Source organism: Xenopus laevis, chromosome 2L (genome assembly GCF_017654675.1).
Source record: "Xenopus laevis strain J_2021 chromosome 2L, Xenopus_laevis_v10.1, whole genome shotgun sequence".
Classification (NCBI taxonomy): domain Eukaryota; kingdom Metazoa; phylum Chordata; class Amphibia; order Anura; family Pipidae; genus Xenopus; species Xenopus laevis.
In genome coordinates, this window is record NC_054373.1 from 33,333,882 (window position 1) to 33,774,759 (window position 440,878).

Below are 440,878 nucleotides of genomic sequence, written 5' to 3' on the forward strand. Positions count from 1 at the left end.
TATAAAAAAGAGCATTAACTCAAGGGATGAAAACATAATTATGCCTCTTTATAGGTCCCTGGTAAGGCCTCATCTGGAGTATGCAGTGCAGCTTTGGGCTCCAGTCCTTAAGAGGGATATACTGTAAATGAGCTGGAGAGAGTGCAGAGACGTGCAACTAAATTGGTTAGAGGGATGGAAGACTTAAATTATGAGGGTAGACTGTCAACTGTCAAAAACCCATGTCCCACTGAGACACATTCAGTTACATTGAGAAGGAGAAACAGCAGCCTGCCAGAAAGCATTTCTCTCCTAAAGTGCAGGCACAAGTCACATGACTTGGGGCAGCTGGAAAATTGACAATATGTCTAGCCCCATGTCAGATTTCAAAATTGAATATAAAAAAATCTGTTTGCTCTTTTGAGAAATGGATTTCAGCACAAAATTTTGCTGGAGCAGCACTATTAACCGATTCATTTTGAAAAAAAATTTTTTTCCATGACAGTATCCCTTTAACAACTGTGCAGTGAGGCGCAAGATCCTGGGCAAGTATTGGAATGTATATCTGTGCATCAATTATATTCCTGTGTACACCTCAGTATGTTATGTCTGCTGCTAAATAAAGTTTGTGTGTGTGTGCACAAGAGCACAGTTTATTCGGAACATTCATTACCCCCCTGCCATGGTATAGCTAGCATGCAAAGCCACTGTCATTATTCTCTTTCCTCTGCTTGATGTAACGTCTCAGCTCTTACATGAATGATTCACACAATGTAAATCATCCGTGCGACAATGTATTTCATTATTTCCTAGCATGTATCACACTTTATGACTTTGTTTCTGTCTATATATATATATATATATATATATTTTTCCCCCACACTCAAGAGAGGAAAAGGAGACAGTTTCATCTATAACTCATCTAATTCTCCTTTGTATAGAAAATGAGATTTCTTTCTTTAAATATCACATGAACTGTGAAATCCTGTATACATCTGTAGCAAAATGGTAGCTGCATAGAAAAATAGACCCACTAACAGTTATATGGTTTTATTTGTACAGTGATGTTGAAATAAACATTTGTGGTGATTGATTGAATATATATATATATATATATCTATATATATCTATATATATATATATATATATATCTATATCTATATATATATATATATATATATATATATATATATATATATATATATATATATCTATATATATATATAGTCCTCCAAAGCAGAGACCGCACTCTCAGGGCTTATGAGAATATAAATTATTTTATTAGAAAAAACTAACGTTTCGGCTGCGTACCAGACTTTGACAAAGGCTGGTACGCAGCCGAAACGTTAGTTTTTTCTAATAAAATAATTTATATTCTCATAAGCCCTGAGAGTGCGGTCTCTGCTTTGGAGGACTACAGTTTACATTGGACACACGCACCCAGGCCAAGAAGAGATCCTTTAACGTGAGTGCTGTGATTGTGGGGGAATGAATATATATATATATATATCTATATATATATATATCTATATATATATATATCTATATATATATATATATATATATATATATATATATATATATATATATATATATATATATATATATATATATATATATATATATATATATAGATAGATAGATAGATATTCCAAGCCTGTTTCCTAAGCCTGTCGAGATTCAATTCGAGGAAACCAATTTTTCTCCAAATTCAGTTCCAGTTTTTTTCCCCATAGACTTCAATAGAGTTTTTACATAATTAACTTTGAGATACGCATCTCAAATTGAATCTCATCCATAAGTTTTCACATGCTACACCTTTTTCCGCACTAAATTGAATCTGGCCCTATGACTGATGTGCATGGTGTGTACATTAGTGATCCTTGTCTCGTCTTCGCCTTTCACACACTTTCATGGGGCACTTACCTACAGTGGAAAAAGATGTAACTAGGCCCAACAGCAAATTCAACATAGGACCCCAATATTGTGAAGATGACCAGTTCTATCAATTGATCACTAATGAGGGTCCTCTACATTCCTGGGCCCCCTGTGACCACAGGGTCTGCTTCCTTTGTAGTTATGCCCCTGAGTGGAAACCTAATGTCATATATGCAGTGTTGATGCAATGACTTGGGATCCATAAGCCCACTGGAGGATCTGAGCTCAAGGGCCCCCACCAATACCATCAGCCAACCAGCCTCCTCTTCGCCATGCTGATGAAATCCAACCCAACCCTCTGCATGTGCAAATCTTCCCAATGTATACAGGGCTGGATTTCATGTCTGGGTTCATAGAAGTTGGTATCATCCATCGCACCCAACCCGTGCCTTCTCCCCAAGGACCAAACGCATGCAGGGGGACAGGACGCACTGGTTGGCATTCTCAACCACCTCTCCAGGATCATGTGCAAGCACAATCAGTTGAGAGGAGTGAATCACAGAGATTTGAACGCCTAGACCCCAGAGTGCCCCACAGGCAGTTGAGCGGAAAACAGCCCTTTTATTTGTGCCACCTTAAGCCCAGTCCTCAGTGGCCTTGCCACAAATCAGAGCCTGGATATATACATCTGCACTCAGGGTCGGACTGAGCTGGTGGGACACCGGGACCTCATGGGCCTCTGCTGGCCCAGACCTGCTCCCCCAGCTGCCCCAGAAACATCGGCTCCACCGCAGCTGCAGAGTTCATGCATGCGCACGCTGGGTAAGAATTTGGATGCCCCAGGACTGCCAGGAGGGCCCTTCATTTTGCAGCCCAGGTGGGCCCCCAATGCTCTAGTCTGACCCTGTCTGCACTCCTATGGCGCGACCTGGGTCCCATCAGGATTTCTAAAAAACACAATTGCCCTTTGCTTCCCAATGGCCCTTGTTGCTGTCTGGGACTGTGCACATGCCCAGTATAGAAATTCTGACTCCTACTATATTACACATGTGCACAACTCCAGTAGCTTTACACTGCATGCATGTGTCCCTGGACAGCCAAAATAGCTAAAAACGGCATCAGCTTGGTAGAACTGCAACAGCTCAATTTACTGAAACAGGAAGTGCCTTCTCATGCCTCCCTGCTCAGTTCTATTACTCGATAAAACTGAGCAGGGGACACTAACACTAAATTAATATTTTGTGCTGTTTTCAGCATATAATGTAAATTGTCCATACTAAACCCTTGAAAACAACCCATGTGTCGTAGAGGAGCAGCAGTGGAGCAAAGCAGGTTGACAACTTTGGAGTAAATAACAGAGAGACTGTGTGCAAATATGTGAGTTTCCTAGAGCGAGAAACACAGAGAAAGAGGGGGCTAACAGAGGGCAGAAATGTAGTGAAGGCAGAAAGCAATATCGCTCTGAAAATCATATGATAATTGTGCCATGTACAGCCGGCGTGTAATACTCAGACTACTTTAAAGAAAAACCTTCTCATCTGTGTTTGTTTGAACTTTCCTCTCATTTCTTTGGTCTCAGAGAGCTACTTATATAGGTGGAAAATCAAAGATAATTGTACCGCAACTGAAGTCAATTTGGGGTTATACTATACATCTGATTTTGTAGGTTCATGAATACTGCATTTGTATAACACAAGCTAGAAATATAATGAGTCTCTTTCTGTTTCCAGGGTGACAAAATTACAGCCACGGAGACTTATTAGTTAAGTATCTCTTAAAGGCCGGCATCCTCAAACGAGTCCTGCCTGGAAAGATGCTTCATTAAATATTATTGTCTTGCTTTTTGCTTAAAATGTAAATAGCTGATTTTCACCTGATGCTAAAAAATGGGGTGCAGAAGTGTCTTCAAAGTCGTTGTTCACCTTTAAATTAACGTTAAAGGGCATGTAAAGTCTAAAATAGAATAAGGCTAGAAATGCTGTATTTTGTATACTAAATATAAACATGAACTTACTGCACCACAAGCCTAATCAAACAAATAATTTATGCTTTCAAAGTTGGCTACAGGGGGTCACCATCTTGTAACTTTATTAAACATCTTTGTAAGACTAAGACTATGCACATGCTCAGTGTGGTCTGGGCTGCTTAGGGATCGTCATAAACAAAGCTGCTTGAGTTCTGCATGGCTGGGAAGTAAGGCGGGGGCTCCCCCTGCTGTTCATAAGTATGATTGTTTCCCTGCTCAGCAGTTAGGGACCATCTGACAATTCCTATCCACAGCAGTAAATGAAGGGAGAATTTCACTGCATACAGTCAGGTTTCTTATAAAAACTGTACACATTTTTTTAATTAAAGTATATTGGAAATAGGTTTCTTTTTCATTAAAGAAAGTAAAAATGGGATTTTATGTTTTTTGCCTTTACATGCCCTTTAAGTGTGACGTAGAGTGATATTCTGAGACAATTTGCAATTGATTTTCAGTTTTTATTACAGGTATGGGATCCGTTATCCAAAAAGCTCAGAATTACAGGATGGCCGTCTAATAGGCTCCAGTTTATACAATGAATCCACATTTTTAAAAAATATTCCCTTTTTTGCTGTAATAATAAACTAGTATCTTGTACTTGATCCCACCTAAGATATAATTACTCCTTATTGGAAGCAAAACCAGCCTGTTTGGCTTATTTAATGTTTAAATGATTTTCTAGTAGACTCAAGGTATACTGTAAAGATTCAAATTACTGAAAGATCTGTTATCTGAAAAACCCCAGGCCCAACGCATGCTGGGAAGGAAGTGCCGGTGGATCCGGCAAGAAACGCGTAAGTCAGCCTGCACACCCACCGCCAAAACCCTTACCTGTGTGTATGATGAAATAAAGCCTGAATCTTGCATTTAACGCTGTTGTCCTTGTGATGTCCTGGATCTGCGCCGAATACGCGAGAGCATGTTGAATTCTCCAACGTATTCTGGATAATAGGTCCCATACCTGTATTTGTGGTTTTTGAGTTATGGGATGACTTTGACGTAGTTGGCCAGCTTAAATCCACCCCTCCATTTATCTTGTTGCTGGTCACTGTGTCCCTCTTTAACTTTAAACCTTTGTATTTTGTTGGTCTTTGTATAATGCACCCAAAATCAGACAGCATCAGTCTTGTCTTTTTGAATGGAAAGTCAGGCTTGATTTGGGCAAGGATCCATTTTTGTTCTCCTTGAATTTCGCTGTATTCTTAACTGCTTATGCAGATTCTGTATACTCTCCGACTTTCACAGAAAGCTGTTGAGTCAAAGTCTGGTATTAGCAGTCTAAAATTGCTAATATCTCAGAAACTACTAAAAATAGAAAATGACTGTAAATCACTAAGAGAAGCACGCTAGTTTACATACATTTTCGGGGGTTTTAGAATTATTTTGATTGAAAATGATTTCGAATTATTTAATTATCATCAACAGTAATAATGGCTGCCAAGCTGCTAGAAGGGCCCATTTAAATGACTGAATGGATAATGTCTTTACAAACAGACCAGTTTCTTCAGTGAAAAGCAATTGCTTTAGAGAAAAAGATGCCAATTAGAAATGTATTTGTTTGATAAAATAACAGGATAAAATACAGAAATAAAAGAATTACTTGAACCTGCTGAGCTTAATGTTTATAGCACTGAAAGAGCATTAAAGACACAATGAACAAAACATTATCATTTACTGTTCCATATAATTATACTGCAGATCCTTGCAAGCTGGTTTTTTTCCCCAAAATGTGATTACATTTTGGGGAATGCTTGTGGGAGAGAATTTTATGTGAATTTTGTTAACTTATAGAACACAATGCCCCATTCTTGATGTAAACTTGACTGTTCCTGTAGTTGTCTTACTATTCCTATAATAAAAATAATTTGAAAGAAATTCCCCTTTGAACTGAAAGTTACCCAGAACAAGTATGTATTTGGTCCAACCCCTCCAGTCTTTATTTTGTAGCAATAAATAAACAATGACAAGGGGTGTATATTTTTATGAAGGTATCACTAGTGCCAGGCAAGGTAGGGTTCATGCTCCAGCAGGTGTAAAGCAAGACATGGGCCAACATAAGCGTTGATTTTTTTGGACTGAGTTGAAAGCTTATTGGCTTAGGTATCAGGCATAGAAAAGGCCTACTTGACTGATATCTGGCAGAAAAACAACCAGATATCTGTCTGGCAGGTTTGTAAATTGGGCTAGGACTACATTGGTGTTTTGTGGTCCTCATCCAATGGTTTTCCATAGGCCTTCTGTATCATTGGCCCTAAAAATCGGCCTTTTTCAGCAGCATTCGAATTCGGCTGAATCTTTCTGCCCAGCTGAACAGAATTTGAATCCTAATTTGCATATGCAAATTAGTTGTGGGGAGGGAAATCACGTGACTTTTTGTCAAAAAACAAGGAAGTAAAAAATGTTTTCCGCTTCCTACCCCTAATTTGCATATGCAAAATAGTGGATTCGGTGCATCCCTTGTTTTTACCCAGGTCAATTCCCACAGGTCTTAATGACAAGTGCCCCTTAACACCATTATCCATAGCAACAATGTGCCATGTGTGCAATCCATGTGTGCAAAAATAAAAAATTGTTTGAGCATTTGAGCAGAAGTGTGGGATTTGTTATCCAGAAAGCTCCGAATTATGGGAAGACCTTCTCCCATAGACTCAAATAATTTACATTTTAAAAATGATTTGCTTTTTCTCTGTAATAATAAAACAGTACCTTATACTTGATACCAAATATGATATAATTAAAGGGGTTCTAAAAACAAGAAAAAGCAGTAAAACCCCACAACTATATTTTTGTTTGTGATAATTAAAGGGGTTGTTCACCTTTGAGTCATTTTTAGTATAATGTAGAGATTGATATACAATTGATGATTTACAATTGGTTTTCATTTTTTATTATTTGTGGTTTTTGAGTTCTTTGGCTTTATATTGCTTAGATTTGGCCATTCTGTAACACATCAACAGTTATCCTAAAGGTGAACCACCCATTTAATCCTTACTGGAGGCAAAACAATCCTGTTGATTTATTTCCCATTTTTTTTTAGCACACTTAAGGTATGGAGATCCAAATTACAGAAATATTGCATATCCGGAAAACCCAGGTCCTGAGCATTATTAATAATAGGTCCCATACCTGTATATGCTTTCCATGTAATGTCATTTAAATTTCAGGTTAGATTTCCCCTTTTTCTTCTCATAAAAGAATGTATTTATAAAACAGTCTCTGTACATCTGTCCTTTCCTAAATGAAATGACTTTCCTACTCACAGTATTGAGAAGTAAAACGCTTAGCACGGGCAGCTTGATGTGGAGCTAATTGTCGCTTGTGCCCACTGACTGTGACATTAGAGGTGACTTTTGCAAATGGTCTCTCTACATGGTGGCCAGGTGTCCCCAAACAAGTAACATTACATTACTGTCACAGTTTAAAGCAAGATTGATTGGCAGGCTCTGCAAAAAAATTAATTGGTTTGTTCTCTAGATGTGTCCTTCTGCCAGAACAGAGCATCTATAACTCCTTTACCGCTAGCCACTCACCATCTATACGGATTTTGGAAATTATATTTTATTTCTGGAAGGCAGCGAGCAGAGGACAATTCTTTGGTTGAACCAATAGGATTGTGGTGGATCTTTTATAGGCTGTCTATTTGGCACCACTCACCAGCATCAATGTGGAAAATCTACTGAAATGGCAGGGACGTTTGTCTTACTGAAATACCAAAGATGAAAACAGAGAGACCTACAATGTCAGGTCAACTGAATCATTACTGGATTGGTCCACATGGCTCTCCAACTATGTGACTTGCTTGAAGGGGAGCTGCACCAATGAGATGCAAGATGAAAAACTAATTTCGGGAGCAGCTCTGAGCTGGTAACCAGGGGCTACAAAAAGCCAATCCTTGTACCTTTAAAGGAGAACTAAACCCTGAATGAAAAAAAACGCTTCACTTACCCCTCTGTGCAGATTTAGGGCACTGGAATTCACGGGCACCAGCTTCTGGCACTTTGGTAATCCTTGGGTTTTCTTCCTTCTCTACGGGAATTTCCGTCACTTTCGGCATATGCGCAGTTGTTGCGATACGGAAGATTGCTCCAACTGCACATGCACCGATACACCGCTCTCATTCCAAAGATTACCGAAGAGAAGAAGATGGAGCCTGTGAACGCCGATGCCCTGAATCTGCACCCAGGGGTAAAGAGTTAGGGGTATTTGTGATTTGTACACACTTGAAAAAGGGCCTTTTGCTGCCCGAAACATGTTGTGTGGACGCACAATAAAGCACTGATTAGCAGGTATTCTGCTGTTTGCCTCTGATTTCCATACCCATGATTGAAGTATTCTTGTGGTGACTTGACGGAACACCAGAGGGAATCAAGGCTTGCAAATAATGCTTGGCGTTCTGTGTGTTACCCTGTGAAAGAGTTAGGGGTATTTACCCAGGTTAACACCTAGGCTGGGGGGAAGCAGGGAGGGGAGTCTATGTAGGGTTGGGGGGTAGGGTTTTTTTCTCCTTTAAGAGTCGAATTACCCTTTTTTAAACTAGAAATTCGGCTTTTCTAGTGCGAGAAAGTGCAATTGAGCTCTCCGCACTAGTGATGTACCCCCACAATCCTTTAAACCGATTCGGCAGCTTATCTGCAGTGTGTGGGGGCTCCCGAGGGGTCCTCCAGAACGATATGAGGCCAAAAGTCGGCCAGATATTGATCGGGCAAGTTTGTTTTTTTTTGTGATCCAGGACCGCATTAGCTAGTTGACACAGTCCTGCGACCAGTCGGCGCCCATTCCCCAGGGCCGAATGTTCTGATTCACCCGATATCCCCTAGCCAGTAGTGGGCATATTGGGTTAAGTGTAATAGTGTATGGCCACCTATAGGGACAGTTCAGCTAGAAAGCAGCATTCTGACTCCAACAAGGAGAGTAGTTGGGGTTATTACCCAGCAGCCAGACAAGACATGAGTGGGTAAGCTCAGGAGCAGGGAAAATGCCAAGATACCCAGTGGGATCCCTTGTGCTGGGGAAGGTAGGCTGTACCACCCTGAGAGGGATTGATCTGAGTTATTACTAAGCGTACCAAGTGTAAAGAATTTCACTGTCTGCCTGACTGCTGTGAAAAAGATCCACTGCTATTGTTCAATAAGTTCATTGGTTTGAAGCAACCCCCCAGACTGCTTTTACTTTCTACTGGGTCAATCTGTACCCCAGGAGACACATGGGATTAACCTGCGGGTAAGGCGCTTAAAGGGGCCAATACACATTGCTGGGGGTTGCCCAAGGCCAGGATACACTGACAGCAAGTCGCACTACTACTTAATCACATATCTCAGGCCCACCTAGGGGTGTGCTACATAATCTAATGAGAAAGAGAATCACATCAGGGCTGTTTTATAAATGACGTCATTGTTTGCTTTGTCTAATGTCAGAAGGAGTCTGCCCCATTCCTCCCCACACAATAAAACCGTTATGAGTGTTATATAAAGTATCTGTACATGGTATTTCTACATGAAATAATATTTCTTCTGACATTTATTAGGACTATTTTACAAAGCCAAACAAGTACTACAGGACCTGCTATCCAAAATGCTTGGGACCTGGGATTTTTCAGATAAGGGATCATTCTGTAATTTGGATCACAATAATGTGTTTGCTAAAAAATAATAAAACATTATATGAAGCCATTAGGATTGTTTTGCATCCAATAAGTCTTAACTATATCTTAGTTTGGATCAAATACAAGGTATTATGTTATTATTAAAGAGAAAAACAAAATCATTTTTAAAAATGGGAATTAGTTGTTTAAAATGGAGTCTATGGGAGATGGCCTTCCCATAGTTTGGAGCTTTCTGGATAAAAGGTTTCCGGATAATGGATTTCATACCTGTACTGGTATTGGACCCTTTATCCAGAATGTTCTGGATCTGGGGTTTACTGGATAAGGGATCTTTCTGTCATTTGAATCTCCATACCTGCTAAATCTGCTAAAAATCATGTAAACATTAATAAGACCCAATAGTTTGGTTTTGCCTCCAATAAGGATTAATTATATGTTAGTTTGGATGAAGGACAAGGAACTGTTTTATTATTACAGAGAAAAAGGAAATCAAGTTTAAACATTTGAATTATTTGTTTAAAGAGTAGACTATGGGAGACAGCCTTCCTTCTTCCTTCTCGATAACGGGTTTCTGGATAACGAATCCCATACCTGTATTTGCTAAATTACGTTCAACATTTTGCTCAAGAAGGCAGTTATGTAACTTGTTAAAATGAAGGCTTTTGTTATTCATATTTATATTATCCAGAGGAGACTGATATTTTTCTACAGGACCCAAAAGGTTCCTCTCAATAAAACAATATCTTTTTCACTGTAAATTTGAGTCACATAGTTACTTGTCCCATTGTTACACATTCACCCCAGCAAAATCCCTTAATACACAGACTTAAGGGAGAATTCACCAAAGTGTCGGTAAGAACGCAGTTCTAAATAGCAAAAGTTTTGTAGGTGTGGCAAATTCATGAATATTATCTGGAATAAAATGGAAAGTACATACAAGGACAAAGCAAAATTGTAGTTAAAGACAGGCCAGTGGACAGAGAGGCTTTCAGATGGCTAGCATCTTGGTGGAGCACAAGCAAGGGTTAAAAACCACAGAAACCAGCAGAATCAGGGTTAAACAGCACGTGACAAGATGAATCCAACTTGGCCAAGCAAAAGCAAAACCAGCCTATTGGGTTTATTTAATGTTTACATGATTTTCTAGTAGACTTAAAGGACAAGGAAAGTCTAAAATAGAATAAGGCTAGAAATGCTGTATTTTGTATACTAAACATAATCATGAACTTACTGCACCACAAGCCTAATCAAACAAATGATTTATGCTTCCAAAGTTGGCCTCAGGGGGGTCACCATCTTGTAACTTTGTTAAACATCTTTGCAAGACTAAAACTGTGCACATGCTCAGTGTGGTCTGGGCTGCTTAGGGATCGTCATAAACAAAGCTGCTTGAGTTCTGCATGGCTGGGAAGTAAGGCGGGGCTCCCCCTGCTGTTCATAAATATGATTGTTTCCCTGCTCAGCAGTTAGGGACCGTCTGACAATTCCTATCCACAGCAGTAAATGAAGAGAGAATTTCACTGCATACAGTCAGGTTTCTTATAAAAACGGTACACATTTTTTAATTAAAGTATTTTGGAGATAGGTTTCTTTTTCATTAAAGAAAGTAAAAATGGGATTTTATTTTTTGCCTTTACATGTTCTTTAAGGAAAACCCCAGGTCCTGAGCATTTTGGATAACAGGTCCCATACCTGTACCAACATTTCATTATAGCACCAAAAATGGCTTCCAAATTATGTAGATATGACATGAAGATACCCACGCCCTGTCATTTTTGACTTTTAACAAGATGGTTTTAAGGAACACAGTATGCAAAGTACAACAAAGCTGGTTGCTGCCTTTTTTGTCCTTTGCACACTGTGTTCTGCTCCACAAATGACCCCTAATATATTTAGCAACCAAGCCAGTAAAAGAAGAAATTGGTTCTGTGCATTTTTATAAAAATTGCAGGGACGGAGCAGCGGCTGCAAAAAATCAAACTGTAACCTAGTGGATTAATGGTAAAGTGTCACAGATGTTCTTAATCCAGATAAATTGAAGTCAACTTCTTCCATATAACGTGGCAACAAGGTCGAGGAGAATGAAGGAAGAAAAATACACTTTACATTATTATGCACAATATGGAGTTCGCTTGCGCTTGTTCCAAGGCCTTTTGTGCAGGAGCTGCACTGTTTGAATCAAATAAAACACAGAAATGTTTTTTTGGCATAGGATTGTGTCTGTGGGGGATTGCCTTAATGTCTGGGCTCAGGAGAGCCATTCAAATATTCATTCTGAAAACAGATAAAATCCTTTTTTTTGAAGGAATGATAACTACAAATGCATGGCACACAGCTTGCACCACCATGCAGGTTTATTTAATATGTTAGTCATTCATTAAATCTTTGTTTAAGAGATTTCCCCCCCGAGAAAGCAAAATCTATAAAATGCAATTATAATGTTAAACAACAATAAATGACCTTTTGCTTTAGTCAGCCTGCTGCACTTTTTATTCTGAAGGCAAACTTTCTACTATGTTCCATTCTTATTATTTGTGTCTTAAAGGGAAAGCAAATAGGGAACAGAGATCAAACACAGCTGCTGCTAGGTGCTGTTGGTTGGTATTGTGCAATGCTGGTGTTATGTTTTGGTAGCCGAGGATGAGTAGAGTACAACAGTGCTTTATTAGCAGGCTCATGCAGGAATTACACAACAGGAAGCAACTCTTACTTTCCCTTTTAAGCAGTCTAGACAGTACTGTGTATTCACAGTATAACTATTGTGTACAGTGACATCTACAGGCCATTTGATTAAGGGATTGAGTCCCGAAACGTTTACAGCTCGAGATCCCTGTGGGGTCTGTAATAAACCTGCCTTATCCTTGAATGGAGTGCCGTCATTCTTTTGGTTTGCCATTTGTATAAACACCACATATTCCCCCTATTGTAGGAAAGCATTTTGGCAAATGTAAGAAACAACAACAATGCATTTTAAAGCAATAATATACATTTAGTTCCCGCCCCCCACAACTGCCCGGTATTTTTTTTTTAAAAAGGTGGCAACCCTATCCCCAGCCCAAGAGGACTTATATACAGTGGCATAACTAGATGTTACTGAGCCCATAATAAAATAATTTTCAGGTCCCAAAATATCCAGTGGTTGCCCTGTCTTACCAATATATATTAAAGTTACTCATTAACTAAGGCCTCATGGGGCCCTCTATGCCACCTGGGCCCCCTGCAGCCACGGGGTCTGCTTCCTCTGTAGTTACTTCCCTGCTTATATAAGCCTCTCTAGCTACATCTATGCCTCAATAGCAGCAGAGGCCAGTACAGTGGGAACTGTTACTTGCTTGGCAAGTGTAAAGTAAAGTGTCAGGCCGGGCTACAGGTGGATGGCTGGTTAGCAGATAGGAGCCTAGGTGCTTGGTAACATGAGGTCTCCATGTTTGGTGTTTAGAAAGAACCAGAAGTAATGCTAATGCACTCAGAATTTGATTTAATAAGGAACTAAAACAGATGACAAATAATGAAAGAATATAACCTAAGTATAAGTCCGTCTAACAAGCCAGAGGTTGGGAGTCCGTATAACAAGCCAAAAGTCGGGGGGAGGCTGCAAACTGAGGCAAGTCTGTGTAAACAGGCAAGAGGTCTTTGGCAGGCAATACAAGTCTGTGGAACAGGCCAGGGGTCAAAATCAGGAGATCAGAATAAGGGCTGGGTAGCAGGAACAAGGGACTAACAGGAACAAGGGACTAACAGGAACAAGGGACTAGCAGGAACAAGGGACTAGCAGGAACAAGGGACTAGCAGGAACAAGGGACTAACAGGAACAAGGGACTAGCAGGAACAAGGGACTAACAGGAACAAGGGACTAGCAGGAACAAGGGACTAACAGGAACAAGGGACTAGCAGGAACAAGGGACTAACAGGAACAAGGGACTAGCAGGAACAAAGCACTAACAGGAACAAGGGACTAACAGGAACAAGAAGGCAAATCTGTAGCAGAGAACAAGGAAATCAGGAACTTGGGCACAAAAGGGGGAAAAGCTAGAATAGAAATGTGAGTTAATGAGCCAGCAATAGCTGGAATGCAGGCACTGGGTTATATAAGTATTGATGGGTGAATTTATTCGTCAGGCGCGAATTTGCGGTGAATTTGTGCGACACCGGCGCATTTTCGGCAAAAAAACGGACGCCGGCATAAAAAACGGATACTAAAAACGAGATGCCTGCTCCATTTCGCTAATTTTTCGGCGTAAATTCACCCATCACTATATCTAAGGTCTTGATGATGAGATTGTTAGCACCTGGCGTTAACAAGATGATAAGAGTTTTTCCAGATAGACTTCATAACATCTTGCCTGGACCTGAAGCATTGTATAGCAAGAGAAGGCTGATGAGATTGTTAGCACCTGGCCTTAACAAGATTATAGGTGGACATAAAGAGAGATATTTCCTGGCAGGGTTGAGCTATGTACCTGAAATCATTGTACCCAGAAGCATTCATTGAGGACCCAACGCAGCAGCTTGGAACAAATGTCTGGCTGCTTGAGCTGATTCGGATTCTGCCCACATTATCAAGTCAAACATTAATATAAATAAACTAGCTATTATTAAAGGCAATCTATGAGTTCATTAAGTGCTGCAATTTGATATTTTATTTAACATATTCCCGAAAGTCTATGCATATAAAAGCCTCTTCTGATTGTCTTGTTTTTTTATTTATTTATTTATAGATTACTAGAACAGTATGCAGTGCTTTACAAGGCCTAAACACAAACAGGAGTACAGTAATGATACATTTATAGTGCGAATAAATAAATAACCGCTAGGAGATTCGGTACTCATTTGGAATGAGGACCTGCCCCCCCCTAAGTGCTAATAAATGATGGGGTCTGGTAACTTTGTCTCACACACAGCCGGAGTCACTCTTAGGGCTCTTACTCACGAGTGGTTGTAGCTGCGCTCTCCTGCGTTCCGTTTTTCTGCAATCAGCCGCAGGGGAGCGCAGGAATAGACGCATTACATTTTTCCCAATGGGGCTGTACTCACACAGGCGCATGTAGGCGTCGAACGCAAGTTGAGACGAAACATGCTGCAATCTTCGACGTCTAATGCGTCTATTCCTGTGCTCCCCTGCGGCTGAACGCAGAAAAACGGAGCGCAGGGGAGCGCAGCTACAACCGCTCGTGAGTAAGAGCCCTTATTTACATTCTCCTGCTATACAATGCTTCAGGTCCAGGCAAGATGTTAAAAAGTCTATCTGGAATCAATCTTCTTTCCAAGAAATTGTAGTTTATTTAAAGTCAGAGAATAAAATGCTGAGAGAGCTGGTTTCATTGCTCATTGGTGACCTTTGAAGAATGGCTTTGGCCGGTGTTGGACTGGGGTATCCAGGGCTCACCAGAGGCTGACACTTCAGCGACCCCCCCCCATGTAAGAAGTGATTGGCTCTGCTTTATACAGCGTCCTTTTTGCAAGGAGACTTTTCTCTAAAGAATAGGCAGTTTGCCTTCAATATTGATAACGAATGGGTTTAGTTAAAAATCATTAAACTAACATTATATAAAATCCCCAGTATAGGAAGAATGCATTTACAATGTACACAGCAGCAATGGAAACATTTGAGTAAAATGAAAGCCACAATTTAGAGTGACAGAAGGTTCTTGCATACAGCTGTGGTTCCTGAGTTAATTAAGTCACTTAACGTCTCGTTATCATAGATCATAGAGTCTAAGGTGCTGACACCCGAGTACCAGCAATGATTCCAAGCTTCCAGGTTGTTGCTTGTGCTTTGGGAAGTATGGCTGCACATAAATCAGTCTTCAGCATGCAAATAAATGAATTGCTAATTAGCTATGCACAATGTGGATTCAATATGTGGTCGGTATAACAGGGGTGAGGTGCCAACCCTGTGTGAGAGAAGACATTGCCGTGGCACTTTTTTCCAGAGATACAATAATATAATAATCAGTTGGATATCAGAACCCAGTCTCTCTAACTTGCATCAAAACCTGCCTGCACTTTCCTCACCTGAACCCGGGAAAGAGCCAAAATGTCAGAGGATACAGTCACATCCTCTGAGCCAAAATGTCAAATGTAAGAGCCACATCCGGGTTGAGTCCACTCTCTCTAGCCCACAGTTCCGATTTTCTGCACCGTGAGTCTTCCATCTCTAACGCTGGTATGAAGACGTCCGCAGTTGATGAACCTTAGTACAAGTATGTGATCAGTTACCTGGAACCCCGTTATCCCATAGACTCCATTTCATCATTTTTTAAAAATAGTTTTTTCTCTGTAATAATACAATAGTACAGGTATGGGACCTGTTATCCAGAATGCTCGGAACCTGGGTTTTTCTAGATAATGGATCTTTCTGTAATTTGGATTTTCATACCTTAAGTCTACTAAAAAATCATGTTTATATTAAATAAACCCAATAGGCAGGTTTTGCTTCCAATAAGGATTAATTATATCTTAGTTTGGATCAAGTATAAGGTACTGTTTTATTATTACAGAGAAAAAGGAAATACTTTTAAAAAGTTTGGATTATTTGATTCTAATGGAGTCTACGGGAGAAAACCTTTCCGTAATTCGAAACTTTCTGGATAACGGGTTTCCGGATAACAGATCCCATACCAGTACTTAGACCAAACTAAGATCTAATTAATCCTTAATGGAAGCAAAGCCAGCCTATTGGGTTTATTTAATGCTTAAATTATTTTCTAAGAGATGAGTCATGAAGATCCACGTTACAGAAAGATCCCTTATCTGGGGCCAGGGCCTGAGGGTGGTTCACCTGTAGGATAACCTTTAGGGGCAAATTCACTAAGATTCGAAGTTGCGCCAGGCGCAACTTCGCCGTGCTTCGCCGCACTTCACCAGGCGTAGTTTCGCCAGCGCTCCGCAAATTCACTAAAATTCGAAGTTGCGCACAGGGGTAGCGTAAGTTTGCAAAGTTGCGCTAGCGTTGATTCGCCAAGCGAAGCGAAGTTTCGCTAGCGATGGTCCATTTGCATACGGCGCCAAATTCAAATTTCAATGGAGGAATACGTATCAGGACTACAAATGCCTAGAAAACCTTCAAAACATCAAATAAAAATTTCATTTTGCCCTACACATGTGCCCACTGTCTAGGTAAGTTGCCATGAGTCAGGAAATGTAGGGGGGAAGGAGGGGAGCCCTAAAATTTTTTTCGATCTTTTTCAGCCTATCACCCATAATGTAGAAAACACGCCAGCGTTTTTTGGGACTTAGAAAAAATGTTGACTTTTTTTGAAGCAATCCCTATCTACTCTATTGCGCTTCGCCAGGTCTAAGGTGGCGAAGGAAGTCTAGCGTAAAAGGTAGCGTTCAGTACACTGCGCACGTTAGTGAATTTGCATAGTTACGTCCGTAGCGAAAATTCATCAGGCTTAAGGGTGCGAAGTAACACTAGCGAATCTACGTCAGCGTTCGTTAGTGAATTTGCGAAGTAACGAAAATGCCCAACGCTAGCGAATTGACGGTAGCGTTCGGCACTTCGGCGCTTAGTGAATTTGCCCCTTAGTGTGTTATAGAATGCCCAAATCTAAGCAACTTTTCAATTGGTTTTCATTATTTATTTTTTTAAATTGTTTTTCAATTATTTGCTTTTTTCTTCTGACTCTTTGCAGTTTTCAAAAGTTGGTCACTTCTAAATACAAATGTTCTGTAAAGCTACAAATGTATTGTTATTGCTACTTTTTATTACTTGCCTTTCTATTCAGGCCTCTCCTATTTATATGTCAGTCTCTTATTCAAATCAATGCATGGTTGCTAGGGTATTTAGGACACTAAAACTCTCCAGTTTGTTGAAATTGCAAACTGGAGAGCTGCTGAATAAAAAGCTAAATAACTCAAAGCTCTCAAATAGTAAAAAAATGAAAACCATTTGCAAATTGTCTCAGAATATCACTCTCTACATCCTACTAAAAGTTACACAAAGGTGAACAACCCCTTTAAGGTTGCACCAAATTCATTTGGTTCTGGATTGGGCTGAATTTTACAACTTTTTGCAGCATTTGGATTCTGAATCTCAAGTGTTCAGCTGAACACGAATCCAAAAGGTCAAAACTCTCAAATTCGAATTGTGAATTATCCAAACTCGATTCGAGTTTTAATTCTAATTTTGAGATTTATCATACTCTGGCCCTTTAAGAACTAGAAGTCGCCACCTAAAACCTGCCGAATTACTGTAAAAGTCAATGGGAGAGGTCCAGGGATCAATTTGGTGAAGTTTCTAGCGTTCCTGACATTCGAGTTTTTTAAATTTCAATCAAGTTTTTATAATTTGAATCAAATTCATTTGAGTTTTACAATTTGATCTTATTAATACTTTCGACTAGTCGAATACATGTCGAATTTCGAATTTAAAAAAACTTTTTAAAAGCAGTCGAGGTCCTAACGAAATCAATGGGAGCTGCGCTGATCTGATTGGACCTAATTTCAAGCCATTCAGACCTTTCCGATTTTTTTCACTAGTAATTGTCTGAAAAAACTAAAGTTTTTAAAGGTTTTTGCATTTTTTTAGTGCATGGAGGTTTTTTTTTGTTTCGCTAGTACTTTTCATATTCAGATCTTTTAATAACTTTCGTGTTTAGAAATAGAGTTTATTTGTGGTTTCAAAAAGCTTTGAATACCACTAAAATTTGACCTTTGATAAATGGGCCTCCCTGAGTCACGTGACTTTAAAGCTTTGAACAAGTAAGCGAGACGACTTTTGTGGACATATGAATGTATTTTATATTTATTTTGCTCAAATATGAATATGACAATTGAGCTTCTGATCCAAATCCAAAAATGATGGATTCAGTGCATCCTTAGTTGTAATGAAAAACTTCCTATGTGCCTTATATCAAATGGCTACAATTCCTAAATAGTGCACTATACTAAATGTGTTTTGAAATTGCCTGATAGCCCCTTAGCAATCTGCTATACCAGTGAACCAGTCATCATTCTAGAAATACATTTTACACTCTGCTCTCCTGTTTGTCAGCTTGTCCTTTATTTGTATAATATTAGTATTACTGATGGGCGAGTTTTGCTCCCCCGAAAAATTAGCGAATTTCCATCGAAAAATGTTTGTGACGCCGGCGACAATTCCGAGGTGCATTAAAGTCGATGGGTGCCTTTAATTTTCGCACAGCTTTGCAGATTTATTTCGCCAGCGGCAAAACACGGAAATTCTCCACTAATTTGCGCCTGCCAAATAAATCCGTCCATCACGAATTAGGGGCACATTTACTTAGTTCGAGTGAAGGAATAGAATAACAAAAAGTTTGAATTTCGAATTATTTTTTTGGCTACTTAGACCATCGTATTGGCTACTTCGACCTTCGGCTACGACTTCGAATCGAACGATTCAAACTAAACATCGTTCGACTATTTGACCATTCGGTAATCGAAGTACTGTCTCTTTAAAAAAAACTTTCGACCCCCCTACTTCGCCATCTAAAACTTACCGAACCTCAATGTTAGCCTATGGGGAAGGTCCCCATAGGATTTGTAAGCTTTTTTTGGTCGAAGAAAAATCGTTTGATCGATGGATTAAAATCCTTCGAATCAAACGATTCGAAGGATTTAATCGATTTTTCCGTTCGGTCGAAGAATTGCGGTAAATCCTTTGACTTCGATATTCGAAGTCGAAGGATTTAACTTCGGCAGTCGAATATCGAGGGTTAATTAACCCTTGATATTCGACCCTATGTAAATCTGCCCCTTAGTGTTGCTTATTAAACTGAACATAGTTATATATAGCCCCTTTGAGTCATAGGTAGGTGATCTGTGGTATTTCTGCATTAGGGGACATTTAAAAATGAATTTGTAATAAAAGATTATTATTGTTATTATTTGTAGCCAATGTACCATTTCTTTGCAAATGCAATGCTGCCAAAAAAGGTCAGAAATGAGACTTGTGTTACTAATGCCCAGGGCATGAATTGCTTCCCTGTAATTTTGAGTTTCAGATGTGCCAGTTGCAAAGTCAGCATTGAGGGATGCCCAGAATTTCAGAAAAGATTCTATTAATAGTTTGTGTCTGTTTTATGGGGGGGGGGGCAGGGCAAAGTCACAAAGCCATAATTTAGAATCAAATATCTGTTGACAGTACCTTGTACTTGATCCAAACTATGATATAATTAATCCTTATTGGAAGCAAACCCAGCCTATTGGGATTATTTACTATTTTCATGATCTAGTAGAGTTAAAGGAGAAGTAAACCCTAAAAATGAATTTGAATAAAAATGGCTTATTTTATATAGTGAACTTATTGCACCAGCCTAAAGTTTCAGCTTGTCAATAGCAGCAATGATCCAGGACTTCAGACTTGTCATATGGGGTCACCATCTTGGAAAGTGTCTGTGACACTCACATGCTCAGTGGGCTCTGAGCAGCTGTTGAGGGAGTCGTCACTAATTATCAAGCAGAAAATGAGGTTGGTCTGTAATATAAGCTGATGCTACAGGGCTGATTATTAAATGTTGATACTAATTGCACTGGTTTCTGTGCTGCTGCATGTTATATATCCCCCCCCCCAGCTACTTTTTCATCCCACTCTTGTTGCCAGTGGCCTCAATGCAGGCTATTTTTACACTTGAATGCAGCTCAAGGGGGAAAAATGAGACCCCCCTCCCCAGGAACTACTGTAATTCTTCCCTCAGCTAACCTATCCTATCCTATTCATGGCCTACACATGCCTAAGCTTGGCTTGGTGAAGCTGAGGTGCTGGAGATGATTTGGTTTATTTTGAGAGGGGGAGAAACTAGATATAAAGGGTCAGAGCTTCTCACTCTTTCCAGATTTCAAATAGGATTCACTGACCCCATCTAAAAACAACTGCTCTGGAAGGCTACAAATACTGTTACTGCTAGTTTTTATTACTCGTCTTTCTATTCATTCCCTATCATATTTATATTCCAGTCTCTAATTCAAATCTGTGCATGGTTGTTGGGGAAAATTGGACCCTAGCAACCATATTGTTTAAAGGGATTGTTCGTCTTTGAGATAACTTTTAGTATGATGTAGAGAGTGATATTCTTAGACAATTTGCAATTGGTTTTCATTTTTTTATTATTTAAGGATTTTGAGTTATTTAGCTTTTTATTCAGCAGCTCTTCAATTTACATTTTGAACAATCTGGTAGCTAGGGTCCAACTTACCCTACCAACCATGCATTGATTTGAATAAAAGACTGGAATATAAATAGGAAAAAGCCAGTATAGAGAGATGAGTAATGAAAAGTAACAATACATTTGTAGCTTTACAGAGCATTCATTTTCTAGATGGGGTCAGCGACGCCCATTTGAAAGGGTCAGAAGAAAAAGGCAAATAATTATTAAACTGTAAAAAATAAATAATGAAGACCAATTGAAAAATTGTTTGGAATTCTAACTCTATAACATACTAAAAGTTAACTTTAAGGTGAGGTCACAGGGGGCAAAATGAAGCCCTACTGAAAATAATGGCATATGTATCCGTTCTATAACATACTAAAAGTTACCTTAAAGGTGAACCACCCCTTTAAAGGGCATGTAAAGTCTAAAATAGAATAAGGCTAGAAAGGCTGTATTTTGTATACTAAATATAAACATGAACTTACTGCACCACAAGCCTAATCAAACAAATAATTTATGCTTTCAAAGTTGGCTACAGGGGGTCACCATCTTGTAACTTTGTTAAACATCTTTGCAAGACTAAGACTGTGCACATGCTCAGTGTGGTCTGGGCTGCTTAGGGATCGTCATAAACAAAGCTGCTTGAGTTCTGCATGGCTGGGAAGTAAGGCGGGGGCTCTCCCTGCTGTTCATAAGTATGATTGTTTGCCTGCTCAGCAGTTAGGGACCATCTGACAATTCCTATCCACAGCAGTAAATGAAGGGAGAATTTCACTGCATACAGTCAGGTTTCTTATAAAAACGGTACACATTTTTTAATTAAAATATATTGGAGATAGGTTTCTTTTTCATTAAAGAAAGTAAAAATGGGACTTTATTGTTTTGCTTTTACATGCCCTTTAAATAATCTGGCGAGCTGATGAATAAAAAGCTAAATAACAAAAAATTTTAACCTATTGCAAATTGTCTCAGAATATCACTCTCTACATCATACTAAAAGTTAATTTAAAGGTGAATACCCCATTTAAGTAGGAGTGATGGATGAACTTGATTTGTATGAATTTGTCTTTGGCAGAGATTACAGGTGGGAGAAGTTGAAAGGCACAGTTGTCCAGTCCTCCTCGGTCCAGTCGTCAATGCATGGTTGCTAGGCTAATTTGGAACCTAGCAACTGGATTGCTGAACTTTGAACCTGGAGAGCTGCTGAATAAAAAGGGAAATAATGCAAAACCCACATCCAAAAATGAAAACCAATTGTAAATTGTCTCAGAATATAACTCTTTACATCATACTGAAAGTTAATCCAAAAGCGAACAGCCCATTTAATCCTTATTGGAAGCAAAACCAGCATATTGGATTTATTTAGTGTTTAAATACATTTTAATGTACGGTGATCTGTTATCTGGAAAACCCCAAGTCCAGAGCATTCTGGATAACAAGTCCCATACCTGCACAAAGATGAATCTCTATCAGAAGCCTTGGACCTGTATAATCTGCCGAAAGCTTTTATGGTAATTTGCAGGGTTTCCAAATGCCAAAGTTGCTGGGAAAGGATTTAAGTTCAATACAGATTCCCAAGATATGAAACTACTTAGCATAAAGCTCATGTCTCCTAGCAATGAGCATAACTAAACATAATGAAAACATGTAAGCAATATTTTACCATAATATGTAATTACAAGTCAAAACACGGATAACTGGGCCCATGAGGCTACTGGAAAGTTAAAGCAGTCCATACTTTAACATCCCTAGCACTGCATCGGATGGCTCCCTGGTGTATCTGGTAACTGTAGGTATTAAATCTCTGTACCTAGATGAATGTTTTTTTATCCTGTCTCCGGCTTGAAGAAGGGAAGTACAGGCATGGCTAGTAAGTAGTGGCTCATTTCCCAGCTTGTTTTGGGAAGCTCCGTGTGTGCTCATTGTGGTAATGTTTTCTCTAGAGATCAGGGGATTAGAATTGTTCTACTATTGGGGTGTAAAGCAAATGAACTCAGGGCACCTTTATGAGATATACAATAAAGAATAGCCATGAATATCCTGTTATTCAGAACCTTATAAACAGTTCTTAGTGATGTCGCCCGTTATAATTGTTGCTTTGTGACTCACCTAAAATTTGTACATTTACACGTGAAGGCCTATTTATTCTCTTTTTTTTTTTAAGTTTTTATTTTTAATTTGCACATTTTCAAAACCAATAGAAAACAAAGGAGAAGAAAGAGAAGAGAGGTGAGGTAGAGGTACAAATTACCAGATACATTGTATGAGGTTACATGTACTTAAACAGTTTGAAGAGATAGCCAGGTACCCCAAATAGCTTAACATTTTTATGGACAACCTCTAGCCAGATAGGTCAGTTTCTGGTTTAAGAGAGAGTCATTTATCAGTTTTTACCAAAAATGTATTGAAGGTGGGTTGAGGGATTTCTAGTGCATTAAGATAGCTTTTTTTGCATAGTATAGCAGCTGTTGACACATTCTGGAGTAGAAACGGAGCTGCAGGTCCCCTGTTAACCCCAGCAGGCAGAGTTCTGGTGAGCGAATATTTGGAAGCGCAAGTTTTTCATTTACATATTGTAATTTTGCGCTCCAGAATCTCTGGATTACCGGACAGGACCAGAATATATGGAACATGGTACCCGAATTCTCTCTGCACTTGGGGCATTGTTTTGAAACATTTTCGTAGATTTTTTCCAGACGGTGCGGCGTTAAATAGACTCTATTTAGAAATTTTATTTTGATATACAGGTATCTGTCCCTCATAGAGATAGACAGTTCTGTGACAAGCTTAAGTGCGTCTTTCCATTTTTCCTCATCCCATTCAGGAATATCTCTCTTCCATTTATCCCCGACTCTCTCTCTAGAGGAGAGGTGGTGGTAGATCGTACAGTATATAGCCAGGATAAGGGTTTTGTTAGGTTTTCCTGTGTAAATAGGTCTCAAGAGTTGTCACTTCTAGGCTTACAGGTCGAACTGGAAACTGCACATGAAAAGTGTGGCGTATTTGAAAATATCTAAATAGCATCTGGGTGGGGGTGAACTTCTCACCATATTGTGTCATAGCTTTTGCACTCACCCCCAGAAACTATCTCTCCAAGAGTTTTTATCCCCAGCTGTGCCCATCTGGCAACATCTGGGAGTGAGTGAAAATTGCCCCACAGTGGGCCATGTTGTAGAGGTGCCTCGGGCCTCTTTTTGAGACTTCTGAAACCTATTTATTCTCTTTACAGAGATTATACATCAATCACATCAGCCAAGGGTCAGACTAGGCCGGTGGGGCACTGGGAAAAACTCCAGTGGGCCAGGTCAGACCCAAGTGCTGTTGGAATCGTCACCTCCTTTACTTTCGCTCCCTCACAACCCTGCCTCCCCTGATAGCGGCTAAAAAAGCATAAGGAACGTGGGTGGGGGGTGAGGGTACTAACAGTGACTGAGCGTGCAGGGCCCCTGGGGTAGCATTCCCTGTGGGCTTTGCACACCCCAGTCCGACCCTGCATTAGCCCCTGCCCCAGTAGAGCTTACAGTCTAAAGACTCTATCCTATCACATTCATCTGCATTAAGTTCAGTTTTACCAGGAGCCAATTAACTTGCCTGTATGTTTTTGATGTGTTGGAGGAAACAAGAGTAGCTAAAGGAAACCCATGCAAGGATGGGGAGAACATATTTTCAGCTCAGCATCATTACATATACCTTTATAATACACAAAAGCCATGAATATCCTGTAAATTATATCCTTATAAACGGTGAGTTCTGATGTCATCAGTTATAAACAGTTAGTTCTGATGTCATTTCTGTCACATGACTCACTGAAATTTGTGTATTATAATAAATAAAGTACCCCCAGTTGTAAAATATGAGGATATTAGAAGTTACCTCGGAGTTCCATGACCTGTATAAAAACACTCGGCCTTCGGCCTCGTGTTTTTATATGGTCATGAAACTCCTCGGTAACTTATAATATCCTTATATTTTACAAGAGGGGGTACTTTATTCACTATATCTTCATCAGAATGAACCTCTTCCTGTGTGACAGATGATATACTGTACCCAAATATTTGACCTATCTATGCACAGCCACCAAACTCGCCTTCTCTTGCAATAGAGATCATCATTCACATACAGAGACCCCAATGGAAGTGTCCTCCTAATATCAAGCAAATACTAAGCCTGAAAAGTGCCTGAAACACAGCAACCCAAAGGGATACCTTTCAGGGATCAGTCTGCACAGAAGCTATTACACATTTGCAATTTAAATACATTGTGCGCAGATACCTTGAAGAGCTCACAATAAAATGAAGGCCCCAGGAGAGGTATCCTACATCCGTGATGTGTTTTTATTAATCCTGTTGCAAATACACCATCAGCACACAAAGTATAATTTTTCCACCAACATATATTTATTTAAATATTTACGCATGCATAAATATTGCATTGTCATTTGTTGTTATAAATGAACAACAAATGAAATATGCATGGTCCTAATCATATATTATTATATATATTACTATGCTTCTACTCAGTCTCAATAACAGCAGTGAACATAACACACAAATGCACAAGTGGCAATTTCCCCCGTAAAACATACCTTTTATCAAGGCAGCTGAAGTGAACAAGAAGTGGTGCAGCTTGTATGTAAAAATGTCATGACTAAGGAAGTATGAAAATCCATAATTTATTAGTAATCCTTAGAGATGCCAGCACTTGCATTTGACTGAATCCTGTTGAAAAAGGACAAATCGATCTTGGCCAAATCCTGAATTCGGTGCATCCCTATGAAGTATGGATACTATATCCATACTTCATACTATATCCAGCGTCAGATATCACTGGAGGAAAACACATATGTGGGACCTTGGAGTGCATGTAAGTACAGTGTTGGACTGGCCCATTGGGATACCAGGAAAACTCCTGGTGGGCCCAGGTGTCAGTGGCTCCTCATGCTGCTAAACATTTGGCCTATTTCATGGCCATTCCCTATTTCTATAAGAACAAAGAGGCTAAATAGATGGAATAATAGATTATAGTATGTAAAGATAGAGACTAGGAGAATAGAGTTTGAGTGAGGAGAGGAATAATAATAGTACTGAGAGTGGGCCCCTGGGCTATGGTTCTCTAGTGGGCCCCTGGTCTAAGGTTTTTGGGTGGGCCCCTGGTCTCCCAGTCCGACACTGTGTAAGTATTTGTATTCAGTGCTTTGTTGGAAATGATTGGGTTTGTGCAGAGGTAGAGGAACCAAGAGGCTCAAAACTATGTACACAAGGGGTCATTTATATACACACTTACAACTGAGGGTGTACTAAAATGGTCACGGTCAAATTGCACATTGATGCAATTCGTTATTGTTGTCCAAATACCAGGGGCGATCCTGTCCCTGAGGCAGCAGCAGTTGCTGCCACCCCCTTCCCCCGAGTGCTTACCTTTTTGCACCTGAGGGGGTCCACGACAGCGGCAGAGAGCCTAACTGCGCTCTCTGTTCTAGAAGAGCCAAATTTCCGGTTTGAAAACAGGAAATCCGGCTCTTAAAGTACCAGTGGGGCGCTGCCACGCCTCAACTCTCCTCATTGGCAAAGCGCCCCTGCCAAATACACTCCAGCAATTGCACGTGGTTCCATTTGTGTCTTCTGATGAATAGTGCATAACTGCATTGACGAACTGGCGACCCCTGGTGTTGTCACCTCCCTGCACCTGGCATACAATCAATAGGCATACCAGACTTGCTCCTAGTGAGTAGAAAGCAAACGCTGTTATAAACGTGCATTCTGGAAACAACGCAGCACCTGATTTGTGGCAAAACGCAAGGGCAATTCTATCTATTTTGATGCACTGGGTGCAATTGTGCTAGACGCAAAACAGATCGTGACTACACTAGAATTACGCTGGCGTTATGGGGGGAGGCAGCTATATGGGTAAAAAAATGGCAATTTGCTTCAAAATTCCCGCTTTGTAATTTGCACTTGTGTTTATAAATGACCCCTATAATCTATTGTTTATTACTCTGAAATGCGCACATTATATGAAGCTCTTTTATTTTTGCCTGCTGCTGATTATATCAAGCTGTCACTTCCATGCTGTCCTTGCCTGACTTATCTAGATATAGAGTGAGTTTCAGATAATTTATCTACAGACAGAGTAATCATCCAAAATATAGACATATTCCAACGACTTATATAATATGTAATAGTTTATGTAAGCGAAACTATTTCTTACAGAAAATATGTGAATATTTACTTCTTTAAAGAGGGTGGTTTAACGTTACGTTAACTTTTAGTTTGTTATAGAATGGCTAATCCTAAGCAACTTTGCAGTTGTTCATTATTTTTTATAGTTTTTTTTAATTATTTGCTTTCTTCTTCTGACTCTTTCCAGCTTTCAAATGGGGGTCACTGTCCCCCATCTAAAAAAAATGCTAAGCAAGGATACATATTTATTGTTATTGATACTTTTTATTACTCACCTTTCTATTCAGGCCTCTCCTATGCATATTCTAGTCTTATTCAAATCAATACATGGTTGCTAGGGTAATTTGGACCATAGCAACCCGATTGCTGAAATTGCAAACTGGAGAGCTGCTGAATAAAAAGCTAAAACTCAAAAACCACAAATTATAAAAGTGAAAGCCAATATTGTCTCAAATTGTCTCAGAATATCATGCTCTGGACATCATATTGAAAGTTAAGTTAAAGGCGAGGTAGTCTTGTTATGTAATAAGAAGCCCTAGGTTTTCTTAAAGGAGAATTCAACCCCCTAGGCGCAAAAATCCCTCACCCTTCCCCTGCGTATGCCCCCCCTCCTCCCCGGGCAAATGCCCCTAACTTGTTACTTACCCCCCTGGGGTTTTCTGGATAATGGATCTTTCCGTAATTTGGATCTTCATACCTTAAGGTGCAAATTTACTTATGGCCGAATATCGAGGGTTAATTAACCCTCGATATTCGACTGTCAAAGTTAAATCCTTCGACTTCGAATATCGAAGTCGAAGGATTTACCGCAATTCGTTCGATTGAACGATTAAATCCTTCGAATCGTTCGATTCGAAGGATTTTAATCCATCAATCGAACGACTTTTCTTCGACCAAAAAAAAGATTGCAAAGCCTATGGGGACCTTCCCCATAGGCTAACATTGACTTCTGTAGGTAACATGGCGAACTAGGGGGTCGAAGTTTTTTTTTTAAAGAGACAGTACTTTGACTATCGAATGGTCAAATAGTCGAACGATTTTTAGTTTGAATCATTTGAGTCGAAGGTCGAAGTAGCCCATTCGATGGTCGAAGTAGCCAAAAAAACATTCGAAATTCAAAGTTTTTTTTATTCTATTCCTTCACTAGTACATGGGCCCCTTAGTCTACTAGAAAATCATGTAAACATAAATAACCCCAATAGGTTGGTTTTGCTTCCAATAAGGATTATTTACATCTTAGTTGGGATCAAGTACAAGTTACTGTTTTATTATTACAGAGATAAAGGAAAAGATTTTTAATAATTTGGATTATTTGGATAAAATGGGGGTCTATGGGAGACAGCCTTTCTGTAATTTAGAGATTTCTGGATAACAGGTTTCCTGATAACGGATCCCATACCTGTTCAAGGAGTGGATAGAGTCTTACCATGGCAGGGAGGAGTAGACCATCATAAGAAACTGTTGCAAGCAGACGTTAAATGGATATAATTATTAAATACTTAAATTAAATACTTAAATACAACTATTAGGTTTGAACTGTGTATTTGATATAAGTTGTTTTGTAACATTTCAAATAGATACACTTTTGTACAGATAATCTTTTATCCATTATCGTTTTGTATGCAAGTTAATAAATCGGGGGGGTGGATTTAAGGTATGTCCCTTCCGGTGGTTGCCTTTTCAAATTTTGATTGTGTGTGAGACGCACGAAATGTGGATCCAATAAAGATTTTATTTAGAGAGATTTCCTGCCCCATGTGTCACAAAATTAATGTATAGTGCTCTGTCTGCACAAGAAAAAACAAGTAGTGTTATTGCACTGGTGGTGCCTGAAAAATAACAGAATTATTATTAGTATTCTTTTATTAATATACAGTAGCAGCAACATAACTCTATCATAGCTTTACATCATTCACATCTCTTCGTGCCCCAGAGAAGCTTACAATCCAAGGTCTCTGTCCCATTTTTTCACATATAGGGTAAATTTTTTTTTATATGGTCAATCAAGAGCCAATTTACCTGCCTGTATATTTTTGGAGTGGAGAGGAAACTGGAGTTTCCGGTGGAAATCATGTAAACATTAAATAAACCCAATAGGCTGGTTTTGCTTCCGATAAGGATTAATTATATCTTGGTCACATTCACAGATTTCTCAGTGCAGGAGTTCTTTCATGGTTAATAAATGATGAATAGTGGGGGGTTTACGCGAGGTTTACTAAAATGTTTCTCTGCCTCGGCTTCAAAAATACATTCCGGCGTTCAGGTCCCTTTGTGCAGCCCTGTCTGGCTCTGATTCAGCAGTAATCAATACATTATCAAGCGCTCATGATTAAACTTATCCTAAAACCAAATGTGAGATTAAGAGGTTATCACTACAGAGGAATGCCCAAAGGAGGAGCCAGCAAATACCGCACAAAAGTAGAATAACATGGCTTTCCTCATAGAACATTTATTGATTGAGGCTATCAGTGTTATCTGATTGAAGCTGCCATGGGTAGGAGGTGGAGGGGCGAGTAAAAACGAAAGTAGCCATTGGGATTTTGAAGACTCCCATCCGGATATTTATAGAATACTGTTTCCTTTGAAGCTGATAAGTCCTTGAATGTGTCTGAGTCTGAAGAATGTTTTTCATGACCAGGATTTTTTTTAAGCCGCTAACTGGATTTTTATTTCCTCCATTCAACAGAAATCAAGCTACGGTTCAACACTGGACGGCCCAATTGTTAATTATCTGAACTGCTTTGGCATGGATAATTGCTAAAACTATTCCCATCAAGACCTCTTTTATAATTCTGGGATATGTCAATGGACATGATTAAATGGCATAAAATAGCTAAATTGTAGCAATTATTCTTTGGTGTAAATAAATAGCTATCATTTGTCCCTATTTGATATTGCAAAGGCTGTGCAGTGTATGCGCTATGAACACAACATACAGATCAATAGTCACCCAAACCTCACAATCAGTGTTTTCTGAAAAGCAACGTGGTCAAATAAAAAGAATTTCCAACATAATCTACTGCTCTCACTTCTCTGCAAAGCTACAAAATAATGATGGGCGGCCCTGCTAAATAAGTGAAATAACTCAAAAAACACAGATAATAAAAAATGAAAACCAACTGCCGATTGTGTTAGACTGTCGCCCTCTACGTTCTGCTAAAAGTTAATTTAAAGGGGTTATTCACCTTAAAATTAACTGTTAGTATAATGTAGAGTGATATTCTGAGACAATTTGCAATGGTTTTTTATTATTTGTGGTTTTTGAGTTATTTAGCTTTTTATTCAGCAGCCCTCCAGTTTGCACTTTCAGCAATATGGTTGCTAAGATCCAAATTACCCCCCAGCAACCATGTATTGATTTGAATAAAAACAATATGAATAGGAGAGGGCCTGAATAAAAAGATAAGTAATATAAAGAAGCAATGACAATACATGTGTAGCCTTACAGAGCATTTGTTGGGGTCAGTGACCCCCATTTGAAAGCTGGAAAGAGTCAGCAGAAGACAAATAATTAAAAAACTTTAAAAAAGTAAAAATGAAGGTCAACTAAAAAGTTGCTTAGAATTAGCCATTCTATACTAAGGGGCAGATTTATCAAGGGTGGAATTTCGAAGTATTTTTTACTTCGAAAATTCAGCCCTTGACAAATCTGCCCCTTAGAATTGAATATCGAATTCAAACTTTTTTCATCAAATTTGGGTATTCTGCAGTCGAAGTAAAATCGAATGATTAAATCCTTCGAATCGAACAATTCGAACAATTTTATCGTACGATCAAACGATTTTACTTTGACTTCAAAAAACGTAGAAAAATGCTGTCGAAGGTCCCCATAGGCTAACATAGCACTTCAGCAGGTTTAATTTGGCGAAGTATTGAAGTCGAAGTTTTTTTTAAAGAGACAGTACTTCGATTATCGAATGGTCGAATATTCAAACTATTTTACTTTGAATCGAATTCGAAGTAAATTCGAAGTCGTAGTACCTGATTCGATGGTCGAAGTATCCAAAAAATTACTTTGAACTTCGATTTTTTTACTTTGAAAATTCCCTCGAATTCACTTCGACCCTTGATAAATCTGCCCCTAAAAGTTAACTTAAATGTGAACAACCCCTTTATCTAAACAGTACAGCAGAACAAAAAACAAAGGTTGGAGCTTGAAGCATAAGGCATGGCTGGGTTAGTTACTAGTGATGGGCGAATTTGTCCCGTTTCGATTCGCCACGAAAATATATATATACACGTATATATCTCATTTATATGCCATTCATAGATAGATACTGACTTAATATACATACTTCTTCGTATTTGAGGGATATGTCTTGCATTTTTTCTTCAGAGGATCCAGTTATTGTTTTGAATGTCGGATCTGTTGGTTACAGAGTGTAATCAGCCATTTAACATCAGAGTGATGCTTGAAGTGGAACAACAATCACATCAGTCTCACAATGGATGCGCTTTGTAAGCCAAACAAGCCCAGTATATAGAAGTACAGAGCCAGGTCCAATCATCTAACTAGACAAGAGCCGCAATCAAAACGAGGACACAGAGACCCGGCAATTTTCTTTTTGTAAATGGCAATGCCCACTGCCCAGTAAACAAGAGATCCCTTGCCCCCATTAACCTGGAGCTACTTGCTATTAAAGGGGATCTGTTACCGAAATTGTAAGTGGCAAAGTCTTTCAATTTAATATCAAAACCTTTTGAGGGATGGTTGAACTTATTGCCTTTAATAATGCCATTACAGCAATGGCACGATAGACAGGGATAGGTACCTTTCTGCTGTCTACCAAAAAAGGTGGGCTACTGATTGTCATTCTCAATTAAATCAGCTTTGACCAATTGGTCCCCAAAACCCGTTTAAAAGAGAACATGGGTTTTTAAACAAATTACCAAAGTGTTTATCTTTTTCTAGAATCTCCCAGTGTTTGGACACAATGGTTTTGATATTTTGAGAGTGGACATTGTAACCAGTTACTAAAGGTATTCTTTTGGGTTTTTTGTTCCCTGTTAGTTTTAGGGGGTCCTGTGAGAAGGCTAGATCTATTAATTCCCATGGCTTTATCCATTTGTTGGGATAAGTACCCATGTGAATAGCCTCTCTCCAGCGACGTAACTAGAGGGGGGCGGGCCCTGGAGCGGGACACACTGCTGGGCCCCCCGCCCCCCTCCGTACACCCGGAACCGCCCGGAAATCGTGGGGCTGAGCTGCCGGGGGGCCTTGAGGGGGTGCGGGCCCTGGCCCAATGGCACCCCATACTCCCCTGGTAGTTACGCCACTGCCTCTCTCCTCAAATCTTTGCATCATTTCTAACATACTTCTATGTCATACCTGGTTATCTTACAGGGAACAGCATTCCCAAACTATACAGAAGTTCTGTAATTAGTGATGGACGAATTTGTCCCTCGACAATTTTGTCACCAGCGTCAATTTTGACGTGTCGGACGCGGTATCGTAAATGTCGCTGGCATCAAAAAAAAACTTTCTCCTGCAAATTTTTGCACCAATTTCGCGAATTTATTCGCCGGCCGCGAAACGGAGGAGATTCGTGCATGCGGATACATTCGCCCATCACTATCTGTAACAGTAAGGGGAGAAACATCCTCACCTGTATTCTGTGACCCACTGGCACTGACATTTAAGAAGGTTACCCATCAAACTGATATCCCCTGAGGCCGAATGGGTTAACAACTGTATTTCTTCCATTGACTGCTATAGAATTGTTTCCCTGATTAATTCCCTTTCCATTTACAGATGTGTCAGATTTAATTTGTATAGTATTTTAAATCCAGCAACCCTTTGGTCAAGAGCGAGTGGTCTGCAATCATGGGCTTGCATTGACATCCAGTTCTTGGGAAGATTGAATTCAACATTTGATTGATTAGTCTCTCGTTAATGAGCTCCAATTAAACATTGGGAGTTATGTAATAAAAACCATTGTTTGCCAAGGAGCAGTAACCCATAGCAACCTTAGAGGCTAACAGACAATAGGCAAAATAGGACACCCATATATTCAACATACAAAATAAGGGGTAGTGTGTCATATTGTTTTTTGTTTTGTAGCAGTGCTACACCTTCTTATACCTCCTTCCTCATACCTCCCAACATTTTGGAAGTAAAAAGAGGGACAACAATGTTTTTCACACGTAGAACAGCAAAATGTTTTGACCACGCCCCTTTCTGTGGCCACACCCCCTACTTACCAAGTTCATTTTACAAAATTTGGCAGGTTATGAAAGTTTGAAAATATTTCTCCTGATCTAAACTGTTTTTTTTCATGTCCCAAAATTGTTACAAAGTATCTTATTTGCACCTGTTACCTATTCTGTGCTCTCTGCTAAAAGCCAATTAAGTGAGGAACTTTCTTTCTTTTTCTATCTGTTCAGTGCAAAGAAAATAGGGACTTTCCAGTAGAAATGAGGGACTGCAGGTTGAGCTGTGAAAAGAGGGACTATCCCTCCGAAAGAGGGACAGTTGGGAGGTATGCTTCCTGTCAACTGTTATGGATGGGCGCATTAAACTGGAGCATCAGTATCATACGGGGGAGCAGGTCTGGGCCAGTTGGACCCAGAAAGCCGTTTGCATGTATGGTTTGCCCCATAATATCTCAGTTTGATTGACAGAGTTTATTATGTCATGGTTTTGCTAAGAAGCTAGATTATTGGCATGTGGTTTGTTGCATGAATATTTCAGCCAGTCAAAATCCCAAAAAGTGTTTAAGCTGCAGCATCACCGAGCATAAGATTGCATTGCTTTGTTTTGGTTTTCTTTATTGCTCACACTTTAAAAATGAGAATTTATCTCAGCTAATAGAATCTGTAGTATAGTTAGGCACCTTCAGGCTGGAAATATACAGCTCACCACTTTGAGTATTTCACTGCCATTTTTAAATAATCCTCATAAGCATAAATAGAGCAAGAAACTAAGTAGAGGCAGCTTGTATGACTGTAAATCTAGGGAATGACTTCACTGGCACGGCTTTATGGATTTTACACTCTTTATGGATTTTACACTCTTCATAGCAAGGCACATTAGTAGGGAGGAATAGACCAGTGTTTGGAGGACTAAATGGTCAGGGGATCTTAGAGCCAGGAGGGTAGGTATTGCCAGTGTGTATGGGGTGGTCGGATGGCATACAACATACCATGGCTGGTTTTTGGGAAAGCTCTGAAGACCATCTCCCATATGTTCCATTTAATCCAAATAATTAAAAAAAAATGTAATAATAAAACAGTACCTTGTACTTGATCCAAACTAAGATATAAATTATCCTTATAGGATGTAAAACAATACTAATGGGGTTATTTAAGGGGTTATTTACTAAAATCTGAATTTATCTCAATTAAAAATAAAAAAAAGCTCTACCAATCTCCCATTCCAGATTTTGCCTTATTTAAAATAAAATAACTTGAATAAATCGGATTGGGTGGGAAAAAAAAACAATAAAATCGAGCGAAAACTAGTGAAGGGTGAATCTGTCCAGCTTCAGTTCGCCGAAAAATTCTAGACAGTGAAACATTGAAGTAAATGGGCGTCAAAATAATTTTGACACTAGCAACAATTTTTAGATGCGCAACTATTTTGTCTAAATGCATTAAAGTCAATGGGCGCCTGAATAATTTTGACCCGCAACAATTTTTATATGTGGACTATTTTGTCCAAATGCATTAAAGTCAATGGGCGTCTAAATAATTTTGACGTGTGTCAATTTTAAGCGTGCAACAATTTTGACGCACGCCAAATTTTCTTTTGTCGCAGCGGATTTTTCGCAGACTAATTTTTGCTGCAGTTTAACGACTTTATTCGTGCGCGGAATGCGGAAATTCACCGTAAATCCATGCCTGCCGAATTTATTCACCCATCACTAGCGAAAATCCATATAATATGATTCTTTTCTGACTTTTTTCCTGAATCGTTCAATTTTTTTGCCCAAAACCACCAAATTTATTGGGTTATCGGACTAAATCCAGCGCAAACCAGGATAACGAGCACTGACTTATACATGACCTCGACAAGTCTGAGATGGCGGATTTTCGGATTCTGCTTTTTTGCAGCATCGGGGTATAATAAATCTCTAAAGATTTGAGGGTTTTTTTCCATGAAAAATTCAAGTTTTTGCCCCAAAAAGCCTGGGCAGATAAATTCGAGATTTAGTAAATAAACCCCTTAATGTTTATTTGACATTTTAGTAGACTTGAGGTATAGAGATTCAACAGAAAGATCCATATCCTGACATGCAATAGTGCTGAGCAGTTTTCCATTGCTTTGTGTATTTATACTATTTTAATTCTGCTTTCCTCTCTTTAATCTACTTCCAGAAGGGAAATTTACTAATGCAGTGCATTGTGTAAGGTGTAATTTCTGGACACAAATCACGATATTTTTTTCCCAGAATTGCAGCATCACTTTTTTTTCCAGCACCAGGTTGTATCCACCCCCATTGGACCCAAAATAAATGTAATGGTGCATGCAAGTTGTGGCATTTTCAGAGGGCAGATTGCATCAAGGTAATGATGGGCGAATTTCTCCCGGTTCGCTGAAAAATTTGTGAAAAGCTAATTTTGATTCCCGCATCAATTCGTGGCAATTTTGACGCCAGTGCTAAAGTCAATGGGCATCCGAATAGTGTTGATGCGTGACGGTTTTGACGCGAGCGGCTTTTCCGACACGCGTCCAAAATTTCTTGATGTCGGCGAATTTTCGTCTGTGAATTTTCACAGCTGTTTCCCGAATTTATTCACCGGCTGCAAAGCACGGAAATTCACATTGATTTCGCGCCTGCCAAATTAATTGCCCATCACTAGTTAAAGAGAATTTAAGCTTAACTGAAGAAGTAGGGCATAAATATTGTACATTGTGTTTTAGGCTTCTGTACCAGCCCAAGGAAACAACAACCCTTTAGCAGTAAAGATCTGTGCCTCCAAAGATGCCCCAGTAGCTCCCCATCTTCTTTTCTGTTGATTCACTGCACATGCTCTGTGCTGCTGTCACTTACTAAGCTTAGCGTCAGATGCACAATTTACTGAATATAAATAATATAAATGTCACGATATAAGGCTGATTAGTACATAATTCAGATTTTTGGTACATGGCAGCTCAGAAACCAGCACAATTAGCATCAGAATTGTATAACCAGTCCTGTAGCATCAGCATATGTGAAAGGCAAACCTAATTTTCTGCTTAATCGTTTGTGATGACCTCTAAGCTTCTCAAAGCACATTGAGCATGTGTCACAGACAAAATCCAGGATAGGAAACTCCTGAGACAACTTTGAAGACCTGGATCATTACTACTATAGAGATGCTCAACCTTTGGACTGGTTCAATAAGTTCAGCAGTTAATGAAATATGGAATTTCTAACTATATTCATTTTAAGGGTTTAATTCTCCTTTGATAAAAAATAATTACCACCTTTATGGGGGTGGGAGCTCCAGGGTTGCCCAGCAGGTGTACTGGAGTACAATTCATCATAACTGGATGGATACAATAATGCTTGGCATAACAATAAGAAGGTGGAAGGCATATACTGTGTGTATATATATATATATATATATATATATATATATATATATATATATATATATATATATATATATATATATATATATATATATGCAAGTACCTTTAATAAACAGATCAATATCCACAGCATCTGCATCAATGCTAATGTGAACACAGTTGCACTTGCAGTGGTTAATGACACTTCATTAGTGGTGGGCGAATTTGTCCCGTTTCTTTTCGCCGTGAAATTTGCAAACTTTCGACAAAATTCGTGAAACGGCAGGACTAGGGGCTCGAAGAATTTTTTAAACAGACAGTACTTCGACCATTGAATGGTCGAATAGTCGAACGATTTTTAGTTTGAATCATACGATTCAAAGGCGAAGGTGGTAGTCGAAGGTCGAAGTAGCCCATTCGATGGTCGAAGTAGCCAAAAAAACATTCGAAATTCGAACTATTTTTCCTCTATTCTTTCAGTCGAGCTAAGTAAATGGGCCCATTCATATCTCTCCCATAGCCATTGTGCATTTATTATTGATATTCCCAGTACACAGCCCCCCAAAAGCCCAATAAATAGTGACTGTCTATGGAATTTTACAGCAGCCCATCTGGCATTTGCCAGAACCCACAAATTAAAAGGAAACACATTACTCCATAACAGACTGAAACAGGCTACACTTACATCCCAAAAAGACAACGTGTGAAAATGGAGAGATAAATATAGAAACATCATGGATTGTTTCAAGATTCTGATTCAGACAACTACTTAAATACTGGCTGCATGAAATCGAAAGGTTTGTCTTCAGTTGAATAAAGATCATTTTCATTCACAGAATGTGACTGTACACCAGGAATAAGTTTAGATCATTTAGAACACACGGCAGCCTTTTAACATGCAGCTCAGGATTTTGGTTTTTGCTCAGTATTCAGCCGGATCTTTTGAGAATGATTCAGTATTCAGAAGAACCATTGAGATTATGGACTCGGTGGATTCCTGATGATAATATGAAAGCAATAATGAATGATGCAGGTTGTTATCTGGTTATTACTTTGAGGTCAGACAGACATTTCATCCTCTCTCAAGCGTTAAGGGTCACTTTACCTTCCAATTTGTTTTCTTTCCAGGTGAAATAGCGTTAGCATGTTGTCCTGCTGTGGAGAATGTTATTTAGAAGCCCATTTGACTTTTCTGTTTCGTGTTGTCCAAATGGTGATAAATACAAACCTACACAGTTATCTTCTTATCAGTAATGTAACTAGTGCCTAACTGGCCCTAGTGCAAAATATGTGCCACTCCCCCCATAATGAGCAGCAGTGGTGTAACAATGGTGCACCGGGCCCCTCTGCAAAAAAATCTTGTGCGGGGCCTGGCATGCACCTACTTAGCCCTCCCTACAACTGCTAGTAATTACTGCCTTACACTATATATGGGACCTTTTACCCAGAATGCTTGGGACCTGGGGTTTTCCAGATAATGGATCTTTCTGTAATTTGGATCTCCATACCTTAAAGAGATACTGACAGTCTGACACCAGAAATTAAACTCTTTTTTACATCTATCATAAATTTGCCTTTGAAAGCTACTTATAACTTTGCCATAAAGTATTTGCACAATGCTTTTACATTAACTGTCTGATGCCCCATGTTCCTCTATAAGGGGGCTGCCATATTTGTGCAGCAGGAGTCCATTAGCATTAGAAATAGTGATGGGCGAATAAATTCGCCAGGCACTAATTTGCGGCGAATTCCCACGTTTTACCTCCGGCGAATAAATTTGCGAATCTCTCGCATGCGGCAATTTCCAATTTTTTTTAGGGGCACATTTACTAAGGGTCGAATATCGAGGGTTAATTAACCCTCGATATTCGATCGTCGAAGTAAAAGCCTTCGACTTCGACTATCGAAGTCGAAGGATTTACCTCAAATACGAAAAATCGTTCGATCGAACGATTCGAAAGATTTTAATCCATCGATCGAACGATTTTCCTTCGATCAGAAAATTGTTAGAAAGCCTATGGGGACCTTCTGGTAGGTTTTAGTTGGCGAAGTAGGGGGTTGAAGTTTTTTTAAAGAGACAGTACTTCGACTATCGAATGGTAGAATAGTCTAATGTTTTTTAGTTTGAATCGTTCGATTCAAAGTCGAAGGTCGAAGTAGCCATTTAGATGGTCGAAGTAGCCAAAAATTGTTTTTTTCTTCTATTCCTTCACTTGAGCTAAGTCAATGTGCCCCTTAATGTACATGTTTTTTAAAAGGTAGTTTTTTAGTGTCATTATCACTTTAAGTCTGCTATTTAAAATCATGTAAACATTAAATAAACCCAATAGGCTTTCAATAAGGATTAATTATATCTTGGTTGCTCTGTTTTATTATTACAGAGAAAAAGGAAATAATTTCTAAAAATTTTAATTATTTGATTACAATGGAGTCTATGGGAGAAAATTTTAATTTATTGCACTAAACCGTGCTGACAGCTATTTGTAAACAGATGAAATGATTGGGCCCCAAAATTGTAGACTTGGCCTTGTAAGTAGCAATGCAAGATAATGGAGAGCTCAACCTAATCCCAAAAATAACACTTGTTGTCAGTGCAGGGTGCTTACCCAGAATACCCTTCCCTTGCATTGGGGTCAGTAGAGTAATTTCAAAAAAATCTGGATGCACACCTGTTTGTTGAAGTTGTATCAAGAGTTCCTTATTGAGCCCATATATACATCACAAAAGGGCAATGTTTCGGACCCCTCCTGGCCTTGTAAGTAGGTGTTTATTGTTACACCGGGAAATACACTACTGTAAAAGACAAAAACAGACTGGACACACGTCTCAAAAAAGACAAAATACAACATATTGTAAAATGGAAACATAAAATGGCATGAATTGTTGCAATATTCTGATTCAGACAACCAATTAAAGACTGCTAAGGACAGGGCTAAGCCACACCCTCTGATGCTGCACTTTGCACCATGCGACAGTTTATTTGCAATTCTGCCAGGCAGGCAACGTGCCAATTTTTTGGACTTTACATTCTGCCTAGTAGAATTTATTCGATTGAAAGTAAACACAGCAGGGGTGTTGGCAGTGGTTTAAATATAGAAGAAACAGACCCTGTAGTCATAGGAGGGACCAGGGAACAGGGTAGGGTTGCCACCTTTTCTGAAAAAAAATACCCTCCTTCCTATATTTTTATGGATTTTCCCTATAAATAACATTTGCATCAAGCAACATTTTTACCGGGCAGGCCGGTAAAATACCAGTCAGATGGCAACCCTAGAACAGGGGGACCTGTGGAGTCTGCTTTCTTTATAGGTAATAGAAAAAAAACCCTCCTCCCCAGCCTCTCTCTTACCTTGGAAGCAAGTTGGGTGGGAGAGGGCGGAGTTGTGGTGGGGAGTGGGGGCTGGATGTGGGACATGGGCGGGGCAAAGGCAGGATGAGAAGTGGGCATTGGAGCCCGCCGGGCAATCGGAAATTAATTTTTTTGCAGGGGGGTCCGGTGCACTCTAGTTACACCACTGGGTGTTGTGGGTTCCCGTACACCCAAGGCAAGTGATTGTTATTTGTTGTATTTTGTATTACATGGTTATAAAATTAGGTCTATTATATTGTGGTTCCTCTGCTGTTGTCTCAGACACACACTCACACACCCTTGTGCTTCTATCTATAGTATGTGCCGCACACTACTAATTGTTCTTTTTAACCTACATGAGGAAACATGGTTCTTCCTGAATATAAACTCAATGAGGCATATCCATTCCTATTTGCTTTGCTTTTATGTGTTCTTTGTTCATTGTTTTCTGGTTCTTAATTTTGCAGATTGGATGACTCTGGTGAACCATTTACATGCAATAAATACACACTTTTACTGAAAAAAAAAGTCCAGTTTTGCAACCTGCCAATCGCTCATTTAAATTGAAATTGTATAGTCCATAATAAATACCAATGTGTTGTGTATATGGAGCCCCCATTTACCTACAAATATAAATGCATAATAACATAAAGACATTTCATTTCATTTAAAGCCTTAATTACACTTAAATGAGATTCCTAAACGACAGCAGCTTCTGAATTAAAACTGTTTTTCCATTAAGCACCACTGATGATATTTACCATGGTGTTATAGTAAATTGAAAAAATGGACTACATTTTAAGGTATGTATACAATTATTTATATATTTATCCAGCTGTACCAGGGTAGATGTGTGTGTCTTATTCCACTGATTTCTATGTCGTTCATATATCATTTTGTGACATTTTAGCTTACTTTACTAACGGGTCTATTAAGTCCAGATCGCATATTTGAGGTTTTTTTTTATTTATAAATTCCATAAAAAAACACAAACTCAAATCTATGTGAATTTGTTTTGCCTAAATGTTCATTTTTGTAATAATTCAAAAAGATTTTCAAAATGACAAGAAAAACTTTTGTGGCTAAATCCTTTTATATGACAAACGCCACAACTGGACGGCACTTCTGATAAGAGTTTATTGCAGCAGACTGCTAGTAAATCGTGCATTTAATTCCAGCCTGCTGCAATAAACTCTTTCCAGAAGTGCCGTCCAGTTGTGGTGTTTGTCATGTGCATACAGTGGGGACACTGAGGACTGAGCACCTGGCTAAGGGAGTAGCGGTGAGCTAGAGCGGTCTCTTTTGTTTTTTTTGTTTAAATCCTTTTATATTTAGAGTTTTTTTTAACTTGAATTTGTAAAAATTAATGGAACAATTGTTGCAATGTAGAGTAGTCTGGTTGCTAGGGTCCAAATCTCCCTAGTAACCATGTATTAGTTTGAATAAGATACTGGAATAATAATAGGAGCAGGGTCCGGGACTCGGCCCCGGCTCTTGTGGGCCCTGCTGGCCCAGATCCGCTCCCTGTCACTGCTGCCCTTACCTACTCCTCCTGGTCCTGGTAGCAAAAGTTGAAAGATACGGGCAAGCACGCACTGGGAGTGGTGTCTTGAGCGTGAGTGAGCATCTGCCAGTTGTGGGACCCGTAAACCCAGAGTAGCCTTTACGTTATGGGTGGGGGTCGGAGGGGGGCCCATCGACAGCAATCCCTGTGAGCCCTGGGGCCCCAGTCTGACCCTGAATAGGAGGAGCCTGAATAGAAATACAAGTAATAAAAAGTAGCACGAACAACTTTACAGAACATTTGTATTTAGATGGGGTCAGTGACCCCCTTTTGAAAACTGCAAAGAGTCAGAAGAAAAAGGCAAATAATTAAAAAACTATAAAAAAAAATTAATGAAGTCCAATTGAAAAGTTGCTTAGAATCAGCCATTCTATAACATACTCATGATTAGATGCAATTTTCACTCATCACTAGATGCAACTCATGGGGAAAAGCACAAGCTCCCTGCTGCATCTGTGTACGTAAATGAGCCCTAATGTGTTGTATATCTACCTTACTTGCTTGATAAGCTTTAGTTGTCCTGTAATAAATCTACCTCTAAAATTGAAGTTGGAAATGATCCTTCGAGCCATAGATCATTACAGTTCAACCTAAACATTTGGTTAACAACACAATGACGGTCATTTATCAACACTGGGCAGATTTGCCCACGGGCAGTAACCCATGGCAACCAATCAGATTGCTGCTTTCATTGTTCTACTTGCAGCTGGCTTTAAAAAGCTAATCACTGATTGGTTGCTATAGGTAACTGCCCATGGGTAAATTTGCCCAGTGTTTATAAATGATCCCCTGTGTGTCCGATTTCTGAAATCCATTGGCCCCTTCTACTAAATCAGTGTGTCTTGCAGGTGCTGGTAAATGCATCCAGATTTTATCTTGTATAATGCCTTGTGTTTTTAAATAGTGCATAGATTTCCTCGCCATGAAATTTGGGACAAGTCAGCAGTTTACCCACTGATTATATTTTAAAATCAATATTAATGTAGACGCTCATTTTGATACATAGAAACCTTTACAGAGAGTGACTCATTTGGAATCCGAGCCTGAGCAAAAGGAAGTGCCAAGGAGATTAAGGTAATATTAATATAATAATATCGGAAAGGTTCAATTTGGTTTCAAAATGCTCCCGTTCACAACGCTTTTAAAATCTCCTCGCATTAAACGTTGATGGTTTCTTGGGATGCCTGATGAAAATTTAACAATGAAGATAAGTATTATGTAAAGCGGACACAAAGTTACATGATTAGAGCTCAAGCATGAAACCATGGAGCTGGAAACGGGCACAATTAATCAAGTTAACTAATGCAAAACCTCTAAATATATTAGTTCTTGGAATACAGTTGTGCATCTCCTTATAGGAGTTGTTCACCTTCAAAACACATTTTTTTCAGTTCAGTTGTTTACCAGAAATAAAGGCTTTCTAGTTTCTACAATCGCTTTCCATTTTTTATCTTTTACCGCTTTTCCAGAATTTAAGTTTAAATTTTAATGTTCCTGTCTCTCGTGTTTCAGTCTGGCTGCTCAGTGATCCAAGTCGAGATTCTGAACTGTTGCAATTTGCTACATTTGTTGATTCATTTCTCAGCAGCATCAGTGGAATATTAGCAACTATTACATCAAGTATAACAGCTGCCTTTAAAGAACCCCATCACCCTTTTTTTTTACCCTGCCTAATAGAGCCCACACTCCAGTTGGGGGATACAATATTCTTTTTTTTTTTTTAAAAAAACAAAAAAAAAACAATCTCCCCTATCAGTGCTAGAGTGTAGTGATGGGCAAATAAATTCGTCAGACACGAATTCACAGAGAATTTCTGCGTCAAAAAATTTTGGACACTCATCGGGAAAAGTCACTCGCATCAAAACCGTTGCACGGCAACACTATTCGGATGCCCATTGTCTTTAACACCGGAGTCAAAATTGCCGCAATTGTAAAAATTGCCGCAAATTGACGTGGTTGTCAAGATTCACGTTTCCCAAATTTTGCCGCTATTACTACTAGAGGGAGCTCCTGGTGCAGGCTGCTATCTTGCATAGCATCAATACCAAACAGGTGGACGGCACTTCATTCAGGGAAATATCAAATTTATTGCAGGCTCCTACAAGTATCCAACACCTTACACGTTTCGGGATACAATCCCTTAATCATATGATGATGCCTATGATTAAGGGATTGTATCCCGAAACGTGTAGGGCGTTGGATCCTTGTAGGAGCCTGCAATACATTTGCTATTTCACTCAATGAAGTGCCGTCCATCTGTTTGGTATTGAATCTACGTGGGGACGTTACGGACTGAGCACCAAACAGGGATAGAAAGGAGCAGCCAATGGGAGGGTGAGCTTTGAGCGGTTCATTCGGTTTGAAATTGGGTATCTTGCATAGCACACATGCGCATAACAAGCTAATCCCAGATGCATATAAGGAGCTCCCTCCTGGTGCAGGAGGCCTTGCGCTAGCAGGGGCAATTTTTTTTTAAAAAAAGGGACTGTTGTATTTCCTAACCTGAGTACAGGCTCTATTAGCCCCTCCCAGGGTTGCTTCAGAAAGACATAAGAAAGTGAAATTTAAAACTTTAAACTTCAATATTAAAAAAACAATCATAAATAGAAAATGCAAATGAATTATAGCAAAAAGATCTGCTTGTTCTCCCAGGTCAGTTCGGCTACACAACTGGTTGGTGCCTGGCTCATTGACTGGATCAATGACGGTGGAAAGCATCCACAACAAACTGGGAACTATGCCTGGCCTGATTGATATTTGAATGAGTACAGAAGAGATATTGATCAGGGAGGTGATAATGCTGTCCTGTAGACAGCAAGCTTGGCCTGTGTTATTATGCAAGTAAGGCTAAATTTGTATTCTTAAGGGATGATATATTTAACACTGTTATTTTTGGTTGAAAAGGACAAATGTCCATCACCTCCAAATGAATCTCAGCACAACAAGATCCACGCCATTAACACATACGCACTGACAGTCATCACTTAGCCTGCCCATATAGTGAGCTGACCAAAGGGGGACATGGCACAATGTATCAAGGTTTCCACTCCTAGTCCAACACTCACAGACTGTATTCCAGTCTAAAAGTGGGCAGGTATGGTGTGTTTTAAAGCCATGGTCCTGGATGAAACACAGAGCATCCAGAAGTACATCATTGAGATAGCACCCATAGATGAACTACTGAGAGAATGCATGAGCCAGCAGCAAACATGGTGCCTGATGCGCCTTCCCCAAAGATTTGGTTAAGCACAGATGAAAGTACCTATGACTACACTGAGCTACCTATTGAGAGATATACTACAAATTCTAGTTCAATTACATCTGGCATCACGTCTTTTTCTCTAACTTGTAGTCTCAGCATACACACGTGTAAGATGGTATTTCTTTTGCTCATAGTTACATAGTTAGATTGGGTTGAAAAAAGACAAACTCCATCAAGTTCAACCCCTCCAAATGAAAACCCAGCATCCATACACACAGCCCTCATTACTTTCACATAAATTCTATATACCCATACCTATACTAACTATAGAGTTTAGTATCACAATAGCTTTTGATATAATTTTGTTGCTTTTGATATAATGTCTGTCAAAGAAATCATCCAAGCCATTCTTAAAGGCATTAACAGAATCGGCCATCACAACATCACCCTGCAGTGCATTCCACAACCTCACTGTGAAGAACTACCTATGTTGCTTCAAATGAAGGGGTGGCCTCTGGTACGGTGATCCACTTTATGGGTAAAAAGGTCCCCTGCTATTTGTCTATAATGTCCTCTAATGTACTTGTAAAGTGTAATCATGTCCCCTCGCAAGCGCCTTTTTTCCAGAGAAAACAACCCAAACCTTGACAGTGTCCCCTCATAATTTAAGTCTTCCATTCCTCTAACCAGTTTAGTTGCACTTAGTCTCTGCACTCTCTCCAGCTCATTTATATCCCTCTTAAGGACTGGAGTCCAAAACTGCACTGCATACTCCAGATGAGGCCTTACCAGGGACCTATAAAGAGGCATAATTATGTTTTCATCATAATCAGGGGCGATCCACCAATGAGGCGAATTGAGACACTGACCTCAGGTGGCAGCACCCCCCTGGTTGCCAACTGCGACAAAAATGCCGCTCCTGGTAACTAAGAGCCAAATTTCAGTTTTTCAACCTGGAAATTCGGCTCATCTAGTGCAGAGAGCTCAATTGCGATCTGTGCACTAGCGACGAGGACCGCCCGACCCCCTCCGGTGCTGAAAAGGTAAGTGCCATGGGGAGGGGGGCAGTTAAAAGAAGGCCACCTCAGGAGGCAAAATGCCGATCATAATTTGTTTGTGGAGATCACCGATTGGAGGTAGTTTAGATGTGGTGGAGTAATGAGCTTGCTCCAGAGTGCAAATCCAATTTGATATGCAGCCCTATGTTGTCCACGTAAAGAAAGCTAGGAGTGTCATGAGTTCAACAATCAGTGTCTTATTTTGAAAGCAATTACATCTGATGCCCCACGTTTTCTTATGTACATATAGGTATCGTGCCAGAACCTCCGACTAGTTTGCGTGTGTGGTGCAAACCGTGCAATCACTGTGGAGCAAATCAGATCATAAGGTCATTTACCACTGCAAGTGCAGTGAGCAGAGTGCAATTTGGAGTGCAACTGGCATGTTTTTTCCCCATAATGCAATATTTTCCCCACAATGCCTGCATCGCTGTGGTCACAGGTGGATATTTTGTCTGACGCACTTGCAGCCAATGTGTGCTTGTACTTCGTAGCAAATCAGATGCAATTGAGCCAAATATTTTCGATGTGTAGTTGATGTAATTTCCAATGTTTGCGTGCAAGAGGCATGTGGGACTTCTTTAGGTGCAAGTATAATGTGCCCATTGATGTAGGGAGGTGAGGGAACTCTGGAGCTGGTTCTGCTACTTGTTTGGAGGTTCTCCGGTGTCAATAGGTGCAACTTGATTTGGAATAGGAGGGGTTGAGCAGCACTGAGCATGCGTATATGGAAATGCTAGGACTATCTTTGAAGCGGTGGTTCACCTTTAAGTTAACTTTTTGAATGTTATAGAATGGCTAGTTAAAGGCAGCTTGTCAATTGGTCTTCACTATTTATTTTTTAGCATTTTTAAATTATTTGCCTTCTTCTTCTGACTCTTTCCAGCTTTCAAATGGGAGTCACTGACCCCATCTAAAAAACAAAAATGCTCTGTAAGGCTACACATTAATTTTTATTGCTACTTTATTACTCATCTTTCTATTCAGACCTCTCCTATTCATATTTATATTATAAATAAATTTTTAGAATGTTATGGAATGGCTAATTCTAAGCTTACAGTTTTATAATTATTTGCCTTCTTCTTCTGACTCTTTACAGATTTTGAATGGGGGGTCTATCTAAAAAAACAAATGCTCTGAAATGCTAAAAATGTATTGTTATTGCTACTTTTTATTACTCCCCTTTCTATTCAGACCTCTCCTATTCATATTCCAGTCTCTTTTTCAATCAGTGCATGGTTGCTAGGGTAATTTAGACCCTAATAACCAGATTGCTGAATTTTCAAACTGGAGAGCTGCTGAATAAAAAGCTAAATAACTCAAACCCCACAAATAAAAAAAAAATGAAAACCAAATGAAAATTGTCTCAGAATATCATTCTTTACATCATACAAAAAGTTAATCCATTAATTCAGCATTTCCTCCCCGAGAGTTTATATGCATTAACCCTTTTTCATAGGGTGACAAATTATCCCTGGCTTTACTTAGAACTTGTATAGTGGAACTTGTGCCTTGTTCATTTGCATCATATCTATTTTGTCCAGGTAAAAATCAGATGCTCCCGACAGCAATGAGTATTAAAGGAGCAATTTCTATCCTGACACTATTTATATTATAGCACACCCGGCAGCACTACTGCAAATTTATTACAAGAACTGCCCTTGATTATGGCAATTTTCTTTTTCCATCACAAGGAAAGTTAATGTGGCAGAGCATATGTCATACCAGCAACCAAAATTTCAAAATAAATGACAGGAGCAATAAGTAGTTGTAATGCCAGAAAATTGATGGCAAAAATTGTATCTCTAAGCAATTCCTAGTGTTAGTGATGGAATGACTTGTTCAGAACCTTGATAATGATAGTTTGTTAAAGTTTGACTCCACTTTGGCGCTTAAGGGAAAAAAAACCTGATTTTCCATTTATCAGAGTGGCTGCTTCGATCATAAGGGATGTAAATTAACCCCATATTTTTATTTTAACCCTTCTTGCAAACAGTGAAACATTCTTTTTTTTTTTTTTTTTTTTTGGAAGCAGTGGCAGCAGTGTGTATAGTGTACTGCATGGATAGATTCTATAAGACTGCTCACAGAGATATTCCTTAGAAAAAAAGTTTAACAATATGGGGGTTATTGCTGCATGGCATATTTATTTGCATTTACCATTGCTGAATAGAGAAAAGCGTAATGCGGGAAATGGGAATGCTACAAAGCGTTGCAACCCTAGCCATGTGTCCAATGCCAAAATCAATGTTCTATAGCAAAGATGACAGCAGAGTGGTCTTGGGAGCAACTTGTGCATGTGGCTTCTTAAGGGGACCCGATGACTTCACTGAGCATGCGCTCATAGTCCTGCTGATGTCACTGAATGCTCCCTATGCATGCACACAGGTCCTTCCACACCATTGAATGCTCATTGCGTATGTGTACTTCTAGTCGGATGAGGAAATAGAAAAATCATTGGAATAGCAGATAGTAATGGGAGGCTTAGGGGAAGGGGACTAAAATTAATAACTCCCCCAAAAAATAGGGTTAACAGTTTTGTTTAGGTGGCTGGTGCTTGGCAAATTGTGAATGTAGTGAATAATTCAAAGATGTCAATTATACAGGTATGGAATCTGTTATCTATAAACCAGAAAGTTCTGAATCAGTAGCATAACTGGTGTGTGCCGGGCCACCCACAAAAAAATCTTCAGGGCCCATTGCACGGTAATCTCTACCCACCCCCACCTGCCTACTTCCCTTCCCCCACTGGCCGTCTCCTGCCCATAGCCGGCCCATTCTGATGCCTCCCTGCGTCCTACCCTCCCTGAAGTCGCCACTCAAAGTTAGGTGAACAGTGGGGTAGGGTGGGATTCTTTTGAGGAAGAGGGAGAACTACAGAGGAAGTGGACCCCATGGTCCAGGCCACCCCAGTGTCGGACTGGGCTGGCAGGACACCAGGAAAAAACCCATTGGGCCCCAGGCCCTTGTGGGCCCTGCCGGCCCAGATCCGCTTCTCAGTAGCGCGACTAACGTGGCACTGCGTGCATGTGCACTGACGTGGTTACACGTACCCGGCATTGCGCTTATGCAAAGACACGCGCGCCGGAGCGGCTGGGGGGGGGGCGGCCCTGGGCTAGAGTCCTGCAGCGGGTCGGGTACCCGTGGGTTACCCGCAAAAACCTGCGGTACCTTGCAGGTTGAGGGGAGAAGTTCTGGGTGCGGGTAAAGACGCGGGTCGGTAGTTCTGCGGGTCTTCTCAATAGCGATATTTACTCCTTTTTTCTGGTCACGTCTACTTCCGGTTTACAATGATGGCACTTCCCGATTCTTGATGATCAGCGGGTCTCGGGTCCGGGTTGCGGATAAGGTACTTGCAGGTAGGGACGGGTAGCGGTTCCAAGCGGGTAAGAATGTGGGTTGCGGGTGTGGGTTGTGGATTGCAGGTTGCGGGTACAGGTTGGGCACGGGTCCCAAAAATGGACCCGCGAAGGTCTCTACCCTGGGCCAGTAGCCCCTGTGGGCCCTAAGCCCCCCAGTCCCACCCTGGGCCACCCTGTCCCAAAGCTGCAGGGTCTGCTTCCTCTATATTTAAGCCTCTGCTCCGAATTATGGGGAGGCCATTTCCCAGTGGAGTCCATTTTAATAAAATAATTAAAATTTGAAAAAATTATTTCCTTTTTCTCTGTATTAATAAAACAGTACCTTGTGCTAGATCACAACTAAAATATAGTTAATCATTATTAAAGGTAAAACAGTCCTATTGGGTTTAATTTATTTAAAAATGTTTTTTTTAGCAGACAAGGTATGGAGAGCCAAATTATGGAAAGATCCCTTATGCTGAAAACCCCAGGTCCCAAGCATTTTGGAAAACAGGTCTCATACCTAAACAGTTGCTCAAAAAAACAAAAATGCTACTTTTTTAAAGAAATAAACCATACCCTGTCCAAACATCCTAATTAAGGCAACACAGTCCTGAATTTAGGATCCCACAGAGGGTGGGTTTACTGGAAAGAGGGTTTTAGTCATTCATCTCTAGGGGATGGATAATCTGGGATTTTTTATGTTTAAAAGTTAAAACTATGCTACAATGGCACCTTGTCATTTGCAAACTGGTCAGCAATAAACAACTAGCCTTTGGATACAAGGAAATCTTTGATTGCATTTAAACCAAATCTATACTATTAGGCTTTGTTTCCAGTTCATTTTGTCAAATGATAGTTCCCCTTTAAGCACATCCCTCTGTCTCTGCCCTGAGCACATTTATTAGTTGAAATCCCTATTTTCAAATATGTACAAATAGACATTGTAAACAGAACAATTCAATTATTTCAGTTTTATTTAGTTTGTATGAAACCAAATTGAACGTGTTGCATTTATTTTTCTCAAAATAAACTTTTTTTTGGAAACTGAAGTCCCAGCATATGAATTAAATATATAGAAAATTTGCTGCTGGAAACTTTTGATGTTCTTCCTCATTTGAATCATGCGACTAAAGGGATTGGGATTAAGACAGAAAAGGGTCTGTGATTTATAATTGCAAAAGCCTGCTCTCCAGATTAGGGATGTAGCGAACTGTTCTGCGGCGAACTTGTTCGTGCGAACATCGGCTGTTCGCGTCCGCCGCAAGTTCGCGAACGTCGCGCGACGTTCGCCAATAGGCGTTCGCGTCAAAATCGTTCGACCATTCGACCATTCGATCGCTAAAATCGAACGATTTTCGTTCGATTCGAACGAAAATCGTTCGATCGAACGATTAAAAATCCTACGATCGTTCGAATCAAACGATTTTCGGATGTTCGAAGTTCGCGAACAGTTTGCGAACTGTTCGCATTTTTTGCCGGTGTTCGCGAACGGCGTTCGTGAACACATACTCGGCGGTTCGCTACATCCCTACTCCAGATATTCCACCTCCCACTGATGTCTGCCATATTGGATGGTGCATTATTAGTTAATTAATAAATTAATATCTATAGATTTCTATAAAGACTCTTCTCGAATCTTCTTGTAAAAACAAATGATTAGGCTGCAGAATTGCAAGGGATTTCAGATCACTGACTTTTCTTTAAAGTGAAACTGAGCTAGATCACATGACCAGAAGAAAGACCAATAGTCTGTGTTGATAAATGTATTTATTAGCAATACATACAATGTTTTCAGGTTAAAATAAACCCTTTTTATATTTTGATGATTGTGGACCTTTATGCTCACCTACTGTGGCCAAAAACTGTTTATTGTAATTGATTTCTTTTCTCTAAGAGTTATGGCAAATGAGGAATTTAGTGGTGGCATCTCATTTCCAACTATCATGAATGCGATGCATGTAATTGCCTGAAAATAGGATGACTATTCTGGGGCAAGGGTGACAGGGAGTACTTTCCATTTATTTTGATAAAATTGCCCTAACGCTGGTGTGTGCAAAGCAGAAAGACCCTTTGGAATGGAGAAGTGGGTTAATGAAAGAGGCCAGATACCAAAGACAACTCCTTTGCTTTATCTTAGGAAGATAAAGAAAACATATTCCGAGGAAATATCAGATAGTAGGGTTCTTGGAAGGTTCTGTTATTTATATTCTTTCTTGCTGGTTTCAAGATTACAGTGAATGGTAGATATCGATTGCAGCTCAAGGGATGTTGAGAAGTTTCTCCAGCATCATTCAAGATGAAGAAGCACCTGGGTATGAGGACAGGGCTGATCAAGTTAAGGAGTTACAGAAGAGGGATGGAGTAATGCACTGTGGATGAGGCATTGGCAGTAGAATAGGCAGGCATGCTAAAGGTTAGCTCACAGACTGAGAACAAGACAGACAGAAATATCACCATCTCCACCCAAATGCGGTTACAAAACTATACCAACAAAGTTGCTCATCATTGAGTTGACTATAGAGGAGGCAATAAAATTCTCCCTCTCCCTGGCTGCTCTCCTACATGAGAATGAGTGGGCATCAGGTGAATGGGGGTTGATTTAGGTGCCAGACCCCTCCAAAAATCTTATTGCGTGGGGGGAGATCTGCACACTTGCACTGCACCAATGATAAGTGTATGGAGCACAACGGGTTATGAATTTAGAGCATGCCTCTGTTGCTTATACCAAGCCACGATGAAACAAATGCATTATATACAGGTATGGGACCTGTTATCCAATATGCTCAGGACCTGGGGTTTTCCGGATAATAGATCTTTCTGTAATTTGGATCTCCGTACCTTAAGTCAACTTAAAAATCATTTAAAAAGTAAATAACCCGAACAGGATTGTTTGCCTCCAATAAGGATTAATTATATCTTGGTTGGGATCAGTACAATGTACTGTTTTGTTATTACAGAGAAAAATGAAATCATTTTTAAAAATGGAAACCATTTGATTAAAATCTAGTATAAGGGAGATTGGCTTCCTGTAATTCGGAGTTTTCTGGATTGGGTTTCGGTATAACGGATTCCATTGCTTAATTACATGTCACAAACAGTGTCGGACTGGCCCACTGGGACTTTTCCTGGTTTCCCGGTGGGCCAGTCCGACACTGTTTGTGACATGTTATTAAGTAATGGAATCCATTATACGGAAACCCAATCCAGAAAGCTCAGAATTAGAATTACTTTGGGCCCTTGTGCTGCTAAACATTTGACCTATTTTGTGGCTATTCCCTATTTCTATGAGAACAAAGAGGCTAAATAGATGGAAAAATAGAGTATAGTATGTAAAGAAAAGAGACAAGGAGAATAAAGGTTGAGTGAGGAGAGGATGAAAAATAGTACTAAGAGTGGGCCCTTGGTCTAAAATTAATTTGTGGCTTAGTTGCCACCTTTTTTGGAAAAAAATACCAGCCTTCCTATATATTTATATTTTTTCCCTATTAATAATATTGGGATCAACCATAATTTTTACCGGCCAGGCCAGTAGAATACCAACCAGGTGGCAACCCTAATTGGTGGGCCCCTGGTCAAAGGTTTTTAGGTGGGCCCCTGGTGTCCCAGTCCGACACTGGTTACAAATCATTTTCTCGTGGAGTTCTTATTAACATCAGGCCCCAGGACATATTCTCAATGGTCCAACTGTAGTGCATCCATAAACTAGACTGACACATTTTAATTTAGTTTAATGCACAAAATGCTGCTTGACCTTTTGTGCTGGTTTGACACTGGCTTGTTTCCATTATCATATAACTCCCAACAACAACAAACTTATCCTTGATGCTTATGTCTCCTCTCTGGCTAATCTCAGTGTGAGTAAATGTTTGGCCTCTGTTTTACAGCATGTATGAATCTGTTATATGATATGATATGATGTGAATACAGCTTGTTAAACTCCTTCTTGATTTATGTTTCCTTAGAGAATTGCTTTCTTCTTTAACTCACCAACAATGACTGGAGGTAAAATCCCCCTACTCAGAATCACAGCCATTTAGGACTGGACATAAGTTCCAATATAGGAGCCCAATAAACACATCTACAGTAATTCTTATACATTTATGTTCCATATCCTTTATCAAATAGTAACTCAAAACCTTAAGAAACTGTGGCTATCGTTCTCATCTTAAATTAGATATGGACAAGCTTCAAATGAATTATTTACTTGTGCACATTTTTTTGCTCACTGGTCTTGCGGATTTATAATGCATGTCGTCTTATTAAAAAAAATAAACATTAAATGTTAATGTTGCCCTTATTGAGTTGCTGTCTATTCCTAATAAATATTAAAATTTTCTCCATGTCCTTTCATGTTTAAGATATCAGTATATATTCTCACATTTTTTGGATGGAAAATGGCAGATGTTAATTTAGACTGGGGAAGTCGTACATACAGTAGAAGACAGGACGTGTTGATTTAGGCCTAAGGGTAGTGACACACCAGGAGATTAATCGCTGCTTCTCTGGGCAACTAATCTCCTGCACTCTCCAGTAAAAAGCTTTCCATTGGCAATAATGTGAATCACTGGTGGTAAAACCCATGTGTCGCTCCAGTCTCCCAAAATCGCTACAAGAGGAAACTTCAAGCGATTTTGGGAGACTGGAGTGACACATGGGTTTTACCACCAGCGATTCACATTATTGCCTTTGGGAAAGCTTACTGGAGAGTGCAGGAGATTAGTTGCCCATAGAAACAGCGATTTATCTCTAGCGATAATCTCCTGGTGTGTCACTGCCTTAAGGCACTCTTGGTCTGATTGGGCATCAGAGCCTGGGTCACACTCGTAGTAGTAGTAGTAGGACTATTAGGATTTTTTTATGTAGAAGAAAGGGACTGGTACTGCCATGGTACAGATGAAGATTATTGTGTATACAGAAATTCAATCAGGAGATTTTTTTTTTACCATGAAAAGAATTATTTACAGATGATTTAATATCTCAATTTTAATTCATTATGGTACTCCTAGGCAGCTAATGAGTGCCTTTGGGTAATCTCAAAGCAAGTTAATTCTAATCTCTAGAAAATGTTCCCTCTTTTTTAACTCAGGCGTCAATTTAGGAATCTCTGGTGGAGTTTTAGTTTAGAGTCCAGTTTTTGAAAGCCGGACCCAGACCCAGAGCCGGAACAAACGCCCTAGGCAACCACCAGCCACCTCGCACCCTTCTGCTTGCGCATGCATGTTCTCATGGGGGCGCCACAGTGTGTAGACACAATCCTTAGTGTGAGGAAGAGGGACTGGAGTAGAGGTTAGAGGATAGAAGAGGTACTGTACTTGCCTGACACCCCCTTCATCTTTGCACCCTAGGCACGTGTCTCTTCTACATACTAGCAAAAATAGTGACAGGCAGTCAGCAGTCACAACAGCCTTTGCGCTTTTAATTATAATGTAAAGTAAAAGACAATTTTATTTGAACAATGGACTCCTGGCTTCTACAATTTTGAGGTTCCAGAGTGTTGACTGGCTGTTTTTTTGCTAGTGATCTACTCCGTATTGCTGAAGGTCTGGGGCATGAGCACCTGGACCCACCGTTTGAAACTGTAAGCTTATAAACACTGTCCAATGTACTTAAGAGTTTTTTCATATTCCATGTTGTATACCTCTTCTACATACCTACATACAAAGTCCTGTCAAACCCACAACCTAAGACTGACAGCGGGAGCTACAACACACATTTTGATCTGCTTGGACTCGCTACCCAATATGACCCACAATTGACTTACCTGCAACTTGACCCACTACCTGCTGAACACCATTAAACTTGTGCTGTTCGAAGCTTTGTTCCTGCAAACCAGAAGTGAAACCGAAAAAGAAACAGGAAAAAAAAAGGTTTGAAGAACTAAAACTGATATTGAGACCCACAACCTGCAGAACCCTCGACCTGCACCCATTCCCACATCTCCAAGTCCTACCCACAACCTGCAAGTTACTCGCTTTTCTGCAGGTGTCCTTTGGGTACCTGACTCAATGCAAGACTCTTCTCTAGTTGAACCCAATCTCTTTGTTGAAGGGAGAGCTACCACTACAAATGTATCTGAAAACTCCCTAAACTGTATATCATTTATGGGGCAGATTTTTCATAGATGGAATAGGCAATCAAGACGAAAGACCATTTGATCTGTTTTGTAAGATTCTTTTTAAAAAAATCCATCAGACTGACCTATCGATTTGATCAATTTGATCGGCCAGTTTAATAAATCCAGTCAATAGCTTGTAAAATGACTTAAATCTCTAAAAAAAGGCATCTCTTTATCTGACTTACACTGGTATATGTCATTCCCTCTTCCAGAATTCTGCATCAGTGTAAGATAAGCTCAAACATTGACGGATAAACTCATAATAACATGTTAAATCGAACTACTAACTGTCTTTGAATAGATCTTAATACCGTCAATCTTAATACAATCGATCTGAGAATAGTCTCCTTATTATATTTTACATGATATTAAATATCCCTCCCTGAAGAGCTCCCAGCCCAAGTGTATGCAGACTTACAAAAGCAATAGCAGTAGAAACACATTACCAGGAAATATGTGAGTCAAGGAGGCAATGCTCATATGGAACATGTTGTTGAGCTATAATGTGAAATATTTATCACAGGTAATTTTAAGGGAAAAAATGTTACCAACATTTTCTTCGAGAATTGTAGCAAATATCTGGAACTGTAAGCTAAGTTTATAAATAAAACTCAAATTAATTGCAGTTCAAATATGTACTGCATAAATCCTTCTCCGCCATTGATAGCATATATTAGTCTATAAGGTTTGCCGACTTGGTTTACCCAATAGTTTGACAATTTATTCAATTCTTAAAAAGTCTGGAACTGATTCGCATTACTTTGAATCTTATTGGTGCCACATGAATAAAAAATGAACATCTTTCAAAGGGCAACTATCTTGCAAATGATGTTAAAACATATAGAGGATGGGAAATTCCCCATGTAGGGTAAAAAATTCCTCTGCTTTCAAGTCCTATGGAGGTAACATAGGCCCCGTGGGATGGTGGCATTAGCATTGACCATGCAGCAATCCAGAGTTCCCTTTAAGCAATGCACTGAATGCACTCAGAATGACTCTTTTGATGCACCTTCAAAACTGCATGCAATTAGAGGGCATGTAATAGAATGCCCAACCGCTTTTGTGTATTTGCACGAATTAGCAAATGTACTGTATCTCTATTCTAGCATGACAAGAGTCTAACATCAGATGCAGTGGGCACAATAACAACAGTAATTTCAGAATAGGGGGGGTTTGTTGCTACATTGTAGAGTAGGGAAACATGGTGATATGCATCTAGTATAGGTAAATCTAAAAACAACTGGACTTACTGAGTAATCAATGAAGACGTTTAATATCAATCTACATTAAAAGTTACCTATAGGTCATGTTGATCGTTTTTCGCTGATAGTTCTGCTTTTGTAAGTAAGTTGTTCGTTGAAGTTCCTAAACCTGACTGTTTTGCCAACCTGACTGTCCCTTCTTAACCTGTCAGTTAAAGTTTCTAATGCTAATGGACTCCTGCTGCACAAATATGGCAGCCCCCTCATAGAGGAACAGGGTAGTAAGAAAGCTAATATGAATGCATCTGACAAATAGTTATATGGCGAAAACATAAATATATAAATCTATAAATTATTTTATAGATATAAAAAAAGGTTAGTATCTCTTTAATTTTCAGAATGTTGTAGAGAGTGATATTCTGAGACAATTTGCAATTGGTTTTCATTTTTTATTGTTTGTGGTTTTCAAGTTATTTAGCTTTTATTCAGCCCTTTCATATGTCAAGTGAGTTGGAGTAGAGCAACACAGGCATGAAAATAGTTCCAAAGGGTGCCAAATAAGGGCTGTGATTGGCTATTTGCTTGCTCCTATGTGGACTGGCAGCCTACAGAAGGCTCTTTTTGGCACAACATCTGGTTTTATGCAACTAAAACTTGCCTCCAAGCCTGGAATTCAAAAATAAGCACCTGCTTTAAGGCCACTGGGAGTAACATCCAAAGGGTTGGTGAGTAATGTGTTGCTACTGGTTGGGCATCACTGCTCTACACAGACCCCATCAAAATGTATAAAGCTGTTTGTTCTAGCCAGGGGCAGATTTCTGCTTGGCATAGTCATCCCTCCCCAACTTCCCTCATTAAAGACTGGGGTGCCAAGAGATCTGACAGCAGATCGTATCTCCAATCCAGTCTCAACACAACTACTAACTATGTGGTCTGGGCAGTATATGTTTATGCAAAACATAGGATGCCTTTTAAAAAGAAAAAAATGATAATCACTGTTTTAAAAATCATTTTTAAAGTTTACCTGGAAATAACTATCATCAATTGTTGTATCGTGAATAATAACAACCACAGATAGAATGCATATACTGTATATTAATAATTGTTATTAGTAAGCCATAGAGAGATAACATGAGACTTCCATTATAAAAGAGAGAGCTCAATAAATGAACAAGTGCTGGTAAAGGTGACTCCAGGAAGCCTTCCATCTCCTGCCTGTCCTTCTCTATTCACTGGAAACAGGACTGGCCCATGACTTTGGTGCTTTTAGAATAGCTATTAGTTTGTGGCAGTCTGGTAGTTCAGCCCTCTGCTCCCGTTTAAGCTATGCAATGAATACATGAAATGCATTATACATTACGAACAAATACATTTTTAATGCTTAGAATTCATCATCAGCTTCTGCAGAAAGTCCGAATAAGGAAAAGCTGTGAAAAGAATTCATCACATTTCATATATTTATATTAGGGATGCACTGAATCCACTTTTTGGGATTCGGCCAAATCCACAAATCCTTTGTGAAAGAGTCGGCCAAATACCGAACTCAATCTGAAACCTAATTTGCATATGCAAATTAGGGGGCGGGAAATGAAAAGGGGGGGAATGTTTTTTACTTCCTTGTTTTGTGACAAAAAGTCACATTATTTCCATTTCCACACCTAATTTATATATGCAAATTAACATTCAGTTCGGCCATGCACAAGGATTTAACCTAATCTGAATCCTGCTGAAAAAGGCCGAATCCTGGCCGAATCCCGAACCGAATCCTGTATTCGGTGCATCCCTAATATTAGGGATGCACTGAATCCACCATTTTGGATTCGGCCGAACCCCCGAATCCTTTGTGAAAGATTCGGCCAAATACCGAACTGAATCCGAACCCTAATTTGCATATGCAAATTAGGGGTGGGAAGGGGAAACATTTTTTACTTCCTTGTTTTGTGACAAAAAGTCACGCGATTTCCCTCCCCACCCCTAATTTGCATATGCAAATTAGGATTCGGATTCGGTACGGCCGGGCAGAAGGATTTGGCCGAATCCGAATCCTGATGAAAAAGGCCGAATCCTTGCCGAATGCCGAACCGAATCCTGGATTCGGTGCATTCCTACCTAATATACAGTATATTTATATATATATATATATATATATATATATATATATATATATATATATATATATATATATATAATTTAGTACTCTTCTTTGTCCAAGGCCTAGCAACTTATGCAGTTACAGCCACGATGGCAGTTCGACAGTTAATAATGAGTGCATGAGTCAAGATCTCTTTGTTTTACTGTTTCCGAATGCTCTCAAATCCACAAGACTGAGAAAAACAATAAAAAAAATGAAAAGGAAAAAAAAACCTGCTTTTTTATGAAATATTTGAAGAGACCCCGGACGGCAGTCTTACACTATTAAATGCAATCTTCATTTTAATTATGTGTTTCATGAGAACTGCATCTGTTACTTGTGTCTTAATGTAAGTTTCCTGAGAATACATCATCTCCAGAAGATTCAATATTTTACAAGTCATAGCAAATGAGGCAAACAAGATCTAACTCTTCTCTCCCACTTTATAGCTGAGGCTGTCACGCTGATATACTGCAGCCAGCACTTAGGCGTGAAAAGTATGTTGGGGGGGGGGGAGAGAGAGAATGTATGGAGACTTCAATTAAATAAATAGAAACAAATGTAATTATTTAAGTGGGAGCTTCTGGCATTATTGGAGTTCCATTTAGGCTGGACCTTGACTCTATAAAAGCTTCCCTTAACTGTTCTAAATTGCCATATCTTAGGAAAGTCAAATCCCATGAAAATGCTGTAGCTACAGGCTTTCTTACCACCACCACCCCTTGAAATTTGATGGGCGAGGAATTATTCCTTTGAATACCACTGCTACCAGCTTTTAACTATAATATAATGATAATTAAGCTTTATTTTCTGAGCACAGTTTGGTGCTGATGCAGTTGCCTGGAGCCTTGGCATTTATTGAGTGCAAAGTACTCATTTATTGTCCTTTGTACACTCAAAAGCCATCTTCATTATCCCGTGAATCTGAAATACAGAACAAATATATCAAGCACTGAGTTGCATAGTCTAACAACCTCGAAAGTGAAAGTGCCGGGGGCTCCGTAGGCATCTCCTCCTAATACAAATGTATTTTTATTCCCTTTCAAGTAGTTTACCCATTCTATTGACATGTTGACTTTCTATATTAATTCACTCCGTGTCGTTTCATTGACTAACAACTGGTGTACAAAATTATATCTGGCTTTATTGGATATTCCTGTTGATGTTTCTTGTCATATCAATTAACATGATGCAGTTATTTTAATTAAACTGAGTAGCCTCGAAAATCCCCTGAGCTTTAGAGACAGAGAGAGAGAGAGAGAGAGAGAGAGAGAGAGAAAATGAGCAGGAGGGAGCAAGAGAGAGAGAGAGAGAGAGATGGAGCACAAACCAAAGAACCTTGAATCTCATAAAAGGTTTGTAAGAAGTCAGAATGTTTAAAGGGAAAGAAATGAAACTGGCTCAGAACAAAATAACTGCATAAACACATATTGGATCTTATGAAAGACTTTATATCCTCCTTTATTTATTTATGTTTTGGGATACTTTAAGCTGAACTAGCAGTGTGTACATAATTACCATCCAGGCACTGTGCAGTGAAATACATAATGAAGTAAAAGGAGCTCAACACACAGACTCACAAAACATTGTTTACTGGTTGGATTAATAAATAAGTTAACACTTTGCATTATTATGTGTGTTGAGCTTCTTTCTTTACAAGTTACAGAAGATGTTGCCAGGCACCCAGCAGTCACACCATACTTATAAAAATATTGTTTTAATCTCTTTATCTGAATTTGCCACCACTGATTAGCGAATAGCGGTTATAGTATACTGTAGGTATGAGACCTGTTATCCAGAATGCTTGGGACCTGAGTTTTTTTTTTATTGTAATTTGGATCTCCATACCTTAAGGGCAGTGGCATATGCTGCTACTGGGGAGATTAGTTGCCCAGCAACAAATCGCCTCTTCTTGGGCGACTAATGTCCCCTAAATGGCTTCCCACCGGCTAGAATGTAAATCGGCAACGGGATGGCACTCGGACTTCTTCGGCTTTCCGAAATCACCCGAAGTTTCCTCATGAAGCAACTTCGGGTGACTTCGGAAGCATTCCGAGTGCCATCCCGCCGATGACTTACATTCTAGCCGGTGGGAAGGCATTTAGGGGAGATTAGTCGCCCGAAGAAGAGGCGATTTGTCCCTGGGCGACTAATCTCCCTCAGTAGCAGCATGTGCCGCTGCCCTAAATCTGCTCAAAAGTCATGTAAACATTAATTAACCCACTAGGACTGTTTTGGCTCCAATAAAGACCAATCATATCTTAGCTTTGATCACATACAAGCTACTGTTCTATTATTAAAGAGTAAAAGTTTTAAATATTTGATTAAAATGTAGGCTATGAGAGATGTTCTTTCTGTAATTCGGAGCTTTCTGGATAATGGATTCAATATCTGTTCCTATTTTTTAGGTAGATATCAGTTAGGACTCTTACCCCCTTTCTTAACCCTTGATGAAAAACTGGCATTCATGTATACATTTTCAACACTTTTGCAGAAGAGAAGAAATTACGTGATTATCTTAGATATTTTCAGGACAAGTATTAATACTATGTAATCAGTGTTATCATTTTGGAGCCCTGAAATGGTGTTGTTGGAAGCTGTATGCCGGTGCTCTGCTATAGGATAAGGAGCTGTCCATTTCAGCCCTTTGCTAGTTAACGTTATTCCTAGTGCTGACGCTAGGCGCTGTCCGTGGTGCTGAAGGCTCCTGGAGGTGCTGACAGATGTAGAGGCAGCAATCCCTTCCCAGCAAGCACTGAGATGTAAGCGTCTCCTCAGTACAGCTGATTGCAATTACACCAAGAAACAACTGTCAGGCTTTCTAACAAGAGCCCCAACAAGCTATTTTTTTCCCTCGGCTCTTTTTGTAACTGCATCTCCCTCCCCTCCTCTCCAAGCACTTCCCAGCCTGGGTGCTTCATTCAATGCAGCTTGTTTCCACAGCGTGATCAGTGTGTGTGTGTATTTCTTCCTGCTTCCAAACTATTGCACAGAGAACAGAAGGTAGAACGGAGAGCCTGTTTAAAGACCCTGCTCTGAATAATAAGGAGATTATCCTAAGAACATGTATGCCGTGTGTTTTATGTTGGCTTCTGTGATGCATCTCCACTCTCAAGGTAAGGACTTGCTCGGTGATTTCTCGTTCCTGCTGAATTACGACTGACAAGTACCGGTTCCATTTGTCATTGTTTTAAACCACGTTGTTGTTTTTCTATTCTTGAGCAGAGGTCAACTCATTGCTGATTTATGTATCATCTTCATTCCCAAGACCTCTGTTCGTCGGTGGCAGAGCCTAGCACATAAGTCTGGTTTTATTATCCTTGCAAGGTTTATTTGAGCCATTCAGAGTTTGTTTATTGTGATGTGGTTTAATCACTCACATAGTTCCTAAAATCTGCTTGACTGATGCTCTTCAATATTTCATTCTCATATTAAATGGCAAAATTGGATTCCAGTAGAAGAATTTGTGCTTGACAGATATGTCTATTGTAAAAGTAAAGTGCCTGGGGTATGTCATAATTACTTCTCCTCGCTAATCTCATTTTGTAGCAAATGAAATGGCATTTAATCATTTGCCTCGAAATAATAGAATTTTTATGCCGCCATTCGTTTCAACAATGAACTCTGCTCCCACTCCGTTGCACAATTAATTAAGTTATTGGCAAATGATTTACCTAATTTATGAAATATTACATCCTGTTTTATCATCTGTTTTTTTTTATGGGTCTCTCCCCGGAGAGCATCTGGCTAATGGAGGAAAATTAGTTACGATGAATTTAATTAAAAAAAGTCAAAAAGTTTGAAAAGTTGCCCAGAGTTGAGCTCAAGTTTTTCCAACAAAATAAAGAGGCAAAACTCTTCAAGATTTCATTAATTGCATATTAACTCTTTAGAGGGTTCTATGGTCATGAAACTGTTTTTATTAATGGCAGCAGTGAGTAGTGGGAACAAGCAGGCTCTTTTGAAAGTTCTACATGGAAGTCTGGCAAGGAAGTAGCCTACACTTAAGATTTGTGTTGGTTTAACCCACTATCCCATCTGTTGAATTTCTTACTTTCTGGTCAGTTGAGCTGACCTCAGCTTTGTTCTGAAAGGCCATAACACAACTGTAGTTTTCTCCTTTATTATTTGTTTTGTTGAAGCACAGCATGTTAATATTAAGCTTGGTGTTTGCTCTCTTTAATTCAAAGTTCCATTTAGGGCTTCTTTTTTTTTTTGATGTACTGCATCTACTTTGAAAATCATGCTTTAAAGCAAATATGAAATTAGTGTCCCTGTAAAAATGTAATAATGCAAGGAAACAGTTGTCACTCTGAGCATCAGTTCTGTGTAATTTATTGCCTCCTCTGCCAGCTGAGCTTGGAACGCTGATTACGAGCACAGAGCAAAACAATTTTCAGAAGGAAATTTGCTCTACCCATAAACAGAGAGGTGCTCTAATAGAATTCCCTAAAACATGATTGCATTTTTAATGTCCCATTTTTAAAATCTGGTCTGCTATAGACGTCCCATTACCCCGAGCACTTAGCAGGCTTTATGGTATTGCCACTAACAATGCAAAGGGTATTTTTTTTCTTTAATGGAACTCATATCTTAGGCTTCTGAACAAGTAAAATCATTATGTTATGGTCGTGGTAATTTGTCAATAGGTTGGCTTCCATTTAAGACACATAATACAGTGTGTTGACTTAATCAATAGTCACTGATTAAACTCAGGGGGGTTCTCATGATGACTACAGTTTACTTAATATATCTATCAATGTTCTGCTTCTACTTCTATTTGTTGGAAAGTTGATTCCATTGGGATCCAGTGCAGTTTCAAGAGGTCCATTTCTGCTCCAGCATATGCTGTTAGAACATGTTTAAGCAACAATCCCCTTTAAATGTATCACTACAAAAATCTATGGTGTTTACAAGAAATCTGAAGCAGCTTGAAGCATACCTCGTATACAGCATTTGCAAGATAATTGTTCATTTCTTTGGAATACAGATCTGGGTGCTCATTATTTACTCTGCTATGATCCAAACTCACAGTTGCTTGGCCAGTTGTTATTCTTCCTATCCAGTAACAGACTTCAAACCAAATTGCCAGCTGAGAGGTAATAACTTATAAGGAATCTTTTTAAACATTGATGTGACACAGCAATGCAAATCCTTTGTGAAGAGATAAAATGGATATTTGGCTGGAAAATATGAACGCTGTACTCCCAATTGGGAAAACAAGACAAAGACTTAGTTCTTTTTCAGTTTGGATTCGTAAATAGTAATATATTAACTCAAAGCTGATCAGGCGCAAGTGATGTTTGTGCAGTTTATCTACACATATTAATCTAGGGTTATATGTTCTATTGGTTGTCTGGAATGGCATCTTAGACCCACCAATTATATAGAGGCAAATGTTTACAGTCTACACTGGAGGCAAATAATCCCCTGAAAGTCTTCTAGTGATCCCAGAGTCCAGAGGAATATTAGAAGCTATTAGCCTTGAGGCAAACCTGAGGAACACTGGTATACTAGAGGCAAGTGATATACATTTTATCTGGAGGCAAACAATGCACAGATGAGGCTTGATAAAGGAAATAGATTGGTGGTTTATGGACAAGTTACAAGCTGGTTGTCTACAGTGAAGCAATATACTGGAAGTCATAGTTATAATATAAAAACAAGGAATTTATTGCAGTCTTAAATCAAGAGATACACTTGTAGTCTAAAGACAAGTGATGCACAGATCATGGGTATTCTATGAGCTAATGATACTGGTTAGACTCAAGGGAAGTAATAACATCTTCCCTAAAAAGTAGAAAAAGGTATTTTTGTGGGTTTACTTGATATCTATCTGAAGCCGCCCACAGGCATACAGTATATTGTGGCGTCTGGCATTAAAGGATATAGTCCTCTTACCATAAAAACTAAAATATATCATTGATTTAACAATTAATGTAACTGTGATAGGAATAAACAGTTGACTATTGTGTTTCAAAACCTAAAAAATGCTCAAATGATCCAGAAGAATGTAGGTAAATTCTGAGTAATGATGTGTTATAAACTTAAACAGCACAACATCACTTATAAATCAAAATGATATGTTTTGAGGGTGACAAAATAAAGGTCTATAGCTAGACAGGCCATGGAAAACCCGGTGCCTAATGTCTGCACTTCTTTAAATGGGGTGCAGTGAACCTAACGCAGTTCCTAATCCAGAATATATATTAAGGCTGAATTCACACAAGATGGAATTTATTTCAAAGACTTCAGTAGATTTTACTTAGAAAGCACAGATTCCACAATGCTAGCCAGTCACACATGCAAAGTCTCCCCTGAATATAAAGAGGGTTTATAGGGGTTTAAAGGGTATATATGAATATTAGTGGGGATTTGCCCCTGTGCCATAAAGTTTTTCGAAGAGGAAATGAGAGCTTCCCAATTGCAAGTCATGTAACTGACAGGTCCAGTTCCACAATTTAAAAATACAAGTACATCACCTGTTATCCAGAATGCATGGAACCTGCTGGGGTTTACTGGATAATGGATCTTTCTGTAATTTGGATCTTCAAACCTTAAGTCTACAAAGTCTACATGAAAATCATATAAACATTAAATAAACCATAGGCTGGTTTTGCTTCCAATAAGGGTTAATTATATCGTAGTTGGGATCAAGTACAAGGTACTGTTTTATTATTACAGAGAAAAAGGAAATCATTAAATGGAGTCTTTGGGAGACGGCCTTCCCATAATTCGGAGGGTTCTGGATAATGGGTGTCCTGATAACAGATCCCATACCTGTACAAACACCCAAAAAATAAAAATAAATACTCTACTTTATCTGGCACCTCTTGATGTAAAATGTGTATTTATCAGTTTGTCTTTTAGCTGATGGATATGATTGCTGCATTTATGCTGGAAGGAGCTACCTTTCTGCCTTGGAAAGTCTGGGCTGTGGCAATGATTAAAAAGCTCCCCCTGATGGCTCAGTGTTGTGTTAGTGTTTGAGCAAAGTTTGCCACAATATTTACAGTCGTCTGGGCATTGCTCCTAAAGAGCTGCTTCCAGTCATTGTCAAGATGGTAAATCAAGCTTTATTAAACGAAGGGTCAGATTGAAAAACAATTAAAAAAAAAAGGAAAATTCAATAGGCAGACTTCCGCAGAGCAGGAATCATTAAATCATTCTATAGTCAGGTCACTAAAAAGGGGGTCATTCGTCAAAATGTCTGTGCAAAGCGATGGAAGATAATTAAAAGAATTTGAAAAGCAAAACATTTATCTGGTGCAAACAAAAAGATTTGGTGGTTTTATTTAGATATTGTTGGTTTTATCCTCCTTTATATGGTTCTCAGTGATAAGTCCTGTAATATCTGAACTAAGACCAACTGCATTGGGTGAAATCTACGTTATAAGAAATAGACACCAAAAAATGTAAATTTTTTTTTATCCAAATAATACAAATTTGCACTTGATCCCAACTAAGATTTAATTAATCTGTAATGTCAGCAAAAGAAATCCTTTTGGGCTTATATAGCCAGTTTTTTTTACTAAGGTCCGATTTTTTTCTCATATTTTCTCCCATTCACGATTTTTTTTCATTAAAATAACTCGATTTAATCGGATAGGAAAAAAAACTCAATAAAATTGAGTGAAAATCTGAAATGTATGATTTTTTCCTGAATCACTTGATTTCTTTGGGGCTTTTGCCCGACAACCCCAATTTTTTTGGATTATCGGGCTAAACCCAGCGTAAACCACAATATCTTCAAGTTGAGATAGGGGCATCTCCCATGGACTTATACATGACCATGACAGGTTTGAGATCACAGATTTTGTGGATTTTTGTTTTTTGCTTCATCAGGGTATGATCACAAAAAAATCATTTTTTTTTCACAAAAAATTTAAGTTTTTACCCCAAAATGCCAACCAGAAAAATTGGATTTTTACTAAATAACCCCCTTAATGTTTAAATAATTTTATAACACACTTAAGGAATGAAGATCCAAATTATGGTGAGATCCCTTACTGTATCTGGAAACCCTGGTCCCACACCTGTACAAAGACCTTTTGCAAAGCCACTTTGACTTCCACTATCTACAATATGCTAAAACCAAAGTCTTCAGTTGAATTTCTCTTTTAAATCAAAATTAATCCTTACCCTCAGCACTAAAGATACAAACATACATGAATTATTTAAGCATCATGTATATTGTATTCTACTTTGTAATGCTTAATACAGAAAAAAAATCTCAGCAATGGACATTTTAATGAGGCCTGATGGCATTTATCAAATTTAAGTTGTAGAAACGGAAACGTTGCCCGCTCATGGAGAGTGAAATAATGGAAGGAACTTACTGCTTTGCCTAAACTGCTTCTGCTGCTTTGTATTGTATTGCCTACTGCAGCACACTGTGATGGATGGACTCCAAAACCTTTAATGAGCACGGTGACAGAGTCCACTAATAAGGATAGAAAAGCAGAGCTAAGCTAACCAAACCTATAGCCCGGCTGGGACAAGCAACAGCATTTGTGGGGAGAAACCTTCTAATCACTCACTGATTTAAAGCTTTAAGTGACATTGCCGCTGCCGATCAGCTGTCAGACTTTGGTCAGATTATTTGATGCATTGCAAAACTTACTTTGACATCTTATAAAGAAATAACTGCTGCTGGTGTATTTATTTTAGAGCTCATTCGGAAGAGGGGGCTAAAATGAGAGCAGAAAACATGGTTTATTCACAATCTTGTGTTTGAGGAGGGGGAGTGAGGTTCAAGCTGATTGAGAGGTATTTCTCACCCACAAGGTGGAATGTCAATAATACTGCCCCCACCATAAGAATATATAAATATATAGCAGTGTTTTACATGAGGTTAGCCTTATTTGTGAGACCCCAGGGAGTCCTTGCTGGCTGGGCTTCTTCATGAAGTGTCCGTTTTCTCATCTGCTCTAGGGAAATTGCTCCTCAGCCTACAATTACTTGAGTGGAAGGTCCGAAACGGGACAAAATAATTGCATTCCAGTTGCAGCGGTTAAGTCTTTACCCATGGGAGCAGTGTAAAAATGTCTGTAACATACAATGCTGTTACAATAATGGTCGCTTGAGTACTGGTGTACTGGGTAAGGCCTGTTGACTATGATAAACTAAAAACTCGAAGAACTATACTATGATAGGTAATGAAATTCATCTCTGAAAGATGTGCATCAAGCAGGGGCGTAACTACCTGGGAAGCAGACCCTGAGGCTGCAGGGAGACCTAGGAGGTGTAGGGGCCCATGAAACCCTAAGTAATGAGCAATTTCAACATATAAAGGTAAAACAGGACAATCTCTGTTTATGTTGAGGGCCCTAAAATGAATTTGCTCTGGGCCCAGTAACATCTAGTTATGCCACTGACACCCAGGCAGATATAATATACATATAAAAAGTGTCAGCCATTCTCACTTAATAGAATGGTCAAACCAAATGAGAAAATAAGATTTGCTCAATGCGCGTGTTCCAGCAGATCAATAAAGGTTCTATGCAAGTTAAATTGGGTTGTGTTCCTTTTTCTTTTTTGCTAATACATATTTATTACAGCTTTAAACAAATAATGAATGCTAGATTAGCAACAGCTAACCTCAGTTGGAATTTCAACCTGTTGGATGGTGGAGGATGCTGGGAGTCGTAGTGCTGCCACAGCTAGAGATTTGCACGTGAGATTAAACCGCCTGCGACAACGAGGGATGTGCCGTTTTGTAATTAATCAATGGAAAGGATTGGAGCTTAGTGCATGTAAGCTAAATAAATAATAAGAGAGAACTTCTTCATAGAGATGATAATGGATGACAATATATCTCGCCCTAGTCAATGCGGAATTAGTTCATCCATTGTCATTTGCCAGTCGCTTCCCAGGCTGCCAATTTTTTTACTGTCTCTCAAATAAATTATCAGATGACTGCAGTGCGAGACTGATGTGGGTGTAGGAGATGCACGATACACAGCGTGCGACAGGCCTTGCACAACGGCTCACAAGATGAGCAAATACAATAGTGATCTGATGGGCAATTACCCCATTTTCAACTGAGAAGTTTGATCACGATTAAATTTGTCCACATGTTCTTAAAAAAGCAGTCGCTACCGTCTTACACATCATTCCATTGACATGGGTCACATGATATAGCTTAATTATAGAAGGCAAAAAAGACCATAATGAACAGTATTTGCAACCTGTATAGTAGTGATGTGTAGGTTGTGCAGGTTCAGGTTGAAGTTAGGTGGGTTGGTGATGGTCTGACTGGAAAATAATTCTCCTCTTTTCCGGGATTCCCTACTTTGGAAGCAGAAGAATGTACAAAATTAGGCAACTGAGCAGGAAGATGCAGGTACAGCTTAGGTGTGGATCCTACCGTGACAATATTTTTTGGGTTAGAATTGGGTACGATTAAAGTTTGGTGAGTCAGAGTCGGGTGCGGGTTGAGTTTTCCTGAACTGCACATCACTACTGTGTAGCTTGTTGGCTGAGAATAACTACTGCCACAAAGTCCCCTTTATATTTTACAATATCACCAGTTTCAGGCAGTAATAGTGACCAACTAAGATTCCAGTATTTTCGTTGTCTTGCATTGACAAATGTATGAAATATTACTGGCATTACATGTCTATATGCTGTATCTTACATAAACATCATGTGGCAATGGCGTTAAACGGCTGACATGATAGAAATAAACCTCAATGGATAATTACGAATAAAAGTAACCTCATGGTTCATGGATAACCTGCCCTGTCCTTCAGTAGAAGTTAGTTATTCTACTACTAGAAGTTATTTTACTTAAAGGGCAGGTAAAATCTAAAATAGAATAAGGCTAGAAATGCTGTATTTTGTATACTAAATATAAACATGAACTTACTGCACCACAAGCTTAATCAAAAAATAATTTATGCTTTCAAAGTTGGCTACAGGGGGTCACCATCTTGTAACTTTGTTAAACATCTTTGCAAGACTAAGACTGTGCACATGCTCAGTGTGGTCTGGGCTGCTTAGGGATCGTCATAAACAAAGCTACTTGAGTTCTGCATGGCTGGGAAGTAAGGCGGGGCTCCCCCTGCTGTTCATAAGTATGATTGTTTCCCTGCTCAGCAGTTAGGGACCATCTGACAATTCCTATCCACAGCAGTAAATGACGGGAGAATTTCACTGCATACAGTCAGGTTTCTTATAAAAACGGTACACATTTTTTAATTAAAGTATATTGGACATAGGTTTCTTTTTCATTAAAGAAAGTAAATATGGGATTTTATTTTTTTGCCTTTACATGCCCTTTAAGCTCTTCTTAAAAGTGGACAATGCGCAATGAAAATTTGCAATGCATTAAGAGTTTAAGGAAGAGTATTATTGCGAAATGTGAATTTTTATTCTTATTTGTGTAAATTGTTTTGCTCTTTGCGACTTTTATTACATTCCACCATTAAGGTTTTATATGTAGAATTTTATATATAGAACATACGTTTTATATGGTTATCGTGTTTGGTGGCATGTTGATCCTGACCAATTGCACAAGTACTTTAGGTATTGGTTAGTTTGGGCAAGTTTGAAAATGCCATTTGTTGATGCACTGTGCAATCACTTTGCCTAAACGTTCGGAACAATAGAAAGGCGTTCATACTGTATGCGGTTCCTCTATCCATTTGACATGTGTGTCGACTGTGTGTGAACACACCTATCTGTATGGATGCCTGAGAAAGTGCCTGAGATTACTCCATATACCTTTAGGGTTTTTAGGCATCAACTGGTTTGCAGGTTTCATCCAAATCCCAGCACTTTTTTGCAAAATCGATTTAGCCACATTCATGGGTTTAAGGTGAAACTTAAAGCTCCAACTGTCATGTGACCTTAAAGTAACTGAAGCTACCAATTCTGCCAATAAATGATACATTTAAAAAAAAAAAAACAATGTTTAGCCAACTTCTTTCGGCTGAATCCAAAAAGTATGTTTATTTTATATTTGCTGCTGATTTCCAGTGGCATCAAGAATGGCATTTCGGACTGTTACTAAAGCAGTGCATTGTGGGTTGGTTGCAAGACCATCATGTGTTGAAAGCATTACACATCTTGGAGTAGAATTAAGCATTTACCTGTTAAGCATCAAAGAAACCTAAGTCCTCCTACAATCCAGTGTGCTTGTTCTCTCTTCTGTCTCTTTCCCATTGTCAAGCTCTTCACCAGGACATTTGGTCAGTGGCCTGGGGGGAATTTTGGTTCTTCTTGAGTGTAATATTATTGGCTGGCATGTTAGTCTAAGTTATATTACTATACTCTTGTAAAGTTTTCAATAAATAAAAAAACATAAATAGCCATTTACTGAGTTTAGAGGGACATAACAGTGACTATACTGAATGAAACCACCTTCATACTTAATACAGATGGAGATGATGTATTTTAAGTTTGCTTTAAATATTAAAAACAATCATAGCAAGGATGAGGCATTGTGATACCATTCCACAGTGTGCTTTAATGCTCAAGAAGGAAGTGGAAGGAATCAGAAAATAATATGCAGAGAACCTGTGGTTTATATAGATTATGGAATATAAATAATCTGACTGGTTGAGAATGCTGCATAATGCAATCTGGAGAATGCAAAACATCAATGGATAACAAAGAAATATACCAGTTTTTACTAGAACAAAAAGGTTCCCTTGTTCCTGAGGAGCTAAGCCACTGATGGTCAACTGGTGGATCACCAGTTATTGGAGAGCTATATCTCTGATACAGTTATAGGTGGGATTTGTAGTTCAATTACATCCGAGAGCCTTCTGTTGCAAATGCTTTATCTAGGTCAGCATTCATGAGTCATTAGCTGAGTCTTTTGCTTAACCAGTGCTCCCCAGAGGCATTTGGACCCTGCGCCAGACTAACCTTCCCGACGTGTTCCTACAATGAGAGCGGTATAATTGCCGTGGTTACCTACAGCAAGGATGAAGGGCGTTTGTATAAAGAAAGGATGCTTCACAAGTCATTTTAATAGCCATTCAGGTGAAAGCTTTATGGAAACAATATGATACAATTCTTTTTTATTGTTAGATTTTATACACATTATCTTGTTATTCTGTCACAGGAATTATAGGCAGAAAAGTAGTCGAACATCCAGAGCAAATTAACCTCTCTATGGGTTGCCTCAGCTCACTTAACCAATGACCGCCGGAGCACCAAAACCATACTAGGCATGTCTGATCAGTCATTTAATTACTAATTCCTTGGTACAATAACACATTTAACTACGACCTTCAGAGCAAAAGCAAAACATACATTTTGGGTACCTGAAGGATAAGCAAAGAACCATAATAATTGCCTAAGCTTGCGAATGGTTCATGGAGACCAATGTCTACATCTCTACTGGTTACATCTGATGGAATCTAAGGATGTATATAAACAGAATTTCAGCACCAAAGTGGATAGTTCTGGGTGGTACTATGTTACTATATCTAGACTAAAGCTGACCATACAGTACATAGGCTGATAAAAGCTTTCCACTCAGTTCCTCAAATCTAAAAATCACATATTATCTATATGTGTACAATAAGTGTTGGGCAAATAAATTTGGCAGGTTCGAATTCACATAGAATTTCCACGTTTTGCCACCGGCAACTAAATTCTGTAAACTGGCGCGAAAATTCTCCGGTGAGGTCACTTGCGTCAAAGACCTAACGCATCAACATTATTCGGACGGCCATTGACTTTAACGCAGACGTCTAAATTGACGCGAGGTTCAGAATTGACGTGGGCATCAAATTGATGTGGGTAGCAAAATTCGCAGGAGATTCGCAAATATTTCGTCGAAGCGGGACAAATTCGCCCATCACTATGTACAATGCCTGACTATTAACCAGCCTGACCTAAAACAGCTAAATATCAGTCAGGCCGGTTTGAAAATCCAATCAGGTGAGGAACTTCTCTGCTCTAGAGGGGCCATCTAAAGGATCAATATATGACCCCGTGAAATATTCGATTGTTGACCCATGTGCTAAATGGTCAGGTCAGCCTGATTTGCTCAGCTCAATGGTTATTGTAAGATGTGTTAGGCATTTAGATTGCTACAAACATATAGAAAAGGGTAGACCTTCAATTTTGTAGTAGCTGCAAACCTCCAAACCAGTGGTTGTCAAACTTTTTCAGTTCAAGCCATCTTTAAAGGACCAACCATTGGCCAGGGCCGCCTTTTGTTCATGAAATGGGTACAGATAAAGAGAAACATTGGTATATCAGCAATTCAGTCATAATTCCAAGAATATGTAGGGTAGCAAATACATATTCACTCCAAATCTCACCCTAACTGCTCTTCACACTTGGCTTTCAGGTGTATCTTGGAGAGCACCCCTGCAACAGTCTGGGAAGCATTTCTATAAGGGATTGAAAAATATAAGCATGGGAATAAATAAGATAAGAAATTTAGACTGTGAGCTCCACTGGGGCAGGGACTTTTTAGAACAACTACACATTCTCTATAGGTGTTGCAAAATATATTGATGCAATACAAATAAATAATCAGTTCTAATTAGCAAAAAGTAACATTTGTCAATGAGCTATAGCTTATGGCATGGAACCATGAACTTTTACTTCCGCAACATCAATCAATAGTTCTCTGCCATTAACTTATGGAGTATAAGCCAACAACTATCTTTCTCTCTCTCTCTATCTCTATTCAGGGCAGAAAGAAGTAAGAAAATGGACTGAGTAAATTGTCCTTAGCTGAGTTTAAGGACCGAGATGTAATACTGTAAAGTGGGAGGTGAACGCAGATATTCAGAGAGGAGCAGAGCAATACAGAGCATTAAAAGATGGAATGAGAGTTTTGTACTTTATGTACAACTTGACCAGGAGCCAGGCTAGTCTAAGGCACGATCATAAAGTGTTTCTACCATTAGATTTAATCAAAATGTTAATTTTCTCAGTACATGTATATATACAACTACCTATAAAGGTCATTTAATACCCACAAGTACAGTTGCTGTCGTGCCAAATGCCAGCAGTTGTTATGCAAAAAAACTGCCATTTATTAAGTGTACACTGTCTAAATCAGCTCCGTTCACTACTACATCGTTTTGCTGAGCCTTTCTTTCCAAAATCATGCGCAAGTGTGCCTCTTGATGCAGGGGAACCACCCATAAATATGGCGGCAGCGGCAGGGTTCCCACAGCATTCTGCATCAACTGCCGTACTGAAATTGCATTCAAATACGTCATTTTGACACAAGCGATGCCAATTGGTATTGGAAATTTTCAGTGCACTTTTGTCCATGCAACGTGTGTTTTAATGCATTGGCAGCTGCAAGGCTGCAACAATGCTGGAATTATGTAAAAAAAATGCAGCATTATGGGTAAAAAATATGTCGATGGCATACAAATTGCACTTTGAACACTGCACTTGTGGTAAGGATGTGTCTTAGTTAGGGATGCACCGAATCCACTATTTTGGATATTGCCGTATCCCAAAATACTTTGTGAAAGATTCGAACCAAATCCAAATCTTAATTTGCATATATAAATTAGGGATGGGAAGGGGAAACATTTTTACTCGACTGGGCAAAAGGATTCAGCCAAATCCTGCTGAAAAAGGCTGAATCCTGGCCGAATCCTGGATTCGGTGCATCCCTAGTCTTAGGATTGCCACAGACATGGGATTGGAATGGTTATGTTACTAACCTTATTCAAGATTCATTCCGAGTCATGTCAGACTTGCACCGTAGAGCGCCACTGTGCTTCCCATAAATCTGATTAATTAACAAGATATTACGAGTTATGTATGTGCGGTATGCCAATGTGATACATCCTTGATCTAAGGGCCCGGCTTGAACAAGATCTGAATTAAAATCACTTCCATTGTTTTTAACTCATCCTGCCATTTAGCAATTATATAACCAGGGGAACAACCATGAGAGGAAACAGCTTAAATCTGAAGAGCAGAACAATCCAACCCCCCCCCTACTTTAGTATTATGGCATCACATAGCGGTGCCTTCACTGTCATTGCTGGGATTGAATTTCCATCATTTCCCATGAGGGCAATAAAATATACTACATGCCACAGATCCATTCATTTATTTAGGGATTATTCTGCATTCAAAGAAATGGGACAACACTTGCTAAATGTATCACATCCAATGAAAAGTTTCCAGAATCCAATGGCTTAATCAGAAAGCTCTCGCATATGTAATAAAAATGCTCCCTGCATGAGCTGCTAGGAGATTAGTGTTATGTCTAGTGTTATATCTACTTAGGGACTAATTAGCTAAACGAACAGACCACAAACAAAGGAGGTTAACATCTTTATTAACAGCATCGGAAGCATTGTTTTATATTTGGGATGATTTTTACAGTGCCGTGGGTTTCTAGATAGCAGGTTTCTAGATAATAGGTAAAGTAACTGTACTAAAGTCAATACAGATCATGTATAGCTGCTCAGCATCGTGTCCTACATTCTTGAGGTTTATTCAGTTCCCTACAGTAAACAAGAAATCCCCCATGTATTATTGTTACTAAATCCTGTGCCGTGGATTGCAATTTTATTATATTTTAATTATTATTTCTAATTCTCATCCCTGGTTTTAGTTTTGTACAGTATTCCAGACCTGTCTGTGTAGGTAGTTGAGAGAGACGGAATCTTTCTTTGATTTTGTGTGATTGGGTTATTTTCTGACGTTATTCGAGCAACATATGGCAATCAGTACAGCTCTGCATAAGAAAAGAAAGCCTTAAGCCAGCCATATGTCAACAGTCCCGTTCCTGCTGCAAAGGTTTATGTGAGATTTTAGAACTACCGTTGAGCAGAGACGGCTCTGACGGGGCTCATTTCCCTAAGTGCAGCAAAATTGCATCCTGGATACTGTGTGTCGAGTGGAACTATCAATCCCTTCCCACTCTGAATTATCTGCTTTTTCTGTTTAACGCAAACCCTTTAGTTAGAGACGTACGCTCTGTGTTTTGTTTACTTTTGTTCTCTTTTAACAGACATATCAAAGTGCCTCCTAATTACAGCTCTAGTTTAAGTTTTCATCACAATCAACGCTTATGCTCATCTATGTGTGTGTATATATATATAACTGTATAGGTTAGTTGACTAGTAGTCACTTGTAACATCTAAGAAACCTGGCACTGTTTCATCTAGAATATTACTTTTACTCACATGCTTTTTCCCTCAGCTCTTTGGGCTGCACAACACCTTCTCCCCTACATCTTGGCAAAATCTCATTTACAGGTCCTTTCCTTTTTCAAATGTGGGATTCCAGCACTGTACTGCTTTTTTCAGACTGATTGAACACAGCTATTATTCTCCACATCAGCAGTCTCTGATGCAGCATTCTATCTATGTACTGTATCTGTCTGTCTATCTATCTATCTGTCTGTCTATCTATCTATTTATTTATCTATCATCTATCTTTTTATCTATCTGTCATCTATCGATCTATCCATTTATCTATCCATCTATCTATCTATCTATCTATCTATCTATCTATCTATCTATCTATCATCTATCTATCTATCTATCTATCTATCTATTTATTTATCATCTATCCATTTATTTATCATCTATCTATTTATCTATCATCTATCTATCTATCTATCATCTATCTATCTATCTATCTATCTATCTATCTATCTATCTATTTATTTATCATCTATCTATTTATCTATCATCTATCATCTATCATCTATCTATCTATCTATCTATCTATCTATCTATCTATCTATCTATCTATCTATCTATCTATCTATCTATTTATCACCTATCCATTTATTTATCATCTATCTATCTATCTATCTATCCATTTATTTATCTATCTATCTATCTATTTATCTATCTGTCATCTATCGATCTATCCATTTATCTATCCATCTATCTATCTATCTATCTATTTATTTATTTATCATCTATCTATTTATCTATCTATCTATCCATTTATTTATCATCTATCTATCTATCCATTTATCTATCTATGATCTATCTATCTATCTATCTATCTATCTATCTATCTATCTATCTATCTATCTATCTATCTATTTATTATCTATCAATTATCTATCTATCTATCTATCTATCTATCTATCTATCTATCTATCATCTATCTATCTATCTATCTATCTATCTATCATCTATCTATCTATCTATCTATCTATCTATCTATCTATCTATCTATCTATCTATCTAAATACAGATAATTAATCCTCTAAAACGAATGGTGTCTCCCCAGTCCAGCAGTCAAAGAGGGCTCTCCTCCACTCTTAAAATACACTTTTCAAGATAGGATTGCTGTATACCTCAAAGGTAAAAACCATTGAGGTCGAAAAACAGACAAATAATACAGTGTAGTACTTATGAGTAATCTATCTATCTTTCTATCTATCTATCTATCTATCCACTTATTTAACATCTATCTATCTATCTATCCATTTATTTATCATCTATCTATCTATCTATCTATCTATCTATCTATCTATCTATCTATCTATCTATCTGTGTGTCCAAGTCTAGTCGAGTTCTTCTACTCCAATCTCAGCAAATACATTCTGAAAGGACCTGCATGGGGGCATTATTGTATAGGTATGGGAACTGTTATATAGAATGCTCAGGTCCTGGCATTTTCTGGATCATGGATCTTTCTGTAACTTGAATACTCATACCTGAAGTCTACTAAAAACTAATTTAAACTTTAAACAAAACCAATAGACTGGTGTTGCTTGAAATAAGGAGTAATTATATCTTAGTTTGGATCAAGTACAATGTACTGTTTTATTATTACTGAGAAAAAGAAAACAATTTTTTAAAAATAGGATTATTTGGATAACATGGAATCTATGGGAGACAGCCTTTCTGTAATTTGGAGCTTTCTGGATAACAGGTTTTCAGATAACGGATCCCCAGCGTCTGTAAGGAGATGCTAGCAATATGTTTTGTTATGGCTGAAATGGAAATGTGGGCTTCAAGCTGCAAAGGAAGAAGGAAGGGGGAAGTGAGGGGTCTTCATGCCAAGGCTACAAAGTCACTTTAGGTAATAGGTGCACAGCTGCAACTGTACCACAGATTCCAGCCAGTCTGAGAATAGGGATTTATAGGGAAGCCTTTTTAAGGTGTACACTGTACAGGAAAATATTGATTTTAGGGTGTTATTTCATTAACTGTTTCTTCGCAACTTCCCTTCAAGATATCTATTTTTAAGAACTTTTCAGTTTACCAGAGGATGAGCATAAAGGTCAATGGCCTTCAGCAAATGACATTTCACTAGGCTTTTACTTCATTGATATTGCTCGTTTCTGACCTTTACAGAGCTGCCACTCCAATTTAAGGACTGTTTATCGCCTAATGCAGATCTAAGAAGTAAAGGGAAGGGGCACCAAGCAGTAGGGAGTCTCTAAATTAAAAAAAAACAAGCACTGTTTATAGTATGTTGTTTGAGGTTCGACGTTCTGTCAGGGCTATCACATTGTGCTTCATTTTTTATTTCTCAGGCATTAGCTGGTTCTATACAGTACTGTACACCTATCAAATAGGACAAATGGGAGAGTGCTAAAATCATTTCTTAAAGAATGACAAGGAGAATTTAGGGGTTGGCAGTAGTGATTAGGGAATTTCTCCCAAAAAATTAGAGAAAAATTTATGAAACTCGAAAATTGACGGCCACGTCAATTTTGACGTCGGCGTTAAAGTCAATGGCTTCCGAATAGTGTTGACACGCACCGATTTTGACACAAGCGACTTTTCAGACATGCGTCCAAAATCTTTTGATGCCAGCGAAGGAGTATCGCTCGGGACCTGGGGGTTTCCAGATAAGAGGTCTTTCAGTAATTTGGATCTTCATCCTTAAGTCTACTAAAAAATAATTTAAATAGTATACCCAATACCCAATAGGATTGTTTTGTCTCATTTAAAGACTAATTACTGTATATCTTAGTTAATCAAGTACCAGGTTCTCTTTTATTACTACAGAGAAAAGGCAAATCATTAGTAAAAATTTGTTAAAATGCAATGGATAACGGATCCCATACCTGTATTTGTGGGGGAGCCCTTTGTTTTAATTATTGAAAAGTCCCGCACTCCATTTCTTGCAAAATTCAAATTCTTTTTATTGTGTACAAAAATCTGACGTTTTGGATCCTTGAAAAAGGCCCCAAAGAGGGCCGAAACGTCGGATTTTTGTGATGTCACACCAGGGAGGTGGGAAAGGGAGGGGCAGAGGAGCAAACTGAGCATGCTCAAGCCCTAGCCATGGAGGTTTAAGCTGAAAACAGGAAGTCTGATACAGAAGCCCATGTGTACACAATAGAAGGAAAGAAAAGCTGTGTTTCTATTGACAGAGGACTCAGAGCAGCATTACTTTGAGGGTTTACTGGTGTATTTATATAGACCTTTCTCATAAAGCTTACTTAATTTTAGCCTTTCCTTCTTCTTTAATAACATTGGGATCAACCATAATTTTTACCGGCCAGGCCCGTAAAACACCGGCTATGTGGCAACCCTAGCTACAGACCCAACTTGGATAGTTTTTACCTCTATGATTTTAAAAAAGCTATTTCAAGAACCACAAGTCCAGGCAATATACTTGGAACGCTTTAAGCCTGTCTGTGTCAGATGTTGCCCCTCAATTATTGTCATGCCTAAAATCCTATGTCTTTTGATGATAAACCCAAAGCAACTGTGTATGTTACTCAAGGTGCAGGACTATTATGGTAGTACAGAGTGCCACATACTGTAGCAACTCAGCAAATCCCTTATCCCAAATACAAAGCTCTTACACAAGAAATTCTAAGAAATTCTGCCCCCATTAATGCTGCCAAGGAAATCTGTCACTGTTTTCTTGGCGTGTATCTACCCATATATCCTTGTGTATATTTAGACACAGTTGTAAGTGGGTATTTATGTTTAAGATCTGCTGTAATTGGCTTGAGTCATTTGGCACTTTTCTGCTATAAAATCACTGAGGATTAATTAGGCCTTATGGTTTCCTGGAAAAGAGATAAGTAAGGATACAGAAACCTGACAATGATAGAGAAATACTCTGCGCTTTCATTTGTCTTCATAAAAATACAATAAAAATATGTGGTGGCCCATCTCCCATTGGAAGAGCCAGAGACGGAGGTAAATGAAGGCTATAAGCCCGGGGCTGAGTGATGCGCTAATGCCCATAATAAATCACTCCGTGTTATGCAAGTGCAATAATAAAGCCTCGGTGCAGCTAAGGGACAATTATAACAAATCCGAAGTAAAAATATATAGTTTAAAGAGGTTAAAAGATAAAAAATGTTCTTACGAAGCAAAAAGCAAAAGTTGTGTCATTCTGCAGCCACATTTATATGCAAAGTAACAAATATAAGGAAATTAACAATACGGTACTTGATACTCTTAACACAATCATAATACAAAAGTGATATTGTCAGTCATTATTTAGATAACCCCTGTTATTATAGGAACATTTAATTTATATACAAATGTATGGCACATGCAGCTTTTTGAAGCAGTCAAGCCCTTCCCCAACTACAGCCCTTTTATCTGAATGGCAAATCTGTTGGCTATGGCAGACTCTGGTGCTGTGGGATAGGTATAGTTCAGTAGTGCAAAAGTGGGCATTTTTTGTTCTAACAGAGAAAAAGGAAATTATTTTCAAAAATTTGGATTATTTGGCTAAAATGGAGACTATGGGCGATGGCCTTTCTGTAATTCTGGATTATGGGTTTCCAGATAACGGACCCCATACCTGTAATAATAATGCTGCTTGTGCTACAGTCCAAATAGTGTTGGGCTGTTTTCCATCATATTAGAGATTCTGAATTCATATGTTTTTATATTCTTATCTCTTTAACTCCTATTTTTGTACTATAAAGCAGTAATGGAGCAGGGTTTTGCTTTGACACTTACTACTTTTTGTGTTGTAAGCGGAATTAGTTTAACTAGAGATAATGAGTTCTGTATGAACAAACACCTCCCTTTGCTTCTTTGTTGTGACCATGTTGGTTTATCAGTACACCCATAACATGACTATCTACCTCGCAAGAACCAGGAAGTTGCAAACATGGAGTATTTGCATTTTTGCATTTTTCAGAATAAAAAGTATAGGAAAAAAAGGAGTTTCAGCACAAGTCCTATTCATTGAACTCATTGAACATGCTGAACGGGGGTTATACTGTCCCATGAAATCATCTGCAGTTTATATGATAATGATCTCTTCAGATAGCTTCAGCATTTGGGACACTGTCCCTAATCCAAGGCAAGGGGCTGTATTGTCTGCCAGAAGTGAACACTGTGAGTCTCAGGTTTCTTCATGCTAGCATTAAGAGTGATAAAGAAAAATAAATTTGTTCAAAAACGCTATTGCTTTATTCAGTATTAGATATTTTTTTCAGACAACATAAACACTAATTAAATTATCCTTTACGAAAAAGAGGTACCAGTGAGCTAGGAATCTAGTTCTAGGTTCTGTGAATGGACCAGAATGCCTTCTGCCCTGCCCAAGGAACAGCAGGTGTTATCCGTCTATCCAGTGTCGGGATAGATGGATAAAATCAATTTTACTTTTACTACTTTTGCCAAGCAGTCTCTGGCTCTGACTGAAGTTTAATCCTCGTTGGCCATGATTTGCTGCTGAGCTTAGCAACATGGGAAAGTACTGCTTATAAAAAGCCGCAGTTTCTATGAGAATACAGCAATGTTCACTAGAATCTGTTTAGGAAGAGCAGAATCCAATGTAACATCCAACAATGTAGCTGTAGTACAACGAATATGATACATTACCTATCATTAAAAAAATGTTTCTCCGTTAGGGTTGAAGGTCACAAGCAAGTATAGTAAAAGCACCCTGGGGATGGATACTCTTTTTGTCTGGTTCGGATTTGTTTCAAAACCCTTGCACAACCAAAATATACCAGCAGTCCATTGAAAAGCCTCTGCATAAACAAACCACTCCTTTCCCCCGCTGCAGCTTGTTAGGCTGTAAAGTAAGAGCAGCTGTTTATACAGAAGACATGGACTGCTGATCTGTTTTGATGTTTTTTGAATCATGGTGAATTTTTGCATTTCGCCACCGGCGAATAAATTCACGAAATTGCAGCGAAAATTTGCTGTCATCAAAATATATTTGACGCCGCCGTCGATTCCGACGCCAGCGACAATTCTATGCGCCCATTGACTTTAATGAGCGTCAGAATTGTTGCCGGCGTTGCCATTTTGCCAAATTTTTCAGTGAAGCCCAACGGGAGGAATTCGGCCATCACTAGATCTTGCAGCTTGAGCATCATTCATTCATTTGCTAGAAATTATGCCATACACTAGAATAAAGACAGTAGCCCAAATAACTGCCAGGAGACTGAGACTAGTGATGTGCCGGTCGAGAAAAAACCTGAACCCCTACCTGGCCTGGCGAGCCATCACTATTTATATACCTGTTCCTAACCAGACCATCTATAGCCATTTGTAGCCCAGAACCTGGTTTTGGGCTGGCCCTCGTATCGCTAACTGAGAAATTAGGGACCTCTTACTGGATGCCCAGACTCATTATATTTGAAAATATCCTGGGCAAGGTTTTAGGTATAGTTCCCTGTTGCTAATAGCTTTCATACCTGACCTACATATATACATGGCATTGAAACTTTTTTTAATTTTAACCAATTCTGATATTAACATGCTGCAGGGTTTTGGTTGTAGTGGTTTTGATGACTGCCAGCATCGGACTAGCCCACCAGGATTCTGGGAGAAGTCCCAGTAGGCTCTGGCCATAGTGGATGTGTGCATGATGGTTGCAGTAGTGATGGGCAGTTAGTAGGGTTGCCACCTGGCCGGTATTTTACTGGCATGGACAGTAAAAATTATGCTTGATGCCAATGTTATAAATATATAGGAAGGCTGGTATTTTTTTTCCAGAAAAGGTGGCAACCCTAGCAGTTAGTGGTGGAGGGGCCCTGGAGGTCAGGTCCTTTAGCAGGCCCAAGGGTCTATGGTTGGACACTGGTGACTGGTAAAAATCTAAGATCTTTGATCTGCTGTGCACGAGTTGCCTTGTAAACCCCAGGGCTGCACAGATCAAATGGACGACCAAAAACCTAAAGCCAGTGCTATAGACTCTAAAATCCATGTGAGGATTAAAGGAATTATTGGTGAACCCTTGATAGATGTTCCTGTGCTCAGTGCAAATGTTTTGATGTTTGGTTGGGAATCCCCTTTCCTTTTTATTCACCTTTGATTTGTTTCCTTCCCTGTGACTCCCTTCACTTTGAATGTAATTTTGTTATTTGTACGTATAACCCAAAGTGTCAAAGCAGTCCTAACGTCCACCTATGGTATTTTTACAGTGTACAGTATCGGTCCCAAACGGTCTCTAAAGCTTTTGCCTGGAAGAAGAAGAAATGTGATCCAGCTGTAGCTACTCATCCACAGGCTGAAATCCAAAGTGTGTTCAAAGCAGCCGTTAGATTAAAGTGACATTACAGATAAAAGTGATATACGCCGCAAGCTGCCTAGATCTGCATCACAAATTCAATCGAGCCATAAGGAGTAAATAACAGATCTTCCATTGAGCAATACTTCTCAGAAAAAAAATATTTCAGTGGTTACAAATCATATTTTAATTTTCTATTGATTTTCAGGGAAAAGCAATTAATTTCGTGAGATGGAAAAGTAAGGCAAGTGTATAGCTACAGAGAGAGAGAAAGAGTGGTAATCATCTGAAGGTAAACAAAAAAAGTACATAGCACCTCTTATTTGTACAGGAGGGCTTTATTGTGAATCTTCCATTAATGGCTGCTCGGGATTTCTGCTTTCAAGCCATAAATGTCAAGTAGGTTTGAATGGTTTGTAAACAGAGAAACAGGTTACTAGAATAGATTCACCGGCATAAAGAGCGTGCAAAGACAAATTTGTTTTGATCCGAAGCTCCATTATCTTCTTGTGTTTGTGTCATATGTAAGAGTGGCTCCTGCGTGTGATACAGACACAAAGGGACCAGGGGTTCTGTCGTTGTGCTTGGAAAAGCCTTTCTTTGTCTTGTCCGACCTATGTCTACAATTAGCATACGCCGCCTGCAGTGACAACTCTTGGCATGTGGGCTTTATGATGTGCCGCATCTTCAAAGTTATGAATTGAAAGGAGGAGATTCTCGAGGAAGAATCAAAAGATTATATTCGTTAAAATTGTAATTATTTGCTTATAAAGTTGGCGCAGTAGCTCATGTTGATTAAAGGCGTCTATCCCTTTTCCATGGCTCCCCTTTCACAGTGACTCTACTAGAGGCCTACAAAGTATATGGGACCTGTTATCCAGAATGCCCAGGACCGGAGTTTTTCTGTATAAGGAATTTTTCCGTAATAGGGTTATTTACTAAAATCCGAATTTATTGCATATTTAATTTTAAAAAAAACCATGACCAAACTCCCATGCTTGATTTTAGCTTATTTATTAATAAAAAAAACTCTACAAAATCAAACAAAAACCTGAATCGCACTAATTTTTCAGGCTTTTTCCCAAATTGCTTGAATTTATAGGGCTTTCGAATTCTTCGAATTTTCAGATAGGTGCCTCTCCAATTTACTTATACAGGACCTCGACAGATCTGAGATCGGAGCTTTCTGGATAAAGGGTTTCCAGATAACAGATCCCATACCTGTAATTTCTTTCATTTAGAACAGGAGTGAAAAGAATAAAATAGGAGGATTATATATACAAACTGTTTGTTGACAGTGTCTTGATATCTACTGATCACCAGCTAAAGGTCTACTGGTAGATCCCAATCAACCTATTTGGCACCCCTGATTTAGAACTAGGGGGGACACAAAGAGGTTTTGGTCAATGGTAATTCTTCTGTTTCTGTTCTGTTGATGCCATTGATGCCATAATGGCAGTGTTATTTCCAACAGCCAATGTTCGGCCAAACATCAAGCTGGCAAATCTGATCTGACCAAATTTCTTCAACTACTCCCCACAGAGTATCTAGACCTAAGCCTACCACTCCCTACTCTCTACCTTCATGGAACTTCATCAAAGGTGCCAACAGAACAAATCTCTGTGTGCTTATATTGAAGTACACCTGTTCCATACAGTTACTGGATCAAAGGAACATTTTAAAGGGCCAGTAGCACCAAGAAGTGACAATGCCCTATAGGCATTTCTACATGATGTCTTTAGACTTCAGGCCATGTTTTATTTAGATAATAGGTAACAGATGGCTGAATGCGCCAGAGCTGAAAGCAAACCCCATCCCCTACTCACTGAGCTAGGTACTGCTTTGAGCACATTGCAACTTTGCATTAATCAGGAACATCACTGGCATCTGATCTGTTTTGCTCAATTCTAGTGATTCAGAAACCACCAACAAATGAACAAATAAAATGCTGAAATGTCGCAACATGGTCATATGCATTGGAGTCAATGGCTGTGTTTTTTTCTCTTCTGTTTTTCCAATTCCAACAAATAAAAAAATTTTTTGGGGGGGGGGACAAATAAAAAACATAAACAAATTAAACACTTATAGCACTGAAATTTACACCTATTGAGAAATCGCGGATTTGGCATTCTCAAAATACTTTCTATGAAACTGTTCACTTAAAGGAGTTGTTCTCCTTTGAAGGGCATGTAAAGTCTAAAATAGAACAAGGCTAGAAATGCTGTATTTTGTATACTAAATATAAACATGAACTTACTGCACCGCAAGCCTAATCAAACAAATAATTTATGCTTTCAAAGTTGGCTACAGGGGGTCATCCTCTTATAACTTTGTTACACATCTTTGCAAGACTAAGACTGTGCACATGCTCAGTGTGGTCTGGGCTGCTTAGGGATCGTCATAAACAAAGCTGCTTGAGTTCTGCACGGCTGGGAAGTAAGGTGGGGGCTCCCCTGCTGTTCATAAGTATGATTGTTTCCCTGCTCAGCAGTTAGGGACCATCTGACAATTCCTATCCACAGCAGTAAATGAAGGGAGAATTTCACTGCATACAGTCAGGTTTCTTATAAAAACGGTACACAATTTTTAATTAAAGTTTAATGGAGATAGGTTTCTTTTTCATTAAAGAAAGTAAAAATGGGATTTTATTTTATTGCCTTTACATGCCCTTTAAATTAACCTTTAGCACAGGGATCCCCAACCAGTAGCTCGTGAGCAACATTTTTCTCTCCAACCCCTTGGATGTTGCTCCCAGTGACCTCAAAGCAGGTGCTTATTTTTGAATTCCAGGCTTGGAGGCAAGTTTTGGTTGCATAAAAACTAGGTGTACTGCCAAACAGAGCCTCAATGTAGGTTGACAATCCACATAGGGGCTACCAAATGGCCATTCACAGCACTTTTTTGGCACCCCAAGAACATTTTTCATGCTTATGTTGCTCTCCAACTGCTTTTACTTCTGAATGTTGATGTTGAGAGTGATATTCTGAAACATTTTGCAATTGGTGTTCATGGTGGTTATTTAGCTTTTTGTTCAGCACTCAGCAGCAATCCAGTTTGCAATTTCAGCCATCTGGTTGCTAGGGTCCAAATTACCCTAGCAGTATGAATAGGAGAGGCATGAATAGAAAGATGAGTAATAAGTAGCAATCACAATAAATGTGTAGCCTTACAGAGCATTTATTTTAGATGGGGTCAGTGACCCCCCATTTGAATGCTGGAGAGAAATTAGCCCAATTTAAAAGTTGCTTAGAACTGGCCATTCTATAAAATACAAAAGTCAACCTAAACGTGAACCACCCCTTTAACATTTCCTTATAGAATGCTTTAGGAACCCATTGTTTCTCTGATATCTTGTATCTGCTCATTGAATGATGAAATGCATCTTTCTAGCAGCAGAATAGCATCTCAGATTCAGATTTACAGGCAGGTTTTCCAGCTGACCTTCAGTTGTGTGTCTGGCCCCATAGCGGATAATAAGATAGTGTAACACTCACCGATACAACTAGAAATTATTTAGAAGCAGATCCTCCACAACCTTTGTTTTGATTTCAGGGATAATTTCATGAACAAATCCTTCTCCTCCTTTGCTTTGCTTTCTTTCTGGCCAAGGCTAAGAAGTGTTTAATGTCTGCAGTACAGGGTGTGACCAGCAACACATTGGTTAATGGTGTTTGTAGATGGATTGTTATTTTTCCTGCTGTGTAAGTTAATGATTTCCCCATCTCCCTACCCTCTTAATTTCTAAATATCAATAAAGTTAATTAAATGCCAAGCAGGGGGTCCTTTGAAGAGGCACACTAAAGGGATTGGCAGAGACTATTAGAAAGGTGCCGAGCTACGCCGCTGATAAATCACGTTGCAGGCACCGAGATGCCAAGGAAAAGCAGAGGGAATTGTTTGCAGGGCTTTTAGCCACGGACAAAATATTATTTGTCACTACAGTCTCATCATTTGATCTTGTAGCAATGTAGATTAACTGCGTATGTAAGAAAAGCCTTCTTCTTCTGACTCTTTCCAGGTATCAACTGGGGGTCACTGACCCCATCTAAAAACAAATGCTCTGTAAGGCTTCAAATGTATTGTTATTGCTACTTTTTATTACTTGTCTTTCTATTCAGACCCTCTACTATTCATATTCCAGTCTCTTATTCAAATCAATGCATGCAATTGTTAACTAGAAAGCTGCTGAATAAAAAGCTAAATAACTCAAAACAAAATGAAAAGCAAGTGCGAATTGTCTCAGAATTTTACTCTCAGCTTCATACTAAAAGTTAACTCAAAGGTGAAAAACCCTTTTAAATCTTACCCTACAAACTACCCACTTTATCTTGCCTCTCCCTACTGTACATCTACTCTTCCATTGGTTCCCCTCAACCCAGAAATTCAGCCCTAAAGTAGTGATGGGCGAATAAATTTGCGAAAGTCCCATGAAATTTTGTCATTGAAAATTCGCCTGCGCCAAAAAGATTTGGATCGGAAAGGTAACGTGCGTGTCAACACTATTCAGACTAGGGATGCACCGAATCCACTATTTTGGATTCGGCCGAACCCCCGAATCCTTTGCGAAAGATTTGGCCGAATACCGATTTGGATTCGGTTCGTCCAGGCAGAAGGATTGGGCCTAATACGAATCCTGCTGACAAAGGCAGAATCTTGGCCAAATCCCAAACCGAATCCTGGATTCAGTGCATCCCTAATTCAGACGTCCATTGACTTTAACACCGGAATCAAAATTGACGAGGGCATCAAAATTCAAGTTTCACAAATTGTGAAATGGGAGAAATTCGCAAATCACTACTTGCAAGTGGTTGGCCAGGGACCACATACTGTACATATGTAAGGGCAAGATATCGGGGGGGGGGGGGGGCGGTTAATTCAGTGCCAGATACTAGAGTTTGATTGATCAATAGCTCCACAACACAAACAATATGTAAATATAATTACAGTAATGTCAACTAAATTCAAAATTTAATTGTCGATCCTAAGTACAGTTCACATGGATGTACAGCAGAAGTATGGGACCTTTTATCCAGAATGCTTGAGACCTGAGAAAAAATCATGTAAATTGTAAATAAACCCAATAGGCTGGTTTTACTTCCAATAAGGATTAACTATATCGTAATTTTATCAAGTACAAGTTACTGTTTTATTATTGGAGTGAAAAATTTAGTCATTTTAAAACATTTGTATTATTTGGATAATATGGAGTCTATTTGTGAGACAGCCTATCTGTAAATCGGAGCTTTCTGGATAAAGGGTTTCTGGATACCTGTAATACCAAAATAACATACTTTAAAACAGAGTATGCCTGTTCCTTCTTAATGTTCCTGTTTCTCCTTTTAAAAAAGACTTTTTTTTCCAACCAATTTTGATGCATTTTTCTATTCCTGGTTGTTTTTTTCTCTGTTTTTTTCTTTCTGTTTTTTTCTCTTCTATAATAAGGCATCCTCATCCATATTAATAGGTATGGAGTATGGAAAAGTTCCTTACTAACTAGCAGTCTGTACAAACCTCCATTAGGGGTTAAGAAACATATAGACTACTGTAGATTATTTATTATCTGGGATTAAATCCTAATTAGATAAAATTACATAAAATTAAATCCAGTAATATATGTATTGCTTATTGGGTTAACTTAATTGTAAATGGGGTAACTGTAGGCCATTGTTATTGATTACTTAGGTATAAAGAGCTGGAGTAGACTGCAAAATTAAGCTGAGTTTCTATTGAGAGTCAATTCCAAATTTAACGCTCCCATTCAACCATAAAAAACATGTTTTATACCAGGAAGATAAACAGGGGTCAAGTGTAAATAATGGTCCTTTACAGCAATATAAAAAAACAGTGCCGGAACTGGGGGGAGGCAGAGTAAAAAACATATTTTAACTTTTTGATATTATTAGTCCTGCACAAGGCACAGAGCAATGGTGTCAGGGTCGGACTGGGTAGGGTTGTTGCCACCGTTTCATAAAATTTTTACTAGCGGGTGGTGGGGGCGGGAACAAAAGGGGTGGGCTGTGATGTAAAGGGGCGTGACAAATGTGGCATTTAGCAGTCCATGTTAAATGTCTTGGGATTTCCCTGATTAGTATGCCTGCAACATGCCAGCATTCTGCTATGCAACCAGTTTGCTTAATCTGGCAATATTAATTTCCCATTATATTTTGCTTACTATTTAATTGAAACAACTATATCAGTACATAATCTTTTCTAAAACTGCCTCCGACAATTGGAATGGCTTGACGCACCTCCTTCTGTCTTCCTTACAGTCGCCTGCTGTGATTATGGGCCACCCGGTGGCACTGCCAGCTATAAAGAATGAGCACACTTTGGGCAACATAGGTAATAGGTGCCATCTTGCTTTGCAATATATTTCATATTTCCACTATAACAGTATACCTTGAGGTTAATATTTAGAGTCATTTTAACATGAATTTTTAGGGAACCGTGTAGAAAAAAACTATTTTTTTCCTCTTTATATTAAAGAGACCCTGAAGCCTGTGAATGTGTTACATTAGCATACACATTAGTAGAAACCAGCCAATGTTCTGTTAATTGCTTTTTAAAGACATTCCATTTGCCTTTTGTGCTTAACCCTGTGAGAAGTCTATTCATATATTGCAGTGATGCCCTTATACTGCCAAAGTTTGTCCATCCAAAATGAAGTGTCTTAGTTACTCCGTTATACAGTCATCTCTGCAACATAGACCTCAGGGTCACAATCTCATAGGAGACCCTGTTATGATTTCTAAGGTTTTCTGTAGCTTCCACTGTGCACAACATCGGACTGGGGTGTCCAGGACAAATCTCAATTTCAAGGGTCCATCGTGCAAACTAGGCAAAGGGCCTTTCTCCCAGCACCCAATGTTCAACCTAACACCACTTCCCCACCCCCTCCGTCTTAATTTGCCACTGACACCCGGTCTGGATGGAGGAGAGGGGACGGCCCATACAGGAGGGGGATAGGTCAGTAGGGCCAATGAAAACCAGGGCCCACCAAGTTTTTTTTACGGGTGTTCCAATGGCCACTGGCCCATCTGGCTCTCGGATTTGCCACTGCCAACTGGTCTGGGTGGGGAAGAAGGGACGGCCCATACGGGAGGGGGGCTAGGTCAGTAGGGCCAATGAAACCTGGGTCCACTGGCCACTGGCCCCTCCGGCTCTTGGATTTGGCACTACCATCTGGTCTGGATGGAGGAGAGGGGACGGCCCATACAGGAAGGGGTATTGGTCAGTAGGGCCAATGAAGACCAGGGCCCACCAGTTTTTTTCCGGGTTTTCCACTGGCTCATCTGGCTCTCTGTTATTCAGAAAGCTCCAAAATATGAGCATGTAATTTCCCATTGTGTACTATTTCCCATTGTGTGGTGGGCCCCAGACCCAGTGGGCCGTGGTCAAGGACAATTCCTATTAGCCCCTTATTCTTTCCACCATAGGTTTATATCACACCTCTTACATTTGGCACTGTCTATACCTAATTGTTGTGAAAGTTAGCCCTTATTGTCAGGTTCTCTGGTTCAGTCAGACACTGATAGATCCCAAACTTGTAACACCTCCAAAATGATGAGGCCCCAGGCTTGGCTTTTATTGATACAGCACAATTATAGGATTTGATAGCTTCCCCATCTGACATTAATCTATGGTGTAACCTGCCTTTCATAGAATCCAATGACTTTACCATCTGACACTAATCTAAGTTGTAACTTTCATTTCATCAAAATCGAAGTCTTGAACATCTGACATTAATTTCGAGTGTAACCTGCTGTTCATACCAACTGAAGCCTTCTCCTATCTAGCACTAGCCTTAGGTGTTAACTGCTTTTAATAGAGTCTGATATTTCAGAAGACATAGCAATGATACACAATGCCATTTCAAAGTCCTTTTGGTGCACTTGCCTTTGGATAATTCCTCCAATTAAGTATCTGACACCCTTTTAAAGGAGAATTTAGTTCCCTGCCCCACAAGGCTAAACCTTATCCGCAAAATCCTGTTTAAATTCAGATACCAAAGGTAGAATTTTGTTGGGGGAAAATGAATCAATCCTATGTTTGAACCAGCCATAACAAAAAATAAAAAGGAAAGTAAAATCATGTTATCTGCCCTTTGAATTTGTCTCTGAATGAACTACTGTTTACTATTTCTAAAACCAGTTTGTCACTAACACTCTTGCACGCACGGCATTTGCTTGTTGGAACAGATTGGGAGATGAGTAATGGGACAGTCACCTTCTGTTCACTTTAACCAGAGATCAGTTATTATGTTCTTTCTTGTACTTAAATAGATTGTGCTGCATCGCCAGTCAAACATCAAAGAGGAAGCGAAATCAATTATCCTCTTCAATGTACATGACTTTGCAAGCATTTTTATTATATTTAGTATTATTATCAGACATGCTGCTCAGCGACTCTCTATGGGCACCGCAAGGCATTTAAGGTACCAAACCAAACGTGAAAGGAACATTTTTTCCCACAAATTTTTCTGAATTTTTACACATATTAGTGGTCTTTTCCAACTGAAAGCTCAATTGTTGTGGTTTTTTCCCCCAGCCATGCAACGTATGCCCCCAGAATTTTAGAACTGCAGTCACACCAGACACAATTGTGGTGTCATGTCAAAACGTGCCCTCACTCTTTAATGCAATTGTGCTGAAAAACTCCATATGGTGACACTTGTGCCATGAAAAATAACATCTGCTCCCGAATTTTTTAGATTCAAGTGTCTTGCGCCTATTGACACAGGGTACTGTGAACCCTGAAGCTATCACATGGTTTAAAGGAATTCAAAAAAGAACTTTCATTGACATTTTTCAAACCATGGTGAAGACACATTTTGCCTACAGACTTGGATTTGTTGTTCATTGAGTTCTGCAACTCATGCCCAAAACACAACTATAGACTTGCCAAAGTGCATATCAGGTGATAGTTGCTTTGAAAAGAGGACAATTGCATAGACGTCAATGTGCAATTGCCCTATTACTAATTTCAATACAAAGCACATAGGCAAATGATGTACATAAAAATATGGTCCATCCAATCCTTGCGCCTTTGATCATTTGGTGCTGAGAGTTTCCAATACAAATACACCTGCAGTTACAGGTATGGGACCTGTTATCCAGGATTCTCAGGACCTGGGTTTTTCTGGATCCGTAATTTGGAGTACCATACCGGGTCCGTACGTATACTAAAACATAATTTAAATAATAATGAAACCCAACAAGATGTATTTATTTGATTATAATTAGTGATGGGTGAATAAATTCACCAGATGCGAATTTGCTGTGAATTTCCGCAGTTCGCCGCAAGCCAATTAATTTGAGAAACTGCAGCGACAATTCGCTGGCAAAAAAATCAACTGCATCATAAAAAATTGACATGCACATAAAAATTGTTGGGCGTCAAAATTATTCAGACGCCCATTGACTTTGGATTTGGACCAAATATTTGCACATATAAAAATTGTGCTCGCGTCAAAATTATTTTTATGGGCATTGATTTCAATGCGTTTTCGCGAATTTTTCGCTGTAAACTCGCACATTTTTTAACTGCACAGATTCGCCCATCACTAATTATAATGGATTTATTTCATTGATTATCATGTCTATTTTAAACGGCCTTCCCGTAATAATTTGGAGCTTTCTGGATAACAGGTTTCCAGATAATGGATCCAATATCTGTACTTACATACATTAATGAAGTCATTAATATATGCAATTTAGCAGCACCTTCAACCTCTGATATGAAACTCTAATGGTGGGAGTTTTGTGTCTGATGCACCCAAATCAGCAAAGAGAATGTAAGGCAAAGAAAAAAGAATAAAATATGATACAACTGCATGGACATTTTCTTGCTGAATTAGTTACAGAAATAATGAAGACTATATAATCATATGCAAATTCAGAAACTTTTTTGCCTTATTCTCATTTGCCAGCAGATGACAAGCTACATGGGGACACCTGCAGAAATAGCCTCTTCTCATTGAGGATCTATATTGAATCTGGCAGAATGTGTTAAAGTCAAGAAAGAATTGTGCCGGATTTGATTGGATTTGCAATGCGTCTTAACCTTTTTGTTACCTTAGTAACCTGCAAAGTGAAGCTTTCCATTGCGCAGGGAGTTTTTACGCACTTCTCATTTCCGTCTAAGCCTTTGTTTGCAGGGCGACGGTGCACCAGGTGAAGGGTTAAATTCCATCTGGATAGTTGGTATTCTCGCTGCTTCCCCAGTTAATATTCAGTGTAGACAGGGAGTATTCTCATGCTTCTTCCTTTAATAGATGGCTAGTACAGTTCTTATTTAGGTTGTTGGTAGATAACTAACACTGACCAAGTTAACCTCTGATATAGATAGTAACCTGCCTGTTGCCTGGGCTCATTCCTTAGAGCAAAGACTAGTCGCCCGGTGACAAGTCTCCTCTTCTTCGGGGCGACTAATCTCCCCGAACTGCCTTCCCCTGCTAGCCGGTGCAACTTCTTTCATTCTAGCTGTCGGGAAGGCGGGGAAGGCAGTTTGAGGAGATTTTTTCTAAGTCAATGGACCTTTTAAAGCAAAATCCAACTCCATAGGCATTTTTCTTGGCTTTTTTTAAGCAAAATGTATGTCAGTTTTTTAAGGGCCTTGGTTTTTTTTATTTACTTTTTTAAAGCAAAATGCATTGAAGTCAATTGGTGTTTTTTCTTGTTTTCTTTGTCGGAAAAATATCAATGGGCATTTTTTTTTCACCGTGAATATTCTTACAGCAAACCATTGCCACAGTTTAACTAAATAATTTACAGATGGCGAAAAGCAGAATTTTGCTGTGAATCCATGAAAATTTTAACTCATGACATATCGCTAGCATTTCTTACTCTTAGCCCTTTCTAAACCCTAATTATTTTATTTCCCCCTTTCTCTTATTTCTCAGCTCTTTTCACAGCCTTTGATTTCCAGTGTATTCATCTACCTCATTTTCACACTGCCTTTTTCCTTAATTTTATTCCTAAAAAGGAGACAAAATTCAACCCTTTGTGGAGCAGAAAAAAGATGAAATACAAAATTCTAATTGTAAAAAGAAATAGAAGAGATATGAGTTCAGGGAACAAGCCATCAATGTTTTTATAATAAAGAAAAACGCAATAAAAGAAAGAAAGATATTTCCTATGGAAACACTGGGGCAGGAAGGACAACTATAGAGAGCTGTGTCGCTTCTTCTTCTTTATAGGAACATGCACATCTGAAGCAATAATTGATTGACATCATTATAAACCCCTAGAACATTTCCATGTTTATTGCCTTCCAGGAAGCTCTCTGCCCGCACCTACTGCCTGTTTAAATCTTCTCCCTTGCTTTAAAGCCATCTCGTCATTAATCTCTAATCTGCATCAGGATCAGATATTTTTTGCCTGTTTCGTTGTCACTGAATGGATAAAGTGTGTATTGTGTGAAGTGCAACGGAATGGTACTCTACCAACTTTATATTATTATATGGTTAAATCAGATAAATAATGAATTAAGGAAAAGGGATTATTTCCTTCTCAAGGCAGCCACAAATTTCACACCCCCCCAGCAGTGCAGTTTTACTGTAGCTCCTTTGCAAAGCCCCCTAGACCAGTGCTGTCCAATTTCTGTGGTACCAAGGGCCAAAATGTTACTGGTGTGGTGGAGGGCTGATAATGGAAGTCAGTGTTGGCCACTCCCCCTTTTAAAACACACCCACTGTAAACCACAAGAACTTTTAAGATCGTATCCACATTAACAGTGGTAACACACCAAAAAACCAAATGGTTGGTGCTCACTGCAGGGAAATCCCTCATCACTCATATGTGAAAATTTTAAGTCATGTTAAAATATACCCTTAAATCCGTATGCCTCATCCTCCACTGTGGATAATACAACAACCCCCCAACACATGATTAAACACCTTAGGGGCCATTAACAACAATTTCCAAATGCTAATAAACCCCAAGAACAAACCCCTAACAGGCTTACATTCCACAGGTAGCGTATGGCAAGCAGAGAATGGCACATACAAGCAGCATTGGACAAACAGAGAATGGAACACACAAGCAGCACTTGGTAAGCAGAGAATGGCACACACAGGGAGGGAAGGCAGAAGAGAGCAGGAGACAGGGAAACCTATCATTGTACTACATACAGTGACACAATGCTGGTGCCCCATTAGCATTTTGTATAAAGTGTGAACAGGTGAACAATGTGGGCAGTTTCAGTCTGGGTCTCAGGTGTGAACAGTACAGGCTATAGGATATAAACCAGGGGTGTCCAAACTACGGCCCGCGGGCCAACTGCGGCCCGCGATACAGTTTTAATCGGCCCGCAGCCAGGGCCGGATTACCCACAAGGCACCCTAGACAGGGCCTCTCCATCCACCCCCTACCGTGGCGCGTCGCTCTGCACGCACACTTCTAGGAGCGCTCGGCGTGCACGCTGCAGAACAGCTCAACCACATCTCTACTGCTGCGCATGCTTGTTGGCTATTGGGATATCGCATCACTCCAGGATGAGAGCGAGGTTACGTGCATGTCAGAGCCAGCCGCCAGTCAGCATCCACTTCCTGGTCCACGCTGCTCTAAATACAGTCTGGCTGGGCTGCCACAGTACTCCTTCAAGCATCGCATTTCGTGAGTGTAGAGCGATGAGGCAGAAGGGCTGGGCAAGCCGCAAGTGGGCTGGGCAAGGGGCAAGTGGGCTGGGCAAGCGGCAAGTGGGCCGGACAAGCGGCAAATGGGCTGGGCAGGCGGCAAGTGGGCCCATTGGTACAGAGCAGCTGGTTCCTCTGGCACATAATGCAATTATGCAACTAGAGGGCCTAGGGCCCACCAATGCCGGGGCCCATCGGGTTTTAACAGCTGTCAGGCTCGCAGGTTGGGCATCCCTGCTTCAATCCTATGCCCGGGCATAAAACTATGGCAGCATATATCAGTATGCTGTCCCAGCTTCTGCGTGTCTGGCCAATTGGGAATGCTGGGAATTGTGGTTGCACTGCTTTAGACTGGTACTTGTCGTTGTGTTACAGCTGCTGCTGGTTCAGTCCCAGTGTCTATAGTGGCTTCCCATTTCATATTGCCTGGGATCCAGCATGTCAGGCTGAATGGTCGGCCCCCACACATTTTTACCTCACCAAATCTGGCCCTCTTTGTAAAAAGTTTGGACACCCCTGATATAAACAATAGAGGTGTCACAAGTGTAAACAATACAGGGGGGTCACAGGTGTGAACAATACAGGGGATTACAGTCTGAATTTGAGGTTTAAACAATGCAGGGGCTAGTAGATTACATATGGTAAGGAGACACAGCATGTGGGGGGTCACAGAAGGAGGGGTCCGGGTCGCATGCGAATAGACAGATAGATCAAGATAGATAGATAGATAGATAGATAGATAGATAGATAGATAGATAGATAGATAGATAGATAGATAGATAGATAGATAGATAGGGTTGGGTGAATGGATGGATGATGGTTGGATGGTGAATTGATGTATGGATAAAGAGATAGATAGAGATAGATAGATAGATAGATAGATAGTGTCACGTTTGGTATCCCACAACCCAGAGTTAACCCCTATGTCCCGGGCTCGGCTCACGCTTCAGCCTCAAACCGCCGCCTTTCACTTCGGGATGAGCCCTCCGCTACTCGGATGCCGCCAGGTCTTAAAGTGAGGGGACTAAGAGGACTACAACTCTGAGCGAGCAAGGGAACTTTACGTAAACGTATATCAAAGTCCAGAAACAGGCCAAGTCAAAACCAATCAGAACAAGGTACAGAATCGGTAAGAAGCAGAGTAGTCGAGGTCACAGGCCGGGTCAGTAACAATCTTGGTCGAAGTACAAAATCGGGATCCAGAAAGCGTAGTCAGAGGATAAGCCAAAGGGTCAGGGCAGGCAGAGATCAATTATAGGAGTCAGGACTAGCCGGAAGGACAGGAATAATCAAGCAGAATCGCACCCAGGAACAGAAAAACTAGAACCTACGTTGGGCAATGCACACACTGTGCATTGCCTTTTTATTTTAAATTTTGGCGCCATTGCGTCCGTCGCAATGACGCCAGCGCGTCTGCGCCGTGACGTCAGCGCGCCTGCGCGAACGCACCTGCGCCTTTAAGACCGGCGCATGCGCGCCGCGCGCTCCCTAAGGAGCCGGCGCCTGAGGCCTAGAAGCGGCGGCTGCCGCTCGGCGCGGCGGGCGACCCCTACGAACAAGAGGTAAGTTTGTTACATTACCCCCCCCTCCAGAGGGGGCCACTGGACCCCTAGGTTTGTTGGGAAACCTAGAGTGAACTGCCTCACCAAGCGATCAGCCCTAACATCCGAGGCAGGAACCCAAGACCTTTCCTCGGGACCATAACCCTTCCAGTGAACCAGATATTGTAGTTTACCTTTAGAGATACGAGAATCAACCAACTTGTGAATTAAATATTCAGATTGCCCCTCAACAGAAACAGGAGGAGGAGGAGAAGTCTGACGTACCACTCTAGCAGGTTTTAAAAGGGAGACATGAAAGGAATTAAAAATCTTGAGTTCGGGAGGAAGATTTAACCTGAAAGTACAAGGGTTAATAATCTTAGATACAGAAAATGGACCAATAAATTTGGGACCCAGTTTGGCCGAAGGGACTTTCAAAGAAATATTCTTAGAGGACAGCCAAACTTGATCACCAACCTGATATTCGGGAGACTCTCTTCGCTGTTTATCAGAAGCCCTCTTCTGAGCAGCTACTGCAGAAGATAAAGACTTCAGAACCTCCTGCCAAACCTTAGAAAAGTCCTCAGTAATAGAATTGACGGCAGGAAGGTCACAAGAATCAGAAAACGAAAAAACCCTGGGATGGAGACCAAAAACAGTGAAAAAAGGAGACCTGCCAGTGGAGGAGTGAATGGCATTATTATAGGCAAATTCGGCCCACGGAAGAAAATTAACCCAAAGTGACTGATTGCAGGAGACATAACATCTCAGATACTGTTCCAGGGTCTGATTTGTCCTCTCAGTCTGACCGTTAGTCTGTGGATGGTATGCGGAAGAGAAAGACAAATCAGTACCCATTAAAGAACAAAAGGCCCGCCAGAATTTGGACACCAAATTGAACCCCCCTATCAGACACAATATTAAGAGGAGCCCCGTGAAACTTGAAAATATGGGACAATGAAAAGTTCAGCAAGGGTCTTGGCAGATGGAAGGGTGGGGAGAGGGATAAAATGGGACATTTTACTAAAACGATCCACTACTACCCAGATGACCGTATGACCCTTAGAAGGAGGTAATTCCACAATGAAATCCATAGATATATGAGTCCAAGGTTTCTCGGGAATAGGAAGTGACTGCAGCAAACCCTGAGGTAAAGATCTAGAAGGCTTAGAACGTTGGCAAATTGGACATGAATCAATATATTTGGCAACGTCTTGTCTTAGGGTCGGCCACCAGAGAGTACGAGACAATAATTCACAAGTCTTCGCACAACCCAGATGACCCAGCCACTTTGGAATCATGGGACTCGTGAAAAGACAGCTTCACGTAAATTACTCGGAACAAATAACTTGCCCACAGGAATATTAGGAGGAGAATCTACCTGAGCATTAGACAAAGAAGTAAAGAGATCCGGACTCAGGGCTGCCACAATCACCTCCTTCGGAACAATAGGGACTGGCCCCAAATTCTCCCTAGGTTTGGAGACAAACTTCTAGAAAGGGCATCTGCTTTTACATTCTTATCTGCTGGCCTGTAGGAGATGAGAAAATTAAACCGTGAGAAAAATAATGACCACCTGGCTTGCCGAGGATTTAACCGTCTAGCAGATTCAATGTATAATAGGTTTTTATGGTCAGTGAACACAGAAACAGTATGTTTGGCACCCTCAAGGAGATGTCTCCATTCCTCGAATGCTAATTTAATGGCCAATAATTCCCTGTTGCCAATATCATAATTGACCTCTGCTGAAGAGAATTTCTTTGAAAAAAAAGCACAAGGATGCATCTTACCGGAGACAGGATGTCGCTGAGACAACACAGCACCAGCACCGATCTCGGATGCATCTACCTCAACAATAAAAGGTAAGGAAGAGTCAGGGTGCCGGAGAACTGGGGCAGAAATAAAGGCTTCTTTCAAAAGATGAAAAGCCTCAACCGCTTCAGCAGGCCAAATACTTGGGTCAACCCCTTTCTTAGTTAAGGCAGTAATCGGAGCCACCAACTTAGAAAAATTTAAAATAAATTGTCTGTAGTAATTAGCGAATCCTAAAAACCTCTGGACTGCTTTCAATGAAAGAGGTTGTGCCCACTGCTGAATTGCTTGGACCTTAGCGGGCTCCATCTCAAGACCTGTTTGAGAAATAATGTATCCAAGGAAAGGTACAGCAGAAACCTCAAATAAACATTTTTCAAGTTTTGCATACAAATGATTTTGCCTTAACCTAGATAAAACCTCACGAACATGGGCCCGATGAGAAAATAAATTTGAAGAAAAAATGAGAATGTCGTCTAGATATACCACGACAAAACGGCCCAAAAGATCACGGAAGATATCATTGACTAGTTCTTGAAAGACAGCGGGGGCATTGCATAAGCCAAAGGGCATAACCAGGTATTCATAATGCCCCATCCCGGGTATTAAAAGCTGTCTTCCACTCATCCCCCTCCCTTATCCTGATTAGATTATAGGCGCCCCTTAAATCTAACTTGGAAAAAATAACAGCTCCCTTTACTCGATCAAACAGTTCGGAGATTAAAGGGAGAGGATAACGATTCTTGACCGTGATCTTGTTTAACCCTCTATAATCGATACAGGGTCTAAGGCTCCCATCCTTCTTTTTGACAAAGAAAAAACCTGCCCCCGCAGGAGAGGAAGAAGGTCTAATGAACCCCCGCTCCAAATTCTCTTTAATATATTCCTCCATGGCCAAGGACTCGGGAAGAGAAAGTGGATATGTCCTACCCTTGGGGGGAGAAGACCCAGACAATAATTCAATGGCACAGTCGTAAGGTCTATGGGGGGGTAGAGACTCAGCTGCTTTTTTACAAAAAACATCAGAAAAGGCAGCATAACAGGGAGGGAGACCTTTTAAAGAAGTTGCAGCCAGAGTTTGACCAACCTTAATACAAGAATGTTCACAAGCAGGGCTCCAATTCAAAATTTTACCAGAGGGCCAATCAACCTGGGGATTGTGACTTTGTAACCAGGGAAGGCCTAAAATGATTGGAGTCTGAGGGCACTCGGTAATGAAAAAGAAAGGGATTCGAAATGATCAGACATGGACATACGGATGACCTTAGATTTGGTAGAAACTAACCCAGAACCCAAAGATCTACCATCAATGGCAGACAACCTGAATGATGGAACCTGTGGTTCGCAAGGGACACCATGTTCTTTAATAAACCCAAGATCCAAAAAATTACCCGCAGCCCCCGAATCCAAAAAAGCAGAGCTCTGCACACAACCACTGTCCCAATTCAAACGGACCGGAATTAAAATTTGAGAAGATTGGGGAGTAGAAACGACATCACCCAAGCAAGACTCCCCAGACCTGCTTAGGCTCTGTCGTTTCCCGGCCTTTTGCGACAGGTGTTGCGAAAATGCCCTTTATCCCCACAATACAGACATAACCCATTACTCCTCCTACGGACCCTCTCAGCAGAAGAAAGACGAGTAGAACCAATCTGCATAGGTTCTTCAAAGGGTTGAGGAAAAACTTGCGGGATATTGGAAACATTTACAGAAAGAGGTGAGATATTGGCAACCTGTTCCTCCTGAAGTCTCTCTCTATGCCTACGATCAATCTGAACAGCCAAATGCATAAGAGAATCCAGGGAGGACTGTGTAGGAAAATTGACAAGACTATCTTTGATAGCTGCGGCCAGACCAACCCTAAATTGGCTCATGAGAGCAGTATCATTCCAGCCCGTCTCTACAGCCCACCGCCGAAAACTCAGTACAATAATCCTCTGCCCGCCTCTTGCCTTGTTTAAGAGCACGTATGGCTGCGTCGGCAGAGGCGGCACGATCAGGATCATCGTAAATTACGGCCATGGCTTTAAAGAAAGCTTCAAGAGAGAGACGGGCTGGATCCCTCTGGGACAGACTAAATGCCCAAAGCTGAGCATCGCCCTGTAACAAGGTAACTACAAAATTTACCCTAGATTCCTCGGTGGGGAAAGAATAAGGTAAAAAACTGAAATGTAGCTTACAGGCTTCTTGAAACGTAAAAAACTTACTACGATCCCCGGTAAACTTCTCAGGAAAAGGAACCTTGGGCTCATGGAAGGAACTACCTGTAGGTGAGGTAGAGAAGAGCTTGCCTGAGGAGTTGCAGTACTCGGACCAGGAACAGGCTGTTGCTGCATCATATCAAGCCTGGAAGAAAGACCGTGAAGACATTGGACAATATAATCTTGCTTGTCTTCTTGTTCTCCAAGCCTCTGCAGAAGATTTGCCAGGATTGCGTCCGAAGGAGTGGTGGAAGCAGTAACGTCAGCTGGCTCCATCTTCTTAGTCTTTTAGGGCCCAACGTAATGTCACGTTTGGTATCCCACAACCCAGAGTTAACCCCTATGTCCCGGGCTCGGCTCACGCTTCAGCCTCAAACCGCCGCCTTTCACTTCGGGATGAGCCCTCCGCTACTCGGATGCCGCCAGGTCTTAAAGTGAGGGGACTAAGAGGACTACAACTCTGAGCGAGCAAGGGAACTTTACGTAAACGTATATCAAAGTCCAGAAACAGGCCAAGTCAAAACCAATCAGAACAAGGTACAGAATCGGTAAGAAGCAGAGTAGTCGAGGTCACAGGCCGGGTCAGTAACAATCTTGGTCGAAGTACAAAATCGGGATCCAGAAAGCGTAGTCAGAGGATAAGCCAAAGGGTCAGGGCAGGCAGAGATCAATTATAGGAGTCAGGACTAGCCGGAAGGACAGGAATAATCAAGCAGAATCGCACCCAGGAACAGAAAAACTAGAACCTACGTTGGGCAATGCACACACTGTGCATTGCCTTTTTATTTTAAATTTTGGCGCCATTGCGTCCGTCGCAATGACGCCAGCGCGTCTGCGCCGTGACGTCAGCGCGCCTGCGCGAACGCGCCTGCGCCTTTAAGACCGGCGCATGCGCGCCGCGCGCTCCCTAAGGAGCCGGCGCCTGAGGCCTAGAAGCGGCGGCTGCCGCTCGGCGCGGCGGGCGTCCCCTACGAACAAGAGGTAAGTTTGTTACAGATAGATAGATAGATAGATGTGGATGGATGGTTGGTGAATTGGTGAATGGATAGAGAGATAGCTAGATAATAACATCTAAAAGAAATGCAGCAACTTATTAACCTCCAAAGTTCTTCCACTATTGATTACTAATGTTGAATTTTGTTTTCTTTAGCCCTTGCCTTAGCACACAGACAGATACCCTACAGCCCCCTGAATATGACCTGAAGTCGGCTAAACGAGCAATTAAATGAAATGCAGCTCTCCCGAATGACTTCAATGAAAATGACTTTGTGTTTCCCTCAGTATCCTAGCGAGCAATTCCATCCATGCATTAGATAATAACCCTATTCTCGCACATCTTACGAAATGTATGTTTACTAAAGAGCAGCCATCAAAACACCCTTCTGCACAATAGCTCTGTCACTGAGAGAGTATGAATCACCAGCATTGAAGTTGTGTTCCCTGGTAATTCTCATATCTGTGCAATGCCGTAGGCAGCACATTTCTCGTTGTATTCAAAAGAGAGCAGCTGGTGTCAACAGGTTGCTCCCCCCTTAATCTGCACAAATTTAATGTATACCTTCAATAAACAGTAATGTATGAGGGACATTTTCATTGTGTGCACAGTCCATATATACATTTATATTAGTGATGTGCGGGCAGGCCCGATACCTGCAGGACCCGGGTATTGGGTGGTTCACGGGCGGGTTCATGTTGTGCTCTTCTTCCTGCTCTCCCTGCCCATGACCTTACACTGCCAGCTTCCTGCTTCAGGCATTCTCTTTAATACCCTCACGCTCGCCCTGCCCCTTTTGTGACATCATCGGTGGGGTGGGCGGCTCAGGTCTATCTATATCTAGAGGGAAGGAGGCAGGTTCGGGTTGAGTCGGGTGCGGGTCGGGTCAGTTGCGGGTCGAGTTTTTCTAAACCACACATCACTAATTTATATATCTATATCTGGCTGGCTGGGAAGTAAGGCGGGGGCTCCCCCTTCTGTTCATAAGTATCATTGTTTCCCTGCTCAGCAGTTAGGGACCATCTGACAATTCCTATCCACAGCAGTAAATGAAGGGAGAATTTCACTGCATACAGTCAGGCATACAGAGCCTAAGGTTGGTTGCGGGCTGACCTAGACCTATATATAGTTCAGTGAATCCATTATTACAGACATGATGCAAATACTAACATACTCATTACATTTGATGTGCACATGTACAATATATAATAACATAAAAAATTGACATTTAAAATACTAAAATTCCTAAGTGAATCATTTTACGCCCCAGTTTGGCCTATGCATAAACCCTTACCAAAGAAGTTCATTCAATCACATATCATCATAGGCAAATCTTATATAGATAACACCATCAAGCCTCAAAAAGAAAGAAAAAGAGGCTCAATCCTAGTAGAAACCCTAACTGTTTTACACAATTCACATTGGCTTGAAAGGATAAATAATTATTCATAACACTCTTCCTCAAAGATAATATAATGGCCCCAGAATTAAGCGAGTTTCTCATTCGAACTTTAATCAATAAAAGTACTACAAATATCAAATCCGTGTACGGCATCCCATGTCTCTAAAGAGACTACATCCCCATGCACAGTTGTTTTCGAAGCCAAAATTCACCTTTTTAAAGGCCCTAATCCTTTAACATAATGGAGACAGAGCCGTGGTGCATATTAAAACACCAGGTTCCCTCAGGAGCGATTAATTCAGGAACCACCACAGGGCCCCGAGGCTGGGGAGAAGGAAAGGACTGCGGGAGATAAAAACAGAAAACAATCTGTCAGCTTGAGCATCATGCATAACGGAGCTGGTTTCAGGGTGGGGGTGGCGGAGGAAATGATATATCCCACTTATTGTAATTACGTAAACAATGTACACACTGGAGCGGCTATTAAATTCCTATCTCCCTAATGATTTCCACGGTAAGAACATAGATTTGTGTTGAACCTCACAGATGATGTCTCAAAGAAACCTCCGCTGCTGCCGGATTGTTGACATTCCCAGTGTTTCATTATGTGGTGGCGACTTTGCTTCTCATTTATATGCCAAGCCACTCGCCAGATATCTGCATGTATATGTGTTGTCTATTGACCTGTTTCATAATGGCAGCTTTATCCCAGCATAGAATTAATGGCAGCACTCAGTCCACGGGGAATAATATGTCATTGCCAAATATCTGGGAGTCGTCTGCATCTGGATCTCCCTCTGACATAAAATTAAAATTAAATTATGACGGTGTAATTTAAAAATGAACCCACTTCTGCCTTAAAATATCTCCTCCGGAGCACTTCTTAGCACAACAGCATGGAGAGAAGGTGTCGGGCCTCCTGCATGTCTCTGTACAGGATAGACATTGCTACAGTGTATTAATTTAACAGCACAGTGACACTAAGAGCTCTTATTTATAGTGCTGAACACACTCTCACATCAATACATCTAAAGGGCTTCCAGGCTGAAATGGCTCTTGCATATTAACTAGCAGCGAAGAAGGCCAATATACCCCAGTGGATCTTTAAAGGAAACATTGTTAATAAATTTACACATACAGGGACAGTGTCAATTGTATGTCCTTCAAAAACAACCCAGGTATGGACTCAAATACCCTTCATCTACATGTATATATATATATATATATTATATATATATATATATATATATATATACATATATGATAATCAAAGGACTCGCACTCCTATATATATATATATATATATATATTATGTATATATTCATTTCAGATGCGTAATTCAATATCCCATGAGTAGTCTCTCGCTGCCAGCACATCTTTAGGGCTATTCCACACGGGGAGATAGCCACGCGTTTGCGGTCGCGGCGACAAAGCGCCGCGCCAGTCGCCGCGACCGGCGCAGGCGACAGTTTTGTATGGGCGCCTATGTAAAAACGCCTGTGCTAACCACACGAGGCGATGCGCTTTTCAACAGTCGCCTGAAAATGCCTCGCCAGGCTTTTTCAGGCGACTGTTGAAAAGCGCATCGCCTCGTGTGGTTAGCACAGGCGTTTTTACATAGGCGCCCATACAAAACTGTCGCCTGCGCCGGTCGCGGCGAACTGGCGCGGCGCTTTGTCGCCGCGACCGCAAACGCGTGGCTATCTCCCCGTGTGGACTAGCCCTTAGTCAGATTTATAGACATATAATGATAGATATACATACAAGATAGATAGATAGATAGATAGATAGATAGATAGATAGATAGATAGATATGGATGGTTGATGAATTGATTGATAGAGAGATAGAAATAGCTAGATAATAACATCTAAAAGAAATGTAGCAACTGGCAGATACAGAGACAGAACTGTCAGATGTACAGAACTTCATATAAATATATAATAAACAAGTTATATATATATATATAGATAGTTTGTTTTAAAACTATGTTTTGAAAACAGGGAACTAAAGGGCATCCTTACTGCAACCCTAAGCATGACGAAGTTACCGTGATATAGAAGAGAAGATCAAGGGTGAAACTGGATAGATATCATTTGAAAGGGGTTATAGATTTTATTCACAGGAGGCCTAGGTCTTGACTATGTGCCCAAAAAGGGTACACATATGTACAGAGTCAGACCGAACCATCTGGGGCCCACTGAGAGTGTCTCCAAAGGGCCCTCTTCCAGGCACCTTGCATCAAACCTAAGCCCCCCACCTGCGTGCAAACCCATGCAAAAAGTTACATCCTCCTTTGCTACTATCAGGTCCAGGGCAGAGAAGAGGCCACATTCCAGGAGGGGCCCCCAGTGGGCCCCCAACCCATGAAGATTGTGGCCCACTGGGCCTTTTCTAGGTGTCCCAGTGGCCCAGTCTGACTCTGCATATGTAGGCCATCCTGTTTCTTATCAGCAGATCTTGCTGATAGATAGATAGATAGATAGATAGATAGATAGATAGATAGATGTAATAGATGTAATAGATGTAATAGATGATAGATTAAATAGATACATTCGATAGAGAGAGAGGGAGATGATTAGATACAGTAGATGATAGATAGATAGATAGATAGATAGATAGATAGATAGATGATAGATAGATAGATAGATACAGTAGATAGATAGAGACAGCTCATTTACCTGAGCAATTGCAGTGTAAAGTACAACTTGTGACACAAATCACCATATTTTTCCCCAGAATGCAGTGTTTTCCCCCCATAAAAGTAGTGTCCCTAGGGTGGCAGCTTTAGACGCTGGCTAACAGATGCCTTAAGGGATACCATAATCCTCCATGTTTAATACTTGTGCAATAAAGCAGGTCTGTCTTCGCATGTGTTGATTGAAGGATGAGGGGGCATGGTGGAGGTCAGTTTCCACGGGTGGCACTAGCCTTCGATACAGCTATGTCCAAGCCTGATTCCTTAGGTGCAATTTGGTAGCATCACTACTTGCCCCACAAGCAGGCAATTTAGGCATACAGATTTGTGGGGTGCATTGTCGTCTGGTGCCAAAAAGTGCAAGAAGTGGATGTAATTGTGCTAGTTTTGGAGCAACCGCAACATTATTGCAGAAGGTAAATAAGCCACGTTGCATCTACAGATTTGGAGAGATAGACAGTAAAGTTGGGCACCACACTGTGTAATATGCCGTAGACCCCCAACACCACTAAGCAGGACCGCTATCAGAAATCGCAGGGCCCCATACGACAACATTTCCTGGCCCCCCTGGGCCACTCCCACCACAAGCCCCACCTACAGGTCCGCCCTCCCCACCACACAGTAAAAAAACAAAAAAAATATTGGTGGCTAGGGTTCACACATGTTAATAAAAAATAAAAAGATATTGGTGGTCAGGGCCCCCCATAAAAAACATTTGTGGCCAGGGCCCCCCCATTAAAGACCACATTCGAAGGTAACACGCATACACCCAGCATTGGTTGGATATTCCTGATTCGCACTGGTGCTCCGTCACAGGCAACCACAGAGTTAACTTCAATATATTAAGGTAGCAAATCAAGGAAAAACAGCAAAAAGCAGAATAACTGCTATTCAATCTTTATTGTGCCTTTCACACAACATGTTTCGGGCAGCAAGTACCCCCCCATTAAAGAATATTGGTGGATCCCACATGAGAAAAAAAAATTGGTGGCCAAAATTGGTGGCCAGACCCCTCCCCCACATTATAAGAAAATTGGTGGCCAGGGCCCCTTAAACATCCATGCCTTCCCGAAGTCAACAGCTCTCAGAAAGATGGGGGGCCCGGCTAATCAAGTAAGTGTGGCATGGCCAGGCCCCCCTTACCCTCGGGGCCCCCTACAACTCTCCCCCCTGTCCCCCCCGATGGCTGCCCTGCCACTAAGGGTGACCTTTGACAAATAGAAAGAGAGAACTGACATTGTGAAGTTGTTGTTGTTTCCTTTGTACCGATTTGCCTTAGACTTCCACACATTGACATTACTTCAAATACACAGGAAATGCTGGATCTATACTTCAAGCTGTGAATAAGCAGAATATATATTTTCCTTAATTATGCCCTGTAATAACATCTCAGGAAATATTGCAGCTGAAGAATACAAGGCATGACTTGTACATATTCCATGTGTGGGTTTCAAACAAAAGCAGCTTGGCAATAACAGATGCCTTATTTTATAATTTAAAAGTCAGTTTCCTTGTTCCTATTTGTGTGCCAGCCAGGCTGCCAAATATATTTTCCTTCAGCAAAGAACATTCACTCTGATCAGGGGTTTAAATACAGAGATTGCGAAAGGAACATCACCAGGGTTAACTCAATCTAAAATACCTTGGTGCAGATCTCCATAGTAACGACAAAAAGCTACTACCTACTGCCTTAAAAATCAAGACTGGTGTTTCAACTTATGGGGTCACTTAACATTAAAATGTCTATAGAGAATTGTACGATAATGGTCTAATGGGTTGTTTTGAAAAAAGGAACTAAAGGGCAACCACGTGTCACCCTGCTTTATGGGAATCCTAAGCCTGATGTAAAAGTTACTCTAATAGTGGAAAAGAGTTTAAGGGAGTATCTATATAGATATATTTTGAAACGGGGTTCTAGATTCTATATCTGGACTTTGGGTAACCATATGTAGGCCAACCTATTACTTATTAGCAGATCTTGCTGATAGATGATAGATCATGATAGATAGACAGATGATAGATAGATGATAGATAGCTTGATATATAAATAGATAAATAGATGATAAGAGATAGATGATAAATAAATGATAGATAGATAGATAGATAGATAGATAGATAGATAGATAGATAGATAGATAGATAGATAATAGATAGATACATAGATAGATACATAGATGATAAATAGATAATAGATGATGATAGATAGATAGATAGATAGATAGATAGATAGATAGATAGATAGACAATAGATAGATAGATAGATAGATAGATAGATAGATAGACGATAGATAGCTAGATAGATAGATAGATAGATAGACGATAGATAGCTAGATAGATAAATGGATGATAAAGAGATACATGATAGATAAATAGATGATAGATAGATAGATGTCACCTAAGGAGACACCTAAGTACTTTATCCTTAAAGAGATAACACCTAAGGAGACACCTAAGTACTTATGCCTTTATACTGTAAAGCAGTGGTTCCCAAACTGTTGGAGTGGCATGGAGTAGTGTCAGGGGGTTCAGTTGAAGTCCTGTCAGTTTGAGACCTGGGTAGAATGGCCATTTGCTCTCCAAGATACACCTGAAAGTCCAGCTTGAAGGTCAGTTAGACCTGAGAGGATTTGGGGTGAATATGTATTTGTGGCTCACTTTTTACTGCCCCATGTAACTTTGGCGCTGCTGCCGCCTAAAACAAGTTTCGAAAATTGCCTCATGGCAACAGCGTCCCTGATGATACTACACTAATATTTTCTCATTCATTTTTAAATTTCTTATTTATTAAAACTGTGTTTACGGGGGCTGCTGCCACCCCATTGCTAGTGTAGTAAGCAGTTTTGCACTTGCTGCACTAGTAGAGCCGAACGTCAGTGTTACAAAACGGAAATTCGGCTCTTAAATTTACCAAAGGTGGCTTTTTGCTGCCCCTGGTAACTGGCCACTCCATGCTGCCCCAGGTTTTCACCTTGCCCCATGCAGGGGTGGCCCTGATTCATTACATTAGCTAAAGGTGGCCTTGACCAAACGTTGGACCTTCAAGGGAGGACCTGGCCAAATGTTGGTTGGACCATCAAGTGTGGTTAGAGCTAAAAATAAGTTTGACAACCACTCACTAAAGACATAATATTTTTCTAATATCCTTATATTTAAGTAAGGGGGATACATTATCAATATTTCACTTCTAGTGTGCACCAAGCCTTCCAGATAAGACTTGATGCTGTCTCACAGATGAACAGATGACATGTTGTGCTCGGCCAAATCAAAATCCTATAAATAAGCAGATAGGAAAGCAGAAAACATCCCCTTGCAGACACACATTACCAACTCCTGATATATTACTTGTACCGAGGAATAACATCTCATGAACAAAGAAGTAAAATGATATTAGGAGCCATCCCAGGGTTTTGTGGTATGCATATTTTTAGATTTTATAGAAGTAATATTACTTGCTACTGGAAGTCGTTTTTTCCCCCCTGTTCTTATTACTGGAACCAAAAAATAAAAAATAAATGTTGAAAGTTGGATACTGCTGTGAAGATTTTGATGAGGAACTGATCCGAGACGGAACATGGAGTTGGGCAGTAAAGCAATAGCAGAATGTGTCTGAGCTTCGGCAGTTTATCATAGCAGACACCTAGTAATCATCTCTTGTCACTCAGCACATGTTCCTACCTCTTGTTGTTCCATCCAGATAGACGACAGAACACTATGCAAATCGCCAAGCACATTGAACATTCTCCTGAAACCGTGTAATTCTCCTAAGAGGTGTATTTAAGTAGAAGGACATACAAACAAGGTCGTTCAGGGTAGGGGGGGGGAATCAAGTATCTCATTATTGGGGCCATAAATATACCCCTAAATCAAATGTCTCACGGCTGAAATTATACCCCAATGAAAACATGTAAGGTGACCTTGCTCATTATATCTACAGTGCACACAGTGTGAACAGCACAGACGAGTCCCTATTAGGACTGGATTAAATATTAAATGTAGCTGCATCTTGTTTTCTCACCCCGTACATATTAACTGTTGCAAAACCGAGGCTAGTGCAATCTCTAGGCACAGGATTGTTGCTCTTTTACTTTTATGGACCTTGTCAGCTCTGGAAAGGATTATAGCATTTGTAGGCATTGATTTAATGACACATGGCACAGTCTCTCCATTACAGGAGCTCTCCATGCTACAGATAAAATTGTGTGATGACCTAGTGCATGGTGGGAATAAATGAATGAACAAGCTTAGGCTGAACACACCACCTTGTGCCCATGTATATATCATTGCCTGGGGATTCAGGCTCCCCTGATAAAAATGAATTTCATCACCGTTGCTAAAAGTAAAAATGTTTATTTCTGTGGGATTCTTAGAATGGTTTTACTTTACATCTAGAGAGGTCATTAATGATTTACAGCCATCTGTGTCATCAGGTCAACTGCATCAGGTGCATTGCCACATCGTGCCTAAAACTGAGCTGAAATTGGGGCAAAAAATGGTGCACTGTGGGTAAAAAAACATGGTTGCTTACGCCCGAAATGGCAGTATATAATTGTACTTGATCATAACTAATTAATCTTTTTTGGAGGCAGACCATCAGCTTATAAGAGATCTAAATTATTTTTCTGTTTCTGCATCTCATTTTTGTGATAGTCACTAGGAGGGTAGACCCTGAATGTCACTTTTCCCTGGAGGCCTTGTACAACAGTAAGTTAATGATCTCAGTCTGCTGTATGGCACCAAAGTGGCTAATGAAGGGTGCCAGGGACTTTGAGCAGGTGCTGGGAGCAGAGGGAACTCTGGGACTGGCTACATGGGGGGAATGATTGGTTAAGGGTAGTGATGAGCGAATTTGTTCAACAGCCATGGATTCACGGTGAAATTCAGAATTTCGCCATGTGTGAGCTTTATTTGCAAAACTGCGGCGAAAGTTCACCACGGAAAATTTGCTGCGAAAAAATGCCCATAAGAAAAAAAGGCCCATTGACTTTAATGCATTAGGACAAAAAAGTCGACATAAGAAAAAACGCCCATTGACTTTAATGCATTAGGACAAAAAATTTGCGATAAGAAAAAACGTTCATTGACTTTAATGCATTTGGAGCGAGAAGAACTGGCGCGCGCGGAAAATTTGTCATGTGTAAAATTCGCAAAATTTCTGATAGATTCACTCATCACTAGTTAAGGGTACTAAGGGAGAGCGGTTATAAAAAGGGAAGTCGCTTATCCTCCTCATCTTGCGACGTCAAAACATTATCGTTTTTTGTCAATGGTTTCAATAAAGCTGTGGCACATGAGTAATGGTATATAAGTAAGCATTTCAGCAGGTCTAGTTCCCCACTTGAGTTTTGTTGTCTTGAATGGTGGAATAAGTCTCCTCTCTGAAAACATCTGAACTTAAAATTGGCCACAAATTAAGAATGAAAAGTCCATTCTACTAACTAACATCTTTTTTGCAACATGCAGGAATCTAATAAATACACATAAATAAGACAAAGATGAATAATGTTATTGTTTATTTCAAAGCACCAACTTGTGATGTTGACTCCTCTGTTTCACAGAATACAGTACAGAGACCATAAAGGTAAAAAGGAAATGAGAGAGAAGGTTAAGATAGAAGAGGAAAAGAAATACTGTGAGGTTGCAGCCCGCCTCCCTCCTTTTCCATGCCTGGCTCTCTTGTCATTTCCAAAATAATGCTAGTTGTTTACCACACACTGTTCGAAATTTTGACCGCAGGGGAAAATGATATGGCTGAGCAGAGAAACATACAGCCAACGCGCAGCCAGACAGAAGAGCTGGGGTTCCGTTATTAGGTATGTCAGAGTGGCAGAAAGGCACAGCGGGGAAACAAGGAGATGTTATGAAGGAGGTGGAGTTTAATTATCTGTATTAGGCCGCCAGGGAGATGGAGCTATCCGTGGTGACTGACCCAGCTGAGATATATATATATATATAAACTTCATATAGTGTGTTTGTATTGTATGTTTTTCAGGACTGCAAAGTGTGGTTTCTGTGCTGTTCCTGAACTAAAGATAGCCTACTAACCCCTGATTAATACTTGGCCATTCTTGCAAAAGTTTCCTAGATATTTGTCTAATTTACAGTGCTTACGCAATTTTACTAAAATGTCTTTATTAATTATTTTATACTGCAACTGTTGTTATAGAGAGCAAATTATTTTATTTGTCCTTTGTATTTGCTAAATGAAAATAAGGTGAAAATGATTTCTCTATACTTATACAAGACTGTTCCTTACTACACATGCCGTTTTAACCTTGCTTAAGACTTTATTGTTGTGACTATCTGGCTACAACCTTCCTTATATTTTCTCATTGCCTTCCTTAACTGTCTGGGGCCATTGTTACAAATATAATTGGGATCACAACCGGCCAAAATTGACTGGTAATAGAAAAGTCCAGCCACAGAAATAGTCCTATAAGCCAGTTCATTGGCTTTACTTAGAGATACCATAAACCACAGCATTCGTAAACTGAGCAATTCCACTTAAAGATTATTCCTAGTGTAAAGCGGTGGAAGAAGAAATGATCTACCGTATGAGACTAAAACCTGGCACTGAGGGATGTTGCCCTAGTACATCCCTTGGTGGCATTATTTAACTCCTTGTTGGTCTAATATCAACAGCCGTGCTTTGTTATGAATTGATACTACTGATTATCAGTTGATTTTGTAACTTCAGATTGAGATGTCACAACTAAAGTGGTACTGTAGTTCCCATTGTCTTTATTTTGAGGACCAAGAGGCCCTGTATTATGTAGTATAAATCTTTCATAACCTGCACCTCACCCTAACCCGCAAAATGGTTCCATTGCAGGCCCACACAGGCCCGGACTGGCAATCTTTGAGTTCTGGCAAATGCCAGAGGGCTGCTATAAGGTCCCATAGAAAGTCAGTATTTAGTAGGCTGTTGGAAGCTGTTTGGGCCTCTATGTGGGCTGATTGGGCCTCTGTATACCTGAAATGCCAGGGCCTATTTTAATTCTCAGTCCGGACCTGGACCCACACCAATCATGCACCTACCCATCAGTGGTACGATTCACAAAAAGCCAGAAAATTACAATCTTGTGGTACCCTAGTGTGACCCGCACCCACCAAGGATACCCAAATTTCAGCCCATGGGTATCGGGTCAGCCCGCACATCACTAATGTGTAATAGTGATGTGCGGGTCAAGAAAAACTCAACCTACACCAGACCCTAACCCGAAAAACCTTAACCTGCATCCAACTCTTACCTGCAAAACCCTAACCTGCATTAGACCCTAACCCACAAAATGTTGCCAGTGTAGGGCCCGCACCTGACCCTAACCCCCATCATCTCATTTTGTACACCTCTTCTTTGTGCACCTCTGGTTCCTAGACTTACATTATTTAGGAGCAGAGGAGGAGTGCATGTCTCACACCCAACCCTAACCCGCAGTGATGGGCCATATTTCTACCCAAACACAGCCAGCCAGTGATCAACCCCATGGTCACCACGGGTTTCAGGTCAACCCGCATATCACTAATGTGTAAAGCACAAGGAGGTTCAATGCAGGCAACCAATATCTCCTGGGTGGATGTACCTTTATATTGTCTCTTCCTATATGTGAGAGATATTAAGATGGTATGTACATAAAGGTTCTTTAATTATTTCCATTAACTTGGAGGAAGAAAATGTGAAGGCATTGTGTTATCTCCTGCCAAGCAACTCTCACTTTCTATGGAAAAGGCTGTTTATGTTTTCACATGTTTATAAGGTCCCTTTTCATCTTTTTCTTATGACAGTTCTCTCCATGTATTCAGCCTCCCATGTCACAAAGACGTGTACTAATGAGCCCAGTCACAAATAGCGCATCCCAGCCATAACTGCTTGTCTGAGAGGATTGCTGACATTATTGGGGTGCGTGGAAATACAGAACTGACAACTCAAGCAAATGAAGCCAGTTTCTACAAGCAAAGGCAAAAAAAAAAAAAATAGTCGAAGGTTTAAAATTCCCAATGAATTATTACTAACTTCACATTTCCGCTGGCAGTGTAGCCGGAGTCCTTGTACCTTTTGATTGAACACACGAAAACAATACAATATTATTTGGCACACAATAATGAGGAATGTGGCCACAAAAGCCCCATCCTGTCAACTGTTCGAAAGTCTGAACTATATTTCCTCACTCAGTAAGATTAAAACAAATAATTCCATCTTTTTGTGATGGCTTTTTTTATCCTTTTTAATTATATTTAGTTGTTTGGTAACAAAATCAATTGCTGTCTTCTATACAACATAAAAACGAAATTTTTATGTTTAGTTTCAGCGTTAGTCAGTGCTATATAAATACATGTTGTTATTAATAATAATAATAATAATAGTTGACATTAGGGGGAACTGTGGGGCTGATTAACTAATGCTTCACAACAGTATGGGTGTTGTTTGGCTGGGCTGGAAAATAACTAAGGTTGGGCACTTTATGATCCCCTTTATTTTTTCCATGTACCTGTAGAAGCAAGCATTATGATTATTGTTGTTGACCATAGGTTGTTCATTTGTTCATAAGCTTAAGTTTTCAGGGCAATAATGCCCCCTGTATTTATGCCCTTATGGGATACAAATGAAAAGAATCTTGTACTTTGAATCACTATGGACTTATGGACACTCCAGGAGGCATCACCAATAGCGAAAGGCAGAATCCAAAAATGCAATAAAAGTGGTAGAACTGGGTGACTGGCTATCAATTATACCTCTCGGTACGAATGGCGTGACCTTGATGACACCACAAGGCTACCACCTTGGGATTGGACTTGATACATCCAGTGCAATTTAAGTGAGTGCCCCAATACAACCATTTATGAAGGGTTTCCATCCGAATTATACAACTGTACTGCATGTGGCTACATAACCCATGGTATTAAAATTGACTTCTAAACTTCATCAGTCACTAGTCTTTGTTACTGTTGCAGTATAGGGGACACACGTGGTGGGTGAGTTCATTACAGGGACTATAGAAAGTGTTGAAATGACACTCAGCAGACCACCAGCTCGCCATAGTCTGAATTATATCACAAGCAGAGACAAAATTCTGAGATTTGCTGCAGCACTTCATTTGCATTTGGTGAATTATTCAAATGCCTCTAATTATACATCCACTGCAGAAACGAGCTACATCACTTTGATTGATTACCATAAGTAGATCTGAAAGAATTCTTAAGTTTGGTTTAACCTCTGTTCTGATAAGTCATATTTTTCTAAGTGTTAAAAAAAAGGAGTTTCTATGCTGTGTTTTTCTACATTAGAGGAAACTTTATAAACAAACATATTTTGCAGTGTAGGCCATTAGTGAGAGGTGTAACCTGGAGCTGCTGCAGGTAACATAGTAAGTTAGGTTGAAAAAAGACACACATCCATCCATCAAGTTCAACCTTTGAACTTGATGGATGGGTCTATTTTAACCTGCCTAACTGCCAGTTGATCCAGAGGAAGGGAAAAAACCTCATCTGAAGCCTCTCCAACTTGCCTCATAGGAGGAAAAAATTCCTTCCTGACTCCAAAATGATCAGACTAGTCTCTGGATCAACTTATACTATGAGCTAACTCCCATAGCCCTGTATTCCCTTACTTGCTAAACACCATCCAACCCCTTCTTAAAGCTATCTAATGTATCAGCCTGTGCAACTGATTCAGGGAGAGAATTCAACATCTTCACAGCTCTCACTGTAAAAAAACCTTCCTAATTTTTAGGCGGAACCTCTTTTCTTTTAATGGAATTGGGTGACCATGTGTCAGCTGGTAAATAAAGTATTAGAGAGATTATCATATGATCCCCTTATATATTTATACATAGTTATCATATCTCCCCTTAAGAGCCTCTTCTCTAGCGTGAACATCCCTAATTTGGCCAGTCTTTCCTCATAGCAAAGATCTTCCATACCTTTTACAATAATGTCCTGTTTGAGAGATGGATACCAAAATTGTACTGCATATTCTAGATGGGGCCTTACTATTGCTCTATAAAGTAGAGGAATGACCGCTTCCTGTCGTGACTCTATGCCCCTTTTAATAAAGCTCAAGACCTTATTTGCCCTTGATGCTGCCGACTGGCATTGCTTTGCTACAGCCAAGTTTATCATCTACAAGGACTCCAAGGTCCTTTTCCATAATGCATTTGCCTAGCGCAGTCCCATTAAGGGTATAAGTGGCTTGGATATTTTTACATTGCAGGTATTGTATATTGCAGGTTCACCCCTAATATTCTTCAATGAGGTTTCCCATCTCTTCTTCTGCTCATTTATTCCTGGTGATAAAAACAAATACAGAGGCACAAAATGTCACAATGTCCTTAATATATAGATAATGGGTTGAGTGCAGAGGACTCTTGTATCTGTCTATATGTATTTTGTGTTCACACACTCATTCCACCCACGCTTATGGTTTAAAAATTAGTGGTGAGCACAACTTTCCCTTGTTTGTTACATTTATTCATGTTGCCCACATACTCTACTTTGAACTCTATTCCCAAATCATTCTTTCACTGCTGTTCTTTCACTAATGGCACAAGGGTTATTTGCAATGTTTTTCCACCCAAAAAATGTATTGCTCTGGGGCAGGAAGAAAAAACATTATGGGGTAAATTTATCAAAGAGTGAAGTTCCGCCACTAGAGTTAAATTCCGCAGCTCTCAATTCATTTCTATGGGATTTTGAAAGGCGTATTTATCAATGGGTGAAAGTGAAAGTTCACCCTTTGATAAATACGCCTATAAAAATCCCATAGAAATGAATGGAGAGTGGCGGAATTTCACTCTAGTGGCGGAACTTCACTATTAACTTCACTTCAATTTGGAAAAGCCATGTCCACTTATGAAGGCAATACCCACTACAGGTATAGGACCTTTTATCCAGAATGCTTGGGACCTTGGATTTTCTGGATAATTAATTTTTTCTGTAATTTGGATCTTCGTAGCTTATTTCTACTAGAAAATCACATAAACATTAAATAAACCCAATAGGCTGGTTTTGCTTCTAATAAGGATTAATTATATCTTAGTTTGTATCAACTACAATATACTATTTTATTATTACAGATAAAAAGGAGCTTTCTGGATAACAGGTTTCCAGATAACAGATCCCATACCTGTACTTATTTTGGACATGCTCAGTGCAATCTGCACCATGAAATCAGTGAACCCCCAGCATAAAATGGAACAATGCATCCCCCAGCATTAAGTAGCTTAGTACTGTGTGCGCCACAGAACAAATGCGGCAGTGACCCACAGCAGTAAAAGGTACAGAGTTCCCCAAAACTCTGGGCACCCTTCCTTGCACATAGTAAATAAACCCCCCATATACAGTATATTCCATGTGATTCCTTTAAGGCCAAATTCATGTAAAATCTTCACTGTTTATGGATAGTGATGGGTGAATAAATTCGGCAGGCGCAAATTTGCGGTGAATTTCGGAGTTTCGCCACCAAATAACTTCGCAAAACAGTCGAGAAAATTTGCGCACACATAGAAAAATTGTTGCAACTGACGAAATTGACGTGCATCAAAATAATTTTGATGCGCATGGACTTCAATGCGTTTCGAAAAATTTTCTCAGTTTTGCAAATTTTGCGGGAAATTCGCTTATTTTTCGGCGAGGCAAAACAGGACAAATTCGGCCATCACTATTTATGGATAAATGACAATTCGTTTTAGATCCAAGCTTTAGGCTGCTGTGATTTGCACCAGACAATATAATAATTTACATCATTACACCTCCAATACACACAGAAACTTGTCTCGCACCAAGACCTATATGTTAATGAGCTACAGTATATACAAGATCAGGCATTAAAAATAACCCTGCCTTGACATATTGCTCACATGTTAAGCCATAATTATACTCATTGCTGGCTTTGCAGCCCACATATAAACAGCTCCGTCCAACATTCTGGCACCATATAAATAACCAATGCTCACAGCAACCATTAAAGCTCCTATTTATGGGTGCCTCTAGCCTGCGATTCATTTAATTCTAAAGAGAAAGAAACTCATTAAAGAAAGAATTTCTTATTACAAGAGGCTTTATGGGACATAGATAAGATGCAACCTACAGTATTTCTATTTTTATACGTCTGGAAAAAATAATAATAGGAGACTTGGAAAGTTATACTAAACGGTACAGAAAATCAAAAATGGAAATGATAAGAAGATAATTATATTTAAAAGGAACAAAAGAAACGTACCTTTATTTATAAGATACTTTAATCTATGTGTTGCCTAGGCAGTGTTACGCTGAAAAATACAATATGCATAGAATAGCAATAGAATAACTAAATGCCTATAATGCAGCTGCTTCTTGTTAGAGAGAAGGCCTTCATTTAAACAGGCAACATGGCAACATAGAGGCAAATTCACTAAGAATCGAAGTTGCGCCAGGCGCAACTTCGCCGCACTTCGCCAGGCGAATTTTCGCCAGCGCTCCGCAAATTCACTAAAATCCGAAGTTGCGCACAGGGGTAGCGTAAGTTTGCGAAGTTGCGCTAGCGTTGATTCGCTATGTAAATCGAAGTTACGCTAGCGAAGGCTAATTTGCATACGGCGCGAAATTCAAATTTCAATGGAGGAACACGTATCTGCACTACAAATGCCAAGAAAACCTTCAAATCTGCAAATAAAAATTTTATTTTGCCCTACACATGTGCCCACTGTCTAGGTAACTTGCCATGAGTCAGGAAATGTAGGGGGGAAGGAGGGGAGCCCCAAAAATTGGATCTTTTTCAGCCTATCACCCATCATGTAGAAAACACGCCAGCGTTTTTTGGGACTTAGAAAAAATTTTGACTTTTTTGTTAACAATCCCTATCTACTCTATTGCGCTTCGCCAGGTCTGAGGTGGCGAAGGAAGTCTAGCGTAAAAGGTAGCGTTCAGTACACTGCGCAAGTTAGTGAATTTGCGTAGTTTCGTCGCTAGTGAAAATTCGCCTGGCGTAAGGTTGCGAAGTAACACTAGTGAAACTACGCCAGCGTTCGTTAGTGAATTTGCGCAGTAGCGAAAATGCCAAAGGCTAGCGAAATAACGCTAGCATTCGGCGCTTCGCGTCTTAGTGAATTTGCCCCATAGACAGATGTAAATAAATGCTGCATTTGTGATGGAAAAGCAGCAGTTCCAACCTGGACAGTTGGTTTCAATTAATGTAATATGGCTATGGGACCTGTTATCCAGAATGCTGACCTAGGGTTTTATGGATAACAGATCTTTCTTTAATATGGCTCTCCATACTTTAAATCTGCTAGAAAATCATGTAAACATTAAATAAACCCAACAGACTGGTTTTGCCTCCAATAAGAATTCATTATATCTCAGTTGGGATCAAGTACAAGGTACTGTTTTATTATTACAGAGAAAAAGGAAATCATTTAAAACAATTTAGATTATTTGGATAAAATATAATGTATTGGAGAAAACCATCCCGTAATTCGAAGCTTTCTGGATAGCGAGTTTCTTGATAATGGATCCCATACCTGTAGTAAAGAATCAGTAAATTCTTAGATGAATAAAGGACAATCAAAACACAAGTTAAAATTACCTTTTGGTAATTACCTCAGGGTATGGGCTCCATAATTGAGCTTCTAATGATCGGAAAGGGGTTGATCACTTTAAAGCAGAAAGCCTAGTTATTTGTTAAACCCTACATTATTATTTTCATGCTTCTCTGGTCAACTAGGAACAGTGCTAGGCCAGTCGATGCTGCTGATCATTGAGGTTAGTGGATACTTCTTTGAGACCAAATGGCGCAATATTTATTCAGTTTGTCTGTGGGCCAGTAGGTCATATAGCAGGAAGATCATACAAGGCATGGCTAGCTTAGCTCTGGCCTCTGGAAATTACAAAAATAATGGAAGTAAAAAAATATTGACTGAAGACTGTGCACATGCTCAGTGTGGTCTGGGCTGCTTAGGGATCATCATAAACAAAGCTGCTTGAGTTCTGCATGGCTGGGAAGTAAGGCGGGGGTTCCCCCTGATGTTCATAAGTATGATTGTTTCCCTGCTCAGCAGTTAGGGACCATCTGACAATTCCTATCCACAGCAGTAAATGAAGGGAGAATTTCACTGCATACAGTCAGGTTTCTTTTAAAAACGGTACACATTTTTTAATTAAAGTATATTGGAGATAGGTTTCTTTTTCGTTAAAGAAAGTAAAAATGGGATTTTATTTTTTTGCCTTTACATGCCCTTTAAAGCTAGTGTCTAACAGCTTCAAGCATTTTCTCGCTATCATACAGATCTTTATATCCATCAGTAAGTTTCCATTTCGTGAGATGTTAGAGCAGTAGTTGTCAAACTTTTTTAAGTTCAAGCTCATGAAGTGGGAACAAATATACGAAAATATTATATCAGTCATTCTGTCATAGTTCCAAGAATATCTAGAGCAGCAAATACATAATCACTCCCAAACTAAGTAACCTCCAAGTTGGCCTTTCAGGTGTATCTGGGTGTTTTAACGGCCTTTTTCCCAATTCTCACCCTAACTGGCCTTCACCTATTTCCCCTGCCACTTTTCAAAGACACCCCAAGGTGTCAGCCCCACAGTTTGAGAATCATTGTCTTAGAACCATGCTACATTTCTACTTTAGTATAATAGGGTTGATGATTCTGAAACAAAACTAAGCCACATACCTAAATATGTGACTCCTTCAAAGAAAGTAGTAAAAATATTTTACATATCATTTTAAATTTTTTTTTATATAATTATATGTATCTGACCTTTGCAATGTTCTGCACTGCTGGTCCTGAGTACACATACCATTGAAACAATGTAGCCGTAGTTGGCTATCCATCAACCAAGACATTTCTTGCATGTTATATGATTAACATAAAAGTAAAGGAGAATCACAGAACTGTGCCAAGCATTGTAGGAACTGGATTTAGGCTGGAGAAGACCTGTACAAATGATATGGGATCAGTTTTCTGGAAACCTGTTATCCAGAAAGCTCCGAATTACAGGAAGGCCATCTCCCATGGACTCCATTTTAATCAAATAAATTATAAAATGTTTGAATGATTTCCTTTTTTCTCTGTAATTATAAAACAGTACCTTGTACTTGATCCAAACTAAGGTATAATTAATCCTTATTTTCCTTATTATATCCTTTTTTAGTAGACTAAAAATATGGAGATCCAAAATATGGAAAGATCCCTTATCCAGAAATCCCCATCAGTCTGGATAATGGTCTCATACCTGTACAGGTTTGGAACCTGGTATCCAGAATGCGCGGGACCTGGAATTTTCTGGATAAGGGATCTTTCCATAATTTGGATCTTCATACCTTAAGTCTACTAGAAAATCATGTAAACATTAAATAAACCCAATGGGCTGGTTTTGCTTCCAATAAGGATTAATTATATAGTTGGGTTTAAGTACAAGCTACTGTTTTATAATTACAGAGAAAAAGGAAATCCTTTTTCGAAATGTGAATTATTTGGATAAAATTGAGTCTTTGGGAGAAGGCAATTCAGTAATTCGGAGCTTTCTGGAATATGGGTTTTACGGATAATGGATCCTATACCTGTACTGGTCAGAACCAGCAGTGCATAGGATAGCAAAGGGCAGGAATGTATTGCTTTCAATAACAATTGAGTTTACAAATAACTGAAATAATTAACAATGTACTTCATTTATACTGGAAAGTTGCTTAGAATTACATTTACTTTGGTTATGCAAAATGCTACATTTGGGTTTATTTACCATTTTTTCATGACAGAGCTGTTGCAAATAGTAAGCATATGATCTGCGTATGAGCTAATACAATAACACAGTTCTGCACATACAATGGTGAATGTTTCCTATATACGATATGAATGAATCGGCAGCATTGGCAAAGACAAGAGCACTTCGACTACAGCTCTTTGTGCCGCCTGCAGACCGATCCGCTCACTCCACTTCACCGTGTTAGCTAAACAAAAGGGACTTCAAGTATAAAGTGTGGTTTGAAAACACACATAAGGATTTGGATTATTCTTCTGGAAAGAGCAAAAGAAGTTCACCTGCCAAGAAAAGGCTCGGGGAGGGCTCAGGCATCAGTTAAGAAAATACATTTGCTGGTCTGCAGAGAGAGAGTGAAGGAGTAAATTAAAATCTGCCCACTTGTGTTCAGATTAATTTCCGGAGATAAGAAGTTGGTCAGAAGATGGACGTGCACTTTCTCAGTGTCTAATAATAGTCTTTCTCTACAGCCAAACACTTATTAGTTCACGCAGGCAAAGAGATGAAATCAGGCAGCAGAGAAAGTCCATATCAAGGGACAGATTGCCTTCTCTGCAGGTTCTCTCTTTCAGATATCTCCAATGCTGCACATGCATTATCTTCTGCCTGTACAATTAGACCCATTTACCCAGCAGTCCTATAGGTTACACATCATACAGAGTTCCATAAGCCTTTCTTAAAGGTAAACTTTAGCCATGTAGCATGTTGCTTTGCTCGAAAGATTTTTCAGAGTTTATGATTTCTGTTTCTTTGCAGAACTTAAAGGTGTTGTTCACCTTTGAGTAACTTTTAGTATGATGTAGAGAGTGATATTCTGAGACAATTTACAATTGGTTTTCATTTTTTATTATTTGTGGTTTTTGAGTTATTTGGTTTATATTCAGAATCCCTAAAGTTTGCAGTGTAGTCTGTTGCTAGAGTCCAAATTTCCCTAGTAACCATGCACTGATGTGAATAAGAAACTGGAATATGAATAGGAGAGGCCTGCATAGAAAGACAAGTAATAAAAAAAAGTAGCAATAGCAATAAATTTGTTGCTTTACAGAACATTTGTGTTTAGATGGGGTCAGTGACCCCCTTTTAAAAACTGCAAAGAGTCAGAAGAAAAAGGCAAATAATTAAAAAAACAATAAATAATGAAGACCAATTGAAAAGTTGCTTAGATGTGGGCATTCTATAACACACTAAGGGATATCCTAAAGGTGAACCACCCCTTTAAAGGGGTTGTTTATCTATGAGTTAATTTTAGTATGATGTGGAGAGTAATATTCTGAGACAATTTGCAATAGGTTTCAGTTTTTTATTATTTGTGTGTTTTGAGTTATTTAGCCTTTTATTCAATAGCACTCCTTTTTCCATGCATTGCTCTGAATAAGAGACTGGAATATGAATAGGACAGGCCTGAATAGAAAGATGAGTAATAAAAAGCAGCAATAACAATACATTTTTAGCATTTCAGAGTGTTTGTTTTTAAGATGGGGTCAGTGACCCCCATTTGAAAGCTGGAAAGAGTGAGAAGAAGAAGAAGGCAAGTAATTAAAAAAACTATTAAAAATAGATAATTAAGACAAATTGAGAGTTGCTTAGAATTGTCCATTCTATAACATACTAAAAGTTAATTTAAAGGTGACTCTACCCCTTTAAAATACTTTAAATTCTATGTGTAGTTTTAACTGGATAAGTAAGACTTTGTTAATAATGATAACTTGGAGAGGATGTGTTCCTTTAAATGAGGTTGTAGGGTATTGCTAGCAGATTTTACTTAAGAGTGTGGGTGGTGATGGGCGAATTTATTCGCCAGGCATGTATTTGTTGCGAATTTCGTATTTTGACGCCTGTTGACTTCAATGCTTTTTGTGAATTTTTTGCCATTTGTTAATTTTTAGTTTAGCGAATTTTTCGGCTAAGCGAAACCAGACAGATTTGCTCATCACTAATGGGCAGATTTATTAAGGGTCGGAGTGAAAATTAAATTTTTCGAGTTTTTTTATGGCCAAAACTGTCAAATTCGACTAGGGAATTATTTTATAAAAAATTCCAATTTGATTTTCGGGATTTGTCATACACTGGCCCTTAAATAACTCAAATTTGACCTGGGATCCTGAGATCAATTTGTTGCAGCCTTCCTGACATTTGAGTTTTTTTCAGATAAAAAAACTCAAATTGAGTTTTAAAAACTCAAATCGAATTCGAATTCAATTAGAGTTTTTAGGTCGATCCTTCACCCGAGTTTGGAAAATTTGATTTTTAAAATAAATTTAAATTGGTCAAATTTCAAGTTCATGGGAGTTTGTGGGAGTTTTTAAAAAGTCACATGAATTCGAAATTCAACCTTTGATAAACGTGCCTCATTCGTTCATCACGAAGGGGCAGATTTATCAAGGATCGAATTTCGAGTGTTAATAAACCCTCAAATTCGACCTTTGAAGTAAAATCCTTCGAATATCGAATTCGAAGGATTTAGTGCAAATGCTTCAATCGAATAAAAATTGTTCGATTGAACGATGAAATCCTTCGAACGATTTGAACGATTTTAATCGATCAATCTAAGGATTTTTATTCGATCAAAAAAAGCTTAGAAAAATGCTGGGGAAGGTCCCCATAGGCTAACATTGCAGCTCGGTAGGTTTAAAGTGGCGAAGTATGAAGTCAAAGTATTTTTTTAAAGAGACAGTACTTCGACTATCGAATGGTCGAATAGTCGAATGATTTTTACTTCAAATTGTTGGAATCATTAGATTCAATCAAATTTGACCCATTCGATGGTCGAAGTACCCAAAAAATTACTTCGAAATTCTTCGATCAATCGAGCTTAGTAAATGTGCCCCGAAGTGTTGAAGATGTAACTAAAGGCAATGGTGCATGGGGGAAAATCTATCTTTGCTGCTGCTGCTCTGTTGCAACCCTGCTGCATAGTCTTCTGGCAGGAAAACGCCGCCTCTGGTAACCTTAAGAGCTGAATTTCTGTTTTTCTGCTAAATCAGAGAGCACAATAGGCCCCCCCCTTGACTCGCTCCAATGCTTAAATTCTAAGCGGGAATGATAGTGGGTGGCATTGAGGTGCCCCAGAATCGGTGCTGGGCACATTTACTTTGTGTAAATGTGTGTGAATTTTCTTCTTGTCTAACTTCACCAAAGTTCACCTTAGTTTGTCAGGTGTATTTTCATTACACATCTCATATTAACTAAAAATGATAAGTTTCCTTTTACAAGAAATGTGGTGAATTTGCTCCTAAATCAAGTAAGGGGATACAGGTATTAGCACTGACCTAGCCACACGCCAGTAGTGAATCCAGTAAATAAGAGAGAGCTGTGTCTCCAGCACTAACACAAGATCAAACGTTTTGGGACCACATGGCCCTTCCTCAGTCATAAGGGCCATGTGGTCCCGAAACGTTTGATCTTGTGTTAAGTGTCTCAGCACCATGGAATAAATTTGGCATCAACCCGTCTGCTGCATTAACAGGTATCGGCTCTCTTATTTAGTGAATTTGCTCCTGGCATAAATCAGTCTCAGTGAAAATTCGGCAGTATAATTTCCCCATACAGTTGTAAATTTCTCTTGAGACTTCTCGCTATAAAGAAATGACACACAGTATGTGAAAAATTAGCATGGAGAGGGGAAAATAAGATTCAGAAGTGACTGCTCGATCATTATAATTGAAGTTTGCCAACCTGAACCTGGAGAAATTTCTCTAGGTGAAAATTCATTCTTGTGCTCTTAGTAAACTGGAGAATATTCACTGGAGAATTTTCATCTGCAGAAAAGATGTGAATTTTACACCAATGCAAAGAGAATTTTCACCACTGTAAAGTTATTTGTCCAAAACTTGTATATTCCTTTAAAAGGTTCAGAGGAATTAAAATTTTTGATGAAACTAAAGGCTTTACCCTTTGGTAAAAATGCCCCGTTGACTTTGAGTTACTCTTCAAAGATGAAGGTGGTCTTCATGTTCGTTCCACCTCTGAGTGCACCATGTTACGCTGTCTCACATCATGCTGCGACAATCTTCTTTTCTTCACGAGACGGCCTTTTGGGGGAACAGTGCCTGGGCCGTCGGTGGGCTGATGCATGCTGAGGTCTTCCAGGTTTTTTCCTATTTCGACCCTGTTTTAAAGTGTAGCGTATGTTCACATTTTTAATTCCAATGTTGATCAAAGTTCTCATGGCCTCTTCGTAGGCCGATATCAAAACCGGTTTGCACTCCAATCCCACCAGTACATAGATGAAGCCACATTACTCACTACTAGTGATGGGCGAATTTATTCGGCAGGCGTGAATTCACAGTGGATTTTCTGTGTTTCGCCACTGGCAAATAAATTTGCAAAGTTGCGTCAAAGTTTATTGACGTCGTTGACAATTCCGACGCCGGTGACAATTCCGACGCCGGTGACAATTAAACTGGCGCCCATTGATTTTAATGCAATTGCACAAAATAGGCACGTGTCAAATTGTCGCATTTGCCAAATTTTTGGACGAAGCGAAAGGGACAGGAGGAAATATGTCATAGGAAAAAGTCAACTGACAGCTGTTACCATGGCTATACTATGAAGTATATACTGCTAATTTCTAATAAACAAATAAATAAATAATTAAATGAACAAAAGCCCTTTACTTTATATAAAGAGAGTCCCTATGTCGGTCTATTAATGATACTATGCCAAGACCCATCATCTGACTTTGACAATTTAATTCTGTGCATCTGACTTCGACTGAATCCCTTTAATGTCCAAGCGTACTTTCTCCAAGAGCATCATGCCCCCATGTTTTATTCATTTGCCAAATATCTCCTGTGTCCAGCATCAGACTACCTACCAAGAAAACCTGGTGGGCACCCAGCTTTGGTGGTCCCTGCCAGCAGTGCCAGAACTAGGGGAAGGAAGAAGAGGAGCATGCCTAGGGCCCTACAGTGGGGCCACTAGGCACATAAAGCTTCTGTCTGCCTACTACTAGTCCGGGCCCTTGAATCTTGTGCATGATCCCCGCCATCACCCTCTTCACTGTGCATGCACACACTTGTTGGGGGACAGTGGGAGTAATGTGGTTGGCCAAGTTACTTAGGGTGCCAGGCACTGCCTGCCACTATGGGTCCATACTGCATATATGTGCATATGGGATGGAGGGTTGATGGGGGGAGTAACTGCAAGAGGATGGAGGGTGAGGTATGGTCAGCATTTGAGGGAAGGAGGGGTGGCTGCTGACACGGAGGGATAGTCAGTGGAAGCAGGGCCTGGAGGTGAGGTCCTCTGGTGGGCCCTTGGTTCTCCAGCCTGATACTGCTTGTGCCACTATTGGTAGGCCCATGTGCAGTATAGTAAAATAGTCGGATATAGTACTGGAAATACTTGGGTTTTTATGGAAGACTTGCACTGGTCTTGGCACAAGGAAAGACTTAAGGTGGCCATACACGGATAGATCCGCTCGTTTGGCGATGTCGCCAAACGAGCGGATCTCCCTCCGATATGCCCACCTTGAGGTGGGCAATATCGGGCTGATCCGATCGTGGGCCCTAGGGCCCAACGATCGGATCCTAGCGTTCGCCAAACGGGCGGTCGGATCGCGGGACCGCATCAACGAACAGATGCGGCCGCGATCCGACGGGATTTTTAACCCCATCCGATCGAGATCTGGCCGACTTTCGGCCAGATCTCGATCGGGGAAGCCCGTCTGGAGCCCCCATACACGGGCCAATAAGCTGCCGACTTGGTCTGTCGGCAGCTTTTATCGGCCCGTGTATGGCCACCTTTACCCAATGTTTTATCCTTTAGTTCTCCTTTAAACCTTTTAAAATGTAAATATTACTCTTGATTTATAGGTTGAAATATTGAAAAATGAATGACAAATGGATAGCATAGGGTTATAAATTATTTACTGAAGAAAATGAACAGAAATGCAATTTTAATTTAAAATAAGGCCAAATGTACAGACTTCTTCTTGTTTATTTAAAAGTGAATACTGGCTTAAATACTAATGTCCGTCCTATTTTTAATAATTTTTAAAGATGTTTATAATCTTTATCTCTGTAATGCAATTTTAACTATTTAAAATACCTTGAAGGCTTTATCAGTACAGAGCACGTTGGAGCCAAGTGGGACCTTTGCGGTACATTTGGAGTCTTCGGCTAGTGTTGTGTAGCACGTCATTACACTCTATAATAATTTGACTTAATTGGCACTTTCAATGCCATCTTCTTCAGTTGGGATCTATCAGTTTCTAGGATGCCCCCAGCCCTATGCCTTTTCTGAATAATAGATTTCCGTATAGCTGTCATTCATGCTTCTGCACTTCGGCTATACAATAGTCTGAATTCACATTGCTGGTTACCTCATCACGAACGACAAAATGGCAGTACAATATCCTTTCTATGCAAGGGCTCTCATATAGCATGGCCTGAAGGGTTCTTTTAAACTCCATAGGCATCAGAAGAGTTATTGAAAATCTTGGTTTCAAGCCATTTAAAAGGCAAGCACTTTTTTAAGGTTTGTGTGTGCTGGTGTGGAGCCTTTGTTGGGAAGTAGGAATGAGATAAGAAATATAATGAAAGTGTTCTCTTGAAACTGGGGATCGTATTCACCCAGCTGGAAGTATATCCTTAGCTTGAAAGGGAAAACATTGTGTAATGTTATGAGCAGGAAAATTCCCCCAGCTCTGGGAAAAAACACACTTTCACTTGTATTCTGTGTGAAGGACAGAGACATCCCTGGGGGAAGTATTTGCTTATTTAAACCCTTAAATGTATTCTCTTATTCAGACTGTAGTTCTTAAAATTGTAATCAGTCAGTCATGAAAGATTTTCGGCAGAGTGGGTTCCGGGGAAATAAAGAGAGAGTAAAGCATGAACAGTACTTAGTGGTGGATGAGTTTCTGGAAAAGAGACACTTGCACTGTCCAATTTTAGCTTTGTTCATCTATGACTGCCACTATCTACCTATCTGCCCATAAATTAAGGGCTGTACTATAGGCAATACTAAGAGAAAGTTGTGCTGCTGTCATTTTAGTTGCCACACCTACTATCCCACAGTTACAGTTAGTCCCCATGTGTTGTTATATTCACTGCTACAATATGCACCATATATTCCTACTATACCTGCTATTCCAAATCTACAATCCCTTCCTAGAGACTATTATCCCACTGCTACTATAACCACCATCTCACCCTACTATACCTGCTATCCCACAGCCCCTTCCAAGAGACTATTATCCCACTGTTACTATAGACACCATCTCCCCCTACTATACCTGCTATCCCACAGTCACACTCCCTTCCCAGAGACTATTATCCCACTGTTACTATAGGCACCATCTCTCCCTACTATACCTGCTATCCCACAGCCACAGTCCCTTCCCAGAGACTATTATCCCACTGCTACTATAGGCACCATCTCTCCGTACTATACCTGCTATCCCACAGTCCCTTCCCAGAGACTATTATCCCACTGCTACTATAGGCACCATCTCTCCCTACTATACCTGCTATCCCACAGTCCCTTCCCAGAGACTATTATCCCACTGCTACTATAGGCACCATCTCTCCCTACTATACCTGCTATCCCATAGTCACACTCCCTTTCCAGAGACTATTATCCCACTGTTACTATAGACACCATCTCTCCCTACTATACCTGCTATCCCACAGTCACACTCCCTTTCCAGAGACTATTATCCCATTGTTACTATAGGCACCATCTCTCCCTACTATACCTGTTATCCCACAGTCACACTCCCTTCCCAGAGACTATTATCCCACTGCTACTATAGGCAACGTCTCTCCCTACTATACCTGCTATTATCCCACAGCCACAGTCCTTTCCCAGAGACTATTTTCCCACTGCTACTATAGGTACAGTCTTTACCTACTATACCTGCTATCCCACAGCCACAGTCCCTTTCCAGAGACTAGTATCCCCAGTATCAATACAGTCTCTCCTATAGCTTCTCTTTAGGATTACCAGGAGACTAGATCTGATTCTTTCCTTATTTCTTTTTTATGCAGTCCTTGTCTTTGTGTTTTATAGAAGGGAAGACTGCTTATTAGTATGCCTTCTCCGTGTGAGCAAAGGGGCTCAGGGTAGTTAAATTGTACATGTTTAATACATCATAAATTATTTTAACACAATTACAATTAAAAACGCCTTTTTTCATTTTGACTGGTGTTTCTCGTGGGTTCTATTCTTGGCTTCTCTCTGATTCCCTTAACTATGCATCTTGTTCATTGCCCCAGTTACAGCTGTCAGCAGGAGAACTTTTTCGTTTTGGTAGGGCTGGAATAAATGTTAATCAGACAAAGTGTTTAGGGCCGCTCGCAGTCTTCTAACATGGGCTCTAAGAGAAGATCATTATCCCAAGTACTCTTTCTCAATAGCCTTTAATCATGATGGTACTGGCTAAGAGAGAATGATACAGTGCTCACACCAGTGGCCCATGTGGATGAACAAGATCAGTGCAAGATGGCGAATCACATACTGACTGCCATAATAGCACTTCCCTCAAGAAGACTTCACTTAATAACAATTCTAATAGACTGTGAAACTACCCAGAGAACTCTACTAATATGCCTGACTAATACATTCATTCCTCGTGCTGAGGGTTGGGAGACTAGACAGTCTCATAGACTATTCCAGATTACACATTATGTTGACAGTGGCATTCTAGTGCAATCACAGCTCTCTGGCCAGAGCATTCCTATGGCAATTACCTTGGGTCCCAACTGTGAATGACAAGGTATTCCAGCATAGAGTAGCAATTGCTATCACCCTGCACACATCCCATTCATCTCTAGGTGGACACTTAGAAACTGATTACTACCACTTGCTGACTGTGGTTTTACTTTGAAAAATGGCTTTAACGTTAACAACCAAATCTGATCTTGTCCTACCATCTAAAATGTTGTTTTCAGTTGGTAGATTCCCTGGAATTATGTGAATGTGCGTGACTAGTGGGAAGTAAATGTTAAAATTCTTTACTTGTTCTGTTTGTTGTAAAATAAAATAAAAGCTCATGAATGCATCTTCTCATGCAAAAAAACCAGGGGGGACGAGGTACATCAGGGATGTTCAGACTTCAGCTACTTTTTGCTAGGGGTTGCTGGGAGTAGCAACACCAACTAAAATGCAAAATATTTTAATATATTTTAATTGCAAATATAATATCTTATAATTATTGCATGAACCTGTATTTGTGCTATGGCCATTTTCTGGCTCAAAAGCCCCCTATGAAGGCCTTCTATACCCTATGTACTAAACTTTAAAAGCAGAACTGTCCCTTCTTCTATTCTTAATAAAAGAAAGGGATAGTGATCAGTACAAATATCAATAGGGTTATGTCAAATTCCTTTATGGTCACTTGATAAAGGGTATTGTACCTGAAACCTGTCGTGTTGCCACCACTTGGAATAAAACAATTTGCAGTAACACTGCTGGAGTTCCACTTCGTTTTTCTTCAGTTTTGGCCTTCTTCTATTCTTCTTTTATCATATAAACCTATATACCACCCACTGAATACAGTCTCTATTGCCCACAGGCCAGTGGGTCTCTTCACTAAAAAAATGCACCGGCCCAGGGTATTATAGGTATATGCATAGGAGCGATGCAATACCATCTTCTGTTTTTCACTAGAAGTGTCTTGTGCCTATCCAGAACAGGGAACATGTGTACAAGAGTAAATTTTGCTCTAATGCGCCTAGGTATTGTCCAGAACACAGAAGGCACCAATGGCAAGAAGCAGAAAATGGTATCCCAGCACTCTTATGCATAATTCCTTAGATTTTTATAAGTGAAGAGGAGCACTGTCCCAGGGTACCTAACAGATTGGCAAAATATAATTTCTCTTGTCCTTTAAATTGGGAAGTGGTGTTGGCCCCTCACATTGTAATAACTTATTGTATGAAAGGATAGTTGAGGGTTATTTCAGGCCATGCATTTAAAGGAAGCATCAGAGCCTGCTTTTCAGTCATATTGGGCTGCTGTCCCCCTTTGATCCAACCTTGTCCCTGCCCATTTACTTTATCACCCTTTGTGTTTGTTTGGGGGAGGGGGGGGAAAGGTTTGGCAATAGGTATAGGTTCTCCTACACAATAAGGGCTGGACTTCTTGTTGAAAAAAGGAATGTCACCTGTTAGGATGTAACTTGTCCTTTTTTATTTTTGAATTACTTGTATTACATAACTTGTCCTTTGGGGGACTTTCTGCTACCAGTGGGTTCTCAGAAGGTGAAAGTAGATGGGATGTCTTGTCGTCCGCACTAGAAGAGACTAAGCACGGGCGACTAAATGTCCTGCGTGTCAGGACCTTAAAAGTAAGAATCCACCCACATCCTAGGTCAGTAGAGTAGAATGATGTGCTTTTCATCTCTATTTACGTTTTCTCTTTGCTCTTTGAAGCCCGTGAACGTAGCTTGCATTGGCCCTAATTTAATATTATTATTATTATTATTGAACTAATTTGATAAAAGCTGTGCATTTTGTGCTAATTTGGTTGAATCTACAGGAAATCAGCAGTCTATGTATATGTGTGTGTGTGTGTGTGTGTGTGTGTGTGTGTGTACAAGAGAGCTGGTGAGAGGGAAGGAGCGGCACAGAGATTGTGCTTGTCACTTCTGTTCTGCCATCACACGGGAAATAACTAGAGACATGTAATTTATCTTGGTGCTTCCAGTTTAAATGGCTACTGGAATACATTATTTTTCTGACATCAGCTGGATTTCTGATCGTGAGGCCTCTAAGCAGCATTATGCAAAGGAGCCTGACATTGAAATTTTGATTAATGCGCTTCTTTAACCTTTAACTTAAAACAAAATGTTATCACTGAAAATTATAGCTTTCCATCGAGTTATATTTATAGAGTTTATAAACAGTCGGGTTCAGGATTTGATCTCCATACTCATTGTGTTCACCCTCTGGAACTGAAAGAGTTACAAAAGTCACAAGACATAGGGTTTTGTAGTTAAGCTGCAGAGAGGGACGCTGATCAGGGACAGGGAATTGTGTTTCACTTGTATAAGCTTCTTATCCTCCTTGGACATGGGTCGTTCTGGCTTGCACTAGCTGTAATGCACTGTACGAACTGCTAAGCCCAGCGTGAGGATCACACGGTACATACATATCTCCAAGATCCTTGTTGGGTCAGTCATGCCATGTTATGGAACTAAGAGCACATCAAGCTTCTTAGATATTCTAATAATCTAACCTTCTATGTAGGAAGAAAATTAAGATGTTTTGTCCTCACATTATTTACTATTGACAATTGTCTTCTTTATGCCTCTATATATATTTATTTACGTCCTTTAGTTTCTGCTTAAAGGAAAACTATACCCCTCAAACAACGTAGGTCTCTATAAAAATATATTGCATAAAACAGCTCAGATGTAAAACCCTGCTTCATGTAAATAAACCATTTTCATAATAAGATACTTTTTTAGTAGTATGTGCCATTGGGTAATGATAAATAGAAAAATGCCATTTTAAAAAATAAGGGCCGCCCCCTAGGATTGTAGGATTCACGGTGCATACAAACATCATACCAAACCAACCATGCTTGTTAGGTCACATGAGTCAATTAACAGACAGAGTTCTGTCCTTGCTTCTCCACTTCTTACTGTTACAGTAAGAGTTGTAGTATTTCTGGTCAGGTGATCTCTGAGGCAGCACAGAGACCATCACAAAATCTTGGTTCAAGGCAAGAGATGTAAAAGAGCAATATTTACTTAAAAATATATTTCGGTTTGATAATATTCTTTAATATGCCACTTAATTTGATCTGTTGCTCAAGTATTAATTTTGTGCGAATAGTTTTCCTTTAATGTTGCCCTGCAAGCTTGGCATGAATTTTAACTCTCTTATTTCACTTTCACTTCCCCAAAAAGAAAATAAATAATGTTTCAAACAGTATAAATAGTCAAATGTATTTCACTGCTGCTTTGTGTTTAATAAATATTCATGGGAGAAGGAGGATCATATACAGTACAAAGGTGATGATAAATAAAATAGGGATGCACCGAATCCAGTATTCGGTTCAGTATTCGGTTCAGGATTCGACCAGGATTCGGCCTTTTTCAGCAGGATTTGGATTAGGCCGAATCCTTCTGCCCCGGCCGAACCAATCCGAATTTATATATGCAAATTAGGACTGAGGAGGGAAATTGTGTGACTTTTTGTCACAAAAAAGGAAGTAAAAAAAGTTTTCCCCTTCCCACCCCTAATTTGCATATGCAAATTAGGATTCGGATTCGGTTCAGGATTCGGCCGAATCTTTCGCGAAGGATTTAGGGGTTCTGCCGATTCCAAAAATAGTGGATTTTTTGCATCCTTAAAATAAAATTATGATAAAATAACTTCCACCACTTGTGTGTGTCTGCAGCATACTGTTGGTTTTATCCTGATGTGCCACAGGCTTCACCTTTAACAAGAGTTTTGCTTGTGCCACATATTTAATCAGAGCTCTGTCCTATCAAGCCCAAAACACATACCACCTCTCACGTCCTATGCAACTCTATTGCCTTGGCAATTACCCCTACTGCTGCCTTTGATTTCACTGGTGACAGAAACCTGTTCTTGCTGCCTTTATCTTTTTCACACTGTGCACGTTTACCACCAATGTGGCTGTACTACCCTAGAAACCAATCAGTTCTTCAGATGATCCATTTAGCAAATGCTTAGATTACTTCTGTATTCACATCTGTTACTTTACAAATCAAAGCCTTTTCTTTCATTACTTTTTGCATTCTATGAGTTCTATTGATGCTGCATTGCCTTTTATTTACATTCTGAAGCAGTCAGCTACTACAGGTATGGGACCTGTTACCCAGAATGCACAGAACCTGACGTTTTCCAGATAATGGGTTTTCGCATTCGGTCGAATATGGACCTATTCGACTGAAAACTGAACTATTAGATCAAAAAAAAACTTCGATTTAATTTTGATTTTTTTTGATTTATCAAGGGTTGAATTTCGAGTTTATGGGAGTTTCCAAAGACTCCCCTAACCTCCCATAAATTTGAAATTCAGAAAAAAAAATGTATCGAAATTTATTAAAAAAATGTTTTAATACATTTTAAAATAATAAATTTTGGTGAATAGGATCGACTTGCAAACTCAAATCGAATTCTAAACAAATTTTTCAAACGTCCACCAAACAACTCCAAATTGGTTGTAGGAGGTTCCCCATAGGCTAAAACACAGATTTGACAGGTTTTTAGATGGTGAATAGTCAAATTCGAATTCTTAAAGGGATACTGTCATGGGAAAAACATTTTTTTTCAAAATGAATCAGTTAATAGTGCTGCTCCAGCAGAATTCTGCACTGAAATCCATTTCTCAAAAGAGCAAACAGATTTTTTTATATTCAATTTTGAAATCTGACATGGGGCTAGACATATTGTCAATTTCCCAGCTGCCCCAAGTCATGTGACTTGTGCTCTGATAAACTTCAATCACTCTTTACTGCTGTACTGCAAGTTGGAGTGATATCACTCCCCTCCCTTTCCCCCCCCCAGCAGCCAAACAAAAGAACAATGGGAAGGTAACCAGATAACAGCTCCCTAACACAAGATAACAACTGCCTGGTAGATGTAAGAACAACACTCAATAGTAAAAACCCATGTCCCACTGAGACACATTCAGTTACATTGAGAAGGACAAACAGCAGCCTGCCAGAAAGCATTTCTCTCCTAAAGTGCAGGCACAAGTCACATGACCAGGGGCAGCTGGGAAATTGACAATATGTCTAGCCCTATGTCAGATTTCAAAATTGAATATAAAAAAATCTGTATGCTCTTTTGAGAAATGGATTTCAGTGCAGAATTCTGCTGAAGCAGCACTATTAACTGATTCATTTTGAAAAAATGTTTTTTTCCATGACAGTATCCCTTTAAAGGGACTGTACATGATAAATTTCAAAATTCAATTTAGAATTTTTTTAAACTTGAATCGATTTTGGACTTGTCAAATGAAACTAAAATAAACTTGAAATTCGAATTTAAAAATTAGAATTTTAAATTCGACCCGTGATAAATCCGCCCCTAAGTCTACTAGAAAATCATGTAAACATTAAATCCCAATAGGCTGGTTTTGCTTCAAATAAAGATTAATTATATCTTAGTTTGGATCAAGTACAAGATACTGTTTTATTATTATAGAGAACGAGGAACTAATTTTTTTTTAAAAAACTTGGATTATCTGGATAAAATTGAGTCTATGGGAGATGGCCTTCCTGTAATTCGGAGCTTTCTGGATAACAGGTTTCCAGATAACGGATCCCATACCTGTATTTAATAATAGAGACAGGAGTTGCTTTGTCAGTTGTCCAGACTCTAACTTCAAGCCCAGTAAAAATTATTTATAGGCAGTTTTAATAATGGGGAACAAAGATAACCAATATATGAAGGCACAAGTGAACAGTTGCACAATACATAAAACACGATCTTTGATCCATTTTTGAGAACTCATACTCATACCCCAAGATGATACATGTTACTTCCAAACACACGTAGATAAGTATTATGTATATTACTGAATCATTTTAATTTTTATTTGAGTGTTTAATGCTAAAAATACATTGATATATTTGGTTTCATGAAACAAACTCTATTTAACAAGTGTGATCATTATCAGTAAAGCGTTGAGTCTTATTCATGTCTCGTGATGAAGGTCAGTATTATGGCAGGCATGCACAGATGAATCTCTGTTGTTGAGCACCATCTCTGTGATATAATAATACAAGCTGATTATGCCAACGACACCTCTCAGTGATAATGATTGGAAATATACAAATCTCCTCGTTCCTCAGCCCGTAATTAACTGAGCCAACAACAGGTGAACAAGAGGTGAGGTCCAATATGAATGTGGCGTCTTAGTTCTTCTTTCATACAATAATGATCACAGCTTGTTTTCTGATATTACAAGGGCGGATTCAGTGGGCTCCCCTAGAAGCTCTTTGTACGATGTTGAATGCAATTTGAGAAGCTTGCATCACACAGCAGGGACATATAATTTAATCCAGAGTTTATGAAATGCTTAAAACTGGTGGTATTTTTTTAAACAATTTTTTTACATTTAATCCCACCAGCAGTAACATCTTATAAACAATTCCAGCTGTACAAATTGGAAAAAGGAATTTGAGTCAGCTGTGTGCCTGAGATAAGTGTATGAGTGACAGGGAGTTTGGGAGCAGAAGCTTAGACTGTAATGGGACTCTAGAGAGCCGCAGTACGACAATTAATGTGAACTAAAGTGCAGATGAGTTTGGTATAATGTCATTTATCACAAGAAACATATAGACACCCTAGCTTTATAAATAGGCTACAACTCTTTTACGTAAGTGTGAAAATCATTCCCTATTTTAGGAGTTGGGGAAACAACTTCAGTAATGGTTCCTCTTTACATAAAGGGTATAAAATATTATTTTAATTTATTTCTAAAGCACTAACATATTCTGCAGTGCAGCAGATAAGGTAAGTGAGTGGCAATTTTAGGAAGGACCCTGTTAACGAGGGTTTAAAAATAAAGAGGATTGTGGCCAAGTGAAAGAAAGAAATGGAAAGGCCACATTGAAGGTGGATGTGAATATTGAAGCTGACAGGCTTTTTGGTTGGGTAGAACAAAATGCATGAGCCAATGAACCTATTGAATGCTTGACGTGAAAGTGATGTGATAGTGTAGGGATGAAAAACAAACAAGATGGTTAATGGAAGTTAAAGAAGTGTGTAGGATTGTGTTGAAAGGGAAGCATGTTGGGTTTACTGGAGATGAGGAACCCAAGTAAGTGGAAGGCTACAAAGGAGAAAGTGGAAATGGTCTAGATGAGAAATAATGAGTAGATGAGATTAGTAATGAACAAACTATTTCTCTTATGGATTAGCATTTATTTATGGAGAATTCCATATTTTGCCAAATATTTTTGTCTCTGGCCAAATTTCACTAGAAAATTGAACCCAATGTATTTTAAATGCTAAAAGGTCATTGCAAAAAAACCCGACATTGACTCCAATGTATTTTGCATGAAAAAAAAGTTGCAGCAAAAAAAGCCCATTGACTTCAACGCGTTTTGCTTATTATCGTGGCTTTGCAAATTTTTCGAATCAAAGATGTCCCAGAGGCAACAATCCAATATAAATAACACTGGTGCCACTGACAGTGATAAAGATAAGGTGGGAGATGCATAAGAAGCAGAGGATACTGTAGATGCTATTGAGGCTGGATAACATTTGAGGCAGAAGGAAGGCAAAAGGAAACAGAAGTTTATCAGTGGAGATGTAAATGATGGACAGATGGCAGTTGAAATTAGGTAAGTCTGGTACAGCATAGTTATATAACAAAAAATGTTTTCAGGATTTGCTGCCTCAAACCAAGCTTGTCAAAAAATTACTTTGAATTTTAGGTGCAACACAACTAATATTGACTTGTCTGATAAAGGTGATTAAGCTGTCCAAAATGCCACTTTAAGTATTCTTCACAAGTCTGGTGTGCAACAGTTATTCTTTAAACTTGCAGCCACAGCTATCACTCTTCTACCCAGTACATTGCTCTTTCTATTTGTAAATGTATCTGGATATTGGTCTAGAATATCAGCGCAAAAACTATGGAAGTTTTCAAGACATGGGATGTCAGATGAGACCTGTTTTAAGTCTAAAAGACGCTAACAGATCCTTTAGATCAAGACCTATTAGACCCTCTAGACTAGTAATCCCCAGCCATTGGCTCACATAAGTTGCTGTTTGCTACCTCTTTTGAATTTTCTCCCGGTGCCCTCAAATTAGGTGCTCATTTTTGAATACCTGGTGGTAAGGCAATTTTGAAAGAATAAATACATTAGTGTACTTGTCAAGAAGACCCTCCTTCAAGGTGGCACTAAATACTGGGCTTACAATCAGCAAATCATAGATCCTATGAATGTGGCTCACAGGTAGTGATGGGCGAATTTATTCGCCAGGCGCGAGTTCGCGGCGAATTCCCGCGATTCAGCACCGGCAAATAAATTCGCAAAGCCGCCATCAGTTTTTTTGGATGCTGGCGCATTTTCGCCGGCAAATGTGTGCAGTTTTGCGAATTTTTCACTGTTTTGCGAATTTCGCGGGAAATTTGCAAATTTTTCAGCGAAGCGAAACGCCCCAAATTCACCCATCACTGCTCACAGGTAGAAATTGGAGAACCTAATGATCCACTAATGAAAATTCAATAAGTTACACTAAACAAAGGCACCCAACAATGGAGCTAAAAAGAACAGCTAGATTTATTAATAAAAAGAAATGGAATGCTGCCAAAAGGCTGGTAATCTACTGTGTCCAAAGCATCAGAGAGGTCAATAAGGATTCTGATAGAGTAATTTCCTTTTGACTTGGCTGACTTTCAATAAGTTTCAGTAAAATGTACTTTTTTAGAAAGGGGAAAGGCACAAATAGGGATGAAAAAGAGAGAAGAAAACAGGTATTGGAGTACATTTGTGATAAATGAGAATCATATAAAACATAACCAACGGCTAGTTGAAAGAGCCAGGTAGTATGTAGCCAGACAGCCCGAAAACATTGAAAGCTTAGCCAAGACAGAACCTGATAGATGAGTCAATAGCAGGGCTGGAACTACGGGTAGGCAGAAGAGGCACCTGCCTATAGCGCAAATATGTGGGTGCAATGGGCAGATACCTGTTCAAAAGTCTTCTGCCTACCCGTAGTCTGGGTGGTTCGCTCCCTCCCCTGCTGCTCTCGCCTCCCTCCTCTCTCCTCCCCTCTCTCTATCACTCTCCCCTCCCTTCATCACTCCCCCCCTACCTCCTCTGCCCTTTTCTCTCTCAAGCACTTGCATGCACCGGGTTCCTAGCCGGCCCTTGTCAATAGCACATCTATAAAATCAGGGGTAAACAAAACAGGATAACTATTATTTTATTGACATATTGTAATATTAAAAGAATGCTGCAAGACCTTAACACAAATTACAACAAGTCAATTGTCTTGTGTAATTAAATATTAATAGAGGTGAGAGGATAATGGGAAGACGATTGTATAAGAGAAACATAGCATTATTTTGATAAGCACTCAGTGAAGGGAAACATATGCAGAAAACATTGCCCCCTCTGTTGCTATGTCTTTAGAACCAGGAAAGAAAATGGACACAGATGTCCTACACATATCATAATTAATCACTCAGTGTGTGGGTTCAAAAATAATTAACACTCGGCCCTAACCTGTCTGTTCCCAACCAACACCAGACCCATTCCTGGCTGGCACCTCCATTTATAGACCCGTGTCCCATCCATCCTTCTCTGAAGTCATGAAAGGGGTGGGGCAGGTGTGCTCCTATAAATGAAGGCTGCCAGAGCCAAAAGCCAGCAGAGTAAGTAACCCGAATTTTTTTTAAACGTCAGCCCAAACCCAACCGACCCATTGTTATTGGGTCTGTCTCTATAACGTTCCTCCCAGTATAACAAGTAATTTGAGCAACTGAGGAGGCTGAAAGATATGCAACATTGTGCTACATTGCCTTGCTGAATAAGCCATAATGAGAAATGATGTCAATAAAGATCCCATAGCAGAAGGTAACTCCATGGATTTTTGTTGATGACTCCTATAATTTCAACATTATAATACTGTCCCTGTCCTTTCATACTGGTAAATATCAAGACTTTGTTTAATTAACAAATCTCAGTGTCAACGACCCTTGGAGCCTAATAAGTCATCGATCAGTGCAGTATCATGCACGTGTATATGCTATTGATTTTAATCCATCATGTCTGATGCACAGAGTACCGCTGCTTTCAGCCTGTTTTCATCAGAAATCCCATAAGATGGATATATTAGTTCATTAAAAAATGTCTTGTGAAAAATGAAGTAACAGGTCCTCTCTGGGAAATTATTTTGGCAGCCAACCAACTCTTATTCTAATGGCCTCAGATAGAGCCACAATGTCATTAAGACTTAGCCGCTTCTCACTGGATACCGATAGAAGTTATCCTTGAAGTTTTCTCAACCTTCCTGATACTCTAAATAAGAAATGTTGGGACAAATTAACTAAAGGGTGAATTTTCGATTGTGAAGGCTACACCACATTTCACGTCTCTTCGCAAGGTTCTAATTCACTACCACTACGCTAATTCACTAGAATGCAAAGTTGCATCTTGGCAGCCATCGCTGGCAAAGTTTTGCTAGTGTTAATTCGTCAGTACAAGCATTTCATAGCGAACTTTCGCTAACGTTCTTTTCTACCGAAACTTCATTAGTACACTTAGTACACTTACATTTAGGTCCATTTGAATAGGGCGGGTACATATAGGTCATATTTATGTCTTTATTAGAAATGGTGAAATTGCTGGAAGTGGCCACTTATTATTAAAAATGTTCAAGGATGCAAAATAAAGACAAAATGATAATAATGAGCCCACCCTAAAACAAATGAGGCATGCCCCTCAAATGGTTAAAAATGTTATAACAACAAATTTTAACAGTTACAACTTTTAAATACAATCCCACTTTAATATATGAAAAAACGCCAGCTTTTTTTATCATTTTTATAACTATTCGGCATACAGGATATGATGTCACTGACATAAGATTGAAAAGGATGTAGCTTCATCTTATCAGTGCGCCAGGTCTAAGCTGGTGAAGGAAACTCTGTCAAAAGGGGTCACGTTATGGAAAATTCGCACTTTAGTGAAACTGCAGAGTAACGATCGTTTGCCTGAGCGAAAAGGGCGAGAAACTTTGTTATCTATGTACTCTTTTGCTAAAGAACTGTCCTCCTGTTAGTAAATTGGCGAAATCCCTGTGCAATGGATTTCTTGCAAATTTTTGCTAGTGATGGCCATTTCGCCCTTAATAAATCTCCCCCGTTGTATATGATGAATGTTATTTTTGATCGCACTTCAGATTACTTACATAAGGGCCAAATTCCGCAATGTAATATGAACATTTCATTAACTAGCAAGTTCTACCGCATTTTTTTTTTTAAATTTCACTTTACAGCTATGGAATGCAGAAATAAATAAATACTGGATATGCTAAAATCTCATTTCTGAGCTCCCTACCTTGGATTCAAGTTTTATCAAATCTAGTATTCGCTGACATTCAATTCGCTGACGATTCGAACGAAAATCGTTCGATCGAACGATTAAAAATCCTACGATCGTTCGAATCGAACGATTTTCGGATGTTCGAAGTTCGCGAACAGTTCGCGAACTGTTCGCATTTTTTGCCGGTGTTCGCGAACGGCGTTCGCGAACACATACTCGGCAGTTCGCTACATCCCTATTTGATAACAGATGCAATACCTCTATTTGTATTTTTAAGTAGGAATGCAATGGACGCGCGACTGAAAAGCGGTGTTAAAGTCAATGGGCGTCCAATTTTTTTTATGCCGGCGAAAATCAGAAATTTACCGCAAATTCGCGCCAGCCGGATTTATTTGCCTATCACTAATTGAATCCACTTTTTGGGATTCGGCTGAATCCCCAATCCTTTGTGAAAGATTTGGCCGAATACCGAACCAAATCCGAATCCAAATTTGCATTTGCAAATTAGGGCTGGGAAAGGAAAAAGTGGAAACAATTTTTGTGATGAAAAGTCATGCGATTTCCGGATTTGGTTCGGCCAGGCACAAGGAATTGGCCTAATCCAAATCCTGCTGAAACAGGTCGAATCCTAAACTGCTCAGCAGCATAACTACTGGGGGTGTGATTGCACCCAGGCCTGCACCCCCTTGGGGCCTGCCTAAACCAGAAAAAAAGGTTAGTTGTTGGAGGACAGTCATAACAATGGCAAAATGCTCTGGGTCATATTCTTTTTTATCAGTAATGGGCATCTAATATTCATTTACACTGTATTCCCAAATGTTATTTTATTCAGCTAAATCAAACTGATTTCATTGCAATAATGCCTTTCTGGATGAGGCTGTTTGACTTTTGGTAAGCCATATTCACTACTATTCTGTTCATCCATAATAAAAATGCCATTAGAATAATATATATACCATCTGAATTCCAGAACAGACCATAATCACACAAAAATAAACAGACAACAATTGAAATGAGCATGACCATATCCAGCCAAGCTCATTTGCAAAATTATGTATCTCAAGAATTCAGGCTTGGTCAGTGTTGTGGAGCAAAGAATATCTGTTGAGACCATTATCCCAAAGACCAGATAATGCTTTGAATATTAGATCAGTGTAAAAAGAAAACACAAGGAACAGAACAAGAACTGATAAATTAGAGCCAAATAACAGCAAATGTTGTTTGGAAAAATTCAAGTTAAGTCAGGTTTGCATGAATATCAAACAATGAACTTTTTAAAATAACTATAATAAATAAAATAGTTAGGAAAATAGTACAAGCACTTTTCTGAGGTTTAAGAATAAACTACTAGGAAGAGAATAGAATGTCTTGACAATGTTCTTTCAAGAAACAACTAGAACACTGAAACATGAGGTCATGATAGTTCATTTCTGTCAGACACCGACCTGTCCCCCGTAGCAGAAGGGATGAATACTGTAATTTACAAGGAGACAAGTAAGGGAGCATCAAGTAGAAAATGCGATTAAAATTATTGTCACATTTGAACTTTGTTCAGAAAACCAATTTTATATGTGATCAACGAGAACACTAATTTCAGAGAAGCTAATTTTACTCTGCTGAAAGCGTGACACAAAGTCTACAAATTTCAAAGAAAAAAATATTAAAAAAAGAAATGGGCTATTTTAACAACAAAGTTAACTAGATTTGCTTATTAGTATAGGCGGATGGGGAGTAAACACCAGGAAAAAAATTTGAAACCCATGCAAAAGAATTAAGTGAAAACAGTATTTGATGAATTCAGAATGAACAAGTGCACTAATGAAAAATATATATATATATCTTCCTTTAGCTGAGTGATGTTTCAGGGTTTTCTTGCTAGCACCGCCAATTTTAGATCACCCACAGCATCTCAATGGGATTTAGATCTAGCCTTTCAATTCTAACACTAGGGGGCAGATTTATCAAAGGTCGAGGTGAATTTTCGAATATAAAAAATTAAAATTTCGAGCTATTTTTTGTGTACTTCGATTTGAATTTGAAAAAAATTAAAAAATCGAATATCAGAATTTATCATGTACTGTCTTATTAAGACATTCGACTTCGACCATCCACCATCTAAAACCTGCCGAATTGCTGTTTTAGCCTATGGGAGCCCTCCTAGAACCCATTTGGAGTCAATTGGTGGACTTTGAAAAATGTAAGTTTTATTTGGGAAAAACTTAGAATCGAATTCAATCGAATGCGCTTTTCCTTCTATTCGAATTTGGCCAAATACAGACCTACTCGATCAAAAAACGGACCTATTGGACCAAAAAAAAACCTTGACTTAACTTCAGTTGGTCTTTTTGAATTCAAATTTTGAAGTTTTTTCAATTCGAAATTCGACACTTGATAAAGATGCCCCTTGATTGTTTTTTTGAGCCATTACTTGATGGATTTGCATGAATGTTTATGGTTATCGTTATGTTGCAAGGTCAACTTTGGGTTGATCTTCAATCCTATGGTAGATGGACATTATTCTCAAGCATCCTCTGGGGCAATGAAGGATTCATAGTGGATTTTATGATGAAGAGCTGCCCAAGTTCTTATGCACTTTGACATCAAGGGAGTTATTTATTAAAGTCCAAAAGCTAAAAACTCAATAAATTCATTTTTTTACTAGAAGATGTAAAAAAACCCGAATTTTTTTAAAGATTTATTATACACCGAGGCTACAAAAAGTCCAAATCCAAAAATCCGCCATCTCAGACTTGCTGCAGTTTTATATAAGTCTATAGGAGAAGTCTGTGTCCTTTTTGGAAGTTTCTGTGGTCTGCCTTGGAATTAGCCAGAAAATTAGACTATTTTGGGCAAAAATCTAAAAATTCTGGCTTTTCGGAAAAGAGTCTAAAAAATCAAGCAATTCGGGAAAAAATTTGACGATTTAACATACAATTCAGGTTTTTGTTTGATTTTATCGAGTTTTTCCCCAATCTGATTAAATCGTACTTCTTAAATAATAAATAAGGTAAAATCGTGGATTCTAGTTTGGTCAGTGTTTTTTATTTGAAAAAAAATCTGATAAATTTGATAAATAACCCCCCCCCCAATAGTGGTCAAAGCAGCCTTTAGGTCCTGTGATAACATGCTTGGCTTCTTAAAGAGTTCTTTCAGCATATTACATTCTTCTCTTGGTCTGACCTTGCTTGTCGGCCTTGCCTGGGCAATTTGGTAGTTGTTTGAAATCTTCTCCACTTGTAGATGGTCTTCTGGACAGTGTAATGATCAGTGTCTTGTTATTTGTTGATACATTTTAATTCCTTTTCATACTCATAGGCATCTGTAACCTTCTGTCAAAAGAACTCAGATAGTTCTACTAATTTAGGCATGGTGATGCCACACTTGAACAACAAAATACAAAACACATTAAATATCTGTAAATATCTATATATTTATATTTTCACCAATGAAACGCCCTTTCCTGGTTGAATCCCCCAACAAAAAATTCACCACCTTCTCCATGTAGCAACCAAGTGACCAGTATTTAAAGAGTAACTATCGCGAAAATGAATTTTTTATATGAGCTTCATCATATTGAAATAAGAAACTTTCCAAATACAATCAGTTATAAATTTTGTACTGTTTCTGAAATAATCAAGTTTATCTTCAATATTCCTCTCTCAGCATCTGTTTCTCTTCATTCTCTCTTCATGCAGGAGTTGGGTGTCAGATATTCATTGACAGTTAGATCCAATATATCTTATAGGGTTGTTCCTGTTGCCTAGAAGATGTATTAGAGCTCACTCTATAAAATCACCAGACATCATGTCTCTCTACTTGCAGAATTTGTGCAAAAGGCAATTATTTTGTTATATTTTGTTTGTACTGGAATCAGATATTTAAGTGAGCTTTAATTCATCAGCTATGAAAGGAAGCCCCACCTATAAGATATATTGGATCTACCTGTTAATGAATATCTGACACCCAACTGCTGCAAGAAGACAGAATGAAGAGAAACAGATGCTGAAAAAAGGATAGTGAACATAAACTTGATTATTCCAGGAACAATACAGAATATTTAATTGATAGTATTTAGACAGTTTTCTATTTCAGTATGATGAAGCTTTTTTAAATTTTCATTTTCACGACAGTTCCCCTTTAATACCCTCTTATTGGTTGTTATGGGGGTTGTTCACCTTCCAACACTGTTTTCAGTTTTCAAATAGTTCACTACAAATAAAGACTTTTTTTTCAATTACTTTCTATTTTCTATTTGTGATAATTTTTTCTAATTAGTTTAAATTTAAAATTTTCACCTTCTTATGTCTTTCTTAAGCAGCTCTGGGAGGGGGGACACCAACTCTGAAAACTGTTTTAAATTGATACATTAGCAATGAGTCAAAATCAAGCCTTGGTTACCGATTTTACAATATATTATAATTCATCCCAGTCAGTGTCGGACTGGCCCATCGGGATACCAGGCAAAGTCCCGGTGGGCCAAGGTGTCATTGGGCCCTCGTGCTGCTGAACATTTGACCTATTTTGTAGCCATTCCCTATTTCTATGAGAACAAAGAGGCTAAATAGATGGAGAAATAGATAATAGTATGTAAAGAAAAGAGACTAGGAGAATAAAGGTTGAGTGAGGACAGGACGAATAATAGTACTGAGAGTGGGCCCCTGGTCTAAGATTAATTGGTGGCTTAGTTGCCACCTTTTCTGCAAAGAAATACCGGCCTTCCGATATCGTATATTTAAATTTTTTGCCTATTAATAACATTGGGATCAACCATCATTTTTACCGGCCAGGCTGGTAAAATACCGACCAGGTGGCAACCCTAATTGGTGGCCCCCTGGTCAAAGGTTTTTGGGTGGACCCCTGGTGTCCCAGTCCGACACTGATCCCAGTCATTTATCAAAGTAGCTTTTGCCAGATACCTAAAAACTTTAGAACTGATTGTAATACTGGAATGTACGGGCGCACTAGCAAAATAAAAATCATTGTCAGCGAAAGGAATTTGATAGCAGGTAACTTTGATAATGTTTTTTTGTGATAATACTCTTGCAAATAAATGTGTTGGAAGCCAAAGATCTTAAGCTCCATTTAACTTCTGCCAAAAAGTAGAATGAAAAAAGAAAGTGAAATTAGAAAGAGAGCCAGTTCACAGCCACTTTCATCATGTCCTGATTAAAAAATACACACTCTTTTAATTCATCACTTTAATAATGAGGCGGTTTGACAAAGCAGAGGGAGTGAAAGCTTTGCGTGTACAGAATAACGGGTGCTCTTTTGTCAGGGATGACAGCAGTAATTCCTCTTGACGATGCTGTAAGAAGCACACACCTTGTGATCTCGACTCTATCTATTTGTGATTTACAAGTGAAGTGCCAGCATGAAGGAAGTAGAGAGAGGCAGGCGATAGAGATAAGGAAGAAAAAGAAAGCAGAGCAATTAGAAGCATTAACATATCCAAGAGCATCAGTGCCGGGGCAAAATGTACAGTATTTTGTAGAGCTCATGCAAATTGTATTCGATAGTCAAGTCAAATGGTCACGGCATGACCATTGTTCTACATGTCCTCAATCCGCATGCCATTTTGTTGTTGCATAAGAATTAAAGGCATATTTATTCATTTACATTCGTTTTTTTTTTCCAAAATGTCAATTTTAAAAATGAAACTTGATTGATTTTTCAGAAACAAGCCCAATTGCAACAAACATTGCATTGTTGCATTCATTTTGAGAATTTCAAAAAAAAAAAAATAGCTGGACTTAAAGGGGAAGGAAACCTAGTCGGCGCAAACCCCCCACCCAGCCTCCCGTTTGTTGCCCACCCTCCCTCCTCCCCCCTGGCCTACCCGTCCCGCTGGGCGAATGCCCCTAACTTGTTACTTACCCTTCTGCGCAGGTCCAGTCCAGGGAGTTCACAGACGACATCTTCTTCCACGTGAAAATATAAACATTTAATAGGATTGTTTTGCTTCCAAAAAGGACTAATTACTGTATATTAGTTGAGATTAAGTACAAGGTACTGTTTTGTTATTACAGAGAAAAAGAAAATAAGTTTTGAAAATTTTAATTATTTGAATAAAATGGAGTTTTTGAGTGATGGCCAGCTTGGAGCTTTAAAGGGCATGTAAAGGCAAAAAAATAAAATCCCATTTTTTACTTTCTTTAATGAAAAAGAAACCTATCTCCAATATACTTTAATTAAAAAATGTGTACCGTTTTTATAAGAAACCTGACTGTATGCAGTGGAATTCTCCCTTCATTTACTGCTGTGGATAGGAATTGTCAGATGGTCCCTAACTGCTGAGCAGGGAAACAATCATACTTATGTACAGCAGGGGGAGCCCCCGCCTTACTTCCCAGCCATGCAGAACTCAAGCAGCTTTGTTTATGACGATCCCTAAGCAGCCCAGACCACACTGAGCATGTGCACAGTCTTAGTCTTGCAAAGATGTTTAACAAAGTTACAAGATGGTGACCCCCTGTAGCCAACTTTGAAAGCATAAATTATTTGTTTGATTAGGCTTGTAGTGCAGTAAGTTCATGTTTATATTTAGTATACAAAATACAACATTTCTAGCCTTATTCTATTTTAGACTTTACATGCCCTTTAAGAATAATGGGTTTCCGAATAATAGATCCCATACCTGTATAAGTTTGTCTTGGGCCTGTAGTGTATAACATGACACCCTGCATTGTACCCTAAACCAAATGCATGCATGCATGATGTGAAACCATCTTGCCCTTCGAAAAGATCACAATTTATGTGAATTCCCCTATTGGAAGCTCTTCTCCCTTTCACAGAACAATATGTCTTAATTATCCTGATACTTCCAGCTCCCAGTAATCTCAGTTTATCTCTGCATCTCACTCAGTTGTCTCATTCCCTCCTCTAAACTTCCCCTGTCTTTCACTCTTTCCTGCAACGGTGACAGTTTTTTTTTTACAATAAATTCCCTCTCCAATTACTAGCAATTCTGGCTTTTGTTTCCTCCCATTTACCTGTAATATCACCAGTATATCTGATTTATTTTCTAGATAGTTTGCTGGCAATGCTGCCAACCTATCTTTCCCTAATCCAATCTGAGGCACAACAAATAATATTCATGTCAATTCCCAGTTCTGCCTGAAGCTTAATTTAGTGATGGTCATGGGTTGGATAATATTTGAAAGTTAAACATCATTAGGCTTTCCTAATCTCTTAAATATAAATCTTCATGCAAGAATAAAATAGGGTAGTGGATGGTAAAGATCCAAAATTTAGCCTTATAAATGTTAGTAATGTGTCCAGGGCCCCATTCAATACTCTCAAAGCAAAGTTTCGAAAGACCTTACTCTTGGATTTCTCATGAGCTACAGTACCTGCTCCCCCTATGTTTCTTATATTCTCAGTGTCGGACTGGCCCCTGGGATACCAGGAAAACTCCAGGTGGGCCCAGATGTCAGTGGGCCCCCCTGCGTCTAAACATTTGGTCTTTTTCATGGCATTTCCCTATTTCTAGGCAAAATCAAAAAGATAGGCTAAATAGATGGAATAATAGATAATAGTAAGTAAAGAAAAGAGAATAGGAGAATAGAGGTTGTGTGAAGAGAGGAAGATAAATAGTACAGTGGGCCCCTGGTCTAAAGTTTTTTGGTGGGACCCTGGTGTCCCAGTCCAACATTGTATATTCTCAGGTGTATTTGTCATTGGTAAATATTATTTGTTTTATACATACTTTTTTTCTTTTTTTGGTATTTAGTCTAGAAACAAATTCAGTGGGTAATTACAAAAAAAGTGTTACTTAGCTGCATGAAGCTGGACAGGTGTAAATGTATGAAAAAAGTTACAAACAGAAAATGGCAGTTTTTGGTCTAATTGTCAGATGGCCCTCTTATCTCATTGCTTTTAGCAAAGAAAATTGACATTATAAAATTATAAAAAGATGCAAGATGCATAATGTGCAAACTTTCTGCCATTACTATTATTTTTAAATATTAAGAATTGTGTTTTGAAGACAAAATTGCATATAAACTGGTGGCAACATGTCACTCATTAGGCAGAGTGAAGTACTGAGAGGTAAAGCCTAAGTTCTTTTGTGAAAGACGAGTGCCGTTACACCTTCTTTTTATATCCACGTTGCATTATTCCAAAGGAAATATGATGAGGTTTTTGTATTACTGGTTTCAATCTGCCATTACTGAATGTGAAATAGGTTATATAGATATTTTGCAGCCATTACATCACAGTCCTCCATACCATCTCCTATAATAATAATCGTACAAGAATCTAGCATTAGCAGTAGTGATGATTGTAACTGCCCTGCTTCAACAAAAAAAAGCATTTATTCTCATGACAAAAGCATTGAAGTCAATGGGCATTTTTCATCCACATTTTGCCAAATGAATCGGAGTCAATGCTTGTTCTTCTTTTTGTTTTTCTCCTTGTTGTCTTTCCTGCAAACAAAACTCACTCATACAAATGCATTTTTTCCCACAAATCTGTATCAGGAGGCCACAATTTCCAGCACCAAGCAAGGAAGAGGGGGTGGTGCTGGGGAGGTTGTTGCAACAGTGTTGGTGCCTTCTAAGGTGGGGGGTGGTCGGCCCTCTAGGTTGCAGCTCCTGTTGGACCCCGGGCACCCCAGTCCAAAACTGTACATATGTATTGTTTAGCAAGATCAATTCTGGCACTATTTCCAAGTCACCTCCAGACTTCAGATTCAGTACAGTTATTTTACAAATCTTTGAAGACTTATACTCTGATGGACAGAAGCTTAGCAGTATCAGCACTGGTTTATGACCTCTTTATAAATATAGCTAACAGATATTCATGAGTATTAGTTATAGTAAAATTCCTATAATGGATGGGTCAGGGAAGGGACTAAGTCTGTCTGAAGAATGAGGTCAATGACCCTCAGGACCTACCTTTTCTATAACCACGGACTGCATTGCATTTTCTTACTGAGCCATGTGAGATTGTCATTCCCAATAACACTCATAATCATCCTTTACATCCTGAGTCTCCTCTCTGGGTTTCAGGAAAGTTGCCATAAATCATTTAATTGAGAACCTTTCTAAGTCATCTTTCTGCCATGTCCATTAAGCCAAGCCCCAACTCTGCTTGGTTCCTGTCCCAGACTTTTGGATTTCCAGTCTGTCTAATGGAATACACTGAACCCTGCTGCCAGCCCTGACCATTGATATGTTACTGAACTACCCTTGCTTCTGCCTTCACAGATTCACAGCCTGCCACATAATGAACCCCCGCTAGAAGCCCTCAAGTCATTACAAGTGTCAGTGGCTATGGTTTGGTTTTACCTATAATCCTATAAACCTATAACACTAGGGGGTAAATTTATCAAAGAGTGAAGTTCCGCCACTAGAGTGAAATTCCGCAGCTCTCATATCATTTCTATGGGATTTTGAAAGGCGTATTTATCAATGGGTGAAAGTGAAATTTCACCCTTTGAGAAATACGCCTTTAAAAAACCCATAGAAATGAATGGGAAGTGGCGGAATTTCACTCTAGTGGCGGAACTTCACTATTAACTTCACTCTTTGATAAATATACCCCTAAATCTCTCAGACTTACACAACACCTTTCTATAACCCTTACATCACAGTTCCACCATCTAACATGTTATTGATCACAGGTTCTCCTAACACCTAATAGCCAGCTGGTTCTACTTTATTTCTGGTTCTACTAAAGATATATAGATCATTGATGTCCCATGGCTTCTTTTAGTAGCAATGAAAATCATGTTTATGAATACTAAGAGAATTCAGCATTTTATTTTACCCATCTCCTTCTCCCACCTATACTTTCCATCGATGGAATTGCTTTAATATTTTTCCTTGTGTCCCTTTCTTTCATCTCCCTCTGCTCCCTGTCTTTTATGTTTGAGCGAACTTCCCTTTCCCCTCACAAAAAAACCCCGCTTTTGCAGCCACCATCTCTCCATCCCATCATCTCTCTCTAGTGATTGGACTTTTGATGTAAGAAGTTTGGGGCCTGTGAGTGTTTTCTCTCTTTCTTTTGAAAGGTGAAAATGACATTTCCCTCAGGGGAATTACATAGAATTTTCAATTGAGTACCTGAAAATGAAAGGAAGAAAGAGGAGTGATTAAATCCAGCAATATAACTTGGCCCAATGTGACCCCTGACTCCAGATCAAAAGCGACCGTGGAGCTGGTTGTCATATTCAATCTCCAATGGAAATGTCTTGCATCTGAAGGAGAACTCATGCATGTTAGCAAGACATGGAAACTGTCTGGAAGACTGAATTATAGCTCTATGTTGCACTTTCTACAGACCTTTATTTATTGCCATTTTAATTACATGTATTTTTGTGTGAGATTTTGTCTTTGTATGTTAACCAGACATTTGCAAATTATTATTACTCTATTTACTGTATAATGAGCCTAAATATTCAGCAGAACAATCAATGTGCCTGGAAACTGTTATTTATATTCTACTGGAATGAACAAATATTATACATTTATTTAGTTCACCCAATAAAAAAAGGCTAGTTCTGGGTCTCAAGGGTATTAACTGGCTAGGATTTTAACAAATCCCTGCTTGGTCACAGGTAATGTCTTTAGAGGATCAGACACTCTGACGCACTCCCCTGACATTTATTTATTATATCTTAGTTGGGATCAAGTACAATGTACTGTTTTTCATTACAGAGAAAAAAGAAAAAAAAGTTTAAAAAAATTTGAGCTATTTGATTAAGTAATTCTGAGCTTATTGGATAGTGGGTTTCCAGATAACAGATCCCATATGTATCCCATACCTATACCTAGGTATAGGTATGGAGCTCCCATCATTTCAGGGCACCTACAACTGTATAGGGAAACCCTTTTATTATAATGCTACTTAATTTTTTTGCTAAAGCTTAAGGGATACTGTCATGGGAAAAAAGTTTTTTTCAAAATGAATCAGTTAATAGTGCTGCTCCAGCAGAATTCTGCACTGAAATCCATTTCTCAAAAGAGCAAACTGATTTTTTTATATTCAATTTTGAAATCTGACATGGGGCTAGACATATTGTCAATTTCCCAGCTGCCCCAAGTCATGTGACTTGTGCTCTGATAAACTTCAATCAGTCTTTACTGCTGTACTGCAAATTGGAGTGATATCTCCCCCCTCCCTTTTCCCCCCAGCAGCCAAACAAAAGAACAATGGGAAGGTAACCAGATAGCAGCTCCCTAACACAAGATAACAGCTGCCTGGTAGATCTAAGAACAACACTCAATAGTAAAAACCCATGTCCCACTGAGACACATTCAGTTACATTGAGAAGGAAAAACAGCAGCCTGCCAGAAAGCATTTCTCTCCTAAAGTGCAGGCACAAGTCACATGACCAGGGGCAGCTGGGAAATTGACAAAATGTCTAGCCCCATGTCAGATTTCAAAATTGAATTTAAAAAAATCTGTTTGCTCTTTTGAGAAATGGATTTCAGTGCAGAATTCTGCTGGAGCAGCACTATTAACTGATGTTTTTGAAAAAAACATGTTTTCCCATGACAGTATCCCTTTAGGGGCTTCTTAGATTATTAAAACTCAAATTCAAGTTTTTGATGTGATTCTAATAAATTGAGATTAAGCAATTGAAAAAGTCTAAAAATTTTGAATTAAAAAACCCAGCAACTAAAACTTGACTTCTAAAGCAGTCAGTGGGAGGTATTTTTTTGACATTCAAGCTATTTAATTATTTAAATTGTTTGTGGCGATTGATTGTTATCATCATGAATTAACCCAATCAGCATTGAGAAAAAAAATTGTTATCGCGACAAAAACTCAATTGCAATTGCGTATTTCAGAAAAAGCTCTATCTTAAAAATGGATAAATAGTCCTTCTAGAGTTATGGGTTAGAATGAAGAAACAGTCGTCCAACCCAGTGAAAATGGGACCAATTCAGGATGAACCAAAATAACCTACTCTGGCATATCACAAAATAACTACAAGGCTAGAGATGAGTGTAATTTTTCGCCAGGAATGGATTCACAGCGAAATTCTGCATTTCACCATCGTTGAAACATTTTTTTGTGAAGCCACCACTAAATTTCACTGTAAAGAAAAATGGACCCCAATGTTTTGTGTACAAAAAAAAAAACCAGCCGTAGACTCCAATGTACAGTCCGCTATAAATTGTACCAAATCAACCATCCTACTGAAACCTTTGAGATGAGTAAATATGCAATCTAAAAAAACCCTTGGGTAAATAGATATAGTAGAAAACAAACGTTGTCACATTTCTTTATTAAAAAGGAAAGGTGAATTTATTAGGTCAAAATTACAGGCTCATCAAGGTCAAGGCTGCTGAAATCAGTAACTTAAATAGCTATTTGACACATAATGGTTTTATACTAGTATTGACCTGGCAAGAATTAGACAGCTATCCAATCTTCTTTAGCATGGAAACCAGCCTTACGTGTTTTTTTTAAATACACTGAGGCAATGCCCACCATTGTGACATCATCAAAACTTTTAGATGTTAGGTATTTTACATTTTTGTTCTGTTTTATGGATTAAAAGAAAAACCAAAACTGTTAAAAGTCTGAGAGCATACTTGTTTTCGAGAAAACCAGTACTGATCATTTCTTTCGTGGATACAGAGATGATATTTGTCAAAAGAAGGATCTGTTGTTGAATGTTTCACTTTACTTGTCATCGCCATATATTCTAGTGGTTTCATACCCAGGAGCATGCCTGCAGTTTCCTCTCATCGAAATTATGGTACTGCGGCCTGCATGATTTAATGACTGTAACAATAATTTTCAAAGCAGTTTCTGAAAATGGTGCTTTCGCTGCAAAGTGACTACTCGAGAAGATGTTGTTTGGAGGTAATAGCATTTGGAGAAATAGCTTCGGTTCTACCCTGTCTTTGGGCAAGTCATTTACTCTCTGGTCCTTCTGTAAATTAGATTGTATAGCTGTCATTATTGGGCTGTACTGAGTGATTGCAGTTTAGTTGCTATATAGCTGTTTTCTGAACAGTAAACACCTTTGTTTCTATCTATGTGAAACCATTTTCAGCATAATTTCATGAACAATTGAGAGGCAATGAAAACATCTACAGTATTGGAACATTCTTGAATAAATAACCTGATCAATCAATGGAGGAATAAATGGATTTTCAGTTTACCTATAAAGGCAAATGACTTGAAGATAGAGGATTATATAATTAGGTCTTTGGAAAGAAGAGAGACGGAGAACTGGGTGAAAGGTTCATTTATAACATTTGTTTTTAAATATTGGGTCAGCAATAAACTTCTCGATTGTAAGCACTAGTCTATAGGAAAAGGAAACATAATTGGTATGGTAAGAACTGAATAAAGTCAACTATCTTTGCATATGAGATCCATTATTTGTTCAGCAACCTCCTCCCCCAGCATATAACAAGGTGAGAAACGTATTTAAATGCTATTTGTACAAGTCAAACAGCCAAGAATATCAAACGGGGCTTTAAGGACTATCTAACAATGCAAATATGCATTCCCCTAAAATTTTCCTAAAATATAAATTCCCTAACTATTATTTTGGCTGGGCGCCTCACCACTTCTCTGGGCCCCTACAAAGGGAAAGTTGCAAATTAAATATCCCTGTTGCTCAGACTGTACTCTTACATTACATTCCAAAACACATTTTTGCATCTTTCGAAGACACAAAGAATTTAAAATCTGAACTAATAGAATCCAGTAGAAATATCACCATGCAGACAGGGATAGCATAACAGCAGTAAAATCGAAGACAGGTTCTTTTGTAATCTGTCAGCAAAGGAAAATGTTGTTGTAAATATAGTTATATGGCAAAGTATACACGGCAGCTGGACACAAAAGCTCTGATGCATCAAATTATGCACACAGTGTTTATGTAATCTATATGCACTTAAAGAAGGCAAAGTATGATCTGTATTTGTAGCATTGCCTCCCAGAAGTGTGTGATGATTCAAAGACATAATAGAGGTCCATTTCTTAAAGGTAGAATTCTAGGGGTATTAGAGCTTTTTGAAACCACGATTAAACTCTATTTTTATTGTATTATTTCTTTTTTGTAATGAATTCAATAAAAATTATTCATCGATTCTTATATAATTAGTACAAACTGAAAAAAGTGATGTAAAAATGCAAATATCTCTAAAAACTCAAAAAATTTGACTTTTTGGATAATTTGTAGCGAAAAAAATCTGAAAATGTCTAAAAGTCCGAATGGCTAAAAATGTCCAATAGGATCATTGCAGCTCCCATTGACTTCTATGAGACCTCAACTGGTGAGGAGAAAACATAATTATGCCTCTTTATAGGTCCCTGGTAAGGCCTCACCTTGAGTATGCAGTGCAGTTTTGGACTCCAGTCCTTTAGAGGGATATAAATGAGCTGGAGAGAGTGCAGAGAACTAAATTGGTTAGAGGGATGGAAGACTTAAATTATGAGGGTAGACTGTCAAGGTTGGGGTTGTTTTCTCTGGAAAAAAAGGCGCTTGCGAGGGGACATGATTACACTTTACAAGTAAATTAGAGGACATTATAGACAAATGGCAGGGGACCTTTTTACCCATAAAGTGGATCACCGTACCAGAGGCCACCCCTTTAGACTAGAAGAAAAGAACTTTCATTTGAAGCAACGTAGGGGGTTCTTCACAGTCAGGACAGTGAGGTTGTGGAATGCACTGCCGGGTGATGTTGTGATGGCTGATTCAGTTAATGCCTTTAAGAATGGCTTGGATGATTTTTTGGACAGACATTATATCAAAGGCTATTGTGATACTAAGCTCTATAGTTAGTATAGGTATGGGTATATAGAATTTAATTAAAAGTAGGGAGGGTGTGTGTATTGATGCTGGGTTTTCATTTGGAGGGGTTGAACTTGATGGACTTTGTCTTTTTTCAACCCAATTTAACTATATAAGTTTTGTATTGTATTTGAGTTTTTTTGTGGTTTTCAAATTTAATAAATGTCAAGTTTTAGGATAAGTTTTTAAAAAAGACAAAAATATGATTCCTAAAATAAAAAAAGGAAATTTGAATGTTAGTAAATAGTCCCCAACAGTGTAAGCCTGTCCTCAATCGCATAACTGAATCAAAACTTGTTATAAAATAATAGTTTTGGTTCAATTTTTTATCCATTTGACAAAAAAATGGACCACAAACCTCCTCCACTTGATCCATAAAGAAGTAAGAAGATCACTTGTGATTTTTTTGCAAGTATGTTTTGTTTATGTGATACACAGATATCAGGATAGAGTTATGCAAGAAGAATAGACAGGAGTAGGTAATAAAGAATTTCTGATTAAAGGATCCCTGTGACATACTGTATTTCAAGCACACTAATTAAACACTAAACAAAGTCATATTGAATCTGGGGAAAATACAATCAGATATACCCTCATGAAACCAATTTACAGTTGACATTTGCTGGAAATGTAATTACAATTCAGTACATACTTCTTCCTACAAACTGAACAAAGATATCTAAAGACTCATTGGGAAGTTCACTATTTACAGTGTGTTGTGGGATATGGGGATGGCAGATAGTTTACATGCTAGAAGCAGTGCAGTGTGGAAAGTGTACATTTCCAGCAGCATTTTTCCTATTATTCCATACCGCAAGTTGCACCCACCACAACTGTGAATAATGCGTCAAAATGAACATTATTTCACTTGCCGCACGCCTATAGTGAAGTATCGAATATCCTACTGTGTGAACTCAGGAATTATCATTTTGGTCAGGGTGGCAGTAATTCCAGGGTTCTGGGCATCAAGAGACACACTCAGAGCAGACTGACCAGGCACATTGACACTCAGCACAACTATGTGGAAGTGCAAGGAAAGTGCTTGGGATGAAAATAACAGGCATTCATTTATGATTGCACTTGCAATCATAAAATAGGCTTTAGATTTTTTTAGGAAAAGGGATTTCCCAAAACCTTTGTGCATATTTGAAAGTTGTATATGCAGACTTGGTATGACATGACTGGGGTAGTTTTAATGTAGAGAGGAGCATCATTTAAAGCTTAAAAGTTTAAAGTCTAAGTTCATGGAATGCTTTTTAAAAAGGCAGGTACAATTAAGTAGGCATTTTACAGTTCTTATGCATTTCAAGCTTTTTTTCTGCAAGTTCCGATTGGTTGAAGCAGGGCATGAACTAAAGGTAGGCAGAGTAGGAACGTGTCTAGGGTGCAAAGCTGGGGGGCGCCAGGCATGTATGTTCTCTGCCACCTACCCCTAGTCTGGTCCCCTCTCTCCTCTCTACCCGACTGTGCGCACATGCGTCAATTAGCGCCTGCACGCCCATTTGGTGCCGCAACCACCCAGGTTGCCCAGGGCGTCTGGCCGGCCTGGCCCCGGCTCTGGGTTGGAGACTTAAGGGTATGTGCCTGGTTAAGTGTCCCATAGGAACAAGTCAATTGTTTGCTTTTAAACAGGTGACCAGTAAATGCTACCTTCTCTGGATTACTTGATCCAGTGTAAATTTTGCAGCTTTAATTACGTCCCATTTTTGCCTTGATAATTCTAATTAAATTTTTATACTGAACTCTAGATTCAGACTCTGCCAAGTCTTAAAAAAAGGAGTTCTGCTGAAAATGTAGGGTACCTACTGTATAGCAAATAAATCATGATGATGGTAAAGTTTCTCTTAACTGTAAAGTGAAATGCTGATCTTTGAGAGGCAGTGTTTGTTTCCCTCTTGTAGAAACATGAACAGGTTAGATTGTAAGCTCTTTTAAGCAGGTTCCTCTTTTGCTCTCATATTGAGGTGTGTGTGTGTATATATGTGCACTGGGGTTTATTTGGACGGGATGAACTTCATGGACTTTGGTCTTTTTTCAACCCAACTTTAATCTGTAACTATGTTATCAATTATATTTTTGTATGTAATCTGTATGTTCAAAGATTACAGTCATTTATTGTAAAGCCCTGTAAAAATGCTGGCACTTTATAAATATGCATTATTAATCATAGTAATAATAAAATGTATAAATAATAATAAAAAATTTAGTGCACTTCTGAAAAACTATAATAGTATTTATACATGGACACAATTTACTCTAATCCAGTGGTCTACAGGACAAGTCGAGTACACTAGACCATTAATGGGTAACTATTGGTTGGTTATTATGAATGGCACTGGCTTTTCTAAAAAAAAATATTATTATTATGTGAGATTATTGTATGAGAGCTTCTGTCTAATCTGAATGTGAATTTCCTTTTAACCTACTCTATTGTTTTTTTTATCCTACATATTAAATCAGAGATTCTGAGAAACTTTTGGAGCCTAGGTTATTCAATTAAATAAAAGTTCAATGTTCTTTGCTTTTTTTCGTTTTGTTCTTCAGAAATCTCCCTGCTGTATAAGTTAATCATACACTGCAATAAAAGAGAACAAATACTGTTCTACCTTCCTTTTTAACAGTCCTAAACGTATTTAGTAATAATTTATAGCGCGCAATTGTCCCTGAATGGTAAAATCTGTCTCTCTCTTCCATACTTAAGTTATTGCTTTTTAATATTTTATGCGGCGTTCATAAAATAAATACAAAATAATTAAAAACAAGATAAAAGAAAAGGCTGCGTGTAATGTTTATAATAATTTTTAATGTACAGTGAAACAATGCAAATAACGCTCAGGATAGACGTGTATGGCGAAGGCGCATTGTCAAGTGACATAAAAGTAAAAATGATGTAGCGCATATCACCAACAAATTGTGTTCCATCTTGTTTCATTTTACTTCTGTTTATAAGACAGTAAAGTATTTTTATCGGATGCTAGTCCAATGGTTACACTATGCAGTTGGCTTATTCATATATTTTTAATGAAGCTATCTGGCCATTTATTCTGAGCATAACCAATGACATATAATTTCTTGGCCGGTTGCCTAACAAGGCATTTAATAACCAGCAAGATTTTTCTCTGTGTAGAGAAGAAGTTGTCTACATTATTCCTCAGGCTTCAGTATTATCAATGCATACAGTATACTGTATATGAAGTTGCACAATTTAACCACAAAAAAAACAGCACTTACTGAAAGTCTGACCTGTTCTGACGGCTGATCAATATATGTGCTAAATGCATCACTATTTTCTTTACTGTGACTGGGAAAAGGGTGGCACATTACTAGTGCCGACCATGCAATTGCCATCTGTGCACTAGAAGAACCGAGTTTTACAGTTTAAAAACTGGAATTTTGGTTCTTAAAGTTACCATGTTTGGCCTTTTTTTGCTGCTCCTGGTAAACTGTCCCACACAGCCTGATGCAACCTGATGCAAAGACACAATTACTTTTGTTAATCCATTAAAATGCTCACAATATGGCATGTTATTTTGTGCTTTGGTCTTGGCTGCTGTTTATATGAATAGGCACAGTGGCGGAACTACCGGGGGAGCAGGGAGTGCGAGCGGGCCAGGGCCTGCACCCCCTCAGGGCCCCCTGGCAGTCCACGCGCCACTTTGCGGCGCATATTCCCGGACAGTTTCGGGGTGTACGGAGGGAGGCGGGGGCCCGGCTGCGCGTCCTGCGCCAGGGCCCGCCCCCCTCTAATTACGCTTCTGAATAGGCATTTGGGATCAGTGATCTCAACAGCTAATTCTTCATCTTGTTTAAAGCCCCTATAATAAAACAGCAACAGAATAAGGGATCCACCAAATTCATTATTTAGAGATTCATTTGAATCCTAAATCTTTCATGAAGGATTCGGCCGAACAGAATCCAAATAATTTGCATTGCAAATCAGGGCCAGTAATGGTCAAAAAGAATTGCGCACCTGTAAAATAATTGCTGTTTCCTTGTGTGATGAGGAATCGTGATTAGGAAGGATTAGGAATTGGTTCAGCCAAGCAATTATATTCGGCTGAATCTGAATACTGCTAAAGAAGACCTAATCCTTGTTGAATCCCAAACCAAATCCTGGATTTGGTGCATCCCTTAACAGAATAAAATGCATGCTTTTAAGTTAGGATGGTTGGATCATAGGGTAAACAGTGTGGACCTCTTAAATGACCTTGACCTCTGTCCTTGAGATATATTGTCCTTCATGGAAAAGCTAGAAGTTCTCTACTGGGATGACTTTGTAATGTGCATCAGTGTATCCCAGCAGCTTTTGTTTCATAAAAGGTTCATTTATAAAATGGCAAAGATGGAAAAATTATCAAAGTGTTATAATATTATCAGTTTTTATAAAACTTCATATTGCCAATTCTTTGACAGACATTTTACACTCCACATAATGTTGAGATCCCCCCCAACCAAAACAGCTCTAAAATAACTTCATGAGCTCAGACTTGGCAGTGTCCCATGGAAGAAAGAAGGACATCTGCATGGCAAAGGGAGAGGGAGGGAGTGATGACTATTTTAAAACCTGCCAATAATCTGGTCATTGAAATAATGTTTGATGAAATTTGAATTCAATGACATTCTCATAACACATTCAGAATTGATCTGACTTTGCCATACATGGGTTAATACATAAACAGTAAAGTGTATTGAACAAGTAAATTATAAAAGAGCATTTAGTGTCCCCCAGGATAGTTTAAAAAGGGTAACCAAAGCCCCAATAAGAATTCTTGAAAATAAAATGTACTAATACTTTGTTTTTACTATACATAGTCTATTCAATCTAACTGTATCATCAGCTACAACAGACCCCAAAACTTGTCCCATATATTCAGCTGCACTTGATGTTTGCAAGGTCAGTCTGTCAGGGTGAGCACCTTAGTGCATGGTGCATTCCTGCTGGGTTGCCATTGAATTTCACAATTGGTACTGAGGTTATGATATCAGGGTGGCCAAAACACGGAGCACAAATAATGAATTGGTGGTAAAAATGAATTGGGTGTTGCAATATTACAGTCCTGTGGACTTGAAAAGCAACACTATGGCATGTATACTTTAGTCTGAATAAAGGCTGAAAGCTGTAGTTGACGTCATTGAATTGTTATCATGTCCTGTACATCATGTTTTTGTCATTTTCACTTATAGACCAAAATACCAGGCGCATATTAATATTTCCTCATGAGAATAATTTATGTTACCTTTGCAGAAATGCTGAATATACTTTCATACAATGGTACCTCTAGATTTACAGTATTAGTAGTAGATGAAAAGGTTAACAGCGAGCTCTAGATATGGAAGACAGAAATCAGAATTTTCCATCAGACTACATGGCTTCTCTCTTGAAAACCTGCGTTTTTGCAGCCCTTAACCTTGATTCTGATGTTGCATCATTCTGCCTGGGGTATTATAGCAGCCCGATCGCCCCACCTAACTTGCACTTTTGTGTGTTTGATGTACCAGCCATCATTTATCATCACTACAATTCCCTGCGATGCTCAAGGGAACAAATACATGTGACATGTGTCAGTGAGTAAATGGCTGTTCGGCTGAAGGAGAATCACAAAACATACAAGGTCAAACACTTTGCCACAAGCTCTAGCATGAATATTAATAGCCCATTGCACACCCTCCTGCTCACCACTATCAGCAGGCCTTCAAAAGTACTTTTACCCTCTTTGATCTCCAATGTCTTTCTCTTTGTTGTCTATTTATTTCTACAAATTCTACCGAGCTATAAATTCTGTGGATCATTATGTAACTTAAGCAGAGAAGTGTTGATAATAAGTTCCTACTGGTGTTGAGGATAATCTGAGCTCACTGTATATAGTAGGGATCTTTACATGGAACGTTGGTGATGACCAATGCCTCTCTATACCCTGGATCCTACTGATCACCCTCTTAACCAGATATTCACATCTATTATAGGCTTGTGCAAAAATAACATTTATTGGTATTGGTACAAGCCAGCATTCAGAGGTGTAGCTTGATGTCCCCATGCCTTGTACTTATTGTGTAACCCAGTAAGTCTTTTTAAAACTTAGCAAGCCCCTATGCATTGGAGAATTTGGCACAATCAGTTACGTACAAGAATAATGCTCACCTGCTGCTCTATGCCCTTTTTTGTACAGCTGATAACAGACCATGCTGTTCTGCTAGAAGCAACTGTACAACTCTCCGCTGCAGTGAATGTGCCTCGGTTTTGCTGACTTTTTTTTCCCTTTCCAATCCACTAGTAAATAAAACCTGTTCTATATCTCCTGGCAGTCTTTACAAAGGCAATAAAAACAGTTCTGAATAAGGTAGTAACGCAGGGATACAAGGGAAGCAATGAAGCATTCAAGTAAAAATCATAAACACTAAGTAACAAGCAAAAGTTCAACAAAACATAAAATGGATTAAAGGTTGCCCGCTGTCAGGACCTGCTGGCCCCCAAATGAAAGAGCATCAAAAGCAGTGCCTGGAACAAAGAGAGGTACATGCTAAATAAAAAAAAAAATACTGTAATTCAGCAAATAAATGTCTCCAGTCTTATTAGGATAAACTGCATTTTCATGTACATCATTAAGAGTATTTTACAGAAACTTGCAGTCTCTGATTATACAGCAGTTCTCTAATGAGTTTTCCTATTATAATGAATGCTAGCAGTAAAAGTAGCACCATATATAGACAGCAGTAGAGGAGTTAAGGTATATTTGAAGATTCACAACTGCAAGTCTACCAAGTGTATTAATTCGAAAAATGAAAACTCCAAGAGTATATCAGTAGCTGGAATGAATGCTATTGTCATAAACACATGCTAGCCCTGCAGAATACAAGCTGCTTATTCAGCCCCGAAGGTTATGGGAGAGCAGACAGATACATAGACAAGCAAATTGTTGCTTACATGCTTGCTCTTACTTAGTCTGCTCTCACTGTAGGCCTGCTCAGGAACCAACCAATATCTGCACTGCAATTCCAATAACCACCTGGGACAGAAACCCCTACTGGGTATTGTTCCCAAGCCCTGCCATGCCCCCCTCCCTTGACCTATGTCTTGTTCAGTTGCAGGGGCCCTGGTAGCTTATTGTAGGAAATAAGGTTGTGGCCACATCCAAAGAGTATATTTAAATCTTATGGGATAGTAGAAGAAATATGAGGTATGAAATATAGTTTATGTTCTAAAATTACTATTTTCTAGGAATGACCTATAGGTTAAAATTCAATCTCTCCAAGTCCCAAGCAGCCAAACTGAGTAAAGTGTGTGTTGGGTTAGGACTTTGGCTGCTCTGACCCTGAAATTAAACCGGCCACCATAGAACCAGAAGTGATGACATCATAGACTGGAAGTTCTGCTATTGATAATAAGGAAAGGTGCGATAGAAGTAAAATAAACATATTGAAACCAACAAAACGAAGATCCACTGATCAGCCTTAAAGCTTACAGAGGAACTGTTGGATCCACAATTCCTTGCAAGACTCCTGTGTAAGGCATCTGTCACATTGACTTCTCTAGCTCTAGAAGTTACTGCTTTCCAGCAAACAGACTGTAAAGCATCAGTTCCACTGCAAATAGCATCGGTCAAGGAGGTGATAGCAGATCCAGAGTCAAATAATGAGTGTGATGGAATATACAACATTTTAAAAAAAAAGTGTAATACAGTTTTCGCATAATTTGAAGTTAGACTTCATGCTACTTTATAATGACCGTTTGTTTAGCCTTTTTGTGGAAATGGCAGCAATTTTCCATTGCATTTCATTCTGGCAGTGTAAAAAATATGGCAGATTTTATTAATGATAAACTGAAATATGCAAAATGTAAGCAAGGGTTTCTGACTATCTGTACTGAATAGTATGTGTGCATATGTTGAGTAATGAATGAATATATATGTGTGTATATATATATATATGTGTGTGTGTATATATATATATATATACATATATATATATATATGTATATATATATATATATATATATATATATATATATACACATATATATATATGTAGACTGAAACGGCACTCACCAATCTCTTAGTTATTCGCCGGGTGCTAACCAAATTTAGTTTCCTTATCACAACCTAGTCACATTTGATACAACAAATTGTTACATTTTTAATGTGTTTGATACTATTTTTCACGCTTTTTTAAAAAACAACCCTTTTTAGGATGACACATGATTTCTCCTATAGGCCTTGGTAGGGCCCAACAATACACAAATCTTTTAATAGTCACCTAATGGGTGCGAGTAGAGTTTCCCTTTAATACACATGTGAACAGGTGTTTCTTTTAAAATTCACTTTAATCAGTGTTTTACATATTGACATGCTGATTGGACACGATGGCTACTTAATGATTGATCTCACTTCCTGTCTTCATCCTGAAAATATATTTATTCGAGCCATGCACGAATAAATATATTTTGATATACAGCTAATGGTCATGGCCGTGAGTGCTTTCTCTGGACTATTTTATATATATATATATATATATATATATATATATATATATATATAGATAGATAGATAGATAGATAGATAGATAGATAGATAGATAGATAGATAGATAGATAGATAGATATAGATAGATATATAGATAGATAGATATATAAAATATATCTAATAATGCAAGGTTTAAGCATTTTAAATCAGATTTGCTGAGGGGGTGTATGAGGCAGGTATTGTGTCACAGTACTGCTAATGTTTTCCTCCTCTTGCTGTAAAATAGTAGCTAGTGATGGCACCAGGGTAAGTGACATGTTACACATCCCTGTGCTAATGTAAGGAGGGAAACTGACTTGAGCAGAAGACAAAGTCATGTTTATGTGGTCCATAGTAATGAGCAAATTGGTCGCGTTCGGCTTCGAGGAAAAATTAACAAAACTGCTGAAAAAATTTCCAAAATGGTAAAAAATTTGCAAAATATTCTGAAGTCCATAGGAGACCATTTTTTATGCACGACAAATTTTTGCACACGCAACTTTTTTCTCACTCCAAAAAAATTAAGTCAATGGGCATTTTTTCTGGCAGTGAATTTTTTGTCTTGCTGACTTTTTTGTCTCAGCAACTTTTTGTCCAAATGCATGAAAGTGAATGGGCATTTTTTCTTGCGGCAACTTTTTTGTCTCTGCAACTTTGGTCGTTGCAATTTGTTTTTTAGCAGATGGCGAAATGTAGATTTTCGCTGTGAATCCATGCCTGGTGAAAAAAATTCGTTCATCACTAGTGGTCCATTCAGTTCTGAGACTCAGCTGCCAGGTACAATATTTAGCTTGTTGCTATGATAGGGCTCATGTGGCATATGCCGTTGAATGAAGCTAACAGTCATGTAAAATAGCTCAGTTCTGTGGCAGAATGACAGCTAGCCTGGAGCAGCAGAATGTACAACTAGATATGTGCTTCTTTATTCTTTAAGGGTATATCACTGTTCCTTGTGAGACATGGCATTCATCACCTAGCTATACAGAATCTTCCATCTATGATCAATAGAACACAAGTCAAAGGAAACAACAGATCTGTTGGAACCATGTTAAAGTCATCTCCATGCAAAATCTATTCATATTAGTAAGGTAACCTTTGAAGTAAGGCAACAGATTCAATCTACGCTCTTATATCGACAAAAATCATTTAGTAAATGTTATAGCTGCCGTTTCTTAAAGTTAGCTCTAAATGTCACGTTTTCTGAAGGAAGGAAGAGGAGGAGGCCCAGCCCATCACTGTTTGAGTGTACATTCAGAGCATTCCCTATAGACTGGGGCTGTCCATCGGCTGAAAAACTACCCACAAAAGATCCTTTTTTTGGCACAATAGTCTTCTTAGTGTGACATAATTATTATCATGTATTTTGCACCTCTAACAATTGTATCCATAGCCTGAAATATGCGCCCACACATTATTATGAATAAGCAAAAAAAAAAAATGAAAATTTTAGGAAAAAAATCAGTCTTTTAGATTAACTTTCCCTTGCCGATCCTCGCATAATCTCTCAATTGCAGTCAGAAAATCTCCAAAAATTATATATGGATCAGGGGCTAATGCCTCTGAGGAAGCCATTTGGCGAAATGCATCAGGCAGGAAGTGACGTCACGCTAGGATCACAGAAAAAGCCACTAGGGTAATTTACACTCTGACAGGGTCCCCTCAAGGAGAAAGAAAGCCTGTGAAACCTGTACATTACATGTGTGATTTACTTCGAACAAATGTGAGTGTTAAATTTGTTTTTGAAAATCTTTTTATTACACTATCCTGGATTTGTATTTTCCACATTGGAGCACGTGAGCTGACTCAGAAGGGAATGGAGATCTGCTAATACTATGGGCATTATATTGCATTACCATCTTGTGAGTAGGCAATTCAGCCATAAGGTGGTGGAAAAAGATTGGATGTAAAGGAATCTTGCATGTCACCATTAAGAGTGGAAGGTTTAAAGGGGAACTACACCTAAAAAAAGATCCTGACACCGAGTGCTGCCGCAATATTTAACTATACTGCACAGTTTTTTTTTCTGTTGCCATAGGCGCTGATCCATATATAATTTTTGGACATTATTATGAATAATGATAGAACACCAAATTAGCTTTGTTAAGCAATGGCTTTTCAACAATACATGTCCTTGCATGTGAGTATTTTCATGGTCAGTCAGTATAGTTTTCTTTTCAACAACCCAGTTCAGCAATGGAATCTCTTGTTATGAAACCCACTTAAAGTATCAGTGTAAGAAAGTAAGCATGCACAGATGTGTAAGTGTCCTTCTATTAAGATGTAAAGAGTTCTCTGTATGTAAGTGTGTGTGGGAGGAGGTATGTTTATTTTCTGCAGGTACCAGTGTGTCGCTGTGAAAGTTAATACCCTAGTAATTATGTCTAGTGTCTATGTATATGAAGGTGTATGCACATGAATATAGCGTAGAACCCCCATTTTACGTTTTTCAGGGGACTAGGAGAAAATTATGTAAAAATCCGGGAAAATGCAAAATCAGGGAAATATGTTAAAGTAACTTTTTCTTCAAGTACTAAAGGATATAAGCACATGAGTCAGTTTTACTTTGAAATACAATATTTACTGTGTTAATAAGGGTTAAACATTGCAGTGTTACTGTTACACTATGGGTGGCATGTGCAATACTCTCTGTCAGTCACATACACAACCTACAGCAATAAGTGATTGGTGCAGGACTGTATAAGGGGCAGACTAATTGGAATTGACTATTTACAGGCAGAACCATGGCAAAATAAACATCTGGTTAGTGTTTTAAACCTCTTTATTTCACAAATAATAACAGTCATATAGGGAAAAAAGAGCAGTTATTGGGAAGATCAGGACAAAATATTGATGTAAAATCCAGGAAAACATTACTTCACACCAGGGAAATGTACCCATTGAAATGCATTATAAATTGGTGGGACCACAAATAAAAAAAATGTAAAATGCGGGAAAACTTAAAATCAGGGCATTTAAAATCAAGGGTTTACTATATACAGGAGCGGTGATAAAAGGAAATAGCAGACCCAGTGGCTGCTTGGAGGGGGGAAGTATAGTTGCACATGTTTCACGATTCATTTGCAGTTCATTGTCCATTCATTTTATTCCAAAACCCCATTTAAAAAAAAATGTACAGATATGGGACCTGTTATTCAAAATGGGGTTTTCCAGATAAGGGATCATTATGTAAGTTGGATCTCCATTCCTTACGTCTACCAAAAAATCGAAACATTAATTAAACCCGGTTAGGGCTGCTTTGCCTCCAATAAGGATTAATTATATCTTAGTTTGGCTCAAGTACAAGGTGCTGTTTTATTATGAAAGAGAAAAAGGAATTCATGTTTAAAAATTTGAATTATTTGGATAAAATGGCCGTCCCGTAATTCTGAGTTTTGTGGATAACATGTTTCCAGATAATGGATTGTATTGTTTTATATCAGTACTAGCTTGGGCACTGGGTCACTGGCTTGCCACTGAGACTCATTTTGTACTTTTATATCGTTATATCGTCTGGAACACTCCCTTTTCCTTGATTGCTTCAAAGATGGCAAAATAGGATGTTTATAGATACTGATTATAAGATACAGCAGGGAAAGAGTGGTTACCATGGCAGTGCCATTTTTTAGAGGTAACAAAATGGTTTCCATGGCAGCAGCTGTGATTACAATAAAAGCCCACAAACTGAAACAATTCCTTTCAGCAGGCATGGCAATCCAGGTGGTCAAACAGATAATAAAGGGTAGTCGGAGGGATTTGTTAAAGGATAATGGGAATGGGGAAACAATGCCTATGTCTGTTCCAGAATGCACTGCAACGCTAACACTTAAAAGCTTCTCCACGGTACAGTAAAATATAGTATATTGTCCCTTTGAGGCCTCAATGGAGCCCAGGCGAACAGTATTTCAAAGGCCTCTCAGCATAAAGCAGGTTAAATCTGTTAGAAGAAAGGAGGAATGTGTGCTTTTATTGCAGGCAATGCCTTGGCCAGCTATAACAGGCAAGTGCTCCTGCCAATCAGAGCTTGTTAACCTCAGTGCTAACACCAGAGTCTCCGTGCAAATGAGGCAATCAGGGCCCCATCTGTCTCAGAGAGAAGAGGACAGCGAGGTGAGAGAAAATGGCGTTAATACTGCAAAGTGGAAATGTCTGCATCTGATAAAGAAATCTCTCTAGCCCCCTGACAGTCTTTTAAAATCAACATTTCTTTTTCTACTTTAACAAAAAAATATACATATCTGTCTAGCTAGAGGGAAAGCCTATTACTGTAAGCAAAGGAAGTGTCACAGATCATTGGTAAACGGAGACAGAAGTCTCACAGTGTTTGCTGAAGATTGTATTCAAAAACACTGGAAAATGGAATCTAATGGTAATGAAACTGTGAATTATCCCTATAGCCTTTCCCCCCTTGTATTTGTAATGGAAATATTGAAAGGTAACTATATAATATTATATGATAATTGCTTGTTTTGTTTCCTCTAACGTCTATTAATGTGACTTGATTTGCTGATTTAGCCTTGGCTAAGATGCCATTGTTTTAGATTATAAGTGCCTCTTATAAGGCTCCACTTGAATTATAACTGCATTACTATTTATTGTACAGTGATGTGGAATATGTTGGTGTTTTATAAATACATAATAATAATAATAATAAGGTAACCGCATTAGACTGGCCAAACATTTAAAGAGGTTGCCAAAAAAAAATTTCCCTGAGACAGTATGCCCACCTTGAGGGGAATGCAGGCTGTTGAGGTGAGGATCACTTCAAAGAGCTGATGTAGTCCTTACCCCATCAGGATTTTTAGACGTGCCCAATCAATATTGGTCCAATTTTCTGCCAGATATGGGTTGAGCAGGCCTGTGGGAGGGCCCCATACATGGGCCAATAAACTGGCCCGGAAGGACCAAATGTGCAGCTTTTATTGGCCTGTGTACAGCCCCCTTTACTGATGGGACAGGGTATAGGACAGGGCACGAGGAATGTTATTATTAGTGATGGTCTAGAAGAACTATTGCTACAGCACCTCTTTGTTGCAAAAGGGAAAAGTTGTGTTTATTCGATCAGAAAAAACAGGCAACGTTTCAGGCTAAATCTCATCCCTTCCTCAATAGGCTTGAGAAAGGGACGAGATTTAGCCCGAAATGTTGCCTGTTTTGCTCCTGGCAAAGGCTTTCAGACTGCGTTGCACCCTGCCTGCAAGGGTTTTGAAAGGTGGTTGAAGCACACACTACTTGTATTACTGGGATTATTAGGGGTGGTCAGCTAAATGGATCTCTTCATAGAGATACTATAAGGCTAGTGCCACACAGGACTGATTCTCCTCCTGTGCATAAATAATGATTGGTGAATCTGATCTGTTTTGCCAAAGTTCGCAAAACTGCAAAAATTCACCAAAATGCACTGGTCTATGGGTGTCAATTTTTTTTGTTGTTGCAATTTTCTTCACCCATTGAAGTCTATCGGCGTCGTTTTTGTGGCGAAAAATTTCACTCATCACTATTATGACCTCTGCCTGCTCCTTACATGCACTGTCAGCCTGGGTGCATAAGTATGCATTTTCTCTCATGTGTCTCTAGCCTAATACTATAGGGGCCATTGTGTGCAGGGCAGAGTGCAAAGTGCAAACAATGGGCAGAATGGAACACAGGGACCTGGCCCCCAATAAATACAATGCTCCCTGTGTGTGGCAGCAATGTACAGAGGGGCGAGTAGTGGCACATAGACATCTACCCACTCACCCTCTACCCATCCCAACCCAACTTGCATGTCATTCAAAAACATAGAAGAGAATATGATGGGCGAATCTGTCCCATTTCACTTTGCCAAAAAAATGGCAAAATGGCAAAAAATTTGCTAAACGCATTCAAGTCAATGGGAGTCAAAATTATGATGAGGAGCGATTTTTTTTTAAAACCTAAGTGTTCCTAGTTAATGGTCTGTAATTTGTAGGGTTTCTTTTTTAATGTAATGTTTGTTTTTTGGGCTGTTTTTCTTACTTTAAATGCCTAAGTGCTCCTAGTTACTGGTCTGTAATTTGTTGTTGTTTTTTTAATGTAATGTTTGTTTTTTGGGCTGTTTTTCTTTAACACCAATTACTGCATAGGAATACCATAAGAGTCTGCAGAAGTACTTCTCCAAATGTAAGTGTGCAAAGGATTATTGAATTTGTCTTATTTTATTTTCATGTTATTGGATCTTGCCATGGTCCAGAATTCTATAGAAGCCCATAGATATTTAATCTGAGTGTATGTTCTACTGAGAAAAAGACAGGATGCTGTAGAGAAGGAGAATACTTATCACTGATATATCATGCTAAACACCAATTATAGCTATTGGTTTCCTTGAGGGTGATTTGATATTAATAACAAATGAAGTATGTCAAAAAAACATATGTTGTACAGCTGTTTCATGCATTATCAGGTGCCCCTATACTGCCCCAGGATATTCATGTTCAACTATGTAATTTGGTCTATCAAATGACAAATGAGATTTCTGCTACAGTAAATTGGCTTTATATGAAGAGCAAAAACATAGTAACAGTGACAGTATTTTCTTAGATCTTTTGTCCAGTGCAATTCAAATAACCAAAGTGAGCCTCCAATTGCTCCAGAGTACTAGACCTAGGGAAGGTGTGAATCTGCTACTACATCCTCTTCGGTTCACTTTGTTGTGTTGACAAACCTAGATTCCTTTAATAAAGCCCTTCTACTGTATGACTGTGGGGAATCCTCCTTTCCTCTGTTTTAGTTAATCCCATCATTATGCAATGGGAATAACAGCAGATATAGTAACCTTAGGACCACGGACAGCTCCCACACTGAAACAACCAAGGAGATATATAATAACTAGTGATGTGTGGGTCGGGTTTTTCTCGACCCGCACCCAATCTGCAAAGACCCTCCCTCCACCCGTGCTGCCCGAGCCCAACTTCTGGCTTCCCTTTATAGACCCCTCACAAAAGATGCAGGGCAAGCAGGCGTGCGGCTATAAAGCCGGAAGCCGCCAGTTGAAGGTGTCTGTCGGTCCCAACCGACCCGCAGACCCCGCGGGTATCGGGCCGGCCCGCACATCACTAATAGTAACCTAAGGACCATGGACAGCTCCCACACTGAAAAAACCAAGGAGAGATACAGTAACCTAAGGACCATGGATAGCTCCCACACTGAAACTTGCCCATCCCATCTCTGTAATTTCCTTTATAGTATATTTTATATATATATATATATATATCTATATATATATATATATAGATAGATAGATAGATAGATAGATAGATATACTGTAGATATATATATATATATATATATATAGATATAGAGATAGATATATAGATATATATAGATATCTATATCTATATATAGATATCTATATCTATATCTATATATATATTAAGTATAGTATATACTATATATAGTATAGTACTAATATACTATATATATTATTGAATATATTATTGTTGAAAACAACTGAAATGTAAAAAAGTGTTGGAAGGTGATCAAACCCCATTAAGAGGAAAAAGCTGAAAATATGGTCATTAACATTGCTAATCGAAAATTGTATAAGCAAATATTTACGGCAAAAGATTAATAAACAAAAATAACATTCCCAGTTTTTAATAAAACTATTTAGATCACTAATTTGCATTACTGATGTCAACCACTCAGAAATTAAATATGATTATTGAATATTTGCTTCTATAACCAAATTACAAACACCTTCGGTGACATCAAGGGTCTTCTGCCAGCCTGCACACTAGTGATGTGTGGGCTGGCCCATTACCCAAGGGTTTACCAGCGGGTCGGGCAGGTTTGGCCAGCTACTGCAAAAAATCTTTGGGCCTCAATACTGCAAAATATCTTCGACCTCACACCGGCAGCTTCTGGCTTCCAGCTCGTCAATTTATAGACTTGCACCTGCCCCACCCCTTTCATGACATCATGGCGGATGGTGCGGGTCTATAAATAGAGAGAAAAACTCGATCCACAAATCACTACTGTTCGCTGCTAATATGTATGTACAGAGGATGTAGAGCAGAATAATTAATTGATAGACTAAACAGATGACAATATAATAATAAATGCAAAGTACAGTCACGTTAAAGATTAATTGCTAAGTGTCAAGAGACAAGATATCTGTCCCATAGAACTTATCTGAGCAAGGATTTGATCAGTAGAATGTTTTAAACATACCTGTAAATCTGGTGTAATAATTCTGACCGAAATTTCCACCTTTATCTATAGCACCTTACTGTAGGAAAAAATACACACTATCAGTAATTTTAAAAAACACATCTCCATTTATTTGCTTTGTTTACAATGTATAACCCAGGGATGGGAAATATTTTGAGGGAGCATTTGTAACTTTTAGTGCAACTCAATACAAGCATATTGTTTGTTGTCCTTACAGGGATACGGTCTTGGGAAAAAAAATTTTTTTTTCAAAATGCATCAGTTAATAGTGCTGCTCCAGCAGAATTCTGCACTGAAATCCATTTCTCAAAAGAACAAACAGCCTAACAACAGAACAATGGGAAGGTAACCAGATAGCAGCTCCCTAAGACAAGAGAACAGCTGCCTGGTAGATATAAGAACAGCACTCAATAGTAAAATCCAGGTCCCACTGAGACAAATTCAGTTACATTGAGTAGGTGAAACAACAGCCTGCCAGAAAGCAGTTTCATCCTAAAGTGCTGGCTCTTTCTGAAAGCACATGACCAGGCAAAATGACCTGAAATGCACCTACACACCAATATTACAACTAAAAATAAATACACTTGCTGGTTCGGGAATAAAATTGTATATGGTAGAGTGAATTATTTGCATTGTAAATAGTGTAATTTAGAAATGAAAACGACATCATAAAAATCATGACAGAATCCCTTTAAGCAAAATAGCAGACAGCATTGTTGCTGCACACAGCACATTCTTGCCTCTGTTAGTAGTGAAATCCCCAAGCTGTTTGGCGCTGGCTATGTGACAAGCTATGTTGGACATTCAAGTCAAATGGGTCCTTAGAGGAAAGCTAAAGGCAGCTGTGCCAGGCCTGCAGTGAGGCTGCATAAAGCTGATAAGCAGTAGCAATCCGCAGAGAGACGCCGGACACTCCCAGATATAAATTGACTTAACACCTTCACCCCTGAGAGGAGCTTTGGTGGCAAAGTTATTTGCAAGTACTTTGTGATTTCATCCTTAGACTTTACACAAGCCTTTTAGCTGTTGTTGAACCAGTAGCAGCCAACTGACCATCAAATAATCCTTCTTGTGCACATGTAACCCAAGTGAACTATGTCTTTGAACAGAAGGTTCCTTGCGATGCTGGCTTTCTGAGCTGCAGTTTCCCATGGATAGGATTTAAGATGCCATTTCTTTGTACTTGCACTTGTACTGTGCTTGTATCCTAGCTATTGTTGCAGAAATATTTGGAGTCATTTAAAAAACAACTAGAATAATTATTACTGAACTAAACTAACTTAAAGGGGACCTGTCACCCTAAGAAAAATAATTCCAAATCCTTTTCTAACATGTTGGTTGAGCAAAATAAACTTTGCTTACATTTTATAAAGTTATATAAATTATTTAGAGCATGTTTCCTTCTCACGAATACAGCAAACAGGCAGACAGCATCTTGTGTATACAGTTATAAAGACAAGCTTTGTATCACCTCAAACTCTTGTGTATTCGCCAGAATGGGGGAACCCATGCCCACGATACACAATTACAGAGCGTGAGGAGGAGGGGGAAATGTGACAAGGGCAGTGACATCTAAAAAGTGCAGAATGGAAAGTGAAAGTAATTGACTTCCCGCCTAAGGCATAAAGGAGGGGCAGGCAATATTTGATTGACAGCTGAGAATTTGAAATGTGTTTACAGCAATGAATGCTTTAATAAAAAATGAATTTGGATTTCATGTTTAATTTGGAATGGAAATTTATGATACAGCTTTTTATATCTGGGTGACAGGTCCCCTTTAACCTAACTGGTCTGTTTTTTTATTCAGGTTTTGAGAGATTTGTCTTCATGTTCCAATCATTTCTAAAGGAAGGGAACTAATGATTGTAATTTTTTATTACTTATATAGCACCTAACTTTTATGCAATGCTCTATAAAGTATATTCAGTCCATCATATAATTTCTTGCCTAATGGAGCTTACAAAAAAATGTAAGTAACCCTGGCAACTGGAAAGAAGAATAAACATGTTTTTTATTGCTTATTGGTTTTTTTATTGGTTATTAGCCATTTTCTTTTTTTATCCTCACTTACCTAAACCATTGCATTGGCGAACTGCAGTGGCGTAATTACAGAGAAAGCAGACCCAGTGGCCGCTAACAGGGGGCTAGGTCTGCTTCCTCTGTAGGGGGCCATGGGTGAGCTAAAATGCACACAAAATCATGCATCATTTTTTGTACTGCAGGTGATTCGTAATTTCAGGTATGAGTTGATTGAGGGCCCAAAAAAGTTTGCTTGTAGGTGGCCAAGGGCCTCAAAGTTACACCTCCTATCCAGTGGGTAAGACCTATAATGGCAAAACCCACGAATATAAACAAAAAATTATATTTAACATTTTTTTTATTATTTTTTAAAAAAAATAATTTTGGTTAATTACTGTTATTAGTACTCCTAAGACTGAAGCACGTTTGTTAAAAGCTGGAAAGCTTCTTAACACATATGAAATCAGAACCCAAAAATGTGGGTCAGTGTAATAAGCCATTCCATTTGTCTCAATTTCATCAATGGCATGCCTTTTATTACCCACAGGAACATCTCTTGCTATAACTGAACTCAGGCCAAAGGTACCAGTGGGCCGAGAGCAAAGATTTCTTTGGTAGGTCACTACACACCACTTGATAGCACTACCTTCAAGCAGGAGAACTTGAACATAATAAGGCAGGACATAAAGAAATAGTAAGTGTTTACTGAAGTAGTTCCAGGGTGGTGTGCCCTCCCATTAACGAAAGCACATAAACTATAATTGCAAATGCCAGGTTTTCCTTAAAAACAACTATTTAATCTAATAGAATGTTAAAGTAATTGAAAAATATATGGTATGGCTATGCTGAGCTTTTCAAGCTGATTAAAATGAGGCATCTGCCATTTCTGGGGTCAGACACCTCATTTTAAAGGAGAACTAAAGCCTAACTAAAGAAGCAGCTAGAAATGTTGTTCATTATGTTTTGGGCTTCTGTACCAGCCCCAGGCAACCACAGCTCTTTAGCAGTAAAGATCTGTGTCTCCAAAGATGCCCCAGTAGCTCCCCATCTTCCTTTCTGCTGATTCACTGCACATGTTCTGTGCTGCTGTCACTTACTGAGCTTAGGGACCAACTAACTGCATCAGAGTTTAATAATCAGCCTTGTAGCATCAGCTTATATTACAGACAAACCTAATTTTCTGCTTGATATTTTGTGACGACCCTTGAGTTTAGCGTCTCAACAGCTGCTCAGAGCCCACTGAGCATGAGTGTCACAGACACTTTCCAAGATGATGACCCCCTGTGACAAGTTTGAAGTCCTGGATCATCGCTGCTATTGACAAGCTGAAACTTTAATCTGGTGCAATATGTTTAGTATATAAAACATGGCATTTTTATCCATATTCATTTTTAGGGTTTCTCCTTCAATGAAAGGTCTGTAATGTGGGATGAAAAGTCTGATTGTGGGCCTTATGTTCTGGTGGGCCCTGGGCATATGCCACTTTTGTCCATGTATTAATATGGCACTGACTGGGCTTCATTTATGCAATCATGTTTAGGCTGTACCTGGTAGAAAGAACAAAGCCATAGTATTGTCAGTGTTCAGAAGGCCTGTATTTAGCACCGGACATACACTGAAACAAATACATGTTTTGGCTGCACAGTCCTGAATAGTGAAATAAGGAGCACCATAGGGATCATAAATGGACACACAAGTTTATAATTGCAGATGGATAGAATGTAAACTGTAATGAGCCATCTTGTTGCTATTTTCTATAAGTGGTGTTGAAAATCCAGTTGCTGTATATTTAAGAGTTAAATTTATGTAAAGAGCTAAGTATATCAGTTCAGATGAATGATTAATCTGGGTGAAGCATTTAAAGAGAGAAGCAAATTGTAGATGAATCACCTATTCATCCTCACTTTCTCGTTACCCACTGCTACATTCATGACAGTGGCTTAATTATGCCTTTGCACACGCATGGGAAGTGTACACGAATGCCAACTGGTTCTTTTAGATAAATCAAAAAAGAGTGAAAAGGAGTCGATGACTCAGAGAGCTTCGTAGCACCTGAATGATATGTAACACACTGATTTTCTCTCTGTGTATAACAGTTGTTCAAAACCCGAAGCAACAACACACTAATGTTCAAATGTCTATTTTATCCTAAAGGCAGCTTTATTGTCATGATAAAAAAAAACCTGACTCAAAATTTCACTTAATGTATAATATATTAATCAGTTTGAAGTCATAAACTGGAGATGTTAGGGGTCATTCACAATGACCTTAGATGAAAGTGCAACAGCACTTGCATTATTATTAGGCACTGGCAGTCCCTAGCTTGTACATCATGCAGATGGCCAGGGGGTGAGTGGCAGGAGCTTATGTGCCTTTCTCTCTCTGCCCATCGTGAATGCAGAAAATGCTGAATTCAGGCAATGCTGTATGGTGGCTTACACCTGTTTTTTGCACCCTGCCATCACTAAATAAGGCATTAAGGGCTGCCATCAGTGGGGGAGAGGTGGAAACATTGTCCTGGGTCTGGTGATATCCTGATCCAACACAGGGCCTGGCTGCATAGCATAAATTACATCAATTTTGATATTGGATGTGCTTGCTAAACTACCACTTGGCACCCAGGCAGTTGGTGGATTTTTTTTGTGTGCCCTGCATTACTATATATATATATATATATATATATATATATATATATATATATATATATATATATATATATATATATATATATATATATATAGTAATGCAGGGCACACAAAAAAATCAGCGGCGTACATAGACTGGACCGGGCCCCCCCCTGCAAAGATATCTTCAGATTTAACTACAACCTACCCATACTACTGGCCAACTGAGCGCCCAGCTGGCCAGCCGACCATGCTCCCTCGCATTAGTGCTTCCTCCCTCTCGTTGCCACCACTTTAAAGCTGTAGAGGAAGCAGACCCCCTGCTATCCAGGCCCCCTTGTTCCCCGGGCCCACTTCCAATCACTGATTATGATTCCTCTATAGTTAAGCCACTGATATATATATAAAGGTAAGGGACCTATGATCCAGAATTCTCTGGACCTGGGGTTTTCTTAATTCTATTAGAAAATCATGTAAATATTAAATAAACCAATAGGCTGGTCTTGCTTCCAATAAGGATTCATTATAGCTGAGTTTGGATCAATTACAAGGTAATGTTTTATTTAATACAGTGAAAATTTGGATTATTTGGATAAAATTGATTTTATGGGAGAAGGACTTTCCATAATTCAGAGCCTTCTGCATAATGAGATTATGGATAATGGATCCCATACCTTTGAGCAAAATCAAATTTTACCAATTTTACCAAGTGTTTCATCTCATTGGTGCTAATGATGCTTGAGAAAGGGGTGGATTGGAAGCCCCGAAACCTTGCACGTTTGTTTTGTCTGCATTGGTAAAATTTGATTTTGCTTCAAAAAAATCAAAACGTCTAGACTTTTTTTTAAAGATATATTATCTGTCTGCAGAAGTGGACTAAGTCATAGACATATATACAGTATATACAGTATATAAATTGTCAGAGAATTCCAGCTGCCCAAGCATAAATGTTGGACTAAACACATTTAAAGTCAAATAACTTGTGTCATCTTGTATCAGAAACTGGAAAATTCATCTTGACCCTGTTTTGTGAAGTGGAAAAAGATCTTGATGACAACAGGCAGGACGAAGACACACAAAATACATTGTTGCTTTTCCATGTGACCACAGATTGCCATTAGTTAAATCTTTTATAAAATATCTCTCAGCTGTTTTAAAAAAAAAAAACCCTTCATTCTTTCTTTGAAGGAACAAAACTGAATCTGATATATGCATTCATTTCCCTTCATTTCTATATTTTATTCAATAAATCATTTTGTTTTGAATAAACCAACAAAGGGCTGATTACTAAACTATATTTAAATATATAAATATTAAATGTAAGTTTGTATATATATATTGAGCTCCATAATGGTACACTTTCAAAACATTTATTTTATGGTAGAATTCAGTAGAATGGTTTGACAGGATGGATCAAATTGGGTTGAGCCAATTGCTGGCACGGGGACCAATAACCAGATCAAACAGCAGCCCCAAAGGCCCATTGATGAAGAGCACATCAACGGGGTGCAGTCTTGGCCCAATGGGATGTTCAAACCTGCACGATAGATATCTGGTCATTTTTTGTCCAGATATCGTTGGGCAACCCCCCCCCAAGAACCCCATACATTGCAGAGTGAGTGAGTTGGCAGCTTTTATTGGTCAGTGTATGACTAGCTTTACTTGAAAATTCTTGAGTTGGGTTAGTATCTCCAAGAAGTAGAATTTTGCCTACGTCAAGAATTTGTTGGTGTTTTTGCACCTAATAACATTAATGTGAGAAATAATAAATTTAATCCTCAGCAACATGACCTCAGAAAACAGGAGAAATTAAAATTGTGATTTCTCCAACATGATTATTAAGAAATATTGGATTATGATATTTCTGCTCTTAAGTAGGATGAAAGGCAACGGGCCCCATTGTGCTATGATTGCCATACTAAAACCTGTTTACTCCCCTCCAAATTAATAAAGGTAGGTTTGTGCTATGCTATTTTTTTTATGGACTGAAGAGTCCTTTCACTATGGCCCGTACTGGGAGCTAAAAGTGACATTAGGATAAGAGGATAGAAAACACAACAAACATATAAGAATACTTCTGTATGATCTCCATAGAAATCAGGGATAATGGTGCTATATTTAGCAATGCCTTGGATTCTTTGTAGAAATAGAATTGGTTAAAAAGTACAATGTAGATATTTATTTATGTGAATATTGTAGATACAAGAAGCAATAAAACAAGCACGCTGCATTCAAAACCTAATCTCTTCTTTAATCTGACTACTAATGGCACAGAAAACTAAGCCTGCTTGTAAAGATATGTAGGATTAGCAAAACATCAAAACATCATGGATTACAAAAAAAAAGAAAGAAAAAGAGGTTTGTGCTAAACAGATTGGGTGATGACAGTGGCACTGTTTAAACCGCAAGCTTCAGTCTATGAAACATGACTCTATTCTTTACTAGCCAGAAATATCTGATTTTGTTTATTTATGTGCTATATGTAGGTAAAATATATTTGTAAAGCATTTAGAGGGAGCTAATGGTGTACAATGCCTCAACACATGCAAAATGTTTCACAAGAATTGAATTCACTACAATAGAAAAACAATATGTCATATTCCGCCACGTTGAGGCAAATTATTATGAACCATTACAGAGTTGATCAAACGTTTGGCATAATAATGTTTTGGTTGGCTTTGGAAGCACAGGTAGATTCAACATTCAACAGATTTTCTTTGGTAAATTCGGGTGCAGGGTCTAACGTGTTACATACAAATTTGTTGAAAAGACCCGCACTCCAATTAGTGATAAATCAAAATGCTTTTATTGCATACTTATATCCAACGTTTCGGCCCACATTAGGGCCTTTTTTCAACAAATATAGATAGATAGATAGATAGATAGATAGATAGATAGATAGATAGATATATAAGTCCCTAGCCTCCCTTGGTAACATAAGGCCAACGTAACACTGGGGTGGCTCAAGGACAAAAGTGTCCTGCAATAAAACCCAATATAAACCTTAATATAACTGATACTGTGGCACTGTTTCTAAACTGTAGTGCACACATATCATCCAATTAGCCTGAGTAAATGGAAGCAACTCTGCAGGGCCTCTTATCTGTACCAAGGGGACCCAATTTGGTTCATTTTGGTGGTGCCCCATAGACTGGGTGTTGCTGGCTCTGGGGTAGGGAGGGCAAATGGTGCCTGTCCTTCCTCTTTGTTTCTGACTGCTGCTGGCTGCAACTATAATGCTGCCTATTCACCACATTTGCCCCCAGCATTTCATGGCAGAGTCTAGACCCCCAAGCATTCCAAGATACATTGTTACCCCATACCTTGTGGATCCCAAGCATTTCATGTCATGCTATGCCCCCCAAGAATTTCATGACAGACGCAGTTACAGCTCCCTTACCCCAAATCCTGCACAGATAAGATTTAGATCAGGGGTGTCCAAACTTTTTACAAAGAGGGCCAGATTTGGTGAGGTAAAAATGTGTGGGGGCCGACCATTCAGCCTGACATGCTGGATCCCAGGCAATATGAAATGGGAAGCCACTATAGACACTGGGACTGAACCAGCAGCAGCTGTAACACAACGACAAGTACCAGTCTAAAGCAGTGCAACCACAATTCCCAGCATTCCCAATTGGCCAGACACGCAGCAGCTGGGACAGCATACTGATATATGCTGCCATAGTTTTATGCCCGGGCATAGGATTGAAGCAGGGATGCCAAACCTGCGAGCCTGACAGCTGTTAAAACCCGATGGGCCCGGCATTGGTGGGCCCTAGGCCCTCTAGTTACATAATTGCATTATGTGCCAGAGGAACCAGCTGCTCTGTACCAATGGGCCCACTTGCCGCCTGCCCAGCCCATTTGCCGCTTGCCCGGCCCACTTGCCGCTTGCCCAGCCCACTTGCCGCTTGCCCAGCCCACTTGCAGCTTGCCCAGCCCTTCTGCCTCATCGCTCTACACTCACGAAATGCGATGCTTGAAGGAGTACTGTGGCAGCCCAGCCAGACTGTATTTAGAGCAGCGTGGACCAGGAAGTGGATGCTGACGGGCGGCTGGCTCTGACATGCACGTAACCTCGCTCTCATCCTGGAGTGATGCGATATCCCAATAGCCAACAAGCATGCGCAGCAGTAGAGCTGTGGTTGAGCTGTTCTGCAGCGTGCACGCCGAGCGCTCCTAGAAGTGTGCGTGCAGAGCGACGCGCCACGGTAGGGGGCGGATGGAGAGGCCTTGTCTAGGGTGCCTTGTGGGTAATCCGGCCCTGGCTGCGGGCCGATTAAAACTGGATCGCGGGCCGCAGTTGGCCCGCGGGCCGTAGTTTGGACACCCCTGTAAAATTTAGATCATGTGGGTATTGATGTCACAGTCATAGTCTCATCACTTAATACTGTGACAAGCACTCCAGAGGGGGTGGCTGCCGTTGGGATTTGTACTACAGTGCTGGCCCCTCATGGGCAAATGATTAGTCCAAGTGGCCCTTCAGATCTGCTTGGAATAATGGGGCAGTGTTCATAACTGCTAAATATTTCCCTCAAAACTGACAGAGGGGTGGTTCACCTTTGAGGTAACTTTTAGTATGTTACAGAATGTCCAATTCCTAGCAACTTTGCAATTGGTCTTCATTATCTATATGGTAAACCTTTTGAGTTATTTGCCTTTTTCATCTGACCCTTTCCAGCTTTTTAAATTGGGGGGCACTGACCCCATGTAAAAAACAAATGCTGTGTAAGGCTACACATTTATTGTTATTGCTGCTTTTTATAACTCGTCCTTCTACTGAGACCCTCTTCTATTCATATTCCAGTCTCTTATTCAAATCAATGCATGGTTGCTAAGGTAATTTGGACCCTAGCAACCAGATAGCTGAAACTGCAAACTGGAGAGCTGCTGAATAAAAAGCTAAATAACTCAAAACCAAAAATAATAAATAATGAAAACCAATTAAAAATTGTCTATGAATATCAATCTCTACATCATAGTATAAGTTAATCTAAAGGTGGACAACCCCTTTAAAGAGCATGTAAAGGCAAAAAAATAAAATCTAATTTTTACTTTCTTTAATGAAAAAGAAACCTATCTCCAATATACTTTAATTAAAAAATGTGTAATGTTTTTATAAGAAACCTGACTGTATGCAGTGAAATTCTCCCTTCATTTACTCCTGTGGATAGGAATTGTCAGATGGTCCCTAACTGCTGAGCAGGGAAACAATCATACTTATGAACAGCAGGGGGAGCCCCCGCCTTACTTCCCAGCCATGCAGAACTCAAGCAGCTTTGTTATGACGATCCCTAAGCAGCACAGACCACACTGAGCATGTGCACAGTCTTAGTCTTGCAAAGATGTTTAACAAAGTTACAAGATAGTGACCCCCTGTAGCCAACTTTGAAAACATAAATTATTTGTTTGATTAGCCTTGTGGTGCAGTCAGTTCATGTTTATATTTAGTATACAAAATACAGCATTTCTAGCCTTATTCTATTTTAGACTTTACATGCCCTTTAAAGTCCAAATGACAAAAATGCAAAAAATTCAATTTTTTTTACTATAAAAGCTGAATTTTTAGTGAAAAAAAACCTGTTTTTTCAGGATTTATTATACCCCGAGGATGGAAAAAGTCAGAATTCAAACATCTGTCATCTCAGACCTGCCAAGGTTGTATATAAGTCAATGGGAGAAGTCCCAAAGATATCCGGATCTGCATTGGGTTTCGTGCAATAATCTAAAGATTTGGGCAAAAACTCGGGTGGAAAATCAGAATTTTAACAAGTTTTTTCAAGTTTTTTTCCGCACAGGAAATTTTCAGAGGAAATAACCCGTGCGGATTTGGTCAGAGTATTTTTCAGAAATAATTTAGATAAATTCAGATTTTGATAAATAACCCCCTAAGTGTTGCTAAAGGGGGCTCTACCAAATATAAAGTATACTTACATAAAACAATGTCATGTTTGAAAAAAAAACTAATTTTGTGTTAAAATTAGAGAAAAAAAAAATCAGGGAAAACAGTTATTAGTTATTCTATAAAATGAGAACATTGGTCAAGGGTGTTAATACTTTTGCAAAGTACTGTGAGTGTATATGATATATCGGATGGTCCACTTACCCCTGATCACTACCTGCAGTCTAATATGCACTAAGGGCTGTTTTGCTGATAGACAGTGTAGGAGTCCGGCTGTCTCCTGCGGGCATAGCTGCATTACATCTCTGTCTGCCTGGCTTACGGTGCATGGTGTTATTTCTTTATACACAGCTCTGTATTGATTTAGGAGTTATACGATGCCTTTTTTTTTCTTCCTACAATTTTTTCCCTATGAGACTAAATTGATTTCTGTGAGAGGGCCCCCTCCTTATTCACTCCCGCCCCTACCCCGCCTTCTCCTTACAGAGGCACGATGAGGATTACTTCTTAGCTTCTTTAACTTTGTCGGTTTTCAGCCCTCTCCATCAGGATGGTTTATACAGTGGATTAGAATGTTTTGCTTGTAGCTTTGTTTGTGTTATTGCAGATATGCTCAAACAAAGCCTTGTCTCATTCCACTGCAGAGATTCCATGTTGCCCTATATTCATCACTAAGACCACTCTTATTCCACAGGCTACGGACCTTTCCTTCTCTGGATTTAAGAAAAGTTCTTAGAGTTATTTGTTAAAAGAAAAAAAATAACTTAACTTCTTTAAAAATGTTTGCTGAGAAGACAAAGGTACTTTGAGATCATGCACAGGGCTGTATTTACCATATAAGTACCTGAGGGCAGCATATGGGTGTCTATATGGTACAAAAAACATGCACACCAAAAAAATACACCCCAGACCACCACCAGATATGGAGCTGAGGGCAAGGTGTGCACCTGAGGAAAGGGAGACAGAAGCCCCTTTATTTGCACTGTATAGCTTACAATCTTAAAGGAGAACTAAAGCCTAACTAAAGAAGTAGCCTAGAAATGTTGTACATTATGTTTTGAGCTTCTGGACCAGTCCAAGGCAACCACAACCCTGTAGCAGGGAAAATCTTTGTCTCTGAAGATGCCCCAGTAGCTCCCCATCTTCTTTTAGGCTGATTCACGGCATATGCTCTGTGCTGCTGTCACTTACTGAGCTTAGGGACCCACTCACAATATACAGTACACATAAACTATAAATGTCACGGTATAAAATTGATCAGTAATTAATAAAGATAATTACTACCAGTCAGCTCTGAAACCAGTGCAATTAGCATCAGAATTTAATAATCGGCCCTGTAGCATCAGCTTATATTACAGACCAACCTAATTTTCTGCTTGATAATTTGTGATTCTCCTTTAATGGAAGTCATGGAATTCCCAATTGGAATGTTGGTGTTTTTGCCACCATAACTTCTATACCCATGTTTCCCTGCCCATCGTTGACATTACCAGAGCCTATATATAAAAGTGGTAGATGGGATTGAGCCATACAGAGGTCCTCAACCTTTTTACCCATTAACCACATCCAAATGTAAAAAGAGTTGGGCAGCAACACAAGCTGAAAAGTGTTTCTGGGTGCCAAATAAAGGCTGTGTGGCTATTTAGTAGTCCCTATGTGGACTGGCAGCCTACAGGAGGCTCTGTTTGGCAGTATAACTGTTTTTTATGAAACCAAAACTTGACCCCATGCTTGACAAAGGGGTTCTCCACAAAATGTTGCATCACGCAATAAAGCAAGGGCCTGCCCTGCTAGCAGTATCCCTGTGTGCCGGTGTTTTTCTCACTGTTCCTGGGGATCACTGGATCCATAGTAGGCATTCCAGAGTGGGTGGGTAGGGGGATTAATGCCACTAGTGGGAAGACCCCTGGGCTCAGTCAGACCCACCACCTACTAGTGGCATTAATCCCCCTACCCAACCCACTCCGGAATGCCTACTATGGCTCCAGTGATCACCAGCTCAAGTCCTCCTTAGGGAGGATAATTCAGAGTTTGGGAACCACTACACCTAAAATGCCATATCAGTACCATAATGCTTATCCCGTAACGCGCCCTCATGTTTTAGCCAAACCATCCACTAGTATATTTATAGGCTTTACACAGCCTGGGCCTGGGTTATTGCACACAGGCCAATAAGCATCTGACATCACTTTTTTAAGAAGAGCACAGCGCAGAAAAGAAAGTGACAACACCATGTATTTACATAACTTTACAGAGCTACTAACAGTAGCTTAAATAAATATCTCTTCTTTTCAAACATATATGAAAGTGCCCAGCTGAGTGGTCTGTCTTTGGGTACAATGTGATAAGAGGCATAGAGCTGAGGGGAAGATTAAAAAGAGAGGAGAGGTACTAAAAGTGATTCTTTTAGATCACATTAAATATTGTTCTTACTTTTCTGATAACTGATGAAAATTAAAACATTAGAAATAGGAGTTTATTAAAGAAAGAATGCAATAAATACTTGATTAAGATGCAGTATGATAATCCACAAGCCTAGAGCGCTCCACTTTATCATATATATATCTGATGCCACTCTAAGGAAGCAAACCAACATAATAATCATATTATTATCATTTGTCAGTACAAAGGACAGAACAAAAGTATTAAACTGAGAACACAGTTGGACAGAGGAAAAGAGTCGGTTCTCCTCACTGCTGTAACCTCCATGAACTGAGTAATTCTATCCATCACCAGCAAGCTGTGGATGTGCATTTTTTATTGTACAAAGTATTTTGTGTTTTATGAAAGATACAGAACAGTGATTTCAGTGGAAGGACATAATTTAAAGAATTTTATTGTGCTTGGTTTTAAAATGTCTTCGGTATAACATAAAATTTTGAAATAGGCAGGAACCTTACAAAGATAGAGAGGTAAACCTTAAAGAGATACTGACACTAGAAAATAACCTTTTATATATATTTATGAAAATATTGTCTTTGCATACGATTTGTAATTTTGCCATAAAAGTATTTGCCAGATGCTTTTACATTACCTTTCTTACCCCCATGTTCCTCTACGAGGGGGCTGCCATATTTGTGCAGCAGGAGAACGTTAGCATTAGAAATTCTGACAGGTTGAGAAGGGACAGTCAGGATGGCAAAACAGTCAGGTTAAGGAACTTCAAGTAACAATTACTTACAAAATCAGAACTATCAGTGAAAAACGATCAACATGACCTATAGGTAACTTTTAATGTAGATTAATATTTTGAAAAGAACATTTTTAGTGTCAGTATCACTTTAAATGAGCTAATAATAATAATGTGTCCAACTACGTCCAAAATGTACGGATATGGGACCTGTTTTTCAGAATGCTCGGGACCTGGCTCAGTGGATAGTCCATTCTACTACTGACAAAACGATATAGTATATAAGAAATGTGCGCCACTCAAATTACTTCCCCCATCTCTCTTGATGCCTTATATGATACAGGTATAGGGTCCATCATCCAGAAACTTGTTATCCAAAAGACCAGAAAGCTCCGAAGTATGGGTTGGCCATCTCCCATAGACTCAATTTTAATCAAATAATTTACATTTTAAAAAACGATTTCCTTTTTCTCTGTAATAATAAAACATTACCTTGAACTTGATACAAGCTAAGATATAATTGATCCTTATTGTTTGATTAATGTTTAAAGGTTTTTTTAATAGACGTAAGGTATAGAGATCCACATTAAGGAAAGTCCCCTAATCTGGAAAAACCCATACCTGTATGAGCATATAAAAGAGAACTTCCTACTCCGATATAATAGTGACCAAACTCAAACTTTAAATCATCATAGCCCTAATTTTGATTAAACACTTTGTACAGCTTTCATATCCTAACTTCCTATCCTGGCTTGGTCAGTTGGTAGTGTTCTCCTTACACACCAATCTTGATGTTTTTGAAACCCCAGTATTTCCTTGGAACTAAAATTTTTCCTTTCCAAAATGCAGATAACAGGGACAAACCATTGTAAAATCTGGGCAGATGTCTAAATATGGTAAATGTAAGTATATAAAGGTGCTTTATACGTTTGCAAAGTCTTGCAAAGATTATATTGTTTAGTTTTCCAATTCTAGAATTCAGAACTGAGATTGACTACATTGTACATAATTTAATGAAGGAGAAGAATTTTTTTTCAATCTCTTATTGAGAACTACAAAACGTATGTTGCCACAGGGATGCATTCGCTAGTGCACCTCATATACAATGGGTGCCATGGCAAGTATTCAGTAATGAATTTGGTATACAGTACAAGGCTTATGACAAGCAAGGTACCATAATTTATTGTCAATGAAACTCAAAAGGGGTCATTTATGACCCCTGGGGGGTGTAAGTAACCACAAAGGGGCTCAAGAGTGTAGCCCTTTGTGCTCATCTCCTAAGTACTTATGCCCCCTCGGACGCTGCACCGAGTTCCGGATAAAAATCTGTTGAAAAGGGCAGCGTCAGGATCTGTAGCTCCACCCTGTAGTTGCTGCCTGCCTTAAGGCAGTCCCTCCCCAAGTCCACTTCTCTTGAATGGACAACTGTCTAACAAGAAGGTGTACTGAAAAATACTGCAAACTTGAGAACTATGTGCTTAAATAACCATGATAATGTGATCCAAGGGAGTTGAGACAATAAAGGTGAGGTATCTCACAAAACATGGGTTCTCTCCACCAGTTTCTATAGAGGTTATGGAAGGAGGGCAAAATGCCATCCTCACCAATGTTTTCCACTCTTAGGGTAAGGGCACACGCTAAGATTCGGGGAGATTTAGTCGCCCGCCTACAAATCGGTTTTTCTTCAGACGACTAATCTCCCCGAAAAGCCTTCCCGTTGGCTAGAATCAAAATCATTGGCGGGATGGCACTCGGATCGCTTCATTTTCCAAAGTCGCCCGAAGTTGCCTCACGCTCCAAGTGCCATCCCGCCGGCCAGGTAGAAAAGCAATACAAACAAAGAAACCCTGTCTGAATAGATATCGTATGGCCTTTAAAATTAATGTTGCAAGGCAATTACTATTCACTTTACTTTACTATCCATATGATACTCTGTAGCCAACAGCTCTTTCTCATGAGGAAACATTGTACTTAAAGGAACAGTAACACCAAAGTCCTTTAAAGTAATAAATATAACGTACTGCACAGGTAAACATGGAGGCAGCCATTCTAAACTGAAAAAGGAGAATAGACACAGGTTACACAGTAGATAACAGATAAGCTAGGTAGAATACAATGGGATTCTTCAGTACGTATCTGTTATCTACTGTGTATCCTGTGCTTGAATGGCTGCCCCAATGGCTACACAGCAGCTTGTTTATATCAACTATAGTAGAGTTTCTGAAGCAAACACACCAGATTTAACAGTGCAGGGCAACACTATCTTATATTGTCATCCCTTTAAAACAATTAAATCGTTCGGTATTACTGTTTCTTTAAAAGCTCCACAGCAGACCAACATAATCCTTCTGCCAAGTAATCTTTGCTATACCTGAGCCATACCTTGAGATTCAGAGAGCCACTTGATGCCTGATGCACTGCCATGATCAAACACTTGCCCTGGGATATGTGTGCTAGGGCAATGTTCTTGTCCAAGAAAGTACAACTGTATTTATAACCTTTAGCCTTTCTTATGTACATTGTTGCTGACCAGTCTTTTCACCAGGGTCTTGGCAATATTAAGGAGCCGAGAGGACCATTTACTGAACGGATATCTATGCCGGAGAATTCTACCAGCTAAACTTTACCTTGCAAGTAATCATTTATTTTTCTGTTTGTTTCTGCCTGTAGAGACAGCCTTAGAGTTTTACATTATTATTCTAAAGCAGCTCTAAGAATAAAATATTATTTTTAGCTTCACTTGCCTTTTAAATGGTGACAAAATATTCCTACCGAGGCTTATTTTGGCAAGAATCTAAGAATCTACAAAACGGAAGAATTGTTATGACAATTCTAAGCTCACGATAGGTTCTAAAACCACAAAATTACAGCTGTAAAGTGACGACACAATTGAAACAATATATACCCAACCCATTGACAACAAATTAAATTTAGGTTTATGAACTTTAAATTTTTGGAAAAGCTGCTATTCAGAAACTTATCAAAACAAGGCCAATGTGCAACATATGACCCACTAATGACCACACAGCTATGACTTCTGTGCTGAACAACAGGAAAATAAAGGGTCATTTACACTGGCAAGTGCAGTGTGCAAAAAACGTACCCCCTCTGTCACCTTGTTCTATTGTGAAGTGATGGATTCTGGGACTTGAAATCTCTATGTTTTACTGCAAATTTGTGTACCACCCACTATGAAAAGCAGAGGAACTCGATGAGGGAGCAATGGAACAAGGTGAGGGACGGCGTTGGATCACTCTGTGAGCCTAAGAGGGTGGGGAAATTGTTCCTTCAGCACAAGCAAACAAAATGGTTTCCTATTAAATCTGTGGAAACAGGTATCTTTGTATAACAAAAATGCTTTTAGAATTCGATTGACTGAATGAGCTCATGTCAAAAAGGGGAGGGGTACATTTTCCCCATTAAAAGGATAAGAAATGTTTTCCATTTCTGTTTACTATATTGCACTTTGAAAATCCCGTATGTTTTCATTAAAAAGACTCAATTTCACTAAATATTTGTTGTGTGTATAACACTTTCCTATTCACTATACCAAATTAAGGAATTTCAGCATTGACAGTGGTGTAACTAGAGTGCACCGTGCCCCCCTGCAAAGAAATTTTCAGAAGGGCCCAGCGCACTCCAATCTCCCATCCTCCCCCCACTTCCTGTCCTGCCTCTGTCCCACCCATGTCCCACCTCAACCCCACCTACTCCCCGCCCGCGCTCATCCTGCCCAACTTGCATCCCAGGTAGGAGAGCGGCTGTGGAGGAGGGTTTTTTTTTTTTAGCTATAGAGGAAGCAGCTATAGAGACAACAACTGTGGGGTCTGCTTCTTCTTTACAGTAGTTACGCCACTACCTTATATTTTGCAGAGCTCTGATGTATTTAGTGTGCATCTATTCATAGTTTCACAGTGCGGTCAAACATCCCTTATAAAGTCACCGGCGCTTATTTTTAATCAATGCACATGGTATAAATACTAATTTATATGGTGCACCCTGAAGGGTCTGACATTTCATTTTGCACAGTAATACCTACTGCTGTGATATCTATACAACCCCACTGGTAAATCGCATAAAAGCATGAAGTATCCTTCTTTCCCCCTCTGGGCATCATCTCCCACCACATTGAGTATCTGCTCTGAACTGTAAGAGATTCCTGCTGGCCACTGGCACATCACCTGCTGATTCCGAAGCGAATGAGAGTGCAAATGAGAAGTGTTCCTTAATTACACCTTCTGCTTCGTGTCCACAAGCACAGCAACCCTGTCATTACCTAATTAAAAATTGTTTTCCTTTTCATGCACAAATTCAGATCAGCATAGCGAGAGCAGAGATTGTCAGGGAAACTGCTCAGCCTTCCTGCTTACAGGAATCTCCTAAGCACAGCAGAATCCACGCTTTATTAGTTTACTAATGAGTGTGACTAGAAAGTACAAACTCGTGCTGGATACTTGAAAATATTCTTCAATGCCACTGGAGGTGTTTTCAATCCCCTAAGTAATGCCAAAAGACAGCAATAATATTCCAGTGGAGACAGCAGCGGGATACCATAACAACTGTAGACAGAATTTAGAATAACTAGTAGCGTTAGAATCTGTAGAAAGCACAGTGTCACAGGGTTTTGTTTAAATAATCCAAATATAAAAAACTGATGGAATAAAATCATGAAAAATAATTGAAATGTACTCTTTTTATCATTTTCTGGGGGTGGAAAAAAATTGCATAAAGAAAAGCTTTAAGTTTGCCATGGACAGTTTCTCGTGACTTTCACATGAATTTGGCAGCTTTTAGAGGCCATAGTTTTACATTGAAAATTTTCACATTTTTTTGTGGTTAATCTTTATTGTATATTCTAGTTTTTGAAATTGAGGAGATTGGTGGGGGAATGTAATAAAAGTCGCAAAGAGCAAAACAATTAGAACAAATAAGAATAAAAAGTCTCATTTCATAATGTAATATTCTTCCTTAAACTGTAATTACATTGCGAATTTTAATTGCGCATTGATCAATTTTAAGAAGTGCTTGAAGGTGTCGTAATCTTTTGGAGCAAACATAACAACTTTTTCAGTAAGAAGTTTTATTACATTCACTGTGCACTGGCGCAAACTTTAAAATTCGCAAACCTTCTTCCATTGTCGGAAGTGGTCGCTAAACAGTTTCCGGGTTTGCAAAAGCTATATAAATTCGCTCAAAGGCAAATTTGCTCGCACAGAGGCATAATTTTTCGCATTGCGAATAGTTATTCTGTTACTGACTTTTATTACATTCCCCCATAGGAGTTTTAGAGAAAAAAAATGTATTCACAGCAAGACTTTGAACATTGACAAATCAGCCCCTTAATAGTAATATTAAAGCATTCTTACATAGCCCAACAATTTTAATTGGCTAACAGCACCAGTGAATGCCCTATATGCCTTTTCATATCATGTTCAGAAATAAATTTACAATCTCTATGTAGAGTTTTCTATTTGAAGTTATGCATACTTTGAACTAGCAGCGCAACAAAGTACATCTGGGCCCCCCCTGCAAAAGAAAAGGGGAAGCTGACCCCGTGGTCCAGGCCTTCTTGTTCCCTGGCCCCCCAGTGATTCTGAGTCTGCATCCTCTATAGTTACACCACTGCTGTGAACCCCAGTGAGCTGTCAGCATAGCAGTCTTCCTCCTTGAGAGACATACTTCTCAAGCAGTATCTCCGTGAGGCCTCCTGCACATTGGCTCAAGAGTGCATTGGAGTATGCTCCTTGCACCCCATTCTTTGTCGTGCTATCTCTTCAGTTATTGATGTTTCATTGACTACTGGCTATGATACTAGCGCACACTACTCCACACTTTTTGTTTCTGGTCCTGTTCCTGTTATTCCTGTCAGATATCAATACATTTTGCTGAAAAATTCTCAAGGCCCCAAAAGGACATTAATAAATACTACTAGCATTTGTAGGACTTTCCAGCAGTGATCCCCAACCAGTAGCTCGTAAGGAACATGTTGCTCACCAACCCTTTGTATGTTGCTCCCAGTGGCCTCAAAACAGGTGCTTATTTTTGAATTCCAGGTTTGGAGGCAAGTTTTGGTTGTATAAAAACCAGAGGTACTGCCAAACAGAGCCTCCTTTTGGCTGACAGTCTACATGATCCCTTATGTCATGTCTCTCTCTACCTAAAAATACAAATACAGCTATGGGACCTGTCATCCAGAATGCTTGGGACCTGGGGTTTTCCAGATAAGGTATCGTTCTGTAATTTGAATCGCCATGCCTTAAGTCTGCAAGAAACATTTTTAAACATTAAATAAACCCAATAGCATTGGTTTGCTTCAAATAAGGATTAATTATATCTTAGTTTGAATCAAGTACAATGTACTGTTTTATTATTACAGAGATAAAGGAAATCATTTGGATTATTTGGAGTCTATGGGAGATGGCCTTCCCATTAATCACATACCTGTATACATAAAAGGAATGTTCTGAGCCAATATTAAGATACAATGTACATGGACAGCAGAGTAACCCCTTGTTTGCTACTGATGCGAATGAGAAGTGGGACAGCTTAGGTAGAAGGTGTTTTTAGCTCTTTATACAAAAAAATCTCAGTGTGACATTGCTATATGAGGAACCTGAGGATCACTGTTTCCCTTTGGAGAAGTACAAAAGATATATATTTTTTATTAATAAAATATCTCTACCCCTTTAAAGCGCAACCCTCCCATTCACAGAATGCAAGAAGTCTATCAAGTTAATTGAAGACAAAGAGATCTCTTTCATTTTCTTCCACTAGTGTGAGGTTTGACTTTATTGGAAAACAGACTGCCGGCTTTTTTCTACCTGATGTTTCATATAACTCAAGAGGAAAGTCCCCCGAGTAGACTTGACGGCTTACTATAAAAGACAAGAGCAATCTTACATTTTCCAGGTTGTTGCTTTTAGCTTAATTTGGAGTAACAGCGTCCGTCCAAAAACACAATCTTCCCGTTTTTTGATTGTCTCTTTAAAGTGACAGTAAAACTAAAACTATACATTAATCTGATTAAAAAAAAGATTTTATGGACAGAAGCGGGTGCTGTGTTTCTCTGTATTCCTGATTCAATTCAATAGCTGTAATCTATTATAGCAAGGTTTAAGCAGAGCCCACTTTAAGGAAGGAAATACTTCTATTCCTCTCTGGGGCACAATATAATCCACTCTAATCAAACAGGGCTGCATACACAGAAATATTTTCCTTTATCCATGTTGTGTCAAAAAGTAACAATGCCATTTAACTATAGATACTGTATTTCATATACAGGTATAGGATCCCTTATCCGGAAACTCAATATCCAGTATGCTCCGAATTACGGAATGGCTGTCTCCCATAGACTCCATTTTATCAAAATAATCCAAATTTTTAAAAATGATTTCCTTTTTTTCTGTAATAATAAAACAGTACCTTATACTTGATCCCAACTACGATATAATTAATCCTTATTGGAAGCAAAACCAGCCTATTGGGTTTATTTAATGTTTAAATTAATTTCTAGTAGACTTAAGGCATGAAGACCCAAATTACAGAAAGATCCGTTATCCGGAAAACCCCAGGTCCCGAGCATTCTGGATAACAGGTCCCATACCTGTATTTACTTTATTATACTAGTCCAGGGGTTCAGCAATCGTATATCAGTAATTATCAGTGCCGTCAAAGTTCTACACAGCAGCCCTCCATCTTCTGATTTAAGTGTCAGTGGCACTGCACATGCTCAGAATGCTCTGGGCTCAGGGTGCTGTATGGTGCCAACAAACCTTGGCATGGCATAGTTTTAAAGAGGTGTTTCACCCTTAAGTTAACTTTTAGTACATTAAAGATTTGCCAATTATAAACAACTTTTCAATTGGTCTTCATTTTAAAAATTGTTATAGTTTTTTTTAATTATTTGCCATCTTCTTCTGACTATTTCCAGCTTTCAAATGGGGGTCATTGATTAAAAACAAATTCTATGCAAAGTTACACTTGTATTATTATTATTATTGCTACTTTTTATTACTCATCTTTCTATTCAGGTCCTCTCCTATTTATAGCCCAGTCTCTTATTCAAATCAGTGCATTGTTGCACTGCAACTGCACTGCACTAGCAACCAGATTGCTGAAATTGCAAACTGTAGAGCTGCTGAATAAAAAGCTACCGTAAATAGCTTAAAAACCATAAATAATTAAAAATAAAAAACAACTGGAAATTATGTCAGAATATCACTCTTTACATCATACTAAAAGTTAACTCAAAGGTGAGCAACCCCTTTAAACATCTTTAGCTACCCAATGCAGCAAAAGAAATAGTACTGATTGGCAAGTGCCTTCAGATTTCAATTCTAGAACTATAGTGATAGAATTATATTTGCTATAAATTTGCTGGGTATATAAACTGGACAGCAACCAGTGAGCCCAGTTTTCCACTTGTTCTAGGTACCACAAGGTGATAAATAGAATTAAATGTTAAAACAACCGCTTCAACTTGCCATCAAATAGAAGACATAGACCATAACTTGCAAAAAAGGTCATATTATTCTTATAATACAGTATTGATCCAGGGACTAGTCCGATTGCCATTTTGGAGTCAGGAAGGAATTTTTCCCCCTCTAAGGCAAATTGGAGAGGCTTCAGATGGGTTTTTTTGCCTTCCTCTGGATCAACTAGCAGTTAAGTAGTTAATAAAAAAAAAAAAAAAAGGTTGAACTTGATGGACATGTGTCTTTTTTCAACCTTACTTACTATGTTACTATGTTACTATGTATTGTTATATCATCCTACAGACCAAAGCATTATACTGCACATATGCAGGAGTCAATATATATGTTTGTAGTTATACTGGGCTTACAGTTTCTTCTAAAGTCTAGGATAAGCCACACATGGGGTTAATGGCTTCTCTTTATGTCAAAAAGATTTCTGACATCCAGGGCCACATGTACAAGATTTAGATAGATGTGAGGATTTTGATTTTGTCTGCAGAAAACCCAGTAACGAAACAGTAAGAGATGATCTGGAACACAAAGTGACTGCAATCTTTTATATTTTATCCACAAAGGCCCCTTATTGTTTACGGGGCAGATTTACATAGGGTCGAATATCGACTGCCGAATGTAAATCCTTCGACTTCGAATATCGAAGTCGAAGGATTTAGCGCTATTCCTACGATTGAAGGAATAATCGTTCGATCGAACGATTAAATCATTCAAATCGAAGGATTTTAATCCATTGATCAAAGGATATTCCTTCGATCAGAAAATTGTTAGGAAGCCTATGGGGACCTTCCCCAGAGGCTAACATTGGCCTCGGTAGGTTTTAGGTGGCGAACCAGGGGGTCGAAGTATTTTTTAAAGAGACTATCGAATGGTTGAATAGTCGAACGATTTTTAGTTCAAATCGTTCGATTCGAAGTCGTAGTCGAAGGTCGAAGTAGCCTATTCGATGGTCGAAGTATTTTTTCTTCTATTCCTTCACTCAAGCTAAGTAAATGGGCCCCTAATTGTCAGTGATTGTATTTAGCCTTCAGTAGAGATAAGTGGTACGAAAGTTTGCTCTTTACCAAAAAAGGAGAACCCTCTCCCCAAAACATCTGTACAGAATGCTCTGTACGATAAACCTTGAGAGGGGGTATGCAAGTCTTAACATCAATAGGGATCAGGGCTGATTTAATAAAGGGCCAAAAGGGGCATCTACCGGGGGCCTCTATGTCTTTAATTTTTTTTCCCAATCTCCCCACTCTTAGTCCCTCACCCCATGCCACTGCCCTCCTCGCCTCCTCTTTGCTTTGCTTTGCTTCCTGCTCTTTGGAAAAAATCCAAGATAGCTGAGTGTTCCAATGTGGGATGCATGGCCATCTTGGATTTTTTTACAGTCATTTAAGCCAGGCAGAAAGTGAGAGAGCACCAAGAACATGGAAGCACAAGAGAATAAAACTTTGCTACTGGTTTTGCTTGTGCAAGTGAAGGAATGCTCATTTCTCATTGGCTATTTTTCAGTGATTTAACTGGCATACATGGAGTTAATGGCATGCTTGTCTGTCTTTTTTACAGTTACTATGCGGGCACAACTGGGATTAAGTATAAATTTTCTGTAGTAATTATACTGGCATGTCTGGGGTTGATATGTTGATTATTCATTTTCTGTATAATGTCTAGGGTTAATATTTCATTCTTCCATATTACTCAGGGATTATACTGGCACGTCTGAGTATGTTTTGGTAAAATGGGTGAGGTATTTGGGGGTGTGACCAAGAAGTGGGCATGGCTAAAATGTTGCAGCGCTGTGTGCTGGATCTTTGCCTTAAAACAGCCCTTTTCTTTCTTTAGCTTTCTCAGCCAGCTTTAGCTTTTGCCTATAAGAATATGAATCATTTAAGGTCACTTTTTTATATCTCAAGCATTCTTGCATGGGTGTTTTCATGTATTCTCCTTTTGCTTCCCACCCAATCCCCTCCTCTTCGCCTGGAGCCTCGGCGGGACACGATGGGATGCACTCACGCTGATGAGGTCGCCCTGGTCACGGAACAAATTTATCCTGCTGTTGTATTATTAGCATTTCAATTTATTTACACATTCTGCTGCAGCTCCAAACTACCCATCCAACAGTTCTATCTCGTTATTGGAGCCCATCCTGTAAGCAGCAGGGGGAGTGTTACAGCAGGACTGTAGGGCGAAAAAAAAGCTCAGAGGAAGCAAATCAGCCAACTGAAACCAGCAATCAGGCAGAGGATTTCAATTTCTATTTGAAACGCAGGAGCTATAACTAGGTGGGAAGAGGGAAACATCCTGTAGCTTACTGGTTATCAACCTGTCTCGCTGATGATGTTGGTTATAAGTGCAAGTAACAGCATTTTTCTAGACATGCCTATTATCACTGTATGGGAATGATGATAGCATGCTGCTGACAGCTTACACAATATGCTGTTAAAGGGAACCTAAGAATGGATGCATTTCTCTCCTTCATTTATATAATTCCAGGCCCACATTGGCAATTTGTGGATTTGGGCAAATGGCAGAGGGGCTGTTGTGAGATGGTATAGCCAGTCACTATTTATTGGGCTGGTGGGGGTTTGTTTGGGTCTCTGTGTACTTGAAATGCCAAGATATATTGTAATTCTCAGTTTCTCAGTCCAGACCTTAAAAAACCCAACAAATGATTCAAATCAGTCCCTTCCCAAGTACAATATATATATATATATATATATATATATATATATATATATATATATATATATACCACAAGTCATTTCCATCAAGAACCCATTCACCTACCTGTATGTTTTAGACCAGTGATCCCCAACCAGTAGCTTGTGAGCAACAGGTTGACAATCCACATGGGGCTACTAAATGGCCAATCACAGCACTTATTTGGCACCCTGGGAACATTTTTCATGCTAGTGTTGCTCCCCAACTCCTTTTTCTTCTGAATGTTGCTCACGGGTTCTAAAGGTTGGGATCCCTGTTTTAGACTATGAGAGGAAACAGGAGCACCAGAAGGAAGTCTACTCAAACACAAGGAGAATGTACACACTCAATGCAGATAGTTCCCTGGTCATAACTGAACTCAAGAAGATGTCAACGATGAGATATTCAAAACATTATGATGCCCCAAGAACATGAAATATTACTTCTTAGGAAGCTGCAGCTACCAAATGTCTGAGGTTTTGCTGAGGGAGTAAATTGAAATAATAGCCCCAATGTTTAGCAAATTAGCTAATTTACATACTACCACTTGAGATGGTATAACTTATAATTGCTTTTCCATTGGCCATCAATGTACAAATGGATTGGGCTGATATTGACCTGACACCGGTCAGACTGCACCAATCAGCCTCAAATGACAGTTTTTATTAAGCAGTAAGCACACAGGGAAAGCAGAATGAGAAACCTTGTAAAGCCTGGCAAGCATCTACTTCAGTTTCCACGTATTCCAAGAATGTCTTCACAATAGTTGCATACTGTATATCTCACTGTCATTACAATTCTCTGACTTTATTTGGGATTCGCTCACTTAATTGTTCATCTGTTAAGGATTCCCTAAGAGCTAATTCAGCTGATCATTATAGAAGTGGTTTAATCTGATCTCCGTTCTCTTAAGTGCTATCAGTAAGACTTTCATTAAGAGGAGGAAAAACTGGTTTGAATGATTTCAGTGCACAAAATGAAAGAATATAAGCTAGACATGTTCCTGTTTCTCTGATGGGCACTTTCCTTTCTTTCCCCATGCAATGTTAAAAGGAAAGTAATAAAAGAGATTATTTGTTATATAGCACCAACGCATTGCTTTACAAAAATTACCCATCATTATTCCTGCCAAATTGGAGCTTACAAACTAAGGCCCCTATCATTTCTACACAGTCAGTTTTATCAAGAGTCCATTAAGATATTTTTGGAGAAAACTGATACAGGTATGGATCAAGAATGCTCAGGACCTGGGGGTTTTCCAGATAATGGATCTTTCTGCATTTTGGATCTCCATACCTTAAGTCTAATAGAAAATCATTTAAACATTAATGGGGTTATTTACTAAACCTCAATTTTTCATGAAAAAAAACACAACGTTTTTTCAAGATTTATTATACGAAATCCGAACTTCCACCTTCTCAGACCTGTTGAGGTCCCGTATATGGGAGAGGCACCAATCTCAATTTTAAGTTATCATGGTTTGAGCTGGGTTTAGCCCACAAATCTAAGTTTTCAGGCAAAAACTCAAAAAAAATCAGACGGTTTTCTTTAGATTTTATCGTTTTTTTACTGAATCGATTAATTCGAGTTTTTTAATTAATAAATAAGATCAAATCGGGAGTGGGAGTTTGGTCGTGTTTTTTTTAATTAAAATAATGAGATAAATATGGAGTTAAGTAAATAACCCCCTAAATAAACCCAATAGGTTTGTCTTGTTTCCAATAAGGATTAATTATATCTTAGTTTGGATCAGGTAAAACATACTGTTTTATTAATACATAAAACAAGGAAATAATTAAAAAAATTTGAATTATTGGATAAAATTGAGTCTATGGGAGACAGCCTTTCTGTAATTCAGTTTTCTGGATAGCGGGTTTCCGGATAATGGTTCCCATACCTGTATAGATGAAGGGTGACCATTACAGATAGTTCCCAAACTAAATTCAAACTCCTAACCCCAGTGCAATGCAGGAGTTCTACACTCTGAGCCACCATGATGCCTAGGGATGGTTAGTGATGAGAGAATCTGTCCTGTTTTGCTTTGCCAAAAAATTAGCGAAAGCCCAGATATTGACCTCAATGGGTGCTTTTTGTGCATCAACTTCTTCTGCAGTTATTTTTTAAAAAACAATTTTTTTCTGCACAAAATATATTGGGGTCTATAGATGTTTTGGCACCACGTTTTTTACAATAGAATTTTGCAGTGTTCTCACCTAGACAGAGGGTCTTGTGGGATCATGAATAGTTCACAATTTCAATAATCTTTATATTGTTTTAAGCATTGAATTAAGATTTTACCGTAGAACCAAGAAATCAATAAGAAGCCAACATAATAGCAAATATATGTCTATATGTAATTATAGCACAAAATATAAAAACGACAACTCTTCCCCATAATGTGTTGTGGGCTGCAAATATACATTTTTGCTTTTATGATTGTATCAGTGTGTTTTAGTGAATATTTTCCATCATTTCCTATATCCATCATATCACATACTAAGGCAAATAGTCACATAAACACTGATGGGTACAGGAAATTCTGCTGCAGAGGTAATTTTAATATTACACTAGTCCTGGGCATGTGTACTTTCTTGCTTGGGTAGCTAACTCAAGAAGGTGATGCCAGGATTACTAGCTGCCTAATTTGCATTCCATATCGGCAAAGACTTCGTTGTTTGATCTCATTTTATTTTAAGATTATGGGGCGGCAAATCCCAAATTGCTTTAGGGTATAATGAGGAAGATGCATATCCATTTTCCATTACAGTTTGAGACAGGGACGCTCCTTTCCTTCTGTCTTCTGTCACAGGAGGAGGTTAATGAGGCATTGTGGAGCTCCTGCACAAGTACTAAACCCCTATTAAAACATAAAAGTAGGGTTGGCATCCTTCAGTATAAACTCATTAACTTTTACGGCATAATAAATTGATCACATTAAAAAATAATTCTGCTCCTGCTGGGTGCAAGTTAACCTTTCATAACTTTTGCAACACTGCATCTTTTTCTAAATGGTCCAATAAGTAGGTATTGTCTGGGTAGCTCTTTGGTCACATTTGTATACTGTTATACTGTGAATTGAAAAGCACAACACTATGGCAAAGTGTGGCAAAGGCAACTGTAATAGCAACATAGTAACTTAAGTTGAAAGAAGACACCTGTCCATTGAGTTTAACCTTTTATGTCTAAATTAAACTTGATTGATGCTAGTTGATCCAGAAGAAGGTGAAAAAAAATCTATGACTCCAATTGGACCAGTTCCTGGATCAACTTTGTGCTAAGAGCTATTTTCAATAATCCTGTATTTCCTAACTTGCTAAAAAGCCATCTAACCCCTTCCTGAAGCTATCTAATGTATCTGTCAGTACAGTCCCCAACCAGTGGCATGGGAGTAACATTAACCCCTTGGTTGCATAAAACCAGGTCTACTGGCAAACAGGCTGCCAATGCACATATGGGCTAAAAAATAGCCAATCACAGCCACAATTGATATCCCCAGGAACTTGTTTCATGCTTGTGTTGCTCCTTAACTCTGTTTAAATTTGAATCTGTCTCATGGGTAAAAAGGTTGGCGACCCCTGTTCTAAGTGGGTGCCCTTTTGTCTGCTGGGAGGACCTACTGGTGAATAAAGCATTAAATATGTTATTGCATAGTACCCTTATATATTTATACAAAGTTGTAAGCAGCATAAACATTCCCAAAATGGCTAGTTTTTATTCATAACTGAGACTTTCCATTCCTTTTACCAGTTTAGTTGTCTTTCTTTGGACTTTAATTCCATAATATCCCATTTGAGCACTGTAGACCAAAACTGCACGGCATATTCTAGATGTGGCCTTACCCGCCCTCTGTAAAGGATAAAAACAGCCTTCTCCTCCCATGAATCTATACCCCTTTTAATAACACTCAAAACTTTGTTTGCCCTGAAGCTGCTGACTGGCATTGCATGCTACATCCATGTTTATTATCTACAGGTACTCCCAGGTCATTCTCCATTATGGATTTGTCTGTACAGTCTCATTCAGGGTATAAATGGCTTGTATATTTTTACTTCCAAGGTGCATAACCTTACATTTATCTATATGGAATCTAATTTGCCACTTAGCCTACCAGATCGCCAAGATACTGCTGCAAGGAAGTCACATCCTGGATGGAATTAATTGGAATGCATTACTTACAGTCCTCTCCCCTAAGTCATTAATGAACAAATTAAAAAAAGTGGGCAGAGCTGCAGGACCCCATTAAGAACTCTACTCCAAGTACAGAATTGACAACCAGCCTCTGTATACAATTATATATTTAGTTTCCTAACCATGTACAAACAACTTTACTAAGACAAACAGACCTTAGTTTAGGAAGCAGTCATTTGTAGGGCAATGTATAAAACACTTTTCAAGTAGATCACAGCTACTGAAACCCCAATGTTCAACTTACTTACTTTGTCATAAAAAGCAAATTTTTCAGACATGATCTATCCTTCATAAACTTCAATTAATTTGCCCACCACAGATGTTAGACTTACAGGCCTGTAATTGCCAAGCCAAGATTGTAATTCCTTTTCAAAATATTTTGATTATATCAGCATTTCTCCAATCCACAGATATTAAAATTTTTCATCCGAGCAAAATCTAACCCTCAAAATCATCTGGTGAAATGTATCATCTGTAAAAATTTTTCTTAAAATAATCGCTGCAATTAATTTAATTTGCTCAACTTTTAATAATCAAATTAGGTTGTGGGGTTTCGTCATTCTCAGCAATAACTAGCATATGTGCCTAATGATGGCTTCATTACGGAAAGACTCTTTATGTGGAGAAGCCAAGGTCCCACACATTCCATATAAGAGATCCCAAACCATACTACCAGCAACTAACAAGACTCTAGGATAAAAGATGCAGTTGTTTATATATTATGATAATATAGTTATGTACATTTTTATATGCAAATGGTGGTCAAAGAGGCACATGCTACCTCTGTGTTAGTATAATTGTGTGTGATTTACTCATTCTGCATTAACCTGCTTCATGCAAAAACTCACACGTGTCCACTTGTTTACGGAAGATTTGATGCCATGCCACCTGCTTGTCCAAATTAGTCATGGGTGATAAAATTCTCCTTTTTAAGTTTTATAGCTACTGAAAGCCTGTCTGTGTCAGAGATTCCCTACACTAACCCTCTGAGACCCCCCTTCACATGGTGGTCCAGATTTTCAGGATATTCTTGCAAGAGCCCAAGTGGATTCCTCATGGATGATTCATTATGACAGATCCATCTGTACTAATGGCTTTCACCTATTCTCATGTGGTGATCTGGAAAGCCTGCCGGATTTAGAAGGATAAGTTCTAGGAAGACTTGTGCAAGTGAGCAATCAGGTCAAAAAGCCATAACCCTTTCAATGAGAATGTGTTGGGCTCAGGATCACTTTTAGGTCAGGGCAATGTGGGGTAGTTGCCCTTGATCTTCAGAATCACAGGGGTCCCTTGGGGAGAAAAAGCTAAAAGTAGCAACAGGTTCAGTATCCATTATTTACATAATTCCATTAAAAGGCAGCCTCTTCTTCTTTTACCCCAATCCTGGTTGGACTTCTGCAGTTTATTGGCAGCCAAAGAGTTCATTCAGGAATAAAATCAAGGCTTGTGGGAAATCCTAAGATTATGCTTTGCTGATTTATTAATAGAGAATCTGGCTCCCATACAAGCACAGCATGGAGAAGAGAATGCAGTATTGTATCCGATGTGCACTCATTCATGTGATCAGAACTGGTCTAGCACAGACAGATATAAACTATATCTGACAGTCATTTGCACAAACATAATGATATGGCGAACTTCATAGTAATGAGTCAGGATAAGGATATCCATCATAACAGTTCCACTGATCAGAGTGGGCACCAGTAATCCCACTGCACAATATTACAGGCCAATGCACAGGACAATGTGCAACAGTTCTTTATTTATTTTCCTATATTTTCATTTTTTTCATGAACTGTAATTATTTCACTTTTTTGTTCTGCAGTGCTCTGAAGTGGAATCTAAAGCGTAATCAGTTTAGTAGACTTTGACATTTACCTGATGAAGGGACAGAGTAGAGAAAATAAATAGTAGGAAAAAGTATGGCTTTGAGGTAGAGTCCTGCAGCGGGTCAGATACCCGCGGGTTACCCGTAAAAACCCACGGTACCCTGCGGGTTGCAGGTTGAAGTTTCGGGAGCGCGTATAGACGCAGGTCGGCGGTTCTCTGGGTTTGGGTGTCGTGGATCGGGTCGTGGGTCTTCTCAATAGCGTTTTTACTCCTTTTTTCCGCATACACAGAAAGTAGTGCTACACAATCAATCTCACCGCTCTTTGGGTGCCGACTGTGACTCTGTCTGCTCAGGTCCAATCCAAACTCCAAAACATATTTCAGCAGCACTCCGGTTCAGTGAAAATATAATTTATTTGTGCAACAAGTGAAGCAATGTTTCGGGCATAACCAGCCCTTTATCAATGTTTAGGTGCACCTCATGACTCATGCCTCTTATATCTGGGGTTTCTTCTTTCTATTTAGTGAATTGACAAAGTAAACCAAATGTTGTTTTGCTTGATATGATTCAATACATCTTACAATCTACTTCAACATTTTCCTATGGGGTGTTAGAGTTCAGCAGTAGCATTGGGCTCTAACACCTTACCCATTCAGTAAGTAATTTTAACACAGTGCTTATCTAGGTGTTGACATGAACTTTTTTCAGTAAGAATAATATTCCATGTATAAATCAAAGTATAAATCAGTAGTTAAGTGCAAAATGTCTTCAGTAAATCCGTCAGTACCACTCAAAAAAAAATACCTAATCAATAAGAAATGTGCCCCTGAGGATATTAAAATATTTTAGCATGTTATAGATGTACGTATACCAAGCAAAATTTCATTTTCATTTATCATTGTTTTATCGTGGTTTATTACTGTTTCTATTATATCTGGTTGTTCTGTTTAGCTTTAAACATTTGATTTAGTTTTGCAGTAAACATGAAATGAACAACATGGCAGCTTCAACCCTACAATCACAAAAACGTGTTGTATAAGACACGTTGGAGAACTTTTCCTAAATAAACAAGAACATAAAGGCAGAAAATGTATATATGTATAATCAACACATTTTCTAAAAGTGAACAAGTAGAATTATAGTAAAGTAATTGCATGAAGAATTAAATGAATAATTCATTAAATGAACCAGTGGATGTAAAAGAAACAGAAAAGAAAAAAAAAGACATTGTTTACAGGAAATGCAAATTATTTGACAGGTATTATTTTACATACAAAGGTAAGAATTTGATCTTTGTTTCTGGAATCAAAGAAGGTTGTTTTGTTCCAAAAAACATGTTGACTGTGAGGGTTCAATGTTCATAGTTCTACTTCTTTTTAATCCCTAATTTATCTTTAAGGTCTTCTCCTGTTGATCCCCCACTCTGTCTTCTAAACTGCTGCCTGATGGTTGCTAAGGTAAGTACACCCTAGCTACCAACTGGCAGTGCATCTGACAAAAAAAATGTAAATATTGCAAAAACAGCAAAACTTGAAAAATGAATTGCAATCTACTGTCTATATAAGGCTATAAGCATTTAGAAGCTTTTGTTTTGGGGCCTATTGGCCTCTAGCTATGCCTCTGTTCCCTAGAAAAAAAATGTAAATTCATCTTTGGAAAAAGAATTCAAAAGAAAGAAGCTAATAAAACACTAAAAATCAAAAGGAACCACCAGCAACCTAATAAAATGGAATAAAAAAAGGTGAACTTTGCCTTTAATGTAGGAAGGTACCATTCAGAGAAGTTTGACTCCCCCCTATAGAAGATTTCCTTTTCTTTATATCAGTTCTAAGCTGAGATTGATTAACTTAAATGAAAATTAGAATGCATAGAATATATCACAGCCGGTGACCTTACATAGACCTTCTGTGTTCTGTACATATCCAATCACTGTGTAAAGAAAGACATTACTCAGACCATACTACAGGGACTATTCAGAGTCTTACTTAGGGACATTAGACAAACCGTTTTAAGACCTTTATTGACGTGCACAAGGATTTATTAGGTTTAGGATAATGCTAAATCCAGACAAAAACCATCATTTACTTGCAGAGGAGCAGGACAATGTGTTCATGTGCAATCAATTTGTACACATATAACTGCTCCCCAACTGTTTCAATGAATAGGCACGAAGACATGCACATTTAGCCTTAGTCTCCTAGGAAATCATCCAGCATTACTGTGTCAGTGGGAATGTATGGGATTTTAGGGCAGCACAATGGTTCACACATTTGTAAGAGCCAATACCCTGTGTAAAATGGCTAAGCCTAAACATAACAACAGCTCTAGGAAGAACACAAGACTATAGTAATGGGGGTTTCTACCTTTAAGTTACTGCTTTGAAAATAATCTTTTCAAAAATACACCAAATACTACAGTTATCCAAAATGCTCGGACCTGGGGTTTTACAGATAACGGATCTTTCTGTTATTTGTATCTTAAGTCTACTAGAAAATCATGTAAACGTGAAATAAACTAAAAAAGCTGTTCTTGCCTCCAATAAGGATTAATTATATCTTAGCTTGGATCAAGTACAAGCTACTGTTTTATTACTACAGAGAAAAAGGAAATTGTTTTTAAAAATTTGGATTATTTGATTATAATGGAGTCTATGGGACACGGCCTTCCTGTCATTCGAAAATTTCTGGATAGCAGGTTTCCAGATAACAGATCCCATACCTGCATACATAAAAGGAACATTAGGGGGCCCATTTACTTAGCTCGAGTGAAGGAATGAATAAAAAAAACTTTGAATTTCGAATGTTTTTTTTGGCTACTTTGACCATCGAATGGGCACCTTCGACCTCGACTTCGATTCAAACGATTCGAACTAAAAATCGTTCGACTATTCGACCATTCGATAGTCGAAGTACTGTCTCTTTAAAAAAAACTTCGACCCCCTAGTTCGCCACCTAAAACCTACCGAAGTCAATGTTAGCCTATGGGGAAGGTCCCCATAGGCTTTCTAAGTATTTTTTGGTCGAAGAAAAATCGTTAAATAATAGCGCTAAATCCTTCGACTTCGATGTTGAAGGATTTAACTTCGACAGTCGAATATCGAGGGTTAATTAACCCTCGATATTCGACCGTAAGTAAATTTGCCCCTAAGATACAGTGTGCATGGGCAGCAGGGTTTTGCTACTGATGCTTATGAGAAGTGGGAAACCCTAGGTAGTAGGTGTTTTTAATGGATAGTAAAACAGATAACAAGATAGGGGTGTGTTTTAATCTAGGACCATTTTCATATAGGACATTTCATGAATTTTCTTGACTATGTGAGCTTGCACTCGTTTGCATTTTGAACATGCCATTGATCTAGGTGGCTGCTGGTTTGCTTTAGCCATGCCCATTTTAATGTTTGTTATTTGTTGGCTCTCTGTGACTGTAACTAAGACATTTACAGTATTCATGAGCACTACAAAGAGTATAGCCCCCAAATTATTTACTTGTTGCCATGTTAAGGCTGAATTGCAGACCTCCATTACCGCAGTATTTTTGGTGGAGCATCAGAAGTCGCATCCTTGAGGGTCATCCCCCGACATAGGTCCAGCCCAACTCCCATCCATCTGAATTCTGTTTATCTATCATCTTTTTTTGCTCCTCACTAGGGCAAATAAGTATAACCTCAAATAGAATGACAGTGACCAACCAAGTTGCCTGAATGATAAAATAGCATTGTAGCATTATTATGTAGACAAGAATTAAAAAAAAAACAGAAACAGATGAATGAGAGCAATGGAAATGATATAGTGTACTGGCTGCCATAAAATGATTCCCCCCTACCCGTTTCCATGAGACCTGCTTATTTAACAGCTTCCCATCAGAGATTATTCCCTACAGAATATATTTTTCTTATCTGCACATTCTTACCTGCTTGAAACAGCACATATTATTAGGTAAAATCCCCAGACATTGCATGACCATCTGCAACAATGTTCACCAATTATAAAACCAGCTGATTTCTCAAAATACTATGGGAAGAAAATCTGTATTTTCATGCTAATTTTTCTGCAGGTTTTGTTTTTATCTTTTTTTTTTTACATCCTTCTGCGGCTTCTGCCCTCAAATAGAAAGAACTCAAATAGCTGACGTCTGTAAATGTATTCATTTAACACATTGCTGCTGGGCAGGAGCAATCCACCATAAATCAATCTTTAATTCAACTGATATTTGTTTCAAAATGATATGGAATGATCTACATTTATGGGGCCTGTTATGCAAAATGCTCAGGATCTGGAGTTAACAGATCTGTAATTTGGATCTTCATACCTTCAGTCTACTAGAAAATCATGTAAACATTAAATAAACTCAATAGGCTGGTTTTGTTTCCAATAAGGATTAATTATATCTTAGTTGGGATCAAGTACAAGGTACTGTTTTATTATTACAGAGAAAAAGGAAATTATTTTTTAAAATTCTGTTCATTTGGATAAAATGGTGTCTATGGGAGACAGCCTTTCCGTTATTCAGAGCTTTCTGAATAACGGATCCCCTACCTGTATACTTTTTTCACAAGACTTGTAAATTCATAGCCCAACATTTGACTGGAGGCTTATTGGACAATGTATGGACCTATTTTACATCTTTGACCAATATGGTGGGGGATCAGCGAGGAACCAGGCTGCCCTGAAGATCCATTTATAGGCCCATATGGAACACTATGAAGCTTGCAGAGGATATTGACAGGTGGGGAAGTATGCACATGGTGATTCAATGAGTGAATGACTGTAAATGAACCAGTCACCACTTGCTCAAATATAAAGCACCAACACAAGTCCCAATAATGCACATTTCCTATAGCTACTGGGATTGGAAGGCGAGGCAGGGACATAGTTTACCCTAAAAATAGTAAATTATTTCCTGATATGCAAGGGTTCTTTTCTCTCCTCTTATGGGGGCAAATTTACGAACCTCTGAAAATTCGCCAGCGACGGCTTAGCTCACATCGCAATACTTCATCAGGCGTAGATCCGCCAGGACAACGCTAATTCACTAAAATCCGAAGTTGCGTCCATGGCGATGAATGCTGGCGAAGTTGCGCTATCATTACTGTGGCAAGCAAAGTGAAGTTGCGCTAGCGTTGCCTCGTTTGCATACGGCGGGAAGTTAAATTTCAATGGACGCATATGTTGCAGCCAATACATTACACTACACAAGCCCAGGGAAGCTTAATAAAATAAAATAAAGTTGTTATATTGCCCTACACATGAGCCCAATGTATAGTTTATGTGCCATATGTGCCATAGAAAATGTAAGGGGGAAGGCGGGTATCCAAGAAAAAATTTACGATCTTTTGCAGCCTATCACCCTGAAAAATGGAAAGTTTTGTGTTTTTTTGGGACTTAGAAAAATTAAAAGGAGCGTTAGGGAGTGAAGTACCGCTAGAGTCTATCTCCTTCGCTAGCGAAGTTACGCCAGCGACCGTTAGTAAATCGGCAAAGTACCGAAATGACGTCCCCTTTAAGAAAATTCATGCACCAAGGAGGAGGTTGGCCTAGACGGCAGCAGCAGGTATTATGTTGGTGAATATTTACATATCTTTGTAATTTTCTTATTAAAAATGACTGCACCTCTTTTCATAGTAGCTGATAGGGCTGGTTAGAATCCATTAAACAGTATATGAACTTCTATGTCAGTGAGCAGCACTACTACAGATGATGGATCGTCTGTAGTGATGGGTGAATTTGCGCCGTTTCGCTTCGCCGAAAAATTAGCGAATTTCGCGCGAAATTCGCGAAACGGCGAAAAATTCGCGAAACGGCGCCGGCGTCTCGTTTTTGACGCCGGCGCCCGTTTTTGACGCCGGCGTCCGTTTTTTCGAAAAAAAATGTTTTGACGCCGGCGAATTTTTTCGGCGAATTTTTTCGGGCGTTTCGCGAATTTATTCGCCTGCCGCGAATCGCGCAAATTCGCCGCGAATTCGCGCCTGGCGAATAAATTCGCCCATCACTAATCGTCTGCTTTCTGAACCCTAAAGTGGAGTTAATACAAACAGGGCCTGTCAGGAAATACATTTTAATACAAGGTGCATTGTTTCACCCCGACAGCAGGAGAAAATGTGTGGGGGAGAATTAACTGCAAATATTCCTGAGCTTAAAGGGAGAGAGAAAAGGAGAAATATATAGAGAGAGAGTGAATTCAAAATAATTTAAAATTAATTAACTTAATCAGAACCATGAATAGAGACAGGATTGCAGCTGTGAAGGTGTCCCTTTAACATGATGCTCCATGATTATACTAGGGATGCACCGAATCCAGGATTCGATTTGGGATTTGGCCAGGACTCTGCATTTTTCAGCAGGATTCAAACAAATCCTCATGCCTGGTACCAAAATCAAATCCTAATTTGCATATGCAAATTAGGGGTGGGAAGGGAATTTCTGTAAAACATGGAAGTAAAAAATGTTTTTTCCACTTTTTCCCTTACCGTCCCTAATGTGCATATGCAATCCTATATGCCTAATTTGTATAGGCAAATTCTGATTCAGTATTCCGCCAAATCTTGAATCATGAAGGATCCGTTGATTCGGACGAATCCCAAATAGTGGATTTGGTGCATCCCTAGATTATACAGTATCATTTTGTTAGCTGGGCTGTCATTTATATAGGAAAGTATATTCCTCTCCCAAGTCAAATCTTGAAACATCTGGTAACATATTATTATCCTTTATTTTTATATATTATATAAATATATATATTGCAGCAACATCTTTTACACAGAGATTGCTCGTCATTCAGAACAGCTGTTGCCCCAGAGGAGATAAGGCCCCTATCACACATTAAGGTCATTTTAATTAACCTGCCTGTATGTTTGAGGGAGGGACACCCAGACATAAGGAGAACATTTATACTCCATACAGACGGTGCCCTGACACAGAATCAAACTCAGGGCCCCAGTGGTGCAAGGCAGCAGTGCTAATCACTAAGCCTCTCTGATTACCGGAAATATTTTTTAATAAGGATTAACATCACATTTTTCTGGTATGCTGATCAAGCAGTTTATGCCTATCCAACTTGCTTATAACTGGAAGTGTTGTCACCTCTATCTTCCTTTAGGCTCTTAAAGTAAATTTAATCTTTAAAACAAATGAGTGTTAAATTGCCTGCTTGAGCATTATTTCAAGTTTATTTCTAATTTCCCAGAAATTTTAAACAAAAGCTCAATCTTTTGTTCAGTTCTGCCAACGGTGGTCGGGAGAAAGTCTAAGCAGAGTCAAATTTTCTCCCCAATGTCAGGGCAGTTAGCTGAATTGTTGTACAGGTATAGGATTCTTTATCTGGAAAGATCTGAATTACAGAAAGGACGTCTCTCATAGGCTCCATTTTATCCAAATAATCAAAAACTTTTTAAATTATTTCCTTTTTCTCTGTCATAATAAAACAGTACCTTGTACTTGATCCAAGCTCAGATATAATTAATTCTTATTGGAAGCAAAACCAGCCAATTGGGTTTATTTAAAGGGCATTTAAAGTCTAAAATAGAATAAGGCTAGATTGTATTTTGTATACTAAATATAAACATGAACTTACTGCACCACAAGCCTAATCAAACAAATAATTTATGCTTTCAAAGTTGGTTACAGGGGGTCACCATCTTGAACTTTCCATAATTTGGATCTTCATACCTTAAAGGGTATGTAAAGGCAAAAAAATAAAATCCCATTTTTACTTTCTTTAATAAAAAAGAAACCTATCTCCAATATACTTTAATTAAAAAATTTGTACAGTTTTAATAAGAAACCTGACTGTATGCAGTGAAATTCTCCCTTCATTTACTGCTGTGGATAGGAATTGTCAGATGGTCCCTAACTGTTATGCAGGGAAACAATCATACTTATGAACAGCAGGGGGAGCCCCCGCCTTACTTACCAGCCATGCAGAACTCAAGCAGCTTTGTTGCAAAGATGTTTAACAAAGTTACAAGATGGTGACCCCCTGTAACCAACTTTGAAAGCATAAATTATTTGTTTGATTAGGCTTGTGGTGCAGTAAGTTCATGTTTATATTTAGTATAGAAAATACAGCATTTCTAGCCTTATTCTATTTTAGACTTTACATGCCCTTTAAACATTACCCACTATGGAATCCTAGCAGGTAGAGATGATAATTATTTTTACTGAACTAGATTGATCAAACCTGCTCTGGGTTATTGAACTGATAAACCTGAGCCAAAGTGTTATCTCCAGTATCCTCCTCTTGTGATAAAGACTGATTGAGTTCATCATGGCATGAAGTACTACAGGTTGAAACCCTATGGCAAAAACATTATCGTTATTCATAACACCCTGGAATTTGATGATACTAATAAAGACAATGAATGCCTAATCTGCATGTGTTACTATTGAATGCATTTCAGCGGGATTTGATTCGTGAATCAAGGTGCAGGCAGTCATGCCAAGAGCAGTTTGTAGCTGTCTGTGCTCCTGTTGGTAGATACGTCGAGGTTCCCATCAATCAGACCAGTGAAGGGGAAGGAATGTAATACTTAACTTTCTATAGAAATCAATTTGTGTGATACATTTGCTCCATACATAGGAATCAGACGCAGGCGGTTTTCTGATTAAATTTTGTCAGCGCATATTTGTTCTTTCTGTGTCATAAAAGCAGAATTTGCAAATGACTCTGGTGGGGGGGACTGAAATACAAACATTTTTGCTTGCGTCGGCAGTAAGTGGAAGGAGCGGGTATCAGCTGTGTCATCTTCTTAATGTGGATAATTAATCAGAAGTTTAACCAAAAATTGTGCCATTTTCTTTCTTCTCTTTTTTTTTCTCTTCTAAGAACTGTACAGCAGTTAATTAGCATTAGTAGATGAGTTCATTTACTCATTCATTCTATATGTTTAATCCCTTAGTTTAGGAAAGGAGCTCGGCAACCCTAGGAAAAAGGCTTAGTGGTATTACCCTTAAAGCATCTCAATCTGCTCTCCAGCAAAAATGTGCTTATGGAACATTTATGAAAGAATAGACTTTTATTTCAGGAATTTGCTTCTTTATCAGGACCTGGAAATGTCCAGTATTGGACATAAACAAAGCTGTGATACATTGACCATGACACCCAAATACCAGAGGTGGACCAAACAGGCCGGGCGCCCTAGGCAGCCCAGCCAGCCTGCTCGCCCCTTCCTTTCTCCCGTCACTCGCGCATGCGCAGAAAGCACGTTCCCGGCGCGCATGCGCATTAAAGGCGGCCCCGTCGTGCATACGCAGTAAAGGCATTCATGTTCACTTCAGCGTGCAGCGCTTACTGCGAACAGATTTCCAGGTGGGTTCGGTCTAGGGGTAGGCAGAAGAGGTAGCTGCCCAGCACCCCCCAATCATTGCGCCCCAGGCAACTGCCTCTTCTGCCTACCCCTAGTTCCGGCCCTGCCAAATACTGAAAGCTCTGGTGGTGGTCTTCATAACGCCACTTTGAATTCAATCAACATGGTGCTTAAAGGGGTGCTTCACCTTTGAGTTAACTTTTCATATTGTTCTAGAATGGCCAATTCTAAGGATCTTTTCAATTGGTCTTCATTATTTCTTTTTTTATAGTTTTTGAATTATTTGCCTTCTTCTTCTGACTCTTTCCAGCTTTCACTGAATCCATCTAATCCATCTAAAAACAAATGCTCTGTAAGGCTACAAATTTATACTTTTTTATTACTCATCTTTCTATCCAGACCCTCTCCTATTCATATTCCAGTCTCTGATTCAAGTAAATGCATGGTTGCTAGGGTAATTTGGCCCCTAGCAACTAGAATCCTTAAACTGCAAACTGGAGAGCTGCTGAATAAAACTTTAAAGGTAAACAACCCCCTTAATATTCTGTGCTATCAGGAGCAGTGACATTCAGTGACAGAGCTGTGTTGACCCAGGGGAAGAGCTGAATATCTGGTTTGATATATTGGGCATGACCATATATTTTTAAAGCAGGGATGCAAGTGTATGGGGCCTCATCATTGTGGTTGCTCTGTATATCAATGTTTTGCATTGTTTAGTAAATCAGCATGTATTTACTGCTTGTACAGGGTCACAGAGAAATCCAATGGATTTTTGATGGTTCACTTGCTTTACGTATCCAGCATATTTTCCCTTTAATCATGTCCATGTAGATCTTACATAAAGCTGCATTAGTTAATGTTAAAAACCGATTTGACTTGTAAGAGAGCACAATAACACCCCCCTATGTAACAGTCATTTCCCCCAAACTCTCACCTGGGTCTGAGAAAGTGGACAAGATGGCGGCAAGCAGCAAATTGGCTCAGTTGTCAAACTGGTAACTGCCAGTTGTCCAGCTGGCAAAGCAGTAGACAAGAAATGTGCAGTATATACAGCCGTTATTATAACCAAATTACCTTTTAATTCAAATAACAAAAACATTTAGTTAGTTTAGCCTCTTTAGTCACTCTTAAAGGGGTGTTTCACCTTTATGTTAAAGGGCAAGTCTAAAATAGAATAAGGCTAGAAATACTGTATTTTGTATACTAAATATAAACATGAACTTACTGCACCACAAGCCTAATCAAACAAATAATTTATGCTTTCAAAGTTGGCTACAGGGGGTCACCATCTTGTAACTTTGTTAAACATCTTTGCAAGACTAAGACTGTGCACATGCTCAGTGTGGTCTGGGCTGCTTAGGGATCGTCATAAACAAAGCTGCTTGAGTTCTGCATGGCTGGGAAGTAAGGCGGGGGCTCCCCCTGCTGTACATAAGTATGATTGTTTCCCTGCTCAGCAGTTAGGGACCGTCTGACAATTCCTATCCACAGCAGTAAATGAAGGGAGAATTTCACTGCATACAGTCAGGTTTCTTATAAAAAACAGTACACATTTTTTAATTAAAGTATATTGGAGATAGGTTTCTTTTTCATTAAAGAAAGTAAAAATGGGATTTAATTTTTTTGCCTTTACATGCCCTTTAACTGTTAGTATGTTATAGAATGGCCAATTCTACTCAACTTTTTAATTGGACTTCATTATATGTTTTATATAGTTTTTAATTATTTGCCACCTTCTTCTGACTCTTTTCAGCTTTCAAATGGGGATCACTGACCCCATGTAAAAAAACAAATGCGCTGTACGGCTACAAATGTATTGCTATTGCTAGTTTTTATTACTCATTTTTCTATTCAGATCCTCTCCTATTCATATTCCAGTCATTATTAAAATCGATGCAGGGTTACTAAGGCAATTTGGACCATAGCAACCAGATTGCTGAAATTGCAAACTGGAGGGATGCGGAGTAGAAAGCTAAATAATTAAGAAATTTAAAAAAAAACCACAAATTGAAAAAAATGAAAACCAGTTGCAAATTGTCCCAGAATAGCACTCTCTACATCATACTAAAAGCTAAATGAAAGGTGAACAACCCCCAAAACTTTATTTCCCCTTTGTCCCCCTTATTTACTGATGCCTTAAGGTAGTTGTACCATAGGCTTTCAGACACAATTTCTACTTCTCCGATATAACAGAGAACTGTACTTTGATCCAGTAAGGGTCCACATGTACGCCCCATACAGTATTATGTATGTTCAAGTATTCTTCATTAGTGATGGGCGAATTTATTCGCCAGGTGCAAATTCGCATCGAATTCCCGCGATTCACCGCTGGCGAATAAATTCACGAAATCACAGAGAAAATTCACCAGCGAAAATTCTCTGGCATCCAAAAAACATGAACGGAATTGCTATTAATGCTGAATAACGTGCCCATATATCCCAGTGTGATTACACAGAAATATAAAGGACGCATATGATAAAGAACAACAAAAAGCATTTCTAAAAAAAAAAATCGGCCTTAATCCTGAGGACACAGCGGTCCTGTTTAAATGAGTTAGCACAATGTAGTTTGCACATCTGTGGATGCTTGCATAATTTCTCTGCAAGAACAGTGCGTGTGTGACCTGGGACGCACCACAATGTTTTTTTTAAGCATATTCAGCAAATATATGACTTACTGTCTTGGCTTATTTTTTCCTATTCTGTGCACATAACACTATTCATTGAGAAGGAATATACTGAAACTCGTATGAACAGAACATTAATTAAAAATAGGTCAGCATCTGTTATATTGCAACCAACTGACAGATTGGGGGGCAGACTATACTAAACGGTGCACTCCTTTAAGGCAACTGTCAGTGAGCTGCCTTTAGTAGCAGTGAGAGCCATAGCATATTAACTTTGCAGATGTCCATTGTTTATTCTATTGGTATTGCCCCATTAATGTTCCTCCAGTTGTTGTTGGAGTATATTTTCCAGCAGGGACCTGTGTATTGGTGATGCTTGGTGTTCTACTCTACAATAAAACTGAAGGGCCAGAGTCCCTTCCCAGAGACTATTATCCCCACTGTTACTATAGGCACCATTTCTCCCGCTATACCTGCTATCCCACAGCCACAGTCCCTTCCCAGACACTATTATCCCACTGTTACTATAGGCACCATCTCTCCCTACTATACCTGCTATCCCACAGTCACACTCCCTTCCCAGAGACTATTATCCACTGTTACTATAGGCACCATCTCTCCCTACTATACCTGCTATCCCACAGTCACACTCCCTTCCCAGAGACTATTATCCCACTGTTACTATAGGCACCATCTCTCCCTACTATAACTGCTATCCCACAGTCACAGTCCCTTTCCAGAGACTATTATCCCACTGTTACTATAGGCACCATCTCTCCCTACTATACCTGCTATCCCACAGTCACACTCCCTTCCCAGAGACTATTATCCACTGTTACTATAGACACCATCTCTCCCTACTATATCTGCTATCCCACAGTCATAGTCCCTTCCCAGAGACTATTATCACACTGTTACTATAGGTACCATCTCTCCCTACTATACCTGCTATCCCACAGTCACACTCCCTTCCCAGAGACTATTATCCACTGTTACTATAGACACCATCTCTCCCTACTATACCTGCTATCCCACAGTCATAGTCCCTTCCCAGAGACTATTATCACACTGTTACTATAGGTACCATCTCTCCCTACTATACCTGCTACCCCACAGTCCCTTCACAAAGACTACTATACTCATTGCTACCAGTGCTGTTCTTCTGCATGAATGGACAAGAGGGAAATATGTGGTGTTGTACATTGCTGTATCAGACATTGTTAAACTAAAACCCCATTTCCTGTATTTCCATTCTAGACTTCACCTATCATTATTTTTATCTTTTTACATCAATTGCTTAATTTTGCATTCCATTCTCTTTGCATCCACACTCCTACTACCCGTCTGATGTAGTTAAGGACAGTTTAATTATACATTTAACACCATTCTTTTTCTTTGTTCTTTCTCCTCTCTATTTTTTTTATTTTGCCATCCGCCTCCGAAGCACTTGGAAAAGGAGATGAGTGACAGGAGATATATGGAGAGGTGGAGACAAGTTTAAATATAGCCCCAAAAAAAGCACAAATCACTAGGCAGTAGGCAGCTGTACACAACTACAGAGCCACATAATGTTTCTAGTATTGGTATTAGCGTTGGAAGCATTAACAGATGTGACCTCTGCAGCTAGCCATGAGACATTTAATCACAGTCTATAATGGATCTTGGAAGAAACTAATTAGTATGGCTTGTATAGTCTATACTTCCTTGCCAATGCAATGCAATTGACGGTACAAAACAATGTTTAGATAAAAGCTTCCCTTTTTCCTTATTATCTCTGCATCTTTTTACAAGGGAAACTATAATTTCCATTTCATGACTGTATTTACAGTTGCAATTAATACATTTTGAAAACAAACATAAGTTTAAATTGCTTTTTGTGTCTACATAAACAGTAAGAAAGTAAATTTGCCCAAAACCCCCTCTTTGTTTTATATACCGGTATGGGACCTGTTAATCAAAATGCTTGGGACCTGGGATTTTCCTGATGAGGGGTCTTTCCATAAATTGGATCTCCATACTTTAAGGGGCAGATTTACATATGGTCGAATATGGAGGGTTAATTAACCCTCAATATTCGACTGCCGAATGTAAATCCTTCGACTTCGAATATCGAAGTCGAAGGATTTACCGCAAATAGTTTGATCGAACGAAAAATCGTTCGAACGAACGATTAAATCCTTCGTATCGTTCGATTCAAAGAATTTTAATCCATCGATCGAAAATTTTTCTTCGACCAAAAAATTGTTAGAAAGCATATGGGGACCTTCCCCATAGGCTAACATTGCACCTCGGTAGATTTTAGGTGGCGAAGTAGGGGGTCGAAGTTTTTTTTAAAGAGACAGTACTTCGACTATCGAATGGTCGAATATTCAAACGATTTTTAGTTCGAATCGTTCGATTCGAAGTCGTAGTCGAAGGTCGAAGTAGCCAATTCGATGGTCGAAGTAGCCAAAAAAAACATTCGAAATTCTACGTTTTTTTTTATTCTATTCCTTCACTTGAGCAAAGTAAATGTGCCCCTAAAAGTCTACTAAAAAGTCCTACAAACATCATTTAAATTCAATAGGATTGTTTAGTCTCCTATTAGGATTAATGATATTTTAGTTGGGATCAAGTACAAGCCACTGTTTTATTATAAAAGAGAAAAGGGAACATTTTTAATTATTTGAATAAAATGCAGTCTATAGTAGATGGCCTTCCTGTAATTTGCTACTTTCTTGATAATGGGTTTCTGGATAACTAACTCTATACCTGTATTTCTGTGCTTTACTTGGATAATTATCAACCTGTTCTCCTAGGTACAAGCAAACCAGGCTTCTAGCCCAATCTTCCATTACACACCACTATCGCTTTGACATGAACTGGTTTGAATGTTGCCAAGTCTGTTTAAAAAGGACAAGATGATCTTAGTACAGGTATGGGACCTGTTATCCAGAATGCTCAGGACCTGGGGTTTTCCGGATAACGGATCTTTCCGTAATTTGGATCTTCATGCCTTAAGTCTACAAGAAATTCATTTAAACATTAAATAAACCCAATAGGCTGGTTTTGCTTCCAATAAGGATTAATTATATCTTAGTTGGGATCAAGTACAATCTACTGTTTTATTATTACAGAGAAAAAGGAAATCATTTTTAAAAATTTGAATTATTTGGATAAAATGGAGTCTATGGGAGACAGCCATTCGGTAATTCGGAGCTTTCTGGATATCGGGTTTCCGGATAAGGGATCCTATACCTGTAACTCTTTATATGAAATACTGAAAATAGGTTCAGAATTTTCCTTCAGACTACTTAAAGAGTAGGAGTGGCAATGCCCAGGCAAAATAAGGAAAGCAGGGCCACCATAAGCATACCAGAATTTAGGCAGAATATAATAATCTTTGTAGAATATGTACTATATTGCTCATTGCATTACAACATAGCAGAGTGTCTTAAAATTTTTGAAATTCAGTCTGTAGTCACCTAGATCTGGTGTAAAATTATCTATCTTCTTTTAATTACTACAGGTATGGAACCTGTTATCCAGAATACTCTGGACCCCGGGTTTTCAGGATAATGGCTTTCTGTGATTTGGATGTCCATGCCTTCAGTCTATTATGAAATCATGTAAACCTTAAATAAACCCAATAGGCTGGTTTTACCTACAATAAGGATTAATTGTATCATAGTTGGGATCAAGTACAAGCTACTGTTTTATTATTACAGAGAAAAAAAGGAAATAATTGTCAAAAATGTGAATTATTTGGTTAAAATTGAGTCTTTTGAGCTTTCTGGATAACATGTTTGCAGATAACGGATCCCATACCTGTATAGTCTATGGCAGAGAAGAGAAGAAGAAGAATTTAACAGTATCAGAGGGGATCATGGGGACACACTAAACAACAAGGGGACCACATTTTTGGTCACCATTCATACGTTAAGAACCCATGGTTGGCATAGACCTGCTCCCACAGCTACCCCATAAAGAACTTCGCTGCCGGGACATTCGCGCTGCATGTCTTTTGTGCATGTGCGCAGTCATGCTGACAGTTTTAATGTTAGGAGGGGGCCCCTGCAAATGCCAAGAGGGCCCGAATGCTCCAGTGTGACCCTGCTAGAATATCTAATGCAGAGGTGCAGAATATTTTGAGATTACTGATACAGATAAACTGTCAAATATTGATTTATGTAGTGATTTTGAGTAGATTGATGGCATTATGGCCTATGGCACCTACAAAAATTTCAAGGGGTCTGCATTACACTTTTCTTTTCCCCCCTGCGCAAACACAGCATCAAAACTCTTAGAAAAATCCTAGAATTGTATTCAAATGTCAGCATTGGTTCCTTTCATGCAGTTCTTACCCTTAGGCTATAGGCACACAAAGTTGTAGGCTCCATTGTTCTTAGCCTGCATAGTTTTTTGGAGGTTGAGAGAAGCAAACCTGTTCTGTGCCCCTGCTCCATTCATCTAAGTCACTTCAACTTGAGCGTAGTCCCATGCAGTGGTGCTTGGTCGGGTAGATGCCCCCTTTTGCATATTTGGGCTGACCTCCACTGTGTCGATTGATCAACTGAAATGGGCAACGGATCAGATTGGCTTCTCTCAGCCTGCAAAGAAAGCAGAGAAGCCTATAACTCCTTGTGCCCGTAGCCTTAAATATGAACAGGCAGTAATCATGTGAGAAATGGCAGCTCTGGTGGGTGATTTTGGAAGTTCTAATAATCTTTTTGTTATGGAAAAAAAAAACAGACAACACCCAAACTCGATGACAAAACATGATTAGAAGGAAAAGGGTTACGTGAAAGGCAGCGATATTGATACACTGAGGAGACTTTTCCACGGCTCATTGGGAGCAGCACCAAGCCTTTTTTAATTTTGTCTAAATACTTTAAATGGTTCCAAACTTGGGTTATTTGCATAGCTTAAGAGATAATAGTGTCTGAGTAATGAAGGATTGCGAATTTGTGGCAGAGGGGGAAAAAAAGCCGCAGTGAGGAATTCATTAACATTTCCATTAGAATTCCACCTCATTAGTTTGTAGGCAGATGTTAAGTACATTAACCCTCTTATGGTCTGAACAGGAAATCATGGTATTGAAATCTAATAGTGTAGTTAAATCAACCAAATACTTAGATTTAGTGTGTTTCCTTTTCAGCTGTTAAAGGAGCACTAAACTATAAAATGTGCTTTTGCATTTGAAATCGCAAATAATATCACTGGACCTTCATTATATCCCATAATTAAATGGCACTTTTACTCCATGTGTTAAGTTAAACCGGATCACATGATGCCCGAGGCTCAAGCAGTTGGCTAGTTGAAAACACTCTAATGACATCTCACAGTAAGTAGAAGAAGGCAATATGCTCAGTAAATTAAGATATGTGTTCCAAAGGAGCAAGTCTGTCAGATTCTAGCTATCATGGAGTATCTTAAAGTTTCCAGTGCAATTTGCTAAATATATTGCCAGATCACTAGAAAATGCAGTGGGCACAGAGGTGCACCCATAATAACACCTACATACAATGATTGCACCTACATTACCTGCACACAATGTGCTCAGTAGCATAATAATGGTGTGCTAGGTCCCCCTGCAAAAAAATCTTTGGAGGGGCCCGGATTGCAACTACCGAGCCCTCCCTCCACCTGCCAGCCTAACTGACACACCGTATCCTCCTACTCCCCACCATACGTGAAAATTTGGTAAAAGTGTGGCCAGGGAGAGGGGGTTTCTAAAAGCTATAGAGGAAACAGACCTCTATATTTACACCACTGAGTGTGCTGTTTGCACTTTGAAATACAATACCCAAGGTGCGACACACACAGTACACATGGATAGATCTGTTTGAAAGTTAGATGGATTTGAGTACTTTGCTTGGACAAGCTTAAAGGAGAATTCAACCCTTAACTAAAAAAACCCTACCCCCTACCTTATGTAGACCCCCCTCCCTCCCAGCCTAGCTGCTACCCTGGGGAAATACCCCTAACTTTTTATTTACCCCTCGGTGCAGATTCAGGGATCGCTGTTCACGGCAGCCATCTTCCGGGTCTTTGTTTCTTCTTTCGGTGCTTAGTAAATTTCCGTCTATTTCAAGCTCCACTTTCGCCAGTCTCAGATTACCAAAGACCCGGAAGATGGCTGCCGTGAACTGTGATCCCTGAATCTGCACCGAGGGGTAAGTAAAAAGTTAGGGGCATTTTCCCGGCGGGCAGCTAGGCTGGGGGGAGGAGGGAGGGGGTCTACATAGGGTGGGGGGTAGGGTTTTTTAGTTAAGGGTTGAATTCTTCTTTAAAGGAGTGTTAATATAGGAAGGTATGTCTTGTATCTGGCTACAACTATAATATACTGTAATCCATTTGTACTTAATATTTGCTACATTGATAAATTGACAATTTTACCCCAAGCATTCATTGTCAGAAAGATCATTCTCTATAAGCTTAACATTGATCCATAGAAACACAAAACAAGTCCATCTAAAGGCCATCTCCAATTTGACTCATAAGGTAAAAAATCCTGCTTGACTCCAAAAGGATTGATTTGATGATCAATTCCCAGGATGGCTTTGTAGTCAGTATTTTTTCACTAAAAAGACATTCAATACTTGAAACTATGTAATGTATCTATCGGTGCCATTGCTTCATGGGAGAGAATTCCATACGTCACAGCTCTCACTAATCACTTGCTTCTACTCTTATGGGATATCCTTACAATATCATTGGAGTGGTCAGAGCAATTACAGTGAAGGGGATATAAGAAAGTCTTAGACAGAGTACTTTGCTGAATATTAAATAGAAATGAGTATTCTGGTTTCCAGCCTGCAAAGTCTACTGAGACTGCCTTGTGCAGAGTTACAAATGATCTTCAGTTTGCCAAAGCCAAAGGTCACTTCTCTATCCTTATCCTCCTTGACCTATCATCTGCATTTGATTCAATTTACCACTTTCTCTCTAACTTACCATGTCCTCCTCTTAACCTTTAAAGCCCTTCATTCTTCGACCACTAGCTACATCTCATCTCTTGTTTCTCTTTATGCTCCTGTCTGAATCCTCCTCTCCTCTCAGAGCAACCCCTTGGGTGCCACCCCACTGCTAATGCTGTTTTCTGCATCAAACCCTTCTGTCTTGATGCTCCTTATATTTGGAATACCATTCTTGAATTTCTCAGGAGAGGATCCTCTCTCAATATCTAAACTGTCTAAAAACTGCCTTTTGGAGCACTTGTATAACTCCTAAACTGGGCACTTATAGGTCAGGGTTACCCAATGTAACCTACAGCACTTAATATCCCCATAATTTGTGTCTGTAAGTTTCGCTTCCATTTAGACTTTAAGCTCTACGGGACAAGGGCCTCCATCATTTTGTCTCCTTGACACTAAGCACTTAATCTGTATTGTAAATGTACTTTATATTTACGTGTATTGTATTTTTGTATTTATTAGTAGTAACTAAGACAACTACTTTATTGTTCTTCTTTGCCCTCAAGGTGCGCTATACTTTTAAACATATACATACATCCATACATACTTGTCTGTTGTGTTGTAGACACAAGTTAATTTCTTACCTTTCTTAAAGGTACCACATGAACCTTCTTATATGTTGCGGAATTAAATATAACTGGAGCTGAGGTCAGAATTTAGTTATATCATTTGCTGGCTGCAAATGTGCCTCCCTTAAAATTTACCTAGTGATGGGAACCACCTCTTCTTGCCCCATATTTGCACAATCTCTGTGCACTGACTTTATTGCTTAATGGACACAAAATTTCTATTCTGTGACTTCTACCAGGCCCGGACTGGAAATCTGTGGGTTCTTGTAAATGCCAGAGGGGCTGCTCTTAGACAGTCACTATTTAGTGGGCTGATGGAGGACTATTTGGGCTTCTGAATACTTGGAATGCTAGGGCTTATTTTGACTCCCAGTCACCTTCCAAAAGAAGATGGTCTACATTCTTCTTTTTTTTTTAAAAAAATGTTGGGGAGCAACATAAGCATGAAAAAAGTTCCAAGAAGGTGCCCATTAAGGGCTGTAACTGGGTATTTGGTAGCCCCTATGTGAAGTGGCAGACTAAAGACGGGTCTGTTTGGGAGTACATATGGTGTCGCTGACAGAATAATGTTGAGGATATAGCTTCATTGTATTATTTTGCCAGTCAGAACCTGGCGAAATAGATTTTGGTGTAAAGGGTAACGAATTAAAATTTTAAAACTTTGATAAATTAGTGGATTGACGATTGTTGGCCTGAGCGAAAATTCGCTTGGCAAAATGCAGGTAATTCACTAGCGAAGTGTTTTGCTCAACTATTTAATAGGTGACGTTGCTGCATTTGTAGCAAAAATTCATCAATAAAACACAATTGGCTCTTTAGTAAACGTGCCCCATGGTCTTTATGCCTCCAAAACTTGCCTCTAAGTCAGAAATCCAAAAATGAACACCTGCTTTGAGGCCACTGGAATCATCCCTTCTATAACCATTCATTTACTCCCAATACGTGTATATAACAGTGATATCTGACATAAAAAAGCTTTTAGTTCTTAAGGGTCGGGCCCCCCGTTGCTGCAAACATTAGGGCCCCCCCTTCACCAACTCCAGAGCCCCCCTTACCTCCGTAACTTTCCTCCATCCACCTTCCGCCACTTTTGACCAGTGTATACCTGTTTTTCTTCTATGGGTCAGGGCAGGGAGAGGTCAGGGAGCTTCAGGCAGGCAGGGTGTAGTGGATCTGGGCCGGCAGGGCCCGCCTGCCCAGTACAAGTTTCATTGCATCCCATCCCTAGAAAATGTAGCAGTTGGTATTTGGGCAAATGTTGAGTGAAGAGTTTCAAACTGGACTAGTTTTATCACTCTTAAAGGAGAACTAAACACTTTTTATTAAAATCCCCTACCCCCCTACCCTACATAGACCCCCCACCTTGCTTCCCCCCAGCCTAGGTGTTATCCTGCATAAATGCCCCTAACTCTTTACTTACCCCTCATTGCAGATTCAGGGCATCAGAGTTCATGGGCACCATCTTCTTCTCTTCGGTAATCTTTGGTTCTTCTTTCGGCACTTCGACAATTTCAGTGACTTTTGCCGCATGCGAAGTTGTTCGGGACCGGAAGATTGTGCCAACTGCGCATGTGCCGACATGCCGTTCTATTCCTGAAGATTACTCAAGAGAGAAGATGGATCCCGTAAACTCCGATGCCCTTAAAGGGCATGTAAAGTCTAAAATAGTAAATATAAACATGAACTTACTGCACCACAAGCCTAATCAAACAAATAATTTATGCTTTCAAAGTTGGCTACAGGGGGTCACCATCTTGTAACTTTGTTAAACATCTTTGCAAGACTAAGACTGTGCACATGCTCAGTGTGGTCTGGGCTGCTTAGGGATCATCATAAACAAAGCTGCTTGAGTTCTGCATGGCTGGGAAGTAAGGCGAGGGCTCCCCCTGCTGTTCATAAATATGATTGTTTCCCTGCTCAGCAGTTAGGGACCGTCTGACAATTCCTATCCACAGCAGTAAATGAAGGGAGAATTTCACTGCATACAGTCAGGTTTCTTATAAAAACGTTACACATTTTTTAATTAAATATATTGGAGATAGGTTTCTTTTTCGTTGAAGAAAGTAAAAATGGGATTTTACTTTTTTGCCTTTACATGCCCTTTAATCTGCAATGAGGTAAATAAAGAGTTAGGGGCATTTACCCAGGGTAACACCTAGGCTGGGGGTGGGAGCAGAGAGGGGGGATTTTAATAAAAAGGGTGGGTTCTCTTTTAAGATTTTAGCTAGACTCCAAAATCCCTGAAGGTTCCATCCTAACACAATATTTATAATGCCCAAAATGTAAATTCTACAATAATCCTGCCCCTTACAGATATATCTCACAGCTTCATTGTGTGCCAGAGCGAGATAATGAGCATGAGGCATTGAGTGTGATCATATCATCTTTATAAAAAAAAACAATGATAAACCGCAAGCTATATAAGTGCAGCCATAAAGTTGGATAAAGGGCCGACCTGATTACATCTGACAGGTCAACGGCTAGAAAAGCTTTGGATTCTTTGCCTTCAGAGAGAACTCTTGATGAAATTACTGTGTGTTTGAAAGTGACAGTGCTTTTGATTCTATTATCAGTTTCCCCAGCTCTCTTCTTCATCTGGTACCAGGGATTCTCTTTCAGATTCTTCTGTAGGAACAAGGCAACCACCACCTCAATTGTGACCTCAAAAATATATATATATATCATTCTATTTCTTACCCTATATGTTAACACATTCCTAAGTACATATCACTGTCTATGGAATTCTTTAGTCGGGCTCTACTCGGATCCTGATTTCTAATAATGTAAATATGTGACAGATGGAGGTGATATTTGCTCAGAGGAAAGCGACGAGGAGAAAAGAAAGTCTTTGAGTTTTTTTCACATCGCCATTCTAATCTCATTTCAAAGTGGCAAAATCCTGACACAGAAATGTAACAGGAAAGAAATTCTCCATTATTAATGCCGAGAGCTCAAAGGTCGCACCTTGAGGGGAAAGATAATAGATTTAGAGATTTAATAACTGCTACAGTCACTTGTCTTAGTGAGGCCACATATTAAAAGATGCGTACTTACAAAAATGTGTCAAATGAGCCAGGTGATTAATAGAAAAGTGACTGAGATTGCTGGTTGTGTCTGGATCGTTCTGCACAGCGAGCCTTTGATCAGAGAACAATATGCTAGCTTATGAGACCTAAGGGAATATACTGTGTTTATTAGTTTAGTGGGTTCTTCTTGTTTAACCCAGGCTATCCATACTTAAGATTTAAACATGGAGAGCAGATGGGGCTTGTATATTGAGGCTGATAAAGCAGGGGGTAACTCAAATATATTATTATTACTAATATAATACACTACTGTATATAAAGTATTAACACTTTTCTGTACAAGGCTCTGTGAAATCAGTGCTTTAAAGGGCATGTAAAGTCTTAAAATAGAATAAGGCTAGAAATGCTGTATTTTGTATACTAAAAATAAACATGAACTTACTGCACCACAATCCTAATCAAACAAATGGGAAGTAAGGCGGGGGCTTCCCCTGCTGTTCATAAGTATGATTGTTTCCCTGCTCAGCAGTTAGGGACCATCTGACAATTCCTATCCACAGCAGTAAATGAAGGGAGAATTTTACTGCATACAGTCAGGATTCTTATAAAAACAGTACACATTTTATAATTAAAGTATATTGAAGATAGGTTTCTTTTTCATTGAAGAAAATAAAAATGGTTTTTTTTTTTGCCTTTACAAGCCCTTTAAATTTACTTAGTATGTTATAAAATGACCAATTCTAAGCAACGTTTCTAATTTTTTATAGTTTTTTTTAATTATTGGCCTTCTTCTGACCCTTTCCAGCTTTCAAATGGAGGTCACTGCGCCCATCTAAAGAGTAAATGCTCTGTAAGGCTACAACGTTATTGTTCCTGCTACTTTTTATTACTCATATTCAGGATCTCTCCTATTCATATTCCAGTCTCCTATTAAAAACAATGCATGGTTACTAGGGTAATTTGGACTCTAGCAACCACATTACTGAAATTCTGAACTGGAGAACTGCTGAATAAAAAGCCAAATAGCTCAAAAACCACAAATAATAAAAAATGAAAACCATCTGAATGTGTTTATGTTGCGGGAAGAGTAGACATAGATCTGAGGTCACAGTTCCATATTATGTCATGCATTTGTGACATATGTAATTTGTTTATTGCATATCTAACAATTGCATGACATCATAAGGAACTGTGACCTCAGATCAGATTATCATAATCATTATCATAAATTCTGAGGGAGTTGTATTTTCTACCAATGATATGCCTCTTATTACAGCCTTTGCATATAACATCCCTGCTGTGGCTCCAGCATCAGAGAATAGGTTCTGCTATGTGTAAGACAATTCTGTTACATTTGTAAACATGTATTAAAATGTCAAGCACAAAATATTCTGATCTGATCTGCATGACAGTCCTGAAGGAAAAAAAATAAAGGACACAGAACCGTGTTACTGTCCTTTCCGACAAGGTCTACTGCGCACTCTTTGTATTCTTTTTAATATCAACAAGGAAAATGAGAATAGAAGAGGAGCAGAAGGGAACTGTAAAACAAAAACGCTGACAGCATTCAAGACAAACAACTTTCCGTTCAGCAGATTTGTCTCATATCTACTAAACAATTGTGATGGTAACGGCAATGATGAGAAATGCTCGTTTGCACGACTGCACACTGACACATTTGCTGAAGAGTGTCACGTTTCCCCGTGCATAAGGACATCATCTCGCTGTTTACTACATCAGGTTCCTACAAAAGCAATGCTGCTAAAGAATATCAAACTATGCTTTTAAAGGGACAGAGTGCTCAAAATTTACAAAAAGATTTACAGGATCAATGTGGCATCGATCCTGTAAATGGGGCTGAAAGCGAAAGTGTTCTAACATCCACAAGTGGTCTAACATCCACAAATATAAGCTCATCACAGGACATTATGAGTATTATTATCATCCTTAATTTATATAATGCTTTCACAAACCCACATGAACATGGAGAGAACATAAAGGGACAAATTTACTAAAGGCTCGGCCACACTTCATGCATCTTCGTCAGACGTTAATATGCAGTGAATACTAGGACCCCCCTTCACGAAGGATTCGGCCGCATACCGAACCAAATTCGAATCCTAATTTGCATATGCAAATTAGGGGTGGGAAGGGGAAAACATTTTTTACTTCCTTGTTTTGTGACTAAAGGACACGCGATCTTTTCGCTTTTTAAGCAAGTTCTGTGAGTGCTGAATCATTGCTGTGGATGTGCTTTCTGAACTACCACTTGCCATTTCAGCTGGTGAAATTTTTTTGTTTTTGTCCTTCATTACTATGGTATATATATATATATATATATATATATATATATATATATATATATATATATATATTAACTGGAGTGCTACTGTCTTCATTGAATCATATTATCTTACTCGTGCTGCAAAGAGCTGGTGTTCCATTGTGTAGCACATCTCAACTGATTCTGTTTCCAAGGATCATTCCCAAAGGATCACTCGCCCCCCAGTGTCCTTACAATTTGTTGATTGGACCAAAGAAGGTCCCAGTTTTGCACTTTACTAGTTTTTTAATATGTAACAATACACCTCATGGAGGTTTTTTTGGTGGGGGGATATCAGGCTTACCAGAGGTCCACAACTGAAGTTGTAGTTGGTATGCTTATTCCCCAACTGATATATTACAGGTGCAACTTATTGAGTTCCTTAGAACTGAACCACAATTTATAAGCCCCTTGTTTTCTGTCTCCAAAACCTGGACGCCTTATTTATGCCTGGGCATATAACTGCACAACCAATCACGTTATTCCGTTTTCCCAAACAGTCACTTAAGCAATGGAAATTGGATTGAGCACTTTTACGGTTTTACATGAATAAATCTGCTGATATTTATTTTATATGCTTCCTGGCTTGCCCGGTCGTCTCTATATCTTGGGAACCGAGCACATAGACAGTGACAGATTACTGAATGGATGGACTACAACCATTAATTCTCGAAGCATTATCTCCTGCCAGAGTGCAAGTGCTTTCAGTCTATTTTCCAGGAGGTAAATGTTAAGTAAGCACATCACTAAGGCCCTGTAGTAATCTAGACAGGATCAAGTGAGCACAGATGGACTTTTCATTACTGGTCCACCCTGATCCCAATATATTTGGTGCACTATGGGGCATTGTTTAACAGTGCAACATACAGTATATATATATATAGGCATACTGTAGCTTGCCAAGAACTAGTAAATCCCCATTGCATTAAACACCTTGATGAAAATTTACCCAGCTTTCCCAGGTGAATCAGAAGAATTGGTACAGTGTATGGGCCCTGTTATCCAGAATGCTCATGACCTGGGGTTTTCCAAAAACAGATCTTTCTGATCTTTACCTTAAGTCATACCATTAAATAACCCCAATCAGGTAGTTTTGCTTCAAATAAGGATTAATTATATCTTAGTTTGGAACAAAATAAGGTACTGTTTTATTATTACAGAGAAAAAGTAAATCATTTTTAAAAATTTGGATTATTTGGACAAAATAGAGGCTATGGGAGACTACCTTTCCGTAATTCAGAACTTTCTGGACAGTGGGTTTCCAGATAACGGATCCCATACCTGTAGCACTCAGCATAGTTGTAGGATACCCGCCAATCCCATAATTTGGGTGGGCAGCCAGCAGCTAGGTGACCTAAGAGAGAACTGCAGTTTGTGTTTCCCTGTTTGGGGCTCATCTCTTATTGGCTATCCACATCCTACTTCATTTCCTTACACAGATACAGATTAAAGATGATCTATAAGGAGTTTAAATAAAGGCATACTATTTAAAGTTAATAATCCCTTTCAGCCCTAATTGAAAACATAGCATTTATTATTGCCAACACAAGAATGGTACCTTTAAAACATCCCTTTTAGTTAAACCAACAAAATTCCAGGTATAATCATCCCCTAAACCTTGTGTATAGGACTCCTGACTCGTTTGCATGGGTTCATCTCATTTAGTACCTTTCTTCATAAATGAATGCACCTGCTCGGTAATGGTTTATGTTTGGAGTCATCAGTCAGTTCAGGACTAATTGCATGCCAATTCTATCACCATACTGTCAATACTGAGCTCTGATCTGCACATTTCTCTTCTGCCATTTTATTACTAGAGCTCCGGACAGTAGGCTATTACAGGACTGGATTGATTGCCCTCAAGGGCCAAAAGAGGGAACCAATTTATATCAACAGGAATGTTAATGCACAAAACAAAGCCCTTGTGGGACAGTTATTGCAAACACATGAATTAAACTTATAGGAATAGTGTAAAATGTATGAGTTTGGGACAAAATACTGTATATGTGTTCAAGTATATATACTGTAGATATATAATACACAAAAGCCATGAATACGCTGTAAATTCTTTATATTAGTAGTGATGGGTGAATCTGTACCGTTTCGCTTTGCGAAAAATTCCAGAAATGGCAAAAAATTTGGGAAACACATTGAAGTCAATGGGTGTCAACATTTTTTGACAATTTTTACATGAGCAGCAATTTTTCTAAGCGCGACTATTTTGTCCAAATGCATTAAAGTCAATTTGCGTTCAAATAGTTTTGATGCACAACAATTTTTATGCGCACTCTAATTTTCAAGCGTGAAATTATTTGTCGCAGCAAACTTTTCTGCCAGTGAATTTTAGCAGCAGAATCCCGAAAACATTTGCGGGTGGCAAATCACAGAAATTTGCTGCGAATCCATGCCTGGCGAATAAATTCGCCCATCACTAGTGCTTAGTGATGTAATCAGTTATAACAGAGCTTAGTGATGTCATTTCTGTCACATGACTCACTGAAACTTGTGTATTATAATAAATAAAATACCCTCTATTGCAAAATATGATGTTAGAAGTCACCTCGGAGTTCCATAACCTGTTTAAAAACATGAGACCAAAGGTAACTTATAATGTTCTTATATTTTATACAAGGGGGTACTTTATTCACTATACATAGTTATTGGCAGTACCAAATACATTTTGCAGAAATGGATGGGGTTAGGGAGGTCAGTTTTTGGGAATAGGCGAAAGTCCTGTTTCTCTCAATGGGGCAAATTCACTAAGATTCGTAGTTGCCCCAGCGTCCGCTTCGCCGCACTTCGCCAGGCGTATTTTCGCCAGTGCTATGCAAATTCACTAAAATCCGAAGTTGCGCTCAGGTGAAGCATAAGGTTGTGAAGTTGCACTAGCGTTAATTCACCAAGCAAAGCGAAGTTACGCTAGCGATGCTTAATTTGCATACGGCGCCAAATTGAAGTTACAATGGAGGTAAATGAAGCATCACTACACAAGCCTGGGAAACCTTCTAAACAGCAAATAAAATTTTTATTTTGCCCTACACATGTGCCCACTGTATAGTTAAGTTGCCATGAGTTAGGAAATGTAGGGGGGAAGGAGGGGAGCCCCAAAAAATGTTTCGATCTTTTTCAGCCTATCACCCATAAAAAAAGAAAAAACGCCAGCATGTTTTGGGACTTAGAAAAATGTTTAACTTTTTTTTGAAGCAATCCCTATCTACTCTATTGCACTTCGCCTGGTCTGAGGTGGCGAAGGAAGTCTGGCGTAAAAGGTAGCGTTCAGAAAATTGTGCCCGTCAGTGAATTTGCGTAGTTACGTCCGTTGCGCAAATTCACCAGGCGTAAGGGTGCGAATTAACACTAGCGAATTTATGCCAGTGTCCGAATTAACGCTAGCGTTAGGCGCTTCGTCCTTTAGTGAAGTCTCTATGTGGATTGACGTATGTTGGCAAAACTGACTTGACATTACGTCTGAGCATGGATGCACACTGTTCAGCTGTCAATACTGCCTTTTGAGATGCAAAACAGTGGCCAATCATTTTTTAAAGGAGGGACATAGGTTACCCACATTTCGATATATAGCTATAGACCATGTCCCTCCATTGAGGAGAGGAGGGGACAGATCTAAAATATTACTCCAGCAAGAAGTGTTCTGGATAAAAAATACCCTGACACCATTAGGATTAAATGAACATTGTTCCTTTCTTTGTTTTCTGAACCAACGATAATGTTACTTTTGAGTAGATAATATAGTTAGATTGACACATTTGTTGCAAATTTACTTTTGAAACTATCAAATTATGTAACATTTATTATAATTGCTTTTTCCACATAACCTGACGTTTTAGTGCCAGTTCTTTTATAGATCTGGTAATATGAAGTTTGCACATCCATGTTCCTCCTTGGCTGGGGTTTCATTTGCTGTCACATGACATCAGGGATGGCATGTGATTGGATGAGTGCTATGGCGCTTTAACTATTTATATGTACAACATTTTATTTAGCAGCTTATGGTCTTGAGGAAGGTCTTAAGGTCCCCGTAGACGCGACGATTCTTCGTTGTTGAACGACCGATTTTAGCGAAGTCCGACCAATCCGTCAAATTATCGTGCGGTTAGTGGGATTCAACCAATTGTACATCAGTTTTGCTGGCAAAATCACCTGAAATGTTCTTTTTAGTTGATTGACACATAGTACATTTAAAAGATAATTTTAAGATAATCGTGGTCTCACGATAGCGATTGGATCTTTTAAAAACCTTTACATCTATGACCAGCTTTAGATACAGACTGAAACGTCGACCTATTTAAAATGTATTAAAAAAAATGTAAGGTTTTTAACTTTTTTGATAGAATACCTGTGTGCATCCTATATTAGGGATGCACCGAATCCATGGTTTTCCATAATGGGAGATCAGCCCCATTGGCATCACAATATACCTACAGGAACAGAATATATTTAAAGGGCATGTAAAGGCAAAAAAATAAAATCCTGTTTTTACTTTCTTTAATGAAAAAGAAACCTATCTCCAATATACTTGAATTAAAAAATGTGTACCGTTTATATAAAAAACCTGACTGTATGCAGTGAAATTCTTCATTCATTTACTGCTGTGGATAGGAATTGTCAGACAGTCCCTAACTGCTGAGCAGGGAAACAATCATACTTATGAACAGCAGGGGGAACCCCCGCCTTACTTCCCAGCCATGCAGAACTCAAGCAGCTTTGTTTATGACGATCCCTAACAGCCCAGACCACACTGAGCATGTGCACAGTCTTAGTCTTGCAAAGATGTGTAACAAAGTTACAAGATGGTGACCCCCTGTAGCCAATTTTGAAAGCATAAATTATTTGTTTGATTAGGCTTGTGGTGCAGTAAGTTCATGTTTATATTTAGTATACAAAATACAGCATTTCTAGCCTTATTCTATTTTAGACTTTACATGCCCTTTAACAAAAAAAGAAAGCAAGATCCAGTTTCCAAAAATAAGATTTATCCTTTTCTTTAACTTCTATTTTGTGAGCATTGTAATACACTCTGCAAAATGCTATCGTTGCTAAAAAAAAATAAATGAATAAAGTATTGCCTTATGAAACTAATTAAAGTCATTTTATCTCTTTCCTTCAGTCATTATTGCCACAGAAAGGACATTACATTCAGTGGAGTGTACAGGGACATCCGGAGTATTAGAAAAGCAAAGTACATCTGAGGCCAGTTCTATATGTGTTTTGTAAATATTTGATAAGGGATAGTACATTTGGGTTATGTTTCTCAGTCTAATGGCCAATGCAAAGCACTAGAGAGGGAGAGAAGCCTGGAAAGGACAGTGAGAGAAAGACATGGGTAGAAACAAGCATGGCTGTTGGCAGAAATAAATCTTTAACTGTTAGAAATGGATGTTGTTATGTACAAAATTATGAAGCTTTTACTAATATCAGTGGATCGTAATGTAATGCACAGACAGGGCAAAGTTATGAACGCAAGTGCATTTACAAATTGCACAACTCAAAATTGGCAATTGCATCCTATCAAATGCAAAAGCTATTCACAAAGGTGCTTACATCTATACCTGCTCCTGAATCCAGGTATAGGATCCATTATCTGGTAACCCATTAACCAGAAAACTCTGAATTATGGGAAGACCATCTCCCATAGACTCCATTTAATAAAATAATTCAGATTTTTAAAAATTGGTTCCTATCCTATTTTTCTGTAGTAATAACAGTAAAACAGTACATTGTATTTAAAGTGGACCTGTCACCCCGACATAAAAAGCTGTATAATAAAAGTGCTTCTCAAATTAAACATGAAATCCAAATTAGTTTTTTTTTATTAAAGCATTCATAGCTGTTGTAAACTCATTTCAAAATCTTAGCTCTGAATCAAATATTGCCTGCCCCTCCTCTATAGCGTTGGGGCAGGCAATTACTTTCACTTTCCATTCAGCACTTCCTAGATGGCACTGCTCTCCTCACATTCCCCTGTTCTCTTCATTTCATTTAATATGGACTAATTGGGCAGGGATTGCCACCAACGACTCTGGAGTAGAAGCAAAGCCTAAGGTGGCCATAGACGCAAAGATCCTATCGTATGAATCCTCGATTCGTACGATTTTCGGACCGTGTGTGGAGAGTCCCGACATTTTTCGCCCCGAGGAGATCGGTCGATCGGACAGGTTTGATCCCATCGGAGCCCATTGCGCTCTCATCGTAATCTGATTGTTCGGCCATAGGCCCCCGATATAGCCATGCCTGTTAGTGGCATATCGGGGAAAGATCGGCTCATTTGGCAATGTCACCAAATGAGGGGATCTTTTCATCTATGGCCACCTTTACGTGTGCACTAGATTTCTGACACAAGGACAAATGACTTGGTTGAAGCTAAGTGCTAAAAGATGGAATACAGAAAATCTCTAAAGTGACACCTGTTACCCCACAACCTTACTTGCCATACATTTTAATAAATAATTAAGAAAAGGATGGAAGCAAATGATGGAAGAAATTAAGGAGCTGACAGAAACACTCTAAACTGACCTACCAGCGGCCTTTAATGTTTACAGCCTTCAACTTCCTATTCCTTCTCCTTATAATTGCCTGCCAATTTAATATGTTTTAGGTGAGCAAAACATCTTAATCTTTAATGATGTAAAGATTCTCTCGGCCCTAAGGCTCTGAAAAGTGGACTCCTGCCAAGCGCGGCCATTTAATCATGTCACAAACAAATCGCCAGGAATTAAAAGCCCGTTTTAGATGAGAGATTGAAATTAAAGTATCATAATAAACTCAATTTAGCCACCAACTTGAAGTAATTTCTAGGAGGGGATTGTGTCTAAGTGAGCTAAGCAAATTTGTTGATTTATGGAAAAAGTTCCCTCTGGTTTAAATATGCTTTTATGTAGAACCAGTTCATAAGTTCTTGGTTTTTAAGCATGTCAGTACTCTCAGGCCTGTTTGTTTCACGTTTCCTCCACAAGACTTTCATCTTCGATATAAAGTGCATTATAATAGCAACAACATAATATCCAGACCTATATGGAGGCCAAACAGGGGTCAGTTATGAATACAAAACATTTGAGTGTCCATTTGAGTTAAATATTTTATAGGTACTGCAAAGTGAAGAGAGAGGCAATGGATATTCTGATTTAGATCCAGGCTTCTTTACTGCATTATCAAACTCTTAGGAACTACATCTCCCAGGATCCTTATCTCGTTAGTCCCTGGCTTTAGGATGCTAGCATTCACCATCAGATACCCTTCTTGTCACCTTGTAGTTCTGAGACAAGGTTGTGCATGCGGATGATGAAAACAATTATATAAGGAGCCGGCATGTGAATCTGATCTCAGCACCTTGTTAGTTCAACAAATGATAATTAATATAGAAAAGTGTGCAAATCCTGGCTTTGCATTTATTTGCTTTAACTGATTCCACTGTGATTGACACTCAGGCAGTACCCATAGCAACTGATTTAGCTGTCTTGCACAGAAAGAATTAATGCTAAGCTTTATCTGCATGTAGGAATCATTCGGGTGCACCCCAGGGTTTGGGTTAATTGACTATTGTAGTATTTTTGGATTAATTAACTGCTGTAGTATTATGTTATGTCCAGTACACTCCCTAGCTTTCATTTAGGGCTAAAAATACATTTTACAGCAAGTGCAGCCTTATCCTTTACAATAGCTGTGTAGGCCAATAGGTTGCGTATCACTGCCCCAATGATGCATGTCAGTCTGCCCCATGTCTTGCTTGGCTTATTGGTCTGTCAAAAAATGGTTGATATCTAAGAAAGAGGGAAAATCTCATCAGGCAAAGACTTCACTGAAACAAGCAAAAACAAGTTGCCACTTTTAGGATCTATGATTACTTGCCCCTACATGGCACAAAATGCGTTATGGTTGTATCATATATATGATGTAAAGTAAACTAGATTGATTTTAAAACTTAACCAGCTGTTTCCAGCTTTTGGCTATGAAAGTGCCAGCCTGTTTTTTTGTTTGTTTCTGAATGATGCCCTAGGCTGAAGGCCTGGGACATGTGCACCTAGGCTCACCATCAATAGTGGTAAGGCTGCACTCATCCAAATAACTGGTTTATTTTCTAATGTCATGAAGGACTACACTGATATGAAAGACTTTCCATGTGCTCCGATAAGGGACCTATGGGCCAAATGATCAGATGAGTCTGATTTGGCCTAACACTTTAGTGGTCAAACTCATCAAAGATCCATTTGTTTTACAGCCCTGCCAGATTAGTAGATATTCCTGAGAATCAAAGCAAAAACCACAGTGCAAATTATACATTTAGAGACCTCATAAAGAGACCTTTAGAGATTTAAGGGGGAATGTAATTAAAAGTCAAAGTTGTTATATAAAATGTCATCTTTGTGTTTAGCACTGCTCGCAATGTAAAATCATTCGCTGACGAATATTACATTGCGCATTATTGCTAAGCAAAGGTTTAGCGGTAATACCTGGTCTGGAGTTGCGTTAAAAAAGCCATTTGGTTGCAAACTTTGCGATGAAGTCATTGAGGTCTGTAACAAAGTCGGACTGGGGGGGGTTTGGGCCCACTGGGACTGTCTCATCCAGGCCCCTTGTGGAACTCCACTGAAAAATTAGCTTTATAGAGCTTATTAATTACAAAATGCACCAAGCCTTATTCCGACCCACCCCCGTCAAGCACAAATCTTTGCACCTTTGGAATCAGAAAGGTCAGTGCCAATAATTGGGCTTGAATGTACATTATAAATGCTTCTCTTCTCTCTGTTTTTTTCTGAATATACTGCGAGAAAAGTTTCCTCTGCAAAAATATCTTAAAACATCTTAATAGCCACTGATTGGGGAAATACTAACCTAGCTCTTCATAAACGCTTGAGATCTCTTAATCCAAACTGAGGATTTGCAACTTGTCAATTTAGCAGTGTTACAAGAAGGAAAACACAGAGCAACATATTGTCACTCTCATAGAAATAATTGGATGTGGATAAATTATCAGATGCAGTTATTCTCAGCCATGTGTACCGCTCTCTTGTTCAGGTCTTCCACAAATTGTCATAAGCCACCCAATTGCTTGTGAATAAATGAAAATAACAAAATCTTATTGTAAGTCTCCAAGCGAGACTCCCGGTCCTTCAGTGAGATGAAAATGTTACTTCCTATGTACAGCATTTTGTTTTTACAGGTATGAGATCTGTTATCCAGATTGCTTGGGACCTGGGGTTTTCCAGATAATGGCCCTTTCCGTAATTTGGATCTACATACCTTAAGTCTACAAAAAAAATATTTAAACATTAATTAATCCAAATAGGATGGTTTTAGTTCCAATAAGGGGGAATTATATCTTAGTTGGGATCAAGTACAAGGCACAGTTTTATTATTACAGAGAACAGGGAAAACATTTTTAAAATCTGAATTATTTGATAAAAATGGAGTCTATGGGCAATGGTCCTCCCATAATTTGGAGCTGGATAATGGGTTTCTGGATAATGGATGCTATATCTGAACATAAAATACTTTTGGTTTTTGTAATTCAGAAAATTTTGCCAGTAGTAACACTTGCAAGAATTGCCAAATGCATTTTATAGTTATACTCAAGACTTACTTTGGGGACAGAATGTTATGTTAGGGCTATGAAAAACAGATCCCTCTCTCTGACTGTACGTGTTGGCCATGCATGATTAGGAATTGTGAAGTTAGCAATGAAGGCATTTTTACCATGGTGGTTCTCTTGAGTTCTGTGGCTTCGAGTGTGCCATAAGCCTAATGTTTGGATTTTCCCACCAATCTCTTTCCAGGCTACTGTAGGATATGCCCTATATCAAGACTAGTAGAAGAGCATAGCAGAGTGAATATTTTCCCATCCTTACTCATCCTTACATATTTACTTTAAGGGGTGGAAGAGTAGAACAGAATATGTAAATGACAAAGGTATAAATTAGTAAAATATCTGACCTGTGACTTTTCAGGTGTTATTGGACTAAGACTTCTGGCATCTTCAGCCAGTAAGCTATTTCCAGTCAAAGCTAAAGTTGACGGACACTGGACAAAGGTATGTGTTGGTAAATGTAACTCCTGGGTGACCTAGCTGCTGGCACCCAGGAGTTACATTTGCCTGGGTGAAAAAAATGTTCTAACCCATTATGCAGTTTCACAGATCATCAGTTGTAGGTAGGTTTACCGCCTGACTGGTATTTGACTGGCCTAGCTGGTAAAATACCAGCAAAGGCCAGGGCTTGTATTACAAATGTAATTGCCTCCAATCTGCCCCATAACCTTCTCTCCACTCCTCCAATCCCTGCCTACTCACCAAATCCAAATAACTGCAGTCCTTTTTCCTTAGCCAGCCCCTGAAACATCACAAATCTTCCCCTGAAATGCCACAACTCTGCCCTCTCTATGCCCTGACCCCTTACATCAGGGATCCCCAAACTTTTTCACCTGTGAGCCACATTCATATGTAAAAAGGGTTGGGGAGCATGAAAATAGTTCCTGAGGATGCCAATGAAGGGCTGCGATTGGCTATTTCGTAGCCCCTATGTGGACTGGAAGACTACAGAAAGCTCTGTTTGGCAATACAACTGGTTTTTATGCAAACAAAACTTGCCTCCAAGCCAGGAATTCAAAAATAAGCACCTGCTTTGAGGCCACTGGGAGCAACATCCAAGGGGTTGGAGAGCAACATGTTGCTCACGAGCTACTGGTTGGGGATCACTGCTTTACATCATCGACCAGTAAGTTCAGAACTAAATAGTGGTACCCTTAGGTGTAGAAAGGAAAAGTACAAAAGAAAAACAAAATTGCACCACGCAGATGTATCTGTTTTCATCCCTCTTGCTGAAATTGACACCGAATATGATAGGGACTTTAGACTGTAACAATACTGGGACAGGCACTGATGGATGATGATCAATCTTTGTAAAGCACTGGGAAAACATATTGGTACTATATAAATAAAGGCTGATTTAAAAAATACGTAAGAGCTACAGCTTGGCCAACTTTAATTTTTGTCTCACAAAAGACCCCATGTTACTACCATCACCATAAAAGAAAAGCCCTGGTCACAATAAAAACAGCCAGTAGTTTAGTATCCCTGAAAGCAGGCCTATGCTGTGAGTTCCTTTTTTCTTGTGAACAGCACAAAAAAATTCACTTTGTAATAATATCTGCAAAGTCCAATACATCATCTTTGTCAGCTGTACGATTCTAAATTATTTGGGTGGGTCCCTTACTTTGGCCAAGGGCATTGCAATCAATAAAAAGCAGAAAGACAAATACTCTACGGTTATGTTTAAATTAAAGTTGTCAAAGCAAGCTCTTGTTGTATAAAGCAACGTGATCCAGGTCACCATGTCCTCCAAAGGATGTCTGTCCATAACATGTACATAGAATAACTGACCTAGAATAATAATCATAGAGCTACAGAGACAGAGAGCAAGATTCAGATACATTGAAGGGCTTGTAACAAGCATGTTCAATTTCATTTTGTAATTGTGTAATTTAAAGAGTGTTTGTGCTGTGGCTTGCGTGAAATAAGTGTGAGAGCACTTTTAGATTACATCTGTGCCTGAACATGTTGCCCAAAGTCAAATTCCAACATGTCCTCCTGATGATATTAGCTGGATCCCATCAACAAGTATCTACTGTGATATGAATTCTTTTCTCATACATTGGCAAGGTCAGTTATTCTTTTGAAAAATGAAAAATATATGAAATATTGAGTCCAGGCAACCTTCTGCAGCACAATGTATTTCATACCCTGCACATTGTCTCATTCTCATTATTTCAGCATAAATTGTATTTGCTTTAATTATGTGCTACTTTAATCCAGTAGAATTTGCTGTCAAGTTAAGATAATATTTTTATAACATGGTATGAGAACAGGCAAAAGAAGGGGCTTATTTAATAAAGTGTGAAGTGTCTAATTTGATACATTCGCAATTGCCATGACATTGGCAGTTTACTAAGTACAACAAGTCTTGGCATATTAACTTTGCATTGAAGAACATTTGCCTATTTTCACCATGCATAATTATGCCATTGCAAAAATTTGAAGATATCCCAGGTTATCCAGAATGCCAATAGGTTTTTTTTGGAAATTAAATTTTGACAGGTCCAAGCTGGAAAACTAAGATTATAAAAATACAGCTGTCAATAAAAAGACTTGAAAAAAAGAATATACAGCAGCCAGTACCAGTATCAGCATCAGTGAACCCCAACCAGTGGTTCGTGAGCAACATGTTGATGTTGCTCCCAGGGGCATGAAAGCAGGTGCTTATTTTTGAATTCTTGGTTTGGAGGCAAGTTTTTAAGGCACAAAGGGGTAAATGTAATAACATTTGCAAAGAGAACAAATTTGTGAGCTTTTTTCATGATTGTATTGCTTCCCAACTCTAAATTTGAATGTGGCTCACCAGTAAAAAAAACAGTTGGGGATCCCTAGGGGCAAATTCGCTAACCTCCGAAAATTCGGCAGCGACAGCTTCGCTCACAGCGCAACACTCTGCCAGGCGTAGATTTGACATGACAACAATAAATTGCGAAGTTGCGTCTAGGGCGCCGAACACTGGCGAAGTTGCACTAGTGTAACTGCGCAAAGCGAAGTTGCGCTAGCGTTGCCTAGTTTGCATACGGCGGGAAGTTAAAGTTCAATGGACGTATATGTTGCAGCAAATACACTTACACTACACAAGCCCAGGGAAACCTTAATAAAAGAAAAAAGAGTTGTTATATTGCCCTACACATGAGCCCAGTGTATATATATATGTGTGCCATATGTTAGGAAATGTAGGGGGAAGCCGATTGCCCCATAAAAAAATTACGCTCTTTTGCAGCCTATCACCCTGACGCCAGCGTTTTTTGGGACTTAGAAAAAATTTTAACTATTTTTTGAGGAACTCCTATCTACTCTATTGCACTTCGCCTGGTTTGAGGTGGTGAAGGCAAATCTGGAGCAAGAGGTAATGTTCAGTAAAATCCGCATCTTAGTGAATTTGCGTAGTTACATCCATTCGCAAGAGTGCAAATTCGCCTGGCGTTAGGGAGCAAAGTACCACTAGAGTCTATCTCCTTCGCTAGAGAAGTTACGCCTGCACCCGTTAGTAAATCGCAGAAGTTCTGAAAAGATGTCAAGCTGGCTCTCAGTGTCCTCAAAGCAGGTGCTTATTTTTGAATTCCAGGCTTGGAAGCAAGTTTTAATTGCATAAAAACTGAGTATAATGCCAAGTAGAGCCTCCTGTAGGCTGCCAGTCCAAATAGGGGCTACCAAATAACCAATTACAGTCCTTTTTTGGCTCCCCGACTCTTTTTTACATTTGAATATGGCTCACGGGTAAAAAAGGTTGGGGACCCTTGCTATAAAAGAAGCAACCCCTGCATGGGGCCTGGGAGGCTTGCCCACAGGGTCAGCTTCCTCTGCAGCATTCAAATTCCCCTCCCTGTGCGAACATGGGAAGGGAAGGGGGGTTGCAGATGGGAGCAGCTGGGGAGGGGCCTTTTAAAAAAAATTTGGCAAGGGGGCCTGGTGTGCCCCTGATGGGGAAGATACACTGACGTAATTATACTACTGTAAGTATTTACACCAACAAATATGTAGTACACTACAAACCAGAGCTTCAACAAAAAGAAGTACTATTCTTTTCTAATGGACAATCAGATCATTCCATGGATGAATAAATACATTACAATTTTCATTCATTCCAGTAACGTATTTTCTAATTTTCTTAAGTGGCATCAACCCTTTCATGAAACTATCTGATTTCTTTGGCAACATGATCTTTTCAGCAGTGCATTCTCCCCAGACATACACTGCTCTCACTGTATAAACCCATCCTGATTCCTGAGATAAACCTTATTACAGACACAGTGAATGTCCTTGTATCATCTCTGAAAATCTATTATTGGATCCTTATATTGTTAAATAAACTGCTCCCAGCTGTGTTTCCTCCAACGTAAATAAAACCCTGTGGCACTCAATTACAAATATGGGGGCTACTGTAAGCCACACAAGTGCAGTTTCTGTCATTTAGCAACTTAAGATCGTAAGATCTTTTGGGCAGGGCCCTCTTTACATATTGTATTGGTTATTTTGTATGTTTTCTTGTATGTTTAACTATTTTTTTGGAAAATCATGGGGAATGGGGAATATAGGTTGGTGTTTTATAAATACATACTAATAATAATAAACGTGTTTGCAAATAAGCCTTCATGTTTCTTTATAACTAACATATTAACTCCCCTTACTTAATAACATTTCCCAGGGGTCTTTTTTGTTCTGAGTTATAGAGCCCAAAATGGCACTAGATGATCAAGATGAAACCCTCTAGTGCTTTATAAAAATTACACTTTCTACTTTTCACCATTGAGTCTATCACCCTTTTAGTGCCCTTTTAATAGAGGGAAGGATTTTGATAGCCCTGACTGCGCAGTTAAGCATATTATCCATAAGTACTCTTTTTCTCCTTTAAGGATTTCCTTGACATACTCTCATTCATGGTACAGCCTACATATCTGCCAGAATCCTACTGTAATGACGAATCTGCTTGTATAGACTGTATAGTGCTACCGTTTTGTTTTTACCTGTCAAAGACAAGAGGACCTCTTGCACTCAATATATTATCAATATATTAAGAACCAGACCAGGGATGACTTGATGATGTAGTTGGCCACCTTGAATATATTGCAATATATGGAGAAACACTCCCTGTTTTGTTTAAAAACTTAATGCACAAAATGTCTCAATGTCTTTAATATATTCATAATGGGTTGAGTGCAGAGGACCTCTTGTCTTTGTCTGTGTGAATTTTGTGGTCACATCCTCATTGCACCCCCGCCTAAAGGTAGAAAATGTAGTGGAGAGCACAATTTTCCCTATTTTGCTATTGTTTCTACCTGAAACATTACCAAGGCCACTGATTCCCTGTACAAATGGGACTGACAATCATGAATTACTTTTATTTCTGAGATTCTCCATGTGTATCAAATAGGGCTTAGGAACTGCTTTGCTAGCAGTGTGTTAAATGATTCAGCTGTGTTAGTTCAGATAAAACAGTCAGACAAACAAAGTAACTTCTGGTACATTTATTACAACATGGCAGGTAAGTCTGGCCTGCTCAATGCTTGCCCCCAGCGTAGACAGGAAGAGGGAAACAGGAACAGGAATATGAATCATAAGACAATGGCAAAACAGCAGGAATGCCCTTGACCAAAATGCCCACACAAGCAGGTTACTACACGTTACACAAGATTCAGCAGGAGAGGAAGGACAGAAATGATAGTGCTTAGAGTTGGAAGTGCAAGGAACACGTCTAGTAGTGATGTAGGGGTTGGACTGATACCTGGAGGGTCAGTTTGGGCCGACTTCCACACACAGTTTGTTGGTCGCATATGGGTTCGGGTTGAGCTCTCCCTTCTGCTCTCCCTGCTCGTGTGTCTGGCAGTGTCTATTTATAGGAGTGCACCTGCCCTTTTGTGACGTCAGAGACGGGTGGGTCAAGCGCGGGTTTGGGTAAGGTGCGGATCGGAATTGGATGGGTTAGGGTCTTGCACAGGTCGAATTTTTGTCAACCTGCACATCACCAGTGTCTAGAAACATATGCCTTCAATGATGGTAACAATAAGTGCACTAAAGACTGCTTTCTAAAATGTGCCTTTATATGTAGGAATGGAAAACAAGACACCATTGGTTTGCAGAAATCTGGAGAACAATTTTACCCCCTTTTTTCCTTCACACGTATTGGGCAGATTAGCTTTGTTGGCTGTGTTGTTAGAATGTTGATCTGTCCATATTATGTTGATATCTTTCTCTGTTGATAAAGTTTGACTGTTAAGGCTGATCAAATCTGATTCTCCTTCCCCTGTTTTAAGGCATTCTTTCTGTTGTAGGGCAGAGACACACGTGATAAGTGATGGGCGAATTTATTCGCCAGGCACGAATTCACTGTGAATTTACGCGATTCACAGCTGGCGAGTAAATTCGCCGTTTTGGAAATTTGCACATTTTTTCGGCAAAGCAAAACAGGACAAATTCGCCCATCACTACACGTGACGATTCAGGGAGATTTAGTCACCCGACGACAAATCGCATCTTCTTTGGGCGACTTATCTCCCTGTAAAACCTTCCCGCCGGGTAGAATATAAATTTGCCGGTGGGGTGGCACTAAGAATGCTTAGTTTTCCAAAGTCACCCTAAGTTTCCTTGTGAGGCCACTTTAGGCGACTTCAAAAGACGAAGCGCTCAGAGTGCCATCCCGTCAGCGATTTAGATTCTAGCCGGAGGGAAGGCAGTTCGGGGAGATTAGTCGCCCGAAGAAGAGGCGATTTGTCGCCAGGTGATTAAATCTCCCCGAATCTTCGTGTTTGTCACTGACCTTAGACTTTACAGCCATTGTTGGACCCTTGTCCGCTCTTTGGCATGTCTATTTGACTAGACATGATGTTTCCAGTCTAGTTAATAAAGGCCGCTGTTAAGTGTGGCGGGAAATATCCCTGTTGTAGACATTTCGGCTTCTCTCTCTTTTAGCCTGGTGTTGCCTTTTCCCTAATGCAGTGCCTACTGTATTTGTTCCTCTGAATCTCTCATCCCTCTCCTCTTTCTCTCTCTCTCTCTGCCTCTCGCCCTGGGGGTCAGAGATATGAGGGCCAGCAGTAAGCAGAGGATCAAGAAGCAAATTTCACGGCTGATGATGTAAAAAGGCAAAGCGCTGGCGTCTGGGCAGAGCTAACAAATGTACTCTCCTCGCTTAATAAGAAAGAATTATGTTAAGTAATACCAGCGAGACACTTTCTGTAAAGCTAATAAATTAAACGCGTCAACGGGAACCAGAAAGGGGAGGGAGAACGAGAGGGGAAAATAGCAGAAGATTCAGGCAGCAAATTGCATTTCTTTTGATTGTTCTGCTCCATATAAATAGAGTATAATAACATACAGGGCACTGTAATTAATCTCTGTTTCAAAGCTATTATGTTCAACCCCCAAATTCACGCCTGCATTAATTACAACATACCTCCTTAACCCCTTTGCTGCCAGAGGGGCTGTGGAATCCCAATTTCTACTGCAGTTTATAGCATCATGGCATATCGCTCCATTATGATGTGTTGAGTTTTTTAGGTGAAGTGCAAATGGTGCACTCATTCTCTTCTCTCAAGCTGTGACTTTTATGAATCCTAGTTATTTACAGAACTGCACCTCACTGAACTCTGCATTGGCCAAATATTGTCATTGCAATGACACTATTCATTCACTTACTGCCCCGCAGTGTGCCAAGTGCAATTATTTGCCACAGTTGCCATGTTGGCATAATTTCTGGCATTTGGCATGTGGTTGATGTGTGTATCCGATTCTTTTGGATCAATTGCACTGCAGCTATTGACTCAGATATTGACTCAAGGTGCTGTGTAGAACATGGAAATAATGGTTTGAAGGTGGCAGTAGCTCCAGGGTACCTCGGGATCAGTGAGCACAATTATGCTCAATCTGAATGGGAGACAAGAAGGACTGACTGGTACAAGACAAACTATACAGAACAGATTTTGATTTTTGATGCAGTGGGATTATTTCTGCAATTGACATTTCCAGTTTAAAACCCCAAAAATATAAGCATCTCAATGGCCCTTAGCATTTTGTACTCTACATGAACCTAACCCATGACTAAGTGTCTACATGCTACATTGCACTTGATAAAGGGCGTAGGCCCGAAACATGTTGTGTAACTCAGTTTCCCAATAAAGAACTTTGCAGACAAGTTGCTGCCCTGGATTTGTTCCACAAACTACTGAATGCATTCTACATGCTAATACTGTTAATTTAACTTTAATAAACAGTATTTTTAATTTTATATTTGTGGCCCTGGACCACTGATTCAATTTGGTGAGTTTATTCAGTCTGGTTACTTGTAGCACCTTTCTGTTTTGTTACTAGTAATTTACTATGACCCCAAGCACTTCACTTTGTAAATTACTCCTACAGTGAGTTTTATATGGTATAATGTAATCATCAGAGCGACCGAAGACTGGATTTGGTACTAATTTAATTTGGAGACTGCCATAAATTCCTGTGTATGGTTCCAACTGACCAAACCATCTATGTTAGATCCATGTTGTCAGAACATCAACACTCCCTCAGGTGGAGATGTAATAAACATAGAAAAACTGTGGCTCTGACCATCGTTTCTGATAATTAAAGACAGTTTCCCTTTGAAAGTATCAGTATCAATTGTTCAACAGGAGACCTAGCATTACAATGTGCATATCCCCAAAAAAAATAACTTTCACAATTAATATCTTGCTCTAAATGGCCTCTATACTTCATGTGACAGATGTAAGCTTATTCCATGAAAAAGAAGGCATGCAAGTTAGACCTAACTACCCTAGTAATTATAATCCCTCAAAACATTGCTGAGGGAGTGAATATTATAATGCAGAAATTTACAGGCAAGTGTCTTCTGTCTACATTGCCCCAACAGTGGCTGTGCTCAGGCTTGTTAATATTATGGGACATTATACATTATGTCAGTCAGTAATTACATAGCAGCAATAAGACTCTGAACTTTCTCCATTAATGTCATATCAGAAGTGACCATTATAAGCTTACTGCACCGGGCCTCATGTTTTTTAATAACCCCTAATGGCGTGGGATGGACAATGATGGATGCATAAAACTAATTATATGGAGGGGAGGCTTTGTGTGTTAGTTAGTGGAAAAACATTTCATCACTAAATGAAATTTTAGTAAGTCATAAATTGACCTATTCAACTTTAGAACAGGTTTTCTTTGTTAATTCTGTATGGTCCTTGAATCATTAGCCCTCAAATTGTGCCTGTCTGATTGTCTGGGTCACTGACCCTAGCAAATTGAAGACATATAAACTCTAATGCTTCCTTTTTTATTGTTATACTTATTTTGTTATAGATTATGTAGGGACCCTGGGGTTAGACATTCTCAGGCATTTCCCCATTTGTATTTTTGGATGTCTAAAGGGATCTTTTAATTCACCCAGGCAGCTATGTGTCTTTTCTTGGGTTCATTGTAGTTCAAGGTTTGCATGGAAAGTATAAAGAGGTATAGCCCCATGTGTGGTTGGTTTTACCTAGGACATATTCTTGGAGGTTGATACAGGCCCAGGATCCAGTTGTTTAAGTTTAGATTACTCTAGGAGTGAGAGGAATGTGCAGGGGAGTTAGTGAGCAGCTTCTGCTCCAATGAGGATAAACAGTGGGGTTAGGACACTGTGGCATGTGAACCACTACATTACGGACATCAGTGGGTGAGCTAAGGATCAGGTAGGGTGCCAAGAGACAAGACCCCAGGCTCAGGATACCTATGCGCGGTACTTTGTTTTAAGAGAGGGATTGCCCAGAAGTGTGGTGATTTATACGCTGTCTGCTTTACCCCTGAGAGGGATTGTCATTATTGCCTTTGAATTTGCCTCAACCAAAGTGACTATATATATTTCTATCAACCGGTTTACTGTTAATAATCAAGTTATTGCTGCAAAGAAACCTCTCTGTGACTGGATCCTTTGCTAAATAGAAAATGACCTGGTACCGGGAGTTGCTCAGGTATGAGTGGGTCAGTGAATCATTCATTACAACCTTACATGGAAGATTACTATTATAGTAGCAAGGGCTAACCAAAATTGACTTAGAAGAGAAGAGAACACTGCATTTCCTTTGTATATGGGCACCCAGTACCTGTTAATGGAAATATTTCCGCTCTTCAATGTGATGAGACATATACAGTAGCATAGTCTTTAGAGTCTAAAGAAAAACTTTTGTGATAATATTCTGTGCTTAGGCAGTCTCCAATGAAAATGAAACCTAGTGATATTGAAAGACCTTGCCCCTTAGGTGCTGTGTGACAACAGTACAGTATGGTTCAGCAGTCATCTCTGTGTTTACATCAGTAATCCCCAACCAGTAGCTCGTGAGCAACATGTTGTTCTCCAACCCCTTGGATGTCGCTCCCGGTGGCCTCAAAGCAGGAGCTTATTTTTGAATTCCAGGCTTGGAGGCAAGTTTTGGTTGTATAAAAACCAGGTGCACTGCCAAACAGAGCCTCAATGTAGGTTGACAATCCTCATAGAGGTTACCGAATGGCCAATCACAGCACTTATTTGGCACCCCAGGAACTTTTTTCATGCTAGTGTTGCTCCCCAACTCCTTCTACTTCTGAATGTTGCTCATGGGTTCAATAGGTTGGGGATCTCTGGTTTACACAATCCCCTTGGTGCAAGTAATGCGCCCATACACAGGCAAAGTTTTTTGCTTTTTGGTGAAACTTTAATGCATGTGAAGAGATAAACCATCTGACATGTCTCTGGTTTCCTAAGAAGAGCAACACCATTAAGGTTTTCTCATCGTTTTCTGAAATTTCTACCCAACTGTCGCCTGGTGGACAGATCTGACAAACAAGGGATTGTGTAGTCACCTATTGGCTGCCCTATGTCCAGGCAAGGGGCAGTGATGTTTTGGGGGGCAGGCCAATGATGTCAAGAGGCATACAGTGTTGTTTTATGGTGGGCCAGTGATTTCAGGGGACAGAGCTATAACATGGTGATTGACCATATCATTCATAATTCAAAATCCTGTCCAGATTTAATTTGGATAACCCTTCCGAAAACCAGCTGTCGGATACCAGGCAGGTGCAACCCTAGTAGGCATGTTGCCATTGTTTCAATATCATGAAATTAGCAGTGTAAAAATTGCTAATATATGTATATATATACAGTATAAATCTAGGAAAAAATAATGAATGTAAATTGCAAAAGTGCACAGAACTGCATTCTGAACAAATTTACATTTATTTGAGTGTTTACATTTCTTTTAAAATGCGGTTCCAGATTGGTAAATCGTGAGATTCTCATGGTTTTTATTGAGCTGGTGCAAAAGAAATAGCATCCCATTAGTAGATCAGGGCAGACATTCAATAAACTAAAAAAAGAAAAAGCAGTACAGAGTTCAAAAAAGTGTCCCTGCTGCCATCGACTGCTCTAGCTGTGTATCTGCCAGGCTTGCATTTCTATTTGGTCACTCAGGAACAGCCCATAATTAATGGGGAGATTTAAAGTCCTTATTTGATGCTTGATACAAGATGCTGACTGGTTGAAAATGGTTTAAATCACTTGGGTAAATCAGTAACATTTTCACTTGCTCAAAGAAACATAATTGAAGTTTCTGTAATAAAAGCCCTTAGCTGATAAAAGATCTGCGTTGTGTGCGCTTTGCCCTATGACCAGTGACTTGTGCAGGGCTTCCTACTCAACCATGTTCAGTCCCTGACATTGAGATTGCTTTCAAGCCTGTAATATATAAACCAGCTGCATTATAAAGGAAGCGTGATACCCTGGTCCATTTGATGCTGGCTTGTTTCCCATCTGCCACATTGATCCCTTCAGGTTTTGTCCAAGTTACAGCCTCTAGAAATAGATTTTTCTCTTTTCCTTGATTGGGGTCAGGCCTGAGAGACCTTTCCCTTCATCCTTCAGGCACAGAGAAAGCGAAGAAAAAGAAATGCTCATTTCTATTGTTTGGAAAAAAAAACTGCCCCCTGGAATAGGTTTCAAATAGCTGCACTGTACATCAGCAACTTCCATTTTGGGTCAGAGGTCACTGATTACCTGAACATATTTTCAGCTCAAAGCAACTTACAGAAAGACTTGTGTCTCTCTGCTGTATTTTAAAGTCTGTCTCTTGTTTGGTGAGAAGTATTTTTTTTACTTTATCAAGTGTTTAATCCCTATGAAAAATGGATTCTGTTTGACAGTTTATAATCTTCGGAGGGTTCTCATAATGGATGAAATTGGTGCTTTATCACTGAGCAATGTCAAGGAAAGGGGGATTGATGACATTTATTTGCATTCATCATCAACAATGCGTGTTCTTTTTATTATACATATACATTGTGCTTCAATGCTGGCAGGGAAGGTGAACAAAATTCATGGTAGAGCCACTCTACATGGCTGAAAGTATAGGGATGCCTGCCTGTCAAACATCTCATTCCAAAACCAAGGGTGTCCATATGAAGTTGGTCCTCTCATTGTTGCTAAAACAGCATTTACCCTCTACTCTTCTGGATAGGCTTTCGACTATATGTTTGGTGGCTTCTATTCAGCCACAAGAGCATTGGTGAGGTTAGGCACTGATGTTGGGAATTAGGCCAGGCTTTCATTGGTGTCCAGTTGGGTTGAGTTCAGGGCTCTGTACAGGCCAGTCAAGTTCTTCCACTACCACCTTTTCAAATCCACTCTGTATGAACCTTATTATGTGCATGGGATTATTATCCTGCTAGAAAGGACCTTGCCCAAAGTGTTGCCACATAGTAGGAATCATGCATTGCTTCTTGGATATGCAGCAGAAAATGACAAATATTGCCATAAGTAAATATAAAGAGATTAAGTGTTGTATGGTAATATACATAGAAGGAAGTTCGTGCCCCATAGAGCTTACATTCTAAGTGGGATGACAGCATAAGGCAAAATAAAAGGATAATGGTGCACCAAGGTCTGGGCATTGGCCCTTAAGAATCCTGACTGGACCAGATAATGCTGTAGTTTAGCACCTGAGTTACCTTTTGAAGAGGTTGAGAATTTCAGAGATAAGAAACAGCAAGATAAAACAGCCAAATATGAGAAATGGCTGAGGGTGTGGATGATGTGAAAGATGCAGCATACTTTGGCAACATAGTGTCATTTCCTAGTGCCAAATACAGTGGCTTTCATTTCAGATAATGTATATTTATTACAAAAGTGCCCTTTGCATACCATTTCCAATAAAGCTTAATTTTGTGGGATATAGATTATTGCAATTCATGTGTACAAATTGGTCATTTTTCACCAAACTTTGAGAAAGAAAACCTATCTTTTGTAATGCAGTAAATAAAGGGATTTTATTGTACTTAATTATGATCTTATGTTTTTTTTCAGGCCAGGCTGCTGCAGAGACAAATGGCATTGCTAATAAAGCTACTCACAGCTGGGGTTCCAAAATGGAAGCATTATCCACAACTGTGGCTGATGAACTAGAAGGGGAGGTTCCCTTCATCACCACTGCACCCACCATGACATTGATCAACCACCACCCACTTTTGGAGGGAATTCTTCATGAAGCAATAATGAAGAAAGATTTCCAGTATCTGCCCCCCTTCTTTTCTAGGAGCAAGCCAACAGAGGACAATAGTGACTCCCAAGACATGTTGTCTACACACAAACTGAAAATTCCTTTGGATAATTTGGCCCACCCAGCTGATATTCATAAATTCTATGAAGCTTCCACTACATCACCAGTGCCACTTATACAATCCACTATTCCCTTGGACACAACATCCACAGTCACAGATACAGGGAGAGAGGTGAGCGAGTCACATGAAGAAGTCAGGTTGGCTCCCATTCCAGCAACTTTCCAAACTTCTGTGGCCAACGTTTTTCCTGGAACAGACAAAAATGAGTATTTACAACAACAAGGCACAGCAGTGTCTTCCTCTCACACAGAAGATTCATTTCTAAAAGAGGACGATACTGCCCACTCTACTTCTCTTTGGCACAAAGTGGATCAAATGGATGGATCAAATAAATGGCACATGAAGAAGGCAACTGGTTCCATAATGCCATCAGTAGTTACAAATTATGAAGAGGAGGAGGAAACAACTACAAGCACAATAATCACCACAACAGTGACAACGGCAGCTCCAGCACCAGGTGACTATGCCAAGTACAGGGATATGATCCATTATCTGGGAAATCCTTTATACAGATAGATCCAAATTACGAGACAGCCATCTCCCGTAGGCTCCATTTTATCCAAATAAATAAAATTTTTAAAAAATATTTCCTTTTTCTCTGTAATGATAAAACAGAAGCTTTTACTTGATCCCAGTTAAGATATAATTAATCCTTACTGGAGGCAAAACAAGCCTGTTGGATTTAATTAATGTTTAAATGATTTTTTAATAGACTTAGGGCAGAGACACACGGTCAGATTCAGGGAGATTAGTCATCCGTCGACAAATTTCCTCTTCTTCGGGGCAACTAATCTCCCTAAACTGCCTTACCGCCAGCTAGAATGTAAATTGCCAGCGGAATGGCACTTGGAGCTCTTCGTTTTCCGAAGTCGCCGAATTTTCCTCGTGAGGCAACTTCGGGTGACTTCGGAATATGAAGCTCTCCGATTGCCATCTCATGTGTGATTTACATTCTAGCTGGTGGGAAGGCAGTTTGTGGAGATTAGTCGCCCTGAAGAAGGGTAGATTAATCTCCACGAATCTGACCGTGTGTTTCTGCCCTTAAGGAATGGAGATCAAAATTAAGGAAAACTTCCTTAACCGGAAAACCCTAAGTCCAGAGCATTCTGGATAACAGGTCCCATACCTGTAGTAGGGTTTATATTAATAACTACATGATACAGAAAGGACTGAATCACTGTCCAGTAAAGCAGAAGAATGCATGGATTAAAGGATAATGTAATCATTACCCCTTTAAATATATTTTTCTGAGCACTGTTTCCTTGACCTGGAGTCCCAGCATTCAAAAACATATAACAGAGGGTAAACCATGCTGGGGTTATAGTCAATCAATACCTATTCAAGGTTCAAGGGCACCTATCATAGCAGAGTTGCTCGCTCATTAGCAGGGGAGTAGTCTACCTATCTTACATCACACACATATACATAATAAACGAACTGGGACACCTTCCTTATGTGAATGTGTAGAGTTCCAACATGGCTGCTGGCATTGGGAGCTCCCAGTGCATGTGGCATAGTGCTCACTAGGGGCGGAAACAGTTTTGGTAGGATTGGTTCTCTTTAAGAATCAGATATCATTTATAAATATCAAGGCTGTATATTTGAAATGCATTCTGACTATTGTTTTTATTCAGTTATGTCTATATAGAGTGGTTAAACGTTTACACCTATTTGGAGCTTCAGAGTGATCATGGGATGAGGAACAACTCATCAAATTTAAATCAAATTGAAATTCCTTGTATCATAAGCCATTTGGCACCCCCAGTGTTTTTAACTTTACATGTGTTATGGTAAAGTATTTGTTTAAATTATAAAAGCAGGAAAAACTAACTTTAATACAATCCTTATTTATTTAGCTCACTTTTTTGCCCCTTTACAAGTTCCATGCCACTATTTCCTCTGCCTTAACTAAGCTTTCTTGTGTCCACCACTCTCTATGTTAAGCATTCTTTGAACATTTCACAGTAACAATGTAGAAAGCATTAAAAAGCCTTTCAAATAAAGGGCAACTGATCTTGCTCTGTCCTCTAATCCCGGTAGTATAACTACAATCCCTGCCACAAAGACTGTAAACTCTGTTGGCACAAGGACTGATGTAAATAATAAACAGAAAGCACTGCATAAATGTGTCAGTGTTACATTCATAAAGATGTATAATAAAAGAAAGAGGGGTAATATGGGTCTCTGCAATGGCAGAGAGAGGAAAATACACATTAACTGGGCGCTGGATGAAGCGAGGTCCATCTGTGTGGGCAAATGGAAGGCTTGGATAATTATGGTAAATTGGTGAGGACAGCACAATAGACCAAATAACTCAAAAGCATCACATTGAATTAAAATAAACAAAGAGTCCCATACACAATGCTTGCTATTAAATATATATAATTAGGAGGGAGGGAGGTTTTTTTGAGGGGCTGTCTGGCTGGAAAAATTTAATAAGTGCAGTATGATTAATCAATGCTCTGACGAAGGTGTATTCAGAAAATACTCCCTGAATGCAGTCAGTACATGTACATGGCATTGTTATGGTGAATAATAGAAATTCCCATGTGTATAGGATATATATTTTTATGATATATGATTTATATGATATGATATATATATATATGATTTATATGATATGATATATATATATATATATACATATATATATATATATATATATATATATATATATACATATATACATATATATATATATATATATATATATATATATATATATATATATATATAGTGAACAAGGATTGCAGCACTCACAGGGTTTTAGTGAAAAAACTAAAAAAAAAATTATTATTAAGCCTCAACGTTTCGATCCCCCCAGGAGCAAAAACAAACAAACATCCAGCACCCAAACATCCAGGTGGGTGCTGGATGTTTGTTTGTTTTTGCTCCTGACGAAGATCCCTGTGGGGGATCGAAACGTTGAGGCTTAATAATAAAAAAAAAATTGTTTTTTCACTAAAACCCTTTATTTACCTTATTTACGAGCACCCGGGCAAGTTGCTAAACAAGTTTAGGGTGTGCTCCTCCATGTTTTTATATATATATATATATATATATATATATATATATATATATATATATATATATATATATATATATATATATATAATTCCCCACATTCACAGCACTCACATTAAGTCGGTTCACATTGCCTGGGTGCACGCCACAAAAAACTGCATACAATCCTCCAATGAAGCAGCTGAACTCATAGGACTTATCCAAAGGTATAAATGTATTATTTGAAAACTAACGTTTCAGCTGCAACTCAGCCTTTGACAAATTGATTACATATATATATTTATATATATCTCCCAGGAATGTGTTATTATCAGTATTAGGGAGTATAAATATACCATGGTGGTTTTCATAGTCAGTGGTTGGAGAACATGCTTTCTCGATAACTACACGTAGTATATCCAGATTTCATCTTCGCAAACCAAAAAGTTACATGAACTAGATTTTGGATTAACTCCTTTAATATGCCTCTAATATGTATATTTTTTTCCAGAACCATGCAACAAGAATTTCACAGGCCCAGAAGGCTTTCTTCTATCACCAGCTCAAAAGGGCCCTCAGTATAAACCAGGACTGGACTGTATCTATATAATCCAGGTATATCCTGGTTATGGTGTGGAAATCAAGGTGAGTGAAATACAGGGGGTTTAGGGTTTAGTTTACCTCTAGGCTAAATCAATGCTTCTATCAGGCAAGATGATAATGTTCAGATGAATAAAGAAGAAGAAGTAATCTTGTTTTGGTTTGTTCAAAATTATATAGGCAAAAGTTATTGTGTGCTCAACCATTTATTGTCTATGTTGCTACCAAACACCCTTACTACACACACAAGTCTACAGATCTACAAGCCTTCTGATATGGTGATTCTACAAAATAGGCATTATGGTGTGGCTTAAATAGCCAATTCCAGTTATTCGAAGGGGTATTCAGCAATGTACCCTCTAAAAAAAAATTTTTGTGCATATTTTGCCCACACCTTAGAGGGAACATAGGAAACAGCCAACTACCAAGAGATTCAAGTATTTTGTATCTAGGCTATAAAATAACTCACCCCATATCTTCTCATCCCATATCTCATCCCATCTGATCAGAACACACAGCTTTTACCTACAAGAGCAAATAGACATATTCCTTTAATTTCATTAGTCAGTAGTGATGTTCGGTTGGGTTTTACTCTACCCTAACCCGCCCTCCGTGAACTAGCACCCACCGCCAGCGACTTCTGAGTTGCTTTTATAGACCCAGGCCCCCCTCTATAAAAAAAAAGGAAGCCGGAATTTGGAAGATATTTTCAGACAGAACCAGTGTTTTTACAAACATTTCAATGTTTCCACTACAGCAGGACTTCAAGCCATAGCTCATGACTAAATGCTTCTTATCATCGTAACCTACAATATAAGTCCCAAACAGCCTATGCAGGATATAGTATAGATTTAGAATATAGTAAAATAGTATAAAGAAATACAGTTCTGTAGTATTAGCTGTTGCTTCAGCACTTTTTCTTATCTGCAGCTTCCAATTAGTTACTCGAATCTGAAAGGAAAATTATGTTTTCTTCTAGCCCCCTGAAATCCCTGCTTATATATATATATATTTATTTAAGGGGTACTGTTTCATAACTCACTTCTACTTCTAATTGTTGTCCTAGTTTCTATCAAGTCCCAGCCTGTAGCTGGTAGATTTTGTCCCACGTTTACCTCATTAGCAAATAGAATATTATGACCCACGTGTTCTGCAGAGACACTCTCATTTATCAGAGACTTCAAAAGTGCCAATAGTTTGGGCTGATTTTGTCTCTGTGAGTTTTAAGAAAACTTTTTTTAATGTAGAAAGAGCTATATAAAGCTTGTTCTTCTTATGGATTGGCAGGCTCACTCAGCTACTGGGGAAAAACGTCCAAAGACAATATCTTCAAGTATGCAGAACATGGTCCAACTGTATTGTCTAGAGCTGACTGACAACTGATCTGTGCCTAGGGGTTTTGATTTGCATCAAACTTTTTGCACTTTGCACATTAGTATAAAACAAAAAACAACTTCTGCTTCGCTACAGTACAGATATGTGCATTTCACTTTCAATAGATACTGGATGTTCTACAACAGTTTTGAATATCCCTGATCTAATATGAATGGATAAAGTATCCAAAAAAGAACCAGGAGCATAAACAACAGATTCTGCCAGACTATATAGAGTATGTTACATTCACAACTTCCCCCTCTGCATATTATGTTCTTTATGACGCTGCTATGGAGACCAGCTATCCCTTTAAGCAATGAGAGAATCGAAACTTGCAGATACGTGATACATTTATTTAGAAGCACACGCTTGGACTGGGCTCTGACACGTACTCTTTTGCTTGCTTGGAGGTGAATTCCATTCCGCATTCACGTCTCCAGAATTCTTGAGCAGCCTAAGATTTAGAAACAGAATGATCTCAAGAGGCAGCTTCTCTGTGTTTCTACGTTTCTACTGATGGTGTAATTCAAATGGCATCACTGTTGACCTCTGTGTATACTATATATATATCCTTTAGTATATGTAATATGGATATAGATGGTCCCATACCATCTGCGGTGCCATGTTAGTATATCCCCAGCGGTGAAATTCGGAAATTTGCCGCAAATTCGAATTTATTCGCCCATCACTACAAATCACATAATAAATATATACAGAATCATATCAGGACAAAGAGCTTCAGTACTATGTGGTAAGATACATAGTGGGAAGTAGGTCCCTGTCCCGTAGAGCTTACAATCTAAGTTGTGTCTGTGCATGAATCTGCTCCATTCATATTTCTCAATGCACCCCACCAGTGTATTTGGATAAATTGAGAGCAGTGCACATTTGACACAGGAGGACTGTGGAGAAACCACCAACACTAACTAGGGATTTTAGGGTGAGAGCAGAACTGCATTATAGTCATAAGAACATAAGAATCTGACGATTTATGTGAATACGTTTTGTGGCATAACAAGTCAAAAAAAGGACTGAATAAGAATAACTATAGGGATATTCTGTGAGCATTCGATCAAGCCTTGTGTTACAGTAAATAATATTGAGTAACAATGATGGACATTTGTATTCAGGATACAATTATAACATCGTTCACATTCAAGCGAAAGTTGTAGTTCATAAAGGCTGGCAGCTGCAAGCTTGTCTGACCATGTTGCATAGACCTGTCAATGTGAGCTGCTAAGGCCGGGCCAGAAAAGTACATTTTTGTGATGTTGATATGGGTTTAGAGAGCAAAAGCAGAGATTACTTATTTCAATAAAGTGAACAGATTATTTGCTGTACAGGTATGGGACCTGTTATACAGAATGCCCTGAAGCTTTTCAGATAACAGATCGTAATTTGCATCTTCACACCTTAAGGGTTAGTTTACACAAGGAGATTCGGGGAGATTTTGTCGCCTGGCGACTAATCGCCTCTTCTTCTGGGCGACAATCTCCCCGAACTGCCTCCTCGTGTCTTCCCATCCGCTATAATGAAAAGTGTTTTCCGAAGTCGCCCGAAGTTTCCCGGCAACTTTGGGCGACTTCTGAATATGCAGCGCCGCTTGTGCTTTCATTACAGCGGATGGGAAGACATAAGGAGGCAGTCCGGGGAGAACTAACTCGTGTGAACTAACCCTAAGAGGCAGAGTTAACAACAAGTTTAGAGCTTAATAAATAAAAACTCACCCACATTCTATTCATTCCTATGGGATTTTTAGAATTGTTTTTATCAATGGGTGAAAGTTAGAACGGTTTAAAAAAACCTATAGGAATGTATAGAATGTGGGTGAGTTTTTATTTATTAACTAAATTAATATTTTGATAAATCTTCCCCTAAGGCTACTAGAAAATCTTGTAAACATGAATAAATAAACCCAATAGGCTGGGTTTGCCTCCAATAAGGATTAATTACATCTTAGTTGGTACATGGTACTGTTTTATTATTACAGAGAAAACAGAAATAATTTTTTAAAATTAAGATTATTTGGATGAAAAGGAGGGTCTGGGAGATGGCCTTTCTGTAATTCGGAGCTTTCTGGATAACAGGTTTCCAGATAATGGATCCCCTACCTGTACTACTTATTTGAGTGCCAGATTAGAATAAAAGAACACATTGAGCATTCCAGGGGACTTTAAAAAACCCCTGGAGAGCCACACCCAGCCCATGGGCCTTTTTAAACCATTAAAAAGCAAATGAAAATTCTATTTCCCTTCCTTACAGTTTGACAGGTATGTAGTGCATATACCAATCTAATCTATTTCCAGTTCCTTCTGAATGTAGGGGAATTGGGTACAGAACAGAGGATAATCTTGGATTGGAATTGGTGTTGGTATTAAATACACTAAATATGACTCAATTTGTTGTTAAACAATTAGTGACCTGTCATCGCCCTTATCCCATATATATATATATATATATATATACACAGCAATAAGAGGGGTGCAACAATGAAGCAAAATGGCAAATCTACTAAGTCTTAGCTAAACTAAAAAGACATCTTGTATAAAAGACAAATGGAGATCTATAAACATTATACCGTACTGGGTGGCTGTTAAAACATTCCTCCCAACATTTTGGAAATAGAAAAAGAGGGACAAAAAGATTTAGTGTGGCAACATTGTTTTGACCGCGCCCATTGTGTGGCCACACCCCCTAATTACCATGTCCATTTTACAAAATTTGGCCGGTTATGTTGGTTTCATGTCTTGTAACTGTTTTGTTTATGTAGGTGAATTGCCCTTTAAGCAAGTAACGGTTTCCCCAAGAGACATGCTTAAATTGTTACAATTGCTTCTTTGCTTATCTTACTGTCCTGCGAAAACGGGACAGTTGGGAGGTACGTGTAAAAGTCCAATAAAGTGTTAGCTTTCGATCAAGAAATACCTGTACATTTTAAGGGCTACTCAAAAAATTAAGCTGAGCATGCGATGTTGCAGAGGGAAGCTCTAGATGTTGCCATGTACATCAGCCCAGTTCAACACGTATTCTAGCCATCTGAATCTGAATAATGTGGTGTCGTTTTGTATAAATAGATGTGTATGGTGGAAGAAACAAACATACACAAACAGTCCCAGCAGCAGCCTGTTTCATATTACTTTCACGTCCTACTCCTCCTAAGTGGTCTCCACCCAGGCCTTAAAGAAACCACACTATCTCCACAAATGAAATATAGAAGAGTTGATAGCAGGATTAAACTGCAAGTGTTCTTTTTATTGCTAACAATGTTACAGCACTTGCAGTTTAATCCTGCTATCAGTTCTTCCTCTTCTATATATCACTGGAGAAGAACCTTCTGAAGGTTTTTGTGGGTTTCTACAGTACTTGGGTGCAAGAAAGAATCATAACCTTGTATACCTTTTGCTAAAATTACCACTTTAATATTGTATTTGTCTTTTTAACAATGCCGGGCATCCAGGGAGATCGCTCAGACTGCTGTTTAGATGCTCAGACAAAAGGAAGGAAGCGATACATCTTCTTATGAACGAAAGGAATTTGAGACTGAGCAACTTAATAAAAGTTAATGTCCTGTGCTTCCAACCTGATAACAAAATAAATGAGTTAATTGAACGCTCCCAATCAGAAAACTATCAGTACAGTTGGCACTCCCTCCGGCTTATTGCTATTTTACACAGAGCTGAAGAAAGTGGCGGTTAACATACCTTGGCCTGAGAGGCTATGGCTGCATAGGAAGGTAAAGCACAGTATGACTTCACTTATCATTCTCTTACTTGAAAATGTGAGCTGTTGCTAATAAAAGCACCTTAAAGGGCATGTATAGTCTAAAATAGAATAAGGCTAGAAATGCTGTATTTAGTATACTAAATATAAACATGAACTTACTGCACCACAAGCCTAATCAAACAAATAATTTATGCTTTCAAAGTTGGCTACAGGGGGTCACCATCTTGTAACTTTGTTAAACATCTTTGCAAGACTAAGACTGTGCACATGCTCAGTGTGGTCTGGGCTGCTTAGGGATCGTCATAAACAAAGCTGCTTGAGTTCTGCATGGCTGGGAAGTAAGGCGAGGGCTCCCCCTGCTGTTCATAAGTATGATTGTTTCCCTGCTCAGCGGTTAGGGACCATCTGACAATTCCTATCCACAGCAGTAAATGAAGGGAGAATTTCACTGCATACAGTCAGGTTACTTATAAAAACTGTACACATTTTTTAATTAAAGTATATTGGAGATTGGTTTATTTTTCATTAAAGTAAAAATGGGATTTTATTTTTTTTTCCTTTACATGCCCTTTAATGTTGCTGGTAAAATAATGAAGCATGGAAATAATGAAATTGTTTTATTTTTTGCTGTTTTGGCTTTTTTTTTTTTTTAATTAAATTTAAAACAAGAATATATGCATACCTAGAAGTTACAGGGTCCCATGGAAACATTAGTAGAAAATATCCCTGAGTTTTCAAATACTGCCTCTGACTCACAGGCACCATTCCCCCCTTAGACTGACAGTCATTCCACCCACCCTCACCTTGTTCTAGGGTTACCACCACATAAGGGGGTGATGATAAAGCTGATGGTGCTCAGGTGGGGCAATTTCATTCAGGGGCTAGCTGATGATGTCAGAGGGCAGGCCTGCAACAGGGCAGTCAGTGATTGGCTGAATCTCACATCAATCAAGAAGAGGATTGTCTGAAATCTAGGCAGGCAATTTGAAGCCTGTGTTAAAGGGGTGTTTCATCTTTGAGTTTGATGTAGTTTGAGTTTGACAATTTGCAATTGGTTTTCATTTTTTATTATTTGCATTTTTTTGAGTTATTTAGTAGTGATGGGTGAATTTGTATCGTTTTGCGAAATTCATGAAACGATGAAAAATTCCAGCGCATTGAAGTCAATGGATGTCAAAATAATTTTAACGCCGCCCACGAAAATTTTTATACGCGCGCCTAATTTGTCCAAATGCATTAGTCAATGGGACAATTTTTATCCGCGAGACTATTCGGACGCACGCCCAGGGGTGCTTCGCCAATGAGGCAAGTTGAGGCTGTCGCCTCAGGCGGTAGCGCCCCACTAGGTACCAGGGGCAGCAAAAATGCTGCTCCTTGTACTTTAAGAGCGAATTTTGGGGGGGGGGCAGCAGCAACTGCTGGTGCCTCAGGCGGCGGAGGGGCCAGGATCGCCCCTGCGCACGCCCAAACTTTCTTGACGCGCCGGAATGTTCATTGGTGAACTTTTGACTCCGTTTTGTGATTTATTCGCAGGCGAAATGCAGAAATTCACCGCAAATTTGCGCCTGACGAATTTATTCGCCCATCACTATTATTTAGCTTTTTATTCAGCAGCTCTCAAGTTTGCAATTTCAGCAATGTGGTAGCTTGGGTCAAAATTACCCTAGCAACCATGCATTGATTTGGATAAGAGACTGGAAAATGAATAGGAGAGGCCTGAATAGAACAATAAGTATTAGAAAGTAGCAATATAATACATTTGGTTTTTAGATGGGGTCCATGACCCCCCATTTGAATGCAGAGTCAGAAGAAAAGGGCAAATAATTAAAAAAAACTATAACTATGAATAAATAATGAAGACCACTTGAAAGTTGCTTAGAACTGGCCATTCTATAACATACTAAAAGCTAACTTAAAGGTGAACCTACCCTTTAAAATCAAAACCTGACAAATGGCAAGGGACCATGAAGTGCGCTGCACAGATTCTTTGGAAAGCAGAGCGACTTCAAGTCCCAGAATCCATCACTTCAACATGGGACAAGGCGAGGGTGGGGTTGAATATCTAAGAGGTGGGGGACTGGTGTCTGTGAGTCAGAGGGTGAATATCATGGTTAACAGAGCAAGAAGTATTTAAAAAATTTCTGTTCAAAAAATGCGGTTCACTAATACATTATTCTGCAAGAATTTATAAATAATACATTGCATGCCTTAACTGTCCTTTAAATTAAATCAAGTTGCTGGGTTAATATTACCTTAGTCTGAGTAATCAAATTGTGATTGTCAGACTGCTGCTTCATGGTTAATATTTATATAAATGGCCATAATGATTTAGACAGTTAATTAATATCTGTGCCTAAGGTCCCAATTGGATTCTCATTTGTTATCCTTCTCCTGTTCCCCTACTAGTGCAGGTAGCCTTTAGGCCTATGATTTAATGTGAGGAGTAAAGCACCATCTATGGAAATGATTTGTTTCGCCGCATATCTTGGGACTCCTGAACTACTTCATCATTATTGATTGGCCATGTGCTGTACAGAATGTCTAGCAGAATGAATCCTTGAACAAACTTGCCCCTTTCTCATTGACACCACGTTTATATAGGAAATGAAAATATTTTCCTTAACAGAAGGAATTTATTATACTCTACTCATCCTCGGCTACCCAAAACATAACATATGGGACCTGTTATCCAGAATGCTCAGGACCTGGTGTTTTCCGGATAACGGATCTTTCTGTAATTTGGATCTTCATGCCTTAAGTCTACTAAAAAATTAAGTAAACATTAAGGGGCACATATACTTAGCTCGAGTGAAGGATTAGAATGAAAAATACTTCGAATTTCAAAGTATTTTTTTGGCTACTTCGACAATCGAATTGGCTACTTCGACCTTCGACTACGACTTCGAATCGAACGATTCGAACTAAAAATCGTTTGACTATTCAACCATTCGATAGTCGAAGTACTGTCTCTTTAAAAAAAACTTTGACTAGCTACTTCGCAAGCTAAAACCTACCGAGCACCAATGTTAGCCTATGGGGACCTTCCCCATATGCTTTCTAAGTAATTTTTTGATCAAAGGAAAATAGTTTGATCGATGGATTAAAATCCGTCGTTCGATCGAACAAAATTCGGTAAATCCTTCGACTTCGATATTCGAAGTCGAAGGATTTTACTTTGATGGTCGAATATCGAGGGTTAATTAATCCTCGATATTCGACCCATAGTAAATGTGCCCCCAAATAAACCCAATAGGCTGGGTTTGCTTCCAATAAGGATTAATTATATATTAGTTAGGATAAAGTACAATGTACTGTTTTATAACTACAGAGAAAAAGGAAATAATTTTTATAAATTTGTATTATTTCAATGTAATGGAGTCTATTGAAGAAGGACATACCATAATGCGGAGCTTTTTGGATAACAGGTTTCCAGATAACGGATCCTATACCTGTATAGAAATTTGGACAGTGCATATAAAAATACACAATGTTTATACAGGTATAGAACCTATTATCCAGAATGTTTGGGACCTGGGGGTTTCTGGATAACAGATCTTTCCGTAATATGGATCTCCATACTTTAAATCTGCTAGAAAATCATGTAAACATTAAACAAACCCAACAGATTGGTTTTGCTTCCCATAAGGATTAATTATATCTTAGTTAGGATCAACTAAAAGGGACTGTTTTATTACTGCAGAGAAAAGGGACATCATTTTTGAAAAATGTGAATTATTTAATTAAAATGGAGTCTACGGGAGATGACCATTCCATAATTAGAAGCTTTTTGGGTAATGGGTTTCCAGTTAACAGATCCCATACCTGTACAAGATTTTTGTATTCAAACCTGTAAACAAAGACCATATCCACAGGGGTTTTATAAAAAATAATTATACCCAGTTCTCCACCACCCCTTGCTTTCCTTCTTCTTACCTTACATACAATACAAGGTAGTCAATGCAGAACGCTACAGGCTGTGGGCAGGCACAAGGAGGGTTAGTGCTCACAAGGAAGAAAAGGACGGAATGGTGAGCACAAGTACTAGACAGCCTATCAATGTCACTCTTGTGCCCCATAAGTCTTTAACACATTTTCAGCAGCTTTAGACTATATTTATTTCAAGTTGTTTTTATTTATCTATAAGGGCCATGAAAGAATGGGAGAAAGACTAGGGAAAAATAAAATAAAACGGAAGAAAGAAAGAATAGCAAAGTGTAAGGTTATATAACAGATTGAAAAAAAGGAATAGCATCAAGGGCATGGAACAACATGAGAAGAGAGAATTTGAGTGTGTAGGTCACTTGCAAATATTCTGCACTTCAATATGTACCATGTATGTCAGACCTGTTCCTCATTATTTAGGATAAATAAACCTTTAAAAGAAGTGAATATAAAATAGATGAGGGTGCTATTTTAAGAACTTTCGCAATTTAAATCCATTATTTGTTTTTATTTAAAGATATTAAAGGCATATTACATGCACTATTAACATGAATGAATTTTGTTAGAAAACCTTTCTCAAATCTTTCCTAACCAGAAGAACTTCCTTGACTACTTGGTGGTCAGAATGGTCGGGAAATGACCAGCTGGTGGCTCTGTTGTTACAAAATTCATTCAGGAAAACCTCAACCTGCGACGGACCCTAACCCGCAAAACCTTAACCCACACTCGACCCTAACCCACAAAATCTTAACCCGCACCGGACTCTAACTCACAAAACTTTAACCTGCACCTATCCTGCAAAATGTTGTCATTGTGAGACATAAACTCAACCCATAACCAAGTCTTCTCTCTCTGTACACTACTGATGTGAACACCTCTGGTTCCAAGATAGGGAATCTTCAGGAGCAGTGTAGAAATGTACTTCCCCTGCATCCAACCCTAATCCACAATGGTTGGCCAAATTTCCCGCCCAACCGGTATTCAAACCATGGGTCATTGCGGGTTTCCGTTAAACCCACATATCACTGCTAGGCTGGTTTTAATTCATTAGTGATAGAACGTTTGCTTGTTTTTCACAGTATTTAATAGAGGTAAGTCTAAAGCAACTGGCATATTCTTGAAGACGTTTCACCACTCATCCAAGTGGGTTTTTTAGTTCACCTGACTGTTCAGATGGTGGTGAAATGTATTCAAGAAAAATCAGAAGGTGCAGTTGGTTTACACTTATCTAGATACATTATATCATGACCCGGGTGATGTTGATCACATGCATTTCATAGGAAGAGAGTTAAAATACACATACTTGTTATTCAAAGTGTGATATTTATGAGTCTCACTCCTCATAAAGTTGAGGAGGGACACTGGTTTCTTTTCTTTTGAACATCATCCTGAATCCCTCTATACCAGGTGCCCAACATTTTTTACCCATATGACACATTCAAATTCAAATTGGAGAGCAACATAAGGATTGAAAAAGTTCCTAGAGCTAAATATTGGCTGTGATTTGTGGTTGTGAATAACAGCCTACAGGAGGCTCTGTTTGCACTACACCTGTTTTTTATGCAGCAAAAACTTGCCTCCAAGCCAGAAATTCAAAAAGAATCACCTGCTTTGAGGCCACTGGGTGCAACATCCAATGGGTTGGTGAGCAACTTGCCCCGGAGCCACTGGTTAGGGTTTACTGCTCTATGCAATCCCTCTACACCCAACATCCACTGTGGCTAAAGTAAATCAGCAAAGGAGGTCTGGACAACTTTATTGCAAGAATTAGAAAGAACAGCTAAGATAAAGGAAATATTCATATTCATTCCCCATAGGCCTGCATACTAGGCTATGGTGGTAATTAGGCATGTTGTGGCCAGACAGTAAAAGCAAAGTTATATGCAGAAGAACCGAGCCAGCAATATCAATTAAGCTAGGAAAAAAACAAAGTACAGTATGATAATTATGTATAATACATTTACCTCTTAATACTTTCATTATAAAAATGCAAAGGGCAGATAAAAGGAAGGTAGAAGAGCACAGCAAGCCCCTTACTCCTGGAGCATCCTGTCTGATTACATTTAGTAAAGCAAACAAACTTAATATTTTATTCCTTGTTGTCTCCTTTGCACAGTCTGACATGATAAAATATCAAACCCATGCACAAGTAAGACCCCTGTGTATTGTGTTAGTTCCACATCAGGTTTAGGTACACTGGTACATGACAGCAGCCTTGCTCTGACAATTATAAGCATCTCCCACGTAGGACCTGTACCCTCATTTCTTATTCCTGTGCCGAATTGATATACTGAACAGTTAAGCTGGAGGAGCCTGTAAGAAAACATCTGGTTAAAAAATAATGCAATTGTTCTTATCTAATACACCACATGGGGAACTAACACTGAAATAATAGTTTTTGCAGAATCTAACCTGTAATTGAATATAGTAGGATATAACATTTGAAAAAGAAATGTGCAGTGAATTTTAATATTAAGGAACTCCATAATATGATGCATCTGGGCTTAAAGAGGTCACCACCCAAAAACATGAAAGACGTTATTTATCCCTTATCAATCTTAAAACAATGTAGCAGAAGTCAGTTCTCTTCCAGTTCTGTTTAACGGCTGGCTCCTGCTATATTGTGTCAAAAGTCAGAACCAGAAGGGCTGAGAAAATAAACAGATGCTGCTTTTAATAGCATTTCCATTTACTTTTAATCCATTGAACCATCAACTGCCAGATTAGCGTCACCAAAACAATAGTAGTACATGCAGAGATAAAGAATTCTGGGCATTGAAAATGAAATGGAAATGGTTTATGTGTACAAGATGAAGGTGGAAAACATTGTATGTACAGTATTAGATGATTATCAGAGGACAGAAGGAGATGGTGGGACATATCATACCTAGAGTAGAGCACACTTTCAAGCCTACTAGACCAAGGCAGATATATTACTACTAGTACTTACTGCAGTAGTTTTTGGGGTGATGGAATGGAAATCTGCCCCAGAAACTGTCAAACCGCTCTTTTTGAGCTCTAAGCTGAAATTTCTACTTTATGCTCAGCCAGTTTTAGATTTCTTATGAGCTGTATCCAGCCAGGCTGAGGATAAGTCATGCCTTATGTTCTTCTCCTAATGTAGCCAGTGTAGATCAACAGATCTCTTTAAATCTGGGGAAAATTGTCACCAGACCCAACATATTCAATATTGGTGATATTATTCTTTTGTTAGACACAAGAGAGATTTTAACCATTGTTAGCAGGAGCTAAAGACCTTGTATGATGTATAATGAAAGACAGGCAGGATTGAGACCTGCTGTCAGGTGCTGTTCCAATCGACAAATGCTGTTCTCTTTGTTTCCCATTCCAATCTTCACAATATACCTTAGTGAAAAAGTGAGCAATGAAGGAAAACAGCAAAAAGCATAAGAGAAGTATTTTCTATTGCACAGTTGGACAAATCTATCAGCTTTGTACTGGGTGAAAATGTATCAGTTATTTCCAAACCAGGGTCATCAAGCTCACAGCCCCCAAGTTATGTTCTGCACCAGTCAACATCTGGGTGGTGGGAGCAACTGAGATTCACAATTATAATACTGTAGAATATTGCCATGTTATGTTCTAACTACATATTTTGAATACATTTTTTAAGGAAAACATGTTTTTTTTTTTTACAAAAAAATAGCATTCCTTCAGCAAAATCCTGCATTGAAATCCATTTTTCAAAAGAGCAAACAGACTTTTTTATATTTAATTTTGAAATCTGACATGGGGCTAGACATGTTGTTAGTTTCCCAGGTGCCCTCAGCCGTGTGACTTTTGCTCTGATGAACATCAGTCACTGCAGCACTGCAAGTTGGAGTGATATCACCCCATTCCCCCCCCCCCAGTAGCCAATCAGCAAGATAATTGGAAGCTAACCAGATAACAGATCATATCTGTAGAAATAAGTCAAACCAACTGGACTTGATGTCTATTTCTTGAAGACATTTAACCAGTCATCAGATTGGTTTCTCAATTCATGAATTCAGATAAAAGATCCCTGACACCTGCATTGCTAAAATAAGCCCATGCCTAGTGGTAGATATGAGAACAGCGCTCAATAGTAAAAATTCAAGCCTGGCTAACCCAAGTCATGACTCCTTCAGTCACATTGAGTAGGAGAAACATTATCTTATCTGAAAGCAGTTCTATCATGAAGTGCTGGATCTTTCTGAGAGTACAGGATCTGGCACAATATATATATTGGCTCAAGAATAACATTATAAATGGTAGAATGAATTACTTGCAATTTACACAGTGTAATTTAGTAATAAAAACTATACCATAAAAAAATGACAATATCCCATTAAGTGATAATTGGTGCAATGAAGAAAGCTTAGTATTATAAGTGCCATAAAGACTCCTGGTGTCCACATGGATAGTGTTTCTCCATCTCTGGTTGAGTCTTCAGGTTCCCAATGGAATTTGTTTGAATCTATTTAGCCTGTTGCTGATCATGCATTTCATCTTTTAACTTTGGCTCATCTGAGAATGTGCCTCTTCCCAATAATTTAGGTCTTCTTGTAGCATTTACTGTACAACATAACACAACTTTAGATTGATCATGTGTGCTTCAAGTGGGAAGGTTTGATATGGTCATGGATCCACATTTTCTTGTGTTTTGCACAGTATTCTTAAAGGGTTTGTTTGCCCTAATATTAACCTTTAGTGATCGGCGAATAAATTTGCCTGGCACAAATTCGCGGCGAGTTCCAGTGTTTCGCCGCCAGCAAATAAATGCGCGAATCTCCTGTGAAGATTCGCCTGTGAAAAATCGCCGGTGAAAATTCAATCTTCACGATTTTTTCGTGAAAATGTCTGATTTTCAAAATTTTTTGTGAAAACCTTCAAATTTCACGATTTTTGAATGAAATCCTTCAAATTTCACAATTTTTGAGCGAAATTCTTCAAATTTCACGATTTTTTAGTGAAAACATTCGAATTTCAAGATTTTTCTGGGAACTTTCCTATTTCACGTTTTTTTGCAAATTTTTCGCCATTTTGCGGGAAATTCGCAAATTTTTTGGCATAGCGAAATGGGACAAATTCACCCATCACTATTAACATTTAGAATGATATAGACATTTATATGTCTAATTTTGAGGTTTACAATTGGTCTTTTAAAGTTAGCTGCTATTCTAAAGCTAGCTTTCTGTTGTCATAACTTTTATCTTCTGTATAACTAGGCTTCTTGGCAGCAGTGAAAAGCCACAAAAAATTAGATATTGATTTTCATCACAATCTTAGATGATTTTAGAAACATTTTTGGATCTGGCCAAACATTGAACACTCTGCAAAATATTTGGATGACTACCAAACCCAATCCAAACATTTAGCTGCATGCTCAGATTTAAGCAGAATTCTCCAAAAATGTGCATCCTCTGATAAAAAGTGACTTCTAAGGTTTGAATTTTGTGTAGATGACCATTAGGATTTATCGAAATCCAAATCCTGCAAAAAAAATCACCAAATCCTAAATTTCAGTATCAGTGGGGTTTTTTTTTACTTATTTTACACAATTCCTTAAGTAATAGATCCCAATACAAACTAATCCCATTAATCGGATCCATGTTTTTCTTTGAAAACTAAGATATTTCTAATAATAGATCCATGAATACCGTCATAATTGTATTATAGAAATTAAAGGGATCTTCAGGAGGCAGACAATGTTCCTTTTCCTATATATTGTTACCTATGCCATCTGCCAGTATCAAATCAGAGAAGGACTGGGGCTATCCTCAGTAGATATCATGGAGAAACATCTGCAGAGCTTTTGCAATGCTTGGAAAAATTAATGAGACAAACCTGTACAATGGGTTTTGGTCAGAATTTTTAGCTGAATCGTATAAGTAAGAAACATTTTAAAGAACTGTAATACAAAGACAATTATCTATTCTATAGAAGGATTTGATGAAGGCTGACCCGCTTATTCTAAAAACATTAATAACAACTTAGTACAGGTATGGGACCTGTTAGCCAGAATGTTCGGGACCTGGGGTCTTCTGGATAATGGATCTTTCTGTAATTTGGATCTTCAATCTTCATACCTTAAATCTACTAGAAAAGCACTTAAACATACAGTAATTAAATCCAATACATTGGTTCTGCTTCCAAAAAGGATTAATTATATCTCAGTTTGGATCAAGTACAAGCTACTGTTGTATTATTACAAAGAAAAAGGAAATCACTTTTAAAAATGTGGATTATTTGGATAAAATGGAGTCTAAGGGAGACGGCCATTCTGTAATTCAGAGCTTTCTGGATAATGGTTTTCCGGATAACATATCTCATGCCTGTAATATTGCTGCATGTTATAATTGAATGCCTAAGATCCTTACACATAGCCATTTTGTGCTGCTTTAAGAATTTCCCCCAAGCATCTGCTCCGAACAGTTGGTCTAGTTCAAAATTTTTAAATTTATATATTACCACTGCAGAAAATCAGTTGACTTAGCTTAAAAACTGCTTTAGCTTTACTGTAAAAAAAAAAACTTAATTGCCAACAGCTGTTCAGCCATGATTTCTAAGCACAGAAAAATGAACAGGTACAACCGATAGTAACGATCCAATAATAGGACTCATCAAGGCAGCTTTAGGGGGTGCGGCACGACTGGTGACATACTGTGATCTAATCTACATCATATTATAATGCCCGCTCCAGCTCCTTTAAATGGAGGCATTCGTTTGCGTCCCCTTGCAGGAGTCTTTGAGAATTCAGTTTCTTCATGGAAAAAATAAAAAAAAAAAGGTCTTAGCCTCCACCACTTCCATGTACAACATAATGGGAAGTTGAATTGAAAGAAGAAGAGAAAGACAGGCGGCATTTCTCCCTCGGGGTATGCAGCAAGAGAGACGAGGAGGCCTCATTCGGTATTCATGGCACCTCTGTCGAGGTGAGAAGGAACATCTCTGAATATGAGGATGCACAGAACACATCCTGACAGCCTGAGACAGCTGCAGATTAGGGAGTGGGAGGGAGACAGCACCGGGGAAGAGAAGTACAAATTGGAGAAAAAGAAACAGTCAAAAAAAAGAAAAAAGGAAGGGAAATGGAAATAGTGCAATATAGACAAAGAAAGCTGAGTGGGTGTTAGGAATAAAGAGATGCAGATTCAGCATGCCTAGGAGAGAACAAAGCAAGGCAAAAACCAAAGGACAATGGCTGTGGGTAAAGAGGAACAGATTGATCAATACAAATGCAACCTCAATTTACTACATTTTTAGGTGCCATTACAAAATATGTTGACGGTAGAAGAGTGGATCCCATTGGGGGAGAGAGGAACCATCCTCACTGTACATGACTGTGAACTATGAGGCATTTCTATAACGGGAATGATCCCATGTCCTATCGCCATGGGTTTCCACTCATGTTTTGGCATCCTTGCTCCTTTGTGCTCCGTCACATGCAAAAAAGAGATCCTCAAAAATGTAAAAAAAATTTTTAAATTTACTATAATTAATGTAATTGCATCCTGAGACGACTGGATAGTTTTGCACATATGGAATGCAGCTAGAATGTGGCACAGCCAGTATATCATCGGCTCCAAAGAAAGCAACATGCTACAGTGCTGCATAAGTTTGATAGGTTTGGATAGGTTTCTTCATTATAAAATTCACATTCAGTTTGGAAGAGAACAAAAGCAATATAAATATAATCTATTCTAAATGTTATATTAGATTTAAATGAGGTATCTACTTGGGGTAATGGCATATGGGAAGTTCTGATCACCATGTTCCTCTCAGGTTGATTCGTGGGGATGAAACATTCCGCTGTGCTTGCATCTGCCTCCTATCCTGGCAAATGTGAAACATGGTGCCCCGTGGCACCCTGCATTGTCAGTATTGCTTAGGAACACTGACTTCTGAATTCTTGAGGATATTTGAGAAATAAACCTAATCTGTGTTTAATAGGGTATGTGTTTAGGACATTTGATCACCGCCATTGCCATTGATCACATCACAAGGGACGGGAACCTAAATCCATGAAAACATGTCCGCCAGCATATAAAATAATGAGAGACCACTGGCTATTAGCAGTGTCAGTGGGAATACACAAATTGTTATCACACACAATAGGGACAAAGCTTCATTCCATATTATAGACACCATCTCTTCCTACTATACCTGCTATCCCACAGCCACAGTCCCTTCCCAGAGACTATTATCCCACTGTTACTATAGGCACCATCTCTCCCTACTATACCTGCTATCCCACAGTCCCTTCCCAGAGACTATTATCCCACTGTTACTATAGACACCATCTCTCCTACTATACCTGCTATCCCACAGCCACACTCCCTTCCCAGAGACTATTATCCACTGTTACTATAGGCACCATCTCTCCCTACTATACCTGCTATCCCACAGCCACACTCCCTTCCCAGAGACTATTATCCCACTGTTACTATAGGCACCATCTCTCCCTACTATACCTGCTATCCCACAGCCACACTCCCTTCCCAGAGACTATTATCCCACTGTTACTATAGGCAGCATCTCTCCCTACTATACCAGCTATTCCACAGTGCCTTCTCAAAGGTTGTTTGCACTGGTTTACTATAATAAAGTACATTTAGGGTGCATTGTTGAGCTTTCCCACTGATTAAATGGGTTGCTCTTCAAGGGCTATGGCAGTGTCCCCTAAATATAATAATAAACTTACATAATTGTCATTTCTACTCTTCACTGGGCATTTCTGTTTGCTTTTTTATGTCTCTCTGCTTCACTCAGCCCGTGCGTGGCTTTTATTTTCAATTCTTGAACTAATTAAATAATTTCACCAGATAATCCAGACCTTGTCCCTAATCCCCACGACAGTTCAGATGCTGTTAAAATGTGATTTTTCAATGTTAGTAACACTGTCCGCTTCACACGCTTGATTATCTTCCCGTACAGTAATTTACAGGCATGGAGCACATAGGAACATTCAAGTTCACTTCACTTTGCAGAACTCTGTGAATCCCCCTATCATCACAGCTCTGTCCGTTACACAAGCTTTGTTCCACACTTTGCACAGCATTAATCTCTTGTTGCTGCTTGGTAAAACTATGCTCAGCCCAAGCACCTGGATTATACTCTCTATGCAGTCACACTGGTAGCTATTTGATATTTGTACAGTGTACCAGGGTTAGGAGATGCACTAAGCTCATCTTGGTAGCACTTACCTATCTTACCTTTGTGGGATTTAACTAGGCCCACCTGCTAATAGTTGGGTTAATAAGAACTGGAATTGAAGGTGGAATGATTGGAGAATAGCAAATATAGAGGAACAAAGTTGTGAGTAGGATAACATGGCATGGGTTAAGCTGATTGGACATACCCATTGGCGAGGTAGCTTGATGACTTGACCATTCTGCCAAACCATCTAGATATGTATGTAGAGTCTGGAAGCTATTTCGACCGATAAGCCTGAGATCCTAATGGGTCAACGAGTTTCTGAATTTCCATCAGCCAAAACTGCATTAGAAAAGATCTACTTGTCTCATACGATTCCCTGCTCTCTTTTCCATTTCATTGCAACAACGTGTTAGTAGTCGGTTCACCTCCAGCCCAGACTCCAACTCCTAATTTCTATAATTATCAAGACCTGAGGAGAAGAACAATGGCAGCATGCATGGAATTGTGGGAGTTTAAAGGGATCCTGTCATCGGAAGCATACTTTGCTGTTCTCTTCAACGCTTGCCAGACTTCAGAAACAAAGAACAAGAAATTACTTAAAGGGATACTGTCATGGGAAAAACATTTTTCTTTTCAAAATGAATCAGTTAATAGTGCTACTCCAGCAGAATTCTGCACTGAAATCCATTTCTCAAAGGAGCAAACAGATTTTTTATATTCAATTTTGAAATCTGACATGGGGCTAGACATTTTGTCAATTTCCCAGCTGCCCCCAGTCATGTGACTTGTGTCTGCACTTTAGGAGAGAAATGCTTTCTGGCAGGCTGCTGTTTTTCCTTCTCAATGTAACTGAATGTGTCTCAGTGGGACATGGGTTTTTACTATTGAGTGTTGTTCTTAGATCTACCAGGCAGCTGTTATCTTGTGTTAGGGAGCTGCTATCTGGTTACCTTCCCATTGTTCTTTTGTTTGGCTGCTGGGGGGAAAAAGGGAGGGGGGTGATATCATTCTAACTTGCAGTACAGCAGTAAAGAGTGATTGAAGTTTATCAGAGCACAAGTCACATGACTTGGGGCAGCTGGGAAATTGACAATATGTCTAGCCCCACGTCAGATTTCAAAATTGAATATAGAAAAATCTGTTTGCTCTTTTGAGAAATGGATTTCAGTGCAGAATTCTGCTGGAGCAGCACTATTCACTGATTCATTTTGAAAAAAAATGTTTTTCCCATGACAGTACCCCTTTAAGTAATTTCTTGTTCTTTGTTTCTGAAGTCTGGCAAGCGTTGAAGAGAATAGCAAAGTATGCTTTCAACTGCTATTGCATTTACAAATACTTTTAAAACCACTGAATATTGTAAAGAGTAAAATGATGCAAGGAAAGTCACCTTCTGCATCCAACATGGAAAAAAGAAAGAAGCCAGATGTGGACTTTGTTGTTTAGGTACTTAATAAAGATTGATTTCTCTGTGTAGCACGGGAACAAGAACAATAAAGGTGGTAGAACATAATGCAGGATAGGCACAAGGGAATGTGATCCAAACTGGGATGCCATAGCTGCAGCTCTTCGGCAGGCCTTGGACTCTTTTGTCTTAATTTTCTAGCATATTTCCAATTACTGACAAATATTTCAGGAAATCAGATGTTCTTATGCCCGTGACCATGCACAGCTTGGCCATTAGCTTTTTTTTATCTCTCCGCTTTCATGCCATCTTGTGCCCTGGCCTTTCGAAAGCTTTTCCGCCTTAGAATTTCTCTTTTCTGTGTGAGAATAAGGGAGTGCTTGGACCGGCTCTGTCTGAATCACAAGCTATTTTTAGGCATGTGTGAGTACAAGAATCTCTGCGAGGAACATATTCTTCTACATTCTCATGGAACAAAAGGTACAGAGCAGTACTTATGTGCTCTTGACCCTCAAATCTGTACTGTGAATCAATGTGAGAATATTGAAACATTTCCGCGATATGGAGGAGACATGAAATTTAGGTGGACTGTATTTGCAGCATGAGCATTTTGCTTTTTTTTCAGGTCAATTCTCACTTTAAAGAATCCTACAGATTTTTATAATTAAAAAAAAAACATGCACATTGATTAAAGGGGATTTAGACACCAGTGATTTTATCTAACTAAATTACTTTTCAATTTAGCATGTATGGGCCACATGTAATATTAGAATTACAATCAGTAGGTCCAAAAACACCATAGATTAAGCAGTAGTTCCTAATTAAGATGCCACCATGATACCTGGAGGTACAGTCGCTGAAGAGTTCCAAAACTAGGCAGGCTGTATGAGTCATTTCTAACTGATTGCAGTCTCCTCTCATCACATTAACTGATTTAACACAGGTATGGGATCTGTTATCCAGAAACTGGTTGTCCAGAAAGCTCGGAATTACAAGAAGGCCATCTCCCATAGACTCCATTTTGATCAAATAATGACTTTAAAATGATTTCCGTACCTTCTACTCCTCAGGGGTGATTCTCTGCCCCTTGCAGCCTGGTGCCGCCCCCCCCCCCCCTTGAGCTGCATCGCTAATGCAGAGAGCACAATTTCAGAAAGACCCCTTATCCGGAAAACCTCAGGTCCCGAGCATTCTTGATAACAGGCCCCATACCCAGAGCTGTCAACTTTTGAGTAAGGTTTGCCAAGAGAACTTGTGGCGCAGAGCTCATGTGCAGAGCCCCTCCAGAAGCCAACGATATCCGCTGCCATTACTGAAATAGTCTGCACTTGTGCACATTGGATTTTAGCCTGCAATCATTCAATTTCATCAGTTATCACCAGAAATCGGGGGGGGGGAATGCGTGTAAGTGACGGGAGACCAGGGGACACATTGTAAAATCTGGTAATTCCCGATAAAATAGGGGAAGTTAACAGCTCTGCACACCTGTATTAAAAATGCAAAGTGCCAATTGCGATCTTCTTATTTATATTCCCTGCAGGCATATTGCAGATTAACCTAACTGGATTTATTTTTAATAAACTACATTTCATTAGATACCATATGCTGATGTGGTGAAAACAAATATTTCAAGTCAGCATTACAGATCCCTCTTAAGTGCCGCCATACCTAAAGTGCGGGTTTATGATATAGGAAAACGTAATTTGTAAAGCACAATGCACTTTAAGGTTAATGTTTCACATAAGATAAAGATGAAGCTGGAGCTGAAGTGAGCGGGAGTGCATGGGCAAATGAACTGTGCGAGGGGGACTTGGCCTGGGGGTGCCTGACTGGCAAATCCAGACTAATGGCTTCCAACAGTGCAGCATTCTTTGGCCCAACATGGGTTCAAATAAATCACTTTAGGGGGGGGCAGCAGATTCAACCAGAGGCAATGTTCCCTATAGGCTGTGAGCTTGTGTCATGCAAACCTTTCATGAAATCAACACACCATACATATTGTGGCGCACACATTAAATTCTACACACACACATAAAGGTAAACCAAAAAAGTGTAAATCTTCCCTTTGCACATGTAATACCTACAGCTTAGCAAATGTCTTCAGAGATAACTCTGGCATAGTCTTTAGTATCACAAGGGATCCCTCCGGCTTACTCCGAACACCACAATCCACCATAACACAAAATAAAACGATTTTCAACTATGCACTGAATCTGCCACATTTCATTTAGTTCCTCTGTCTAACTGCTGTCCTCACAAACTCCTTACTCTTATACTGTAGAAAGTGCTTTTTTTATACAGGAACAGAACCTTGTCTTGAGCAATTGCCACAGGCATTGAGACCTTCTATGGAATGTGTTTAAAAGATTGTTATGTATTTAAATATTAAAAATGAAAACAAGAATTCAAAAAGGATTTAATCGCTCTCTTTTGCAATTCTGTCAAAAATTTCATTTCATATTTGTACAAATTATTTCAGCATGCTGACCTTTACATACACTTCCAACAGGCCATCACAGGTTAGGACTAAAGGTTCTGGGTACAGAATTGCTGGTACCAGGCATGTGTAGTGTGGGCCTTTGGACATTTTGCTTCACGGCTGCAAATTTAATTTAAGCTAGTGATGAATACATAGGGTTTCTACATATTCCTATTTCCATGATGTATCTTGCTCATTAATGAGAAATACATTAAATGGTCAGGGGTCTCCAACCAGTGGCTCGTGAGCAACATGTTACTCATCAAACTCTTGGATGTTGCTCCCAGTGACCCCAAAGCAAGTGTCCTGCCAAACTGAGTCTCCTACAGGCTGACAATCTGCACAGAGCCTAACAAATAGCCAATCACAACCCTTGTTTGGAAGTCCAGCAACTTTTATCATGGTTGTGTTGCTACCCAACCATGACTGTGACTGTGGCTCAAAAAGGTTGTACAAAAGTACAAAAAGTTGGGCACCCCTGAGTCTTGACAGTCTCCATTCTTAATATTTATGTAACAGTTAGAAGGAAGGTTAGACAATCTCTCATCTTTACCTCGGCTGCTGCCCAGTAGAACAATGTTATATTGCCCTTCCTTCTCCCTGAGAAGTGTAGTGGTATTGCAAGAATAAGCAATTTTAGATAACGTGACACAACTAATTTTCACAGGAGACATAGCAAATGCAAGGTTAAATTCTCACAAGTAGAGAGACACCTCAGTGAAATCTATCACCTCTGGGGAAGAAAATAGCTTGAGTCTCTTTCCACCTGTTGCCCCTACACTTAGGTGGGTATTACTGGGGAGCTCTAATGCTATACTATTTATACTCTATACTACTTCTCCTTGATGGAGCAAAATGCTGCTCTTTTTACCCTGGACTATCTTAATCACAATCTCTTAGGGGACTGTACTATGAGCTGTATACCACTGTCTTTACCTCATTCATGGGGACTCTGCTTCTCGACTTTTGTTATTGGTTACCTTAGGGCTCAACATTTAAAACTGGGATAGATATACTCCAGGCTCCCAGCACATCCACACCACCTCTGGTACTAGGTGAATACCATAGAAGATTAGCTATGTGCACCCTTCTATTATATCCACTAAGGACTAATAACTAGGGCTTATTGGAAAACATAGTACATAGGTCCATGGACTTAATGAGCAGTAGGGACAGTTAACCTTTTTGGTTGCCTTCATATATTTTTAAACTTTTTTTACTGAAATTTTAAGCAAACAGAAATTACATTGGATAGAAATGCAGAAAGTGTTTTGTTCTTCGTGTAAAGATTTCCAAATAACAAAAAAGACTTAAGTAAAATAAAGACACAAAGTAAATGGAAAGAAGATGCTTTCACAAAGAGATGCTTCCCTAGTTCCATTCTTGGGGTCATTTTAGGACACAACAGGTACAAAACATTCTTCATACCAGTTTGAAGGATTAATTGTTGAGGAACCAAGAGTTGTTGGGTTGGAAACAAGATGAGAAACCAAAGGGCAGATGCAACAGAAGTACATACTCCCTGATTGTGATGTCCATACGTTCGTCATTAGATACTGTATGTCTTCTGTACAGGCATGGGACCTGTTATCCAGAATGTTTGGGACCTGGGGTTTTCCGGATTAAGGATCTTTCAGTAATTTGGATCTCCATACCTTAATTCTACTAATTAATTCATTAATTAAACCCAATAGGATTGTTTTGCCTCCAATGAGAATTAATTATAGCTTAGTTTGGATGAAGAACAGTACAAGGTATTGTTTTATTATTACAGAGGAAAAGGAAATCATTTTTAAAAATTTGGATTATTTGGATAAAGGGGAGTCAGTCTTTCCATAATTTGGAGCTTTCTGAATAATGGGTTTCCAGATAAGGGATCCCATACCTGTACTACTAACTAAGCTGCTCAGTAGTGCAATTGTAATACATTTATGTCTAAAGAATAATTCAAATTTTTTTGCCAGTACAAATCTGATGAGTATCGTTGAGTGAAATTTCCTTAATTTGGCAGCGTGGATGTTATTGGCAGACATGGAAACAATGGAAATTCACAGCAGCTCAACCATTTTATTGAGCAAAGACATCTCCCTGCATTTCCTTACTTACAAATCTTTCTTTATCTGATTAGGATGATTTGTACCCTACTTTGTCATTTCTTACATTATTCTTAAATAGTTATGCATGAAAAGATAATCATTTAAAACCTTCCCTAGTTCATTGATTGTTAAATGAATATTTATATAGTCTGACTGACTGACTCTGGAGTTACATGTTTTGATAATATTTCAAAGTGTTTTAATTCAGGCAGAGATTAGAGTCTGCGGCAATGTTAAAAAAAAAGCAGTGTATCTGGAATCTGTTTGATGCTCTACTGCAAATTATGTTTCTGTTTTATAAGTTTCAATTGTCTATTTTAAAGGGCATGTAAAGTCTAAAATAGAATAAGGCTAGAAATGCTGTATTTTGTATACTAAATATAAACATCAACTTACTGCACCACAAGCCTAATCAAACATAATTTATGCTTTCAAAGTTGGCTACAGGGGGTCACCATCTTGCAGCTTTGTTAAACATATTTGCAGGACTAAGACTGTGCACATGCTCAGTGTGGTCTGGGCTGCTTAGGGATCGTCATAAACAAAGCTGCATGGCTGGGAAGTAAGGCGGGGGCTCCCCCTGCTGTTCATAAGTATGATTGTTTCCCTGCTCAGCAGTTAGGGACCATCTGACAATTCCTATCCACAGCAGTAAATGAAGGGAGAATTTCACTGCATACAGTCAGGTTTCGTATAAAAACTGTACATATTTTTTTAATTTAAGTATATTGGAGATAGGTTTCTTTTTCATTAAAGAAAGTAAAAATGGGATTTTATTTTTTTGCCTTTACATGCCCTTTAAATAACATACCTGTACTTTTCAAACTTCTCCATCATTGTGGCATTCAGTCTGTCCCTGGTCAACAGGTGGGAGCAGTGTCTGACTGGCCAGTCCACTCTCCGGATCAGATTCGGGGGCTGAAAAAGTTTTTTCAGGCGCTGCGCAGCGCCGTCTGCACATGCGCTCAGCACCTGTTGATTTAGGAGCGCAGCGGCGCCTTCAAGCAGGCGCGCAGAGTGGCGCCTGCATCGATGCGCGCTCGTCTCGTCATATAGGGGGCGAGGGGTCAGCGGGGGGTCAGAGGGGGCCCATGACATTAGTCCCAGTGGGCCCTGGGCCCCCCAGTCCGACCCTGGGTGGGAGTTGGGAGAGAGGAATGGGAAAGAAAAGCAACTGAAAACCAACAATGATAAGAGCAAACCAAGGAGATAATACTGTTATGTGTCTGTGTTGTTGTAGGGGGTAACACAAACAGATCTATACAATTGGTTTGAGGACAAGAGAAAAGGAGGTATGAATCTCAGGATACATACCTACAGGGCGTATAATGTGATTTAAGAAGTATATGGAAAGCAAAACTGAGGTACCATCATAGTATACAGTCACAAGGTATATACAATTGAGAGAGCAGTGATAGTGCAGTTACCCTTTTTTTTCTTTCAATGGCATGTTCTTTTCAAGAATGATACTGTGTGCACTTGTTGTAAACCGGTAGGCATCTGCCATGCTGAAATGCAGCAACAAATGCACACAGGAATTGCATCTATATCAGTAGAGGTGTCACAAGGGTAAAACTTTAGAGATCTCTTAAGGCAGCCATACAGTGAAAGATCTGCTTGTTTTGTGAGGTCTCCAAACAATGGATCTTTCCTTGATATGCTCGCCTTGAGATCGGTGATATTAAATAGATTTCCTTTTTTCGCCCTTGAGTCAAATAATCATAAGGATCATCGGATCATCGGATCATAAGGATTGGTATACAGGCTATCAAAGCAAGGACAGCATCAATGTGGTCCTTGCCCTGATGGGATTTTTAAACCTGCCTGATTTTCAGGCATATATCAGTAGGGTGGACCTGACATTGGGCTGATCCAGCAAAATCCTGCACTTGTACCCATTTCCAGAAAAGCCAACAGACTTTTTATTTTTCATTTTGACATTTGACATGTAGTTAGACATGTTGTTAGTTTCCCAAGTAGCCTCAGCCATGTGACTTGTACTCTGATAAACTTCAGACAAGCTGGAGTAAAATCACCCAATCCCTTTCCCACCAGCAGCCTAACAACAAAACAATTGGAAGGTAAAAGGAAAACACCTGCATTGATAAAAATACTCCTATGCTCCCAAGTAGTAGATATGAGAATAGCACTCAAAAGTAAAACATTGAAGCCCCACCACAACTCCTCCACTTACATTGAGTAGGAGAAACCAGAGCTTAACTGAAAGTGTGAAGTGCTAGCTCTTTTTGAAAGCACAGGATCAGGCAAAATGACCTAAAATGGCTACTACACACCAATATTACATTTAAAAAATAAACGTATTGGCTGAATAATAACCTTTTTTAAATGGTAGAGTGAATTATTTATCTAAAACAGAACTTGTGAGCAGTCATGCTGCTGTATGATTAGTTAAACATATATATAAGCTCAATGGGGTATAACCATAAAGTAGATAACAAAAAGACAAGAAATGAATTACGATTCTTTAGACAATTGTTTTTAATTATCAATTAGTCTGTCTCTCCAGTCAGTCTAGTCAACAGTTGACAAGGCTAATTTGGGTCATGGAGTCTGTTCACCCTGCCTGCTTATGGTGAGGGAGGGGGCATTCCCTAGTGCAGAGAACACTTCTGTATTTTACTGCTGTAAGAACTGTTCTTCATGTCAAAAAAATAGAAAGTTCCGTTTGGAATCCATATGGCCGCTCATGGCATAAACAACCTGACAGCTTGATATTTCTCTCCTAAACGTCTAGAATTTTGTCATCAAAAAATTGCGTTTCACCAAATTTTCTGCCAAAGCATTTCTAAAAACCTCTTATGCAATTGCCCTGATTCCTTTTATTTGCTGTAGTTTCACAATTCTTGGAAAGGAGCCTTTTATAGGCACAATGGATCGAAATATTTTATTCAAGAGGAAATTATGAATACTGTTTGAAGCAACATGCATATTTTATATATATAATAGCAGTAGAATCATAGATAGATTTTAGAGTTCGGGACTACATTGCACAGATGATTAATATTTACAGAAAGCTCTCTGGTTTCTTCTGACGAGCCAGCAGCTAAGTATTAAGAACTATAAAGTACATTTAGTTCAGATTACAATGCAGAAAATATTGTCTTACATAACGTGGCAGTATTATAGCCAGGGCTGAGAGTCTACAAATTTTCCAATGGCATCTGTGAAACGAGCATTGGCTTTTACGGAATTCATCCATTTAAGATAAGGAGCGTTATGATGCATGCAAAGGTCAGATAGATGCAGCTGTATTTCTTGATGTGCAGTCTGAGGCCCTTCCTTCCAAAGATCTCTGATTACTTTTATTTGCCATTGCTAAGCAGCAGCTTGGATGGAAGAAATGAGAGAAAATAGAGATTGCAGTGGCGTAAGTAGAATCTAAATGAATGAGACTGGAGTGGGACTCTGCAGGATAGCTTGGAATAAGGAGGAAATACTTATTCACTTACTACACGTGAGCCTTCAAATTGGCACCATCACAATGGGAGAGTGGACTCATAAACTACTTTATAAAGTACTATAATTAAATGGCAATGCAATTTCTTTGCTTTCAGCGATCAATGATTCTCTCTAAAGACTGAACCCCATAATCTATGAACATATGTAAAGTGCAATTTCAGACACCAATCAACAATTTTTTAGCCAAAGTGCAGCATTTTCCCCCAAGTAAATAGGGCCATCTTGTGAGCTACGTACACTGCAATTGCTCCTGATAAAACAGAGGAAGATGGATCCAGGGTCAGGCTGAGGCTTCTGGGGCCCACCAGGGCTGAACTCAAGGACCCTCCTCTTAATGTTTGCCTTCCAGCCTCCCACGTGTGCACCCCCCCTTGCCTCCCTCCTCCATAACTTTATGTGTGATGGTCTGGGCAGGAAGGTTGGAGTCCGGCCGGGGCTCTGGGCAGGGGAGCAAACTTGCAATACTCCAGTCCAGGCGGAGGAGAGGGCTCTGGGCAGGAAGCGAACTTGAGGTCCGGACGAGAAGTGTCCAGCTGGGACAGTCCAACACTGGATGTATTAAAACAGATGCAAACTGCAGTGATGTTTAGATGCAAATCAGATGCAAGATGAATTTGTCATTTTCAGAGTTCACATCAAAGAGCTCATTCAAAATGGTGTTTGCGTCCAATTCATTGGGTGCTGATTTAGTTCATTTCTTGACAACCCACTGTGGGAACTACGGTTGCACTCCATTCATCACAGGTAGGACTGATGCATTGGCAACCATGTGAAAGTGCAGGATTATGTTTGAACATAAGTACAAGTAAATAGGGGTCATTTGCAAGTGCAGTGAGCAAAGTACAGTTTCGAGCACACTTGCCATGGTTTTACCACAATGCAGCATCTGCCCCAGAATTCTGCTGTTATTGCAGTCGCGAAAGAAGCATTGGACCAGATGCAATTGTACTGCATGCAATTTTCCAAAATGAACCCTACTGTGTATGCATTTCATCAAAAATCAGAAACACTTATTCTGGAGGCCACCTGGTGCCATTTCTGGGGTTTCAGCATGCAAGTGATGTGTTTAGCCTTGGAGGAGGTTGCGGCTGGTTTGTTATCTGCCTGGAAGGTAGCGCAGCCTGGAAGGTGATTTTCATTCACTAATTATCCCTATACCCAAGTGATGTCTGTGCTATCTTAGACTTTGCTAGACTTGGCGTGTAGATGCATAAATTGGAATACAATACTATATGTTTATGTAAAAGTTTTATTGGGTTTTATACAAACATGCAAGATAAAACAGTGATCCATTGAAGAACTATAAGATAAATGTATACAGCTTAGAGAGTTAGGTGTCTTAGAAGAATGATAATTAGCCATTTGATAATGGAATACTATAGACCAGTGGCATAACTTTGAGGGCCAAATCCCCTTTTTTTCTGACCCGACTCACTCCCCCCTCCACCAAAATCATGTGTGTCATAGGTTACTTGCTCCCCCCCCCACAGCCACAGGGTCTGCTTTCTATGTAGTTATGCCAATGGTATGGACAGCAGATATTGTACAGCCTTGGCTGTGTTATTAGCTTTTACAAGTGTTTCCAGGGGGCGCTTCTCTGCGTTTAACCTATTCCCAAAACTTGGTAGGACCTGGCGTTCATAGGCCCCGGCAACCCAGCTTGCTCCCCTGCCAGGAAGGTAGCCTCTCCCCCTGGATTCAGTTATGGCAGATTGAGGATGTAAGTAGTCTGTGCACATATGGTGCAGGGCGCTAGGTTGGACATCGGGTACCCCTTTGTATTTCTAAATAGTAGCAAAGCAATACAACTACTGCAAGAGAAGATTTTCAAGTCTAAGTTGCTTTTAAATTGCTCCTGACAAAAAATTTTTATCATACCAAATTTGAAGTCACAGAGTCCAGTTCAGAAGTGCATAGAATTATTTATTTTCTAGACTATGACAGTAATTATTTATGAGTTTGCAATATATGTTCAGAAAAGCCCTTCTCAGCTTGCGAGACCCACCCCAGAGCAAACAAGGTACAGCACTGGAAACTTTGAGGATCAAGCAGTTAAATAAAGCCACTCAAGTGGGGAAGAAAAAGCAGACAGCATCTTTCCCTGAGCCGGGGAGATTTATGGAAAGACTAAATGGGTGTGAAAGCTGTGAGTTCATTGCTTCTGCCCTCTTTGTTTAAGGCTTCAAAAAACATTATGTATTTCTGAAAAAGATCTTCCAATTTAAATCAATGAAATAGAAATTTCTGAGGAATAAATGAGCTGGTAACCTGCTCCACCTCCTGCCCAGCTCCCCGACAAGCCACTCTATCTATGGGAAACTGGGGACAGAGTCCTTTTAATATCAGGTTAAATAGGAGTTTGCTCATTTCAGTAAGTGGCCTTATATATTCTCTGGCCCCTCTGATTATCTAAAACAGACTTCTTCTCCCCAGTGATTTAGAGGGGTGGTAGCTCATACTTAGTCATTCAAATATGATTGTGTTTTTTAAAGAATATAGGGATCAGTTACAATGGCTTGGCACTGCAAAAAGAGCAAAGAGTGATTTCCATTATACACACACTATAGAATAGATCAATATAAGTAAAATCAGGCTCATGTATATTAAAGCCATGGAACAATTTGCCTGTTGGTGGATGAAGCTCAAACTGCAGTATGCGCTGGTGAAAGGGAAACCTATTCCTGATGCTCTCCATGACCAGGCAGTATGGTATATGGCTCCTTTAGTATATTGTGACTATAGGTGAGTTTTGCACCAGTTTAATCACATGCAATGGAAGGGCATTTAAGTGCACTCTCATGAACCACTCTATACCTACCTCTGTACAGCAGAACCAGCAACCAGTCTGGGCCCCCCTCTTCACCAGGCCACCTCCACTCAGTTGTGGGGTCTACTGTATGATGTTTCCCATCCCTTGCAGGTGCAAGTTTGAATGCATTTTACTAACCAGCAGAAATCTGTGCAGCTCCATTAGCTGGTGTATAATGTTGTACCTGATTGCATTTGGCAAAGTAATTCTAGGACAGAGTGATGCATTGTGTGACAATAAGTTGTTATTGCTGTAGACCAATCAATTGCAAAATCGTGATTGCATTTTAAGGACAAATTCAGTGCATAATATTTTAAATAGATGGCATATAAAGTTAGATCATCCATTCTTCATATAAATTGCTAACACCATGCCCATGGGACTCCCTAACCCAGTAGTCTTCTGCTGCTGGGGGTTGTTGGCAGGCCCACACTGGATCATTCAGTGAGACTGTGAGGGCTTTTTGGGCCTCTGTGTACTTGAAATGCATGGCTCTATTTTGATTGGTTACTGGGATTTGTAGTCTACCAAGATGTTCTTCTTTCTTGTCTCTGTGCCTAACATGGACAGGATAGCTTCTCTTACAGCAAGAGTAATCGTCCATCTCTACATCTGTAATATCAGTGGTGATATTAGTACAGTGTAAGTGCCTGGTCTCCCTTGTCCCTTGATATCAGAAATGTAAGTGAGGTGTATTATCTGTCTGACACTTTAATAGACTGTGGCGCTCATCCTTCAGCGTGTGACCCCAGCCCAGGCAGGTTGGCCCGGTGTTAACAAGCAATTCTTTACTGCTTCTATGCGTGTTTAGTTGGGCCTGAATTAACCACACCGAAAGGATCCAGAGGACGACTGCAGGAGAATAAAAGTAGAATTAATTTTCAAGGGAAAAACAGAAAGGTGTTGAAGCTGATGTGTGCTTTGCTTTTATTATTTTTGTCAGATCTGAGCTCTCCTATGGCTGGTGATCAAAGGTTAAGCGTCCTCATTCTTCTGTCTCAGCAGCTGTTACACACACAATCCTGTCATCTTTTTCATCAGCACCAATGCATCAGTGAGCTTTCCCTTTCCCAAGCCTTCCTTTCAATCTCTTCCCAAACAGGCTGTCCCCATGAATGGCTTTTGGGGTAACTGCACAGGTGTTTACAAATGATACATGAAACAGGATTTGTGTCTCTTTGTGCAGAATAATGTGGATATTATGATGAAGATTTGCTCATAAGGACATCTTTTATCAAGGTCTGGCCACACGGGCAGATTCGGGGGGAGATTAGTCGCCAGGCGACAAATCTCCTCTTCTTCGCGGCGACTAAACTCTTCGATCTGCCATCCCCTGCCTTCCACCGGCTAAAATGAAAATCAGCCTGGGGGAAGGCACTAGGAGCGCTTTGTTTTCCAAAGTCGCCCGAAGTTTCCTCGTGCGGCAAAAGGAAGCACTCCAAGTGTCTGCCCCCAGGCCGGGGGAAGGCAGATCAGGGAGATTAGTCGCTGCGAAGAAGAGGAGATTTGTCGTATGGCGACTAATCTACCCGAATCTGCCCATGCTAGATATATATATATATATATATAGAAATGGGTTGACAGTTCCCTATACAATGCTCACTAGGGGGCTGATTCATTCTAGTTTTTGGATAACAGATCCCATACCTGTATATATCAAGCATTAACCTGTGGAGTTCTCTCTCTAAAATCTAGATCACATGTTGTGCAAAACGTTGTTAGTGTGGCAGCTGGTGGGACAATAACACTAACAGATGATGCCAATCATAAGGAGAAGCAAATCATAATATGGCTTTAGCAGGACATTTAATTTCCATCTCCTGTACATTACTATCTCTTATACCATTTGGAAAAGGAAAATGCATTGGAGGGTTTCTTAAAGTACAGAAGGTTAATTGCTACATAGCTGCACAGGGCCCACACTGTACAGTGGCTGCCAAAATACCATATGTTTGGCATGCCATGCTTATTAAAATAATGTCTAAATCAGGTACAGCCAATGTATTCCTCTCATCTTCTGTTGCACTGCCATTCCCCAAATCCCCCACTATCCTTTAACTAAATGACTGTTTATAACAGAATATACAGCCTTAAACCAATATCTCTCACATCACCAAGCATAAGTCTACAGAATTCCTTCCTTTATCAGTACAGTACTTGTATGGTATTTCTTATCCGGAATGCCTGGGACCTGGGGTTTTCTAGATAAGAGATCTTTCTGTAATTCTGATCTTCTAATTCATTTTAGTAAAATTTTGATTCTACTAAAAATCCTTGAAGCATTAAATAAACACAGCAGGGTTGTTTTGCCAACAATATGGATTCATATTACAGAGAAAAGTTGATTTGTGATGGGCGAATTTATTCGGCAGGCATGTATTTGCCACCTGCAAATGTTTTTTAAAAGCTGCCGCAAAAATTCGCCATGGAAAAATTTGCTGCGACAAAAACAATTGCGCCCGTAAAAATTATCAACAGCCATTGACTTTAATGCATTTGGATAAAAAAGTAATGCATGTAAAAATTGTCACGCGCGTCAATTATTTTTTAAATTATTTTGATGCGCATTGACTTCAATGCATTTCGCAAATTTTTTGCCATTTTGCAAATTGTTTTTTCAGAGTTTCGCAAATTTTTCGCCGAAGCGAAATGGGACAGATTCACTCATCACTAATGTTTAATACTTAAAAGAAACTAAAATTATTATTATTATTATTATTAAGTGGACTCTATGGGAGATTTCTGGGGGCTTTTGAAGGGCTTTTGAAATAAGGTACCACATTGCTTCATATTCATTTGTGGGATTTGGGATTTCCGAGGTTTTTGTAGCTTTAAGCACATTGTTCCACATTACAGAAAGATTTCTGTAATAATAACATAACAAACCCCATACCTGTGTACCAGTAACATTCTATCTTTCTCCAAGATGGTTATATCAAAAAATAAGTGTAATACTTTAATCAGCCTCTGTAAGTGATGTCAAGTTAAAGAACCACAGAAGCAAATATTGCTGCAAATCTAATTATGGAGTAATCAGAGATAGGCCGACTGTTTAGCTACAAGTTCCTGGATCGCGTCTTTCTGCAAAGTGAATAGGTCGCCGGTCTTCATAATAAGATTCCAATGGCCTTTCTTTCAAGCTGATTAGCAATGGATGTTAATGCAGCAAGAAGCAGGCATTTATTCTGCATTTCGTTATGCCGTCAATGGCTTGACTGCAGATTTTTCATTTTGTATTTATTCAAGTCAATCAGTGTAAATCAAATATAATTGCAAAGTACAGACTCGGTGAGGTTGGAAATAAAACCTCTAGGAACTCTGGAGGATTATACCATAAAATCTGTCTTTAGCACCTGCCTTAAAATACAGTTTCATCACCTGACTCTCCCTGGTACAAGTCATGGTAAAGAGAAGTTACCTCTACAAACTTCACCTTAAACCTGGTACTGGTACTGTTTTATTATTACAGTGTAAAAGGAGATCAATTTTGAACATTTGGATTAAATAGAGTCTATGGGAGATGAACTTTCCGTAATTCGGAGCTTTCTGGCTAACGGGTTTCAGGTTAATTGATCCCATACCTGTACATCAGAGGTTGGTAATGGAAATCCAGGAAAATGGGCAGCACCTAGACCCATACTAGCAGTCTGATAATTCTGTATAGAGCTGTTTTCTCCCCATGCAGAAGGATAAAAACAGATCCCTGAAAAGGCTTAAGTCCCTTTGAATATCACATCCAATGATAAAATTCCTCCATGATAGACTCGCAAATATGCTTGACTTGATGTCATAGTTAGTTTTCTAAGATTTGATAAAAAGAAAAATATATATATAGGTATAGAATCGATTAACCAGAAACCCGTTTTCAAAAACGCTCAGAATTATACGGAGGCCATCTCCTATAGACTGTATTTAAATTAAAATTTTAAAAAATTATTTGCTTTTTCTTTGTAATATTAAAACAGTAGCTTGTAGTTGATCCAAACTAAGAAATAATTAATACTTACTGGAAGCAAAACCAGCCTATTGGGTTTAAATAATGCTTAAATGATTTTTTAGTAGATATGAAGATCCAGATAATGGAAAGACCCCTTTTCCGGAAAACCCCAGTTCCAAGGCATTCTGGATAAAAGGTCCCATACCGCATGTGTGTGTGTGTAACTTAGCATAGCATGTTAGGATCTTTTGACCACAGAAGGGGCATGGCCATTAAAAATGCAGGAAGCAAATATGATGGTTATCCCCCCGAAAGACAGGCTGCAGCATTTTCCATTTTGTAAAAGAGCAAAACAAGCAGAAAGCAGGCAGACTGTGTGTAATGAAAATGGTTGTGTTCATATCTTTTACTCATGTGCCAAATCATGCAGAGAAAGTCCAATTTCATTAAAGGCTGGAGGTCACTGATTTTGATGAGCAATTTGGTAATCCAATTAAAATGCTTCCCCAACTCCATCTTGTCATCTAATATTGGCTAGAATGATAAAGCAACATCCAATTTCAGACTTTGAAATCCATGGCATTTATTAAGAAATTATACATTTTTATGTATTTCCAGTGCAAAGTATAACAAGATTAATACTATGAAATTGTTGTGTCTTAGCAGGCACAGTCCAATAATTACATGTGGGTGTAACAACAAGGGAGAAGATCTGCCACTACGCCTCATCACCACCTAATTATTTTTAGGACTGTTATTAATACAAGCCATCAAAATTGTTTTAGCTTTAATTTGCTGCAATTCCAGTAAATTGCTTTTCCATCTGATACAGATTTACTGCAAAATTTGCATTTTCACAAACAGTGAAAATATTCAAAATCTGAACAAAAATTTCATAGTGCATTTTATTTTGGCTAAAAAAAATGTTGTTCTTTTGCACAGTAAAAAAGAGTGAGAGCAAAATAACTACTGGTTATATAAAGAAGCAGCTGTGTAGCCACTGGGCATCTGTTATCTGCTATGTAAACCTGTGACTGGAATGGCTGCCCCACGGATTCACATCAGTTTGTTTATATAAACTATAGTAGTGTTTCTGAAGCAAACACACCAGTTGTAGCAGTGCAGGGACACGGTACAGCTTTGTTTATGACGATCCCTAAGCAGCCCAGACCACACTGAGCATGTGCACAGTCTTAGTCTTGCAAAGATGTTTAACAAAGTTACAAGATGGTGACCCCCTGTAGCCAACTTTGAAAGCATAAATTATTTGTTTGCTTAGGCTTGTGGTGCAGTAAGTTCATGTTTATATTTAGTATACAAAATACAGCATTTCTAGCCTTATTCTATTTTAGACTTTACATGCCCTTTAAGTCTATTAGAAAATTATGTAAACATTAAATAACCCCAATAGGATGGTTTTGCTTCCAATAAGGATTAATTATATCTTAGTTTGGATCAAGTGCAAGCTACTGCTTTATTATTACAGAGAAAAGGAAATAATTTTTAAAAATCTGGGTTATTTGGATTTGGATAAAATTGAGTCTATGGAGCTTTCTGGACAACTGGTTTCCAGATAACAGATCTTGTTCCTATTCAATATTAAGCAGTTGGCCCATATTTAATGAATATTACATTTGATACAGGAACAAATCTATTCCTATGCCCAGCGGCCTAACAGCTCCAGGCCAGGCCCCCTCGCGATGAATTTTAGGAGCGGCCTGGCGCCAACTGAGCTTACCCGGCTATGCCCAGCTCTCCCATGCTCTCCAGATACGCTCGATCACATGCGAGCTTGCACAGGGACCAGCTTCCCCCGGCTCTCGCTGCCAAACGCAGCCAGCTGTTGAATCTGCAGTGATCGGCTGTAGAGGAAGCTGACCCCACAGTCTGGGATGTTGCACTCAGTTGTCTCAAAGAAGGTGCTTATTTTTGAATTCCAGACTTGGAGGCAAGTTTTTTTTGCATTAAAACCAGATGTTCTGCTAACCAGAGCATCTTGTAGGCTACCAGTCCTCATAGAGGCCAATAGTCAATCAATAGTCAATCACAGCCTTTATTTGCCTTTATTTGGCACCACCCAGGAGCATTTTTAATGCTTGTGTTGCTCCCCAACTCTTTTTACATCTGAATGTTGCTCACAGGTGATAAGGTTGGGAATCCTTCATGTAGAGAGTGATATTCTGAGACAATTTGCAATTGGTTTTCATTTTTTATTATTTCAGATTTTTGAGTTATTTAGCTTTTTATTCAGCAGTTCTCCAGTTTGCAATTTCAGCAATATGTTTGTTAGGGTAACATTACCCTAAAAATTGATGCATTGATTTAAATAAGAGACTGGGATATGAAGAGGAGAGGATTTTAATAGAAAGATGAGTAATAATAATAATTTTGTAAATTTCTAGCTTTAAAGGACTTTTGTTTTTTAGATGGGGGTCAGTGATCCCCATTTGAAAGCTGGAAAGAGTCAGAATAAGGCGACAATTATTTAAAAAGCTATAAATAATGAAGATCAATTGAGAAGTTGCTTAATATTGACCATTCTATAACATAAACTTAACAAGGGTGCTTCGCCAATGAGGCGAGTTGAGGCTGTCGCCTCAGGCGGCAGCACCCCACTAGGTACCAGGAGCAGCAAAAATGCTGCTCCTGGTACTTTAAGAGTGAATTTCCAAGGGAGGGGGGGCAGCAGCAGTCAGGCAGCGGAGGGGCCAGGATCGCCCCTGAAACTTAACATAACTTAAAGTGAACCACCCCTTTAATACAGATTGGTGACTGTGCAGTTCACCTTTAAAAATGATGGTAAATAGCACATCATTAAATCAATTCTACATCCTCTTTCAGAAATAAAATGTGTTGTAAAGCTGAAAATCACATATAAATATCTGCATCATTTAAAAGAAATGCATTCAACAAATATAGTGGTCCCTTGGTGTGTGGCAAGCTCCCTCCACAGCAGTTTAACACACATCAAAGGTTTCCTTTTTTCTCTCTCATTGTGACTTTGTCCAACATATAAATCATAAAATCTTTTGATCAACTTGTTCCATATTCCATGCAGAGAAGTTCATCTCTTCTTAGGCCAGGCTCCAATTGCACTATACAGATAAAAGACGGATAAAAATAAAATAATAAATGTTGAATTAGAACCTGGTCTAGCCAGTTAAATGTTTTCCTTTTCCACTTACAGTTCCCCATATCAGATTTCACTAACATTTTTGTGTAGCATTGCCGTTTCCAATCATATAGTATATTTATAGCAAAACGCAAATGAAACAACATGCTCCTGCATTGCTGCTGCCTCTTCAGTATACATGGTGGACAATTTTTGGGTCATAGATCTGTTGCAATCCCTGGTATTGCCATGAGCTTATAGTTCTACAGAAAGAGTCTTAGGGGTAAATTTACTAACCAGCAAAAATTTGCCATTTGCAGCCATCGCAACACTTCGCCAGAGGAAAATTCACTCAGATAACGCTGATTTACTAAAAAGCTAAGTTGCGTCCCGGGTGCCTGAACAATGGTGAATTTTCACTAGCGTTACTTCAGCAATGCGAGCAAATCAAAGCAAAGGTGCGCTAGCTTTCAATTCTGCCTAGCGCAACTTCGTTAGAGGTCTTCCCTCAGGCTAATTTGCATACAGCGGGACATTGAGGTGCCGATTCACTAAGGGTCGAATATCGAGGGTTAATTAACCCTCAATATTCGACTGGGAATTAAAATCCTTCAACTTCAAATATCGAAGTCGAAGGATTTAGCGCAGATAGTACGATTGAAGGATTATTCCTTCAATTGAACGATTAAATCCTTTGAATCGTTCGATTCGAAGGATTTTAATCCAACGATCGAAGGAATATCCTTCGATCAAAAAAACGTAGGAAAGCCTATGGGGACCTTCCCCATAGGCTAACATTGAGTTCGGTAGCTTTTAGGTGGCGAACTAGGGGGTCGAAGTTTTTTTTAAAGAGACAGTACTTCAACTATCGAATGGTCGAATAGTCGAATGATTTTTAGTTCGAATCCTTCGATTCGAAGTCGTAGTCGAAGGTCGAAGTAGCCCATTCGATGGTCGAAGTAGCCCAAAAAACACTTCGAAATTCAAAGTTTTTTTACTTCGAATTCTTCACTCGAAGTTAGTGAATCGGCCCCTCAAAGTTGAATGGACATATATATGTTGCAGCAAATACATTACATTACACAAGTCCAGGGAACCTAAATAAAGTAAATGGAGTTGTTATAATGCCCTACACATGAGCCCACTGTATAGTTTATGTGCCATATGTTAGAAAATGTATGGGGGAACCTGGTTAGCCAAAAAAAATTTAAGGACTTTTGCAGGCTATCACTCTCAAAAAAGGAAAAGACGCCAGCGTTTTTTGGATTTAGAAATTTTTCCACTAAAAAATATGACGTAAGAAGAAGAAGAATGAGGAAGATCTATGCGCTCCAATGCTCTTTGCCTGGTCTGTACCGCTGGCGAATCTTCGTCAGCGTTAGCCACTTCGCCCTTTAGTAAATCTGCCCCTATGTGTAGTGAAGAAGATCCAACCAGCCTGTGTAACGAGCAAGTATTTGGAGAAATGCTGCAATAAGAGACCATCATAAGGCAACAGAATAGGTCTCAGCAATGTATGTCAGAGCCATAACATCATATTGATCATGTGTAATCGGCCTGCTTATTATTTCCATTAGAATCAAATGATTGGCAGATGTCTACAAAGAGAGTTCAATGGCCTCCCCCTCTTTAAATTATTCTCCCCTACAGCATGCCCATTTCTCTTTTAGGTGGACACCTCGAGTCATGAAAGTGTGGCATGTCTACTTCCCCAAATCCTCAGGAACTGGGAGTCCAAACAATATCCTCACTCAGTTCACGTTATTTTGAGATTAAAATAATAACAAGATGCATATTATTTTACACATTAAAAAATTGGTTTAACAAAATAAAATCTAAACTGCTAGACCTGGCATGGAGCAGAAACAAAAAAAAATAATCTTTTCATGAAGCAATTCTTTGGGAATCTGACTTGGAGTTATTGTAGTTAATAAGGTAGTTTGACTATGGCCCAATTTCATTCTACAGTAAAACTTTAAATTGCAAACTCCACAAATACAAAGGCTATTAGGACTAGGAAAAAAGAAAACATATATAGGTATGGGACCTGTTATCAAGAATGCTTGGGACCTGGGGTATTCCAGATATGGGATGTTTCCATAATTTCCATATCATGAGTCTTTCCGCGTTTTGCCACCCTGCTGCAAAAAAAATTGTTGCGTGTCAAAATTATCGTGCGCATAAAAATTGTCGCACGTCAAAATTATTTGGACGCCCATTGACTTTAATGTATTTGGACAAAATAGTTGCGCGTAAAAAATTGACGCTGGCATCAAAAATTGACATCAAAATTATTTTGGCGCCCATTGAATTGAATGTGTTTTGCAAATTGTTGCTGTTTTGCTAATTTTTCCGCCGTTTTACAAATTATTTGGCGAAGCGAAATGGACAGATTCGCCCATCACTAATAGCATTTAAACATTAAATAAACCCAATAGGATTGCTTTGTTTCCAACAGGGATTAATTATATCTTAGTTTGGATCAAGTACAAGGTACTGTTTTAGAAAAAAAGAAAATAATGTTTTAAAATTAGAATTATCTGATTAAAATGGAGTCTTAGTGAGATGGCCTTCCTGTAATTTCAGCCCTAGTACCTGCTATTTTCAGGGCCTTCGTGTAAGGAAGGGAACTGGTCCTCCATCTCAATTCAAGTCATTGTGAACTTGATCCACTGTGCGGCATCATTATATGAGACAAGAATCTAAATTCACTATCTGTTCTCTTCTTAATGATGAGATATAACCTTGATATCATTTGTGTATATTTACATTATTTACTGACTTCATGATCAGGGCATTTTAAGTGGGTTATCTCCGAGGGGGCTGTAGCTTAAAGATATTGAGTTTCTATTTGTGTGTGTATTGACTTAGCAGAGGAGTTAATGTGCCCTATCACACAGTAAGTGGTGCTGCATTAGGGGCTTAAAGACCTCTAGAAGCCTGCACGTGTTTATTGTTCCTTTATAGATGTACACCATAAAATCTCATATGAAGGGATAATGCAGGATTTTATATGTCACATTGATTTCCATGACCTACTAAAAGTCATTTTGAGACTTTTAATATCCATATATTTAAGAGGAGAATGTTTATTATGCCTCATGCATACATAAATGTACAGTATATTGTATATACCGTAGGTGCACTCCCTAGGTCAGATATTAGAGGAAGAAGCACGGTCCCCCTCTTGACTTAGCACTAGGGTCTAATTCTGTTTGTAAACATCCCTTTGAGCTCCTGATCAATAAACCAATAAAATCCTCTATCATTCAAAGCGAATATTACTCGTATGTAGTTGTGAGAAGCCAGAAGAAAACATTGTTATCCTGCTGCTTCTCTGCAACTCGGCAAAGCTCAAAGATTAGTGATTTATTAGGAGCATAGAATGCCGGGAACTCAAAACAAGGTGTAAAGTATCTGGCAATTTACTATGGCACAAGTGGATTAAAATGGATTAAAGTGGTTTAAAAATATAGGCGAACACAGTGACCTATCCACTATGGAAGTCACATTGCCACTGCAAATAAGTATAATGTCATTTATACACCACAGTTCATGTACTGTTTAACAAGTTTGGTGAAGTGGAGTTGTGAATGTTTTTGTGCACCTGCGCTAGAATTGTGGCATATGTTTTTGTTTCCTGGAGGTGCCAAATACGGGTATTATTCTGCTATTCTGTAGCCCCTTTGAAAACTGGCAGGCCACAAAAGGCTGTTATTGCCAGTACATTGTTTTTTTTTACAACCAGAACTTGTTTCCAAGCCTGGAATTTAAAAATAAGCAACTGGACTTTCTGAGTAATTATTGAAGACGTTTCACTGCTCATCCCGAGCAGCTTTAACTGATTGGTGTGGGAAGTTCTCAGCATATAAACTCTTCCACCAATCCAATCACAATGGCACACTGCAACTCTTCAGAGAGGAAATTCACAGAGGTGTTACTTGGGAATGGATGTGTGAAGTGTTCTGAAACAGATGTGAGAACAGCATTGTATGTAGCAGACAGGTGGTGTCGAAGGCCCCCGCCTCTGTTCAGGGATGGTTTCTCCACCTTGACATGAATCACCTCTTTCACGCCTCTTTCAAACCAGCGGTCTTCTTTATCCAAGATTTGGACATTGCTATCTTCAAAGGAGTGTCCCTTTTCTTTTAGGTGTAGATAGACAGGCAAGTCTTGCCCTGTAGAGTTTGCCCTCCTATACTGAGCCAATCGCTTAATGAGCAGTTGTATTGTCTCCACAATGTATAGATCAATGCACTCCTCACTACACTGGACTGCGTATACAAGATTGCTTTGTTTTTCTTTAGGCATTGGATTCTTAGGGTGTACCAGTTTTTGTCTCAGTGTGTTGCTCAGTGTGCCATTGTGATTGGATTGGTGGAAGAGTTTATATTCCCGAGAACTTCCCACACCAGTGAGTTGAACTGAAGAAGCTGCTCGGATGAGCAGTGAAACGTCTTCAATAATTACTCAACAAGTCCAGTTGTTTATTTTTGAATTACATGTATTAGATATACCATGACCTTAATGAATGAAAATCTTCATAGTCACTTGCTTTGAGGTTACTGGGAGCAACATCCAAGGGGTCGTGGGCAATATATCAAACAGGGCAATTTCACTCATTACTCATATTCTACATATTTTTCTCAGAAAGTTCCAGAGATTCTTGTCACTTTAAAAAAGTATAGGATACATAAATATAGAATAAATTGATTAATCCAATCATGTGGACTGCATGCTATACAAACATACAGTATGTTTATAGCAACATTAGTTCAGCTGAAACAAATGACATGCTTTTGCATTGCTGCTGCCTCTTCAGTATACATGGTGGACAATTTTTGGGTCATAGACCTGCTTCAATCCCTGGTATTGCCAAGGCCAAATCTTATGGTCCTACAGAAAGAGCCTTAGAGTAGTGCAAAAGATCCAACCACCCACACCATTTTCAGTAGGAAACATACATGGTCCTCATGCTCACCTCTATAAATCAATAGAAAGCATTTTGGCACATCCCAAGCTGAGAGTAACCCCGTGTGCTATTGCTAAAAAGGGGTTGCGTTTTTTAGCTTGTTTAACAAACATCCTTTTTACATTATGTCTTAGAGCAACTGAGCAGTAGCTTGTTTTATCTGGAGTACTGCCCCATACATTATTATTATTAATAATAATAATATTCATAATAATAATAATATTCATAATAATAACGGTTTAGTGAGGCATAGCCTCCCCAAAAAGAGGCCACCACACCATATAAATAATAATTATAAAATCTCTATTGCCCTGCCCAGCACCCTTTTCTGTGCTAAGCACCCAAGCCCATATTTTAGATCAATAAAAGTTTTCCAAAGAAAAAGTTAGGCCCAAGCTGTAGCATTATATGGAAAAAAATACAAGAATAGTTTTCCAAAATTCCTTGGCAGTTTGGAGGATTAATCGGAAAATATTTAGCTCATTTTCGGGAATGTTAGCTGAAAGAAAGAAGGAAAAGAGGATGGGCTGCTCAAATGATCACAATAGGAATGTGCTTCTTTATCCTACCCTAAAACAAAGCAATTCAAGCCATGCCCTTTATATACATATTCTTTTTTAAGGCCATATAACTTTCAGCAGGCCATTATAATTTTCTGCTGTACAAAAGAGTTCACCAAGATATGCGATCTTGTTCATCAAATGAACAATAATACAAAACATGCTCTCGAATGGACAAAATTTGTTTTAGAGCTGTTGGTAGCAGAAATTTTGGGAAGATGTAGATATTTATTATTTCTGAAACAAAAACGTATATGAACTTATTTATTCTCCCTCATTGGAATCTCCAGGAATCAGTCCACAGCAGCGATATACTGTAAGTTAAAGAAAGAACCTGGTGTTGCAGGTGCAATAAAAATGTCAGTCGTGGGATACTGCTCATTTGGAATCTTTAGCAGCTCCTGGAGTTTGAGCCTATCACCCACCATCAATAATCTGTCTCAGTTTCACGTCTCAGAAAAGCCCCAGGCAGAGCCCACAAAACTGTCTTCTATCATTACTAAGTAGACTAAAGGTTTCCTGTGATGGCATCAGCATGTAAACACAGGGCATTTGAAGAACAACAGAATATAAAGTTTTGCCTGAAGATAACACTAAAATCCTCCAGGGAAAATCATTGGAATAGCCATATAAGCGCAGCATAAGAAGAAATCAGTATAACACAAGTACACAGATTTCACATTGCAGTATGCTATCTGGATAAACAATGACCATCACTGCACTAGATGTCTAATCTGCAGCCCCCACAACTGCCATCATACCGACAGTAATAGACAAGATGTGCAGTAAAACCATCAAACTATATTGTACAGTTATGGAATCTGTTATCCAGAATGCTCAGGACCTGGGGTTTTCCAGAGAATGTGTCTTTCCGTAATTTGGATCTTCATACCTTAAGTCTACTAGAAAATCATGTAAATATTAAATAAACCCATTAGGCTGATTTTGCTTCCAATAGGGATTAATATCTTATTTGGGATCAAGTACAAGGCACTGTTTTATTATTACAGAGGGAAAAAAAGGAAATCGTTTTTTAAAAAATGTGGCTTATTTGTATAAAATGGAGTCTATGGGGCAAATTCACTAAACGCCGAAGCGACTAACGCTAGCGTAAATTCGCTAGTGTTACTTCGCACCCTTACGCCTGGCGAATTTGCGCAACGGACGTAACTACACAAATTCACTAACGCGCGAATGATTCTGAACGCTACCTTTTACGCCAGACTTCCTTCGCCACCTCAGACCAGGCGAAGCGCAATAGAGTAGATAGGGATTGCTTCAAAAAAAGTTAACAAATTTTCTAAGTCCCAAAAAAACGCTGGCGTTTTTTCATTTTTTATGGGTGATAGGCTGAAAAAGATCTAAATTTTTTTGGGGCTACCCTCCTTCCCCCCCACATTTCCTAACTCATGGCAACTTAACTATACAGTGGGCACATGTGTAGGGCAAAATAAAAATTTTATTTGATGTTTTGAAGGTTTCCCAGGCTTGTGTAGTGCTGCTACGAACATCAGATTTTAGTGAATTTGCAGAGCGCTGTCGAAAATACGCCTGGCGAAGTGCGGCGAAGCGGACGCCAGCGCAACTACGATTCTTAGTGAATGTCCCACTATGGGAAATGGCCATTCTGTAATTAGGAGCTTTTTGTCACAAAAACAAGGAATCAAAAAATGTTTCCCCCCTTCCCACCCCTAATTTGCATATGCAAATAAGGATTTGGTTCGGTATGCGGCCAAATCTTTAGTGAAGTATTCGGGGTTTCAGCCGAATCCAAAATAGTGGATTCGGTGCATCCCTAGAAACAAGACATGCAACAGGTATCCAAAAATAGATATCGGGTGCTTGGTTTGTGGCCAAAAGCCCCGTCAACAGAAAAAGCTATAGACCCTGTCAAACCTAAAGTGAAATCTTCTTTGATACGTTTTCACTTTTTTTGTGAAATAGAAGTGGACTATAGTTGTTACTATATCAAGTGCTTATACCTCATTGCTTATACTAGGATGCACCGAGTCCACTATTTTGGATTCGGCTGAACTCTCAAATTCGGCGAGAAAGGTTCGGCCGAATACCGAACCGAATCCTAATCCTAATTTGCATATGCAAATTAGGGGTGGGAATGGGAAAAATGTTTTACTTCCTTGTTTTGTGACAAAAAGTCACGCGGTTTCCCTCCCCGTCCCTAATTTGCATATACAAATTAGTGTGGTGTTTATACAAATGGCCTGTAGATGTCACTGTGCTCATACTTATACTGTGCATACTTCCTTAAAAACATTTCATCTTAAAAGTGAAAGTTACTGTTGTGTAATGGCTGCATAAGTCTCTGCTAATAAAGCACAGTTATACTCTACTCATCCTCGGCTACCCAAAACATAAAAGATTGGCGACAGGATAGCTCTTCTACCTCTGCAGCAGCCTGCACCTTTTCTTCCAAACCCTGGTGAGCCTACCATACCTTTTACTGCTTGGATCCGTATGTTTGAAAATTACATTATTGCTGCTGACCAAGGGGAAATTTCTACTGCTAGAAAGCATGCTTTACTTATTCACTGCCTGGGAGCAGAGGGACAGCGAATATTCTATACATTACATGAGACTTATGAAACTGCTCTTACTGCTAAAAAGAACTTTTTCGTGCCAAGAGTAAATGTGGTTGTTGAAAGATATAAATTCCGCCAATGTGGACAGCGTAATGGTGACTCCACAGAACAATTTGTAGCAGCTTTGAGAGAGCTGGTTGTTACCTGTGACTTTGGGAATCTAAGAGATGAAATGCTAAGAGACCAAATAGTGGAAAAAACAAACTCACCTCACATTAGAGAGAGACTGCTCCTAGAGAAAGATTTAACCCTTGCAAAGGCTATTACAGTTGCTAGCCAAATTGAAACAGCAGTGGCAGAGGCTAAAACTCTCAGTCATGGAACTGCTGGGAATGTACAGATTGTGAATTCAGCACTGTGGCCTAATAATGCACAGTCACAGGCAAAATACAGTGCTAAGGAAAGGGATTCACCTACACTGCAAAACCGTGCAGCAAATACAAATAGAAAATACTGCTTTCGCTGTGGTTCAACACAACACACTGCAAATCATGTTACATGTCCTGCAAAATCGGTACAGTGCCGCAACTGCACAAAAGTAGGACATTTTGCTAAGATCTGCCGTAGCTCTGCTAAAGATGTTCATGAAGTCACTACTATATTACCATTGACTCTCCATTAACCTCTGATGCTTGATACAGGTTCAGCTGTTTCTATACTACCAAAGGATATTTTCTTGAAATACTTTGCAAAAGATCTGCTTGTTGCACCTGCCCTGAAACTGGTCAGTTACTTAAAGGATCCAATCACTGTGCTTGGTTGCTTGCCAGTTACTGTACAATTTGAATCAAATACTGCAAAATGTGACTTTTACATTGTGAAGGAGGGTACTGCTATACTTGGAAGGGATCTCTTTGCAAAAGATCTGCTTGTTGCACCTGCTCTGAAACTGGTCAGTTACTTAAAGGATCTCTTTTCTGCATTAAACCTACAGTTAGTTGATGGTCTCATTACTACAGCACCAGTGTCTGCCACACAGTCAGTGTCTAAAATTTCACCACAAAGCAACACTTCACTGGGTTGTGCAAAGAAATTTGTACACAAAGTTAAGTTGAGACCAGATGTAAAACCATTCCCTGATTCAGCATGGGAAAAACTTGCTATTGATATTGTCGGTCCTTTTACAGATGCTCCTATAGACTGTAGATTTGCTATAACCTTGATAGACTATTACAGTAAATGCATTTGTTTCTCATAAAACATCAGCTACAGTAATAATATTTCTGTCTACAGTCTTCAGCAGAGAAGGTAATCCAAAGGAGTTAATATCAGACAACGGACCACAGTTTGTCTCATATGAGTTTGAATTATTTCTGAGAGAGAGGAATATTGTGCATATGAAATCTTCAGTGTATCAGTGGAGAAATCGAGCGATTCAACAGAAGTCTGAAAGAAGCACTACAGAGAGCAAATCTTACTGGGAAATCTTGGAAAGTATTTACAACAGAGTTCCTACATAACTACAGAGCAACGTGCCATGCAACAACCCAATGATCTCCAGCTGAATTATTACATGGCAGACAGATGCGCACTAAGTTACATGTTGCAGACATCAAACTTCCATAAATTACTGTGCCTACAAAATCATCTACTGCTGACATTGTGAAACATCAACAAGCCAAATGCAAGGCTTATACTGACAGAAAACGTGGTGCCAGAGAAGTACACTTTAAGTCTGGATCTTTAGTCAGAATTAAGAAACTAGGAATACTGAAACAAGGACAATCTAAATTTACTAAACCACTTGAAGTGAGACGCCAGCGAGGACCATACACAGATGAATTGTCTGATGGACGCATATGGAATGCAAGTCGTCTTGCTCCTGTTAGATATGACTTTGGACAAGCTTCATTTGATGAAGGACATTTTCCTACTCCTGATATCTGCAATAGGCCTGAAGAAAGTGAACCTATAAGGCATACTGAGTCAATCAGAAAACTACCTGCATGGACCCAGGACTATGTGATGTGAATAATGTATATTATTGCTTTAAGATGCATTATTGTTGTTTATTACATTTGCCCAAATGCTTTCCTACTATAAGGGGGAATATGTGGTGTTCATACAAATGGCCCGTAGATGTCACTGTGCTCATACTTTTACTGTGCATACTTCCTGACAGCTTAAAAGTGAAAGTTACTGTTGTGTAATGGCTGCATGAGTCTCTGCTAATAAAGCACTGTTATACTCTACTCATCCTCGGCTACCCAAAATATAACAATTAGGATTCAGATTCAGCTCGGCCGGGCAGAAGGATTTGGCCAAATCTGAATTCTGTTCAAAAAGGCCTAATCCTGGCTGAATCCCGAACTGAATCCTGGATTCGGTGCATAGCTTATACGGCATTTCCATGACTTTGATAAAGTTTTAGACAAGCAGGACCATTTTGGTGCTTTTTTTTCACCCACTTTGCCGCTACACTTTGTCACAACAATTGGATGGAGATGCCAAATGATAAAGAAGGTAAATAGGCCTATTGAAGGAATTAGAAAGAACTGAAGTGAATTTTCCCAGACTGGGGCTCAGCAGGAAATCTTCCATTACTCTGGCAGGTCAGGCTGAAAATATTCACTGAAATTATCAATAGGCTGAAATTACCCAACATTCAAAATAGTAATGTGTGCTGAAAATGTGTTGGAAATGAAAAAAGGAGCAATACGTAGTACAAAGAGACGAAAAATAACTATTTTTTTCAAATTTGACAGTTTTTTTATGATTTATATAGGTTATAAATAGAGAAAGGAAAGGGAATCAGTTATATAGCGGTTTTTCTCCTGTAGGACCCAAAGCGCTTTACAGCAAGCATTGCAAACACTATAGCAGCAAAAGTGAGTAAAGTTCCGGGTGTGCAGTGGAAACACAACAAACACTATACTGAGACAGCAAGAGGCACTTTATCAAGGGTCTAATTTCAAATTCATGTGAGTTTTTTTTAAACTCCCTTTAAGAAAGTATAAATGGGATAGCATCTGCTCCGACATGCTCAGATGAATCGCAGGCGTCACGTTGGATGCGCCAAATCTAAGGTAAGTAATGAATGTCGGCCGTAGTCGCTACCTGCATCCAACATAACATGACTGTCGGATACGAACGCTGCATGTTTTGGCTTCATCCGGCAGTCGTGTCGTGCACACAGCGACAACATCCGACATTCCTATTACTTACCTTAGATTCAGTGAATCGGACGCGCGATGCATCTCAGCGCATTGGAACGGATGCTGTCGCAGGTAAAATCGCTTGTGTAGTTCTACCCTAAAAGAAGCAGCGAGACAGCGGATTCTCGGCCTGCTTTTCTCCACAGTCCGAAATCTGTGTCATGTGGCCCTAGCCTTAATCTATTTTAGGATTATTTGGCTCCATTTAATGTAATTATTGTTTGTTATTATCTCCATAGGGACCAAAGTGGATTTGTGGCCCTTCAGTTCCCAAACGATTTAATACCTACAAGGTGTCACAATCCCTCTATTATTTTGTTCTGAAAAGCAGCCCAGAAACCTGCAATCATTCTTCAAATGCACCACGCAGTGTGGGAAGAAGACTGTGGCCCTTTTTTTAAAAATTTACACAGTGTTGTAAAAAACACTGCCCTTAGACTACAATGTATTGTTCATTGAAAAAGTTGATTTATTTTCATTTGTTTTGGGAATTTTTAGCGAAGGAAAAGGGGGACAGATTCACTCATCATTTGTAAATGTTCCCTCTTGCGTATCTCCATGCTACTTATTCTTCAGCATTTCTTAAAACTCCTCTCTCGTGTCTCCAGACACCCTCTGTACCAACACATGCTCGACACACTTCATCATTTATTTTGCTCCTTCTTAATTACACCTTTTAATTGGCAGTTGAAAATCCATCTCCCAGGCACACGCCATTCCCACATGTGCTCCTTTTAAGTCGCTGACCCACTTAATCACAGGCTCTATTTATGTCAAGTCAAACAGGCAGATTAGTAGAGGAAACAGGTCCCTGTGATTGAGTCCTGCTCATTGTGATGCTTCCAGCCGTCTTTCTGATAGCGCAGAAAACACAGATCTGCACTGGAGAGCTTTCTGCCTTTATCAGCTGAACATCATTCCAATTAATTAAAGGCCGCACTTTTATTGAGCCAGAATCTTTTCATTGTCTTTGCGCTGGTGATGGCAGAAGTGTTTTATTAATGTTTGTTTCTTACATGCTGCATTTCACAAAGCAGATGCCTAAGGTTAAGCTGTTGTAACGAATTTAATAACATCATTTTCTGCATCAAGATGTGTTAGATCAGACAATTACTGTGGAAGGTGTTAGGGGAAGATCATTATGCTCAGTATCAGTATACTCTATAAGCATATTTAAAATAACTTGGAATGTTTTTGGAGTTTTTTTTGCTGTAATGCCATAAAGTGGCTGGTTTAATCATCGGCTTCATATCTCAAAGTTGTCCAGCTATTGGAAGGTGTACATGACTTCCATCTGAACACACCGCCTCGTGGAGTAAAAAATACTGTTTATTAAGTCATTAAAAGTTAGGTAGCTGGAGTATATGAGACGCCTAACGCGTTTTGAGAACATTCCTTAAAGGTATTTTTTACTCCACGAGGTGGTGTGCCGCCTCATTTTTTTTTATAGCAAAATATAGTGCACCCAGGAAACCAGAGAAACTGATTTGCTTCTGTTGCAGATTTTACAGGCAGTATTTTTGGTATTTATCATACCTGGTATCAGAGGAAGGTCTGAAGACTCCTCTCTGCTCACTAACAAAATTTTTTGATGGCTAGCCAGCCAGCTTGTCGTATTGAACAGCAGGCTGCACTCTTGTTTCAAATTCATTATATTATCAGTGTTAAAGCTGCAAATATATTGGAAACTCAACATAAAATAATGAATGTGAAGAACACTTAGAGCAGCTGAATGATTTAGCTACAACAGCAGTGCCTTCATATGGAAATTTCTAGTTTGTGGTTGAACTTTTCAGACTCCAAAATTTACATTTTTTAGCTTGCAATTAAACATTAAACTGAACTAAAGCCTGTAAAGGACCCAGTGAGTTCTCATCCTGACAGCAAAAAAAGTGTAAAGCAGCAGCTTTATCTAAGTTGGCCAATTAACGACGACGCCTCATGTTCTGGGTCGGATAATAATCAAGTCATAGTATAATGCAAAGAAATCCGTTATGTCCCTGGGCACATGAACATTTTTGAAGGCCACTTTTAGCCAATAGTTTCCAGTTAGACAGGAAAATGATTGTCCAAGGTGCTATATAATCTATATTAATAATGTTTTTGTCTAAATTTCTAAATTTGTCTAAATTTCTAAATTTGTCTAAATTTCTAAATTTGTCTAAATTGCTAAATTTGTCTAAATTTCTACAATCTCAGACTTGGATTATTTTGTCTAAAAATTACAATTATTTTCTTTGCTAATGTTTTCACTTTCTCCCTGTAATGGTACCTGGTGGTCTAGTGGGGTGTCACTCTCTTTGCGCAGACAACCTCAGCCTCTTCCCTAAGAGTTGGCGTTTGCATCCGTGCATGCATGCGTCCTGTTGGTTTTGGCAGGTGCATCATTTATTTGTCTCCTCACTTCTGTTAAAGGTGCCTTGTCCCTTTTCCCTTGCCCAATGTAGGTCTATTCTAGACCTAGTTCTTGGGTGCGCTTCTAATCTGATTCTTTTTTCCTTGACCACTGCTATCGCTGCCTGAACTGACCATTGTCCCGTTACTGTCTGCTCTTCTGGATTCCAACTCTGTATTGTGCTTACTATGCTTACTCTTGCCCAGTTCCCTTGCCTGACCAGAACCCTCGCTTGATCCTCTCACTTTAAGACCTGGCAGCATCTAAGTAGCTGGGTTTTGGGATACCGAACATGACACCTACCCTTTGTCTTCACTGATGTATCTTTGTCTGGCCAGTGGATGCTTTTAATTCTTATATACTGACATGTTTTTGCAAGAATCTCAGCTACAACACTACTTTGCCCATTAACTCAACACCCCTGTTTGACCTCCAATATACCCTTGGCTCAGCAGTTTATGCTTTAGGTCCTATGGCATAAAACATAACAAGCATCATTAGTAATAGTGTTGTTGGAAAGCATTTCATGTCTCAATTGTGTGTGTTCGTTTGCTTGTATATACATGCACGTGCCTTTCTCTCCTCTCTAACACAAGGCTCGGGTGAAGGTGGCAGATAGTAAAAGAACTGAAGTCAGATGTCTATATTGACTTGCTGGACAATTTATTTGTATAAATGTTATGAAAAGAGGGATCACTGACTGTATACAGTGAAAACCACAGACGCAAATGCAAGAAGAATCCTAGAGAGCCGAGAACAAAATAGGAAGAATAAATAAGGTGATACATATCAAATTATGGAATGAAAAGCCCCGGCAATGAATAGTGACAGGCAGACCAAAGCGCAGATAAAAACACAGAGGTAGTTAATGTGCACGGATACAAAAGCAGACTTGAAATCCAGAAATGGGAAACTGGGGGTTGAGATGATAATGCTTGGACACGTATGATTTATCCATTTTGATCTGATGTTACAGTTACAAATACTCTGTGAAAGCCAGGGCAATATCATGCGGTGCCTCTGCGAAACAGAACTGAAGGCTCTTACCTCCTAGAGATCCATTAACCTTGTGGTTTCTAGTAGAAATGTACAGTATAAAGAAGGAACATGGAACCTATTTTTTTCCTGTAAACACATTACAGTTCCTTGGTGATTTTGTATATATATATATATATATATATATCTATATATTAAATGTAAATGTTCCAATATACATCTAAATTGAGTTTTTTCTTAGTTGACGGCTTGCATAAATGAAAAGTATACAGATTTAACAAGCAGGCCACGCTAATTCACATTCTGATTGTTGGCATGGTAACCTTATATCTTAGGCAATGTCTTGGTGTTCTCGCTTACTGCAAGAGTCAGTCATTGGATTGCTAGATCGAAATCGACACCAATCCTTGAATTATTGCTGCTTACTAGAAATACATTTAGGTTTGCTCTAATTGCAGTCAAATAATTTGGAAGTAAGTGTATAGTAAAGGGTATTAATAGTGGTAGCGTAGTATTGTAGTACAATTGATAATATAATAATCATAAAAATACGATTCTTTCTATGTTTGCCCCAGAACCATGGAGACTGTACCAATACTGTATGAGGAGTTATTTAATATATATTAATATATTTATATAGAGAGAGAGATATGATGTTTCATCAGAATTAGAACATATAAAAACCATGTAGAGTATAAAAAACCATGTAGTCTAATCCCAAGCTTGATTGCATTTCAGTTGACCTAAAGGAACTGAAGGAATCCTGGATGGAAACCAGAATCACTCCCAACATTTCTATTTTCATGGACTACCCTTTAGGCTAAAGCTCACCTGTTATGTTTTAAAACACAGTTAGGAAAGATGCTGATCAGATCCCACTTATAGAATAGTTTTGTACCTATTGGGACATGTCAATTGTAATCCAGGTTTTTTTTTTTGATCAGCATTAACAGAGCCAGAGAAGGAAGAGAATTCCTGGGAAGCAAACTCCGGTTTGCTCATAAAGTTTCTCTTTTCATGAATGATAAGTAGTAGGGATTACTACTTGTCTCATACTACCTGTCCCTTGTGAATACAGTGATGCCAAAGGCAGACAGCTGTGTATTTATGGGAAACATGCAGGTCTCCAACATAGGCCTTTGGCAACTCTCCTACCTGCAGGGTGCAAAGTGCAAAACACATGGTGGATAGCATAGGCTTTAATACTTTATACCCATCCCAATTTATGACTCTGTACCTGAAACGTAATCAGTTCTCTCTTGATAGACAACCACTAGCTATTCTTAGCAAACCAAATAGAGGGTTAACCCCAGCAGCTAGGGTTAATACCGAGAAACACTGAACTGAATCTGATACCAGAACCTATTTGGATGAACTCCAATGAACTTGGATGGTTATCCTTTACTTTAAAGGGATACTGTCATGGGGAGAAAAAAAAATTCAGAATAAATCAGTTAATAGTGCTGCTCCAGCAGAATTCTGCACTGAAATCCATTTCTCAAAAGAGCAAACAGATTTTTATATATTCAATTTTGAAATCTGACATGGGGCTAGACATTTTGTCAATTTCCCAGCTGCCCCTGGTCATATGACTTGTGCCTGCACTTTAGGAGAGAAATGCTTTCTGGCAGGCTGCTGTTTTTCCTTCTCAATGTAACTGAATGTGTCTCAGTGGGACATGGGTTTTTACTATTGAGTGCTCAGATCTACTAGGCAGCTGTTATCTTGTGTTAGAGAGCTGTTATCTGGTTACCTTCCCATTGTTCTTTTGTTTGGCTGCTGGGGGGAAAAGGGAGGGGGTGATATCACTCTAACTTGCAGTACAGCAGTAAAGAGTGATTGAAGTTTATCAGAGCACAAGTCACATGACTTGGGGCAGCTGGGAAATTGACAATATGTCTTACCCCATGTCAGATTTTAAAATTGAATATAAAAAAATCTGTTTGCTCTTTTGAGAAATGGGTTTCAGTGCAGAATTCTGCTGGAGCAGCACTATTAACTGATTTGTTTTGAAAAAAATGTTTTTTCCCATGACAGTATCCCTTTAATGATATGTTAACCTAAACAGAGTTTAAAGTATATTGTCAACGTAAACATCTTTGATGTAGCAAAGCCTTATCTTTGTTCTGGAGGTTTCATGGATGCTATAAGATCTTAAGGAAACAAAAGAGCAGCCCTGTTGATTTTGGACTGATGTTTCTGCAAACCCAAAATATTCTATCCACCAGTTAGCTGAACAGAATATCAGGGGTTCAATCATGCTCTGCACCCTTCCTCTACAAGTGTAGCCCACCCAATATTGCAGAGAGCTGTATTTCCTGATTATTGATATAGTTGGTTGAGAAAAGGGAAGGATGTCTCTGTTATTCTAATACTTATATATGTTTTTGTTTGTTTCAGTAAAAATGACAACCCTTCTCTGTGCTTGTTTCAATGCATAATGTCCTTGTAAGAACTGGAGCAGTGAGAGATTATTGCATCGTCTAATTCCCAGATCAAAACTCTTACACTTAAGTGTTCAGCCATACTGATAATCAATCATTGCTGTATAAATAGAAAATAATGTTGGCAATGCTGGTTCACCCATATTTCTGGTTTTTGGCATCATCAGTACAACTAATCCCTAACTTACTGAGGGAAAGGCTTCACTTAATATGTCACTTCATGTAACTATTTAGGGGAATTATTTGGGAGCATGAATAGATAAATTAAAGACCATCAGAAGATTAAGTTAGGATTAAGATGAAAGATTTAAGAGCCAATTTAACCTTTCTTTTTCCAAGAGGTAAAACAATCTCATTGGGTTTAACAGTCTCTTTTCTGTATTGGAACAATTAGTTCTAATGCAGAAAAAAATTATATGAAGCATAAATCCCCACTTGCAATTTGCATCAGGGATTAACAATGTGGAGGGAAGCACTTAGCTCTAACACCCCATGGAACAAAATGGTGTTCAACTGCTCAAACGACTGGAACACATTCTACCGATCTGGTATATTCTTTTGCTTTTATAAAATTCCAGCTATGAAAAATTTCCAGACAGTCAGAAAAATTTTGACTGAACTGACGCATTTATCAAAGCAGATGAATGTGTTAATTTGCCAATGATTTGAGCAGTTGAGCACCATATTGTTTCATGGCTGAGCTCTAACACTGCTCTTTATGATTTTTTTATCTGCCATAAAACAAATTGTGAAATCTTACATGATCATTGTTTGTATTATTTGTAAAAAACATTGTCTCTCTACTAATTTAGACTTACATGGACTGTTCTTCTGGTTGTTACTGTCGAGGATAGAGTTGCCACCTTTCTGCAAAACTTTTGATAAATGACATTACAGGGGTGGGGAATAGGCCCATGAAGTCACAGTGCGAGTATTGGGTGAGTTGATTATGTCAGGGGCGGAGAAATGGGCGGGTTGGGGAAACTAAAGCCTAATAAGAAAATTGGAAGGGAGTTTAGCAGTGAAAACTTTGGGGAGGGGCAATCACAGATTTACTGGCAACGTCTACATGCCTATAAATTTTTAATACCAGCCCTGGCTGGTTATTTACCAGCAAGGCCGGTCAAATACCAGCTGGATGGCAACTCTAGTGGAGGACCATTAGCTTTCCTTGTAATCTCCGGATCTTCATCCTTCTCGCCCCAGTTATCATCTCCTGACCTCCTACTAATAGGGATGAGCAAACTTTTTTAACTGGTACAGTTTTGGACAAGAAATTTGCGAAAGAGAATTTTGTCGCCTGCGTCAATTCTCACGCTCGCTTTAAAGTCAATGGGCATCTGAATATTGTTGACGCGCAACGGTTTTGACCAGATCGACTTTTCCTCCACATGTCCAAAATTCTTTGCGTGGCAGTTTTGCAAATTCATTCGCCAGCGGCGGAACACGGAGATTCGCGGTGAATTTGCGCCTGGCGAATTTATTCACTGACACTAGTCATAAGTATCTGCTCCTTGCCTTCCACATTAACCAATAGGATGTGAGCCCTCCTCTTGTCTATCTAAAGAGCTGTCCATGTGCCACTTTTGGAAAGAAAATTGCGACATGGGATTGTTTTATTTATATGAAGAATAATTGTAGAATAATAGAAATGAGCATCTTTAACAAGGTAAGGTACTGTGTATGCTATTGCAGAGCTAAAACGCCTTAGCCAGAATGTAATTTTTTTGTGCTTTTATAGAACTTGTAAGTATTTGTATTAGAAAGAACTGGCACACTGGTCATTCTGGTGATGAGAAGTAAACACGATCTACACAGTAAAGAAGCAGTGGCAAAGCTGCTGATAAAAACGGCTTTGGCTATAGAAGGAAATATATCCTGAGCCAAATATTTATCAAATACAGGTATGCCCTTGTTTATCTTAACTAGAAAAAAGTGTTTTACATGTATTGGTTTACTTCAAGTTCTTATGAAATGCAAAAAAGCCTCCTTTGTGTATACCTTATCTATTTATTCCCAGATCATCAATAGGCATCATATGCAAAATGCCATAGCAACAAAGGGAAGATTTCTATAAAGCAAAATGAATTGGATAGTGAGCACTTTAGGTTTATCCTGAGACAGCTGATCCTTTCATCTGGGGGGGGGGGAGAGAGCACAATGGTTTGTTGTTATGTTTGCCCCACAGCCAAATAAATAACTCTAAATCTCTGATGTTTAACCAGCAGTCTGTTAGACAAGAAGAATGTACCACTATTTACCCTAAGCATCTTAAAAGACTGTGAGTTCTGCTATACCAGCTGACTGCTGGAGAACATCTGCCATTGCAAAAAATATGGATTGGGGCTGTGCGTGGCTGCAGCCATTGTATGACCATCAGCTGATGTATTAGCTGTGCTGTTCCAGCAACGTATCAGAATGTTTTATGGGAGTATATGAGGATCGATCATGAACGTTTCACCTTCTGACACTGAAGCCGCAGAGGTAGAAAATATCAAATAAATTACGAGAGCGGCAGATGTGATTCACATGGCTATAATTCCCCTGAAGTGGGTCGGTGGCCCCATAAACCACTTTTATAACCAAAAACACAGTGGATTTGTCAGTGTCACAGAGGTATGCCATTGTAAGGTAATACTGCTTCCAGCACAATGCTTTTTACTTGAGGGCACTTGATAGGGGTTGGCCAGGGGCCTGCTGCAGAACTCAGACCATCTGTATTCTTTAGCTGATTACATTGCAGAAAGTAGGCTGCCTGTCATTTATAAGAGTGCATGACAGTCAGCTGCCATGAAAACTAGGGCTGTTAATGAAAGCGGATGGCCAGTGCATTTCCATGTCAACAGAATAGATATGATTCTGACCCAGGAGATCTGTACTGCATAATTCATTAATCTCTACCTGTGCGCACTGTGAAAATTATTCTGCAGGAGATTCAGTGAGTTTCACAGGAAGGTCATGAAATGTGGTCTACTGTATCTTTAGCAGGTAAAAAATGTAATTTAACTACATTAAGAAATTAATCGTTTACACTTATCAAGCACTGGGAAAACATAAAAACTCCTTGCAGATGGCACTGGCTGGAATCAAACCTGTTGCCTTACAGCGCTGGGGTCCTAGGTTTGGTTCCACCCAGGACACTATAAGAAAGAAGAAAAATAATATGCTGCCTTCATATCTGTGTGAGTTTCCTCTGGGTACTTTGGTTTCCTCCCAGAGTTCAAAATCATCCAGGCAGATTAACTGCTTTCAGATAAAACTGACCATAGCATTTGTGTGTGTTTTGGGGATCTTAGAATTTAAACTCTACTGGGGCAGGCGCTGATGAATAAACAAAACAAACAGCAAAAAATTTATATAAAAAACAAGGGCAAAGAATGTATACACAGTCACAATTCTTCCCAAATATGGAGTTTTGCCCAAGCAGTGCTTTAGTAATTGAGCATTAGACCACATAACACCCAGGTACTTGTTGTGCTCCTCGAATTAGACTTAGAACACACATGCACTTTATTTGTCTGATATCCTGATCATAATCTAAAAGGGATTCTGTCGTTATTTTTATGGTGTAATTTATATTTCTAAATTACACTGTTTACACTACAAATTTACACTACAAAAAAACAGTGTACCATATAAAATTTTATTCCTGAACCAGCAAGTGTATTTTTCTTAGGTATGCACCGAATCCACTATTTTGGATTCGGCCGAACCCCCGAATACTTCAGGAAAGATTTGGTCGAATACTGAACCGAATTCAAACCCTAATTTGCATGAGCAAATGTGGGGTAGAGAGGGGAAAACACTTTTTACTTCATTGTTTTCTGACAAAAAGTCACGCAATTTCCCTCCCCGCCCCTAATTTACATATGCAAATTAGGATTTGGATTCGGTTCAGCTGGGCAGACGGATTCGGCCGAATCCTGCTGAAAAAGGCTGAATCCTGGCGAATCCCGAACCGAATCCTGGATTCGGTGCATCCCTAATTTTTTATTTATAATATTGGTGTTTAGGCAGCCATCTCAGCTCATTTTGCCAGATCCTGTGCTTTCAGAAAGCAATTGTTTCAGAGACAGCAATTCATGATATTCTAACTGCTTTCAGACAGGCATGGCTATAGTTTCTCCTACTGACAGAGTCGCAGTAGGACTTGGATTTTTACTATTGAATGCTATTCTCATTTGTAAACAAAGATAAATGGAGGGCACGCTAATTCTGTTGAGAGCAAATAGACTAAACAAGGTGCAAAAAGCCTCAAAACACCCCCATAAGTTATTTCAATATACACTATTTTACGATTATGGGCTTGCACACTCAAAATAAATTATATACAAACTCAGGTGGTATTGTAACAATACCACCTGAGTTTGTATATCATTTATTATGAGTGTGCAAGCCCATAAAAGTAAAATAGTGATATTCTCATATGTACCAATGAGCTGTTATCTTATGCCAGGGAGATGTTATCCTGTTACCTTCCCATTGTTCTGCTGATGGGCTGCTGGGGAGGGAGGGGGGAATGACATCACTCCAACTTGCAGTGCAGCAGTAGAGAGTGACTGAAGTTTATTAGAGCACAAGTCACATGACTGAGGGCACCTGGTAAACTGACAATATGTCTAGACCCATGTAAGATTTCAGAATTTAATATAAATTTTGCTCTTTTTAAAAATGTATTTCAGTGCAGAAGTCTGCTGGAGCAGCACTATTAACTGATGCGTTTTGAAAAAAACATGCTTTGCCCTGACAGAATCCCTTTAGGGCTAGTCCACACGGGGAGATAGCCACGCGTTTGCGGTCGCCGCGCCAGTCGCCGCGACCGGCGCAGGCGACAGTTTTGTATGGGCGCTGTGACAAGCTGGCGGCTTGACCACGTAACTTTTAGGGGGGATTAGTCAATGGTGAGCAGGCAGCATAGGAGAAAGGAGCAGAAAGACAGGGACACACAGCTTCTTCAAGGAAAACACACGTTTATTTTCCAACTTTAACACACACCGTCAATAATGCACAGACACAGGGGTGACCATTTTCAGGATACAAAACATAAATCATAAAAATAAAACCTAGCCCACTGGGCACTACCTTCACACTTTGAAGCAGTCCCTGACTAGCCTGGGCCCCTTGTGGACAACCAGCACAAGAAATAGTTTGGCTCACCCCTGTACTCACAGGACTCCTTCCTGTAGTGTTTATTCAGCCTCCTGGCTTCCTCACTCTCTTCACAGTACTCTCTTCACAATACTCTCTGTGAGAGTCACGGGCTCCCTCTGCTTCTTGCAGTAACAGGCAGCACTCCCAGCTCCTCTGGGAGTTCCTCACACAGCCAGGTCTCCTACCTGCTGTGCCCTGTTGAGAGACACACTCGCCTATTCCAATCAACTTTAAATAGTCTTTCCACAGGACAGCTTTCCTGTGGAAGGTGAACTCCAATCTCTGGACTGGATCTGCGGAATGGAGTCCCTGGCTACTAAAGTCTTGAAACAGAGCGCTGATTCTCTGTTTAATAACTCCCTTCCTGGAGCCTCTCTCAGTACCTGGGGAGAAATTACAGGCTAGAGTGACCTTTTTCCACCTTTTCCTGGTCACTCTACCACATATCCCCCCTCTCTGCTTCAACCCGTAGGGGTGAGCACATTGAAACCCTAATAGAAATTCTTTTTCTCTTAAAAGGATTTCTCTCTCTATACTCCTCACTCTTTCTGTGGATAAAGGGCTAGGGAGCTGCCTTTCAACACCCTGACCACCAGGGTGTATACTTGGGCACTTTTTAGCCTGTAACATATTGAACCCATATGTTTCAATCACCGTGTACACACATAGGCTGCTTTGCATACTTGACCCTCTCTCAGGCATCACCATGCGTTTGCCTTTGTTTTTCAATTTACTCCCCCAGGTTATCATGCCTGAACCATGGGAGTCACTTTCACCACATGCAGTTACACTTTCTGCCACTAAGACTGAACCTGCACAGAGAGGCTTAGTTTTCCTTAGAATACCCCCACCAATGGAAGGTATAACGCTCTTGGATGAACCCTTTAAGGCAACCTTATTACCTCTATCACAGGGATTCAACACATGTATGGCTATGGGAGTGGTCACACACACACACAACTCCTGCTTTTTATTAACTGGGGAAGATACTTTGGCTGGACTTGTATCAACCCAGTCAGACACACATGCTTTGGCATCACAATCATGCACACTCTGCCTTTTACCCACTGTAGGGTGTCTTTCTTGGTCACAGATTTGTGTCACACACACTGACACACAATCAGTTATATGCTCAGTGGTAGCAAGCAACTCACATTTGGCAGCATTATGAGTATTCATACTGGACTCATCCACTGACAGACAGACACTTTCTGTCTGCAATACTCCTTCTACGGCCTGTAGAACTGGAGTGGGGTCACACACAGGATCTGGGGTATCCAGAATCTCACAATCTGGAGCCTTAAGAGGAAGTTTAACATTAATTTTACTTTCCTCTACATTCACACCATGTGGCTTACCACCATTGGTTACCATATTATCTTTTTCAACAACACACTCAGTTTGGTTGCCACTCAACATACATTCACTGAGTTTAACACAACCCTCTGTCTCTAAGGGTTCACTGTAGGTGGTCTGGGAATCCCCACCTGAATCACTTTTCTCACGCAAGTCTTTACTTTTCAAGTATAGGTCAAATGCCTCCTTTAGCTTCACCCTTGCAGCGTCACACTGTTTAAAGGGGCAATTATCCGTTATGTGACCTGGGCCAAAACAATATGTGCACTCTGTTTTGCACACAGCCTCAAACTTGCACACCCACTCTTGCATGTTATACATGGGGCAGGGCTTAAGGTTTACTTCACCTTTAAGATACCCTCCATCTGAATTACCAACACAATTTTCACTCATATTGTGTTGCACACACTCACTTTCTGCTTCCGGATGTTTCCCACTGTGAACAACCTCCTTCACAGGCTCTAGGGGAACATTACATTTAGGGGTCACCCCTACACTTTTCTCTATGGGTGTTAATTCACTCCCCACAGTCACACTTTCAGAATTCACCTCTGAAAATTTTTCAGCAAAATTAAACATCACATTTTGCATAGGATCAACAGTACCCAACTGGTTTGACTGCCCCACATGCAATACTTCATTGTTGTGTAATGAGTCCCGAACTAAGGAAAAGTCTGTTCCCTGAACAATGTCTCTCCGGACCTTGCCTGTAAATAAAGAGTCGCAGTCTTTCAACCCACCAGCCTGCTGTTCCCTTTCCACCACCCCTTTAAGAATAGTCTCACCATTCCTGTAGTCGGGCCTCCGGTGTGGAACCACTGGGGATGAATTCTGGCCAAATATGCCAGACTGGACTTTGAATCCAGACGCAGTAGACTCTCCTGGCACTTGTGAAGCCTCTCGCACTTCTAGCCGCTTTAACACTGGACAGGTCGGGACACACTCACCAACTCTGTGGCATCTCCAGCATGGCTCCTCCATGTGGCTTAGGTCATCCCTCTTTATCTGTCTCACTTTACACTGCTGTAACACCAAGACATCCTGTCTGTACAGCTCTCTCTGTGGTACACAGAAAACATTAGTCTCTTTCACTGAAGACTTTGTAGGAGCCGCCTTTGCTCCTGGCAACTCACCACCACCAGCTACAGACTCAGCTGCTGGCCTTACTTCCGCCCACATTTGCAGCTGTTGCGGAACCGTAACACTGAACTTTTGCTGCCACTCTCTCAGGTCCTGCAGCACTTTGGAACGCTCACCTGGCTTGCATCCAGCCGCAGCGGTCTCCTTTACCATCCGCAAAGTTTCTCTCACTTCCGGTGCCTTTACCACACTCGCTGTGCGGACTCTCTCCCAATCGTTGTGGAACTGCATCCACCAGTCGCCGCCTTGCTGTTCCTGTTTCTTTAACACAGCCCTCACAGCCTCCTGCTGAACAGCTGAAGAAATTGGATTAGCAGCACTTGCCATATTCATCACTGGCTTATACGTAAAGTCTCTTAGGCTCATCAGCCCTTTAAACAGGTGTATGTCTTTTAATTGCTCCTTATTTTGCCCGCATCCGAAACACCATATGTGACAAGCTGGCGGCTTGACCACGTAACTTTTAGGGGGGATTAGTCAATGGTGAGCAGGCAGCATAGGAGAAAGGAGCAGAAAGACAGGGACACACAGCTTCTTCAAGGAAAACACACGTTTATTTTCCAACTTTAACACACACCGTCAATAATGCACAGACACAGGGGTGACCATTTTCAGGATACAAAACATAAATCATAAAAATAAAACCTAGCCCACTGGGCACTACCTTCACACTTTGAAGCAGTCCCTGACTAGCCTGGGCCCCTTGTGGACAACCAGCACAAGAAATAGTTTGGCTCACCCCTGTACTCACAGGACTCCTTCCTGTAGTGTTTATTCAGCCTCCTGGCTTCCTCACTCTCTTCACAGTACTCTCTTCACAATACTCTCTGTGAGAGTCACGGGCTCCCTCTGCTTCTTGCAGTAACAGGCAGCACTCCCAGCTCCTCTGGGAGTTCCTCACACAGCCAGGTCTCCTACCTGCTGTGCCCTGTTGAGAGACACACTCGCCTATTCCAATCAACTTTAAATAGTCTTTCCACAGGACAGCTTTCCTGTGGAAGGTGAACTCCAATCTCTGGACTGGATCTGCGGAATGGAGTCCCTGGCTACTAAAGTCTTGAAACAGAGCGCTGATTCTCTGTTTAATAACTCCCTTCCTGGAGCCTCTCTCAGTACCTGGGGAGAAATTACAGGCTAGAGTGACCTTTTTTCCACCTTTTCCTGGTCACTCTACCACAGCGCCTATGTAAAAACGCCTGTGCTAACCACACGAGGCGATGCGCTTTTCAACAGTCGCCTGAAAATGCCTCGCCAGGCTTTTTCAGGCGACTGTTGAAAAGCGCATCGCCTCGTGTGGTTAGCACAGGCGTTTTTACATAGGCGCCCATACAAAACTGTCGCCTGCGCCGGTCGCGGCGACTGGCGCGGCGCTTTGTCGCCGCGACCGCAAACGCGTGGCTATCTCCCCGTGTGGAATAGCCCTTAATGTTTTAATGACACGAACATCACATGGTCTTTATTTGCATCATCAATGATCCCAGATTGACCACTCTCAACATTATCATGACCTGTAGACATGCTCTCCAGGATGACATCAGATTAACATTATCATCTTTTCCTTCATTATATAGTTAGTTTTCTGATGGAATTCTCTCCACACTTGCAAGATTTCTTCCACGGTTAATATTTAACATGCCAATTGACTGTTCTTAACTCTAAAAACAGAATTCTAAAAAGTGAATTAATCTCCCCAAAATAGAATTAATTGTAGAAAAATGATAAACACATATAAAACGTGATAACAAAGTGCTGATGAATGCCAATTTACCTGCGCTGTAAATTCTACATGTGACAATACAAATTTTGGTTTTTCAGAACATTGTTGCAAAACGTCATACTATATAAAAGATTTCATTTTTGCAAAGAAAACAATCTGTCAACAATTCATCAAACAATCCCACAAAATCCACTGTTAAAGTGCAGTTGCATCACTATACTTATCCCGTAGGTATTTATAAATGTGTGTTTTGGGCAAATAAGCAGCTCTCCCTCGGGTTTTATACTGTGGTTAGTGAGATTGCCTTGGCAAGATTATATGTCAGCAGCAACTATTTCTTAAGTAGGTTGGACCCTTTCCTGTAAAAAATATAAAAGCTGCACAAAGAACACCTAGATGTATCACTTGTTAAGCATCCACTCCTACAATCCAACTGCCTCATGTTGTGAGCTCCAGTGGCACCGGAACTCATGTGAATGGTGTATAATCCCTGGAGAACTATATGTAAAAAGGTCCTTTTTTAGAGACATATTCTGCATGATATTCCTTTAAATAAATGCCTCCACAGATGAACTGGCAGTTGCTCCACATACTATTTATATGCCAGGATGGCACCACTGATTGAAGTAAAACATGAAATGGTAATTATGGATAGACACAATGCATTTACTGAAACGTACAGATAAGCCTACTTGTAAAAATGCTGTTATCTATCCAATTTTTAAAACAACACCAGATGGTGGAATGTTGAAAGCACCGGAGGGAGGGAGAGCATCTGATAGGATGTGGCAGGGAATGCGTGAATTCCTGAAGCAGAGAGTGCACTGAGGGTGTAGAACTTACAGACAGCTAAAACAGGAGTCGGCAACCTCAGTGGTGTGGGTGTAACAGAATTTCAGCTTGATTCTTGATAAATTGTTTACAGAGTGAAAAATACAAGGTCCACAGACACAAAGAAGCCCTGGAAGGAACACCAACCTTTAGAAGGGCTCCCTTTTTGTGTGTTACACGTGCAATCTCAACTGTATTGGAAGCGAATTACCATGATGAAGACATTTAAATATTTCTCCATAACAAACCTCATTGTAATCTAGGGTGGTATCCCTATAAGCCTTGCCAACAAAATAATGATACAGTATGCGATCCATTACCTGGAAACCCATTATCCAGAAATATGGAAAGGCAATTTCCCATAGGCTTCCTTTTATTCAAATAATCAACTGATTTCCTTTTTCACTGGGATAATAAAATAAAAATCTTTCCCTACTCCTGTATTAGCTATCTGTAACGTCTACACCCTCAGTACCTTATATTTGATCCCAACTAAGATATAATTAATCCTTATTGGAAGCAAACCCTCTTATTGGGTTTATTTAATGTTTGCATGATTTTTCTAGTAGAAGATCCAAAATACTCAAAGAACCGTTATCCGGAAAACCCCAGATCCCGAGCATTCTGGATGTCTACTAAGAAATCATTTAAGTATTAAATAAACCCAATAGGATTGTTTTGCCTTCAAGGATTAATTATATCTTAGTTGGAGTCAAGTACAAGCTACTGTTTTATTATTACAAAGAAAAAGAAAATCAATTTTAAAATGTTTAATTTCCCATAATTCTGAGCTTTCTGGATATTGGGTTTCCAGATAACTGATCCCCATCCTGCAAACAGTTCAGCAATAGAACGTTCTTGAGCATTATAGTCCCATGAACAGTAATATTATATTTTATTTATATAAATTCCCAAATCAGTGTCATTCAGGGGATGACTCTTCGATAATTATTAAAATAAGAGGAGAAAGTATTTCGAGCATTCTATAAATTAACGCAATTATATAAGGATATTCATACATTAAAGGGATCCTGTCATCAGAAAACATGTTTTTTTCAAAACACATCAGTTAATAGTGCTACTCCAGCAGAATTCTGCACTGAAATCCATTTCTCAAAAGAGCAAACAGATTTTTTTATGTTCAATTTTGAAATCTGACATGGGGCTAGACATTTTGTCAATTTCCCAGCTGCCCCTGGTCATGTGACTTGTGCCTGCACTTTAGGAGAGAAATGCTTTCTGGCAGGCTGCTGTTTTTCCTTCTCAATGTAACTGAATGTCTCTCAGTGGGACATGGGTTTTTACTATTGAGTGTTGTTCTTAGATCTACCAGGCAGCTGTTATCTTGTGTTAGGGAGCTGTTATCTGGTTACCTTCCCATTGTTCTTTTGTTTGGCTGCTGGGGGGGGAAGGGGGAGGTGATATCACTCCAACTTGCATTACAGCAGTAAAGAGTGATTGAAGTTTATCAGAGCACAAGTCACATGACTTGGGGCAGCTGGGAAATTGACAATATGTCTAGCCCCATGTCAGATTTCAAAATTGAATATAAAAAAATCTGTTTGCTCTTTTGAGAAATGGATTTTAGCGCAGAATTAACTGATTCATTTTGAAAACATTTTTTTTTTGCCATGACAGTATCCCTTTAAGGATATGATCCCTCCAGATTTTTTCCTGTTTTCTACGCTGAATAACTTAAAGCTGGAGTGGGGAAAGTAGCACCCCATGGTTCCCTGTCTATCACCAGTTACAGTGATACAGCTATTTTAAACTAATGAGCACAACAAAACCTTCAATTTTTCTCTGTTCTCAATTGATGAGGTATTTGGGTTGTCCTTATCAATGCCTTTTAACCTCATCCGCTGAATGGAGAATGAGATGCTTGCTTTAGAGACACAGCTGCCAACCTTTACTGCACCACAGCACCTCGGGAGACACTTTTATTTCAACCTGCTGAGGGCCTGTGGGAAGCTTTACAGCAGCCAGGTGGAATTGTGCCCTTTAAAGGTTGCCTAATATTGATCCATCGGAAGGGGCCAGTCAGCTAGAAAGCGTGCCAGAGGCCCGTATTGATTGCAGACAGTCAGGCAATCATTATACACACCGCATAACATATACCTGTCTAAGCAACAGAACTATTCCGATCATAATTATCCAGACAAATAAAGTGCAAATCCGAAGTTTGGAGGAGAACTTTAATTGGTTTGATCTCAAGTTTAAACTTTCTTTTAAATGTGTAAACATGGAATTCTTTTGATGCCTAGAAATTGGTTTAAAGTTATCCATTATCCATTTAGGATCATGAGAGCTCCTGAATAAAGTCATTATTTTCTCAATAGACCTCTATCTATCTCTATAGATTCCAACCAATGAGAGGCATGGTACAGCATCACAGGAGGTACAGCTGAACAGGGCCACAGTAGTGAGGACACCCTAGATTTCTGATGCGACCTGTTATACTCAGGACATGGGGTTTTCCACAATTTGGATCTTCATGCCTTAAGTCTACTAGAAAATCATGTAAACATTAAATCAACCCAATCGGCTGGTTTTGCTTCCAATAAGGATTAATTATATCTTAGTTGGAATCAAGTACAAGCTACTCTTTTATTATAACAGAGAAAAAAGAAATCTTTTTTTAAAATTTGGTTTTCCGAATTGGTCTAACAAGGAAACTTCGGAAAACCGAAGCAAAGCTTGTGCTATCCCTCCCTCACATTCTTGCAGCTGGGATGGCATTTCGGGAAGATTAGTCGCCTGCAGTAGCGAAGATTTATCACAGGCGACGAAATCTTCCCATCTGCCACCACCCTAAGGACATAAGAGCAGAATTTGCCAAATATTCCGTAAGAAGAACAAGATGACTTTATCAGGGTGTGCTGAGTGCCAAGATCAATATATGTCACTGTGTGAAATAATAGAACCAGTCACCAGGAGATTAAAACATACTAAGAACAACACATGATTGATTTCAGCTTGTTGCAGTGTTATTTTCTTATTAAATGTTTCCATGTAAAATGCGATGGTCACCCATGCAATGTTGAACTGGGATAGCAGGGGCCAACTTGGTCAACTCTGCTGCACCGTTTCCCCCACCGCCACCAATTACCACCCCCCTTTTAATTGCTGTCAATGTAATTTGAACCTCTCTGCACACCATGCTGTACCACACTGAGCACTCACACCCTATGGGGCAGATTTATCAAGGGTCGAATAGAAAATTTTGGAGGTTTATGTTGGTTACAGCACTGTAGTATGGCATAGCATTCCCAGGGCTGAGCAAAAGAGAGAAAGAAAGGCTAACTAAAGCACAAGTCAAATGAGAGGAAACCACTAAATAAATGACAATGACCAACAACCCCCTACACATGAGCACATAATACAATTACTTCTAAACTGAACAGGTTGTTTCTACCCAGTAACTAAGGTATGTGCCTTGCCTTTTACAACTGCAAATAGGGATTGTAGGCAAAATCATTGGTAAATAGTTCATCATTTTTCTCTCTATTTCATAGTGGCACAACATATAATGTCACAGTCATAGCTGCACAACCTGAACTATAAGGCTCATTTACAAGTTCAAGGAATAATATATGATGTATAATTAAGTGCACAATGATGCTATTATAGAAAGGTAATTGAAGTCATACATGTGGCACAATCCAATGCCAAGATACAATAAAGAAATTATTGGTGCATAGCCATGTAAATAGAGAATCTCACCAATTTATACATGGGGTCTGGGTGCACATGCCTAAGAACTACAGCTTAAAGGAGAACTAAACCCTAAAAAATTATTTGGCTAATAATGCCATATTTCATATCCTGAACTTATTGCACCAGCCTAAAGTTTCAGCTTGTCAATAGCAGCAATGATCCAGGACTTCAAACTTGTCACAGGGGGTCACCATCTTGGAAAGTGTCTGTGACACTCACATGCTCAGTGGGCTCTGAGCAGCTGTTGAGACGCTAAGCTTAGGGGTCGTCAAAAACGATTAAGAAGAAAATGAGGTTGGCCTGTTATATAAGCTGATGCTACAGGGCTGATTATTAAATTCTGATTCTAATTGTACTGGTTTCTGTGCTGCCATGTAGTAATTATCTGTATTAATTACTATTCAGACTTATATTGTGACATTTCTATTCTATATGTACTGTATATTGTGAGCTAAGCTCAGTAAGTGACAGCAGCACAGAGCATGTGCACTGAATCAGCAGAAAAGAAGATGGGGAACTACTGGGGCATCTTTGGAGACACAGATTTTCCCTGTTAAAGGCTGTGGTAGCCTTGGGCAAGTACAGAAATCCAAAATATAGGGGCCCATTTACTTAGTTCGAGTGAAGTAATAGAGGAAAAATAGTTCGAATTTCGAATGTTTTTTTTGGCTACTTCGACCTTCGACTTCGATTCGAACGATTCGAGCTAAAAATCGTTCGACTATTCGACCATTCGATAGTCGAAATACTGTCTCTTTAAAAAATACTTCGACCCCCTAGTTCGCCACCTAAAACCTACCGAGGCCAATGTTAGCCTATGGGGAAGGTCCCCATAGGCTTCCTAACAATTTTCTGATCGAAGGATAATCCTTCGATCGATGGATTGAAATCCTTCGATCGTTCGTTTGAACGAATTGCGCTAAATCCTTCGACTTCGATATTCGAAGTCGAAGGATTTCAATTCGGCAGTCGAATATCGAGGGTTAATTAACCCTCGATATTCGACCCTAGGTAAATTTGCCCCATAATGTACAACATTTCTAGCTGCTTCTTTAGTTAAGTTTTACTTCTCCTTTAAGGTGGGGGAACCAGACCAATGAAAAGACCAGCAGGCACTCACAGATCCCAAGGACAGACTTTATTTTGGCAAATAACAGATGTACACAAAGCTTTATGCCTTTTGTGCACTTGGGCACTTAATCATAGGCACGAACCAATGCTCCCTTTTATCCTTGTCTGATGAATGATATGAAAATCCAGGAATTGATACCAGGGAATCCTAAATTTACCCTTAGCCTGGACCTGGCAGTAATTCCAGGGCTTCAACACCTGGAAATAAATTGTGCCAAGTGAATTAGAAGCTAATGTCATTACTTACACTGTACCAAATATAGGGGGAAAATGTGTGCCTCAACTTGCGCTCATTTTACCATAAGGGATCCTAATTTGTGTTAATATCTGCACATTGTGTGCAAGTGTACAAAGTTTCTCATGTTGCAAACACACATGCATATATAAAAAAGTATAAAATGGCAATTTCGTTCATTCCCTACACAGGTACAAAATATCAGCTTATTCGAAGGCGAGACAATAACAGTGGAGAGCCTGGAGGGAGTGGAGCCCGTGATCCTAGCCAATGAATCCTTTATGATGAAGGGTCAAGTTATCCGTAGCCCAACCAATCAAGTCCTGATTCACTTCCAGAGCCTGCAACAATCCAGTCCAGGCAACTTTCGGTTGCATTATCAAGGTAGGAGATGTTACTATAAATTGCAGTTATCATGCAAGTTTGACTAATAAACTGATGATATAGACCACACATGGTTATATACGGTATAGCTTTGGGACTATAGGTTTATGTTAATATTTCTCTCTCTCTAAAGAAGTCCAATAACGTAGAAGAACTCTGCACGCCATTTGCTCAGAGGCTACAACAAGGGCAATTTCTCCATCTGAGCTTCAGTGTCATAAAAAAATGTACTACTACTTGAAACATCTGGTTGATGGCTCTGTGGGAGGCATGATGTAGCTATGAAGTGAGGCAGGGGAGTGAATTTGTTTTCTGCTTTGCAATTAATGCAGTAAAGAGATATTTCAGTAAAAATTCTGTTCTTTCGCACTTTGTTCTGGAGATTTGTTTTGGATTAGGAACCACAGGTAAAGTGAGGTAGAATAAAAAGGATCCATGAAATCAGTTCAGTCTTTTGAGCAAGAATATACTAAATGTACAAAATAATATATCTAGTATATGTAGTATGGGTATACAAAGTCACATGGTAGACATTTGAATCAGGAATAGTGAAACATATATAAGCTGTCAGTTGGTGCTCAATATCAATACAATTCACACAAACACATGCTCTACTGCAGTGATCCCCAACCAGTGGCTATTGAGCAACACCTTGGATGTTCCTCTCAGTGGCCTCAAAGTAGGTGCTTATCTTTGAATTCCAGGCTTGGAGGCAACTTTTGGTTGCATAACAACAAGGTGCCAAACAGACCCTCCTGTAGGCTGCCAGTCCACATAGGGGCTACCAACAGCAAATAACAGCACTTATTTTGCACCAGCCAGGAACATTTTTCATGTTTCTGTTGCTCCCTAACTCTTTTTACATTTGAATGTAGCTCACAGGTATAAAAGGTTGGGAACCCCTGCTTTACTGTATTTTGTTGGGGGTTATTCCATTGACATTGACCACCAGAGTAGTAGTAGCAAAGTGCAGTAAAAAAAGCACAATCCCCCATTTGGAGCACAGAAACGGGACTTTGGGGCAGATTCAGTAACCGGCGAAAAGTCGTCATCGACCTATTCGCACCCATCGCCACACTTTGCCAGACGAAAATTCGCTCAGACAATGCAGAGTTTTGTCATGGGTGCTGAATGCAGGTGACTTTTCATTAGCGTTACTTCGCCAATGCGAGCAATTCAAAGCAAAGATGCTCTAGCATTCATTTCTGCCTATCGCAAATTTGCTAGAGGTCTTTCTCTCAGGTTAATTTGCATACGGCAGAAAATTTAAAGTTGAATGGACGTCTTTATGTTATGCTGCAGCAAATACATAACATCTCCACTGGTCTGAGCTGGCGAAGGCAAGTGTGGCGAAAGAGGTAACGTTCAGTAAAATCCGCATTTTAGTGAATGTGCGGCATAACGTCCATTCGCCAGAGCGAATTGTCGCCTGGCGTTAGAGTGCGAGTGAGTGCTAGTGTCTATCTCTTTCACTAGTGTATTGGCACCTGCGCCCGTTAGTAAATCGGCGCAGTCCCTGCAGGCGGTAACGCTGGCATATTGTCACCAGCGTTTGCCCCTTCGCCCTTTAGCAAATCTGCCCCTATGTGTCTGAGATTTTGACCAATCATTTTATTCTCTGGATATCTTTGCAAATTACTAGGGGTGGGAGCTCTGCGGGCTCATCCGGTGAGATTTGCAGCCCCTCTCCCAGACACTTAACATGTGGGACCATGTAGAATTCATAACAAAAATAACACCCCAGAGAAAATATTTGCAAACACAGACACATGTAGCCATCATCACATCCATCTGTTTTGTAAGCTGTAACAAAACAAAACACAAAATAGCTTTATGTTTATTTATCTGATATACATTTGATCAGACAGAGGCAAATACAGTAGCTTTTAGAATTTTCTGTCTTTGTGGGTACAGGACCATCTTCTGGTTTGTCTTACAGGCAATAGAATTATAAAAATGTTGTGTCATTCACCCATAGCTCTAAGAATACTAGGGACATTTCTCAGACTCTCACAGGTCTTCACCAAAGGCTCCCAGGGACTAAAGGAAATGTAATAAGATGCCTTTCCCCTCAAAATGCTATATTAACATTGCTATGTACCCACTTTTCACAGCCCTCATGGTAGCTGTTAGCTGTTCAGTTACCTTAATAAGAATACCTAAGAGAGCAAGAGAGTTTTGCTTCCAATACGGATTAATTCTATCTTAGTTGGGATCAAGTACAAGGTACTGTTTTATTATTACAGAGGAAAAGGAAATACTTTTTTAAAATTTGGATTATTTGGATAAAATCGAGTCTATGGGAGACGGCCATTCCGTAATTCATAGCTTTCTGCATAATGGGTTCCCTGATAACAGATCCCATACCTGTATTTATATCATTATCAGGTTAGGAATATCTTGAAGGATACATAGTCTCTCCAAATATCTATGTAACTACTTCAGGGGCTTCTCTAGAAGCGACAGCACTACAGTTTGGGAACTATTGTCAAAGACTAGAAACATAAATGAGAGGGAGAAGGTGACTGTCCTTGCACTGGAAGAAAAAGTGGAATTAGTATTTATTTTCTTTCTTCCCAATGGTTTTCTTCTTCGCAATGGTTTTGCCCAGTGAAACTGTAATGATTTTGTGCAATGTAAGTTTATACAACATATTCAGAATTTTAGTTAAAACATTATAATCTTTAAAGCAACAGACAAAAACATTTACCGTAAGCCCCTTTACGGCACTCTGCCACTGTTTAGTAAAAAACCCCAATCAAGGATGTAACAATTAAGTTCTGGAACTTCAGGTTCTTAATTAACATATGTTTATTGTAGACATAAAACACAGAGGCAGTTCTGTTGTATCTCAAATCTTACAATTATTTATGGCTACAATAAAACCTTAATCATTCATTGTGCCAAAACCTCCATTGTTACTTACTGAAAAGGAGCACCATAAAGTAACTTAATTTTTTAACTTAATTTTTTAGCATCTAGAACAGTGATCCTCAACCAATAGCTTGTGAGCAACATGTTGCTTTCCAACCCCATGTTCCCAGGTGCTTATTTTTGAATTCCAAGCTTGAACGCAAGTTTTAATTGCATAAAAACTAAGTATAGTGCCAAGTAGAGCCTTGTGTAGGCTGCCAGTCCACATACGGCTATCAAATAGCCAATCACAGCCCTTATTTGGCACCCCAAAGTACTTTTTCATGCTTGTGTTGCTCCCCAACTCTGTTTATTTTTGAATGTGGCTCACGGGTTAAAACGGTTGGGGACCCCTGATCTACAGTATAAAAAGTTCAGTGAGATGTCATAATATTTTTCCCAGCAAAACAATCCTGGAACTTGAAACAGGCTTAAGTTGACACTTTGAAATGTTTCAACTCTCATTATCTTTGCATGGAATGTCCACAAAGGCCACGTCAACTTGAAGGCCACGTCACACTCAGGAGATAAAAAGCTGCTTCTTGTATCTTGCAAGTATTGTGTCATGGCATCATTTTCTATCAGATAAGCCGTCTAAAATGCAATGAATTGAATAATAAACCGTTATTCCTCGGTGCAGGAGTACCTGCTGCATAAATGGTAGTTCTGCAATGATCAAGGAAATCATTATGGCCGTTATTGCACTAATGTTTACATAGCAGATTCACAGCATGCTTGGTGACTGGGCACATTTGCTTTAAAGAGTCATTAGCTGGCGCTTTAAGTGCTTAAGTAGTAAGAGTCCCAGTGATGGACTGGCCATTAAATGCCATTTTTATTGCTGCCTTTTAGAATCCATGATCCGGTTTACTGCCGGAGAATAGACTTTCGGATTAACTATACTCGTGGTGAGAAGATGTTTTGCACAGCGAGTCAGTTTTCCTCCAAATGTGACCTCTCTATATAATTGTTGGAAAATGTTTCCTATATATATATTTTAGATTTGTCCGCTGTAGCCTTGAATGTTATTAGTGATCCTATTGCAAATGAATGCCTTTTTTTTAAACTCTCTTTGAAAAGTTGGCTTTATGACGTTACCCTCTCAGGATGTGCTGGCACACAACTCCGTTCAATTACAGAAGTGTGTCCCTAGAGTTCCCTCCACTGCATGGCACCTCTTAATGGACTAACATAAAATGCTTCATACATTAAATTACTAAGCATTTGAAGACCTCTTGGGTCTCTTGAACAAATGAACAACCCTGCTAGGGTGAATACAGCCATACTCTATAGTTCTGAATTTTTCCTATTGAGAGTTCCAGAGAGCACTTCAAAATACCGCATTGAGAAACCTACATTTATTCATTTCTTCCCCCTGCAACAGTGCCCCTTAAGTTCTGCACACAAAGTACTGTCAGTGCTATTATCAGATTAATTCAGATCAGGACAGTAACATTGTGGATTTACCCTTACTGAATTCAGCACAATACTATTTCACTCACAGATTTATAGTCAGTGTACCCTGAAACACACTTGCTGATGACACCCCACCTCCTTCCAACCATGCGCTGCTCACACCTTCCATTTCTTCTCACCTCAAGTCGAGGTGCATTGGGGTTTGGAGAGGGCCAGAAATGTTTGACAAAGGCCTGGACCTTTGTGTCAATTCTACAAATCTGGGCCTGTTTGCAGAAAGGTGGATTATTGTAGAACTCAAGTCTGTCATTAAAAGCAGGAAATTTGGTTGGACTCACTGTTAAATTAAATTTGAGAAAACACCATTAATTTATTGAATATATAAGTTTTCATTAAAGGAAAACTATACCCCCCAAACAATGTAGGTCTCTATAAAAAGATATTGCATAAAACAGCTCATATGTAAAACCCTGCTTCATGTAAATAAACCATTTTCATAATAATATACTTTTCTAGTAGTATGTGCCATTGGGTAATCATAAATAGAAAATTGCCATTTTAAAAAATAAGGGCCGCCCCCTGGGATCGTAGGATTCACTGTACTCACAAACATACCAACAAACCATACATGTTAGGTCACATGAGCCAATTAACAGACAGAGTTTTGTCTTTTGCTTCCACGCTTCTTCCTGTTACAGTTAGAGTTGTAGTATTTCTGGTCAGGTGATCTCTGAGGCAGCACATAGACCATCATAAAATGGTGGCTCAAGGCAAGAGATGTAAAAGGGCAATATTTACTTAAATATATATTCCAGTTTGGTAAGATTCTTTAATATGCCACTTAATATAATATGAACTATTTGTTGCTTAAGTGTTCATTTTGGGGGTATAGTTTTCCTTTAAGACTAACCTATACCTTTACATTTGACATACACAAAAGGATGAAACCACACTGGTCACACTGTGACCACCAACACCCAATATGCTTAAAGTCTTTAAAGTTGTAGGGATGCAAGTGCCACAGGGAAGCATATTTGTTCCTTTTAAATTCCACTAATTTCCTTTTAAGCATTTGGCAGTGTATCAAGGAAAGTCTTTATATTGTTTATTGTGTGCACAGAACATGCCTTTCCTTCATATCTGGAAACCTTTGCTAAGGTGAATACAATAGCAGACCCCATGTCATGTATTAATAAATGTAGATACATTTTCTGTGCCCACGGCAAGCTATACACACTTGTACTTTAATATCCACTCAAAGACAAACAAAATTAATGAAAAACATTTTATAGAAAAGTATATTTCCATGTTATTCCTAAAAGGACACAAAACACAATTTTCTCCCGATTATTCTGTATAAAGGACCATGGGTGTCCGCAGAAAAATGTCCATGGGGGGCAAGTAAGCTAATATTACATAGGGTAACATCCCACTAAAGATGAACCTATTCATGACTGAGCAGAAGATAACCTAATTGAGCCTTGGGTAGGGTGGGAAGTATAAAAAAATGTTTTGTGCTGTTGGGTATTACATTTACAAACAGCTGGAGAAGTCAGCTGCCACCTCATTCTGCGGACACCCATGTAAAGGACCTGTAATAACAAAAATAACAATTATTTCTGTAATTAGACTTTTACTTCTGTTCTGTTGCACATAACTTTATTTTCAAGGAGATATCCTGTTTTAATCATTTTCAAAGGTGCAAGTCAAGCACAGCTTGGATAGTTACCATTAGGTTAAACATTACATAAACTTTAGGGTTTACAGTTAAAAATTTTCATATTTTAACATGGTACTACCTCTCCACGGGGTAGAGCTGGCATTAGAGCAGGGTTGTCCAATCTGCGGCCCGAGGGCCACATGCGGCCCAGGATGCATATGAATGCGGCCCAGCTTGGTTCCCGAGGAAACATCGTGTCGCAAAGGATGTAGGAGGAGGGGGGACTTTGCCCAGTTAGTAATAATAATAATAATATAATAATAAGTCTTTAATATCCAGGTGTCCTATATACCAGTGTATAGCTCCATCTGGTTATCCAACTGGCATTGTAGTTCTTTTCTGTGTATTTCCTTTACTTTTACAAATCAAACGTGTTTGTGAATTTCACGTGTGGCCCCAGACAATTTTTCTTTTTCCAATGTGGCCCTGTGAGCCAAAAGTTTGGACACCCCTGCATTAGAGTCTGTATGAGTCAGCGCTAAAAAGCTCGGGGAGACAAGAGTGCAGCATAAAGGGAATCTAAGTGTAGTGGGTTGTTGGTTGTTGTAGTTCCACATCTTCCAAAAACTTACTAAAGGGTGTCAGATTACTTCTTACAATCACCACGTGTTTTCTTAAAGGGATACTGTCATGGGAAAAATTTTTGCACTGAAATCCATTTCTCAAAAGAGCAAACAGATTTTTTTATATTCAATTTTGAAATCTGACATGGGGCTAGACATATTGTCAATATCCCAGCTGCCCCAAGTCATGTGACTTGTGCTCTGATAAACTTCAATCACTCTTTACTGCTGTACTGCAAGTTGGAGTGATATCACCCCCCTCTCTTTCCCCCAGCAGCCAAACAAAAGAACAATGGGAAGGTAACCAGATAACAGCTCTGTAACACAAGATAACAGCTGCCTAGTAGATCTAAGAACAGCACTCAATAGTAAAAACCCATGTCCCACTGAGACACATTCAGTTACATTGAGAAGGAAAAACAGCAGCCTGCCAGAAGGCATTTCTCTCCTAAAGTGCAGGCACAAGTCACATGACCAAGGGCAGCTGGGAAATTTATAAAATGTCTAGCCCCATGTCAGATTTCAAAATTTAATCTAAAAAAATCTGTTTGCTCTTTTGAGAAATGGATTTCAGTGCAGAATTCTGCTGGAGTTGCACTATTAACTGATGCATTTTGAAAAAAACATGTTTTCTGATGACAGAATCCCTTTAAAGTTGGGTACTTACAAGCATTTAAGCTTTAAATCACATTCATCGGAATAGTCAGGATGAGATTCTCAGCGTTCACTCCATGCTGTTAGGAGATGTAGAGTGCAGATAATAGTGTAAAACCTTTTATTACGTATATATATATTGTAGAAAACATCAGTTTCACTCACATTTGAGAAGTTTTAAAAAGGCAGATCAAATCTCCTCTGTCCCTCTAATGTCCATGTTACTGTGCAAGTTGGTATTGTGGTTTCGGCTCAGACCCGCGTTGCTTCCACCAGCTGTAACACTCCTAGGGTGTTTGGAGAAGACGTAACTGCCTTCGCCTTATGCGGTTTGTTGCTTTAGAACTTCAGGAAGTCCTACCTTTTATTCTGTATATATAATTTAAACGAATTTCAAGATTTTTGTGGAATTTTTACCTGAAAACTCTGAAAACTTCGGAGTATTGAACAAAAACCAGCGCACATCAAAAAATCATTGGGACTTCCACCATTGACTTATATGCAACCTCGACAGGTCTGAGATGCCGGATTTTCAGATTCACACTTTTCCATCCTCGGGGTTTAATAAATTTCCGAAAAATTATAGATTTTTTAAAAGTTTGTCACTGTCTGAAAAGCAATTTAGCATAAGTTTAGATGAAAAAAGACGGCACTCCGGTAGAAAAGGAGCTAATTTATTGCAGTATCCTGCAGGTGTAATACACCTTACGGGTTTCAGGAGTTATTCCCTTAATCATAGGCATCAGTTTAGATGAACCAGTGCTAGTTAAGCTGACATCTCAAATTGGAGCAGGCACTCAGGGGCAAAAACTTCCACCAGGCAGATGTTCAAATGTGAAGAAGTTTATTGTGTCAAACAGCCTGACGCGTTTCGTGTTCCAAACACTTAATCATAGGCTAGTTAAGCTGACAGTTTAAAATTAGTTTCGATTATTATAACCCCAAACATACCCATGGACACAACCTGCTTGAGGAACCAAAAATATTTTTTTTGTCTAGGCTGGAAGTAGTTTCAAGGTTCATGAATAGATTTATTCCAATGATTCCAACCAGTGACTCATGAGCAACATGTTGCCCACTAACTTCTTGGATGTTGCTCCCAGTGGCCTCAAAGCAGGTGCTTATTTTTTTATTTGAGGCTCGGAGTTGGAGGCAAGTTTTAGTTGCATAAAAAAACAAGTGTACTGCCGAACAAAGCTTCCTGTAGGCTGCCAGTCCACACAGAGGCTTCCAAATGGCCAATCACAGCACTTATTTTGCTCCACCCATTAACTTTTTTTATGCTTGTGTTGTTCCCTAACGTTGCTCCTTTACATCTGAATGCTGAATGTGGCTCATGAAAAAAGGCCTGGATCAACCCAATGTAGTCACACACTCACTCCTTGTTTGCAAACTTCATCCACTTGGTGCAGGTGCTCCTTATGGCCACGGATCCAGATTCACCGTATATCAAGTAGTATCTAAAAAAAGTAGGGAACAGAAAGGCAACACTGCACTATACCTTTCTTTCTCTACTTTATATATTGTTCTGTATTATCCACTTGCTCATTTTTATCAGAGCAGGTTAGCGGGTACATGGGCACTTGTGAATAAAGTCAATACATGCTCAGTTTTGCATCCAAACCGATCTTACTATGTAAATGTGCCCTCTACCGCAGCATCGCCATTAGTGGCACTATTTATCCAACCCTGCATAAAATCAAGGGAAAACAGAAACCTGCACCTCAGCCAAACTAAACACCGCAAACTGCTAAAGTTAATTAAACCCACTGTACTTTCCATTTCCTATAAGCGTTCTCTTTAAGGTCAACTGTTTCGCTCAGCAGCTAGTTCATTACGGCACCGGGCCAATAGGAGACCCAGAACGCCATTCTAACATCTTTATTCCTTTAGCAGCATTCACTTGGCATTTACATTTAAATTGTGTAAAGGGAAATAGCTTAGAGAAATTCAATAAACTCACAGGACAGATGTGGATTAACCTATAGCTGGCAGAGATAAATGCTGCTCATACAGGGAGCTAGGTTCCAAGGCTGGCCCACATCTGCATCGCTACACTAATGCCGGGTGCAAAGATCCCTCATCCCAGCTGCAAAATTAGTCTGCAAACCGGCACAGATTAAGGGGTAATTAAATAATTTAAAGCAATGTTATCCTGCTAAAGTTAATATCTGCTGTCTCAGGTTAAACGTGCACCAGGCGCACGCAGGCGGTAATGGAAATATAATTGGTGTGAGCAATTAGGTGATAATTTACCATAATTGCCTACAAAGTTGGGATCTTTTTTTCCATTGAATCTTAGCACAGAGCCAATTCTGTATATAGACCATAAGAGGAAAGCTATTGTGAGCATAAACACAGCCCTGGGACTCTGTATGATTCCATCACAGACAGGAGGAACACTCACGACTATCACAATCCAACAAACTGTGGTGGATTCTCTTTTCATACAAGGTTTATTTTTGTCAAAATTTTTGTGGTGTTAAAAGTTTTTACTGAAACACAATGTGATTTGATTGAATAATTAATGGCTCCTACTGGAATCAGTCTGTTCCATTTGTCATATGCTCCCTCAACCTAATAAAGCGTACAACACACTCTTGCTGTCTGTCTGGGACTGAGTTGTTTGTGACATGTTCTCTAAGCCAGGGGTTCCCCAGTGGAGACAAAATAGTAGGATACAGGCTAGTTGTTTTGAAATTTAACAAAAATTATTCTTTACAGTCTTGGTTGTCCCTGGAATTAAATAATACTAGAGTCACTTAGGGTCCTCTTTTTATAAGTCTGCAGCCTTGTTATTAGGTAAGGGGAGGAAAAGGTCCAACTGCACAGTCTTAAAAAAATCTCTTTCCTAAACCAAACCTTGGAATGAAGCTCCACTGATATTTGCTTTCTCTGCTGGTAGGTAAATGCATAGGTGTGTTTCACCTGGAGTGACCAGCACCCATTGTATGTTCTACTTTGTGATGATAGTTGAACAGATAGTGCACAATGCTTGAAAAATAAAGGGCTCTTTTCTTTGCCCCCCTCACCACCACATGCAGTCAGATAGAAGGGGCAAAAGTTAGGGCTCACAATGTGCCATGTTCCAAAAATATACATGATATAGTTTAGCACAGGATATTGCAGGTAACTATGTGTGACTTGGGCACAGTATGGAAATCCCACTCCCCACCCCCCTTCAAGGGCATGTATAGTCTAAAATAGAATAAGGCTAGAAATGCTGTATTTTGTATACTAAATATAAACATTAACTTACTGCACCACAAGCCTAATCAAACAAATCATTTATGCTTTCAAAGTTGGCTACAGAGGGTCACCATCTTGTAACTTTGTTAAACATCTTTGCAAGACTAAGACTGTGCACATGCTCAGTGTGGTCTGGGCTGCTTACGGATCATCATAAACAAAGCTGCTTGAGTTCTGCATGGCTGGGAAGTAAGGCGGGGGCTCCCCCTGCTGTTCATAAGTATGATTGTTTCCCTGCTCAGCAGTTAGGGACCATCTGACAATTCCTATCCACAGCAGTAAATGAAGGGAGAATTTCACTGCACACAGTCAGGTTTCTTATAAAAACGGTACACATTTTTTAATTAAAGTATATTGGAGATAGGTTTCTTTTTCATTAAAAAAAGTAAAAATGGGATTTTATTTTTTTGCCTTTACATGCCCTTTAAGGGTATTTGCTCAGGCCCACCAAGTCAGTTCACATTACATTCAATTTTGTGTGCATGAACTATTACGAATTAGAAGGAATAACAAGAGAGGGTTATAGACAGGGATTAGTTATATTACCCAACACCTTCCCATTCTACTGAACATGGAGTAAAGGGGCTTCGTCACCCACAGAGGAATTTATTTTAATTTCAATTTACCATTTGTCCTTTTTATTAACTTAATTGGCTTTTATGTTTTCTGTATTTATTCTGTTTCTTCACTTGGCAATGTCATGCTGGAATAGACTGCACGTGATTGTAAATATGGCAGTCTGCAATGCTTGGAGAAGAGAAATGCAATCTTTGTCCTGATTCGTGCTGCATGCTCACCTTTTATTGGACACTAAAGCAGCATTCACCATAGAGAAATCTGCACATTAGTAACTAGTCATCAGTTGAGTTTACATGCAGGGTCATTGTTCACAGCAGGGGCGTAACTAGAGTGCGTCGGGCCCCTCTGAAGATTTTTTTTCCGATCCCCATCCTCCCACCCACTTCCTGCCCCGCCTCCTCCCCACCCACTACTCACCAGACCCTGCCCACTCCTGCCCGACCCCACAGTTCCCCGGGCCCCCCTGCAGGGTCTGCTTCCTCCATAGTTATACCATTGGTCCACAATCAAGTGCCTGGCTATCTGCAGTATGTTAAAAAGCCCTTGCTGGCTCCCAGCATACAAATTCCTTAACAGGCCTCAGCTTAGGAGAATTCCCATTAGCCCATCTTTATTTCCACTATGGGCTTACATAACAGTAGCAAGAATTATTGAGCTACCAGTGTCCCCATGTGTATATATATATATATATGTATATATGTATATATATATATATATATATATATATATATATATATATATTTATTATACATGTATTTATGAACAGTTGTTTATCAGCCACTTCCTTTAGCATCCCATGAAAGCGCTACATTCTAATAACCAATCCGCTTCCCCATGGGGACACAAGCGCTGTGTACACACTTAATGATTTATACATATTACTCATAGCAAAATCCTCCATTTAAGAAAAAAACATCTAATTTATTAATAAATCACCCATGGCAATGGATTAAAAATTTACAGAGGACATAGCAGCAAAGGAAACATTGTAGACATAAATTAGATATGATATTTTCCCAAACACAGAAATATATCCATACATTTTCATTGCATTTGCATGGTTTTTACTTTTTAATGTGGCATTGATGGTTCTTGCAAAAAAGGATAAAAACACTGCTAAAGAGGAGCTAAAGTATGAAAAGGAATGAGACCAGAATTGGTTAATGTACCAGCCCAGAGGAGCCATACATTGTATCATATCTCCAAAGGTGTCCCCAGGAGCTCCCCATCTCTTTTTTCTGGTCTTAGTAATAAAGTACAATTATATATGTGAAACTTTTATTTCAAATAGAGCTAATAGCTACAATCAGCTCTGATGTAAGGTTAGTGGATCATGCTAAAACCCGGGATAAAAAATCCATCTAGATATATAGTACAAATTGCATTTTATGTAAATGCAATTAGTTGCAATCAGTGCAGCCCAGCAATTTGCATTTATTAGAAGTAACCCTGGCTATAAAGTGACTTTGTAACCTTACATGCTGGTGACTCTAATGCTTTCTAATGCACATCCGTATCATTTACTAATCAACACTGAAGCATGTGGATTGTATTCCTTTATAGAATTCCCAAATCATTCCTTTAACCCCTTTCCTGCCGTTTATTAGGCAACACAAGGCACGATAAGCTCAAAAGCACCTGTCAGGTAGGGGTTAAAACTAGAGAAATATAAAATACTGGTATTACATGGCCTTAGTAATTATTCTGCTCAACAGATGAATGCACAGAAGCCCATGCAGTCTGGCGCAGGCATTGTTATTACTAATTAGCGATACAGAATTGTATTTTATAGAAAGATGACCAAAACAAGCCTTTAGATAATGTTATACTAAACACATCTTATCTATTCTGAAAGCCGATAAAACCGCACTTCCTGTCCTGAAGAGAGCTAGAACCAGGTTCAGATGAAGAATTGTAGATCCCTAAACTCAAGGGCTCATTTACCAAATGCTGCATTGAACCTAAGTGCAAGTTGTAGAGTATGCACAAGTACCTTGGTAAATAACATGCAAGTGTGCACAATTTTGCATCTGTTTTAGCTCATTGCACTTGGATTTGTAAATGATATAATACTTAAAAGGCAAAAAAAAAAATCCCAATTTTACTTTCTTTAATGAAAAAGAAACCTATCTCCAATATACTTTAATTAAAACATGTGTACCGTTTTTATAAGAAATCTGACTGTATGCAGTGAAATTCTCCCTTCATTTACTGCTGTGGATAGGAATTGTCAGATGGTCCCTAACTGCTGAGCAGGGAAACAATCATACTTATGAACAGCAGGGGAAGCCCCCACCTTACTTCCCAGCCATGCAGAACTCAATCAGCTTTGTTTATGACGATCCCTAAGCAGCCCAGACCACACTGAGCATGTGCACAGTCTTAGTCTTGCAAAGATGTTTGACAAAGTTACAAGATGGTGACCCCCTGTAGCCAACTTTGAAAGCATAAATTATTTGTTTGATTAGGCTTGTGGTGCAGTAAGTTCATATTTAGTATACAAAAAACAGCATTTCAAGCCTTATTCTATTTAGACTTTACATGCCCTTTAAATGTAATACATGGTCTTCCATACAAAAATGTATCTTGTCAATGCATTGAGAGTAAAGCTCAACCTTTCTGGAATATTATATATGTCCCCATACAAGTACATTATATCTTGCGGTAGCTACACAGACGAAGGTAAGTATCTTGACATTAAATTTACTGTTGCCTCTGGTGTTATTTTTGTATATATATCACTGAAACGTTGTCCAGTAGATTGAAAACCTCTGCACCAGATGTAATTCTATCCTTGGAAGAGACAATAGAGAGAGAAATCACAGCCAACTTTATGAACAGGTATAATGAAAGGTGCAGGGGATGTTGCAAGCATAAAATACTCAATTATCAAAGATGAGGCCAAATATTAAGACAAATTACTGGGACCTGTAAGCCTCTGCTGGGATTCAAGCAATGGACCTTTGGATTTTTGGCTCTATGCTTTATCCATTTAGCAAGGTGAGCAGCTAGCAGACCTGGCCTTTGCAAAATATTTCCAGCAGCAGTCTAATTGGTGGATTGGGGTCAGCCAATCAGGGCTGACCCTGCCCTATATAAGGCCAGCCCTCCTCACCACCAGTGCCTGAGCATTGGTCTTTCTGAGCACTGTGGCATTGCCCATAGCTCTGGTCCGAACCTTTCCTTGCCTTGTCTGAACCACATGCCTGCTAGCTGCTCACCTGGTCAAATGGATAAAACATAGAGCCAAAAACCCAAAGGTCTCTGGCTCAAATCCCAGCCTTACTTGGTAAATGCAGATCCTTTGTACAGCAAATAAAGAGTAGTTTTGTAATTTTGATACATATCTAACTCTGAAGCTGTTTGTGTAAACAGGGAGCTACACTATACTCCAAGGACAGCACATATTCCATCTGGGAATAGGACATAATGTAACAAAGTGGGAAGTCACGCCAAACACACGCAAAGACAAAGAAACGAAAGAGCTATTTATAAGCACACATTCTGAGTTCTGTGACTTGTCTGTGTGTGTAATAGAACAGGTGTAGAAATTGTTTACAATATGCTTGTTGTGCACATTTCTACAGCATTCCTCCATAACAGCAGCAACAGCATCCCACTGATTTGAAATAAACTAGATATATTTGGCCAGAATAAAATGCTAGTGTAATTTTTATGGTTTTTTCTTGCATTAAAGGGGTGGTTCACTTTAAGTTATCTTTTAGTGTGTTATAGAATGCCTAATTCTAAGCAACTTTTCAATTGGCCTTCATTTTTCCTTTTTTATAGTTTGGAATTATTAGCTTTCTTCTCCTGACTCTTTCCAGCCTTGAATTGGGGGTCACTGCAATATACATTATTGTAGAGCAGGGGACCCCCAACCTTTTTTACCAGTGAACCATATTCAAATGTAAAACGAGTCGGGGAGCAACACAAGCATGAAAAAAGTTCCTGGGGTGCAAATAATGTGATTGTTTATTTGGTAGCCCCTATGTAGATTAGCAGCCTACAGGAGGCTCTGTTTGGTAGTACATCTGATTTTTATGTAACTAAATTTGTGGGAGCAACATCCAAGGGGTTGGTGAGCAACATGTTGCTCACAAGCTACTGATTGGAGATCACTGTTGTAGACACATGAACCCATTGTTTCTTTTTGGAAATTTAGGCCATGCCCTGTTACTCCCGTTGCCAAACCTACACTATTTTCAGGTGGGTTTTTTTTCAAAAGTGTATTATTCCATGGAGGAGTTAAAAGTTTAGTGAAAAGACACATTTCAAACAAGTGATAGTCCTTGCTGACAAATCTCTGAATGCCTGTGCAGGTGGTTCTGAGGGTTGGTAGATGAGACAAAATCTGTCAAAACTGTCATATCAATAATGCAGCTTGTATAGGAAATGGCATCTAACAGACATTCGTGAAGGACGTACGTCAAAGTATGAAAACTCTCATTATATCAACTCATATCATAAGGAAATGCTTCTGAGAGCATATACTGAATAATCTGCCCTAATTGTAATTCTGCTAATCAATATGTTAGTGTTTAAGCACATATGGTTATGGTATTAATAGTATTAATATTCCTGTCTGTGTTCCTCCTTCTGGGCATGTGTAAGTAATGCGGGGACAAACAATTTCATCACACGGGGCGGCTGTCTCACGCCTGGGAGATTGACGCATGCTGGAAGCTTTAAAAAAGACTTTCCATTAACGGCAAATCTTTCTGGTTGCTTTTAACCTTGCCTCATTTTAGCACTGAAGGGGGAGCGGGGATGAACACAAAGACAGTGGGAGGAAAAAAGGACGGGGAGAAGGTGTCGAGCGGGAGGATAGGGACAAAAAGGAGGAAGAAATGGGAAAATAATAGGATGAAGGGCAAGTAAAAGAAAGCTGGGCAACTGCAATGGTCTTTGATGCTATTAAAGGGGGACCATCGATGTTGCAAAAACCCCACTAAACTGTAGTATATATTGAATACATCTTTTTCATCTGTCTATATATTTAATCATTTTTTATTTCCTTCAACCTAACCTTTTTTTTCATCAATGGGCATGCAAAATATTGGGATCTGTAAGCATTTAGTTGCCATGTTTATTCATGGCATATTTTTCCCACGGATCACTGAAATATTCGGTTATGGTGAAATGCGGAATTTTGCTGCAAATTTGTCTGGCAAAGAATTATACTCATTCCCAATGAAAATCTTATGTGGAGTCAATTCTATACAAGGTTTTGAGCCCTGAAGGGGAATCCCATATTTAAAAAGGTTATTCAGCACTGGCCTAGACCTCAAGCTGGATATACATGATATACAATTGGTGAGGTTGCCAATGAGGGAATCTTTACCAGATTTGGCCACTAACACAGTGAACTTGGGATGATCTCCCAAAATTCAGTCTATAATGGGGGCCTATGGAGACCCATTGGGAGTAGCAGCAAGACACTTATGCAGTCTTGACCTGATGGAATTTTCTAACCTGTCCAACTCATATCTGTCATTTTTGTTTTTCGATTTTCACCATGATATCGATCAGACAGGATTTCCAAAGGAGCCCCTACATGGACCTGTAAACTCTTGCATGGGAAGAGTCAGCAGCTTTTATCCTGCTCCATGTTATTGTGTTTACAGTCGCTATACTTTATTAAATAGTTAGTTGCTTTAATGATATGAGAAAGAGCCTTAATATTTAAACTGCAAAGCTAATATTAAAATTGCTAGCACTAGACAAATATATACACCAATTTTTTTCATTTCTATATATGTCATACAGGAGAGAAGTTGTTTTAGAGTTTTTCTTAGCATATATAGTCTGAGTTGTGTTCCAAACACTATTGGTTTCCTCAGCAGATTGCATTCCCCAGTCAGTGCCCTGGCTAGTGTAGCACTTAAGATCTTGTGATACTGCCAAGTGAGACCTAATGCTGCCATCCATCTGACTGATAAGGGGATAGCTGAATCAGCTCCTTACAGAAATAGGTGACCTCATTGTCTGCTAGAGCTTTGTCCCAATCGCAGCCTCATTTTGGACATTCAATATTCTGAAAAGGCTCCCTTGTGTTTACCTTTAATTTTAAAATCTGATTGTGCAAGGGACAGACCAAATAAATGTCTGAAACACTTACAGACACACAGATTCCAATAGTGGGCAAGTTGATGGAATCCAGCTCAAGGTTTGACTATGTAAAGGCTCGTCACAATTGAACAGCTTAAAAGGTACACACCAGGAGTGTTCATGATTGTGTGCAATAAGATAGTGGAGTCTGAAAGGTGAAGTTGGCTTTTTAGTGCTCATGTGTATTGAAAACAACAATCGTAACAATTGGAATTTTGCAGAAAACTTTTCCAAATGATGGCAACAACCTTAAAGCCAAGTATTTTAGACTAGTGGCACACCATATTTCAACACGAGAAATGGCCAATAGCCATGCCATTAAGTGGAGAGTGCCTGTTGCCATTGGTAAAATATGGTTTTTGGCAACAAAAAACATCTTGGGCATTTGTGGATCAAACAAACTACCCATTATCTTTGGTTCCTTTCTTGTCAATGACAGGTGACATTAAAGGACATTCTTGGTTGGCTGAAAGTCTCCGGTGCTATATGTGCCTTAATACCGTTTTATGTCCTTTTATACTCCAGAAGTCAGTTATGGTTTTTTCAGACATAATGTTGATGTCTGCAGTGGTTCCCAAACTGTGGGGCTGGCAGCCCTGGAGAAATAGTGGACAGCTGAGCTTGAAGGCCAGCTAAGGTGAGAATGGCAATTTACTGTATTAGATATACCTTAAACCCCAGCTTGAAAGTCCATCAGGATGTGATTTGGGGTGAATATATATTTGCTGTTATAGATATTCTGGAAACTATGGCTGAATGACTGATACACTGATATTTCTGTACTCGTTCTATGAGCTAAATGGGGCCCTGTCTAAAAATAAGACCTTCTAGTGGGGCTTGAACTGAAAACATGTTGTCAAACATTCCTTTTGACGTGTCATCGTTTTTCACAATGCATGTTTGTGATGTCATAACTACCTCAACAGCATAGTTGTTCACCTCCCTTGCCTAAATATAGCTTGCTGTCTAATATGTTTAATCCCATATCATCTACAAATATCTTACAGGTAATTTATACACATTTGATGATATGAAATACTTTTTAGATATTGTATTATTCAAGTGTCCATTTCCCATTTCAATTCTTACCAGGGCCTGCCATGGGTAAATTGTTCTGTTTATAGATAGTGTAAGAAGGTATTAGGTCTCAATAGCATTTCTTCAGTCTAGGTGGAGTTATCTCAATAGGTACAGGGTGTAGAGAGTGAATAACGTTTTCTTATTACACCTCAGCTGCAAAACACCTTACCACTGCAAAATACTTGAAATAATCAATAAACATGGATTTGAAATTTATGATTGTAAGTTCAGCTTATTGACTGAACAGCAAATGGAGACGGCACCTGAGAATGTGATTAGTAGAAGATGTGGCGGGAGAGAACTTTGCAAGATACTACCTGGGGCAAGAAAGTATTCACCATAACAATGTCATATAATTCACATTCAGAGAACCCCAAGGCTTCGTAAGCAGCATACTTTGCCTCTGGCAATATTTCTAACTGGGGTAATTGACATTCTTGCTGCTCTTTTCACTATCCTATGCCCTGACATTAACTCCCTACTGGTTCATAAAGATTTATTGGAGAAAAGATGAACATCAGCCTTCTATAATGAAATCCGTGGGGGGGGGTTCATTTGTTAGGTGACTCATCTAACTGTGAAGACTTCACCTTCAGTCTTCGTTACATAGTTAAATTGGGTTGAAAAAAGACAAAGTCCATCAAGTTCAACCCCTCCAAATGAAAACCCAGCATCCATACACGCACCCCTCCCTACTTTTAATTAAAATTCTATATACCCATACCTATACTAACTATAGAGTTTAGTATCACAATAGCCTTTGATATTATGTCTGTCCAAAAAATCATCCAAGCCATTCTTAAAGGCATTAACTGAATCAGCCATCACAACATCACCCGGCAGTGCATTCCACAACCTCACTGTCCTGACTGTGAAGAACCCCCTACGTTGCTTCAAATGAAAGTTCTTTTCTTCTAGTCTAAAGGGGAGGCCTCTGGTACGGTGATCCACTTTATGGGTAAAAAGGTCCCCTGCTATTTGTCTATAATGTCCTCTAATGTACTTGTAAAGTGTAATCATGTCCCCTCGCAAGCGCCTTTTTTCCAGAGAAAACAACCCCAACCTTGACAGTCTACCCTCATAATTTAAGTCTTCCGTCCCTCTAACCAATTTAGTTGCACTTAGTCTCTGCACTCTCTCCAGCTCATTTATATCCCTCTTAAGGACTGGAGTCCAAAACTGAACTGCATACTCCAGATGAGGCCTTACCAGGGACCTATAAAGAGGCATACCGTATATACGCGAGTATAAGCCGAGTTTTTCAGCACCCAAAATGTGCTGAAAAAATCTACCTCGGCTTATACTCGAGTCAGTATAAAAAAAAACCCTCTGGTAGATGATGTACCGGTATTTTGAAGACCGCTGCAGAACTACCGGTATTAGCACAAGGGGGCGAGAGGGGAGGAGGCGCCGCCGTGAGTGATGCATGCTGGGAGCTTGAGGCTCAGCATGCACTTCCATGATCCCACGGAGTGAAGTAACCGTCCCTCCCTCTGCCCACGTCACTAAAAACACTGCCGCCGCCTCCCTGAGACGATGTGAGTGGCTGGCAGGAGGCGAGAAATTGCAGGCTCCCAGTACCCGGGAGGATGGACGGAAAATACCTGACCCCCACCTTTAATGACCCGCTGGTTCCTGCGTTCCCCGCTGCCAGGGCCTATGAACAGAGCATCGCCTAGATCGCCTGGAGCGCTGCCTGGATCAAACACAGGTAAGAGCGGGCTCACAGCAAAGTCCTGCGACTGCGGACAGGGAACGGCTTAAAGGAGTGCGGCGGTAGCAGTCCCTCACTTGCAGGCCCGATCCTCCCTCACTTGCAGGCCCGATCCTCCCTCACTTGCAGGCCCGATCCTCCCTCACTTGCAGGCCCAATCCTCCCTCACTTGCAACCCTCCAGGCATTCCCTGTCACACGACCCGGGCGTGTGTGACCCTCCAGTTATTGTTGCACTTGCACCTGCTTCACTGTGGTTGTGCATAAATGAGATTCAGAGGATAGTGTCCGTTTATGTACATAAATATTGTTCAAATCACATGTACTACATTCAAGGTGCTTGGCCCTTCTGGATTCAATATATTTGTGTTGCAGCTACAATCATTTGCATGGTGTATATTAGCAGTGTTTCATAAAAACCTTGATTTGTTTCTTTTGGATTAATTGATGGCAAGCTCAGGGCAAAGGTACTACATCCACTGCTTTCTGCCTCCTTTGTGCCTTGTCATTATTGTGTGGGGAGTGTGTGTGTATATAGTATATGTGTGTGTCTGTGTATGATGGTGTGGGTAGAGAGTGTGTGTGTGTGTGTGTGTGTATGTGTGTATATAGTATATGTGTGGGGAGTTTGTGTGTATAGTACGGTATGTGTGTGTGTGATTAGGCTTATACACGAGTCAATACGTTTTCCCAGGGTTTTTTGGTAAAATTAGGTACCTCGGCTTATACTCGGGTCGGCTTATACTCGAGTATATACGGTAATTATGTTTTCATCCCTTGAGTTAATGCCCTTTTTTATGCAAGACAGAACTTTATTTGCTTTAGTAGCCACAGAATGACACTGCCCAGAATTAGACAACGTGTTATCTACAAAGACCCCTAGATCCTTTTCATTTAAGGAAGCTCCCAACACATTGCCATTTAGTGTATAACTTGCATTTATATTATTTTTGCCAAAGTGCATAACCTTGGGATGTCCAAACATGGCCATGTTGTTAAAATGGCAAAGCCCTGCTATGCCTCTCGGCAGTTTTATGTTAGACTTGCCTTTGAGCTAAAAGGTTTGTTTTTAGCTTCCGGCTGGTGTATTCCTTTTCTTCTGTTGATTCATGTACACAACTTCCTGAGCCAAGGATACTTGAGAAAAAGATCAGCTGGGACATTTTCTTAGTACCGTATGGACCCCGTGTCAGATCAGTTTGATTTATCCATCCTGCAAAAATAGGTCATCTTCTTATCTTGTGTGTCCTTTAAACAATCTGTTCATAGTTTCAAGGATTTCAGTAAATGTAGACTTAAAGCAAATACTGTTAAATGCATAAGTATTGATACACACCCCCCTTTCCACATTTATTTGACATTCCACCTGGAATTAAAATGGATTTAATGGGGATTTTTACCATTTGACTTACACAACACACTAAACCCATTCAAGGCGCAAAATCGTTTTTATTGTGATACAATATGCATTCAGTTTTGGCAGATTGAGTCTTATATTATGGCAACTGTAACATTCTTTTTTTATTATTGCGAAGCTGCACTCAAAAAGCAAGTTGCTTCAAATGGCAGTTGTCCAGTTGCAGTGTTTTTGGTAAAGAACCTTTACAAAAGTAAAAGGGGGGTCACAGAGCATAATGGCACCTTCAACTAGGGCAGTAACGACAGCTTGGGCACAAAACCAGAGACTCTGTGAGGTCCTTCTGGTCTTTAGTTAGTCCATTGCCTAATAATCAACTACATGTCTGTGGACCTCTGTGTCTTTGGTCCACCCCACAGCTCCTCCTTTCACTTATTTTTATGTTAGTTTCCTATGTTTTTGGAGTACCGTATCTAGTAGTGGATATTTAAGCCAGGAAATTAAAAAAATACCATCATGCTTTGGCATGTTGGTAGTGGGCGTGGAGATCTTCTAAAGTATTTCAGGGCATGTTTTATTTATCTGATCAATCACTGGGTGTCTTTAGCCTAGATGTTTGGGATTTTTGAGTTGCAAATGGACAAGTAGAGACTATTATGGCAAGAATACATTCTGGTTCCTTTATTTTGATTAAGTATGCAAAAAATGTTATGACTCATTTTCTGAAAGGGCGGCAAGGTCAAAATGCAAGCCATTGTGTTTTTCACATGTTGCACCCTGCCAGGCCACAGGTTGTTTTTTTCCAGTATGGAGCATAAAGACCTGCATCTCTCCAAGAATGATGAGATTCCACAGTGCTTTATTTATATGGGGTGGGCAGGGGTCAACACGTAGGTGCCCTGCACCCTACCTTTTACCTTGCACATCTCTAAGAAGGGCAAGTTAGTGACCACCAGGAGACCTGGCAAGCGGTATTGAGAGGACTGTCCTTCCCCCACCAACACTGAGTGGCAGGATTGTAAATTACCCCTTTTGCCTTTGCTACCGCCCCATGTGGAGATTATTATACACTCAATTTTTCCTCATTTTCACTAAATTATGCCATAAACACCAATATAATGTTTTCATAGATGTGTTGTGCTTCTTCTATGCACCAGACGCTAATGGCTAAATGTAGGTGAAACTCCAGTACATTATAAGGGGCAGGGTGCAAAGTACAAAATAATGGTGACATGCATTTTGCACCCTGCTTTGCTTCTTTTGACACAGGTCTTTGCACTCCAGAATAGAGCTGAACCTACATATAGCACCTGTAAGCACTGCACCTGATTTTGAATCCAAAGCAAAGTGCAAAGCACAACAAAGCCCATGGCCAGCAATGCTCAGAGAATGGGTCCTAAGGCCAGTCATTTTGCACACTTTAACTCACATACTTGAAATTGATAAATGAGCCCTTATATCCCTTCTGGTTATACATAGCTTTAGTGTCAGATGTGTTGCGACTGTAGGGTGTTTGCAAGCAGAATATATTGGCAAGTACATGTCTGATCATCCGATGCCTGCATTCTGGAAGCTTTTAGTCTACAGAAAATTTTATAGAATTAAATCAGCAAATGATTAACTTAAAAGCACAACTGCAAAGGCCAAGATGGTGTAATTAGATGCAGAATATATCTGTCACTTTGTTTAATGATGAGTTGGATAAGATAAAACATAAATGATAATTTCCTTCTAAGCATAGTAAATGAGTTTATTTGGCAGTGTTAGGGGCACATACAGACAGGTGGTTTGCCTTGTCACTCTCAAGTGCATTTAGTAGACTTTTACCCACGCCTGCTGGCAAGTGTATGCAGGGCCTATTCCTAGGGTTCCCACAACATGATACCTACAGCTGGTGGTAGATGTATTTTGCTATATTATGTCTTCTTTTCATTGCTTGCATTCATCTGTCTTGAGTTGCCAGCTTCCATTAATATAAACTAGAAGGCACTACAGAGGCATGCCAAAACGCCCATCTCTACAGGCCCTAATAGTGCTTATCTGAGCTTTTCAAACTCTCAGTGACAGTCAGTAAATTCCTCTACCATGGGAAATTTGGTCAAATGAAATTTGGAACGGGTAAGTCAGCCGGTGCCAACAAAGCTTTTCTTTAGATGGGGAACATCACAAAAGTGTGGGGGGAGGGAGAGGATGCACGGAGCTCCAACTGTTCCTTTTGGAGCACAGCCTACTTAATAACAATCACTTTGGCATGAGGCAGCTATAATTTAGCAGGGATCCTGCTGGATTTCTTTGTAACAATTCCCTGTGACATTCGGAGCGTGGAAGCAGAACCTAACTGTAGCCGTGAATGGAGAACCATTTAATTTTGCTTCAAAGGAATGTTACAAGTGGGCTCTGGTTTCTGCATTGTGTTTGGAGGGTTTAAAGGATTATGTGAAGTCAATGAATTGCAGGATAGTTCTTCAAGGTTGGTGACTGAGACGTTTCTCATGTACATACAAATCACTTTAGAAGCAGCACACTGAGCTGCCTCTGCGACCTACAAACTGCCCAACTTACAAATTAGAAGAGATTTTAGCAACCCTCTAAAAGCTGGGCAATAAGTTACCAATTCCTTGGCTAGATCAAGGGGGTTATTTATCAAGGTCCGAATTTATCTCAGTATTTCTAATATCCAACTTCAAGCAACTCTGAATTCCCGAATGGACCTTATTTATGAAAAAAACAGGCTGAAAAAATAGGGTCGGCCAGAACTCAGAAAACTTCTGAGCTTTCCCTGAAAACTACGAAAACTTCTGAGCTTTCCCTGAAAACTTCAAAAACTTTTGAGTTTTCTCTGAAAACTCAGAATTGTTCGAATTTTTCTGCAAAAACTGTGATTTTTGCTCCTAATCCCCAAATCATCGGATATCGGTACGGACATCAGTGCAGACCCCCCCCATTGACTTATACAGGAGCTCGAGAGCTTTTAGATGCCGGGGTTTCGGATTCTGAGTTTTTAGATCATCTGACTTTAGTAAATCTCGAATCATTCGTAGTTTTTTATTTTGCTCCGAAAACTACAAATTATTAGAGGTTCAGATATTCGGAGCTTGATAAATAACCCCCCAAGTATGAGGAGTGTTATATAGGGAATAATGCACCCCTTCTGTAAAATAAGGACTAAGGAGTCCCATGACCATATCAAGGTATGGAAATATGGATCTCTAATAGTTTAAGTGACTTCTAATAGTCCCATATTTTACAGCATGGGGTACATTATTTTTTATACAGGTATGGGATCCGTTATCAGGAAACCCGTTATTCACAAAACTCTGAATTACAGAAAGGCCATCTCCCATAGACTGCATTTTATCCAAATCATCCAAATTTTTAAAAAAACGAATAACTTTTTTTTCTATAATAATAAAACACTGCCTAGAACTTAATCCAAACTAAGATAAACTTAATCCTCACTTGAAGCAAAACCAGCCTATTGTATTTATTTAATGTTTACATGATATTCTGGTAGACTTAAGATATGAAGATCCAAATTACTGAAGCAAAACCAGTCTATTGGGTTTGTTTACATCTTATTCTAGTAGACTATGAAGATCCAAATTACGGAAAGATCTGTTATCCAGAAAACCCCAGGTCCCAAGCATTCTGGTTAACAGGTCCTATACCTGTAATCCTGTGAGTCATGTGACATCACAAAATTCTATTTCTAAGGATATATTTTACAGGATATTTATGGCCATCATTGTATTACAGTTCAAAATAGAAATCAGTCTGTTCTGCTAGGGTGGCTTCCCTTAGTATATGTGCAATAACTAGAAAAAAGTAAGATTTACGGCCATTCAATTATATGAGCAAAATATATTTTAGTAATTTATGTATTCGCTGATGCAATCAGATTGCAGCTACATCATGCATCAATGCATTGTGCCATTACTAATATAGTCTAATCTACTGTATATGCATGAAAGAGGGAAACAGATGTATTACAGAACTACTGCTAGTATACGAAGTAGAATGTTATGTATATATTTGGGCTATCTCATTTTGTAACAGTTTGGTCAGAAACCTGCTCATATGCAAAACCCCCCCAACCACTTGATAGTTCTGAGATTTGGGCACATCTATATGCTGACATTTCTAGACATTTTTGAAACTAAGACTGAATCCTTCATACATCAATTTTTTTCATATATATTTCTAACCTTGTTATGTGCAAAGGGGTGACCTAACCAATTAGATCGCAAAGTGGGGCTTCCTGCTGATTTAGGGTTATGGTAGATGTGCCCTGCTTCCTCCCATTGACTTGCATAAGAAACACTTGCCTGCACCAGGACTGGCACTTTTCAGCCCCAATATGACTAAAGGTGGCCATACATGGAGAGATCCGCTCGTTTGGCGATTTCGCCAAACGAGCGGATCTCCCTCCGATATGCCCACCTTGAGGTGGGCAATATCAGGCTAATCCGATCGTGGGCCCTAGGGCCCAACGATTGGATCCTAGCGAACGGGCGGTCGGATCGTGGGACCGCATCAACGAACAGATGCGGCCGCGATCCGACGGGATTTTTAGTCCCATCCGATCGAGGAAGCCCGTCAGCGGCCCCCATACACAGACCAATAAGATGCCGACTCGGTCTGTTGGCAGCTTTTATCGGCCCGTGTATGGCCACCTTTACAGCCTGGTGCTCTTAGGCATTTCCCATTCAAGTCAATGTAAGTCAGCAGGTAGAATTTAAAGGGCATGTAAAGGCAAAAAAAATCCCATTTTTACTTTCTTTAATGAAAATGAAACCTATTTCCAATATACTTTAATTAAAAAATGTGTGTTTTTATAAGAAACCTGACTGTATGTAGTGAAATTCTCCCTTCATTTACTGCTGTGGATAGGAATTGTCAGATGGTCCCCAGGGAAACAATCATACTTATGAACAGCAGAACTCAAGCAGCTTTGTTTATGACGATCCCTAAGCAGCCCAGACCACACTGAGCATGTGCACAGTCTTATTCTTGCAAAGATGTTTAACAAAGTTACAAGATGGTGACCCCCTGTAGCCACCTTTGAAAGCATAAATTATTTGTTTGATTAGGCTTGTGGTGCAGTAAGTTCGTGTTTATATTTAGTATACAAAATACAGCATTTCTAGCCTTATTCTATTTTAGACTTTACGTGCCCTTTAAGTGATTTTTGGCTGAAGGAAAAAGCTCCCTATAAAAAGCAAGTCTTATTCTTTAGGGGACTCCTTTACCAGACAGTGGTGTGCTAGGAAATTGTTGAATGCAGCACATGTTTATATTACTTTAAGAAGATCCTCTCAATACTAGCAAATACACTCACAAAGTATTAAATATGTAATCTTGTACTTCACTTTTTCTGGCACCCCTTACTATTAGAGTATTAAACTAAAGGTTTCACTCCATCGGGAACTTCATCAGAGAAGGCGATGAAACTCTGATGAACCGCATAATGGCAAGAAACACATAAGGAGGGTGGAGCATGGGGACTATGTGGCACTAGGATGCACCTTTGTGTCATTTGGTATAGTATGCACAATTTAATATATTTATTTAGTTATCTGTAGCCAATAAATGCTTTTCTATGCAACACTGCTAATTTGTTTGTCTACTCGTCATGTTACACATAAGAGTGTAAATGCAAATAAATATGACATGACCTCATATTGTTAGGTGACTCACCTTGCACTCCTTTAACTGTGTTCTTATTTTCAAAGATATGTGTATTCTCTAAGTAGTATAACCATAGGTAGGAGTCTGGCCTCAAATAAGGAGGTGAGTGCAAAAATATTTTTTTTTGTATTGTCTGTTGCCTGGAATAATTTAACCCTGGAACACTGGAAAATTTAACTGGCCAGCACTCAGCTCTTTGTAGCTAAAATATATTAGCCAAAAGTAAAAATACATTAACCTTCAGTTCTAACAGGTAAGGAATATTCAGTAAGCCTCAGTATATCATGGTGGTCATATGAATGTTGGGAAAGGAGGTTAGAGCTATAAGAAGAAGGTTACTGTTGTGTTGCCCCCCTATATGGGAAAAATCTAAAGGCATCTACACATCCAAGCAGATTAATCCAAAGCAGGGGCAATCCTGGCCCCTCGCCGCCTGAGGCAGTAGCAGTTGCTGCTGCCCCCCCTCCCCCGGAAATTCGCTCTTAAAGTACCAGGAGAAGCATTTTTGCTGCCCCTGGTACCTAGTGGGGCGCTGTAGCCTGAGGCGACAGCCTCAACTTGCCTCATTGGCGAAGCACCCCTGATCCAAAGGGTAGGCCAACAGGAGAAATCTACAATCTGGTCAAACAATTGCATAACCAAACACAGTGATCCCCAACCAATGGCTCATGAGCAACTTCCCAACCCCTCTGATGTTGCTCCCAAACAGTCTCCTATAGGCTGCCAGTCCACCAAGGGGCTACCAATTGGCCAATCACAACACCACCCAGGAATGTTTTTCATGCTTGTGTTGCTTCCCAACTCTTTAAATCTGAATGTGGTGCACAGGTAAAAAAGGTTGGGTATCTGGTTTTGTGGCTATTCATGGGCACTGCTTTAGATCATTCCCCAACTTCAACATACTGTGGGCATTCACAGAGGAACAGGGTGTCAAGGGAGTCTTCATTATAAGCCTGAAATTATCTAAGTAAAAATAAACTATGACATACTATTATCATTTTGTATTTTTTTTATGTGCAGCTAAAGCTTCCTATGGGGTGAAGGGGATTGGAAATTATAATCTCCAGAGCGAGTTATTTCCTTCTCAGTTGAACGTGAGATTGCTGTAAGACTGTGCGCACATCAGGCTAACACAACTTCAAAGGAAGAGATCAATTATCTCCCAGATAATACAATTCTATACAAGCAATTGTATCACAAAAGAAACTACTTGAGATATCATCTATGGGCATCCATGGTGCACAGTGATACATTTTAAAGCATTAATGGAAGTTGGCACAAAACCTAAATCTTTCATTATAAGAGTTACAAAAGCAGACTGCAACACCCAAGAGAGCTAGAATGATGAAAGCAGAGACTGCACACTGTATGGAGTTAATAAGATAGAGATGTTAAACTTCTAAACTTCAGATGCTAGTTACCTTAACGTTCAATAACTTCTAGAGTGCCACAGGGTGTCCATCCCTGACCTATGCTATGTGATGGAAAAGGAAAAGTCGCCATCGTATCCTCCAGCACAAACTCAAAGTAGTGAGTCTAATTTTAGGAAGATTGTAATAATAGTTAGACCGGTATGAGAGCTATGAGAACCTAAAGGTTTCTGGATAAGGGGTCATTCTGTAATTTAGATCACCATACCATAAGTTTACAAAAACATTTGAACATTAAACATTAAATAAACTCAATAGGATTATTTTGTCACCAATATGGATTCATGCTGCTTAGTTTAGCTCAAGTACAATTATGGGATATGTTATCTGGAAACAGAAAAGCTCCGAATCACAGAAAGGCCATTTCCCATACACTCCATTTTGTTCCAATAATCCAATTTTTTAAAAATGATTTCTATGATAATAAAACAGCATATTGTACTTAATACAAACTAAGATATCATTAATCGTTATTTGAATCAAAACCAGCTTATTGGGTTTATTTAATGTTCACATGATTTTCTAGTAGTAGACGATCCAAATTACGTAAAGATCTGTTATCCGGAAAACCCCAGGTCTCAAGCATTCTGGATAACAGGTCCCTAACGAGTGGATCTCTCTGTGTATGGCCGCCTTTACAGTAAAGTTTCTCAAAGCACAAGTCAAATTACCTGAGGGTACCTGGGAAACTGACAATATAGCTAGCCCAATGCCAAATTTCAAAATTAAATATTAAATTAAATATTAAAAAAACTGTTTGTTCTTTTAAAAAATGGATTTTAGCTCAGAATTCTGCAGGAGCAGCATTATTAACTAGTGTATTTTGAAAAAGCATGTTTTCCCACGGCAGTATTCCTTTAAGATTCGAGTATCCCTTAAGTGCTACAAAGACTTGAAGTCTATAAACACTTCCTCCATCTTCATTCTCATCGGTGTGCTAGTGCTCCATCAGTCTGAAGTCCTTTTACATACATTCTATCACTCCTGCTTTCCCTGGGGAATTTAGAGCACTCCTATGGTTATTTCCCATTACTGCCCGTTATTGAGTCTCTGGCTGCTGCCAATTGAGTGTTTAACCTGGCTGAATAAATATCAATATATCTCTCTGACACAAGGAGAGATCCCAGCTTTTAATTTGTGTCTTCCAATAAGGACGCTTGAAAAAAAAAACTATTGATCGGTTTTGCTGGCACTGCCAGTCTGCAGCTCTCTCACGCAGAGAGACTGTTTAAAAATCTTGCTTACATCTTCTCTGTAAAAGTAGTTGGTATATAATGACCAGTGTTGTTTCTGTATAGATCGGGTCAGTTAGCTTGGTGTATGAGCCCTAAATGTTCTATGCCGCTATCTGTTGTCACAGCAACACTAATATTTCCATCTAACGGATGAATACTACTAATTAAATAACCAGACTGAACCAGTGAACCAGCTTTATTAAATATTTAGAATATTAATTCCCAACCACCAAATGTGGCCCAGTTGACATTGTAATTTTTTAAGAGCATCCACCAAGGGGGAGCCCAGAGCCATTTTCCCTTCTCTCCCTGTTTTCTCTCTTCTCAACGAGCCCCATGGAGGTCTATACCACAGGTTCTACACAACCTTGACTGTACAATCACTAGCCTGGGCATAGGACCCATCCCTCCGGGACTTACTCTGTCCTGAGCATCCACCAAGGACGAGTCCAGAGCTCTTTGCGCTGTTCTCCCTGGTTTCTCTTTTCTTAGTGTGCCCCATGGTGGTCCATACTGCTATGAGTTCCAAAGAACATTCAGCCACTCCTGCTTGTGACCTTTGTTCTCTTGAAGAACTGAACATGTACAATTTAAGAGGTTGAGAGGGTGAGAAAAAACACAAAAACAAAAAGGGGGAAAAACCCAGTGGGCCCCAGTCCACATAGGTTCCACTGACCCAGGTATGCCCCCACCAGGACCAGTGGCCGCAAGGTGAAGGAGACAGTACAAGCTACGGAGGGGAGGGTGGTTTTTGGGAGTGTGAGTGTAAGGAGTGTAAGGAGTCTCTGCCATTTATCCTGCTTTTTGTGAGGAGTTATAAAACAGGAGGACATTTGGATCTTGGGTACTAGGAAAACTGCAAGCAGAGTGAGGATTAATGTCCTAAAGTTAGTTCAAGTCATTTTGGTTAATTTACAAACATAGTAATAAATAAAATCAAATGTTCAGCGGTTGGTTACCTATGGGCAAAGCCTACATTTTGGGATTTACTAAACTAAAGCTGGCCACAGGCGCAAAGATCCGATTGTACAAATCAACGTAGGATCAGACTTCCCCATCTCGCGACCTGCCACTAACCATTCCGATCAAATAAAGTAGAAAAGAACAGATCAGCTGATGTTCTCTGAAAATCGTACGACAATACACGCAGAGATATTACCCGCAGCCGACAGAAATCATTTAACCTGTCCGATCAACCAAACGACCAATCTCCGCCTGACGAAAAATGTTGGGACTCTCCACACACAGTCCGAAAATCGTAGATCAGATCTTTGCGTCTATGGCCAGCTTTAGGGAAGGAACACAAAAGAACACACAATATACAAATTCATGTATCATTTTATAAAATATAAATAAACTGGCCTTAGGTGAAATGTTATATTTATGTTAAGATTCTTATATTTTAGATATATGCCCAATAATGAAATGAGCCATACAAATATTGGTGGATCCAGCCTCTATAGCTGATGTAGAAAGGATCCAGATGGAACAAGCTATGGTTTAGTGTCCAGCAAGTCAGCAGTTACCACTTCTTGTTATGTAAGATTTCTTCTGTTTTCTTTTAATGGAATTGTTTAACATGTCAGGGTTGATGTCACTGATGTATAATTTTAACTGGCAATGTTGTTGTGACTGTTTTATTGCTCTTGGGTAAACGTGACCTCAGTAATGACAGCTCTCTCTTCAGGAATCTTGTACCAGTAATAACACAGACATTAGAAAATATATGTATGATAAATGTATTGGCTTACTGAGCTGGATATCCCAGAATTCTTTAGAGACGAAATAGCGCAATGAAATAGCCTATCCCTTTTAGTAAGCTCAATAAACGTTAGCTTATTTCTGCAATACTCCTTATGTTTTATTGTTTATATAATTATGTAACTAAGTAATTATGTAATCAGTCTACATCAAAGGTCAGTTCGGATGAGATGTGGCATGAATGATTATTTTTGCCCTATATAACCCTGGTAACCCAGCCTGATGCCAAACACTTTTTTAATGCCCTTGATATTCCTGTTAGTATGGCTGCATGATTAACATGGCACTGCTCTACTGTATTTTTTGGGGGGGAGGGGGTGGTATCCCATCTATCCACAGTATTTCTTCTATCTACAGTATTCACTCTTTCTAGGGCAGGGCATGGAGCAATGGTGGAGTTAAGGTGGCCACAGACGTAACAATTATGATCTTTCTTGGAAAAGATCTTTCCAAGAAAGATCTTTCGTTTCAATACACACGTGTAGAGCTGAATCGTCAGATATACAGGTAGAAACAATAGAATTCTACCTGTTTCTGATGATTCAGCACTAACAAATGGCGATGTTTGGGTGACTGCAAAGGAACCCGATCAAAATTTTCCGTCCAGCCCAATCGACGAGTCTTTTGCCGATATCGGTCAGCTCATTTCCCACCATATAGGCACCGAATATCGTATGAAAATTAGTTTTGTACGATATTATCTGTGCGTTTATGGCCACCTTTAGAAAGTTAAATGTTAGCTTGGTGGAGATTTGGAGAGAATGAATGAAATCCCAGGTTAGGTTGAAGGTTATTTAGGGTGAGCGTTGGGGCAAACACATATTTGCTGTCCTACATATTTTTAGAACCATGGGTGAATGGCTGACGGTATTGGTCGAATCTTACCCGTTTCAGTTCACCGAAATGCATTAAAATCTATGGACGTCAACTCTTTTATTACTCGCATGTTGACATTCAACATTTTTTCTCTCCCATTGGAGTTATTTGTGTCATTTTTGCAGCGAAACTTGGCGAAAATTGGTGCTCATCACTAATAGTTGACATACCAATATTATCTTACAGCTGTAACCTTTGCTGTAACCTTGAAAAGAAAAGTTCAACCTCTAAGTGGGACTTGAAGTGAAAACGTCTAACAAGCATTGCTCTACAGCAGTGGTCCTTAATCAGTAGCTCATGAACAACATGTTGCTCCCTAACCCCTCGGATGTTGCTCTCAGTGGCCTCAAAGCAGGTGCTCAGTGCCAAGTTTTGCAAAAAAAAACATCTTTACTGCAACACAGAAACTGCCAATCCACATAGGGGCTACCAATAGCCAATCACATTTGGCAGTGCACCCCCAGTAACTTATGCTTGTGTTGCTCCCCAACTCTTTTTACATCTGAATTGAATTCCTTCTGTCTTTAGTCTTCGTTCTCCTGCTCTCCTCGCCCTGCACCGGCATCCGACTTCCAGGTTCCGGTTTTATAATCTCTCGTCTTCTAGCCCCACCCCTTTTGTGACGTCATTGTGACGCCATCAGCAGGGCGGGTCAGCGTGGGTCTATAAAAAGACCCTGGAAGCGGGTGGGGGTGGGTGCGGGTTGTAGCAGGGCAGGTTAGGGTCGGGTGCGGGTCAGGGAAACCCTGACCTGCACATCACTAGTAGAGAGTGATATTCTGAGACAATTTGCAGTTGGTTTTCGTTTTTTATGTTTTGTGGCGTTTGAGTTATTTCGTTTTTTATTCAGCAGCTCTCCAGTTTGAAAGTTCAGCATTCTGGTTGCTAGCATCTGAATTACCCTACCAACCATGCATTGATTTGAATAAGAGAATGGAATATGAATAGGAGAGGCCTGAATAGAAAGATGAGTAATAAAACGTAACAATAACAATACATTTGTAGCCTTTCAAATCATTTGTTTTTAGAGGGGGTCAGTGACCCCCATTTGAAAGCTGAAAAGTGTCAGAAGAAGCAGGCAAATAATTCAAAAACTATAAAAAAAAAAGAAAAAATTAAACCAATTGAAATGTTGTTTAGAATTAGCCATTCTATAACACACTAAAAGGGGTTATTTACTAAAACCCAAATTTATCTACAGGTTTGAGACATATTTTACACATTATCACATCCGCACTACACAGTCTAGTGCTAAAACAGTATGCGGCCTTGCAAAGCCAAAGCTGTCCTTAATTGCCATTGCCGCATGGAGAGTGGCATGATGTGAAAAAACAATAAATTGTCTGCTAGTCGTAGCTAAGATGTCATATCCATTTTTAACATGGCAGGTGTGAATTCTAAAATCTTTTCCTACTTGCAACTGTTGCCTTGCAGGGCCCCCAATTTTGTCTCTATAAAATCATATTCCTTCCTATCTTCTTTCAGTAAGATTCTCATCTGCTCACCTATACAGATAAAAACAGTTCTGCCAGTGAGCCCCTGTATATTTATTTTCCTGATACTGAGCACATCCACAGCTTTATTTATCAGGAGGTTTGGCCTCAGCTCTGATTATCCGACTCCCATTGTCACTGCCACTGTGTAATGAAATAATAGGTTACACATTTATATCTAACAGGCAATATTTTAGGACAAGCTTCAAGGAGTTTTATTCTGATCCTCAGGTCAAGGAACACTGCTGAGATGACATATGAAATTTCCGGCAATTCCATGGCCAATCAGAATGACTGTGGTTGGCCTCTACTGCCACCTGCTGTATTTATGTGGCACTTTGTGCAGACAGCAATTGAGCATATCGTTTTTCTGTTATTTCGGGTACTCAGGGCTAAACTTTTATTGACACAGTCATGGCCGCCATCAGGTGGTTTTGTAGTCAGGGGCCTTGTAGCAGAAGAGGGCGCTGAAACGGAAAGGTGCAGGTCATGAAAGTGGTGAACTTGTAAGCTGATGGGAAAGGATTGGGTGTCATTTGGGGAGAGTTTTGTCATAATTGGGCATGTTTGAGTGGGTGCGTAAGGGACTTTTCTGATTCATTGGTACTCCATTTTAATTGTTGGCGGGAAACACCACCCAGAAGGCCCACGTGACTAGTGGGCTAATATTTGTGGACCCCAGGAGGGCCCTGCTAACTTAGTAGTATGGGGCCCCTGGATCACTGATGATTATTGATGGCGACCCTGGACACAGGACTGGAACTGCATTAATAGGTGCACTGCATACAATTCACAAGTAATGATTACGGCTAACTTTACATATCTCCCAACATTTGAAAATCATAAAGAGGGACAAAAGTTTGTGCTGCACACAGTGCGGCGAAAATCTTTTGACCACCGATTTTTGGTCACACTGCCTACATACCATGTGTTTTACTAAAGTTGGCAGGTTATGGAAAATTAGAACACATTTCTGGGGGTTTTAGGTTCACGTTTTATGTGTTATAACAGTTTTGCTAATGAAGGAGAATTGCCCTTAAAGCTGCAGCTCTCAGTTCTCCCAAGAAACCTGTTGATCTTAAATTCTTACAAACGTATCTTTGCTTGTCTTAAATAGTTATAAATCTAATCTAAAATCTAAGTGCAAGTGCTGTGTATTCTTGGCTCTCTATAAGCCTTTTATTTAATTTTTAGGAAAATAGGGGCAGATTCCCTAAAGGGCGAAGTGACCAATGGGGCAGGCGTCACTTCGCTAACTTAGGAGATAGACGCTATCATTGCTTTGCACTTTAACACCAGGCAAATTTTTGCAAACGGACTTAACTAACGCAAATTCACTAAGATGTGGATTTTACTGAACGTTACCTCGTTTGCCAGACTTGCCTTTGCCAGCTCAGACCAGGCGAAGTGCAATGGAATGTATAGAACTTCCTCAATTTTGGTTGAAAAATCTTTTATGTCCCAAAAAACGCTGGCGTCTTTACCTATTTTCAGGGTGATAACCTGCAAAAGACCATAAAAATGTCCTAACATATGGCACATAAACTATACACTGGGCTCATGTGTAGGGCAATATAACAACTTTATTTTATTCCATTAAGGTTTCCTGGGCTTGTGTAGTGTAATGTATTTGCTGCAACATATACGTCCATTCAACTTTAACTTCCCGCCGTATGCAAATTAGTCAATGCCATCGCAAGTTCGCTCTGCTTGCCGAAGTAACGCTAGCGCAACTTTACATTCCCTCAGGGCCGCAACTTTGCATTTTAGGGAATTAGCGTTATCCTGGCGAATTTACGCCTGGCAAAGTATTGAGATGGCTGCGAAGCCGTCTCTGGCGAATTTTCGCCACTTAGGGAATTCGCCCCATAGTGTCTTTTTCTGGCATCAGAGCAGGAGATAAAAGAGAAACTCATGACATTTCAGTAAAAATTTGCAAGCTGCAAGCTGAGCTGTCCATATTTGGGAGAAGTTACTGCACTTAGCAGTAGAGATGGATAATCTGTCCCGTTTCGATTCACCGAAAATTCACAAAATACACTGAAGTCACTGGCCGTTTTTTTTTCAACCAAAATGCATTGAAGTCAGTGGGTGTTTCTTCACTGTGTTGTTTTTGTGTGCGTGTGGTTTTTTGTGGCAATATTTTACTGTTGCTGTTGTGAAAAAAATTGCAGATGGCAAAATTTGCCAGGAATCCATGCCTGGAAAAAATTACACTCATCACTACTTAGCAACTGTAAATGAGCCGTTATATGTTCATGAAATTAATTTAGTGATAAGACAAAAAATTAGGCAATTATTTCTGTGCAGAAATTGAGACGCCATGGCTTTTGTGTCATTACTGGACTGTTGACAGGGGCTGTATGCTGCCCAGCTGCATTCTATTTTTTTTCAGAATCACCCCCAGTGCTCTAGATGAAACCTGTGTATACACATGCACTCACTTGGGGGGGGGTGCGGGTGCAAGGAGCAGCGTCAAACCAAGAGCCTAAAGCTGGCCATAGATGTAAATGATTTTTAAAGGACAAGGAAAGGCAAAAAAATAAAATCCCATTTTTACTTTCTTTAATGAAAAAGAAACCTATCTCCAATATACTTTAATTAAAAAATGTGTACCGTGTTTATAAGAAACCTAACTGTATGCAGTGAAATTCTCCCTTCATTTACTGCTGTGGATAGGAATTGTCAGATGGTCCCTAACTGCTGAGCAGGGAAACAATCATACTTATGAACAGCAGGGGGAGCCCCTGCCTTACTTCCCAGCCATGCAGAACTCAAGCAGCTTTGTTTATGACGATCCCTAAGCAGCCCAGACCACACTGAGCATGTGCACAGTCTTAGTCTTGCAAAGATGTTTAACAAAGTTACAAGATGGTGACCCCCTGTAGCCAACTTTGAAAGCATAAATTATTTGTTTGATTAGGCTTGTGGTGCAGTAAGTTCATGTTTATATTTAGTATACAAAATACAGCATTTCTAGCCTTATTCTATTGTAGACTTTCCTTGTCCTTTAAAAGATCTTATCGTTATCGTGAGACCAAGATTATCTTGAAAGGATCGTTTAAATGTGCGATTTGTCCATCAATTAAAAAGACCATTTCAAGCGATATTGTCTAGTTGAAGCCAGGAAAACGAAGGGTAGCTGCCTGCTTGGCCCTGCAAACAATTGGACAATAGATACATTTCACTGTAACCGATGAAAATTTTCTAACCTGGCCAATCAATTTTCTGAACGATCGTGTGATTCCCACTAACCTCACGATAATTTGACGGATTGGTTGGATTGCACTAAAATCAGTCGTTCATGGGGACCTTCTTGAAGGGCACCTGACTCAGAAATCAGGGCCTGACTGTTGATTGGTCTGACTAGTCAGAAACATTTGAAATAGACTGGTGGCTATGGCACTGTTCACACAAGAGACTTAGCTAGCCAAATGAACTGCCCGAATCCTGCTGAACTGACACTGCATGCTAGAGTAGAACAGGGGTGGACTTGTGAGGTGATGGGAAGGGTAGATTCCATGAAATCTTTAGGAGTTGCATGCTGAAAATTGCATTGGTTAGAAGCAGTTTGACCAGATATGAAACTGACTAGTCAGCTTGGTGTGAATAAGGCCTGAAATATAAGACTCACAGTCTAGATCTGACGGCACAATTGGTATAAGAGGAAAGTTTGTGAAAAAAAGGATTGTCAAAAATCCCAGATGTGTGTATGAGACCTGGTGGTAATAAATGCAGTAGCAAAAGTAAAGGTAAATATAAAGTATTTTGGGATTTTTGAAGATTGTAGTAACCCATGGACTGGGATTTTAATGTGTTGAGACCACTGAGTAATTGTTTTGCTATTTTTCCATGACTATGTACATTTATTTATTGTTTTACTTTAAAGCAGACACATATCCCACTTATTTAAAAAAACAAAGGATTGTATCAGTCATGGTATATATTTCTGTCCCAATTTCACAGCTACTTGCGGCTTAATTTTGCCTACAATTACACAAAATTATTCAATAAATGTGTTTGGAAAAGGAACAACGCTTCCCCCCTTCCTTTGGCTGAACATACATTTGTGCTTGCAGATTTATATTCCAGCTCTGTGTTCTGCTCTCTGCAGAGACTAATGAGAGATGTCACCTACAAACAGAGCGACTTTGGGATCTTTGAATAAGGCTCCGCAATTACTCCTCGCCTCTTCTTTCTCCCTCCCGGTCTCCCAGGAGCTCTCTCCCTTCTCCCCCTGCTAGCAATTGTGCTTTGGAGACAAGTGGCACTGACACAGGAGGAAATATTTTATGGGTCCCATTAGGAAAGCAGCACGGCTCATTTATCAAGCTGCGAGTTAATGAGTGGTGCCAAACACCCAGCCCAGGAAATCCAGCGCAAGATGGAGATGGGACATTATAACTTTATTTCAGCTAATTCATCACTTTCTGCAGAAGAACTTCTGGCCGGGCCCTGCACACCTTGTTATATTCCCAGCTGTGCCCCAATCCACCGCTGAATCATATGCCTGAGCCACTGAGAGCATTAAAGTGATGGGTAAATTCATCCACCCGTGCCCATAAGTGATAACTGCACAGCGCACATTTATCTATTTACACTGTCCTAATGTTCTGTTTGCTCTCGTCACTATCAGGGGCATTATATGGATTTTCATCCATTCACAATACAAACAGCAAAGCCTTTTGATAGAGCAGCGACTAAACACTCAGCCACAACATATCATTTTGTAAACCAGACCTGTATTATATTTATATATGATTGTATTGATTTACTAACAAATATTTATTTAATTACCAATATAACATTGTGTGATCTTTTGAATATTTGATGCAAGTGTTGAGTTAAAGGAACAGGAACCTGCACTGGTAAAACTGATCTGTTTGCTTCAGAAACACTACTATTGTTTATATAAATAAGCTGCTGTGTAGCAACGGGTAGTGATGGGCGAATTTGCGCGATTCGGCGCCGGCGGAAAAATTCACGAAACGCCCGCAAAAATTTGAAAAAAAAATGAGATGCTGGCGCGGTTTTGCAAATTTTTCAAACTGCGCAAATTCGCCCATCACTAGCAACAGGGTCAGCTATTCAAAGGAGAAAAGGCTCAGGTTACACAGCAGATAAGCTCTGTAGAATATAATGGGGTTATCTGTTATCCACTATTTAACCTGTTCATCCAATCTCTAAATTGTAATAACTACCTGGGCTGGAGTACAAAATACTCAGCTTTTATTGGCTAGACTAGTATGTAACAGATACTAAAGTCAGTGTGTTGCTTGTATAGATATAAAAATGACCTCTGCCATGAAGATATAATTGGACTGAATGAAAAGTCGGAGTTAACAACTACGCGGTCCAACTGTGGGATAAAGACGCTGCTTTCTCCGTCCAAATCCGACAGTCGTGTCGCGTTGGATATAATGAAATTGTTACCTCCGACTTTTCATTCAGTCCAATAATATCTTCACGCGTGTGACTCCATCTGACTTGACGCGTGCCTTTTGTCAGCGGGCGTCAATCTGATAAAAAACGCTTGTGGAGCTCTACCCTAAAAATGGATGCACTATACCCTTGTGGCATCAATGTCCGCTTGATAAGCCCTAATCTTTCTATTAAAATCACTCTGTCTTCCTTGGTCTCTTGCTCCTGTCTCTTCACCGAGGCCTTATGTCCCACAATAGGGATCTTAGTTTCCCCTTTTATTTGCATAGAAACCACAAGACAAGCCCCCAAACCCTTCCTATCTTTAAAAATAATGGGAGCTTATGGAAGTCATACACAAATTCACTAAGATGCAGTTTCGTCCAGTGCGACGAACCCTGTGACTTTTTGATAGCGTTACTTCGGCAGTGGGAGCATTTCATGTGTCTAGTGAAACTCCGATAGTGATCTTCCACTTGGGTCAATTTGCATAGGGCAGAAAAATTTAAAGTTGTATGGACGTCTTTATTATAAATGTTGCTGCACATTATTTAAGTTACCGGTTTATACCGGTTTATACTACAGATGTCCAGGGAACCTTAATGAAGACTAGAGAGTTAATATAATGCCCTACACAAGAGCCCACTGTAAAATTAATGTTCCATATGTAATAAAATGTGTCGAGAAAACCGCTTACCCAAAAAAGTTAGGACTTTTGCAGCCAATCCGCTTAAAAAAAGTAAAAGTCGCCAGCATTTTTGAACTTGATGCATTTTCGGCACACAGCATATGATGTAAGTGGCAGAAGATTGAGGAAGATCTAGCTGCTTTATAGAACTTCGCCTGGTCTGAGGTGGCGAAGGCAAGTGAAAAGTCGACCGCTAGCGATGGTCTGAATCGCTATTGAATTGGCGCTTGCGCCTGTTAGTAAATTGGCGATGTCCCTGCGGGTGTTCATGCAAGAGAATTGTCGCTAGCGTTAGCCACTTCGCTCCTTAGTAAATCTGCCCCCTAAGGTCCTGCCACCACCCCCATATCAGGTCTCAGAGCGCTGGCTGGGTGTGTAGCCTGAGGGACAGTTGGCAATATACTATATTTGGCTGGAATGCCTATTTTCTGGAAACCCATCTTTAAAGTTGTTTCTTTTGTCAGGTTTTTGTATGGTTAAATGGTTATTTGTTATCCTGTATATTAATAGAACTAAGGCTAAATGGCTGATAAAGCAAATATTTGTAACTTTGTGGTGGGGCCTTGGTCAAATGGCCTCAGTGTTGGACTGGCCCCTGGCCCCCACCCAGTCACCTCAAGGTACAATGCACATGGGACTACACTAGGGAAATAGGGATGCTTATCTCAAAACCTGAGCAAAACTTGTGGTCTTTCCTTGGAAAACAGCAATGTGCATATAATGGTATGTCCATATAGAAAGGTTTTTTTGGCAACCACAATGTATAGTCCAAAGTATAACCGGCACTGTTTCTTTCCTTGCAGTATACATGCTAAGCTGCGGATTCCCACACCGACCTGCTTACGGTGATGTCTCTGTGACCAGCCTGCACCCAGGAGGTGAAGCATACTTCTACTGCAACACCGGCTACCAACTTCTTGGCCCTCAGGTGCTTAAATGTCTGAATGCAACACGGCCCTTCTGGAGCAACCACCCACCACAGTGTATAGGTGAGATATGGCTGTATAACCAATATGCTTGGTGCATTAACTTACACTAAAAAAGAAAGGACCTCATCTAGTGGCCAAAGATAGATTCATGTTGGGTGCTACCATGCCTTCCAGCATTCCTAAATGACTCACCAGTACAACAGAGTATGACAAAGATCCATTCATGAGCCCAGAAACCCCATACTCTTTCTAGTAAGCAGTGAGGTCAAAATGAAAGGAGAAGGAAAAGTAAAATCACTGGGGGGTGCTAAGTTTTTAGGCGCCCCCTCTAGTGATGTAAGTTGCTTACCTGTTTCCCTAGTCTATTATTCATCTTGAACAAGCTTGGAATTGCCTGGAGGAGAAGAAGTAGATAGAGGCATGGTGCTCATCAAACATCACCCCAGGCTAGTGAGTTGTCAGAGCTGTCAACCACCCTATTTTTCCAGGAGTTACAAGATTTTGGGCTCTGTCCCCCAGTCTTCCATCACTTCTAAGCATTCCCCCAATCTCTGACGATTTTCCTTGATTTTGAATGATTTTGGGAGCAAAAAATCCGATGTGCATGAAATCTGCAGCTTCAGGATAGGTTGTACGCATATATGTGACATCAATTTCCGCAGACATCACTTTAGCTCTTGATAAATTTCGGCTCCCCTCTGCAAATATTTCACCAGTTGACAGCTCAGTGTTTTATGTATGTACGGTATGTAACTATCTGCTGGGAATTCTGCAGGCCTGCAACTGCACTTGCAGCCATAAATTACCCCTTATGGGTGGTGTATGTGATCACCATTTTTCATTGAGGGCCCACTGGTGCTGCAACTAGGGTTACCACCTTTTCTGGAAAATAATGCCAGCCTTCCTATATATTTAATTTTTTTATTCTATTAATAACATTAGGATCAACCATAATTTTTACCGGCCAGGCCGGTAAAATACCAGCTAGGTGGCAACCCTAGCCTGCAATGCAGAGGGCCCCTACGCATGATGTCCATCCCCCCTTCCCATGCGCGTGCACATGCAGCGTCGCATCAGGTACTCTTCTCCTAAACCAGTGCCAGAACTACCGGGGGTGCAGGAGGGTGTGGTGGTTTGCACGCTTGCGAATCCGTCACAATCTCCACTTCCACTTCCATAGCCTGCACCCGGGCCCCGCGTTGGGTAGTTCCGTTACTGTCCTAAGCCTTGAGGGAAGCGGCTGATCAAGGCAACAGACCTGGGCCGAAGGCCAGGCCCAACTTGTTTTTTTTCCAAGCATCCCACCGTCCCAGTCTGACCCTGCCATTTTAACATAATTTTATCGAGGCCAGTTAAGGGAATCAGATTCAGAGCAGGGCAATTCATAGTCTGGCAGTATTTAAGAAGTTAGGGTTCAATAACCAGATAACTTTAGTTTCTTGTCTTGCATAAAGCTGGCCATAGATGTTGAGATTTTTAAAAGATCTGATCGTCATTGTGAGACCACGATTATCTCGGAACGATCGTACGGTTGTACGAATTGTCCATCAACTAAAAAGACCAATTTGCCAGGAAAACAAAGGGGAGCTGCCTGTTCGGCCCAGCAAACATAGATAGATTGCACTGGAACCAACAAAGATTTTTTGACCTGGCCGATCAATTTCCTGACAGATATCGGCCGAAAAGATGTTTCGATCGTTCGAATCCCACTAACCGCACAATAATTTCGAAGGATTGGTCGGACTTCGCTAAAATCTGTCGTTCGGCAAGAGAAATCTTTGCGTCTATGGGGACCTTTACTCAACTGTTCTAGCAAGGCCAGATATGATGGTGGGGCGCCTCCAAAACCGACCCACCCCACTGCTTGCACTTATGTGATTAGTCAGACACAAGAATGTATATACTTGTGACTGACTAATCATTAGGGATGCACCGAATCCAGGATTCGGTTCGGTATTCAGCCAGGATTCGGACATTTTCAGCAGGATTCTGATTCGAGCGAATCCTTGTGCCTGGCCGAACTGAATCAGAATCCTTAAAATCATGTGACTTTTCATCACAGAACAAGGAAGTAAAAAATTTTTTAGCCCGATTTTTCCCTCCCCTCACTGATTTGCATATGCAAATTAGTGTTCTGATTCGGCCAAATCTTTCATGAAGGATTCGGGGATTCGGCCGAATACAAAAAAAGTGGATTCAGTGCATCCCTACTAATCATAGAGTAACCTTGAAAACAACTGAGCTCCTTTCATAAGAAAATAAGCGAGAAGAAGAAATGAAATAATAATAGAAACTAGAAAATATCTAATAGCAATATCTGAGGCATCAAGCACACACCTATGAGACTAGATGGAATTCAAGTGATTCTGATAACACACACTTGTACACTAATAATAATAGGAAGCAGCAGTGCAGACAGAATTACTTGGGACATGAGGATTCTCCTAGTGGCATCATTAGACAAGAACATGTTTCGATTATTTATAGTTTTCAGATAAATGGGTTCAGGTCTCCAGAGCAGCGTGGGCCACTGCTAATAACTTATCCTTAATGGGCAGCTGTAGCCAGTTTTACAACCCAACATTTTTACCTGTGTTATGACCTTCTAATGTTATGGTTGCCGATGTCCTTGTGTTTAAATTATTACCAGTATATAGTTACTGCGGGCGATTTGTAATGGTCTCAGCACAGAAACCAGTACAGAAAAATCGGTTTATGGATTGGGGTTAATTCTACATTGCTACATTAATAGCTGGGTTGGTGTTCTGACTAAATCACCGCTTAATCAGTGAGAGATCTGGGCCAGAAATATCTATTTTGCAGGATACTCCAAATTAATATAATAATGCTTATCTGCGCAAGGGTAATTGCACATTATGTATATTTTATAACACAGTGTGTCAGCAATTAACATGATTTAGCCTGCCCAAGCCTTGCCAAGGTAATGCGCTTTCAGAATGCACAAATATAAGTTTACCTGTAATGCATATAGGCTATGTCACAAGGACAACTACTGTATTCATAGCAGTGATCAAAGCCCCCACCCGGCATTTAATTCCATGAGATCTGTTTTATGGTTTATCACGTGAAAACTTAATTCCCATTTGAAGAGAAATGACTTTTCTTCTAATTCTCCCATAGGCTTCAATAGAGTTTTCATGCGATAAACTTATCTCACTGTTTATTACTCAGAGCATTCATTTAAAGGGGTTGTTCACCTTTAAAATTAATGTTTAGTACGATGTAGAGAGTGATATTCTGAGACAATTTGCAATTGTATTTAATTTTTTATTATTTGTGGTTTTTGAGTTATTTAGCTTTTTATTTAGCAGCTCTCCTGTTTGCAATTTCAGCCATTTTGTTTGCTAGGGTCCCAATTACCCTAGCAACCATGCAATGAATAAGAGACTGGAATATGAATAGGAAAGGCCTTAAAATAAAGATGAGTAATAAAAAGTAGCAATAACAACCTTGTAGCTTTAAAGGAGAAGGAAAGCTTCAGAGGCATTTTATTGGCTACAATAGTGCAAGCTAGAATGCTATATTTATTCTGTAGAATGTTTTACCATGCTTGAGTTAAACGCTCTAGAAGCTCTCTGTTTGTTTAGGATAGCAGTATAAGCTTGGTGTGACATCACTTCCTGCCTGAGTCTCTCCCTGCTCACTTACAGCTCTGGGCTCAGATTACAGCAGAGAAGGGAGGGGGGGGGAGAGGAGCAAACTGAGCATGCTCACGCCCGGGGCAAGGAGGTTTAAGCTGAAGGCAGGAAGTCTGATACAGAAGCCCATGTGTACACAATAGAAGGAAAGAAATGCAGTGTTTCTTTTGACAGAGGACTCAGAGCAGCATTACTTTGAGGGTTTACTGGTGTATTTATATAGACCTTTCTGATAAGGCTTACTAAGTTTGAACCTTTCCTTCTCCTTTAAAGAGCATTTGTTTTTTAGATGGGGTCAGTGAATCCCATTTGAAAGTTGGAAAGAGTCAGAGGTAGAAGGCAATTCAAAATCTATAAAAAAAAAGAAAAAATGAAGGCCAATTGAAAAGCTGCTTAGAACTGGCCAATCGATAACATATTAAGAACCACTGCTTTAAAAAGAACTGCAAAGCAAAGTGTCATTATTATGGAGTTGGTATGACTCTTTTCTGTATCACCCAGCTGCCTGTGGAGGACTGATAAGGAACATTACCACTGGGCGACTTGTCTCCCCAAACTTCCCAGGAAATTACAGCAATAATTTGACTTGCCATTGGGTGTTAGAGGCTCCATCTGCACAACGGCTCCACCTGCACTTCGAAAAAGTTGCTCTGGCCGAAGATGATGACAGGTAAATCTAGCATTTTAGCAAAGAAATATAATGTTCCTGGAAAGCATTAGCTGGTAAATATTTAGACATAATGCCATTACTACAACATAACCGATGAGTGCACATAATACTGGTATGGGATCTTTTAACTGGAAACCTGGTATCCAGAAAGCTCTGAATTACAGTAAGGCCGTCTCCCACAGACTCCATTTTATTCAAATAATTTACATTTTTAAAAATGATTTCCTTTTTCTCTGTAATAATAAAACAGTAGCTTGTTCTTAACCCCAACTAAGATATAATTAATCCTTATTGGAGACAAAACCAGCCTATTGGGTTTATTTCATATTGAAATCATTTTTTAGTAGATTTAGGGGGTTATTTACTAAAATCAGAATTTGTATTTTATATTTTAGTAAAAAAAGCTTGATCAAACTTTGCCTTATTTATTAATGAAATAACCAGATTTAATAGGATTGGTGAAAAAAAACATGAAAAAATCGAGGGAAAACCTGGATTGTATGGGTTTTTTCTAACTTTTTTCCTGAATCACTTGATTTTTTCAGTTTTTTGTCCGAAAACCCTGAAAATATTGGATTATCGGTTTTAACCCAGCACAAACCACAATAACTTCCATTTGGTATAGGGTATCTCCCATTGACTTATACATGACATTGACAGGTATGAGATGGTGGATTTTTGGATACTGTTTTTTTTGCATCATTAGGGTATTATAAATCTCAAAAAAATTGTTTTTTTCGCCAAAAAATTTTTAGTTTTTGCCCCCAAAAAGCCCAATTGGATAAATTCGTGTTTTAGCAAATAACCCCCTTAAAGTATGGAGATCCTAATTATAAAAAGACCCCATATCCGGAAAACCCCAGGTCCCAATCATTCTGGATAACAGGTCCCATACCAGTAATTAATAATGCTGCTCTGTGCCAATGTGTAGGCACCTTCAACCAGTAGACACCTTGGTTCCCCATGGAAACAATATACAGTATATATATATATATTTATATATATAGCAAACCCATAAGTATATTCGCAAGGGGAGGCCAACCCATAGCCACCCAGAGTATTAAATACATCCTACATTTAAAGGCCTCTATTAACTGTAATAGATACAGCAACAAAGTTTATGGGAAATGCATCGCTATATGAAGCCAAATTCATGTCCCCAACTTGTAATTTATGGCAAACGAGATTAAATTGATAATAATAATTTATTTACACAATTCTAGTTCGCGCAGGTCCTATTATTAGGAATGGATGATATTATTTGGGCTTTTTCAGACTCATCATTCGGGATGGGAACACCATTGACTCTCCTCCTATTTACGACTCATACGAAGTGGAGTATCTCCCCATAGAAGGTTTGCTCAGCAGCGCTCGGCACCTCTTTATAGAATTCACTACTGACAGCAGTGGAAGCTCAACTGGAGTGGCCCTCCGTTTCCAGGGTAATGTCGTTCCTCCAGTTCCTTTCCCATTATCTGTCTGATTCTCTTCTTTATCAATTATTTATCTTATTCCTTGTATGTGTGTGAATTTATCTGAGTCCACCACTATAGATAATGTGCCTCTGGCATCTGCTTTGATTGGTGTTCAGCCTATAGTCACAGGGATCATAGTAAAAGAAATGAAATTTTAGACAATAGTAATAGGTCAATGCTGTAGCTCAATATACTATAAACGACTCGCAACCCATCTTGTCTTTATTTTCTCCATTCTTGCATTTGCCCTTGAAAAATGTTAGATATTGTATAAGAAACAATAAACTTTATTCTTTCAAAGGCCACTATATCATGCACCAATAAAGCACCTGTGTTTTGCTTGTCTCTTTGCAGCGTATGAACAAGGACACTGTTATGAACCATTTATGAAATATGGGAACTTCACCAGCAGTGACCCTTCCTTTGCTCTGGGAACTGTGGTGGAGTTTACATGTGATGCGGGATACACACTGGAACAAGGATCCACCATCATCGAATGTCAAGACCCCGGAGATCCACAATGGAATGAGACAGAACCAGCATGCAGGGGTGAGAACAAGGTTTTAATCGCGGGGAGGGGAGGTCATTTTGAGTGTTAGTGCTGCATTTATACTCAAGTGTCCTAGATTTGGGATTTTTTTCAATATTCATCGTGAAAACCAAACACATGGTTTGAGGACACAGTTACCAAATATGTTACATTAGGGGGTTTTTTACTAAACCTCAAATGTATCTGGTCAGGCTTTTTGGGGGAAAAACTAGAATTTTTCGTGAAAATTTCCAAGATTTATTATGCCCCGATGCTGCAAAATGCCAGAATCCAAAAATCTGCCATCTCCAACCTGGGAGAGGCACCTAACTCTATTTGAAGTTTTCATGGGTTTAGCCCAGAAATCAAGGGCGTAACTTCAGAGGAGGCACGCTAGACATTTTGGGTGCCTTAAAAATAATTTGGTGCCCAGTAATATCTATATATGCCACTGGCAAAAATCTGACTTTTTTGGGGTTTTCCGGCAAAAACTCGAAAAAAAGTCAAGCAATTCGGGAAAAAAGCCTGAAAAATTCGAGATTTTGCTAGATTGTAAAGAGTTTTTTTTCCACAATCCGATTTATTTGTGTTGTTTTAAATAAATAAGGTCAAATCGGGCATGGGAGTTTGGTTGTGTTGGTTTTTTATAAAATATGAGATAAATTTGGATTTTAGTAAATAACCCCCTTATGGTAGAATAGCTGACATTTTTTAAATTAATCAAATATATTTATGCAACTACACTAATGTTTAGGGGGTTATTTATCAAAGTCCGAATTTATCTCAATATTTCCTAAAAAAAACTCTGACCAAGTCCGCACAGGTTTTTTCGGCTTATTTATTAATACACTTTCCCAAAAATTTTGTTTGTGGGAAAAAAACGAAATCGAAAACTCAGGTTTTTTTTCGGATTTTTCCCCCAAATACCCCGAAAACGTCCTTTTATTGCATGAAACCCAGCGCAGAGCAAAACATCTTTTCCCATTGACTTATATGCAACTCGGCAGGTCTCAGATGCTAGATTTTCGGATTCAGATTTTTTCCATCCTCGGGTTTTATAAATTCTGAAAAATTTGTGATTTTCTTTTTCATGAAAAATTCGGATTTTATACAAATTTTTCGGGTTTTTGGCATTCGGAATTGAGTAAATAACCCCCTTAGTATAGATTAGTGATCTGCCATATATCTCCTGCTGCTTTCACAAGTGGATGGTGGATTTTGGGAAAATTGTAGACCACAAATGGAGGCTTGTGAGCAAGTTAAAGATCACTGGTTTCAGTTCTTACTGTTTGGATTGATAGAATGTGTTCATTCATTTGATGTGTTGTGTTAAATGAGCTTGATATAATGAATACGCCAAAGAGTTTTGACCACGTCTCCCTTGTCATCTCCACCCAGCTGTTTGCAGTGGAGAGATCACAGATTCAGCTGGGGTTGTGCTGTCCCCAAACTGGCCAGAAGCTTATGGGAAGGGTCAGGACTGCATTTGGGGTATACACGTGGAAGAAGATAAGAGAATTCTACTGGACATCCAAATGTAAGTTCTGTTTTGTGGCTTGGCATACTGAAATGTTCTTGCATTTAATATATATAATATATTATTATTATATATATATATTTCTATTTTCCTATCTTTTCATTGCCCGATATGTTTTCAGCATACAAAGATACAGAGGTACAGAAATCTACAAAATTCTAGATATACCATCATTTTCGGTGGACGTCAACATTTCAGGTTAAAGGGGTTGTTCATCTTAACGTTAACTTTTAGTATGATGTAGAGAGTGATATTCTGAGACAATTTGCAATTGGTTTTTATTTTTTATTCATGGTTTTTGAGCTCCAGTATTTAGCTTTTTATTCAGCAGCTTTTCTGCAGTTAGAGCAATCTGGTTGCTAGGGTCCAAAGTACCTTCTCAACCATGCATTGATTTGAATAAGGAATATGGATAAGAGAGGACGTGAACAGAAAGACGAGGAATAAAATGTAGCAATAACAATAAATGTGTAGCTTTACAAAGCTTGTTTTTTAGATGGGGTCAGTGACCCCCATTTGAAAGATCGAGTCAGAAAAAACGGCAAATAATTAAAAACCCATACAAAAAAATAAAGACCAGTTGAAAAGTTGCTTAGAATTGGTCATTCTGTAACATGCTACATTTTAACTTGAAGGAGCAGTAACATCAAACAAATGAAAGTGTTTTTAAGTAATGAATAAATAATGTACCGTTGCCCTGCACTGGTACAACTGGTGTGTTTGCTTCAGAAAGACTATTACAGTTTATGCCATGGGGGGCAGCCATTCAAGCACAAGACAAATGGTAGATATCAGATAAGTACTGTAGAATAACATTATATACTATAGAGCTTATCTGTTATCAGCTGTGTATCCTGTGCCTTTTCTTATTTTTCAGCTTTGAATGGCTGCCCCCACAGCTACCCAGCAACTTGTTTATATAAACTATAGTAGAGTTGCTGAAGCAAACAAATCAGTTTTACCAGTGCAGGACAACACTGCATTATATTTTAATGAATTTAATATACTTTTAGTTGTTGGTATTTCTGTTCTTTTACAGGTGAATCACTGTTTTAAAAGGGGCATTTGCTAGACTTGTTGTAATCGCACAGATATATTCCTCTATAAAGTCCCTTTTATAGTTTAGTTAGTACAGGTATAGGATCCCTTATCTGGAAACCCGATATCCAGAAAGCTCCGAATTATGGAATAGCTGTCTCCCATAGATTTCATTTTATCCAAATAATCCAAATTTTTAAAAAGGATTTCCTTTTTCTCTGTAATAATAAAACAGTAACTTGTACTTGATCCCAACTAAGATATAATTAATCCCTATTGGAGGCAAACCCAGCCTATTATTATTTAATGTTTACATGAATTTCTAGTAGACTTAAGGCATGAAGACGCAAATTACTGAAAGATCCATTATCCGGAAAACCCCAGGTCGCGAGCATTCTGGATAACAGGTCCCATGCCTGTACTCAAATTCAAGTAATTGTAGTGTCCATATTCATAAACTTTATTTCCCTGTTCACATATCTGTGAATATTATTATACTTACGCGAATTCTGTTATTTATACAGTGTAGGAATATTCTTCTTAGAATATGTATCCTTGACCTAGAGGAGAAGCAGTATTCTAGTGATTAAGACCTTCACGTCAAGTGGTATGGAATAAGCCAGGCACAGGTGGTTTGAGATGTCAACAAAGCGAGACAGCTTAGAACCATGAAAGATGCCTTGTGTTTTCACCCCCATTATAGTGGCAGGTACCTGTCAGGCTGTTAAACATCACGGGCCCAGCATGCTGGCAGAAGCACAATCAGCACAGAGTAACTGTCAAAATCTAGGGGAAACTAATATAAAAATAAAATACTAACAATATAAAAGCAGCCAGACAGAGATTGAGGCATTTAATATTAATACTGATGATCCATCCCGATATGCAATGATGTATTCTCTGTCCGCAAGCTTCTCCCGATCTATTTCGTTTAGAGGAGACAGAACATGTGAAGACTCCTGGGTGATTATTATTAATATACATCTTTGCTTCTCCCGTTAATTAATATATTCCTTCATTTGTATATCTCGCCAGTCCTTATCTCTTGCCTGGAGTTGTCATTGCTAAACAAATGATGGGAACAAACGATCCCTCTCTGTTTCACTACCAGTGGAAAAATTCATTTCTTACTCTACCCCAAAAACAAATGCAGAGAATTGCAGTTTACGCGGGGAGCGCAGGGATTGCAGACACAGACTCGCGGGACAGACTTTGTTTTGAAGGATGAGATAAGTTTAAACACTACAGGTATGGGATCCGTTATCCAGAAACCAATTATCCATCCATCCATTCTATCTATCCATTACAGAAAGGCCATCTCCCGTAGACTCAATTTTATCCAAATAATCCAAATTTTTAAAAAGTATTTCCTTTTTCTCTGTAGTTATAAAACAGTAACTTGTACTTGATCCCAACTAAGATATAATGAATCCTTATTGGAAGCAAAACCAGCCTATTGGGGCTATTTCATATTTACATGATTTTCTAGTAGGCTTAAAGGAACAGTTGAGTGTTAATACAAAAATTACTCATATGAGCCCCAGTAGGTACGAAACGCGTTAGGCCGCCATCTGTATGTCCTAATAAATGATTTGAACTTTTAACTATAATTTTTGGTTTTTGCTTTTGGAGAAGACTCACAACTTTTTGCCGTTTCATTGGCAGAAGCTAATGATTTTTAAATGTGTGCTGGATTTCGTGCAATACCCAGAAGCTTTCTGAGTTTTTGGGCAAAAAAGAAGAGTTTTCTGGTGAAAACTCTGATAAACATCGTAAAATTCAGTTTTCCCGCAAAGCAAATTTTCGGGAAAAAGAAATAATAAATAAGCGTAAAAAACCCGAGTGGATTTGATCGGAGTTTGTAGCTGAAAATGTTGAGATAAAATTGGACTTTGATAAATAACCCTGCAAAGTAGTGTTCTGGCTATTATGTTAGACATCCAGTCACTCCAGCCTTTATACATTACATTTTTGCCTAACTAACTATACTAGAAACATTTTTTATTTTGCACAGCCTATCTATTTACACCGTTTTTATTTTTACACTGAACAATTCCTTTAAGGGATGAATATTCAAATTATAGAAAGATCCGTTATCTGGAAAAACCTCAGGTCCCAAGCATTCTGGATAACAGATCCCATACCTGTGTAAGGTTACAGCAAAAGGGTTTTTTAATTACATTTCTCTCTTCATTTGGTGGGAAAGAAATATCCTCTTTTTTTCAGCCAGTAAAAGTAAATGCAATAAAGCAACTAATTGTGTTATTAGTAGGTGATTATTGCATGCCAGGAGAAATCTATTGAATGCATTACCGAGAACGTTACCGCAGCGTTATAACAAATATTACAGCACATTACATACAGTATCTGCTTTACTGACTCGGCATCTCCAGGGCTGTTTCACTGCCACTGGGTGGAATGTGCCGTTTATTGGATGTTTCTGCCAATGATACACTGATAAAGCAGCAGCTCTGTCATAATATCCATTTACAGTGACATTGTACTGATCCATTGTGGAATTTGAAAACCACAGAATAGCTCTTCTTGCTGCGTGAAACAATGGTATGCCAATGGCTTCAATGAAAATGAACTGATCGGTAAAGCCAAACACGCATTCAGCCATCTTAAAGGGCAAGGTAACCCCAAAATACAATATCGAAGTCGAAGGATTTAGCGCAATTCGTTCGAACGAACAATCGAAGGAATAATCGTTCAATCGAACGATTAAATCCTTCGAATCGGATGATTTGAAGGATTTTAATCCATCGATCGAATGAAATTCCTTCGATCAAAAAAACCTTGGAAAGCCTATGGGGACCTTCCCCATAGGCTAACATTGGCCTCGGTAGGTTTTAGGTGGCAAACTAGAGGGTCGAAGAATTTTTTAAAGAGACAGTACTTTGACTATCAAATAGTCGAACGATTTTTAGTTCGAAACGTTCGATTCGAAGGTCGTAGTTGAAGGTCGAAGTAGCCCATTCGATGGTCGAAGTAGCCATATTCGACCATTCGAAATTCGAACTTTTTTTCCTCTATTCCTTCACTCGAACTAAGTAAATGGGCCCCTTAGTATCCCAGCAAAGACAGGTCTGTTAATCAGCTGCCTTATCTTACATTGTATCAACAGTCTGAGCCACAAGGGTAGAGAATAGAAAGGGACAAACACTGCTTTCAATAGCAATACATATACAAATAGTTCAAAAACCATAGAAAATGTTTAATTAATGTCTATTGCAAAGTTGCTTAGAATTATAATTTCCTTTATTAGGCAATACAGCAAGTCCTTTTGTGCACGTGTCCTTTTGTGAAAATTCAGGTAGCCTCGCCCCTCAACTCGTCCACTGTTTTTATCTGGTAAAAATGTCATGATTTTTTCAGATTTTTTTTCCCCGAACAAAATTTTCGGGAAAGTGTATAAATAAATAAGGCCAAAAAAACCTGTGCGGATTTGGACGAAGATTTTTCCAGAAAATATTGAGATAAATTCGTACTTTGATAAATAACCCTCTAAGGGGGGTTATTTATTATAATCTGAATGCCAAAAACTAAAAAAAAATCGAGTTTTTTATTACTATAAAATACTATTTTTTTGTGAAAAAAAAATAGAATTTTTCAGGATTTATTATACCCTGAGAATGGAAAAAGTCGAATCTGAACATCCGGCTTCTCAAACCTGCCGAAGTTGTATATAAGTCAATAGGAAAACTCCCGAAGATATCCTGATCTGCGCTGGGTTTCGTGCAGAAATCCGAAGATTTTGTGCTTTTCAATCTAGAAAACTTTTAATTTTCTGGAGGAAAATCATTAAAATTTATCAGATTACAATTTTCGTACGATTTTCAAGATTTTTTCGATTTTTTTCCTGTACTGGAATTTTTCAGGGAAAATGTATTCATACTGTAAATAAGGGGAAATAACCCGTGCTAATTTGGTCAGAGTATATTTCAGAAACTAATGAGATAAATTCGGATTTTGATAAATAACCCCCTTAATAATAAGCATTATACTCAGTTTGTATGTATTACTGTGGGACAAATGGACTCTACAACACCCAAAAGACACAAATTAGAGAAAAGAGCAAATGTTCCCAATAAATCCCACAGTATAACTATTCTGGTTTGACTAGTGTAGTTGTTCTTATGAGAGCTATGTGACAATCAGCTTTTGTGTTACTTTTCAAAATCTAATCACCCTTTAATTTGTAGAAAAGCCAAAAGCTCAAGAAGCAATAAAAGAGCTGCCCTCCTCTGATTTATCAGCATATGTTGTTTGTTTATGTGCGTGGGTATTTTTTCCCTACAGAAAATAGATTGTTGTACAGTTTGAAGAAGAAAGGAATATGAAGGAGTCAGTGAGCGGCTACTGAAAGGCTTCCCTGCTAAGTATTTTCCTAGTGGAGATTTAAGTGAAGGCACCACAGTGCCTCAATAGCCTGATAATGCTACAGCATTCAAGACTGGATTGCAAGGCCAAATTCAACATTTGAAAGGCTTCCTTTTTTACATCGTTTTTCAATGTCTTGGAGGTCCATTTATCAACATTTTCAGCGGAAACTTCTAAACTAAAATAAGAAAGATCAGAATATAAACAGCAGAAAGGAAATAAAATCTGCATGATGCAATAAAAAATATGAAAATCTAAAATAGTTGGAGCATTTACTGGAGAAAAAAAAATCTAAAAATCTTTAAAAGTCTGAATGGCTAAAAAAAAGGTCCAATAGGATCAACACACCGCCCATTGTCTTCTATAGGCCCTCGACTGTTTTTTACTGGCGAATTTTGTGGTTTATACACTAAGGGGCCGATTCACAAAGGGTCGAATATCGAGGGTTAATTAACCCTCGATATTCGACTGGGAATTAAAATCCTTCGACTTCGAAGTCGAAGGATTTTAGCGCAGATAGTGCGATCGAACGAGCGAAGGAATAATCCTTCGATCGAACGATAAAATCCTTCGAATCGATTCGAAGGATTTAAATCCAACGATCGAAGGAATATCCTTCGATCAAAAAAACTTAGGCAAGCCTATGGGGACCTTCCCCATAGGCTAACATTGAGTTCGGTAGCTTTTAGATGGCGAACTAGGGGGTCGAAGTTTTCTCTTAAAGAGACAGTACTTCGACTATCGAATGGTCGAATAGTCGAACGATTTTTAGTTCGAATCCTTCGATTCGAAGTTGAAGTCGTAGTCGAAGGTCGTAGTAGCCCATTCGATGGTCGAAGTAGCCCAAAAAACACTTCGAAATTCGAAGTTTTTTTTACTTCGTATCCTTCACTCGAAGTTAGTGAATCGGCCCCTTAATAAATCTCAAATTTTTTGCGTTTTAGAGAAATAAGACAACATGAATTTTTAGATAAAAAAATTGATTCGTGAAAAAACCAAAAAATTTTAAATAGGCTCCATAGACTATTGTACGGTAAATATTGTATTGTAAAGGGATACTCCCTTTACATTTTTAAAATAACTATTGTCATAATGGATTATTATATAGTTAATAAATTACCCCTTCTTGTAAAAGAGAAGGATAATATAAATTACTGAAGAGTTAACCATATACAAATATAAGGTTGAATGCTTAGTGTTTTTTTACAGGTCATGGAACTCCGAGGTGACTTCTAATATCCTCATATTTTTTAACAGGGGGTACTTTATTTATTATAATACCCAAGTTTCAGTGTGTCATGTGACAGAAATGACATCACTAAGCTCCGATTATAACCAATGACATCACTAAGCACTGTTTAAGGATATAATTCATAGGCTATTCATGGCTCTTATGTATTAAATATTAATGTTTAATATATGTATTTGTTTACTTTTTTTCATTAGATTTAGGGAATGGCCACTGGTTGGGGTTTTATTTGGAAACTATTGCTGCTAATTCCCACAGACAAGTACTTTATATGTGGCCTGTGTACAACTGTTTTACCTTTGAATACTAGAAATGTCAGGGATTATTTTGAATCTTTCCTTCTGTAATGAATGGTCATCAGATTCACTTGGAAATCTTTGTGCTGGTCAGTAGATTTTGTTGGCAGGTGAGCACCAAACACAAAGACAGGAGTAAAATGCTATACAGATGGGCAATTATAATGATCAGTGTCAGACTGGAATGTCCAGGCCCACTGGGGCTGCCACTTCGAGAAATGGGCGCGAGGAGGTTCTTGCAGTCAAACAGAACAAAATAACTTTATTTGTCAGAGACAAATGATACACAGATTATTTACATCAGTAAAGAGGCATTTGCAGAATATATAGGCACACAGCTCAGACAGTAGAGGTAGATACAGGTGCATGCCCTGAGGATGTAGTCAAGGCAGTACAGCTTCCCTCTAGGCAGAAATACCTCAAATGTGGTCTGGATGTCACCCAGTGGAGTGGTCAGGGAGGAGAATCTAAAGCCTGACACCCTCTCCTCTGTGTCCCTTCACTATAGGCAAATCTTATAGCCTGGGAAGCTACTCCCTGTTACACCTCCTTGATGGAGCACAAAGTTGCTCTTTCTATCTTCCCTCACTGTCTTACTCTCCTAGAGAGTCTATAACAATTATCCCCGGCATTGGTCCTCCTAGGGTAAAAGGGCTTTACTGGGCCTTGGTGTACCCAGTCTCCCTGGAAAAATCAAGCTGGATCAGCAACCAGAAGCCAAAGAAGAAGATCCACCCTTCTCACTCTATACAACTCTATACACTATCATACCTCCCAACATTTTATAAATAGAAAGAGGGACAAAATATGTGAGGCGGGTAGCTTGCCGAAATTTGATTTGGCTGGGAGAGATACCAGATGATATCTGCAAACAAAACAATTGCATGATCATAGGTTGCACAGTCGCTCATTAGTGCTTATAAGGAAAATGCTTAATGGGGACTTTCCAGAACTCTAGAATTACATTATAGGTTGGATTCCAATAATACTGTTTCCATTACAAATAAGGCATGAAGATACGTGGAATGTTCCAAAAAACCTTTTTATTACAGGTTCCTACGAACCACCTGTGGTGGTGCCATGGTCGTACACCTTCAGCTAACCATACATGGGCCAATCTCTGACCCCTTTCTTCCAATCAAGTCACTGGCTTCTCGCTTCCTTATCTGCTAATGCGCCATGCACTAGACAACATGGAGCATCTGCAATTGAAATTTTCAAACCTTCCTCAAACCCAAACACACCATTATCCATAGCTTAGGCACAAAATAGTTTAAAATTCCAACATGGAGAACTACAGAAAAATTCAGTTCAGATTTCCTTTGACTACCACTTTAGTCTACATTCAAAAAGTAAACATTCCCTTTTAGATCTGAAAATACGTAGGAATTAAAATTATATGTGATTTATATGGCACAAACAGGTATTTTACATGAATTTTCTCTCTTTCTCAAATTTTAATCCATAGCTCCGCTGCCCTTTGTCTCTTGATATTTGCTTCTATCTTCTTTACATCAAGCTTTCCTTTCATCCAGCTTTGTCATTAAATGGCAGCTTTATGATAAATCATCTGTTTGGTCTATTAAGTGTTTAGCTGGTAATTACCTAGGTTTTAACAGCCCACAATTAATTTAGGATTAGCTTTCTGGATTGTTCTCATTGTCTTGCTTCCTCTGCTTTTGATGAATTTTCATATTGGCCTTATCTTTCTTGGCCAGATTTTTGATTATTCTTTTCTTTGCCTCTTTAATGCTCCTTGCAGCCTACGGATTGGCGACAATGATATTCTCACATTCTACGATGGTGATGATTTGACGGCCCACGTCCTTGGTCGGTACACGGGGACACACAATCACTTCAAACTCTACACAACGATGGCAGATGTCATCATCCAGTTCCAGACAGACCCTGGAAGCAGTGTCTTTGGCTACCAACAGGGCTTCATCATCCACTTTTTTGGTAAATTGGCTCTAGTAAAAAGGCTTCTACATTGCACCAGTGCACTTATTTACAGTGACACAAAGCATTTTACTTTCATCAAAATAAAAGAAAATTTGGTTTTGGGTTTTTTCATGGATTCATTCCATGTCCCAGCTACATTCATTTGAACCACTTCTATTTGTGTGCAGGCACGCAAGCAGATCTAATTTATACCAGCGAAGATGGAGCAAGGAGCAGATTCTCTCAACCTGAAAAAAATACACATGCTCAGAGCAGCGGAGCTGATGCTCCTTCTGCCCGTAGCCAAATGTCTGATTGGCTGCTTTTAATAGAATTAAGCAATTACAAAGCAGCCATAATCAATACATACTTTACTGGGGCACTGTTTCCAATGAATGTTTGCATTGGCCCTATTGAAGTTGGTATTATTAAGTCTTGCAGCAGAATAATTTTTGGGCCCTGTCCCCTAAAGCTTGGGGAAGGTAATCTATTGTGCATACATTATGTTAGGACATCTATTCAAAATATATCCCCATTATACCCCCATTTTTTACAAGCGCTCATTCAGTTGAGCTTATGTACAAAATTGTAAAAAAAATGTGCATAAACTAATAATAAATGTAATTTTTTTAGACCTACATACTGTACCTAATTCTACATATTAAAAGGAAACCATAATTCTCATATGAACCATTTCCCAGCCTGCCTTAGGCTCACAGTATAATGCAATCCCTCCCTCACTTTGTTCCTTTGTCAAGTGGATTATTGCTGGAGAATCTGTGCACCGCCCACTATAAAATGCAGTGGGACTTCAAGTCCCAGAATCCATCACTTTACAACAGACCAAAGTGAGTGTGAGGGTTGTTTTACACTGTTGTTATCCGGAAACCCGTCATCCAGAAAGCTCCGAAATATGCAAAGGCCATCCCCCATAGACATTTTTAACAAATAATTCTAATTTTTAAAAATGATTTTTCTTTTCGCTGTAATAAAACAGTACCTTGTACTTAATCCTAACTTAGATATAATCAATCATTATTGCAGGCTAAACAGTCCAATTGGGTTTAAAGGAATAGTTCAGTGTAAAAATAAAAACTGGGTAAATAGATAGGCTGTGCAAAATAAAAAATCTTTCTAATATAGTTAGCGAAAAATGTAATGTATAAAGACTGGAGTGATTTGATGTATAACATGTCAGTCAGATTACTACTTCCTGCTTTTCAGCTCTCTTGGTTTACACTGACTGATTACCCTGGTTACCAGGCAGTAACCAATCAGAGACTTGAGGGGGGGCCACATGGGTCATAACTGTTGCTTTTGAATCTGAGCTGAATGCTGAGGATCAATTACAAACTCACTGAACAGTTATGTCCCATGTGGCCCCCCTTCAAGTCACTGACTAACTCAGAGTTATAGAGCTGAAAAGCAGGAAGTTGGATTCTGGCTGTTTTATTAGACATCTGTTCACTCCAGCCTTTATATATTACATTTATGGCTAACTAACTATATTAGAAACATTTTTTATTTTGCACAGCCTATGCATTTATCCAGTTTTTATTTTCACACTGAACTATTCCTTTAATTAATGTCTCAATGATTATTTCAGTAGACTAAAGGTATGGAGTTCCAAATTACAGAAGGAACCTTTACCTGGAAAACTGCAAGTCTTGAGCATTCTGGATAACAGGTCCCATACCTATATTTTCCCCAGAGTCTGCAGTGCGGTTTGAATGGAGCTAAATGAATTTGCAGAAGAATCCATCCCTTCCTTCCATTGTCCCGATTTGTCCTCTTATCTCTTTAAGAAGCTCTGGTGCTTTCAATTCAAGGATGTGTGAGGGGACAGTCAGCAGTCTAGTGGCTCAGTGAGTTTGCAAGGGCAGAAAGTGTAGTTTTGTACAGTGGAAGAAGCTATTAGGCAGGGGTCTCTGATGTGTGATTTCATTCCACACACTTTGGGCACTGGGATTTGTTCAGCGGTTCTGTGCTCTGCACTATGGACACCTTCCAATAATAACTGAAAAATTAAAGTGAATGGACATTCATCGTTACATAGTTAAATTGGGTTGAAAAAAGACAAAGTCCATCAAGTTCAACCCCTCCAAATGAAAACCCAGCATCCATACACACACCCCTCCCTACTTTTAATTTAATTCTATATACCCATACCTATACTAACTATAGAGCTAAGTATCACAATAGCCTTTGATATTATGTCTGTCCAAAAAATCATCCAAGCCATTCTTAAAGTCATTAACTGAATCAACATCACAACATCACCCGGCAGTGCATTCCACAACCTCACTGTCCTGACTGTGAAGAACCCCCTACGTTGCTTCAAATGAAAGTTCTTTTCTTCTAGTCTAAAGGGGTGGCCTCTGGTACGGTGATCCACTTTATGGGTAAAAAGGTCCCCTGCCATTTGTCTATAATGTCCTCTAATGTACTTGTAAAGTGTAATCATGTCCCCTCGCAAGCGCCTTTTTTCCAGAGAAAACAACCCCAACCTTGACAGTCTCCCCTCATAATTTAATGATCTTCCATCCCTCTAACCAATTTAGTTGCACGTCTCTGCACTCTCTCCAGCTCATTTATATCCCTCTTAAGGACTGGAGTCCAAAACTGCACTGCATACTCCAGATGAGGCCTCACCGGGGACCTATAAAGAGGCATAATTATATTCCCAACACACTGCCATTTAGTGTTTAACTTGCATTTATATTATTTTCAGATACCATGCACATAATATATTTATTTACCTTGCAGAGGTGCCAAGAAATGACACTTGTCCTGAGTTACCAGAGATCCTGAATGGATGGAAAACCACCTCCCAGACTGATCTGGTTCATGGAACAGTTGTGACCTTTCAGTGTTATCCTGGCTTTGAGGTGGCGGGAGCAGAGCTGCTCATGTGTCAGTGGGATCTTACATGGAGTGGAGATCTGCCTACATGTGAAAGGGGTAAGAGTTGAGACCAATCCACTCAGCAAAGATCAATATTTCTATTTGCTCGTCATACACTGTGTAGTCAGTGGGATACTAATTTACTGCATATTATTTATCACAATATTAATTCTGGATTGTATTAGTAAGTGGATATGGAACGATTAGTAAACTGATTTGTTTTAAATCAACCATTGTTAAAAAACCATTTAGGTGAGGCAGCCACCCAACCATCTTCCCAATGAGTCTGAACCTATCCAGTAAAATAATTTATATTCAAGACCCTTTTTAGCCCTTCTACTTGTATTCAATATCACTGCATTAAATTGCACCTTCAAGTTGTGTCCATATGCTTTTATATTGGGAACAGAGGTAGACACATTGTAATCACAGGTAAACCCAACTGGGTGGCAGCTACAGGGTTGCCATGGTGGCCCGCATTTATGACCACAGGGTAGTCACACCAAAAGAATAGTGCTCATACGTCACGTCACAAGTGCAAGCACATCAGCCAAAATTGTGTCTACACCTCCTCCTGGCAACCCCAGTTACACTGAAATAATGGGGGTATCTGCTGCATTGTGGGTAAAAAAACCTTGTGATGCATCTGAAATTGCACTTTGCACATTGTAGTTGTAGTTGTAAATTACCTCTTAAGTCAGAGGTTGTAAGATAGTGATAAATGCACAGTGGACTTTCACCTAAACAATTATTGTAACTACAAGAACCATAAAAGACACCATCCTGACTTTATCCCAAAAAGTATCAGCACAATTGGGCCCAATTCAAGCCAAAATGCAAATTACATGGGTTTTATCACATTGGATGCAATTCCACCTGGTGGCTGCAATTATGCTGGTGGGGGGCGGCACTGCATTATGCATAATAACATGGTCCTAAATTTTACTTTACACACTGCAGTTTTGTAACTTGTGAGTAAATAAACTACTTGTGTTTTGGGCTGTTTTACAAGCCAAACCTTAAGATATGTACCTCTGTAGCTCCGCCTCCACCTCTGATTGCTCAATCACATCCCCCATGCCATCTTATTGACCTCCTCCAATAGTGCCCTCCACAATGGGGCGAATTAGGTCCAGGATGGTGAGCTACTGTGGACAACTCTGAAAGCCTGGCTCATTACTACTGCAGGGGTGCTGAACCCCACTGCTGGACGAGTACATATGGTACATAAAATTAGGGATGCACCGAATACACTATTTTGGATTTGGCCGAACCCCCAAATCCTCCGTGAAAGATTCGGCCGAATACCGAACCGAATCCGAATCCTAATTTGCATATGCAAATTAGGGGTGGGAAGGGGAAAAATGTTTACTTCCTTGTTTTGTGCCAAAAAGTCACACAATTTCCCTCCCCACCCCTAATTTGCATATGCAAATTAGGATTCAGATTCGGTTCGGCCAGGCAGAAGGATTCAGCTGAATCCGAATCCTGCCGAAAAAGGCGAATCCCGAACCGAATCCTGGATTCGGTGCATCCCTACATAAAATACAGCATTTCTAGCCATATTAATTTGTAGGCTTTAGCTCTCTTTAATGAACCACTAATGAAACCTGGGCATACACTGATGAAGCCTTAACCACCAATTCTGAAGCATTATCATTTACCTCTTATACTCACAATATACAGGCAGTTTAGCAGGGAATTCTGCCAGCTCAACTGGGGATGGGAAAGGAATCTATTACCCCATTAGGAAAGGTTGCAGCTGAGTTATTTTAATTAAACTGTGTACATTCTTCCAGATAAACTTATTGAGAAGATATCTCTGTGTATTCTAAACAGGGATTATATTCTTTTTTTATTCCTCTGCTCCTTTGTGTTTCCCTGTAGTCTTAGCTCTTCCTTGTTTATGGAGCTTTGCAAAATTTAGCTTTCTGTGTTTCCATGGCAATGCTACTCATGCCTTTTTCAAAACCAACTCATCAAAAGGATCAAGTGTGTGTTCTTTTGGAGGTTCAGAGATTGCATTACTCACAGCAGGGTCTTATACTGTAATAAAACTTTGTCTTTTTTAAGTTAGTACTTGACTTTGTGCTGCTTTTATATATCTGTATTTGGCCATTTCATAAGCAGAGTGTGCTGCTGCACATCATATCCTGTGTGCCGAAAATTCATTACAAAAACGCTGGCAACTTTTCGTTTTTGAAGCAGGATTGTCTGCAAAAGTCCTAACAAACTGTTTTTGGGGAACCGGTTTTCTCCCGACATTTCCTAACATTTAGAACATTAATTTTACAGTGGGCTCATGTGTAGGGCATTATATAAATGCTCTTGTCTTTATTAAGGTTCCCTGGACATTTGTAATAAAAAGTGGTAACTTCAAGCATTTGCACCAACATTTATAATAAAGACCTCCATACAACTTTAAATTACCTACCGTATGCAAATTGACCTAAGCGCAAGATCACTAGCGAATTTTCGGTAGGCACAAATGAAAGCTAGCGCATCTTGGCTATGAAATGCTCACACTGTCGAAGTAGCGAAAGGTCGCCAGCGTTCGGCGACCAGGGTGCAACTTCGCATTAGTGAATTAGTAGTTCACTAGCGAATTTGAGCCTGGCGAAGTGGTGCGATGTGTGCGAAGCGGTCGCTGGTGACAATCGCCCTTTAGTGAATCAGCCCCTTGAACTTGAGCGATTGTTTGTGTATGTGACCAATTTTAAAATGGGCAGGACTAGAGCTGAACTGTATAGTGGTAGAAGAAGATAGATCTAGGTTACATAATAGAAATATATTGTGACCCAGCACTGTTGTGACCCAGCCCACTTTTTGCTGTTGTACTAGGAAGGAAGTCAGCCATATGCAACGTGATGAGTAGCGGCCTTAGCACACCGATTGAGGGAGTTTGGCTGTCGGGTGGAGGGCCCTGGTGGCTGTGAGGAGGACCCTTGGTGATGCAGCCCCAATGGGAACCCAATGCCTCAGTCCAACCATGACTTATTACACAGACAAACCTGAAACATCACTTATTATTGCACTATTGTACTAATTGTAGCTCTGCCCTCTAACAGTGGCATTATTATAGATGCAGCAGGGCCAAAATCACAAGTCAAAAAGAGATGACACAAAAAAAACTGCAATCATCCATTCTACGTTGTACTGAGGCATTGGGGGCTCACCGGGGCTGCAACACCAAGGACCCTCCTTGCAAATACCAAGGCCCTCCATCCGACGTCCAACCTCTACTCCACACGCTCACAACACATTACATACCACTGACCTCCTTCATTTTCCTTAACAGGGGAAATGGGCTTGTGTTTTAGGGCCCATGTCTGACCCTGTCCCCATCCATCACATGTCCTGAGATCCTCAGGTATTTACACTTACATTCCTGCCCTTTAACCTGGATTTTGGCAGCTTTAGAGCCTTCACAGGGCTAAATCAAGCTGTAGCTAACCCCAACATTAAATTGTTTTAAGAACAACTTTACCAACCTGTAATCAATGAGCGCAGAGATGAGTGAAACTGCCCCATTTCAATTTGCCAATTAATTCACAAAACCATAGAACAATTTGGGAAATAACCAGATTTCACCAAATGTACTGAAGTCAATGGGTGTTTTTCACCTTGATTTCTCTTGCACAAAATGCATTGGAGACTATGGGCATTTTTCCAAACATATTTTCCCCTAGCAAAACAAAGTGCAATAGCGAAACTCTGTCACATAAACAACCAAGAATTTTTCTTCAAATTTGTATCAGCCAGAAAAATATTCTTATCCCTAAAGAAGAGCATTAGAATAGTGAATATTCATGTGTTAAATAAGTAATGGATATGTGTAAGCATAAAAACATCTGATTATAGTAAGATAACTCATCAAAGTAGAATATTGGCCCAGGTGCTCCTGCCCCAGGCCCTCAGCTCAGGGGAGAGGACAATCCGTATACCGAAAAAAAGAAGGCTTAGGAAGCCACATATAGATTAGACGAAAAGTAAGTTGATTAAAAAGTAGAAAAAAAACGTTATCTAAATAATCATTTTGAGCCTAATGCATTTTGTGTCCCTAAGACACTTAATCATAGGCTAGAACACTTACAACACCATATCCATATTTAAAGGGCATGTAAAGGCAAAAAAATATAATCCCATTTTTACTTTCTTTAATGAAAAAGAAACCTATCTCCAATATACTTCAATTAAAAAATGTGTACCGTTTTTATAAGAAACCTGACTGTATGCAGTGAAATTCTCCCTTCATTTACTGCTGTGGATAGGAATTGTCAGATGGTCCCTAACTGCTGAGCAGGGAAACAATCATACTTATGAACAGCAGGGGGAGCTCCCGCCTTACTTCCCAGCCATGCAGAACTCAAGCAGCTTTGTTTATGACGATCCCTAAGCAGCCCAGACCACACTGAGCATGTGCACAGTCTTAGTCTTGCAAAGATGTGTAACAAAGTTACAAGATGGTGACCCTCTTTAGCCAACTTTGAAAGCATAAATTATTTGTTTGATTAGGCTTGTGGTGCAGTAAGTTCATGTTTATATTTAGTATACAAAATACAGCATTTCTACCCTTATTTTATTTTAGACTTTACATGCCCTTTAAAGGCCCAAACACCAATGCAAAGGAAGGGGAGGGGAAACTGACAGATCCTATTACAAAGCCAATTGCAAATTTAAACCCAAATAGATGGTTGCTCAAATCAATTAAAAAAAGACATAAATACAAAAAGTACTTTACATCATAGTAATAATAAGTTTATTCACAGGTGAACAACTCCGTTAAGTTATGTGATGTTCCAAGGAAGGCAGAACATTCTATTTTTGATTCCTGCCTCCTGTGAGACAGAGACAATGTGCATCAGTCACTTAGGATATGTATGAGTTAACGGAATGTTTAATGAACACATCTGTGAATAAAATAAGACCTGAATGAAGCAAGGATGAAAGCGAAATCTACCAGCTAATTAGGCTGCCTGAGTGCTTTAATTGGTCTCATCTAACTGGAAATGTGCTTTCCACCCACCTAACCCTCTCCTACACTCCTTTTTCACTCCTACCCATTCTAATGATTGGAGTTTGCCGTACATGCTCAGCCTCTGTGTTCGCATTGTACCATGAAAACGGCATCATAACAAGGCCTGTCAATTTTTAAAATAAGAGTAAGACACGGAATTCAAAATCCCACGGAGGTTAGTTATTTTGCCACTAATTAAATCTCAGTAGAAAAATTAAACATGACATTTTTCTGTAGCTGCAATTATTTAAAAACAAAAAAGGTGGGGTGTTTCCGCTCTTTATATTGTTCTGTTCTGTTCCCTCAAGTTGTAATGTGTTTTTCGTTTTTCAAATTGCAACCAAAATGTACGTGGTCAGGTCACGTTACTTCTATTCAGTAGAAGAAGAAGAAGATGGAGATGAGGAGCAAAGGGGGGTAGTTATGAAAGGGATATATACACTGGATTTACTTTTCTAACAAAGTCCAGTTTCTTCTAAAACACAATTGCTTATAGTGACTATGGTGTAGAGGTATGGGATCCGTTATACGAAAACTCGTTATCTAGAAAGCTTACAGAAAGGCTGTCTCTCATAGGCTCCATTTTATCCAAATAATACAAACATTTAAAGATGATTTCGTTTTTTTCTCGGTAACAATAAAACAGTAGCTTGTACTTGATCCCAACTAAGATATAATTAATCCTTATTGGAAGCAAAACCAGCCTATTGGGTTCATTTAATGTTTATATGATTTTCAAGTAGGCTTAAAGGAGAAGGAATAGCATTTTACACTTGGGGGTGCCAAAAGTTAGGCACCCCCAAGTGACTACTTTTACTTACCTGACACCCCAGCCGGCGCTTCTATCAGCAGAAAAACGCACCAGCCCGGGGTTCTTCTAGCGACCACAATGGAGAGATCCTCTTCCTGCTTCTTCGGGTCTTCTCGCAGTTGCGCAGGCTCAGTAGAGCGGAAAGCCAGACTTTAACGAAAAAGTCGGCTATTTCGCTCTACTACGCATGTGTCTGAAAACCGATGAAGCAGGAAGAGGATCTCTCCGTGGTGCTCGCTAGAAAAACCCTGGGCCGGTGCGGTTTTCTGCTGATCAGAGCACCGCCCCATGGTGTCAGGTAAGTAAAAATAGTCACTTGGGGATGCCTAACGTTTGGCACCCCAATTGTAAAATGCTATTCCTTCTCCTTTAAGGGATGAATATTCAAATTACAGAAAGATCCATCATCCAGAAAAACGTCAGGTCCCGAGCATGCTGATAACAGGTCCCATAACTGTATAAAGCAATTCTATTTTTCATAGTATATTGTTTAAGACTATTCTATATTTTAGGCTGATTTTGCTCTATAATAAGACAAAACCTATGCCATATCTAGGCAGGGGCAATTCTGCTCTGTCCTGAGGGGACCTTTCCATTTATATTGACAGGAGCAGGGGATCTCCACCTCTTTTTTGCTTGATGAATCATGTAGCGGGAGATCTCAGGGAGATAAATTTAAATATAGACAGTGCATATGAATAGTCGGGGGGGCACACATTGTAGTAGCTAAGCATGCTGGGACACATACAGTAGAATTTGTGCAAGAGGTGGGTTTATGAAGGGTGCCTGTGGATTTAGAAGGCCAAAATGAAAGTCACAAGGTCGCCTTGGCCTGCTTGAAGGGCTCACAATCACTCTAAAACTGGCTGAGATCAGTACAACTTCTCCAAGAAGACTGTGGCGCAGTCCTCATTCCGCGCAGTCTGGAGGGCCCTGGTGGGATGTGAGCCAGGTGGGTCCACAACCCCGCTACTTATCTCGCACAGAGATTTGCAGTCGCCGTGTGTCACACTGTTTGCTAGTTCCTGTTTTGAAAGATAATTCAAACTTTAAAGGATAAGTTAAACTTTGCTGCATGTTCTAGAATTGTTTTTTCTAAAGAGTTTTCAGTAAAACCTCTACTTACCTGAAAGTCCGTAGGCCTGTGTAGTTCCTCTGATTTCTTCACCTTTCAAGGCAGGACCCAATGCACTGCAAACTCTGTGCTACACTGGGTGTTTGGTCAGTCGGTGGGCCTGGGTGCAGGATTTGCACATGGTTCCCCTCCTTCTAGGCCTCCCAACCAGTGTCCGATTGGGATGCCAGGGGCCCACCAGAAAGTCTTAGACCTTGGGCCCACCAGAAAACCTAAAACCATGAACCCACCAGAAAACCTTAGACAGAGGACCTTTCCAAACTATTATTTCTCCTCTACTTACTCAACCACTTTATTCTCCTAGGGGCAAATTCACTAAGATGCGCCAGGCGCAACTTCGCCGCACTTCGCCAGGCGTAGTTTCGCCAGCGCTCCGCAAATTCACTAAAATCTGAAGTTGCGCTCAGGGGTAGCGTAAGGTTGCGAAGTTGCGCTAGCGTTGATTCGCTATGTAAAGCGAAGTTACACTAGCGAAGGCTAATTTGCATACGGCGCAAAATTCAAATTTCAATGGAGGAATACGTATCAGCACTACAAATGCCAAGAAAACCTTCAAATCATCAAATAAAAATTTTCTTTTGCCCTACACATGTGCCCACTGTCTAGGTAAGTTGCCATGAGTCAGGAAATGTAGGGGGGAAGGAGGGGATCTTTTTCAGCCTATCGCCCATAATGTAGAAAACACGCCAGCGTTTTTTGGGACTTAGAAAAAATTTTGACTTTTTTTGAAACAATCCCTATCTATTCTATTGCGCTTCGCCAGGTCTGAGGTGGCGAAGGAAGTCTAGCGTAAAAGGTAGCGTTCAGTACACTTTGCAAGTTAGTGAATTTGCGTAGTTACGTCGCTAGCGAAAATTCGCCTGGCGTAAGGATGCAAAGTAACACTAGCGAAACTACACCAGCGTTCGTTAGTGAATTTGCGCAGTAACGAAAATGCCAAATGCTAGCGAATTAACGCTAGTGTTCGGTGCTTCGGCGCTTAGTGAATTTGCCCCTTCGTCTTTTATATAATTACAATATTCTCCCATTACTAAGCATTTTTTCCTTTAAAGAAATAGGGAATGTCCATGAAATAGGCCAAATGTTTAGAAACAAGAGGGCCCACTAACACCTGGGCCCACCAGGAGTTTTCCTGGTATCCCGGTGGGCCAGTCCGACACTGCTCCGAACTCAATGTGCCTCCCCCTCCAGACGTTTGCAAACGGTTCTGTGGCGCAGTCCTCATTTCACTCTCTCTGGAGGACCCCAGTGGGGTGTGGGCCAGGTGGAGTCGCACCTCTGCTGGTTACCCCACTGCATTGGGGACAATGATTTGCATTCGCTGGTAGCACTGTTTGCTAGTTCCTCTTTAGAAAGACAATTTGAAATGTAAAGGGTAAGTTAACATTTCTAAGACTAGGGTATTTTGTAACATGTAAAAGTCAACTTAAAGCTTGTACTTCCCCTTTAACATACAAAGGCTTACTTGCTTGTGTAGTCCAGCTATCATATGGAAATACACATATTTTTTTCCTTTCAGAAATCCATTATCTTATTAGATAGTAATTGTCAGTTGCAGCTCTTTGGCTAATGACAACATTATAATTACTCTATAGAAAGAACAAAGGAGTGAAGTTGGGGAGAAAGAGATGAATGATAATTACAGCCTACATAGAAATCAGATAAGAAAAATATTTGAATGCATCTGGTTGCCATAGTAATAGAATTAGTAAGGATATTGTAAATTCTTTGCTTTTTAAAAGGTTTTTTGCACTTTTTTTTGTATGGTCTTGACATTTCTATGTTGTTGTAATTTTATTGTAATTGTATTACCAGTTATAGTTTAATAATAGTAATGTGTTATAATAATATATGTGTAGGAAGAAGGGCTTTCTACTCACCTATCCTGTATTATTGGGGTCCCCAACTTTTTTTACCTGTGATCCACATTCAAATGTAAAAAGAGATGGGGATCAACACAAGCATGAAAATAGTTCCAAGGGATGCCAAATAAGGGATGTTATTGGCTATTTGGTAGCCCCCTATGTGGCCTGACAGTCTACATGAGGTTCTGTTTGGCAATACACCTGGTTTTTATGCAATTAAAACTTGCCTCCAAGCCTGGAATTCAAAAATAAGCACCTGCTTTGAGGCCACTGGGTGCAACATTCAATGGGTTGATGAGTAACATGTTGCTTGTGAACCACTAGTTTGGATAACTGCTGTATCGTATACGCCAATATTGACCCACCAGAGGGATATTCTCCCTAGTGGGCCTTACCCAAGTGAAATTGTCCATCAGGTCTTATTTATTTCCATCACAAACTTTTATATAACAACTATACGGTGTTATATAAATATAAATACACCTATATATGTATATTTTTATTCTTAACCACATCTAAGGTTTGTGACAGTGTCCCTCACTGAATTCAGTGAATTCTATGGTGGGCCCTAAGGAGTTTTGACGACACTGGCCAACACCAGGCCTCCCATGCTGCCTGTTCGGATTTGACCCTGAAAGCCTCTAACTTGTTAGTCACCCCTCCATGCAGGTCCTCTCTTGCCGAGTTCACGGGCGCCATCTTCGTCCGAGCGATCTTCCTGTACTGATTTGCGTTTGGCGGCGTATGCGCAGTAGGAGGCATTTGCTGGTTGGATCTACTGCGCATGAATTTCACAACATTTCTGATTTCTTTTTTTGGAAACTACGTGACTTTCGGCGCATGCGCAGTAGATCCAACGGGCAAATACCTTTTACTGCGCATGCACCGCCAAATACAGGAAGAAGAGCAATCGGACGAAGATGGTGCCCGTGAACTCGGCAAGAGAGGACCTGCATGGAGGGGTGAATAACAATTTAGGGGCATTTGCCCGGGGGGAGGTAGGCCGGGGGGGGATGGGGGTCTACGAGGGCGAGGGGTTTTGTGCCAACAGGGTTTCCTTCTCCTCTAAGCAGTGGAAACAGTTTAAATAAAAGATAAGGATTAAAGCCCTAGGGCGAAGACCTGGTCCTCTAGAAGTCTTTTGGCCTGGAGGGAAGGCATATTAGGCTCCTGGTGATAGGGTGTTTAAGGGCAGAGACACTGGGGCAGATTCGGGGACAAATCTCCTCTTCTCCGGGGTGACTAATCTCCCTAAATTTTATTTAAATATTGAGATAAAACCGATAATTACAGGTGAAAATGCGTCAAAGCAAACAAGAATCGAGCTAAAGTTTCAAATATTGTTGCTGCTATTCTGTTCCTTTTTTTTTATCCATATGAAATAAAATATCGGGCTAAAATACGTTTTAAAAAAACCAAAGTTGTGCTCCATTTTTTTCCGGCTTTTTTCCCCGATAACAGTGTTTATGACATTTCCTGCTTCATATCTGTTTCTGTTGAGATTATCGAAAATCCCAAAGACTGAGTGGCCAGAAAATGCCTTGGATATAGCTGTTGCACACCTCTCTTTATTGGTGTCTAGCAGTGTGGTAGACTCTATTAACGTCCTGCTGATAAAGATCTCGTAGATTTGTTTCCACTCCTGAGGAGCATGTAATGACATTGGGATACTGAAATGAACACAAACAGCGCCTGCTGGTTTAACGGCATCACTTCAAGATGGGTGTCAGAATAGCTCCTGAGACAGAACAAGGCAACTTTAATTTGAATAGATACTTTCTTGTATATGGGTAACGTTAGATACAAGCAGTCGTTTAAATGCTCGGACCCATCAGATCCTGTGCAGGCCATATGCCATCAGTCTGGTTCCTGACAGAAGATCTACCAAAAGGGTCTGGCCATACACAAAGTCAGGACAGCTAATGAGCCCCCTAATAAGTTACTGAAAATGTGGCAATTCACATAGGTAGTGCATCGTAGGCTGTTGGGTGGCATTGGGTACAAAGAACCTGCATTCATATAGTGGAACCCATGACATGCAGTCTACCTGTATTTTGTGGCATCTGTTAATATGTATATAAAAGGGATCCTGTCATCGGAAAACATGTTTATTTCAAAACGCATCACTTAATAGTGCTAATCCAGCAGAATTCTGCCCTGAAATCCATTTCTCAAAAGAGCAAACTGATTTTTTTATATTTAATTTTGAAATCTGACATGGGGCTAGACATTGTCAATTTCCCAGCTGCCCCAAGTCATGTGAATTGTGCCTGCCATGCTTTCTGGCAGGCTGCTGTTTTTCCTTCTCAATGTAACTGAATGTGTCTCAGTGGGACATGGGTTTTTACTATTGAGTGCTGTTCTTAGATCTACCAGGCAGCTGTTATCTTGTGTTAGGGAGCTGTTATCTGGTTACCTTCCCATTGTTCTTTTGTTTGGCTGCTGGGGGGGAACTTGCAGTAAAGAGTGATTGAAGTTTATCAGAGCACAAGTCACATGACTGGGGGCAGCTGGGAAACTGACAATACATCTATCCCCGTGTCAAATTTCAAAATTGCTCTTTTGAGAAATGGATTTCAGGGCAGAATTCTGCTGGAGCAGCACTATTAACTGATTATTTTGAAAAAAAAAAAAAAATTCTTCAGAATCCCTTAAAGTAAATAAGTAAGTAAGTGTTGTTCACCTCTAATTTTAGTATTTTATAGAATGGTCAATTCTAAGCAACTTTTCAATTGATCTTCGTTATTTTGTGTAAAGTTTTTTTACTTATTTGCTTTCTTCTTATTTTTTTAAATACGGGTCACTGACACCATCTAGGAATAAATGCTCTGTAAGGCTGCATATTGTTATGTCTGCTTTTTATTACTCTTCTTTCTATTCAGGCCTCTCCTATTCATATTCCAGTCTCTTATTCAAATCAATGCATGGTTGCTAGGGTAATTTGGACCCTAGCCACCAAACTGGAAAGCTGCTGAATAAAAAAACGAAATAATTAAAAAACCAGAACTAATAAATGAAAACCAGTTGCAAATTGTCTCAGAATAGTACTCTCTATATAATAATAAATGATAACTAAAATGGGAACAACCCCTTTAATAAAGTATCTCAAGCCTTATTCTTGTAGATAAACCAACACCAGACTATAAAATGGCAAGCATATTTTGTTGCTATTAAATACAAGCACATAATTACTTACCACGAATGCCAACTTCCAGCCTCTCTCCGTGTCTCTGTAATGCCTCATTACATTTTGTCTGCCTTTAAGAGTTCCCTCATAACCGTCACCTTCTCATGATGATGCACTGAAATCAGCAACGCATTGTGTAACGGCTCAAGTGTCATGCAGAGGAGTGAATGGCATATTCAAGCTCAATTATGGAAACCAAGGATACTAAATGTTCCAAATGGCTATGTCTATTTATGTAAAAGAGAGCTAAGGTATCTTTACCATATATATATATATATATATATATATATATATATATATATATATATATATATATATATATATATATTAGACTGGAATATGAATAGGAGAGGCCTGAATAGAAAGACGAGTAATAAAAAGTAGCAATAACAAATATATAGCCTTACAGAGCATTTGTTTTTTAGATGGGGTCAATGACCCCCATTTGAAAGCTGGAAAGAGGCGGAAGAAAAAAGTCAAATAATTCACCTACAAAATATAAATAACGAAGACCAACTGAAAAGTTGCTTAGAATTGGCCACTCCATAACATAAGTTAATTTAAGTTAATTTAAAGGTGAACCACCCCTTTATTTAATTTCCTTCCATGACTAAATTCTATCACATTCCCTTTCTACATGTTTTTAAACTTCACCCGCTAGAACAGGGGTCCCCAAACTTTTTTTTACCTGTGAGCCACATTCAATTGTAAAAAGAGTTGAGGAGCAACAAAAACATAAAACGTTTTCCTGGGATTGTTAAATTAAGATTGTGATTGGCTATTGGTAGCCTCTATGTGGACTGGCAGCCTACAGGAGGATTTGTTTGGCAGTACACCTGGTTTTTATACAACCAAAACTTGCCTCCAAGCCTGGAATTCAAAAATAAGCACCTGCTTTGTGGCAACTGGGATCAACATCCAAGGGGTTGGTGAGAAACATGTTACTCATGAGCCAATAGTTGGGGATCACTGCTCTATGCCCTCATACAGTCGCCACAGATATATATTATCCCAAAACTAAACTAGTAAATCTCTTTCAGCCCCTTACACATGGTTATGTCAATAGACACATCAAAGTTTTGCCTAGTGATGGTAACCTTTAGCTCACATTAGTGGCAATACTCTTGTTAATACTGGCACCAATTCTCTGATCCTGGTTAATTCACCATTTACATTACTCTGTATAGGGAAAAAGTTAGGCACACTATTGTAACAGTAACCACGGCCTGGCAAATACATACTGTCCCTAAACTATAGTATGTAGAACAATAAAATAAGAAAATCTGAAATCACTTTTTACCAACACTACTCTACTCATTAGAGTAGAGCAAAAAATACTCTTTTTAACAGCACTCACTGAAGTCCAGATGACTCTCCTGAAGTCAAGCAGACACATACTGTATGTCATTATGGCTCTATAGATGAAGTTCTGGGAAGCGCAAGTGAGAGCGAGTTACATCACTATTATTTTCTATAATGGCATTACAATTCCTGCTATGATTTCTACATTAAGATATCCTCCCTTCGCCATGCAACACTCCAATTAAGTGCTGAACAGTTGTGGGCAGCATCTGGTAACGCTCAGAGTGCTCAGTTGTGAAATGCTGCCTGGCCATAAAGGAATTGTAGAGGCACATAACAGATCATTGCTCTGGCTGCTGGGTAATGTTTAAAGCAAATGCTATTTATGGTGTCAGAGTGTTCTGTAGTGTAATGTGCTCTACCTAATGAGAACTTCATTTCAGTGATACCACTTGAAAAATGTCTGAGAACAGCACTAATTATAATAGTCAAAACTGCCCACCTGTGCCGTCCCAAGAAACATGCCCTAAGAAACACACATTTAACATTTAACATTGTGCCAGCTGGAATCAATATATTTAAGAAATGGGAATTGTTTAAAGTAGTCTTTTTCTCCTACTTTTAAATAACAATCTGGAAGAGAAAGACAAGAGGAGATCATCTAAACAATGTGTATTTCCGTAGACTTCCGACACCATGGCAAATAAAACCTAATTTTCAGAGTTCAGCGCTGACTGGAGACACATACAGTAAAATATTATCGATCCCACAGCTCAGATGTATCGATCTTCTGGACTTAAATTATACAGAGTTATGCTTGTTCATACCCCTCCAACAAACCCTAGTGCATATTGATACACATACCTATACAGATCAATATACTCACTTATATAAATTATTTATTTATACCTATACATAATTAACTGTAGATATTAAGATCACAATATCCTATGATATTATGCTTGTTGAAGAAATCATCAAATTCACACTTAAAGGCATTTATATAACGTCTGTGAATTAATACTGGCATTAATATAATGTGCCATCACATCACCCGGCAGGGCATTTCACAAACTCACTCTCCTTACAGTAAGGAACCACTTACGATGCTTCAAATGAAAGCGGTAGCCTCTGGTGCCTTAACCGGTGTTGTAACAAAAAAAAAAGACACACGTCAAAAAAATTTCACCGCGCGACAAAATATACTTTAATGGGCATCGGCGGCGAATTGTTGGCGAAACGAAACGGGTCAATTCGCCCATCCCTACTCCCTGGTACCGCAATATTGATGTGTGTTTGGCCGGCGAGTGACCCGGCTATTCCTACGTCTCCTCTATCTTTTCCACATTGACTGATGGATAAAGGCCTGGCTTTTGACTACGTTCCTTGTTTCCCATTGTACAACAGCACACTCGGTTCCCTTATTTGCTCAGAACACTTTCCTTGGTTCTCCCACAATAAAACCTGGAGGCATCTAAGTAGCGGAGGGCTCCTCCCAAAGCCAAAGGCGGCTGCTAAAGGCAGAAGAGTGGGACGAGAACCAGAACCTTGGGGTTAAGTAGAAGATACAGTTCCTCTTTTAAGCTACTGTGTACACCTTGAATGAACTTTTTACAACAACCTGGGTAAATGGAGAAATTTTCTTATTACGTCTCTTAACAAACTTACCAAAAAGTAACTCTGACTCATTCTGTAGGACCCATGAACTACAGTTTAATTAACATCCTACATAACAGGGGTGTAACTACAGAGGATGCAGACCCTACAGCTGAAGAGGGACCAATGAGTTATAGGGGTCACCTTTAGGCCCTAATTGTAATGGAGTCTACTGACCTGCTCCAAGATGGCGTCCAAAATGGCGATTCCTCTTCCCTGCACATGGCTCCGGGTGGTCGCAATCATCCTGCATCATCTCCTTCTTGCCCTGTGATTGGTCGCCGGCGACGGAACGGACGCCGGCGTCAGAATCGGGCGCCGGCGTCAAGGCGTCAGCGTGGGGACGCTGGCGTCTGCGTCTGACGCCAGCGCGTCAATTTTGGCGCCAATAGACTGGACTATAAAGACCCTCATTCCCATCCTGACCTTGCCCAATTATAGGTCTATTTCATATAGTTCCTGGGTGCGATATATTCTGTTTTGCTTATCCGTGTTTGAACCTTGCCTGTTATCGACTTTGAATCTGTACTGCCTGTCTTGACCATTCTGCCTGTTTTACGACCATTCTTTGATAAACCCTTTTCTGTACCGCGAACTTGGATTGTTGCCTTCTCTTTGGTCCTTACTTCAACTGCGCCTTCGGGCATTACAGTATAATTGGGCCCTGGACCCCTCGGAGGAGGCCCAAGTACCCCTCGATGTCGGAGGGGCCATTCGGGGATTGGCTTCTCGCATGAAATCCTATGAAGCCCAGCAGTCTCAAATTGGCCAGGCAATTGATGTTATCCTGGAGAAATTGACTGCCATGTCTCCAGCGGCTCCTGCGGCTGTGCCTGTTCCTGCCATTCCTGCTCCTCTCCAGGTGTCTGAACCTCGTGTTCCCGCTCCACCTCTTTTCAGCGGAGACCCAAAAGCTTGTCGTGGTTTTATTAACCAATGTGAAATTCAATTCACTCTGCAGCCAGGCCAGTTCGTCTCCGAGCAAGCCAAGGTTGGTTTTGTCATCTCCCGTCTGCAGGGGAAGGCTCTGGAATGGGCGTCTCCCCTTTGGGAGAAGAGAGACCCGCTGATCGACAACGCCGGGGCCTTTCTCCAAGAACTCCGGACGGTGTTTGACGCTCCTGGTCGTACTACTGCAGCCTCGGCTCGACTGTTCCAGCTTCAACAAGGCACTCGCTCAGTTCCCGAGTATGCCATTGAATTTCGTACCCTGGTGGCAGAGACCTCCTGGAATAACGATGGTTACCACGCGGCCTTTTACAACGGCTTGGCTATACGCATTAAGAATGACCTCGTTTCCCGGGAAATTCCTTCTCGGTGGGAGGATCTGGTGGCCTTGGCGGTGAAGGTGGATACCCGGCAGAGGGAGTTCCAGCTTGAACTCGACCGAGAGCGTACAAAGAGGTACCCCCGGTTCCAACCTTCTTTGGCCCCCCGCTTCCAGAGACCCCTGCTTTTCAATCCTGTTTCCCCTGAGCTTCCTCCTGCTCCTATGGATTCTGCTTCTTCCTCCTTGCCGGCTGAAGAACCCATGCAGATTGGGCGGGCCCGCCTGTCCGAACAGGAGAAACTCCGGAGAAGGGCTGCCGGCCTGTGCCTTTACTGTGGGGTAAAGCCCACTTTGCCCAGGAGTGTCCAGTGAAGCCGGGAAACGCCAAAGCCTAGGTAAGCTCGGGGAGACTTACCTGGGTGGGATTTGTCATTCTCCCCATTCTTCTACTCTACGTTTCCTTCTTCCGGTGCAGATCCAGTTTGGCTCTTTAAAGTTTTCCTCACAAGCCTTTCTAGATTCCGGTGCTGCAGGAAACTTCATGGATCGATCCTTTGCAAGATGTCATTCCATCCCTCTCCAACCCTTGGCAGTTCCTCTTCGTGTCCTGGCGATTGATGATCGTCCTCTGTCGTCTGCCTTCGTCTCGCATTCTACTCAGGAACTTTCTTTTAAGGTGGGCACCTTGCATTTGGAGAGATTATCCTTCCTCCTCATTGATTGCCCTTCCACTCCGGTTGTCCTGGGACTGCCATGGTTATGTGCACATAATCCAGTCATTGACTGGTCCACATTGCAAGTTTCCAGATGGAGTCCTTTTTGTTTACAGAACTGCCTACCCACTGTTCCGGTTGTCAAAATTTCCTCTGTGTCCTCTAATTCTTCTCTTCCCTCTGTATACCAAGCATTTGCCGATGTGTTTAACAAGTCTTCTGCTGAGATTCTTCCTCCCCATCGGCCTTACGATTGCCCAGTGGAACTTCTATCCGGCTCTATGCCCCCCAGGGGCCGCACCTACCCACTCTCTCCTTCGGAAACTTCTGCTATGAAGTTATACATCCAGGAGAATCTTCAGAGAGGATTCATCCGTCCTTCCACCTCCCCTGCCGGTGCAGGTTTTTTCTTTGTTGAGAAAAAGGATGGTAGTTTGCGGCCCTGCATCGACTACAGAGGACTCAACAAGATCACAGTTAAAAACAGGTACCCTCTTCCTCTTATTTCTGAACTGTTTGATCAACTTAGGGGTGCCAATATCTTTACAAAGCTGGATCTTCGGGGGGCATACAATCTTATCCGGATCCGTGAAGGGGACGAGTGGAAGACCGCCTTTAATACCCGTGATGGACATTATGAGTATTTGGTCATGCCCTTTGGTCTCTGTAATGCTCCTGCGGTCTTCCAGGAGTTTGTTAATGATATTTTTCGGGATTTGTTGGGTCTATGTGTGGTCGTTTATCTGGATGACATTCTTGTTTTTTCTAAAGATCTTTTGGAACATCGTGCCCAAGTACGTGAAGTCCTCTCCAGACTAAGGAAGAACAATCTCTTTGCTAAATTGGAGAAATGCACTTTTGAAGTCTCGTCTATTCCTTTCCTTGGCTATATCATTTCTCCTCTAGGTTTCAAGATGGATCCTGCCAAGGTGTCTGCAATCCTGGACTGGCCTCTTCCTACTAGTGTCAAAGCCATTCAGAGGTTTGTCGGCTTTGCCAATTATTACAGACAGTTTATAAAAAATTTTTCTTCCAGACTTTCTCCAATTCTGGCCCTGATTCGTAAGGGGGGCAAACCTCAACACTGGTCTCCTCAAGCCCTGGAATCCTTCAAGTCCCTCAAAGAGGCCTTTTCTTCCGCTCCAATTCTTCGGCACCCAGAACCTCTACATCCCTTCTTCATGGAAGTCGACGCCTCTGATGTCGGAGCTGGAGCAGTTTTATCACAGAGATCCATTTCTGACGGTAAACTCCATCCTTGTGCGTTCTTTTCTAAAAAATTTTCTGCCCCAGAACAGAACTATGATGTGGGGAATCGTGAACTACTTGCCATCAAATTAGCCTTGGAGGAATGGAGACACTTACTGGAGGGTTCTTCGGTTCCTGTGACGATTTTTACCGACCATAAGAATCTTGAGTTCATCCAAACCCTCAAACGCCTGAATCCCCGGCAAGCCAGGTGGGCACTTTTCTTTTCCCGTTTTAATTTTGTCATTACCTTTCGTCCTGGCTCCAGAAACAGGAAGGCCGATGCCTTATCCAGAAGCTTTATTCCCGAAGATTCTGTGTCCGAGGAACCTGAACCTGTGGTACCCTCCATCAAGATTATTGCTGCCTTGTTCCCTTCCTGTGCCTCCCAATTGTTGTCCGCTCAAGATTCTGCTCCTGCGGAAACTCCTCTTGGTGTTGCTTTTGTCCCTCCAGAATTTCGTCTTGCTATTTTGTCTCAGTCTCATAGTTCCAAACAGGCCGGACATCCTGGAATTCAGAAGACGACCGAGCTCTTATCTCGTCTAGTATGGTGGCCAACCTTAAGAAAGGACGTTAAAGATTTTGTCTCCTCATGTTCCACGTGTGCTGTGTCTAAATCCGGACATTCTCCTCCCAAGGGTTTTCTTCTTCCACTGCCCATCCCATCTCGACCCTGGACTCACCTCGCCATGGACTTTATTGTCGATTTGCCCATTTCCTCCGGCCACACTGTCATTTGGGTTGTTATCGACAGATTCAGTAAGATGGCTCATTTCACTCCTCTCCGCAAACTGCCTTCTGCTCCTGAACTTTCAGAACTGTTTATTAAACATATTTTTCGCCTCCATGGCTTCCCAGCAGAAATTGTGTCCGACCGTGGTCCCCAATTTGTGTCTAAATTTTGGAGGTCACTGTGTAATGCTTTAAATATCTCTCTTCAATTTTCTTCTTCTTATCATCCCCAGTCCAATGGTGCCGCTGAACGTGTTAACCAGGCCTTGGAGCAATTTCTTCGTTGCCATGTGTCTTTGTGTCAAGACGACTGGTCGGACCTTCTTCCCTGGGCGGAGTTTGCCCATAACAATTCTTTACATTCTTCTTCCCAGAAATCTCCTTTCTTCTGTGTGTATGGCCGGAACCCATTGGCATTCCCTCAGGATCTCTTACTCACAAATGTTCCTGCTGCTAATGATCAAGCCGCTCATATGCTGGCCATCTGGCAGGCCACCACTGCTAATCTGGAAAAGAGTTCATCCTCTCAAAAGAAGTTTGCCGACAGGAAGAGAATTGCCGCCCCACCCTATGCTCCTGGTGACAAGGTCTGGTTGTCTACACGGAATATTCGCCTCAAGATTCCCACTCCTAAGCTTGGCCCCAAATTCATCGGTCCCTTTCCCATCATCGAGGTCATCAACCCTGTGGCAGTTCGTCTTCTTCTTCCTCCCGAGATGCGGATCCCTAATGCCTTTCATGTGTCTCTCCTTAAACCTGCAGTGTCTTCCCCCTCTTCTTCTTCCACAGCTCCTGTTGTTATCGATGACCATTTAGAATTTGAAGTCAGCAGGATTCTGGACTCTCGTTTTTCCAGGGGCGCTCTCCAGTACCTTGTCGAATGGAAGGGTTTCGGTCCCGAGGAATGCTCTTGGGTGAAAAAGTCGGATGTCCATGCCCCCATCCTTGTTCGCAGGTTTCATAGGCAGTTTCCTTCCCGTCCTGGTCCCGGTGGTCCTGAGGCCCCCCCTAAGGAAGGGGGTACTGTAATGGAGTCTACTGACCTGCTCCAAGATGGCGTCCAAAATGGCGATTCCTCTTCCCTGCACATGGCTCCGGGTGGTCGCAATCATCCTGCATCATCTCCTTCTTGCCCTGTGATTGGTCGCCGGCGACGGAACGGACGCCGGCGTCAGAATCGGGCGCCGGCGTCAAGGCGTCAGCGTGGGGACGCTGGCGTCTGCGTCTGACGCCAGCGCGTCAATTTTGGCGCCAATAGACTGGACTATAAAGACCCTCATTCCCATCCTGACCTTGCCCAATTATAGGTCTATTTCATATAGTTCCTGGGTGCGATATATTCTGTTTTGCTTATCCGTGTTTGAACCTTGCCTGTTATCGACTTTGAATCTGTACTGCCTGTCTTGACCATTCTGCCTGTTTTACGACCATTCTTTGATAAACCCTTTTCTGTACCGCGAACTTGGATTGTTGCCTTCTCTTTGGTCCTTACTTCAACTGCGCCTTCGGGCATTACACTAATTAAATAATGAGAAATTTCAACATATATTGGTAAAACATGTCTACCTCCGGATATGTTGGGGGTCCTAAAATGAATTTGCCGTGAGGCCCAGTAACATCTAGTTACCTCACTGTACATAACATATTCTATTTCTGTGAAAGTCTGTTCAGACTTTCTTGACAAACCAAACCTTTATTAATAATCACATGCCAATACCCTCTGTAAATCTCATATAAATTACTCTCTTTGCTTCAAGCTTCTTCCATCACTCATTTGGACCCTTTTTCTGTTTGGAGGACATTATGAGCCTTACACTGTATAATCATACAATACAGTATTTGTCCTGTACAGTGACCCTACATAAACATCACTGCTTCTCAAAGCAAGGAACGATCGAAGGAAGGAAGAATCAATGGATCTAGGAAGGAAGGATCGAAGGAAGGAAGGATTGAAGGAAGGAAGGATCGAAGGAAGGAAGAATCAATGGATCTAGGAAGGAAGGATCGAAGGAAGGAAGGATCGAAGGAAGGAAGGATTGAAGGAAGGAAGGATCGAAGGAAGGAAGAATTGAAGGATCAAGGACAGAAGGATCAAAGGAAGGAACAATCGAAGGATCAAGGAAGGAAGGAAGGATCGAAGGAAGGAAGAATCAATGGATCTAGGAAGGAAGGATCGAAGGAAGGAAGGAAGGATCAAAGGACCAAGGAAGGAAGGATCGAAGGACCCAGGAAGAGTTTACCTCCAAAATGAATATTTAAGCAACAGATAGTTAAGATCATATTAAGTGAAGTATTAAAGAATCTTACCAAAGTGGTATATATATATTTAAGTAAATATTGCCCTTTTACATCTCTTGCCTCGAACCACCATTTTGTGATGGTCTGTGTACTTCAACTCTAACTGTAACAGGAAGAAGTGTGGAAGCAAAAGACACAACTCTGTCTGTTAATTGGCTCATGTGACCTAACATATATGGTTTGTTTGTGTGCACCATGAATTCTACGATCCCAGGGGGCGGCCCTTAGTTTTTTTAAAATGGCAGTTTTCTATTTTGGATTACCCAAGTCACATACTACTAAAAAAGTGTATTATTATGAAAATGGTTTATTTACATGAAGCAGGGTTTTACACCTGAGCTGTTTTATACAATATCCTTTTATAGAGAACTACATTGTGCGGGGGTTATAGTTTTCCTTTAAGATTTATAAAAAAGAAATGTGCTTCCTAATGTTGCAGCACAGAGCTTCTGGCGTTGCTCTGCACCTTGAACCAGATAAAGAATCCATTAAGGTACAGAGTGCAGCATAGGCAGGACAGACCACAAGCTTGAAAACTAAGTTTTATGGGTTCATGTACCACTGGGGTACAAGGCAGCAAGTCCACAAAAGAAGCACTGTGTTTTTACCAACAATGCACATCACTCTCCTTCCCTGTGGCCAAGGCACTGAGCAAAACTTGCTGTGGTTCAGGGTTAGATGGGGATCTCACGGCTGCAATTTTGCAGCACTTACTGCACTTGCATAAGCTCTTTAGAGAGAAAGATGGAGAGATGATATAAAGCAAGATAGACTAGAGGGAAGCAGATAAAGAGGCATTCATTTTTACATGCAGATTTCTGGTCACGCACATGTCAAGTCCTTGAACATAATACCAGAATTCTGCTAATTTTCATCTGTCACTAAACATATGCGTAAATAAAATACATCTACAGTGACACTGAATACCAAACAATCCATTCACTTTCCTCCCTAGCATATTAAATCTGTATCTTTCTTGTTCTCCTCTCTCAGCTTAATAACAGCTAATGTTCTAAGTGATGTACTACAGTAGAAGAGTACACGGCACATTCAGTTTATAACTTCCCTTAACATAAACATGCATTTTAGTAGTACACAAGCAATCAGGAATTTATGGGCTTTCATTCTTCTGTACATCACAAGGCCTTAACTGTAGCTCATCTGAAAATGCCATTGTTTCACTATAGCAATGACTTTTATGTGATCACAGCTCCCCCTACTGTTTTTTTTAGTAAAACATGTTTCTAATATGTCTAGCCATCCAAATGCCCCAGGTGAAAAGACTGTATTGTTATATTTAGACAAGTGTTTTGATTTATTTTTTATTATGGTTACAATCCTTGGCACCACCGAGGATTGGTGATTGATATGGTGATTGATATGACATTTTTCACTCTGCATTTATTGCAATGCCTGTCTTTGTCATATAACCAGTGAACACCTGCATAGACCCTGGAGATGTTCTTCATAGTCGCAGGATCATCTCTGTCTCCAAATTCCCAGTGGGCAGCACTGTGCGCTATGTCTGTGATAAGGGATACGTCCTTACCGGGAGCAGCACCATCACCTGCTACAACCGCCAGGCGGGTGTACCCAAATGGAGTGACCGCTCGCCCAAGTGTGTCCGTAAGTTTGAATGAATCAATAAAAACACTCTTTGTTACAGCATTCTCACCTACAGCAAATTCCGTCATTTTGGACATATACAGTGTGTGGGGGTCATTAACAAATGTAGGGTAGGACTGGCCCATCTGGGTACTGGGAAGAAGCCTGGTGATTCCCAGCCCTAGTGGGTCCCACCATTCCAGGTCTATCCAGAAGCCGCCATTGGTTTGTACATTAGCATAGGGCAGGCAGAGTATGACACACACAAGGAGCATAGGGCAAGCAGAGTATGGAATACACAGGGAGCATAGGACAAGCAGACTATGGCACACACAAGGAGCATAGGGCAAGCAGAGTATGGCACACACAGGGAGCTTAGGGGAGGCCAGTAATGTAACTAGGTGGGGGCGGGCCCTGGTGCGGGCCGTGCGCATTTTCTTTGCGGCTGCAGCTGACTCCTGCCGGCTGCAGCACGCGCGATCTTCCAGGGAGGCCCTGCTGGCGTGCGGGCCCTGGCCCAGTTGCACTCCCTGCTCTCCCGGTAGTTACGCCACTGGGGGACACAGAGTATGGCACACACAAGGTGCATAGGGCAAGCAGAGTATGGCACACACAGGGAGCATAGGGGAGGCAGAGTATGGCGCACACAAGGGACATAGGGCAGGCAGAGTATGACACACACACAGGGAGCATAGGGAAGGCAGAATACAGCAGGAGACAGTGAAACCACTAAAATGAACAGTTCATACTGTGCTACATACAGTGACACAATGCTGGTGCCCCTCTAGCAGTTTGTATGAGTGTGAACAGGTGAACAATGTGGGCGCTTTCAGTCTGGGTCTGAGGTGTGAACAGTATAGGGCTTTAGAGGTGTGAACAATGCAGGAAGGATTAAAGGTTTGAACAATGCAGGATTTAATAGTCTAAATCTGAGGTGTTAATCTCAGTACTGATACCTTTTAAATTTACACAAGGTAAGCAGTCACAGCAGGCAGACTTTCATGTGGGGGGTCACACAAAGGGGGGTCAGGGGCCGAAGTTGGACAGCACTGATGTAACTGATGGGCTGCACATGGGTTGTGCTGATAATTCACATTATTGACAGATAACTCCCAGTATTCAATGCTGGGTATTGATATTTTTTGCTGTAGACACCACCGCCACTAAAGGAATCTTTGTGCATAAGCAGTCGTGACTGGGTCTCTGAAAGGTCTCTGGAATGTATGTCAGAGATGTCAACCTCCTGGGCGATTTCTAAGAGACTTTTGACCACAGCTTATGGCCTAGATCACATTCTGAACCAACAAACCCCTTCTACCCAAGCCTGGGAGAGTTGACAGCTTATGGGGTCTAAGCAGGAGCCTAGGGAGTCTTCAGTCTTGTATATAATGTAGCTCTCTTCTTATCTCCTCATGGACTTCCAATGTTAAAGGGAAGAGAAACATCTATATGAAAAATATCAGTTTGTGACTTTGGTTGTTTGTTTATTTGTTTAGCCGAGAAATATGAACCATGTGCTAACCCCGGAACATTAGAAAATGGGCATCAAGAGCCTGAGAAGAGAATGTACCAACCAGGGGAGGCCATCAGGTTCACTTGCATAACTGGGCACACGCTGATGGGAGAACAAAGCATAAAGTGTGTGCCAGGGCATCCCTCAGTATGGAGCAGTCCACCACCCATCTGCAAAGGTAACAGCATAAGGTTAGAGGGGATAATAATGATGATAATAAGGCATATATAGATGTACAGCCTTTACTATCTTGACATCTGACTTCAACTGTTTATTGAGGATGTTTGAATCAACAGTCAGTAATAGTATACTGATATTTTGTTCCCTCTTGGTTCTCCATTCAGAATGTTTGTTTAGCTTCTCCTAGATCCAATACTTTTGCTTGCTGTGTGACTTTCCTGTGTTTTTCACAGTGCCAAGGGGTTTATTAAATGATCGAAATCTGACAAGTTACATTATTTTGTCAGGGACAATGATTTTACAGTTTAGTTCTAATATTAATTTCATTCATTGCTGACAGAAAGCTTATTCATGGAAATTGACCTTTCAGCATCTACTCTTTTTTTTCAGCCTCATATAAAGAGTTTTATAGCGACAAAAGTGTGGAAGGTGAGTACAAGAACAAGATCTTTTTTTCCCTTACCAATACCACAGAACTTCTCTAGTTTTACTAAAATTTCATTCATAAATATTGCATGTTTTGCAATTTTCTACAAGCCTGCCCCTATTCATTTTATTCCAGTTCATTAAAAGAATTGCCAGGATGGAAATAGGATTTAGAGAGTGTTATAACTGATATCAAAACAAAAACGCACACTTACATATGAAGTAGTGATTTAGAAAAATCTACCATTGGTTCATTACCTCCTGTAATAGTCATTGCATTTATTACCAGATCTAAATAGTGCTAACAGTTGAATATTTGAGTTTGCTCTGCTGCTGAATGGCCTTTAATCTCTACATTAGCAGCTGTTTTGGCACCAGGTACTTGCCTACTTGTGTCCCAAAATCGATATCAAAAAGTCATAACCCATAAAGAATCCATACAGTGCTGCGCAATATGTTGGCGCTCTATAAATACATGTTAATGTTAATAATACATTATTCATGGGGACAGATAGGTGTTAGGAGCTAATGGACAATAGAGCTGTTTGGGTTGCTTTGCTCACTTCCTGGCTATAAATGTAACCTCAAAATGCCCCAAATCTTCTCAACTCATTCCCATTGCTTCCCATGTGAATTACGTGAAAAAGCTAATTTTGATCAGCTGTATACTTTTACTTTTCTGAATCCGTATCTTTTCTTTAGCTGTGGCAAAAGCTGCGACTGAAGACAGTCCAATGGAAGGCACCCACATCCTGCTGGCCATTTTTGTACCCATTATTATGGTGGCTCTGTTGATTGCCTCCATTTACTTGTATTTCTCAAGGTAAGAGAACACTAGTTGCTTTGCCAAAAACTTTTTAGTTTTAAGATAGGAAACTCAGGGGTGCCATGTTTGGTAGCTTCGAAATCTTCCAGATACTCTTCTTTCTTTTCGGTAATTTACTGAGATTCTGGCTCCAACTGCACATGTGCCAAAATCTTAAAGGAGAACTAAAGCTTAACTAAAGAAGTAGCTAGAAATATTGCACATTATGTTTTGAGCTTCTGTACCAGCCCAAGGCAACCACAGCCATTTAGCAGTAAAGATCTGTGTCTCCAAAGATGCCCCAGTAGCTCCCCGTCTTCTTTTCTGCTGATTTACTGCACATGCTCTGTGCTGCTGTCACTTACTGAGCTTAGGGACCACTCAATATACAGTACACATAGAATAGAAATGTCACAATATAAGGCTGATTAGTAATTAATACACATAATTACTACATGGCAGCACAGAAATCAGTGCAATTAGCAGCAGAATTTAATAATCAGCCCTGTAGCATCAGCTTATATTACAGACCAACCTCAATTTCTGCTTGATAAATTGCAACCCCTAAGCTTAGCTTCTCAACAGCTGCTCAGAGCCCACTGAGCATGTGAGTGTTGGAGACACTTTCCAAGATGTGACAAGTTTGAAGTCCTGGATCATTGCTGCTATTGAGATACTGAAACTTTAGGCTGGTGCAATAAGTTTAGTATATAAAATATGGCATTTTTAGCCATGTTCATTTTTAGGGTTAAGTTCTACTTTAAGTGCACTCACTTCAGGAAGATACCGAAGCTACCAAACATGGCGCCCTGAGCTCCGCTGTGCTACTCTGCATATAGAGGTCAGTGTTGCTGGACGGGGCACTTATTCTAGTAGAACACTATATTCAGGGAGGGGGGCCACTGAATGGTGGCAAATAGGGGCTTTTAGCTGGAGGGGGTTTTAATTAAGAACCAAGGATAGTTTTTAAGTTGAAAGTTATCTCATTGGCCAATCCAGCTGCTCCATTTGAGTTGCTATTTGGTTATTTGTAAGTCTTATGGTAAGTTACAACGGAAACAGTACTGTACCAATAGTACATCGGAATTGCTCCCTAATGTTAACATGAAGTGCTTATCCCCCAAAACTTCAAAGAAGAGACTCGGATCTTCGCAGACTATAAATCTCTTTGAAGGTTTGGGGAATTATGATTCAATTCCATGTGGCACAAAATGCATTTTTTTAATCTGTGTTCTTGAATAAAGTTTATACACAGTATCTAGTAGAGTTAAGTCGAACGCTACTGAATTTTCTTGAGTTTTTTTTAAAACGTTTCACCACTCATCCGAATATCTTCTTCAGTCCCCAGCATTTAAACCCTTAAGGGTAGTAAAGTCACAGACATCACAATGTTTCCATTAAACTTATTCAGCAATATATAGAAATATATATATATATTTTTTATAGAAATAAAGTTAATATTTTTCTTATATACTAATGCCTGGGGTTCTGTGAGTGCCGGTCTTCTGCATAGTCCAGCCATAATGTTGGCAAAATCAAAGTATTCCAAGCTGTTTCCTAAAATAATTCCTTGGAAAATTTTTAAATCACAAACCTACTAATATGCTTTGTATAATTTGGGAAACTTGAGAAACATAAAGGCAATGACATCAGACATGGCATTGTTTTTATTGCTAGAGCCAAAGGCCATCAGGACAAGTAATGTGGTAAAAGAGGATTAAGCAGAACCAACCCCACATTCAGACATGTCGGGACAGAGTTCAAAATAGTCAAAAACAGGCCAGAATTCATAGTACATAAGTAGTCTGGTAATGATAGCAGAGTTATATAAAAGTGTATCCTATGTAATACTATAAGTAACCGTTAATTTGACAAATTCTTTACTATATACAGTATTTACTGTAATGCATGTCAACTTTGTTTCTTGTAAAATCTTAATAAGAATATGGGAAAAAAACAGGCCAGATATGAGAACCAGGAAGACAGTAAGTGGAGTTTGATCAGGACCTACAATCACTTTAGTGATGTCATGTGTAATTGTGGTGGAGTCAACCACAACACAATGAAGCTGGAATTTAAGTAGATTTAAGTAGTATCTGGGACTGTAAGGGCAGAGACACGCGCTCAGATTCGGGAAGATTAGTCGACAAATCTCCTCGAACTGCCTCCCGCCAGTTAGAATGTAAATCGCCGGCAGGATGGCAATCGTTGAGCTTCGTTTTCCGAATTCACCCGAAGTAGCAGTTCGTGGAGATTAGTCGCCCCGAAGAAGAGGCAATTTATCGCCGCCCGACTAAATCTCCCTGAATCTGAGCGTGTTTCTCTGCCCTAAATAAGCATTCACCTCAACTGGCCTTCAGGCTTCCCCCCAACAACTGGTTTGATCTCCCCTTTGGTGTCAGCTCCATAATTTGGAGGCTATCGCCCATGAGGCCCACAAAAGAAGGGTTTCCACAATGGAGTTTCTTCTGAATTGCTGAAAAGTCTTAAGAAACTATTTATTTGCATAACACTTATCTTTAACCACCTATGAGAATTGGAGCATGGTCTCTCAATTTACATAGTGCACAGAAATCTATACCTTTCCTTGTTTTAATTCCATCTACACATTCCCTACCTTCTGTACCTTAGTTTACTAGCTTGCAAATGACTTGGTGCAACACCCTTTGAAACGATGAAACTGCTGTGATTTAATATGCATCATTAAAGTTACTGTTCCCCTGTGTGATGTTTACCCTTTCTGAGGTTTGTTAATTAAAAGCCAATAAAAGAATACTGATAAAATTCCATGATGATTATAATATTCATAACTAATAGTTATTTCTGTTTAATTGCTTCCAGTTATTGTTAATATTCAGCATGCAGAATTTTATTTCTGCTTTTAAAGGAGAAGGAAAGTCGTTTAGCACTTGGGGAGCCAAATGTTAAGCACCCCCAAGTGATTGTATTTACTTACCTGAAACCCCGGGCCGGTGCTCCTATCAGCAGAAAACTGCACCGGCCCGGGGTTATTCCAGCGAGCACCACGGAGAGATTCTATTCCCGCTTCAGTAAAGACATTCACTTAGGGGTTCACATTGACAGCAACATGGGTAGCTGGGGTATATGGGTGGTGAGAAGCAGAACCATGAGTTTGGCTCAACTGTACAGACTCAACTGTAACAGCTGCTGTGAACACAACCTTTCTGCTAATAAGTGAATAGAATCACCACAATACATATTACAGTTATGGTACGTACCCCATAAACTGACTGATAAAAACAGTGTTTAGTGTAAAGGTATGTACCGGCCTTCATCAGGATAACAATATCTAAACAGGGTTCAAAATGAAAGTGAGATTTGACTTAGCACTAAGCTAGAATTTTAATTTGAAACATCCATAGATATGAATTATCCATATAGTAATGTATCTATAACAGTCCATGCAGGGTCAAAAGAAACGCTAAATTAAAGGGCATGTAAAGTCTAAAATAGAATAAGGCTAGAAATGCTGTATTTTATATACTAAATATAGACATGAACTTACTGCACCACAAGCCTAATCAAACAAATAATTTATGCTTTCAAAGTTGGCTACAGGGGGTCACCATCTTGTAACTTTATTAAACATCTTTGCAAGACTAAGACTATGCACATGCTCAGTGTGGTCTGGGCTGCTTAGGGATCGTCATAAACAAAGCTGCTTGAGTTCTGCATGGCTGGGAAGTAAGGCGGGGCTCCCCCTGCTGTTCATAAGTATGATTGTTTCCCTGCTCAGCAGTTAGGGACCATCTGACAATTCCTATCCGCAGCAGTAAATGAAGGGAGAATTTCACTGCATACAGTCAGGTTTCTTATAAAAACGGTACACATTTTTTTATTATAAGTATATTGGAGATAGGTTTCTTTTTCATTAAAGAAAGTAAAAATGGGATTTAATTTTTTTGCCTTTACATGCCCTTTAACCAAAAATTAATAGATGAAACTGCCAGCTTGTCAATGACCATTGTAAAAGAAACATTTTCTGACTCTTCTGTTACATAGGCTGCAAAGTAAAGCTCCCCTTCGGTTGCCTTTATCTTCATCTCCTCCATACGATCAAGTTACTGTTGAATCTGAATTTGACAATCCAACATTTGAGACAGGGGTGAGTAACCCAACTAAACTCAGGATCTCTGAATGCTTTTGATTTAATAATACGTGAAATTTTCATTAGTCGCATTTATTATATTAAAACTTAAAGAGGTGTTTCACTTTTAAAGGAACAGTAACACCAAAAAATTAAAGTGTTTTAAAGTAATGAAAATATAATTTACTGTTGCCCTGCACTGGTAAGACTGATCTGTTTGCTTCAGAAACACTACTATAGTTCATATAAACAAGCTGCTGTGTAGCAATGGTGGCAATTGAAAAAAGGCTATATGGCACAGGTTAAATAGTGGATAACAGATAACACCTTTATGTTCTACAGATCTTATCTGCTCTGTAACCTGAGCTTTTTCTCCTTTAAATGTCTGCCCTCATTGCAGCTTATTTATATAAACTATAGTAGTGTTTCTGAAGCAAACAGCAGTTTTACCAGTGCAGGGAAACACTGTATTATATTTTTATTACCATAAAACACTTTAATTTTTTGGTGTTACTGTTCCTTTAAACTAACCTTTAGTTTATTATAAAATGCCTATTTCTAAGCAACTTTTCAATTGGCCTTAATTTTTTCCTTTTTATAGTTTTTTTTTGCCTTCTTCTTCTGACCCTTTCCAGCTTTCAGATGGGGGTCAGTGACCCCATCTAAAAACAAATGTTCTGTAATGCTACAAATGTAATGTTATTGCTACTTTTTATTACTCATCTTTATTCATCTTTTTGTTAAGGCCCTCTCCTATTCATATTCCAGTCTATTATTTAAACCAATGCATGGTTGCTAGGGAATTTGGATCCTAGCAACCGGATTGCTGAAATTGCGGTAATCGGTAATGTTTATGAAAGTGATATGGAAACTTCACAGCTCCTTCTGTTATAAATGCTAAATGAACTTTTATTTCTAAAAGGCATTGAACTAGTGATTTATAACGCAAATGTATCTTGTATGTGTTCACACATAGGCTTCTTTGCTTGAAGATCTGTTTTAACTGACGCCAATAATCTGTTCCTTGTAGGACACACGGGAATATGAAGTCTCTATATAGATGGATTCTTGAAGGACCAAGTTCTGAGATGCTGGCAGAGATCTGGGAGTGATAAGCCTCTTTTTGTTCCCTTGCAACAAAGAAGACTTCTACCCTGTGACTGCAATTGCTCCATCAGATGAAAACATCTTACCCCGAGAAAGGACACAAACACTTTCATTGGCCGGCACTAAAACACACTAAAAAGTTGACTTGGCATTCCCAGCTCCCCATTTTCAAAATCTGGATTTCTTTTCCATAATTCAAGGAACAATATATTCACTAGAGGAATTATGTGATTTAAACCTGAATATGTTATATTCTGCTTAAAAAAAAGATGAAACATTGGAATCTATAGAGAGCTGAAGTGTAGAGAAGAAAATCCACAGAACAGCAATGATTGAATTAATGATATACAGTATATATATAGATATATATATATATATACAACTACTTCTACTACTACAGAAGGTCCGCACTCTCAGGACTTATAAAAATCATAATATTTATTATAAATGACTAACGTTTCGGCTAGGTCCCTAGCCTTTCTCAAAGAGAAGGGACCTAGCCGAAACGTTAGTCATTTATAATAAATATTATGATTTTTATAAGTCCTGAGAGTAGTATAAGACCTTCTTGTAGTAGTTATGGATAATTTATTGGCACTGCACCCAGGCAAATTTAAGTAACTTTATCGAGTGTGCTGGCAACCCTTGGACTTAGATATATATATATCTATATATCTATATATCTATATATATATATATATCTATATATATATATATATATATATATATATATATATATATATATATATATATATATATTGTAATGAAAGGACCCGCACTCCATATTTGCGTGAATAAATTGTGTTCTATTTGGATATGCATTAAATAAAACACAATTTATTCGCGCAAATATGCAGTGTGGGTCCTTTCATTGCATTATATGAAGAACCTTTGACCCTTGCACCCGAAGTTGTCTATAATCTGGTAAGAGTGCAGTGTATATATATATATATATTGTATAAAGTCTAATTATAGAAAGCACTCACAGCACATTATTTTGATAAAAAAATTGAACAGCGTTTATTATGTCTCCCTATCTACGCATTTCGATCCACACGGCACCATCATGTGGATCGAAACACGTAGATATGGAGATGGAATAAACGCTGCTCACTTTTTTTTTATCAAAATCAGGTGCTCTGAGTGCTTTCTATAATTGGACTATATCATTTTTGGTGAGCACCCGGCCTTTGCTGTAAAGGGGGGGTGAGTGCCGATATGCAGTGAATATATATATATATATATATATATATTATATATATAGGAAAAGCAGAAAGCATGTTGACGAGGGTAATACATACAAAGTGTGCTTCCATTCAGTGTTAAGCTGGCCATAAACGCAAACAGTACGATTTTCGGGCCGTGTTTGGAGAGTCCAGACATTTTTTGTCCTGCGGAGATCGGTCGTTTGGTCGATCGGACAGGTTAAAAAATTTCTTTCGGCTGCGGGTAATATCTCTGTGTGTATTGCTGATCGTACGATTTTCAGTGGGAGACTGTCACCAGCTTTGGTTGTACATAACTTTCGTACGATTGCTGTCAGGGGCAGAACATCGGCTGATCTGTTCTTTTCTACTTTATTTGATCGGAATGGTTAGTGGCAGGTCGGGAGATGGGGAAGTCGGATCGTGCGATGATTCGTATGATCGGATCTTTGCGTCTATGGCCAACTTAAGTCCATTAGTACAGCACTGGGGTTGGCACTGTTATGTATCACCCTAATAACTTTTAGTATATATATATATATATATATATATATATATAGTATATATATATATATATATATATATATATATATATATATATATATATATTCTCACAAAACTGGAGCACTCATGCATGAAAAAACAGCTGCCTGGGTGCAGTATTCAAAGATTATGTAGACCAAAAATACTGTACAAAAACCGCACTCACAGGACTTTATACAGGTGCAAAAAAGATCTGTTTATTTTTACGACGTTTCGGCTTCTATTACTGAAGCCTTTCTCAAGTGGTGACACCACTTGAGAAAGGCTTCAGTAATAGAAGCCGAAACGTCGTAAAAATAAACAGATCTTTTTTGCACCTGTATAAAGTCCTGTGAGTGCGGTTTTTGTACAGTATTTTTGGTCTATATATATATATATATATATATATATATATATATATATATATATATATATATATATATATATATATATTTTGACTATAAATATATATATTTGTTTACTGAAGGTGCAGTGAAGGCTTTCATATGAGACATTCACTTCTCATCATTGCCCTCACATTTCTCTTGGTTTCTGTCCTGTAAGCATTTGATCCAGTGGCAGAACTACCGGGGGAGCAGGGGGTGAGATTGTGCCAGGGCCCGCACCCCCTCATCGCCTCCCGGCAGTTTGCACGCCGCTGTTTCCGGGCCAAAAATCACGTACCCTCTAGTTACGTTACTTATTTGATCTACATGTACATCTGACCAACACTTAATTTAAAGGGGTGTGGTTCACCTTAAAGATAACTGTTAGTATGTTATAGAATGACTAATACTTTGCAACTTTTCAGCTGGTCTTCACTGGGTTTTTTTTTAATGGGTTAGTAATTATTTGCCTTCTTCTTCTGACTCTTTCCAGCTTTCAAATGGGGGTCTAAAAAGTAAATGCTCTGAAAGGCTACAAATGTATTTATATTGAGACTTTTTATTAGTCACCTTTCTATTTAGGCCCTCTCCCATTTATATTTCAGTCTCTTGTTTAAATCAGTGAATGGTTGCCAGGGTAATTTGGACCCTAGCAACCAGAATCCTGAACTTGCAAACTAAAGAGCTGCTGGTTAAAAAGCTAAATTCTCAAAAGCAGGGCTGGAACTAGGGGTAATGCAGAAGAGGCAGCTGCCTTGGGTACAATAATAGGGGGGCGCTGGGCAGCTAACTCTAAAATAATTTTCTGCCTACGCCTAGTCCACACCTTTCAGTTACTCCCCTTCCTTCCCGACACCCTCCGTCGCTCACCCCTCTCCAGGTTGCTTAGGGCGTCTGGCCTGGCCCTGCTCAAAAGCCATAAATAATAACAAATGAAAACCAATTGCAAATTGTCTCAGAATATCACTCTCTACGTCATACTAAAAGTTAACTCAAAGGTGAACAACTACTGCTACATTTTTGCTTGCAATTCTAGTTTTGTTGAGGGGCATGCCTTTTACCAACTGTAGTTTGCTTTTTTTAATCATTTGATTTGGAGCATTCAAACTCAATGTTCCCCTTTACAGAGATACAGGACTGTTGAAATGGTGACTACTACTGGCTGGTTATTAAAAGCAACTGGGAGTTTTTTCAGCAAACATGCCTGAGAGCCATCTGCCATGAGAGAAACATCACTGAAACATACATACCTGCTGTATAAGGCACAACATCTGCCAAGAGAGAAAATGCAAAATATACTGTTATTTGTACATATTCCAAGGGCCATTAAATCACCTTCTAATAATCTATGGAATCCATGCCTAAATCAATACAAAATGGTATCGTTAGCTTACGTATACAGTGCATATGACACTTGTGAACTGCTCCCTAATATAATTATATCAGAACAAATGCATTTTTACCATTTGATAATGCTATATGTATACTATGTATAGACTTCCAGAAAGAATGCATCACCTGAGCATGATCTCTAGGGTAGCAGTAACACATTGCCGTTCCTTTGGGTAAATGTAGCCATATATATTGAGATGCAATGTCTGTGAAGTGAAGACAGTCTTACTACAGGTATGGGACATGTTATCCAGAATGCTCGGGACCTAGGTTTTTTTTTGGATAACGGATCTTTTCTTAATTTGGATCTACTGTTTTATTATTACAAAGAAAATTTTAAAATTTTTTAATTATTTGATTAAAATGGAGTCTATGGGAGACGGCTTTCCTGTAATTCAGAGCTTTCTGGATAACGGGTTTACAAAAATGCATTGCACTGCATTCACTGAAAGCTTGCTCTTTTCCCAGAACAGGTATGGGACCTGTTATCCAGAATGCTCGGGACCTAGGGTTTTCCGGATAACGGATCTTTTTGTAATTTGAACATACTGTTTTATTATTACAGAGAAAAAGGAAATCATTTTACAAAATGTCAATTATTTGATTAAAATGGAGTCTATGGGAGACGGCTTTCCTGTAATTCAGAGCTTTCTGGATAACAGGTTTACAAAAATGCATTGCACTGCATTCACTGAAAGTTTGCTGTTTCCCCAGAACAGGTATGGGACCTGTTATCCAGAATGCTCAGGCTTTACGGTTTTCCAGATAAGAGATCTCCATACCTTATGTCTACTAAAAATCATATAATCATTAATTCAACTCAGTAGGATGGTTTTGCTTCCAATAAGGATTAATTATATTTTACAAGGTACTGTTTATTATTACAAAGGAAAAAAATCATTTTTAAAAATGTTAATTATTTTATTAAAATGTCTATGGGAGGTGGCCTTCCCGTTTTATGGATAACAGGTTTACGGATAATGGATCCCATACTTGTACTAAAGTGTTTTGCTGCCGTACAGAGGAATCTACAGTAGGTACCAAAATAAAGGTAATGCTTACACACACAGCACTCTAGAACAAGTGGTTTCCAAACTCTAGGGTGAAGTTTGGGGGTATATGCTTATTTAGGATCTGTAGAGGGGTGGCCATGTTTTCATAAATATACTGTATATAACTTTGTTAGTAGTTAAATCAGAAGTAAAGCTTAAATAAAGAATGTATATATTAAATTTACAGTACAAGCCATTTGAATCAGCAGCCCTATAACAGTAATGATCAAGGCCTTGAAATTTGTCCGGAGCAGCTCCTTATGTTTTTTATCCTATTAAGTCATCTTTGAGTGTCAGTGACCCTGCACATGCTCAGTGTGACCCGGGCTGTGCTGTTGAATAGTTACGTTTTTGGATTGTCATAAATCGGCAAAGCATTAGAGAAGTTACATCTGTCATGGAAGCTGATTATTTATCTATTAAAGTGTAAAATTGTTTCTATGCTGCCATGTAATGTGAATCTAAGAAGACTTCTAATATGAGTTGTATATAGTCTAAAGTGTGATTGGATTCCTAAGCTCAGGTAACTGACAGCAGCCCACAAAATGTGCTGGAAATCTGCAAAACTGTGCATAATTCTTTGTTGATCTTTAGTTCTCCTTTAATGTTTAACTAACATTAAAATGCAAGGGGGGCCTGATCCCAAAAAGCCAGATACTTTAGATTGGGCCAGATAATTTAGACTGGGCATTTTGCCTTACCTGGCTGGTTAAAATGAATATTGATATTAATATTATTAATAGGACACAAAAATAAAAATGGGTGAAGGCTGGTATTTTCTTCCAGAAAGGGTGGCAACACTATTATGAACCAATGAACAGATATCACAGATGAGCAATGTGTTCTTTGCTCCACAGCTGCTAATATCTAGGGGACATCCATATTTATAGCAACCAAACTCAACTCTAGATTTTGAGCTAAACAGAGCAAGCTGAGCAGCCTTTAAAACCATATCACTTGCTCAATATGACACAGGTCCCAGCAGGGCCGGGCCAGGTGTCTTAGGCAACCTGGCCAGCAAGCCCCGCCCCCCACGCGCATGCGTGTGCCCATGCACGCGCAACGGAGAGGGGGAGCGACAGAGGGGGGAGGGACAGAGGGGAAGAAGGGGAGAGTGACAGAGGGAGGGGAGGGACAGCGATGGAGGGGGGGTGTCAGGAGGGGAGGAAGACTGAGAGGTGTGGACTAGGGGTAGGCAGAAGACAATTTAAAAAAGGTTGGGGATCCACCCTATAAGTCGTTCGCTATCTCTGCTCTGCCCATGTCCCTGTCCCCAAGTGACATCACAGCTCCCCCCCTGACATGAAGGGCAGTATTATGCCTCTAAACGGGTGGCAGCCCTACAGATTACAGATCTCATACCTGTATCATAAAGTTTCCCCGTATTATAGAAGTTACCAGTAGGGTGGACTGGGGAAAAGTTCCATACTTGTACATGTGCATTTTTCACTTGCATCAGTTAATATAAGATAGACTGCAGGCACTCAATAAAGGGATCCATAATTAGAAAGATGGTGAGGCTGTTAGACAAAGACTACTCCCTACGCCAGGGGTCCCCAACCTTTTTCATCCGTGAGCAACATTCAGATGTAAAAAGAGTTGGGGAGCAACACAAGCATGAAACAAGTTCCTGGGTGGTGCCAAATCAGGGCTTTGATTGGCTATTGATGGCCCCTATGTGGACTGGCAGCCTACTGGAGGTTCTGTTTGGCAGTACACCTGGTTTTTATACAACCAAAACTTGCCTTCAAGCCTGGAATTCAAAAATAAGCACCTGCTTTGAGGCAACTGAGTGCAACATTCAAGGGGTTGGGGAGCATTATGTTGCTGCTCACGAGCTACTGGTCGGGGATCACTGCCAGACACAAATCCCTTTTGTTAAAGAGAACTAACCACCCACCACGCACAGACAAAAGCCCCATCCACTGCCCTCTATTGCCACCCCCCCCCAGCAGAGTCTATTACAAGGAAAAAGTGTCCTTGTTTGTAACGATGGCCTATAAATGCAGAGTAGAGATTTAGTTCTCCTTTATTTAAAGCAAATGTCTACAACCAATGGCCCTCTAGATATACACATATATGAGATAAATTATGAGATTAAAGTTCTGAGTTAGACCACAACAGATGAAGTAGGTGACAATGGAGTTGCTTGTTTGAGCCAATCATGGACTCACACAAAACACCAAGGGGTATATTTATCAAAGAGTGAAGTTAGAGGTCGCCACAGTCCTGTAGAGTGAAATTCCGCCACTCTCCATTCATTTCTATGGGCTTTTAATCAGTGAGTGAAAGTGAAAGTTCATCCTTTGATAAATATGCCTTTCAAAATCCCATAGAAATGGTGTGGCGGAATTTCACTCTAGAGGACAGTGGCGATCTCTAACTTCACTGTTTGATAAATATACCCCATAGACTGAAGTCCCCCCACCACAGTGCATAGATGTTCTGCCCAGCAAGTGATTATGCACCAAAAGAAGCACAGCCGAATGGAGACTGGGCATTGCACACAGAGAAGGACAAACAAATATTATCGTATAAATACATTCTGTCATGTTTGGCCATTGAATAAATTATTTTTGTTGATTATAAAGTGTCCTGTTTTGCATTCATTAAAAAAATAAATATATAAATACAAAGACATAAAATGTACAAGGGAGGGGAGCTCACACAAAAGCTAAAGCTCCCCAGAAAGGGTCCAATGTACCATAACAGCCATGCGTTGATATGAATAAGAGACTGGAATAGGAATAAAAGAAATAGAATAGAAAGATGAGTAATACAAAGTAGCAATAATAATATATGTTATTTATATGCATTTGTTTTTAGATGGAGTCAGGGAGCCCCATTCGAAAGCTGGAAAGAGTCAGAAGAAGAAGGCATATAATTCAAAAACTGTTTTAAAAAGTTGCTTAGAATTAGCCTTTCTATAACATACTAAAAGTTAATTTAAAGATAAACCACCCCTTCCTAGGAAGCCAAGATACTGTATGGTCACCTTTAGATAAGGCTCTGGGTGTGCTTTAAAGGGCATGTAATGTCTAAAATAGAATAAGGCTAGAAATGCTGTATTTTGTATACTAAAAATAAACATGAACTTACTTCACCACAAGCCTAATCAAACAAATAATTTATGCTTTCAAAGTTGGCTACAAGGGTCACCATCTTGTAACTTTGATAAACATCTTTGCAAGACTAAGACTGTGCACATGCTCAGTGTGGTCTGGGCTGCTTAGGGATCATCATAAACAAAGCTGCTTGAGTTCTGCATGGCTGGGAAGTAAGGCGGGGGCTCCCCCTGCTGTACATAAGTATGATTGTTTCCCTGCTCAGCAGTTAGGGACCATCTAACAATTCCTATCCACAGCAGTAAATGAAGGGAGAATTTAACTGCATACAGTCAGGTTTCTTATAAAAACGGTACACATTTTTTATTAAAGTATATAGGAGATAGGTTTCTTTTTCATTAAAGAAAGTAAAAATGGGATTTTATTTTTTTGCCTTTACATGCCCTTTAAAACCCAGCAAGTGAACATTAGGAGTAAAAACAGAGTTTCTTCTCAGGATTCTCACTGCTTTGCATACAAATGAGGAGAGAACTGAATCCAGAGATGGAATGATCATAAGTCTAACAACAATGTGGCATCTTTTTCCTAGCTTGCATGTAATACCCTACTGCTTAGACTCTAATAGGAAAATGCCTATTTAGTCCTTTGTACAGACCAGTAATGTAACAAGAGGGGGGCAGGCCCTGGCGCGGGACGTGCAGCTGGGCCCCCCTCCGTACGCTATTTTATAGCTGCCAGGGGGCCCTGAGGGGGTGCGGGCCCTGGCCCAATTGCACCCCCTGCTCCCCCCGGTAGTTACGCCACTGGTACAGACCCAGAATGTAGAGACTGGTAATTTTTGTGTGACATGGTTAGAAAAATAAGACAATAGCACACCTCCCAACTGTACCGTTTTTTGCAGGACAGTCCCGATTTTGACAGCTCAACCCGCAGTCACGGATTGTTACTAAAATGTCCCGACTTTCTCTTTGGTCTCCTACACTGAACAGCCAGAAAAAGATAAAAAGTTTCTAACTTAATTGGCTTTTGGCAAAGAGCCCAGAACAGATACTTAGATACTTTTGTAAAAGTTTAAGATAAGCAGGTCACTTGGGGAAACTGTGAAGCAGCTTAAAGGGAAATTCTCCTTCATTAGCAAAACTCTAATAACACATAAAAAAACACAGAAATGTGTTCAAACTTTCATAACTGGCCAAATTTTTTAAAATAAACATGGTAATTACGGGGTGTGGCCACACAAAAATGGGCTTGGTCGGACTTTTCCAGCAAATCTTTTTATCCCTCTTTCTATTTCCAAAATGATGGGAGGTATGCAATAGTAGTGGCACAACTAGAAGGCAGTGGGCCCCTCAGCAAAATAATTTGCTGCCACCATGATTTAATTAGTCCATTACAATGATGGGAATATCAATGCTTGATAACAGAAATTCTGTGCATTGTCTGTCACTTTGGGAGAGTCTGATCTGATGCCATTTTACTTTCAATACTCCTCCAAATACACCACAGATTTTTCACTGGTGCCTATACCCATTTCTAAAACTGTAGCACTCATTGCTCTTTCATTTTTAAAACCTAAGCATGACGTAATATCCAATTCTGGCCAGTAGGGGTCTCCCTTGAATTAAAATGTTCTTCATTGCCACACTTGAACTTGTATTGTTCTATTGTACTATTCTTATTTACTCTGTATTGTTCTTTACTTCTATTAATTACTGTATATGCCCTGGTGTACACAGTTTACATTCTGTTAGGTGTCATACACACTTACACATGTACAGCTTTGCTCCCAGATATTCAGTCATTTTGCTGCAATTATTTAACCCTTACAAGTCTTCCAGGGCTTAGTGCAGAGAAGCATCCCCAGAGTCATGTTTCCATTGCCATGGTTTACAGTAGGGATCAGACCCGGACTGGCAATCTGTGTATTCTGGCAAATGCCAGAGAGGCAGCTGTAAGATGTCATACACAGTCACTAATTATTGGGCTGCTCCTCTGCAGTCGCTTGCGATTTTGTGCAACAGGAGCAAAGTCATGGGTAGGGTTGCCAATTTTGTGGAAAAAATACCTTTACTATATTGTTACCTTTCTTCCCTATTAATAACAATGGCATCAGACATCATTTTACCAGGGAGGCGGCAAACATAATCATGCAATGTAACCCTCCCACACAAACAGGGTCGTACTGGGCCAGCAGGACACCAGGAAAAAACCCCAGTGGGCCTTCTGCTCTTGTGGGCCCCGCCGGCCCAGATCCGCACCCAGATCCCATTTCTGATGGATTCTTACACCCCTTTTCAGGCAGTCGTGCTTTATTTACAAGTAGGTCTTTCCACTTGACAAGAGGTCACCCATTCCGATTAGAAGAAAAGAGGTTCCGTCTAAATATTCGGAAGGAGTTTTTTACAGTGAGAGCTGTGAAGATGTGGAATTCTCTCCCTGAATCAGTTGTACAGGCTGATACATTAGATAGCTTTAAGAAGGGGTTGGATGGTGTTTAGCAAGTGAGGGAATACAGGGTTATGGGAGATAGCTCATAGTACAAGTCAGGAAGAAATCTTTCCCCCTCTAAAGGCAAATTGAAGAGGCTTCAGTGGGGTTTCTTTTTTTGCCTTCCTCTGGATCAACTAGCAGTTAGGCAGGTTATATATAGACTTAAAGGGGTGAACTTGATGGACGTGTGTCTTTTTTCAACCTATTGTGTTACTTCTGTCAGAAATCACTTGTAACCTGTCTTGGTCCTAATAAACAGTAACATTAACAAGTTTTCATTGCAAATCCTGGTAAGTGTGCTGGTACAGCCCCAAAGGTTTTCCTTCCTATTATTCCTTTAACCTTTAGCAAACCAGAAAAAATTGGTGAAGATTCATATGCACAAATTCACTCTATTACACAGTCTCTCCAATCTCAGCCACTGAGGCTTGTAACTCTTTCACAGTTGTCATAATCCTCTTGGTGGACTCCCTTATTCATCACATTTGGAGGACAGCCTTTTCACTTGAGGGTTTCCACATGTCTGGTTTGAACCGGACAAGTGGCAAGCCCAGTTTTTCCAGGGTGCTGACTGGTTCAAAAACTGCCTGGTCCCATTTAACTGTGGCATTATATCCCTTCCCACAATGATACTAGCCTGTCCCTGAATGTCATTGGACCTCTTGATGTCACAATGCTGCCCCCATATGTCACCAGCCCGCCCCTATGTCACCGTCCCACCACCTTGAATGGCTTTTGCTGCCGAAAAAGGTAGCAACTAGTGATGTGCTGGTTGAGAATTTCTCGACCCGCACCCAACCCTACCTGCGGCCTTCCAATCCGCACCTGGCCCGGGCCCACTGCTGCCCCTATATTTATAGACTCGCGCCCGCCCAGCCCCTTTTGTGATATCACTGCAGGGTGAGTGCGAGTCTATAAATAGAGGGGCAGCAGTGAGACCGGTGCGGATTGGAAGGGCGCGGGTTAGGGTTGGGTCGGGCAAGCTCAAGTCTATAAATTCCGGCTCTGGAAGTGCGAGGTCGTGGGCGGGGAGAGCAGGAGAAGAGCTCTCCCTGGACCGGCCCTGTAGATTTTGTGCAGGAGTCGGTCCGAACCCGCCTGACCCGCGCGCTTCGGGCCGGTCCGCACATCACTAATAGCAACCCTATATTCACCACATCAAGAGAAATACTATGTGATTTTAGCTTTGTTAAAAATTAACACTGATTTGGTGCAGGATTATTGTGCCAGACAGCCTTCTGAATCTGATGCCCTCTCACTTCTACTAGCAGCTGCTCAGTGAGACTATGAGAAGGTGGCAAAACAAGGGGCCAGCACCTAATCCAGACCTTTCTTCAGCACGTAACAGATTTAATGGGCTTGCTCCATGGGTGTAATTATTGAAGAAGCAAAAGGTAGAAGTGAATTTTCGAAGTAAAAAATTTCGAAGTAATTTTTGGGTACTTCGACCATCGAATAGTCCAACTTTGATTTGAAGTTGAAAAAAACGTCGAAATTCGAATATCGAAATTTATCATGTACTGTCTCTTTAAAACTTCGACTTCAACCATTCGCCACCTAAAAGCTGCCGAAGTGCTGTTTTAGCCTATGGGGGACCTCCTAGAACCTATATGGAGGCAATTGGTGGCGTTTGGGAGATCGAAGTTTTTTGGGGGAAAAACTTCGAATCGAAGTAGATCGAATATGGACCACTTCGACCCCCAAAAACCTTTGACCTCTTTTCGGTTGGTCTTTTTGAATTCGAAGTTCAACGTTTTTTTTTAACTTCGAACTTCAACCCTTGATAAATATGCCCCTTAGTGTGGGCAACACGGAAGTCTTTGCCCATTCTACACTCAGGCCTGGTCAATAGTCATGCCACTGGCCTGCTCAGACTTATGCATAGGTACAGGATCAATGGAAATATCTAAAGCTTTAAAGGAAATGAATCACCATCAAGTATAATGTGCAATAAAAAAGGCTGTTCACCTTTTACTTAACTTTTATTATGATGTAGAGAGAGATAATCTGAGTCGATTTGCAATTAGCTTTCATTTTTTATTATGTGTGGTTTTTAAGTTATTTCAGCAATCGAAATTACCCTAGCAACCATGCATTGATTTGAATAACAGACCTGAATAGGAGAGAGCCTGAATAGAAAGACGGAGCATCTGTTTGTTAGATGGGGTCAGTGACCCCATTTGAAAGCTGGAAAGAGGCAGAATAATTAATCAAAAAATAATATAAAATAAGTAATGAAGTGCAATTGAAAATGTAAAAGTTGCTTAGAATTAGCTATTCTGTAACATAATAAAGTTTAACTGAAAGGTGAACCACTCCTTTAATCATGATCAACTTTACATTCTACCAATAAAAACAAGGCTTATCATAGGTCACATGTTTGAGGGTCTATATGTAATACACATATATTCAAATGCAAATCCTTGAGCAGGACTAACAGCCATTCAATTCCCTTGAAGGGCCACATCCAAGCAATGGGCCTGAAGTTGGGTCATGTTCTAATTTATATGAGTATGATTTCAATACAGTGAGGAAGACGCTTACGAAAATTGTAACCCCATTGGCTGACCCTCCCAGTGGAAAGGGATCATGCTGTAGACGGGTGCCTGGCCAAAGGAAGCCTCCAACAATTCCATGTATATAGCTTTTTTGTGCAGCATTTTTTAACAAACAAAAAATCTATAATTTATTGTTTCACTGAAAGTATGAGTATTTCTCGACCCACTCCAGACCTGGCCTGGCACGCTGTTCCCCCTTTATTTATAGACCCGCCCAGCAGTGACGTCACAAAAGGGGCAGGTGCTAGTCTATACATTTAGGAGCCAGAAGTGGAAGGTCCGGACACGCCTGCGACCCAAAGATTTTCTGCAGGAGCCGGTTCGGGTTCGGGCCGCCCCTAGGGTTGCCACCTTTATGTCTGGCTGAGACTGGGCGGGGGGGTCTGTGACGTTGGTGGGCGTGTCTGTGACGTCAGTGGGTGGGGCTATGGCGCGGTGATCAGCAATTGGCCGATCGCCGTGTCAATCAAGGGAATCCCACCCAGTTTTCCTTATTTGAAAAACCGGGCAGGAAGTATAGACCCGGGCAGCCCCTCAAAATACTGGGCTGTCCGGGTCAAAACCGGACAGGTGGCAACCCTAGCCGGCCCGCACATCACTACTGCACATTACACCTTAGAAAAAGTATATCTCAGACACAACATACTGCTACAAAAAAATTCCACAAATTGATTATCTGTCATGACCTTATGGCACAACAAGCAGTTTTGTGTTTATCTAGACATATGCTGCTGTTTACTTGATACAAATCCAGCACACAAGGATCTAAGCTTAGATATTCAAAGCAAATATACAGGTTTCCAAAGAAAGGTTCTGCCGTAACCAAGTCAAACATCTGTCTTTGTTCCAGACGTCCAATGGCAAGATTTTTCCCATTAAAAAAAAAAACACCTAGCAACACATTCATCTGGGTACAGCTTTAAATGAATGCTTCTCCACCATAGAAAAGAGGACAGTTTGGTAACCAAGGGATTTACTAGGTTCTTGTCTATCTAACTTTAATCCTACCACCTGCTGTCACCGACAGATATTCAGCTAAGCCATGCACCCAGCAGTGGTGTGAATGAGAGACTGCAATATGAATGGGAGAGGGCTTGAACAAAAAATAAAAGAGTAATAAGAGAGTAATTAAAGAGTAATGAAAATTGTAGCCTTTTAGAACATAGATTTTTTTGGCTGCGGGGTCAGTGACTCCAAATTAAAAATGGTAAAAGGCAAATAATTTAAAAATGATAAAAAAAATAAAAACAATGAAGACTGTTTGAAAAGTTGGTAAGAATTGAAAAGATAATTTCCACAAAGCATAATAATGTGTGCTTATAAATGTCATTTGGCTTGGCAGGGCTTTGGAGGACAGCTTACAAATAAGCATGTTTGATTGAACGATTGAAGGCACTAGACTGAATGGGGCTTCAGCACTACACAAAAGATGGTTTAACTTTAACACAACAGAGCTGAAAGCAAACATGCCGCTATAGAAACCAGGACTTTTTCTCTCAAAGAAAATGTTTTTACATTGACAGAAAAGTAACCATAATATGTGTTTTTTCCCAGAATCAAGATTTATACACAAGTCATTATAAAATACTGTAACTCAACACTTGCTCCAAAACGTATGTGCTAAAAACAAAGCGTTGTATTATAGTCTTATATCCCTATAATTGGTGCTTAGTGATATCATTTGTCACATGACTCACTGAAGCTTGTGTATTATAATATAATAAATAAAGTACCGCCTGTTGCAAAATATGAGGATATTAGAAGTTAACTTGGAGTTACATGACCTATGTGGTCGTGGAACACCTCGGGAACTTATAATAGCCTTATATTTTACAATAGGGGGTACTTTATTGACTATATAATTGTGCTGCTGTGAGTACTATTTAAAATTTAATTACTATATAAAATTTTTCTACATTTTGGTTATGCTTTAAGAAACCAGCATCCAACTTCTTATTACATACAAAGGGGCCATAAACTGCTTCTATATTCACAAGCCCACTTATCATTACCCTTTGACTTTTTTCTCTATTCCTTCCTTTACCATTTTTTATTTCCTTCTAACAACCATCTCTCAAGTGCTTCCTAAGTTTTTCCATATTCCAGTTTTGCTCCTTCTTTCCCTATTTATCTTTCTTTTTTCACTGTTTTCACCATTCTCCTCCTGCTTAATACAAAAAGAAAATTAAGGGGGGCATTTACTAAAACTCAAATTTATCTCCTTTTTTTTATTAAAACAAAGTCGACCTAACTCCCATCCACGAATTGAACTAATTTATCAATAATTCTTCTCAAAAAGTCTGTGTGAAAAAATGTTGCGACAAATTTGTGCGTCAATTCGAAACGTCTGAATTGAGTCTCCGAATACTCGACTTTATCGAATTGTTGCCGCCACAACAATTCAAACTATAGGTTCCATGCAGGATGCTGCCACTTTGCAGAGTGATTTGTCTAAACTGGAAAACTGTGCAGCAAACTGGAAAATGAGGTTCAATGTTGATAAATGCAAGGCTATGCACTTTGGCAAAAATAATATAAATGCAAGTTATACACTAAATGGCAGTGTGTTGGGAGTTTCCTTAACTGAGAAGGATCTAGGGGTCTTTGTAGATAACACGTTGTCTAATTCTGGGCAGTGTCATTCTGTGGCTACTAAAGCAAATAAAGTTCTGTCTTGCATAAAAACTTAACTTAACTCAACGGATGAAAACATAATTATGCCTCTTTATAGGTCCCTGGTAAGGCCTCATCTGGAGTATGCAGTTCAGTTTTGGACTCCAGTCCTTAAGAGGGATATAAATGAGCTGGAGAGAGTGCAGAGACTAAGTGCAACTAAATTGGTTAGAGCGATGGAAGACTTAAATTATGAGGGTAGACTGTCAAGGTTGGGGTTGTTTTCTCTGTAAAAAAGGCGCTTGCGAGGGGACATGATTACACTTTACAAGTACATTAGAGGACATTATAGACAAATGGCAGGGGACCTTTTTACCCATAAAGTGGATCACCGTACCAGAGGCCACCCCTTTAGACTAGAAGAAAAGAACTTTCATTTGAAGCAACGTAGGGGGTTCTTCACAGTCAGGACAGTGAGGTTGTAGAATGCACTGCCGGGTGATGTTGTGAGGGCTGATTCAGTTAATGCCTTTAAGAATGGCTTGGATGATTTTTTGGACAGACATATTATCAAAGGCTATTGTGATACAAAGCTCTATAGTTAGTATAGGTATGGGTGTATAGAATTTAATTAAAAGTAGGGAGGGGTGTATGTATGGATGCTGGGTTTTCATTTGGAGGGGTTGAACTTGATGGACGTTGTCTTTTTTCAACCCAATTTAACTATGTAACTAACTATGTAACTCAAATTTACTGGACTGGAACCAGCGCAGATCATGATGTCAAGAAACATCTTCAAGGAGATGGAGTATTTTCGGATTTGGATTTTTAGCAGCTTCGGGGTATAATAAATGTCTAAAAATTCTAGGTTTAATAACTAGGCCCCTTATTGTGCAGAATATGTTGGTTCTTTATAGTAAGTATTAGTAATAAAAAGCCTGTTACCTGACCCACAGATTTGCTCTACTACCCACATCCACATTTACTTACCTACAAACCACCTGCTATCCCAGACTGTATTTTAGGGTTGACTGGCACATGAAACATGTATTCTGTCTGTAAGGAGTAAAGTGAAACAAGTCCAGGTATGCATATTTCATAATGGTAGATTAATAAGACATAAGGTACAAGGCTGTGGAAGTCATGAAGGGCCGACTTTGCTTTCAGAAAGTGACAGCACAAAGGTGATTATCTCCATCACTGTCACACTGGCCTGCTATAGAAGAAGTCTTTATCGATTTATCATAATCTCCTCTCTCACTAGCCTTTAAAGCAGTGGTGGGAAAAGTAATTACTGCTTTGATGTTTCTATTAGGAAAGGATTGAGTATGCACACTCTGGGACTGTACAGGAGTGCTTGTATCTGTCAGGAAATTGCTTAATCAGTTCAGCGTGTTCGTCAGAAAAACAGTTATTAAATTATCTTTGAGCCTCAGAAAAGAAATACCTTTGTTTTACTGAAACTGTGTTTTTATTCCATCCAAGCACAGAATGCAAGGAAACTAAAGCAGCCTTACAAACAGACTTATTAACCATTAAAGGACTTTAACCTTGCTATTAACCTTAAAGAAACATTAGTGCTTTAAAAAAAGGCAAAGCTAGTACAGCAACATGGAGGCAGTTTCTTCCTGGAGGTACAAATTGCTTCCGTGCAGTACATGGGTCCTGGGTTCAGTTCTAGCTATTGCACTATATGCACACAGTGTGTGTGTGTGTTCTCTTTGTGCTTGTCTAGGTTTTCTCTTAAACTCCAAGAACACCAGAATCCTTCTAAAATGTATGGGGTCTATTGGTGGGGACATAATATACAGATATATGTCTGTAAATTAGAGCCCAGTGTTCAGCGTGAGTTCTGCAGATATACAGGTATGTTATACTTTATACAGTGTAGGCATGGTACATAGTGCTGTAGTCCCTGCCCTTAGATGAGCCTCCATTCTAACATACCTGTATATTTGCAGAACTCATGCTGAACACTGGGCTCTAATTTACAGACATATATTATTACACAATGTTGTCTAAGAAAAATACCATTGTTTGCTTTCAGTATGTTTCCTCTTTGGTTTCCTCTATGTTGTTTCCCAGACTATATTATTTTTCTCTCTTTCTTTCGTTATCCTCAGCTCAGTTCATTCCCTTTATGGATTTAAATGTTTCATATCCTCTCTGTCTCTCTCTCTCTCTTCTACTCGGGAGTCTTTCCTGATATTTTTGTTGAACTTACCACAAATCCTCTATCTTAGTTGCCCATCTCTGAAAAGTTTGTGTTTTATGGCTACATTTCTGTAGACTGGACCTTTTATTTGCCTTCCCCACCACATTGCTTGCTGCCTGTATTCAGCTTTTTGATTGTTGTGTCCTATATGCTTTATTTTTTTTTTTTTTTTTATAAATTCTTTATTTATTTTGATTTACTTCCGTCATTTTCAAAACATCACAGGAAATGTCAATACAAACACATCTTCAAGGCATATAGAAAAGTCACATATTTCAAACCAAGGTTCTACATACAGCATCCGTCTAAGCAAAGATACAATTTCAAAAGTATGTTAGTCCTGTGTCAAAATTAAATTAAAGGATCTTCTGAAGAGCGCATAAAGAAGCTCAAGAGAACGGAAAAGAAAAAAAAAAAAAAAAGAAAAAAGACATGAAATAGTAACAAACGGCCTGGGCGGGCCTCTACGGACTAAATAATAGCTCCAAAATTATGGAAGTGAGCACTTTGTAACATGAGTATAAAAATTTAATCCAAGAAAAGAACAGGTATGTAACAGCCGAATCCAGTGGCAGGGGTCTCAACAGTACCAGAAAAGCACATCCACATCATCTATGTTATCAGAGCAGAATAGTCTGGTGATTCAAGAAACTGTGTCCAATGGAACCACTTCAAAGCTAGCCTCTCCTGTAGTTTTGGCCTACTGATGTCCACTTTACAAATTTCGAACTGGTGGATCTCGGTGACCTTCAGTGCCCAATCCTTAAGTGTAGGAATGAGACTCGATTTCCAATATAGTGGAATTAAAGACTTTGCGACTGTTATCAAAATGGAAATAAGAGAATTTTTATATTGCGCTGGGGACATCTCATTGCTATGTAAAATAAAAAAAGGTGCAGAATCTGGTATAGGCAAGTCAGTGAATCGAGGTAACAGGTGTTTGATTTGAGTCCAAAACAATTGTATGTTAGGGCATTGCCACATAATATGTAAAAGAGTACCGCCGGGTTGGCCGCATCTCCAGCACACATCCGGGACATTAGGAAACATTTTTGACAGAGCACTGGGTACTCTGTACCAACGGGAGGGCATCTTGTAATTGTTCTCTAGCAATCTAGAACAGCTAGTAGACGTATATGACTTAGTCACTATCAACTCCCATTCTTCATCTGTAATAGTAGAAAGTAACTCTTTTTCCCATTGTCGTCGAAAAGCGTACATTGGTGTGTCAGAGCGGCAAATCAACATCTTATAAATTTTAGCAATCTCGTGAGGGGTACGTTCCAGATTAGTAAACATTTGTTCAAATAAAGTGTCATCTGGTCCCGTGTCATCAATAATATTTTTAGCAGCCAAAAAGTGTCGGATTTGGTGTAAGCGTAACAGTTCCAGTGGTGTTGTATTCTCTAGTGGTAATATATCCACCATGGATTTAAGAGATCTGCCGTTGAGTAATTGATAGGCCCAAAGTGAGTTTGTTGAAGTCCAATGTTTAAAGTTTATGGGTCTCAGTCCCGGAGGGAACTCTTTATTATGCAGTAGAGGGGTAATTCTAGAGTTTTCATTGACAAGGCTACGTCTGTATTTTAATGAGTCCCAAGTAGCAATAATCTCTGACATAATCGGGTCTGATGATTTGCCAGCCTTTCGATCTGATTTGGGTAACCACAAATATGTATCTAGCGGAGTCTCATAATTGGTTTGTACAACACCAATCCATAGTTTGGGGGGCTGCAGCACACGGAAATCAAAGATTCTTTGCAGGGTGGCAGCTTTATGATAAGCCCATAAATCCGGTAAGGCCAGACCCCCTGTCACCTTTGGCTGTGTAAGGTTGTCAAATTTCTGTCTGGCTCGTCTGTGTTTCCAAATATATTTTGAGATAGTAGAGTGCAATTCCTTAAAAAACAAGCTAGGTATCCGGAATGGGACCGTCTGAAACAAATACAAAAAACGGGGGAGAACGTTCATTTTGACAATGCTTATGCGACCGAACCATGAGAAACCAGGTTTATCCCAATGCTGCAGATCAGATTTCACTGTCTTGAGAAGCGGCATAATATTCAGTGACACCCCATCCGCAATGTTTGGTGATACCTTAAGACCTAAGTAGGTAAGATGTTTTGGCACAATCGTGAATATGCAAGTGCTCCGAACATGCTGCATTTCCCGTTGTTGAAGAGAGATGTTAAGAAAACAAGATTTTTGCTGGTTAATTTTCAAATAACTCAGAGTCCCATATACTTCAAATTCATGCAGGATAGCTGGCAATGTAGTTCTGGGGTTCGTGATAAAAAATAGCATGTCATCGGCATATGCCGCCGTTTTATGATGGTAATCCCGAGCAAGCACTCCTGTGATGGTAGAATTCTGTCTAATCCTTTGTAGGAACGGTTCAAGCGTGAGTATGAACAAAAGGGGGGACAGCGGGCAGCCCTGACGCGTACCATTTTTAATTTCAAAAGGTTCTGACAAAGTCCCATTAATCCGAATCCGTGCCTGCGGTTGTGCATACAGACTTTGGACATAGCGTAAAAAAATGGGGCCAATGCCCACCCAACGAAGGCACTTGAAGATAGTTTCCCATTTCACCCTATCAAACGCTTTTTCCGCGTCGGTGGACAACAGGGCCATAGGAACATCGTGCGTTTTGCAATAGTGAATGATGCTGTATACTCTAAGCGTATTGTCTCGTGCTTCCCTCCGTGGGACAAACCCCACTTGTTCAGGGTCAATAATTGTTGATAAAAATGGCTTTAATCTCTCTGCTAGCACTTTCGCATACAGCTTAGTGTCAACATTGAGTAGGGATATCGGCCGATAACTCTTTACGTCTAGCGGGTCCTTCCCCTTCTTGTGTATCAGTGCAATATTAGCTCTGGTAGCATCTAGGGGTAGTTTACCGCTGTCGGCAATGATATGGATATGTTTTAGAAAGAACGGGAGTAAGATCGTAGAAAAGCGTTTGTAATACAAGCTGGTAAATCCATCAGGTCCCGGAGCTTTATGGGTCGGAGTGTGTTTAAGAGCAGATTGTAATTCCTCCAAAGATATCGGAGATTCCAAGTGTTCCAGGTCTGCCTCGGAGAGTCGAGGTTTGTGGATGTCTTGCAAGTATGTATCCATATCTATAGTCGCACCTGGTTGCAAAGATTGGTTCGGCTCCATCTCAATATTGTATAAATCTTTGTAGAAATCACGAAAAACATGAGTGATTTTAGTCGTATCATGAGTAACCTTTCCATTAGTGTCCCGAATATTTATGATGTGGTTACGACGTTGCTTGCTTTCAAGGCGGAAGCTAATAAATGGCCACATTTGTTTCCATGTTCAAAGTAAAGTTTTTTTTGATAAAAAATAGCTTTTTTGGTATAGTTGCTAAGTGAATTTTTAATTTCCCGTCTCAATGCCGTGATCTGGTCAAGCAAGGCTGGGGAATGCCGATGTTTGTGTTGACGTTCCAGCGTAGCCAGAGATATCAGTAATTGGTTAAACTTTTGTTGCCTCTCGCGTTTTTTATATGTGCCTAACTTGATTAGCTCGCCCCGGACCACACATTTATGCACTTCCCACACCATTTGCGGATCTGAGGTAGGAGTGTCATTTTCCTTGAAGTATCTTTCCAAAGTCTCTGATATACGTTGTACAATAGAGACATCTTCCAGTAAGGTTTCGTTTAGTTTCCATTGCGAAGTCCTGCTAGCCGTACCCTGCCTCATGAAGTACAAGAAAACTGGAGCATGGTCTGACCATGTAATGGAGCCAATGACAGCTTTAGAGCACAGGGGGAGGTTATTATGTGGTGTCAGAAAATAATCAATACGAGAGTACAGTTGATGGGGGTTGGAAAAAAACGAATAGTCTCTTGACTCAGGATTAAGAATCCGCCACACATCCACCAACTTATATCCAGATGACAAATGTCGCAGTTGAGCTAATTGACCTGTAGAAAGGCTAGAGTGTTGGGAGGAGCAATCTATGAGTGGCTCAAAAGCAAAATTTAAGTCTCCACCTATGATCAAAACACCCTCAGAAAACTGATCTATCTGTTGGAGTAAGGCCTTGAAATGTCGCAATTGCCCCGTATTCGGAAGATAAAGTGAGACAAAAGTGTACTTCGTATTTCCGATCAGCCCCTCGACCGCATTCATATGCCCCAGTTTATTTTATCCGCTGCCTGTTCCAGGTATAGCCATTGTAGGTGATCGGCCACCAGAATCGCCGTGCCCCTGACTTTAGATTGCTGAGGTGGACTATGGTAAATGTGTTGATAACCTTTAACATAAATTTTTGATGTTGCTAGTCTTTTAAAATGCGTTTCCTGTAGCATGGCGACCTGTACTCTATGCCTCTTAAGCTCTAACTTGAGACTATTGCGTTTCTGGATCGTGTTGAGACCCCTGACATTCAACGACATAATACACAATTTATCATACATCATCATAAATAAACAGTAGCCAACGCACATACCTAGTAGTAACGCTCTTGCTTCTCTGCAAAAGCAAAGGTGTCCGCAGAAGAGCCGCCCAGCACGTAAAAACAAACTTAAACACTTTACGTAAACATAACTGCATAATCACAATAGTATCTCCCATTGCAGACTCAAAAATCAAGGCTAAAGTTGAACAACCCGAAAAAAAAAAAGAATTGGGGGAGTTATGTAACTACGGAGATACAAATAGGGGGGGAAGCCGAGGATAAACAAAAACACACGAAATCCGCAGCTCCCAGTCTCCAGGATGAATTGCTCTGAGTGACCGCATATCGAAGACATAGACCTAGGGTAAACATAAAATGCAACAGGTATATGCGAGCCCTTGAGATGAAAGAGGGACAGAAATAGGAGGAAAAAGAAGGAGAAGAAAGAGAAGGGGGAAAGAAGGAGAAGATGGGTAACTAGCAGGGAACAAAAGAAAGAGAAAAAGGGGAAGAAAAGAGAATAAAGAAGAAAAAAAAAAGGGGGGGGGGGAGGAGAAAAACAGCAAAAAGCCTCAAGGGAACATTAGAAATTCGGGCCTTCAAAAGGAAGGAAGGAGGGAGCCCATCAGTCAAGTAAAGTATCACCAAATTTCAAACAATTTTTAGTATGAGCAAACAGTTCAGTCCATCCAGGGATCGGAACATAGTTACCCTCCTATAGGATCGGGAACCAAACTGCAGAAACAGGAACGTGGATCCCTCATGACTCAGGTGGCAGTTTGTTAAGACCTCGCCGTTTCTTGTTTGGCGTGGACCAGTCTTGAGACTCCAATTCTGGTAGGTCGTCACCGTTGTATGCGAGTGCTCTCCAATCTGCGAGATCTGGTGGCTGGATCTCCAGTTGATTGCAGAACTGGGGAAGATCATCTGGTTCCTTAAGGCTGAAGAATCTACCATTGAGATTGGCAATTAGTGCAAATGGATATCCCCATCTATATTTAATACGTTTCTCCATGAGTAGTGTCGTTAGGGGACGAAGCAGACGTCTCTGTTGTAACGTGAGCCATGCAAGGTCCTGATATATTTCAATTTTATGTCCCTCGTATGAGATTTGCACTTCAACTCTCGCCTTCCTGAGAATTTCCTCCTTCAATTTGTGGCTGTGAAGACAGCAGATGACATCTCTCGGCTGGTCTCCTCTGAAGGAGGCATTAAGCGCTCGGTGTGCACGGTCAAAATCAATCGCAGTTTGAGGCAATTTGTCAAGCAGTGGGTTAAAGATCTCACATAAAGTCTGTTCCAAGTCAGGCTGTTTAACTGACTCAGGGATTCCCCGGATGCGCAGGTTATTACGGCGCCCCCTGTTATCCAGGTCCTCCATGTGCCGCCGTAGCAAATATATATACTTATGATGCGTATTTACCCGTGCCGTGGCTGTATTAATCCCTCGCAGATGGGTTTGGAGCTGCAGGTCAATCTCTTCCATCTTCGCGCCAATATCTTTCAAAGCGTCTTTAATCCCAGCCATTTCGGCCCGTTGCGCAGCTTTGATGTTTTTAGCCATATCTAGCAGATC

General features: G+C 39.5%; 1 protein-coding gene across 1 annotated transcript; it reads left to right on the forward strand.

Moving 5' to 3' along the window:
• Window positions 1-61,068: 61,068 nt before the first annotated feature.
• On the forward strand, window positions 61,069-417,799 carry LOC108707439 (seizure protein 6 homolog). The gene is made up of 17 exons (XM_041581718.1): window positions 61,069-61,355; window positions 251,652-252,422; window positions 255,480-255,613; window positions 325,655-325,847; window positions 366,598-366,783; window positions 370,884-371,052; window positions 372,328-372,494; window positions 372,882-373,076; window positions 374,455-374,593; window positions 383,322-383,518; window positions 386,267-386,461; window positions 409,076-409,267; window positions 410,743-410,937; window positions 411,330-411,368; window positions 412,068-412,188; window positions 416,194-416,296; window positions 417,309-417,799. Exons 1-17 carry the CDS (start codon window positions 61,304-61,306, stop codon window positions 417,336-417,338), a joined length of 3,078 nt encoding a protein of 1,025 aa, XP_041437652.1. The 5' UTR covers window positions 61,069-61,303; the 3' UTR covers window positions 417,339-417,799.
• Window positions 417,800-440,878: the final 23,079 nt, after the last annotated feature.

What these genes read in the sequence shown, in the direction of transcription:
- LOC108707439 (XM_041581718.1), top strand. Translation starts at nt 61,304, where the DNA reads ATGTATGCCGTGTGTTTTATGTTGGCTTCTGTGATGCATCTCCACTCT. An exon ending in AGTGGCCCTCCGTTTCCAGG is followed by an intron (nt 372,495 to 372,881) that starts GTAATGTCGTTC and finishes GTCTCTTTGCAG; the next exon opens with CGTATGAACAAGGACACTGT. An exon ending in CCGCTCGCCCAAGTGTGTCC is followed by an intron (nt 409,268 to 410,742) that starts GTAAGTTTGAAT and finishes TTATTTGTTTAG; the next exon opens with CCGAGAAATATGAACCATGT.